Source organism: Marmota flaviventris, chromosome 9, assembly GCF_047511675.1.
Source record: "Marmota flaviventris isolate mMarFla1 chromosome 9, mMarFla1.hap1, whole genome shotgun sequence".
NCBI lineage: Eukaryota > Metazoa > Chordata > Mammalia > Rodentia > Sciuridae > Marmota > Marmota flaviventris.
The window spans coordinates 106,066,783-106,593,746 of NC_092506.1; the positions used below are offsets into that span (position 1 = coordinate 106,066,783).

General features: G+C 39.2%; 1 long non-coding RNA gene across 2 annotated transcripts; it reads right to left on the reverse strand.

Moving 5' to 3' along the window:
* Positions 1-224,675: 224,675 nt before the first annotated feature.
* Positions 224,676-482,445, reverse strand: LOC139706907 (uncharacterized). 2 transcript variants are annotated; one of them, XR_011708613.1, is made up of 6 exons: positions 482,253-482,445; positions 407,721-407,840; positions 341,015-341,091; positions 306,462-306,524; positions 281,888-281,972; positions 224,676-224,765 (listed from the first exon to the last, which is right to left on the reverse strand). It is a non-coding gene; the product is annotated as an uncharacterized lncRNA (long non-coding RNA). The 2 variants fall into 2 exon arrangements; XR_011708614.1 differs by having other exon boundaries at positions 224,676-224,786.
* Positions 482,446-526,964: the final 44,519 nt, after the last annotated feature.

Sequence of the window (526,964 nt, forward strand, 5' to 3'; positions counted from 1 at the left end):
TTGAGGCATTCCTTGCTCCATGAATGAATATGTAAAACTCTTGAAGCAGAAGAAATTAAAGAGAGATATATACCTTTGTGGGTAGTTTAAACAATGTTGAAGAAAAATAAAAGAAATAGAGTGAGATTTAATGCACAGTACATTATATGTATACACACATACAAACAATAATTAATATTTTTCAAAGAGATGTTGCCCATTTAGTGTAGGTGTCTATGAAGGGACAGTGAGAAAGAAATGAGAATTGGGTTTAAAGAGAAAATAAGTGAAGTTTTTGAAAGGAGAAAAGCTATAGGGAGGCAAGCAAATAAGTGTGCGATTTTATATTCCCTCCAATAGAACAATAGCCTAATTTGTCTTCTCCTTAAAAAAATTATAAGCAATTTTAAAGATTAAAAAAATATATTGAACAAAGTGGGAAGTCATCATGTAGCTGTTTTCCAACCCCTAAATTATTAATCTATAGTTAATATAGCCCCATTTAAAACATAAATACTTTCCCCCTTGTTCTTATTTATTTATTGGGCATTTTAAACCATTTTTGGGATATAATCTGCACATCTAATAAAATGCACATGCTACGATTTGGATGTGTTTGTCTTCACCAAAACCCATGTTGAAACTGATTCCCAGTGTGGTGTTGGAGTGCGGGATCTTGCAGAGGTGATTAGGTCCTACAGACTCCATGTTCATGATGGAATAAGAAGCCTTTCTCAAGAGACTGGGTTAGGTTCTCTCAAGACTGGACTAGGTTTCTTGTGAGTGAGCTGGATCTTGTGGGACCCGACTGTGACATTGAATATGTCCATCTCTTCAAAAGGTGCTGCAGTCTGGCTGGGCACAAATCAGGAGCCACTGAAGCAGGAACAAACTTTATTTCTGAACTCCACCAGCACACTCCACACATGCTCCCGGGAACTCTCCCGAATGCCAGGCAGCTCCTCCAGGAACCACCAACCAGAAAATCCCTCCTCCGGCACTTCTCCAACCAATGCGAACTCTTTAGGAATCCCTGCGAGAGCTCAACCGGAACTCAACGGGAACTCCGCGAGAACTCAAAAGTCATCATCTTAAAGGCTCGCTGGCGTCACCTCTCAACCACTACTTCTGGCAAAAATGCCAGGCGTCATCCTGACTCGGCTGTGGCTCTCAACAAAAAGGTTCCCTCATATCCTTAAAATTCAATGGTCTGCCCCTTGTCACAGGAAGCCATTGCTCTGCTTTATGTTACTGCAGATTGGTTTAGTGTGTTCTAGAAATTCGTGTACATGTTACTATGAGAGCAGGTTGTTAAAAATCAAGGCTGACAGTTCTAAGAGGAAAATTCATTGCTTGGAGTTCATTCCTTAAAAAAAGAAAAAACCAACAAATAAATGATCTCATACTTCATCTCAAAATCCTAGAAAAAGAAGAGCAAAACAACAGCAAAAGAAGTAGAAGGCAAGAAATAATTAAAATCAGAGCTGAAATTAATGAAATGGAAACAAAAGAAACAATTGAAAAAATTGACAAAACTAAAAGTTGGTTCTTTGAAAAAATAAACAAAATCGACAGACCCTTAGCCATGCTAGCGAAGAGAAGAAGAGAGAGAACTCAAATTACTAGCATACGGGATGAAAAAGGCAATATCACAACAGACACTTCAGATATACAGAAGATAATCAAAAATTATTTTGAATCCTTATACTCCAATAAATTAGAAGATAGTGAAGGCATCGATAAATTTCTTAAGTCATATGATCTGCCCAGATTGAGTCAGGAGGATATAGACAACCTAAACAGACCAATATCAATTGAGGAAATAGAAGAAACCATCAAAAGACTACCAACTAAGAAAAGCCCAGGACCGGATGGGTATACAGCAGAGTTTTACAAAACCTTTAAAGAGGAACTAATACCAATACTTTTCAAGCTACTTCAGGAAATAGAAAAAGAGGGAGAACTTCCAAATTCATTCTACGAGGCCAACATCACCCTGATACCTAAACCAGAAAAAGACACTTCAAAGAAAGAAAACTACAGACCAATATCTCTAATGAACCTAGATGCAAAAATCCTCAATAAAATTCTGGCGAATCGGATACAAAAACATATCAAAAAAATTGTGCACCATGATCAAGTAGGATTCATCCCTGGGATGCAAGGCTGGTTCAATATACGGAAATCAATAAATGTTATTCACCACATCAATAGACTTAAAAATAAGAACCATATGATCATCTCGATAGATGCGGAAAAAGCATTCGACAAAGTACAGCATCCCTTTATGTTCAAAACTCTAGAAAAACTAGGGATAACAGGAACATACCTCAATATTGTAAAAGCAATCTATGCTAAGCCTCAGGCTAGCATCATTCTGAATGGAGAAAAATTGAAGGCATTCCCTCTAAAATCTGGAACAAGACAGGGATGCCCTCTCTCACCACTTCTGTTCAACATAGTTCTCGAAACACTGGCCAGAGCAATTAGACAGACGAAAGAAATTAAAGGCATCAAAATAGGAAAAAAGAACTTAAATTATCACTATTTGCAGATGACATGATTCTATACCTAGCAGACCCAAAAGGGTCTACAAAGAAACTATTAGAGCTAATAAATGAATTCAGCAAAGTGGCAGGATATAAAATCAACATGCATAAATCAAAGGCATTCCTGTATATCAGCGACAAATCCTCTGAAATGGAAATGAGGACAACCACTCCATTCACAATATCTTCAAAAAAAAAATAAAATACTTGGGAATCAACCTAACAAAAGAGGTGAAAGACTTATACAATGAAAACTACAGAACCCTAAAGAGAGAAATAGAAGAAGATCTTAGAAGATGGAAAAATATACCCTCTTCATGGATAGGCAGAACTAACATCATCAAAATGGCGATATTACCAAAAGTTCTCTATAGGTTTAATGCAATGCCAATCAAAATCCCAACGGCATTTCTTGTAGAAATAGAGAAAGCAATCATGAAATTCATATGGAAAAATAAAAGACCCAGAATAGCAAAAACAATGCTAAGCAGGAAGTGTGAATCAGGCGGTATAGTGATACCAGACTTCAAACTATACTACAGAGCAATAGTAACAAAAACAGCATGGTACTGGTACCAAAACAGGCGGGTGGACCAATGGTACAGAATAGAGGACACAGAAACCAATCCACAAAACTACAACTTTCTTATATTTGATAAAGGGGCTAAAAGCATGCAATGGAGGAAGGATAGCATCTTCAACAAATGGTGCTGGGAAAACTGGAAATCCATATGCAACAAAATGAAACTGAATCCCTTTCTCTCGCCATGCACAAAAGTTAATTCAAAATGGATCAAATCAGAGACACGCCGTCTGATAGAAGAAAAAGTTGGCTACGATCTACATACTGTGGGGTCGGGCTCCAAATTCCTCAATAGGACACCCATAGCACAAAAGTTAATAACTAGAATCAACAAATGGGACTTACTCAAACTAAAAAGTTTTTTCTCAGCAAAAGAAACAATAAGAGAGGTAAATAGAGAGCCTACATCCTGGGAACAAATCTTTACTCCTCACACTTCAGATAGAGCCCTAATATCCAGAGTATACAAAGAACTCAAAAAATTAGACAATAAGAGAACAAACAACCCAATCAACAAATGGGCCAAGGACCTGAACAGACACTTCTCAGAGGAGGACATACAATCAATCAACAAGTACATGAAAAAATGCTCACCATCTCTAGCAGTCAGAGAAATGCAAATCAAAACCACTCTAAGATACCATCTCACTCCAGTTAGATTGGCAGCCATTATGAAGTCAAACAACAACAAGTGCTGGCGAGGATGTGGGGAAAAGGGTACACTTGTACATTGCTGGTGGGACTGCAAATTGGTGCAGCCAATTTGGAAAGCAGTATGGAGATTTCTTGGAAAGCTGGGAATGGAGCCACCATTTGACCCAGCTATTCCCCTTCTTGGTCTATTCCCTAAAGACCTAAAAAGAGCATGCTACAGGGACACTGCTACATCGATGTTCATAGCAGCACAATTCACAATAGCAAGACTGTGGAACCAACCTAGATGCCCTTCAATAGATGAATGGATAAAAAAAATGTGGCATTTATACACAATGGAGTATTACTCTGCATTAAAAAATGACAAAATCATAGAATTTACAGGGAAATGGATGGCATTAGAGTAGATTATGCTAAGTGAAGCTAGCCAATCCCTAAAAAACAAATGCCAAATGTCTTCTTTTATATAAGGAGAGTAACTAAGAACAGAGTAGGGTTGAAGAGTATGAGAAGAAGATTAACATTAAACAGGGATGAGAGGTGGGAGGGAAAGGGAGAGAGAAGGGAAATTGCATGGATATGGAAGGAGACCCTCAGAGTTATACAAAAGTACATACAAGAGGAAGTGAGGGGAAAGGGAAAAATAAAACAAGGGGGACAAATGAATGTCAGTAGAGGGGGCAGAGAGAGAAGAGGGGAGGGGAGGGGAGGGGGGATAGTAGAGGATAGGAAAGGCAGCAGAACACAACAGTCACTAATATGGCAATATGTAAATCAATGGATGTGTAACTGATGTGATTCTGCAATCTGTATATGGGGTAAAAATGGGAGCTCATAACCCAATTGAATCAAAGTGTGAAATATGATATATCAAGAACTATGTAATGTTTTGAACAACCAACAATAAAAAATTAAAAAAAAAAAATCAAGGCTGACCCTCCTCTCAGACCTTCTTGCACAAATGCTCTTCCACATACAACACTCTCCTCTGTCTTTTCTGCTGTGAGTTGGTGTAGCAGGAGGCCCTCTTTGGAAGTGAAGCAGATGTCATTGCCATGTTCTTGTTCCTCCAGAAACATGAACCAAAATAAACCTCCTTTCTTTACAAATTACCCAGTGTGTGTTAGTCTGTTATAGCAGTAGAAAATGTACTAATGTGCCATTTGATGTGTACATTTTGATGAATTTTGAGTATAATCACCAATCCATTCACATTATAGAACATTTACATCACTTCAAAATGATCTCTAGAGCTCTGTTCTGGTCAATCTCTTGTCACCTACCCTACACAACCAGTGATTTGCCTTATGTCATTGTAGATTAGATTTGTCTTTTTCAGACTTGTTATCAAAAGCAACATGAAGTTTCCATTATGTTCATGTTTTCCTTTAAATTTTTGAACATATTTATTCTACATATTTTAAAGTGTTTTCTGCTAATTTAAACTATAGGTCATTTATGAATCTGTTTCTAATGCCTAATTTTTGTATTGGATGGACATGGGTTCCATTTTCCTGCTTTTTCCACATCTAGTAATTCTTGATTGGATGTGAGACATTTAGAAAGCTTTTTGTTGAGTGTTTAGATTTTGCTATCTTTATGTAAAAAATTTGGGGCTTTATTCTGGCAGGTAGCTTATTTACTTCCCAAACAGCTTGATCTTCTGGGACTAGTTTATAAGTTTTGTTAGGGTGGTTCAAGAGACTTTTCAATAGGGAGATAATAGCTGCACTACTAAGATCTTTTTGTGGTCTCTGTATAATTGTCCAAGGGTTTAATGAAATTTACTATTTGTCTGGATGGAATTTGAATGTCTCTCAGTTATGTGTAAAACCTGATGGCTGTTCAGTTTACAGTTTTCTGTTAATTGATCTAATTATCTTTATACAAACTTCTGTGGTCTCCCCCTATGCATTTATAGCTTAGTATTTATACAAAACTCAAGGTGATTCCTTTTCCAGATTTATGGAGCTTCTTTTCAGCATCATGCTCTCCTTCCCTCCCTTCAGACTCCAGGACATGCTAAGTACCCCAGCCTGCATATCCAACCATCCAGGCTCCCGAAACTTGGACATCTGTCTTTTCAGCTCAGTAAGAATCTTTTTTCTTCTAAGAAACCCACTGCTCAGTTTTATGTCCTTCAATGTGCCTTCAGTTGGAAAGCAAAGCCAATTGTTTGGCTTATCTTATTCTACCTATTATCTGGAGATCACAGACACCACAATAGTTTCCTATATTTTTTGATGACTTTTCTGGTAATTTAAAGTGAGAAAGTTAATCTCCTGCCATGTACTCCATCATGGACTAAAGTAGAAATCTCTAATAGCAAGCTTTTTAGGAGAAAATTGATTGTGTAGTAAGACCACTGGCATATATTATTCATTGTCCTCAATTATTTTTACTTTAGGATGGTGCCAGACTTTAAACTTGTTTTATAGTATTTTGAAGCAAATCTCAAATATTTTTTATCTATATATATTTTACTGTGTACCTTTAAAGGATAAGGACTCTTTTTTAAAAAAATAACTACAGTTTCTATTATGATAGGTGAAAAATTAAATAATTTCTTGATATCATCAAATATAAATATTCAATATTCAATGATGCCTTAATATTTTTACAGTTTTCTAAATGTTGGGATTCAGGACTGGGGATGCAGCTCAGTGGTAGAGCACTTGTGTAGTAAGCATGCACAAGACTCGAGTTGGATCCCCAGTACCACAGGAAAAGAAAAATCCAGGATTTGACCAAGACTCTCAAATTGTGATTGTTGATCTGTCTTTGAGTGTCTCTTAATTTCCATGCTAACTTTCCATTTCTTTTGTTTTCTCTTAAAATGTATTGTTTTTGGAGACTCTTGTGTGCTCATTCTATTTGTCCTGGATGTTCTCATAGTTTGACTTCTGCTGATTGCAGCCCTATGTGGTAGTTTAACCTGTTCCCTGCTATAATTTGGTTGTTGGAGTAGTGACGATTTACATTCATGAATGTCCCCATTCATGAACATATTGTCCTTCAGTTTTTAAGTTCTACTTTTATCATCTGCAAAGTTTTATGGGCTTTTTTTCATTGATGAATTGAACATTTGTTTGTTTTATTATTTGTTTATTTATAGTTTTTGTTTTCTTGCTATGATGAGCCCATATTTTTACTTTCTTGGGTTAGAAATTTACTGTTGGTCTTGAAATCATTGGGCAAATCTACTTGAATTGTGCAATAAATCTCATTCTATTTCTTTTTTAGTTTGTTTTTTCAGCACTGTTTATCCACACAGCTAAATGTGTCTCTTATTAATTGCTTCTGTTTCAGATTTTTTTTCTATTTATTCCTGTAGCAAGAATGCTTCAATTACTACCTAATGCTCACATTCACACACACATACACACACACACACACACACACATGCACACAATGCTGAGGGAAACATTCTAGTGTGTGTCTTATTGTGCATCTATGAACTGGTTTTCCTGGGAAACTTACCCATAGTAGCTTAATCTCCAAATAGGAAAGACAAATAAATGTGATGTGCTTTTGAGGGTGATTGAGCACATGGTCATGTGACATTTCCCTATGTGATAGTGCTCCTGTAGACTTTACCTGCTTATGTAAGGAGCTAAAAGTTCAGGTTGAGAGTTCAAGAGGATTTCCAAAGTTTCATCTACAGTTTTAAACAACTCAGTGCACAGGTGGGTCCCTTGATTTCAATCAGAAGCCATGGGGGTCAGCTCCGGCTCTCATTCCAGGGTTTCATGAGCCACAGTTGCCTCAGTCTGTGTTTCCCTTGCTTTAAAACAGGGATAATGGGCTGGGGTGTAGCTCAGTGTAGAACAGCTGCCTAGCATGTGTGAGGACCTGGGTTCCATCTCTAGCACTACAACAGCACACAACACTACAACAGCACACAACACAACAACAACAAAAACAGAGATAATAATGCCAGTTTTGACCATCTCACAGGGTTGTTGTAAAGAACAAATGGATTGATACATTCAATTTGCTTTAACAACGTTCAATAGAAATACATAAAATGTGAAATTTGAATTCTTCTAAATCACATTAAATAAAAGGAAAAAAATCAATGTACTTAATTTTAATGACGTATTTTATTTACCCCAACATAACCAAAATATTGTCATTTTGAATATAAAGGAGATGTTGTACATTTTTATACTGCTTATGAAATCCGATGTGTTTTATATTTATAGTACATCTCAACTTGGTTGCTAAATTCTAATCGGAAATATTTGATATGCATTTAAATTACATACCAGTTATAGTTGATTAAGTAGCTTTACATCTCAAAAATTTTTCCAAATAAAAGTTTTTCCAGGAATTTAGGCAGGGGAATAACCTGGTGATAGAGCACTTACCTAATATATGCAAAGCCCTGGGTTCAATCCCCAGCACTACAAAAATATAAAGTAAAATAACTTATATTTAAATTTCTTTGTTTTTTTAATTCTTTTTTTTTTCCAGTGCTAGCTATTGAACTCCTGGGCTCACACATTCTATGCAAGTTTTCTACTACTGAGCTGCACTCCCTACCTCAAAGTAATTAAAATTCAATAAAATTAGAAATTCAGTTCCTCTATCACACCAGCCACATTTCAAGTGCTTAATAGCCATCTGTGGCTCGTGGCTACCATACTGAATGGTGCTTCTGTGTGCACTGCGAGCTCTGTGCACATGGTTGCTTGTACTGAAGTTCTCAAATCTCAGTTGGATGATAACACTGTTTCACTTTGGACCTAATGCAGGAGAGAAGCAGATTTCCTTGGCTTTGACCTATTAAAGAATTTCCTAAGGAAAACTTCCCAGCTTTCCTGACAACTGGACAACAGATTGCTTCCATTTCAGTAATCAGAATTTATTTTGTCTAAGAGTTGCTATACATTCTGGGAAATAAATACATCTCTAAGAGTGGGGGAAAGATGTCCAAAATAGACTGTTTTTAAAGAGCTAAAAAATCGATTCCTGGTAGTAATGCAATCTGGGATACATGAAACCATTAGCACACGGGAGCCCGCAGCGAGGTCAGAGTCTATTCTGAGCAGAGGAGAATCGAGCTCCTTGTGACTTCAGTGCATTATCAGGGGCAGGCCACAGTTCCGGTAGGGCCAAACCCATCATCTCAGGGTGAGGAGTATTCCGGGGTCACATCAAGGTGCTGGGATTTTCTAGCAGAGGTGATTCAGAGCACTTGTGCAATCTAACCAAGCATCTTTTCCAGGAATCATCACAGAATTGCATACCAAGTTATTTCTGAGTAACAGAATGGGAATCTTTCAGAAATATTCCTTGCCTCTCCAGAGGATATTTGATTTGAAAGAACTACTGCCCTCAGTCAGGTTGGATTGCTTTAGCACTTACCTAGCATTCATAGTTTTAAGTGTTTTACCTATATTAACTAATTTAATTCTCTTAATAATATTATGAGTTAGATATTGTTATAAACTTTGCAGGTGAGGAAACTGAGGCAGAGGAGTTCAATAGCTTGTGCAAAATCATATGCTCATCAATGATGGGGATGAGCTATGAACCCAAACTATCTAGACTTCCAAGTCAGGTTCAGAGTGCTGAACTGTCCACCCAGTCACTAGAGATGCAGAAGTGTCTCCTCAAGTTAACTATTAAAATCAGTGGCAAGCTCAGAAACCGCCTGCCTTTGCATCTGTGCCCTGGGCTTCTAGAATATTCTTTATTATAACAATCTCCTATCAAAATTCTACTCATCCTTCAAAGCTTAGCTCAAAACAAACCTTTCTTACTGAGTTTCCTAAATCTCAAGTTAGAGTTATTCTCTTTTTGATCTCTCCCAACCATTTGGAGTTAACCTGGAAAATGGCAGTGTTTCTAAAGCCACCTGGAATTATAGCACTATGTGTCTTTCTTCTATTATGTGAGTCCCTGGAGGGTGTGCAGTGTATCCTACTCATTTCTGTATTCTTCACCACACCTAGCATGCTGCCTTTGCCTTCTAGGCAGTCAGTAAATATTCATTGACCTAATTTGAATAGAAATATAATATATTGGAAAATGCATTCTAATGGGTTTCTAGAAACTTCAAGTCTAAACTTGGTTTGGACACCAATTAGTTATATACATTTGGGCAATTTACTTAACCTCTCTGAGCTTTAGTTATCTCATCCATAATTGGATGAGATAATCTCTAAGGCCTCATGACTTTTATGGAGTAGGCTATTATTTGCTCTGAATTTATGTACACAAAAGGTTTTTAAACAAGTCCCTAAAGGATATTTCATATGTTCTGAGATCACTCATGGTAAAGACCCCCGGCTGAAGTGGAAGGGACATCTCACCATCTGGGGCGGTAGAAGCCCCTGAGTTGTGTTATCTTGGGGAAGGTTATTGATTTTAAAGTAAGAGAACACTGATCAATTACAAAACATCAGCCTAGTCTAAATAGATGCATAAATTTGAGCCTTGATGTAAGAGAATACATTAAGAATTAATGGGAAAACTCCAGATTATTGCCCAGATTAAAAAATATAAATAATTATATTTGAGTAGGAAATACATACACAAAGTATAAGATTTTAAAGATGTTTGAAAACTTTTGTTGGAAATGCCTACTTTGTATTTTTCAAGGCTGTTAGTGATTTGGATAAAAAGTTTATTTTATTTTAAAACAAAGCTCTGAGTGGAAATCCACATGAGCTTGTCTGATATTATAAAATCTCAAATAAAGGCCAGACCCCCTCACTACACTGGTGTAGCTTGATGACAGATGAAATGTCACTGTCTTGGTGTTGAATCAGCAAACGCTATCCCCATTGTAGAAGAAGGGGATCCAGGGTCTAGAAAGAGAGAATTATGTGGACAAGGTCACGGAGAGGGACAGTGGAGGAACCCAATTTGGAAAGCCAGCTAAACCAACTCTACCCATGCCTCCAAGTCTTTATCTTTGTGTCTTCTAGCCCAACTCGATTCTTTTGCAAGAGAAGCAAATTGCATCCTGGGGTCAGGACAGCCTCACCTGGTGGCCCAGCTCCTGTCTGTAAAGGAAAGAAGTCTTCTGTAGCCAAGCCTTCTGCCTGTGTCAGGGGAGAGTCAGTTTCCCTTTGGAGAGGAGCACATTGGGTCCCAAAGGGTCCCATTTCCCCATGTTCTTTGAATCTCAATCGCAGACTTGATCTTTGGGTCCCAGGAAGGGGGGCTGGCTAAACAGAGAACGTGCAAAGTTGAACTTTATTTACTATTGATAAGAAAATCAAAAGGAAGTTAACTTTTTACCCATTCTCCTCTCAAAGCTATCAAAAGAATCATGAAATCTTTTCAAGATCAAACGCAGAGGTTCCTCACAAAGGTTGTCATGATGAATTAATTCGAGGCTTTTTAGTTCCTCTTTCCCACTGTGCAGAAATGAGCAGGATAGTTTTTCTCCTCTCTGCGTGGTTCTGAAGGCGGGCGTCGGACGCTCTGCTCCTTTCTTCCCGTGCTCCCATCTCTGCCACTCTCTGCTCCTCTGTACCTGTTCCACCTGCAGATTCTGAAGACCCAAAACTAAAGTGTGTGTGTGGGAACCTTCCATTCTGTCCAAACAAGAGGCTGTAAAAACAGTATGACAAGCAAGTTTGGAGGCTGCAGTTCTGGAGGAAGGCGTGCATCTCCTCGTGGGCCCATCCCCACCTTCCCTCTCTGCTGCTGCAGAACTGCCTCCCCTCTTTTGTGACACATTGTCTTTATCGTCCATGCTCCTGACTTGCTCCAATCAACACATTGCTTTAACTCCTTTAAAACAAGCTTGTTAGAGCTGTCTACAACGCCATGAGGGTCCAACTTCCTCTGATTAATTAGGAGTCTTAGAAAACTGCAAGTGTGTTTTAGAAACTGTGCTGGGGGTGAATGTAGCACTGAGCAAATTCGCTTTTTAAATATTTCATGCTGCTCTACTTTCTATCCAAAGGTAGGTAGGGGAGGGGTCATTTGTCTATGGTAAAATGGATTTTTGTCTCCTGTTTATTTAAAAAAAATTATTTGTTCTAATTAGTTATATACAACAGCAAAATGCATTTTTCTGATAAGTGGATGCTGATCCATAATAGGGGTGTGTGTGGGGAGAATGGAGGAACTTTGGGCCAAAGAAGGAGGGAAGGGGAGGGAACATGGGGGATAGGAAAGATGGTAGAATGAGTCTCTATTCCTTTTTGGCAGGTGCTGCTAACCTACTTGCTCCCACCTCCCGCCCTGCCCCTCCCCTTCAGCCCAATAAGTGAAAAAAGCAGCAACAGGGGAAAACTGTTGTCCTTCAGGTCTGTGCCAAAGGAGTCGTTACTGGATCCTAGGCAACTGGATCCTTGACTCCCTTTGGAGAGGAAAGCTTTCAGGATGTGTTCCATGATGACTTATTACATGTGGCAAAAATACTTGTTATTGAACACACTGCTGAGCTTTTTGTATCCCTGTTTTGCAAAGCTTATACGAAAGGCTACTCCACTCCACTGAGCCTGGTCTAGGTGTGTCCCCATCTCCTTGACTACCCATTTGCTGTTTGGTCTCCAGGTGGCTGACCTAATCTACTTTATCTTGCACCTTACAAGATTCAGGTCTAGAATATTCACATGTGCAAAAGTTCTGAGACAGAAAAGAGTGGGTGTGTTTCATGTACCAGATAATCAGCTGGAACATGATAATCAGCAATATTAACTTGGCGTTTTATGTACCTGGTAATGTTCAAAGCACTTTATTGATTTAACTTTCACCATGAGTCTATGATGAGAATGCAGGCAAGTTAAGGAACTAACCCAGGTCTCACAGCCAGGAAATTCACATGTGTTTCAAGAGTCAAGGCAGTCCAGCTCCAGACCCATCCTCTGAATACAGCGTGAACATGCAGATATGGCAAATGGGGAATGGATGAGGACCACATCACCCAGATCAGGAAAAGAAGAAGGAAGTTCATTTAATTAAGTCCTTTCAGTTTCAGGCCTTCACTGAAAGCTAAATTCAGCATGCAGGTCATCTAAAGACCAATTTCCATCTCTTTCTTCCTGTAGAACATTGGGGACACCCATTGAGGGACTAGGGTAGGCACTCTGAGAAAAGCAAGAAGCAGTCCAATTTATCCTCTGAGGACCAACAAGGTCCTTACTACTTTAAGGGACAGGAGCGGTGTTAGGGAGGAGGGGTAAAGGATTCAAGGAGGAAATGGCACTTGAAGTGGCCTTCCGGAACAATTAGGATAGAGACCAGTGGGAGCTGTGGAATAGTTTGAAGCACTGCCCACTCCTGCTTCATTGTTACTTCAGCATGCATTTACTATGTGTCTTCCACATGCCCGATTCTCTGCTAGGATTGAGGAAAGCAGTGATTTGGACAAATCAACTGGAACGAAACCAGCAGGATCACAGCCACAACAGCAGGAAAGTCTGTGATCTCGGAAGTTTAGCTTAGTAGAGGGACAGCAAGGGTGGGCACAGAAGGCAACCGATGATGGCTCTTAACCAGCAGAATCAAGAATGAGGGTTTTTTTTTTTTTTTTTCCTGATACATGATGGGAAACCATTGCTGTTCTTGAGCAGGGGAGAGAAATAATTAAGGGAGGTTCTAGAATGATTTGTGTGGTGGCTGTGTACAGGCTACCTTGGGCATAAGTATGAGTCATGATATTAAACCTCTGTTAAGTGAGGTAGAAGAAGGCTCGAGGAACAGAAAAGTAGGCCCAAGTGTCATTAACCTTTACTTATGAGGTGCCTGAATGTGCTTTGAAATGAAAAGTGCTATGGAATAGTAGGTGCTTTCATTTTTCGAGATCAAGTTTAAACTAGTTTTTCTTGGTTTCTCAAAGTAGACAGGATTTCTGGCTGAGGGCACAGGGACATTTTATCAACCCCAAACTGCCTTCAACTTGGCATCTCTTCAGCCAGAAAGAAACACATTATTCACCCTGGACTAGCCTGAAAAGGGTAAGAGAAATGAATGTAATTTAAGGAGACTGTCCTTAATTAAAGAAGCCACTTGGTAAATTTCAAAGGCTGCCTTGTTTTGACCACGTCTGTCTCCTTTTTCTCTTTCTTCTTCTTTTTTTTTTCTTTTCATCTTAATATACTTTCCCAAATCCTCTCGTTGGAAATTTTATCGCATTTGGGTTTTACCTGGTAAATTTGTATTTAATCTTCAGGGGATGCTGTTTCAGGTTGTCAGGAGCTCAGGGATTGGCATGCACACTGTGTCTTCATGCCAAAGCAAGGAGGACAATGGATGGCTCTGAAGCAATGAATGCAACACGTCGTGTGCTCTGGGTTCTCTGGATGACCGTGCTGGGCCCTGGCATTTCAGGGCAGCCAGAAGGGCAAGTGAGGTGGATTTCTTTCCTCCTTTCTTTTCTGGCATATGCAGTATAGGGCCTGCCTCTTGCAGGTAGCCTCCCTGAGTGGGCTTTTCTCCATTCCACATGTGTATTTTCACTGTTAAAGGAGCATCACACATTTTGCTGGTTGTATTGTTTAGTGTATGGTAGGGGCACCGTAGCAATGTGTGCTGTCTACAGTCAAAAAAATCAAAGCAAGAATGATTGTGCCTTATTAGTGAACATCCTGCACTGCCCATTTATTTCTTGCAGAGTTAACAGGATACACACACACACACACACACACACACATTCTGTTTTTTGCCCTCAAGGATGTTTTTTTAAAGTAGCATACTCAAATTCTGAAATTGACAGGAACTTTTTAGATGATAAAAGTTATTCCCATTATTTATAGACAAGGAAACTGAGTCCTAGATAGGAAAAAGGCCTGGATGCCAAAGGCTGCAGTTCTAGCCAGGGAGCACAGAGAGTAAAATACAAATTCCAACTCGGGTCTGATGTTCTTTGGACATTTCACCACCTAAAATCCTCACTCTTTCTGAAGAAGAAAAACCGACTTGCAAGACTGATTAACTTAGAGTGTTGTAGTTAGAAAGGGATCAACTTAGAAGTCATTTGCAAAGATCGGTCTTGAACTCAGGTTTCTGGAATCCCACACCAGGATCATTCTATGGGCAAAGTACTTGAGTGATGTGTAGATGTATTTGGGAAAATCAAGGATGGAATGGCAATAGCTCAAAATTCACCAAGCCCCCACATTCTGTGAGTCCTCGTCCCCTTTAAGTCCTAATCCTACCATCTTCAGAATGATCACTTGCTTTATTTTTCTCTACAGAGAGCAAGGCTGGCAGAGTGCTGAGACAGCATGCTGCAAAGACGCTCTGACACAGCACTTCCGGTCACAGTAGTTAATTACTTCAAATATGCAGCTTAAGTGCAGCCCATGAATCAGATCAGGACCAGTTCCTGGAAACTTTGATAATGAGAGCTTCGGGAGACAAGAGCATGGGGAGGGGGAGGCAGGCCAGTGGGTTCCATTCCCCTGGTACTACATTGCCATGGCCAAGGTAAGCTGCAAGCTCAGTGGGTGTTGGAGCCTGCTGCCTCTGATCCCCTCACTCCAAACTCCAAATGAGTGGCTCAGGGCTACCCACCAAGCACCTGTGCCCTGCTTTCCTTCACAACACTCGATGCTGAAATGTTCTCTAATCTACTGTCCCTTCTTCCTGCTCAACTGTCCTGATAGGAGTTTCAGTGCTGTCCCTGGAGATTCCCCATTGTGGCTGCAGGTATCTCACTTATTGGTCTATTTGAGGACATTTTTGTTAATATAGAGAAGAAGTCATTTTGTAAGGTTTTAGACTGAGTGGCTTCAACAACAGGAATCAATCTTCTCACAGTGTTAGACACTGGAAGTCGATGATCAAGATACTGGCAGGGTCAAGATGTTCCTCCTGGGGCCTCTCTCCTTGCCTGTGAACAGCTGCCTTCTTGCTGGGTGCTTGCATGTGAGCCTTAGTAGTTAGAGATCCACTTTGTGACTTTTAACCTTAAGTATCTCCTTAAAGGCTATGTCTCCCAACTATAGTCACATTGGAGGTTAAGGTTTAAATGTATGAGGTTTGGAAGGACACAGCTTAGCCCACAGCACACCCGTGGATGACTCTTCTCTACTGAAGGGATGTGCAGGCTAGCAACAAGAAAAGGCATCTGCACAAGCAGCAAGGAGTATTTGGGACAAAGGGGTCTACTCCTTCTTTCATGTTTCAGGCTGCCTATGAGCATAGCTAGATCTGAACAGCTAAAGAATTTGCTCCTGAGTCTCATAGGGTGGGTTAGTAGAGTAGTAGAATTTCCAATAGTGTAACTCTAGAAGATGCCCAAATGGCATTTGCTGGAGGTATGGGGGATTACCAAAGGGACATGCCCATGTGTCTCAGGAGCCAGTTTCTTCTTGTTGGATAACTTGATGTATATAATAGACACACCAGATTGTGTGTGTGTGTGTGTGTGTGTTATGTGTATGTGGAAAGGCTTTATTCTACCATGAGTTTTGAGAACTTTACAGAAAATTCACAAACTATATCAGATTTGCTGGAGAAATGGCCATCAGAGTTAGTGGCTTAGTCATGCACGGTGAGGCCATTGTGCTGTGACATTGGGCTAGCCTTCCATATTTTAGGCACAGTTTAAGAATAATTTCTACCCCTAATGAGCAATGACTTTAATCAAACCTCACTATAACTGTATAAGGTGGTATGTTACGCTCATTTTATAGAGAGGAAACTGAGGCATACAGAAGCAACTTTTTTCAAAGTCCCAAAGCCATTTTGAGGGAAAGATGTGTCTGTCTGACATTAAGATCCAGGTCCATCTGCAATCTATCTGAGGAGACAAAACACAAACACCTAAAAATGAAAACCAGATGGTCCACCTGTGCAGTTGATTTGAAGCTGTGGTGTTTAAAAGAGTGTGGTGTGATCAATTTGAGGATAAGTTGTTGGAGAATGCCCTGTAAAAAAGGTATTACCAGAGTCAGGCTTTGAAGTATAGGTAGATTTTAAAGGGGGCAGAGGTGGGAAACAGAATGTCACAGAATTTGAAATAGAAGCTGCAAATTGGGTGCAGAAAAGAGCAAGAAAACTGGCACCCTTTTTCTTAGGGTTTAAAACTACAAAAATGGACAGTGCATTCATATTTGTCAAGGTTGGCATTGGACTCAATCTTGACAGGGGAGGAAAACTTAAGTTGAATCTCAGGATGAATAGGATTTAGATGTACGTTTTCATGGGTGGCAGGCAGTTCATCAGGGTCAGAGTGAGCTCTTATGTCAACTGGTGAGAATTTGTATAATGAAACTGTACTAATTGTGAATAGCCAACAGCATTTCTGTCTCTGCGCTCTCGTGGGTGCAGATCGACAGGCATGGAATTACTCTTATTTACAGTGGAGCCGCAGTCTGAGTGGAAGTGTGAGTGAGACAGAAAAACACTTTCTACACAATCAATCATCTGATGTTCTCAGTGAAAAACATGTTTAACACTGTCATCTCAGACTTTGAGGCTGCTGTGCTATGTGCTGGATTCCCTTGAAGTCATTCAACCCCCATCTGTGAAAGGAAGATGTTTGTGGATGTCACCTCAGAACTACTAACTTTTCAATACAAGATGTCTACTTCTTTCCTGAGATATATTATGCAAATTGGTTCACATAATTGAGGAAACTGAGGACACCCACAACATGCTGGCTATACGCAGGAGAACCAGGAAAGCTTATGGTATAAGTCATGGAGTCCTCCAAAAGCTAAAGAAATAGAAACTCTGATATCCGAGGGCAGGAGAAGACTGACATCCTAGATCATGAACTGTGAGAAGGTTTTGCCCTTTGTCTTTGTTTCACTTGGGATCTCAATGGATTAGATGATGTCTGCCCACATTAGTGAGGGTGACCTTTACTCTGCCTATTGACTCCAATGCTATTCTTTTCTGGAAACACCCTCACAGCTATACCCACACGTAATGCTTTATCAACTATCTGGGCATCCCTTAGCCCAGTCAAGTCAGCATACAATTAATCATTCCAAGTACCAGTCAATGTCAACTTTTTATTTGCCTCTGGAACTTTAATATGGATCCAAGGATCATATTGTCTTCTTTTGCTCTAGATTTCTCTTCTCTTAGGAGATGAAGTAACAGGAGAGATTGGAGGACTTTGGCTTTTGTGATGTGATAATTTTGAACTCAAGAAGTTGTTTCACTGAAGTAGTAGAAGTATAGGAGTAAGTTGATCTTGGGAGTGAGATAGCACTAACTTTACTTTATTAGATGTGGGAAGTTTGGAAAAGTTGGAGGGAAAGCTGGATGAAAAGTTCTCAAAGAAGTTTTCTAAGATTTGCCTAATCCTTAGGGAAAATCTTCAAGGCCTAAATTGATAGGCTTTGTAACTTCAGAAAGATGGAATCCTGTAAAACAAGTACATCCTCATCTTGCCATTCTCTAAAGCTAACACAACCCAAATTATAGCCTCATCTACAGCACCTCTCACTGTGCCATGGATGGGAAATATTGAGAAGACTATATTGTGGTCTTAATCTAGAAGAAGATCATGGCTTAATTTTGAAGACTAGCTTCAACTTGTGAAAAATTAGCATTCGAAGCATGTCTATTTATAGTTCTGAACAAATCATTCAGAGTCAGTTAGTTCCCAAATTATGTTGTGCATCAGAATGAGCCAGGAACTTGTAGAAGTACAGATCCTCAGAGCCTACTCCTGGAAATTCTGAGTTTCATTCAGCCTTTGTATCTGGGTCTTTTAAGAAGCTCCAAGTCAACTACAGAACTGTGGTAAAGAAAAGAATGAGAACCAAAGGACTGGGACAGTAAGGGAAGCTTCCGGCACCGAGTGCAGAGGTGGAAGAGGCAAGTTCATGGAGCTGAGAGTTTATCACTGAGTATCAACAGGGTAAGATGAGTGATTTTAACAGGTGGTGGTGTCCACTGGGGAAATATCTGCAGGGCCTGTGGATTAGTTCCACCCTGTGAGAGCAGGAAGACCAAGAATGGCTTGTTTCCTTCAAATAGCAGCCCTGACGGAGAGGTGATGAGTTAGAGGCACATGGAGTGCAGAGAAAAGTGGGCGTTGGCCTTGGGTTGGGCAGTCAGCTAATGAGAGCCCCTCAGGAAAAAGGAAACGAGGTGTGGGCACTTGTGTTCTCCCCCCTCCCATCTGCTCAGTCAAGCTATCTGATTTCTAGCACAATACAGGGTGCACTTTAAACAAAACACTGAGATTAGTTTCCACTTACCTCCCCCAAAGGAGATCATTCACCCAGAGGAAGGCTGACAAATGATCATGTAAAATATTATGCTTTTAAGAAGGTCCCTTATATCTCTCAGAGAGTCAATAGAGTCCATTATGTCAGTTCCCATCCACTGGCTTCTTTCTCAGCTATTTATATTTCCATTTAGTTGAAGCTTAGGCAAAGCTCACCAAAGCCCAGAAAATTAAAGTTACCGAAGATGCATTTGTTATCCTTTTTAAGACCATCTATCTTTTTCATTGTTCTTGCACTGGTCCTAGTGGCTTCTCTTTTGCTTCTCACTTCCTTTTGACCCTTTCCAGTGTGAGATCCTGCTTTGATCGAAGATTTCCACTCTTATTCTTTTGACAATGTCTATCCTTCATGGGTCTTCCTTCCTGTATTTGTTCCTCTTTATACAGGTTAAGGGGCTGGAGGTGGGAAAGCCTGTTGTGGTTCTCCTGTGCTCTCCTGTTCCCTTTTCTCCCTTGCACCTTCCTGTTTACACTCTATATCCTGCACACCCCACGTCTCGTCTTCCTTAAACACCACTTACAGCATCAAAGGAGAGACGAGACAGATGTGTTTTGACACAGAGATAAGCTGGGAGCACCTTGAAAGTCAGAGTGAGAAAGTGAGCAGAGATACTTGGGGAGAAAGAAGAGAAAGGGAATGGCTACTGGGAAGGATGGGAGAGACTAATAATAATAATAATAATAATAATGTTCTATGTATTCAGTACTTAATATGTGCTAGGCAGGATGATAGCCTAGTAAGTCCTTTGATCTTTAAAATGCTCCTTTGACTGTGTGTTGTTTCTTTATTTTGGACACAAGGATACTAAGACTCAGTGGGTTTAACCTTATTCCCAAGGTCATACTGTGATTATGACCTTGGGAATTCAAACCCAGTCTGTCTTTCTCCTTTACATCTTGTAGAAATAAGTAGGCAATTCTTTTTTCAATTTAAGCTCAAGATATATTTGTAAGCTCAAGATATATTTCCAAGATATAAATATTTTTAGATATAGATAATTTTATACACCCATAAACTCATATATATATGCATGGGCACAAACCCACAAATCAAGAACTAATCTTATTTATTTTGTTTGATGATGTTCCCTTCACTTTATCTCAACATCTTTAGAATTGGAAGGGACCACAGGACTCTCCACATTTGGTGGCCGGGATCCCTCTCTGATATGCCTTATGCTACCTGTGCTTAAATTTTCAGAGAACAGGGAACTCCTTACCATAAAGGCAATCTGTTCCATTGTTGGACAGCTTAGATGTTTATATAATTACTGCTCCTCGGGTGACATGAGGATTATCTCAAAATTGTGCATCTGTTTTCGCCCTCTGAGGTTACACAGTACACATCAAATCCTTTCACAGGATAGCTCTTTGTGTGTATGTATGCTAAGAATTCCTGCACACACAAATACACTCTCAGAGTCTCAAAGTCTCCCCTTTCCCAGCTAAGCACCTCTAGTTCTTACAATTATGTCTCACATGGCATAGTTTCCATCTTGCTTATTATCCTCTTGACCCACGCTGGTCATAAAATTGAGCATACAGCTCAGGATAAGCCAGGTCAGCACAGCCTAAAAGACTTTCCCCTTCCTAGTGTTACACATCATGCTTCTGTTGATACAGTCTAGATTCCTCTTGCATTTAGAAAGTCAAATGATTTCTCTGTTTAAACTTGTTTGTGTTACTTTGGCTTTTGTACTGTCTTGCCAAGATCTTTCTAGATTGTTCCAGATTGTGACTCTCATCACTGGCTTTCCTCCCTAGCGTTGTGTCACTTACAATTTTGTGAGCATATTTTCAGTTTTGTTTGAAATATGTTGTTGAGTATAAGTAATAAATTAAAAACAGTATTATAGTATAATTTTATTTTATTTAAGATCTCTATTTTTGTATAAGAGTTATTCTGATGGAACACGTACCAAAATGATCATAGTCCTTATTTATGAGTAATTGAATAATTTATAATGTTTATGTCTAATTTTTGATTATATATTTCCCCTAATTTAATAAATATATTTGTTTTATTACACATGTTAATGTAACCAAATAAAAATCTCTCATTTTAAGTCACATTCTTCTACCTTAAAAGGTTGGCTTTTTCCATATCTTTCTGTTTTGAATCTACAGCATCTTCGTTATTTCCTAATTGCCAGGAATGTCTGCTGTCCTCAATCTGATTCAAAGCTCCTAGAGGACGGGGCAGTTCTACATTCATTGTCCCTTGGGCAGTTGGCGCCATGTTGGATGGATTATGTGCCTATAAATTAATGTGCTCTTCACTGGCGTTGAATTCATGGCCTTTGCTTGACTTTATTGGTTTTTTAAAATATTTCTGTTTTTATCTATGTATGACAGTGGAATGCATGATAATTTTTACTTTTACACAGATAGAGCACAATTTTTCATATCTCTGGTTGTATACAAAGTATATTCATACCAATTTGTGTCTTCATACCTGTACTTTGGATAATAATGATCATCACATTCCACCATCATTAATAACCCCATGCCCCATCCCTTTCCCTCCAACTCCTCTGCCCTATCTAGAGTTCATCTATTCCTCCTATGCTCCCTCTCCCTATCCCACTATGAATCAGCCTCCTTATATCAGATAAAACATTCAGCATTTGGTATTTTGGGATTGGCTAACTTCACTTAGCATTATCTTCTCTAACTCCATCCATTTACCTGCAAATGCCATGATTTTATTCTCTTTTATTGCTGAGTAATATTCCATTGTGTATATATGCTACATTTTTTTTGTCCATTCACCTATTGAAGGGCATCTAGGTTGATTCCACAGTTTAGCTATTGTGAATTGTGCTTCTGTAAACATTGATGTGGCTGTGTCCCTGTAACCACTCCAAGATTTCATCTCACTCCAGTCAGAACAGCAGCTATTATGAAGACAAACAACAATAAGTGTTGGTGAGGATGTGGGAGAAAAGGTACACTCATACACTGCTGGTGGGACTGAAAATTGGTGCAGCCAATATGGAAAGCAGTATGGAGGTTTCTTGGAAAATTGGGAATGGGCCCACCATTTGACCCAGGTATCCCTCTCCTTGGTCTATACCCAAAGGACTTAATTGTTTATGTCAATATTTTAAAATAATGGTTATAAGATGTTGCATCTATGACCTTCACTTAAGTGAAATAGGCTGACTCATTTACTAGTGAATAATTATTCACTATATTAACAATTCTATTTAGCCAATTGAAAGCCAATGATTCTTTTTTTATCCTGATTGGTGGATAATTGTACAATGTTAACAAATAGTGGAATGATTTTGGTGACAGAGGAATATTGGTGAGCACTGTTAGTAATTATTTATCATGAGCAGCACTGTCCTACAAACTCCTACAAGTGGAAGCAAAGACACAATCACCGATTTCAAGGTGCTTGCAGAATGGTGGGGGGATAAGACTGTGAAGAGCAGAAGGATGTCAGGTTGCACATTAGGATGTTGGTTGGGGCTTCCCCTGTCCCAAGGTCATCACATTTTTCTCTTCTGTAGAGCATTTGATAAAAGAGTGTTGGAAAGGTATGACTACTCCAATTGTAACCCTTAGGACATAGTAAACTGAAAGATAGAGAAAAGCTATTCATATAGTTTTTCTAGTAGTCTACCTTTTTGTTTAAAAGGTGATTCCATTGCTTTGTCTGTGATGGGCAGATGGGTAGATAATCATTCTTCAGCAAGTTCCCTGCAGATTTACAGATTCAAATCATTTAGAGGTCTCAAAGAAATGGTTACTTGTTGATGTCCTGCTTATAGATTTGGCAGCAGGAGTCAGTCATTTCTTAAGGTTGCTTTACTTAAATCTAAACTATGATATACATCCACAATGGATCATCTACCACTACTTCTTGGTAATTTAGGAAGCTTAATGGAAACGTCGAGCTGTAGTTATGACTCAGATAGAGCTCTGAAACCCAAGTAGGAATGTCAAGAGAGGAGAATGGCAACTGTCAAACTAGCCTTCTCCTTCCATACTCAGCCCAAGCCACATGGAGGGAGCAGGTCATATAGCTGTAAAATGGGATTTTGTTGTATTTTTCTCCAGTTATTACTTTCCATTGTATCCCGAGGACCTAGCAGAGTGAAATGCATACAGTTGGCTCTCACTATGCCTCAAATAAAAAACAATGGGTTGAGACTTCTGCAGTCATTCATTTTCTAAATGGCTATGAATGGATTTTTCAAAGCTGGGTGAATAGTTGCATTTCTTTTCTGCCTCCCTATTTCCTTCCCTAGAACTTGATTTTGTAAATATCTCAGATTGGACCAAAGTTGGTGCTGTACTCCCCGTTATAGTTTGCTGTGAGGTAGGAGTTCAGTGTGGTTGGCTTGGGCACTGGCCATTCAGGGAGTTAAACAAAGACTGTTTACATCATTCCTATTCTAGGGCTTGGGGTAAGGATCATGGTAGAAAAGAAAGAAGATTCAGAAGTTAGAGTTAGAAGTCTGGGGAGGACCACTAGTCTCCTCTGAGATCTATATGCCTAGATCAAGCTCAGATCTGGGCTTTCTTTTGAGGGCCTGTCTCAGGAGACCCAGACATAGTATGAACATTGAATAAGAAAAAGGAGAGAATAGATGGAAGGATCTAAGTAGTTCTTGTCATGGATATTGTTTTATGCAGATGCTGAAGTTTTAACACAGAAAACTCTCAGGACTTTCTTGTGATTGTACACTGAGGAGATTTGAAGAAAATGTTTCTGGTTGACATGTTCCTTGTCCTTAAAATCTCAAAGCCTACTGTGTATACATATTGTGTACTGGGGTTATTGTCACCCTGTTGGGAGAGGTCCATCATGAAGTTGGGTGGAGATCAGAATGAGCCTTTCACAATGCAGTTCTTTTACTCTGAACAGATGTTTGATATCCCAGTCAACTCCTCCATCAACCTGGTTTGATCCTTGTCAGCAAGTGCCACCAGGCTATGGAGCAGCAGGGCCTATGGGTACCAGCATCATGGACAGCCACCCTATTGCTGGCCTTATGCCCTCTGAGAACCTATGTCTTTTGCCAAAATCAAAAATGAATGGAAAAAAATGGGTGAATAAAGAAATTAACTAATCTTGCCCTTGCTCAGAAAATATGACAACTTCACTTACAAATTCTAAGACTTTCTGCCACCAGAACATTCTTTTCCACACCTTCCTACTTCCTATGATCACATTGGGGAGGAGAAACCATGGAATCACAAAATTCTACAGGAATTGAGAGAATAGCAAAAGCACGATGAAATTACTTTCAAAATACATGGGATTTGCAAGCAATGTTGATTTTATTTTATTTTGAGAGAGAGAGAGAGAATTTTAATATTTATTTTTCAGTTTTTGGTGGACACAACATCTTTGTTTGTATGTGGTGCTGAGGATCAAACCTGGGCCGCACGCATGCCAGGCAAGCGCGCTACCGCTTGAGCCACATCCCCAGCCCGCAATGTTGATTTTAGATGACAGAAAGATTGATGGAAGTTATTCCAGCAGGAAGAGCAAGAACAAAGACCTGGAGATAAGAAAGAATGTGTTAGGGTAAGGGATAGGAGACCAGTTTGGCTAAAGCACTTAAAGGTGTTGGAAATCATGAGAGAAAAGGTTACATATGGGATTATATTGATGGGTGGAGGATCTTCAATATTAGATTCAGGATATGTTATTTGCTTTTGTATCCTCAATGCCTCCCCTAGAACTTGACTCAGAATAGGCACTTGGTAAATGTTTATTGAATAAGTTAATGAATAAGTGAGTGAATAAATGGATAAAGGAATGACTTTTAGGAGAGACAGATTTTCAAACTGTCATCAATGAGCTTGGAAGAATGAAAAGGACAGTAATTGGAAGTTAAGGCATGGTATGATAAGATAGTGGTAGAATCTTTGCCTGAAAATTTCCCACTGGATGCTATTTGGAATTAAGAGGAAAGCAGAGAGTGTGCTTCGGTGTGGAGACTTGTGAATCATTACTGAAATGGGAATTAAAACCACAAGCCTGGAGCACAGTTAATGTAAAGTCTGAAAAATAGAAGGCAAGGCTGAGCAATGGGATTGACGCCTTGAGCAGTGGTAGAAAAACAGAAGAAACCGTGGAGTTTGGAAAACAAGGAAATTAGCATCAAAGAATCCTGGGTAGAGAAGCGTAGCTGTGAAATGGTGTGGCAGAGAAGCAGCTGTGTGTGTTGTAAAGGAGGCTCCTTAGATCATACAGCTTGGTGCTGGTGAAGGTAGGCGCAGTGCTGGGCCTGGCTGGTCCACATTCTCCTGGCACATCCGCAGGACACAGGGAGAGGCACAGTTGGGTTTAGGAGATCACTGTGAGCATGGAGAAGCATCTGCAAAGGTCCGGTTTAAAGCTGTGTGGAAACATTTTCAATCAGAGAAGCTGCCCAGGAATGAAGGGATGCAGACATGCAAAAGTAACTTAGACTTGGGGTGAAGATTGTGAAACACATGTGGGTCAGGCCTTGCAATCTCACTTGGCAACTCTTTCAAGCTGAATCTTCCAACAACAGTGGAAGCAGTCAGGTTAATTAAGAGAGAGCTTGAGACACCACGTAGAAAGGAAATCACTAAAAACAATAATGAAAAAATATTAAAATAGGAGGTCAGGATCTCTACTTGCTAGATCAATGAATTTTCTATCCCACAGGGTCTCTGAAAACTTTTGACTGTCTACTGTCTTTTTCCTGTGCTGATGCTCATTTGGAACAAAGGTAGGAGAGAGGGAAGCCAAGGAGATAGACACATGCTTCAAAAATAAGAGGGAAGAGATGGCTGAAGTTCTCTGAGGTCTACAAGAAGTAAGGAAGGCTGTATAAGGAGCTAATTCAGCACCCAGAAAACATTCAAAAGGATTAACCATCTGCCTTTGCCTATGAGACAAGTGACAATGTCAACTGAGATGAGTGGCAATGTAGGGCCACCCCAGTGACCTACCACAGGGCTCCGTAGCCCAACAGATCCAGAGATGATTCTGCCTTCTCCACTTACCAACTGCACCCTCTTGCACAGATGAATGAATCCTCAGTTCCTCATCTACGAAATAACAATAATAGGTGCAACAACGATCATGAAAACTACCTCTTAGAGCTTTTATGCAGAATGAATAAAATAATGTGCCTACAGAACTTGACCTTCAACAAATCGTTGTATTTAGAAAAGCAGGTTCTTAACAGGGAAGTGTTAACTCTTTTGACTCCAAGGATCCTCCTGGATAAATAGTAGACCCAGCACCATTTTACCTATGTTCTGGTTCTTCAGGCTGTTAAATAGATCCCCAGCACGAGAATAATCTCTGCGCCAGATCATGAGAAGGCTTTGTCAGTAGTTTTCCAGGAGAGTAGGCAATCTATGGGGTGCCATTTAAAACCAAGAAACTCAAATGAGACCCAAAGGAGAGAAATCTGCTAATGAGCCCATCAAGATAAAGAGGTAAGAGAGTCAGCTTCTGACCATCTGTCTTGTTCTGGCAGCATGTGCTGTCCAGACCCCACCCCCTGTGCCTCATCCAAAACTTGCCAATGCCATTGATTTGTATTAATCTGATGGAGCATTCATTACCCCAAGTACCAACCTGTCACTGTTTGCTTAGCTTGCATGAAATCAGAGCTACACAAAAATCAATGTGTGAAATCTTTGTATCAACATATAAGAAACAAAAAGGTTTATGCTGGCAGATGCAAGTTTTTAGACAGATTAAAACTGACAAATTGGCATGATCCATGATGAAGGCAATGATGAGGTATGGTGAAATGTCAAAGGTTTTGAAAATGGCATGCTGAGGAAAGAAATGCATTACTATTGAGGGGAAAAGGGCTGTTCATTAAAAGGGCCTTTGGATTTGCACAAGAACTGATGACTTTTTCTAAAGTAATGACTTACAATCAGTAAGGCTGGCACAGTTTTGTTGTCCCCTAGGAACCAGTGAGTAAAGACTAGGGGTTAATAACTAGAGCAAGGTCTCAGTGTACAGAGGCTGTGCCAGGACAAAATGGAGGAGCCCGGATGCCCTTGTCCCCCTGTCACTGAACTCTGTGACAATCAGAGGGGGAGACTGGCACCTCCTGCCCTCCACATGACTTTTCAAGCTAAGAAATCAGAGAAGGAACTCTTCCCATTCAAACAATCACAAGCCCCTGACAGAATTCTGAAGGGACTTATCAGGGTAGACATCCATATGTTTTGCACAATTAACTCTTGGTTCTGCACTTCAACTTATAAGACATTCATACACCGGAGTAAAATGTCTTAGCTTTCATTGCAAGAACCCTTTCAGTAAGGGCGATAGCCAACTTATTAAGAAGAAAAAGCCACTTTTGCTAATGACACATTATGCATTCTATGTACTTATGTGTAGCACCATAGCCCTCCATAACTGTGACAAAATTTTCTCTTAATTTTGATTTCCATGTCTCACAGCATACTGTAGACCATCTGCTTCCAACATCATTGGGTTGTGTGTGCTTCAGGAAAGCAAACTTTCTTTTTTTTTTTAAATAGCAGCCAAGAAAGGTAAATATATTGCTGCCGAAGTGGAGAAAATCCACTCCAAACAAAACACACAAAAATATTAATAGTAGGTCTGGGATGTAACTCAGTGGTAGCTTTTTTTCTAGCATGTGTGAGGCCCTGGGATCAATCCTCAGCACTGAAAAAAAAAATTAATAGTGCATATGTGTCAAAATCAAAGAGAAACCAGTTTGGCAAACATGGAGGTGGATGTAGTAGGAAGAGACTAGCACTGGAATTAGACTTGAGTTTGAATCTTGTCCCTAACACTCATCGACTTGATTTTTTAAATTACTTTTCTAGGTGTTTTTCTGATCCTGCAAAATGGGAGTAGAACTCTGCATAGAGTTTTCTGATAATGTGGAGAGAAAAGAATTGTGAAATGCCTAACATCTTGCCTAAAACATGGTACATGCTCAATGTGGGTTTTCCAGTGTTGGATCCTGGGTCCTTAGGGAGGAGCTCCTGCCTCCCCACCCTTCCCCATTACAGTGGACACTAGAGAAATGCAACAACTTGATGATTTGTTTATAAGTGGATGCCCAGTTGTTTCCCATGTCTAAAATTTTAATGGAGACACAATCAAGTAAATAAAATCCACTTTTGTAACTATTGGCAGGATTCGTCAGCATGTGAGTTGGTTGATGCACGTGTGAATTTTCTCCCCATCGGGCCCTTTTTGTTCTTGTTATAGACACTGTTTAAAAACGTCCCCCCCAAACTTAGTAACATAAGTAACACATTTTTCTCACAAATTTTTAATTTGGGCATGGCTTGGCCTGCTAGGCTGGACTCTGTTGCAGTGACATTGCCTGGGGCAGCTGGAGGGAAGGTCTCAAGGATCTGAGGTTGACTCCTTGTGCAGACAGTGAGTGAGCAGTGCTCTGTGTCATCAGGGAGCTCGGCCAGGGTTGATGGCCGGGAGCCTGTTTTTTTTTTTTTTTTTTTTCCCCACGGAGGCTTCTCTGTGGCCTCCTGGTCTTTCTCATGGAGCAATGGCTGGCTTCCAAGGGTAGCATCTTGAGATAGAGTGAACGGGGTAGAATCTGTATCATTTTTTAATGACCTTGCCTTGAGAGCCTCAGAGCATCCCTCTGTCATACCTTGTTAGTTGAAGTAGTCACAAAGGCCTGCCCTGTGCAGGGAGGGGAGCATAGACTATACTGTGATGGGGAATGACAGGTTTCCAGAAAAGTAGGTGGGATGGGAGATGTTGTTATGGCCATTTGGATAAAGATGCCATCGGCCACACCTTTTATTCCACTAAAACCTTTTAATTACCATCTGGTTCAGACCTTTATTATTAACTTGCCAGTGGCTAGGAATATTTTTTTCCTCTTTTTTACTTGTTTTCTCATTTGGTCTCTCTTTACTCCCTTCCACACTGGATTCTATTATAAATGTAGGAAGGAAAATTCTGACTATTCCTGTTTTAGTCAGCTTTTTCGCTGCTGTAACTAAAGGATCTGACCAGCACAACTGTAGGGGAGGAAAAGTTTATGTGAGGGCTCACTGTTTCAGAGGTCTTAGTCCAGAGAAGGCTGGCTCCATTCCTGGGGCTCCACGGGAGGCAGAACATCATGGCAGAGTGTGTGGCAGAGGGAAGCAGCTCACATGGTGGTCAAGAAGGAGAGAGAGAGAGAGACAGACAGACAGACAGACAGACACTCAACTCTCCAGATACAAATATATACACCAAGGCTATGCCCCAGTTCCCACCTCCTCCAGCCACACCCTACCCCTTTAGTTAATCCCATCCCAGATTAACTCACTGATTAGGTTTAGGCTGTAATCCAATGATATCTCCTCCAAACCTTCTTGCATTGTCTCACAGGTGAGTTTTGGGGGGACACCACATCTAAACCATAACAATTTCTCACACCAGCCCTTTCCTAAAACTTTCTTTGACATCTGATTGCCTTGAAAACAAGCTTTAAATCTCTTAACCTGATACTCAGGTTTCCATAATCTGATTCCTGCTTTGTAGCCTATGCTCAGCTCACACAGTCTCATTCTAGGTGAAATCCGTCTGCATCCTATTCCCCAAAGTAAACTTGCTCATGGAAAGACCATAGATTTATAGACTTTGAAGTCTGCAAGACCTGCATTCGAATCCCAGCTCTGCCACCAGACCTTTGTAAAATGAGTTTGGTAAATTTTATCTTATAAATTGCCATGAGGATTAAATAAAATGGTGTGTATAAAGTGCCTAGCATAGAGTGCATTTTAAATAAATGTGATTCTCTCTCTCCCTCTCTATTTGGCCCTTCACTCGCTAATGTAAGCATCTGTTTTTGAGGAGCATTCTTCTGAAGCAAGTTATGGATTGGGTTTCCCAGACCAAGGCTTCTCTTCGGTGTTGCCAGCTGTCCAAACAGCATCAACTTTCAGGCTAGGACAGCCTGTGCAGCTTGTTGGCTTCCCTTCTCCAGCCACAGAAACCCACATTGTGAATGGGCAGCACCAGAGCTCAGGATGGCCTTTCCTCAATCCTTTAGGCTGGGCGCATTAACCAGCTTGTCCTATACCAACAAGTAGTGCATCCTGATTTACATGCCTTTGGAAATAGTTGTGGCATTGTGGTTTGTGCTTCACAGATCCATACTGGATTGGACAAATGTCAAAGACAGTGTTTCCACAATCCCTAAGAGCATCCAGCAATTTTCCTCTTGGGCTCCTTTCTCTTTCTGGCCTGTTTATGTCTCTAATCAATTAGAGTCTTTTTTGGTTACTTTTAACATTTTGCCTTATCAGTTCGCTTATTAATTCCATTAAATGTATACCTTTCAAATTATATTTCCATTTGGCAGATGTTTTACTTAATCAATCAATAAGATTCTTCCAAGAATTGCAATATCTTTATTTCCAATAATTTGCGGAGTGTAGGGAGAGGTCATCTCTCACATCTATATCAGAAGCAGCAGATCTATGGCAAGCAAGCCAAGTCATTAGATTTAACCTTTCAAGAAGTTATCCACACTAAGAATAGCTCAACATTACGGCACACTCAATTTTTAATGGAGTTATGCAGAAGTGATTCTTCATTCTAGGATAGAATTTGCTTTAACACATCTCCCTGTGTATCCTGGAAGCCATCTATCCACAGCCTCTCCTAAGACATACTGCTATTTTACTATTCCATAATGGGTTTAAAAATCTGAAATCCTTGGGGACAGTGTGAATACTTACATACAAAGACCATCAGGGCCTTAATTAATATGGAAGGAAGAGGGCAAAGAAACAGCACCCCGTTTTGACTTTTTTTCCTATACCCCCATTTTGCTTTCATATTCATGTTGCAATTTTGCTTCATCCTTAAAACCTTTCCCGATCTAACTCCATTCAGTTTCATTGCTCTATTCATTTCGTAATATGAATAATTACTATTTAAACGTTTATTTAACTCTTCCTATCTATCAGGCCCTGTTCTAAGCACTTAATATTAATGATCTCATTTACTTTTCAAAATAACCTGTGAAAAAAGTATTATTCTTCTCATTTCATACATAAAGAAACCGAAGCTCACAGGTACATGAACTTGTCCAGTGTCACACAGCATGTGTAAGAGCCAGGGCTGGGAGTCAGGTCTTTCTGCCTCTGATACCTGTCTTGGCCATCCTGCAGTGCCACCTGTACTGTCCTCCCATTCAACTGCTCCAACCTATTCCACAGTTCTTGTGATTGAAGACTTTACATTTGCTGGGAGCTTCCAATCAGCCTTTATGCTTATTTCCTCGGTATCCGCCTCTTGTTTCTTACACAAAGAATCGCAAAGATAGGAAATGCATGGTTACTGGTCTAGGATTTGATTTGCTCCTCAGCCAGCAACTCTGTTGTCATGAAAAGAGAACAGAACCTGAGTATTGTAATTTGAGGGTTATCTCATGGCTTCCCTCCTTTTATCTATGCAATTTTTGGTTGAATCGATCTTGCAGGATCCCTTTCCTTATCTTTAAAATGGTGGCTTTAATACCTGTAGTGGAACTTGTGTACACACACAGGTTAGGTAAAGCACTATAAAGGTGTAGACCATTCTCTTACACCATCTTTCAAAGCCTCTCACAGATAATTCTGTTTTCAGAGGGTGATAAGTCACTCATGATGATTTTAGAGTCCTGGGAGAATAGCACCCCACATAAGTACCTGATGTCACAGCAAAGCAACCCCTAGAGGAGGGTGGGGCTCCTGCTGGGTGGTGGGAAGCCAGTCCACAAGAGCCCAGAGCTCTTTCCCTAGCTGAACAATGGGAACGTGGAATGGTGTGATTGGCCGGGTGCCAGGCAGCTGTTCTGCTAGTCCTTGGAGGATAGCAATGGTCTCAAATTGCAGGGAGAAGGATTTAGTTAAACCTGAGGAAGTATTTCCTGAGTGTAGGCACTGTGAGAGTCTGGAATGCAAGGTTAAGAAAGGCTAGAATACCCTTCTATGGAAATACTGCAAAAAGAAGTAGAAGAAAAAAAAAAGAAAGAATGTATGTTAATGTTGTGTTGCATGGAGGCAGAAAAATGAATTAGTTCCTTTAGGACCAAGGAGCTGATATTGAGATGCCAGATCTGTTTCTTGTCACATCTCACCTTGCAAAACAGAAAACTCTTCAATGCTTGTAAGAAGTCACACATGTATGCCCTTTGCTTCTCATCTTGCCCACACTTCTCATCTTCCCCAAACATCTGGTTCAGTTCTCTATCAACATAGTTTCATTTGAGCAGACTGACTTCTTGTCTGTGGAGTTCTTTGGGAAGCATCAGTTCCCAGGAGCAAGAACCCAATGCCTTAGAAACCTTCAAGACTCCAAACAGACCATGGAATATACCACCTCTATGCCGAGGAGCCCTCTTTCCAAGCTTGTGTTCATTAGCATCAGTTAACTGTGGGTTTTACTTTGCAACTACAACTTCAGCACTATACCTATCAATCAACAACAAATACATAGGATTGGCTTTGTGAACAAGAATGTCCAAGCCCTTTCCCTTTATTGTCTCATTGCTGCCAACAGAGAATACACTTAATTAAAAGTTATTGGGAAATCCTCCTAACAAAAGAGAAATAAAATTTTTTAAAGGTGCAACCTGTGTGAGGTCTGGACACATAAAATCATTAACTTTCAGAATCCTGCGCTTTGCCAACATGCTGGCAAAGAGCGTGGTGTTTCTACACATGACGTTTCGAGGAAATATTCAGCCCGACAAAAATTGCTTGCAAGCTGCCCCACTTCTTTTCAGTGTTTTCAACCTCCTCAGTATCCCTGAGACACATTTGGTCCTGGTGGGTGTTAAGAACAATGTGTGATGCTGCAATTTTAAGATAAAACTCTGCTTTTAGGTTTGAGTTTTTTTCCTCCAAGGTTAAAATAATTTATGTTTTAATCCATAGATCTGTAAAGTTTGCTTGCTCCTTAAAAATGATATACAAGTATGGATTCTTAGCATGGGATCCATGATGAGATTCAGGAATCTTTGAACTTATTAAAGTTATGTTTAAAATATAGGCTGAGTATCCATTATCCAAAATGCTTGGGACTAGTAGTGTTTTAGATGTCAGAATTTTTTGGATTTTGGATTATTTTCATGTACATAATGAAATATCTTGGAGATAGAAACCATGTCTAAACATGAAATTTATTTGTTTTATATACATCTTATGCAGGTAGCCTGAAGATAATTATGTATAATATTTTAAATACTTTTGTGCATGAAACAAAGTTTCATAGTGTGGAACTTTCTGCTTGTAATGTCATGCCAGTGCCAACAAGTTTTAGATTTTGGAGCATTTGGGATTTCGTTTTGGATTAGGGATGCTCATCCTGCCTCTTGTTGACATGAAGGAGATAGTCTAAAGCCTTCTTCATGTTCTTTTGGTGGAGAGGAGGGAGGTTTGTGATTGTAAAACATAACCAGCCATTGAATTCAAGGACAGCTGTCTTCAATGGTCCCTCTGTTGACTGAGAATCCCTGGCACAATGCCATGTAATTTCTCCATCATTGATTTATTGAGAGAAGTTTTTTTCTCTCCATGGTAGTATCCCAGCAGAAGTGGTAGCATTGCACATTGGGCAAACCAGGGGGATTTGTCATCAGAAGCAGCCGAGGAAGAGAGACACTAGCCTAGATGATCTCTAGGTCTCTTCCAACTCCAAAGTTCCTGGACTCAGTAAACTGCGACCCAGAAATGAGAGCTTCAGGCCAGCAAAAGGTACTTTAGTCTTGCTCTTCTGTGAAGGGAAGATGTCATTTTTATTGCCTTCCTTGTTTTTAGGGGTCCGAATCTGACAGGCAGAGTTGGTGATGGAGGATGGGGGTCTCTGGATCAAGGTGTTTAGATGGGGTGCCCAACAAACTAAGCAAATGGTCTTTAAAAACTTAGGTGATGGGCTGGGGATGTGGCTCAAGCGGTAGAGCGCTCACCTGGCATGCGTGTGCCCCGGGTTCGAGCCTCAGCACCACATACAAACAAAGATGTGTGTCCGCCGAAAACTAAACAATAAATATTAAAAAATTCTCTCTCTCTCTCTCAAAAAAAAAAAAGAAAGAAAAAAGAAAAAAAACCCCTTGGGTGATTTCTTTATGACATCTCCAGAACTACTTTTTTAAAAAAAATTTTTTGAGGGTGGGTAAACTCCAAAACCACTTCTAAACATTTGCTTGTCCTATTGCCTTTCTTCTTCTTTCCATTAAGTGGAGTTAAGAATTGATTTGATTGTAGACCCCGTCTGCCATTGCTAATCCCGCCATGACTGTGGTAGGAATAAATCTTCCAAAATAAAATTGACACCAGTAAGCCATTGTACTATGGCTACTCCATCTGCATCCAACTCTTCCTCATCTTCTGAGATCCTAGCTCTGAGTACAGATGGGGGCAGGGTCGTCATAGCCTGGAACCACAGGCAGAGGAGATCAATGGAAAGTTACAACAAACCCCTGTTGCTCAGTGGAAGAAACAACAAAAGCCTGGCATGAGAGAGACATGAGGTGGAGTAACTTAATTATTAATTAGCTAATTTGTTCAAAAAATGTTAATGTTCCCACCATGTCGATAGCTCTGCGGCACTGCAGGAACCACTGTGGGAGAATCTGTCCTCAAGGAACTTGTAAGCTCCGTTCAGAAACCATAATACTTTGAAAGCCGAAGTGCAAAGAGCCCAATTAGCTAACTGGGTACAGATAGTAATTGCTGTGGGAATTTAGAAAAAGGAAAGATCTGTGTATGGGGGATGGACAGGAAAGGCTTTATATAAGTGGTAAGGATAAAAATGACTTAGGAGATGAATAAACTTGGAGAAGAGAGGTGAGAGAGGGAATTCCAAGTTTGGAGAGGAGAGAGGAGCACAGCTGTGGAGTGGGAAAGTGACCCACATCACTGATCAATAGTGAATTAACATAAGGCTCTTGTGAAAGACTGAAATGTCATGCAGAACAGGATTCAGATCTCATCCTGTGGGCAGGAACTCCCAAAACTTTTATGGAAGCAACACTTTAAAATGTTTTCCTTGTTCTTCTTGACATGCTCTTTCCCCCTCTCCCTCCCTTTCTTCTTTTCACTTTTCTAAGTTCTAAATTTCATATAGCTAGGATTATTTACATTTCATTTATACTTGAGCTCCATAGCTCAACTATAAATATACAGCGAGATTCCATTTTCTTTTCCCTGGAATTATTAATTGCATTATTATGAATTCATTTGTGATGTACCTACTACCAATTTGCCCCTGGACTTCACTTGAGGGTTGAATATTCTCTCAGGGCTTTTGTACAAACACATTAGGGTTCTGTCCCATGTTTTGCTGGAGGACTTCTGCGCTCCTCTGGGTCCCTGCTCTAAGCTGAACTGCATATTTTCTAGATCTGCCACACAATGGGTTTCTGGCCTTCCTCTAAATCCTTCTGGAAATTCCTTTCTATAAGGGGACTCATGTCTTTTCTGTTTGGGAAATTTCTCTTGAATTATTTATTTGATAACTTTCTCTCCTTTGTCTTCTCCTTCCTCTTTCTGGAACTTCTATGTTCAGATACTAGATGGTCACGAAGCCTCTGGTTTTGTTAGGTTTTATATTTTCCATCTCTATCTTTTGGTCACATTTCCTGCTATATATCCTCAGCTTTATTTTCCAATTCTTTTTTTTATTATTAGTTGTTCAAGACTTTACATAGCTCTTGACATATCATATTTCATACATTTGATTCAAGTGGGTTATGAACTCCCATTTTTTCCCCCGTATACAGATTGCAGAATCACATCGGTTACACATCCACGTTTTTACATACTGCCTATTTTCCAATTCTCATATTAACATATTTTCTCTGCCATCTTTTAAAATCCTTCTCAGGGTCTTAATTATAGTTTTCTTTCTCCTTCTGCCTTTCCTAGAATTTACTACTCCTAGGATTACTTCTACTTCCTCTGAGTACATTTTTCTAACACATTTGTTTTGGTTTGTAAATTTTTAGGTAGGTTATTTCTTTTTCAAGTATAAGGTGATCTTTGACTATCTCTTTCTAGTCAAAAGAAAAAAAATTTCTATGGGCTGCTCTTTGTTCACTAGTGTGATTCATGGTAGGTTAACATGTGGGAAACTCCAATAGTCAAAATCGCTAAGTCTTTTTTCCAAGGACTGCTAAGTTGGGTCTCTCTACTGCCTAAAGAGGAATGTACCAATTTCTTGTCTGATGTGGGGAAGGGAGGCACGAAGAAAAGCTTATCTAACATTCATAAGCCTAACAGAAAAAGGAGCACTAAGATCTATACTGTGGCATGTGCAGAATTTTATTTAATTCCCTCTGTTTTGGTAACACACCTTACCATCAGCTGGCCTACTGATCCATCTCTAGTGTTCTTCTCTTTCTTCTCTCCAGAATACATCTCCATCCTTTCCATGGTCAGGGAGAGTAACTGCTCTTCCTCATGTATCCTTTTAAGGTGTTCTCAGTTTTCAACTCCATCTTCTCCCCAGATTTCTGAGGTATTTGGTGTTTCCAATTCCTAAATTTGAATGAAGCTCTATGACATGAAGCAGCTTCAGTTTAGCAAATCACCTCACTCCATCATTGCTCTCCACTGGCTTGTGAGATTATGTCTCTTTCTAGTCTCTTGGGGATTTGTGTCCTTTCCCTCTCTCTGCTATTGATGGGGCAGCAGTCAACATAATGATTTTAATCCATCACTCAAGTACTGCTTTTGACAAAGGAAGCTTTCCATATGAAATGCAAGTGCACATGCATGTGCCAGTTGAGTCTTCTCTTGGTCTGTAGGTGAGTTGAGACACATCTGTGGACAGGTACACTTGTGGAACATTCACAGGAAATGCACAGCCCCAAGAACTGGTATAACACCTTCGTTCTGCTGTAAGCAGTTAGGACTGTTGAAAGTTTTTGAAAATGAATCATCAGAAAAAGCAGAGGTTTTAGAAAATGGATCTTCAGAAAATGGGGTAAGTGATAAATTGGATATAAGAAAAGCTAAAGGGAAAAAAGCAAGAATAGAAGCCTTTGTAATAGTTGGACATAAGAGAATAAGGCTTATGCAGAGAGATAAGGGTCATTCATTCATTGCACCATTTATGTTCATAGAGAGACCATTAAGTGCCAGGCATCTTGCCAAACACTGGCTTTGTAACTGCAGCAGGTTGTATTTTCTAAAGATGGCTTCATGAATATATCCCATGCTGCATGCTTTTATTACAGTGTGATGTTGACCCTCTTCCATGGGGTTGAGAGAGGATTGTATTCCCACTCTGTTGATTCTGGGTGCACCTGGGTCTGTGGCAAATATGGTGCTGTGTGATTGGACTAAGTGAAAAAAAAATGCAATAGTTTCTGCCTACTTCAGTAAGTCTTGGGACACTTGCCTTTGGAGCCTTGAGTCACCATGTAAGACACACAGCTCCCCTGAAGCTTCCATGAAGGGGAGACCCTGAGGAGAGACCACATGGATCAGGAGAAATGCCCTCTGGGCCAGGTGCTTGAGCTTTCCTAACTTGGGCATGTGAGTGAGGTTATCTTGGTGATGATCTCAGCCCCAGCCCCAGCCTGACAGCAGCTGTGGGGAAGCCCTGGAGATAAAACAGTATTAATAAAGATTATGGCTTTCAGACACTAAGTTTTAGTTATGCAGCCATAGAGACAGGTAAGTAAATAATTTCAGTTCAATGTGACAAGTCTCAGTAGATGTGCTGACACTGTGCAATTGAAGCACAGGAAAGGGACACGCCTGATTTTTGCCAGCACAGCATGGGAGGGAAGGTGGTAAGGTCAGTGAGTGTTTAGAGGAGAGGTGAAGTATGAGCTGCGACTTTAAGCATGAATAAGTGCATGCCATCTATGTACTGGAAACAGATTGAAAGAAAAAGGCAGGAGGAAAAAGAATCCACAGCATTTCCTATTTCACTGTGAGGCAGGGAACAAAGGAAGAGAGAGGCTGTAAATGGCTCCGAGGACTTCACTCTCTCCCTCTTATTCATGTAAAGATATTTCAGGACCAGTAGCCACTGCCTGCATAGCCTCTGCTGCCTTAGTTAAATTAACTGCACATGAATTGGATCAAAATGTATAGTGTTCAAGGGAAGAGTTTTTACTGGTGGAAATAAGGCAGAAGCTAGAATCCAGAGGCATGACAGTGCTGTCCTCTAATACCAAGCGCGTGACCTCCTCTCTCTATGTGAGATTAAAGGACCGGCTGCTGTGATCATACAGCGTGGCAAGGCTACATCTGTGATTCAAGCTCTGAGCACACTTTTCACACCTGCCAGTGTGCTCAGGCCTGTGCTCCTCCTCTGGAGCACACACTTGAATGCATGCTGATATATAGGGGACATTCCACAGTCACCTGTCTGCACTAGTCCATCACTAAGTGGAGAGGCAGGGGCAGGGATAGAGCAGATGAGAGGAGAAATAAGCTTTTTCCTGGAAAAGGACTTCTTAGTATTCTTTTTTGATGGGGAGTAAGGAGACAATTAAGAGATGGTGCTTAATGACATGGAAGGAAAATGTTCCTTATCTTGTGGATTAATCGGATCTTCCAGCCCACCCTGGCTAAAGAGGATGACTATTCCAGAAGAATTCACTGGCAAGAATGCTCCCACAGTAAATGAGAGGTCCCATGATGCAGGTATAGACTGTGACCATCTTACTATTTTAGATGCTCCTCTTCTACAGAATTATTTATGCAAGTGTGCTTCCAGGACTGTCCCAAGAAATGCAGGCATTTATTCCTGAAGCACAGCAAGCATACATCTTCCTGTCTTTCATGCATGTCCTGTTCTTTCTATCTGGATTTCTCTCCTCTTCCTTCCTCACCTAGAGAACTCATCCTCCACAGAAGCAGGCTGCAGTGGCAACTTTCCTGTAAAATCTCTGAAGGTAGAATCTATGGCTTCTATAATGCTGTTTTAGCCCATTGGCTATGATTATGGATTTTACCGTCAGATAGGTGTGGATTCAAATCTTGATTTGTGAGATTACTAATCCTGTGATTTGGGGCAAGGCAGTTATATTAGTCTCCAGGGTTGCTCTAATAAAGCACCATAAACTGGAATAGCTTAAAACAGTGAAAATTCATTATCTCAAAGATCTGAAGGTTGGAAGTCTGATAAGAAGGTGTTTTCAGGTTCCTGCTCTCTCTGGGGGATCTGGTGGAGGGTCTTTCCTTGTATCTCCTACCTGCTGGTATGTGCCTGAAGTCTCTGGCACTCCTTGATGTGTAGAAGCACCACTCCACTCTGTCTCCATTGTCAGATGGTTGTCTTCTTCCTGAGTGTCTCCACATTATCTTCCCTCTGTTCATTTCAAATGCCCCTTTATGTTATGAGGGTTGCCCCTTACGAGAATAAGAGTCATGTTGGATTATACTCACCTAAATGACCTCATCTGAACTCAATTATATCTGCAGCAACCCTATTTCTAAATAAAGTCACATTCATAGGCACTAGGGCTTGAGTCCTACACATATCCTTCAGGGGAACATAATTTGACCCATAATAGTAGTTATCCTTCTATGCTGTAGTTTCTTTATCTGAAAAGTAGAGGAATAAAATAGTAGCAACATCAAAGAGATTGTGAAGATTCCGTTAAGTAACAAATTTGAAATGTTAGGCATGATACTTGATAAAAATCTCTAAAACATCCATAAACATCACTAGGAGCAGCTCATCTTTGCATTATCAACTTCTATTCTCCAAAATACACCTTCACCTTGAGATTTCTCACTAAACTCACTGCAACCACCATATACATATACAGAAACTCTTAGACTCAGGTGGTAAGGACAGCAATAATTAGTGACACATCACCAAAGGGAATATGACTTTCAAAGGAGAAAAATTAAAGCAATGATCTGACCCTATTACATGCCAAACCACGATTGAGATTGATCTCAGTGCAATTTTATGAATCTGTCCCAGAAGGTCTCTATACTAAAAACAGGTACCATTTGAAGGAGAAGCTTCCAGTTTCACTTTATTTCCTTCTTGTGTGATTAATAGGACTCATTAGTTTGGAGATTTCCCAGAAAACACCTTGATACCATCCTGAAGATCTTCCAGATTTTAGGATCTGAGGTTCAATGGAACAATGGTCAGATGGTTCCAAGACTTCACTTGTGTGCCTTGTCCTTGAGTTCAAACCTAGGGACACTGCCCCATCCTTGGGAAGAAGCGCTATGGGAACAAAGAAACCACATGACCAGCATCCTTTTTCTGGGCTTCCAAGGCCAACAGAAACATCTCAGAGCTCTGACAATCCCTTCTTGTCAGTGCTCAAATGAAAGCCATCAGCAAAAATTTATTTCATCTAAAAAACCCTTCCAGGCCAGGCTCTGCTGCCTTTGCTACATGATCATTCCTTGGCCTTTGAAATCATAATAGTCAAAGCAATAAAGACTAATTTTATGCTCTGGAACTTGACAGTGAAAAATATTTCAGGTGATGGTCTGTGACTGGTTGATTTAGGAAACCAACAAAACTGACAGCTGACCATAACGGGATGCTCTGGAGTGGTGGGGTGGTCATATGTTCTTTGTGTGCCACATACGGCAACTGAAATGCAGTCCAGCAGATCAAACACCAATTCTTGTTGGCTTTTGCTCTACTTCTTTCATAAGATAAATATTTCAAACTATTTCCAGTCTACCCCCTCATATAGGTCAAATTTTCAAAATACTTGCATAGGAGTCTCTGGAGAATAGGATGTATATGTAGAAAGAGATTTATTTTAAGGAATTGGCTCAGGCAATTAAACTAGTTGATGAGTCCCAAACTGTCGGTAGACTGGAGACCCAGGAGGACTAAGGTGTGGTTCCAGTTTGAGTCTGAAAGCCTGAGACCCCCCAAATTTGATGGGGTAAGTGCCATTCCAAAATCTGACAGGCTTGAGATCCAAGAATCTGCCATTCCGATTAGAATCTGAAGGCCAGAAGAGACTGATGTCCCAGCACAGAGCAGCCAGGTAGGAGGAGTTCCATGTCATATGTCATTCACGGGAGAGTTAGCATTTTGTTTTAGTCAGGCCTCCAACTGGTTGGATGAGACCTACCCACATTAGGGAGGCCATGACCCTGACTCATTCTACCAATTAAAGTGTTATTCTCATGCAGAAACATTCTCACAGACACACCTAGAATGCTTGATCAAATGTCTGGGTATCCTGTGGCCCAGGCAAGTTGACACATAAAATTAATTATCATAGCACTATAGTTGACTTTTTTAAGAACATGATCTTTTGATTCTGAATGCCTGAGTTCAGATGCTGTCATCTGTTTGCTGACTCTATGGCCTTAAGCAGATTACTTCTTATAACAGAGTCTCAGTTGCTTCATCTGTAAAATGGAGATAATAATAATACCTACCTCACAGCATTGATGTAATGACTAATTCATGAAAAAGCAAGTGGTGCAGAAATTAACTATGTTATTCCTCCTTTATTTTTTTTCTCTGTATATTTATACAGTGTACATGGCAAAGAATTTAAAGAAGAATTAGATATGATTCCTGTGCCTGAGTGGCTCATGGTATAATATGGGAGGACAGACTGTGAACAAGATCAATGTATATAGAGTTTAAGATGGAAACATTTAACAGTCCTCTGTGGGGACATAAAGAAGAACTGTGTGGCAAAGTAGCTAGAGGTTCTCATAAATTGTCATTCTGATACATAGTAGGGGCAGAGCAATGTCTTACTCTAGCTATGAGAGCCAGACTGGGATACCAGCCCACACATCCCCTCCAACCACCTCCTAGCTCCTTCCTCTCCTTAAGCCAAGCTTCTAGAAATGGTCTGCAGTCTGTCTTCCCAGAATCATAATTCCCCTCCTTCTCAAACCTACTGTAGTCAGTTTCTATTTCTTTTTCTCCACTAAACTTATCTTTTGAAGGCCAATTTCAATGGTCTTTTAGATTCTCTTACTCTGCTTTTTTTTTTTTTTAAGTTAATTGTGTCCTGGCCTTTTGAGGCTGTCTTACTTAACTGACACTGTTCTGCTTGTCCTCCTCTCTCTCTCTGACTTTTCTTCTCTTTCACTGGTCTCTTAACACTTTTCTCCATGGTTACTCCAGGGGGATGTGGGCTTTCCTTGGCCTAACACACTTCCAGGCCTGTCTCAATTTTGACCTCAGCTATCATGTGTGTGTTTCATTTTCAACTTTTCTCTCTCCTGCATTGTGGGTCCATGTCTCCTGAATGTCCCCACCTAAATATTCTATGATACCTCATACTTGTCATGTACTCTTGATTTTAGTTCATGACAACATCTGTCTTGGCCAGAAACCTGCAGTCTCTAGATTTCTCGTCTATGCCTTCTCCAATTTATTCACAAAATGTTTCTCAAACTTACGACCTCTTTCCACTTTCCATTGACAATATTGTCACTCTAAACTTGATCATCTTCCCCTTACCTCTCTACAACAGACTCTTAACTAACCAAATGCCTTCAGTCTCTCCTTGGTCTGGGCTACCAGCCTCTTATGGTTAGTTATCTTCGATATTCATTTGATCAAAGGAATGTCCTTACTTAAAACCCTTTTGTGTTGCCCATTAGTTCAGGAAAAAGTCTTAACTCCTCAGTGCAACCTTCAAGTTCTTTACAACTTTCTATACTACTTTATCCAGGACCCTGATGCATAAAGGCCTGTTATAGGCTGAATTTTGTCCCCAGCCCTCAAATTAATTTCTTGAAATTTTGAAATCCTAAGTCCTGGTACTTAAGAATGTGACTGTATTGGAGATAGGGTTTTTAAACAGGTAATTAGGTTAAAATGAGGTCATTGGTATAACTCAATGTATTATATAACAGGTGTCTTTATAAAAAGGAGATTAAGACACGGATGTATATGGAGGAAGGAAAGACCATGTGAAGACAAAGGAAAAAGGTGGCCATCTATAAGCCAAGGAGGGAAACCTCAGGAGAAATCACCCCAGGGGTTCTCAGACTAAATTTCTATGGTTTAAGCCACCCAACTTGTGAAATTTGTTTCATCTAAAAAACTCTTCTAGGCCTTGCAAACAAATACCCAGCCTATACAGTATATTGCTCAGTCTAGACAATTATTCTGGAAGATACTGCACTTTAGCTCATATAGTTCCTTCTTCTTATTGCCCACTTCTAGCTGATATATTTCTGAAAATATTTACTCTTCCTCAAGGTATTTCCCCAAAGCTATGTTCAAAATTAGAGTTTTTCCCTCTTCTGTGCTACACTATTTTTTTCCTTTGATATTATTTCCAATAAAACAGATATCACATTCTATTTCTATTTTTTCCTTATAAAATTGTGTCTAGAAAAGACTTGAGCAGCAACAATAGTCAAGTTAGACATGAAGGTTGTTTGGAGTGCTTAATGACAGTTTCGTTGGAAATAGGCGAGAGGAGGAAGAATCAATGTAATTTGGTAGTTTACTAAAGGTAAGTCCATAAGGATGAAGTCTGCTGACTTGGACAACCTAATGGATGGCAGTCATTGTCATAGGTGCAGACAAGGAGCTGTAGAGGAGAGGCTGAATCAGTGAAGGATGAGAAGTTCCTTCAGAGGTGCACATGAGTGTCAAGGGAAATGGGGAGGCTGTGTTCTCCAGGCAAGCTGATGTACCAGTATGTGGTCCTCGAAAGAGATATACCTTAAAAACCTGGACTTACCCTATTTGTTAAGTTTAATTTTGCTTAGCTATGGATTCTTGGTCACAGTTTGCATCAGAAAATTAGCTTTGATTATACATATAAAAGGACTCTCTCTTAGACTTCTGCAATTCTCAAAACTAATTAATGTTCTCAATAAATACTTGCTGACTGATGTAGGTAAATATATGTGGGTTTTATGTATCTTTGATTTCTTTTTCTTTTTGTATTGCTCTAGCTGGAACTTCCAGTATGATGTTGGATACGAGTGATAAGGGAGGACATATGTGTGCTTTTTTTTTTAATGTTTGTAATGTAGGATGTCATGGCATAATTTGCAAGTGAGGTGAAAAATCAGAATAATATTGTAGTAAACATTGATGTTTGTCCTCCAATGTTCTTCATCCTCTTTTTTTTTTATTGTAATAGGACTTTAGCTGAGTATATGGCCTCCCAGAATAATCACACTTTTCCTAGCTTCCTTATAGATGTGGCCATGTGACTGCCACATGTGGCAGTCCACATGTGGGAATCCACAACCAGAAACTTCTTGGAAATGTGGCTAGTCTATATCCCTCCCACCATATTAGCTCTGGGCTGTCTGTCTGGGCTGACTTATATATGAGAGAGAAATAGAATACCTTGTAGACGCCACTACCATGTTTTTTTTTTTCACTGTTCTTAACTGACAGATCAGACAACATGGTTAAGTGTGAGCCCACCCATTTCTTGCCACTTCCCAAGACCTTCCCTGTTTTGATGAAACAGTATTTTCATAGTCAATGTCATAGTGACAAAGAGATAGTCTTGCCCAAAGAGAACTCTTAAAATGTTGCACAGCTAGTTGATTGTCTTTCTTGTGCTCTTCAAGGCCAGTGCTATGAGAAATGTGTTCTCAGAGTGCTCTGAATTGAGGACACCTAAATGAGAAAGAGACTAGACAAGGCCCCACAGGGTGACAGAAGTAACAAGCAGAAGGCCATCAAGGCATGGCAGAGACTGGCATCCAGTGAATTGCACAGTTTGGCGCAGCTGAGGTGTGACATGGGTAGAGAGGCTGAAGCTAAACAGGAGTCTGCTAGCAGGAGTTCTCTTCTGCTGAGCTCAGTATCTCAACTCTCTTTCGTTCCCTTAGAATATTCTTTCCGAAGAAAAACAAGAAGAGGGGAATATGTCGGCCAGCTATTCACCTGTATAAACACAGATGTTGAAGCAAGCATTGCACCCATTAATACATCTTTCAGGCGGAAAGTGAGGATCAAGGCAATTCTAAGGAGGTGGTACTGGAAGAAGATACAAAAATATCACAGTCATCCCTATAAATAATCAAGTAGCTTCAAGGGGATCCTCTTTAACAGTTGTTCTTCTATCCAGTTATCAACAGACCTAAAATTCTACCATTGATATATGTATTAATTCTCATTGAGAGTGTTATTCTTTTAACATGAGAAGCAGGGACGTTAAAAAGAAGGTAAATTTGGCTGTTACCTGACCCTGGAGAAGAGTCACGTGACAATGGCGCCCAGCCAGAATTTAAGGCAAGGGAATGATAGAAGGGAAACATAGTCAGGGAGGAAATGCCCTCCCTGGAATAACAGCTGCCTGCCACAGCAGCAGGTGTGGTGCAGATAAGGAGAAATCAGGGGGCTACTGCTGCTGGTAACATCTCCCTAACAACTATTTATGCAGACAATCTGGCTAGGTAGGGAGGGTCTATCCCAAGAGGCTGCTAAAGAGAGTTGACAGATTAAAAGGCGAACAGCATGCAACTGATACTGGAGCACGGACAGGGAAATGTGCTGGCTGCCTAATGTGAGCCTTCCTGGGCACCACTGCCCTTACAGTTATGCTCCCCGGAGCAGGTTGAGCCTCACTTGCCAAAGGAGGCAGGGGTGGGAACATTGTTGGCCTCATGCCCACCTGAGTATCTGCTGGGAGAATTTTGCACATGCTGCTAAGTGCCCAGTGGCACCCAGGGCTCCCTTTTACATTCTTAATTACCCTGAAATTCAGCCACATGGTCTCTCTGCCTGCCTGGACCAGGGCTCGATGGCAGCTGGTATTAGAAACCAACTGTGCTTCAAGAGCCCTCAAGTTCCTTCCCCACTCTCTCAGGGAAGGTCCTTCCAAGCCAGTGATAGGAATGTGTGCATGTGGTGGGGCGGGGGTGGGGGGTGCGTGTATACCTGTGCGTGGCGTCATGTTCACAATGATCTGTGTGTATTGGATGTGTGTGTGTGTGTGTGTGTGTGTGTGTGTGTGTATGAGAGAGAGAGAGAGAGAGAGAGAGAGAGAATGAGGACATGCTCACCTCTTGATGAAGATTTTGGAATAAATCAGGTAGAAAGGGGTTTTAAACTTTCATGGGGAATCAGAAACGTTCCAAATTTAATGTAAGGAAGCACAGAAAGAGTCCAGAATAACTGTTTGTGCTTCTCTTTTCTAAAAGAGCAAAGTCAAAGTTTTCAGAATATTGTTTTTGTATATTAGGGCAGAATGGAAGAAAGTGAGGTTGAAGGTGTTTTGGAAAGTTTTTGAGTTGGGATTACCTCACTCTCCCTACACAAATTCTCCACATCTGTCTTCTGATTTTGTTTTAGGAGGAAAGGTATGAAGTGAGTATTTGTGTATTGTGTAATTTTATACACATGCCAATACAAAATCATAAATGTCCATATATGTTCATGCATGCATTAGCTGGGTGGTAACTTTAGGCAGGTAAGGTGTGGCTGGAGAAGGTGTATTGTTGGGGGATTGTGTCTTTAAATTTTATATTTTATTCTTGGTGAGTGGTGCACACTTTGCTTCCTGATTGCCATGTCCCAAGCCACTTTCCTCTGCCACACCCTTCAACCATGATATCCTGCTTCACCTCAGGCCCTGAGGAATGACTCTGGACATCTGTGGATGGAGACCTCTGAAACTGGGAGCACTAAATTAACGTTTTCTCTTCTAAAATTGTTCTTGTCAGGTATTTTGTTCACAGTGATGGAAAAGCTGACTAAAACAAGTGGAAATCAGTTAGTGTTAGAGCCATGTGACTATGTAGGGAAGAAATTCAGACATGTGGGGATCACTTGCCTACATTGGTCAGGGAAGACTAAAGTGTCAAGAGGTTGTTTTATGTTTCTGAAAATTGCCACTGGGAGAAATAGTTTTAAAAAGAGATGAGGGGGGGTTAAATCAATGCAACAGACAGGAACAAGTTGAAAAGCTCCCAGAAATCTCCCAATTTTCTTATGGCCATTGTCCCTCTAGTGAAGAGTGACTCACCTGCTAGTAGAGGGGATGGCCATTCCCTTGCATCCAGCTTCCCTCCCTAACATCATAGGGAGGTGTACTTCTGGCTTCATGAGAACATCACTTTCTCAAAGGGAGCTGTCTGTCCTACTTGATAGGAGGTTTCATTTCTACTCTTCCTCAAAACTAAAGAGGCAATCAGAGCAGAAGGATGGATTGGTAAACATTCAAAATGATTGATTGGGTCAACCTTGTGTCATCTGTACTAATTTAAACCTGCTTGATGTATAAGCTAAACTTATAATGACTTATCACCTAAAATGATATATAAACTCACCATCTACAAACTAACATGCTTAATACTGTTCTCAAACTGTTTGGTAAAAGAGTGATCATATAAAATCAACACTGGGATAGTTAGATGCACATAGAGGATGCTTTTGGAAATCCTGAGGGGGAGTTATTTAAATAAAACTGGAAATTAAGAATGGCTTTATGGACAAGGGGGACTTCAACTGAGTTTATTTATGGATTTGTATATTTATTTATTTATTGCTGAGTTTCAATGCAAAAGTGGCGTTGAGTTGATAAAAGGGAGACTATATCAAAGGTGATCAATTTGTATTTGTAAATGTGATGCCAATGGCATAGTCACTGTCACAGAGACGATCTCTGTAGGATATCACTTTAAATTTGTTTTCTGGACAGATTAATTTAACTCTATCAAATCTGACGGTTTAGCTCACTAGCAAATGGCCTAAGAGTTTTGTATGAATTATCAATTTGTAAAATTTGATGGGTAGAATAATGTTTTTTTAAAGTAAACTCACTATTGTTCATGTTAAACATTTAGCTGGTAGAACACAGGGTTTAATAACATTTGCAGTAAATTTTGGTATAAAAGTGAAGGTAGACATCAAAATTATTTTTGAAATATTCTTAAAAATATTTTTAAAATTCAGATCATATTAACAAAGACCAAGAAGCAGTGCATACGTGAACAATGAATGTGTGTAGGGGAAGGTGAACCACGAAAGCATGCTAGACTGTCCCTGGATGAGTAGGTAAGAGCAAAAACATCACAGTTATAATCACAGTCTATTTATAAAATGATGACAATGAAAATCCTTTACTAAAATTTATAGAAAATTTTAATTATAAATAGATTTATCACCTAAAATGATTTAGTTATGAAAAAAATAGATAATCACTCATGTCAAATAGCTAGAAAAAGGATATCAACCTATGGAATGCAGGAGGAATAAAATAATAAAGACATCAAAAGTTAACAAAATTTTTGTAGAAAAAATGAAAGCAAAAATAATCAGTAAATCCTCTGAGACAGACAAAATTATGGGAAATTTAATTAAAAAGAAAAAGCAAAACATATCTATTTAAAATAAATGATTAGAAAAGAATATAATTATGTATGTTGTTAAAATAATTTTAATAAGAGTTCTATGTGAAAATCCCTGCTACTTAAAAGAAAAAAACACAATAAATTGGAAAATCTCTAGAGAATTTACAATTGCCAAGGCTGATTCAGGAAGAAATAGAAATTTTAAACTGATGAGACTATATGACAAAAAAAAAAAAAAAAAATCCCAACAATGTTTGTGGGAGTGTTCTATCAGATAAAAATTTCATCTGGGCACAGTGGCACATGCCTGTAATCCCAGTGTCTCGGGAGGCTGAGACAGGAGGATAGTAAGTTCAAAGCCAGTCTCAGCAAAAGTCAGGCACTTAGCAATTCAGTGAGACCCTGTCTCTAAATAAAATGCAAAATAGGGTTGGGGATGTGGCTCAGTGGTCGAGTGCCCCTGAGTTCAATCTGTGGTACAATTAAAAAAAAAGAAAAGAAAAGAAAAATTCAGGAACTGATAATATCACTGACAAGTTCTTTAAAAGTAATGTAGTAGGTAAAATGTTGAAAGAGAAAAATATAAACATGGCCTAATTTATTTACTAAACTAATGTAACACTGACATGAAAATCTTACATATGGTACACATAATCCCTGTTCAGCAAACTCATTTGTGAATGTGGATAAAATTTTAAATAAAGCACCAATAAGTAAAGTCAAATATCAATAAATAAAAGACCCACCATTTTGACATAGAACACTATATTCCAGAAAAAGAGAATGCAGTTTTATTAAAATACTGTGTTTCTCAGTTTGACAAAATAAGAAATGCCCCATGAGCATGTCAATAGCAGGTGATGAAATTCAATATCTAGTATTGAAAAGGAATATTATGTGAAGTAGGACAAATAATATTCTTTCTTAATATGAAAAAGTCTATGTCTTAAACCAATTATAAATATCAGGCTCAAGAAAATATGAAGCACAATTTGGAAGAGAAGATGTTGACATATGAAACAGAATTAAGCAGCTGAATTATTTAAAAGGGGGAAACTAAATAGTTATAATAGTTACAATTTTCAGAATACTTTTTTGTCTACTAGACAATGAACTAAAAAATATTAGAATTAGAATGAATTAGCATTAAGCATTTCTAAGCACACATATGATATTCAATTACTCTTCTACTGTATTTAAAAAATATAATGAATAAATAAAATGCATAAAAATATAATGGATTAAAACATAGAAAGAACATAATATAAATAATTACAATAAAATTGGTGAAAGCCAATATTAAAAAATGGGAAAGCTTGTCAATATAAAAGCCTCAAAAAATAATCACAAATTGGCAAGGCCTATAAATAGACTATCCTCCAAAGAAAAAATCAAATGTTTATTCCATTTCATTAGAAATCAAAGGAAGAAAGTCAAAATAATCAAACACTATTTTTACTTATCAACTTATGAAAGTTTTCAAAATAATCATATTTAATTTTGAAAAGGATATTCAAAATTACTCTTACAAATCATCTGTTAGAATGGAAAAGGGTGAAAGAGGACATTTTTGTTTTGTTCCAGTTTTTAGAGGGAATGCTTTCAATATTTCTCCATTTAGAATGATGCTGACCTTGGGTTTAGCATATATAGCTTTTACAATGTTGAGGTATATTCCTCCTATCCCTAGTTTTTCTAGTGTTTTGAATGTGAAGGTGTGCTGTATTTTGTCAAATGCTTTTTCTGATCTATTGAGATGATTATATGACATCATCCTTGAAACTCTAGCTAGAGCAATTAGACCAAAAAAAAAAAAAAAAGAAAGAAAAGAAAAGAAAAAGAAAAAGAAATTAAAAGGATACAAATAGGTAAAGAAGAACTCAAACTATCACTATTTGCTGATGACAAGATTCCATATCTAGAAGATCCAAAACATTTCAACAGAAAACTTCTAGAACTCATAAATGAATTCAGCAAAGTAGCAGGATATAAAATCAAAATCCATAAATCAAATGCCCTCCTATTCATCAGCGATGAATTCACTGAAAGAGAAATCAGGAAAACTACTCCATTCACAGTAGCCTCAAAACAACAACAACAACAACAACAAAACCTGGGAATCAATCTGAAAAAGCGGTGAAAGACCTCTACAATGAAAACTACAGAACATACAGAACACTAAAGAAAGAAATTGAAGAAAACTTCAGAAGATGGAAAGATCTCCCATGCTCCTGGACAGGCAGAATTAATATTATGGAAATGGCATTATTGCCAGAAACATTATACAGACTTAATGCAATTCCTATTAAAATCCCAATGACATTCTTAATAGAAATAGAAAAGACAATCATAACATTTATTTAGAAAAATAAGAGACCCAATCCTTAACAAGAAAAGTGAATCTGGAGGCATCACAATATCAGACCTTAAACTATACTACAGAGCTACACTAACAAAATTGGCATGGTACTGACACCAAAATAGACTTGTAGAACAATGCTACAAAATAGAAGACAGAGACAAACCTATATAAATATGGCTATGTCATACTAGACAAAGATGCCGAAAACATTCATTGAAAAAAAGATAAACTATTCAACAAATGGTGCTGGCAAAACTAGAAACCCATATGTATCAAAATGAAATTAAACGTCTGTCTCTCACCCTGCACAAAAATCAACTCAAAGTGGATCAAAGACTTAAGCACTAGAACAGAGACCCTGTGCCTAATAGAAGAAAAAAATAGACCCAAATCTTCATCATGTCAGCCTAGGATCTGACTTCCTTAACAAGACTCCTAAAGTGCAAGAAGTAAAATCAAGAATCAATAAATGGGATGGATTCAAATTAAAAAAGCTTCTTCTCAGCAAAGGAAACAATCAATAGTGTGAGGAGAGAGCCTACAGACGGAGAAAGTCTTGACCACATGTACCTCTGACAAAGCATTAATTTATAAGACATATAAAGAACTCAAAAAACTTAACACCAAAAACAAACAAACAAACAAAACCCCATAAATAACCCAATCAATAAATGGTCTAAGGAACTGAGCAGACATTTTACAGAAGAAGAAATACAATTGACCAACAAATATATGAAAAAGTGTTCAACATCTCTAGAAATTAGAGAAATGCAAAATAAAACTACTCTAAGATTTCATCTCATTCCAATCAGAATGGCAATCATCAAGAATACAGGCAACAATAAATGTTGGTGAAGTTGTGAGGAAAAAGGTACACTCATACATTGCTGGTTTGACTGCAAATTGGTACAACCACTATGGAAAGCAGTATGGAAATTCCTCAGAAAACTTGGAATGAAACTACCATTTGACCCAGTTATCCCACTTCTTGGTTTATACCCAAAGGACTTAAAATCAGCATATTACATGGATACAGCCACTTCAATGTTTATAGCAGCTCAATTCACAATAGCTAAACTATGGAACCAACCTAGGTATCCTTGAATAGATGAATGGATAAAGAAAGTGTGGTATACAAACACAATGGAATCTTACTCAGCTTTAAAGAAGAATGAAATTATGGCATTTGCCAGTAAATGGATGGAGTTGGAGAATATCATGCTAAGTGAAATAAGCCAATTCCAAAAAACCAAAGGCCAAATGTTTTCTCTAATACGTAAATTCTAATTCACAATAAGGTGGGGGCCACTAGAAAAAAAATAGTGTTACATTAGATTAGGTAGAGGGAAGTGAAGAGAGGGGAGGGGACAAAGGGATAGGAAAGATAATAGAATGAAACAGACATTATTACTATATATATATATATATATATATATATATATATATATATATATATATATGACTGCATGACCAATATGATTCTGCAATGTACACTTAGAAAAATGAGAAATTATATCCCATCTGTGTATGCTATATCAAAGTGCATAAATGCATTCTACTGTCATGTATACTAATTAAAAAATTAATAAAAAAAAGAATGGAAAAGGGTACTGACCTTCTAGAAAATGATTTTATAATAGTTGTTAAAACCATAAAGAAATTTCTAGCATTGGGCCTGGTAATTTGACTTATAAGAATATATCTTGGGAAAATTATGAGAAATGAGTAAAAAAATATAATGTTATTCATCATCAGTTTATCATAATAGCAAAATATTATAGGCAATAAAAAATGTCCAATAATAATGAGAAGTTTAGAAAAATTATGATATATCCATGTAAGACCAGAACAAATTATGTTTGCACGAAGTCGTTAATGACGTGGGAGAAAGAACACAATAGAACCTATTTACAGTGAGACAGGGAGGGGAAGACTGAGGAAGACAGGGAAGCACATCTAAAGTTTAACAGTTATGATTTTTTTTTACAGTTATAATTTTTTTACAGTTATGAATGCTTTTGTCATGGGATTACAAATTATTTTAAAATTGTATTTACACCTTTCTTTATTCACTAAAAATTCAAGAACCTCAGACAAAAAAACATGAGTAAAGAAAATGATATTTCTGATTATGTCCTGGTTTGCCAGGACCAAACATGACTCTGTTATGGCATCAATGCTCTGGCCAATATATTTGCAAGGCTTTTTTCTTTTTTTTTATCCTGCCTTTTTAAATTCTTATTTTATAATTTGAAGTTTATTAATAAGTCCTCACTGTCCGCCCCCATCCCCACTGGGATATATTTTAATGTTTGTGGAATGGTACAGGGACAACAGGCAAATGGAACGAAATGTGAATCTTCTGTTGTGGGGTTTTCCGCACTCACTTCTCTTTGGTGTAGGCCCCGGTTGTGTCACCTTCCCCCTCTCAGGTAGAACTTGTTCCCATGTATAGATACAATAGCTTGTTATGGTTTGAATCTTCTCTCTCTCTCTCTCTCTCTGGTGCTGGGGTTGAACCCAGGGCCATGTCATGTGAGACAAACGCTTTATCAACTGAGCTCTATCCCCAGCCCATTAAGGGTCCTCCAAAGGTCCATGTGATAAAGGATTGGTTGCAGGCCTGTGGCACTATTGGGAGATGGCAGAAAGCTTAGGAGGTAGAGGCTAGTGGACGTCAGTTGGTCATGTAGGCACCTGCCCTCTGAAGGGATATTGGGACCTTGGCTCCTCCCTTTCTCTCTCTTCCTGGCCACCATGGGGTGAGCATCTTGGCTTCATCACTCACTCCCTGCTGCGAATGTGTTGTCCTGCCACAGGCAAGTCACAGAAAGCTGACACATAGCCCAACAGAGAATGTCCAGGGGCCAGTAATGGGTCAAACTGTTGGCAGCTGCAGCCGTCTCATCCAGGTGTCAGTGCAGGTAAGAAGCAGTGACATCTGAGGGTCAGAAAATGCATGGACAAATCCTGTTAAATCTCTTCATTCCCCACTGCTCAGCCCTGGAACATGGCTTAGAACCTAGAACGTGCTTAATGCTTAGTACGCTAAAGAAGAATGTCTTTTCTATTTCCTGGATTTTTAAAAAACCCTTTTTAATGTTTAAGACATTGAAATTAAATTGTAGTAACAAGAATTTCAAGACAGGGTCCACAAAGCAACCTTAAATTTGCTCTTTCCTCAGGAGAATAATAAAAAAGATAGGTATATAAAATGCCAGGCAAAAATGTTACTCTGATGAATCTGAAGAAGTGCGAGTCATTACAGAACCATTCTCTTAAATTAGAGAAAAAAAAAAAAACTTCATAGAATTACTGTGCTTTTCATCCCAAGAGTTGGGTATTTGGAATTCCACAGCGCTTTTATGATGTCATGCCAACCACAGGAGCTGCTCCTGTAAACAATGAAGTGTTGAGTTGTGGGTTTCAGCTCTATTGAATTGATAAATGGCAGCTGATTTGTATAAGACTCTTCAATCAGAAAAAGGATTAAGGTGTGCCCGGAAATGTTTTAAACATTTCATGTAAAGTCATATTTCATACTGGGTATTAATTAAAAGCAGTGTGTTATAAAATATTTTCCCTTTAGTAGGAAAAGCTATGAGGTTAAATCATACACACATGAAGGTTAAGTTTGTTTGGAAGATGGGCTTGAACAGTATAGCAGCTCTTGGAATTAATGCTGAAGGAGAATTAGGAGCTGTTGCCCGAGTGTGCTGAGTGTGAGGGTCTATGGGCCTGTGTACACAGGAGACTCATTTGTTGGAGGAGTAACATTGGAGCATGCATGAACCAAGGAGTAGTTCTTCTTATTAACAGATGGGTCACATTCTATCAGAGCTGACTAGTTGGAGAATCCTGGAATGAAGGCTAAAATTTGCTTTGTTTCCTAATCCAATTACAGTTTATAACAGCCTTCCTCCATCCCTTCTTCCCACCCTTCATAATATACGTATTTGTTATATAGTATATATGTGTGTGTATTCTTGGATTTATTTATAATATATATGTCTGATATGTTTTACAAATCAGAATATATATTACAAATGATATATATGTTCTGAGCTACAAATCCAAAGCTAACTTCAAAGCCATGTGTGTAAAGTAGCATATTGATTTGATACTAATAGATTTTGTATTGATTTCACTTTCTCCATTGACTTGGTCTCATGATTTTTTTTCATTCTACTTAGATTTTTAATTCTATAGCCCTACTACTTCTATTTTCATTCTTAAAAAATTGAATTATATCAGCTAAAAAATGGTAGCACTGTATAGGTTCATGAAATTAAGTCCATAATTCTTGCTTTTTTAAAGGTAAGGAACCTGAATCTCATAGAAAATAAAAATGAGGTATATATATATATATTTTTAACCCTAATTTTTGCAGAAAAATATTCTAAAACTGTTAGGAATCTTGAGATCTAGACTTTTGTTATCTTTATGTTCATTGAACACATTATTTCCATTAATGTTTGCTGCCATAACAAATGAACTCAGAGTTACATTCACGATTCAAACGTCAAAGGAGTTTTCTTTTATCTTGGGTAAAGTGTAACATTGATGTCCCTGATTTACAGGAATTTCTCTTCTAAATGGCGATTCAAGGGCCCAGATTTTTTCCATCTTCAACACTTGGCTTTCAAAATAGTCATCATTCATCTGCATCAAGCTTATAGAAGAGGACGGAACATGAAGAATGCTAGGTGAGATATGTTCTTGGTCCAGACTTTACAGAGAAACCCATCTTTTATGAGCAAACACCATGGTCAAAGCTCTGTCACCTGCTCACCTCCAACCAAAAGGGAAGGTGGGAGTATCATCTAATTATGTGACTAGGAAAAAGAGTATTCAGTCTTGGTGAACAGTTAACCATTCTATGGCACACACACATTCAAGAGTAGGAATGTGATAGAAAGTGTGATCTGCCACCTGCTTCTGCATTTTCTCAACTGCAAAATTTCACTTGTTTAAAGTATTTCAGTGGTGTTTTGTTTTATGTTCAAATACATTGGAACATTAGAATAAGATTCATCTAATTATAAAAATCTTTATACAACAAAAGTGTCTCAATAACTAGAAATTTTTCTTTCACTCATAAAAGTTAAGGATATAATTTAATGACAGATTCTCTAAGGATAGGCATCTAGATGCACCCGTTTGAGTGTTACAGTTTAGATGTGAGGTGTCTCCCAAAAGCTCACTAGTGAGACAATGCAAGAAGTTTCAGAGGAGAAATGATTGGGCTGTGAGAGTCTTAACCCAATCAGTGAATTAATCCCCTGACAGAGATTAACTGAGTGGTAGCTGAAGTGGTAGGGTGAGGCTGGAGAAGGTGGGAATTGGGGGCCTGGCTTTGTGGTATATATTTGTACCTGGCAAGTGGAGACCTCTCTCTGCTTCCTGATCATCATGGGAACTGGTTCCCTTGCCATACTCTGACGCCATGATGTTCTGCCTCACGTGGAGCTCCAGGAATGGAGCTGGCCCTTCTGTGGATTGAGACCTCTGAAATCATGAGGCCCAAATAAATCTTTCTCCTCTACAATTGTTCTGAAGCTGACTAAAACACTGGGGACAAAAACCACCCATGTGAAGAGAACAGGAGGCTGTAGAGAGTAATTAAAGGAGCATTATTCTGTTGGGAAGACTTGCTAGAGCACTTGAAGTGTTGTTCCTGCTAAGAGCTAAGATCCAGCCATGCTGACAACCACCATCACTACAGTATAGTAATGACAGCAGCCCTAGGGTTAATAATCGAAAGCCTGAGCAAAGTTACCTTTTTCTGTTCCAAAACCTATATTATTTGCTTCTATCATTTTGTTCCAGTTGGGCAAAGTGATTTATAAGGTATAGTCTCTGAGCTTCAATTAATTTCACTTAGGGCATTTTCACAGTTGTACAATAAATGTTTAAATTAAGACATTTCTTTTCTTTGGAAATTGAATTGCATGTTAACTGGTTATGGGCTGTCACTGGTGGTCCACACAACCACAGATAAGAGCATTGATCTGGCAAGAAAACAAATGGGCTCTTAAAGGAGGGCAGTTTGGATTTGACAGCTGCAGATGATTAGGTGTCTCTCTAATGGATACTGTGCATTACCATGAGAGGTGTGAAAGATCTGCAAACCCTTCCTTTCAGCTGCCCACTTCTACTGAGAAGTGCTGTGTAGATCTGCCTGCTCCCTTTCGTGTACAATGAATGAATTCAAAGATAGGACATAGTATTTGGAGGGCTGGTGAAATACTGAGATCATACTTTGAAACAGCCAGTAGTCACTGGAAGAAGCTTTTTTCAGTTAGCTACCATTAGAAGCCATGTTTCAAGTCCAATTTTCTGACAGGCAACAACATATCTACAGCTAAGAATAACAAGTACTTCTCCAAGATGCTAGGCCATTGAGGGTATTATCCCAAAATGTCATTCTATAGGGGAGAACTCCACCCAATTCTGCTCACCTTGACTAGAGGATATCTAATCTGATATGTGGTTAGGTGGTTTTCCCAACAGTTGCTTTGCCAGCTTTTAGATACTTGATTGGAGTTCAGATACTTTAGGGGAGAATGACTCATGTCTGGTCCTATCCAGTGACCTCAATATAGAAACGGGATCACCTGTTCCTTGTCTACATTGCTTCTCTATCCTAGGCCTTGGGTGAATAGCTTGGTAATGTCAATCAGCTATCCCAACTTCCCCCAGCAGAAGCCACATTGAGGTAGGGTTCTTTTGATTTTAAGAGTGATCTACATGATTCCTCTAGTGTAAGAGGATATCATTGTAAAAATGTCTCTGTCCCCAGGGGAGTAATAAGCAGCATTTTCTTTAAGAGCTTCAGGTCAAAGTACAGATTCCAAGCTTTATTCTAGCTCTTGGGTACATCTAAAGGAGGCTCTTATGTTCCAGGGGTCAACCTTTCAGATCTTGTTCCAGCGAGAAGATAATAAAAAAGCACTTGCAGTTGGATTTTATTCATCATTTATATAATCACTGAAATTACAGATGAAATAGGCCATTATGTCATCGGGCTCTCTTGCTAGCTAGTGTGTGTGTATTTTCTCTTTCATAACATCCCATAAAAGCTCCCTATTCAGGTTTAGATCATAATAATCTCTTGGCCATTTGTGGCAAGAGAAAAATATTCCAAATGAACTGGGTTTCTGCCTGATTCCCATCTAGAAGACTCTAGTCATCACTCAGTCTGACTGACCATGACTTTTCCATCACTGTTCTCATTTCTACGATATCAGCATATCCCACTCTTCTGGGAAGTTGGTACAGGATCCTTGTTATTTGGGGCTCTGATAGCAACTAAGATCATTTTGGAGCCATTTTGTTAAGCAGGAGTATGCACACCTTTTTGGGGTAGAGGGAAGGGCCATTGGGCACCATATTGTCTCACGAATAAAAACAGGGCTGATGCAGAATTTATCTGCACCCCAGTGAAGACCAAAGAATATCAAAGGGTGGAGAAATGATGATTTCTCAGAATTTTCACAAAAAGAGGTACTGAGGGAATGGAGTCACTACAACACAAATTATAGTGGAGGCAGACTAAATTCAGAAAACAAGTGCACATAATAGTCCTGAGATCTATACTCACATTTTTATCAATTGTCAACTTTTATCAAATTTTCCTGAGCTATATTAAATTAATGGTGACAATTTCAATATTAATTTTTCAGTTTTAATTTGCAAATTAATTTTTACTATTGCATGAGGGCTATGTATACATAAGGAGTTTATGTTTAGCTTTATGGTTACATATCTTTAAGAAATGCTACATTTAAAAAATTGAAGTCAATATGGTGCTCCAGAAGAGTTGGTTTTCTCTAAAACAGACATCTATGCATTATTCAAGTTGAAGAAATGCCATGGCTTTGTAAGAGTACATTGTATATTTCTGGGACAACTGTTCCAATCCATTTATCTCTCCAAGGGCTGTCTGAAAAAAGTTCCATTTCCTAATTCCAGGGGCTTGTGAGTCCAAAGGGTTGGAGTGGATTTGACCATATATAAGGAAAAGGACATATGGATTTCTTTCACTTGCTTTTTTTCCTTGGAGAATGTTCTATCTATACTCCTAAAGTAATACCTCCTATGGACATTTCTGAACAACTTTCCATAAATATTGTGGGCTAACAAAACTATGACAGTTACACAGACTCATCCCAGGTATTCATTCCCTGCTGCCTTCTAATAAGGAGAAGGAGTTCTGTATCTGTTCCAGGGCTTTTGGTAACTATCTGTCTCATAGAAGGTGTCTAAGAAATTGAGTGAAAGAATGGACTCAGGTCAACAACAAGAAGCCATTAGACATGGAATAGATCTTATCAATTGGTTGATTGATTAAAGGATGGTCCAGAAGTATAGAAGACATTCTCCAGGGCAGTCTTTGGAAAGTTCCCTGATACATAGCCTGTGAGTGAAGTTCCCAGGGGTCTGGTGTATATTAAGCTTCTTCCTTCATCTTATTAGAGTAGAACAAATTCAGTTCACTAGTTTCCTGGGCGAATGCTCAATTGTTCTGTGGTAGGAATCTCCTGATATGTCAGAGTAGAAGGGTTTGGACAACATGAACCATCTGGATATTTATCTAGGCATGTGGAATAAAGTAATAAATGAGAAAGTGTTCAAGGGCACTCTTGGGAAAGAATCATAGCTAAACACAAAATGTGGAAAAGAAAGAGGAAGATAAGGTAGGTGAGGCTGTGGCAGGTTACACTGTCACCCCTATTGTGTGTTGTCATTGTTCTCAGCAATAAGGTATAAAGAATTGAGACTGAGATGCCAGAGGCAGGCATACTCACTCTGGTTTCTACTTGCTAGTCAAATGGACATGGTATGAAGAATGACTGCCTTCTATTAAACAAGGGCCTTCTCTTTCCCTAAGTGCTCAGCTCAGAGTGGGAGAGGATGTCTACCATGAGCAGGTATGGTGGCCACTGGGTGATGGAGTTGCTTTCATATCTGTCAGGGAGAGGATGGAGCTTTGTCTCTGATCAGGAAAATATCTCTAGATACTCTCTTTCTTGTGCTTTAATTTCCTTACCTGTAAAATAGAGGAACTGATATTCCTTATTTTTGAAACTATTACTGAGATAGGTCTGTTCTACAATTACTGGGAGCTTTATAAAAGAGACTTTTGCAGTTTTTTCTTCATTATTTAGTTTAAGGACTATCTACATCCTGTATCTTTCATATCTCCCTTCTGATTATCTGTTTTTAGAAATATTACTAGACAGATTTTTCTTCCAATATTTCTCTGATACCTTCCTCAGATTTTTTTTTCATTTCAAAGAACAATAAAAGTGTTTGAAGAAGGGAGGCGTTACCTTCCCTTTTCTTCCACATAACCATAGGACTTCAGATGTGTGACTTGGTCTTGTTGAGCTGCTATTTCCTCATCTATAAACCATAAAAATCTTAAGAACCTTATAAGGTTTTTAAGAATAATAGTTGTGATTGCAATTTGCAAACTATACAGGGCTGTTCAGATGTCAGGTATCAACAACTGGCAGTTAATTGAACAAAACACAGTCAGAGCCATCTGATTAAGAAGTATTGGTTTTGCAAGGGACTTTATGCCACCCACCTTTGCTGATCCTTTGGTTCTGTCTGATTGTCCCTGACATAGTGTTTTTCAGGTGAAAATACTGAGTGCTCAGGGGATGCTATCCAGTGTGCATTACTCTGTTATGATACTCCTTGGTACACTAATCCTGGGAGTACACTGAGTCCTCTAGATGGCAGATATTTTTGAGGAAGATACCCTTTCCTACAAGTCTCTGCAAGCAATCTTGTCAAGAACATAGAAGATAGTCAACAAATGCTTGTGAATAAAGTGTAGATTTATTCCCTGGGTTATCAGAGGAAGGTAAGGCCAATGAGTGGGGTGACTAGTGGGAAACTAACAGATCAGCTCAGCAGTGGAATGGGTGGCTTGACAAGGTAGGAAGCATCTGTGTTAGCTTTCTGTCACTATACCTAATATCAGAGACTGTCAACTTAGAGATTATCTTTAGCTCATGGTTTTGGAGGCTTCAGTCCATGGTCAGTTGGCCCCCTCTGTTTTGGGTCTGTGATGAGGCAGCACAGCTCGATGATAGCATCTGATAAAACCACTCACATCATGTCCAGAAAGCAAAAGAAAGGAAGGGAAAGGGGTTGGTATCCCATCATCTCTTCCAAGGGTACATCTCCCAATGACTTGAAGATTTCCCACTGGGCTCCACCTTGCAAAGATTCTACAACCTTTCAGCACCACTCCGGGAACACATGGGCTCTTGGGAAACATTCCAGACCCAAACTTTAGAAACTTCCCATTCATTGGAAATCTTTAATCAGAGACTGACTATTTGTCAGGGTTGATGCAGATTAGATTTCTGAATTTTGTAGAGGGGTACTCGAAGACCTTGAAGTTCTTTTCCATGACTCTCTGATGCTCTGGAAGTGGGAAGGGACTTTTCTAAATACCTTTAATAATTATCCAGGCATGATTCCCTCCTAATGGTATCCATAGATGAACAAAACCCTACAATGCTCATCTTTCACAAATTGTGGGTATCCTGGGGTTAGAAGAACTTCTGAACCACTTACTAAGGTTACATAGCTTTTGATGCACCCTTGTACATAGTAAGTGAGCAAATCCATACTCATTGTTTCAAAACAATGGCAAAATGATGGACAGGTATGAGTTCAAGATGGCAAGACCTTGATGTTGCAATAGTAAAATATATGTGAAATAAAATTTTCTAACCCTTGAACTTGGGATGGTGTGCTGAAAATTGCCAGAGGGCATCCAGAAGGCTCTGGGAAATTGAATGTATGTTTAGCAGTATTGTAAGTGGTTGGGTGCTCCTGTCCCACACTTTTCTGTGGATCTGGCCACTAATGTAGATAAAATAGATGATAGACTAAAAATGAGATTTTTAAAAGAAATGGAAATTGTTCCTCTTGCTTCTAAAGATCTCCTTTGCCAATCATCTAGGAGCATACATTGAAGATGATATTTCACAAAAGATGTTATCTCTATTAAAATGTATACCTTTGCATTCACACAGTTCTTTTCTGTTTACTAAGTTCTCTCATATGCAGTGACTGTGTTCCCTAATGCCATACTTATGGTGGTACAGAACTTTCACATGCTCTTTTCCCTTTTGGCTAATGCTCTCTTCCAAGCATTGATATTTCTCTTTAATAGTAACCATTATACTTGTTGAGTATTTGTTCTCTCTGTCAGCTTAAGTTCCTTGAGAGTGTCAAGTGAGCCTGCTCTGTTGTATGCTATATCTTGGATCCTGGTATAGTTTCTGACACAAACTGGGCATTGCCTAAAGGTATATTGAATAAATTAGAGTAATTTCAATTAAATTCAAGTAATTTCAATTAAATTAAATTTAAAGTAAATTCAATCCTACTACTGATTTATAGGTAAGTTCAGAAAAAATAGGTGGTTTACCTAAAAGTTTACAGATTGGACACTCAAAAGGAAGTCTCCTGGCTCTAAATCATCAGCTCATTTTCCTCTATGGCACAGTTGTGTCCACTGTTAGCCTGAGTCAGTGTTGTTTGCAACACTACAAATCCTGATGTTGATGCTCTGGGTCTGATTATTTCCTTTGCAATTTGGGATGAAAATAAATTTGAAATATCAGGAGTCTACAGTTTACATAATTTACAGATGATAAAAAGAAAGAAATTGTTATCATTTGCACACAAGTAAATTCATTTTCTGGAAGATGTTATGTTGCATGTGGGAAAGCTTCCTGAGAGTTTGGGATACCAAACTAATGAAGTGGAGGCCCTTGCAAAACTGGTTCCATGAGACCCAGGTACGAATGAGATTAGACATTGCCATCTCAGTGGATTGCATTTGAGTTTTGCATAGATGTTGTCTTCTATATAATTAAGGCAATTAGAAATCAAACCCTTGGAATATAGGAAATATACTTCACATAGGTGTGGGGATTCAGGGACAAGGAGGAGAGTGGGGGAGGAAAACAGAGAAGGTGGCACCACTTACGGGCAAAGGAGTATGACAATCTGCCTAGGCCATGTGGTTGACAACCCGCCTGACGCTTGTTTTGACTTTTCTCTAACTGCACAACCGGTGCATGCAGATGACTTTACATCTCATAGCAAAATGTGCGACAGCAATGTGCTAAGCAAATGCAAACAAAAATATGCTTCCCCCACTCCAAACAAATCTCTCACACATCATGATGATGCTGTGGCATGGCGAGAGACTGAAGACAGAGACCACCAGGAACCAGACTTGCTTATTGTTTAAACCAGTATCCAGGATCAATACATATATGTGAGTGTGGCGTGTGCATGTGTGTTTCGGGAGCTCACCTTAGGTGATATTGGATTTCTTGCTATTATTTAGACATAGCATGCATTTGGATTTCAGTCAATCATGCACACATATTGCATATTATTTATGCAATTCATTCAACATTTTTAGGCAGGCACTAAAGATGTTAACATGAAGGATGCAGAAATAAGATACATGAATGTACAATGAACTACCTTTTGGGAGGTTCATTGCTTCTCTGCTTGTGCTCATGCATCTCCCTCAGCCTGGGTTGTAGATCACCTGCTTTCTGCCTATGGGAATTCTTCCCACACCTTAAGGGCCAGTCAGGAGTATTTCTTTCTCATTCCCCACTCTTCCCTACAGTGAGAATGAATCATTATTTCTCCAGTGTTCCAACAGCATGATGCTTCCATTCCCAAGTTGCACAGTTGGTAACTGATAGAAGTGCCCACTACCATATTATTTCTCCTGCCTTTATTTTTTCCATTTCCTCAAAGTGTGCAGGATAAGATCTTCCCTGGTTTGGGGGGAATTATAATAGAAGTAGGAAGTACATTAATTACTTAAACTTCACAAAAGGAGGGCTTGTGATTAAGCTTATAACTTTGCATTCAGAGTCTTTGGTTCACTCATAGCTGCAGAACTTTAATTTCCCTTCCTCAGAACTCCTTACTAAACTATAATAAGAATGAAGAACCATGCTGCATTCTTCTCCAAGATAACAAAACATGTTGGCAAAGAATGTGGAATTTGAAGTCCAGATTTGGTTGAGTTCAAATCCTGGCTCTGCCATTTACTGAATGTTTTACTTTAGAAAAGTTACTTCACATGTTTGTGCCTAGGTTTCCCCATATTTAAAATGAGGATAATAATAGAATATATCTAACAGGGTGGCAGGAGAATAAAATGTATTAATATATGTACATATTTGAAATACTTTGTAGTACTTGATATATGTTCAAGAGATGCTAGTAATTAGTTTATTATTCTCCAAATGAATTAATTCATACTCAATTTACTGTGGTGTTGTGTTATTGATGGGTCTTTCTGATCAGATTTATATTCATTATGCTTTGAATCTCAATTTTACAAAAGGCCACTTCTGGGAATAGATACTTCACATCCTCATAGTATTTTTGAAGAATGAATTATTTGGCATCAGACTTTAGAAACATGAGTTTCAATACTTTTACCATTATTGGGTACCTTACCCTGGAAGAAGTTACTTAGCCTTCTTATTTCCTCAACTTAGAAAGAAGAGGTAACCATAGATACTTTACTTATAGGGTTACTATATAACAATCAAATGAGTATTGTGGGATTGAGTCAAGTAAATAAAACATAGATGTGTCAAACATCACTTGTGAGTGTCAATATATGTTTGTTTTCTTCTTTTTATAAAAAGTGTTCAACATCTCTGGTAATTAGAGAAATACAAATCAAAACTACACAAAGATTTCATCTCACTCCAGTCAGAATGGCAATCATCAAGAATACAGGTAAGAATAAATGTTGGTGAGGATGTGAGGAAAAAGGTACACTCATACATTGCTGGTGGGACTGCAAATTGGTGCATTTTGGAAAGCAGTATGAAGATTCCTCAGAAAACTTTGAATGAAACCACCATTTGACCTAGCTATTCCACTTCTCGATTTATACCCAAAGGACTTAAAATCAGCATACTACAGTAATGCAGCCATGTCAATATTTACAGCAGCTCAATTCATAATAGCTAAACTATGGAACCAACCTAGGTGTCCTTCAATAGATGAATGGATAAAGAAATGTGGTATGTATATTCAATGGAATATTACTCAGCTTTAAAAAGAATGAAATTATGGCATTTGCCAGTAAATGGATGGAGTTGGAGAATATCATGCTAAGTGAAATAAGCCAATCCCCAAAAAACAAAGGCCAAATGTTTTCTCTAATATGTGGATGTTAATTCACAATAAAGGGGTTGGGGCACTAGAGAAGAATAGAGTTACCTTAGATTAGGTAGAGGAAAGTGAAGAGAGGGGATATAAAGGATAGGAGAATGAAACAGACTTTTATTACTTTCTCTGTATATGTGACTGCATGACCAATGTGATTCTGCAACATGTACACTCAAAAAGATGAGAAATTATATCCCATCTATGTATGATATATCAAAGTGCACAAATGCATTCTACTGTCATGTATAACTAATTAAAACAAATAAAAAATTTTTAAAAAATGAGAGAAGACTACTATGGCCAGAATCTGAAATTTGATACATCTGGGATGAACCTCAAGCATTTGATAGTGCCTAACTGTAGAAACATAGATCCTTATGTGTGCATAAATGCACTGCACACATGCACACACACATAAACACACCCATACACAGATCTAAATATTGTTTTAAATTTATATTGAGATCTAAATATAGATAGTACAAGCCACTCAATCTTTGCAATGGTCCTATGGAGTAGTACTATTACAATCCTCTTCTAAGATGAGGACTACTTCTAAGGCTGGCTTGTTGCTTTCTTTCTACTCCTCTCAGTGTTTCCATGCATCCATTCTGGTAGTGATTCCATTGTCCTTGAGAACTGGATCTTGTCCCCAAAGTCAAGGTAGTAATGGCTCTGCTGCTTGTCTCACTCATAAGAGTATTTCTTTGTGTGTGTTTGTGTGTGTGTGTGTTGTGTGTTAAACCATGTGGATTGAGCTTTTGTGTTGAAGTGGACTGATCTCATGACCCCATCCTTTCGTCTGTCGTCCTTCTGATTATCCACTGACCTGTCTTTGGATGCTAAAAATTCCTTCAACTATGCCCTTGGACCATGGTGCCTGGCTGTACTGTGTAAAGTCTGCTTCTTCTTCCAGATTTGTTCCCCCTCCTTTTTTTTCCCCATCCCAAAGAACCTGCTGTGTCCCAAAGAATGGTCCCTCTGGCCTTTGAGGCTGGTTGCTTGCTGAGTTCTCAGCATGATGCAGGCCCTGTGGGTTGTTTGATTAAATGTGTGCCTCATTTCTCCCAGGTGTTAAGGTTTAATTTTATGCATCAAAAGTGACCAAAACCATACAAAAGTCCTTAGTTCCACAGATAAAAATATATTCAGAAAGAGATTATGACGTAAAAGAGAGGTGCATTATGTTTGGGGAACCATTGTGCGTGGAAATGGTGAGTGCAGGAAATTCTTGAGCTTTGTGTCTGGGTCTTTTGGTAGGGATTGCCCTGCAGATTGGAAATGTGGGAGTGACATGCTGTGACGCCACCTCTTGGCTAATGAATGGATTGTCAGGGGACAGAGGAAACTCAATCAATAGACACTGACTGTTGGTTGGTATAGACTCACTGTGGAAATCACCTAGGAGGGAAGCAGAGGACTAGTGTGTTATGCAGGGAGGCGTGTTTTGTATTTAGTGACCAGAGTCTCCTTGCCTTTGGGAGAATGAAATCCACACCTCTTGTTTAGAGTGGTTGATTTGAACAAAAATCAACATAGGGGAGAGATGATGTTACTTTATAAATGGAGTAAAAGATAAGCAAGGGTAAGCAATTTTGACAAAATGGCAGCAGGTACGAAGTGACAAGTGGCACATGCTCCAGCATCCAACAAAACAGTCTCTTTCCCAGAACCTCCCCTTTGGCCTGTAGAGAGGCCCTGTCACTGAATCAGAGCAGAGGTCAGCACCCTGACCCAATCACTCCATGGCCTTCTGGCTGACTAGGGGGTGCCAATTAGGTCCAATTGTGATGGAGGTGAGAGGGAAGTTTCCCCCCAGTTCACTGACCCTTGAGGGGACTTCAGTGTTTTTAGAGGGGGTAGGGTGGACAAAACTCCCCTGTCTCTGTCCATAAGCAGCCCCTATGCAGCGGTCGGTTGGACCTGTTCTTAGCCTCACCTCCTCCTGTTTTCCAGTTCTAAGGGATTGACAAGGCCCTCTTATCTCCCTCAAATTTTGAAAATTTCCCAATTTGTAATTTCACTATTGACACAATGCCTATTTTGTTTGGGGAATCACATTTTTATATTGGTAGCATGGCAAATGTCAGCCCCACTGCCCACCACCCACTTTCCAATCCCTGCCTTCTCACTGTGGAATACAATGATTTAATTCATGAGAAGCATTTCAGATAAATACTGAAGTCTAATTTATCAGGGCTCATCCAGGACCCCCAGCTAGCTTTAGATCCAACAAGTTTCCCACACGATAGTGCTCTTCAAAGCATCCTAAAACATTCTCATCAATTTCCAGAGATTAAAATCAATGTGCTTGAATAAATAAATAAATAAATAAATAAAACCGATTATGCCTGCTGCCTTGTGCAAGCAAGGGTATATAGAGAAACAAATATAATTGTGTCCTTTCCTTCTATGTCCAGGAACTTTCACTGCTACTGTGCTACATCAGGTATGTAATGAAAGACAAATGACAAGGAATCTAAATAGAAAAAGGGCGCTTGAGTAACTGTAGTTTTTATGTTCCGGAGAGCCTGAGAAAGAAAAGAAGCATTGTATCTGGGATTAACAGAACGGCAGGATTTCGTTAATGACAGCCCAGCTTTTAACCAAAAGGAAGATAGTTAGGGCAGTAAAAGAGAACATGGCTAGAATGTGCTCTGCTAATTGGAAATGTATATTATCTTCAGGCGATGTGTGCGCCGAGGGGAGGGGGCTGGGGAAGATGAGAGGAGACGCATTGGGAGGCTGGCAGGAGAGACTGGACCCAGGACGCCCCAGATTGGGCCCTACCAGCAGGGCAGTTAAAGGGTCCTTTTTTGCTGATACGAACGGCCAGTGCCCAGACCCCACCCTCCCCCCACTCCCTTTTAATTCAATGGCTACGTAGGGGCTTCTTTGATGGAGGCTTTGAAGTCGGTGGCTTTGAGATTACTCTTCCTCTGTGACCTTGACCACCAGCCATGAGGTTAGGGGGGAAGGGGAGGGGAGGAGGAAGGCGCAGGAGCTGGAAAAAGGAAAGGAAGGAGAGGGGAGGGGAAGAGAAGGCCGCCCTAAGACATCTCTGCAGCATTCCACGACTTTTCTGATCACTCTGCAAAGTTGAAATATGATTGCAGCCTTTGCACCGGGAAGGAAAGAAACCATTTAAATGAAAAATTAGCTGCCTTAGCAGGTCAAGCACATAGTTACATTAATGTCGTGTAGAACAATAAATCAACTTCGATCTCCAATTGAAAAAATGCTAATTTAGCTCAGCGATTCACTGATTGTACTTTCCTCTGATAGAAATCTTTTCTTTTATTTAATGCGAAGCCGTGATTTGACAGCCTCCTCTAATGGTGCTTGCAGACTCTCAGCGTTTCAGCGGAATTCTGATCATGGTTTTAATATTCCGTGCAGCTCTGCCCCCTCTGATTTCACGCTCACACATTAACGAGAGCTGACACTGGAGATTAGACGCAGACAGCTGGAATGCCAGGTCTTTGTTGCAGCATGGACAGGAGCCAACGTCGTTCAACCACAGCCAAGAGGGACCTGGGAAAGTCTTAAGAAGGAGGGGAAGGCGGGGTGGGGGACTGGAGGGAGGGTGGGAGCGGGGGATGGGAGCAGAAAGAAAGGCAAGGTAGTTCTGAAGGGCATATGAAAATGGATATTTTCAGAAAGCCCTTTCAGTCTCTGAAATTCACATTTGAATCAATTCTGGCTTGTTTAGAGGAAGTGGATCATTACAGGGAAATCCCAAATTGGTTGCAGTGTTTTTCTGTAAACTCTGAAAACACAAGTGGAATGCAGGAGAAATGAGATGGCTCCCTGCTTCAGCTGCTCGCTGTTTTGTCGGAGAAACAATGGTGATTAGGAGCTGGAGGGAGAGTGCTTACATAAGGAAATGCGTTCTCCCCTTTGCCTTTGGAAAAAAAAAAAAATCACTTAGTTCCAGGTGAATAGATGGGGAAATAAAACTAGATTTATGAGCCAGGGCTGCCCGTGCGACTGGTGACTACCTCGGCAAGAAAGGAAGTCGAGTAGCCTAACTGCCTGGATCCTAATAAATTGTTTCCTGATACCAGAAATCAAATAAAGATCCATAGTTTTATCTACACCGTGAAGCAACCAGAGCTCAGCTAGGGCCCGTATTGCAGAGGAGAGGGAAGGGTGCTACCCGAGTTGTGGCCCAACTTTCTCCAAAAGAAAATGACAGATGATCAAAGTTGCAACGATGGCACATTAATACTATGTCAAAAAAAAAATTGTTTCTGCTCCCGGGGGGAAACCAATTGAGTAGAAATAACAAATGTCCTTCTTGCTAACTGTATCATTAATAATCATTGTACTTTGCATTTTTATGGGGTACTAGGATTCTAGAGGCCTTTCATAAATATTCATAGGGGAAGGCTGAAGAAGGGAGATGGATGTACCCATTCCTGATGCCAAGGTGGAGCGACTGAGGCTCAGGATCCTGCTGTGGCTCACCTGGAATGAAGTAGCAAGCAAGTCTCAATGAACCATGCTGTCGCTGGCAGGAAGCCACCTAGGGACTTTCTCTCTGTCTCTGCTGCTCGGTCCAATGAGCATGGCTTTTGTTGGGGGACTATGTGAGCTGAACCATCTCTTGTCACTTTGGCCTGTTGTTCTTATTTGTCCTCCTTCCTTGTCTTGATGGGACCACTGCCACTGATAATGTGATTGAGCACTGAATTAGACAATGTTTTAATTGAAAAGAAGCATAAATTAGAATCCATGTGTATCTATAATATTTTAGGAAAAATCTAGAAGCTGTATTGCAGTGGTTAAGAGCGAAGCTCATGAGGTAGCATTTAAATCATAGTAATTACAAATAAGCCAGATAAATTTGGCCATGAATCTTGATTCTTGTGGATTTGTAACCTTAGCAAAATATGTAGTTTTTTTTTTTCATCCTCAGTTTTCTTGTCTGTAAAAAAATGGAGAATAAAATAAAATAACTCTTAGCACCATGGCTGACAGATAGTGAGCACTCGATAAATACTAACTCTTGTGGGTGTGGTTATTTTCAGGTACCTGTGGCTAACAGAATCTTTGGTTCATAGTAAGCAGTTCATAGTAAGTTGGTTATTTTTCTGTAGCCCATCAGAATGTGTAATTCTAAAGCTGCACCACTGTCCTCAAAGCCGTCTTCTTAATAGATTTATGCTTATTTCCAAGACACTGAAAAGTTGCCCCAAAGCATTGGGAATGGTTTTGGGAACCATTCTTTATAATTATGTATGGACATTGTTCTTTAAATATCTTCAAACATGGGCACATCTTCATCCTTGGAGGGTGAATTTGTTTGGGGGAGATATTAAAAGTTGCCCTGAAGCCATGTCTGATAAATGTGGTGGGCATTCAAGTTGGAGGAACATTATTTTAGAAACAAGTGCACCTGTAAAGAAATTATATCTGTTTTCTTTTATGGCCCATAAATGGAATTTAACTACTATTCTAAATGAGAGCTTAGACAGGATCACAGATCTTGATGTATCTGTAGGAGAAAACTGAAGCTCGATGTTTTGTATTCACAGTTTATAACAGCCTTCCCTGATGTACTTACACTCCTTCTAGAAGAAAAGGATATGCCCACGAATTCTTCCGATTATGCACAATCTGAGGTTCTCTTCTCAAATTTGCCCTGCAGCTTTCCTGCAGTGACTTTGCTCATTTTTCAGAATTGATGATACACCCTCTGGGCTTCTGATGGTCACTAAGGATTAAAGTTTGCTAAGTCATGATGTCTGCCCTTGAAGCCCTCATAACCCAAAGGGAAATGCATTTGAATCATTGCAATGCACAAAGGTAAGTGTCATCCTGGAAGGACACATTCCTTTAGGGCAGGACAGATCCTGGGGACACTATACATCACACTTGGGTGTGTGAACTTGATCTTAGAGAGGGAGCCATTGACATCTACAGTTTTGCCTTGTCCTTCTATTCTATCTATCTCTATTCCTTGCCTCCATAATATAAGAACAGACCAAATCTAATACTCCCTGCATTAGCCGGAGGCACAGCTAAAGTTCAAATTGTCCTTCTTGATCTGGCTCCCTTATTAGGAAGTTCTTTGGCAGTTAGACCAAGAGGAGACCTTTCTTGAGTCTGCTCCAGGAAGATTTAGGAGGTGTGATTTATTGTAATTTCAATTATAAAAGGTTTGGGTTTGGCTTAAAGAGGTTTAACTTACAATTCCTGAGTCTGTTCCAAGGCTGTAAACCATGGCAGGTTTCCAATGGCCCCAGGTAGCATCCCCCATAGTCACATTACTTATGACTGATAATAAATGGCTTTGACCAGAGGGGAGAGTCCATCTGTTGAATAGAATGCTTAAGTGCATAAAGGTGTGGGAGGAAGCTTCTGGTGGTTAGATAGAATTGACCATATCGATGGCAAGATTGTATAGATAGAATATTTTGGAAGATGGGGAGCCTGGAGTGGCTTTGTTCATATGTCAGTGCTTTGCCTCAGTGACACTGAGGCCAGATAACCATTAGTGCCAACACACTGTCGTGGAAATAGACTTTTTTGTTCAGTGTAAGTATGCAGAGAAAATGCATCCTGACTTTGTGCCTCCGCTCTGGGTCAGAGCACCTAGAAGCATCTAGCTCAGATGTTGGAGACTGCGAAAGTCTACTTGGATCTCAAGGACTGGTGGACTCAAGAGTGTTGTAACCATTCTGAATTGTCATGACAACAGCATCCCCTGGGAGAGAAACTTTTAAACTGAGTATTTTACCACACAAGTTTCGGATATGTTATGAGAACATTGGTGGATGATTTGCTAAAATTTGTAGATAATTTATTTGGAAAAGAATTAGAGAAGTTATCTGTATAATGTCACCTTCACCATCTCCTTTCCAATAGGATTTCTAGAGTGGTAGAGAAAGAAGTGCCTATCAGGAATTAGGGAAGTTGCTGAATAGCCCCCCAGAGAGAATGTCAGATATGCTAATTTATGTTAATGTCACGTGTATTCCCAATGGAAAAAAGGTTGAGAACTACTATGCTGGAAAATGACATTTGATGTAAACACAGGCATATCATTTATGCAATGCAAATGCAGCTTAGTTATTGTGAGATGAGAAAAGACTACATAAGGATGTAGTCTCCTGGCATCTGAGTTCCAGGGTATGTTTTTTGAGATGGTGTCTTTCTCTCAGACCCAAAAGAATAGGTTGCATGCAACCTATTTATTTGTGCCATTATTGTTTAATTCTAGTTATCTTCATTAAGCTCATAGATTTTTTCATCACCTCAGTTAATCTCTGAGCAGTTACTGAAACTATTAGGGAAAAATAGAGGACATGGAGTTCAAGAATGTAGGGAAATATCCTTCTTTCAACATCTACTATATGCCAGAAGCATACCATATATGGTATATGGTTAAAAATATATATATATATATAATGGTAAAATATACATATATATATGCCAGCATATTTGCCTTGTCCTTCTATTCTATCTATCTCTATTCCTTCTAGGTGCTCTGACCCAGAGATACACACACACACACACACACACACACACACACATTTGGTGTGTATATATGTATATATATATATATATATATATATATATATATATATATATATGGTAAAATATATGAATGTATATATGTAAAATATGTAATATATATTAAATCATATATAGTATATAATTTAATCTTTACAATAATTCTATGGGGTTTATAAATGAGGACTGTTGTACAATTTAATCCATAACAGTGGATAACTGGCCTTCCCTGGGACTTAGAGGGGTAGAGGATTGAGAGTCAGGATGTAGTTCCCAAAGGTCAAGCACCTAGTAAATAATAGAGGGATAATTTGAACCCAGACCCTTCAGAATCTCCCAACTCTCACTTCTTTCATGAGAATTCATGTAATGGCAGAGTGCTAAAGTTCTTGGTGGTGCCCCCAAGGATATAAGGGGAAGGATTACACATAGTCTAAAATTTGAAGTCCTAGGTCTAATTTGAAGGATTGAAGCCAAATAGAGATCATCAGGACAGCATCTAATGGAATATAGAGGTCAAACTGTATGAAATTGCCAGTATTTGACCATTTTCTATCTATAAAAATGGAAATTTTATGTTTCAACTTGATGAAAGCAGGATAATCAGCGGTAAGAAATAAATGTTTTTCTCACACATGGGATGAAAATAGAAATTTAAAGCTGAGCTCAGTGGCACATGCTTGTTATTCCAGCAACTCAGAAGACTGAGGCAAGAGGATAGTAAGTTTGAAACCAACCAGGGCAACTTAGTGAGATCCTGTTTGAAAATAAAATAAAAAGGGATGGGGATGAGGCTGATGATGGAGTGCCCCTGGATTCAATCCTCAGAACCACAAGAAATAGACTCTTGCTATTAAAATGGAAGCATAGTAGGGTGAAACTCTTTGGCTTCAGAATTTACACATTCCATAACTCTAAGCCACCTGAATGGGGCAGCCCCCTTGGACACTTGTGGTATTTGTAAAAACACGCCATCCATGGTGAGGAAGGGAAGGGTGACCTCTAGGCCTCTGGTGTCCCCACAGGCTCTGGGACATGAGGCACAGGCCCTCTACAACTGAAACCATGCCCTGACTCTCAAACCTCTATTCCTGAGCCCCAGGGAAGGCCAGTTGCCCACTGCTAGGGGCTGAACCAAAGATTCATGGACTGCCTCAATCCCCAGTATCTCAGAACGTGAATTTAATTAGAAATAGGACTATTGCAGATGTAATTAGGGAAGACAATGTTGTACTGGAGTAGGCTGAACTATGGCCTATATGATTGTGTCCTTAAAAAGGACAGCGGGGAGGAGAGAGCCACACGAGGACACAGACAGAGATGAGAGTGAGGCATCTGCTTGTAAGGAATGCCAAAGATCATCCCTCCCACTGAAGCCAGGGAGATGCAGGGCAGGGTCGTACCCACAGGTGTCAAAGGGAGCATGGTCCTGTTGATGCCTCCTCCACCTAGGACTTCTTGCTCCCAGAACTGGCCGATTAGAAATCTGTTGTTTGAAGCCACTTAGTTTGTGGCACTTTGTCCTGGCAGCCCCCAGGGACGGCCTACCTTTCCCATTCTCTTGCCCTCAGTCAAGATGATCAAGAAAACAAAACAGTCACATAAAAAGATACATTCTATATTTCAGGAAGCAGGGCTCACTAGACTGACTCATTTCCAGAGTGTTCTGAAGAACTTCACTTCTTTCCCCTGCACTTTAACTTTGGGGCTCTATATGTTGACGGCTGCCTTTGAGTAGCAGTTTCTATTCATTGGTGAGAGTCAGCCCCCATGTTAGATGTACTCAGAGCCTATGTCATGGCCAAATGGAATTTGAATGAATGGACTGCCTTCCCAGCGAACAGCAAGGCCAGGGATGGGGATGGATCCTCCTGGGAAGCCCTTCCACCACTAGCCATTAATGTCAGTTATGTTAAATTGTAGATATTATTGGGGAGACACCATATTTTGTGCTATTATCATCATTGATAATTAATCCAGGATTCATTTATCAAATTAGCTGATCATCAATAGGACCCAGACACAAGTTGGCCACATGTAGATTCACCTGTTTGTTGAGTACCTGCCACATGTATCAGAGGCTCGTCCGGAGACATTGCCTGCATAATTTCATTGACGGTGCACCACAGCTCCAACACATAGTTACCTCTGTTTTAAAATATCAAAGGTGAGACACAATAAGACTAAATAACCTGCCAAATCACACCACCAGTAAGGGGTGAATGTGAGTTTTGGATTCAGCTCTTTTGACACTAAGATCAGAGAAGAAAAGGCAAAGGGAATAGCTCCCAGTGAGTTGTCACCCTGGGAAGGTCTGGGAAACTCCTTGAGAGTACTGGGCACAGAAAAGTGCTACTCAGAAGCTGTTGGCCACAAGGGAAGAGTCTGAGAGTCTTGGTGCTCATCAGAACCTAGAAACTAGAAACTAAAGCTCAGTTGTTCAGCTCTGTTATCTGCTGGTTTTGTGTTGGTGGGACAGACATTGAATTTTCTCTCAATTTCATCATCCTAAACTAACCTATGGGCACAACAACATCTTCCTCCTTGAGCTGTTCTGGGGGTTGCCCAGGATGATGCAGGCACAAGACCATAGCAGATGTTAGCCAGTCAATAAACCCTTGCTTCTCTCTTGCTACTCAATTATATTTTGGGCAGCCCCTGAGCTAAAGTCAGATCCCTTCAGAGAAATCCCACTGTTTTGAAGAGTATTCAATGTGCTATTACAAACTTAATTTTTGGAAGTAGCAATTTCATTTTTTAAAATGATGAATAAAACATTTTCAGAAGAATTTCAATGACTCATCCACTTAGTCATCAGATATTAGGTAGATAGTACAGATACTAGGCAGGACTGGATCAGACAAGGAATTAGAAGACACTGTCTGCTCTTGAGAATGACCTGTCTTCATTCCTAATTGAAGAACTATAAGGATGGTAATTTTTCAAGGTTTTTTTTTTTTCCTCCCTGATATGTAGCCCTATGCATGTACATAGGGAATAGACAGTTTTGTGTTTTAACTATTTTCTGAACACTTTCCCTTAATCTGCTTGTGTGTGGGAAATGCTATTTCAGCCCCAGGGTTTTTGTACAATCACTTCCCTCATATAGCTTCATGGTTTGGTTTTTAACTTCACCTATTAGGTGGTATCTGATAAATGAAGTTAAAGGATTTTAGAAAGGATTTCCTGACCCTCTATCTAGAATAGTCCCTGTCTTCACCTAGTTCCTTGTCTTTTTCTTCCCTTACCATAAAAATGGACTCAGATCCATCATTTCCTAGCATTATATCATATTACTTGTCATGAATCATCTATCTCCTTACCATTCCCTCCCTTCCCTGAAGAATGTGAGCAGATGAACATTAAGACTTCATTTTGGGGCTGGAGGAATGGCTCAGTGGTGGAGCACTTGGCTGGCATGTGTGAGGCTCTGAGTTCATTCCTCAGCACCACATATAAATAAAATAAAAGATCCATTGACAACTAAAAATAATGAAAAAAAGGACTTCATTTTGTTTTTTGATCCGTCCCCAAGACCCAGAACAGTGCCAGGCCCATTGTAGATACTCAAAGAAACACTCAGACTGAATGGTTGCATGAAGAACATTTCTATTAATTGTATAATAAATCACCTAGTTTTCCTTTATTTCCAGAGCCATGATACATTTGCTAATGAACATCACCCAGTTTTACTGACTTCATATTCCTCTCAATCTGCGGTCAGCATATGGGCAAATTCTTTTTTGTGTGTATGTTGGTAAGGAGTGTTGCTCTGTTCGCCCCCCACCCAAGCCCTGGAGCATGTCCTCTAGGTTGCTGAGAGCAGAGACATTTATCTCATAGGATTTCCTTGTGGATAGACATTATTTCTCTTCAGCTAGACTTCCGCTTCCCAGGTACATCCAGAGAGGATCTATAGTCAGTTGTGCGGACTGGCTTGGGTTTGCAGTGCTCCTAGATTCCTCACTAATGGCTATAAATGTGCCAAGGAAGGGAAAGTGAAAAGTTCAATGTGCAATGAATCAAAATTGACCTGGCCTACACTGGTACCCTTTCTAGACACACCTGAGACCTCGCCACTTGCTATCATTATCTCTCATTAGAAATGACTCAAAGGCACAAGGTAAGCAATTCGAGGATGCTGATTGGATTTGTGGTGGGGGGAACGGGTGTTGATAACAAGCCACATTTCTCTCTCTCTCTCTAACTAAATGTATAGCAGAACCTTCAATGAGAAATATTTAGAGGCTAGCAAGAAAGTAATTAAAGGCAGAGTTGCACATCAGCAATTCCTCTATTTTCAGATGGCTAATACTATGGATTTTAAAATTTGTACCTAGGTGCTGAATTAGATCAGTTTTCTTAGCTTCTTAGTTTAGAGCTGGTTTTTATTAATTTTTTTGTTTGTTTTTCATAATTCATGGCTCTCCCATGCCCACATGACACTCCTGGAGGAAAGCACTCTTACTCATTTTATTTATCTCCTTTCAGGGATTTCTATATATAAACAAGCCCCTGTGTATACTATTCTTTTTTTCCGGCACGAATGGCAGCATACACACTATTGCTCACAACATTTTTTGTTCTACAATTTATCTTCGAGATCATTCCTCAGTATACACAAAGAGGTGACTTCATTATAAAACCGCTGCCTAGTATTCAATTCAATAGATGTATCATATTTTATTTTACTAAGCCCCTATCAAGGGATATTTAATTTGTTTTGAACTTTTGCAATTATAAACAATGTAATAAATCATTTCATACATGTGCAAGTGTACCACCAGGGAAGACTACTAGAGAGAGAATTTCTAGGTCAAAGGATATGCACTCTTCACATTTCCATAGATCATTACAGATTCCCCTGTGGACAATCCAACAACACACACTCCTGGGTGACACTGCCACATAAGCGTGGTTTCTTCCTTGTACCCTCCCCAACCTTCATATTTTTGAGAATCTAATTGGTAAACATATAATTTCATGGTTTCCCCTTTCATTTCTCTAATGTATTAATATTATTTATATTTCTGTGGGTTGTGAGTTCATGATTTGAGTGTGCTATTATTCTGGATACTTGATCGTATGACTTATAACAAAGAACACTATATGTGTTAAAGACACAGCCCTTTGGAAAATTAAAATATTTCTCCCAGTTTTCATTAATCTTTTAAGTTTTATTCATATTTAATTTACCGTGCCAAAAATGTAGTGAAATTCATCACTTCTCCATTGTGGGATTATTTTAAATTCTTAGGTATCTTTTAGCTTCTTCCTTTGTTGCAATTATATCTTTTCTCATTATATTGCTTTTAAAAATTGTATTATGAAATACATTATGAAGTGACTTTTAAAAGGCATACCGAATAATAAAACAGACACATATGTGTCCATCATTTACCTTAAATAAAATTTCACTGATAAAGTTGAAACCCCCATCTGTCAACTCATCACATTCTTCTCATTCTCTCCCAGAAATAACCAGCATCGGCACTTGGTGTGCATCATTCCTGAGCATTTCTCAAAGTACTTTTATGACACAGATGTGTGTTCTTAACACCTGGAACTGTTTTGCGTGTTTTTAATCTTTACATGAATGTATTCAGTCTTCTGTAGCTTGTTTTTGTGTGTGTGCAAATCCATCCATACCGATATATTTAGTTCTAGTTTACTCATAATACAGAATGAGTATTTCACAATTAATTTATATATCTTCTGGAAATGGACATTTAGGGAGTCCCCTCTTTTCTTTTTTTCTGTTAGAAACAATGGTGCTAGGGAAACTCCTGTTCAGATCTCCTTGAATAGGAGAGTTTCTCTGGGAATTGAATTGCAGGGTTGTGAGGTAACTCACCATGCAATTTAGCAGCCAGAGTCAAATTGTTTTGAAGATGACATGCTCCCATCCACCATGTTTAAGAGTTTCCTATGCTTCTCATCCTTTCACTTGGTACTGTGAAACTTTAACATTTTGTCAATCTGAGAGGGTGTAAAAGAATATCCCATTTAGTTTGAATTTCCCTGTTTATTAGAGAATTTGAGAATCTTAGTCCCCCCTCACCCCCCAGTTCTAGAAATGGAACACAGACCCAGGCAAAGAGCTCTGCCACTGAGTCATACCCCGAGCCCAAGCATCTTCATGTGCTCATTAACCTTCTAGGTTTCCTTTTAATTAAAAAAAATGAATTGTTTGTTTATAATAATTTTTACATTTTTAAATTTTTTTAAAAAAAATCCCATTATATTTTAAAAGCACCTTGAATGGGAATACGATTGTATTAATTTTTTAAAATATGTGTTTTTAGTTGTCAATGGACCTTTATTTTATTTATTTATATGTGGTGCTGAGAATTGAACCCAGTGCCTCACTGATGCTAGGCAAGCACCCTACCACTGAGCCACAACCCCAGCCCCCTATTGTATTGATTCTGTATATGAATTATGTATCATATACCACGGTGGCACAGGAAGTGGTACTAGGATGGTATTACATTCTTCAGTGTCTTTCCTTTCAAGAGGTGGAGGTGACTTCTCCTTCCCTTTGGTGTAGGACAGACTTTGTGCCTCACTTCTGATGTGAAAGTGATGGTTCACCTCTTCATAATGTAGGTCATAAAAGGCACGTGGCTTCCTGCTTGCTTGTCCTTCGTTTTCAGTCACTTGTTCTGGCCAGCTGCTATCCTGCAAGGACACTCAGACAACACTGTGGAGAGACCTATGTGTCCAGAAACTGAGGCCCATGGCCTGGGAGAAACTGAGGCTTCCTGCCAACAGCCATGTGAGTGTGCCATCTTAGACGACAATCTTCGTGCCCCTGTCAACCTTCAGATGGCTGTGGCCCTGGCCAACATCTGGGCTGCAAATGCACAAGAGACCCTGAGCCAGAACCACCCAGCCCAGCTGCTCCTGTGTTAGATAATAAATGTTTGTTGTTCTGAGCTCCTTGGTTCATTCAGTTTTCTATGACATAATACCACAAACTGAGTGGTTTATTTCTCACAGACTAGAGGCTGCGAGTTGCAAGATCAAGGCACCAGCAGGTACAACATCTGGGGAGGGCCTGCTTCCTTGTGCACAGATGGTGCCTTCCCACCGTTTCCTCACATGGTAGAAGGTGCAAGGCAACTCTTGAAGGGCTCTTTGACAAGGGCACGAATCCAATTCACAAAGCCTCTGCCATCATGACCCAATCGCCTCCCAGAGGCCTCACTTCCAAACACATTGGGCATTTGGTTTCAACATATGAATTTTGGGTGAACACAAACATTCAATCTATAGCAACTGCTAAATTTGCAGACAGTAGATGCTATTGAGTAAAATCTATAGCAGCTGCTGATATCAAATTTTGGGATATTTTGTTAAGCAGCAATAGGTAACTGATACATACCTTAATGAATGATTTTGTTTGTCATCTTTTTTTTGTAATTGATTTTCTTTTATTTCTTAGGATTGCAATATTATCTACATATAATCATAGACCTGATTTTTACAGAAATAATTTCATTATTTCACTATCAAGCCCAATGCCAGACTTGAGTTAAAATTTTTGATTTTTTTTTCTTTTCCTTTTTCCTCTTATTTTGGGAGTGGGGTACCAGGCAATGAACCCAGAAGTTTTCTACCCTTGAACTACATTCCCAGGCCTTTAATTTTTTTTTTAATTTTGAGACAGTCTTTCTAAGTTGTTTAGGGCCTCACTAAGTGTCTGAGACTAGCCTTGCTTGAACATGTGATCCTCCTGCCTCAGTCTCTTGAGTCAATGGAATAAATAGGCATATGTCACCATGTCTGGCAAAATTCTTGATTTTTTAAAAATGTTCATGCAGTATGTTCATTTAATCCTACTTTATTAGCAGCCTTTAAACATAATGATGTTGAACTTTGTTAAATTCCTTTTCAGTATTTAAGAATATTATCTTGCAAATTTTTTGAATTATATTGAGTTCTGTTTCTTCATTGATATTCATAAGTGAGAGTATTTTAATTTGCTATTGCTTGTGAAATCTTTGCTAAGTCTCAAGTTTTTATGAAGATTTTGGTCATTTTTATAATCAATGCTAAGCATGTGCCATAAAAACAAATGTAAGCTTTTATCACTTTTTCTGTTCCTGGAACAGTATAAATTAAGGTAAGTAAACTTTTTCTTTGACCAGATAGTATATATTTTAGATTATGTGAGCTATTTGGTCACTATCTAATGACCTAACCCTGCTTGCATAGAGAGAAAGCAGCTATAAATAATATGCAAAGAATATGGCTGGGATTTAATAAAATTTTATTTATATAATGAGTAGGTGAAACTACACCTCAGATAGAGCATTAATCTTCAGGATATATAAAGAACGAAAAAAAACTCAACATCAAGAAAACAAATAACCCAATCAATAAATGGGCTAAGGAACTGAACAGACACTTCACAGGAGAAGAAATACAATCGATCAACAAATATATGAAAAAATGTTCAACATCTCTGGCAATTAGAGAAATACAAACCAAAACTGCTCTAAGATTTCACCCCAGTCAGAATGGCAATTATCAAGAATATAAGCAACAATAAATGTTGGCGAGGATGTGAGGAAAAAAGGAACACTCAAACATTGCTGGTGGGACTGCAAATTGGTGCAACCATTCTGGAAAACAGTATGGAGATTCCTTAAAAAAGCTGGAATGGAACTATTATTGGATTCAGTTATGCCACTCCTTGGCATATACCCAAAGGACTTAAAATCAGTATACTATAGTGATATGGCCACATTATGTTTATAGCAGCTCAATTTACAATAGCTAAGCTAGAGATGCAATCTAGTTACCCGTCAATAGATGAATAGATAAAGAAAATGTGGTACATGTACATAATGGAATATTACTCAGCTATGAAGAAGAATGAAATTATGGCATTTGCTGGTAAATGGATGGAACTGGAGACTATCATGTTAAGTGAAATAAGTCAATCCCCAAACACTAAAGGCCAAAAGTCCTGTCTGATATGGGGATGTTGATTCACAATAGTGGGGTGTGAGAAAGGAGTAGAAGTTCACTGGATTGGACAGGGGGCAGGCAGAGGAAAGGCAGGGAAGATGGGAATGGGAAAGACAGTAGAATTAATCAGACATAACTCATAACTTTCCTATGTTTATATATGAGTATACGACCAGTGTAACTCCACATCAATGTACAACAACAAAAATGGGAAGTGTAGTCCATGTGTATATGACATATACATACATTCTACTGTCATGTATAACTAAAAAGAACAAATAAGAAAATAACTAAAAGCTATGTGTTAAGGAAAAAAAAACACACCAACAACAAAAACAAATAAGTGGGCTGAATTTGGCCCACGGATCATAGTTTGTTAAGCCCTGGTGTTAATCAGCTTTCACTTTAATGTGCATACAATCTCCTAGGAATCTTGCTAAAACCAGCTTTCCCTTAGACTCTGTATTTCTTTATTTCTGAAGCCTTAGACTCTGTATTTCTAACTAGATTTCAGGTGATAACCATTGGCTGGACCTCAATCACTGTGAATAAAAAGGCTTTAATAATATTGAAATTGTCTTTAAAGTTTGGTTGAATTTATTTATGCAAATATCTAGGCCAATTTCTTTTAAATTTTTCTGAATTCCTTTTCGGATATTGGTTGCTTGAAACTTTTGATCTTTTCTGCGGTTAGTTTTAGCAATTTATATTCCTTAGAAAACCACACATTTCAATTAGGTGCTTATGTTTATGTGCAAAAAGTTGAGCAAAATGGTTATTAAAGATTCTTCTCTGTGGTTATTTTATATTATTATTTAGTTTTAAAATGTATTTATGTTATAATTTGCTAATGTATCTCTTGTACCTTTTTTTGAAATAAAGATTTTTGAGTCTATCCATTTATTTTACTGTTTTGGATTTTCTTTATTTTTAAAAGTTTTTGTTTGTTCTTTTTAGTTATACATAATAGTAGAATCTGTTTTGCTATATTTATGTATCTTATTCTAATTAGGATCTCAGTCTTATGGATATATATGATGTTGAAATTCACTGTGGTATATTCATATGATTTTCTTCATTTTTTCTGCTTTATTCTTTCAGGTTACTTTTTTATTGACTCTTGAGCTTTATACTTAACCAATTACTTTTAATCTGTTAATTAATGTAAACAGTATTCAAAACCATGGATTTCCCTCTGAGCTTTGCTTTTATTTGTTTATTAGAGACCTAGTAAATTCCTTTCTACAGATGATTTTCTTGTAATTTCTGGGGGTTTTGAGTTTTGAAGCTATGGTGTCTGGTTCACAGAGAGTCATGAGCATTGTTCATTGTGAAATGCAGGTTTTATCATTTTGACATGCTCACTGGGATGTGTTTAGAACTTTTTGGATACTTCTTCTGTGACCATTTACCCTACCCTACCTTTCTCATAGATAAAGATAGCTCTATCTATGATTGACAAGTCCTTTCTATAAATTCTGGGAAATTTCATCGTCTGAAAGAAGTGAATGAGGTCCTCAGCTGTGACCAATGTTTGCCAAATTGACCTGCCTCCTGGCATGGTAGAGCATTGCTTGATATTCACTTCCTGCTTCCCCACTCCAACCATCTCCATTGGCTCAGACAGTACAATGACATTTCTGCTTCACTCTTCTTTCTAACCTTAGTTTAAAATCTGACTCTGCCTCCAACCACACTAGTTAGGGTCCCTAGGTCTTAATAGCCAACTCTTTGACCTGGCCTCTCAAAAAGTAAAGCTCTGAGAATCACTTTGATTTCTTACTGTGTCATTGCTCCCTGTTAGGACTGTATCTGCCTAACCCAGGGCTGAGCTCTCTACTCCCTCTGAATATTCGCCAGGTTCCAGCTATTGCCCTCAACCTTTCCTGTACACATTAGTGACCTTCAGACTTCAGGATGGCTGTCTCCTGAGGACTATTCAAATGGCTGGAGATTCTGAGTGATTATCCTTTCTGAAAAAAGATTCTCTCATCTGGCAAAATATGTTTTGGATTGTTATTTCTTAGAATTTCCCCCCAAATTTGCCTATCATGGTAAGATCTTTCCTAAAGACCTGTGGATGATTGTTGCCATGAACCTTCATTCAAGGTCATTTTTACTTTTCCATTCATTACAATCTTTAGCTGTATCTAATCTACAACCTTATTTTTCTCTTCTAAAAAAACAATCAATTGAAAACTAGCAAAACATGAATCCCCCCCCAAAAAAATATATTGCAAAAATGATAGTAGTAATGGCTAATATTTTTTAAACACTATGTGTAGTTTCTGTGTATTTTTATGTATATTAATTATCTCATTATAGTATCAGGTTAATGATATAATTGCTAATATCATAATAATAGATTTATAGTTTTGAAAACTGATACTCAAAGAATTGAGTAGGAAACAGGTTATAAAAGTTACAAGTGTTAGAAGAGATAGGATCCCATGTCAAACTAACTCCTATCCATTATGCTATATAGCTTATAGCTTACTGGCCAATTTTCTCCAAAGCCAAGCCAATTATATATGTTTTATTGGCTAATAATTTTATGTTTTATAATGGATTCCATATCATAATTAGTATGAAAAAAATTGCTGGTCTACTTACCAGAGTATTTTCAAGACTCAGTGTAACACTAGCAACTCTTCAGTCACAGAGCACAGTTATTAACAATCTCATAAGGTTATTCTTGAATTTCTTTAAAAGTCTTTAGAAGAATATAATCTTATTAATTCACATTTAGAACATTCTATAGACTTAACACTATTTAGTCGATTATCTTTTGTTATAATTTGGGTCTTGAAAGTTCTACCAAAGGCCCATGTGTTAAAGGTTTGGTCCTCAGAATGGCACCAATGGGAGGTGTTGGAATCTGTAGGAGAAGGGGCCTCATGCAAATTATAGAGATCATAAGAATGGGCCCTAGAAGGAATTGTGGAATCCCAGCCCCATTCTCTTCCTGTCTTTGCTTCCTGACCACGAGGTGAAGGCTTACCACTGCCACATGCTCCTACTGTGATTTGCTGCCCTATTATAGGCTCAAAGCAATGGAGACAATCAATCATGGACTGTAACCTAAATAAACCTTTTTTTTCTTTACAAGCTCATTATCTCAAGTGTATCATTATAGTAATGGAAATATGATTAGCACATATTTTAGCCATCTTCCTTTAACAGTGAAGTAGTTAAACTAAGTTACAGTAGCTGCTATAACAACAGTCCCTTAAGCTCCCTCCAATGATTTAAACAATAAGAGACTATTTTTGCTTTGTTGATTTGAATCAGATGTAGTTGCTCAATCAAACTTTCAGTTGCTTGGATGTATACCTGGCCTCCTTTCTTTTATGGCTCCATTCTTTTGTAGATTCTCAAGTCTTCTCCAATTAGTATCTTCATTCAGTAGAGAAAAAAGAAGGTGTGGAACACGTTTTTATGATGCCTTTCTAGTGAGGTTTGGTATCTCTTCTGCCTATGTTCAATTGGCTAAGAACTCAGTCACATGGTACCAGATTTCTATAAGGGGTTTGGAAAATAGTCTCTGTCCACAACAGAAACTAAATGAATTCTATGAACCCAGTTTGATATCTCACTAACTTCTTATTTAGAAGAGATAAGACAGAGTCCACTCAGATTTTATTGTCTCCTTTTCATAGCATGATTACCAACAGGCCCACTGTTCCTTTAACTGATTCTCCTTTTCAGTGCATGCAGTGGTTTTAAAGATATATCTGTACCTTCTTTGGTCTTTCCTCAGAAGGTGTGGAGTTTAATTCCTCTCTTCTTAACTGTAGACCACACTGAGTGACTCACTTCTCGTGGGTAAAATAGAGTAGAAATGATGGGATGTCTCTTTCAATATTAGATTATAAAAAGACTGTGGTCACTTTTCCTGACTCTTGTGAATCACCTGCTCTGACAGAAAACAGCTGTCAAGTCCTGAGCCGCCAGTGGCTGTGGTGTGAGCACCCTCAGGCAGCCAACACAGAACAATGTGAAGGCTTCACCATATGACTGAGCAGGCAGTAGACCCTTCCCCAGGAGAGTTTGGAAATAATCACAACCTCAGCCAAGAGCTTGATTTCAACCTCATGAGAGACCCTGAGCCAGACTCTGAGTCAGCTGAACTGTTCCTTGATTTCTGATCTACAAAAACTGTGAGACACTAAATATATACTGCTGTAAATCTCTGGGTTTGGAATCATTTGATAAAGAGAAAATAGATTGTAAACACAATGAAATTTTAAAACAGTGTGTTTTTACTCCTGTGCTGTTATGTGGGTCTCTGGGCATTCTTCTAGCTACAACATTCTTCTGAACTTTCCTGTAATATTTGTCAGCAGATCTCTCAGAGCTGATGTTCACTATTGGCTGTAGGCTCTTGGGTTGCATAATCTGTCCCTGGAATCATGTGTTAGTGCAGCTGCCAGGTATACACATGGAGAATGTTCCTTTGCCTTCTATGTATACAGCTGGCTACCCTCTTAGGAAAAGTGGTGTTGATTTTCACCTTTGAGCATATATGTCCTTAGGGATTTCATTGCACACTTACAAAACAGCATTCTTTTCTACTTTGTTATACTTTTCCTTCTATTACCCAAAAGCCCATTTTATTCATCCTTCTAAATTAAGAATAATTATACAGAGCCAACAAAATCCATCCTGACTCTGGTCTTTGTAATGGAGTATTCTAGCACATCTTTTTCTTTTCTTTTTTTTTTTTTGGTATCAGGGATTGAAGCCAGCGGTGCTTATCCATGAGCCATATCCCCAGGACTTTTTATATTTTTAATATTTTATTTAAAGACAGGGTCTCACTAAGTTGTCTGGGGCTTCGCTAGGTTGTTGAGGCTGGTTTTGAACTCATGATCCTCAGCCTCAGCCTCCCGAGCTGCTGGAATTACAGCATGCACCACCACGCCTGGTTTTCCATCATATCTTATTTGCAAGCAACTCATATCATTTAGCACATTTAGGTCATATACTGTTCATGCAAAGTCCATATTCATTGTGCCTTTTTTATGGATGTGTAAAGATAGAGAGCTTTGAAGTGGGACAGGCAGAATTTGATCCCAGGTTGATGATTCCAAATCTCAAGTTCTATCATGAAGTCTCCTAGGCTCTGGTGGGCGTAAGTTCCCTTTCTCCTAGGGCACAGAGCTATCATATACTTGTTGTGGCTAGGATGTGAGGTGTCCCCAAAATCTCACATGTAAGACAATGCAAGAAGGTTCAGAGGAGAAATGATTGGGTTTCAAGAGCTTAACCCAATCAGTGAATTAATCACCTTATGTGATTAATTGAGTGGTATCTGATGGCAGGTCGAGTGTGGATGCAAGAGGTGAGGCCTTGGGGACATGGCTTTGGTTATATATTTGTATTTGGCAAGTGGAGATCTCTCTATCTCAGTTTCCTGATAACCATGTGAGCTGCTTCCCTCTACCATACTCTTCTGTCATGTTGTTCCTGCCTCACCTCGTGCCCTGAGGAATGAAGCCAGCTGTCCATGGACTGAAATCTCTGAAACTATGAGCCCCCAAATAAACATTACCTTCCCTAAAATTGTTCTGATTAGGTCTTGTAGTCATAGCATAAAAATATTACTAAAAAAATACTCTAGAAGAGAAAGAAAATTTCCAGTCAAAACTCAAAAGGTCACATCTGTAAGGCAGCACAGACTACTGTATACACACTAGTGGGACTCAACAACTAGAAGTTGGTAGTTTTTTAAAAATTCCTGAACAATCATCTTCTGAACATTTTTATTAAAGAGTGTCTTGGAATTTTTGCCTTAGAAGAGATTTCAAATATGATGAGCTACATTGCTCATAGTTTATCGACACATTGGTCACTTGACCTATAAAATTAGAAAGTCATCTCTTCCTTAATCCACATCAAGCTGGGCTGCTCTTTTCTCCTGAAATGCAAATTGAGGGGCAAACATGGTCTACAAGTAGACCCAAACAAGGTTGCCTATGGAAGTACATGGTGGGCTTCAGTTTGTACAACCCTCAAAATGGCAGGGTCCAAAGACTACTTTTACCTAAACCTAATACAGGTCTTGTTCAATGCACATTCTCAGTTTCCACTGGTATTACCCAGTTAGCAGGACAGTATCAAGAGGTATGTCAAGGCTCATGCTAAGTCAGCTCAATGCAGAGCTCAGTGCATCTTCATTCTGTGAATGAAGTCTGAACTTGGGCAAACATTTTATACTTGGGGACAAGATATTAATGCAATCTGACTCTAAACTTGCTCATCAGCTCTAAATACTCATTTGCATACAGAATACACTCAGAATGATTTTAAGCTGAGAATAAAAAGAACCAATACATATTTAATGACTTCCAATAGCACTAAATATATTAGTATTGATTTTTGAAGGAAATACTTATTGACTTTTCATTTCCATTCCCTTAAACTGTACTGTAGTCTGCCAACTCTAGTAAATGTCTTTGTTCTAGATGAAGATCAGTTCCAAAGCCCTCAGCTTGGAATAAATTCCCAAAGTATTTCTTAAAATAAGTACTCTGTTGAAACCAGAAATGGCAGGAGAGCCCAAAAGGAGGGATTGGGATAGAGAAGGTCTTCAGCTTTGAGTGGAGCTACCAGACCTGGGAAGCAATTTCCAGACAGAGTAGTGAGCAATAATTTCAACACAGAGAAGTGAACACAGTGTCTCTTTGTGTTCCGGTAACAACTTCCAGCCCTAGCGCTAGGCCATGGCCTGTGTCTGCAGGAAATCTACAGGGGCAGGGGAGCATTGTGTTGACCTCCAAGAACAGCACTCTGGAAAAGGATTGAAAAGAGTCACTATGGTGTGGTTGAGGGTCTTAGATGACCACAGGGATTGAATGGGTGCCCCACTCTTTTTTTTTTTTTTTGTCTTTTTTGGGGGTGAGCTGACCTGGAAGCCAATTCCTAATGTATCAAGAAAACTTCCCTGATACTGAAGCTAGCTGGCCCACACACAAAGTCATTCTCCAGAGAGGTAAGTTGTAAAATTATCATATTATGCACTTTAATTAGATTTTCATTTACCCTCATTCTAAAGCATTTCTGCCAGACTCAGAATACCTCCTCTGACAAAATTTAACTTGTGGCAGATTTAGAGATATGTGGTCAGACCTTCCTTCAAGAGAACCACTAAGAAGCGTGTGGTTGACTGACAACCTTTAGGGGCTGCCCTCTGGATCTGGAGCTGAGGTCACAGTCTCTACATGGTGCTTGCAGCCAGTGAATGACCTGGGAAGGTACTAGATCAGGGTCCTTCCTGTCTGGTGCAGAAATCTCCTAATAAGTACTAGGTTCTGCATCAGCCTGGCTTTGACTTTCTCAGAGCTGCACTAACACCTGACCTTCTGTCTGACCAGCCCTCTTCTCCCCCCTACCTTTTATAGGTATCAGACTAGCATTGCTGTCGTTCCAAGAGTTTAGATACTAAATATTTATTAGAGAAGAGTTTGCCTACGTCGGCAAAGTCCCTTCTTTAGCCCCTGTTCTCAGTGCATTTCCCTATTGTGTTAGTTGGTTTTCTCTCACTGTAACAAATATCTGAGAGAATCAGCTTATAATAAGGTTTGTTTTTGCTTTTGGGTCTGTGGCAAAGCAGCACATCATGGCAGGATGCATGGGGAAGCCAAATTTCTCACCTCCTGGCCAGGAAAAAAGAAGAGAGTGGGGAGCAGGCTGGGGGTTCCACAGCACCCTTTGAGGATGTGTCCCCAGAGACCTAAAGACTTGGCCTTACTGCTTACAGGTTCCACCCTCCCCTCAGTAATGCTACCCTGGGAACCAAGCCTTTAACACATGGGCCTTTAGGGAACATTTATCCAAACCAGAACACCTGCTTTCTCAAATGTGTGAGCCTTCCCCCTACCAACTCTCCCCCCGCCCACCCCCAGCTTAACCATCCTACAGCTCACCCTGTGTCAGGCTGTCTTCATCTTCCAGCTCCAGGCCTCCAGAACTCCGCATTGACTGACAAGGCAGTCTAGCTTCAGCAGCTAAAAGAAACAAATATCCAAGGAACCTGGCTCCTAGTGATACGGGGGCTCTTTCCTAATGCTAGTACCATCTGTGTGTAAGTGAAAATCCACCATCATTAACCCATACTTTTATAGAAAGTTGTGTTTCAGAATGTTTTGAATTTTGGAAAAGTAATATATTATGCATATTGAATATTATGTAACACACCTAGTGGGGGATATGACACCAAAAGCAGTAATAGTTCTCCATCAGAATGCATGAATTTTCATTCTAAGTTGCACACATAGAATTCAATATCACTCTTAAAATATAAGAAATATAAGGTTTTCTTTGGGCTCATTTTGATTGGGTTTTGCAGTAACATATGTTCTTTTAAAGGTTTTGATCTCTAGAACTTTTTGTATGTCTGAATTGAAAAAGTAAGTTCACTTCTATCTTGTCATTGAACTCTCACTTATTTTTTTACAGACAATTTTTTTTTTAATTTTTTATTGTTGGCTGTTCAAAACATTACATAGTTCTTGATATATCATATTTCACAATTTGATTCAAGTGGGTTATGAGCTCCCATTTTTACCCCATATACAGATTGCAGAATCACATCAGTTACACATCCATTGATTTACATATTGCCATACTAGTGTCTGTTGTATTCTGCTGTCTTTCCTATCCTCTACTATCCCCCCTCCCCTCCCCTCCCCTCCCCTCCCCTCTTCTCTCTCTGCCCCCTTTACTGACATTCATTTGTCCCCCTTGTATTATTTTTCCCCTTCCCCTCACTTCCTCTTGTATGTACTTTTGTATACCTCTGAGGGTCTCCTTCCATTTCCATGCATTTTCCCTTCTCTCTCCCTTTCCCTCCCACCTCTCATCCCTGTTTAATGTTAATCTTCTTCTCATGCTCTTCGACCCTACTCTGTTCTTAGCTACTCTCCTTATATCAAAGAAGACATTTGACATTTGTTTTTTAGGGATTGGCTAGCTTCACTTAGCATAATCTGCTCTAATGCCATCCATTTCCCTGTAAATTCTATGATTTTGTCATTTTTTAATGCAGAGTAATACTCCATTGTGTATAAATGCCACATTTTTTTTATCCATTCATCCATTGAAGGGCATCTAGGTTGGTTCCACAGTCTAGCTATTGTGAATTGTGCTGCTATGAACATCGATGTAGCAGTGTCCCTGTAGCATGCTCTTTTTAGGTCTTTAGGGAATAGACCGAGAAGGGGAATAGCTGGGTCAAATGGTGGCTCCATTCCCAGCTTTCCAAGAAATCTCCATACTGCTTTCCAAATTGGCTGCACCAATTTGCAGTCCCACCAGCAATGTACAAGTGTACCCTTTTCCCCACATCCTCGCCAGCACTTGTTGTTGTTTGACTTCATAATGGCTGCCAATCTAACTGGAGTGAGATGGTATCTTAGGGTGGTTTTGATTTGCATTTCTCTGACTGCTAGAGATGGTGAGCATTTTTTCATGTACTTGTTGATTGACTGTATGTCCTCCTCTGAGAAGTGTCTGTTCAGGTCCTTGGCCCATTTGTTGATTGGGTTGTTTGTTCTCTTATTGTCTAATTTTTTGAGCTCTTTGTATACTCTGGATATTAGGGCTCTATCTGAGGTGTGAGGAGTAAAGATTTGTTCCCAGGATGTAGGCTCTCTATTTACCTCTCTTATTGTATCTTTTGCTGAGAAAAAACTTTTTAGTTTGAGTAAGTCCCATTTGTTGATTCTAGTTATTAACTTTTGTGCTATGGGTGTCCTATTGAGGAATTTGGAGCCCGACCCCACCGACTGTAGATCGTAGCCAACTTTTTCTTCTATCAGACGGCGCGTCTCTGATTTGATATCAAGCTCCTTGATCCATTTTGAATTAACTTTTGTGCATGGCGAGAGAAAGGGATTCAGTTTCATTTTGTTGCATATGGATTTCCAGTTTTCCCAGCACCATTTGTCGAAGATGCTATCCTTCCTCCATTGCATGCTTTTAGACCCTTTATCAAATATAAGATAGTTGTAGTTTTGTGGATTGGTTTCTGTGTCCTCTATTCTGTACCATTGGTCCACCCGCCTGTTTTGGTACCAGTACCATGCTGTTTTTGTTACTATTGCTCTGTAATATAGTTTGAAGTCTGGTATCGCTATACCGCCTGATTCACACTTCCTGCTTAGCATTGTTTTTGCTATTCTGGGTCTTTTATTTTTCCATATGAATTTCATGATTGCTTTCTCTATTTCTACAAGAAATGCCTTTGGGATTTTGATTGGCATTGCATTAAACCTATAGAGAACTTTTGGTAATATCGCCATTTTGATGATGTTAGTTCTGCCTATCCATGAACAGGGTATATTTTTCCATCTTCTAAGATCTTCTTCTATTTCTCTCTTTAGGGTTCTGTAGTTTTCATTGTATAAGTCTTTCACCTCTTTTGTTAGGTTGATTCCCAAGTACTTTATTTTTTTTGAAGATATTGTGAATGGAGTGGTTGTCCTCATTTCCATTTCAGAGGATTTGTCGCTGATATACAGGAATGCCTTTGATTTATGCGTGTTGATTTTATATCCTGCCACTTTGCTGAATTCATTTATTAGCTCTAATAGTTTCTTTGTAGACCCTTTTGGGTCTGCTAGGTATAGAATCATGTCATCTGCAAATAGTGATAATTTAAGTTCTTCTTTTCCTATTTTGATGCCTTTAATTTCTTTCGTCTGTCTAATTGCTCTGGCCAGTGTTTCGAGAACTATGTTGAACAGAAGTGGTGAGAGAGGGCATCCCTGTCTTGTTCCAGATTTTAGAGGGAATGCCTTCAGTTTTTCTCCATTCAGAATGATGCTAGCCTGAGGCTTAACATAGATTGCTTTTACAATATTGAGGTATGTTCCTGTTATCCCTAGTTTTTCTAGAGTTTTGAACATAAAGGGATGCTGTACTTTGTCGAATGCTTTTTCCGCATCTATCGAGATGATCATATGGTTCTTATTTTTAAGTCTATTGATGTGGTGAATAACATTTATTGATTTCCTTATATTGAACCAGCCTTGCATCCCAGGGATGAATCCTACTTGATCATGGTGCACAATTTTTTTGATGTGCCTTTGTATCCGAGTGGCCAGAATTTTATTGAGGATTTTTGCATCTAGGTTCATTAGAGATATTGGTCTGTAGTTTTCTTTCTTTGAAGTGTCTTTGTCTGGTTTAGGTATCAGGGTGATGTTGGCCTCGTAGAATGAATTTGGAAGTTCTCCCTCTTTTTCTATTTCCCGAAGTAGCTTGAAAAGTATTGGTATTAGTTCCTCTTTAAAGGTTTTGTAAAACTCTGCTGTATACCCATCCGGTCCTGGGCTTTTCTTAGTTGGTAGTCTTTTGATGGTTTCTTCTATTTCCTCAATTGATATTGGTCTGTTTAGGTTGTCTATATCCTCCTGACTCAATCTGGGCAGATCATATGACTTAAGAAATTTATCTATGCCTTCACTATCTTCTAATTTATTGGAGTATAAGGATTCAAAATAATTTTTGATTATCTTCTGTATTTCTGAAGTGTCTGTTGTGATATTGCCTCTTTCATCCCGTATGTTAGTGATTTGAGTTCTCTCTCTTCTTCTCTTCGCTAGCATGGCTAAGGGTCTGTCGATTTTGTTTATTTTTTCAAAGAACCAACTTTTAGTTTTGTCAATTTTTTCAATTGTTTCTTTTGTTTCGATTTCATTGATTTCAGCTCTGATTTTAATTATTTCTTGCCTTCTACTTCTTTTGCTGTTGTTTTGCTCTTCTTTTTCTAGGATTTTGAGATGAAGTATGAGATCATTTATTTGTTGGTTTTTTCTTTTTTTAAGGAATGAACTCCAAGCAATGAATTTTCCTCTTAGAACTGCTTTCAATGTGTCCCATAGATTCCGATATGTTGTGTCTGTGTTTTCATTAATCTCTAAGAATTTTTTAATTTCCTCCTTGATGTCTTCTATAACCCATTGATCATTCAGTAACCTATTGTTCATTCTCCAAGTGATATATTCTTTTTCCTTCCTTCTTTTATCGTTGATTTTCAGTTCCATTCCATTATGATCAGATAGGATGCATGGTATTATCTCTACTCCTTTGTATTGTCTAAGAGTTTCCCTGTGACATAATATATGATCTATTTTTGAGAAGGATCCATGTGCTGCTGAGAAAAAAGTGTAACTGTTTGATGTTGGGTGGTATATTCTATATATGTCAATTAAATCTAGGTTATTAATTGTGTTATTGAGTTCTATAGTTTCCTTATTCAACTTTTGTTTGGAAGATCTGTCCAGTGGTGAGAGAGGTGTGTTGAAGTCTCCCATGATTATTGTATGGTGGTCTATTAGACTCTTGAACTTGAGAAGAGTTTGTTTGATGAACATAGCTGCACCATTGTTTGGGGCATATATATTTATGATTGTTATGTCTTGTTGGTGTATGGTTCCCTTGAGCAGTATGTAGTGTCCCTCTTTATCCCTTTTGATTAACTTTGGCTTAAAATCTATTTTATTTGATATGAGTATGGATACTCCTGCTTGTTTCCGAAGTCCATATGAGTGATATGATTTTTCCCAACCTTTCACCTTCAGCCTATGTATGTCTTTTCCTATCAAATGCGTCTCCTGTAGGCAGCATATTGTTGGGTCTTGTTTTGTGATCCATTCTACTAGCCTGTGTCTCTTAATTGGTGAGTTTAAGCCATTAACATTTAGGGTTATTATTGAGATATGGGTTGTTCTTCCAGCCATATTTGTTTATTTATGTTACTAAACATGGTTTGTTTTCCACTTTGATTATTTTCCCCCCTTTAGTGTCCTACCTCCCACTGTTGGTTTTCATTGTTATTTTCCATTTCCTCTTCCTGTAATGTTTTGCCAAGGATGTTTTGAAGAGATGGTTTTCTAGCTGCAAATTCTTTTAACTTTTGTTTATCGTGGAAGGTTTTAATTTCATCTTCCATCCTGAAGCTTAATTTCGCTGGAAACACAATTCTTGGTTGGAACCCATTTTCTTTCAGTGTTTGAAATATGTTATTCCAGGATCTTCTAGCTTTCAGAGTCTGTGTTGAAAGATCAGCTGTTATCCTGATTGGCTTACCCCTAAATGTGATCTGCTTCCTTTCTCTTGTAGCTTTTAAAATTCTCTCCTTGTTCTGTATGTTGGGCATCTTCATTATAATGTGTCTAGGTGTGGGTCTCTTATGATTTTGCACATTCGGCGTCCTGTAGGCTTCTAGGATTTGGGGTTCTGTCTCATTCTTCAAGTCTGGGAAGTTTTCTCGAATTATTTCATTGAATAGATTGCTCATTCCTTTGGTTTGAAACTCTGTTCCTTCCTGTATCCCAATGACTCTTAAATTTGGTCTCTTGATGTTATCCCATATTTCTTGGATGTTCTGCTCATGGTTTCTTAACAGTCTTGCTGAGCTGTCTATGTTCTTTTCAAGTTGATATACTTTATCTTCATTGTCTGATGTTCTGTCTTCTAAGTGTTCTACTCTGCTGGTAGTATTCTCAATTGAGTTTTTAAGTTGGCTTATTGCTTCCTGCATTTCTAGAATTTCTGTTTGTTTGTTTTTTATAACCTCTATTTCCCTGTATAGTTGATCTTTTGCTTCTTGGATTTGTTTATGTAATTCATTGTTGAAGTGATCTTTCATTGTCTGATTTTGCTGTCTGATGTCTTCCTTGAGACTCCAGATCATCTGAAGCATGTATATCCTGAATTCTTTATCTGACATTCCATCAGCTGCAGCTATTACCTCTTCTAAAGTTGAGTTGACCTGCAATGCTTGTGGTCCTTTCTTTCCTTGTCTCTTCATACTGTTCGCGTTCCTTTCTTCTTGGTGAAACTGTTGTGCTATTGAATTCTCCCCCTATATATTTATATTGGTCTTGTATAGTTGCAAAGTCTCCCTCGCAGGCACGGGCGGCGGCTCTGCCCCTCCGCCAATTGGGGCAATGTGCCTACCACGCCGGCAGGCCGCTGGGCCTGCTCTGCCAGTCGGTAGCAGGTCCGCCGTCCTTGCAGGCGCGGGCGGCGGCTCTGTCCCTCTGCGGGCCGCTAGGCTTGTTCTGTCGGTGGTCGCAGTTCTGCCTACTTTGCAGGCGCAGGCAGCGGCACTGCCCCTCTGCAGGCCTCTGGGGCTGTACTGCCAGTGGGTCGCAGGTCCGCCTACTTTGCAGGCGTGGGGGGGGGGGGGCGGCTCTACCCTTCCTCAGGCCACTGGGCCTGTTCTGTCTCTCGGTTGCAGGTCTGACCTGTTCTGATGGTGGTCTCAGTTCCGACTACCTTGCAGGCGCGGGGGGGAGGGGGCGGCTCTGCCTCCCAGCAGGCCGCTGCTCCTCTTCTGCCGGTGGGTCGCAGGCCCGCCTACCTTGCAGGAGTGATTGGAAGCTCTGTCCCGCCGCGGGCCACTGGGCCTTTTCTGTCGGTGGTCACCCTTCCCCTACCTGGCAGGCGAGGGGGGTGGGGGGCGGCTCTGCCCCTCAGCAGGCCGCTGGGCCTGCTCTGTGTTTGGTCCCAGTTCCCTCTACTATGCCGGCGCAGGGGGAGGGGGCGGCTCAGCCTCTCAGCAGGCGGCTGCTCCTCTTCTGCCGGTGGGTCGCAGGCCCGCCTACCTTGCAGGAGTGATTGGAAGCTCTGTCCCGCCCTGGGCCACTGGGCCTTTTCTGTCGGTGGTCACCCTTCCCCTACCTGGCAGGCGAGGGGGGTGGGGGGCGGCTCTGCCCCTCAGCAGGCCGCTGGGCCTGCTCTGTGTTTGGTCCCAGTTCCCTCTACTATGCCGGCGCAGGGGGAGGGGGCGGCTCAACCTCTCAGCAGGCGACTGCTCCTCTTCTGCCGGTGGGTCGCAGGCCCGCCTACCTTGCAGGAGTGATTGGAAGCTCTGTCCCGCCCTGGGCCACTGGGCCTTTTCTGTCGGTGGTCACCCTTCCCCTACCTGGCAGGCGAGGGGGGTGGGGGGCGGCTCTGCCCCTCAGCAGGCCGCTGGGCCTGCTCTGTGTTTGGTCCCAGTTCCCTCTACTATGCCGGCGCAGGGGGAGGGGGCGGCTCAGCCTCTCAGCAGGCGACTGCTCCTCTTCTGCCGGTGGGTCGCAGGCCCGCCTACCTTGCAGGAGTGATTGGAAGCTCTGTCCCGCCCTGGGCCACTGGGCCTTTTCTGTCGGTGGTCACCCTTCCCCTACCTGGCAGGCGAGGGGGGTGGGGGGCGGCTCTGCCCCTCAGCAGGCCGCTGGGCCTGCTCTGTCTTTGGTCCCAGTTCCCTCTACTATGCTGGCGCAGGGGGAGGGGGCGGCTCAGCCTCTCAGCAGGCGACTGCTCCTCTTCTGCCGGTGGGTCGCAGGCCCGCCTACCTTGCAGGAGTGATTGGAAGCTCTGTCCCGCCGCGGGCCACTGGGCCTTTTCTGTCGGTGGTCACCCTTCCCCTACCTGGCAGGCGAGGGGGGTGGGGGGCGGCTCTGCCCCTCAGCAGGCCGCTGGGCCTGCTCTGTGATTGGTCCCAGTTCCGTCTACTATGCCGGCGCAGGGGGAGGGGGCGGCTCAGCCTCTCAGCAGGCGGCTGCTCCTCTTCTGCCAGTGGGTCGCAGGCCCGCCTACCTTGCAGGAGTGATTGGAAGCTCTGTCCCGCCCTGGGCCACTGGGCCTTTTCTGTCGGTGGTCACCCTTCCCCTACCTGGCAGGCGAGGGGGGTGGGGGGCGGCTCTGCCCCTCAGCAGGCCGCTGGGCCTGCTCTGTGTTTGGTCCCAGTTCCAGACAATTTTTTTAATATTTATTTTTTAGTTTTAGGTGGACACAATATCTTTATTTTATTTTTATGTGGTGCTGAGAATCGAACCCAGTGCCTCACGCAAGCTAGGAGAGCGTGCTACCACTTGAGTCACATCCCCAGCCCAACAGACTATTTTTGGGAGAAGTTTCTTTTATTTTTTATCATTTTAAACACATTTATTTAATATGTGATGATGAGGATTGAACCCAGAACTTTGTGCATGTGAGGCCAGCACTCTGCCAACCTAGCTCCCTCCCCAGCCCAAAACTCCCACTTATTGATTCCCCACCATGTCAAACATTGTTCTGACCCTGGAGACTCTACAGGTATTATACAGGTATCATCATTTTATTTAATTTTCTCTTCAATTTCATAAGTAGACCTTTGAACTCCATTTATGGTGAGGAAAGAGTCTTCATTAAAAAGTTGTTTCATTAATTGCACACAATTAACATGCACTGAAGAAAAGATTTGGACCTCAAGATATTTGAATCATTTTCCAAAATCATTTTTCCTAACCTATAAACCACATCACTGGCCTGTGTAAGGCATTATCCAGTTCTGACCACATACAGTAGAATGAAATGGAACAAGCCTGGCTTAGGAGTCAGGAGGCCTGGGGGTTAGCACAGACACCATGCTTTCATAGTTTGATCTCTTTGAGTTTCCAGATTTTCACATATAAACTCACAGGATGGATTAAAGAAGAATCAAAGTGTAAATTTGATATGGGAACATTTTGTGTTCATACTGTAAAGTGCAAAGTAAAATGATACAATGATGGTGATGATAATGAGACATTATTATGCCTGAGCTTCAGGAAACTCTTAGAGTTATAAGTAATTGTGCCCTTGGCAAAGAGATGGGAAGATCCTTTGTCTTCCTTGGGAAACTTTGCACTTGAGCACCCATGAAGGTATGGGACATTGGAATAATGGAGGAAAATGGGCCAATTTGCAGGGGCTACACTACATTGGACTTGACGAGAACTGTCAGTTCTGCACACAATTGTTTCTCTAAAGATTTCATTTCCATGTTCAAAAAAATAATTGCACACCCACCAGGCTAGCATGCACATGCACATGCATGCACACACAGAGCAGGAAAGACTGACTCTGAAGCCTTCGGACTTGAGTGGCTGTGATCCTTGGAAGTGAAGTCACTGCTTCTGGGACAAAGTTGCTGACAACTCTTGATCACTGTGGCTTTTCTTCACACTGACTGCTTTCTGATTCTCAATAACATTGCCACATAGCCCCCCACATTAGCCCCTTTGTCTGAGACAGAAAGGGGCATCTGATAAATGAGGCAGGAGGATGAGAAATGATTCCATGGTGGGTCCAGTGGATGGAACAGGACACAAGAGGCTTTCCTGGAGCATGAGGCTTCATGTAGAGAGAGGCTGTGTGATTCCCTGAATGCAGGGCATGAGGCTGGAGTCAACATTTTTGACTCCAGGTTAAACCAGAGAGATGGGGAAAAAAATCAAAGCCTCATTGAGGCAGTGCTGTTAATAAGCTGAATTCTGTGTTTAGAGATTCTCGATCACATTGAAGGAACAAACAGAGTCTAAATCCATAAGCACTGGATGGTGTCCAGAGTGGGAACTCAGCACAGAGGGAAAAGGAAGACGATATAGATTTATTGATGGGACACAGCATCCATGGGTCTTAAATAGAAAGGAAGGCCACATAGCCCCCATATACCAACTTGCAGAGCTAAGGAAGACCTGGGAATTAGTTCAGGCTAGTTTTGAAATTCAAGTCTGCCACTTAACTCATTGTGTGACATGGATAAGTTGCCCAACTACAAAAACTTCAATGTATTCATCTGAAAAATGGAGATAATAATTTCTGTATTATAGGGTGCTGTGTGTGTATGTATATGTGTATGTGTTACATTAGAAAATGTGTCCATGTTCTAACATATCATGCTTCATAAATGGTGGTTTATAATGAGCTCTCATTCCAGTATTTATCATCTGAGGACAGGGACTGTCTTCTGCCCTAGCTAATTTCCCTAATGGGTGGCAGAACAGGGTTGGTGGGCATGAATAGTTCCAGAGATAGGTCAAGTTAATAAGCATATGACTACTGAGGATCTCTTACATTGGCAATGTTATCTGAAATTGATTGATTATTTTTATATCTGAAGTTGATTTGATTGGTTCAGTTATTGAAAATGATCACAATAAAAACCTCCATAATGCATGGAGAATTTCAAAACAATTTGAGAAAAGGATAAAGTTGTCTTTTACTCCTTCCCTTGTCCCACAAAGCTCTTAATCTAAGAGACTGTCAAGGAGTAAAATACATTTGAAACTCATCTACTAATTTTTTCTTTGGATCATATTCCAAGGGCCACGTGTTATGTCAACACTTCTTCCATCCCACCCCTCCCACAGGAAGTTCTGTTCAAGAGAACTGCAAGAGTCGTGGTCCTGGGGAAGCACCTTCAGATAGGAGAGGCCATGCCCCCATTCTAATAGCTGGACAAAGGAGCTAAAAATTATAGATGTAGAGAAGATGCCCAGGAGCAGAAAAGATAAGAGCCTGTCTAACAAGGAGTTAGTGTGAGTCAGACCAGGAAGCCTCTTTGTATGTAGGACCCTGGTTGCTGAGCATGGCAGCTGTTGATAAATACCTCATCAATTTTATTTATTTATTTTGCTGAAATTTAAATGAAACATGACAAGTAAAGCAATTACTGTAGTGACTGGCACAAGATACTTAATATTGTCAGCTATTAGTGATATCTCTGCTGTTGATAGCAGCAGTAATAATCATGGTGGTGGCAGACGTAATAGTACTGGTGTTAACAGTGGTTTAAATAGTAGGGGAATTCAGAAACCAGAAAATAAGTAAAGCTCTTTGCTCTTTCATATAGGATGGTAGACAAATGATATCTACACATAGGAAACAGTACTATTGTTATACAGATGACATTCCCTTAATTATTTCCCTTTCTTCCCCCTTTAGTGTTTAATAAGTGAAAATGGCAACTATTCCAGATGCTCCAAGAGTAGATGAGAAGGGGAATCTGTGCTTTGCCCCAGCCAGAGCTAAAGTCAGAACAGAAAATGCTAACGTGGAGGCAGCAGAGGCCCAAAGAGAAGATTAAATCACATCTCCCTGTTATGGGTTGAATTGTGTCCCCCAGAAAGTGATGTTAAAGTCCTGATCCCTGATACCTGTGAATGTGACCTTCTTTCTCAATAATGCCTTTGCCAACATAATCAAGTTAAGATAAGGCATTAGCATTGGCCCTAATCCATTATGATTAGTGAGAGTAAAGAGACCCAGAGACAGTGAGAGAGAAAAGAAGAAGAGAATTTAGAGCGAGGAAGAAAATCCCATGGAATGAGGGGGACGGAGATGGAGTTGTAGGCTGTCACAAGCCAAGGAACACCGGCACTACCAGAGACTGGAAGAGTCAGGAAGGGTCCTTGCCTAGTGCTGTAGGATGTGTTTGACCCTGATTTGGATTCCTAACCTCCAAAACTGTGAGACAAGTTTCTATGTTTTTGCTTTTTGGGTTTTGTTTTGTTTTTTAGCCATCTGGTTTGTGATAGTTGGTTATAGCAGTCCTAGGAAATTAATGTATTTTCCAGTGGGGAACCTCTTATCCCCAGCTCTCAGGAACAACTCAGGGATGACAGGATAAAACTCCCAATCCTAAGAGCTGTGAAAATGAGCTTCATCTTCTTCCCTAGTTTTAACTCAGTCTCCTCCACCCTCTGCTTAGTGGGGATACAGGCTATTTCAGACCTGAGTGCCTTTGCTCACGGCCACATTGTGAGCTAGGACACGTGGTGAATACCAATAGATGTGTGGTGTGCCACGTATTCTGAAGATTTCTTGAACTTGTATGTCCCTCAAAGGATTGACCATCTCCTACCTGGGTAGTTTGTTCCTTGAATTCAAGGATGCTGTCTTCCTCATGTTTGTATTTCTGACACAGAAAATTCATGTAACAATGCTTTTTGAATCAATGAGGAATAGAAGAGAAAAATGAATAGATGGATGATGACTGAATGAGTAAATGGGTAGTGAATGAATGAAAGGTGAGTGAGGACACAAATGAAAAGACAGTCCTGAGCAGTCCTGAAGAGGGACCAACTGGCACTGTCCATCCCGTCACATTCCCCAACACCTATTCCAGCTCTTCCACTCAGAACTTGGAAGTTTCTTCATTTTATTTCCACATGTCTTTTTCTTTCCCTATTGGGAAGTCAGAATAGCTGCTGGTGTGGGGGGACAGGCTATGATTTGAGTTTCAGTCATACTGACTCCGGGATGGTAGGAGGACATCCATGTGGAAATGTCATGAAGGCCAATAGGAATATGGAACTAGTGCTCAGACAAGAGGCCAAAGTCAAGGGTCCAGTTCTGCAATGCACCTGACGCTGTGATGGCTAAAGCACAAGAAAGCATGAGACTTCTGAGGGGGAAAAGGAGCAGGTAAGAAAGTAGCTGGATGTTTTGCTCTAGTCTTCCAAGAAGGGCCATTTTATTTTTTAGAGTAGTCACTTATAACAGCATGTGGTCATTGACTCTGGGGGCCGTTTGCATTGCATGCTGATACAAATTAAAACCCCAGTTAACCTCATCACATGTCACCCCATGAATGTTGAAGATGGAAGGAATACCTTGCCTGTAGTATACTGTCACTTCTGGACTGAAAAGCTGGGGGAGGAAATTTACTTTGCATATATCAAAAAAACTTAAAGCCAGGGTGTCAAGTTCAATTGTTGACCTCAGCAGATGAAGTGAGCTGATAGTGTTAATTCAGATTTAAGAAATTATCTGAATCTTGGTTTGTGTAGATTTATAATCTACATACTATATTAATTAAATCAGATAGCTTTCACAGTACCACATGTGTACATAGGCACCCTCCCATCCCCTTCTGCATCCATTAGTTACTGAACTTTCTGAACTGGCATTGTAACATAACAACAATGTTTTGTTGCACCAATTTTATGAACTTTTACAGTGCAATACGTGTTATTTTTCTGAGGCAAACCAAAGGTATATTTCTCAAGGTTCTTGCTGCTTTCTTTAGCAGCATTTGATGGTGGATCTTTTATATACATTTGTAATAGATAAAAATAAGCCAGATTGCAAATTCTTTTTAAAATCTTAAACCATGTACCAAGTTTTTGGTTGAAATTGTGTAGGATAAGTTAAAACTTAAATTGCATTCTATTAACCAATGTGAGTGTATTTCTGTAAGCATAGTTATGTTGAAATAAAGTTTTAAAAAGCATGAAAAAAAAAAAAAGAAAGTAAGATCAGGACCAAGGATGGAGCCTCAGGGAACCCAGGAGAAAGCCCAGCAAATAGGAAAAGTGGTCAACGGAGAAGTAGGAGCCTTTGTCCCAGAAGCTAGAGATGGGAGAAGAAGCAAATGATTGACAACCTCTGATGCTAGGAGGAAGCAGATAGGAGATGAGAGCTGGAAAGAGATCACTGGACTAGGCAATCTAGTTAAGTGATTGTCTAGGAAGTGAAGTTACTTGGTGTCAATACACGAGTGCATGGGTGACAGACAAGTGAAGGAAGCCAAAAAGAGGAGCATGGGCACTTACATGGACCAGAAAGAGAGACCTAACCTGAGGAAGAGTGGAGGGAAGGGGTCCAGGATGAGAAAGAGCTGAAGGTGGGAATGCAGCAGAGTCCTACAGACTTGGAAGGGGATCACAGCACAAGAGGCAGGAGAGGGCACTACCACTTTGAAGGAGCAAGAGGGAGGAGCAAAGGGATTAAGACATGGAGACCACTCCCTCAAACCCATGGATAATTAGCCCCATAATTCCCAGAAGCAATGCACAATACACGCTAGTGGTAGAGCTCAGTCTCTAAGAAAAGGAGAGCTTTGCCAAACACAGGAACTGGGGAAGCTGAGGCAGGAGGATGGCAAGTTCAAGGCCAGACTCAACAACTTAGTGAGGCCCTGAGCAACTTAGTGAGACCCTACCTCAAAATAAAAAAAATAAATAAATAAAAAGGACTGGGAATATAGCTCAGTGATAGAGCACCCCTGGGTTCAATCCCCAATACCAAAAAGAAAAAGAAACGAAAGAAAAAGAAAAAATCTGAATAGAAAAGGAGAGCTTCCTTGCACAGTCCCAAATTCAGATCAATTCTCAGGGAAGAGAAAGAGTTATCAAATTATTAAAATCATTGTTAAAAAATATCAAACCAGCATTTTTGTTCATCAATTCAGATTTAAAATTTAATTTCATGGTACAATGAGCCCATACACAGTTGTATCTATTAAGGTCACCTACTCCCAGTTCATCAGCTTACTCTGGGCATTGAGGACTGTGAAACTCTTTAGGAGATAAGAATCACGGCTTCATCCTGCTCAGTGCTCACAGTTTCCAGGTGAGTCAAAATTTTCTGACTCTGAAATACCCAAAAGTTTATTGTTCCCCACCCAAGTGGTCCACTCATTGTGCTTCAAACCGTAGTTTTAACAAAACAAAATCCTGCAAGAGGCTTTCAAAGCTTTGAGGCAAGGAGCGGTTAGGGAGGGAATTCTTAATTGAGTCTTTGTTTCAGGAGGAGTCACATGAATTTTCTTAGTTTCTCATTCCTTTTTTTTAATATCATCAGTTTCCTCTTTCTCTTACTCAAAACTCAAAGGCCAGAATCCACTCAGCTTTTATGGTGCTTCTTATCAGGGTAAAAATGGATGTTTAACCTGTGAAATTCTTTTTTCACTTCCATACAATGTGAATCTAGAATTTTCCTTTAAGGCAATTATATTCACATCCAAGGTTAAATGAACATGGACAGTCACGCATATATACAAAACACACATATAATATTACATACATGTATCCCCACATATATGATATCGTATATGATATATATCATGTAAAAAATTATTCAAAAACTGCTCTTTTCCCGCCTTGACTATCTCTAGAAACTATACCTTCAGTTCAACTCTCTAAAATTCAGCACTTTCAGAGACTTAAACTGGGTTAGCAACAAGGCCTAGAGAAGTAAGGGGGGATGTTCAACCATGAAAAAGTTATAAAAGCATAGTTAATGGGGAACACGGAAGACCTAGGGAGCAGCTGAGGACTGACTGTCCCCCTGTCCACCCTGTCTCTGCAGTGTCTGAATTCTTTGGATAATTGGCTGTCTCTCCACCCTGCTTTCACTTTTGTAGCAGCATCTGTTGTTTTCTTTTGAAACTAATTTCAAAAAAGTGTCAATTCTGACATTTTTATTATTCATGAAATTTTGACCCTACTTCCTTTACCCAGATTATGTGTGTGTGCATTAAAGACAAATATATAGAAACATATATGTATATATATTTGTAATATTCTATTTATATTACATATAAAAGGCATGATAATGATTACTAAATGTCACTTAGCCATACCCGAATTTAATCAACCAGTCAACAATGATTGGAGACCTCTTATCCCGTGACAAGACAGAAATAAGGACAAATAAGGCCGGTTCCTTAAAGGCCGAATGTTTTCTCTGGTACGTAGATGCTGATGCATAATGGGGGTGGTGGGGAGCACCGGAGGAATGGAGGAACTCTGGACAGGGCAAAGGGGAAGGAGGGGAAGGAGGGGAAGGGAGGGGGCAGGGGGTTAGGAAAGACGATTGAATGAGATGGATATCATTACCCTAGGTACATGTATGAAGACACGAATGTTGTGACTCTACTTTGTGTACAACCAGAGAAACGAAAAATTGTGCTCCATGTGTGTACCATGAATTTAAATGCATTCTACTGTCATATATAACAAATTAGAATAAATAAATAAATTTTTTTTTTTAAAAAAAGAAGGCCGGTTCCTCACCTGCAAAAGGACCATATCTCCTAGAGTAGATTGCTCCGCATATAAATAAAAATAATGCCATGAGATAAATGTTAACAGATGTATGCGTAGGGCCATAAGGGACACTGGAGATGAAGCACGTAACTATACAGGGATCAGAGGAGAGAAACCTCAGCAGAAAGACCCTCGTGGACTAGGGGCATAAAGATGTGCAGCCAGTAAGAACAGCGTTTGCAAAGGAGCAGAAACAGGTTGTGCTTGGGGAAGTACCAGCAGTTTGGTATTGAAGGAGAGAGATTTAAATAATAAGAGAGGGTGAGCCAGAAAAGGCTGGTTATGACAGGCTAAAAAATTTTTAATGTGTTTCTAATATTTAAAATGTTCCTTTTCTTATTGGCTAGAAATAAGATATGAAACATTAAAGTTGATCTGGTGGCAAAGAAAGACCCAGAGGCAATGTGATTCTGCAATCTGTATTTGGGGTAAAAATGGGAGTTCATAACCCACTTGAATCAAATGTATGAAATATGATATGTCAAGAGCTTTGTAATATTTTAAACAACCAATAAAAAAATAAAAGAAAAGAGTAGATGCTCGAGGAAATCTCAGACGCTTTGGCTTTGAATCTCTTGTTTTCTTGAAAGAAGCATCTTGCTCAGATGCTGGACATTGCCATTAATTTGGCAGATTGTGATGTAGTGATGAAAACGAAGGCCGAATTTGGAGGACTTTTAAGTAAGGCCAAGAGAGAAGTCTGAGCTGAGGACCTCACCATGTCCCAAAAGGGTAAAAACATTTTCTTTCTCTCGAGGTGCAGACCGTAGGAAAGGCGGCTTCCCTATTTGGGAATGAAAATGTGATTTCAAGAGCTTGAGCCACCAAGTGATTTGTTCAAACTATGTTTTGATGAGGTAAGTGTAAATAAATGAAACCATGTGGATTCCATTTTCTCCAAGATCTATACAGATTTAAAATTAAGAAACAGAAACCTTGGGGCAAATCATGCATTGGACTTAATTCAAACGTAAATGTTTGAGGAAACTGTTTGGAATTTTCATGAATCTGCATGGAAATCCAGTTTGCATCTTTTCATTATGTGCTCTGGGAGGTTCCCTAAAATCTAGTTCTTTCGTGAGCAGAGTCAACTGTGGGGAAATGGCCCAAATAGGTTTGGGGAAAATTATGTTGGGTACACAATGACTTCATGTGGGTCAGTAAAAATGTCAGTTTCTGAGACAAGCTCCCAAAGATTATCCAAAAGGTCCCTACCTGAGGTCTCTTACCTCATCACATAAACATGCCATTATACTAATCAGATCTCTCTAAGTTATGCTGCAATAACAAACAGTCCCCAAGTCTTAGGGGCTTATAGCAACAAATGGTTTATTTCTCATTCTTGTCTCACTTACACAAACTGTAGGGAGGCTGAGGGCTCCTACATGCAGGTAGGGTGCAGATAGATAAAGCAGCCCCTATCTGGGACTCTCCATATTTGAGGCAGAGAGAAAAAAAGCAATTACAAAACCACACAGTAGTTCTCCAAACTTTTGCCTAGATATGACATAGATAACTTCCATTTGGTAAAAGAAAGCCACAGATGTAAGTTTGGTCTTAGTGAGGTAAACACTCAGTTCCCACAGGAAGAGCCTCAGGGGTGTCCTATAGGACATGAGTATATGAGCAAAGACCATGTACCATATATTAGTTGTTATAGGTATTTTAGTCTTAATAGATGTTTGTTAAATAAATAAATGAAGTTTCACTTTTCATTTTGAAAGGTGGACATGTTGAAATCTATTCTTTATAGAGCAAATATGAATCAGTCTGAAATAATCATTCCATCAATTTGCACCCCATAAATATATATAAATATAATTCATCAATAAAAAAGGAAAAAAAATCAAATGAGATAATCTTCTTTCCTTATTCTTAGTGCAGAGGATTACAGAAACTGTTCTAGGGCCAGTAATGTGAAAGCTATCCAGCCTGGTGGAAAAAAATCTTGTACTCCAGAGAGGCTACTCTCACTACAGTTCCCAGCTTCCTTCCAACTTTCCAACCTTTTTCACACTATCTGCAGCACCAGTGGGCCCAATTGTCAGCAGGGACTGCTCTGTTGCTCTCTTTTCTCTGTAGGTAAATCATTCTAGGACATCTAATCATATAGATACTTGTGACTTACCAAGGCTCTGGGCTTCTCCATTAACAGGACAAGGTTGGCCTTTGCCTGAAGTCTTTACATACCTGGATGCCATTACTCGTTTGTGTTACTTAAAAGTACCTCTCTGGGAGCCTTCTACAGTTCAAGTGGCTCAAGGGTTCTATTAGAATATCCGACACATTGCTGGAGACTCAAGGGTTTTCCAGTAAATATTTGTGGATACGAGGGCAGCCCATGTTGTTTGCTCTAGTTTCCCAGGGAAAGCCATATAGTGTAGATTAGCCTTGAAATCAGTGAACTGACAAAGATACACAGTGCAAAGTACTTACTTCTTCCATGTCTTGGAGCTTTAAAACAATGTTCACCATTAACCAACATCTTAATCATCACTCAGTTAATTCAAAACAATGAATAATTTGGAAGCATCAATGAACTTTTTATATTTCTGGGCACTATCATTTCAATTACATGTTTTTGTCTTGAGTTTTTTTCTTGTTGGATATGGATCACATATACTTGTTTTAAGTACAGAGTCTTAGGCCACCACACTTGGCTTTCTTACTCTTTTTCTAGCAATAGCAAAGAGCAACATCTAGCTGCTGTCTTCCTGGAAGATGAAACTACAGGAAGATGTGGAAAGAGAGGACACGATATCTTCTCCTTCCCTATACTTTCCAAGCTCCATGTTGGAGGGATACTTGATGATATTACTCAATGTTGTCCACCACATGCCTTCAGATCTCTTGTTTTCTCCCCGTGGTCTCTGGGTGGTCTTAAATTCAATTTGCCTCTGTATTTGCATAAGGCCAAAATTTCAGCTCATACTTCTCTCCCATCTGCAGGCTTTTATATTCAGTAAATTATGGACAAATTCCTCTGGATGCTGTATAATCACTTCAAATATAGCATGTCCAAAATGACATTGCCCATTGTTCCCAAACCTGCTATTCTTCCTCTCTGCTCTTTTCTTGAGAATTGAATACCATCTCATCACTTGTCCCAGTCTCCCATTCTCAAAATGACTATTCTGCTGTCCAGCAGTCCTCACTTCTTTTCTAGTCTATCAAGTTTCCTTATTCATTGCCATGGGCCTCAAAAGTGCAGCCTAGAAAGTAGCTAGAAGTAAATGTTTATATAAAAGTGACTGAATGACATACCTCAACATTGCAAAAGCTATCTATGCTAAGCCCAAAGCCAACATAATTCTAAATGGAGAAAAATTGAAAGCATTCCCTCTAAAAACTAGAACAAGACAAGAATGCCCTCTTTCACCACTTCTATTCAATGGTGTCCTTGAAACTCTAGCCAGAGCAATTAGACAGGAGAAGGAAATTAAATAGATACAAATAGGAAAAGAAGAACTCAAACTATCGTCATTTGTTAATGATATGATTCTATACTTAGAAGAGCCAAAAAATTCCACAGAAAACTTCTAGAACTCAAAAATGAAATCAGCAATGTAGTAGGTGATAAAATGAAAACATGTAAATCAAATGCATTCCTATACATCAGTGATGAATCTATTGAAAGAGAAATTAGGAAGACTACCCCATTCACAATAGGTTCAAAATAAATAAATAAATAAAATACTTGGGAATCAATTTAACAAAAGAGGTAAAACCTCTACAATGAAAACTACAGAACACTAAAGAAATAAATTAAAGAAGACTTTAGAAGATGGAAAGACCTCTCATGCTCCTGGATATCCAGAATTTATATTGTCAAAATGACCATACTACCAAAAGCGTTATATATATTTAATGCAATTCCAATTAAAATGCCAGCAACATTCTTCATAGAACTATAAAAAGCAATCATGAAATTCATTTGGAAAAATAAGAGACTCATAATAGCCAAAGCAATGCTTAGTTGGAAATATCAAAGTACCAGACCTTAAACTATGCTACAGAGTTATAGTACCCAAAATAGCATGGTATTGGCACCAAAACAGACATGTAGACCAATGGTACAGCATAGAAGACACAGAGACAAACCCATATAAATAAAGTTATCTTATACTAGACAAAGGTACCAAAAACATTCACTGGAGAAAAGATAAACTATTCAATAAGTGATGCTGGGAAAATTGGAAATCCACATGTAACAAAGTAAAATTAAACTCCTATCTCATACACACACACAAACACACACACATACACATACACACAACTGAATATTACTCAGCCTTAAAGAAGAATAAAATGATTTGCCAGTAAGTGGATGTAGCTGGAGAACATCATGCTAAGTGAAATAAGCCATTCCCCCCAAATTAAAAGCTGAATGTTTTCTCTGATATGTGAATGCTAATTCACAATAAGGTGGGGGTGGGGCTAGGGAAGAATAGAGTTACTTTAGATTAAGTATAAGGGAGTGAAAGAGAGGAGGGGTTAGGGGGATAGAAAGATAATAGAATGAATCAGACATTATTACCTTATATACATATATAACTACACAACTAGTGGGATTCTATATCATGTATAACCAGAAGAATGACATTATATATGTTGTATCAAAGTGCATTCTACTGTCATGTATAGCTCATTAAAACAAATTTTAAAAGTTTTAAAAAGTGACTGACTGAAGTTGAGTGTTATCATAATGCCTAATATAATCAAGCATAGCTTGGTCAGTGTGAGCAGATCGGAGAAGTGGGGGAAGGGCCGGGATGTGGGCTTAGATTAGTTAATTTGGGAGAAAAGGGATCAAGAGAAGGTTTAGACTGGTAGCTAAGACACTAAATCTGGAGAATGTGATGCCAACAGGCCTCATTTCAAGTAGGCTGTGTGTACTGTGTGAGGTCTGATGTGATACTGCCAGAGATGGAGGCTAGGAAGAAATGCTGAGCATCTGGATCCACAGACAACATGTGAGATGCATCCTGGGAAGCAACAGGAGCAGAGCAGAGCCCCCTGGGAACCCACAGAAAGGACCAACCACAGTCAAGATTAAAGGTCTGGGTGGTACCCTCACCCAGAAGGTAAGCTCATGGTTCTTGGGTCAGGTGTCCTTGTGGAGGCTTAAGGGGGGCAACCTCTCCCAATATAAATGCTCAGTGTTCAGTGGCTCAAATCTTGAACCCCAAGAGCTGCCTGGGCTATGCATGAGGGAAACTTATTGCTAAAGGCGGAATATGGCACTGGATCTACCAGTCAGGCTTACCCAGAGCCCAAAAAAGAACTGAGACACTGCTTTGGAGTTAAGAACTCTGGTGACGAGGACAAGAAACGGTGCTGCAAATTAGACAGGTCAAATAAATCTGCAAGTCTGATTTCCTCCTATTAGTCTAAAATCAGCCAAGTATTACAACTCATCGCCTAGAAACTGGGAACTGGTTATACAAGAACTCTCTGTACTATCTTTGCCACTTTTCTGTAAATCTAATATTATTCCCCCAAAAAATGTTTATTTAAAATACATTACAAATAATTGATCTCTAATATAGGACCTAACTCTTCATTGGATTTAGAATATTGAATTTCAAATAAACACTTGGGAGTCTTGCATTGAAAAGAAATCAAATAGGCGACACTTTATTCCTTACTGATATCAGATGATGCCAGGCTGGCTAGGTCTGCAGAGCAAAGAAAGACATTCACTGAGCAGGTAGATTACAGAGACACAGCGACTGTTTGGGGCCCTGTCTATGAAGCATATTCAGGAAATGGAAAGCTTCTTGTTATAACTTTTTATAATCTGACTCTAGTATCGGGCTGGGATGAGAAATGGGGATGAGCTCTGGAAAGCAGGCAAGTATAGAGGGAAAGGGGCCCGGGGGCGTTGTAGTGCTGCAGAATTGAAGTCAACCCTTTCTTTTCTTCTACTTTCAAATTTGTCAGCCCCTGCCTGTCCTCAGATGACCCAGGGAGCCTTGTTTCTTGGAGCTGCCAGTTGACAAGTAAGGTTGCCAACGGAAGCCAGTTGCTCTCTTCTGAGGCTGGAACTTACAACCTGTCATCTTTTGTTGTCTGCAGAGCGGAGAACACAGCCAAGCCGGCAGGGAGAGTCTGCTGTATGTGTCCGGGTCTCATTAGAATGATGCAGTGTGTTCACACATATTGAGGAAGAGCAATGAATCCTTACCACTGCTATCCTCCCTCTGTCTCCCTGTGGCCGGGGAAAATTACGGCAAGGGTGGGGAGGGGAGGGAAGGGACCGGAGATGGTGATCATTTTAACCCAGGTGTAAAACTAGAACAGAGAAATGACACATAGTCACGAAGTAGGCCTATTTACCCACCTGCATATCTCACCACGTCCTTCACATGGCACCCTGACCCGTGTGAGCGCCAAAGCCCCCAAATATATCTGAAGGAGGAGAAAGGGGATTAATTGATTGAGGAGATTTCAAACAACCTGAGAAAGAGAGCAAGTGCGGAGTTCAATAATTAGAGTGGGAAAGCATGGAAGAGAAGACCCAGCAAAACCGAGTACAAATTAAAAATCCCTCTTGAGAGTTATTTTATCAGCACTAGAGTGAATGGCGGACAAACAATCAGTGAAGCTCAGCAAGAAAATCTGAATTATTTCTAACCAGGACTGGCCACATTCAGAAACACAGCTGCCAGGAATTTTAGTGTACAATTGTTTCGGCAGATTCCAAATTACTTCCTTCTTATCACCCTCCTACCGTAGGCTACTCTTTGATTGAGCAATGACAAGAATTCCAGGCTGGGAGCTGCTCAGGTAGAATCAGTTGAAGAGAGGGTTTGGAGACATGCCAGGGCCAGGCCATACATCATCATTCAGGGCAGCCCTGGGGAGTTGGCTGACTCCAGAGGAAGGTCTTATTTACAGAGAACAGATATTCAGTGGGCCTACACTAGCTACCAAGTCGTTGAAGAAGGATCAAAAGAAAGAGGATTTTCTGAAGAGAGAGGGCAGGTTATGAGGACACCATGGATGTCTCAAAGAAAACGATTCCTGGAGATAACAGGAAGAGTAAGAAGTGACCTAGCTCAAGAGGAATGGCATGGGACACATCTGAACTTTTCCTGTATGCACGTCGTATGATCTTGGAGACACCTCTCATATAAAAAGGAAACCCGCCCTAGCAATCATACAGGGACATTATGAGGATCAACTGCAATGAGTCATATATAAAAAGTGTGATTGTGATTATAGAACAGGTAAGAGATCTCTGACCTTGACCACAACTGATTTTATCTGTCTTCCTTTCCCATATTCACTGTGTCAATTGAGAAACCAAGTGCATTTTTATTTAATTTTTATTATTTGTATTAAGATCTTATTTCCCCTTTTAATTTGCCCACATAAACACACAGTATTTTTGATGACTCGTTAGACCATTAGCATATTGTATTTATAGTGAAATCCCTATTGATATTTCGCCATTGATTTCTCTTCCACATCTATCACAATTGCTTCAAAGTACCTACAAATTGACCCAAACTCCCTGCTCGACATTTTTCCTTACCCATAATTTATCTCTTTCAGTGTTGTGAAGCAGTCAGTGAGGGCTTATCTGTATATCTACATACCTTTGTGGGTGCACATATATACGCACATAGCTCCTGCTCTTCTTCACTGAATAGCAAGGCTTCTGGAAATACTGCACAATTAATTCTCTTGGCTGTACTTCCAAAAAAACCAAAAAACAAAATGGATATTTCCCTCACTTTGTGAATGAAAAACAGAGGTCTGTTTGCTCAACTATTATAACTAGTTAACACCTATTTCTCTGGACACCCAGGTATCATATCCTATATCATAGTCTTCTGTACTCACCCCAACATGAAGACAGTAACCATGGCTCCTTTACTCTCTTCATTTGACTCTGTTGGAAAGCTGCAATCTCTGTTCAGATTAAAGATCACTTTACTTGGGAGCTCTGGGGGCTGAGGGAGACGAGAGAAGGGCCTTAATGCTACCTCCCTCCCAAGTTGGCATGTTTGGGGAAGTCAGTGCTGTGCTGGCTGGTCTCAAATCACCTTTATTTGAGCCTGCAGTGGCTGTGACTCCACCAGTTGCAGTAGAAGGCTTTGAGCACTTGGCAATTTTGTCACATCCCTTGAAGGCATACAGAGCACATGAATCTTAAGGTGCTAGGCCAGAAGAATAGATTTTAAGAACTCAGGGGATGAAATTCATGTCTGTAACCTGTTTTCTGCCCAAGAGTCAGAGGTAGATGATAGGATGTCATTAGAAGATAATTTCTAAGCCTGGGGACATAATTAACAGAACTGTGGCCACCTGCTGTCAGGTGCCAGCGTTGGGGGTAATTAGTAAACTGGGTACCTAAGGATCACAAGGACTATGATGGGAAAGAAGCAGAAAAAGAGCATTTAAAGAAGCAGACTGAAATCCCAGAAAAGACCTTGGGAGTTTAGAAGAGCAGTCTGAGGAAAAACAAAACAAAACAAAACAAAATCAGTTGGTTCCTTTATGAGCAGCCGATCCAACACCAACCCTGGTCTGGTGAAGTGTCGCTGGACATGTGTGCCCAGGGTCAGAGGTGACCTAACCATCATCCAAAGCCAGCATCATTGTGCTGCAGGGTCCAGCCTTAGCATCCCACGAATAAAGAAAAGGGGCAGCAATCGATATAGGACATGACGAAAGCTCAGGAGAGCCAAAAGGAGTTGGCAGGTCGCGGGCAGAGGGAGGCGAGGGAGACAAAAAGGCTCCGGAGATGTCGGCCTCAGATTTCTCAAGCAACACAAAGGACATTGGATTTCAATGCACACTGCTTGGCTCTGTTCATGGTATAAAAGGGAACAAGGTGGTCAGTGTTAAAGGAAAGAGAAAAAAATGGCTGACGACAGTCTTGGAGCTGAATTCAAAAACATCAAATTAAAGGCGTATGTATTGAATTGGGGAGCAGAGTGGGGGTGTTTTTCCCCAAACTCTGCAATTACCAGGGCTGATACCTGGGCTCCTAAGCAGAGCACTGACCTCTGAAGGGGGTCAGGGAGCCCAGGAAGTCCCCAATAACTCTTTCTGAAAAATATCTCCCATTTGAAGCTTAAGTCCTTCCACTTACTGCTTGGATTCCCACAAATGTATATATGTCCAGGGAAGACAGTTTGAGTTTTAGCACTTCAACCCAGAGGATGATTGATACTAGAAGTCACTAAGAGAGGCAAGCCATCTTTCACCTTTAGCCTGTTAAAGATACTGGCCAGCTTCCTAATGTTCCTGACCCGTTCTTCACAGTAAGCAGTAAAAGTGGTGTTCCATGAAGTTGGGTAAATGGTGGCCATGCACCCACTGGCACCATGCAGGGTTTTCCCTGATACTCGGTACTATCTCCATTTCCTGTATTCTCTAACGTAAGGTGTTGAGTTTGGTTTTGTGACTGCCTGCCTGATCTTTTTCCTAGCCTAGAACTATATTTGGACTCTAAAGAGATCTTGTTTCTGGATCTCTATATTTTTTTCAACTCCCAGCTCCTGGGTCCCCCTGGCCTTCTCTGTTACTGCCCTGCCCTTATTTAATTTCTCTTCCCTTGTTTATCTCCTTTGGTTTTGGCTCACAACTACCTTTTGTGAGCATCCATTTGTTAAAGTCGTGGTGTGATCTGAATGCCCAAGGTGGGAAGGAGATCAGGGAAGAAAAAAAGAAAGAAGAAGAAACACTAAAGCATAAGTTGCTCCATAAACAGGACCTTCCCCAATACAAAGCATTCTTTCTGAAGTGATTGATGAGATATTTTTTGGGGGTAATGTTTAATGCACTATATATCCAAGAATTTCAAAACCAAAGCAATCGCAGCTATTCTGAAAAATGCCCCCAAAGAAAGTGATAAATGTTCAGGGAGAAGACAGGGATTCCCATAAATTATCCTAATATTTGGATCTTTCAATAATTTAAACTATTTACCTTGTATTTACAAGAACCTGGGTTCTAGTCCTGGTTTTATTATAAACAAAAGTGCACAGCCTTATCCAGCTCAAATTGATTTTCTCACATATAAATCAAAATGCCTTTGATAATTCATCAGAGATGTAGTAAAGGAGCTCATGTATACCAGTGAGAGAATGAAGAGCTGGAAGTTGGCTATCTAATGCTATGGTTCTGCTGCTCAGCAGTTGTATTTACATGAGAACGCTTAACTCCAATTTCCTACCATACTGAATTGAATTAATATTTCTTCTAGCTCCCAAATTCTAAAGTAGTATAAGTCTTAAGAGAACAGAGATGATAGACCACTAGAAAAATTAAAACATTGAAGGAATTTTTCTCTAGCTTATTTTTCAGATTAACTTAATTTTAATTCATCATAGATACAGGCTTTTCTACTCAAAGATTACATATTTTGGAAATGAACATTTCTTGCATGGGACTCCAGAACACCCACATTCTGCTTTGCAAATATTGTAAGATAATTTTTCATTGTGTTATATAGAGATTCTACTTTATAAGTTTGTCCAGAAAGTTCAATATATTATTTTAAATGTGATTTTTTAAAAAAATTAAATTATTTTCTTTTATATGAACATGGTTATACAACTCAGCATTCTTTTCCTTTTCTTCCCAAGAGTCATACAAAGTCAGAAAGAAAATAACTGAAATCTCCATTTTTGAATGAAACTAAAATAAAAATATGAAAATTGAAAAAAAAAAGGAGTAGGGTTTTCCCACTGCTGCTGAGAGTATAACAAAGCCATAAAGAGCCATCAAAGAGTAGCAGATCTCAGAAAATGACAGCAAAAATACATTTCTTGAAGGGGAGGGACTAACTCAATTCTCTGCCAAAATGGTGCCTGAACTTGCGAGGGTAGTAAGTTAATTACAAACCTGATTACAACTTAATTACAAACAAAAATTAACAAAAGCTAAAAATATTGGCTATATAAAGAATAAAACAAGCAAACATACATATAGAAAGCAGTCTGACTCTGTACCCGTTTGCCGACCCTACCTCTGTTCCTCTATAGGAAGTTCCTGCCAAGAGCAGGTCCAGGGGCTCTGGCTCATTCAATAATGAATAATAATAGAATCACTGGAAGAGCATTGATAGAATAAGGCTCCAGTAAAAATCTAGGGGAAAACATTAAAACTTACCAACCAAAAACATAAACTTATGTAAATGAAGGGATGTGCCATTGGAGGATTCATAGTTGTTGATCTCCCCAGATAAATCTGTAGATTGAACATAGCCCTAGTAAAAACCCAAGCAGCACTTTTTTTTTTTTTGTGGAAATCAGCAAGATGATCCTAAAATTAATGCAGAAATGCAAAGAACCAGGAACAGCCACATAAATATAGTAGGAGGTCTACTATTTAAGACTTACTGAAGATCTAGAGTTCCCACAACAGTGTGGTAATAGATAAGAAGCCAATGGAAAAGTATAGAACCCAGAAAGAGACTCACATATATACAATCAACTATTTTTGACAATGGTGCTAAATCAGTTCAATGGGGGAAAGAAAATCTTTTCAACAAATTGTTCTATTACAGTGATATTAACATTTGCAAGAGAAGAAAGAGAGAGAGAGAGAGAGAGAGAGAGAGAGAGAGAGAGAGAGAGAAGAAGGAAGAGAGAAAATGGTAGAAAGAAACTGGATCCCTACTTTCACTATAAAAAATAAATACATTTGAGACAGGTCATATGTATAAACAGCAATAGGAAAAACAAAACAACTTGTCAAGAGACAAAGAATACCAGAAAGCACTGTCACAAAGCAGGTGAAGAGTATGATCATGAATTAAAAGAAATAAAACAATGTAAATGAACTGCTGTCTTTAAAAGGGTGAACCAAAGCCAGTAATACAAGAAGCCAGAGAAGAGACGCTAAGACAAAAGGAAGAGATAAAAACAAGAGCTAGAAAAACTTAAGAATATAGTAAAAGGAAAAATTTCTTCACAGAAATGAAATCAAAGTTGTAAGAAGCAAATGAAAAAACAGACATTAAAGAATCAGAAAACATGGGATAGATTATAAAACACAAAAATAAACATAAATTAAAACAAAACTAAATATCAAAAAATAAACTTAAGGTAAGCCAAAGAATGGAATTGTAAGAGATGAAAGCAGATTTTAATGTATTATAAAACAGGATAACAGAAAACAAGTTAACACATACAAAAGTTAGCACTTTGAAAAAAGCCAATAACAGATTAACAACAACTGAATCTCATCGGTGAGAAAGGGAGAGCGTAAAAATATAAAAAATGAGAAATGAGAGGTAATTACACAAGCAGAACATACTCTTAAGAAAAGGCTTCATTTTCCATATTGGCTGCACCAATTAGCAGTCCCACCAGCAATGTATGAGTGTGCCTTTTCCCCCACATCCTCACCAAAACTTATTGTTGTTTGTATTCTTAATAGCTGCCATTCTGACTGGAGTGAGAAGGTATCTTAGAGTAGTTTTGATTTGCATTTCTCTGATTGCTAGAGATGTTGAACAATTTTTCATATATTAGTGATTGTATATCATCTGCTGAGAAGTGTCTGTTCAGTTCCTTGGCCCATTTGTTGATTGGGCTATTTCTTCTTTTGGTGTTTAGCTTTTTGAGTTCTTTATATATCCTAGAGATTAGTGCTCTATCTGATGTGTATGTGGTAGAAATTTTCTCCCAAGCTGTGGGCTCTTTATTCACTCATTGATTGTTTCTTTTGCTGAGAAGAAACTTTTTAGTTTGAATCCATTGCATTTATTGATTCTTGATTTTAATTCTTGCACTATAGGAGTCTTTTAGGGAAGTTGGGGCCCAATCTGACATGGAGATTTGGGCCTACTTTTTCTTCTAATGTCCTTGGAAATCTGGGAATGGAACCTCCATTTGACCTAGCTATCCCACTCCTCGGTCTATACCCAAGGGACTTAAAAAACAACATACTACAGGGACACAGTCACATCAATGTTTATAGCAGCACAATTCACAATAGTTAAATTGTAGAACCAACCTAGAAGCCCTTCAGTAGATGAATGGATAAATAAAATGTGGTATATATATACAATAGGCTATTATTCAGCAGTGAAGGAGAATAAAATCATAGCATTTGCAGGTAAATGAATGGAGTTGGAGAATATAATGCTAAGTGAAGTTAGCCAATCCCCAAAAAACAAATGCCAAATGTTTCCTCTGATATAAGGAGGCTGATTCATAATGGGGTTGGGAGGGGAAACATGGGAGGATTAGATAAACTCTAGATAGGGCAAAGGGTTGAAAGGAGAAGGGAGGGGGCATGGGAGTAAAAACAATGGTGAAATGAGATGAATGTCATTACCCTAAGTACATGAAGACATGAATTGTGTGAATATACTTTGTATACAACCATAGATATGAAAAATTGTGCTCTATATGTGTAATATGAATTGTACTGCATTCTACTGTCATATATAACAAATTAGCATTAAGGAAAAAAGAAATGAAAAGGTTTTATTAAATTTTATGCAAGTTTGATGTCTTGGGTGTAAAGGAAATTATTTCAGAAAATGATTATTTACCAATACTGACTCTAGAGGAAATAAAAAATTTAAATGATCACTTTTTGCTTTGAAAATGCAATCCAATAGAAGAGGTATTAAAGGAGAATATTAGTAAAATGTTAAATATCATGCAGTCACCATGCTGTGTAACTATTCCAAAAAATAGTAAAAGAAAGAAATCTTGCAAATTAGCTTAAGAAGCTTAATATTAAATTCCAAATTACTTTTAAACAAAATCTGGACAAACACTGCATTAAAAAATTATGAATCAATCTCACTTACGAATATTGTTTTATAATTCCTATGCAATGCACCTATATTTGTAAACATAAGCTGACAAAAAAATTTAAAATAATGCATAATGACCAGGTGGGATTTTTAAATGAATGTGAACTTTGAACAATAATAAGAAATTCTCTGATGTAGTGTATAATATTGATAGATATAAGGAGAGTAAAATCATATGTTCATATTCATAGGTGTTTAAAAAAAAGAGTTTGACAAAATACAACAGCCATAATCAGAACTGTGGACTATTTCCCTACCCCACCATGAGCTAGCACTAAGCATTACAGAACAATAGTTTACTAGTAAAAATGAAGCAAGAACATGAAAAGATTTTTTTTTTTCCTACAGAATAGGCAAAAGGATTTCTGAAATCTTAGAGTGGAACTGGATAGAGGAAGACTCTACTCACAGGTCTTATTAGGTAATAGAAGCCTATAACTGGAGGAATGTGAAGCCTATCACACAGTGGGGATTATATTAGCAAAAATGAAATCAAAACCCAATTCAATTATTGATAAGATCAAAATAAAACCCTTCCAGACACATAAAAATGACATACAAAGAAGGACCACTTTTGGACATAAGTAACATTTACACCTATCTTTATTATCCTAAATATTTATGGCCAGTTGATTTTCAGAAAGATGCAAAAGTGATTCTGAGAAGAAATTATAGACTTTTGAACAAATTCTTCTGAAAAAAATCAGACATATTTTATGGAAGCAGTAAAGAAAAAAAATGAGCATCTAATTTATACCTTACTAATAAAAAATTAAACCATATGGATGTAGGCCTAGATGGAAATGTAAATATATAATACCAACTCTAGAAGAAAAAAATTAGAACACTGAGTTAAGCAAAGATTTCTTATGTATGACATCAAAAGCATCATATGTATAGTAAAAAAGTGTATAAGTGGACTTTATCAAAATTAGAAACTTCTGCTCTTAAAAGAACATGTTAAGAGAATCAAAAGAAAAATCACCAATTATGAAATATTATTTGAAAATCATATTTTACTTATTTTCAGAATATATAAAAGAAGAATCTGCAATAATTAATATTAAAAGAAACAAACAAGAAATAGCAAAAATTATCATATCTAACTTATCAGAACTTCAGAAATCACCTAAAAGTCTGAAGCCACCTAGAGAGGATTCATTCAAGAAAAATGACTAAATCTTGTTAATAATAGTAAGTTTTATGCTATTCAAATTATTCTACTTCCATCTCCTTTTCTCCAAATCTGCTGTACCCTTGAAAAATATTATCCTGCATTTCAAGAAGAGCCTGGAAGAACTAGAGGAAGAACTAGAATGAGACCCCCAAACTCTTTCAAAACATCATACACAAAGAATCGTTATTTGATCTGTGTGGTGGTTTTATAGAAGACCCTGCTTACAAAGCTGTCAGTATTTGAACTAAATTGGAGACTATCCAATATTAAAAGGCTTTTCCCCCCTGGAAATTGCTTGTCAAAAACAGTTACTGGCAAGTGTTTTAATATTGTGGCTGCTCATATGAGGAATAATCATTGGGATGAGCAATAGAGTAATTAAAAGGCTTTGAAAGAAAAGCTGGAGTATGAGGATTTATTCAAGCAAGAAAATCAAGGCTAAAGAACAGCGTGAATTGTTGGCTGAGTGTTGAATGTGTGTCCCAGCATACACACACACACTCAAATACAGACCCTCCCAGAAAAGACTGGATTTATTGGTCCTAAGCTATAGCAAGCTGAATGATAGACAACAAAGATGTCCAAGTCCTAATCATCTTTGGAACCTATAAACATATACATATATAGAGAGAGCTTGGGGAGAGATGCCCTTAAACATACCAAGATTGACGTGGAAAAAAACAACATGAGGAATGAAGCAACATGCTACATTGCTGGCTTTGAAGGAGAAAGAAGGGCCCATGATCCAGACAATGCAAAGTCTGAAACTCTAAAAGCTAAAAATGACAAAAGATTCTTCCCTTGATCCTCTGGAGAGAGTGCAACTCTGCCAACATCATGATAAACCCAGTGAAACAGATCTGATCTGAGCTTTCTGAACATCCAGAACCATAAGAAAATAAAAGCATACTATTTTAGGCCATCAGGTTTGTGGTGTATTTTTAAAGAACCATAAGAAACAAGTGACATTCAATTAAGAAATATCTCTTCAGATATTAGCTAACCACTAAGTAACCACCTAAAGACATGAATGGTCACATATAACAAATCACACTGTACAGAATTAATTTATAGAATGAGTAATATGCATACAAACACATACACACACAAAGAAACAGCAACAAACTCTGGGGTGGACAGAATCTGATTTCTTGCATTGTTACACTCTGTTATTTAAAATGTTTATTTTTAAATAAAATACTAAAATATGTAGAAAGATACAAGTAAGTATGGCCTATAGCCAGGGAAAAATGCAGTCAATAGAAACTATCCCCGAGGAAGCACAGACCTTGGACTTAGAAGACACAGATTTTAAATCAATCTTAAAAAAATGTTTTAAAACTGAAATAAAATGTCTATAGCATTAAAGAGAAGTATGAGAACCATGTCTCATGAAATAAAGAATATCAACAAAGATTTTTTTTGTTTTTAAATAAGAAACAAAAAGAAGTTCTGGAGCTGAAAAATACAATAGATGGAATTAAAGATTCACTAGACGGCTCATAAAAGATTTACACAGCAGAAAAATTAGTGAATTTGAATACAAACCAATTGAATCAAGGTTGAAAAAAATTAAAGAAAAAAAAGAACAAATTTAAATACACAGAGCCTTAGATACCTGTAAGATATCATCAAGTACACTGACATACACATAATGAGTGTCTCAGAAAGAGAGAAGAAAAAGGAAGAAAGGATATTTTGAAAAATAATAATCAGAAAAAGGAAATAATTGCCCCCAATCACCAAATTTGATGAAAAACCTTAATCTACACATCCAAAAAATTCCATAAACTCCAAATAAGAAACTCAAGAAGCAGCACAACTAGACACATACATCATTATCATACATTGGGGAGCCCAAAACAAGGGGGGGGGGGAATCTTGAAAGCAGCAAGAGAAATGCTTCACAAGAGTTTAATAAGGTAAGTGTCTGACTTCTTATCAGAAAATATGAAGAACAGAAAGCTCTGAATGGCATCATCACAGGGATGAAGTGTTAAAAACAAGAAAAAAGGAAAAACAAACTCCAAACCTTTTAAATCTTGAATTCTACATCCAGAAAAAGTATTCTTCAGGAAACAAAGAAGAAGTTCAGAGTGTCCTAGAATTTGTTGCTAGGAGAGCTTCCATGTTAAAAAAAAATTAATTGGAACCTTTCAGGCTGAAAATAAAGAATAGACAGTAACTCAAAACCACATGAAGAAATAAAGTGTGCCACTAGAGCTAATTACTTAGGCAAATATAAAGGACAGTTCAAATGCATTCTACCTCCTTTTTCATCTTTTGTAATTTTAAAAGGCAATTACATCTATCAAATATTATAAATCTGTGTTTATGGGCATATAGTATATTAACAAGTAAATTGTGGCAGTAATACCATAAAAGGGGCTGAGAAAGGAGCCAGATAGGTGCAGGGTTTTTGTTTGTTTGTTTGTTTGTTTTTGTGCTCTGTTGTCTGCTCAGGCTGTCTTAACAGTACCCCAGACTGGATGGCTTAAACACCAGAAATGAATGTTCTCAGGCTAAGATGTTCAAGATCAACATGCCATCAGTTTCATTTCTGATTGCCTCTCTCTGGTTTGACTGCCTTCTCACTGAATCCTCACTCAGCCTTTCCTCTGTGCAAACATGACAAGAAATCTCTGTCTGAAATCTCCTCCTCTTCTTACGAGAAAGTCGGTCCTATCAGATGAGACCCCATCCTTCTCATAACCTTAATTACTTCCTTAACAGCCCTGTCTCCAAACACAGTTATATAGGGGCTAGAAATTCAAAATATAAATTTGGGGGAATACAATTGAGTCTATAATATACATTATTAAAATTAAGTTACTATAACTCTGAACTACATTGTTATGAATTAAGATATTAATGATAGTCCACATGACAACCACTATGAAAATAACTCAAGATATATCAGAAAAGAAAAGATAAGTTGGGTTTGCTGGCACATATGTGTAATCTCAGTGACTTGGGAGTCTGAGGCAGAACAGTCACAAATTTGAGGCCAGCCTCAGCAACTTAGCAAGACTCCATCTTAAAATAAAAAATAAGAACAGTCTGGGCATGTTGCTCAATGATACAGTGCCCCTGGGCTAAGTACACACACACACACACACACACACACACACACACAGAAAAGAAGACTAAAAAGTTAAAATGGCATAATGAATACTGAAAAATATACTTTTAACAAAAAAGAAGGCAGTATGAATGAATAGAGGAAAAAATGTCATCAGACATTCAGAAAACAAAAAGCAAAATGGCAGATATGGCAAGTATAAATACCTCATCAGTAATTTCATGGAGTAAAGCATTAAATATACTAGATGAAAGTCTTGAATTGAAAGGCATAGATTGACAGAATAAATTTTAAAACATTATCAAGCTGTATGCTACCCATAAAAGACACATTTTAGCTGTAGATACACAAATAGGTTGAAGGTAAAAGAATGGAAAATATATATCATGAATACAGTTAACAAAAAGAGAGCTCAAAGGGCTTGCTTATTATTAAGAAAAAAAAGTTTAAGATTGAAAATCTTATAACAGAGAAAGAAGAAGATTTTATGATAAAAGTGTCAGTCCATCATGAAGATATAACAATTATAAATACAGTATAGATGCCTAACAACAGAAACCTAGAATACAGGAAGTAAATATTAACATAATTAAGAAATAAATAGATAATTCAATGATGACAGTTGTCCACTTCAATAATCCACTTTCAATAATGAATAGAACAACCAGAGAGAAGATAGGTAAGGACATAGAAAACTTTAACACCATTGTAAATCAACTTGACCCAATAGATATCTGTGGAGCACTCCATGCATACAGCAGAACACATTCTTCTCAACACACTAGGAACATTCCCTAGGATAGCCATATGTTAGACCATAAAATTGCCTAAAATTCCTTAGAAGGTGTAGCTCTGTGTAGTATGTACTCTCACCACAATTAAAAAGAAATTAGAAGCCAGGTGTGGTGACATGTGCCTTTAATCCCAGCAGCTCAGGAGGCTGAGGCAGGAGGATTACTAGTTCAAAGCCACCCTCAGCAAAAGCAAGGCCCTAAGCAACTCAGTGAGACCCTGTCTCCAAATAAAATACAAAAAAGGTTTGTGAATGTTAGCTCAGTGGTTGGGTGCTGCTGAGTTCAATCCCTAGTACCTTCCACTCCCCAAAAAGAAATTAGAAACTATGACAGAAGGTAATTTGAGAAATTCATAAACGTGGAAATTAAACTAAAGGAAATTTGCAAAGTACTTGGAGATGAATGAAAGTGCAGATACAACATCACAACTTATGGAGTAAAGCTAAAGTAGTTCTTACATGGGAATTAGTAGCCATAAAACCTCCATTATAAAAGAAGAAAATTTCAAACCAATGACTTAATCTTTCAGCTTAAAAAAAAAGTACAAGAATAAACCAGAAGGAAAGTAAAATAAAGGAAATCATAAAAGAAGAACAGAAATTAATAAAGTGGAAAATAGAAATTCAATAAAAAATATAGATAAAACCAAACTTTTAAAACAACTTTTGAAAAGATCAATAAGATCTAAATAATGAATGCATCAAAGATAAAATCCCACAGGATACCAGAAAATACTTTGAGATAAAGAAAAATGAAAAGATTTAAGTTACTAAATTTGGAATGACTTAATAACCAATGTTACTAAAGCACTCTACCACTGAGTGATACCCCCATCCCTTTGTTATTATATTTTGAGACCAGTTCTTACTTGAGACTAGACTGGCCTCAAGTTTGTGATCCTCCTGCCTCAGCCTCTCAACTAGCTGAGATTGTAGGCATACACCAATGTGCCCTGTAAAACCAATGTTATTTTGATACCAAAATCAGAAAAAAAAACTCTTAACAAGGGAGATAAAACTACTATTGACAGATATCTTATAAATAGACACAGAAATTCCTCAACATACTAGCAAAATAAAATCCAGTATTTTATAAAAGCATTCTATGCATAACCAGGTAGAATTTATCTTAGGTATTCAAGGTTGGTTCAGTTTATGAAAGCAAATCAGTGTGATATACCATACCCATGGAATAAAAGGGGAGGCACACATGATCATATCAACAGATGCAGCAAAAGTATTTGAAATAATAATCAAATAACCTCTCACAAACACAAAAAAGCATTAAACAAACTAGGAACAGGCGGCAAGGTACTCAAAATGATGAAGGGCATCAATGAAAAAACCTTCAAATAGAATGATACATATGGTGAAAGACTTTAAGCTTTTACCTTATAATCAGAGATAAAATAAGAATTTCTGCTCTTACCATTCCTTTTCAAAATTTCTAACTTTCTACTCAAGGCAGGTAGACAAGAAAATAAAATAAAAGGCATTCAGATTCTTTAAAAAAACATAGTAAAAATATTTTAATTGCAGATGGCATGATATTTAACATAAAAATTCCTAAAGAGCCGGGCGCGATGGTGCAGGCCTATAATCCCAGTGGCATAGGAGGTTGAGGCAGGAGAATCACAAGTCCAAATCCAGCCTCAGCAATGATGAGGTGCTAAGCAACTCAGTGAGACCCTGTCTCTAAATAAAATACAAAAAGTCCTGGGGATGTGGCTAAGTGATTGAGTGCCCCTGAGTTCACTCCCCCGTACCCTCCCCTACAAAAAATCCTAAGGAATCCACAAAAGATTTGTTTGACCTAACAAATTCAGTGAGGTTATAGGTTATAGGATCAGTAAACAGAAATTAGTTATATTTATAAGTATTTGTTATAAAGAATTAGAAAATGTGATTAATGAAACAATTCCATTTACAACACATAAAAATAACAAAGTACTTATGCATACATTTAACATAATAAGTTCAAGCATTCTCCGCTGAAATCTATCAAACATTGTTGAAAGAAATTAAAAAGCAGCTAACGGAATGGAAAGCCATTCTGAGCTTATGGATGGGAAGACTTCATATCATTAACATGGTAATGCTCCTTAAATTGATCTCCAGATTTCATGCAGTCTCTACTGAATGTTTAAGTGCCTTTTCTTCTTTGTGAAACTTGGCAAGCTGATCTAAAAATTGCCATTGAAATGTAAGTGAACCAGAATACCCAAAACAATTTGAAAAGCAAAAACCACATGGGAAGACTCACTCTCCCTTATTCATTCATTTGTTCATTCCTTCATTTAATGGTGCTAGAGATCAAACCCAGGTGGTGGGGATGGAAATCAAAACCTCAAATTCCCAGCACTGTATCACTACCTTCCCAGACTGACACTTCCTGATTTTAAAACAAGTGTCAACTACGCTAATTAATAGTACTGGGATAAAAATAAACATGAAAATCAGTGAAATACAGCTGAGAAATAAACGCACACATCTATGGTCATTTAATTTCTGACCAAGTTGCCAAATAATAGTACAGAGAAAAGAATGAACTTTTCAACAAATGATGCTGGGACAGCTGAATGTCCATATGCAAAAGGTTGAAATTGGACCCCGGCTCAGCACCTTCTACAGAATTATTTCAAATGCATTAGGCCTACTCTTGAGGGTTAAAACTACATAACTCTTAGAAAAAATATTCATAAATATTCATAACTAAGCATTTTTTGAGATACTTCCTAAAGTAAAAACAACCAAAGAAAAATAGACCAATTAGACTTCACAAGAATTAAGAACATTTATGTGTCACACAGGATGTTGACAAATCATAAATGTAGCAAGGGTTTTATGTCCAGAACACATTAAAAATTCTTATAGCTAAGTAATAAAAAGATGAATACCCTGATGGAAAAGTAATGACCTTGTAGATAAATATACTTACAAAGAAGAGACAAGTGGTTGGGGAAAATGTGAAAAGATGCTCAATATTATCATTATTAGGCAAATGCAACTCAAAATTACAATTAGATAAATATTATTATATGCCCACTTGGATTGCTATAATTTTTTTAAAGGAAAATAACAAGCATTGGTGAAGATATGGAAAAACTGGAAATCTCACTGCTATGGTTTGGATGTTAAATGTTCCCACAGGCCCATGTATTAAAGGGTTGGTACCCAAGATGGTGATCATAGGAGGTGATATGGACCTTTAAGAGGTGGGGCCTGGTGGAAGGCCTTTAGGTCATTGGGAGTGTGCACTTAAAGAAGATTGTGTGGTCGCAGTCTCTTCCCCCACTTCCTAGCTCCCTCTGACATATTCCCCCACCAAGATGTATGCTGTGGTTCCTTCACCAGAGGCCCAAACAAGTAGGACCTCCCAGTTTTCCAGAACTTTGAGATAAAAGAAACCTCCCTTTACCTCATAAGTAGCTGTGTCTTTTTGGAGTGATAAAAATATTCTCACAGTGAATAGTGATGATAGTTATGTAACTTTGTGAATATACTAAAAATCATTAAATTGTATGGTTTAAAGTGGAGAATTTTATGGCGTTTGAATTATATCACAATTATAAAAACAATTTGGATGTTTCTTAAGGTATTCAATATACACCTATCCCATGACATTTATTCCCAGATATTCTTCCAAGAGACATGAAAGCACATGTCCAAATAAAGATTTTTATACAAATGCTCATAGCAGCTTTATTAATATACAGAAAACTGGAAATAAGTCAACTATCAATCAATAGATGAATGTATAAGCAAACTAATAAGTATCCTTTCATGGAATACTACTCAGCAATTAAATGGAAGGAAATTTGGATATATGGAATGACTTTATCCATGGCCATACCATCCCGAACACTTCCAGCCTCATTTGATAAATGAAAAAACATAGGTTTATTTCAAAATAAGTATGTCAATGAAAGAAGCTACACTAAAAACTTCAATTTTATAAAAGTTTAGAAAATTTTATAAAAGTTTAGAAAATGTAACCTAGTCTCTATTGGCATATCATGTCACTGGTTGCTTGGGGGTGAGGATTAAAGTTGGGAGATGTGAAAGTGAGGCATTATAATGGATGAAAAGTTTATTTTGGAGGGTGATGGATATATTCATTTTCTAGATTTTAGTGGTTCCATGGATTTGTATATCTATCAAAACTAATCAATTGGGTGGAATGTGATGGATATTATTATCCAAAGTACATGTATAAAGTCATGAATTGGTGTGAATATACTTTGTATACAACCAGAGATATGAAAAATTGTGCTCTATTTATGTAATAAGAATTATAATGCATTCTGCTGTCATATATATATAAAATTCATCAATTGAATACTTCTAATATGCAGTTTACTATTTTTTAGTTACATTTCATTATTGTTAAAAATATTTAGAAGATAAAGTCCTAATTTAAAAATGAGAAAATTATTTGAACAAATATGGGATAAAATAGGAAAAGTTTTGTGGGGCATGATGGCCCATACTTGTAATCCCAGCTGCTTGGGAAGCTGAGTCAGAAGGATTTGTAAGTTCAAAGCCAGCCTTAGCAACTTAGCGAGGCCCTAAGCAACTTAGTGTGATCCTGTCTCAAAAGAAAAATATAAAAATAAAAAGGGATGAGGATGTAGCTCAGTAGTTAAGCACCCTTTGGTTAAATCCCCAGTACCAAAAAAAAAAAAAAAAAAAAAAAAGAAAAAGAATTAAGAAATTTCAGGAATAGAATCCTATATATACCAAAAGTGATATCTGAAATCAGAGGGGAAAAACATAGGACATTCTATAAGAGTGGTTGAAACTATTGGATCTACATACCATAACTCATACCAGGACAAATTCCAAATGGATAAAAATTTAAATATAAAACATGAAATCATAAAAATACTGAAAAAAATATGGAAGGATTTCATTATAGGCTTGGATAGGAAAAGTCTTCCTAAATATAACCCCAAATTCAAAAAACTTTTAAAAATTGACTACATAAAATTAAAAGAAGCATACACAAGACAAAAATTGGAGAACATACCACTAGACAAAGAAAAATATAAATGTTAAATTAATTTTAAGTACTTGCAACAAAAACTAAGAAAAAGAATTTACCTCCCTAACATATAAAAAGCTCTTAAATTTTTATAAAACTCAAGTGAAAATAAGTAAAGAATATAAACAGAAAATTTAATGTATTTTTAAGTACATAAAACTACTCAGAAGAGAAAAACAATTGAAAAACTACACTAAGATGCTATTTTTTTCACCTGTCAGATTGTCCAAAATCTCAGAGCATGGTATAATCTGTTGGTTGGAATGTAAATTGCTAAACCCTTAAGGAGGGCAGTTTGGTAATATGTATTAAAATTGCAAGTACATATACCCTTTGACCCAGCTCTTCCACTTCTGGAAATGTATCCTGAAGTTATACCAGGACACATGCAAAACAACACACACAAGTAGCTATCGCAGCATTGTTAGCAATAGAGAAGGATTGGAAGCAGCCCAAATCCTCCATGAATAGAGGCTGATTTTTCATTTAGCTTGCTTTTATAGCTTCATGGTGGAAAATTAAAATGAACCCCTGTTGTTAAGCCCAGAGCAGAGCTGCTCTATGACACCTACTTCATCTCCTTTTCTCCTGGGCCACCTTATAGGCCTCTCTATCTACTGGATCCCTTCCAAGTAGGAGATGACCTCAGGGCAGCTTTAGGACATCAGCGTCATCATTGGGATGGACAGAAGAGGGAGCAATGCAAAAGAACTCTCTCCCTTACTGATTACTTAACTGGAAGTCTCCTGGGGTAGCACTAAGAGGAGGGAAGAGGATTGTGTGTGAACCTTGGCAGATACAGGATCCATCAATAAAGGTTGTTTCAGCTCACTCACCTTTGAACTGGGACAGTATGTGAATAACACTGATTAAGATTTACCTTTGCCTATTTTGGTAAAGTTGTCCCTTTTTCTAAAACTATCATCAGGATGATATTTTTATACAGATTCCAATATTTATGGACATTCTGTGAGATCATAAGCAGAATAATAGCAGTCACACACTGACAGCTATCTAACCTCAGATGAAATATCCAGAAGATATAAATAGTGTCCTGAGTAAGGATAAATAAATTGAGGCCATAAAATGATAAAGTTACATGGTCTCATTTCTGCATTGACCACCACTTCTTTTTAAGAGCCACATAGTTTTGGTAAGATTTGTTGTGGTGAGCTTGTTGAAGGTGGTCTGTGTGTGATTTCATTTATTTATTTATTGGCAAACTCAAATTCTTCAAAAGCCGCTTGGAACCAGTTATGGAGATAGCATCTGTAATCCCAGATACTTGGGAATCTGAGGCAGGAAGATTATAAGTTTGAAGCCAGCCTTGGCAATAAAAAGAAATAAAAAGGGCTGAAGACGTAGCTCAGTGGTAGAGACCTCTTGGGTTCAATCCCCAGTGATGGAGTGGAAAGTGGAGAAGAAAGACATTTAGAGAAAAGGGGTGGATTCTTGCTGGAGATAGTGAGGGTTTTGTGGAATGGTCCTGATTTCAGTAGAACCCTCTTTGAGTAAAGAGGCTCATTCTAAGTGGGTCAATCTGTATAGTTGCACCAGTTGAAACACTGAAGATACACTTCAGTGTACCCAGTGTTTGGGGACCTTTGGGGAGCACACTATATTTATATTCGATTAAACTAGGTCAGCTCCTTTGTTGGGACAATCCCAGTGGGAGCTGTACATCTCACCTAAATATAGCAAGGAGAGTTTTGGTATTTGCTGGTTTGTCTATCCCGTTTCATTCTGATGAAATCAAATCTAGTAATACCCTATGTCCCAGTGAACAGACAGTGACTTAGTCATTTAAAAATATTTATTTAGTGTCTAGCGTGGATTCTTCATTGTGCTAGTGTTGTGGGAAATATGAATTCCTGCTGTCGGAGAGACTGCACTCCAAAAGGGTAGTAAGATGCAGGCAGGAAGAGCAGAAAGACAGCCAAGTTCAAGGCCACTGAGTTGCAGGTGTGTTATGTCTGACAGTCAGGCAGAATCTGAGACTTACACTGAAGTGAGCTCAGGGTACTAGGTCTCTTTTTAGGTTTCAATGATAACAGATAAAGTTTTCTTTTTAGAAAAGATGAGTGAGTCCTGAATCACACGTAGTTTTTTCTGATTAAAACAAATATGTGATGCTGGGAGGGGTGATACATGCCTGTGGTCCCAGCTTCTTAGGAGGCTGAGACAGGAGGGTCCTTTGAGCCCATGAGTTCCACGTCAGCCTGGGTAACATAGTGAGACCCTATCTGTTAAAAAGTTTTCAAAATAAATAGATAAAGCAAATATGTGAACAAACAAGGTGTGATATCATGTGTTTTTAAATCACATTTTAGATTGAAAACCAATTGTGTGTGTATGTATATACCCATTATATATTATATATATATATATATATATATATATATATATATATATACCAAAGATATATAGATATAGATATTGGTTGCACTGGGGATTGAACCCAGGTATGATGTACCACTGATCTACATCCCCAGCACCTGTTCTAATTACTATTTATTTTGAGACAGAGTCTTGCTAAATTGCTCAGAGTAACCTCAAACTTGGGACCCTCCTGCCTCAGCCTCCCATCACTGTGATTATAAATATGTGCCACCAAGCCTGGCTTGATTTTATAATATTTATATGAGTAAAAAGATGTGTAAGGCTGAGGCAGGAGAATTCAAATCCAGCCTCAGCAACTTAGTGAGGTGCTAAACAACTCAGTGGGTCTCTGTCTTTAAATAAAATACAAAATAGGGCTGGGGATGTGGCTCAGTGGTCAAGTGCCCCTGAGTTCAGTCCCTGATACAAAAAAAAAAAAAAAGTGTTAATGCTAAAAACAATATCAAGTGATTCATGGATATTTGCATTTTGATAGGTTACAGGTGAAGGAAGTTGCCGCCCACTGTCTTTTGTGGCATCTAGTTCCATCCACTCCACAAACCTAATATTATATTCTGATTTTGTATTCTTATCAGGGCACTAACAACCTAGTATGCATTAAAAGAAGATGCGTTGTCTAGAAATCAGGTTACTTGAAGAATGCTAATTTAAGTGGTTCCTTCACTTTTGAAAAGTCTCAGAACCAATGATAGCTACTACCTTCAAGTAACTTTCATGGACCAGGATTATTTATTGTTTTTCCAGAAACTAGAAATAGGGAAGTCTCTGGTGAAAGTTCCAATGAAGCAATTTTCAGCTTATTATATGGGGTGGCTTGCTAATTACAGCTTTTGTGAGCAGCCTACACAGTGGTTGACTGGCTTTTGATTGGAGATGTTACAGATGCAATGTCTCTCTAACTTCAAAATGCATCAAATCACCTGGGTGGGTCTTGGTAAAAGCTGTTGGTTACCACTCTTGAGTGACAGGAATATAAAGATTTTTCCTTTACTGTGTAGAAAGTTTTGGATTAGAGAAATTTTAAAGATTTCCTTTCATCTTCAAACACTCTGTTATTCTATTATTTATTTGAGTCCTAATGCAAGGTATTTCCTAGAGGTTGTGGAAATGATTGAAAGTCAGGGTACCTGAGATAATATGGCAAATATTAGAAGAAGGAGAATGTGTAGAACATTTAGAGAATATTAACTTTATTAAAGAGATGTTTCTGTTGGGAGAAGTGTTCTAGAAACAGCCTTAGAAGCAGGCAGAGTTTTCATTGTAAATATCAAGTTAAGAAATTCAGACAACATCCTAGGAGTAATGGTATATCAGAAGAGATTTACATTTCTCTGAAGTAATACACTCTTTGAATAATGGCTTACACATACAAATATTTATTGTTTTCTATGTAAATAGAAAAGGCACAGAACTAGTCAGTTCAGGGTTAGTGTGAGAGCTCAACAAAGTCATCTGGATTTAGTCTCCTTTGATCTTGCTCTTCAGTCCTCTTTGGAGCTGACTTCTACTCTCAAGATTATTAGGGTTCAAGACAGTTGCTGAAGCTCCAGCAATCTAATCACATTCCAGAATTGGGAAGAAGGAAAAGAATGAAGCAACTGTTTCTTTCTTTGGAAGCAAGCAACTCCAAAGACAATTACTTCTTACATCTCATTGGCCAGAACTCAATCGTGTGACCAAATAGAACTGCCAGAGAACCTGGGAAAGGTGGTTTTCTCCATTGAGGGCACCCTTCTGTGTTCATTTTCTACAGAATTAATGGACACAAGGGTCATTTAACAGTCTCTACCACTAGTGATGAGTCTCATATTTCTGAGTTGCAATTTATCACCTGCAGGAGACTTACTGAAAGATAAACATGGAAATAATACAAAGAACAAAATTGAATGTTGGGAGACGTTGTAGTCAAGATAAGTAGTTCATTGATGAAAAAGGATTTTGGAGGTTAAGGGTCTTAAGTTTTCTCTTTTATGTGGAAGCTGGAGAGAAAAGGTAAAACGAAGGTGAGGGTGGATCTCCTAAACATCAAAGGGAGATCAGTAGAGGAAAGGGACCAAAGGTTGAAGGCAGGAAATACTGGGGAGCGATAGAGGTCAAATTATATTGTGATACTGTGTGCATGTATGAATATGTAACAACAAATCCCATCATTATGTACAACTGTAATGCACCCATAAAGAATATGGAAAAAAAGAAGGAAAGGGGATTCCGGTATGTTGGACTAGACAAGATTAAGTGGAATGAAGGGATACTATAGGATGACCATTGCAGAGTATTATACTTGATAGGACCTGGGTAGAAAGGGAGAAGGAGGAACATAGACTGTATGGATGTCCACGAGGTTTGCCAGCTCTGTGAAGAAGATGTGTTTTGTTTCACATACTCTGGGTTTGCTGTGATAAGGAAGCATCCAAGGAAATACGTGAACAGTTCATGGTTAAGACTGTGGGACTGTCACTCAGGAGACGATTAAGTGTTGAAGGGATCACTTCTGAGGTCTGTCGTTCATCTCACATCTTAAGTTTCCAAACCAGAACTCTCAACTGCTTGCCCCTCTCACCGAGGATCCAGAGAATGCTGGTTTGTTGTTATACTCACCTGACAAAACACCAATGCATAGGCAGATTCTCTGAGGAAAATGGGTTAGGCTAATATTATAAATTTAAATACACATTATTGGATATTTTGTACCCTTTGAGAATATTTCCCCTCTGAACTCTGAATTATTTCCTAGAACCCAGGCTTTGGGTGCCTTTGAATTCAATTTAGCCACGTGCTTAAAGGGAATGATAAAACCAATGTGCCCTAAATTAGCCAGCTTCTATGGCACTTTTCTCAAGATGGACTCAATAATTTTCCAAATACCCATTCTATAAGCATCTACATCTATTAATTGAATTGTAGACCACATTTCTTTTCTTTCCTGTGGGCAGAGAATCTGATTTTCCCCTGACAATATATTCCTAATGTCAGGGGTCAAGCCTTTTATTAACCCATTCTGAACCTGCCTTCAAGTGGTTAATGAAGGATCCCTAGAGCATAGCTTTGACCTTAGCCAGAGCTGCATTTTCTTTAATTGGATTGGATTTTCCCTTCTCTTCTTTTGTTCCTTTAGGCTCCAACCAGAGAAGGGAGCCAATTAAGCTCCTGGGATATATTAATTACAGCATGTTTGGACGACCATATCTTGGTTTTCCATTATGCTCATGTCATCTTTTATTGTTCTATACTATAAAATATCTCATGGACTGACTTCTCTGGGAGTTTCCTATTTGCATTCCATAAGGAAAGGACAACCATGTGGGGGAATTTATACGATGTCAAGTTATGAGTTTAAGGGTTCCCTTTCTACATTTATCCTGCTGCCAGAAATATAGGACATCCCCTGGGGCCATTGGGCAAATGCCAGACCATTCTCTATGGGAGTCCTGGCCTTTTGGGGAGGCACTGAAGTCTTCCAAACAAGGTATCTGGAAAATTTTTTAAAATAAAAACTAGCATGAAAATGTGATACAAACACAGGAGAACTTTCTTCATATCGTTGTAGTGATACATGGCTCTTTGTGGTTAACAAACTGCTCACACTCCGTACCTTTTGTCACTTTTTGATTGCAGGCACAGTGAGTGCTATGTTCACTCCACAGAGGAGAGCATGGTTCAGAGAGATCTTGGTGACCTGCTTGAGGCCACAAGTCTGGCTTTGCAGCAGATCGGAAACAAGTCTTATGCTCTTCCCATTGCTGTCTTTTCTTTTCTCTGTGGTAAAATCATCAACTACTGTTTGCTTACCCAGAAAACAGTTCAGTACAGCTTGCCCTAAACCACGGTGGTCAAACTCCATGGTTAGATTTTTGGAGTTAAATTGCATATCTAAGTCCATCCTTCTTTCTCTCCCCCATCCAAAGTATTCCTTTCTTCACCTCCCAAATACCTCTAGTTATGCTAAGACTCTGGCAAACTGCTCTACCTACTCAAATGTCCCATGTTGTTTAAAAAATGGCTGCAACTGCTGGGCACTGAGGTGCATGCTTGTAATCTCAGTGGCTCAGGAGGCTGAGGCAGGAGGATTGTAAACTGAAAGCCAGCTTCAGCAACTTTGTGAGGCGTTAAGCAACTCAGTGAGACCCTGTCTCTAAATAAAATACAAAAAAGGGCTGGGGATGTGGCTCAGTGGTTGAGTGCTCCTGAGTTCAATCCCCAGTGCCCCCCACCCTGACCAATGGCCATGACTTTGTTCCTATACTTCTTACACTGGATTGTTCCTCCTCCACCTGTCTATCTGGTCTGAGCCTCTTTTGCTTCAGTGTGCTTTAAAAATATTTTTGCTTTTACCTTAAAACGCTCATGGAATAATGTTTAATCATGTACTTATCTTAATGAGGTAATGAATCTGAGGGGCTTGCAGAGTCCAGGACATTGTGTGTTCCCTAAGAATTAGCTGGTGTGATGAGATGACACTGATGACAAGGTGATGGTGATGGTGACACAATACTGATTCTCCTGTGAGTCTCTTAAAGGAAATGTTTCATGCTTAATATATATATATATATATATATATATATATATATATATATATATGTCATGTGATAAGAAAGCAGTAGATCTTTAATGAGTTATCCATGCAGGTATCATACAGATAGTAATGAAGGCAACACTTATATTAGTCTGTAACAGTGAACAGTGAGGTAGTTAAAAATAACTATAGCAATGGTTACTTCAAAGAAGTGTGGCTGAATCACAGACATACAGTATGTATAAATTTGTAGCAAACTTAGCATCTAGTCCAGTGATTCTCAAAGTGTGTGCCCCTGACCAACAGCATCACCTGAAACTTGTTAGATATGAAAATCCTAGTCCCAATCAAGATTTACTAAAAAAAAGCTCTGGGAATGGGGTCCAGAAATCTGTGTCTTTACATGCCCTCTGGGCAATTGTGATAAGGTTTCAGAATAACTGAGCTCATCTAATCATCATCTAATTTTACAGATGAGAGAACTAAGGCACAGAGGTTAAATGACTCTTCCAGGGTCACATAGCTTGTTAAGGGCAGAAGTGAGTTTAAAACTGATCTCATAAATGCATGACCTTTATATTTCTCCCCAATTGCTTTTCAAAAATCCTCTCATACGGTGTTTCTTACCCAATTTATAATGATATAATAATATAAAATTTTGCTATAGCCAGCCACTCATGCTGGAGTAGCAGAAAAACTTAGCATAAGACCACCAGAATATGTACAGGTGCTCCTGACTTCAAATGGGGTTATGTCCCAACAAACCCATCATAAGTTGAAAATGTCATAAGCCAAAAATGCATTTAATTCACTTAACTTACCAAGGATCACAACTTAGGACCACATTACACTGTAGAATAGTGGTGTTTATCTTCTTGACCATGTGGCTGAGTGGGAGCTGCTTCCTGCCAGCATGGCAAGAGAGAATGATACCTCATATCACCAGCCAGGGAAAAAGATCCAAAATTCAAAATCTGAAGTATGGTTTCTACTGAATGTGTATCACTTTCACATTAGTGCAAAGTTGAAAAATCGGTGAGTCAAACTGTCATAAGTCAGGTGCCATTTGTATTCTGGATCATCCAGTTACCATCTGCCCAAAGCTACCTGTGGCCACACTTCAACACAAAACCTGCTGAGACTGTGTGGTCAGCTGAGAGACTGGACTGCAGCATCTTTGGGATCTGCCTCAAGGTCAGAGCAAGAACACAGGCCTCTGGCCTGTGACTGAGCATGGCAGAGGGACTAGGGCTTGGCCATGTCTACCTAATATGAGACACCCCCCTCCAACCTGTGCTCATCCACAACTCAGAGACACCCTTCACAGTCTGAGGCTGGCTCTTTCTTTCCACTGTCCCTTTATAGTGTCAGACCTACACCCTGACCTGAAGGCTTTCTGTGCCCACTGTTGCTTTCTCTCTCTGCTATGTTTTTCAGGGGTCTTTCCCCCAATAAATCTCTTCTGCTTCCAACTGCAACATGGCATCTGGTATCTGCTTCTGGAATCACATGAAGTGACATACTACCCTTCAGGAAGGAGCCTCCGTTTTTAGATGAGTAACATTAGGTCTCAAAAATCCATTCCTAATCCAGATCTGAGAAATGATAAATGATTGCTATAATATTACTAGTAGTAAGATTTTTCAGTATCTCAAAGTTATTATGCTTACAGAAGACATTGATGTAAGGTTGTGTGGTGGAGATATCTATTGCTTTTGGAATATTCAAGTAATCATTCACACTTCCAGCCCAGGTAGGGCTGTGTGACATACTTGGGCCAGCCTGTGAGGTGAAGTAATACATTTTCAGTTTATTCCCAAACACAGAAGGAGAAATGTCTATTAAAGGGGACACAGCAGACCACTAAGGCATGTGTTTGGGATGATGGAATTTCCATTGGCTTGTGATTTATGATCTAATGTGGCACACAGGCCCAGCTAAGCTTGATTGTGTTAAGCACTGAGATTTCAGGATTAATTTGTTACCACAGCTTAAACTATCTTATCTGTACTAAAACAATATATTTTATAAAATATGTAGCACCATCAAAGCCTAAGACATTTTCATTTTAACTATTCACTTTGCAACCGTCTTCTTGATGATACTTGGGAGAAAACATATCACCATAAAGATGAAGCTATAATTCAAAGACAGAAGAAAAGTAGAGCTTGATTCATAAATAAAACCCTCAAACTTAACCAAGGAAAAGTTGGTCATTTGAGAGGAATCTTATTTGAAAATTTTCACTTGTGAAAAATTTTAGAATTTGCTTGAAGAAAATCAAAAGTTGAGCACAAGTTAGACATAGTCCCAGCCCTCTATGAACTATATAATTGAATTATATGGTGGAAGGTCATTTTTCCCACATTAGTTTGCTTAAGGGTGAAATAGTAAAAATCATTATTTTTCTTTATCCCAGGAAAATGAGAAAGGGCTGTTTTCTATAGTGGTGCTACTTGCTAAGTCTCATGTATTTACAGGAGATTGCCCAGTGTACAGCTAAGGAGACCGGGTTGGGTTAACCTTTTTCATAGCTGACCTACTGGTTAGCTGGTGATTCCATTCTTCTGATCCTTAGAACACAACCAACCTTCAAGAGATATGGACAAATGACCAGGCAACCAGAACAGGGTATATTGAGAGGTCAAAACAGAAGTGTATGAGATCCAGATTTCACAGCCTTGGTGACATTTGAAAATCCATTGCTGTCAATCAAATGTCAAGGAGTGGTATTGATCCAGATGCTGCTTTTCCAGGAATGAAATTTCAACCCAAAGTACCTTAGAATTTCAACCCAAAGCATCTTAGATCTGGATGTAGAGAAGGGAATGTTTGTCTCTTTGGAAGGAGACAGAATCCAAACTTGGAGAACTTGGAGCTTCCAAATTGCATAACCCAGTAAAGCATTTTGTACAGATGGAACCTTCTGACTACTCTAGAGTATTCACAACTTAACACTAGGTCCTTCACATTGTGTTTTTCCATAATTTAAGGAATGAACTGCAGTAATTCTTATAGGAAAAGTAGTCAGGCCAAGTTCAAGAGTTTGGAAAACAGACAGCACTAAATAAAGAAATCCAGTTGAAATGGAGATGTAGGGACAAATTTTACAGTGAAATGTTAGTAGGATGGGGTAACTCTCTTCATTTTTACGTTACATGTCTCTTCTCAGTCTAGTTTCCTTTTAAAGCAGTTCCCTGTAAAATGTGAAACATTTTGTTTGGTTACAGTGTCCACATAACCATGTCTTAGGAAGCAATTGCTCTCAATATCCTTCTCCTTCATCCCTTCTCCCTCTCTAATCTCCCTTTGTCACTTCCTTCCTTCCTGCAGGATTTATTAGTCTGCACAGTGGTCTATTAATATGTTTCTATCTTAGTCACTAGATAATTTGGTCAACATATAAAACAGAAAACAAATGACGATAGGTTTTGCTATGTTAGGGACAAAAGAAAACACAAAATTAAAAAGAACAAAAATAAAACCTGATGATAAATTGTCATTTTGTGTTTTCATTTGGTACTACTGATTCTTAACCTTAGACTTTAGAAATCTAGACCCAGCTCCCAACACTCACACTAACTTTCTGGGTGACTTTAACTTTCAGATTCAGAGATTGAACAAAATTTATTGTGCACTTTCTGGGTACCTGGTGCCAGGCATTAATCCATTATGTCCAATTGTGTTATACATAGGATTCCTATAGGAACTTGAATTGAATAATTTTTCAAGTGTCCTATAATATTTTATAAGTTTCTATAGGTGTTCTATACATAGGACTATGGAATATAAGAGGTCAATCCATTATGATGTTTCATTTTATTGTTATAGAAGTCCAAGGAAGTTAGAATAAGTGCATGTCCTGGTTCAGTACCAATGCCATTCCCCACCACCCCATCCTATTGGCACCTCCTTTCAAATTCGTAAGTGTCACACTTTGGAAAGATAAATGGCACAGTCATCCTCCATAAGACCATATTATTGTAACATTCTGTTTATAGGCTTTCCTGAGTCTTAGTTTCCTCACCGATAAAAATGAGATGCTTGAGTAAATGACATTAAAACGCCCTTTAGCTCTAAAATCTACAATTTCTTGCATGATTACTTTGTATCAAAGCTTCTTATCTGCTTTAAAAATCTTTTAGGACAAGGATTCTACTTCAGCATCTGTCAACACTAGAAATGGGAAAGGGAACCCACCACTTCGGTACAAGACATAATCATTCTAGGGCCAAAAAGTATAGTGAAACAATGCCTAGTGAAGTTACGTGCGTTCATGATATAAATGTGCTTGTTCAATCACCAACAGTTTTATGAAAGACACACAGAACAGGGACAGTATACCAAGGAACATGGATGATAGGTACCTAAACTAATTTGTTGATATCTGTTTAGCAATAATACGGTAAGTTCTGAAAATGTCAGTTTTGCAATTGTAATGAAAACTTATAAATGGTCTCGGTGTATATTGTTCCCTTATATTTGCACACTATATGTAGAATAGTCTTTATGTTATTCACAGCCTACCTCCTGGAAAGCATGTTGTGGTAGACAAACCACAGGCTTTGGAGTAAAATATATCAGTTTTAATACTGGCTTTGCCATTTATTAAAATGTGTGCTACTTAATCTTTCTTTGAGACTCGGGAATAACAATCTGAATTTTGAGAAGAGTTCTGAAAATTTAATGAGCTAGTACTGGTACATTGCAGGCCCTGAGCAAGTATTAATTCTTTCCTTATTTCCAGTCTGCTCCCAAAGAAGTGCCTGTAAGAAATGCATCAACTATATGTGGCAGCAGAAATCTTGTCAGTATAAACCTAAATCTCTTGTGTTTTGATGACTGCACCAGTACCCATAGAAGGGATTTTACTAGATGATGAAGTTATGATTAGCAGCCAGTGGCGGCTGGATTTTCAGTTCTGCCATATATTGAAGTTCTCAGGGGACGGACGATGCTGCATCTCCTGTAAGGCTGTCTGTAAGTCTGTTGATCCTTTAAGGCTGAATGTAATGCTCTCTTTCTAAAGGATGTTTAATAAAGACAATCTGTCACCAGTTTTTCAAGCCCAAAATGTGCCCCAGTAATGGAATTTACATGCCTTTCAAGCTAAGGGAAACCTTGGATCACATCTCACCTGTGGTATTGGGTTCTGTTCTGGATTCCATACTTTAAAAGTGTCATATGTGTAGTCTAGGATTAATAGGTCTGAAATGATTAGGGAGTAAAATGTTGAGCAGCTGTAGCCAGGAAGAATGCTTTAAAGTATTTGGGATAAATGTCTCTCTGATGGAAGCATGCACATTTTTTTTTTATTTTAGCTTGGAAATGGCCAGTTATGGCCCAAAATGAGAAAAAAATATTCTTCTCTGGAAACACAATGCAGATAAAACAGAGAGGCATCTGATAGAGAGACAGACACAGGGACCATAAAATGCAGAAGTACCTAGAGAGAATAAACTATTGGCAGAATAAAAGGTAATTGATAGCATACACTTTCTAGGACGTATAAGAAGTATTGTTCTACAACTACTGCAACAACACCTTGCTATTTTTTGAGTGTGGAATAGTTTCATCAGAGACTGAGACCATTTTTGCATGTATTTTTACAGTCTGTGAACATTGCACACTAATGCAGAATTACTTAACAAAAGCAATTGCATCTTAGAAATCCAAGTAATGATGGCTCCAACATGTGTCTTGGTCTGAGAATGGCCTTAGCTTTCTCAGGATCTTCCTCACCTCCAAAACCTATCCTGAATAAAAATATTAACCTCTGATATACACAACAGATAATATCTTCTTCTTAGGTGATATGTGAGTAAAATTACCTTTGGATAACTTATATTAACCAATTTTTATGTGCAATGTAGGCAAAAGTTTCATTATTTATGCAAATGTTGTTTCAAGAAAAATCTTCCAGTTCCTCTAACATTACTGTTTTCCCACTCAACCTCCACTGTAGACATTAAAACCATCATTGCTTCTCCTAGACCATTCTCTTAGCCTCTCATAGCTTTAAATCAATACTTAGTTGGGAAAATGTGAGATATATCAAAATGTCTATTATTTATTACAAATATTTACTGACTAGTGAATAGGTGCCAGACACTGAGCTTGGTACTGATTATCACTTTTCTATGGCTTAAAATGGTAATTATCAAATTTATAGAAAATTATATGAGGTTTTACTCTAATGCAAAAAATTTAGTTTATTTAATCTCTATTTTATTTTATTTATTTTCTAAAGCCCCATTTAAATTGAAAAGGTATTGGAGATAACCATATACCCCTAGTCATTTCAGTACACATTTTTATGCCCAAGTGGGGATATTTCATAAATAATAGCTCTTCTAAAATATTGTTCTTTATGCAACTCAAACACAGAGTCAACAACCAGGTGGTGAAGGTATTCAAAACAGTATTCTGTGACGAATGATACAAAGAACCAGGGATATTTAGTCCAGAGAAGCAAATGCTTCTTGATGCCTCTGGGAGGTAGTGAGTGAGTCTGAGGAGAGAGTAGGAATACAACAACAGGGATGTGCAGGACAGTGCCAGACATCAGATTTAGCCAGGAGTTATAAATTCATCAGTTTGGAGGGGCCATGATTCTGTGGGGGTAAGAGGAAGATAAGGAACAAAGAAAATAGCAAGATGTAAAAGTATAAAGTTTAAAGAAGAAAATCCATGGAGCTGTAGAAGGACCTTCTAGAGAAGACCCAAACCCCAGAGTTGAAAAGGCTAATGTTCTGACTGTACAATATCAACAGCATTGGGATTATAAAGCCCGGGCCCTGGTGTCATGAGTAAAGCAAAGGTAATCAAATACTGAGAGATATATACAGTGGTCCAAATAACATAAAGTCTGAGCACATTAATATTTCTGTCAATTTAACCAAGAATGTTATGGCATATGTGTCGCTAGGAATGACAGAAGCTATTACTGAAATGAGATTAGAATCTTTTTGAAATATCAACAGAAGCATTAGAGTTGATAACATTTCCATCTAAAATAGATGACATAGATGCCATACAATCAACATAGTAGGGAAAATGGCATACAGAATTGCAACGAGATTATTTTACTCTATATCAATTTTTCCCCCGTGGAGTTTTTTCTTGTTCCTTGCAATGCTAGGGGTTGAACCCAAGGTCTCGCACAGGCTAAGAACACAGGCTACCCCTAAGCTACACTCCAGACCTATCCTTGGAGATTTTCTTTAGCTATCAAATAAATTAGCTTTCCTCAACCCCAAGTACAATATCAAATTCGCCAGTCTTTTGAAGAGAAGTGGGGATATATCTGGGTTTCCTTATGTCCATTATGACCACCACAGTGTGAACCTATGGTTGAACATACAGGTAATGAACTTATGCCTGGGGCAGGAATTTGATTTCTTCTATTGTTTAATCAACAGTGTTGAATATTTTTCCATATTTCTAATTGATTTATTATAATTATGCACACTAATGGAATTCATTGTTATATATTTGTACATGCACATGATATAATAATGTAATCCAATCAATGTCATTCCCAAATATTTCCTCTTTCCCTCTTCTCGCTCCCTCCCCCAGATGCCCTTCTTCTACTCTACTGGACTTCCTTCAACTTTCATGAAACCCCCTCTCCTCACCTATCTTCTTCCTTTGTCCTCTCTAGCTTGCACATATGAAAGAAAACATAGGACCCTCGACTCCCTGAGTTTGGCCTATTTCATTTAACAAGTTCCATCCATTTTCCTGCAAAAAAAAAGAGAACATAATTCCATTCTTCTTTATGGCTGAATAAACACTTCTTGGTGACTGTATGCCACATTTTCTTTATTCAGTCATCCATTGACAGATACAAGGCTGGTTCCATAGTTTGACTTTGTGAATTGTGCTGCTCTAAACATGGGTATGCATGTATTGCATGACTTTCATTCTTTAGGATAAATACCAAGGACTATATAAATGGGTCATATGGTGGCTCCACTCCTAGTCTTTTGAAAAAACTCTGTACTAATTTCCATAGTGTTGTACTAATTTATAGTCCTACCAACAGGAAAATGTGCCTTTTCCCATACATCTTATCCACCATTGATTATTTGTGTTCTTGATTGCTGCCATTCCAACTAGAATGGGATGAAATCTCCGTGTAATTTTTATTTGTGTTTCTCTAGTTGCTAATGATGTTGAACCTTTGTTCACATATTTGTTGGACATTGGTATTTCTTCTTTTGAGAAGCGTCTGTTTAGTTTATTTCCCCATTTATTAATTAGATTTTTTGGTATTAAATTTTTGGAGTTCTTTATATATTCTGAATTAATCCTCTCTCAGAAGAATAGCTAACAAAGATTCTATGAAACCTATAGAAGACAGAAGAAAGTGTGGCATATATACACCAAAGATTCCACTCTGTATGTTATCTCTTCACATTTTTCATTGTTTCCTTTGCTGTGCAAAACTTGTTAGTTTGATGTCATTTTGGCATTATTTCCTGAGCTTTTGTGGTTCCACTGAGAAAGTTGTTGCCTGTGCCTATATGTTAGAGTGTTGGCCCTACTTCTAGGAGTTGCATAGTTTCTGATCTAGTTCTTACTCTTGGATCCATTTGAGTTGACTTTTGTGTAGGATCTAGTCTTTTTCTTCTATATAAGGATAGCCAGTTTACCCAGCACCATTGTTTGAAAAAGCTATCTTTTTAACCACCATATGTTTGTGGCACCTTTGTCAAGGATCAGATGGCTGTATCCATGTAGGCTGGCCTCTCTGCCTTCAATTCTGTTCCATTGGTCTATGTCTCTGTATTTATGTCAGTACCATGTGTTTTTGTTACTATAGCTCTGTAGTGTAATTTGAAGTCAGATATTGTGATGCCTTCATCATTGGTTTTTTTGCTTATATGTTTGTTTTTGTTTTTGTTTGTTTGTTTGTTTTTTGCTCAGATTTGCTTTGGCTTTTCTGGGTCTTTTGTTCTTCCAAATGACTTTTAGGACATTTTTTTTCTAGTTCTGTGAAGAATGTCATTGGCATTTTGATGGGAATTGAATTGAATCTGTATATTGCATTTGGTAATATGGCCATTTAAACAATATTAATTCTGCATATCCATGAACATGAGAGGTCTTTCCACCTTCCCATGTCTTCTTCAATTTCTTTCTTCTGTCTTCAATAGGTTTCATTGTACAGATCATTCATCTCCTTGGTTAAACTTTCTATTTATTTTTTTATTGAGGCTATTTTGAATAGGATTATTTTCCTCAATAGGTTCATTTTTGATATTTAGGAAAGCTGTTGATTTTTATATGTTGGTTTTGTAACCTGCTATTTAACTGAATTTATTCATTAGCTCTGTTAATCTTTTGGTGGAGAATTTTGGACTTTCTAAATGTAGGATCTAATCATCTACAAAGATTTTTATTATTTTAATTCCTTCTGTTGCTTAATTTCTCTGGATAGAATTTCTAGTGCTATATTGGATAAGAGTAGTGAGAGCAGACATCCTTGTCTTGTTCCAGATTTTAAAGAAAATACTTTCAGCTCTTATGTTCAGTATGATATTGACTTTGGATTTGTCATGTATAATCTTAAGGTTGTTGAAATAAGTTCCTTTGATCCCTAATTTCTTCAATTTTTTTTCATTGTAAAATGGCTGCTAAATTTTGTTGAAGGATTTCTCTGCATCTCTTGAGATTAGTACATTTTTTGTCTTTAATTTCTATTCATTTGGTGAATTATATTTATTGATTTGCATACGTTAAAACATTCTTGCATCCCTGGATTAAAACAACTTGGTCATATATATGATCTTCTTAATGTGTTGTCAAATATGAGTTTGTTCTTACCTGATTTTGGTATCAGAGTGATACTGGCTTCATAGAATGAATTTGGAAATATTCCACCCTTTTTATTTTGTGGTATAATTTGAGGAGTAAATTGACATTAGTTTTTCTTCAAAGGTCTGGTATGATTCTGCTGAGAATTCATCTGATTTGTGACTTTTCTTTATTGGGAGGTTTTATTATTGCTTCTATTTCATTAATTGTTATTGGTCTGTTTAAGTTTTCTGTATCTTCTTGATTCAATTTTGGCAGGTTATATATGACTACAAATGTATCCATTCTTCTAAGTTTTCCAATTTTCAAGAGTATAAGTTTTCAAAATAGTACTTAGTGATCCTCTGGATTTCCAGGACATTTGTGGTAATTCATTTCAAATTTTATTTATTTTTACCTCACTTATTTTTAATTTTCATCTTTTTAGCCTCTCACTTTATTAATTAGGGTCTTCTCTTTCTTTAGTTTGGCTAAGGGCTTATATATCAGGTTTATCAATTCAAAGAATAAACTCTGTTTCATTAATACATTGGGTATTTTATTGAGTTTGACTCTGATTTTGGATATTTCCTTCCTTCTATTAGATTTGTTCTTGTTTCTCTTGGGATTTGAGATGCATCATTAGGTTGTTTTTTTTTGGGGGGGCATGGTGGTGGAGGGGTTCTTTCTGGTTTTCTTATGTAAGCACCACAACTATAAACTTTCCTCTTAGAACAGCTTCCATAGTATTACAGTGTTGTGGTATGTTCTATAATTATTCTCATTTGATTCCAAAAATTTTAAATTACTCTCTGACTTTTCTATCACGCATTCATCATTCAAAACTATACTGTTTAATTTTCATGTATTTCTGTAGTTCTTTTGTGTGTGTGTGTGTGTGTGTGTGTTAATTTCAAATTTTATTCAATGATGGTCAAATAAGATGCAAGCTTTATCATCATTTTATTTTTTAAAAGAATTGCTCTGTGTCCTAAAATATGGTCTATTTTGGAAAAGGTCCCTTGAGAAGCTGAGAAAAAAGTGAATTCAGCTGACGTTGGATGACATATTCTACAGGTGTCAATTAAGTTCATATTGCATAATATTTTTTAGATCTGAAAAGTCTTTGCTAAGTTTATGATTGGATGAAACTCCTATTGTTGACAGAGATATGTTGAAATTACTCAGTATTATTGTACTGCAGTCTATTTGAATCTTTAAGACAATCTTTAATGTCTGTTTTAAATTACATACATTGACATTTGGGACATAATTATTTATTATCATTATATTTTCTTTTTGGATTGTTTTCTTTACCAGTATAAAGTGACCTTCTTTATCTCTTGGGATTAATTTTGACATGAAATCTACTTAGTTAGATATGAGAGTAGGTATTCCTGCTTGATCCTGAGGCTCCATTTTCAAGTTCTACTCTTTGGTTTTAGTCTGTGTGTCTTTGCCTATAAGGTGAGTCTCTTGCAAACAATATACAATTGGGTCTTGTTTTTTAATCCAGTCTCCCAGCCGATGTCTTTTAATTGAACAGTTAAGAATATTTACAATCAGTTTTATTATAGAGAGATGTTTATTAATTTATGCCATTTTGTTTTATTTCTAATGTATAAATTGATTCAATTTTTTATTGCTTAGCTACCCTTCAAATGAGATTTGTCCATTTGTAAGCTCTGCAGTTAATTTTTTAGTTCTTTTATATATAGTATTTTTTTCATATGTTCTGTAGTGCCAAATTATTAGTCATGGATTCTTTCAGTTTCTGCTTAATGTGGAAGGTTTTTATTTCTTCCATTTTGAAGGATAATTTTTCTGGACATCAATCTTGGTTAACAGTTATTTTCCTTCAGGGCTTAGAACACATCATTCTAAGCCCTCATGGAATTTGGAATTTGTGCTGAGAAATCAAAAATAATTCTGATTGGCTTCTTGTGTGACCTGATGTTTTTCTCTTGAGGCTTTAAAAATTCTATCCTTCCTTCATATGTTAGGCTTTTTAATTATAATGTGTCAAAGAAACTTTTTTAAAAAAATCTTGTTCATTTGGGATTCTAAAAGGCCTCCTGTATCTGGATGACCCTCTCCTTCCCAAGGTTTGGAAATATTTCTGTTATTATTTTCTTGAAGATGTTATCCATGTCAATAGCCTGCATCTCAAAACCCTTTTCAATTTCAATGATTCTTAAATTTGATCTCCTTATAGTGTCCCAGAGTTCTTGTATATTCTGGTCATGATTACTTATTTTCTTTTTTTTTTAAATACTGTCTAAATGTACAAGACCATCCACATTGTCTTCCAGCTTTGAGAGTCTATTTTATGCATGCTCTACTCTACCAGAGGGACTTTCAATAAAATGTTTTATTTGATTTATTATACCATTTATTTCCAAGTTTTCTATTTGGCTCTCTTTGAATATCTCTATCTTTTTATTGAATTTCTCATTCATATCCTGTACTGGCTTCCTTAATTTATTCAGTTCTTTTTGGTCTTCTCTTGGAATTCATTGATGATTTTTAAAAAATCATTCTTTTGAATTCTTTATCTGGCATTTTATCCAATTCAGTATCTTTGGAGTCAGTTGCTGGTGAATGATGAAGGTGTCATATTACCTTGTTTTTTCATATTTCTTGTATTCCTGTATTGGACTTTGTGTATCTGCTTAGATGGATTTCTCTTCCACCCTTATGTGTGTCCTATTTGGGGTACCACTTTCTCTTGGCAAAGTGTTCTGGAACCAGATTGTAAATTTTTCAATATATTTCCAAGTAGGTTTTGTAGTATAGTTTCCCTAATAGTTCTCTGATGATGAATGATTAGTGTATTTTGATACAATATATATTGTATTGTGTTTGAAGCTAGGTATCCCACTTTCTCTACAGGTCTCATAGAATGTTGTTGTAGATTGGACAATTGTGTTGTATATTGTAAAGTGCACTCTCTCTCAGAGGGTATTCAGATATAGCTCAGCAGTGGAGTCTCTGCCCTATGAATTCATGGGGTCCTAGTAGATTCTCAGCACATTGCAGAAATTGAGGATATTAACAACAGCAACAACAGCAGTAAACAATATAGAGCACATTAAATAAATGTCTGCCTACTATGACTTTTGCAATACTAATTACCACAAAAACAGGAATGGTAGGATTAACAATTGACAACAACAAATATATATAGCCATGCAGATCTGGCAATAAAGTAAACATCAGTTGTCAACTACCCTATCCACAGTACTAATAACTGCAACAATATGAATGAAGGAGGCAGGGATTATATAAACCAAATGGTTCTAAAAGATAGTAAATATATAGTTCACTAAGATAAAAGAAAATGTGATAGAAAGGCAAAAGAAAGTTTAGAATGTTCAAAATGTGGACAGAGCAGAAGGGATGTGATAGTCATAAGGAAAAGGAGAAAAATAAATGGAAACCAAATAAATAATGAGAGAGGACACAAGCAATTGATTATAAGAGGGCTAAACAAATGAAAGAAAGAAAAGGAAAAAATTATTAATGGAAAATGAAAGAATTGTCTCCCCTGAGGTGGTCAAAACCATTCATGAGGATGGAATGGATGTTCAGCGCTTATGCCATACAGTCCTTCTTTCTATTTCTTCTTGGCTATGTGCCCTTAGGGAGAGCATGGACCGGGGGTTGTTGAACTGTCATCTTTCTGTGTTGCTCATCTAGTAGCCAGCTGGAGTGGCCTGGAAGCTCTCAGCTTCCCTTCTCAGCAGTATAAGGTAGAACAGAATGGAAAGGATGAAAGGATGGTCAATTGGGGTTTTGTCTGGACAGATTGATTTGCTCCCAGGGTGGGGCTGTTGCAGAGTGTTAAAAGGGAAGCTCTCGTGGCTGAGACTTAGCTCTAATTAGGTCTTTGGAAATTTATTGGGTAGTATCTGCTCTAGAGAGATTACATTGACACACTCCTAGGGCCAGATAGAGGCCAATCTCTGCTGGGAGTCTGGATCACAGGAGCTTCCTGAGAATTCTAGTGTGGAAGGGTCAACCCTCTGGTCTTGCACATTCTGTCACCCATGAATACAGCCTTCTAGTGCATTCTCTGAGTGTGATTGTATCCTCCTGTTCAGTTCCCCAATCCTCTTCAGCTGATCACATGAGCTGCCAGACTCAAAGGAAAAGTGAGTTGCACTTGCCACCATATCTCTGACTTAAATGCCTAGGTATAATCTTTTCTGTTTCTATCACAGAGAGCAAAGAGTTAAACTACTCACTTTGTAACTCTTATATTGATTAAAGTAGATCAAAAGATAGGAAAGATTTTAAAAACCATGCTTTTTGTTGCAAGAACAAACTACTTGAAATAGAAAAATAACTTTTTTTACTTCCTGACTTTAAATGCAGAAGAGTCATGGCCTAAAAGATTCTGTCCTAGTACAACAAGAACAAGTGGGGAATGTAGGCACAGGTGGATACTCTAAGAAAAGAAGCAAAATGAACTGCTAGAATTCAAAGACATTATAACAGGAAGGAAGAATGTCTTTGATAACATCACTGGTAAACTGGATATGGACAAGGAAAAAATCAGTGAGCTTGAAGATATGCCATAGAAACTTCTGATAGTAAAATGGGAAGAGAAAAAGGAATGAAGAAGACAGAAAAGAATACCCAGGAACTGTGGGACAATTACAAAAGATATAAAAATGTGAAATCAGAATATAAAGGAGAAGAAAGATGTGAATAGAAGAAGTATTTGAAGTAATTCTACTGAGAATTTTCCAAAGTTAATGGCAACACCAAATCACAGATCTAGGAAGATAGAGAAAAACAATCATGATAAACACAAACAACACTACACTTGGCCATATCATAGTTAAACTGTGGGAATAGAATACAAAAAAAGAAAATCTGGGGTGGGGTGGGGTGAAACTCATCCTACCTATAGAGAAACAAGGATAAGATTTGCATTGAGTTTCTCTTTACAAACCCTGCAAGCAGAAGAGAGTGAATTAAATATTTATACAGTTAAAGTAAAACTAACAAACTACAGTTCCATATCCAGGAAAATAACCCTATGTAAGGAGAAAAAAGGATTTTCTCAGACAGACAAAAAAGGGGGGGATTTGTTCCCAATAGATCTGCCTTATATGAAATATTAATAGAAATACTTTAAGGAAAATGATAGTGGTCAGAAACTCAGAGCTACATAAAGAAGAAAGAAAGAGTAGGAATAAATGAAGAGAAATAAAATCTCTTCTATTCTTATTTAATCTAATGGATAATAATTTTTTCAAAATAATCATAGTGACATTGTGTTTAGAGATCATAGGTTAAAGATAATTCAAAAATAGACAACAATGTTATTAGATATAGGAGGGGGTATTGGGTATACTCTGTTACAAGGTTTTTGCACTACCAATAATGTGATATAATGTCATTTAAAAGTGGACTTGAATAAGTCAACATGCATATTTCAAACTCTGAGACAGCTACTAAAAAACAAATAAAATTTGGTGTGTGTATATATAGACTATAAGCTGGAGAGTAAGGAGGACTGGAAAGACTATATGACTCTAGAATTCAATAAATGAGAAAAGAATTTGATCAGAGAAAGGGAAAGGATAAATTAATAAAGATTCTTTCAAGTCTCTGAAAAGTACCCCAGGTCCCATCTGTGGTTGGAGATAACAGGGATAATCCCCCAGACCCTACAAATACCAAACAAGTAGGAGGAAGAAAAAATAGAATGTCTGATTTCTATTTTGTTCTGTGCAGTCTGAGAGGCTGCAAGCTTCATGGAGAGACTCCTGGTCCAATGTGGCTTTCAAGTGGTGTTATAGCAACAGCTGAAGGAAATCAACAGATGGATCTGAGGGCAGCTATGAATCCTTCAGACCTCAACATGAGGTGAGGAAGGCAGCTGGGTATTCAAAGCCCCCTGAATGCAGACTCAGAGTGGGGATGAGGGGAACACAAGTGTGTGGAATTTTTAACTGGAGGCCACCAAGAGATCACAGTCACAAGTGGCCTCATGGCTCCTGCTGACACTTTTTCCTGCTGAATAATTTCCTCATTTCTCATAACTTCAACATAGGCCCTCATTCTATCTCACATTGTCTTTCTGTGCCTCCTTTCAGAAATCAGCTCTCACTGTTAGTACTAGGATTTGGACTTTAAATGTCTCCCAAAGGTCATGTGTTGCAGGCTTGGTCACCAGCCTGTGAAGCTGTTGGGAGAGGGTGGAACCTTTAGAAGGCAGGTCCTAGTAGGAAGAAATAGGTCATCTGGGGAGTTCCCTTGAAATCTAACCTCTTTCTCTTTCTCTTTTTGCTTCATGGCCACCATGAGGTGAACAGCTTTGCTCTGCCACATGCTTACCACCATGATGTTCTCTCTCAACCCAGGCCCCCAAACAATGGAGCCAGCTGACTGTGGATGCAAACCTCTGAAACCCTGACCCAAGTAACATTTTCTTCTTCTAAGTTGATCATCTCAGGTGTTTTGTCATAGTGATGGAAACCTGGCTAACACACCTAGTCTTCCCCACAATTTCCAAGGCTAGTTGCAGGGTTGAGAGGATCTTATCAACCTAGCTTATTCCTAAGTAGAAAATTTAGTGACTTCACAGGCTACTGGCTAGGCTCCAGATAGGCTACCCTCAAGTCAATTATTGACACATGGCCTGATTTGGAGAGACTGGAAGCAGGGCCACCTGTTTGAGAATATAAATGTCTGGGTACGTTTCCTTAGTTGTTTGGCAAGGGCTATGGGCAAAGTGGTTTTCCTGAGAAAAGGTTGTGGGTCTGACAGGAAAAATAGTTAACATTGATTTGTCTCATTATAGTTATAGATTTATCAATAGGTTGATATCAAAGCAAAAGTACCCTGCAATCAGTAATGTATGGTAAGACAGGATTATAATGATAAAAATATTATAGTAAAGGGCAGAGGTTATAGTGCTAACACTTTTTTCTTTTCCTTGTCATTCCTTAGACATGCTATGTCAATGTGAACAATAGTAAGAGCTAACATTTACTAAATACCTACTATGTGTCAGACATTTTGCTAGACACAATTAATTAATTTAAGGTATGGCATTTCAGGTGATTACTGCTATCTAATACCAGTAATGAGGAAATGGGGAGTCTGCAAAGTTTAGTAACTCATGCACATCGTTTTCGTGTTCATTGGAAGCAACATTTACATGCAATATTTTCCTTACAAAATATCCTTGGCTGTACTTGAGAACAAATTCATTTGCACAGAGCAAAGATAAAAGTGTAATTTAGTGATAAGAAGAGAGGAAGGAGCTAAAATAAGAAGAGAAAAAGCCTCTCAGATGCTTATTCTAGATGCAGCACTTTTATTAAAACAATTAAAGCTCAATTGGTTTTGCAAAACACTTAAGGAGTCCTGGGAAGTTTTAGCCAAAACTTAGACCTCTGTGAGAATTTTATATTCTTGGTCTGTAAGTAGAAAACACAAGGATTGCAAATGGTATTCATCTTGTGTGCCAAATCCCATAGATTGTTAGCAACCTAGAGTCCTGTGTGGAGACATCTGGGACTTTGTCTGGCCCAAGCAGGAAAGGGTGTTACAAGGACATAACCTGGGCATAGGGAAGAAAGGGAGGGGTGTGTGTGCAGAAGAGCCCTTCAAGCTGGATGTGGTGGTGCAAGCCTGTAATTCCATCAACTCAGGAGGCTGAGGCAGGAGGATCACAACTTAGCAAGTTAGCAACTTAGCAAGGCCCTAAAGCAACTTAGCGAGACCTTGTCTCAAAAAATAAAAAGAGCTGGATGTGGCTTAGTGTTTGAGCATCACTGGGTGGAAAAAAAACAAAAAACAACAACACAAAAAAATCTTCAAACTAAAAATTTCCCTGAAGGTTATCAAGAACTGAGTTGTGTACATATGCCACATTTTTTTATCCATTAATTTATTGAAGGGCATCTAGGTTGGTTCCACAGTTTAGCTATTGTGAATTGTGCTGCTATAAACATTGATGTAGCTGTGTCCCTGTAGTGTGCTGATTTTAAGTCCTTTGGGTAAAGATCAAGGAGTGGGATAGCTAGGTCAAATGGTGGTTCCATTCCCAATTGTCCAAGAAATCTCCATACTGCTTTCCATATTGGCTGCACCAATTTGCAGTCCTACCAGCAGTGTATGAATGTACCTTTTTCCCCACATCCTTGCTAACACTTATTATTGTTTGTCTTCATAATAGCTGCCATTCTGACTGGAATGAGATGAAATCTTAGAGTGGTTTTGATTTGCATTTCTCTAGTTGCTAGTGATGATGAACATTTTTTCATGTATTTGTTGATTGATTGCAATATATACACAATGGAATATCACTCAGCAATAAAAGAGAATAAAATCATGGCATTTGCAGGCAAATGGATGGAGTTAGAGAAGATAATTCTAAGTGAAGTTAGCCAATCCCAAAAAGCTAAATGCCGAATGTTATCTTTGTTATAAGGAGGCTGATTCATAGTGGGATAGGGAGAGGGAGCATGGGAAGAATAGACAAACCCAGATAGGGCAGAGGGGTGGGAGGGAAGGGGAGGGGGCAAGGGATTATTAATGATGGTGGAATGTGATGATCATTATTATCCAAAGTACATGTATAAAGATACCAATTGGTGTGAATATACTGTGTATACACCCAGAGATATGAAAATTGTGCTCTATATGTGTAATAAGAATTGTAATGTATTCCACTGTCATATATAAATTTAAAAAATAAAATTAAATTAAAAAAAAGAACTAAGCTGCAGGTCTTGTTTAACATTATAGCGTTGGACAACCTAAGTCTCAGCTTTCTTATGTATATAACAAAGTATCTAAGCACATATTTCATCTGCTGTTACAGGTTTGCCTTTATATAAAGCACATAGTAGAGTGTCTAAAGAATGGTAGTTATTCAATACAGTAATTTTCATTGAATACAGAACAACATTTCATTCAACAATGATCACATACATAATAGTGGTCCTGTGTCTAGTGATGTCATAGATATCTTAGTTTAGGTAAGAATTTTCTATGATTGTACAATATTGTACATTTCTCAGAACATGTCCCATTGTTAAGTTAGCAATGCATGACTATGTCAGCTTCCTTAACCAGTGATCCAGTTTCATCAATGGGGTACATGGTACACAGGAGGTGATAATTTGAAATGAGAAATCATATTCTGGTGAGGACTCTAGACTGCTTTCATCCCTGAAGACATATCTCTATGCTTACATTAAATTTTTATCATTTCATTTGTGTTTTCACACCCTGGGTTTATACATTTTATCATCATCTTCTACTTCTTTCCACAATTTTCCTCTGCTTTTTGGATTCCCTGCAGTAATGGCAACAACATTTATCCAGGGACTCAACACACAAAACCCGAGGCTCTAGCATGCCTCCCAAGCTGCCATTTTGATTAAAAAGTATTCTGGTTATGAAGGAAAAGCTGTTATGATGTTGCACAACTGAAAATGTGTTCTGTTCTCTAAAGAGTCTGTATCCAGTGCCCCTGTGGTTGAGTTAGCTGTGAACTCCCAAATCTCCATGGAAGTTTCGGAGAAACTTTGAACACCCACTTTATAGTTGAACTCCATTGTATGCCAAAGTAAATGGAAGCAGTCAAATGTTTCTTTCCCTTTCCTTTATATGTGGGTTCCCCTTGACCTCTTGGCCTCTCCATGCCCTTTGCTGCATGTATGAAAAAACTCCCAAAAGCAGATCTGCTAGGATTTTTTCTGGCTGAGGCAACCTGAGGTCAAGGAACCATACAGCTGTCAGCTCTCAGCTCCAATCTGAAGGAAAGAGAGGCCCGAGGCATGGGTATCAGGCTCCTACTCTGTCAACCTCCACTCCAACATTTCAGCTGAACAATAACCACGACTGACATAAGAAAGAACAAAGGACTTCCCAAATCTCTCTCTCTCTCTCTCTCTCTCCCCCTCTCTCTCAATTTCTCTCTCTCTTGCCTAGTATGCAATGCTTCCTGTTTCCCTAGTAATGAAAATGTGTTCATCTGTCAAACGGAAAGCTGCCCCACTGTCTTAGGTGCAGAGAACTTCAATCACAGCAGCTGCTGCAACCAGACCGAGAGCCAAGCTCCTCATTTGTTTTGGCTAACACTGAAGAATCAGTTTAGGCATCCCCTAGAACAAAATGGTGCACGGGAACAGAGCCAAGCCATGGAAGAGAAGCAGCAAAGTTGCAACAGATTATTTGTCTGCTAAAACAGAAGGAGAAAGATATCAAAACCTGGATCCATTTGAGTCCAGCCTCCCTAACATATTCTCTATTTGCAACACAGATGATTTCCTCTAATATCATTCAACAGGTGCTAAACTGTAGCTTTTCTGAAGATTAATCATTTCAACCTTGTCAACAGAGAATTAGGAAATAACAAGGCAGATCCCATTATTTTTAGGCTATTTCTGTTGAGTACAAAGCACAGAGTACCATATATGTAGAAGGTGCTTGTCAATGGTCATCTTAAGGAAAATAATGCACTCTGATCATAATGCATCTATGGGCATCTGTATCTCGGCACATACTATACCAATAGAAAATTATGTTTGGTATTAGGTTCTGAGCTCTTTAATTCTTTTACTTCTCATCTTCTGAAACTAGCACATGGTAGGCACTGAAGAAATATAAGTTGGATGGTGTGTTTGCTGAAACCAATTGCATAAATGCATGAAGTGTCGATCTTCAATTTCATTAGGGTAATATGGTCATTTTTGGCAATTTACCAGCACTGTTTATCTTAAAAGCTTCGTTTAGATTTCTCTTTTCACATGTTTGAAACAAAGACCAAGATTACAGAAATGTAAATTATTTACATGGGCCATTAAGCCGGATCCATGCTGTGGTTCATTTGGCCCAGATAGCTGAGAAAAACTTGAAAAATGCTTGGGAATATGATATGGCTTGCCCTTTTTTTCCCCCAAATTTATCATAAAATGACTAACCTCAATCTTCCATTTGAATATTGTAGGTCTGATGAGAGAAGGGGAACAGTAAAGCCAAACCCTAAGCAGGACCAAAATCAGAATTAAATAGAAATCTTAGAATTTTTATCTCAAGACTGACCAGATTTTATAGGATAGTCCTCATATTGGCCAGCCTGTTCTGTCTATATCTCAAGAAATATAAAAATTAGATGGTTTTCTAGAACAAAATAAAACAACATCCAGTAATTGTGAAGTGTAGGTGTTCTAGTGGTCTACTGCCTGAATTTCTAAATCTTAGGTTAAGGTAGTGATTTGGAGTGAAAGAATGGATTATCCTCAATGTTTTAGGGTGTCCTGGGTCATGGTCCTGGGAAAAGGGGGAAAGGAACATGTACCTGAAGTGATCACTAGTCAGATCTTCCACCTTGGACACCCCCTTCCAAAACCACACTTGTTGGTTGGGTGAAGGCGTCATAGGAGCAGCTTCCTCTGCTGAGTGAAAGGGTCAGTATCCCTGCTCCTGAGCAGCTGGCTGGCCCTTTCCTAACCCTCCGTGGAGGAGGAGAGTCTCCTTTAATCTTTACCTTACCCCATATGTCTTGGGCTCGTTTCCTGGGACACTGCCTATCACATTAGTTCAACTGTAAAATGGTCAATTTGCTTTGTTTGGCACGTTGCGTTCTACACACAAATTGATCTGCTCACATTTGGTTGAAATTATTAAATATAATCAAACATTATAGTAAGGTTGTTTAATTCTGTGATGATATATGGTTTTATCAAAATGACTTTCTTTTGATGTGTGTTTCTGTTTTTTCTAGTGTCCTGGCATCTTAGTATAAATGAATGTAGTCATGTGTCCGGCTGATTTCACTCCATATTTTCTGTATCAGATTTTATAATATCAGGATACTAAAACAAAGTTTTGTTATTTCAAGATGGATATTTGGCACTCTGTAGTCATTACCCTATCTGGGGTAACATTCTAAGGATTAACATTATTGGAGCAAAAATAGAAGACTGATAGAGTTATTCAGCATAAATGTGACACTTATGTCAAACAAGCATGGATTGAAATACACTAATTTAATTTACAAAGGCCCATTGCATTTAGCAGACAATTCTGCATAATGCATGCAAACCTGTGCCATTGCCCCATAAGCCAGACTCTGAATTACTACTGAAGATTTCAATCCAACCCAACCAAATGCATTATATATGCGTGTGTATATATGTATAAAAATTGAAGCCTGTGGGACAAAAGGTCTTAAATAACTGAGCAGGTGTCAGTGTTGCTCCAAGATAATGGTGGGAACCTCAAATTAGAATGTTACACACTTAAAACCAATTTGTTCCAGTGATACACTCAAGTATCAAATGCTTATTCAGAGAGACCACATACATCTTGTTTGTGCAAGACTGTGCCTGTTTATTTTTCTTCCCTAAAGTATGTCTTGTATCACGAGATATTAGGGCTAAATTTTAGCCTGTGCAGTGAGGGGATAAGACTAGGAAGAATTGACCTGATTCCTTCAAGGATTAGTTTTTGAACTCCTGAAAGGCATATTTAAAGTGGCTATTAAATGGGTGAATATGAGTGGTATTTGAGATTGAAAACCTAAGATGGGAATCAGTTTTGACTTTGAAACCAAACTTAAAGAGTATGAACACTAGGTCCCTTTTCTGATCACCAGGCAAAACTGCATGTGAATTTTGCCCTGAAATGATTGGCCACTTGGAATAAAACTTAAGTTGTTGAAACACATCCATTAACCTAGAAGACCATGTTAAGAGTGAACCTTGCTAAGTAGATCTTTGGAGGCATATCCCTGTAAAAGGACTAAATTATTAAACATCTCTGATGACCTGGCTTCTCTCCCACTTGAGGACCTCATGACCCTTGGGGTATGGTGTATTATAGTGACTACTAGGTTTTTCATTATTGGAAAATTTTGGATGAAACTTGTCACTGTCTTCATCTGAATCTCAAGCAAGTTCTCTTGAGGATGTCAACAACATGGAGGCTTAATGTACTAACATAATGGCTCTCATTTTTTTTTTCTGTCTCAGGACCCATTTACATTCTTAAATTTATTGAGGACCCCAAAGAACTTTTGTTTTTGTGGATTGGGTCTATTGATATATTCCACATTAGAAATTAAAATGAATATTTTAAAAATCATTGATTTAAAAATAATAGCCATAAACCCATCATAGGCTAGCATAAAACATATTTTTATGAAAAATATAGTTTGCAAAAAATTAGAGAAAAGAGCATGTTTTGCATTTTTACACATCTGTTTTACTGGTTGATAGAAGACAGTAAGACCACACTTAATCTGTAGAGTGATCATAGCTCATGTAGCCTCTGGTAAGAGCCGTGGTACACCTGAGACAATGGGAGAAAAACCCACAGGGCATTTTAGTACCATTATGAAAATAGTTTTCACCTCATTGACTGCCTGAAGAAGGGACCACCAGGGGTCCCCACACCACACTTTGAGAACTGCTGTCCTTCAAAGTAAAACTGAGGACAAGAACAGTAATTATACCACAAAGTAATGATAACTGTTGGAAATGGTGGATGAGCAAAATATTCTGATTTTAGCATTATGCAAGTATCAAAGCATCACACTATATCACAGAAACATGTATAATTACATGTGTTAATTTAAAATAAAAATAATCACAACTAATATGCCTTGAGTGTTCATTCTATTCATGTATTTATTGTAAGCGTTTTTTTTTATTATTATCTCATTTAATTCCTGTTGTAACCCCAAAAGATAGACCTTATGTAATACTGAAGCAGAAAGAAGGCAAGTGATTTTCCCCAAGTCATTTAAATCACAAATGGCAGGATAGGAGGCAGGATAGAGGCAGGATCGGAGCACAGGGGCATCATGGCTATAGGATTAATGACAGTGGACACTAGCAGAGGGAGCAGTGCGGATGGTGGAGATGATCATGGGAGTAGCATTTACCACGATGAACCATGGACTTTGTAAAATGCTGGGGAATTTATATGCATGATCTCACATTGTCCTCCCAGCAGGTCTATGATACACTTTGTTCTCTTCTTTTTACAGGCAAGGAGACTGACTTGCCTAAGATCATACTAGACATTTGGGAAAATTATATATACTCTGGTAGGACTGTAATTAAATATGAATACATTCCCAGATTAGGAGATATGGTCTGATACATCATTTACTAGTACAATGGCAGACAACATAGTTATTTCTGCAGCAAGGATTTTCCAGAATTACTTGGTTTAACTATTTTGGATTTAAACGTTAGAAGTATAAGTGACTTGAAGTGGGGGATCATTATAAACATCAAAATTTTATTCTGTGCCATCCTTGGGGGATGCCCTGGAGGCTCTGTTAGTGAGGAGGCCTATATCCTTTGAAATAATCCAAGACCGCTCTGTATGTTGTGTGCATTTTTCTTTTAGAGTTTGTGGATCTTTCCTTTCATTGTTTTCTACCTCCTCCTTATAAAACCAACAGTATTTTTTACACAGAAAAAAAAACAAAAAACCTTTTTCCTACTTTCAGTCAATTCTCACTTTGTGTTCTTAAAACTTATTGCTCCTATTCTGTTCTCTTGGGGAACCAGGACAACCTGGATCATGTGTAAAATAAGGGAAAAATCCATCTGAATCCATGAACTCTATATGGACTCGGAACATCTGTGTAGTTTGTTCCAGATCTTTCCCTCGCTTACTTCCACTGGATTGGCCTTGCCCACATAAGTGAGGTTGCCAAATAAGCTCTGCTTCTATAAGGGAGATGTTACCAAGGGAATCACAGTTTGAATAGTTTGGAAGTTGAATGTCATTTACTAGGAGAGGACTTGCTTATGGGCTGTCTTTCCCTGTATTTTCACATTTCAGAGCTCTGCTCTTAACTACACTTTTTAAAATCCTTCAGAGGAAACCAAATATCCCTTGTTGCAATTCCAATAAGGTTGCTTTGAATGTTTTGAACTTGTAGTCAAGGCTGAGATGACCTAATTTAAAACACATTTGGAAGCAAGACTGAACCTAACCTATATAAGGTGGCTTTAATAACTTTCTTGAATGAACTCACTTTTTTTGTGGTACTTTTTGTCTAAATTCGTATTTCATGTTGTTTATGTTTTTCTGTATTGGATAGATCTTCAGGAAGAAAAATAGGAATGCTACTAGGGATCAAAACAAAAAGAAAGGAGGAAGCAAATTATATTAGGAAGAAGGGGGAACGCAAAGGAAACAGGAAGAGGCAAAATCTGAAAGGAAAATAGACATACATTGTTTTACCCAATTAAGATCCATCCTTAGAAACAACTATAGGTGCAAAGAGCCCGTGGAAGGAGTTGACAAGAAAATCCCAAACACATTTGTAATAACTCAGATTCTAGGATCTGGGGCCCATCTGCTATCTTTGCTCCTATTCCTTCTGGTCTTGTAATATATGCTTCATGTAAATGTATATACACACACACATACACATACACACATGCACACACACACATGCTTCATGTAAAATGGCATAGACTCTATAGAAAATTCAATTATCATGTGACTCAACAATTTCACATTTGGATATATACCCAAAGGAATTGAAAGCAGGGATTTGAACAGACATTTATATACCAATGTTTCTAGCAGCATCATCAAGATGAAGTGTCCACCAACAGATGAATGGATAAACAAAATGTGACCCATACACTGGAGTATTATTCAGCCTTAAAAAGAAGGGAATTTTGATGCATGCTACAATATGGATGAACATTGAAGACATTTTGATAAGCAAAATAAGGCAGTCACAAAAGAACAAGTGCTATGTGATTCCACTTACATGAAGTACACAGAAGAGTCAATTCATAGAGACAGAAAGTAGAGGGTGGTTACCAGGGACTGGAAGGAGTGGGAAAAGTGGGAGCTAACCTTTATTAGAGTCTCAATTTTTCAAGGTGATGCAGTTCTGGAGGCAGATGGTGGTGGCAGCTGCCTAGAAATATGGATGTGCCTAATGCTATCGAATGATACACTTATTGATGGTTGAAATGTTGTGCATATTTTACCATAATTAAAAAAATTAAAAAGGAGAGTCATACCTTCTGTTATCACTGCAGTGTTTATTTGTTGTCTTTTAGGCTGAGTGATGGACACAATGAAGAACATGGCATATTGTCTTGCTTCAGTTTAATTATTTTAGTTGAGGCAGAAAAGCAGGTATTGACTTGCCACTGACACCCTAGAGGTTTGCTGACAAAACTCAGTACAGAACCCAAGTTAACAGGCTCCCATCCCTGTGCAAAAACCCCAGAGGATCTCCCATTTCCCAGGGAAATTTCTCAGGTAAGCCTATTAGAGCATGTAGAGTAGACACCTGGAAGAAGTTTGAGCAGCCTGCTTTATTGCTGCTGGACTAGCACAAAGAGAACACTCCTGTGATGTGACTTGTCACAGTGTCTCTCCTAGAAGCTAGTAAGCTTCCACACTGTCCTTGCTTATTAGAAGTTATAATTTTGCTGGATGTGGTGGTGTACGCCTGTTGTGCCAGCTACTTGGGAGGCTGAGGCAGAAGGATCACAAGTTAGAGGCCAGCCTGGGCAAATTAGTGAGACCTTTTTTTCAAAAGACAAACTGGATTAAGGATATAGCTTAGTGGTGGAGTTCCCCTGGGTTCAATCTCCATTATGAAAAATGATTATAATTTTGTAGATAAGAAAAGGGATGAAGTCATCGGGCTGTAATTCAGGACTGAGAAAGAAGCCTCTCCTCCCCTCACCTGGCAAGCCTCCTTCCACCTTCTTTCTCCACCCAAGAAATAAAACTGTCAGAGATTTCTTTCCTCCCCATACCTACCATCCTCTCACGAAGGGCAGGTGTGAGAGCCACCCAGAGAAAATCTGAACAGAAGGGGTGTAGGGAGGAGAAGAGTTTCCTGAGAAATAAAAGCCCTAATCTCTTCCATTTGCAAAATAAGAATGTTGGTTATGTCATGGGCTAGATTTCAAGTGCTGCTGTTCCTCTCGGCCTCATTCGGTTTTGCTCTTGTAAGGGAGAAATGGCATAGACAATGCGTGAAGAAAATGGAGATGTTTGTGTTCCTGTAAAACTATCTGTGGGCACTGAAACTTGAAGTTCATATAATTTTCATGTGTCTCAAAATACCATTTAAAATTTTTCTCAAACATTTGCAAATTTAAATATCATTCTTGACTTGCAGGCCATATGAAAACAGGTGATGGGCGAGATTGGGCCTTTGAACTGTTTGCTAATCCTTGGTTTAAGAACTTATAATCTACCTGGTTAAACAACAACAACAATGCAAGTCACTTGTTCTTGAGACAAAAAAAAAATATTTGTAGATAATTTATTCAACAAAATTTAGCATAACATAGTGGGTTTAAACACTCAGCTTTGCCACGCGCAAGGTGTGTGACCTTGAGCAAGGTACTTGAACTCTCTGAACCGGAGTCTCCTCATCTGCTAACAAGTTGACTAAACCAGGACCTGCCTAACAGGGTTGTTATGTGGATTAAGTGAGTTAATACATGTTGAGTAATTAAACTATTGCCTGGTACCTTATAATGTTAGCTGTCGTGTGCTCCATGCCAGGTCCTTCATTTCATTATCACTCCATTATCACATTTAATCCTGCCAAATGGATATTATCACTGTTTGATAAATAAAGAAAATAAATTTCTGGTAGTTTAGGCAACTTGTGTGTCAAGGCTCAGAAAATATGACTGCAAAGTACTTTGAGCTGAAGACAATTAGGAGGGGCTCAGAAGCAAGAGGTTCATTCTGGCCCCTTCCTTGTTTCTGTATGGACATTGGAATTCTCAGACCTACCCTTCCTGCAAGGAAGTCATAAAATCCTCGTGTGACAGATGCCCTGTTCTCCTTTCCAAGATGTTTCTGGACCTTCGATGTTGCTGATCACATATTCACTGACAAATCTTGGGTCTCCCTTGTTCCATGATTCTCCCTCTGTTGGGTCTCCTTGTCTCTTGGCAAGCGTTCCACTTCCTCTTCCTGCCTCTAAAATGTGGGTATTTTCCATGGCTGGGGTCAAGGGTGTCAACTTTTTTGTCTGCTACAACATCCCTCTCAGATCCCGCTCACACCTGTGGCTGCATTTCTGACCTCTACCCTTTCCTGGTAGAGTCCCACTGCCGTTCCTCTAGTTACAACCCGTCTTCCCAGCTCCCCTTCTGTATGTGCGGAACTACTGAACGTTTCCACAGGGTAGCATGACAGATGGATTGCGACATCAAGCTGATCTGTCTGCACATTCTGGCACTGTCAGTCATCCCTGTGGGACACTGGGAGAATGACAAAATCCCCCTGACAGTTGGATTAGACATCACTAGGGTGGAGAGCCTAAGAGCCACCAACGAGGGCTGCTGGAGAGAAAACGAAGGATGGGCATAAAGCAAAGAAGAGGCTCAGGCACTCATTCTCTCACTCAGCCAGTCAACCAACACCTACGGAGCACCTCCTATGTCCATGGAGGACAGGTTAAGTGGGAGATACTCTTACACCCTACATCTCTTCACCTCATATCTCTTGTCAAATGTGCTCTTCTCCAGTTTTGCCTTCTGCTCCAATTTTCCAGTCATCCAAGTTCAAGCCTATAGTTCTCAGCAATGCTGCCTTCTCTTATCCCTTATTCTAAATATCCACTCTAGCTTGAACTTTCATTTTCCCACTGATGCTATAGTAGGACCATGCCAAGAGCACCTCAAACCGGAATTCTTCTTCCATGCCAATCCTCAAGTTTTGACTTCATTTCAGTTGTACATTAGCACCTAGGAAGTTACCTGAACTGGGAAGGAAAAGAACCAAAGAGGTGCTTTCAGGAATGTTAATTTGCTCTCCATGAGTTGGAAGGGGAGGAGGCCCTTGGCAAGGAACAAATGAAGAATTTTAAACCTTTATGTATACATGGATAAAGACCTGGGGTGAGGTGATGATGTTAGGCATGGAAAGCAGAAAGACGAGGCTACAAGAGGCATTTGCAGGAGTCTGTGTGGGAGTGAAGCGGGTATGGGAGTTGACGACTCCACAACCCCGTGACCCCGTGAGACAGATAAGTTTGTTTTTTTTTTTTTTTTTTTTTTTTTTTACAACTTCTGCACCCATTACTGGTGGTGTAGGAAATTTCCTTTTCATCTATTGCCATCTTGCTCTCCAGTTGGTTTATGTGCTCCAGAAAGCATAGTCTGTCCCACTATCCTTTCTTTTTATTTCCAATTTTGCTTATGCTCCGTCTCGGCAGTGCTGGGAAGTGTTGCTGATTGGTCCATCTTGTGAGTGTGGGGATGGTGCTGCAGTAGTGGGAGGTGGCAAGCTCTCCGTCCCGATGGAAAAGGCTGCTCCTTTTCTGTCTTCCCATCTTCATGTCTGTTAATGTAGGTGGAGTGAGCCAAAGGGGGAGAAACCTAGAAGGTTAGAAAATGTGTATGCGTGCAGAGGATTCAAATTTGAGGCTATGTGTTATTAGGATGAGTCCAAGGATGGTTATGGCAAGAGCTGAGTGTTCTGGGAAGAATGGCATAGTCATTTGGGTACTAGTCATGGGAGTGATACTGTTAGACATAAAACAATCCAGTGCAAAGTCTACTGATTGTTAGATGCTTAATTAAATTAATTAGGAAGGGATTGTTTTTGTTGATATAAATTAAAGTTGAAAAGCAAGGTTGTCCTAGGAGATCAAAGGAAATAATTTGAGTACTACAGACCCTGTTAATTGGAAAACAAACAGGCAGCACGTGAAAAAGAGGCCATTCCTTGCCGCACTCACTACAAAACAAGGTCAACTTGTGCTGCATATAGATTGTGCAGTAAGGTCAGGTAAAGAATTTTTGTTTTGTTTTTCACTTCTTCAAGTACAGCTTTAAACTCTGAAGTATAAGTATAAAGTCCTGGACAATGGCAGCTGCAGGCAGGGTGGGCTGGTCTGCAGCAGAAAAGGGTTTCTGAGAAATCTTGGAGCAGATGGCAAATCTAAGTAGATACAAATCATTCTGGTGACATCTGAAAGCCAAACAAGATTCTTTAGAACTATAGTCTAGAGAGTGTTATTGGTTCTATGGTGGGATCTGGAAAAGGGGTTCACCTTGTACCTTCTAAATAGAAAAGGAGGAGGACAAGGAGGAGGACGACAAGGAGGAGGAGGAGGGGGGGAGGAGGGGGAGGAGGAAGGGGGGAGGAGAGGGAGGAGGGGGAGGAGGGGGAGGAAGAAGAGGAGGAGGAGGAGGAGGGGGAGGAATAAAGAACTGGGCCAAAGCCATGAAGACCAAATTTAAGCAATGGGAGAGACAGTGTCTAGAGAGTGATGTTTTAGAAAAGGGAAGGTGATAGAGTAGATTGGATTTTAAGGAACTAAAAAGTACCCATTAAGCTGGGAATATAGCACCACATCCAGGAGTAAAGCTAGAGAAAATCCTGAAGCAGATAAGTGAGAGGAATTATTTCAAACTCGCAAGCATCTCTCCTGCTCTCTTGGATTGGTCACCCAATCAATACCAAGAGAAGATTGACTTTCTAGAATGATGTACACATAGAGATCTTCCAGCAGACAGGCTTAAATGTAAATTCCACACCTTGTGTGTGAACTTGGAAAGTCATTTCAACTCACTAGGCCTGGGATTTAGGTAAACAATGTAGGATAATGTGTCCTTCTAGAGTTATCATGAAGGACAATAATCATGAGGGAAATAATGTATGGAAGGCTCAACTTGGCCCAGCAAGCTTGGAAAACAGAGAACATTCAAAAAATATATACTTCTTTATTCTCTTTTTCTTCTTACTCTTCCTTGATAGATAATGGAGCTTCCATAAATCCATAAAGGTTGATTTTTTTTTTCACAAGCTGCCTGTGAAAGAGTCTGAAACTTCATGTCAAGAAGATAACCCTGACAGTTTCATGGATGCTGATGGAAGACAAAAGACTCCTGGGTCAGAGACCTAAATTTAATTACTCATATCATGGAAAGCAGTATGAGCATCAGCATATTTGCATGGGTTCCCTGGGGCCCAATTTTCACAAGAGGAAGTGAAGAGAGCCAGGTGATACCTGCACATGATATGGAGTGCATTATGGAGAGAAGCTCTGAGGTTAGGGAACTCAAATCTTACATAATAGGCAGTAAGCATGCCTGTTCTATGGTTCAAACTAGCTCTATTTTCTAAGGCTATTTTTTTTTTGAGTGGGAAATGAACTCAGGGGTGCTTAACCTCTGAGCCACATCCCCAGCCCTTTTTATTTCTTATTTTGAGACAGGGTCTCACTAAGGTGCTTAGGGCCTCACTGGATTGCTGAGACTGGCTTTGAACTCACGATCCTCCTGCCGCAGTCTCCTGAGCCACCGTACCCAGCTTCTAAGGCTATTCTTTATAGAAACATCCTTGAAAAGATAGTCCAGAGCAAGTTCAGTCAGACACACATGGAGAATTGTATTCCGAAAGGCATAACAGAAATAGTCCATTTCCTTCCTGTCCTCTTACCAGGCTCATTAGCAGTAGGGGCTTTCTGCACAAACTCACTTTCCCCTGTGAATATGGAGTTGCAAGTATGTCACATCCTCTGTAGCCTCCTCCTTTTTTTTTTTTTTTCCTTTGCTTGTAATGTTGGTGCTCAAGCACCTCATCAGAAACTTTCTACCGGCACTTTGATCTGTTTGGAGAAGTGTGAAAGCCATGGTGTGGAGGCAGCTAGTCTGACCAGAGGACAAGTATTTTTTTTCTGGGAATCTAGTTTTAAATTTCCATGAAAAAAAAAGTTGTTAGAAGGTATTTAAGGTGGGAGAGGTCAAGGGAGAAGATGGGGCATTTTTCTTCTTCTCTCCACACATGGGAAACATTCGATCCCAGCTTGCAAGTAGAAACAGAGCCAAACTGATGTCACTCTAATGAGGCAGGAAGTCTTGAGTCTCAGATATCCCCCTTCAGGTGCAGAGGCCTAGGGCCAGCTGATGTTTGGAGAGAGCCAGAGGCCACCTACATGGAGCTATTTGAAGGACACCCAAACATCTTCCTGCACCTGACATTTCCATTATGGTCTTCCTTCCATGAAAGATGTAGTCTAAAAAGGACACCAGTCCAAAATAAATTTGCTAACTGGAAGAAAAGATCTCTGCTATTTATAAATGCTCTCAGAGGTGGCCCATTCATTCAATATGTATACTTTGAGTTCCAACTACATGTTAGACATTCGTTTGCCACTGGACTTCAAAGGTGACCAGCCATAGTCTGTGCCATCAGTAATCTCTTGAGAGAATGAGAAAGTAAACAGACTATTAGAATACAAAGTGATAAGCTTTATGATAAGGGGATGAAAGATTATCTTATAAAGGAAGGGCAATTAATCTTATTTTGGAAGATCAAGAGTTTTTTTGTGATAGAGGTTAAATTTAAGCTGAGGTCTTTTAAATTAAACATTATTTTTTAAAATAACTGAATTTTAGAGATGAAGAAAGTGAAACTTCAAGAGTCTATATGCTTTGACTAGTGTTACAAGGTCTACAGTGACAAATCTGGGACACACATATTTTGATGGGTTTTCCCATCACTATATGTGTTTAAATGTATTGACTTGTCTAAGCAGGTAGGGCCTTGGGAGATGGGATCTATGAGAAATAAATCTTAGTGGAGGTAGGAGGTGGGGTTGCAGGGGTTAGGATGAAGATGGTTGGGATGAAGATGCACAGAGCACAAAGTGCTGCCTGGGAAAGATCAGCCCAGACTTGGGGTAGAGGGGATGTGGGTGGGGTGCTGGGGTAGAGGGGATGTCTGAGGATCTATTGCGAGGGGATGTGGGTGGGGTGCTGGGGTAGAGGGGATGTCTGAGGATCTATTGCATGGAGCCTTAAGGCAGGGAAGATTATGTTAGAGGTTCTTATGGTAAAAAAGAAGAAAGGGGAGAAAGAGAAGGAGTAAGAAAAGAGGTAGGATAATTATTTAAGAAGAGTTGTGATAGAAAATTTGATGTGAACAGCAAAATCTAAACTATTTTGCAGTTGTGTCTAAACCAGTGCTGCCTGTGTTAGCCATAGTTAGTGTTCCAGGGAGCAAGACATCAACAATTTTCTTTGTATCCAGAGAAAAGAGGGTGTATTCACCCAAGGCAGCAACACACAATGCACACAGGTGATTGGAATCTCACAGGAGCCATAATCAGTGGTTCCTCCAGGGCTTTACAAACAGCACCACTCCTTTCTCTGAGAGCCAATGGGTACTCTATCTAGGGTTAATTAAAGAAAGTAACAGGCACTGAGAACTGGCTGACCGGCTCTCCTTTGACCCTATGGCAGCCTAGGACTCCTGCAAATCACCTTGGCATCCGGAATAAGCATGGCACCCTTTTACATGAGCAGGGCAGACACAGGCCTAAAACAATCACCCCCAAAATAGACACCCCTTTGAATTGGACTAGGGTTTATATCGTACGCTATGGTTCAAAAACTTTCCTCCTGGTCCTAAAACAAAGCCAAACTAGTTTGAGTTTCAAATATCACCATTCAGCAGTCGGTTGGCCTGGGCCTCCTTCTCTTCTGACTGAACTCTCAGCCAACCTAGGCTACATTTGGATCCAATTTGATGGAAAAAATTGGGTGATGTCCTTGCCAAATTCCTAGGAATCTGTGTCAAACTCAGTGATTTAGGCGAACACTCAGGGTGTGGCCTACTCCCCAGAAGAATTCTGTGGTTTCATAATCCATAGAAAATGAACTAAAGAGTGTTTTCAAAACTCTCTATAAAAAAGAGGACTGTACAGAATCTGTCTATGGGGCTCTAGATTTCAGAATTTTCACCACAGAATTTAGGTGTTCCCCAAGCATTCCAATCTCCCGAGGATGCTCAGTTTCTTTTCATTTTTTCCTTCCCCTTCACTCCATGATATAGACTTGTATCTATTTGAATCAGGGGAGTCCAGTACATAGGAATAATAAATTGCTTACTCAAGGTCAAGAAGTAAGGAATTTGGGCTGGGCGAGTTTGCCTAACTTCATGGATTCTGTTCATATAGAGGGTACCAAAACCTTGACCTCTGATCCCTTCAAAGTTTGCAATTTTTTTCTTTTGTTATAGGACGGTTACTAAAGCAACAACAGAGAAGTCACAATAAATGTAGGGTTGTAAAAATGTTCCCTGGGAAATTGACTCTGAGGTAGCAATTTGCATGCAAGAAGTTCATTAGGTGTGCTCTCAGGAACAATACTACTAGGAGAGTAAGGGGAGTAGGACTGGGCAGAAGAGAAGCTAAACAATAGTACATTCACAAAAAAGACGAAGCTGATCCCTCAGGGACCTCTACAACCCTGATGGCTCTTCACAGTTGTCTGTTGTGGCAAAGGGCCTGAACTGTCATTAGACAGAAGCTACTTCTGGAAATTATACATGACCTTGGACATGGACATTTCCTTTGGTAGAGAGCAGTTTCCAGGGAAAGTTCACAGACAAGTTAGCAGCCTGTACTCCTGGAAGGTGGGGTTCCTTGGTTCTGAAGGAGGGGGTGGACCATAGATCCAATTCAGGAAGAGGAGTAGAATTATACACTGAGAATCCAGAACACTCTGGCCAGTTTCACCCATGTCATGCCCTTAGTGACATGAAATTGTTCAAGGAATGGGGGCCTGAGATATCTAAGGCCTCACATAAAAAAATGGGTTGGGGAAGATAAATGAAAGAGATAAGACATAGATGAGAAGGGTATGTTTTAGCAGATGGGTCCTTTTATATAGGGAGTAAAATCTGATTTGACAATAAAAGATGGTGGTGATGGTGGAGGAGGAAGAGGGGGAGGCATCAAAAAAGGGACAAGGTAAGATGAAAGGTTCTGCATGGGAAAAGGAACATGATAGCATTAGGATGATCGTGGGAATTTTCAGAACTAATTGAAGATGTATAAGCCTTTAGTTATATTTTGTAAACAACCTATTATCCCAAGTTCCTTCCCCAACCAAAATCAGCTTTGGAGTTAACATCAAGTCCTAACGCCAGCCTGGCTCAGGTCAGTCACTGAGATAGGAGTGAAGAGATGTGATTTGGGGAGCTTGGCTAGTTGGGTGACTTTGGTCTAATCATTTCCTTATCTTTTCCCATTTTTCTCATCTCCTCTTAGCTCTAAAATTGTTGAAAGATGCACTTATTGTCAACAAGGTGAGCATTTACAAGAAAACATGAGGGGTTTTTGAGACCTTCCCTTCTGTCTTATGTCTTTCATTCATCTTCCCTAACCCATTTTTTTATGTCAATATTATTATGCTCTTTAGAAACTTCTTTTATTGCTATTATTATTATTATTATTATCATCATGCATTTTTTTCTTTTGAACAGATTCTTTTTTTTTTCCAGATCAGTCTACAGTTCTAGGAACTCATCTTGTATCTTCTTACCTGCACCTACCTAAGGTATCACTAGCACTCAAAATCCCATCCCATCCACATCTGAGCTCTTGATAAAATGGTATTCAGTTGTTATGGCCCATCTCAATAGCACCATGTACTTGGTAACTGTAGGAACATTAAATTCATTGTATTGTAATTGCCCACTAATTTGAACTTGTTTAATTTTCACCCCCTTTTTTGAAATCCTTTCTGCTTCCTCCAACATCCTAGTGTGACTTACCCCTCTCTGTCATTTCTTATATCTACCTGTCACTTTCTGCCTTACTTTATACTTACCTACTTTTTCATTCTGTTCTATTCATCTGGTTTCTATTCTCAACTGAAAACTTCATAAAGGCAGAAAGTGTACAATATTATTGGTTTTATTGAAACACAATATCAGAAATATCTAATCAATCAATCTATGTACCCATCTGTCTGAGCAACCTAGTATTCAGAGCTCATAAAACTTCATTTAATTGCATTTACTTCCTAATATCATAGAGAAGAAAACCATGTAAATATCAACACAATTAAATTTCTGATTAAAGTTTGATTCTGATCAAAATAATGAAACATTTTAACATTTTGGGGCAGGGGGTAACCGGGGATTAAACTCAAGGGCACTCTACCACTGAGCCACATCCCCAGCCCTATTTTGTATTTTAATTAGAGACAGGGTCTCACTGAGTTGCTTAGTGCCTCACTGTTGCTGAGGCTGTCTTTAAACTCCGGATCCTCCTGGCCTCAGCTTCCCTGAGTGTCTGGGATTACAGGCATGTGCCACCATGCCCAGCTGAAATTTCTTAACTTTTGATTTCTTAATTAAACTGAGTAGAGCAGCCATAAGATAAAAGTTAGTCTCTCCTGAATTTAAACTAGTGATAATCCTGTCTGAGCCTTGGTTTTCTCATCTATAAGATAGGAACTACTGGTAGTAAATGAGACATAGCCTATCAGTTTAAATCTATATATGTTCAATCGTAGAGGGTTGTAGGATGGAGCTGGGGTACACTGGCTGAGGACTGACACCCCCTGGCCCCAGTGATAGGTCCTGACTTCTTCACACTGAGCCAGCCACACTGTCCAGTTCCAATGAACAGGAACAGTAAAGAACATTGAGGTCATTTTTTTTTTTAAACCACCAGTCTAACTTTTCTAAAGAAGATAACCCGAGTTTTAACTAATGTGGGCTAGAAACTTGTCTTCACTAATTTACAAAGCTGAATTATATTTCAGTCAGCACTTAATTACTCATGTGGGCATTTTCTACTTCTAGATTATCAGTGGAATTCTTTGCCCTCAGATACCAAGCTGCCTTCTCCCTGCCACCCAGCATGTGGCTGGGCCACATCCCCCCTTAGCCATTTAGTGTGGGCTCAGGGAATGCAAACTCATTTTAGCTTTTTCCTGAATTCAACATAGCTGGGAAGAAAAATCCAAGTCCCCCGAAGCCATACAAAACATTCCAAAATAAAATATAAGAAACATTTTGATTGTTTTTCTGTTTTGGATTATCTGTGCCACTATTCATTTCCTTTTTTGTAGATAATCAAGAACTGGCTGTCTTCTGGTTCACAGGACTTTAAAATCACTGAGAAAACTCAATAGGGCATTCAAGCATTTTAAGGGGAAAAGTCATAATCTCCAATATTTGTATTAGATAGCATGTACTACCTTGGAGAAGGGGGCATGGAATAGGTAGGTAGTTCTAATAGTTCCAACTTTAAGATCTATTTTTTTTCCAAGAGAATTTTAGCCTCAGCTGTTTTGAATCATGTCAGGCCAATGCTGATTAAAATCAGATAAAGCATCCAAGACCAGAGGAAAAAGAAACTCTATCTTCCACTGCAAAAAAAAATATTTTTCAGATCAATTTATATAAACTTGAGAAGGAAGAAAGGAAGGAAGGAAGGAAGGAAGGAAGGAAGGAAGGAAGGAAGGAAGGAAGGAAGGAAAAAATTTTTTGCTTTTTTAGCCTAGGAATTTTTTTAACTACGTTTAGCCAAATGTAGATCCCACACCCTTTTCTCATTTTAACTCCAGCCATCTGAAGGTCCTGTTAAGCACACTGCAGAAGTAAGCTGAAGTGAATACTCTCATTGCCTCATGATCTCCAGAGTGTATGTCATCAAGGCACTAATCCAAATATTGCACATGGGTTATCTTTAGTTCCAGAGTTTAAGGCACCAAGGGCCATCTAGTTAGTAGGGAGGGTTTCTGAGATCCAGAGGCTGCTTGTGGCAGAGGGATTTGATCTGAAGCCAGAGCCCTGGGACTCTCCCTAGTTGTGCAACCTAGGTCAGCTTAGCTAGGCCCTAACAGAACTCAGAAATGCTGGTCTATTTTGCATTTCCCTTCACAAGATTGAACTCCAGTCAATGCAAACAATCCAATTTCACTTGTCTAATTCTATGATGTACTAGGTACAGTAGGATAAAGTGTGCAAAGATGAAGATAATTCCTGCCTTCAAGTAGTTTGCAGTATACTATATCAGTTTATTATTACTATTACTATTATTATTATTGCACAGAGAGATTCACTTACACTCTGTAATACAATCACATTTTCTTGCTTGCTAAGAGTACAGTGGGCAACCCAATCAATAAATGGGCCAAGGAGCTGAACAGACACTTCACAGAAGAAGAAATACAATCGATCAACAAATATATGAAAAAGTGTTCCTCATCTCTAGCAATTAGAGAAATGCAAATCAAAACTACTCTAAGATTTCATCTCACTCCTGTCAGAATGGCAATCATCAAGAACACAGACAATAATAAATGTTGACGAGGATGTGGTGAAAAGGCACACTTATACATTGCTGGTGGGACTGCAAACTGGTGCAACCTCTACGGAAAGCAGTATGGAGATTCCTCAGAAAACTGGGAATGGAACCACCATTTGACCCAGCTATCCCACTCCTTGGTTTATATCCAAAAGACTTAAAATTAGCATACCATAGTGACACAGCCACAACAATGTTTATAGCAGCTTAATTCACAATAGCTAGACTATGGAACCAACCTAGGTGTCCCTCAATAGATGAATGGATAAAGAAAATGTGGTATATATACTCAGTGGAATATTACTCAGCTTTAAAGAAGAGTGAAATTATGACATTACTTAGTATTTATTATCTGCTAGGCATTTGTGCTTAGCATTTTACATATATTATCTCACTTAATCTTTATATTAAACTATTTGAGTTAGCACTTTAATTAAACAGTATTTAATATATAAGGAAACTTAGACTTGGAAGTTTTAATCAATGTACCCATAATCATTCAACTAGTAGAATTGAATTCTAATTCCAAAGCCCAAGTTTTTAACATCAGCATTATCTGATCTTTCCAGGAATGTCATTCTCACAGGACAATAATATCATAGCTTGATATAATGTTCTATAAATGCATACAAAATTTATTCCTATTTGTTCAGTCCTTTACATGGCCATGTGTTGTTGTTTTAATGTTTCATTTTTAAAAAATTGTTTTCATTGACAAATAAAATGTATCTATTTTGTATGTTCTTTCCTTGAGAATAGAGATGTTCTATAAATATGAATCAAAGGGAGGAAAGAAGGAAGAAAATGTAGAGAAGAAAAATTAATATCTTTCCTTACCCACTACAAGGTTTATGGCTGACACACCTGTAACAAAGACATGCTAGTAAGAGGAATGCACAACAAATATATTTAACAAAGTTTTATGTGATAGAAGAGCATTCAGAAATTAAGACCTAAAGATCCAAGGAAAGGGGCATATTTGAAAATTTAAGTGAAAAATCTTAATTGATACCTAAAAACATAAAAGTCAGACACACCATGGGATACCATGTGATGTTTCCATACACACAGACATTGCATAATATTTAAATCAGGTTAACATGTCCACCCTTCCCATTGTCCCTACCCCCACTCCCCCAGCTTCTGGTAACCACCGTTCCAGTCTCACTCTGCAATAGCAGTTTTTATATTCCACCAGAGTAAGATCATGTGGTGCTTTCCTTTCGGTGCCTGGCTTCTCTCAACAGTGTGCAAGCATTCTCTTTCTCCACGTTCTTGCCAGAGCTTGTTATCTTTTTGCTTTTTTGATAATAGTCATTCTTACTGGATCAAGATGGTATGTCATTGTGGTTTTGATTTACAGTTCCCCACTGATTAGTAACATTGAGACATTTTTTCATGTGTCTGCTGACCATTTGTAAGTCTTCTTTTCAGAAATATCTACTTATGTTTATTTCACAGTATTAAATGTTTATTTGGTTATTTTGCTATTGACTTTTCAAATTTATTTATGTTCCATGTATTAATCCCTTGTCAGATATATAGTTTGCAAAGATTTTTCCCATTTTGTAGGATGCCTCTTCATTTGGGTAATTGTTTCCTTTGCTCTACAGAAGATTTTCAGTTTAAGGTATTCTTATTTGTCTGGTTTGCTTTTGTTTCCAGTGTTTTGGGGGTCTTGTCAAAAAAAAAAAAATCCTTGCCTATTCCAAAAGCCTGAAGTGTTTCCCCTATGTTTTCTCCTGGTAGTTTCATAGTTTTGGGTCTCACATTCAAGTCTTTAATCCATTTTGAGTGGATTTTTGTAACTGGTAAGAGATAGCAGTCTGTTTTCATTCTTCTGCATGTGGATATCCAATATCCACAGCACCAATTATTGAAAAGATAGTCCTTTCTCCAGTGTATATTCTTAGCATTTTTGTTGATAATCAGTTGGCTCTACATGCACAGATTTAATTATAGGATCTTTATTGTGTGGGTCACAATAATGCATTAAAAAGATCCTATTTCAAAATAAAATAAAAAATAGAAAGAAATTTTGGTCTGTGTGTCTGTTTTTATGCCAATATCACGCTGTTTTGATGGCTACAGTTTTGTAATATATTTTTAGTTAGGTAATGTAATGCCTTCCACACTGTTATTTTTGCTTAAGATGCATTTGCCTATTAACACTTTTCTGTGGTTCTATATAAATTTCAGCTTTGTTTTTTCTAGTTCTGTGAAGAATGCCATTGGTATTTTGATAGGAATTGCGTTGAATCTTTAAATTACTTTGGGTAGTATGGATATTTTAACAATATTGGTTCTCTCATACATACATGAACATGGATGATGTATTTCCATTTTGTGTGTGTGTGTGTGTGTGTGTGTACACTTCAATTTCTCTCATCAGTATTTTTGTTTTTCATTTAGTTTTTGCAGTACTGGGGATTGAACCCAAGGGCACTCTACCACAAAGCTAAATCCTCATTTCTTTCTATTTTTTTATTTTGAAACAGGATCTTGTTAATTTGCCCAGGCTGGCTTCAAATGTGCAATCCTCTTGCCTCAGCTTTCCAAATACCTGGGATTAGAGGCATGTACTACTGTGCCCAACTCATCAATGTTTTGTTGTTTTCAATGTAGATATAAGTCACCTCTTTGGTTAAATTTATTTCTAGGCATTTTATTTTATTTTACTTTTTGTAGTTATTATAAATCAAATTGTCAAATCTAAGCAAAAAAAAAAAAAAACCTGTGCTGCTCTCTGCTTACTGATTATCATATGCGCTGTCTCCCTCTGCCACGTTCTTCTGCCATGATGTCCTGCCTCACCTTGAGCCCTGAGGAATGGAGCTGGTTGTCTATGGACTGAGCCTCTGAAACCGTATTAATTTCTGACCACTAAAGGAAAGGGCAGGAAGAAGCTTCAGAGTAGCTCTGGGAGTCCCAGAGCTGCAGAGGTGCCAGGTTTGGAAAGTGCACGAAGCCTCCTGTGCTAACCTGAGTAGTTCTTATTTTTTGTTTATACTTCACCATGCAAAATTCAGTGTCAATAGAACCCAAAGATAAGAACAATTCCACACTGGTGCACTATGCTTTTATGAAAGTAGCATCCCTGAGATTTCACATCTCCACTCCCCAACACCTGTATGTTCTTTCTCCATGACCTTCTACCAGTAGAAGCTGTTCACGGGGAGGCTGCATGGCATTCGGTGAAGTACCCAGCCACTACCGCAGGCAGGACTTCCCCTGCCCACTAGCCCAGTTCTTGCTTCCCAGGACGGTACATAGCCATAGTGGACTTGCCATGGATACCCAGGTATCACAGGGTTGTAACCCATGTTGACTGTCTGAAATCCCTCACAAAGTCTCCTTGTGAGGTAAGAGCAAGAAATGACCCAGTCACACCTGGGCATAACTCCCAGTTGGTCATCTTACTTTTGGGCCTCCAGGACCTTCTTCCCTTTCGTAATAAGAATAAGAAAGGACTCCAGAAGGACTTTTACTTTAGTGTGTTAAGGAGACTGATATCTACTTGTTTAGAAATTAGAATTTATAGAATATTTTTAAAAAAGAGAGAGAGAGAGAGAATTCCTCTGCTTAGGTTTGATGCCGAGTGAACACTCATGAGGAGGCATGATTGGACCAGAGGAGTTATGAACTAATGGTAATAAACTGGACGGAACTTAACAAGGTCTCTGTTCAGATTCCTCTTCGCCTCTCTGTGTAGTATCCCTTCCTTCTGCCACAGGGCAGGACACCTCTCACATGCAGGTTTTCAAGAGGAAAGGTTTGAATGACCTTTCTCCCTCTATTCGTTTTTCTCTTTCTATTGGTTCCATTTAAAAAAATTATTATGCTCAGGTGCCATATTTGGGGATAGAGTTTTCTTCATCACATCAGAAGGAAGAATAGAAGGAAGAAAATGGAAGGGAGGGCAAGGAGTGAAGGGAAGGAAAGAAAGGTGAGGTGAGAAGAGGGGAAGAAGGGAGGAAGGACAATTTATAATGGAGAAAGTGAGGATCAGAGAGAACAGGCAACTGGTCTTGATGTAAATTACAGCACCTGGATTAGAATCTAGCTCATAGATTCCTGACCTGACCATCTTTTCACTTAGTCAATTCTTTTGGTGCTAAGATGTTCATTATCCTTTTTTAGATGTAAATAAATGATGAATAAAATTTTGTTTTATTCTCTTATTATCAGAAACCATGTAATATTACTTTAGAGCAACAGCTATTCTCTCCAGAAAAAAAAAAAATGACATCTCACTTGACAGATTAAAGTCATGTGACTTGGTCAGAACTTATTGTTTTTGATGGCAACAGTCACATTCCAAGCATCACACATATAGATGGGGCAGGCAGAGATGAGGCTCCATGAAATATGCAAGAGAGTAGTGTGAGAAGCTCATGAAGGAACATTAAACAGCTAGGATAACAGCTAGGGCAAAGCTACTGTGAGTTATAAGAAAACAGAATAAGCTAATAAAGGAGTCAAGGATGAAGAATTCATTTTGCATGCCACGGGGAAGAAATGTCATATTCGCCACTATTAGCCTGGGACTTTCTTAAAGAATATTCTTTGTTCTGTCCAAATATCTACCCCTAGAATTCTTTGACTCTGAAATCATTTTAGAAACAGAATTACAATGAGCTAAAGGGTATTGTGACATCAATTCAAAGGAAAAAAATATTCACACATGCCTGATGGGAAGAAAAAGAAGTTGTATTGGTAGTAGATCAGGAAAAAGAGCAGATAGGCTGAGAAGGATACAACTACATGGGGAATAAACCATTCATCTACTCAGAATATGATTGTGTCTGAGAAATCCATCCCTCATCAAGCCTCAATCAAATAGCAATCCTAAACCTGTCTCCCCCTCCCACCCACCCACCCACAGTGTCCACTGCCTGAAGATAGTTTTCTTGGATGTGAACCTTCTATAACTATCCTTTGCCAAACCCTTCACCCTGAAAATGCACTTACTCTAAAAATCTTAGTAAGATAAACATTACCCGTGGAAAAATTCCCTAAGCTCATTCTATTTTCCAAACATTCTTCTCATTTAGGTCCATTTCACTATTTGTCTGTTTCAGATTAAAAAATCGTCGAGTGGAACAACTATGTAATATGTTCTCTGAGCAATTCCCAGCTCAGAAACCTAAGACTTTAGAGGGTTCATAATGAGGATGAAGTGGAAGATGACAATGACAGCCACCAGGCTGATAGACAATGGGATTACATGAACCTTGGGGAGGAGGGCTAGCTACCTCATATAGTTTAAGGCAGCATGGTGCAGTGGGAAAAAAGGCTGGGCTTTGGAGGAGGAGACTCAAATGAATTCTATCTTGCTCTTATCCCAGCATAGGGTTTATTCCATGGAGTGATAACAGCATTAAGATTCAATCCTAGCAGACAGGAGTTATCTATCTATCAAGCTGTGGATGGATTTATAAACTTCACCTTGGAAACCTTCAGAAATATGCTAACTTTTAAAAAAGCAAATGGTAGGTGACTTCAGAGAAAAACAAAACAGTAACAAAAACAATTAACCTAGAAATACTATCTAGGAGAGAAAATTCCAAGAAAGCACTTATCTTTTTCCCCACCTGACATCAAAAGGGGATAGCAAGGGCTCACTGGGAGGCAACACTCTAAGCAAGGTACAAAAACCAGGCTCCGACTATAAAACGTGCATTTTCCTAACAAAAGTGTTCCAGGCAACCTCCCTATCCATGGCACATTTTCTGAAAATCAATCAAGTTCTCTCATTCAGCTGAAGTCCAAACGCATTGTCTGCGCCTTCCTCCAGAAGCTGATTTCTGCCAGGTAGAAAATTAAGTTTCCTTAAACTCCTCTTTGGGACACAATGCTGCACAGCACCGCAGAACTGTTGTTCTGTGTGGGAAACCGACTTCCTGTCTCAATAAACAAGCACACACAGGCTTTTCTGGACACATAATGGAGCCTTTTTTATTTTATACAAAAATCATTCCACACTTAACACATCAATGAAGCCACTTAAGCTCTACTGCATCTGAATTAAAGAGGAATTGTGTGATCAAAGGGTGTGAAAAGAACCACACAGGGCGTTCTTCAGATCCTCCACTTTTGTTACATTTGATACATAACAAACCCAATAAATATGCTTATCCCAGGAGTTAGTTTCATTATCTCATACCCTTAAGCCCGGTGAAAGTATCCCTTCATTCCACAGTGTCCATTTGCTACTGACGATTTTGGTGCGGAATTGAAAAATATTGGCATGTTTTGACAGGCTCTGGGTGAGGTTGGGAGATGAAGTCATTTTCTCTTCAGGTTTTGTTCCTGTTTTACTAAGTATAAATGCATATTTGTATGCATATATGTGTTCATAAATGTATATCTATGTCCCCATAGATGAAATACGCATATATAATATACACTACAGCTATGTAAACACACATTTTTAAAGCTACTAGTGCACACACACAAAAAAAATAACATGGGAAATTTCTTTTTCTTACCAAGTAATTGAAAGTAAAGCAAAAAAGACATGAAAATTCTTGAATGCTTAGATTTGAATAGGTGAATAGGACATTCTATAATCCTTTTATAGCTTTTCATGCTGTGAACACAGCTTCTTGAAGGTTACTAAGTATTTAACATTTGCTGTTATTTTTTAGTATCATGCATTCTCAACAGATTTGGAAAATTCCTGAAGAGTTCAGGCCTCCGCATAAGCCACATAGTATAGCTACACACATGCTGAAATGTATTTTGTGAATAATAATCCAAGTACTACAAAAAAGTGTCTTCTATGCAGTTTCATAAAAATATGAAATGTAAAATATATAGTCAATGAATTAAAGTTGATTGAATGCATTATTGTTTAAATTTATGTCATCCAACCAATATTGGATTTAGATATATTCCTTTAGCTATTATCTATATAGCTGCAGTGAGTTGTTAAACAAGAACCCCAAATTGTTTGGATAAAAGTTCCCTCATTGAAGAAGGTTAAACTAGAATTAATTTATTCAAATTTAATAGAACACCAATTATGAGTCAGTCACTATTCGGGTGCACAAGGAATTTAAAGATTTAAAAGGCACACCTCCTACTGTACTCATAGTGCAATAAAAGAGGCACAGACAAATAATGGCAATGCGAGTATTATAGCGCCTCTCATGGGGCACCCTGTTGGAGTCCAGTGGAGGAAACAGCTAATTGAGTACAGAGAAGTTAGCGAAGATTTCTCTAAGGGAGCTGATATTTAAAGCATGGTCTTTAAAAGATGGATGGGAGGATTGCAAATTTATCAGACAGAGAAACTGGAAGAAAAACGAATCAGGCAGAATGCAAGTGAGCAAAGACTTGCTCGAAAACATGACAAAGCATCGAGCGCTCTTAAATCAGTGTGCAGTGTATATCATCATATTGTGGAGTTCACTGAGTACAGAGAAGCTGTGTATGAAGCTAGGGTGATAGGTTGTGCTGTCAGGACATTTGAACTGTTCCCTGGTAAACAAAGAGGAACCTAGGAAGGTCTTCACAGAGCAGAGAGACTCACACTGGATTTCTCTTTTGTCCTAGTGAGATGTCTGTACTCACCAACCCTTTGGATAATCACTCAGATCTGGCAACTGATTTAACTCCAAATAATTCAGCCAGTTGCATTTTTCTTTCCTGCTATTCTGCTGTTTAGTCTTGCATGTAGCTGCCATGCAGAGGATGGACTGAAAGATTGGATTTATATCCAGATGTTTTCAGTGTTGTGTAGATAGCCACAAACAGTGAAAGAAAAAAAAAATTCCATGGGGGGAAAAGACCCTTTACCATGCTTCCCAAAGAAGTCATTGTTGATGGTATCACTAATATCAGTTCAGCTCTGTTTAAGCACAGTTATTAAGATCAGATGACCATCTGTTTTCTGCTACAGTTTATGTCATGCAAACTTTTCCCATTGAGCCTATGGACTACTCTCCATTGCATAGATGAATAAAGCTCAATAAATAACCATAAAAATAACAACATATTGATGCAGTTGTACATTCTCTTCTTGATTAATTCTGTGTGTTTATGTACCCAAGGTCCAGACATACCCTATTTCTACCCACACTGGCTTTCTCTGTGGAAAAAAAAAATCAACGAATAAGACTGTTTTTTCTCCTTCACTAATCCTACCCTGAATTTCCTGTCAACTTCCACTTATACTCACATGAAACAATGATGTTTCGTTTTGCTTTTGAATGATGTACAGAGTCCCTTTCTTCCTTATTTTCATTTGGAGTTTATTTGCCCTTGAATTGTATGGCTACAGTTGATGTTATGATTTAAATGTGGTCTAAGGCAGGATCTTTCACTCAACAGTCCATAAGAATCTGAAAATAACAAGAAGGGAATTTTCCAGTAAACACATGCCTACAACAAACAGCCATTTAGATGTGATAAGCACAGAAGGAGGGGGCCTGTATTGACTTCAGGAGAGAGAACTCAGGAAATAAAACTTGTCAACTAGTCCACTTTAAGGCTAATGCGACTTCTCCATGAATTCTTCACGTTTGAGCATGAAGAGGTCCATGCATTCCTTCTAATGAACACATTCAAAGGATGGAATGACAAAAGGCAGGCTTTTTAGAGGAAGACAACTAAGAAGATAGAAGGATTGGAAGCTGCATCACAGGAGGAAAGGTAGAAGGATCTAAGATGTTTTCACCTAGAAAATGTCATGAAAGTCTCAACAGATGGGTCCTAAAACTCATAGAGCTACACGGGATAAAATAATTCAGCTTACTGTGGATACTTCAAAGAGGAAGCGTGGTTGAAAGCAACTTGGAGGAAAAAAAAAGAGAAATCTAACAGTCGAAGTCATCTATACAGTGGACCAGCTGAAGAAGCAAGAGTTTTGCATATCTAGAAGAATTCAAGCAAACACTCCAGCACTATATTGAGGCAGAACCAGGATGATTTGAGAATTCAAAGGATTCTTAGATTTCTGGAGATTTCATGGTATGATTTTTTTTTTTTTGTACCAAGGACTGAACCCAGGTACGCTTAACCACTGAGCCACATCCCCAGCCCTTCCTTCCTTCCTTCCTTCCTTCCTTCCTTCCTTCCTTCCTTCCTTCCAGACAGGGTCTCACTAGGGTGCTTATAGCCTCACTAAATTGCTAGGCCTAGCTTTGAACCTGCAATCCTCCTGCCTCAGCCTCTCGAGCCACTGGGGTCACACCATGCCCAGCCTTCAGGCAATGATTTCAGCTCATCTCAATCTACTGATTTTCCTTTGATTCCACACAAGATAAGGAACCTCAGCACTTTCTCTCCTGTTATAGTTTGAATGTTTGTGTTTATTCCAAAATTTCTATGTTGGAAGTAGACCCCAAGTTGATAATATTAAAATGAGAGCCCAGCATGATGGCACACACTTGTAATCCCAGCAGCTCAGGAGGCTGAGGCAGGAAGATCATACGTTCAAAGCCAGGCCTCAGTAAGATCATACGTTCAAAGCCAGGCCTCAGGGAGACCCTGCCTCAAAATAAAAAAAAAAAAAGTGAAATAAATAAAAGGGCTGGGAATGTGGCTCAATAGCTAAGCCCCACCCTGGGTCCAATCCTTGGTGCAAAAGTAAATAAATAAATAAATACATAAATAAATGAGAGAGAGAGGGGAGGTAATTAGATTATGAGGACTCCACCCTCATAAATGGGATTAGCAACCTTATAAACAGGCTGCAGGGAATTATCTGAATCCTTTTTGCCTTTTCATTCTGTCTGCCATGTATGAACACAGTGTTTGTCCCATCCAGATGGACAAAGGTACCTAGCTTTCTGGGAGCCATCTTAGAAGCTCTCACAAGACAGCACATCTATGGTGTTTTGTCTTGGACTTCTCAGGCTCCAGAATGGTAACAAATAAATTTCTTAGTCTCAAGCATTTTGTTATAGCAGCTCAAGTAGACTAAGACAGCTCTGCATTAATCTGACCTCCGCTGCTCCTGACATCATCGACTGTATGAGTCGGACCTCAATTCTGAAAGTCGTTCATTTTGCAGTATTAGTCTTACCCTAGATTCTTTTTTTTTTTAAATTGGTTGTTCAAAACATTACAAAGCTCTTGACATATCATATTTCATACATTAGATCCAAGTGGGTTATGAACTCCCAATTTTACCCCAAATACAGATTGCAGAATCACATCGGTTACACATCCACATTTTTACATAATGCCCTATTAGTAACTGTTGTATTCTGTTACCTTTCCAATCCTCTACTATTACCCTAGATTCTTAAAACTGGTTGTTTTTTTGTTTCAATTTTGTTTTCTCAGTCATGACTAGTAATCAGACAAACTTCTTATTGATGCCCTCATTTGAAGATTTGATTTGGGGCTCTTGGTCTGGGACTGTATCACACATAGAAGCAAAAAGAACTTTAGTCCTTCCATCAAGGTCACTTCAGAGCACTAAAAATTCAGCACTGAAGAGTTATGGTGGCTGTATAGCATTACAAGCATAATTGATATTACTGAACTGCAGGCTTAAAAATCAGTAAAATGGTAAAATTTATGATGTGTGTGTTTACTAGAATAAAAACAGGAAAAATACTGTGGTGTTTTATACAGGTAATAAATACAATTCATAATTTGAATCAATCATTTCTTAGGACTTTTCAAAATGACCATAATTTTGTTTTTCTTTCCTAAGGCCTTTGGCCACTTTTATACATTCTAGCCTCATGCTGTACATCAAAGTGGGAAAAGTTTCAAAGTTCTGGTGTTGATTGTGGACTTCTTGAGCAATTGTCTGTGAGCCAGTGACCCATGTTATCTATAGCATGATTACCCATCCCCAGCCCCAAACCATTAAGATGGTTAACCTGAACTGGGAAAAAGTTTGGGGTCAGCTTACCAGCCTCTTTGACTTGATAGATTTGGAATTTCCCTGTTAAGTCCCCAAATTTGAGGACATGAGTTATCTACAAAAATAAATAAATAAATAAATAGATAAATAAATAAATAAATAAACTTCCTTATCAAGAAAAGGAAGTTTAAAGTGGCATCAAGCATATTGATGGAATTAAGCAATTTGAAAAATGAAGAGCAGATGAATCATAGACATATGAACTACATCACTTTCCATGCACTCACATGTCCCAACATGAAGGGGAAATAGTAGCAAGCTTTGCTCTTACCTGAGCATGCCCTGTGAGCCCATTTAAAGTTAACTCAGCTTTATTTCTAGTGCTGACTATCATACATGTGGCTTTTCGTTACTGATTTTCCAGAAAATTCACATTACTGCTGAAAGAGGTGGATAAAATGACCTCTGAACTGTCTTTTATGATCATCAATCTGTCATTCTTTATTAATATGTCATACTGATTCCAAATAACAAGTCTGCTAGATCACGTCCTAACTCTACATAAGGGGAAAAATGGTTGCCTATTTGGGAAAGATAAAGAAACCAAGTAGAATTCTTTTCTTTATAGAGCTTGAAGAATATTGATGCTCTTAACAGGCCTTTACAAAGAGCAGCTAAGCACCAGGCACTCACGCTCCAGTCCTCTAGGCACTCAGAGTCTGGTGGGGAAGACAGGTAGGGGGGCATTGGTGCAGTGTGAGATGCTGTGATTGGGTGAGCACAAGGTACTCTGGGGATCCAGAGGAGGAGCATCTAACCCCAATAAGAGCGGAAGGGGGCTGAGAGGTATTCCCAGAGACATGGGTGGTGCTCAGACCAAAGACTGAAGGATAAGAAGTAAGACAGGAAGTGAAGAGTGGAAGTCAGTGGTAGAAATACTGGGAGTTTGGAAGGAGTTTAGTAAGGATGTTCCTTAGGCTGAGGCTGACAGGGTAGGCTGGGGCAGGACCATGAAGGCCTTGATGCAGATGAAGAGGTACAGAGTAGGCCCTGGCTTCAGCTCACATTTTGGTTTCTGTTGTCATTGCTGTAGCTCAGCTTGCGCACCCTTAGCATCTCGGTTGCCCACACATCTCCATATGGTGGTGCATTTTCCTTTCACCTGTACATTCTTTAAAAACAAAGCCATTTATCCTACAAGAAATAGGAACAGGAAAGGGACTGGGTGGGCTTTAGTACTCAGTCTCTGAGTCCTTTTGGAAACAATTCATTTGACTTTGCATTTCTTGCTTCACATTGGTTCAGTCCTAGTGTGTTCCTAGGCCTTGGTTTCCCATCTGGCAAGTGAGATCACGGTGATCTATTTCAGATGTCCTGTGCGTCACTTGGAGGAAAGTTATTTATTTGACTACAAATGCTCTCGTTCCTCATCAGATTGTATGAATAATTCACAACCAACATCATCTGGGGTTGGATTATATTTGGAATTTTTACATTGACCTATTCTCAAACCTGAATGCTATGATTCATCATGACCTTTGATAACAGTTTTCAAGAGGTAAAGAAAATGAATGAAATACAAGGAGTTCTTTTATAGGTGCCAAAAGAAGGAATAAAATAGTATTAGGGAACTGGAAAGTCACACCAAAAACACAGTGGGTGATTCCATATGTGATTAAGGATCATAGAGTGAGAGAGAGAGAGAGAGAGAGAGAGAGAGAGAGAGAGAGAGAGAGAACAAGAGAGAGAATGCACAATATATACACAAAGAAAGATTTTATTTCACACCCTCTCCAGCTCTTGGTAACTACCTTGCTACTCTCTGCTGCTACGAGTTCAACTTTTTTAGATTCTACATATAAGAGAGATCATATGCTATTGTGTGTGTGTGTGTGTGTGTGTGTGTGTGTGTGTGTGCCTGGCTGCACACAAAGTTCTCTCAGTTTATCTACATTGTGGCAGATGACAGGGTTTCCTTTTTTTTTTGAGAGAGAGAGAGAGAATCTTTTTTTTTTTTTGTAGATGGACACAACACAATGCCTTTATTTTTATGTGGTGCTGAGAATCAAACCCGGGTCCTGCCCATGCTAGGCCAGCGCTCTACTGCTGAGCCACAATCCTAGCCCGATTTCCTTCTTTTATAAAGGCTGAATAGTGTTCCACTGTGTATGTACACCGCATGTTCTTGATCCAGTTATCCATTGATGGACACTTAACTTGATTCTATATTTTGGTTTCTTGAATAACGCTGCCCAAACAGAGCAGCGTTTCTCATTGACATATGATTTTATTTCCTTTAAATATATACCCAGTTGTCGAAGTTCTGGATTATATGGTAGATCTGTTGTATAATATGGTAGAAGCATACCCATACTATTTTTCCATAATGACTACACTTATTTATATTCCCATGACAAAAGGAAGTTTTTTTTTTTAAATGTGGAATTGGCTACTATTGTTAAAAATCTTCCTGTCTACTTTTTCCTGTTCTGGAGTTAATCTTAATTAATAAATATTAACAGGTACTGAACATTTTCTACAAACTAAATTTACTAGGCACTTATGACACCATCGTCACAACTTCTCATGAAGGTAGATTATTATTATTTCCAATGTACAGATGAGAATGTTAAGGCTTAAGAGATTTCATATTGTGCCCAAGGACCCACAGCTAGTGAATGTCAGAGCAGGGATTCAAATATTCTGACTTCATGATCAAAATTTTCTTCTTTAGTTTTTTATATTGGGGCAGAAGATAAAGAAAACATGAGTTTCATTCATTTGACTTTTAGGAGAAAGGCCAATTATACTTCAAAGTAAGCACTTACCAGATAAAGAGGATTTTTCTCCTTTTACAGGTGAGACACCCAAAGAATAGTCAGGATGTGGACTTGTTTAACTGTCTAGTAAGCTGTTATCAGAACAAAGATAAAAATGTTGAGACTTTTCAGACTATACATTGAAAGGCCTGCAGGCTCCTTTCTTCTTTTACTTGTGGTGAAATACAAATAATATAAAATTTAACATCTTGACCATTTTTAAGTGTGCAGTTTTCTGGCATTAAGTACATCCCCACTGTTGTGAAACCATCACCACCATCCATCTCCAAAACTCTTTTCATCTTGTGTTGCTAAAACTCAGTGCCAGTAAACATTTCCTCCTTCACCAGTCCCCACTATTCTCCTTACTGTCTCTATGAATTTGCCCACTCTAAGTATCTCATATAAGTGGAATCATACACTATGTGTCTTTTTGTGATTGCTTTATTTCACTTAGCATATTGTCTCCCAGGTTTATCCACACTATAGAATCCCCTTCCTTTTTAAGGCTGAATAATATTCCATTGTATGGATATACCACATTTTGTTTGTCTGTTCATCACTGACTTCTTTTTTGTAGTTCATCCATAATATGTTGTTAACCTGAATTTGTGTATTTGATCTTCTAGTCAGTTTGAAGGAGACAAATCATCTATCCCTTTGTTTTTGCAGATCCATTTCTTTGTGGTTTTATTTATCTGACAGCCATGGTAGAGAGCAGAACCCCATCTTCATGGGTTTGGGTCAGGCTCCCTGTCGGGCCAAGGGTAAGAAACCCTATCCCCTGCAAGAGGTTTCAGAACTGTCCTTTTCAACCCAGCTGCGGATCTGTAGACATTGAGTTGGAGCATCAGGTTCTTGCTAGGGTCTTAGGGGAAGATGGGACAGAGGAGGAAGCCGCCCACAGCACTCAGACGTTCACAGCATTAGCCTGAGAACAGTGGAGAACATCTGCCCCTCCTGCATCCTCCCTCTAGCCCATGCATATTTTGGGTCTTCAGCTGCCATTCTCCTCTCTGGACGTTCACTCCTCACACAGCTTCCAAAATCAGCATTTTTTGGTGCTTCAATGTTAAAATAAGAATTGCATCTTATAAGTGATATATTAATCTATTTAGCATCTTCAATTCACTTAGAACCTATGAACAAGGAAAAGTGGGTATTTTAGGGGGTCCTTTCATATCTTCTGAGAGCCTGTATGAAGCCCGGTAGGTCTTTGAGATACACTCCTTCTGAACACTAAACAAAAATTATTCTGCCTCTAGTTGTCCTTTTAAGACTCGAGGTCTGTGTTGGTATCATTCTGCCTTAACTGATTTCAATAAAGTTCTTATGTTGGAAAAGGACAGATAACTTACCAAATTATCTTTTAAGAATCCAGGATGTTTAAAAATATAAGATTAACATGTATCATATAAAGTTATCATTTAATAATTATAAGCAAACATTTTTTTTCAAAATGTCTACATAATTTCAAAACACTCATCAGTTTTATTTTAAAAATCAGTCAAATGAAATTGATTATTAAAACTTATACTTTTTGATTTCTTTCATGTTGCTATGACATATCCTGGTTATTCAGAGCTTCAAGGGAAAATAAATATTTAACAGAATTTCAAAATGTATGCACTTATATTTATGTGTATGTACACATCCATCGTCAATACACATATCCTCAGATAGCAATGACCTATTTCAGAAAAAAGGAAAGAATATATAATACATATCACATCTACAGTTGTTAAACTTAATATACCCGTGGTTATATTTAAAGGTACCCTATTTAAAGGGTACAATTTCCCTTAAATAAAGTGTTAAATTCCAAAGACACACCTGTAGTTTTTCTGTAATATGTCATCTGTTGAAAGTGTCATTCAGGATAGATATAAAAGCAGCCTGACCAGGTCTAAATTCTTGCTAATCTCAGGTAAAGGAGGACATTTTCTTTGATAATGCCAGTTAATCCCAGAGTACAACTTGAGTTTTCTGTATTTTGGGATGAGGATCACAGAAATTGATTGGCATTTGCTTCTCATACAAGTTTTAAGTACAAGCTGTAGTGAGATCTATGGTCTTGATTCAGCATATTACTCTTCCTCTCTCCATAAAAATGATGAATTCAGTGCTAATGAAAATAAATACACTTCTTTCTTTAATTTTGAAGATGCCTTAAAAACATTAACTACTTACTGGGTGAGAAACCACTCAGAAGGATTTTTAATTGTATCTAATGTGAAACATACCACCAAGTATACAAGGAAAATTCTTAATAACAATTCTTGGAAGCTATACGGAATTGAGATTGACTTCATGCAGCAGTAAGAAAAAATATTTCTAAGTAGCAAATGCTATCATCCATGAGTTAGGCCAAGGACATTGTAACCTGAATTTTGTGAAAACAAACAAAAAATTCAAAAATTAAATAAAAGAAAGCAAAACCTACCCACAGTGTTCACTAACAGCTAACATTGATTATTGCAGTAATATTACTACCAATAAAGCTTAACTTTTTAGGAAAAAAATCTCATTTGTAAAGTGATTTTTTTTCTTCAGATGAGTGACAACTTTCCTATTCCTGGAATGAGAGGTTGGGAGGATGGTTTCTCAAATTCTTGGCTCGTGTAACATATAGATAGTGAAAATTATTATTTATAGTCACATGTTAATAAGACAGGTTTTCTCTAAAAGACATCCTAGCATGTATCTAGAAGAGTTCACCATGTTTTTTTAGCACCTAAAATAGTAACTAGTACTAAAAATGCATTTGTTGAATAACTAGACAAATTAATGTCACCCAATATATATTTTCATATTTATATTATCAACCTTGATTCTGAATATATCTACTAAGGTATTACTGATCTCCAACTTTTACAAGGCCTAAGTAAAATCTATTCTGAAAGAACCCTTAAGACAGACTTCTAAGCAGATCTATATCATAGAAATCAGGTTCAAAATAGTACAAGATAATTTATGATTCAAAATAATGGACCCATTTTTTATTCCAGTTACTTACAAGTTAATGAATATGGATTTTCACTATCTGAACAATAGTAATAGACATGAATCAAACAGGTCCACTTTTGTCAAATTGCCCTGGATCCTTTATCTGGTGTGTCATAAATACTGTTAACTATGTTATTTCTAAATTAACCATATGAATAATGTAAGAGAAAACCCCCTTTACATTGCAGTTCATGCAGTCTATCAGCCCTAGTAAGGTGTACTTGACTTTAAAATTAGTCCTGGCATCAGCAGAAGCATTCTCCACCTTAGGAGAATAACACTCCAAATATAAATAAAGTTTTATTATTAAAGAAAATAGAAAAAATGCTTTCATTCTGATTCTCATAGCTATAATTTTTATAGGGCTAGGTAAGATCTAAGCTACCAAAATTGATGACAGGTAGCATGTATAAAACTAAATGATGGTTAACACTTATGATTACTGAAATCTCATTGTGTTCTACACACACACACACACACACACACACACATTCAACTTACATTTAAACTAACCTTCCTGTCATAAATAACTAAATCTAAACAAAATATATAAAACCAACATTTTAAGATGTTGAGCAATAGGCAACACAGAATAGTGATTACTGAGGGAAACAAACAAAATGAGATTAGTTCCATAATTTCCTGGCTTTCTGTTTGGGGGCATTTTCTGAACTGTAATGCAGGAAGAAGGAACCCAGAGAATAATGGTCTTTCTGGCTCTAGAGGAAGAAAACAGAGTTTGGAGCTCCAGTATTGGCTAGAATTTATGGGTCATGATGCCAGATAAAAAGGAACTGTTAGAGAAGTAGACTTATTTCTACATTGCGGGCCCTGTGTTTGGCTGAACACAAAACTTCACATGTGCATAGCAAGAACTAATGAGATCCAATTCAGAAAAAACAAATGAACAAAGACAACTATTGACAAAAGAAAGAAACCAAGGAGCCGCAAGTAGAAGTGCTAGACTAGAACTTGTGTAAGTCTGAGGCATTCAAGCTCCAACCAAGCAAAGTGTAGAGACCTCTTAAAGCAACAGTGGTGCTTGGTAGAGAACCCAGAAAGACCATGCCTCTTTAGGAAAAGAGCAAATTTATCCCTAGAGTAAAGGTTCTCCTAGACATGCTGCATTGAAGTTTAAAAATAAGACGAAAGAATCAAGATGCCTTGCCTTCCAGAACACAACTTGATATTCTGTTAAGGAAGACAACAGAAGCCAGACACTCAACAGCACAGGATCTATGTAGTTCAGCATCAAATCCCACCAACAGTGTAAAAGTGTTCTTTTTTTTTTCTCTGTCTCCTTTCCAGCATTTATTATTGTTTATATTCTTGATGACTGTCATTCTAATTGGAGTGAGATGAGAGCTCAGTGAAGTTTTAATTTGTGTTTCTCTGATGGCTAATGATGTTGAACCTTATTTCACATATTTGTTGGCCATTTGTATTTTTTCTTTGATAAGTGTCTGTTTAGTTCATTTACCCATTTATTAATTGGTTTATTTAGGGAGATTTTTGGTGTTAAATGTTTTGAATTCTTTGAGTATTCTTGATATTAATCCTCTGTCTGAAGTGTAGCTAGCAAAGATTCTCTCCCATTCTGTATGTTTTCTCTTCACATTCTTAATTGTTTCCTTTGCTGTGAAGAAACCTTTAAATGCCATCCGTTTTATTAATTCTTGGCATTATTTTTTGAGTTTTGGGGATTCCATTAAGAAACTCATTGCCTACACCTATATATTGGAGTGTTTACCCTTTATTTTCTTCTAGCGGTTGCTTGGATTCTAGGTCTTTGATCCATTTTGAGTGACTTTTGTACAGAATGAGAGTTAAGGATCTAGTCTCATTCTTGAATGCATGGGTAATCAGTTCCTGGCACAGATAAGAACTTTAAAAAACTGTTATAAATATGTTCAAGATTTAAAGTAAAATATAGATCAAGCGAGGTAGTAAGGAGAAAAACACAAAAAAGAATATAAATTCTAATAAAAAAAGAAACAAAAAACTTCTTCTCAGAACACACAGATGTGTATAGAAGACATATAATCATCCTAAAAATATATTCTTTTAACACGTAACATTAAAATTGATGAAGCAAAAATAGAACAGAAAGAAATAAACAAATATTCAATTATAGTTGTGGATTTCAGTTGCTAGATGTGTGTATATGTTTACACATGAAATGAAAATTTTACTCAATGTTATTAATAGCAAAATAAAAAATATATAAATTTGAATACAAGAAAATAGAAATTATCCAAATTGAAACACAGAAAAAAAATTATTGAAAAAAGTAATCATGCTTCAGTCGGCAATGATAATATTCTGGTACATGCATAGAATTGGAGTACCAGAAAATGAGGAGAAAGAAAAAGAAAAGAGAAATTTTTTGAAAGAAAAATTATTGAAGACTTTAAAAATTTAACAAAAACTATAAGCTCAGAGATCCAAGCAGCTTAATAAATCCAAACTAGATAAATCCATAGATAACCACTTTAAGGCACAACATCACTTAATAGCTGAAAAATCAGTAATACTAAAAAAAAATTCTTAAAAGAAATTGGATAAATACATATAAATAAATACATTACATAACAAGAAGTAATTGGGAGAAAAACTACTGACTTCACATCAAAAACAATGCAAGACAGAATATAATAGAAGGGTAATTTTTAAAATCTAGAGGCAATGAGAGTCAACATAAAGTTCTATACCCAGTAGAAAATATTCCTCAGAAATGAAGATAAACTAATACTACACTGCTTTGACAAAATAAAGTGAAAGCTGAGAATTCGTCACCAGAGGATCTGCTCTATGGCACAAGAAATGATAAAGGAAGCTTTTGAAACTGGAAAAATTCCAGATAAACATTTAGAGCTACACAAAGGAATAAACAAACATTGGGATAGCAACTACATGGGAAAGTAAAAGTTATATTTTTGTTTTCAATTTTTATTAAAAGATAATTCTTTTAAGGAAAAAAATAATAACAGTGATTTATAGCTTCTGTAACATGTAAAAGTAAAATGAATAACAATATTGTGGGGGGACAGGAGGGGAAATTTGTTTCTTTATATAAGATGGACTGATACTAGTTCAAGGTAGATTATGATAAATTAAAAATCCATTTAAGTCCTATAACAACCATTAAAAAATAAAGTGAGGAATATTTATTCCAACGGGAGATCTGAAATGGAATAAAAAAATCAATTGAAAATTATCTGAAAAGAGGAGGGGGAGAAAAAAATACAGATGGGAAAATAGAAAACAAATAGCAAAATGGATGTCTTTAATTATTTAAATAAATACATCTTAATCATTTAAATAAATACTACTTGTAAAAGGACCAAATAGTTCATTAAAAAGTGAAGATCTTAGAAATTATTAAAAGCAAAGATCCAATATTTTCTGTTTGTATAGACTCACATATACTGCAAAGACACATTAAGATTAAAAAATTAAAATGGGGGTTATGTACCATGAAAGCACCAGTCATAGAATGATGGAGTGGCTATATTGATATTAGACAAAGCAGACCTCAGGAAAAATAGATTTACCAGAGATAAAGATATTTTATAATAATGAAAATATCAAATTATAAAGAAGACATATAATCATCATAAAAAGGTATGCTTTTAACACATAACATTAAAATTGATAAAGCAAAAATAGAACATAGAGAAATAAACAATTATTCAATATAGTTGGGGATTTCAGTTGGTAGAACAACTAGACATAAAATCAATAAATAGAACAAATCAATAGACATATGGAAAATTTGAAACATCCTATCAATCAACACAACCTAATCCCATATTTATAAAATCCTTCTTCCAATAGGAGAAACGACTTTCTTTTCAAATTATCATAAAATATTCATCAAGATAAATTCTGTGCTGGGCCATAAATGTAAAGTAGTTAAAATAATTGGAATATATTTTTTGACCACAATAGAATTAGAAACAAATAAAAAAAATTTGGAAATTCTCATAATATTTGGAAATTAGTTAAAATACTTATTAAACCATATGTCAAAGATAAGTTTGAGAAAGGAAATTAGAAAATATTTTCACATAGATGAAAATAAAAACATATCAATATTTGTATAATTAAATTAAAGCAGTGTTTTAAAAGAAAGTTAAAATTTAAATGTTTATGGTAGAAAATAAGAATAGTTTCAAAGCAATAATCTAAGATTCTGCCTTGAGGAGTTAAAAAAATCAAAGTGAGTCGCCCCCAAAAGAAAAATAGGGAAATAAATAATAAGGATGAAAGCAGAAATCCATTAAACAGAAATTTAACAAATAAAGAAAAAAATTGTGAAACTACAAAATAGTTTTTTAAAATATTAATAAAATTGTACATCTCCTAGGTAAATATTGATATAAAAATGAAAGGAAGGATACTTCTATAGATTATTCAAACTGGAGAGTCTCATAAGTAAATATTAACAATGACTATATTTATAAGGAAAATTTGACAATTTATGTGAAAATTTACATACAAATTGAAAAAAAGCAAAACCATCTTGGATTATAAACAGTATATGTAGAAAATTCTAAGAACCTACCAAAAAACAAAGCAAAACTTCTGAACGTAATAAGTGAATTTACTGTTGTCACAGAATACAATGTCTGAGCTCAAAATTTGATTGAATTTATACACAGCAGCAATTAAATATTGAAAAATGAAACTATAAACATACCATTTACAAAGACATTAAAAACATGAAATATTACATAAAGTAAAAAAGTTAGAATATTGGTATAAAAATTAACAAAGAGATTGATGCAGCAGAATTGAAAGTATGAAACAGACCCATGCTTATGTGATTCAGGTTTGAACAAGGCATCAAAATAACTGAATGAGAAAGAAAATTATTCCCAACAAATAATACTAGAGTAATTCACTATCTATGATGGAGAAAAAAATCCCTACCTCACACCATTCGTAACAATTAATTTGGAATTGATTATAAACCAAAACCTAAACCCTATATCTCTGTAATACTTAATCTTTTAGAAGAATACATTCATGACTTGGGAGAGAAAAGTATCTTTTAGTTACAACCCAGAAATTACTAAGTATAATGAAAACATTGTTAAATTAACAACCAGAAAATGAGTACAAAGCACTTCACAAAGTGAACTGTATGAATGGCCAGTTGGCACATGGAAAAGTACTCAATGGTCCTAGCCATCTGGAAATGCAAAATAAAGTCACAGTGAGATAATACTATATACCCAGTAGGATGACTGAAAGACCAACCACATTAAATGTCTCTGGGTGGTGGAACAACCGAAGCTCTCATGCATTATTGGTGGAAATATAAAATGATACAACTTCTTTTGAAATAGGTCAGGACATTTTCCACACAGTTAAACATATACCTTGTCTGTGAGTCATCAGTTTTACTTCTAGGTATTTACCCAAGGGAAATGCAAACATGTGTACACACAGATTTGTATAACAATATTCATAGCAGCTTTTGACACGATAGCCCCAATTGGAAACAACCATGATGAGCACTGACCAGAAAAATGGAAACATTATACTATTTTTGTATATCCATATAATAAAGTCTGAAAAGGGCCTCAGTGGGTAAAATCAAGGTTTCAATATGGCTGTACTCAGTCTAGATGTCTAGTGGAAAATCCGGGCCCTAACATCAGCACATAGAGGCTACAGGAGTTCTTGGGTTCATGTCCCCTTTCCATCTTCAAAGGCAGCAATCACATCATTGTGACCTCTCCCTTCACCATGCTTCTCTGATTCTCTGACCTCCCTCTCACATATAAGGACACTTGTGATTACTTTAGACCTACCTGAATGATCTAGATAATTTCCCTATCTCAAGATCCTTAACTTTCCGTATCTCAAGATCCTTGAAACACATGTGCTAAACTCCCCCTTGCCATGTAAGTCAACATATTAACAGGTTCCAGGAATTAGTACATGGTCCTGGGAGAGTATTTTACTGCCCACCACCAGCAGCAAAGTGCCCACTCTCCTTCTTTCCTTGCAGTGGCTGTTCCAGCTCGCTGGAATGCACTTTCTCTGTATACTTACATCTAACTCCCTCCTGGACCTAAAGTCTTTGTTCAAAAATTGTGTCAATGAGATTCCCTTTACATATTCTGTTTGAAGTTGCAACCTGTACCCCTCTTGCTGCTAAAACTCCTGATTACCATTCCTCTGCTCTTTTTCCTTTCCCCCATACCTTATCTATTACATCTGTTGGGTTTTCATTGTCGCTATCAACTTTATCTAATAGACTGTATGAGGGCAAGTTAACTTTGCCTGCTTTGTGCACTAATATATCCCTAGTACCTAGTACCTAGAACATAATCTGGAACACAATAGGGACTCAGGGAACACTTGTTAAAGGAATTGGACAAATGGATATGTAACACTCCCTTCTCTTTCAGAGCATTTCAGAGTCGCATAAGCATATAAAGTGCTGCACATGTAAACAGATTCTTTGGCAAAAATAAAATGGTATACATTTCACAGAGGCCATGGCAAGAGAAAAAAATTTCTTAAAAATAAAAAGATTATTGTATTTACAAAATCTGAGTATTGAGAAATTGCAGATCTGAGGACTGAAACTTATCTGAAATGCTCTGATAAGGGCACTACTGCAGCCCAGACTGCTATGGGACAAGAATAGCAAGGAACGCTGAAGAAGATTACCCACCAAAGCAAAAATGAGTTTCAGACTGCACCAAGTAGTGATGGAAATTCTGGCCCAATGTTTGCTTTGACAACACTTGGGAGTTGGAATTTAAAGATCTGTCCCTAGATGGACTTATTCTTACCCTGTTAGATAGACAGTGACACCTAAACTGACTGGATTAGCCAAAGTGCACATCCCACCACTTTCAAGCAATACCTGTGCTGCCTTCAAAAATTCCCATATTAAAGAACTCTATGAACTACTGTTAGAGATAGTGACTGTATCTTAAACAGTGAACACAGGTAGCATTCTTGTGCTCAGAAATGTCTTTTAAAGCAGTATTTCTAACAGATCGGGACTTTTAAAAAACACACTTTTTTGTAAATGCCATATATTCCGAGTGGTGTGGTGCTAATATACACTTGAACACACATATCCAACAGTCTGCGTAGGTTTCATTGATTCTGAAGAAACTGGGTCTTTCTGTTCTAGAGCAAACTGAAAGCACAGTTGATCTTATTAAAACATAAGCATCCAGTATCAAGATTTTTAACTTTTTATAAGGTTAAAAAATAAGCTGAAATGTAGTCACTAGACATAGCGATAGTTGTTCCTATTTGTCTCAATCCCCAAAAGCAAAATCTTTCTCTTGATTTCATTACAACACTAAGGCAGTAGTCTCTTTCAAAATGTTGTCATTAAATAATAAGAGATGGCAAAAGAAAAAAACACAGGGTAGGTAGATATAAACAATATACCTTGAAAAATAGAGGGTTCATTCAAATCCTACCTTCTTTGTCTTTTTTCTGTTGGTTGTATTAAAATAATTACATTCTATAGGATTATGGCCAGGCAAATTGTACAGGCACTCGGCTGGGTCCCTTATATCTTAGCTTCCCACCAACTTCTTTGGACTTTCTTTTTTGACATCGCTATCACTGTCTAATGCCTAATTTCAATGTCTGTTCTAAGGGAAGTACTTTTTCCTTAGTTGAATGACACCTTTCATATGAGACCTTATTTTATATCCACAGGAATGGGGACAGATCCTATAAAATAACAAAGAAGCACTAATCTGGTAGTTAAGTAACCTAAATTCTTGCCCTGGTTTTTCTCACCAACTTAAATTCTGAAATCTTATCTGTGAAAAATAAATGATTAACCTTGTCTGTCTGTAAGGTCCATTTAAGTTCTATGCTTCTATGATCATCATTAACAAACATTACTGAGATTCTTCTGGATGTAGGGTACTTATCAAACAATGAATCTATCTTCATTTTTCAAAAGATGATAGATAAGGAAGCTCAGAAAGGTCAAGTGACTTGCTAATGTCACACCTCTCATAAATGGCAAAGCTCAGACTCACTGGCAGATCTTGTCCACAGAACAAATGTCTTTGCAAATGCCACATTGCTGTTCTTCAGAAAAATAACTACAGCCCTACAGACAGAAAGATCCTGGGTGATGGACACCTGGGTGCCTAGCACTTCCACTGGCTCCCAGTTCCCTAGGAGCTGCCATATTTTGTAAGATCTTGGCCACTTAGTCAAGTTGATTAATTCTTGGTTAGGCATGACCCAAGTTAGAAACATAGAATCCTTCCACATGATTTAGAAATATAAAACCGAACTATCATTCTGAGATAATTGAAGCCATGAAATGGAAAATTCAGGAGATATCAGCAGCAACGTTATTTGCCAGGTGAAAAAAAAAAAGACAGCTTCAATGAGACACAAGGAGGAAAGAAGGAATGTTCTGAAAGAAATTTGTCCCTGAGTTTTGGTTGGTCATGAGGTCCAGTTGCATGCACGACCTTCTAACAGATCAGTCGTTCTATCCTCCCTTGTATTCTGTCTGCTAATATTCTCATTTTTTGTCTTAGTTGTTGAATGATCCTTTACCTAGTTTCCTAGGGCTACTGTAACAACTTGATGACTTAAAAAAGCAGAAAGGTATTCTTACACTGTTCTAGGGGTCTGAAGTCCAAAAATCAAGGTGGTGGCAGGGTTGGACAGAATATCCATGTGTCTCTTCCAGCTTCTGGGAGCGCCTGGCAATCCTTGGTTTGAAGGCTTGTCCCTCCAGTCTCTGTCTCTATGTTTATCTGGCCTTCTCCACTGTGATTCTTCTCTCCGTCTTGCCTCATGGAAGGAGTCATTATTAGACTTAGGACACAGCCTTATCAAGGGAGATCTTCTTTAGATCCATCATTTAATTATTTCTGTCAAGACCTTCTTTCCAAAAGAGATCACATTCATAGGTTCTGGGTGGATCTTTGGGGGAATCATTATGGACCTGTGGCAAAAGAGAATCTCATATTGTCCTGGTGACAGTTTCTGAGGGTTAGTGATAATCATATCAATAGATTTTCTCATACATTTAATTACACCTTCCCTATGACCACCATTGTCCATTTTTTTCTTCTTTCTGTAGCATCATTTTGACATTGAACAAATATAGTACTGTGATCAGAAAATGAATTTTGTGCTGGAACATACATCCAAAGCTATTTTAGATTTATCTTTTTTGTGTGTTGGGAAGATAAGCAAGATGATCAAGTGATGCCAATCTGCATAGTGGAATGTCTTGTTTCCCTAAGTCTCCCATGGATGGCTAAGAATTCATTTTTAAACTGCTTATAGACTAGTTTTATAACACCTGGAACAATGGTTTACTGAACAGCGCTCAAGTCTAGACACCAAATAGATTTTTTTTTTTTTGCTTGTTTTCATTTGTTTTTCAAAAAATAACAAAGAAGAGGAAGTGTGTCAGTATTTGGTCTTTTAACTAATATAAATTGCCTTCTTTCCAGGGAAATGTTCCCCATTATGTGAAGTCAATTTCCATGGAGCCAGTCATTTGGTAGGGTAACAAATTTACCCCATCCTGGAATCTCAAATAAAAAATCCGTTGTAATGCCATTATATAGCTGGTTTTATGTTTACTAACAGCTGTCTTCAAATCTTCCCTATTGCAGAGTAAAACTATTATACTGGTATTTAAAAATTTATTCCCATAACAACAACAACAAAAATACAAAGACCCTGGTTTACGAGAGGTGCTTTACTGGGAAAATACGGAGGGATGGATTCAATAAAAAATAAAACCATCCCTTCCACTCAGTATAAGCTTATGGATGCCTTCCATCTTTATAAATATGAAGGACATACACAAGGTTTAAATATAGTGTTTTGTGTACCCTCAGTGTATCACAACTTCCCATTGCCCATGGCAGTCTTTAGAAATAAAGTTTGAATTCAGAAAGAACCAATCTTAAATGTGTCACAGCCATCTTATGTTAGATAATAATACAGAGTCTCCCCAAATCAATTCAATGGTACCTCACTCTTAGCACCTTTGCTTTGGTAAGTTGTAACCAGTCTCTTGTGTGTGATAGCATAGTATTTTGACAAAATAAGTCCCCAAAATAGGAAAACCAAGCTCCTGCCATGTAAAATCTCTCAGTGTAGTACTAAAAAGGAAGATACAGCTTTCACAAAGTGACAAAAATGCTATAAACATGTGTTGGCAGATTTGTTTGGGGTAGAGTTAATTACTTCCTTGTTAATTTCTGATAGAACTTCGAAGGCTCTTTAACAGCTTGCTTTGGGGCTGTTGAAGTAGTCTTTTATATAAAGAGCCATAGATTATTAAGATTTTTTAAAAAAAAAAAAAAACCTGTACTTTTCCTTGTAGGTTACATTTCCATTCTGATTTTATAACTTTCCATCCTTAAACTGACCTGATCCTTTTTAATGATGTTCATGCCCTTAATCAGGACTATGTAAACAATCCATATTACAAATTTCATAAGGACATATGTGAACATTTAACAGGCTTTGGGAGACATTTGCTGGTTGAAAATATCTAGGTGGATTTTCTTTCTGGGAGATTATCCTGCACTAGCAACAGCAGAGAAAATATTTCCCAGGCCTGTGAGCATTTAGAAGTTTCTTTGTGTGCTCAAATTCTTTTCCTCCATGAAGGGGAAGTGGTGTGTATTAAGGGTGGGCAAGAGAAAAATGACAAGAAGCAAAAGCCCTTCTGCTGTAGGATCAGATTCCAAGCAGAATTCCTTCATACACTTCCAGTTTCTGTGAAAGTGCAGGGTGGTGTTCATTTTCACTGTATCTGCTCGCTTAATTGTTTCTGCCTGTTCATTTCATTCTTCAGTGAAAACATTAGCCTAAGGGACATTTGAAAATCAAAAGGGAGGTTTGAAGTTTAACAGGAAATGAACAGTGGTGTTGCTGTAATATTAAAGTAAAAGTTTAGAACCAGGAAGAAATAGCCACATTTCTAAACTCAACATGTCTTCTCCTCTTCTTGTTGTTTCTTTTTAGCTCTCCCAAGTGTCAAAATTAAAGAAAAACATTCCAGAGTTTCTGCATTTTTAAATAGCCAGGGCCTCTAACGGATGCTGATAGGTATGCATTAATGGACTTACCTTAGATGCAGTGGAGATCAAGAGATTTTGAGTTATTACGCAGGAATTTATAAAATCCAGGACAGATTTCCTGACAGCTATAATTATTTAATTCTCTTAGAATTATCCCTCTCCACCCCCAAACCTCCTCTTGCCAAAATTATCCAGATAATTCAGGAAGTAGTAGGAAGGTTAGAATCTGAACCATCTCAAAACCAAAACTGACCAGAAGACTTATGCAATTCTCCATTTCCCTTGCAATGTGGGAACTGGATTTTGTGTTTCTCTGTGTGTGCTGGTTAAGTTTAATTCTAGCAGGAAAATTGTCTTTAGAAAAACAGAACTTGAACTTCAGAAGTTCATTGCTCCTCATCCTTGGTGCCCACGGAAACACAAATTTGGCCCAGCTTAGTTGCAACGAGCTCCGGTTATGTTAAATGCTGATATTTTAGCAACTCAAGATGGAGTGTTGGCATTGTCCATCTTCTCTCTGATCACAGAGACAAAAGATCAAACAGATATTCAAAGGCCACTTTCGGAGGTTCTCAACTTAAAATAGAGCCTATTTTACAACTACATTCTCGACCTTAACAAGGAAATCAAACAATTCCAGGAGAGCAAGGCAAAAGCCATCAGCAAACTTGTTTAAAATGGCCTGCCGGATACAGTCATTTTAAGAGTTGAATAATGAGGTGGAAAATATCAGACTTAAAAAAAAATAAACAAAAGCCTAGGTGTTTAAACATACAAAAGTTATTAAACCATTTATTTTTGGAAATAATTTGAGTTAATCAAATGGCTGTAATGAGAAATAGTCGAGTAACAAGTAATTACCTTTTCCTGCCTTTGAAGAACAATGGATTTGGGATGGATCCAAATTTGTAAAAAAGCAGCCATGATTTTATATTCAATTATCTAATGGAAAGATCACTGTAGTTTTGTATTAGTTTGCTGACACTATATTTCATAGACATAGCACACTTGGAGAAATAATTTAATCAAAAGTTAGATTCAATTATTTATTGATTAAGTATGGCATTCATTAATTTTAGGAATAGCAAGACAACAGAACTGTTGATTATGAAACACCATTTTAGGAAGAAAACCTGGCTTGTTTAGCTATCTTTGCACTGATCACTCTCTGTGGAGAACGTAATCCTTTGACTGTTTCTATTACTACAGCGAAAGCAGTGTTTGTGGTGGCAGAGGGTGGGGGCACGACACTAGGTATAGGTCTGAAATGGAAGAGCAAAGCAAATGGATAAATTGCAAGTTAAATACTTTGGGGGGAGGGGATGTATTTTTTACAGGTATCAATTATTGTCGTTACAAGTAATAAATAATGCTAAATAAAACATGTAGCTAAACGGGCATTAAAGCCCCTTTACATACATAGAAGACAAGAAAAGCTTTTTTTCCTCCTATGCCGCAGACTGCAGGCATTTTCCTCTGCCTCTGTCAAGTGTAATTCTTTCTTGATGAATGACAAGGCAGGATAATAGGCTGTGGTCACCATGGCAACCAGACAGCAGCACTGTGTGCCTAGCATTTTTTCATCTGAAAATGAAACCAGAAGCAAAGAAAAGCTGAAAATGTAACCAACAGATTAACTGATACAAAAAAAGAAAAGAAAGAAAGGAAGAAAAAAGGAACAAAAAGGCAAGTTAGATTACAAGCAATTAAAATTACAGTACCTAGTCTCTCTCTCTCACTCCCTCTCTCTCTCTCCCTGCCTCTCTCTTTCTCTCTCTCTCTCTCTCACACACCAACTAGATGTTTTCAATATTATTTGATAAACATGAAATAATTGGGTTTTACCTTTGTGTTCCAAAATGCCTGTTTTCTCTTTAAAATCTAAAGAACTGAATTTTTGAAAAGAGTTATTTAATTCCATTAAACACTACAGTTTAGGAAACTTCATGTATTGTGTTTGTGCTGGGATTTCTAAATTCCTTTCCTCTCTAGTGCCCATCCCTGAACTATCCAGAGACCAAAGGCTTAATGTGCAACAGTTTTATCTGGAGGCAGAGCAGGTTGGGGTAGGGAGGGAAAAGAGACTTGGAGCTGAGAAATAAGAGGACAATTTTATATTAACCTTCTCAATTCTATAGACTCCATTCACTGTACTTACTCAGTAGACATGCTTTTCTACTGCACTAAAGAGACCTGCAGCTCTGTTTTGCTATATCCCCATTCCTAAGCATAAGAAGTTTCCTGAATTCCCATTCAGAATGTTGTATATTCTGCCCATATAATTTCCTTTCAATAACTTGATCTCAAAACCTCTATTGCAGTTTTCCTTGAAGATGTTCTCTGTCTCTACTGAAAATAAATAAAAAAGGAAAAAAAAAACAGACATTAAAGGTGTTTCTGAGAGCAATGGTCCCTTTGCATTGGATGTTTGGTTGAGGCCAAGAACATTGAGCTAGAAGTTAGAAGACAAATGTCCTGCCGGGGGCTCAGCTTTGCAGCTTCAGGCCAAGAGCACAGGAGAAAGCAGACCAAACAGATCTTGAAATCAACACACTTAGAATCTTAGGTGTATCCCTTTTATAATATGATAAAAAATAACATTACCAATTGTACCTGAACCAGAGAGTTTTTAACCTCTCTGAATATTTTAGTATTTGTCGTCTCTAAAATGTGGAGATCTTACCTACTTAATGGGAGTGAGATCATCTGTTGAAAGTATCTAGTATACAGTAGGAGTCAGTTAAATATTATTCCTTCTTGTAATCAAAATTCTCAATTTTCTCATCTGTGCTGCAGAAACGTCTGTATAGCATATGTATGTGTATGTGTATGGGGGTGTATATGAGAGAGAGAAAGAAGAACCTGTGTGTATATATAACCACCTGTTTCAGAGGAAGTGGCTCAAGTAAGTTACTCTGTGCAAAGTGCTTTGAAAGTCTGATTGCTCATGGAAAGAGAAAATGGTGTCACCCAGAGATGTTGAACGACTTCTTTCTAGGAGATTCTTAAGGAAAGGTATCTGACTCCCACCTGCCCTAAAGCAGAGAAAATAACTACATGTCTCATGACTACATGGACCAGAAAATCGAAAATGTAGAAAGAGGCCCTCAGAGCAAGTCCACAAAGTCAGCAAGTGCATAGGGTGTCTGAATGCTGACAAGTGTCCAGTATATGTCGGCACAGAGCGCTCCCAGTTTCCCCCTAGCATGCCCAGTGGTTGACTGGCCACCCACAGCAAGGCCTAATAAATCCTTCTTTTGTCCCCATTTCCCCCAACACACACAAATGCAAAGTAAACAGTTGGATCAAAGCTTTTAATGTGCTTTGTACTGTTTTATTTGAAAAGATCAGGTCTGATATTTGAGAGGAAGAGTCCATCTGGCTAGGCTGAGCTCAAGAAGCCTCAGACAAATTGTAAACAAGACCAGGGCACAAAGTCCTCTCCCGCCCACAGCCTGCCACTGCCATCACCAAAGCATCATCCCATGCTAGCCAGGCTTCCCTGACCGCTCATGAAAAGGAAGTACTGAAACTGACCCTCCCTCTAGCTTTTCTAGAATTTTCTAACCTATATGTTGCAAATTACTACTGCTAGTTCTGTGTAAGCTTCTACTTGCCTATGACCATATCTATTCATATTTTCAAAGTTTCTTATATATCATGGTACTTTATATAACATTAAAACCCTCAGTTGTTCAAATAAACTCCTAAGTAACTTAGAGTAAAAAGATCAAAAGGAAGGACATGATTGCTTCTTTAAATGGGACATACACATTTCTTTAAAAAAAAATAATGAAGTTTGCAATTTTACCACCTTTGGAATACAAAGAAGGAACACAAGTTGATTGTATTTCCTTTATCTCATTCTTTGTCATATTTGATGTTATCATTTATGCAGCTATGTGTTCTTGCTGCATTGTGCACTCTTTACAGACAGGGCTGTGGCCATCCTCAGAACCTAACTGCATGCTTCACTCATAGTAGGTACTGCATAAATCCTTGTTAACCAAATGGATGAGCTTGGAAGGCAGACACATGTATATTTGTCCTCTAATTCTATCACTCACTGGTTGTGAACATGGGCAACTTCACTTTTCTGAGTCTAATTTATCTTCTGTAAAATGGAAGGACAATTGTTCACCTTAATTGTTGGGGCTCCTAAAGAACACAAATGTATGTAATGCTTAGTGTCTGGCATAGCACAGAAGATACACAATACTTAACTAGTTTTCCTTTTTAAGTTCAATTTCTTTTGATTATTTTTTCAGTGAATTGCACGCCATTCCAAAAGATTTTTCCTGATAATCTTTGGAAGCCCATGCAATGCTGATAGAAGAGTTACAAATTTATAATCGGCTCATTCCCTAGACAATCACTATGTGGATCTATTCCAAATCCCATACCTGCTGTAAGTACAGAAAAGAAATGCCATCTGTGATAAACTAAAATAAGAAGGCTAGATGTGGTTGGAAAGACCAGCTAGGAAGTGAATAGAGAACCCTAGGCACCAGACATAAATGCCCAGTAGTAGAGCCATTAGACTAGGGATGACCACCTGTGTTGGAGCATCTCATGAACAAATCACAGACAACAAAAACTGGTGCACACTGTATTAGCTGAGATCAAAAATGGAACTAACATTTGGACAACATTTATTTTATATTTTTATTTATTTTTTTTAATTTTTTATTTGTTAGACAACATTTATTGAGCACTTACTCTGTATGGGACAGTGAATAGGTAGATTTGCATATGGATAGCCCTTAACTTAGGAGGCAGGAGGCTATGGTAAATCTCAGGCTCCAGAGAGTATAGTCTCCATCCTCTGGGCTCTTCTGTTTAATAGTTGCATGACTAGGTGCGTTACTTCAATTCTCTTATCATAGTTTCCCCACCTGTGAAAGGGTGGCAACAATAGTAACCACCTTGCAAAATGTTTGTAGTCACCAAATGATTCAGTGCATATAAAAACATTTAGATGTTGAACATTTTTTCATATATTTGTTGATTGTATATCGTCTTCTGAGAAGTGTCTGTTCAGTTCGTTGGCCCATTTATTGATGGGTTACTTGTTTTTTGATGTTAAGATTTTTGAGTTTTTTATATATTCTAGAGATTAGTGCTTTATCTGACGTGTGTGTAGTAAAAATTTGTTCCCAATTAGTAGGCTCTCTATTCACCTCACTGATTGTTTCTTTTGCTGAGAAGAAGCTTTTTAGTTTGAATCCATTCCATTTATTGATTCTTGATATTAATTCTTGTGCTATAGGAGTCTTATTTACGAAGTTGGGGCCTAATCTGACGTGATGGAGATTTGGGCCTACTTTTTCTTCTAATAGATGCAGTGTCTCTGGTTTAATTCCTAGGTTCTTGATCCACTTTGAGTTGAGTTTTGTGCTTGGTGAGAGATAGGGGTTTAATTTCATTTTGTTGCATATGGATTTTCAATTTTCCCAGCACCATTTTTTGAAAAGGCTATCTTTTCTCCAATGTACATTTTTGGCGCTTTTGTCAAATAGCAATTAGAAAAATACAAATCAAAATTTCTCTAAGATTTCATCTCACTCCAGTCAAAATGGCAGCTATTAATCATACAAACAATAGTAAGTGTTGGCAAGGGTGTGGGGGAAAAGGCACACTCATACATTGCTGGTGGGACTGCAAATTGGTGCAGCCAAAATGGAAAGCAGTATGGAGACTCCTTGGAAAACTGGGAATGGAACCACCATTTGACCCAGCTATCCCATTCCTCAGTCTATACCCAAACCACTTAAAAGCAGCATACCACAGGGACACACCACCTCAACGTTTATAGCAGCACAATTCCCAATAGCTAAACTATGGAACCAACGTAGATGCCCTTCAGTAGATGAATGGATAAAGAAAATGTGGCATATGTACACAATGGAATATTATTCAGCATTAAAAGAGAAAAAAATTATGGCATTTGCAGGTAAATGGATGGAGTTGGAGAATATAATGCCAAGTGAAATTAGCGAATCCCAAAAAAACCAAATGGTGAATGAGTTCTTTGATTTAAGGATGCTGATTCGTAATATGCTGTGGAGGGGCAGGAATGAGAGGATTAAATGAAATCTAGATAGGGCAAAGGGGAAAAGGGGAGGGAGGGAAAGGGAGGAGGAATAGGGGTAGGAAGGATGGTGGAATGTGATGGTCATCATTACCCTAAGTACATGTATGAAGACATGAAGGATGTGACTCAGTTTTTTATAACCAGAGATACGAAAGATTATGCTCTATATGTGTAATATAAATTGTAATGCATTCTGTTGTCATTATATAACAAATTAAAATTAAAAATAAAAGCACTTAGAACTCAGTGCACACATAGAGGACTCAGTAAGTTTTAACTGCTGTAGTTTGACTTGTACTTATTCATTATTTCTAAAGTTGAAAGAAATGGTGAACTTATGACAGAAAACATCTGGGTTTTGAAAATCAGTTTGCCATTTACACACCTCATTCTCCTTATCTGAAAATAGAGGTCAGAAGATCTGGCTTAAAAGATGTGTTAGAAGCTGCCCATTGTTTTAAAGAGAACAAGAGCGAGTGTTAACAAAGACCAGGCAAATGTTAAACCAAGGTTCAAACTGCAGGGAATGAGTACCAGGGAAAGTGGGCAGCTTACCCCAGACCATGGCAGCAGGGGTCAGAGACCCTGTCCTCTGGGACACTAAGAAGTAAGGACCCAAATGTCTGTGATGGACGTTCCAAGATTGACACTAAAGACAACACAGGGAGGCCAAGTGAATCTTCCAAATACGTAATTCAAGTGAGCTCACATTCTCTCAGGCCTCCGATGACTGTACCACCTGAGAATAAAAATCTAAACTTCTGCAACCTGCATGCTAGTTCTTCCTGGACCTACTTTCAGTCCACTTCCAGTATCATCTCCCTTTGAGGTTGCTAAGATACTGGCTCTTTCCTCTCCATGCACATAGCACTCTGGGGTCTCACTCTTTCCTCTCTCTAGAATAATATTCCTTTCCAACGGTATTCTACCTGTTCAAGTTCTCCATAACCTTCAAGTATTGGCCACAGTCTTCTTTCTCTGTGAAGCTTTCTCCTGTCTTCCAGGCAATAAGTGACCTCTAGTTTTCTTGGAGACATAACTGTTTCTTCTTTGAATTTGAATCATGTACCTATTGCCTTCTCTCCCCTAAAGAAGAGTTCCTTCAATGGGCAGGGCTTTTAACTGTTTGCTTACAAGGGGTTTAAGCACAATAGTCATGCAATATATACTTGCTGTTTGACAACTGTCTGGAATCTATGAATGAAAGAAGGAAGGAAAGGGTGAATCTATGCATGCTTTATCTAAAGCCAGGTTGGGTTTTATAATGAAGACAAGTCTGATCATGAAAGTTAGTATTAGTAAAGGTGAGTGTGAATGAGCCCTTACCACTGCCTCTTATGAACCAGGAATGAAGCAAGAGGCAAGTGAAACCTATGCCTCTGTCCTCCTCAGGCTCACAGTGCTATGGAAGGGGCAAGCATTTATCAAACCACTGTCCAAATATATAATTACCAACCATGAATGGTATAAAGGGAGACACTACAACAAGTTACGAAAACACAAACAAAGGGACAAGATCTAATTGGAGGGAGGTCAGGGAAGGCTTTCTTGAAGAATCAATGTTTCTATTCAGATTTGAAATGATGATAGCAGCTGCTCATGGACAGAGCAGTCGCTTGATGGCAGGGGATAGAGAAGAATGGCCATTAAAAGCATTTTACCCTGCAATCAGGTTCTAGTGCTGTGAGACAGTGAAAAGTAGTCGAACATCTGTGCTAATAATTTTAAGTATATGTTGAAAACAAAGTAGTCGGACAGTCAGAAGGATGGTCCATAGAAGAACATGATAAAGGAGAATAGAGATAAGGCTGAGAAAGAACAACAGCTCAGTTAATAAATAACAAACTGGAAATAAGCATAGAAATAAATGTAAGGCAAAAAAAAAAGATGAGGGAAGGATGAGTACACCATCCATCTTCATCCTGGATATGGCAAATAAATCCTATAACCCATGTGTGTGTACCTTTTCTTTGCAGTATTTAAAAGTTAAACTTTCAGTCTTTAGAAGTTACCAAAAGGGGACTGGATTTGTGGCTCAGTAGTAGAGCACTTGCCTAGAGTATATGAGGCATGGGGTTTGATCCTCAGCACCCTATAAGAACAAATAAATAAAATAAAGGTATATTTTTAAAAGTCACTAAAAGGATATTCAAACCTGGCCTTACATGACAAAATGCACGTCTGTATCAGATCCCGGGCCAATGTGACGTTATTGCCTGTTGTAAGCATTGGGGCACAGAAATAAAGAAGAATAGGAGTTAGAGTTAAAGGCCTGGGGTAGGGGTCAGTGTTATTGTGTCTTCATCTCTGGCTAGAAATCTACTAGAAAATGTAGTTGAACTTATAGAAATAATTGGGATAACTGAAGGTGACACTTGGAGAAGGCAGGTGGAGTTGTACAGATGACCTCTAGCATTCATCCAGCGGACCCAGAAGAACTCAGTGAGATGCTGAGTGAATGATTCCGTATCACATTGTGAACTATTCCCAGAGTGGTACACTTACCTAGGGTCTAAGAGACTTCAGGTACGTTTCAAATAAGTAGCCTATTTTCTGGACCTCCCCATGTGGACTGAATGAATCTAGCTTTGTTGTCACAACCATCATGGAGACACCTTCGGAACAGAGAACTCCTGTTTCTGGGCACATGTACATTTAAATTTCAGTGGATTTGGACTTGAAGGCAAGTGGAAGAAACAATGGGGTACTAAGAGTCCAGATGATTGAGAACAAAGAGTGGAAAAAGTAGAAGCTGTGAGTACAAAGATAAGCCTCTTGTGCTGAACAATTTTTCAGAGATAAAGGGTGTTGAATAACATGAATAAAAGTGATTTAGCCTGAGTTTCTCCCTTCACCCCTCCGTGTCTGCCGTGGTGTCAAAAATCTATCATGGGAGAATCCTTCTCTGAACTGTTAAGTCTTTTTAGACTATATTAAAGCTCTAATGCCCATGGGAGGAACCCACCTTATTAAATAATACCTTGAAGAAGGATTAACCTATCAGTTATTCTCTAATAGGTAGACAGGGTAAGCCTGGGGCCCTAAAGGGAGGAGACACGTGAGAGTGGAGTGTTGGGCATAGACACTCCTGAGTGGGATAATGCTGGAGAAAATCCCACCAGCTTCAGAAAGCAGGACTCCATCCGGGCTTCAATTGTGCAAGAGCCTCTGTTGGCTTCCCATAAATAGCTCCCGGCCTAACACAAAGTCTCTATATGTGGAAATATTGTATTCACAGAGGAGTCACTCACATCAATTATACACTAAATTATGCACATATTTGGGAAATTTGTTCTTGTGTTCATGGAACTTCACATGGTCAGATATTTGTCCAGTTGCAAGAAAAAGTGATTAAAACCTACACACAAAATGAAGAACATATAGAGACCTCCTCTCTCCAGCACGACTGCCTCGTCCTGTGCACGGGCGTTGCAAATTGTCACATCAGAACTCAGAGATACCTTGTTTCCAAACTGGTCACATGCCCAAATGCCATTATTAGGAACTGGATAAAACTTTTAATTAAAGTTCTTCATAATCCAACTTGATAAACAACCACAATGACAAAAAAAAATCAGTTGACAGGGTGAATTTTACTTACTCAAAGTCATCAGCCAAGAGTCAGACTCATCGTTGCAAAACATTCTAGAAAATGCAAGATGAGGAGTAGGGCTGAAAATGCAAATAAGAGACACTAGAAAAGGTAAATGTGACTGACTCAGGAAGAATATGATTTGAATTTTGTATGACATTTTTTTTAAAGTGCTCAAAACAACTTCTCAAATTTTCCTTGGCACTGTTTCGAAGATTATCATTTGACATCTGGGCTTAACTTGACACTACATGTGACAGATTGGCTCCTACCAGACCTCTTCTCTCAAATATATGACGAAGGTCCCAAGATCAGCACTAAACTCAATTAACATATTGAGCTAGGGTTGTGTTTTTGAAAGGAATTTAAAAACTCAAACCAAGAAGATAATTCTCTCAGTGACTGTACTATCAGCTGATGTGGACTTGATGTTCTTATGATCAAAAATTCAATCCCTATATAAACCAATTTGTTTCTACTCCACATATACTTCCCTGTCCTCTTTATGTGCTGTGATCTCAGATAGTCCCCACTAAGCCCAGATAGCCACAGATCAGTGCCATTGTTTAAGAAAATTGCAGGTAGAACCAAGTGCATCTTTGACATATGTGCTCAGCTAAATGGATGTGGGGCAAACCATCTTGCTATGTAAAGGAATGAACATCTTACCTAAGCCGATGGGCTGCCTCAGGGACAGAAACATAACTCAAAGGATGTTATAATCTTGCCAGTGCTTCCTCTTCAAATATGCTTTTAATATACTTCACATAATTCCACAAAAACAGAGAAATGGGGCCACAAGTAACTCACCTTTCTACATAATTGGAGAATCATTTCTATTTGCCTTTGGAACAGTGTTTACCATTTCTACACAATCCCACCACATTCATTATTAATGTTTTGCTTAATCTAAAACTTGCATTTACTAAAGGAGGTCGTTGGAAGGCATTGGACAGGATTCTTTATGACGTCTCTTTCAAACTTCATCTTTTGCCATCCTCTAGATATTTGCCCCATCTCTTTATCATTGTCCTGCCAGGGTCTCAATCAGGCAGCAACCCACACCATTAATTTTCCTGAGATCGAATGGTCTTTAGGAACAGCATGTCTACATGTCTTTTCCCCTTACGAGGTGAGAGCTTTGAGGGCCAGATCATGTATTATTTATCTTTGTATTCCCAGAATGCAGTAGGTCCTCAATTAATGTTTATTGAATGGATTAAGTACAAAATATGTAACAACCTATTAAAATATTTTGCCTGTTGATTCTATAATTTTTGAAACTGTTGGTTTAGCATAAAGCATTGTACTGCTTTGGGCAAGCAGGTAAGTGGTTATTTACAAGGCAGATTTATATATCATTGAATATAATGTATTCTAATGATTTGAATTGATTTGGTTAGTCTAATTTGGATGAAAGACAGTCCATCAGGATTATTTATTTCCTTGGTGGTAATAAATGAGATTCATTCTAATACTTTGCTGATGGCAATTTGAGTTTCAGTCAAATAGTTGGAATCTTTTGCTTTTGCAACAATAGTTTAGGGGCAAATAATAGAACCCTTAAAACACGATATAATCCAGCTTTATGGTTTTGTAAGCTACCAGGGTCTTCATTTTCTTTGTCATCAAACAAGGACAAGATGGGTTATAAGAAAAGCAAGGAGAGGACCAAGGGACCTAATGAGCTGCAGAACTTTGAGATCATGTAAACAATAAAATTGGTATCTGAGAAATTGCTTTCCCTCTAATCTCTTTTTGTTCATTTCATTATTGTGAACATCTACATAAAGTCCTGATTCCTGATGTACAAATCCTAATTATCTTATAAATGGAAAAAATAAAACAATATCATAATCCATTTGTAGAAGGAGGTAGAAAGCTATTTTCTTAAAGAAGGTAAAGTCTTGGGACTAACTGCAAAACTTAATGTGTTCAGTGAACTGAAAGCCAAAGGTGGAATCATAACTAAAATGCATTCCTTGCAAGTAGAGAAATAAAATCCAGGACAGAGACTTTTAAACTTTCATATTGTTTTGAGTAGAATTCTCTAAATTAGGCTGAGGTTGTATCTGTATAACCAATAACAACTCAAAATTAAGAAATTTTATTTTTTGACAATATATTAATAGATCAAAGCAATTTACCTTGCTTCAATAACCTGTACTGGACTTGGGATTTTAAAAAAAAATAAACAAATGCTCCAAGAATTTCTATGGAGCTAAAGCTGGAGTAAGGAAGGCTGAGTGCATCCCATCCTGTACATTTCTGTAGATGTTGCTCCATTTCTCTTCCTTCAAATATTTTCTTTACCAGGATGAGATAATACCTCATGAGTTTTAGGCAAACAAATGAGATAGGAGATAAGAAAGTGCTGCTCTAACCTTCAGGAGAAATACATCATACAAATGTAAGGGGTGGTAATTTTACTCTATCAGAATGAGCCACAGCCCCATATCCAGCCCTAGCCATCAGCTAAGGATGGATTTGGAAAATCTTCAGAGAAGAGCCACTGTGATGTTGAAGAATTCTGGATATAGATGTTATTAAAGATGGTTAAAGAAATAGGAATTCTTCATCCCATTGGCGGATCTTGAGAAAGGGTGAAATAATGAATGGTTTAGAATTAGAACCCTGGTTCTCAAAAGTGGAGCCCCAGGACCTGCAGCAGCAGCACCCCCTGACAACTTGCTAGAATGCAAATTCAGGGTTTCTATCCCAGACCTACTGAACCAGAAACCCTGGGCCAGAACCCGGAAACCTGTGGCTTAATAGCTCACCAAGGGCATTCTGATGCACTGGCCAGTTTAAGAACCTCTTGGTGAATCAAAGAGGAAAGGAATGGAAGTGTGGCTTCAACCATTGGAATGGGAACCAAGGGTTGGGTTTAATCTCACCAGCCAGAGAGCAGACAGCAAAAGAGGAAAAAGTGCCAGGGATTCAGAGAAAAAGAATAGGAACCATCTGGGGAAGAGCCCTCCCTCCCTCCCTCCCTCCCTTCCTCTTTTTTCCTCCTTTCCTTCCTTCCACCCTCCCGTTCTCTTTCCTTTTACCTCTCTCCCTCCTTTCCTTCCTTACTTCTTTTTCCCCTTCCTTGCTTCCTTCGTTTCCTCTCTTTCTACCTCTCTCTCCTTTCCTTCCTCCTTATTTTTTGTTTCCTTCTCTCCTTTCCTCCCTCCCTTTCTCCCTCTTCCTCCATTTCTTCCTTCTTCCTTCTCCCTAAATTCCCTCCCTCCTTCTTTTCTTCTGTCTTCTTTATTTCCCTCCCACTCTTTCTCTTCCATCCTCCTTTCTTTCCCTTCCTTCTCTTTCTTCTCCCTCCCTTCCTCTCTCCCTTCCTCTGTCTTCCTTCTTTACTTTCTTCCTCTCTTCCCCCTCCCTTCCTTTCTCTCCTTCCTCCCTATTTTACTCACCCCCCTTCTCTTCCTTCCTTCTCTCTTCCTCTTCCCTCCTCCTTTCTTCTCTCCTTCCTGCTTCTTTCCTTTCTTCCCTTTCTTCCTCCCTTCTCCCCCTTCCTCTGTCTTCCTGCCCTCCTCCTTCCTTCCTCCTATATTTACTTCCCTCTCGTCCTCCCTTTCTCTTCCTTTCTTCTCTCCTTCCCTTGTCTCCTTTCTTCTCTCCTTCCCCCTTCTTCTCCCTCCCTTCCTTCCTTCCTTCCTTACTCTCTCCCTCCCTCCCTCCCTTCCTTCCTTCCTTCCTTCCTTCTTTTTCAAACAGAACACAGGCAAACTCAGGCCACTTTCTACACGTTGTTGTCTTCTCAGACGGAACCTCAACGTAGGTGCATTGGGTGATGGAGTCTTCCAGGAATGGTACCAGCATGGAAAGAGAGACAAAAAGACAGTAAAAATAGATAGGAAGGAGGGAGGAATGGAGAGGAGGATGGAAGGGAGAGGAGGAAGGGAAGAGAAAGAGGAAGGAAGGGAGGACAGGGAGAAGAGAAAGAAGGAAGGAGCAACAGCGAATGGAGGGCAGAGAGAGCCGCCCCGTCCCAGCACAGGAGCGAGAGAAGGACTTCCAGTGTTTCAGACACCACCGCCATCAGACACCGGAGCCCTGCTAAGAATCCTGTCCTCTGGGCCAGATTGTACAACTGCTTTCTCATGAATTTCAATTCATTTTAAGAATTTGAATTGAGCTGAAATGCCTTATTCTGATTTTCTTTAGGCATTTTGGTAATTAAACCCCTGGATAGGTGCCAGACCTTACCCACCTTACCTAACTCCCTCTCCTCTCACAGAGAATTGTTACTACAGCAAGGAACCAAAGAGATGTATTTTTACACCACACTTACTTCTACTTTATTTTGTGGAATAGATATGGATAAAAAGATTTCCAACTCTACTTATCCTAAATCTGCTCTTTCAAAGAGAGTTATTTATCTCCCCCAAAAGAGCATGAAAGAGGAAAGCCCAGTTACTTAACACATCCGTGTATGCAGCAGTGATTTCAGTTATTCACTTAGGACATATTCCCTCTTGATTACCTGGAGCAAACTGTTGGTCCCAGACCAACTTCCTCTTGCCACTCATCGTTTATCAAGATGACTTCTTCCAGGTGTCAGTAGTTATATTTTAAAGTGTAAATATAAGGCCAAGCAAACAAACAAACAAAACCAACCCTGATAGCTTAAATCCACTTCTTTCTTTGACAATGAATGGACTGTTCATTTGGGGGAATGGAATTCTAAATTAACAAGTCACCTGACTAGGTTTCTTCTGAGCTCCTTCAGGAAAGTTTGTGTCAAATGTGTGACTTACAGGACTCAGAGAATTTTCTAATGCATCAGATACCTTAATTGGGATTTTAAAAAGATATTGGGGTAAAAATAATGGGCTGAATCCAAGGATGAGGGAAAAGGTGTTTGTTAGTGGTGTGACATGTGTTTCAGTAGATAGTAGTTAAGGGTTACCACTGCTTGGTGATAGTCAAGAAGATTAACAGGAGGATTTATTCATAGAGATCCAGTACTCAGGAAGAAAAATATTTTAAGTGATCATCGTACTTACTCCCCATTTGTCAGTCCATATTTAGAAAACTGTGTTCGATTCTGAGAAGCACATTTCACAAGGCAGTTAGACCAACTGGCTTGCAAAACCACAGGGACGATGAAAGTGTCTGAGCTCATGCTTTGGGAGGAATGGCTGGGGATGCTGAGTGTGTGTGTCCTAAGGAAAGAAGACCCTGGAAAGAACGTTTCTTCCTTTAAATATTTGTAAGACTAACAAACAGAAAAGAAATCAGACTTATACTGTATGTCTTAAGGGCCCTTATGAATCAACATTAGGAAAAATTCAAACCGTCTGAGTTGTCTAAATATAGAATCGGGGAGATGGTCTCTTGTACAGAAAAATTCAAGCAAAAATGACAGTTGTACTATATAGACTTTGGAGCTCCCTCATCACTGAAATCTATCAACCTAGAAATTTGTTTGAAGCAAATATCTAAACCACATTCTGAAAAATTGTATTCACTTCTATAACATCTGCATTCCTGTTCATCTCTCTAATTTGGGTATTTAATAGCCAGTGTTATGAAATCTACAGCCTTTCTCAAAACACTACTGCATTTACTTTTAAAATCTTTGTAAAGTCAACTAATGTTTCTCATTTTACAGTAGCTTTAACTCAATTCCAGAAATTTTAAAGGAAATAATTGTAGGTGGATATATTAATCTGTTTTTTTTCATTATAACAAAACAACAGAGGCAGGTTGACTTTATAAAGAAAAGAGGTTTATTTAGCTCATGGTTTTGGAGTGTGAAAGTCCAAACAACATGGTATAGGCTCTTGTGAGGGCCTCTCCTTGGCTACATCACCTTGTGGCAGATGGCAATGGCAGGAGCCCTATAGAAGAGAGGATCACATCTGAAAACAGGAAGCCTGTGAATTGGGCTTAGACTTTTATAATAACCCTCCGAATAACTAACCAGGCTTTCATGAAAAATGAGAACAGGGCATGTCCCTAATTGACCTGAGGAAATCCCAACAAGTCCCATCTCTTGAAGATTCCATCTCACCACGCAATAGAAAAATGAAACTTCAACATGTGTCTCGTGACCTTCACTGTCTGATATACCTGTCAAAATCCTCCCTAATATTGTTTGAGATACCTGATGAGTACAAATTGATTGAGTGTCGCCCAAGTCATAACCTTGCATCCTATAATCATGGGAGTACTTCATGAGTACAAGGATCGACGATTCTCTAGGTAGAGGGGGAAGTTGTGGTCGTCCTTCTCCAGGGGTCTTCAAGACATTGTAGTCATTCTATTACTGGCTAGATCATACTTTTGCACTGAATCTACCAGTTGTCACACTGGCAGAGTAAGAGAAAGCTCTAAGAGTCAGGAAATGCTGATGACCTCACTGGGTACCCACAAGGTCCCTGGAGTTTTCATTTCCTCCACCTCAAACACTGGTAAACACAACACCTGACTTCACGGAGCCAAGTGGTGGGCTGCTCACTGTCCCTGTGGCTAGCACATAAATTGCTTTGAGTATCAAGGTCTCTTTTAATCCTTGAGTTTATCAAAAGTTTAATGTTAATCAGATTTACCTGATGTAAGCCTGATCTTTGGCAGTTATTATCCCAAAACAGTAATAATCAAAATGTTGAAAAGCCAACAGTGAGAGTTTTCTGATGGGCTAACTTAAATAACCATCTGAGAATTCTCTGATAAGTACGTAAGTGGCACATACCTGCCACTTAGGGATCTCCAATATGCTGGGGCTCACTCTGCCATACAGTGAAAACTCAGTGCGGGCTCCTAAGCCAGAATATCAAGTCTCTCAAAGTCTTGAAACAGGAGGTGGCCAACATGTGCATAGACCATGTTATGCACGTAAGCTAATAATAGTAAGTACATGCATAAACATGTATATATATATATATATATATATATATATATATATATATATACACATATATATACACACACACACACACACACACACATGCATAATCTGTTACCTCTGATTTACCTGAAATTTTGGCATCATGGAATGTCAACTGACTTTAAACTGTGACTACTGGAAACTCCTTAATGGAGAGACAATAAACTGGCAAAGAAGTAGGCATACGTGCCACATTCTTACTGGCTATCTGACATACTGTCTTCAGGGTTAAGAGATGCCAGCATTCTTAGATCACGTTAACAGAGCACCCCTTCCCCAAAGCTTCCCTAACAAAAGCTGAATATACTGACAGAATGTGGATTATAGCAAAGATTTTGCAAAGTATTCATTTTTAATTTTGAAGAGTATCCTTATTTAACATGTATGAACCTAAAAATATACCCAAACCAAATGTTGATGCATTGTAAGAGTTGCATGTTATGATTCTCTCATTGCATCTGGTAACTGCATGCGGTTAGCTACACTTGGTACAACTAGATACAGCTTGACATATTCTGGGATTTATTAAAATGTAAATGACAAAGCAGAAAAGAATGTTAGACAATTGGATTACTCCATTGACTGAATGTTCCAATACTGTATCTATTTTTGTCAAAGCAATGGTGGCTCCTGCTGTGGGATGCTGAATGGACTATTCCATTGCAGGGCACAGGGAGAGCTTGCATAAAAGAAATTGAAATCTAATCATTTAATTTTTAATTCAGCTCTCCAAAAGCAATAGAATGTCAATACTTTCTAGAAGAAATTATGGCAATTTTGGTATATATTTATTGGAAGAATAGGATTCCAATCTATTTTTTTCAGTGTCTATTATTGAATCTGTAACTTCATTCATGAAAACACTGATGTATTTGCTTGTTTTTGAGCTTGGCCTTGGCTTGTTTTCGTTATGAACATTATGTGAAGAGTATGGATATATGTGATATGGCAGTGAACGTACACAATCCAAGAGAGACATTTTCCTGATGAAAACTGCTATTATTCATTCCAGAGAAGAGAAGGCTGAGAGGTAGGTGTCTTTAAGGACATGAAGGGATTGAGTTTAGAAAGAATGGAAGCCAGCTGTTCTTTCTCTCCACAGGGAACAAGAGAAAATGGGATTAAACTACAGCGTGAGGGATTTGGAATAGAAATGAGAATTTCCCAACTGTGTAGACTCTCAGTGAAATGCTTTTTGAAGGAAGTATGTGGACATTCGTTTTTATTTTGATGCCTTCGAAAAATGGAAAGGCACATTTTCTCTCTGGGGTCTTAGGTGGATGGAGAACAGTGGACTAGATGATTTACAGTTCCTGGATTCTCTTGATCCATGAGTAGAACCTAAAAACAGCATGGTGATAATTAAAAGAGATAGCTATTTTTATACTAGTTATTTTGAATGTCAACTTTTCTCATGGGGATAGACTGGCAATTTTTACCTGCAACTGTGAAATGTTAAACTAAATGGGATGTCATGGAATCAGGTAGGTGGGGACAGAGAATGTGGGAGCATGATGCACTATTTTATTTTTTCTTTTCCCTACCATTTCAGGTATTGAGGAATTCAAGTTTAAAGACAAAATGTCCTTCCTAGTTATGTGTGGAATTTACCATGTGTACGTTGATTTTTGAATTCATAAGAATGTTGCAACATCTTGAGCTACCTCTTTAGAGTTTATACCTACACACACACACACACACACACACACACACACACACATTTTAAAAAAGAAGTTGCATTTTAACAAAATCAATCAATAGTGCTCACTAATTCACAGAGATATTTGAGTACATAGGATTCAAAATGGCACCAATTCAATTCTTGCTTTTAAAAATTATGAGCACAGTAAATGCTTATTGTCTCTTGATTGAAGATAATTATATTTTCCATTTCTCTGAGACAGTTTAGGGTAGCAGGAGTGCTGTGTTAAAATCAGAAACCTTAGGTTAACTCTTATCTCAGTCATGAACTGGCTATGTGACCTGGACAACTAACTTGGGGCAATGTATTGGTTTATATTCTGAGAAATAAAAAGCAAAAGGAAGGCATATTCAATGAGTAATTTTCAAGTTTTTCCTTTTGGATAATATGCTTTCAGCCGCCAATACCAGGAACTCTTAGTTTTTTTTTTGAGCTCATTTTATTGTTGTATCCTGATAGGATGAGAGTTATCAATTTTGGCTGAACATTTCAATCATCAGGGGGAATTTTTTTTAAAAAAATCCAAAGTCGCAGATATATTCACATCGATTAAGTCAGAATCTTTTGAGAAGAGACCCAGGTATCATTGTTTTTTAAACTCCTTAAATAGAGTTAGAATGTACAGCCAAGGAAGGGAACTCTTGCTTTGGGTGTAATGCAAGGAGGAACTAAAATTATTATATTACTGTCATTCACCGTGAATAAAAATATCATGTCTATCCTGTTCCCTCCTACATCTCTAAGAGCCAACAAAGTGCCTGGCATATACTAGGGGCTCAGTAAACAATATTTTTTTTAGTAAACTTTGACTAATCCCCTAAATGAAATTTGGTTTATCAAACTTGATATCCCCTGGATAATTTCCATTTTGACTTCATTCACTGAATAAGACTGCAATACTCTTTGCTTGCCTGTACAAACATCAAAGGAAATTAAAATAATAGGTAATCCTATGCAGTGATATCATTCACCTATCCTTAGGATGAAAGTAAGTAAATCATCTATCATCAAATCCTCTAGAGAAGGTGCTCTTTCTAATCTGAAGGGACATTTCTTATAAGACTCCCCATGCCCAAGTGAAAATAAATAAAACTATATATCTTTAAGTATTCAGATATATCATTCATTCAACAGATATAAATGTAGCATTTATATTGTGTCAAATATTGTGATTGGCTACTGTGCACTGTCTCAACCAGACCTTTATGCTACAAGTGAACCCTAATGCCCTGGGAGATGATATAGTGTTTGTTATATATCATCCTTGGGATAATTGAGAGATTAGTCATTCAAATCATGTTCTTGTGCTCTATGGAAGTCCTAGTTTAAAAGGCTGCAAATATAGAGGATGAAACAACCAACAAAACATAGTAGTTATCTTCCAGAACAGCACTGTCCCACAGAACTTGGTCATTGATAGAAGTGTTTTATAACTATGGTGTTTGTTAGGGCAGCCACCAGTTGTACGTGGCTATTGAGCCCTTGAGATGTGGTCATGGCAACTGAGGAACTGAATCTCTAATTTTACTTAATACTAATTGATTTAAATGAAAATAGCTACACGGGAGGGGTGGCTTCCATGTTCAACAGTGCAGCTTTAGATTCTCATACTCTAATAGAGGAGACTGGAACAAGGTCATCACAATCCTTTCTGGGGAGTGCTAAGCGTGGAATGCTATGAAGGCATCTGGGAGCCGTCAGTCCTAGTGCAATGGTTCAAGTGAAGCCTTTCAAGAGAAGATGGCTGCTGGAATGAGATCAGAAATCACATGATGGAAGTTTGACAGAAGTAGCAGAGAGAGTACAAGAAAGTGATGTCGGTGAGAAAGCTGAGAAGATAAAAGGAATGTTAAGGAAAGGCAAAGATGGATGGCTCATGCCTACAAAAGGAGGGGGAGAGAGGAACTGGAGTCCAGAGAGGACTGTTTGAGCCAGGATCCAGGACATAAAGGGCGTTTGGTATCATGATATGTCAAGGGCAAAGGGCAGCAGTAAAGAGTTTGAAACTATGTGATGATATGATCATGTTTGTGATTTAGAGATTGCCCTGGTGCCACTTGGCAATATAGAAGGAAACACTGGAGTCACTATGCAATGATCCAGGAAAGAAATGAGGGTTGTCTTTACTAAAGCAGATGATGAAGAAAAGTAGACATATTTGAATAGCAGAAAGAAGGAATGGTCAAATGGATTACCTGAATGATCAGCCAGGGCAGTTGGAAGGGGAAAAGACAAGGACCACATACCTTGGTGTCTGACTTGGGTGGATGATAGCACTATTTATTTAAAAGTAACATAGGATCATTTGCAGATTGCCTTCTAAATTTAAATTTTCTTATCACATTAAATTATTTGCTCCTCGTGGATCCTGAAACCAGCTTTGATCCATACTAGTGAAAACAATTTATGAGAACATACTTTTCCAAGAAATCAACACAAGTTCAGAGTTGATGCAATATTTATTTTATTGGGAATTAGGGACATAGGACAGAATCTCATAAAATGTCAACAAACTCATGCCTTGTGCTTGGCTCCCCTTTTATTAAAAACCCTGTTTATTTATGACCTCTCAGTGTAAGATATGGCCAACAGTCATCATTTTGAAAACAGAATGACCAGAGCCATGAGAAGAATGCAATGTGACAGGACAGATACCTAAGTGAAAATTTACCACAGGCAAATATTGAGGCACTTCCAAACATTCAGACTTCTGCTCCTCAGTAGATCCAGCTTAACTGACTCCTTCAAGGCACATTTGCAGTTCAAACCTCTATGTTATCCAGAGGATCACTTCAGTAAGCATTCCTAGATGCCAACTGAATGCAAAGGAGCTGGTAAAGAAGAGATACTCCTCAGTTATAGCTTTTTTTGGTCAAGGTATTCTTGAGGTAGTTTCATGAATGAGTGAGAATTATAATAACAAGTGACTAGATATTTTAAAAAACGTTAAGTACTATTGAAATAGTCATGTATAAACATTCATGCAAAAGTACTTACTAATGTATACTGTGCCTAAAATTGGTAAAGAAGATGGTTATCAGAAGATTTGATCTTTGCAGGTGAACTGAGCATTCCAAATAACTTGAGGATATCATTGAAGATATTGTACAAATTTTGGCCACTGTGTGTTCTTTGGGAATGGATGTTGGCCATTTACGGGTCTAATGTTATATGCAGAGCTAGCTACATTTCACACTGAGGGATGCCAAAGAGGTGCAGAATTGAAGCAGCCTACTAAGTTCAATGCTCCCTGATTACCTAGATATAGTTTCCTTTAATCAAATTCAAGGTTGTGCTTCATTTAGGTAGGATGGAGTAGTAGTTCAAGAGCATTGAGAGTGGACTGGAGGGCCTGGTTTCTGTTCCTTGCTCTGCCACACTCACTATGTGACCTTCTGTAAGTCACTCTAAACTTTAGATTTATCTTGCCTATAAAAAAAAGATACTGTGATAAGTGATTAAGCCCCTCCTCTTTTTAAAAAATATTTGTGATTTCTTACAGAACAAAGTAGAAAATCTCATCAAAATTTGCCCCCCCCAAAAAAAGAAAGAAAAGAGGAAAAAAAGAGAAATGTCTAAAATTCTTCAAGGTCTACTCTCCCAATTTTGTACAACATTCTATTACTCTAATGTAACTCTACTGTAACTCTAGTGTAACTAGAGTGATAGAATGTGTTTTATGATTACTAAAAATCCTAAAGCTGAAAAAGTTGAAGTGCTAACTTAAAAAACCCACAACTATTTGTTGATAGACAACTATCAAGTAATATTAAAAAATGGTGATCCTGTTGACATTGATTACAATATTGTGACTTCGTGCTTGAGATCATGAGCTTTGCAATCAGAATTCTGATTGTGAGCCTCCTTACCTAACACCTTGGCAAGTTCTATCACCTCATTTAACCTGTTTTGTTGCCTGTAAAATGGGGATAAAAGTATCTAATTTGCATAGTTGTTTGAGTTTATATGGAAAATGCTTAACATACAGTGAGAACTTAGTAAATACCAATTGTTATTAACAGAAAAATCATGAATTCTCCATATTATCACCAATTACCCTCACTTGCTTTAACAGAAAAGAAATTCAATTATAATTCTAGGTGATGCCTGAGGTTGGAGAGGGGAGGTGTGTGTACACACTTTATCAAATACACTGGGACAAGTGCTGAATGTCTGGGGTGAAGTCATCATCTCCTAACTACACCATATATCCGAATTTCCTCCTTCTCGGCTTTGCTCATAGTGTCATGTCAAACTACAGGTCTCTGTTTTCTCCTAACTTTCAATTTTTCTAAATTTTTGAGTCCTTCAAAATTCATCTCACATTTTCCTCTTTGGGGAGTTTTCTTCCCCAAAAGGTCGGTCCACTCATCTCGTGGTAATCTTCTTTGAGCTCATTATCTACATCTTTTGTTCTACTTTGGCTCTTATCATCCTCTGACCCAACCTGTTTCTCCTCTCTTCAAAAGTTTATGTAACTTTGCCTAACTAGATTGAAGCTTCTTACAAGCAGGGACCGGATCTCATAGAACAGAGCTTTTTTTCCTAAAAATAATGGTTGGTGGGTTGGTGTCAGGTGAAACAGTGTGGTATTTCTATGCTGCCCTATGAATCTCTTCTGTTACTTGATCCTTCAACTTGCTCATGCCTGCCTTGCTATTTCTAAGGTACTTTTCAATTTTCTGGTTACTCTGAAGAAGAAACTACTTGTGGCTAAACATCATTCTCCTTATTGTATTGATTTTGTTCTTTAGGACATTAGCACATTTGTGCCCATTCAGATTCTAGTACTAGTGCATTAACAATCATGTCCATAGTAGGAAAAAAAAATGAATGTCACATGAATTAAAATACAAACAGAGGAATACACACAAGGAAGGGAAAGTTCTTGGCTCATCAGAGATCTAGATGTCAGTACTGGGTTTTTCTGTTTCTTGGAAAGATTGCTCTTATTCTGAGGGTTCTATTGGCCGAAACTGCACATTTGGGTGTACTGCTGGACAGGAGAGATGTCTTCAGGTGGACATTTTCTTTGTCTCAACTTCACAGTTGACGTGAGGTTCCATCAATATAGCAGTCTCTGCAGTCTTTGTCCTTTCACTGGGGAGACATTCCTGAGGAGGGGGGCTATAGGATCAGCTGAAAGGAACATCGACAAAACTAAAAAAATAATAGAACATGTCACACAAAGTTATCACATTGACTCTTTAATAAAAATGAATAAATGATACTTTGGGGAGCATGCTATTTCTAACTACAGCTGAGATGTTTGCTTGCATCACCAGAAAAAACAGAACTCCCATTCATTGTTCAGCTTGCTCAAGAATCAGTCAAGCAGTGGCATCACCTGTGTGTGTGCAAGAGTAGCACTCCAATCATTCTGGGGGATACGCTGTAAGAAAAGCTTCAGGTTTAATTCAATAGGAAGTTGTTGAAGTAGGACACACAGGAAAAGAACAAAAGGCCACAGGACACTGAGGACACATTGAAATAAATCCAAGAACTAAAGGCAAGATAAACTAGTTGTGGGTAGATAACTGCACAGTAATGTAGGAGTGAATGAAGTCACTAGACTGTCAGGTGTTAACTGTGAGTCCCTTGTATTTGTCTTGGTATTTCCAGTGCCTGGCACAGAATGTGGCACACAGCACTGAAAGAGCAGAAAAGAGAGAAAGAAGGGAAGGAAGAAAGAAAGGTTCCTCAAATCTTGAGGCAGAGGGACAGCATGTGCAGAAAAGAGAAGCAGGGTGTAAATTTATTGAAGCCGTGAAAGCTGGGAGAAGCAGATTCATAGTATTCAAGAAGACACTCCACAATCTGAGTGTTTTTAGAAAACAGGGTGGAGTAATTTCCGGGTGGTTTTGAACATGTCAAGGTTTAATTTGGGAAGTGTGGTGTGTTGATGCAACTGCTGCAGGCTTTGATTCCAATGAATCGAGGGAAAGGGGGAATGTGAAACTTAAAGGCATCAATCCAACAAACCACACTACAAGTAATTACATGAAAACAGAAGCACTAAAGAATAGGGCTTTACTACAGAAAGGCAGGTGCTTGTCTGAGTTTCTTCTGCATTCATGTTGAAGGAAATGAGCTTAGAACTCAGATCAAGAATTGCTTCTCCCACTGTGCAGCTTGTTTCATTCCTCAGCTGTTGCTCTTTTCTGTCACTGCCCCTTCCTGAAAATGAACTCCAGTCTTTACTGCTTTAGCATGAAGGCAAAATATGTTAGTAGATTCAGACCCCGGAGACGGAATCAAATATAACTTTAGAAGGGCAACCGTTGGTACAATAGACTCTGGATTTACAGGTCCTGAGCTTGTTCCTATGCCACGTACTAGAGAATAGCCTCAAAAACTCTTAGAGCTGTCAAAGAATGTAGAGCCTGACTAATCCACCTCACTCATTTTACAGATGAGGATATTTGAGAAGAGTTGCGTTAATGCTTCTTTTATTCTGCAAAACTTATTGTGAATGAAATATATTTTGCCAATGGATTTTGATTTAACCAAAGTCTTTACTGCCAGCCTCTTCTTTATGCTCCCACAAATAGAGATGCACCAAAATGGATATATCATGACCCATCACTGCTCTCTCCCCTAAATCCTTTGAGCATACTGAGGTTCTCCAGATGGCAGGAACAATATTGTTTTATTCCAAAAAATATAGATAACTTAGGGGTAAATATTGTGAATAGGTATTCTACTGTTCTAACCAACCATAAGTAACTGATCCTGGGTAAGTAAGTCGCTACACATCTTAGAAGATTTTAAAATTTATTATTTTGTGAACATTGTCAGAAAGGATGGGGTGCTAAGCTTTTGATACACATTTGTGAACAAATTAAAATGCTATTTATTAAGGAAGGACTTGCATACAATATTTTTGTGACTCACTTGAATGGTCAATAATGGAAAGACCTTGAATATATGAGCAGGTAGAAAGTAAAACAAGGTATTGCTTTGGTGTTATATAGAGATAGCACAGGCAAAATGTCTCATATAATATAGACTCCATTATCAAAATTAATTTTGAGGAATAAACAGTATAAATATGTGAAAGACCATATTTAGCAGTCTATTATGATTTAGATATCTTATAAATCAGCTTTCTTCAGGCTCTGTGCCTACTTAATTGGAGTAATAACCTGTATCACCTCAACAAGAGGCTCCTTTGAAATCCTTTTGTCTCCTGAATGCATGACATGAAATGGGACTCTTATATCATCTTGCTCAGGGTCCTTCTGCAATCCAATGGTAATGATTCGTTGAATTTGCATTAAGAAACTCTTCACCTACCGAGCATATGGTAAATGTCAAGTGCCAGGCTGACCAACCAACTCAATGTGGCTTTGCCTGGGCTTTTTTCCTTAATAGGTAAATCTTCAGGGGTCAGATTCTTGGAGGGGGCCTCTCCAGTTGAGCCATAAGTAGCTCTCTGGTGTCATGCTGAGACCCCAAAAGGGAAGTTGATGTTAGTGCATAAGTGACCTAAAGCAGAGTTTCAGTTACTCATCTTGTGGCATGGAAAATGGAAGAAAAAGAAAATAAAAAGAATTGTTTATTATCGTTATTATTTTGATTACTTTGATTAAATTAAAATTATTGTCTCTGCCCGAGGCCATTTTCTTGGCATTTTATCTCATTATTCCAACAAAGGAAATGGATTTCTTACGAATAAGATTTACTATTCTAATATCCTCCATTACTTCAAGTTGTCCAAACTCAGGATGAAGACCAAATCAATAAAGAATAGCAAATATTTCACAAATAATGCAGGTGTCCACAGTGATAACCCTTTTAGAGATCATTAATTTCCAGCATTGAGGTTGCACACATTCATTCTCTCACAAGAACACAGACTGTAGAGTCCTTTTATTCTTATGTCAATTAATGAGGAATTTAAAAAGAATAAGCTGACTTGAAAAACATTCTCCTCAGGAACTGTTTCAGATGATGAGAAATGCCCAAGGGTGGGAGGTGGGGGGGTAGAAACTCAAGTAGGCAACATGTAAAGCAACACACAACTATATGCACATTAGTATAATTACACATTGCAAATTATATCGGATGTATCTAATATCTAATTTTTTGAAAGCTGATTCCACTTGAGACTTCAATAACAGCATCAACATTTTGCAGGTGGCTCCTTCTGTATAGTATCCAAAGGGAATTATTCCTCTAATGTGCTTACAGTCCTCAAGTAAAAACTGCAGCTCTCTCTTAAAATGAACAATGAACACGGGGAATATCACCTTGATAAAGGAGAGGGGGAGGGCTCCACCCTATGTAATATTTATTCTGTTCCTTCTGTGCACATGATACTTGCCCCAAGTAATAAGGAACTTAAACATGAACCTCACTGGAAAATGCAGAAGAGGCTACATATAGATTCTGAGGCCTGATATGATAAGATAAAGGATCGATTATTTTTTTAGATTGAGGGATAAAAGACAAAAGTGAAATAAAATGGCATGTTGTACCTTTGATTGAAAACAGAAAACTCCACGTTCAGTTGAGCTCTTTTAAAACATACAATTAATTTGTCCTAAAGAGGACACCAGATCAAAGCTCCACTTTGAGGATCAGGCTTTTGTCCTCATCTTTCTGTGTGAATCAATCATCAAATAACCAAAATATATTTATGATCTTGGAGAAGGAAGCATATTATTCAACTTGATTGGATCCATTTTCTTGATTCCTCCTTAAAGATCTTTCTGCTAATTAGTCAGGGTTACTATTGAATTATTTAATTATCTGCACTTTTGTGCAATGAAATATGTTGTCATATCACATACTTTATCATACTGTTGCTGTTCACACTTAATGATGCCTCTATAGTTAGCAGTTTCCTTTGTTCTGCTCTGTAAGTGGTTTTAGAAAGGGGGTGGGCGGGGAAGGAGGAGCCTTGGGGTTTGTAAAATAAAATCATACATTCCTGGTGCTCATGCAAAACTTTATGCATTTACATGAATTTCGCTTCAGAAATTAAGTTGCAATTCCATTTGGAATAAGTTAAGAGGCACATGTCGGTGACTTTGAATGCAGTCACAAGGATATAACTATACCTTGACATCTCTCTAGTGCATATCCACTGCAGTGCAATGTAAAAGGAGGATTTAATTTTTTTTTAAATCAGCAAGGAATGTCTTTAACAAGGAAGAAGTAAATTATGATAATTACTCTGAATGGTCGGATCCTTGAGCATTACTAATTAGCATTTATTGCCTGGATTATAGAACAATACATGTGAAACCGAACTGCGATTGCTCTTTTACGTTGAAGACTTGAAAAGGCAATGGAGCAAAAAGGCAGCAACATCGCTAGTTTACTTGGTAGCTTACATCTCCTGGGTAGTATGCAGAAATCCTTATTTTGGAAACACATAAATGTGGTCCTCAATATCTACCTGGTCCAGCCATTTTTTTGTTTTAGGCACATATTTGCATATAATATCATAATTACGGTACAGTAATGAGAGGAGAAGCATTTTGGTTAAGATATCATTTGGGGGTAATTTTATCAGTTGTGAGAGCTTGAGAATATAGAGACTACAACTCGCTGCTGCATAAAAATATGAAATTTTCCTGGAGAAGTTTTCACTTAAAAATGAAACAAAGAACTCAGTTCTTAGTGAATACAATTTTACATTCACTTCTCCGCTTTCTCTTAGAAGAACTACAGTTGAAAAATAACTGAGGCAATTTGTTTCTGGCTTAAGAGCCCCCCACCCCCCCTTTTTTTTTCATTAAGAATTTGCAATAAAATAGATTGTGAAATTACAAAAAAATTAGATTTAATCAACAGACCAACACCAGTCACGTACATAAATGCCACTCGCATAATCTAGCCACTGAAATTCTTAAATAACCGGCAGGTAGTAGGAGAGAAAGAGGAAAAATGAACCATTCATCATCCTCAAGGCGGTCTCACGGTTTTCCTCCACACCCCATTATAGTGAAGGAAGAGAAAAGAACATCCTAAAGCATAAAGCCAGTTCTAAATACAGTCACTAGTCTTCCCAATACCTTCCATGCCTTCCCCACCCTGATCCTTTTTAGTTTGAAAGAATAAGTTTGACTAAATCTGTGAAGAGATTAAACAGGCTGGTGATAAAAATTAATTCTGCTGAATGAGCAAATGCATTTGGATTGCAGAGATGCAAATAAGATAATACTTTTCTTTTTCTTTGACATACCAAGCGGATTAGTTTAGAATGTTAAATTTGATTTTATTAGAATATATTAGCAGTGTTTTAATTAATACCAATCAAACATTTTCTTTCCCTGGGGCTTGATGTGTTCCTAACACTTTCTAAATCATCTGTCTTTTTTTTTTCCAAGTGGGGGGGGGAAAAACTATCAAACCACCAAAGCCTTTTGTTATATTCTTCATAAATTTATTGCATTCAGTGGAAAACCATAAGCTTTTTCCATAAAGGTGTCTTGCCTATAAACTTCATTCCCAGGTGCTAGATTTAAAATGAGTACTGTTCACTAGTACACTTTAGTTTTTAAAAAGGTAAGAAGGATTAAAAACTTGAAAATAAACATACTCTGTGTTTTTCTTTTGGGGAAAAATGTTGCAAAAGGGGTTTGGGCTAGTTCATATTTCTTGGCTTTATTCTCACTGAGCTTCCCAAAGCTGTTAAATTTCCAACTGCATTGGTTTCAAGCTGGCATTTCTTTGGAAACAGAGGCAAAAAGAGAAATTTTTTAAAAAAGAGGTGGTGGTGGTGGTGGTGTGTGTGCTGGGGGTGGGGGGGAGGTGCGTCTAGTTAAAAATATGGCGAGCCAGTACGCCCTGTGAACTGAACTGTAACTGTGTTCCAGGAGGTGCTGCAATGCATTCCACTCATTATCCCTCCTTTTCTCTCAAGCTTCCTGTCGTTCTGTGTCCGAAGGCTCCAGTTCACTCCGTTCTCTTTTCTTCCCCCAAAGCACCCCCACCCCAATTCCCCGCCTTATTTTTTTTTTTTTTTATCTGCCAAGCTGGATTTGCACTTTTAAAGATCAGTATCAATAATGCCCTGCTTGTTTCGGTTGCACTCTCCCTTTAAAAGACAGCCCCCTCTAATTGATGCGTCTGGGCTAGTCTAGACTGGTAGTGATTGAACCAACCACCAATTATGTTATTCATTTCACTGAACTTCACTGATGGGCTCGGTGAGGAAGAAGGGGTGTTGAGAAACCTGCCCTTGCAGTTGCCTGCTGAAATATAAAATCTTGTGTGTTGTATGCACTCCTAAATGCCTGGGTGATCAGTTGTACGATAGCAACCTTGGAACATGAGCAATCCACTTGAAAACATGTAAAAGACCAAAGGAGTGCCTTGGAATACCAGCTGAAACACTTGTATTAAATTACTACCCTGTTATCATTTGAAATCAGTATTACATCTAGCATATTTTTATTGATCTGTGCCCATATTTTCATAGAATAAAAAACTACAGATGTAATTTGACTTCAAAAAGCACCAAATGTTTTGTAAACATTACATATGAATCATGTGGTAATATATATCTATAAGTAAAATAGATGCCTTGTCATATTTCCAAATACCTATGCATGCACATTATCTAAGATGGGGGGAAATCACTGACCCATTTCATAAAAACGGAAGATGACTCAAAAATCAAGTAACTCTTTTCTTTGAAGCATATTCTGAACTACCAAAGGCTGGAAAGTAATATTTAAATATTACAGCTGCACAAGAGGTTTCAACAAAAGGCATGTTGCAATTGTTGCACAGTTCTTCTGAATTCAGTTTTCTGATACAAAATGGTTTCTTGACTGTGATTTGGACTCAATGACTAAAACTGCAACAATCGCTTTTAAAAAAAATCTTTTAAGAACATTTTCCTTAACCTTCAACTTCATGTATAAAATGAGGTTACAACCTATATAAAGTCTTTAGAAGAAGAAAGTATTTAAAGTCAGGATTGATTTAGGTATTTTCCAAAAACGGAAGAGAAAGGTTGGCTTGAGAATACTAAAATTGCTTAAAGGAAATTGTATACCGGAATTTTTCACAACAAAGGAAAGGTAAGTTAATGTTCCCTTTCCCAACCATGAGACAGAACTAAATCACTGAAATTATTCTGATATAAAAAGTTACAGCTCCAGAAAACCATAGAAAAGGTAAGGCTAACGATTGCCTTATGAGAGAGTAATTTTAAATGTACAGTTTTATGTCATAAATAACTGTTGGATTGAATTTAAATCCAGATAAAATATTTTTCAGTTCTTAAATGAAGAATAATAGTCATTGATTACTTCTAAAGAATACAATAATTATTATGTGTGCTGCTGTTGTCTCTTCCTTCAGTTCATGTATTTAGAAAATATATTTCCAATCTCTATCACTATTAAATTAATCAAGTATAACGTTTTTTTTTTAAGGTACCACGCGAGGAGGCAATATCCTTTTTATTTTTTTTTAAAAAATATTGCAAAGTAATACAAATTTCATCTTTAGTAATACCATAAATTCCACTCTTTGTGTAGAACAGCAAGAGTATAATTTTTAACCTATTAATATTGTAGCCCAAACTACTGCTTCATCCCTATCTGTGTCAGTGTGGCCACTCTCTACCATATATGAAACACATGTGTGGACATCGCATATATAATATATTCACATGCCCTTTGTAAATGGGCACAATTTTGAGATTAACTGTTGAGTTTAAAAGTTGGAGGCACGGGGCATGCTGGGACTTCAGCTGAGATGTTCTGAGGTCAAGCACCAGGTACTGAGCTGATCTTGTTACGCTCGGATAGTACTGCGTGTTGCTCTCAAGGAATACACCGTGCAGATGAGTTCCACAAGCCTCAGGCATCAATAATATACAGACATAGCAACCAACACGCGATTGTAACAGAGTATATACCTACTTTATAACAGAAATCCAAGAGCTGCCACTCTCTGGTCACCTGATGCCAGCTAACAATGAAAACCTCAGAGGTGTACTCAGTCACTTCAGACAAACTTTCTTTTCTTTTGTTTTTGCTTTAAAGAAAAAAAGTTCCACCAAATTTCCAGGATGCGCAGGCACGACTCGCAGCTCCCAAGAGCCTAACCCGTGGATTTAAACGGTAAACATCACAAGTTAGGGTCTCAGGGACTGAGAGGAGCGCAGCAAATTTTCCCTTCTTGAGACAAAACAAAGCAAAACAAGAATAGCAGGCAATTTTGTTCGAGGGTCATGACTAAAATGCAACAAACAGGTGGCACGGTATGTCATCAACTCTCTAAGCTTCCTTCCTTACAAAATTAAGATTCCATTTAGTTACAATCTATACGTATCCACGCTTACGCAGTATTGGGGGCGCATATACATACCTGAGCATAAAATTGTGAGTGTATCAGAGAAAACTCTTTCAAGCTTTGGGCAAAACAGTTTACTAAAATGGAAAATAATATAAACAGACCCAGAAATGCCCGTGTTTTTAAAACCGTGATCTACAATCAGCAGTAACTGTATATTCAAAGATTTAAGTTACAGCTAGCACAAATGACTGAGAAGAAAATATGAAGCCTCTCCTTCCCCCAAGGCAAGCATGCCGCATGCAAAATCATAGAAATGGGGTTTTCAGAAGGGGAAGGCAGAGGAGGAGGACCCGGGGCTATGAAAGTATTCATACGCAGAGCGTTTTGAACTCACCCGTTTGAAGCGGAGCCGTGCTGCACAGCCTCCAGCAGCACCATCCCGGGCAAGGGGGAGAATGTGAGCTCGCAGTGCGCTAGGCTGGGCGAGGTGTTTCAATAGAGGACAGAGAGCGGGGCGGGGAGGGGGAGGCGGGGGCAGGAAGCGATACACCAAATCTAGAGACTGTAACTCTGTAGTTTATGTTTTCACGAGAGAAAAAAAAAAAGGCAGTTGGCTGGGAATGGAGGGAGGGGCTGGGGCTGATCGAATTTGGAAAATATTCAGTTAAAAAAAATTTTTTTTTAAAGAAAAAGAAAAGAGAGAGAAACCTCCCTAGAGCTGGACTCCCCCCCCCCCATTCTTTCTTTCTTTCTTTTTTATTTCTTCTTTCTTTAGTGTGCACTTTGCCAGCCCTGCAAACCGGGCCCTCCTCTGCATCAGCTGCTCGGCTGAAACCAAGGCCAAATCACCAAGAGCGAGCACCAGGCTGTCATTTGGTAGCCGGGAAGTGGGAAGGGGTGGGTGCAAGCTAGGAGACACAGCCCCCCACCTCCCGCTGCGGATCCTTTGAAGCTTTTGGCCAAAATTTCAGAGGAATTCGAAGCATAATTCCCCTCCATCTTCGCAGACAGGGACTGGTTCTGTACCTGACGGTCGTTTCCCCCCATCTCATGGGCGGAAGCTGTGCCCTTGTGCCAGGGCCTCCAAAAATGAAACCGGAGGGAGGGAAAGAGGTTGGGAAGATGACTCTTTTTTTAAAAAAATTTTTTTCCTCTCTCTTTTTTTTAATCTTCTTTTATTCCAGGCCTGAACAAAGTAGATGGCTGGCTAGTCAAAGAGAATGACAAAGCAACCATAGCAAGGAAGACACTGGAGGGGGGATTCCGGCACTTTGTAAAAATGTTAAATATTTTTTAATATATTTCCGTATGGAACTAGGAACAGTTAGAGCTCCAGGCTCTCCCCTCCCCCACTTTTGAAAAATAGAATCATGCCAGCAAGACAGCTAAATTATGTCTCTTTTCCCTCTGTACAGGGTCTGTTTAGCACCCACTCCCCCGCCCCCCCCCACCAGCCAACTTTTTTTTTTTTTTCTCACCTCTGTAGGTTCTTCTCATGCACAATCCTCCGTTCAGCTCAGGGTCTCTCCTTTTTCTCTCCCTTCCCTTTTCCTTTTCCTCTCAGAAAAGCTAGTCCGTCATCATCATACCTAGCTTCTCTCTCTCTCTCTCTCTCTCTCTCTCTCTCTCTCTCTCTCTCTCTCCTTTCTCTCTCTCAACCTCTCTCCCTTTTTCTTTTAGTATTAAAAAAAATAATAATAATGGCCCTTTCGACATAGCAGCATGAAGTGGCTGCCTTTGAGAAAGCACATTTAATCTTTACTGGCTCCCCTAGGCTTCAGTGGAGAAGGAGAAGGCAAGAGAAAAAAAAAAAAAAAAAAAAAGAAGAGAGAGAAAAAAAGATTGTAAGGGAGGCTGCTGACGGACAGCAAGCATCAGGCACAAATCAGCGACAAGTTGAATTTTCCTAGACCACACTGCCCCCTTTCTTCTCGGCTCTCTCCCTAGGCTCCTGGAAAGCCTGAGTATCTGGTTACAGAAGGCAACCGGTCTCCTTTTGCCAACCATGCTGCAGATTCCTTGCATGCTTAAATCTCTGGCAGAATAAGGAATCAATATCCCCCTCTAATCACCTTTAGCTCTTCTATGGCTTCCCCCCTTTTCTGAGAATCCACTTGGCTCTCCTCGCACTCCCCCGCCCTACCAGGCTCCTACATACAAAGCTTGCAGCCCTGTCATTTCTCACTTCCTTCCATATCTTGGAGACAAGCCTCTCTTCTAATATTCTCTCGCGCTTGCTCTCTCTGTTGTAATGTCTCTCATCCCTGACTCGCAGCACCGGATGCACTAAGGCATCTCCCTGACTACTAATGAGACCAAAAATACACCAGCAGGTCAGGGGAAAGGCCAGACACTGTATTATACAAATTAAAAAAAAAAAAAAAAATCTTCTGCCTGCTAGACTCAGAGATCAGGTATCACAACGTCTAAAAGGAAAAATATAAATAAATAATGGATCAATAAAACCAAAATAAAGTGTAGCAGAGGGGAGTGAAGAAGGGAGACCTCGGTGCAGTTCTCTGCCTAATTGTTTTGCATCCTGTGGGAATTGAAAACACACATGCACGTATGAGTACAGGTGATGCATTTGGTGAATCTTGGCGGGTTTTTTTTTTTTTGGACAGAAAGTCAACAATGCTCAAATATTTCATTGAAATCAGCATTGAGAGGAATAAAAGAGCAATGACTCAAATCTATATTTAAGATACATAGACACTCTTCAGGCATGTAATGACTACAATGCTAAAAATCTCTTCCTTTTCAATGGCTGGGTGTTGCTCCTTGACTATGGTTGCAATATGTACTAATTTACCACTTATGTTCCCTTGGATTTTGAAATGAACTCATCACTCACTGCAGCTCAGCCTAACCCTCTGCTTCCACTGCAGGCATTTTCTTGATTCCTGAAGCATTTTTTCTTCCCAAGTGTCCATCAGATACACTTCATTGATCAGTCTAAAGTTCCTCAATAATGATAAATAATATTTCAGATGGCAAAAAAAGAAAAGAAGCAAAAAAAAAAAAAAAAAAAAAAGAAGAAGAAGAAAGAAAGCCATCCTGAGTCAACCAAGGGAGCATTGCATATCATTTCTGTTAGCACCCATTTCAAAAGCTGTGCTATACAATGATCTTTTACAGAAGGCACTTCCTGAAATTAGGGTCTCTACCTATCTACACACAGAGTGGATATACATTACCATCTTAACACAGTTTTCTGAACTAGAATCATGTAGACAACAGGCAGTGCTGTGCTAAATAGAATGCTGGGTTCTGTAAATAGCAAGAAAGGGGTGGGAGGGGAGGTATCTGAGGATGCAGGTTTCCTCCAAGTCCGTGTTTTAAAAAGGTAGCTTCTTTGTGCCCAACTCAGACATACACTGTGCTTTGTCTCTGACAGTGAGACCTGCAGAAGCACGGCTGGAAGCCAAGGAAAAGGAAAAGGAAAAAGCACAAATGAGAAGGAAAAACAGAGAGGGGAAGAAGAGAGAGGAGAAGGGAGGAAAGCAGAATGAATACAGGCAAAAAAGAGAACACTTACAGAGTGTTGGATTTTCTTTAATACTCTTTTTTTTTCTTTTTGTCATTATTGGTAAGGAGAAAGAGATGGTCATCAGGTTGGTGACTGGGTCAGAATCTTTTTCAGATTTGGCTAACAGGGTGTTTGCACTAGACGGATGGAGAAAATCGAAACATGCTAGAATAATCATAAAGGGTGGAGCTGTCAAAAAAAAATCTTTGACTCACTGGGTGCCTCCCTGTAACGCCAAAATGAATCATTTCTAACTAAGGTCATCAATTGTCTTAGTATACTTATATATGAAGGCCAGCTTATATGCCACTGCACCCATTTTCAAAAGGAAAGGTAAATGGAGAATGAGATTTTTCTGAGATTCTCCTAACCCTCTCTCTATTTCCAACAATAGTTCAGCATGATTTTTACATCCTAAGCTAATTTGCCCTTTTCTATAGTCACTCTGCTTATAAAGACATACAGATATATGACTTAGGAAAGTTTTGCTATGAACACATCATTTTCTCTATACAACTTAGCGATGTCTTTGGAGGATACTTATTTCAAGCAGTTAACACCTGACCCCAATTTCTGTGGGTAATTAGTGAGCTAGATAACCACACAAAGTGGGTAATTATTTAGTACCCAAGGGTACGCTAGAAGTGGGTAGTGGCTTTGTTAACAAAAGCATATCTCTAATTATTGTATCTATGATGGGTGTTTTAAAAATACCAGTTACATTATCAAGTGAACCATGATAAATAAGTGAACTGTTTTGCTGTCCTTAGCATATACATATGTATGTATGTCTTCTCTCATGTTTAAGAATATTTACCTCCCGTATGGAGTGTTGGGAAGATTAATTAGTTAGCATCTGTAAGACTCTCAGAAGATGGGATGTACTAGACAGCTTCTAAGTGCAGTATTATTATTGTTATTATTACTTTGGCTAATAATCCCTGGATGGGAGAAGCTGAGAGAGTAGATGCTATTGTCTGATCCACGTCTTGGTCTGAAAATATGCTGAGATCACAGATGCAATGAATGCGGTTTTGGGGAGTGGTCTCCTACCTGACCAAGGCTAACATGGCTGTAGCAGAAAGGTAGATGACATTGCATTGACAGCTAGCTCAGGTTGGAGCTGAGGAGCTGGGGTAGGAGGTGGGGAAAGGGAGGAGCAGGAGGAAGGAGTCAGCATGGGCCTGGAAGGAAGCTGAATCAGCTGGACCACACCCTCCTTCCAAAGTCTGTCTATCCCTCCCTTTGAGGAGCAGCAAATATGCACAAAAATCCCCAAGAAGACGTCTGTGCAAGTCCTGGGACAAATTCAGCATAATGACCATCCATCAGCCAGTTATACAGTATTTATTCTGGAGGAGAACCATCAGCACAAATTATTTTAGCAAATGCAGATACAGTTTCCAATATTACAGTGTTGAGAATACACAGATCAACCTCAGATATCTTTAACCTGGGATATGAGCGACGATGAAGAAGCACTTTCTAATTTAATTGCTTTTATGAATCACTCCCAGGAGAATAAAGGAGTATGATTTATTTTTGCTGAAAACGAAAGGGGGAAAAAAAAGAATAAAAGAAAGGAGAGGGGAAAAAACAGAAAAGAAGACCCCATGCTTTCAGGGACCCTAATTATGGACAGCAACCAAGCTCTGCAAGTAACAAACAACAATAACAACAACAAAAACTTACTGCTTTCTCTGTGAATGTCCATCTCCTTTAGCTGGTTGTGTGGGGCCCCGGCAGAGGCAGGACAGACAGAGGCCTCTGGGATCCAATCTTCAAGTAGGCTCCCCACATTTTTTCTTTTAAAGCAAGGTTGTCCTGGGGATTAACCCTAGGGGTCTGGGAGATGCAAGCACGTGGGGAGGGTGCAGGGAAATACGCAAAGATACTGTAGTCAGCCCAGTTGTCAGCTTCTAGGGAACAGGAAAGGGAGAGGACCCCACCAGGCAGCCAACAGGTACCAGCCGAAATCTGCTGGCGGACAGCCTCCAGGACACGTGTTTGTGCTGTGATTGGAGGCCAGCCGTGTGATGAGCACATTTTAAGAGTTTGGGAGCTGAGAGGAAATTTCTCCAAAAGCCACCCAAGCCAGGCTTCTGACCTAGTATTTGTCACCCCCACTCTGAGCTGAGACTACAAAGGCTAACTGGCATTCTCCAACCCGCCCAGCTCCTTTCAAACCCACAGACTGTGCCAGACTGGCCCCACCTCCTACTGCAGCAAATTCTGTAGCCCCGCTCCATGCTGTGCTGTAAGGAGCCAGATTTCCGTTTTAATTGTCCTACCTGGCCATCCCCTCTGCCACTACCCCTGGATCTTGGTTCCTGGCATGGTTTCAAAGGCCCAATCAATTGCTTTCCCTCCCCCATCGTAATCTTTAACGCCTCTAGTTCACCCTTCCCCAAATTCTATCCCTTTCAAAGTAAAATTGTTTTTAATGTCTTGCCGTTTCTTTCAAGTCTGGTCCCCACCACCTCCTTTCTCTGGCCTCTCTTACTCTCTTGTTTGATGATTTTTGCCACCTTCTGACTCATGTTATGGACAAACCCAAAAGTCAGCTGCTAGAATTCCCCCCCCCCACTGCTCCCAATTATATTAGCATATCTGGCAATCCAACTTAGGCATTTCCTAAAAGCTCACCTAAAACAACAACAACAAAAACAAAACAAAACAAAAACTAAATTCAGCAGAGAACAGATGTGTTTCTGTGAGCGTGTGTGTGTGTGTGTGTGTGTGTGTGTGTGAACTGACTTAACTATATGAAGGCCCTCATATACCCAAGTGCAACGAAGGAATATGACTTATATGGGGATATTTGGGGTAGAAGAAATGAGAGTGAATTCTGGCAAGAACTTACAGAGAAAATATTGTCCACACGCGCGTGCACACACACACACACACACACACACAATCTTTATCAAGCACCCACACTAAGCAGTGAAATCACAATGCCCGAAGGTTATTGGAAAAAAGTATTTACCATGCTATGAATGGGTTGTTCAGGGGCCACATCATTCTGCAGCAGAAAACTGAATACAAAAGCCTCTGGGATGGATTGGAAGAGGAAGACAAACTCAGGTAAGTCTTTGGCCTCCCTCCACTCTTGTGTGCACCCAAGGTTTCAGAACTCCTGTTGCAGCTGTCCTGCATTCCAATATGACTTGAAGCTTATGATTGCTACTATCCCTTGAATAATTTGTGCCCTTAATGTAACGACTTGAGTATTTATTGCTTTAAAGTTGGAATTCTGTTCTCTGTGATTCCTGTAATAAGGATCATTGAGGGTCTTCTATGCTTCAGATGCAGATAACTAATATTTCAGTTAGTCCTTTAAAAGCATCATCGATGTTTTATGGATGCAGAGAATAAAATACAGATTAGATAGAACTGCCCACCTCACAGGTGCCACTGTCAGGATTTGAACCCAAGTCTCACTTTGCATTGCTATATTCTTTGCCCTGCTACTGGTTTTCTCAAAACAGCTTAGTTTTTCCTATGTATTTTCCATAGCACCCTATCTTGACTCAAAGCATTTATTCATTCTTTTCATTTTACTGATTTTATCATATTCAGAGTTATTGAGTACTTAATTATATGTCAGGCACTGTGCTGGGAAGTGCAATTTCCTTAGCTACAGAATAGAAAATGATGTATCATCTACCTACTATGCTATCTCTCTCTCTGAACTTTAAGGTCATGAAGAAAGAGATAGTGGCAGGGTCCCTTCTATCCTTAGGACAGGGCAGAGCACCTAGCACACAGCAGAAGCTCACCAAATGTTTTCTGAATATATTTTAATGCTAATATGGTTTTGATTGTGACTTGATGAGAGGGCAGGGTTCATGTCTAAATAACCCTGAGGAAAATGCTTAGTAAAATACCACACGAACTAGAATTTAATAAATGGTGAATTGCCGCCTTATTTTCTAAGACTATACTCTGGCTCTGGTCCCACTTAGAGCCACATTTATCTGTGTTTCTGAAAAATAGAAAATTGGTCTGTTTAGTTTCTTCTCTAAGTTCTGCAGTCATGCTATTTCTGTGTGAAGGTAGTCAAACTCTGAAATCTCACTGATCTGTGGACTCCGAGGTCATATCAAGTGATAAAGTGTCCAGGGTGACGCAGCCATGGAGGGCTATTCTGGGCTCAGTGCAGGGAGAGAGAACGCTGACACTTAGAGTGTGTGGCTGAGTCCAGATCTGTGATCAGCAACCCAGCTCTGATGCCCTCTTTTCATAAAAAGAGGTCGAGAAGCTAGAAATGGTTCCTGACCATCTGACCTAAATGACTACAGGGTTTCGTAATGTGTATTCTGAAGAAAGATTAGATAATTCCTTATTTTGCCTAAGGAAAGAATATTTTAAGTGTGTATAATTGCTGTCCTTGGCAAGTTCAATTCTATCCTACTCTTTTTTTTTTTTTAACAAACAAAAGGTTTCACATATTTCTTACTGAACCAATCTACTAGCTTAGACCATGGAAACAAAAAGTTAGATTTCTAATAAAATATGGCCAACCGTCCAGACAGTGGTGGTATTTTCAGCTTGATGTGGTAAGATGATCATGACCTTGTGACGCATAAATTGTGTTGTCTCGGATGTGATTCCTATGTACCCAGCTTGGTTCTTCTTCAATGTCACCTCTTAGAGTTGTACCTGATTTTATTACCAGTTTTCATCCAATTCATTGGGAAAGGGGATGGTTTGGCTTTTGTTTCTTGGCTAGGAACCACTTGATCCTAAAAGTCTTGTGAGAAGACACGATGAAGAATGGAGTCAGGCACACACACACACCATGATGTCAAAGAAGAGGAGAAAAGGGGAAGCAGGTGGGAGAAATTGTTTCAAGGCACAGTTGGGGTGGGGGGGCATGGATCTATTCTTTTCTTCATCTGAGCAGCCTGTGTCTCAGAATAGAGGTGGGCAAGGGGAATCTAAATATGATGACATTCTTTCTGTCCCTCTCTATCACATTTGGTATTTTGACACCACTGGATTCTGTTACAAACATGTCACTAACTTCACTAGGCTGGGATAATTTTTTCTTATATCAATCCAGAAGATAGTTTGTAAAGATGTATCCTTTAGGGTTAGTGACAGTTCTCAAAGCACAGTTGGAAGAGATACCACAGTCATTCTAGTCTAAATGTACTCAAGATGTACACTATACAAATTTCCCAAGGTGGAGTCCCTCGATAGTTGACTACTCTTCACAGAAAGATAAGGAGGAATAAGCCTATTTTTATACTATTTGGTCAGCAAAGTCCTTCCTAAAGCACTGAGACTTTGAACCAGTAGGGAGCAATGTGTGGTATAGGCAATCTGTTGCTCAAGTGGTCTCAAAAGAAATCATCTGGCATTTTATATCTGAAATCCACACCAGCTCCAAGTATCAGGCTACATAGTGTCAGGCTGATCACTCAGATTTTTGCCTAGTAAGAAAATTTTTGCTTTTTTTAGCTTTCTGGGTATTAGAGGAAATCAATAATTCTTTGTATAAGAATACTTATTGACATGAATATATAAAATAATAAGAATACTTAATAATAAGAATACTTAATAATAAGAATATTTATTGACATGAATATATAAAATAATTCTGTGGCCTCATTCTACCTCATTGGGTGAGTTGGGAAACTTTTCCCGGCTTCCAGTTAACTCCATAGAAGGACTGGCACTTGCCCAATGTGGTCTTTGAAGGTTGACTCTGATTGTTTTGGGGTCCCACTCAACCAGTTTGTAGAAAGTAATTTTCAACAGACATAGGGGGGCTAGAAAGGTGAGAAAGAAAAGCTTCCATATCTCTACAGGAATGAAAAGAGAAAGACAGAGGACACTCCTCTAAAAGGTGAGATGCCCATTACCTGTATACTACGAGGATTTGAGTCTGACATTATGAAAATCAGTATTCTTGGCTGAAGGGTGTCATCCAAGAGCCAAGTTCTATTTCTATCGAGGTTCCCTACCATTCAGTCATTCGGTTCAGCCTGGCAAGCGAAAAGGCATATTTATGCCCCTGGGACTTTTGAGGATTGATATTGCTAGGCCAAGAGTCTAGAGATGATATTCAACCAAGGATGCAGGCCAGCGGTTTGGTCTGGAGTGGTTCCTATATTTTTTAAAATTCCTGCACATAGCCTGGAGGGTGTGGGGAAAGGAGAGAGTGAGGTGAGGGAGGGCAAAGCTTTGGAAGCCCAAAGAGCTCTCATCTCAAAGACAATCCTTTGGCTGCCATGGTTCCTAGAGACACCTTTGCTGACCAGAGCCACGCTCTTTAGAAGATCACTCCCTTTTTAAATAGCAATCATTTTTCCTGGATCTCTAAGCACTTTTCAACATATAGGCAGAGAGGCAGACAGGCAGTGACCATCAAGGAGGGATGGAAATATGACTCAGATTTCAGGGTTTACAATTGTACTCCTAAAATTGTCTTTCATTCTTTGATTCATATTAAGTAGTTAAGATACCTTCCCCACTTTCAGACCTTTCATCATGCTATATCATATATGAACACACACACACACCACATACATGTGCATATATATGTGTGTGTGTGTGTGTGTGTGTGTGTGTGTGTATATATATATATATATATATATATATATATGGCTTTTTAGATAAAAGTTTTTGAATAAGGAGAAGGAGAAGCAAATATCATTATATATTTTATATATTTATTTTTTGCTACTGGGGATTAAACCCAGGGGCACTTTACCACTGAGCCATACCCCAGTGGGTCCCAGTCCTTTTTGATTTTTAATTTTGAGGCAGGGTCTTGTTAAGTTGCCAAGGCTGGCCTTGAACTTGCCATCCTCCTGCCTCAGCCTCCTAAGTTTCTGGGATCATAGGCACACATGATCTGTGTAGGGCATCAAATGTCCTTATATCATTATTTCTGTTTCATGGGTGGGAACTGAGGCAATTAATGATAAGGTGCTTTTCCCAGAGAGGTTGTGATAGCACCAAGCATGGAGTTGAGGTCTCAACCCAGCACTTTTGGGGGAAGAAATGAGCTGATTTGTACTAACTGCCTTGAATTCATTCAAACAGTGGGTTCAAGTAAATCGGAGGCATCATTAATAATAATCATACCTTGTGCATCTTGGTTCCCCCATTATTAACAAATGACAGCACAGTAAGAAAGAGGTTCAACAAGATGCAATTAAATTTACTTGAGCATTTGTAAAATAGATGAGCTTAAAAAGTGCTGAGTATGCCATACTGATAAAATTAAAAGAATATAGAAGCATAGTTGAGACATATTTTTGGGTTCAAGGTGCCACAGCAGTATCAGAATTCCTGCTGAGATTAAACTGGAGAGAGGTGAATAGGGAACACTCCGTGGAGAGGGTGAGGAATATTTTAAAGGTGGAAACTGCTACCTTGGAGATTTTAAATCTGGCACATTCGACACTTCTCAAGGAGTCTCTCCCTGCTACAAATAGCAAGGAATGAATACAAAAGAGAACTGTGTCAAAGGGAGCCAGGCTCACTGTTTGGTATCTGCTGCCTTGGCCTTCATGGATGTTGGGCTGCAGCCCCAATCCATCCCAGTACAGGGCAATCCAACTATGATCTACAACCTAACTACCCTCCAAATTGTGGGGGAGTTAAATACTTTTGTCTTTTTGATATTCTTAAGTCTTAAAGATTTGCTGTGATATTTTGACTGCCCACCCCAATTCTGAACTATTGGGTTTATGGGACTGTGGGTGTATATGCCCAGCTCTGCATACTTACATGTTCTGAATGAGGACATCCTGTATTGATTTTGCTCCTATTGGTACTTAGCACTGTGCTTGCCACATAATAGGAGCTTTACACATGCTTATTTATTCTGTACTCTTCTGGGATTTGCACAGGGTCACAGTGTTATGGAGCATGGACCAATGAGTTGATTAAATGCAAGAAATCAATCTTTAATGCATGATTTTCCTTTCGTGTCATGAGCTCAATTACCCAAAATCTGCATCTTAAAATTTAGGGAAAAGTAAGAAAAGCTCTAAGGTAAGGAAGAAAGAAAGGCACTCTGAAGATAAAACAAGTAAAAATCTGGCTCTTGTTCTGATTCTGTTTAAATGTGAACAGTATTTTGGTGCTTCTGATAAACATGTAGAGTTCTACTTGTTAATGACTTTTTAAAAACAAAATAAACAGGAAAAAAATTTGATTTGAAAGCCAAACTAGGGGAGGAAGTAATTGGTGAGCAATACCTTCACCCTGACTAATCTACGTATGTATATATCTCTGAACTCTGATGACTTGTTTTCTACAGTGCAGAAAGAATTAATTGGAGTGTCAGGAAACCAACTTTATTCAGAGAATTCATGGAGAACTGGTGAGTTGCATACAGACCAGGGCAGGGAGTGTGGAGATGAGGGAAGAATCTTATTTTCTTTTCTGTTGAAAACAGAGAGAGATTACTCTGCAAAACACCAATGCATACAATTAACTTCTCTGTCCCTTTAGGGAATAAAAGCAGAAGAATTATTGCCTGACCTGCTCTGTCTTCTTTGAGTCCTTTGTGTGGTCTGGTGTCTTCTTCCTCAGTACCCCCCTGGCATAGTAAGCCTATCCTACACAGGACTTGTGGCTGTGTGATTGTAATTACTACATTGTGAGATACATCACACAGTAAACTCCCAGTAAATGTTGAATATAAAATGAGTTAAGTCAACTTAAAGACAAATTAAGAGCTATTAGTTAAAGTACAACCATGTCCAAAATAAACAAGAAAAAGTGGGGGTTCAATTAGATCCAGATTTTGGACTGGGTCTGGTTAAACTGGAAAGGGCAAAGAAGAGGCTTAAGAAACCATGAATCTTCCATCTTCCATGGGACACTGAAGTCTTGCCTGCTGAGTTATGCACACAGATTTGGAATCTGGCCCTAGGGAAAACCAAGGGCTGACATATCCTTGTCTGGTCTGCTTACTTGAACTTCAGGTTCTATTTCTGTTTAGTGGTCCCAAGACACATGACCCAATGGAAGAAATATAGAACAGAATTTTAAGAGATGTGGGTTCTCCACTTAGCTTTGTCATGATGACTTTGGTTGGACAAGACATTTCACCTCTCAGATCATTTGTTCCCTCAACTATAAAGTAAAAGGATTAGACTAGATGAACTTTTAAGTTCCCTCCAGGGAAATTTTAGGATTGCATAGTTCCTCATTTTGCCTGGATTCCATTTTCTTGAAAGAATATTTTATTAACACACAATAAATGGAATTTAGGTTTAGAAAATAAATATAACCTCTTTTTTAAACTTTATTTTATTTATTTATTTTTATTTATATGATGCTGAGGATCGAATCCAGGGCCTTGCACATGCAGGGCGAACGCTCTAGTACTGAGCCATAACCACAACCCCAATTCAGCCTCTTAATTGATGTTAAAAACAACAAAGATTCTGAATATACAAGACAAAAAATAAAAACATTAAGAGTTTTAGCATGGTGGAATTATTCATAGCAGATTTGGTCATGAAAAGGGCATCAACATTTAACTGTCTACAAAATCTCCTAATATTTGGGTGGGCCAAAAAAAATTTTTTTGACAAGATATTTGGGCAATAAGAAGGCATATGGTTGAGCAGAGACAAAAATTCATTGTGTTTCATTCAAGGGGAAACTGAAGTCCAAAGAGAATAGCTTACTCACTCAGTAACATTACAAAGATAAAGTTAGGCTCAACACACAGGTGTCCTGACCTCTCCCCAAGCGTTGTCTAAATTGGCCAATAAAGGAATCACCAGGACTTCTAATGAACATGGTGCCCTAGCCCAATGCAATTGGGCAGTCCTCAACCAATGTCACTCTACTGAGCTCTGTTGAAATCAGACCTGCTATAATGTCAGTTGGAGAAAGTAACTATAAGAATGACCCAGAGTTCCTTAGAAATATATTCTATTCTAATGGTCAGACATTTGTAGTGGCCTTGGGTCAGGAAACAGATTCCATTCCAAGTTTCCATTCCATTCTGTTTGTCACCTCAGTCATTTGCACATAAATTTCCTTGTTGAAGACTCAAAAATTTATGAGAAAAACTTATAAAATGTAAAATAATCCCAAATTTATATATATATATGAAATTTTATTGGAACTATATTTGTTTAGTATTACCAATTATCTAAAGAAATTACACTTACCTAATTTTTATACACACACACATATACTCACATTTATGTATATACTTAAAATATATTTATATATTAAAAGGCATATGTAGGTACACACATATACTAGTCTTGCAAAAATTATATAAATATGTATATATATGTATGTATGTGGTAAAGGGAAGATGATTGTATTCATATGTATATGAATACTTGTATATATAGAAGTATATATGTATAACATATATCTGCTAGTCTAGCTGGGAATCTGTTTTGAAATCAACTGCTGCTTTCTCTTCAGAATTGATATAGAGCCAAGCTAGCCAACCTGGATTAACACAGCTCCCTCCTGGGAAAAGTCACAGAATAACTTTATTGATTTCCCTTTACCTTTCTCCACATTTCTCTGCTGAAGTGTTGTCTTAACTCTTAAATACAAGAGCAAAAGGAAATGAAAATAAAAATGAAAACCTTTGTTTTTTAGGATCATGTTGATTTTCTTCTTTTTTTCTTAAAAAAAAATAAAATAAAAACAGGGTACCCATGTGAGGTATGTATGTGGTAAAGGGAGGATGACATGTTTTCCAGGATTTTTACACTGAAACCTGTGCTTTATGCTTCATATACAATGCTTTACTATGGTAACCTCTTCTTATTCTCTTATGACTAGGTCTGCCATCTTTGAAAACCACCAAGACTTTTTGACTGACCAACATTCTCTTCCAGAAGCATACCCAAAACACAGGAATACAGGGAAGGTTTGTTTCTCATCCTTTTCCCCCTACCTTAAGATTTCAGGCAAGACTAAGGTGATGGTTGTTTTATTTATTTATTTATTTTTAATTCAGGAAATTCTTTACTTATAAAGACTTCGGGGATCATGGGTATAATTTAGAAGTTTCCTTGATGCGATTTTAGAAATGTAGAACGGAGGCTGCCGGACTATTTCATTCTGCTTAAGGTTACAGGAGCAGAATAACCAAGAGCTTCATCCTACTCTTCTTCAGGTTTCTGAGCTGCCCTGTGGGCTCAGTCGTGACTGTGGCCAGGTAGGGTCAGAGCAATGGAAAGAAGCAGAGAGGAAAAGGGGACACTGGAGTGGCATAAAGTAAAAGTTCTAAAAAATGCCTTTTCCATCTGTTTGGCTTTTTTTTTTCTCTACAGATTTAGTTCTACTTATTCTAATATCTGAGTTCATAAAAGACCAGTGGATTTTCTATTTCTAGAAGTACCCTTTTTAGCATCTATAGGTTTATTTATTTATTTTGTTTTGCTTTTTTGTGAAGAGAAGGAAAGGATTGATTTATTTATAACACAATCACAGTCCGATTCTTCAAATAAAGATGCCTCATGAAATAAAGGGATTATGTTATTCAAAATTGAAACCTTATGTGAACTACCTACCACTCAGAAACAAGCTCACCAGAAGTACAAAAAGAAAACGACCTTATCACTAGACCAGGTTCCTCTGATGCCCATGCTGAGTGTACAATTGAGTTGAGTAATTTTAACAATACGACAAATATTTACTTCCAACCAATGAAGGAGGTACATCCACTGCAAACGGTTGGCAATGAGCTACGCTGTTCTGAGTTTTAATCACAGTTTTTCTAACCATCCTATGGATTTTCAAACCTTTTTACTTTGAACTAGCCAGTTTACCTTTATTTCATTATATTTTTTCTTTGCACAACTTACGCCAAAAGACAGTGGTCTGGAAGAATTATGGGTTGAAGTGTGTAGAAAAGCATGCTAAGAATTGAGTTGTCCTGTTGAGGTCAAGTTCCTTTCTGTGCTGTGCAGTGGGGCAAACAGTGGGTGGGGGCTGGTTTAATATCTTGCTATGTCTGTCCCAACTGTTCCTTCCTTAGGGCCTCAGAAGGGAATCATGTAACCATGCAGTTGTATCCTGGTTAAACAGGATGGTCTCTGGTGCACGTTTCCAGGATACATCCCCTTCATGTACAATCTTGATTGTACCTTGTCAGATTGTACCCTGTGTCCTTAGGCAATGTAAGTCTTTTGTTGGAACCTACAAGAACTATAGCTTTGTGCATCCATTTGCCTCTGGATAAAATGAAACTGCAAAATGCTCATCCTATGCAGGCAGTGAAGAGCACATGCCCGGCTTCTAGAAATACTGGAAAGGTCTTTCCTGGCCCTCTACCATACACTGGTGGAACACAACAAATTCACCATAATTTGAAACTATCGTGTAAGAAAATCCACAATTTAACATCCATCCATCCATTCTATTCATCCATGAAGGTTTTATATGGCAACTCTCATATGGAGTGTGCTTTACCTAAGCACAGTGTTAGGTGGAGAGAAAAAAATCTGTTACATCCTGCCCTTCTTTTCTTCCCAGTTCCTACTATTCCTGGAATTTCCCTTGATTTCAAGTGGCTACTTGGAAAAATCCTCAACTGGAAATCACTTCCAAGTGGTCCTGAATTATTCCATCCTTTTCTCTTGTCTCCAGGAAGTGTATTACCTGATCCACATTCACCTGGAAATGTGTTTCTAATTGTGATAAGTCTCCACAAAGTCTTTCTCTTAACAGGTTTAATGTGTAGATCACAATGAAGTCATATCTCCTACCTACAGGCAGAAAGATCTCCATAATTTCTGAAACCTAAAAGACAGGGATGCTTTTCACCTTTTTTCTCCCCAGAGGTGATGAAACTAAGAGTACTTGCTTCACTTCTCAGAAAGAACCTAGAGCTGCAGATGCCTAAGGGAGTTATTGCAACTGAGACTAGAATATCAAAAGAAAGATTTGATTCAGTTCTCGTATCCAGTGCTTATAATACATAAAGAATCACACTTGCCATGACACACCTCAGGGAAAGATGACCAGCATGAATTCTTAAGTCGTTTCCTCAATGATGTGTTGCCAACAGTTCCCTGGAGAAGCATCAAGTTTCTGACCATAGCATTATATAAAAATAAATAAACACGATGCTGTTTCTTTTTGTTTTTCACATTGGGGGGACTTCAGAAAGCATGTTGTCTCAATAGGTAGTCTGGAATCAGAAAAATTTTATTCCTTCCTTTCCTTCCCCTAGTTCTTGGACTGAGTATACATTGGAAAGATGGCACACTATTTACATTGTTAATGAGGAAGGGCCTGGTGATCATAAAGCAACCTAGATCTAGAGGACTTACAGAGGACTGTTGTGCTGAGAGAAAAGAGGCTGAAGGTATGAGCTTCCTAGCAGAGCAGAACGGTGGGATGAGATCTGGTGTTTCACAGAGCCTGTGCCCAGGCATGATTAGAAAGAACGTGGTTTGCATGAACTAGCCCACAGACCTACCTCAACAGGACCTATAACACACACAAGGTAAGATAAGCTATAAGAAAAGATCCTGTCCTTTCACGTCAAGCTGTGGAGACTGCTTGAGTTATCCTGGCCTTGGCCTCCCGGTTTCTCTTATGCCATTTGGGTAGGAACTCAGGAAACAATGATGCCCCCAACTAACCACAACCATAATGGTGGCATTTGACATCAGCCAAAGAACACCAGGGTTGTAGGTAAAGGCTGATGTACAATAGAGGGAGAGTTATGCAGCACACTTTGAGGTCAAGTCTATTTGGGATCTTTTGTGCTACTTCTGTATTTTCATATTAGAGGCAGAACACTTATCCAGGGAACACTTTGGAACTTTTCTAAACTTACAGATTCCAACACTCAGTCAGAGGGAACCATAGAATGTTCTTGTCTAACACAGGTTAAAGGAAACATTGGAATATCTGTTAAGCATCTTACAGGAAACCAAGAATGTAGATAACAGGATCATTTATATAGAGATTTAAAATCCAGACCCACCACTTAATGACTCTGTAAAATGGCAATATTAATCTTCTATGTCTAATTATTTGGGCGGGATTAAATGAGATAAATAATATAAATTATCACAGTGCATGAAATATAAAAAAAACTCTTATTATGGTTTGAATATGAGTTGTCCCTCCAAAAGCTCCTGTGTCAATGCAGGAATATTGGAAGGAGGTGAATTGATTGGATTGTGAGAGCTGTAACCTAGTCCAGTCCATCCTGGTTTGAATGGACTGACTGGGTGGTAGCTGTGGACAGATGGCTAGTGGCTGGAGGAGGTGGGTTACTGGGGGGTGTGTCCTGGAAGGGTTGTTCTTCCCTGCCTTTTAGGCTTCAGAAATCAACGTGGGGATCTTTCTGCTCCTAGGTAGTAGATATGACTTCATTGTGGTCTACACATTAAACTTGTTAAGAGAAAGACAGCATTGAGACAACAAGAGGGTGTTCCACTCTTCCTTTCTCTGTTTCCTGGCTATATGAAGTGAGCATTTTTCCTCTGCCCTGCTCTCTACCACGAAAGTCCTGCCTCACCTTGGGCCCAAGCAATGGAGTCAGCCCACCATGGACTTAACCTCTGATACCGTGAGCCCAAATACATTTTTTTCTCTTCTAAGTTATTCTTGTCTGGTATTTTGGTCACAGTGATGACAAGATGATTAAAACAGCACCTAAAAATCTTTGGTTCCTATTTCTCTCCCGTTATTGATACATGCTTTTTAGATTTCCATTTAACTTCCCTTCTGTGAATTAATAAAATACTGGTTTTCTGTACTGTCTGGCAAGTCTTATTAAATAGTTTAAAATCATTCAAAATATAAGACACAGAAGGAATGAATAGCAAATGACACATTCCATTTTTTGCAAAAGAAGCTTATAGTCCACTGAAGAAGTTGGAAACACATCAGGGTGATCGTAAATTAGACAATATTTAGTGAAATAATTTAGTTGAACTTTTTTTTGTAGGCTGTATTATATTATGTGCCAGGCACCATACAAAGTGATAAAGACTCAAAGATATATAGGATGCAATCATTGAACTTCCAGGTCTTTAATCTAATACAGGAAGAGACAGCAGGTGGAGATATAAATGATACTGGATAAAGGAGAGACCCAAAGTTGAAAAATCATTTCTGCTGGAAATGTCAGGAAAGGTCTCACAGAGGAGATGTTATTCATGCTCAATATATAAAAAAGAAGTAAGGTAGTATCGATAAAAGGGACAAATTAAATGAAAAAGACAACTCCCTAAAACTGACACAACTGAAACAGAAAATATAAATAGCTCTATATTTATTAGAGTAATTCATTATCCAACCTTTCCCACAGAGAAAACTTCTGGTTCACATGATATCACTGGTAATTTGTATCAAATATTCAAATAAGAAATGACACATTGATGTTATCAAATGCTTTCAGAAAAGAAAGGCAGAAGGAACACTCCCCAACTCATTTTTTGACCCAAATCAGACAAATAAATTACATGGCAATTGTAAACAAATATCCTGCATGAGTATAGATGCAAAAAACTTTAATATAATTTTAATAAAACTTAATAATGTATAAAAATACATCATGACTCATTAGGGTTAATTTTAGGCATGTAAGATTGGTTTCATATTTAAAAACCAATTAATGTAATTCACAATATCAATAGACTAAGTGGGAAATGCATATCACCATTTTAATATACGCATAAAAGTATTTGATACTCTTCACTTTTTTTTTTTTTAGTACTGGGTCCTGAAACCAGGGGACCCTAACCCTGAGCTACATCTCTAGTCCATTTTCAAAATTATTTTGCATTTTGAGACAAGGTCTCCTTAAGTTGCTCAGTTGGCCTCAAACTTGCAATCCTCCTGCCTCAGACTCCCAAGTAGCTAGGATTACATCTATTCACTTTTTTCTTTAAAATGTACCTCTCAATGAGAGGAATAGAAGGAAAGTTTTTGAATCTGATAAAGGGCAGCTTTCAAAAAATTTATTGTTAACGTCATACTTGATGATGATCTATTAAATGATTTTCCCCTAAGATTGGAAACAAAGTAAGGATGCCTACTCTAGATCTATTTATCATTGCACTGGGGATCTTAGTCACTATTAAAAAAGCAAGAAAACAAAAGGCATAAGTACCAAATATGTATAAATTTGCAGAAGCATGAATGTTTTTGTAAGCAGAAAATCTTTAAGGAATCTACATAACAATGACTAGAATTAATAACCTCATTTAGTAAAATCACAAGATGCAAAGTGAATACACACAAGTCAATTTCAGAGTTCACTCTAAAATTTATATGGAAAATACAAATTCTAGAATTTTCAAAGTAATTTTAAAAGAATGGAGGTTTTACCCTGCTTTATTTCAAGATTAATTCTATGTTTAGATCAGTAAAAATAGAGGAATATTAGAGGAAAGAACAGACAGATCAATGGAACAGAATATAGTCCAGAAAAAGACCGGTACTTGTATACTGTCAATTGATTTTTGACAAAAAAAAGGCCAACAAAACTCTGTGGGGAGGGGAGTCATTCCAGCAAATGATGCTAGAACAGCAAGGTGGCTGGATAGAAAAGAAAGAACCTTGGCCCTTATCTTACATTGATACAAAAATTAACTCAAAATAAATAGTGTATATTAATGTAAAAGCCAAAATTCTAAACCTTTTAGAAGAAATCAACGGAAAAAATATCTTCAGAGTTTTGAGGGAAGGCAAAGATAGTGAAAATGAGACACACCAAAAAAGAACCATTAAAGGAAAAAAATCGATGCATTGGGTTTGCTTGAAATTTAAAATTTTTGCTTTGGGGAAGTTATGGTGAGAAAATTAAAATATGTGAGGGGGATAAGGAGGTAGAGATGGGAAAGGGAAGAAACTGTGGAATAAAATTGACTGAATTATGCTGTGTGTGTGTGTGTGTGAAAACTTCATGGTGTATTCCACTTTCATGGACCTCTATAATGCATCAATTAAAAAACAAGAAATATATAGAAGGAAGAGTAGAGGAAAGGGACAATGGGAAGGAGGAGGGGAAGGAAAGGGGAAGGACCTAGGATTGAAATGGAGCAAATTATTTTATATGCATCTATGAATATGTCCAAATGAACCCCACTATTATGTATAATTATAATGCACTAATAAAAACATTTTTTAAAAAAGAAAATGAAAATCTGCACCACAAATAGAGAAAAAATGTTTGCAGTACATGTGATAGAACAAACTAATACTTGGCATATGTAAAAATCTCTCATAATTCAGTAATAATAAGACAAATAATCTAATAATAAAGAAAATCATCCTAAAAATACTTCATAAAAGAAGATATTGCACAAATGGCCATAAGCACATGAAAAGATGCTTAAAGTTATTAATTTCAGAAAAACCAAAATCACAATGAGATACAATGATATACCCATCAGAATGGCTAAAATAAAAAAAAAAAATCAGAAAATAACAAGTTCTGTCAAGATAACGGAGAAACTGAAACTCATATATATCCTCTGAGTGGGAATGTAAAATAGTAAGCAACTATGGACAACAGGCAATGTCTTAAAAAGTTAAATATATAATCTAATGTGTGAATATTAACCCAGAAATTCTATTCCTAGAACTTTCCAAAGAGCAAAGAAAACATATGTTAAGAGAAAGACTTTATGCAAATGTTGATAGCAGCTATATTCATTGCACCAAAAGACTGGAAACAACCCAATGTCCACCAAATGGTGAATGGATGAACAAATTACTATATGTCCATACAATAATGGAACAATACTCAGCAAGAAAAAGGAACAAATTATTTACACATGCCACAGCACGTGTAAATTTTGAGTCTCAAAATTGTCATAATGAAATAAACCAGACACAATATAAGTCCATTTTTATAACACCGTAGAAAATGTACACTGATTTCTAGTGAGATAGAACAGATCAGTGCTCACATACACCAGGGCCAGAAGGAGAGCTGGACTGGGCACTCAAGGCAAGTTTGGAAACTGATGTCTTGAATTTTGATGGTGGTGGTTTTATGGATGTAAACCCTGTCAAAACTCAACAGTTGTGTGCTTTAGATGGATGTGGCTTTTTACATGTAAATGACTTCTCAGACCTCAGGGGACTTTTGCCTCTCTCCATGGTCCATCAAGCCCTGGCAAAGGACTCTTACAGGGAGATGTGGGTTGGCCTTTAATTTCTGTGAGTATACAAACTTCCGTCTCTTAGATTGGACATCAACAATGTATGACCTTGACCTGAATCTAGCCTGCCTTCTGTTTTATTGGAACACAGTTGTACCAATTTCGTTCTTCTGTTGAGCTGTTCTTTTACACAATAGCCACCTTGAGTAAATGTAATAGAGATCAACATGGCCTGCAAAGCCAAAAATATTTACCCTCTGGAGCAAATAGATGAAGTTTGGGGGCCCCTATGGTAGATCATACAGAGATAGATATGGATGTGTCCTATCTGCATGGACGTCATGTCAGGAAAAGAGGAAGTCTGCTCACAGGAATGACTAAGAACTGCACATTGGACTCAAAAGAAAAATATCTGTGTCAAACAATATGAATCAACAAGAATAACAAAAATGAATAGGCCATGACTCAAACATAGTTAACTTTTAAGTCCTCAAACCACCTTGTATTAATCAAACCCATTAGAACCAAAAACTTTAGGAAGACTAATTTAAGTGAAACTTATTAAAAAGAACAAGGGAATACCTTTTCAGTTATGCCAAAAACATCTTGCCAAATTCCCCCTTCTTGGATCTAAAATAAATGGAATCAACATCCTTTCCACTCACAAGGCACAGTCTATATCTAAGTTTGGTGTCTTGTTCATTATCAAACTATGCTCAATGCCAGACTTTCCTCGAACATAATGAGAGCCTCCCAGGTACAGGTGGGGAGCAGGTGATGGGTAGAGCTAAGAGCCCCCCCACCTCCCCACGAGCACTTTGGAAGAAAAGGACGGTTCAACGCTTTATCATTACTCCACCTGTATGAGAGAATATGCCATGATTCAGGGCAGCTGCTTAACCTCTCAAACCCATGGCTTCCTCATTTGTAAAATGACAATAATGTTTCCTCTATCATGAGGTAGTTGGAGGCTAAATGTGGCATGTGAACAAGCCCAGAGTACAATGCAGCCACGAAAAATATTTCGACTCTCCTTCCCCATCACCACAAAAGTCACAATCATCTTAGTTAAGGTGGATTTCATTTCAATCATCCCCAGGTAATAACGACTGCCACTACTTTCTAGAAAACCTTTCTCAGGTATGTATTTGGGGGAAGAGATTGATTAAGTTCTAGACTGACTTTAATTTGATTTTACCTAGGTACACGATCTTTGTCTCTTCCAGGAGAAGCATGCTGCTCTTCTATGTCTCGTAAAATGTCTGAGGCATTTCACTAATAACTCACTCTATTACTGATATAGATTGTGCAGTCATTGGCAATGTTAGTTTTAAAAATGTTTCTTTGAGGAGGAAAGTTTTCTAGAAAGTTCTCTCTTCTCATGATGTCATCAGGAATCTTTGTAGAACTGAATTCTCCCATCTTGAAATCATTTTATAAGGGAAAGACTTCTCAAATGCCAAAACCCAGAGGGCTGGGGATGTAGCTCATTGGAAGTATGCTTGCCTAGCATGCCCAAGGGCCATGGGCTCAATCTCTAGTACTGCACAAAACAAAAAACCAAAAACCATTCCATAATTTTCTGGAAGAAATTGAACAATTAACTTAGAAATACTGGTTCAGTTCCAGCATTCTACTTCAATAGGACCAGCAATGAGAAATCCTTGGGTTTCTGTTCCTGCCTCATTGAGGGGCAAAAGTCATCTCTGACAACCCCGAGATCACTCTAAGCAGAAAGGAAACCTTCCTTTTTTAAAACTGATTCTCAACTTGTCTGTTAATATATCCCCATTTATCAGCCACTTTTAATTTTAGAATACTGTTTGTTTAGACTTGTCCCTATCTTGTCAATTACTGCCGTGTACCTGAACCTTACTCAGCTGTCACCAAACCCTTCTTCCTTAATTGAACTTCCAGTCTTATTTCTTCTAAGACAGCCCTATCCTGCTGCTATCCAGATCCCAGGATGACACTGAGCTCATGGTCTTCCCCAGGTTGTAGTTTAACGGTGTTTAAAGTAGGAATGCTGTGCTCTCAGGTGCTCTACACTCACATAGTACAGACGAATGAAATACAAACACTATTTCAATCTGTAGGCAGATTCTCCTATTACTGACATTACTGTAAAACAATCTAAATGGTGGTTTTAACTGAACCATTTCTATATCATTTTAAAATGGCCAAGCTAGAGCTTATCATAAATTTCAAGTCTTAAAACCATGTTTCCATTAAAATAGTGTATGGCAAGGAGAAGGAAGAGGATTACCCATCTCCTGTACCTAGTAGAACCTAAATATAGTAAATAAAGAAAGAAAAGCTAATATCACCTGACACATGAAAAGCTTATCTAGACACTGACAGGAATTCAACATTATTCATCAAGAAATGATAACATAGTCTGGGCATGGTAGAACATGATTGTAATCCTAGCAACTTGAGAGGCTGAGGCAGGAAGACCACAGGTTCAAAGCCAGCCTCAGCAACTTAGTGAGGTCCAAGCAACTTAGCCTACCTATGTCTCAAAATAAGAAAATAAAAAGGGCTGGGTGATGTGACTCAGTAGGTAAGTGCCCCTGGGTTCCATTCCCTATACAGAAAAAAAAAAAAAAAAAAAAACCTAACAGAAGACCTGAAACTTGAAGCCAATCTTGGCACTTCTTAACATTTCAGGAATAAAAGAAGGTTGTAGTCTTACCCAGATACATGAGGGCAGAGTGGTCCTTTCCCTTTTCTTTACCAAAGTTTGTATTTTCAGCTGACTCTTCAGTGCTTGGCTCTCTTGAGCACTGTTTTGTGACTCATTGGGGAAAGAGCTTTTCAGAAGCTCTGAAAATGTCCGTCCTCAGTTAGTAGAATGAAAACCCCTTTACTCGAGTATAAGAAAGTGGCCTCCAGTGATTAACAAAATGGCATCTCTAGCTATATATATATTGGAGAGGACATTCAGAACCAGAGTAGGATAACCTTCTTTTTATAAGGTCATATTAAGCTAAATTTTTATTTTCTCAGGCTGGTTACAGTGATGTCTGTCATTTCTTCACTTTCCAGACATGAGACTTTGCATTTTATCCCCACATTAGGTGTTAACTTGGGACCTCATCATCAGTGGTATGATGTAGCAGCAGGCCCTCTCAGACCCACCCAGAGGTCAGTATTTCTTCAACCTCAACTTTTTGGATCCCAGCCTAGAATGCAAACACGAGAAAATCAAACACTTTAAGTGGCAATCTCACCATCTCCACAATATAGCGATGCCTTTCCACTCAGAATTATCTATCGACCCATTTCATTTACGATTGTGGCAATCTGGTTAGCTTTTCCCCCCAGGTCTGAAGATGCTTTGGAGCAACAAACTACAAGTGAAGAGGGAGATCTACAGAGAGGCAGGCACAAGAAAACCTGGAAATACAACTGCCATAGCAGAGCACGAAAGACAAAGAACAAAAGAACAAAAATCAGAGAAAGACACCCAAGAACACAAAAATCACTAACAGCTACTCATGAGGATGAATCCTAGCCATCAAGTAGTGAAATACTGATTGTTTAAAGAAGTCAGCCATGATGGTGTTGGCCAGTAACCCATCAACTCAAGAGGTTGAAACGGGAGGATTACAAGTTCAAGGCCAGCCTTAGCAACTAAGCAAGGCCAGAAGCAACTTATTGAGACCCTGTCTCTAAATAAAAAAATAAAAATGGCTGGGGATATGGCTCAGTGGTTCAATTTCCAGTAACCCCTCCAAAATTATTTGAAGAGACTGAAAAGGCAGGGGTTGTGATACCTGGATAGGCAAACTTTTGTTTCTGTAAAAGTTTACTTATATGGAAAATTGTGTTCCTTGATAAAAGAGGAGAGCTGAGACCTTGCTAACATAATTGAATAGAGCCATTTAAGCACTTTATTTAGGCACTTCTATGTGGCCATTTTATCATATTTTCTCTCTTGCTTGTAGGGTCTATATACTCAGAGAGGGCAGGCCCATGTGACTTTTGTCCTGTGGTGTATTCTTTGCATAAATGCAATCAGATGTTTAATAAATGTCTGGTAATGTTGATGATCAAGTACTTAATAATAGGGTCTTCTCTAAAGGCTGATTAATGGGACTTCAAGTTAACATCTTTCTATTCTCTCTTTGTATTCATTTGTATGGGGTGGGGTGGGTTTAAAAGGACCATAAATTGAGTATCCACTGGAAGGAAAACATAGAAAGCTTGTTTTATTTAGAAATAGGTGGATGACTTTGTCAGACAATTTGCTGATGGTTAAATAAGATATCCAAGATTTTATTTCTATGACTCATTCTATGATTTAGACATATTTTTTCTTAGCCAATTTCCTCTTCCAAGACTTTTTCTAGCCACATTTGCCATTTACAACATCTGAAATGGATCTGCAAAGTTAAACGATCCTTGGTTCAACTGGAAGGATATATCACTTCTGCAATAATCCACCTAGGTGCTAGAAAACCAAGGGGTACTGATGGCTGCTGCTGTCCTACAGTTCTGCCATGCAAAAGGGGGGTATTTAAGCTTCTATGTGAAAATCTCATTCCACAGAAGACCCTTCTCTGTGTTAATAATGGTGACTCTTCCGTCTTAGGTTCTCATCTATGAATTCCTCTTGTCTTTTTATCACCATTAAGCCAAGCACAGGTTGATGAAACTAACCTCACCCTCCACAAGATCCGCTTACCACTTTCTCTTTTTCCACACTCTGCACCATCAATCTTCCAGGTATAAAGTGTGGGAGTTATCTTTGATTTGAGTCTCCTCCTCCCTTACCAAATCCATTTTTAGTTGCTGAGTCCTATTACTCCTCTGTGCAGCAAATGTCTTTCATCTGTCCCTTCCTGTCTACTTTTCACTACCATCGTCATCTGAGTTCTTTGCTTCCTCACCTCTTAGAGAACTCCAGTAGCTTCTTTCCCTCTCTCTAGTCACGTCATCCCACAATCCATGTAGAATTCCATCAACAGAATAATCTGCTTTAAATTCTGCTTTTAATTTATCATCCCTTAAACTAAAATCTTCTTAGACAACTTATCGCATTCCATTTCATATTTATGAGACCATGAATGTGAGGAAACTTCACAAGCAATAAAACATTATAGAATTGTCATTCTCAGTAATGTCTATCCCTGTACGGCATAATGTGACCTATCTTCCTTGAAGTGTAACTGGATTCAGAGCTGCTGGCCAACATGCCTCCTTGGGCTCTAGTTAGGTCAGGCTCATCATTGTCAATTACCATGCCATGTTCTTCCTGCCCACCTCCACCCTCCCACCATATTCCCTCAGGACAAGACATGGAGGCCGCATGAAAGTATAGATGGGAACTATTTTATACTGTGAGTTGGCTAGACCTACATGGTTTGCCCAGGAGCTCTGTACTTGACCCCCTGTCTTGTTTATTTTATTAAAGCCTTGAATGAAAATAGATTATATTCTTATTGAATCTGCAGATATTGAAAGTGGGGAGAAAATAAAAGCTATGCCAGATGACAAGATCAAAGTTTACAGAGAACTCCAATAAGAGGTCAAAATGAAGAGCACAAAATGTGACAGAAATAAATAAGTTTTGAATGCTAGGTTCAAAATTCCAACTCAATTGGATGGAGGAGGTCCTGTACAATTATTATTCTAGAAAATCTCCAGGGTAGGAGGTCAGGATAAGGGTTAGGGGGAATGAATTATTTATAAGGAAGATACAAAGTCAACTATTTTTCCCCCCAAACAGCCAAAATATACTCAGTCTGTATCAATAGAATATCTAGGACAAGGGAGGGACTTAGTTACATGGCATCCATTGGTTTGACAGCCCAAGAATATTTCCAATTCTTGTTACCATATCAATTGATATGCAAATACATGAAGTACTATGAAGGATCTACAGCTACTATTCACTGAAACAAACAAGTTGTACTCTGTTCTTATTATTTGCAGTAGTCATGCTCTTCATAGTTGCTGTGAATGGCGAATTAGTAAATACGGAAGAATTGCTCCTGGAGGAAGTACAGGGTTACTGAAAGAAGCCTGTGGTCACAGGTTTTTCAACTGATCACGACTTAACTTCGTTTTACATGTGTTTCTATTTAAAGACTTTTTTATTTAATATATAATGTTGATTCATTAACAATGAGCCCACTGTCACAGTCATGTGACTCATGTCTGAATTCAGCTTATCTAACATACATATTTTGTCCAGCAGGCACAATGCAGTCTTTTTATACAAAGGGACACCAGACAGCATGTTAGCATTACACTTGGAAGCCATTGTAAAGAGCCAAACTATCCACGAAAAGTGCAAGACTGTAAAAGATGTGGCATCAGGTGTCACACATTTTTCGTTTTTCTGCATATGTTCACAAGGCACATATCACAAATGTGGAGTCTGTGGGTAATGAAGATTTTTGACTATTCTTTTAAATACGTCCAGAGATTATGGATTTATCGGCCCTTTGTCTTTGGTGAATAAGAAAATTAAGTACAATAGCTGCATTAAATGATGAGCCAAAAAATCAGTAAGTAACCAAGAATTCTTCAATTATCAGAACCCAGCAGAAAGATTGAGGCTTCTTCACTAAGATTAAGACACATCAAGGAAATTTGGCTCTGAACTTTGTTTCAGTTTTGGAAGTATTTCAATTCTGCAACTTAGTTTCCACTCAGTTTATGGACTTTGCCGTCATCCTGGCCACACTAAGGGATTTTTTCGTGTCCTGGCTTCATTGATTCTAATGATATTTATTTTCTTTCCCTTTAAGTCATCAATATGTGTGACTACAACCTGAGTTCCCTCAGTATTTGGAACAGTTTCATTCAGGAAATCCCATTTAGTGACCACACATCCACTCTCCACTTCTGTTGAATCTATTCATTTTGAACTTATGAGATAGAAACTCCAAAATTCCTACCCATCTCCCTAGCCAATCACTCTCTTTGGCTGTCCTCAATTGCATCTCTGTTGAGCCAGTGGCAGCTGTGAGGTCATATTGATGATGCTGCCCCTAGCGTCATCTCTTATCTTTGGACCTTCTACATCTTTTTATTTTTCAAACTATGATCTCCAGTAATCACCATTTGTTTCTTATTCTTCTATTGCCAGTCAATCAACTATTTCTGCAGAAATTCACAAAACCATACTGTTTAAGTCCAAGAAGAATTAATTTACCTCATCCGCCTCAACAAGTCATCACTGCTCTTGTTCTTATGTATCCACTGTTGCCAGCCGACAGAAGATCTGTGGAATATTCCCTCCTCGCTACACTCACGGCCAACACATTCATTCAGCCTGGCACATAGATCACCTGAGTCCATGATAATAAGTTCTTAACTGGTCTCTCCACACTCTGTCCTGTCTACTTTATAAACTAATTAATCATCAAAAGTAGACAGTTAATCAACCTCTCGGCTCCCCATAGTGACCTGGCAAAATTCCAAACACCTTTACCCAGTATTGGAGTCCACAAATTGACTTCAGATTATTTTAAACACTTTTTTTTTTCTACTAAACATCAGCAAACTGTGTCTTGGCCCAATGGACTATTTGCATTCTCCGATTCATCCTAATGCTCGCCAACCAAGTCCTTTGTTTACACTTTTCCTTCATCAAGAATATTTTACTCTCTAATTTCTGGCCCTCAAAATCTTAGCCATTCTAACAAGCCCCACATCAAAACACATCTCTTCCAGGAAGACTTCTATGATTCTACAACTGGAAAGATCTTTTTTCTCAGATTCACCATAGCGCTTTGGACCTGTAGCCAATACATTTGTATTGATGAAGTAATTATTTTGTAGTTTTTTAATTTAGCACCTATTATAAATTTTATACAGTACCTATTGTAAATTCGCAGTAAATTGCTATTTAATTATTAAATAATGTGTTCTAATGTGCCTAATATGTGTATGTACATATGTAGCATGTAATGTATATATGTACAGATACATGTAATCTATGAAAAACAGGACTGAGCGTGGTATGAACACATTGTTAATGAACCATATTATTAGTAGAATAAAATTGGAAATAGGGAAAAAAGAGTAGTAAATTAATGACTATTATTAATTATTTAAAACAGCAAAATAATACTTATTTGATAAGGAAAAATAAAATCTGTTGAGAATACCTGAGGATGAGTGGTTAATTATTACATATTAACTCTTTGGGCAGGGTTGACTGAAATTCTCTTAGATGTGAAGATTTATGGACTTCATTCCTGAGATTTCAAAATAGAAGCCAATGTCAGGATAAATATATTTAATACAGTAATACACTGAACAGACATTGCTGGACACGGCTGATACTATAATGGTGCATCCCCTAATTTGAAGGACTTTTCAATTTTGATTAAGTAAAACAAATGTGACTCAATATTTATTCTCCATTCCATTTGCATGGTGAATTCTAATGAAATAAATCACCGTCATTTCCATCCCTATTACCATTATCATAAAATGTATTCCTTAGTTGAAAAAAGAACATCAAAAACTATCCTGAGAAATGTAACTCAGTAGGAAGATACAGCAACTGTGAAAGCTTGGTAACATCAAAGCCAAGCCATTCATCATCTTCACGACCATGATGGCTTCATTTACACTCGATGAACAATGCAGAAAAGGAGACACCAAGCCCTGGCCATTTAACAAGGAATACCTCTTCCCAAGTAAATTTTGTCTTGTTGCAAGGAAATTGCATGTGATTACTCTAAAACAAAACAAAAGTAATGAAAATAAGTTAGTTCTGTACAGATTAGCCTTTATATATTTCTCTTTGGGGCTTCTTCTACATGTTCATACTTTAATGAATGCTGTAACCTTAGGGGACTCCAAGCATCCTAAGGAAACTTCTCAAGAACTCATACTCAATTGCACCCACTTTTCACTTGCATTTTGAACCTATTTCAGATGTGATTTTATACACTGAAACAGAAGCAGAACAAAAGGCAAGTGTTCTGTAGGTGCTACCAAAAAACTCTATAGAATTTACAGGAGGGGTTCAAATGTTATCTGAGTTCAATATTTCCTAAACCACAGTTCTGTCAAAAATTGTTCACTGAACAACAAGAAAAAAAGGTTCATGTCAACAAAAACTTATTGAGCAACTACTATGTGTTAGCTTGGGACTAAAACGATAATTAGGATGGAGTTTATCCCATCAAAGAATTCACATTAAACTGCATTAAAATAGACATGGATAACACTTAACATCATGAAATATGACATGCTAGTGTTTGAGTGAATAATTAGGTGAGACAAAAGAAAGAGCGGCCTAATTTTTAATGGAGGCAGAGAAAGAGAGAGGCCTTTAACTCAGGCTTTGGAGAACACAGTCAAAACAAACATACCCTTGACCATGAACACAAACCTTGCAACAGTATAAATTTTAGGATAATTTCAAAGCATGAGCTCTGGAAGTGACTTGAGATTAAAATATAAATTGTAGATACAATATGTGCTAAGACAGTGAACTTAGAGATTAGTACAATTAGCTATGTCCATGAGGGCCAAATTCTCAATAAATGATACAACTATAAAATGAGAATATATACTACATTCTGTGTTGAATTTATTATTAGAAGTGAATCTGGGAGACGTTTCCACCTAATACAGAGAGGTTGGCAGTGACTTATATAGAACCTGTAGAAAAGCTGTTATCCTTTTTAAAAAAAATGCTTTGGTTTACATACAAGCAACATAATTAATTGTACAATAGGCCATAGGAGGTCAGTAAGCTGTGCATTATTTTTATATGGCCTTTTCCCTCAGTTTTGAAAAGAAATGTTTTCCAAATGACAATTAGGACTCTGAAAGCAGAGAACATAATGGTAAGGACCAACCATGAAGCCCCCAGACAGAATCTCTTACTACTATGATTTCCAACAGAGGGGATCAGCAATAAAGACACCTCCTCTAAAAATAGATATTCTGAAGTGTGTCCACTTGTCTCAGAAACTCAATCCACGGGTAATACTAGTTTTTCATCACTTTCTTAACAGGTGTATCTTGACCACATTCTTCTAACCACATGCCATAGTAAATTAGGTAAATAATCATCTGAGATGTCCAAAGCACTCAGAAGCAAAATCTCTTGACAGTCCATATATATATATTTTTTTTTTTAAAGAGAGAGAGAGAGGGGAGAGAGAGAGAATTTTTTAATATTTATTTTTCAGTTTTTCGGTAGACACAACATCTTTATTTTATTTTTATGTGGTGCTGAGGATCGAACCCAGCGCCCTACGCATGCCAGGCGAGCATGTTACCCCTTGAGCCACATCCCCAGCCCTATATTTATTTGTAAGGTGCCCAATGCTGGTTATGGAGAAGGGTCAATTAAAAAACAAAACATCAGAATGGCAATAAAAACAGCCCTGATTTTGAGTTCCAGAGCACTCAAGTACTACCCAATGGAGAAACCATAAAATGTTTGTACAACATAGAAGAAAAAAGAAAGATTCTTTTTAAAATGCTGTCTTTGCCAACATAGTCCTGGAAAAACAAGTTTTTATTAAAAAATTGAGATTCCTTCCAATGCTTCATTTGTCAGATAAATGTAGCCTGCAGCACAAAAACAAATTCTTAATAAAGTTGAAATGCACAGTGATTATGTTTTATTTATCATGCTTGTATTTTTCTAGCAATTTTTATTTTTCTATTATTCCCAACATTTTTAATTTCCCATGTGCCTGGGATAGAATTTGAAATTAAAACAACAATTAAACCAAATCTCCATCAAAGAGCTTTCCTGCTAAGTACAGCCAGAGTTTTCTGATTTAACAGGGCAACACATTTATTATTTGCTGGTGGCAGAAATCTAATTCACTACTGGGGAATTCTGACATCTAAATTCTACATACTGAGATGCTGGAGGAGAACTAGAGAGAAGGTCCCTGATTTTAATTTGCTTATTCTTATTTAGGAAAAAAGTGAACTCTTGAGTCATACTGGCTCACTTTCCTTAGCATCAGTCATTCTGCATTTCCTTAAGCCTGGAGTGTGTTTCTATGTAAATAAACGATGTAGTTCACTCGGGGATAAAAGTCACAGTATTGAGAGATTATAAAGACCTATTAGATCATCCGGTCTGGCCCATAAGAGATAGTCCCTAGATAGGGAACGTAACTGTTAGTCTTTGCCAAGAAGCCAAGAAGAAACAGTTGGCAAAAATATTTTCCATGCTTTTTTGGTTTAAACTTATCTAAGAGTGCTTCGATCACTTCCCAAGTAGGGGACTAGTGAGATTATCTTTAAACAGTTCACTTATCAGGGAGACACACTTATCTGAGTTGACAATGTTCCACTTGCCTCCATTTGTCAAAGAAATGATCTTGTTTGCAAAATATGAATAGTGAAGAATCTGTTCTTTGAACTTCCCAAGAAGTTTCCCTTCAGTAAAGAAAATCCAAAGGCCAGTTCTTCCCAAACTGTTTTTTCCCTATTTTCACTAGTTTCTGAGAAATTAGATATTATAACATGGATTTGTACAAAGTAGAAAGTGAATTCAAAGACAATATCATTACAACTTAGTGCTTTCCAATTCAAACTATTTTCCATATTACATAGAATATGAAATATTTTTGAAGCTTCAAGCTTAGAGCAGTTTGGCATTATGATAAAGATCAAAGTAAAGCAGCAATGGGAACCCTAAAGAAATAGTAAAGATACCTACTCTAGTAACTATTCCCTTTGTTCTGTTGTTCTTACATCCTACTTTAATTACATTCTACATTTTCCCCCTACTGAGGTTATATTCAGAAAATTGCCAATACTATTGCAAAAGAAGTCCCCAGTGCACCCATATGCGCGCCCGCACACACACACACACACACGCACGCACACACATGCACAAACACACAGATAGAAAAAGCAAGTTGCAGGGGATGAGTTGATAATATAAAGAAATATTAATCTAAACTTTTAAAATAAAATTACTTCTCATCCGTTAAACACAAATCAACCTGACCCATGAAGAAAATCTTCTAATTTTATTGAGTTAGAATTTCTAGCATCAGTATGATATATTTGCATCAAGTGAGATTATATTACATTAGAAATGCTATTGAAAAAAATAATAACATGGCCCTTGACTTCTGTCTATATCCTGAGTCAAGAGGTTACATTCCATTTAAGCTTGTAACAAATTTGAGGATTTTGGAGTAACTTCTCAAGACCTTCCATGTGCACTGAGCATGCACTGTGAGTTAAGCCTTTTGCCAGATTTTTGTGAAGAATTATAAAGGAGGTATTAGATACGGTCCCTGTCCATCCAGAGCTTATGGTATATCATGGGAAAGATAAATATCAATTCCTTTATTGCTCATTTCTCACACAAGATGTAAAGTGAGTGACTCTAACTTGTGCTATCTGGCCTAATGCTGACTTTAGATGTTGAATCAGAATCAGGACAAAACTGCACATTAGATGGGGAAACTGAGGGAAGTTTAATGCAAGGATTACTTACAAAGATTGGGCAAAGTTGGGGAGACCAACAAGGATGGTGAGGTGTCCCAGGAGCAGCCCAGGACTAAAAGAACAAGGAAAGGGAGTGGCTCTCAGAAGCTGGAGTTAAGAGTTGGAATGGTCTGAGGTGGACTCCTTCAGTAAGAAATGAAGCCAGGCCCACCCATGGCCAGCAGGGAGACAGTCAGGGGACTTAGTACCCTAAACTCTCTCTACTTTCCTTGCAACTTCTTCTTGGTGACTTTCTTTCACCAAACCCATTCAGAAGCAGATGGGGTGAGGGTAGCAGGAGGGAAAGGTCGAGGCCATGCCTGAAGTTAGCTTCTGAGAGCAAAGAGCACAAGCAGGATAGAACAAGGTGGAGACTAGCTGGCAAGGCAGGGGGAGCCAACCCAGGCGGCTCCACTTAGAAGCACTTGAGGTCATGGGGTAATGGGTATGCTGTGTTCAGAACTAAACATTTTGGTAGATTAGTTAAGAGTAATGTTTAATTTGCAGCAGAACATTTTGGCATTTTCCCATCAGAAGAAATCAGAGAGTCAATGCTAACATGAGCTTCCAACTCAACTCATAGAACATAAATGGTAAAAATCTAGTTTAGCCAATATTCTGCCAAGCCGAGGTCTATAATTGGCGCTTTTACATGTCAAACAACTATATGAGATAAATTTAGCTTTGTAATGCTGACCTTGAAGCATACAGGATTCTGAATCACTTAAAAACCTTAAGAAATGTTAAACTGTGCTTAGTAGAGCCTTAGGTTTAAACAGAAGGTATTTTAATAACTGGTCATTCATGCATCTCATATATGGCAATTCTATTAAAAAGATTAACCAGAAAACTGCTCCTTGGTCATAGCAGGTAATAAAAAGTTTACTTCCCATAAATGTGTTTTGTACCTTTCTGTTCAGTCTTTGGGGAGATTTTCTCCTTTAATTATGCTTGATTTAATACACGTTTTGCATATTGGTTCCAGTATTTTGGCAGCAGTTCATTACTCAATAATACAAAGCTACAAATAGATTAAGACTCCCAATTCCTTAGAGGGCTTAGAGCATACATCTTGAGTGTGCCATTTATGTGCTGAAGTTGCTGGTTAGCAGTTGACCCGAAGCAGCAGATCACTATAACACTGCAGTTTTACCACTGAGCATGATCTGTCCCAATATGGAATTCAAGTTATGATTTGAATTCTATACATTTTATTCAAATTTTAAAATGGCAACCACAGAACACTCAGGGCCTTATTCATCAAACAATGAGTCATTCTGGAATTCCTGTCCCTCCATCCTGGGCTTGTTGAACTTTTATACATAAAATCTGGCTGCCTTAGAGGCAGCGGAATCAATACTGAACACTGCATCAGCCTGTCTGGGAAGCATATCTGGAAGTTTCCAGGTCCATGAGCAAAGCTGCATCCTCACTCGTCTCCCCTGTCCCAGTCCTCAAAGCCAGAGTAGTTGTCTGACAGCAGGACTGGGCAGTAATCAACAATGTATGTCCACCAAATGTTTCAAAGACTATAAATAACAAGGAAAATTTGATGGTTATTTGGTAGAGCTAAACTGGGAAGATAAACCCCTAAATGTTTTCTTGATCCAGATTTTTTTTTTCTTGTTTGGAACAAAGAGGGAATAATTCTTCAGGTTTTGAGGAAATGGAAAATCTTGATTTTAGTTTGGGATCACAATTCGTAAACAATAAAAGATATAAAAAAGGAAAGACTTTTTTAACATCCTATGGAAATAAGAATTGATCCCAACTAAGATTTCCCTGGCGGGTTCTCACAAATGAGTGAACAATAAGATCACAAATATAAACTTTTTGTATGGCCACACAGAGCACATAGTCTACTTTCAAGAAATTTCCCAGTGAAAAAATTTCAGTGTAATCATAACATATTGATTTTTATGGGAGCCTTGGTTCCTTTCTAAAATAGATTGACTCACCTTCCTTACACCTGAATAGCACAGAGGAGAGTCAAGATGCACAGAAGTAGGATAAGGAAGAAAGTCACAGCTAGGTCATCATCCACCGCTTTGGGTCTCACTGTAGAAAACACCCCATCATGCTTTCTGCAATGGTTATTCAGAGAGTCTTCTTTCCCTGTTTGTGCCTTGAAAGGTTGTACCTCATTTCCCTCTGCTAGAACTGGAAGGACTTATTAAAGCCATGGAAAGAAAACGCAGAAGGCAGAATCCTCCCCTAGATAAGGCTCAAGCCTTATCACCTGTGAGGTTCCATGAACTTCTCCCCTCCTCCACCCTCCCTAATGCACCATATAGAGAGGGCTCTCATGCTGTAAAGATGTCATATATATTTTCTCTTCACTCAAAGCTTCCTGAATAAAGGGAGATCTATTTGTCTCCATGGTGTTTTCGCCATTAACAGTATCAGAGCTGCAGGAACACAATGGGAGATGTGTTTTCCCTTAACCTCTTGACTCAGAGATGTCCTGATGCTAAACGTTATTGCATTTTGCATTAGCACAGAACAGTGGGAGTTCTGTGACTGATGTAAAAGGGTTGAGAAGGGCCACAGAAGCTCTCATGTGCTCCATACTGCAGTTGGCGGTAGAGCATGAAGCACATAATTTTTGCTCAGAAAGAGCACAAATGGGACCAGGGAAAGGAGATGGTGTGTTTGACATATTCCCCCTCCTGTTCACCACTGAGATAATCTACACTGTAAAGTGATATTCAGTGCCTGATCATAGACATTAACTTGGCAGAAACTAATTTACTTTTCTTTATTACCCTAGTGATCTGAAAGCCCTGGAAGGAACAAGGGACTCATATTTACTATTTCTTAGGCTACCCTTTCCATTGTCTTAACATTGCCTCCAGTGTTAGTAGCTTCACGTAGACATCACTGCAAACGCTTCCTTATCATCTGCCCATGTCTCTTTGACAGTATGGGACAAAATTGGGAAAATACTTTCCCATGTTATAAGACAGGAGAATATGGAGGCTAAGTGGTTAAGATTACTCACTGCACTCTAAGATTCCTGAGTGATGGCCCCCAAAGTTGCAAAATATTCAATATTATAGGTATCTCAGAAATTAACCAGTTCCATTCCATGAGTTTGCATCTGTGCATAAAGAAGTTCAGGTAGTTTAAATGGCCGAATCAGGATGGGTACCAGCACTCATACTCCTAGGTGGATTCTCTTTACATGTGCTATTGAAAGATGCTTCTGTTGAATGAGTGCTTATTTTAATTTGAAGATGTTTAGAATCATGCTCAATGTCATAATGTCTCTATTTTTTAAAATACAACATTCATAGTGCTGTGTCTTAGGGTTTTGTATTGTAGGGAGGGGGGAAAACAAGATCTACTTAAAAGGTAGGTTCTTTGACTACAATTAAAGGGAGAAATTGATGTACATTCCTAAAGATTTCTTTTCCCCAGAGTAACTACCTAGATACCTGAAATTAAGTATTTGATTATAGCTACCCAAGACTATACCCCATGCATTGATCATGTCATTTTTATTTTAAGAGTCGCTGAGAAAGAACAGTCAAAAAATGGGGTGTTTTTCCACTCACAGTTTACACTAGACATTTAGAAAATATATAGTGGTTGAAATAAGAAAAACTTAGTTTCCTTGTTTCTCCCCGAATCTCCAGAGAGCTTAGAGAAGGCAGTAAGCCAAGGCCCACTCTGAGAGATCTAATGTTTGTCCTTACAAGAATGTCTTTGGAAGTAAACACATACCCAGTGCAAAAATGGCATTATCCTGTGCTGGTTTTAAAATCTCTTCTAATAAACTAAGTAAAATAGAAGCTGATGCCTGAAAATTAAAAAGCACAGATGACCTGTCTTCAAGAAAGTTCATACACTCACTCTTCGAACTGGCCAATATCCTTACATTGCATTAGCAAAACATTCCTTATTTGAAGAAGGTCAAGTTGCCAGCAATACTTTTCTGTTTTGAAGTTTGTCAGTGCCTTAGAAAATAGCTGGATTAAAAGAACAGATTCTGAAAAATCAAAATAATATTTCTTCCACCAGTAGGCATATTAGAATTTCTTGATGGTATTTGAAAATAAAGCCTGCTTCAACTTTCTTTTTCCTTTTTAAATCCTAAAAATTAATTTCCAGAAGATATTGTGGCCATTGTATTAATGGTGTATTTGGGATTTCTGAGGCTACAAATGACTGTCAATTACATAAAATTCAGAAAAGAGTTTCCTTGAAGAAAACAGAATACATTTTCACAAAATGAAGACAAGGAATGAATCATTTTGGAAAATACTTTACCCATCCATTACTGCTGAAATTGATACTCAGATGTGACTAAAGTGGCCTCTGACACAATTTATTTTCTTTGCAGTTCCCAAACTCTTTGTCCTACCATAAGTTATTGGCTAAAAAACACATCAGTATGAGCTCCAAGACACTATGCCATTCTGAAGGCAATTAAGGTGTTATTTAAATTCTGGCAGATATAGCCTTATTACCAAAGTCAGTAGAAATACAGTCAGATTACTTTGTCTTTAGAAGCAGGGCATCCCAAACACTAATTTGCTCTTAGAGTACATGAATCCACTTCACTTTATGCCACTGAAAATGAGAGGACTTTATTGTATTGTACAAGAAGATAACTTGATATTATAAAAGACTTACGAATATATAAACAGCCCTAAGTAGGTCCTTATATGTCAAGTGGCTACAGATGTTTAATACGTAAACCCTTATTCAACACAGATACAGGTAAAAAATATGTTTCATGTCAAACTCATAATAAATATGACAAAATAATGATAGTTGTCTTCTAAAGCCAGGCCAAAGGCTCTTCTAAAGGATAAAAGAAGGAGCTAAGAAGTTAAAATGGTACAGGAGACTTTGGGTCTTGCTCTTAGTTCGGCTGAGAAGTTTCAGGGTGGCCTAAAGATACCAGCAAACCTTTTGCTGTACTTTATCATCAGACTAAGACTCATTATCTTTGACCTTTTAGTGATGCAAAAATCACAAATTACTCCCCATGGAAATATCTGGGCATGGAATCAAAATGTAACACAGGGATCTCATCTTTTCTTGAAGGTAGCTTAGAGAGAGGGTGGGGGAGAAAACCATACTTATGGACTGCAAAACCATTCTCTTTTTTACATATACTGTGATTATATTAAACTACCAGAAAATAATAAAATGGATTACATTAAATCATTACACACCTTCTCACTACCTGTCTTTATTTTCTGATGAAAAGCACCTGAACTTGAATCAATTCTATCCTGACAGAGTTGGATTCTAGTGCTGGTTTTGCTGCTCATAAGTTCATTGTAGATTGAGAGTTCAGTCTAAGACAGGAGACATGTCTATCATTCACGACATTGGTTATCACCAAGAAATGATCATGCATATATTCTGATATAATCAAAAGCCATATCATTACCATTCTAGTCTTTGGGCATTTTTTTTTTACATAGGATTGGAGTATATCTCATCAACAAGGATATAAAATACAATTCAAAGATCAGCTAAGCCTAAGTTCCAAAGTGTGAATTAAAAAACATGGCTCTTGAACTTGGAAGCTTCCTCCAATGGAAGGATCAGAACTATTTTCAATTTGGTGATATCCAAGAAAATGAAAAGTGATTGCAAAAGTGGCCCAAATTTGTTATGTCCTTTGTCATGAAACTTTGCAGTACCTCCCACTCTGGCTCCAGTATTGGTCACGTGACTTCCAATAATCAATGGGATATTAGCAAACCCAAAGCAAGCAGATGCTTGTAAGATCCTCAAGCCATTTGGCTTTTTTTTGTTCTTGGTCCTAATCCTTCGCCATGATGTTCTAGGACTAATTTGTTGGAGAAAGTGATAGGAGGAACAAAACTGAGTTGCCCTGGTCATCCTAGCATCCCATCCTACAACACACAGCCAGAATGAATGAGCCCAGCCAAGACCAGAAAAATGGTACAGTCTAAATCACTAATCCATGGATTCATGAGTTAAATATATGTTGATTGTTATATGCCACTGAGGTTTTGTGTTGTTTATTATGCAGCATTATTGTGACAACAGATAAGTGGTATAACATATCCCTCAAAGGCTCACATGTTTGGCAAAACAAACTCCAACTAAAGAAACTGAACATGAAAACACACATGAGTATAAGAATTAAACAAAACCTGAATTCTAAATTACCAGTAAATAACTGTTCCCAATCTTACCTTTTATAGGCTTTCCTAGGAAAATAATGCCCGGAGGAATCATGATCATTCTTGCCATGTTGCTTTGTGCAAGACCCAAGGAAAGCTAGGAGGCTGTACAGTTATCTCCCTTGATGTAATTCTAAACTATACAACCTACTACCTCAACCTGGGAACATGCAGTCACAATGGCTGGAAAGCTACTACTTTTTAAGTGATGAAATTTCAAGTTAGTCTTATAATGATTCTTCATGCTATCACCTATTGGGGCCATTCATAAGAGACAACACATCTAAGGGTCTGATAATGGAAAAAATAACACAAGAACCTTGGCCTGAGGCTATTATGTAAACAGGAAGGGAGAAAACATTTGGAACTGGTCTTCTTGAATATCTTTTTTATGCATTAAAATTATAGTAATGTTGCAGTTCTGACCAGTCTAATGCCCTCTGGTATCCATTGAAGGAATAGAAAAGTAGATCCATATTTAAACTTAGACAATTGAAAAAGAATATGAGGAAAACAAATGTTTCTCTTATAAAACTGAAAAACTGGAACCTACAGGATCAATAAACAGGGGGAAATGGCTTGAACTAAAGCATGGTAAAAAGATAAAACAGGATTTTGAGCAAAGTAGAGATAAACAAATCATATAGAAGCCAGGTTGAACATTCTCCCAACAGTATTCATCATATCTATTACATATTATATCACATCATTACATAATTCTCACCTCTCTTCATTGGTTAGCTAGACTCTGACATTGCCTGGTGAAGTCTGTGACATGATAGGCAAATGGAGATAGAGGAATACTGAACACGTGGGACTCTTATCACACTGATTATGTTCAAAGGACCAATCCAAATGCTGTAGAGTTGGTGTTTATTTATGAAATTTCACCAGCATGTAAAAGAACGACTTTTCCCCCAAAACTTTTCTAAACCTATTCTCTCATGCAGATTCCTGGTTGGGCTATTTTTTGGGGGGTGGGGGTGTGGGGGTGTTGCCTCTGTTGGATTAAAGTTATCTTATTTTTGTTGGAGTTCAAAGACTGGGAAGTTAATTTTATCAAGCAAATTCCATTCATTTTTCATTCCTTAGCTCAAAGAATTCTTCCTGTGATATTCTCATAATTTCATGTACATATTTCTAATTTAACCCTCAATCTATTGTGTTACCATTTATCAGTGTGTCTCATTCACTAGATCTTGAGCCATGTGAAGATGGGGCCATGTTATTCACCTTTGCAAATCCAGTACTGTGTGTGGCTAGTACCTGGCACATGGTACAAGATTAAAAAACAAATAAACAACAACAACAACAACAAAAACCAAACCAAAACAAAAAAACTTTGTCAAATAAAAAGAATGCATGCGTGAATGGATAAACTTTGGTATAAAGCTAATGTTAAGGGCCAGGTAATTTTTATGTCCAGTCCCTTGTCCTTCCATTTACATTGGAACATCATTCCTGGTGAGGTGGATTTGCTACCAAGATTCCAGAGGGGGGAATATATCAGAATGCATGAATTTGTCTCGGTCAGTTTACTTTAAATCCTGTATTGCACATCGAAATTCATGAAATATTTTTAGTTTTCTGCCTCTAGATGCTGACTTATATAGAAGATTTAATTCACTAGGACACTAAAATAAAATACAATTTATTTTCTTTCCTTTTTATTTGAACTTCTTTCATTTACTCTGCATTGATAATTTGCCTGATTCTATAAACATTCAGGACATAAATATGAATGGAAAACAAGGCAGGAGAAAGTCAGGCAACAGTTAGTAAGATACCACAAAGAGAGGACCAGTTTTGATGTGCTAGGATGGAGGCATATCAGTCTAAGCATACAGCTTAGACAGCTTTTAAATACCTGGAAACGGAAAAATTGATTTTTCTCCATGTACCTTCTTATTCTGGGGTCAACAATACAAAGACATTGCTCCTAGAAGAGTAATAGTTTTCAATACCTTGCTCTTTTGATTGTGTGAATTTCCTTGTTTATTTACACTGAGTTTAGCCCATTATCATGTATTAGTGCAATTATGGCTCATTACATAATTAGTGTAAATATTTGTAGGCATGTAATAACAACATGCAATTATGATATGAAATGATGTCATAAAATTCTTATTGAAAAGTGAAAGTTAAAAATAAAATAAGAAGTGGTATTTATAGGATAATAGCAGTTAAATATCGTTAGGTTTAGAGAATCTTTTGTATTCTTTAACTTTAAAAAAAATGTCTTCCATAGATACTCTGAACATGTGTAAAAAGACTCTCAGTCTATGAAATATTGAGGTTTTAAGGACTACCAGCAATGCTTCCCCAAAGGGAGTCGAATACATCTCAAACAAAGCTGAGGTGTGTGGGTTTAAGAAAACAAGAGGACTCTCCACTAGGGAACATACTTAATATTTGATTAGGTATTTGGAATTTGGACATGTGACATGTGACTCATTAAAACACATGTCTGTATGGCTGACATACAAATTGGTAAAGGAGTCTCTGACCAAATAATCTGTATTTTTGAATCCAGAGTTATATCTCTGTCCATTAGCAAAGTGATTAACATCAAGTAAACAATCACAAAGGTTGGTTAAATGAATATGTGAGTGAATGCATCATAACTTTCCTAGCATTATGGAAAGGTAGTCGAAAAGGAAAGATAGTCTTTTTCCAACTCATACTTTATTAAGCACCATGTTAGATGCCAATAAATATTTGAAAATCTTCAAAGAGTCATTCATGTTGACCTCTCTGTAAAATTTCAATGCTACTGCAAGCATAAGGAGCTTTTAAAATCTTAAATGGAGAGGCTAAGTAATATCTGATTAAATTAAAAACCATAGTCAGAAGACAAGGATCCCTAGGACCTAACAAATACTGAGGAATGATTGGTAAGAATATTGCAAAAATAAGAAAACAGAGTAATTTAAAATTTAAAGTGACTTCTACCATATCCATGTCATTTTCTTCCTATGTAAAGAAACTCATTTGTTAATTTTGAAATATAAGAAACCTTTTCTAAGCTGAATATCCATTTTTCCCTCCCCAGTCTCTGGTAATGACTTGTTTTATCAATTACAATTCTTAAAACAAGAATTTTTTTTTAATAAATCTAAAGTTAATAAATATATTTTAATAGTGATGATTTGAGAATTTTTATAAAATGAGTTCACTTTATATCCCTTCTCTCCAAACCTCCATACTAAACTGGCTAATGAAATATATTTTCAGAGTCTTTTGGGGGGGAAGTCCTGAAATTATTTTACTTTGTGCATGCTTCCTGAAGTAGGATATTCAGTGCACTCTGAGGGAGCCCCAAGGGAATAATTAAAATCTAGAGAACCATTCATTCATGAACATGGAAGAAGGGAAAAACACTGAATTTCATCATCATGTAAAATATTTAATATCCTGTTTCTTATGGCCAGGGTCCAGGGGCTTTGGGCTTTCCACTAGAATATTTTTTAACCAGATGAATCAAATAATGTTTGAGGCCTTTCAGAAACTTTGAAAAGGTAGGTGTCCTACATGATCTTTGTTCTTGGGAAAATGGATCTACAAAAACTCCTTAAAGGAAACAATCCTGCAGGTACCTAAGTCCATCCTGCAGTCCTTGTATTGCTCCTGTGCAGATAATGCTGGGAGCTCGGGGTCCCTGGATCCATAAACTTCACCATTAATCCCACTGGCAGCACACTTAACTATAGCAGGTTAGAGGGATGATGAGCAGAGATGAAACATTGCCCATATCAAACACATGTTTACCCAGTGGAGGTGCCGGGTTCATTTGCTGGAGTTTACTCATTCCAAGCCAACCACTTCAAAGAGGCACGTAAACCCAACCAAGTAGATTGTTTGCTTACTGGGTGGATGAAGACCTTGGGCAAACAATTACACATGACATACACCAATGAGGACAGTCTTTCTCTTCTAGATGTAATCTGCCATCATTCCATATTAAAGCAATGACTTCTTGGCAAGTTCAGGGCTGAGACCTACAGACAGCCCCCTTTATGCCACGCAAAAGAAAGGCATAAAAACCTACCCTCTTGGTCTAGTATTTATAGAGCTTTGCATTCTGTCCTTCCTAATACATGACAGAAGAAAGTTCTAGGTCTCTCTGAACAATGCAACTCTTAAGAGGAGATACAATGTATCCACTTGAATTTCAAACTCTTTTCTGATGTTAATGAACCAGTTATTACAGGTTGACTCTGCTTTGTTAGAAGAGGCTACACCACACTCATAAACAAACAAACAAATAAACAAATAACTTAAGGGAATTCCTGGTACTATGCTTCTGTGCTTAAACAAAAGGGAGTATAAGTTTAAGAGGCATCCAAAATCTGATCAACTTTTCACCCTGGGTTCTGTTTACAGAATCCTCAGCTCACATTGCTGGAATGATACAAATATAGCCAGTTTTGCTTTGATCTGTGGTCAGCTTGGCTTTCCAATCCTGGCACAATGGTGACATTTAAGAGGCAAAGGGATAAAATTATTTTCATTCCAGCCTTTCAAACATGATAAAGACTTATAAAACAGCTCTGACCAGGGAATGTTGGGACCAAAGATGAGTTTGGATCTAAACAGGCCATATCTTTTTTTTTTTTTAACTAAAAAGTTCTTCTTATCCTGCTGGGTATATACAGAAGTATAAATAGTTAAGCAGATTATCCATTCTCCTGGGTCAACTCTTTTATTAAAATAAGGACTGATTGGACTAAACTTGGCAAAAAAATTGGAGGGGGGAATTGCAACAAAGTAACAATACAAACCAGAGTAAGATTGGTCCTGTAAACCAGTCTCTGTCACTTTCCAAAAAGAGCATAATAGCTTTGCAAACAATTAGTCAGGCTTCCAGGAATCAAAATGAACCCTTGTTCGCTTATCTATTTACTCATCACTCGACAGTCAGTTGTCTGAATCACTCAAATTCTTGCAGCCTCACCTGCAACCCAGCCTCCTAATTTGACAGCTGAGACCAGGTGAGAGCAGTCAGCAGGGCTGAGGGCAAGCCTATTAATTAACCTTGTCCATTTCAGAACAAAAGGTCTCCTTCCTCCTCTTGAGGCCCACCTTCCATCTGTACCTCTCTTGAAGGAGACTAAGGGGAGGGGGGAGGATAAGACTGAAGGGATAGTGGTGGCACACAGGCAAAGCCCATGGCTTGTGCAATTGCCTACCAGACACAGACCTATAGACACAAGCTTGTGTGGACTATCACCACAAGTTCGGATCTACGGGTTTGTGGCAACAGGCCTCGGCATCTTCTCTCGTTTGGGGGTTTGACATGTCTGAAAATAAAATGTTAAAACCATTAGTCCAACACGGTTCAGCCATTCAATTATTTTATGCCAGAAAGGAAAAGGATTTAGTCCCGCCCTCAAAAGGGCAAAAGTTAGGCAAAATCTCCTATTCTCTCCCAAGTACCTGCCTAGGTTTGCACTCTCTCCACAATATGGTGGGTTTTAGGCAAACCTTATCATTTTACTTTATAAAAAATGGAATCCTCATTTATTCAGTCCTTAATGCACTATGTGGGCAAAGTAATGTCAATATGGCAAATCAACATAATAAAGAAAAATTCTTTAAATTGTAAATAGAAAACACCTGAAGGCCCAAGTACACGATCTTTTTTTTTAAATACTTGTAATTACATGGAATAGAATAGTGAAACTTCCCTTTTCTATTTACATTATGGAAAACAGCCGGAATAAACTAGTAAAAACTACCATCAGACTTGAAAGAGCATTTTCTGAATACCATTCTAGAGGGGATGCAATTATATTAAATAATTATATTAAATTGGAAGACTCATCTTCAGGGTAAGTTTGTTGTTTTATTCCTACCCCCACCCATCCTTGCCCCTATTATTGGTCCAAATATCAACAATGGACATGTTTAGGTATATTTTGTAAAATTCAAACCATAAAAGAAATTACATAATTGCTACCCCCAACACTGTTCAAGGGTATGAGAAATGAATCTGTTTCCTTCTCATAAAAGGATTTCATTTGTCAACCGTATCATCCTTTTTTGGAGGCCTGTGTTCTACATCTCAGAATGGGACATCCAAGGCAATGAACTTGTAGGAATGACTCCTCCTATGAGTTTTATGGAAGAACTAGTCTTAATCATCAGTACGAAGACTCACAGTTTGGAAAGCTAAATAATTATCCTCACTGTGTGCTGGGAAAAGCTCATACTTCCATCCTTTGAAATGACCTAAAAAGAGACCTTTACAAATTTTGTTAGCTATGATTATGGATCCTGGCTCTCAAAATAATCCCCTTGACTTTAACAAATTGACTTTACTCCTTTTTCAAGAATGTACGAGATAAACTAAAGCTCTCCTGACAACAACAAAAAATGATAAAAAGTGAATTGGGGTATTATTCAGAGAAAAGATCAGGTTCTATATACACATCTAGAAGGTGAAATCAAGAGAATAGAAGAACAATAGTAGGAAGACCTGGACTGAGATGCACCCATCTGGGGATACCTTGCTGTCTGCCTACGTCATCTCTAGTGAGCTCTGGGTGCAACTGCCTGGAGCCTGCTGTTGCTGCAGAAGTTGCCCAAACTGTAATCTGTAGTTCTGTGAGGCTTGTCTTTTAGATCCACAGAAGTGACAACAGCCAAGTGAAAATGAGTATCCACATGAGAAACCCCAAAATGTCTTTACTTAGTTTATTTTAAAATGCTCATTTCCTTTATAAAATAAAATATTAAAAAAAAATAAGCCTGGAGACTCTTATTTTCCTTTGATCTCTCTGACAGAGGAATAGGGCCAGAGCTGGGCACAGTGGTACTTGATTGTAATCTGTAATACCAGCTGCTCGGGAGGCTGAGGAAGGAGGACTGAGAGTTCAAAGCCAGACTCAGCAATTTACCAAGGCCCTGAGAAACTTAGCAAAACATTGTCTCAAAATAAAAAAAAAAAGAAGAAGAAGAAAAGAAAGAAAGGGGAGCTGCTCTTGATGTGGCTCAGTAGTTAAACATTCCTGGTTCAATCTCAGGTACCAAAAAAGGGCCATGGGCACTTAAAGATGAACACTTTGAATAACATTAAGGATTGTTAAAATATATGGGACACAGGAGCTCTTCTTAAAACTGAAGGGAATATGAACAGATTCCCAAAATAAAAAGAACTAATTGTTATTACAGGCTGAATAACCCTAATCCAAAAATCCAACATCTTAGATGTATCAAAACCTGAAACTTTTTGAGCAGACATAATGTCATAAGAATAAAAACTCCACATCTGAACTCAGTGACAGGTCTCAGTCCAAAAGCAGGTGCACCAAACATGTTGTATAAAATTAGCTTCAGGTACATGCAATAAGGTCTATAAGAAACATAAATGAATTTTGTGTTTAAGTTTGGATCCCCTGACCAAGTTATTTCAAAGTATCTGCAAATATTCCCAATCCATAAAATAATTTAAAAAATCTGAAATACTTCTGGTCCCAACCATTTCAGATAAAGGATACTCAATCTATATCATGTTTATTAAAACAATATACAGCATTATTTGTTAGCAGTGGACTAAGATCTGTCAAAATGGAACCACCTTCATGAATTTGTATGGTTTTCTCTTAAGCCCAGAGAAAGGATGCCAATGCTGTATTTCAATTGGGGGCATCTTATATCATTCTCTTTAGCAAATATAAGATGAAAAGAAGTTATTTACTCTGTTTTGCTAGGGTAATTGCTAATGTTAGCTTCTGAACAATCCAAAGTTTTAAATTAAAAAAAAATAAAAATGAAAGAGCAATCAAAAATCACCCAGGCTACTAGAAAAAAGAAGGAAGAGGAGGAGGAGGAGGAGGAGGAGGAGGAGGAGGAGGAGGAGGAGGAGGAGGAGGAGGAGGAGGGATCAAATTGAATCATATACTGACCTAGTAGGGTAGAGTAAGGGTATGTTTAGATAGATATTTTTCCTGAAATAGTAATAGAATACCTTCTTCAAAGACCTTCTTTGTGTTAAGATGGAAAATAAGGATGCTTTTCAGAGGAAATTTTGGCTTACCTCATTAAGCAAGATTCTGTGGGGGCTCTCTTAGTAATACTAATACGTAAGTTAAAAAATATAAGCTAATGCCTTTAGACAATGGCAAATGCAAGGCAAGATAATTTACCAAACAAATATCTATTTATATTATCAAACGTTTTTAAATAGTTCACATCTTTCCGTTGACACTACAAGGAAACTTTCTGTATCATAATAGCTAAGCCTAAACCCTGTTCATTGGGAACGTACTGGCATAGTTCCATAAAGTGCCATATAGTATTACCAATTTAGGACTAACTTAGATTACAGTTACAATATCAACATTGTCATCCTGCAACTTATATAAGCCCTCTCTTCCAGAACCCAGAACACCTGGTAGGCTTTTTAGAGCCAATCCTCTAATCGTTAGACTTTTGAATTCAAATACCCAAGATAGCCACAGAGTATAAGGACAGTGCCTGCTGATTTCAAATGAGTTCTTCCTAAATCATTGTCAAAAGAAGAAAGTACTATTATGTAATAAATTTTAAAAACTGTTCTGAACTCCATTGGATAATATGCCGTGACTGCGCCACTCATTGGCTATGAAAATTATAAAATTGGTTGCTATTTTTTTAAATTATGTTTAAAATATAGTTGTTCTTTCTAATTAAACCCATTCATGTATGTCCCAAAAATCTGTAATAATTTAGGGAATGAAAGATTTGGGGGAAATTCCAGGAAAACACCCTTACCTGGAAAAGATAACTTCTTATGAATTTTATTTTTAAACCTGCTTCCATCTTGCTAAGTCAATGTCTTCCAATCATTCACCCGCATCTGAAAAATAAGACATTTAAAATACTGGGGGGGGGGGCATCAAGATTCTTGTTTTCTGGTTGCTTTTTGTCTTCTTCTTTCTTCCCTCCTTTCTTTCTTGTTACCCAATTCTTTTTGCAAACTTAAATTGGAAGTAATGCCAGAACAAGAGTAAAAAGTAACATCAAAAACTGAAACAAAGGATTTCTAGACAAACCTTGGGAAGCATTTTGTTTACTTGCTTTCCAAAACTATGCATAATAAAAAGGTTCTGCAAATAAGTTACTTTCACATTTTTCCTGGAATTTCCCTGGCTACCGCAGACCCCGAGAACAATTTTACCAGAAATATAATCAAATAGGAATGTGAAATCTCAGAATACTCCCGAATTCCAGTATTTCAAGCCAAATTGCTCACTTGCTAAACCTGATTAAGAAACAGGGTGTCAATAGTGAAGAAGAATAGTTAAGGTATAATCAATGAACAAGGTTGTGATTACCTGGTGGGATATAGGATCTTTGCGACACCAATCTTAACTTTTTGACTCAAAAATGATTCCGGAGTCATTATCTCTCTCTGTTGATAGGGATGTTAAAAAGGAGCAGATATCTGAATGTGGTGGATTCAGAGTCTATCCCTTTCCCACCGCAGCAGGATTCTTGGCTTCTATTCCAACGTCTTTCATTGGCCATGTTTTAGACGTGGAGTTCGCCTTTCCCTCATTGTTCCTTTACTAATGGGAGGCGAACTGAACTCACTGTGCAGCTGCTTGCAAAGGGGAAAATCTATTTGAGTTTTGCCCGGCAGTGGACTTGAACACCAAATCCATGGTGATGTCAGCAGAACTACACCAACAGGAAGATTTTTCTGCCCCTCACCCCTCCTTCTCTTTTTAAAGATGTATGTCTTGTGGAAAATCTCAGTGGACTTCTTTTGTCTTGGAGAGATGGGGCAATTTGACTGAACAATTTTCAATGAAGGAAGGAAAGGAAGGAGGGTAAGATAAAAGGAATATGAAAGAGAAAGAAAGAAGGAAGGAAGGAAGGAAGGAAGGAAGGAAGGAAGGAAAGAAGGAAGGGAGGGAGGGAGGGAGGGAAGGAAAGGGTCAATGTGCTCCATCTACTCTTGGGCATTCATCCTGACACCCAACATCATGAAGCAGAGAGACACCTAGTTTTTGGTCCCCCGTGGCTTTGCAGTTTTTCAGATGCAGCCCCTGTCTTTTGCCGAAAGATCCTATCATCTCAACAAGAGAGGCTCATCTAGCAATTGCTACTCCAAGGTAATCCACTAGGGCCATGCATCTTGACACACCATACTTTTCTGAGTGACCTTGCCACAGGGGTACCAGATCACTGTGTGGGGGCATCTCTCATGGAGGCAAGGCAGTACCAAAGCCAGCTAGTTTAGGCTGAATTGATTCTCTTTTACTCAGAGAGAGGGAAAAAAAACTGACCAGAAGGGAGGAGGGGCAGGAAGGCGAAGCCAAGCCATGGTTTCATGTTCCTTTCAAGTAAAGGGAATTTTAGAAATTGGTATTTATAATCTTCCCACCACTCACTCCCATATTAAAAAAAATAAATATTTTATGGAAAATTACAAGTGAAAACATATGTAGGTCCACTCAAGAAAAGAGACATGGACGACGAACAGCATGATAGAGTAAGAGATTGGTCTCAAACAAAAGATGCCCTCGGATTATTGGAATAGTGGATTTTTTGTTTTTTTGTAATTGAAAGATCTAAACCCAGTTAATGTTCACTTACAACAGATGTGTAATAGAGATCAACCATTAAAGAGTGAGAAATAGGAGGTAAATCTGCTTTGGACACACTTGATGAAACAAAAGAAAAAGAGACTTTGCCAGTAACAAGTTGCTCCGTGTATAGCTGGCTCAGGGAGAATACTTTCGCTTTGGAAAGGAATAAGTCTGCTCATGAAGACAATTTTTCTTCCTTTTTAAAATGCAATGGTGCCAATCTACAACTTCCTTTCTGATTATATTGTTAATAAAGCGGAGAATGGGGATTAAAATGAAAAAAAAAAAATTGCTTAGACCCCGATTCGGACGTAGAAACAGGAGACATATCATTTTTAAAATCAGATGTCTGCCATTTCTTTAATATAAGTGAACTCCACGCTGCAGGAATGCCTCCTAACACCAGCCCACTTTAACACTCTTCATCCAAAGCTGTTTTGCCCTTGAGAAAGCATACCAAAATTAGATTGGAAAGTGGGGGTACAGAAATAAAGCATTAGATTACTTAGATCCCCCAAGGAAAGAGATTCGCAATGTATAAATTGAGTATTTCCTCAGACCTGTAACTGTAGAACAATGGGATTCTTGTTCTGAGAAAGGTAAAGAAGAGCCTGGAAGCTCCACAATGAGACTTACGAAAAGGAAGCCATCGTCAAACCCAAGAACTAGGTTCAGCTGAAGCAGAAAGCCCCTTGCCTTCTGCCCAGGCACAGATTCCCCGAGAGGACAGCCGCCAACCCCTCTCTCTGCATTTCACCCTAGGTGTCCAGCTTTGCTCCCCTAGGGCTCCCAGGCCTTCTCATTTCCACACTCGATGAAAACAAGTGTTGAACAGCAAGAAACAATCAAATAGAATATGATTTTAAACAATCTCTGCCAAATCAAAGTTTGGAAAGAAAATGTACTAACCCACATCACCTACTCTTGCTCTCAACTTTCCCCAAAGTCCAAGTTTTTGTTTTGGGTCTTTTTTTTTTTTCCTGCTAGCCCCCTTCATCCATCCCTAACACACACACACACACACACACACACACACAGAGACTTTCTCTCTCTCTCTCTCTCTCTCACACACACACACACACAAATACAAACACACAGAGAGAGACTTTCTCTCTCTCTCTCTCTCTCTCACACACACACACACACACACACACACACACACACCACTGCTGTTTGGTCCAATCTGGTGCCTGCTTAACAACAGCAGAATGACAAGCAACATCTGTTTGTGAAAGAGCCAAAATCAAACCTTAACATTTTTTGGCTAGGTTTCTTCTTTTCTTTTTTCCCCTGACTCTAAAATGGGAGGGGGCAAAAGAGAGAAATATTAAGATTTATATTCTGTGTTGGCTCCAATGAGGCAGCATCGTCGCTCCCCTAGGGCTGTTTGAAGGTAAAGCAATTTTAGAGAAAAGCACTGCAGTACTTAGGGTGGTTCCCCCTGAAGCAAGTCCAGTGACATAAATCGTTAAAAGTCTGTTTTTGTCTAATAGCTTTATATTCACCTTCTAATTAGAATTACAGGGCCTTTTGTGTCGGGAGGAGGGAAGGATGAGGAGAGAAAGGAACTAAAGCAAGACAGAAAAAGGAGGGAGCTCCGTTGTTCCTGCCCTCTTTCATAACACACAGGCGTACACACAGGCACACTCACACATATGCCACACACGGGAGCGGGCACTAGGAGCAGCGAGGCTGCGGCAGAAATCTGCACAGCTGTGGCCATCAAAAACAGGCTCTAGCATTCCCCCATGGAGATGTGGGTTTCTGGAAAGCTACCAAGAGTCCACAAAGTCACAATGCACAGGATCTGAGCCACCTCAGTGGTGGGGGGCGGCTGGTAAGGAAGTGAAAGCCTCCCTCACCAAACGCGACAATTGCACCCCAGTCGAGGGGAGATGGGCTGTTAGAGACTCGACTCCCATTTCACTCAGGATTTGGAAGAAACCCACACACATTAAGGGAGAAATAAATTCAGACAAGTTGCTAAGGAGACTTGTGTAAACTCCAAGCACAGACATATTTCCTGGCCTTTCCCCCTGCGCTCCATCTTGTATTCTGAGCACGCAGCTCTGCGGCAACGCTGCTCCAACCTTCTGCATTAATCTTGGCCTTAACCGTGCAGACTGGCAAAGCTCGCTGGTTGTAGATATCATCATCTTTCAAACTTAACAAGTTAAAAGTGTGTGTGTGTGTGTGTGTGTGTGTGTGTGTGTGTGACACTAGTTGTGGGGAGAGAGTAAGAAAATCTTAATTGGGAATTTTTAAAATATAGGTGTTGAACAAAGAAGAATATTGACACTGTATTTTGGGACTAGTGGGCAAAGGGATAGGTAAAGCATCTAGCTCTGGAAATTTCCCCTTGATCCCTTGTCCTTTCTTCGTGCCCCTAGACACCCTGGCCCCACATGTCCTGCTAAAATTGTGTCCCCTGGCAGACGTAAGCAGAACCCAAATAGCTACAGATGACGGTGGAGGCGCCCAGGTTTCTGTAGAAAGCAGTGCATATCACAAAGTGGAAGTCTGCCCCCTTTTCCCCTGCTCAGGAGGGTGTCCCTGAGATCAGCTCTTTGAAAACAAACTGGGGCAACACCTAAAACCTCGAACTCAAACCTGTTTGAATTCTAAGCCAGAGAGGATTTCAGAGGAGAGAGTCCCGACTGCTCTCCATTCTGGGGAGCAGAGAACTTCTCCCACAGTGATACATCTTCAGTAGCAGCTGATGCATGTCAACATTTGACTTAGGGGGAAATTAACATTTTCTTTCCACACAGAGATGTTTGTACTGTAGAAGCCAATATTTTCTTTTCTCAGCCTCCTGTATTAGAATTTCTACAATTTTCCCCAGAACAGCGAGAAAGTAGACAACAAAAAGCCCAAATCATTGTTCAGGGTGCTAGGATAAACCACGTGTGCCAAAGTTTTATCTGTGTATGTATTTGTATGTGTTTGTGGGAATTTCTGTGTGTTTATGTGTGTTCATGTGTGCCTATGTGTTTGAATGTGGTTCTGTGCATGTCTGTGTACAGGTGTGTCCTTTTATGTGTATTCACAATATGTATGTATGTTTGTGCATTTACACTCATGCACATTTGTGTGTGCTGGGTGTGTTTTCCTGTGTGCATGTGTGTTTGCATGTACGTGAATTTGCATGTACATGTACAAGTGCATGAGAGTGGCCCTGCCTCACCATGATGGTGAGATTAGTCAAACAGAAACCAAAGTAGTTGAAGGGTAGGCATCTGCGCCATCCCTTCCAAAATTAGGGAAGTTCAGAACATTTGTCCACCAGACATAACAGAAAAGCTCCACTGAGGGGCAACCCCACTAAACCCACTAATGAGGCTGCCATTCTTGGAGGGGTGGCCACGGCACAGCCTACTGATAAAGGAATAGGAGAAGTTTCTGCGGTGTGTTTCTTCATGCTCCAAGAAGGCTTGCCGCTTCCATCTCTTCGCTCTGCCAACCTTTATTTGGTTTTCACACTTCAAGGCTAAAGCAAGCTGTGCTGCCTCAGTTGAAATAAGGCCGCCAGGCAGCTCTTAAACTAGCAAAATGGAGGCTTTGCTCCTGCCATTCACAGAGTCCTGCAACTACCTCTTCTCACACACCCTTTGCACATGGGGCTCCATGAAACTGAGACCTTGATTTTAGGGAAGGAGGGATCCTTGGAGTTCTTTATGACCTTTTCCCTCAGAGCATATCCTTAGCGCCATCAGGACTCCACCAAAATGAAAAAGGAACCTGACCAGAGATGAGCAGGGTGGACCTACCCAACAGGTGACAGGGCCTGACAGCGTGGGGAATGGGGAGGGACACTTGCATTTTTTTATTTGTCCCAAAAACTGCAATAGCCTGAACTCTGCCTAGTTTCCAGTTGGCCAATATGTCCTGTCTGGTGGGGTTGAAGGACTGTCTCACCCTAATATGAAGACATATTTGTTAGGACACTGCATGATCCTATAACATCTTGAGAGGAAGAATTAATTTACAGGATCAGTGTAACCACTAGTGCTAAAACGGAGTTCCCCTTTCCATCTAGATTGCCCCCCAAATGCTTTTCCTTACAGGTTGATTTCCTCAAGTTCTCCAAAGCACAGAAATCATATGAAATACCTTTTATTATACCAACACCTGCCCTCCCTCCAATCCTAAAAATCCTTTGTGGAAAAAAAGGAATGATATTAGTAATCAAGCAATCGACACAGCAAGGCTAGCTAGCTATAAGGAAGATGCATCAGAGGCATGAAGGGTGAATTCATTCAGATGCATTCCAGATTTTAAAATATAGTTTTCACATTATATTGAAAAATCTTTAAGGAAGCCTGTTCTTTAAGATGTGGAAAGAAAATTAGCCATATTAACAGTGACTGGCAAACTAAAATGCCGCCCAGATATGTCTCAAAGAATAAAATACCATCCCTTTTATTTTCAACATGGTAGAAGTAAATATTTGTATGTATGTGCAGACTTATAAACAGGCCTGTATGCTTGTCATCTAAATTTCTCACCTCTAGCTTTGAGGTCAAAGACCACACCTTTTATACATCCTATAAACTGACTTTGCTTTATTCCACCCTGAGATTCAGTCTTACGCTCTGTATGCATAGTACGATCCAGAATGTTCTACCTCTCCATCCTTTATGAGCTAAAACTTCAGATTATAAAATGCCTTACATATCATTCACCAATTGTATCCTAAATCCAGTGGGTATTTTCACTCCGTGTTGTGCAGAGTTGGTATAGAGCAATGATCAGTGTCTTTCCAAATCTCAGCTATTATTGTAATGGCAGCATCGAAGTTCAGATTCCTCTCACCTCCCTAAGCTAGTGAAAGGGTCCTAGGTCTGGCCAAAGGAATTTGGAGGTGCCCCTACTCCCACTCTGCCTCACTTGTCATTCAACCATGTTGTATCACTTGTAACCCTAGGTTATACCAGCCACCAGTACTACAGCAGCTGCCATTGTAGGTCATTCCACCAACTAAACGACCATATAGGTACCCTGAGGAGTTGTGTCAGAGATCAATTAAAGTTGAGATCAGTCTCCAGCAGTATATTCTTGTCAAGTCAATCCAATTGTTCATTTGTATAATTCTGATAATGAGTGAAAGATAACAAATCAGAGTGTCACAACTCTGCAAAGTGGGTTAGCCTATCTAGACTCAGACTGGAATCCATATATCAATTCTTAGTGCTGTCTGAACTTCTACAGGACTGAGGAGAGAGCAAATTCAAGATCTGAAGAAAGGGTATCAAGTTCAAAGTGTCCTATGTAATATTTTTACTTGTTTGCTATATGTCCATAAGTCAAGTGGTTATCAACAGATAATTTTAAAATTACTAGAGTTCTTTGGGGGCATTCAAGTGGTTAAGATGGTATTTTGGGTAGAATTAATCCCTAATATCACCTCTGTCTATTCATTTCATATAAATTATTTATTTCTGACATTTAGTATAAACCAGACATCACCTCATGGATGGCTCATATTTCCCATTTATTATGGTGTGGTCTTTTTAGTGTAGGAGACAAGAATGGGTGGGGTATATGGAAAGTCAAGTCTTGAATCCCATCTACATGATTTGTAAACAAAAATGGCTGGGAAAAACACACAGAGAGTAAAAAACTTCTTCACGAAACATTTTAATTATGCCATGAAGAACTCTGATGCTACCTTCTTTAAATTTTTTTTTTTCAAATTAAGTCACTTATGCCAGCTCTGACATATTAATACAGAGTGCCTGGAATATCAAGCCAGAAGGATTCCGAAATTGTGTCTGATCTCAATAGAAGGAGTTTTATGAACACTTAGTAAGTTATTCCTGCCGTAGGGAAAGAAGATTGACAAGGGCATGTATTACCAAGTATTTGCCATTCCTCACAGATCCTAAATAGATTTTTTTCTTTTCCCATTTTTATTGGTACATTCTAGTTGTACATAATGATGGGATTTGTTGTTACAAATTCATACATGTACATAACACATCAATATAATTTGGCCTGCACTTCCCCTTTCCTCCTCTCCGCCCGTCTCCTGGTCCTTTTCCTCTGCTGGTCTCCCTTTGATGTCACAAGATCCCTGACACCCTCTTTCTTTTTCCTCTCTCTCTTCTTGTTTCCACATGTGAGAGAAAAAAATACAACCCTTGACCTTCTGAGTTTGACTTATTTTGCTTAAAATAATGGTCTCAATTTTCATTCATTTTCCTGCAAATGACATAATTTCATTTTTCTTTAGCTAAATAAAACCCCATAGTATATATGTACCACATTTTCTTTATTCATTTGTCTATTTATGGACACCTAATCTGGTTTCATAGTTTGGCTATTGTGAATTGTGCTGCTATAAACATGGGTAGGCGTGTATCACTGTAGTATGATGACTTTAATTCTAGATCCTAAATTTTTCTTTTATCACCGACTTTGTCTTTCTAATGACAATGGGGATAAGCTATTAAGCAGCCTCTAATGTGATACATTTCTGGATGTCTCAAAATTATTTTTATTATCATATCATCTCTAGAAATCCTACCTCATAAAGAAGTTCAGGTTGATTTTTATCTTCCATGAAGAAAGTCTTACAAATGTTATTCACATGAACTTTTGAGTATACTGTATGTTGTCGGAGCAAAGAATAGAAAACTAGCAAAACAATTTATAACCCCTGTTCCCCATCTCTGGGAGATGTGTGCCTACTGACAGCTAAGTTTCTTTTGAAAGCAAAAATATCAAGAAAACAAGAAATTTCTGTATAGCTGGAACCTCCAAATCCATTAATCCTAGCTCTCTCTGGTTCTCTTTAAAATCTATGTAAGACAATATATTCTACAACAAATACCTCTCCCAGAGCAATGCAGCTGGACCAGATCCACGCATCCATGTCTCCTGAGAAGCTTAGAAGGCTCCTGGTAATGGGTGGGAGGAGGCAGGAGCAAGGAGAGGACACTGTAATCAGCTATGGATGCTTCCCACTTTACATCATTGATACTGCCAGGCTTCCTCTTGCTAGGACACTAGACCACTATGGCTGGGCAGCACATAAAATCAGCAAACTTGCTTTTATTTAGGATACTCTATCGCAGACAGAGGGACAAGAGGACCTTAGTCCCTGAGAAAACCCCAATAAATGAGGTCTCACTGTACATTCATGGGTTCACTATGGATTGCGGTCCTAGCAGGAGGCCAAACTTCTGGCTGTGGTGAAAGTAATCCAAGGAAAAGTTCCTCTTCAGGCACAGAGAGGTATAAAACTCTGTGCTAAAGCACACACGTGCTAAGAGGACCACGACAGTCTTTCACTCATATGAAGGACGCTTCCAAATGAGACATGGTGGGCTCTCCAATGGACAATTAGGTACTGATTCCAACCTGTGTGGAGTATCCAACCTTATTTCCATGTTTCCAGGATGAGTCAGGGGACACTTTGCTAGGCTGGGCCCTAAGAAAGTGAGCACTGTGGTGTTGTAAAGGTGGACACCATGCCGTCAGGGAATAGAGGTCACCAGTCCTGTTATAACTGAGCAAAACAGATAAGAGTCACAAGTTTTGCTCAAGTTAGACTATCACCTAGTCCACCCCTCTGTCACCAGGGAGGACAACAAATGCATTCTCCAGCTCCGCCCCACTTTCAATGCATTTGGTAAATGGACATGGAGGGTCAGGGCTGCCAGATGTTTTTCAGTGACCTGTGTGCATGCAGCCAGGGATTAAGATCAAGCCGCTGATGAGTTTTCCTTGTGAACCTGCAGCCCTTAGCAGAAGTGGTGACCACAGGAGACAGGAGCCTCTCTACCTCCACAGGAGGAATTTGCAAGGAGACTTAGAGGCTAGACCTCCAAGGGGAAGCCTAGTTAGAGATTAGAAATGAAGTACAATAAAAACTCTGTCTGGAACAGGTTTATGTAAGATCCCCTGAGTAACAGAAAATTATGAGAAATTCCATCCGGGAGTTCAGTTGAGCATCATAACCTTAGTTTCTGCACATCTGTAAGTCCTATTAGTGATTATGAGATCGGACCGCCTGTGGGTGAATTTGGGAGCTGCTGTTATACTGAGAACCATGAAGATACGAGAGCTAATGTATAGCTTCCTCCACCCCTGGCTCAGAGTTTCTTTGTAGGGGATAAAAGCAAGTGGATCACAAGATTTAGGGCACCCCCAGGCTAAATTACCACCGCCATCCATGAGCAAGAGTACAATTGTGTGTCTTTCTCTCCAGCAATTGCTCATCATGACAGAGTTTGCAGGTAGAGATGTTGCTATGCTGCTGCTGCAACCCAGAGCTGAATTTTCCTCTCAGTAGTTCACAGCCCCTCTAGATCCATGGCAGACAAAGGCATCACCAGATCCTCACTAACATGAAAGCCCCGAGAAAGAGAAACACTAACTGCCTTTCTTACAGCATATGGCCAACTGGCCTCACTAATGCTAATACGACAACATTCCTATTTAAACATCTTAGCAGAGGGCTCCAAAATGGCACCACCGTCTCCGTTGTGCATTTTCTTTTTCTTCCTAATAGATCTCTGCCTTTACTAGGTTCCCACTTCCCTGCACACGCAGACTCACAAATGGGCTGTGCCAGATGGGCTCTTAATCATAGTAATCAGCTGGGAAATTAAATGTTAGAAAATCCAGCTAGTCTCCTGAATTTTCCCACTCGAGATTAGGGACTGAGCTGTCACCATGTCCTGTATGAGACCCAGGCTGCCTTTTATAGAAGGGCCAATGTGATGGCTCCGGTTTGGGCTTCGTGCTTTATGGATGTTTGTATTTCTTTCCCAGAAAATGACTGCAGCTCAATTCAGTTTTGTTTCTGTTCTGTCAGCTGCTATTAATACCTCCTATTTACAGAACACACACCTCGGAGGAGCTCAAAACATTTACAGAAATTAACCAAGCCTTGCAACATCCTGTCAAGTGGGCAGGGACTAGATATTACTTTCTTCGTTTAAGAGGAAGAGACTGAGCTATTAAGAGGGCAAAATTCTTTGCTTGCCACATAGACAGGACCCCATCGCCCACTCATTTCCAGGCTCTCTTAGGCTGCCAAATAAGGTAGGTATTTATTTATACTGTGCTCACTAGCTTAATACTCTAGTATTTTTGAGATAGACATATGAACACACACATGTACATGTTGTGAAGTCCTCATGTGCAAATACCATGTCTTCTTTCCAGGAATCTTCCAAGAACGTACTGTACGATTCTTCTAGTAGGTGCCCAGTAAGTGTGATTGACTGGCTTGCAATAAGCCAACACCTTCTTTCTACAGCACTACCCTCCCTCTCAAAAGACTCCTAGATTCTGTTCAACTGTCACTTCCTCAGGTGACCCCAAGGTCCTATCCAGAGCCAGGTTTGGGGGTAAACCAGTCATCCCCACCTCATCCAGCACTTCCCCTGTTGCAATTATTAGAATAGCATAGTGAGAAGAAAGGAACTTTTTTTGTCTTTGAGACAGATGGGACTCCACTGGAGTCCTACTTCTGCCATTGGAAGACCTTGGACAAGGCAATTAATTTTTCTCTATCTCCTCATCTGCAAAATGAGTCTGATAATATCTGCTTTGGAACTCATGAGGGCACTATTTTTTGTAAGAGGAGGAAATAGAAACAATTTACTCTTCACTAATACAACAATGGTCAAATAAACGAGAGTGAGAGTACATCAATACTGGGGGATACTCTGTACTCATTACAAAGACTAGCCATCCAGAAAGAAAAACTGGCAACAAAATACTTCTAAGACATATTAAGTGTGAAGAATGAGTTGCAGAGAATATGGATATTTCTCTGTATATGAGAAAACTCCCAAACTATGTTCTCATTATGTGCAGAATTACTGAAAGTCAGGGAATAAGATATTGAATGAGATAAAATGTGTAAAGCATGTAAATAAAATGCCCACAAACAGTGGTTACCACTGTCACTGTTGTAGAGTTCCTTGGGGGTGAGGCTATGTTTCAATCTTTGTAGCTCTAGCTGCTGGCACACCATAGTGAAAGAAAATTACTCAATGAAATGACCTAATCAGTAATCAACTGTTGAGTTAGGAAATAAGAGCACTAAAGTGAATCACAAAGAGTCTAATGTATTGTTTGGAATGTGTTGAATGTAGGGAGGCAGCATTGTCCTTTGGGAAGAAACAGGATGGAGAGTCATGAGGCCCAGATTCCAGATGAGTGTTTCTTAAAGTAGTCCCAGGACCACCAGCAGCCACATCTCCCAGGTGGCTTATAAATCACTAAGATTCCTGAGTCACACCCCTGATCTGAATCAGATTCTTTGGAATTGTAACACAAGAAGCTGCTTTGTGCATGATTTCTTTTTTTCCCCCAGTTTTATTGAGATATACTGAAGGAATAGGAATTGTACATATTTAAGGTGCATAACTCAATGTCTTTATACAAGTGTACACTGTGAAATGATCACCACAGTCAAGCTAATTAACATATCCCTCACCTATGGAAGTTACCATTGTCTTCTTTCCCTTTTTCCTTTCTGCTTTTCTCCCTCCCCTTCTTCCATTCTTTTTTCCCTTCTCCCTCCCTCCCTCCCTCTCTCTCTCTCTCTCTCCCTCTCTTCCTTCCTTCCTTTCTTCCTTCTTTCTTTTTTGTGATGAGAATACTTGAGATCTATCATCTTAGCAAATGAAGGATAACTGGATTGGAAGACTTCACCTTGCTAAAATGTCCATACCATGTAAAGTGACCTCCAGATTCAATGTAATCACTATCAAAATCCCAATGGCATTATTTACAGAAATAGAATTTTTTTTTTCAAAATTCATAAAGAACTGAAGCCAGATTTAAAGTTAGGTAGTCAGTGTAGTTAGATAAATCGGGTCTAATATCGAGTGAAATCTAAAATGGAGACCATGCGGAGAATGACTCAGGGAAAACACAGGACAACTCATGGAAGTCCCCAGCAAAAAGGTGCTGACTCAGAAGTCCTTCCTGACCAGATTACTTCTTTGGCCCACCTGTGTCCCACCCCTCGGTCCTTCCCACCTACATTCCATCACTGAAAGAACTATAAAAAGGGGAGACAACATCCCTTCCACGGATTCCACCTCTTGGGTCCCCTTCTTCCTCCGGGAGAAGTCTTTTCTGCTGTCCTTTAATAAACTTCTAATTTCTACTCTGACCTTGCCTCGGCGTGCTTCTTTGGTGTTATTCTTCAACATTGGGGAAGCAAGAACTCGTCACCAGTCAACAGCGGTAACAGAACCACAAAATACTGTCCCTTATGGACAAAGCAATATTGAGCAAGTAGAATCCAGCTGCAGATATTGTATTTCCTGATTCCAAAACACATGAAAAAGCTATCATGACCCAAACTGTATAGTGCTGTTGCTTAAATGTATAGCCATAGAGACCAATGGGACAGTATAGAAAGCCCAGGAATCCGTGCATTCTTGTTAACTTATCTTCAACAAGAGTGACATGAAAAAAAGAGTCAGAAAAATGGTTTCCTCAGTAAATGGTGCTGGAAAAATTTCATATCCTTCATGCAGACGAATAAAATTGAACCTTAAACTGTACACAAAGAGCAACTCAAACATAGTAGAGACTTAAATGTAAGACTCAAAACTGTAAAATTACTGTAAGAAAATAGGACAAAAGCTTCCTGATGTTGGCCTTGGCAATTATTTTTTGGATGATTACACCAAAAGTATAACAACAAAAGCAAATAGATGGGATTGCATCAAACTGCACATCTCCACAGCAAGGGAGCAACCAGCAGGGTGAAGGCAGCCCTGCGCTGGCATATCCTTGCAAGCCATTTGTCTCCCAAGGGGTTAATCTAATTTTTATCCACAGATATAAGCTTGAGAATGGCTGGTTTTGCTCTTGTCCTGACTCCCTGTTTGACTTTGGGCAGATCATGACCTTTCTAGAATATACTCCTTCTCTACAATGTAGGGTCTGGATTTCAAATGTTCCCTTAAGTTTTCAAATTCTATACCCATGACTAATCCAATCCCTTGACTTTGGGTATCCTATACATAAGCCATAGAAGATGGACTATGCTAACCTGGTTTGAGCTCCTTGGATTCCTGGGCTATCATTTGGACACCTTTCAAATTCAGAAGCTGCTTGTGATTGGCCCTTGGTTCTTTATTCTTTAATTACTAAAACCAACTAGCAAGGACACTGAGCATTGGTTCTAAATAATTAAAATATAATTCTAATATTTAATACATGTGTGTTATAATAAATGCAGTATGATAACATAATAACATAACAAATAATAAAAGAAATACATTCTCTTCCCCTCCCCCCAACACACACACACACATATACAAAAAGGAAAAATAGCTTAAAGACTTTGGAACAGATACAGAAAACACTGTTTAGGAAAAGATTACTGAAGAATGTCAATAAAATGTTCCTCTATGGCCTTGGGTATGGCCAGAATAAGAAGCATGTAGTCTGTCATCTTTGTGGGAATTGGAAGCCAGGAAAGCAGGTGGCCAAGAGGAAAAGGGGGACCCTAGCATATTTTCAGTATAGCGGGACGAAAAATGGTAACCCTTCAATAAACCCCAGAGGTTGTTAGAAGGCAAAATCCAAGACAAATTCACCCCTCCTTTGGTCTCCAGACAGAGGATAGTTTCTCAGAGTCAAGAAGAAACAGTTCTAAGTCTTAATAAGAATGTTTTGTAAAGAGATTTCTACCACAGGAAAGATACAGAGGGGCCACACCAAAAGCAAAAACCAGAGTCAAAATATTCTTTCAAAAACACCTTGAAATAGACTCATAAAAGCAAGATTATTGATGCTATGCAGAGTCAACGGTTTGGGACTGAAAAATTCCTTGGGTCTAGGACACTGCCTGGCACATAGTTAAGTATCAAATAAATATTCATGAAATGAACACAAAGCCTGGATTTGTCTTCTCCACTCCACTTACTAAGTGCACAGTTTTGCAAGACTTCCTTGGTTCCTCAGAGCCCCAATTTCCTTATCTATAAAATTGGAATACTAATGAGATCTATTTCACAAGGTTATTGGAACCATTGAATGAAATAATGCATGTGAAAGTGACTAGTCTTGTCACTAGCCTCATTAAGCATTCAGTCAACATTTAAAAGAAGACATTTCTTTTTGCGATGGTATGATGGTATAGGGTGATAGTCCTTTGAGCCTTTTTTGTCTTCCTTGTAAAGCCTGATAAAGTCGAGTATGATTTAGGACTGTCCCGGAGGCAATGCTTTTGGAATTCTCCAATTGTCTTAATTCTAGTGTTTTTATGATATTCATCTGAGCTCTATATTCCCTTTAGTAATTAAAACCAAATCACAAAACAGGCAATATGAGTCTTTAAAAAAAAAAAGAAAAAAAACAGCCTCCGAAGATTCTTTCAGAAATACCTTGAAATAGACTCATGAAGTTAGGCTAAGATCATTGATGCTTACACAGGGAAAATAGTTTGGGACTGATGAATTACTCAGATCCAGGACACTGCTCAGCATGTAGTAAGTATCAAATTTGCACAAAATGAACACAAGATCTGATGCTTCCAACCGTAGTAAAAGTGGAAACAAATTTTTAAGAGTTATAGGACATGATGGTAGAAATGGAGGCGTTAAACCCCAATATTAAATGGAAATCAGAATTAAGCAAGTTACCTAGAAGTAAGCTTCCTCTTCCCAGTCTCCTAGATTGCTGGAGTTAGACATTCACCAACCTTCTACCAGAAACATGCTGTGGTTTGAAAGTGTCCCCTCCAGAATCTAGGCATTGCCAGAGTAGTAGTATTATGAGGAGTACCCTTATAAGATGATTAGGCCATGGGGCTCCTCCCTCCTGGATGGAATTAGGGCCCTTTTAGAAGAGGTTTTATACCTCATGTGCTCTTTTGCTCTGCTATATTCTGCCTTGTGAGGATGCTTGGTTCTCCCACTCTGGAGAAGACTGCTCTTGCCAGACAACCAAACCCGCTGGTGCCTTGATCTTGGGCTTCCCAATCTCCAAAACCGGGAGGAGTACATTTCTACTTGTTTATAAGCTATGTAGTCTGTGGTATCGTAACAGCAGTGCAAAACAGACCGAGACCCTCACATTCAGTCACCTCAAAAATATAGAGCTTTCCTTGTAAAAATTTCTAAGGGAGAAAGTTAAAATTCCTTAAGTTACAGCTGCCACATTTGGAATCCGTGGAGCCAGGAGCAGGGGACTGACCAGAAGCTCTTAGATTTGGTCTCTCTCTCTCTTTCCTACTGGCCCTGACTCTACTTCCTGTCAGTCTCACTTCTGCTCATTCCATGCACTTTCACTCTCACCCATGAGGCAGACACTTGTGCCTTATCTTGTGCCTTCTGTGTAAGCAGGTCTCACGCATTTCTTGTTTATTGGCATGTGCCCAGCCTTTGCACAGCGCTGAACATACAGAAGTACAGAAAAAAATATTTGTTAAATAAATTGTATATTAGCTGAGAAAACACAGGGGATTCCATATAAAAGAACAACTATTGTTTTACCTCTACAAAAATCCCCAGCCATTCCTACTGTTTCTCACTGTTTTCTTTTGCGAGGCATACATTTATTATTATGTATTTCATGCATTTATTTGTTCGCTTCCTTCTGAGCTGTGACAGCCTCAAGAATGAGGAAAATGTCTTCCTCCTCTGCATCCTCCCACTAAGGGCCACTTCAAGGCTCCACTCACAGCGGTGGTGATTCATCAAGCATGGTAGACTGTCTCAGAACCAACTTGATAGGTACAGCTCACTCTGGATGTCCCAGGGGAGAAGGGACCAAGTCTCACACCTTCTGGCACCTAGAGCAATGCCTGAGGCATTAAAGGACAGTCACTCAATATTGACTGGGGAAGAGAGAGAAGCACTATGAATAAATGAAATTCAAGATAAAAATCCAAATGTTTCAATGAAGTCAAACATGCAGCAAAATAAATGAATGTGCTTTTCTATTCATCTTACCCTGAATTCATTCAACAAGTACTTATTGAATGTCTCATTTGTACCAGTCATTATACTCGGGAACAGTGACTTGAAGATAGATTACACATGTGTGAGAAAAGAGGTCTGCATGGAATTCTCACTCCAGTGGGGAAGGTGGATGATGCCGAAGTGGTTGCCAGCGTGGACAGTACCAATGGGCAAGGAGAGAATACCACCTCTCACAGAGATGCTGAGGAAGCACGGAGTAGACAGTGGGTGGACAGGGAAAGAGAAGGAAAGAGGAGACTAAAGAATGTTCAACAAAACTCATCTGATCCTGCAGCAAGAAACTTCTTACAAAGACCAATGGATCTAGGATATTAGTCACTCTTCAAACTAATGGTTTAATGTGTTGGAAAATTTTGGTGTAGCAAACAGACATCTTCTGTGCATAGTGATATTGACAACCATCAGTCCAAATCCCTCAACATACTCATTTGACTGACTCATTTGACAGACTCAAATGCCCGTGTTCAGATTTAGTCTGACCTCTCTGACCTTGGCATCACACATAAGTTATTTTCATATGTCTTAACATGTATAAGAAAGTGGGGAGCTTTGGTTTTTGAAATGGGAGAGGCTGTGAGCTCACATATGAGGATGTGCATATGAGTGTCTATTTGTGTCAGCTTGTAAACAAAAGGGGTGTGTGGAAACAAGAAAGCAAATCTTCAAACGGAATGATTCTTCTCAGTAAGCAGCCCTTTTCATCCCGTACGTCAGAATTTTCTCTCTGATGAGGGTCACCATGAAGAAACACAGTGGAAGACAATCAAGGGTTATGAACCCAGTCCTACCAGGTGGTAGTTCAGGAAAAGTTGCTTAATTTTCTCATACTCTTTCCCATACTCTTTCCCATCTGAAATCCATTAAGTTGGAAAGCAAGTAAAGTTACCTGTCACTCATAAGTGCCCAATATATGTGGATTATGTTTTCTCATTTCCTAATAGCAAGACAAGATAAGAAATACCAGTGCTATGTTTGTATTTGCCATGAGACACACATCAGAACTACAGTATGGAGAAAACACTTGGGAGTAGCGGTAGAGGAAAGAAGAATGACACAGCCCCTTTAGGGGACCATGTCTTTGCTTCATTCTTGTTTGTCTGTGTGACCTCCCTGTGCTTCTTGCACATGAACACTTACTCCTGGATGTCAATGCCCAGTTCAGTGATGGCTCAAGAGGAAGGTGGCAGCTCTAGGCAACTCTCCTAGTTCATGGCCATTCTTCTCCACCCTAACTTTTCAGGTGAGTCCTGCTACTGGTACAAGAGGAACACACACTGCTGCCCTGACTTGATCTGATATCCCTGAGCCAGGTAAGCTGATGCCATTCTGATTTTGCTTGTGATTTCAATTACAAAAGGCAAGATTGGAAGAAAGAGAAAAGGTATACATCCAAAAGGCTGCTGTGGGCTTCTAGAGAATTGTTCTATTTGAATGGAGGTAATTGCAAACTCAACTGCTAACAAACTAAACAGCAATTTACACACACTCACAAAGGCTCATTTGAAAGCTTCACAACTCATATTCTCTAAAATTTCTACTTGTTATAGAAAACAGATATAGAAGGCACTTTCTTTTAGTGGTTTGTCAGTCAACTGAGCCTCAGAAATATGTTCATAAACACATTACATGGGGAACTACTGCATTTTCTTTATTGGCATATTATAAATAAAATATAAATAATGTTACTTTTACTATAACATAAATATATCATGACTCCATCTATCCAATAAATATTTATTTGGTAAATTCAGCAGATTAGACAATGAACTAGATCAACAGAAATGCACACATGGAAAGAATTATTATATTCCCTTGAATATTATTTTCTGATATAGCTGAGATACAGATTTTACAGTAAAACCTGCTGTAATGTTTTTTCAGCACATCACATTTAGCTTTCATAATATTTCACAAACTTAAATTTTTCATTCTTAATGCATTCTCTCTTCAAAAAAAAATTGTTTTTAGCCAATCTCACTGAAGTATCCTCTGTAAAGAAAATGGAATTCCCTATTTAAGATGATTTTACACTTGCTATGGAAATTTTGATTCAAAAAGAGTCTCAGATTGGATATTCTTTGCCTGAAACCCAAGTAGAAAGGAAGCACATTAATAGCAAGATGATGAATGTCCTCAAATAAAGCCATCCTTTCTCATAGTTTCTAAGACAAGTCATGTTTGAAGAGCTGTTTGAAGAAATGAATGGTGTTTGGGGACTGGGAATGTATCTCAGTGGTGCAGCACTTGCCTAGCATGCACGAGACCCTGGGTTCAATCCCTAGCACTGGAGAGAGAGGGAGGGAGGGAAAGAGAGAGAAGGATGAATGGACAATAAGAGTAAGATAGCGATGTTCTCATGCATACATCCCTGATTAAGTTAGAGTTTCTTTTTAATTCATCCTATGCAAGTATCTATGAGTACTTACTACCTGCTAGGAAAAGAAGAAGGTTATTAAAAATAAAGTTAAAAAATGTCCCTAGCTAAATATGTATGCATAAAATATGTTTTTTAAAAACTAAATAATTATAGAATAGTATAAAATATAGTATAAAAAACTAATTCTTATAGAATGGGACACCAGGAGTCTGGTGCCAGTTATTATCACTTTTTTTGCCCAAAAGAGATAGATGGAAGGATGGGATTATGACATTTCTTAAGAGTGGTTGTTAAAATACCTTGATGCTTATGAGGAATATGCAATAGTAGCTAATAACTCAGCATATATACCAAGGCAGGAGAAAATGCAAAGATGCAGAAAGGAAGAACACAGCACTGAGCTTCAGCCTACATGCTTCAGGGATGTGAGTTCGAGGTGACTCCTACCACTATTAACTACTGTTTATAGAATGCTTCCCAAATGCCAGGAACAGCAGAAGATATCTATTTTATATACATATAATATTCTCATTTAATTTCCATAGTAGCATAATGAAACAGGTAATCTTTCTTCCTATTTTATCAATTTTCTAAAGAAGGATGTCTGACAAAGAAGAATGACACATCCAAGCTCACACAGTGAGGAAACCAGAGCCAGGATCCAAGCCAGGATCAACAGGCTGACTCCAATGCTCAGCCTATGTTGCTAACCTCGGATCGAGTTCAGCCTAACATTCAAAGCAGGAAATGGCTGAAAGAAAACAAAGTGATCACCAAAATAGGGATTCTTACTTTTTGTTGAATCTTAGACTCCTATCACAACGTTATGAAAGCTATAATTCCTCTCCTTGGAAAAAAGCCTATATGTTCACAATTTTGTGTGTGAATGTTTTGGAGATTTTCAAACTTCTTAAAACTAAAGCTATGAATCTGTAGCCTGAAGGTTGTTACTCAAGGTCTCCAGATCACAGAGAGGACTTGACTGGGGCGTTGGGCATAGAAATGTCTCCTTAGCCAAAACAACCCAGCTGACACAAAGTCTCTAATGTAAGCAAGTATTTAAAATCATAGATTTGATTCTTAACAGGATTAGTCATAATGGAGATCCCAAATTGTAAAGATATTGTTAAAGAATACAAATTCCAACCTGATTCTTGCAGCATCCTTTAGAGGATGTATCTAAGTTAGGAAGAAGAAAGGTTGCTAGAATCATAGCACCCTACAGTAAGGCTATGCACCTTGGTCATGACCTTGAGGCCAAAGGAATTGGCTCAGACAGTCCCAAACTGAGTAGCCATTTCACAGACAGCCCACAGCCCAGCAGGTCACTGCTCTCTAACTCTGTCATCATGACACTGCCATCTGCAGCAACTGAGCTGAGATTGCTCAAGACCAAATTTATCACACCCAACATTCCATTCTTACATAAGAATCACCTGCCGCTGGTGCATAAATTTCAGCACCTAGCAGAGCCAAGGGTAATCAAGATTTAAAAGGAAGGGGCCTGAATAAATATCAAGCAGATTTCCTCTCTGTGGGGCTGAGTTCTGAAAAATCTTTGTGCCCTCACATGCACCTCGAAGGAGACTGTCATTTTTCTACTTTCTGTCTGCATTTTTATTGTGGGGAGTGGGGGCAGGGCAGATGATGCTCTGAGCCACAGGCAATCTGTCTTCTTGGAGGTTCTGTTCAAGCTATGATCTCGGTTCTCTCCAGTTTATGTCTCTCCTCACAAATTTCAGTTTGCTCTCATCACCAACTAAATTAACCATAAAGCAAAGCCTTCACTCACATTACTGAAGCCCAAGAGGAATCAGTCCAAGCCTGGAGTTGGGCCTCTCTGTACTAAAGGCAGCGGCTAGCCTAAGGGGAAATGCAGGAATGGCCCTCACATCCCTGTTTATAAAGCACTTTGGGTCACCTAGAAGATTCTCATTGCTTGAGACTTCAGAGTGGAGGTAGAGTGTTTGCTGAAAGCTACAGAAGGAGATAGCATTGTTTAAGGAGTGGTAGGATTGAGATAACCATTGGTGGTAGAGAGAGCACAGGGAAGAAGGTTTCACCTCAACCAGAAAAAGGGCCAAGAAAATACCTACAGCTCTGTTTGGTGCAGTTTGGGAAAATGATATTAGGCTTAACAAATATCTGAAAAGGCTTGACTCTATGACCTTGGCTAGTTTCCTCCTCCGAGTTTCCATTTGTATGATGTAGGAATAGAAGGAAGCTTCTTCCTGCACCAGCATGCCAAGATGGAAGGTGGAAGAAAAGGCCTTTGAAGCCAACATAATTACTCCTCTGTCCAGGGAAATATAAACAACAATAACTGCAACAGCCTTCAGCTCTGCTTTTTGAATGAGTTCTTTGCTTCTGTCTGAGAGGTAAAGTAGTTCATTCCTTGGGGAAAAGTTGAATGTGGAATGGCGGGCCATGCCCTGCTCACTTTAGTTTCGTGATGTCACACTGAATCGTTAGTAATACAAAGAACATTCAATAAAATTTCACTAAGTCTCCAGCATGTGCCTAGGGCTGCAGTAGGTCCTGTAGGATAGATAAAGAAAAGTGTGTGACATGTACAGAGGGTCTTTAAGCCCCTTAACATTTTCTCAGAGGTTTACATGTTCTGTTTTTAAAAGCCAAGCACAAAATGAACTATTATGTTTTAAAGGTCTGTTTTTTAAAAATAAATATTATTTCTGTCTACTAATAGAAGTCAGCGAGTTTGATCAAAAATTGGCTTGTTTTTAAGCTCTTACTAATACATTCTGCACATGTTTTATTTATCTTTGCTATGCGTGTCTATGAGACGCTCTGCTTTGGCATTTATAGGGCGTACATTGGCTTGGATTCTGGTTAGATGCCTCTAGGTAAAGCACAAATAAGTCAATCAAGAAACTTTTGAATTTTCAAACAAATGCATGCTTATACATTTTGAAGTTCCACTCCAGTGCAATCACTGTATGACATGAAAGCAAACTAAAGGAATTGTTTTTTTGGAAGCTGTCCTAATTCCCAAGTGTGCTCATTGGTTAATAGTTCTGCACATCCTTGGAATACCAAATGCTACCTCAAGCTAATTCCCAGTGACCTGCTGTTATTCTTTGTTGTACACTTATTTTTATGCCAAGTAGATAGATGGTCAGTAATATCATCTTCCCAGACTACTTTGTTTCACTTTGAAGTTTTCTAAGACAAAGCACTTATCAGTGTGTTGTAAGTGACAGTCACTTTCAAAATACACCTTGAGTACAAAACAGAACTTTTCTGGATGTAAAAATGATCCAAATGAGATCTTTCTTTCCAATGCCATCTGTCTTCATTATTACCTGAATGCACTTGTCCTAAAGGTTCTGTATGAATATATTGGGTGATTATATTGAATATATTGGGTGATTTCCATTACATTATGACACATAGAATAGCTATTAGGATTTTCTAGTCACATTCCATATTTCTAAGAAGTTTTCTTCCAATGATTTAAAGAACTATTTTTGAACCTTAGGTATTCAGAATTGACTATACTCTTCAATTCATGAAATATCAAGGCATGTTAGGTCTACGGTGAACAATAAGAGTAGCATGTATTTAGGGTGACTGCCCCCCCTTGGACTTTCCCAGGATATAACACTTGCCATGTGAATTCGCCAGGCAAATACGGAATAACCCCATCATCCCAAATATATTATAATTCCCCATTTATAAGGACCACACATTTCAGTACCTAGCAGAGCCTAGAATCACTTTGTTGGGTAAACGGAGAGCAGCATTTTGCTCTTCTCTACTGTAGTTTCCCCAAATACAAATTAGAGATATGGGACTGAGTCCTCTGGGGTCCAACAAGACCCTGTTTACAACTAGACAGATCCCTGCAACTTCTTCTACACCTTAATTTCACCTTGAACTTGAAGAAAACCCATGTCATCATTTGCCTGTTGGTGCACTACCATTCCAAAGTGCTAGCTTGAAAACCACAGGCGTGAATGGGGTCTTTGTCTTCATCACATGTTATTCAGGAAGAGCAACATTGCCACTTTGTGTTTTGAGGGAGTAGAGTGACTGAGATGTTATAATTGTCATAGTTTTCAAAGCAGAGGAAACAGGTATAACGTCTGTTTATCCTTCTAATTTCTTTAAGGAGAAAGAAAAATCACAATTCTTCTTGGTTTTTTCTATCTTTAGCTATGCTTCTAGCTCTATGCTGAAACTTTCCTAAACCTCTCTAGTTCTAAACTGGCCTTTGAGGACGTGGATGAACAACTTTTTTCACTACTGAGAAGGGTTCAGGGTGGGGAAGTAAACCCTTCACATATTTGCACACAGATATTTTCATAATAAATTCGTAATGGAAATCCAGAAGATCACTAACTATCCCTCATCCTGACTGCTTCTATTTTATGAAACAAGTCAACTTAAATAAACCTCAGGAAAAATGACCAGGTGACCACCTTTTAAACCACAATATGGTAAAAGCTAACATTTACCAGGGTATTACTGCATGCCTTAGTACTGGATTTGGGCCATTAAACTTCACAATAATAATTCCTTGAAGAAACAACTATTGCTCCCATTTCAAAGGAAAGAAAAATGAGGCTGAGGGCGGTTAATTAATTCACCAGTACACACTTGGTAAGGTTGGAGTTTGGATTTAAGCCCAAGCAATTTGATTCTAAAAGCAGTGCTTATAGCCACCTGCCACATTAAATAATAAAAGCAGCTAGCTGGTGTCCCTGTACAAACAGGACCCCAATGTCTAAGTGCTGAGAAAGCTCTTTGTTAGAGCAGACCTAAGGCTGACCAGAACACACGTGCCTGTGAAGCACAGCACGTGTGTCTGTCTACCTATTTAGGTCAAAAGGTACAGGCTTTCTGGCCGTAGGTATTAAAGGATCTGAAGAAAGAGATTGTAATCTGTTGATTAATTCAAAAGTAAGATATATTGTCTTGCCAATCTGCTATGTTATTTCTTCAGTACTTCTATTGCCCTTCCTGAAAAATGCAGATGATATTTCCTAGGTGTCTATGAGAAATGTCTGGCTAAAATAATGGAAAAGAACAATGCAAACTGTAAAGTGCTTTAAAACAATTATCCCATATGTTAAGCCATTTCCAAAATAGCAATTTCTTCAAATGCCCTTGCAAAGCAAATGAGACACAGCTGCTAGAATGCTCTGCAAGGAGACGGAAATCCAGCTCTTTCAAACGTTCAAGGGGAAAATACACACCGTAAAATTGCCCCAAAGATGAATTTTACAAGAAGCATGGAAGTGTCATCAAAATTTTCAGTGCTTAATTCTAAAAGAGTGCCTGCATTGCAAAGATCAAATGAGGTAGTTCTTCAATAGAAACTTGGGGAAATACTCTTCAGTGACCCTTGCATAAAAGTTAGAAATATAAATGACACTCACCTAAGGAGCAGGAGTGTGGAAACCAAGTTTACCGGCTCTTCTCAATTTTTTCCAAAGACAAGTCTGTTGGGGAAAAAAATAAGGAGGCTGTTTAAAAAGAAAAGAAGAAGAAGAAGGAGGAGGAGGAGGAGGAGGAGGAGGAGGAGGAGGAGGAGGAGAAGAAGAAGAAAGAAAGAAAGAAAAAGAAAAGGAAGAAGGAAGAAAAAAGAAAAGCAAAGAAAGGATGAGGTGTCCATGGAATGCTGCGAGGCTTTGGGAGTGACTCAGCACTTACCAAGGGGCAGTGACAATTAAGAGTTTGTTGAAAGAACTCTAATAAAACTCCCTGTAATCTCAGAACAAGATTGCACCACTAAAGAAAATGTACAGCCCTGCGTTTGGGGGGCTGTGGTGTGACAGAAGTTGCTTGGGGGTGATGGAACTTGAGGATGAGTCACGAACTCCTCAGATGGAGTTGCAGGAAGCCGCAGGAAGCTGGTTGGGTCTCTGCCCTCTTCCTGGTGTCTCTCCCTCTCTCGAGGGATTTCTGCCCTTTTACAATAAGCCAAAGGGAACGGGTGAGCTGGCCAATGGGCAATGAGAAATTGTGGAACAAGCAAAACTTCACAGTCACTTGTAGCATAAAGTATAACACGCATACATTGTATAAACAAATCCCAAGATGGAGCGGAGGAAAGATTTTGGCTGAATCTCTGGGCCCTGGAGAATCATTAGTGCAGATGCCTGTCTCTGGATGGAGGAGCAGTTAGGTTATCCAAGATGGATGCTAAGCAGATTTTTTAAATTCTTTGGGGAGGAAGAAAATCACAGTTCTTCTTAGTAGCTAATTTCTATCTTTAGCTACTCTTGTAGACCTTAAGTTCTGTTCTGAAATGTCCCTAAACCTCTCCTGTTCTAAACTGGTCTTTGAGGACATGGATGAACAACTTTTTCACTGTGTGTGTGGCCAGGGGTAGAGGCATGGTGGTTTGGGTGAGTTAATCTTTCATATATTTGTACATAGATATTTTCATAATAAACTCATAACGGAAACTTAGGTGTTCATTTTCTCCCTTTCCTTCCTGAAAACTCCCCATTCCACCCTACCCCTGTCCCAGGTTATAGAAAGGAAAGGAAAATAAAAATTGTATACCCTGGTGTCATTTTTTCTATTTCAGGAGGCCAAGTACAGGCTGAGTGAAGAGTTTATCTTTTCACAGCTTAAGGCAAAAACAAAACAAAATAAAACAACATCAATAAAAGGATTAAGAATTAGAGATTTGCCATTTCTCTGTTAGGTTTTCAAAATGCTTGTGTTGATTTTCTTGTTCTAGAATAAATTCAGGTGTAAAACAAAATTTTTTAAATTGTACTGCCCTCCAATCTGTTCTTCATTCATAAATGAAGTTGCTCAGTGCTTAGAACTGATTGCCATAAACAAAAGGGGTATAAAAATTTCCAAAGAGTGATCAAAACCACGCTTCTATAATGTGGCTCTCCCCTTTCAAAAAAAAAAAAAGAAAGTTATTCTTGTAATTGATATTCTTTTCTTTTAAGTAGAAAAGAATTAGATTGTGTTGAACTCTCTCTCTTTCTCTGTGTCTATGTGTCTGTCTCTCTCTGTCTCTGTTTCTCTCTTTCTGAATCTCTCTGCCCTTCCATTTTGGAGTTTCTGTCGGAAGAAGGCAGGAATGTTCTGTTTTTAATCAACCAGAACAGTACTAATTTGAATTTGAAACATTCAGGTTCCAAGGAAACTAAACTTCAGTCTTATGGAATGGGAAGAGCCTTCCCTTTTATCAGACAAAAAGTGTGCTTTTCCTTTGTCCTTGACCTATGTCAGTACCAAAAAAATGAGCCATCCATCTGCCCATGCATGTTCAGAAGCAGGAGCTGAGTCCCATGACCAACAGCAAAGTAAGCCAACTCCTCCTTGATTCTGACCAAGCCAGTAACTTGCATTTGAGTTAGGGTTGGATTTAGATGAGCAATTCAATAACTGTATAGTGAAAGGAAGACTAGGGGCTTAGGAATCAAATCCCACAGTGACCTTGGTAAGGATTTTGCTCTTTTATGGGCAGCTTAGTAGATAGGGTCAGTCTTTTAATTTACTTAACAATTTGCAGAGAGCTTTCCCTTTGTAACACTTAATCGTTTCTCCTCAACTCAATTTCTTCATCCATACAATTGGGTTAATACAACTTCTTGTACAGGGCTATCATAAGACCTAAATAAAATGTGTATATAATAAGATGCTTACTCTAGTGCCTGGCACATAAGAGCTTAATGACTGTTTCTCGTCCACCTTGCCCTTATGTGGTTCTGCTGTTAAACCTTGGTTCTCAGTGAAGTCATATTGGCTATAGTCCCCTTCTCTCCTGCCCACCCCCCAAAACAAACACAGCTAGCTGAAAACAGCCCACTGATTTTTGACAACCTTATTGGTCTTTCCAAAGGAACCTTCTCACTTTATACCTGTTGTAACAATTTATTGGACATTTAGCATGAGCCATGAATTGTGATAAGTATTTTACATGGACAATCTCATTTCATTTCCCCTACCACCTTATGAGTTCAATATTATGATGATTCCCTTTTTGCTTTAAACTAACTTGACCACCACTGTGAAGGAATTCCAAACGTATTTTTTAATATCTATCTTTTATGTTTTATTATTGCAATGGACTGAAGGTTGTGCCTATCTGAACTCCATTTATTGAAATATTAAACCTCAAAGTGATGCCATTAGGAGGTGGAAGCTTTGAGGGAAAGCTAGGTCAAGAGGGTGGAGCCCTCCTGAATGGGAATAGTGTGGTTATGAACAGAACCTGAGAGAGTTCTCTTGCCCCCTTTCCACCACGTAGGATACAGTAACAAGTGGAGAGTATGTGACCCAGAAGAGGGCTCTAGCCAAATGTGACCCAGGTGAAACCCTGATTTGGGGTTTCCAGACTCCAGAACCATAAGAAATAAATTACGATTGCTTATCAACCACCCAGTTCACAGCATTTTGTTCTAGCAGCTCAAACTAAGGCAAGTATCGTCATTGCAAAGCATTCATGCAGTGGCTTCCTGAGTTGTGTTTTATAAATTTTGTTCCAACAAAGCACTAAGATAGTTTCAATCCTCCAAAATGTGATTTTGCTGTTGTTGTTTGTTTTGTTTTGCCCCAGAGAAGAAGGAATTTAGATTAAGGGGTCCTCTCTCTCTCTCTTAAATCACATGGGTCCTTCCTATCTCTGATTTAAGTTTAGAAACTTGTCATGAATAGACAAAACTCCTATTTATGACTCTTGAAGAACTGCAGCCAATTACTACACAGTGCCAAACTGGCAACCCCGAGAAGATGGTAATGATCACCGAACTCCTTGAGAGGAAGAGCAAGGACAGCTGAAGGAACATTCTCATGGAAAGTACACACGTTGAACAACTACAGAACGGTACAGACGGTGGTTCACATAGAATTGGAAAGTAAAAACTTTCCCTATAAATACTCCTTATTGTGAATAAACTTGAAGGTTAGGGGAGCAATGAAGCACATCTACCCGAGATAGAGAAACATTCACCAGGAAGGGTCTTAAGTTGAAAAGACATGAGATTCCCATTTCAGAACCTCAGTCAAGCGATTCCTTTAAAAAATTCCTGAAATGGAACATTATGGCATACTTTCTATATTATGCTTGGCTTTGCTTTATTTTTTTAATAAATATTTGTTCAGGCATATGCTTGGCCCTTATTTTCTTTTGATCATTTTTTGAGATTTTAGGAGATGATGTTTCCTACTTCTAGGGAAACTGAAGGAATCAAAAGGGATTTTATACATGGTCTCACCATTACATCTAAATTCCCCACCAGCAGTATGGGTACCTTAGACATGTCAGTTACTATCAATGAAAATATCCTATCTCCTCTCCAAAGCCAAATTTTCCCCTTGGACACTAGACACTTTCATTATTTGCCAACCCAACAAAATTGCTTAAGGAACTCTTTCTATCTTTCCTAAAACATTAATCTGTTCCTCTCTTTTAGAACATTCCCATCAGCATGCAATCATATAGTAATTGTCCTAGCCAAAACAACAACAACAACAACAAAGCAGATCCCCTAGCTTGGCCCTCCCTTTCCCACTTGTTTCCATCCCATTTCTTGGCTTCTTTTTGCAGGAAACTCAAGAGTTGGCCTTTTTTCAGTTTTCATTCTCTTGCTAACATTCTCTCTTAAGCTACTTAAACCTGTTACAGTCACTGTTACAGTCACTTTTGTTCTTGCTCAGGTCACCCGTGATGCCCAGTTGTGAAATTTAATGAACCATTTTCAGTCTTGCTCTTACCAGATTTATTGGCAGCATTCGGCACTGTTTTTCAAGTCCCTCTACTTGATACACTTCTTTATCTTGGGTTTTAGGGTTCTGAGTCCTCCTAGTTTTCCTTCTACCTCAATGATATCTCTTTGGTGTCCCTGATGATGGTTTCTTTCTTTTTTATTGCCTTTTTAATGCCAGGGAAGCCCAGGGCTGAGAGTCCCTGTCTTCTTCTCTTAATTATCTACAGCCACACACTTGAAAATCCTATCTAGCCTCACAGTTTGTAAAACCAACATACTGATGACTCCTAAATCTCCACTTATTTTAGTTCCCCCCAACACACAGTTCTCCTTACAAGCCTCACCTACACATGATTCACAACCAACTTGATCTCTACAATCAGGTGTCTAATAGTCATTTCAAATTCAGTGTGTTCAAAACCAAAAATCCCAGAATTCCTACAAACCTGCTCTCCCTATAGCCATCTCAATCAACACAAATGTCATCTTTCCAGTTGTCAAATCCAAAACTGATTTTTTCACTCATACTCTACATGCAATCTATCATGACATTCTGTTGAGTCATAATTCCAAAACAAAACTGAAATCAAATGACTTTCTACCACAACCACCATTGACCACCCATAGGCTGAGCTACATCATCTACTGCTTTGGCTATTGGCATAGAATCCTAAGTAGTCTCTTAGTTTCTGACTCTTTCAGTCTAGTGTCAACATAATTTCCCAAGAGATCCTTCTTAAAAAGTCAGCTCTTCCTCAATACCTCGCAGTGAATTCCATTCTACTCATATTAAACCCAAGTCTTTTATTCAGTGTACTATAAAGTCTTATATGGTATTCCCCTTGCCTCTCTGTTTTCTCTATGGCCTCATACTATCCCTTGCATTCTTTCCTTCAGCCACACTGACCCCTGCTCTTCCTTAATGGGCTAGCATATTCTTGTCATTGGACCTTTATACAGGCTGGATTCTCTGTCTGTGACATTCTCCCCCAGGTGTACACTTGTGGTCTCACCTCCTTCAGATCTTTGTTCAAATGATACCCCTATTTAAAATGGCAACTTTAAATGGCACACAACCCTCCCCTGCCAGCTAGCCCCTGCCATTTTGAACCTCACTATTCTGCTTTAATTTCCTTTTTCCCATAGCATTCTCTACCAGGAATATAATATATTGATTTATGTATTATGTTTATTGTGTGTCTTCCTTTGCTAGAATGTAGGTTCTGCAAGGGCAGGGACTGGTGTCTGTCTGGGTCACATCTTTTCCTAAACCCCTACAATAGTGCTTTCATGTGAAGTTACGAGTGCTGAGCTGAATTGAATGAAATGAAATGGGCTTCCAAAGAAAGAATGTGAATTGATAGCATTGTGGCTGTGTAAAATAAGAACTTAACTTAAAACAGCTTCACAGAGGATTATTTTCTAGTATCTAATTAGATTATAAAGCAAGAAGGCAGGACACCTGAATATATGCCCATTCATTGGCAAAGAGATGACAGCCTAAAATGACAACCTGGAAGAAAATGGAGATATAGCTTCCCTCATTTTTTTTTATTTTAAAATTCAGTCAACATATTTTCAGATGGCTCAAGAATATGTTTGGAATAGATTATACTAATGTATCCCACAAAGTCACAAAGACATTGAAGGATTAATTTAAAGATGAAAACAAAAATAATTCTGACTTTTTCTAATGTTCATTGTAGTTCAACACAAACTCTGTGACCCATAGATGTTTGCCTGTGGTTTGTGCCACTGATATCTAAGTCTTATTTCATTAAAGTAGTTTCAGAAAGAGTAGCAGTCCACAGAAAGTTTATTTTTGCCAGTCTTGGAAATCTTAAGGAAAATTGAGTAGCAAGCACAATGTTCTCAACGTGTGACCACTGTATCTATAGCATTAGCGCCACCTGGGAATGTGGTATAATTGAAAATCGTTGGGCTCCATCCCACTCCAGACTTATATAAGAAACTTTGAGGATAGTACTCAGCCATCTGTGATTCTTCAAGTCCTCCAGGTGATTCTGATGCCTACTTAGGTTTGTGAATTGTTGATGAAGCAAAATTGTTCATATGCAAGTTCATAACAACTTCTGTAACAAGGTAACACTAAAGTACAGACTTCTTTCATTGACAAATGCAACTTATTTGCTAGGTCATCCAGCACCCAATAATGACTCAATGGACTTTTCTCTTTAACTAACCTTTGTGAAATACTCTTTCTGGGCATTCTGCCTCAGATTAATGAGAAAGTGGAAGACTTACTCCCATATTCCAGAAGACTAATTTAACAATTTCACAATGCTCTTAGATGCTTGGCTCTAGGCTCTTCCTGCCGAGATTTATGAATCCAGATTTTAACAAACCATTTCTCAACATGTCTTCAAGCTGCAATTCCATTTCAAAGTGAAGATGACCACAGTGGAATGTGTACTCAGGGAAAAACATATGCTGGGACTTGTAGGAATTTGTCAAAAATTACTTACTAATTAAAAATTTTAATCCAGAAGTAGGTCACCAAGAGCCCTTTGCTTTGATTATTCACACAAAACCTGTCAGTTTGTAAATTATTTACTTAATGGCTAAAGCATCCTCTTGTCTAAAACAGATTTTCCTTAAGGTGTAATCTCCTACGACTCTCACATTCCTCCTACTCCTTTTAAAGTACGCAGGGATCTCATTTTACAGATGACATAGCCCAAGCACAGTGACCTAAGGCCATATTACTATGGACAAAGTCACGACCAAGTCTCAAATTCTTTAGAGTTTCTTATAGATGTCAATTCAATGTGATAAGCATGTATTAAACACCCATTCAGTGCCAACCCTTAGGGATAAGAATTTACAAATTTCTGACACTGCTCCTGCCTTTAAAGAGCTCAATGTGAGAGACACTGTTACCCTGATAAATTATGCCTGCCTTCATCTAACTTTGAACTCCAGTGATGCAATGAAAGAAATAGTAATGATTATTAATTTATTTTTTTCTTTACAAATTTTTATTGGTGCATTATAATTATACATAATGATAGGATTTGTTGTTATTCATTCATACACACACACACAATATAACAATATAATTTGGCTAATATCACTCCCTAGCACTCCTCCTCCACCCCGTCTCTTTCTTCTACTGGTCTCCCTATGATTTTCATGAGATCCCTGCTCCCTCACAACACCTTTCTTTTCTTTTTTCCTCTTTAGCTTTCACATATGACAGAAAACATAAGACCCTTGACTTTCTGAGTTTGACTTATTTCACATAACATAATGGTCTCAAGTTCTACCCATGTTCCTGCAAATGACATAATTCCATTTTTATGGCATAAAACTTCATTGTGTACATATGCTACATTTTCTTTATCCATTCATTCGTTGATGGAGACCAAGGCTGGTTCCATAATTTGGCTATTGTGAATTGTGCTTCTAAAAACATGGATATGCATGTATCACTGTAGTATGATGATTTTAGTTCTTTAGGATAAATACCAAGGAGTGGTGTACCTGGGTCATGTGGTGGCTCTATGCCTGGTCTTTTGAGGAACCTACATAAAGAACCTACATAAAGATTGGGGTTGTTCTAATTTACAATCCCACCAACAGTGTAAAAGCATTCCTTATTCTCCACATACTCCTAAGAGTATTGATTTCTACATTGAAGAGATCTTAGAGCAGCATGAATTGCATCATTAGGCCCTCACATTGAATACCCATCATTTAATCCAGGCACCAAGATGTAGGATATCATATGCTATTAATATTTAATAACAGAACAAAATGTAGGGCTATAATGTGAAAAATGATAAATTTGTAGAAAGATGATGGGAATTAGAGTCCAATGTAAAAAAGGAATAAAAGCTAATTGTGACCAAATTACATTTTACAATTAAACAATAACATGAGGTTTAGATGGCACAAAGACTTGTTGGAGCTGGCCTGCACCCTCTCCCTTGTCCTCATCACTGAGTGTGAGATTGAGTTTGGAGGTCTACACTGTCAGAATACTAGCAGGTCTGCTTAGAAAATGTTCAGGTTAAGTCAGTAACTTTATGTGACTGAGAACTGGAGACCAAGTTCAGGGTTCCTCTCTAACATATACTGTCTTTCTAACCAAAGGTAAAATTTTGGTTATGGAGACAGGTAGAAGAAAACAAAACAAAAACAAAAACCTCAGACAGGATGTTTTGAGGAAGTTAAAAGTTTTCCATAAAGCAAGAAAAGTTATACAAATATGGCCATATTTATCCATTTAGTCAACACTTTAAGCACCTGTAATGTACTGTTAGTGACACTAAGTACTGGGGATATCCAAATGTATATCACAAAGTGCTGTGGTTTTGTTTCTATTATTAGAATACCTGGGGAACATCCTCAGAACAGTTGCCCCAGTGACCTAAAGTCTAGACAAAGTGACATAAGAGAGCTTTGTCAGTAAGTTGGGATTTCCTTGTTAGAAAAATTAAAAGTAAGCTTTAATAACTTAACATTTTTACAGTGTCATTTTAAGACAAGCTTGAGTCAGACTATACGAGAGTGACAAAAGAGAAGAGAGCCTCCTCTTGCAGCAACAGACAAAAAAAAAAAAAAAAAAAAAAAAAACTGAAGGGAAGAGATTAGGAAGACAAGACTTGTTATTTTTCCTGGAGCACTAAAGCTGGTTATTGAAAAACGCTGTTGAATTCCTCTGCTGAAGATCTTTTGAAAGTGATTAGCTAATTCTCTTTCTTAATGGGTTTAAAGCTATGACTAAAAGTGGGGTGCTAGGAAAGTCACTTTCTTGAAGTTCCACTTCCAGAACTCTGTGAATGGTAACTAGATGGTGATGAAGCTGTTTTCTTCTCTCTCCCTTATTTGGCAGGCATGTCTAATTCCAGATTTGGAAACTCATCGACATTGCTATGAAATGTATCATAGACCATGACTCATTATGAAAAGGACAAGTGTGTAGATTGCCTTACCAGTGAACACTCCTCTGCCAGTCCTTCCCGTTCTTCCTGGGACAAGACTTCGCTTCTTTCTCTCTGATTCATATCCTGAGGAAATCAACATGACACAAAATGGCTGTTTTCAATAAAAACCCTCTCCAGCCCACACTTTGAGAACATAAGCTTTTTAAAATCCAGATGACTTGTTATCTTCTCTTTCCTTCCAAAAAATCTGGTGCCATGAGGGATAGGTAAAACAGTCCGAATGCCATTCATGCAGTGAGCGTTCTACATTAAATTTCTTTAGCCAACAGATCTACAAAAAGCATCTGCTGTGGTAGCAGTTTTAAAGGTGGGAATTAGCAGAAGAAAGAACAAAAAGTTACTTGAGCCCATGGGCATTAGACATGCTAGATTCCCTTCTATAGTAATAGTTAATATTGAGTGCTTGCCAGGTGTCTAAGTTTTCCTGGCATCATTTCATTTAATCCAAGCTACCACATGAGATAAATTCTACTGTGGACCCCAACTCACACACCAGGAAAATGTGTGAGCTCAGACAGGTTAACCCATTTGCTCAAGATGATGTCACAAGTAAGAAGCAGAGATGACCCAGCTATCCCACTCCTTTGTCTATACCCAAAGGACTTAAAAACAGCATACTACAGTGACACAGCCACTTCAGTGTTTATAGCAGCACACAATGCAATCAACCTAAATGCCCTTCAATAGATGAATGGATAAAGAAACTGTGATACATATACACAATGGGATATTATTCAGCATTAAAAGAAAATGAAATTCGGGCCTTTACAGGTAAATGGGTGGCATTAGAGAATATCACGCTAAGTGAAAGAAGCTAATCCCCCCAAATCAGGGGCTGAATGTTATCTCTGATAAATGGATGCTAATCCATAATGGGTGGGGGGAGGCATGGGATGAGTGGAGGAAATTTGGATGGGGCAAAGGGGAGGTGCTAAGGAGGCAGGGGGGTAAGAAACATGATGAAATGAGATGGACATCATTACTCTAAGTACATGTATAATTGCGTGAATGATGTGACACGACTTCTTGCACAACCAGAGAAGTGAAAAATTCTGCTCCATTTGTATACAATGAATCGAAGAGCTTTCTACTGTCATGTATAACTGATTAGAACTAATAAAAAAAAGCAGAGATGAGATTCAAACACATAACTATTTGAAAACAGAACCTAAGTATCTATTGCTCATCTAGAACTTAAGAAAAGGTAGATACATATTCCTCAAAAGACTAGGAATGGACTCAGCTACCCCATTCCTTGGTGTTTACCCAAAAGAAATAAAATCAGCACACTCTAATGATGCAGGCACATCAATATTTATAGCAGGGCAATTAGCAGTAATGAGGCTATGGAACCAGCCTAGATGTCCCTCAACACACAAATGAAGAAAGAAAATGTAGCATATATACACAATGAAGTCCTACTTAGCCATAAAGAGGAGCAAAATTATGTCATTTGCTGGTAAATGAATGGGATTGGAGAATTCATGCTAAATAAAATAAGACAGACTCAGAAAATCAAGGGTCTAGTGTTTTTTCTCATATGTGGAAGCTAGAGAGAAATAAGGAATTTAACAAAGTGGGGGTCCATGAAAGTAGAAAGAACAGTGGAAGAGTGAAAGAAACTTGAGTGGGATAGAGAAGGGGAGGAACTGTGGAAAGAAATTGACCAACTTATGTTATCACAGTGAACTCCACTTTTGTGTATATCTATAAAGCACCAATTTAAAAATTAAAAATGGAATATCAGTAGAGTAGTGAAAGGGGAACATGAGGGGAGAGAAAGGGGAAGTGCTAGGGATTAAAATGGAGCAAATTGTATCACATGCATGTATGATATGTCAAAGAGTTCCACTATTATGTATAGCTATAAAGTTCAAATAAAAATATTTAAAAAACAAGGAAACATTGAGAAAACATCACCATTATGTACATGAGAAAACGGAAGAGAAGATAAGTAACCTGATCAAGAGCATGAAGATTACTGGTATTTTTGGTCTGGGATCTGAACTCAGGTCAGCAGGCTCTAATATTCATGTTCTGATCAGATAGATAAAAAACCCAGGAAATTCACATTCACTCCATGTAAATTATTCTTAAACCAATTCAAATAAACCCATGCCTACTCTACACAGCACTGCATGTGAGACTCCAAAGACAGTATGAGAGAATTGAATACACTGTACTTGCCTCCAATGAACTTAATTTCCAGTTGGCAGAGAAAACACACAGATGAATGAACTGAGATTGGTGGTGCTGAATTGTGTCGCTATGTTTTAAATAACACCCTATGAGCTGAATGAATGCTGAAGAGATGCTGGGAGAAGCAGTGATTAAGGAAGAAGAAAGCTGATCTAGAAAGTCTTCTTAGAGGAAATATAAAATGTTATGTGTGATGAGTGGAGTGGATCCCATTGTTTGATGTCTTCCTGACTATTTTGTAGGCAGGGAGAAAAATACTTTGGAGAGCCCATGGAAAGAAAATACAATCTTGGCACTTATTGGGGAGGTTCTATTTAAGATATGGCTCACGATCACAGAGCAATGAAAGGTCGAAAGAAAGGAAAGAATTTTTCTGTGATTACAGTTAAAACTACTAGTAATCACTTTTTCCCTTGGCTGGTAGGTTTCCAGAGGGTCCCATAAAATACAAACTATGAAAGTTGTAAATTAAATTCATACTCATTCTTTATAAGAAAAGGCAAAAGGGCAAAGGGAAGGGAGGGGAAGACTCAGTTTCAACATTTTCAAGGGATTTTCCATGAGATCTATTAAATCTAATGGAGAAGAAGAATTAAAAAAATAATAATAATTTTTTAAAAATTTAATTTTGGAACTTTTTTGGGTGAATGGACTCAAGTGTTGACTGCCTATTTCAGCACTCCTCCCCCCAGACCTTCAAGTTAATAAAGAAGGGGCTTGGGATAGTAAGCATGTATTCCCTATTTACAAAGTTTATCTAAGCCATCTCCTACTTTTCTTTCACCTCAGGCATGGACTTCAACCTTCTTTTTATTTACTGAGACTTTTCTAAGAATAGCATTTTCCTACTATCTGCAAGCAAGAGGTGTTCAAGACGCTAATGAGTATTACTAACTAAAACAGTTGTAAAGTCAACTCGGGAAAGCCAAATTCAAATGCACCTCAGATCTGCTCAAGTGCATTTTGTTTCTGTAACGGAGATACACTCAGAATTTCTTAAACTTGTCTGAATGCCTCCTTATTTTATGAAACTTGTATTCCTATCTCATGGACCTGCTGTTCCATGAAAGGAGCCAGGTTCTCCTTCCTTACACATGTTTGGCAGAGGTAGATCCAGGTGGATGGAATAATGGTTGCAGACAGAGGAGTACCAACTGGCCATGACGATGACTGATACCTAGGAGTTCTGGGTCTCCATGTCTAGGTTCTCTGCATTGATTCATCAGTGAGTGAGAGTGAGTGACAAAGCTCTAATGTCTCATCGTACGCTCTTCACTGCCAGCCTCATGGAAGGGCGCTGCCGCCATTCACCCCTATAATGTTCAGCTCAGGGCGGGCGTCAGTGGGGAATGAAGGAGACAAGCAGGAAGTTCTGTTCACAAGAGAACTGAAGGAACATGTGGAGCAAAAGCTTATCTGCACCATGAACCTGAAAACATCACGTCAATTGCATTTTAATGCTTCATACACTACCTTTGATATGCACTCAAAAGAGTTCAGATTCCTTTTGCAGATCATTCTTTTGGATGTACTTCCCTGTCCTCTCCCACACCTGACCAGAGTATAAGACCAACTCACACAGAATATAAAGGAACCACTCTTCTCTACAACCACTTATCTGAGTGTGAATTTAAAATGCCACCGTTGTTTATCACCATGTACAGAGGAGGAAACACAGACACTGCAGGGCATATTGTACCTGTTTAGAATTTTATCACAAGAGGAAATCCACAGGTAAAATCTCTGTCTATAAGAACACATTCTGCTTAGTGGGGGGAACATTTTATACTCTGAACACCCAAGATGCTTAATTCCTAGCATGTCACATGTTCAGCTGAGTCCCAGTGCCTACCCTAAAGTGGGATTTTTCTACCATCCTCAGAGTCAGATATATATAAAACCTGTAGTCATCTTTTTAGCATGTTACACATTTTGCAATAGCATTAACCAAGTTTTTAGCCAGTATGTAAAATTAACATTTTTAATATAAATATTGCACCTTTTCCATGTATCTATTTGTACATCTTTTCCTATTTTCCTGTGAAGAATTATCTGCTTTACAGATAAGTAACTATAAAGAATAACTTACTTGTACAGTGCTTTAGAGTTTCCTTAGTCCTTTCATTTACATGCCTTATTTTATCTTCTGTATAACTCTGAGAGATGGATGTTGATATCTTATTTTTATAATGTAGAAATTAGACATTGAGAAAGTATCACCAAGCTCATACCTGACAGAATGAGACTGAAACCCAGACTGTCTGATTTCAGACTTAGCACTGTCAACTCATGAAGTGAATCAAAACCTAGATTTTCTGAGAGATTTCCAGAATAAGCTCATGGTGATCCTAATCTTTTTCAGTATACCAAGTACATCATGCTATCAGATTAGTACTTTATTGGAAACTCTCTTGTCCCCCCCCCCCCATCATTTCATGCGCCTCTTTCCTATCCCACTCAAGCACAAGCCTTCGATTATGTTGCTATTTCAAGCATTCCCTGTCCTCCCTATATGCTGTTCTCACCTAAAGAATGCCCATCTTTCCAGTCCCCATGCAACCAGGCTCAATCACATTCAGCAGAACTCAGCACAGGCCAGGGGCAGTCCCTTTCCTCCTTTGGAATCCCCCAGCTTCAGCATCCTTACTTCAGGGAGGAGCTCTTCTGGGTCTTCCCATAGCACCCAGCATTCATCACACTATTGCACTGCAAATATCTGCTTATCATGTTTCCCATTAGCCCTTGATCACCTTGAGAACAGGAATCTTCTCTTCTCTTGCAATCCCCAACATCCAGCTCACTGTAGACGGTCAGCAATTAATAAATACATAATTATATAAATAAAATAACACCAAATCAACTAAGGTAGTTAGCACCCTTGAAGAAATCTCAGTCTCATGAGGTGGGGAGAAAAAAGCCTGTAGGGAAACCATGGTAAGCACCATGACAAATTGTGTTCTGCTGGCACAGGTGGGTTTGGGTGCAAAGCAAAGACAGGAAGGGATTGTGCTGCCTGGGCAGTCAGACCTCACAGGAAGCAAAGTTGGACAGGGTCTTAAAAGGAAAGCAGAAATATACCAAATGATGCGCACAGAGCAGAAAGGAATAGGGTGGGAGTGGACGGCAAAGGTGAAGGCAGGTTCTAGCAGGGCTCTATTCGAGTCTGACTGTACAGTACAGCAACCTTTCTTTGGGGGAGCTGACCCTCTCTCCGCCCAGCCTTGTGGCTCTAATAGAAGCTGCCTGTCGCATTATCTTATTTTGCTGGCTCAGAGGACTTCCTAGAGGTGCTGCAAACTTCTCCCGCCTCCTGGAGGAAGCAGATCTAAGAGAATAAAGCTGACCCAGAGAGAGAGAAGCCAAGAACAAAGTGGAAAGAAGAGTCAGAGTCCAAATTCTGGAAATTTCAGGAGACTGATATACCCCAGTCCTTCCTAGGGTTTGTTTTTTTTTTTTTTTTTTTTTAGCTCAAGCTAAATCAAGTTTCCCATCCCTTAAAAACACATGTGTCCTGACGAACATTAAGACCTTAGAAACATCTCTGACCACATGACGTTCACATAGGCACAAAGCAGCTGCTCCAGGTTGTATTCCTCAAGTGAACCTCTTCCCATCATCTAGTTCAAGCCTTGTATTTAAGGATGGAGATGCAGGCTTCAGTCCCTATTCTGAATCTTCCCATCCTGCTCATGATGGATTATTAGAACCAAAACTTTCCAGAACAGCTGTTCCATCCTCCAAAGACTGCTTCCCTTGCTATTTGCCATCTAATTAGCCTCAAGGTTTAGAGGTGATCATGAGATTCACAATTGGTGAAAAAAAAAATCAAAATGGACAAAGAATTCATGACATGACTATAAAATAATGACCTTATTATTCTTTCATTTACTCAACAAATACACCCAGACACACACCTGCTTCTGTAGTAGGTCAGTACTTGGAGACAAACCAGGCATGCTCCTTGACCTGAAGTAGCCCACCAAGTACAGTGAGAAATAGCTTCCTAGTACCCATATACCACAAATTGCCTTCTGGGAGAATACATACTTATTACTTTTGCAATTTCTGGTAAGTCCCTTTTGAACTGGTTATGAAGCAAACAAAAACATCAGCTCACAATTTTACTGCTGTATTTAAATTCAGTTTTAATAAAAAAAAATGGTCTCATCCAGCTAGACCAATTGGATATGGCACTTGGTGATTTTTGAAAACACAAAACATCTTCCAAAGACAATCATTTTCCTCCCACTAAGTATATTAAAAGAATATGCTATAGGTTCTGAGGTCTACTGTAAAATAGGAGGTTCAAAGATGTTTTGCCCAAGGCTAGGCAGCATTACTGCCCTGAAGGAAACTATACTCTTCAGAATAGAGGTGTTTTTAAGCATGTGTTAAAATAATGAGTTCTAGAATTTATATTAACTTTCTAGGCAGGCATATATCTGCCCAGAGGCAGGTACCAGCATCACCTTAAGTCAGCTCGAGCCTCTTCCAGCTCTGTGATTCTGCAATTGCTTATTCTGAATTTCTCCAAGACGGCGATGGGCTGAAGAGCTATTTCTGTCCTAGTTCTTTTGCTTTATATAGGTCAAATCCCATTCCAATGAGTACCATAACAATAACCACCTCATGACCTGGTTATTTTAGACAACCCGATAAAATGACAATCAAGTATGAGTCCAAGCCAGAGCTGGCTGTTACAGAATTTGACCTGAATTCTATTTAAGCAAGGAGGTGGCCAGTGGTGTAAGATTTTTATCTTCATGGCCCTGAGCCATGGCAGTGCAGTCAGATTCAAGGTACAGAAAAATTATCAATGAGTCCAAACCACTGTACTTAAAACCCTGAATCACCAACTTCATTTGTCTGACAGAGGCTGCAGTTACAATGTCTGGGGACTCAGTGCTATGACTCTCCATGTAAGAATGGTATCCACTTATGTCTATCCACGCCAGCCAAAGAGTGCAGAGCAATGTGTCCACCCTCATCCAGGTCTGTTAATAACCCCCCTTGTCATATTGGGTGCTCTCAAACCTGAGGTTTCTTTCTCCATTCTTTCCCAAGGAGCTAGATTAATGCTTCATCTACTTTTTTTTGCATACATTATTCTTCCTTGAAATAAGATGCTAGTTGCTGTTCTCTGAAAATTTCCTTTATAAGAATGTAAACCCTCCAAGGGAAGATATTTGTTTGGTTACTTCCCATCTATGTTCAATATCTAGGTCCTCTCAATAGAATATAAGTTCCAGAAATCTCACATCCAGGATAGTGCCTGGCACACAGTAGGTGTTCAGTAATTATTTGTTGAATTAAAAAATAAAGAGTGATAAGTAGCTATTCTCTTTTTACTGTACCCATAAAGGTTTTTATTGGGGCATTATAGTTATACATAATAGATGGATTCATTATGTCATATTTGTATGTGAACATAATATAATTTAATCCATCTTCTTCCTCAGTACCTTCCCTTTTCCTCCCTCCTCCCTACCCCTGATCTTCTTGCTGTATTTGACTGATCTCCCTTCCGGGCTATTATTTGCGACCCAATTCCAATGTCATCCCACCTCTCCAAAAGCAGTGATAGGTTCTCCTCTGACCCTTCAGTACTTTGCATTTCTCTATTATAATACTTATGGGATACTCTTCCTATCGTTCATGTTATATCTGTTTTACCAACTATACTGGGGGATATTTTAGAGAAGAAACTGTGTTTTATATAGCCCCATATTCTTTTTGCCTACAAGAGTAGGAATTCAATAAATGCTTATTGTTTGAACAATTGAAAAAATGAATAGAAATGTTTCTCTTGTAACTGTGAATGCTAAAGATTTATGATTTAACATCACACTTCAAATTCTGCCGGGACTCCAGAGCCTTCCATGGATCAAACTGAAAAAGCCATGAGTCACTGGGCTTGGAGGGGAGGGCTGTGTGTTTATGGAGGATTTGTTTCCCGACCTCGATGAATCATGTGTATAATCACCCAAACTGCATCCTGTCTGGGGAAGTAACCAAAACCCCTATTTCTGGCCCCAATGGCTTTTTGGTTTTATGAGTAAATGCCACTGGCATGCCATTAAATTAATGCCCACAGAAGGCCCTCAGCCAGGGCTCTAACCTGCAATACCAGGGGTCGGGATAGGCCAGTGGTTTTTGCCATGAGAGCAGAATGAGAAGATATTACTTTCTCACCTGGCCCCGAACTGGTAACCTTTTCCAAATTCTTATCAAACATCTGTGACACTTTTTTTTCCAAATCAAAGGTTCCATCATGGAATTCTCCTGCACACAAATATTTAATTGGTTTCACCACCAGCAGAATAAAGACCAGACTTCTTATCCTCTAATCCAAGGCTCTCCAGAATCTGATTCTGACCTGCTTTACCTACCTGATCTTCCCTTATCCCCTTATAACCATGTGTTCCATGTGCAATGGATGATTTTCTAAATGCATACAAACCTTAGCCTTTGTTCTATGACTTGGCTCCACTTCCAATGCCACTTCCTATATATCATCAGTGATTGTCCAGCAAGGAAGTTAACTTCTCTTCTGAGCATGCAGATTTTATCTGACTCCCATCCCATTGCTCATTTCTAATGTGTCTTATAAGCACATATGCACATGTTTGGTTCTCTAATAAGTCATTCCCCAGAGAAATCTGGATCTTCATCAATGTGATACTCCTTATGCACAAGCAGTGCATGTAAGAGTGGAGACTCAAAAGTTGTTTGAATGGAAAGTCAAATTCATTCAATTGTTGGAACCCAGGAAATGCTCAATGTAGAAGATTATTATTTTTATTTCTCTCATTTTATCTGTTACCCCTCTCTATGAAAATATAAGATTAAGAAGATCTTTAGTCTCTGCAAACAGCTATTGTTGTATACCTATGGATCTCAAAGGGAAGGTTATATTTCAAGTTTTCTTCTTCTGGATACCCAGGTTCCTTGTGGTCTATTTAGCTAATAGATATTACAAGTTTAGGGAGAGAGGTAAAACTTTAATATTCACTTGAATAAAAAAGAAAACTAAAAGGGAATCTGCTGTGTCAAAAAGAAAACTTTTAAAAATATAGTGTTTTTCCAAAAGCAAAGACTGTTCTGTCATTCTCTGGTTTGGAATATCCATGCCACAGAGCTGATTTCAAGGCAGATGGATAAACGAGAGTTGATGCAATAAACTTAGCTTTGTGTGACTGAAAAGCACTTTGCTTTTCTTTCTGTTTTTTACTATAATGCTGCTTGTGAGAATGGGGACAAAGAAGACAAGGTTAAGATCACCCAGGCCAAGGTCAGGTAAAGAGGAAACAGAGTATCAAGAGTTTTGATTCCTCTACTGCCTTTTGGCAATGTCTACATCTGGTCCGAAGAGACAGCTGGGTGGCAGTGCAACCATTTGAGAGCCCTCTCCCACTGTTCCTCTAAAGGCTGCCACTGAGGAGTCTCCAGAGGCCAAGTTCCAATGACTGAATGACCATTAATTGCAATTTCTCCCTCAGTTAAGTAAGCAGAATACCTGCTATTACATACATGGTCAGATCTTATAAATTCCAACATGGTACTCAGATATTAATTGCTATTACAAATTCAAAGATGACTGTTTTTTTTCATTACCCCACACTACAAACAATTAACTATTTTTATCAGGTCCTGATAATATCTCAGGCTCTATAGGTCAGTTTGGGCTGTGTTGTGACTACTGGACTCTGCCTTTATAATAGAAATGCAGTCATCTACATAAAAATACATGGGGCTTTATTCCAATAAAACTTTATTTATAAAACAGGTGGTAAACAGATTGGTCCTTGGGCTGTATTTCAAATCCCTGCCCTACATGTTTATTAACTATGAAACATGAGAGGCAGAGGAAAATATCTAAACACTTCTTCTGGCATAAACAATGACACTGTTGGGTTTTGTGAGACTTCCAGATATCTCCTTTAAGACAGTTTTAGTTCTGTACATTATCATCATGTCTTCATCATCATCGACATCAGCAATGTTGTCTGTACCTATCTGGGAAACATTAGGGAGAGAGCCATAAAAGAGCCCCGGTTTTCTATACCTACCTCTTGACCACACTCTTCTGGGAAAGACAGCTCTGATTATTGTTAAAGAAAATATCAGTCATCCTCATGGTGAAAGGTCGCTATATTTTTTTTAACAAATTGGTCCTTTGAGCAAGATGAATTTTAATGGATTGGTTTATTAACCTAAAGGTTGAACTAGACGAAGAGTAACTGAATGATTTGTTCATAATTAGTATTATTTATAATTATTTTACTTAGGAAAAAATATCACCTTAAATGTCAGGATGTTTTTTAATTGCCTCAGATGAGATTCAAAATAATTGACTTTGCAAATGTATTTTTAAAAACTCATTTAAAAATATCTGAAGCTGCTGACAGTCTGTCTAGAAGAAGCAAGATATTGCTATTCATTACTAGGAACAGGGAAGAAATTGATCCATGATTTTTTTTAACCACTTGAATTGCGTATTGTGGTCACTTCTGGACTCTGAAAAGCTGAGATGCCAATAGAGCAATGTATGTGTTTCTTTACCCCATTAAATCTATTCTCTGAGTATGCAATATTCCCACAAATACTAGAATAAGATATAATATATGCATTTATATGTATATGAATATATATGTGGGTGTGTATATATATATATTTCTCCAAAGCTCAGTAGGCAAATCCCCTGCTGAGAGTAGTAAGGGTATATTAACTGATTAATTATTATTAATGCCAATTTTTATTTAGCTAGCAATTATAATCTATTAAGAGCATTTATTCACATTATCTTCCTTATTCAATTCTCAGAAAAATCCTGTAAGGCTCATCAGTAATATATTATTATCTCCCTTTTATAGACAAAGGAAACGGAAACTCTAATGTTTCCCTGCTTAAGCTAATCTCACCAATAAGTGGCAAATCCTGGACTAGAATACAGAATTTCTGACTCCTAGTCCATTACCTCGAGCAACTGTGGAAGGTCTGAAGGCAGTAATAAGGGAAAGTGTGAAACAGTTTGGGCTGGAGAGAACCTGGAAAGGCCAGCAGACCAGAATTCCTTCTAGTTTAGGTCAAAGTCCGGAGTAGGTGTGGCTACGTGACACACCACCAGAATGATCCACTTTGAGGTAGACCTACTCACTTTGAATTTTCTTGTGCAACTAAACATTCACTGTCAATCTCCCATCCTCTTATTTCTCGTGAAGTTTCTGGGGCACCAGAGTTGGAACCAACTTCAAACCAACTTAAGTCTCTGATTCAGTTTCCAAACCCTCCCTCTCCTGCTCTGGGGTCAGCCCTTTTCATCAACCCTGCAACCATTTTTTTTTTTTTTCTTTTGCCCTCCTTTGGGCAAAACCATTTTTTTTTTCCTTTGCCCTCCTCTCTCCCTCAATCTCCCAATGCCTCTCTGCACAGCTTTTCCCTTTTAATCTTTGCTGACCACCCTCTGTGTCTGCTCCATGTTCTTCCACTGTCAGAGACTCTGTGCCTCTCTTCCCCAAGAGCCTCCCTGGTCATCTGCACCCAGGTTCCTACCTGTGCTCCGCAGCCACAAGCGTTGCCCCTCCGACGTCTTGGTTCTGTCGGTCTGACGCTGCCAGCCTCTATCCAGGGCCTGAGAACTGTGCTTGTCTTCAAGCTCTTTGTTACTTTGCCTCTTTAGTTTAAAATGCTAGTAAATAACAACACACAATAAAAGATGGTGTTGGCTATGGTTCTTGCCCGCAGTCTCCAGGAGTGTTATCTCAGACCCCAACATTGCAACAAAGAAATCTCACAGTGGGGTGAGTGAAAACCAGTTACAGGACAGGAGGAGAAAACTTCAGCGCTTCCAAAATTCCACAGTCCCAGCTGCCCTCCAGGGGCTCCCCCTTGTGGGAGATACTGGGCATGGCAAGGCAGTACCCAGTTGGGACAGTGCCTGGGTGGGAGGGCAGGAGAAAGACTCTGCTCTCCTAAGTATGTGCACATACTCAGGGAGGTGTGCCCCAAAGGGCACAGGGTTCTACTCCAGTCTCAAAGAACAGCCTCTGTGTGAACTGCAGTGCTGAGGTTCTCCATAATCAATCATGGAAATACTTTGGGGGAGCCAGAGTTCTTGGTGCCTAGAGGTCTCTGAGTGCAGGTGAGCACCCTCATGAGTCAGGAGCTTGCACCGCTTATGCTTCGTGTGGGAAGTACGGTTGGCAACCCTTTGCTTCTGCTGTATGCCCAATTTCCTGACTGGAAAATGTATCATCCAGTGGACACCTACGCAGGGCTGCTCTGGGGAGACAGGTGTGGTCCTCATCATCTGAGTAAACCATGGTGGTCCAGTCTCCTGGGCTCTCTGGGCCTTTTGGTACCAAGGGAGCCTGGCAACTTTCTGTTGCTCACCTTGATGAAACCAGACTGGATGTCCAAATAACATCTTTCCCCAGAGAGATACAATCTCATTCATTCTCACCTACCCTGGTCAGCAGGTAGGAAATCTAATATATTATTTTCTGCAAACAGAATCAGAGGCTCATGTAGCTGAATGATATTTCCAATGCACTAGAAAAACCATCAGTGTAGCGAAGATCAGAACTGGGTTTTCTGACCTCTGTCCAGCCCATCCGTCCAGACTATACTCTGTCTCTAGAGAAAAGGGGAAGTGTTGCTCAGACGGCCCTCAGTGCAGGGCAATGAGCCATACCATTAAGGAGTATCGATCGGCTTCCCCTGCTGTGAGGACAGCCTGCTGGATGTGACACAGACAGAGACCCAGTCTGAGCCAGCAGGAAAGAATTCGTCATTATGCCAGATATGGAAGAGAACCAGTAGGACCAGTGGGAAGCTATTTATTTGCCAGTACACAGTTAGTGGAAGAGGAACAGGGAAACTGCAGAATGACAACAGTGATCTGGCACTGACTCCTGGTCACCACAAGCCTTGTGACATATTGTCTCATTTCAACATTGTACTAATTCTGAGACCCCAACTGCGGGATTAGGTTAGCTCCATTTTAGGGATGAAGAAATTGAGGTCAGAGTGGTTAATGGGCAATAATATGTGGCAGAGATGATGATTAAATCAAAAGCTATTTAAGCCTTGAGTTTATCTCACCATGTCACCTTGCCACATGGGTTCTTCTAGCAGTGCTGGCAAGGAAGCTCTGTCAGGGGTCAACATAAAGTATTTCATATTAAGTTCAGCAAACCAAATCTCACCTGTGCCCTCCCACCACCTCCCTGATGTAATGAATCCTATAGAAAGACTAAACTTGGCATAAAATCATAGAAGAATGGGCTCTTTCTCCAAAGGCAGCATAGACAGCCCAGGAATAAAGACAAAAGAACAATAATGACCTAAGCAAAACAGCTGGTGTCTCTAAAATGATGAAGAAGAATAAGGAGGAGGAGGAGGAGGAGGAGGAGGAGGAGGAGGAGGAGGAGGAGGAGAAAGGGGAGGCGGAGGAGGATGAAGAAAAGTCAATTAATGATACAGTCACTGATCATGAATTCAATAAATATTTCTCAGACCTATGCTGGGCCTTGGGCTGAATACAAAAGAGATACCCTGCCCTGATGCTTCAACTCTGCTATAAACTCAAGTAAAACAAACAAAATGGGATTTAAAGAATCTAAACAAAGCTGTAAGAGCAAAAGTATGCCCTTTCCCACAAATGGATCTAAAACTGAGGACCTTTAGTGATTGAGGTCCACTTGTGAAGAATGGCATTTAAATCCAGAAATACTTCTTAAGAAGAAGGCATCAGGTGTCTGGAGCATTCGAAGGATCCTGGGTCAGGACTTGGGATTAGGAAAATGGATAGGGAGGGAAGGAGAGTCTTGTCCTCCTTTGGGTTGGTAAGAGCATCCAGTCCTCCTCTGGACCCCACCAAGGCAAAATGGAATAAATTGAGACCAGAGCAACCAACGAATATAAGAGATTGGCATGAGAAATTTGGAAAACAGGGAATAGTTAGGCAGATGAAGATAAAACTCTATAATTGCTGTCTTCCAATACACTAAGGGCATTCAGGTAGAAAAGGGATGAGATTTGCTCTGCCCAGCTTTAGGGAACAGATGGAACCCAGGGGGAGAATCTCCAAAGAGAAAAATCTTTGATTAATTATAAGAAAAAATATTCTGCTAACGCAGTCCAAAATTAGAAAGGTCACTTCCTGTCTGGAAAAGGCTAGGAGGGAGTATTACCAGAAGTCCTTTGGTCAAAGAGGCCCAAATACAGACTGGAATGAAATGGGGTCCTGGGGCCAACAAGGAGAAATTAGATGGTAGAAACAGTAAACCCCCATCCAGGGCATTTTCTCTTTTTGAGGGATTTGTGGTCTAATTCAACAATAAGCTAAATATAAAGTGTGCTTACTTTCTTCTCCTGTCTTTCCCCAGAATGGAATTATTTATTTTACTGTTTCAGGTAATTCCAGGTATGTTGGGTGAAGCCACTGCCCTTTAGTATCATGGAAAACACAAAAGAAAAAGCCAAAATCTGACACTCTGGATGATCGAAAGAGACATTAAGGAACCATTTCATCAACACCATCTATGTCTGAATTCTTTCCAACTGAGTGGTTACCTGTTTGTACTCAGTCTCCAAAATCCATTAGATTGTAAGCCATTCTAAAGCGGCTCAAATGAAGCAAACGCACATATAATGCATCAGCAAGACATGGAAACAACAGAAGAGAAAAATGATACCTTCAGAATAGTTACTGAGAATAAAGACAGAGCCTAAAATTAATCAGGAGCATTTTTTTTTTTTTTTGGTACCAGGAATTAAACCCAGGGGCGCTTAACCACTGAGCCACACCCCCAGCCCTTTTTTATATTTTATTAGAGACAGGGTCTCACTGAGTTGCTTAGGGCCTTGCTAAACTGCTGATATCATAGAGGATTGATTAGAAGCAGTCAGTCCACAGGAAGTTTCTTTTTGGCCCGAGAATCTTAGAGAGGATCTCTAGTGTCCAGTGTCCAGAGAAAGCTAAGGAAAGGACCACTGGGCAGCTGGTGAGGAGCCAGATGGCACAGAACTGAAGGCATATAATGGGAGGAGGAAGCCTCCTGTACACCCTGCTCACCATGCCTGGTGAGGCCAGTCCTGTGATGTGGCCTCCATCTCTGGACAAGTGAGAAAATGGCCCAGTTGGAGCCTGTCTGATGGCCCAGCCTTCCCCTACACCTTGATTTTTTACTCGGGTTTGCACATGAGCCCAGTTCCTCTCATGTACCCAGATGCCTGTTTCAGGGAAGCGTTTGCATTTTCCTTGGCGAATGCTTCCCAGGTACAGCTTGCTACATGCTTTTAGGCTCGGCCAATTACAACAATCACTAAAACTGCTGAGCCAAGTAGTTTCTTCAGAGCTCTGCTTACATTTCCTCCCTGAAAAGAGCAGAGGGCCCACTTCATGCAGAATCTGCACACAGAAAAATACAGGGTTTTCTCTTAAGACAGAGGTGGCACGGGATAACTTTCCCAAAGAGGAGATGAGATGCAACCAGTTTTCACTTTGATTTTACACTTCTCAATAGGACTTCACCCTGTGTCAGAGGGTGGACAAGATGGCTCAGAAGTGGCTCCCATGAGTTGAGAAAGGGCTAGAGAGGCTTTTTTCCTCCCTTGAGAAAGGGTTAGAGAGGCTTTTAGTTCAAGCCCCACAGGACCTCAAGTTGGTTGAAGAATTTATATGTGTCAATAGCCTTTCTCATTCTTGAACTTCCACTAGGTCCAGGGTTCAATATTGCAATTCTATTCTTGTAAATGCTGGATTTGGAGGGAAGATGGAGTCAGTTTCTAAATGACTTTGGATTTTTTTTTAAAACAATCATCTACAATACCACTGATGTTTGGGAAGAAATAAAACAATTCCAGAAGGGAGTACTCCAAAGTTGTTGGGATATTTTTTTCTGATTTATGAATTGTTACAGTACAAAAGTACAATAAATTTACCTCTTCATTTATTTTCTATGATGCTAACATTAGATTGTGTAATGTTTCTGAGTTATCCCTAGCTTAGGAGAAGACATTGAGGAATATCTTAATGAGAGCATGCCAGGAAGTGGGACAGCCAGTTTAGAATTAAAAATTATCCATGGATAATTCACAAAGCATGTAATACATATGCAGATCATTGAGAAGTAACCATTCTGAGAGGTACCTGAAAGAGCCTTCCAAAACCAGAAATCATCATAGAAGTGTGTCTTTAATTCCTGGCTTTCATTCATGGTTAACTAAGCAGTGGTATTGCAGGTCCATGCTCCAAGTCTGAAGGCGCTCTTCAAACCGGGAAGACTGTGTCTCTTAGAAAAATCTGAACTCAGTCACATAGGCAAGATGACCTTAATGTATCCAGAGATACTGAAAGCATTCAGTCAGAACTGAACTGAACTTACTCAGAGAGTAAGAACCTAAAATGTCACCAGGTCAAAACTGCCACCTTAAGCTTAGAAGACAAAAAGATCAGGACAAGCTTCATCTGCAGATGGTAAATCAATCTTGCATTAGGGGCAAGAGGTATATGATGGTAACTCTCCTCGTAGTGGGCTCTACCATGAATGTCCAGTGCCATTCCACCTTTCTAGGTCCCACTGAGGACCTAACAGTCAGATCATGCCACTCTTCCATGTGAAAACAATCAGAAGAAACCACATATCCTTGCTTTAGAGGAAAATTTACACACTGGTGTATCTACAATGATGCTTAGTTCCTCGATTCCTCCATGGAATAGTAAATATATGTGTTTTCATACCAAGAAGGGTAGGAGCATCTTAAACTAAAGACAGTCTTCAGTGTGAAAAACTAAATGGTGTTATGAGAAGAGTCAAATTTTATTTTAATTAAAGATATAGTTGGACCTTCAAGAGATGTTCATCTTTAGGGGATTTCATAGGCCCCTGGCCAAGGACCAACCTCCGTCATAAAAAGAAGAAACCTCTTGAGTCCAAGTAGATCTCTAAAGAAAGAGCTTTGGTTGGCTGGGCTTCATTTATCAAAATAATACTTTTTCTTGTTCTGGAGTCAGAATAAAAGAATGTGCTATCAAGTCATCTGAGGGGGCAACCGGAAGATGCTACGGATACAGACCCAGGGGTCTCATACTGAAATCTTTTATCTTGGAGGACAATAAGATGCCATCTTTTCTAAACTTCCAAATGCTTGCTGTCTTTGGGTGGCATGATAGTGACAAAACACAGAACTCATTTGGAAGCCATGTCCCCTTTCCTTGTTAAAGCTGAGGAATTCTGGTACCAGAGCCTAGGATTTATAGGTAGAAAAATGGTGACAAGAAAATGGAGCGTAAGAACTAACTTAAAGCCCTGAATTTCACCCAGTACTGCTGGGGGACCAGGACATTGCTGTGGGTACTTTTCTGTTAGATTTTTCCCTCCTAATTATTTGCAGAATTATCCTCCCTTCTGTGTGCAGATTGCCTCCCTAACTAAAAGCAATCCAATTATTGTTAGCACCACCATTAAGAGTGAGGACAGAGCAGTGTCAATGGGACTTGGAAAGTGGCAGCGTCCCTCAGAGACAGGCAGACTGCACCCACCACCCTATTTCTGATCTTTCCCTGTGTCGGCTACAGTCTACTTGTATTGGTAGGTTTTGGAGGTCGGTGTGAACAGCTAACAGACCACTGTTACTCCCTGCTCACTGCTAAGCTAGAGAATTGCAGAAAGTTCACATTTGGCCATTGGACAAATGCCCAGTTGCTGGGAAATCTGATAGTCACTGTGTCACAGTTATTTTCTCCCTCACCCATGTCCCTCTTTCGTAGTCACTTAGTTTCCAGACTCTGTCTAGTCCTTCCCCAACTAAAGAGATGTTCATCAACTAATTCTTGAGTTGGTTCCTTTCTTTTATTTCCACAGTTGTCACTGGTAAAATTCTCATTTTTTCCTCCACTGGATGATTGCTGATTTTCTAGCTTGATTCCCCAAGACTGGTATCTACCCACTGTGATCCACTCCATATGTGACTTCCATTGGGTCCTCCTAATACATGACTCTGATCATGCCACTCTTCCATGTGAAAACTCTGGATGATACTCTGCTGCCTGTAGGTCACAGTCTGAACAAGCGATTCTGCACCGCCTGCTGACCAAAGTCCAAAAAATAAATGGACGGTTCTATTCACAAAGGTTAAATTGTTCAATGACTCACATGTTGCCTTATGAAGAAAGGACTTAGATCCAGAAAATTAGTCAAGTTTCCCGTAGCCTGCGCACCAGAGGTAAACGTCACTTGTTCTGTCCACATGGGTCTCTCTCCTGTATATTCTTCCTATTACAGCTAAAAGGTCCTTCCCAGTGTCTCCCTGAATTATCCCTTAAGCCCTTGAATTCTGGGCTGTGGATGGAGCTCAGTGGTAAAGCTCTGGCCTAGCATACATGAGGCCTGGGGTTCAATCCCTAGTGCTACAAAAAAAGTCTAGAATTCTGCCATCATTAACTATTACCTGTTTTAACAGCAAGCTCCACTCTCAGAAATGCAACTGGTGAAGTAAAAAAGAAACGAGTAACAACCAAAAAAAAAAAAAAAAAAACCACCAGAGAATGACGGCATATCAAGTTAAAAAGGGCTGAAATTAAAAGGTAATCTAAATGGATGTTTATGACCTTGTTTGCTCAACATCCTACATCTTTAGGGCCTTAATCATCTTCAGACTATTATCCTGATTGTGATGGATATTTGTCGGCTGCACTTATGCTTCAGTTACTCAAAACATATGTATTTATTACACACCACAATTAGATTGCAATAATAATCCATGATGACAGCAATAGTTTAATGGAGAAATAGACTCCTCCAAAGATCCTTGGATATCAGAGAGATGCATGCCGACTGGAGGAAGCAGCTTGGAGAACAATGCAGAGAACAAGTGCTCGATTTCTTTATCTGTGATCATAACATGGCCATTTCAGGAGTTGATGGCAAGAGGAGCTAGGAATGGACAGAAACTCATCATATCGAAGGGCAGGACTCACTAAACCACACAATCGGGGACTCCGATTCTAGACACTGCCATTTGTTCTGTGTGAAAGATGAATGTTAAAGGAACTCCCAGGGATGGGGTGTAGCTCAGTGGTAGAGCATGGGCAAGGCCCTGGGTTTCATCCCTAGCATCAGTTAAAAATAAATAAAATGGAGGACCTCCCTCTACATAAGGCCCATGACAGTCAACAGCCATTCCTCTATTTCCAGAGGAGTGGGGACTATAAGGTAATGGCTTGGAGAGGTGAGGAGCTATTTCCTTTCTTGAAAAGGAAACAGAGGAAGAGATGAGATTCTGGAGGACAGTTTATAACTCCACACCCCACCATGAGGAGAGTCCCCTTCAGGTCTAACCTACGTTTCTTCTGCTGTCTTTGTTTCTCATAGATTGTTTGTAACCTCTGCAAATAGAGAAATACGGTCACTCACAGCTGGCCATCTGGCTCAGCTGACAACTGTTCTAATATCCACAATTAACAGTTTTGTCCCCCAAAAGGGCCACTGAGCTTTGCTTTGTAAGAGAGCTGTCCATCACACCTCTGAAGTGACAGTCTGGTCACACCTAAGAGAAGACAGGTAGGGGACTATCAATGACATCATCACCACCCATTCTAGCTACTAAGAAAAGTCAAAGCAAGATCCCTGCCTGTTTTTCAGCCTCGACTCAGAGCTCAGCACCTGAAATTAACCCAGCCTGCTCCTTGACAGGACACCAGGCCACACAGTGCCGTCAGTAGCAGAGCAGGGACCGCCAGCTCCCAGAATCCCCTGTGCTCCTGCTTCCACATGGTGCTTGTCTCAACAGAATATTATGTTTCCACAGATGGAGAGGAGGCTATTAAACCTAAATTTTCCACATGTAGTTGCACTCCAACTCGTCTACAGCTCTGGTTTTTTCTATCATATAAAATAAAATGGTACCCTTGCCTAGATTAAAAAAAAAAAAAAAAAAAAAGCCCAAAAGGTGGCCCTCAGAAGGCCACCCTGCTTGCTTTGGGCATTTTCCTACCACCAAGCTCTGCCTCAAGCACAGGGTGCTTCTCAGGTAACAGAGTGTGCAGTTGACTTTAGGACCTCAGCATCTGTCAAGAGACACCTTGAAAACTGGAAGGAGGAGGTTAGGGTAAAGATCCATCTGATCCCCATTGGCTTTCCTGTTCAGAATCCCCTGGCGGGTTGCTCACCATCTCTAGACCTTGGCTTCCTCCTGGGTAGCGTAGAGACTGTGAAATGACATCTTCCATTTAATTAAATAAGACTGAACCCTGAACTCAATGCCTGGCACCTGGGGAGTGAGCATGTGACAGCGCCTCTGGGTATGAATATTACCACAGTCATCTCTGGGGACAAAGTGGCTGAGACGGAGTGGGAAAGAGAGCTGAGGGGAAGTGGCTGGGGAGCCGCCATCTCTGTGGCCCTGCCCATGACCCCACTGTGCAGGGGCGCAGAACATTTCTCCCATTCATCCAGGTCCCACTCCCTCCCAGATCGGGAGCATTGAAGCGGCACAATAAAGGCCTTCCTCCCACAAGATGGGCACCATGCCGGGCTGTGCCTGGATCCCGAGGAGACATCTCTGTCCAGCATTTCCATCAGGGCTCTTCCGAGCCAGCTCCTGGGGTGCACACAAAGACCCATTCAGGAAGGCTGGGGTTCTGAAAGCCAGCAGATGAGCTGAGGGGCCCTGGAAGGGGGTGGAGAAGCCACACAGCGCCTGGCACCAACCCTGCTGGGCCCCACCCCGGGCAAGTGGGCGTGGAGGGCTCAGGTCTGCAGCCACGGCTGCACTCTTTGTTTTCCCCAGATTCCTCTCTGATGGAGGTCCAGAGCATCAAGGACACCAGCTGCCATGGCTGGGATTGAATGACCTCCCCAGAGGAGCCTGGGAACATCCCCCCTCCATAATGCCAGCCCAATAGGCAGGGTATCCAGTGGAAACGGGCCATTACTAACTGGCCTGCCAATCCCAGAGTGCTTCTTTCTGGGAAAAATGCCTCTCAGAGGTTCTCACCCTGCGAAGGTACTAGCTGTAGCACTGAAGTAAGGAACAAGAAGCTAAATTAATATATAAAAGGCATTGGCTATTCCCCAGGACCTAGAAAGTCGCTCCATGCCCATCATCCTCCGCTTTCCCATCTGTACAATGGGACTAATAATCTGTTGGAATTCAAACAGTAGCTGCTGTGAGAGAATCTCCGGGTAGCAGCTGGCATATTTTCTGAGCTCCCTTAGCTTTTCTCTCTGTGGTACTCTGGGTCACACAAGAAACCCTGGGCCAGGACTCCAGGCAGCATGGCTCTGTGGGCAATCCCCAGCTACATGGGATTTGAAGCATCAGGGATGTAGGGTGCCCTGAATATTAGGGCAGAAAGGCTGATTCAGAGACCATGACCCTCCATTGCAGAGAAAAACAGGATTCCTGAGACCTTCCCAAGAGTGAAGATTATGGGACACTCGTGTAAAATACAAAGGGAAGTTTACTCCAACAACTACGTTAGAGAGATGACGTAGCCAGTCAGTTCCATAAGCAATTCTTAAGCTTCTGCCTTGTGCCAGCACTGAATAAGATGCTGGAGTTGAAAAGATTATTGCCCATTGCCTCCAAATCTAGAAGTCATTGCAACAAGGAGACAAACCCACCATGAAACAGAAAACGGAGCCACTTTTGGCACCCAGGTGGTAAGACATTTTCTATGGCCCAGTAGCATTTTCTAGATGACTCAGCTGAGAAGGACTGGAAGGATTTCCTGTGATCTGAAGATGTTTGTACCTCTGATCTAACTGTTCACTTTTCCTGGAATCCACCTACTGCATGCATGCATCTGGACATCTTCCACCCGGTTATAAGACTCATACCAGCATCACCTCCTCCAGGAAGCCTTCCCTGACCACACAACTTGAATCAGGGCTTCCCTTCATCTAAGGATTCCCACAGCACCCTGGGCATGCCTCTTTCTTTGCCATTAGAAAAGTCTATGGAAATTGTCCATTCATTTTCTCCTATCTTCTCAGGGGATAAGCACTGTACATAATTAACCTTTTTAACTTCATCATCTCTTGCAGCCCTGGCACAATGCAGAAGTTTAAGTGCTTATTGCATGAAATGGATGCGTTATCTCACTCTCGAGTAGTTGTTGGCATAAACTCCACTTTATATTTCACAAGAGTATCCTGTAACCTTGGCTCTCCGGAAGTTCTATCTTATATCAAACCAATTCTCTCCTGCAAGCATGTATTTCTATTTTTTTTCTAACTTCAGGAGACATTAGTTAGTCATCACCCTCATTCTTATCAGTGATAATAGAAATTGTTATTACTATTCCCCTTAATTTTTTTCTACCAAGTCAACTTTATTCAGGGTGGGGGCTTATATTAGATATGAACTCTCAGAATCTGAAATCTGACAGTTTTCCCTTCTCATAGCCAAATAGAAAAGAACTTTAAGAAGGATTTTGATCAGCTAGAGACTACTCATTTCACCATGTTTTATGAAGCACCTACTATGTGCCAGGCTGCCTGTGATGGAGGAGGAACAAATGAGTAAGTACCTGCCATTAAGAGAACTTCAATCTGGAACAGGGAGAAATGGGGTAACTCTCCTAATAAAAATCTAGTAAAAATCAGCACTTCACTTTCTTTGTGGTCCTTGGTTAGAATTGCTAATTTATGTGAGAATGTAGAAAAGTCCAGAGCGAAGGAAAATAAATTTCAATTCCTGAGCAACTTGGGAAATACTTGAGGGCTCAATCAGGGGACACATTGGGGACACAATGGAAAGTCCATTAGAGAATAAGTTCCTTGTGCCTATTGACACTTTGAAAGAAATCCATGTGCATTTTCACTGCTAAGGAGAGGTGGCCTCCACTGACCACACTGTCACTGGCAAGAGCCACTGGTCAGCAACCCCCAAACTGGCAGGCTCCCTCTCTCTGGCCCAGGAGCTCAGGGTCTGCGTGACTTGAGACAAGTCATCTGGGGACACTTGGGATTCTGAGCGAGGGAGCCAGTGGAGGCAGCACAGATAAGGTCTAGACAGAAATTTGGCAGCCTGTACAACATCTGCTTGGGCTGAGGTTCTGGCTCTGGCTCCTGCTGGGAGCCTGGGGCTGGAGACCGGGAAGCCTGTGAGTGCAGCTGGTTACAGCAGGTGGCGCCAGAGAGCAGAAACCAACCCTCAATGGACCCAGGGTGGTGTTAACCTCGTCCCAAACAGGGGCACTGTGGACTAGGGAAGCAAACGAAACCACACTCTTGTCAAAGTCTGGAAAAAGACAAATTTTCCAGATGGCTGAGAGAATCAGAGATGGCTCTTTCTCAGGGAAAAAAAAAAAAAACAAGGTTGAACCACTTCGAACCCTTAGATAGCTGTTGAGCAAAGTATAACTCCCCAAAACACCTCCCTCAGCTCCAGCAACCAAACCAAAACAAAACCATAGCAAGGAAACCCCCAACCTATCATAAATGATAGAGCTCTGGCAACCAACATTTTAAAGCAAACAAACAAATTTAAAAAGGGCCAGATATCTAAATCTTAAATCTATTAGAAGACATAGTCTGCATAGGCTTGTCTCTAAATCATACCATTAATGGAAAAGGACAGCAAGAAAATTGCCCTCCCACGATGCCCTCCTTTTGTGTGCCTCCAAGAAGAAGAAAGCATGTTCTTACTTATTTATTCACATAATATCATAAAGTTTATAAGAGAACTTCAAGGACTAGGGAAGAGACAACCTCTCTCCTCTAAAAGATAACATTCAAAAGCAGTCGACTGCTGAGATGTACAACAAAGAGCTTTTCCTCATATACTTTAGCAGTATGGGGTGGCCCCAGGATAAACCTTAGGGAATGCAAGGAATTTTCCTTGTTTTTCCATTTGGTCTGCTTTCTTATTGTTCCTTCTCTCATGGGAAATAGATACCTCAGGTCTGATGTTATATGAATCAATCTTCATAGTTGACTTAGGTGAATATATATAAAACAAAATGTTGCCTTGCTTGAAAAAATGGTTGAAACTTTTGATGTGTGTGCCTTGTCAATCTTCTATTAAAAGCATCTGTGTTCTTGGCTCACTTGGTAGATGTGTCCAGGGTTTGTCCCATATCCTACCTATCAACTACTACTATGATGGGTTTCAATCACAGATGTCCCTATAGCAGAAAGTATAAGGTCTTCAGAAAAGGACAATGATAGTATGGGGAAAGGAAGGAGGGATGGCCTCTGGGAAGATCAGATTGGTGTCACGGAGAGGATACTGAGGTTATTCTACCCCTCTGTACATGCTGTCTTCTCTGAATGTGATGCCCTTCCTCAACTCCTATCTTCTTCTTTTTGTGTGTAATTTCTGGTCTTCTTCAAGAATCAGTGCTGACTTGAACCCTAGTTGATAAGCACCTGGCCCCTAGGAATCCTGTGAAATCTCCCCCCAAATAAATGACACAAGAATGATGCTATGTCTCCACCCCTCCCGCCAATTACACTACCCACTTACTACCTGGCAGATTCCCACCATCACCACTTTTTTTTCATTCTTAACAGTTTCTCAGATCCCTTTTCCTCCAATTTTCCCCTAAGTGGAGTCACTAGATAAAAACAGAATATTCTGTTAAATTTTGAGAAGCAACAAATAAAGTTTTAGTGTGTGATCTAAATATTGCATGTATTGTATTTTCATTCACTAACCATGACAATCATACTCCTGAGACCACTGAGTTGGTGCCTTGTGCCCTCCCTGCCCCGGGACAGCCATTCAACTGCAGGTTAACCTTCTCCCAGCCCTGCCGAGAAAGGGGACACCCCCTTCCACACACTTCCGCCACCCTGGGAAAGTAATCTAAGGTCAGTTTCAGATCCATTTATGGGTTTTTTTTCCCTCCTATACTGGGTGTATTTAATCAGTAGAAATGAAATCTAAGTGTTTCAATTCAATATAATAGCAGTTGTTCAATTAATTTTTAAATAGAAGAGTTACCACTTACTTTTCATTTAAATGTAGTTTAATAAATTGTATGACTAGTATGACTCTGACATTTTGCAGTCTGTAAAATCCATGTTTAATTTCAAAGATTGGTGTGCTGGATGTAGAGCTATTTACCTTTTCAGTTCCTGTGGGCTCTTTCCACCCCTTTTTTCTTGAAGGAAGCAAGGTGATCCAGCTGGGAAGGGAGGCATCTGCAGAGACACATTCAATCCCATCAGGAAACGTCCATCATTAAGAAATACTGTTCACAAAAAATAAAGTGTCCCTCTTTATCTTACCATCTTAGCCAATGGCACTTTAAAAATGAACATAGAAACATCTTGGATTCCTCTAACAAATCCCTTCTGCCAAGATTACCATTGTTTCTACTTACATCTAATCTCCCAAGGTAAAAAACTGTAACACGGATAATTTAGAGCAGTATTACCCTAACGTTTTCACCTTATGACACACAGAAAATCATGATTTCATGAGTAAGTTGGAAAGAATTTGGGAAATTCTACAAGAAGCTTAGTAATGAAATTAATTAATAAAAATATTTTTTAAAAAATAAAATATGTTGAAAGAGTAAATATGGAATTTGATTAAAATCTCCCAGTTAATAATTTTCTATTGAGGAACACCCAATGCCTGGCTTTTAAGACGGAGGGATAAAAATTACATGTGTTGTCAGAAAAATACAAAAAGAAGAGAAAATTAAAAAAAAAAAATCTAACATTTTGCACTATAAGCAAAGCAAAGAACTTCAATGTTGATAAACACATCATGACAGAAAGAATAAGCAAACTAATACTAAGATGTTTTAACAGGAAGATCCAGGAAATGAAATGTTGTTTAGCTGTCCTGGAACACTTCCTGTGGCAGGAGTATTCAAAGAATTGCCTACAGTCAGTCATTACAGAAGTTAGGAAATTTATACTCAAAGTTGTACATGGAAAGTTCAAATGAAATCGAAAATTTCTAAATAGCTATCAAATTGATTTTTACATTTTTTACCACTATAAGACACTTTTGATTATCAATATCTCAATTATTAATACCCGTAAGACATTACAGTCACCTCTGGACCATCCAGCATGTCTGGGGATGTCAGCCTCATAGAAAGAGGCCACAGCAAGCTTGCACCCTGGCCCATAGCTAGCCCATGTGATAGGGCAAATGAATGGGTACCAAAGAAGAGAAATGTTTTGACCAATTGAAAAATCATCCCCAAATATTGAGGATTGTAGTACATTGAGGAGAGCTACCCATGGTAAACTCAGGGATAGCCTTTCTTTCCTAACCAGCCTGATTGCATGGACAGAGATAGTGCCACCATTCCACTGAGTCACATGTGCTGAGTGACTGCAGAATGCCAGGCACAAGGGGTGAGCCCTGGAGTGAGAAGAAAAAATGCAAAAACCTCGGTCCCATTCATAGCAGCTTGCAGCTCCCAGAGTGAGATGAACCCACAAGCAGAGATGCAAAGGTTCACATGCCTCATGCCCCACTATCAGGTTGAACGATTCTTAATTCAGTGATTCTTCTCTGCCACACCCAATTAGTGCTGTAACCAGGCACACTTAATTTTACAGAGCATCTTGCTGTCATTCTCCTGAGTAATTCTCTTTTTCCCAAGAATATGTCTTAAATTTCACTCCTAAAAGTGTTTTTCTGCATGGAAGAGTATGCCACTTTCTTCTTCTCACTCGCAGCTAGCCCAGATGGTTTCAGAGCTTGGAAAGAAGGGCATGGCACCACCAGGCACCATTTTGTGAATGCAGTACCTTCCTATATGCCTGGCATGGAAAACCCAGACGGCTGAAGTGCTGGGTGGAAAACGCCCCCAAGGGTGTTAAAGGAAGGAGAGTTTTCTTTACTCATCCGGCTTTCTGGGCCTCAGCAGGGTTTCCATGAGCAGATGACTTTGAAATTGTCAGCCAAACCCATGCTTCTCAAGAGCCCTTCTCCTTTAGTTCCAACCCTGAAAGGATCACAGTATTGAGCCATGTGCTTTTCTTGACTCTGTCATGGATGGCACATCCATCAGGGAGTCCCATCTGAACCCCCAGCAAAACAAAATTAACTAATGTGCATAAATTAGCACCAAACATCTACCCAGTGGAGAAATGCCAAAACTATTCTTTTTACAACAAATAACTGACCAACCCCCAGTTTCCATCAGCCTCTTTCTTCAACAGTAACCCCTCACCACACTTCAGGTTAACATGTATAGTTGACCAAGTGATTTCAAATGCATTTCCTCATTTGCCCTGTGATGTTTGGGAGGCAGACAATGTAGAGGTTTCATTGTTATTATATAAGTGAGGAAAATAAAGCTCAGAGGAGATAAATAGCAAGTCATACAGTTCAGTCTTGAAGAGGTAGTTGTTGAATTAAGATCTCCTAACTGAATTCTGTGTTCTTTCCATTATACCATTTACATCCAGCAAGGAACCAAAGGAAAGTTTGAGAGGAATTACATTAAAGAAGATACCAGGATCCTGTTCTCTCAAACTCAGACACACAATTCACCAGAAGTACCTAACAAAAGCATATGAGTCACCTTTGATGTATAGTTGATTCTGAGAAAACCACACACACACACACACACACACACACACGTGCATTTATATGTATATAAAATTGATCATCTTAATATTTAAAACCACTCTCTGCATTGTTTTTTTCAATGCAATAAGTGCATACAGAACATAGTAGATAGCTGGATTAGTTTATTCATTCTGTAATAACTACTTGTTGAGAGAATAAACTAATGCTTCTCTCTCTTATAGCTACATCTTTTTTCATATCCCACAATTGTTCTTCAACCTCAGCCAGCCCTGTCTCCTCACTGCCCACCAACCTGATGCAGTACTGGAATGAGCTCAGTGGAAGGGGATGCAAGATGCTGAATGGATCACAAGTAGACAGAAATAAAATACAGCCTCTGTTCTGCTTTTTCTGCTGAAATATAACCTACAAACTCCAGCTTCAGAGGTCACGGGGTAAGAGAATGCTTCAATCTTTTGGGACAGGTAATCTTTTTGGAAATAGATATTCAAATCTCATTTTGTAGACGAAGGGCTATATGCTCAGAGATATTAAATAACAAGCCAAAGATGACATGACAGGCAGGGGATGGAGGCAGAGTTTGAACGAGGTTCTTACTCTTCAGCTTACCCTTGTATCTCCAGCGTGATTACCCTCCCTACCCATGCCCAGTGCTCTGTAAAGGTTTCTAGCACATTGCACTTGAGCATCATTGTACTAGATGTTTATTCAACTCTTCCCCAGACATCTCTGGATGATGGCTACCTCCCTTAACTCCTTTGAGGCTTTCCTCACATTTTACCTACTCAATGAGCCCTTCCCTGACCACCTGAAATTGTAACTCATCATTTATATACCCTACCTCCATGACTCCAGATCCTTCTTACTCATTTTTCTCTTTTTCCACAGGACATATTATTATATCTAACACAAAAACATTTAGTTATTGATAGTGTTTATAGTTATTATCCACATAGATTTTGTTTTTTTAAACTCATGGATGCATCTATAACACTAAAAATGGCATGAATATAGCAGATGTCCACACAATGTTTGCTGAATTTGAGGAATAAGTGGATAGTAGATGTGAGAAACATGCTCACCTCTCCAAACCCAAAGAATGAACTGAGAGACAAAAGGTACAGAGAAGTGAGGCTTTTAATGATGGTCTTGCAAGATTGGTATCTGGGGAAGCAGACACACCTAGAGCAATTACAATCAGCATTTATTCCCTAGTGCACAAAGTCCCCCAATCCCCACCCTGATTCCTCAGTGTCTGAGTACCATGGTATGTGCAGCCTTCCCAAATGTCAAATAGGTTTTACTATCTCCTATTGGGTTATTTAAAGAAATGTACCTTTAGTTGTGCCCACCTCCCTTTGCTCTCTTGTGGCAGGAAGGCCTTCTTGGGTTGAGTGTATCTCTGCTGGTTTGGTCAATCCTTCCCCCTCACCTCCTGTTTATCAAGGGGCCATGAATTTGTCACACTCTGGTGTTACCTGCTTTTAGCTTTCCATTCTGCTCTCCCCTCCAGCTGCTTTTCTTACATCCCAATTTTACCTTTAAGGCTAAATACTATATTCTGCAAATGGATCACTGGACCTTCAATTTCTCACAGTAGACCACTCAGTCAGTGTGTGTTGAGTGAATAAAGTGATAAGACTCCTTGCCTTACTAAGCCTTTGAGTGGATTCCATTTATTAATGTAAGACCCAATGACACATAAAAGATCTCATTTAATCAGCCTCTAAGTTCTTTGAGATAAAGAATCAGATTCCATATTACAGATATGTGGGCTAGAAGAAATAAAACTAAATTAAGCAACAATCATGTCTGGTAAGTGACAGAGCAGAATTTGAACTCTTTTCTGTGCAGCCCTAAAGCTCGGGGTCATCCTACCCTGTCACAGCACTTCTCAATGAACTCACCTAGAAAAGAGCTAACTCTACTAGGGAAATTTTGACCCTTGTAAATAGGTAAGTTTTAGCCATTCATAGTTATTATTATTTTCTTACTCAGGGCAAACTCAAGATGAGCCTGATCATTTCCCTGACTTATTATTCTAGAGCCAGGAAGCAATGCCTGTTGCTGTACAAGGCCTGACAATTTGCATTTCTAATCATTCAAGAATTTAATTAGTATCATGGCCTTAATCAGGTGTGCTGCGAATACAGCTGATGTCATCAGAGCTTACTTAATTAGTTTGAAGGGGAAGGAAGTTTTTTACATTCTGAATATGTCTCCACCCGTATAAAGGTGAAGGGCCTCAGGGGTTTGAGGAGAAGAAAAGAAACCAACTTAAAATCTGGATTCTGTGATTAAAGACTTTTTTTTTTTTTTTTTACATTTCCTGGGAAAGGTTTCTGAAACTATAATATCACTGAAATAAAAATATGATGGTAACCAAGTGCCAACTTCAACCAATTTCATTGAGGCATAATTTACATACCATAGTGTTTATCACTTATGATGGATAAACACTACGGTCCGTCAATTCAAGGATGATTTGTAAATCTGTAGAACCTGGCAAATATCATCATGACCCAGTTTCAGAATCTCTCTAGCATCACTCAGAGTTTCTTCAGGCCTGTTTGCAGTCAATCCCTTCTGCCCCACCCCACAACCCCTTTCCAGCCCAGACCAACCACTGATTTGCTTTCTGTGTCTATAAATTTGTTTGCTTTCTATGTCTATGAGTTTGTCTTTTCTGGATATCCCATATAAATTGAACACAACAGTATGTACTGGTTTTGAAAAGAAGCCATTCTTTCTAAGTGACTTTTTTCTTTAACATGATTTTGAGGTTCATCTGTGTTGCAGTATGTATCAGTATTTTACTTTCTTTTATTGTTGAATAGTATTTTATTGCATGGATATGCTTCATTGTGCTTGTTCATTCATCAGTTGATGGGCATTTAGGTTGTTTTTCCCCTTTGGCTATTATGAATAATGCTCCTATGAACATTCATGTACAAGTCTTTTAGTGGATATTGGGGGTTTTTTTCAATTCTCTTGAGTAGATTCCTAGGAGTGGCATTAACAACTCTTACTTTATTTTTCCATTTAACTTTTTAAGAAGCAGCCAAACTGTTTTTCCAAAGTAGCTGTTCCATTTTACATTCCCACTAGGAACATGTAAGGGCAAGCACTGATTCTTAAAATTGCTTTGGATGGTAGAATTGAAAGTCTTTGGCTTCTTATGTTTAGCCTCTGAACTGTAACCTTATAAGAAAACTGTGAAATATCCAAATCACACTGTATACTGTTAAAAAGAAGAAATGATGGGAAATTAATTGAAATAAATGAAATTTAGACAAGAGAAAGGATTTGTAGCAAATAAGTAGCACTCAGTTTTCATTTGCTAGGAAATTGAATCAACCAATTAAGTAAAAGAACAGTTAGATTTGCCATATAGATTGCTCATTTACCCTAATTCACTCTGAGGTTATATAACAAAGACACTAGTTTCATAAATAAATGAAATAATATTTTCCCTCTGTTATCTCCATATCATGAAAGAACATTTTATGGTTGTATCAGTTCTAGCATGTATCAGTAAAGCTGGGTTGAGCCTGCTTGCATATGAAAAGCTCCAAGCTATTTCATTTTGTCTGTGACCTTCAGACAAAATTCTGATGAGATCTACAACACCAAAAGAAGGGCGATGCACCCAACTCCTGAGCTGCAAATTTACTTGGATCTCTGTTACGCAGTTCATGAGTTCATCTGTTTATTTGGGAAAACATGAATATGTTGTTTGAGATGCCAAGAGGAGTAAGACATGAGCTGGGACTTCAAGGGAGAAACAGACCTGTCAACCAACGCTGTGGCAAAGTATTGTAAGTACAGCATTGAAGAAAATACAGATTGGAGAAGGAGTGAGAACAAAAAAGAAGGAACTAGGCTAGTAAAGTCAGCACAGAAGAGGTAATTCTTGAGTTGCTATGCTAAAGAGGAGTGGGTGTTTGTCAGACAGCCAGGAACAGGATGAGAGATGGCCATTCTAGCTAGAGGCTCCCACAGGAGCAAAGGCCTAGAGTCTTGAGAGAACAGCAAAAACCTTCAGCATGGCTCCAGCGGCTGAGGAGCAGGTGAGTGGGTGGAGCAGGAGAGGAAGGCTGGAGAGGGCCTTGTTTGTCTTAGTAAAGAGACTAAATTATCGCAGGGCTAGATCTGACATGTAAGATTTAAATTTGCTCCATTTGATTTTGAATACAGTAAAGAGGATAACAATTAGGAGGCAATGTGAGTAGCCAGGCTAGAGACTGAAATAAATACATAAGTAAGTAAACAAATAAATAAAGGAGGCAGAGGATAGTAGCCTTGCTCAGTGGGTGGGATCAACAGAGTAACTGGGACAGAGAACCATGTTCTAAGGCCCATGATAAAATGCAGACTTCTAGGTCCCTTCAGCATGATGTAAAGGCTGGCCTTGGCCTCAGAATCGGCATTTTAACAAGTATTCCAGGTGATTGTAATGCAGCTTGATTAGAGATGCTCACCTGGAGAGTATTGAAGATTCACAATTCAGAGGAGCCGAGCAAAGAATATTGGATTTCAGAGCTCACTAGAAGCACTGAAACCAGGAGAGCCCTGGAGATACATGAACTGCTAAATGTTGGGTGAACTTTGCCTCTGGCCCCTCATGCTGGTCCAGTAACTCTGGAAAAGAAAAACTACACTTAAAAAAAATTAAAATTAGTCAGCACAGGCAACTGAATTTAATTGGAGTCTCTTTGCCCATGTATGAGATTCCAAAGAGGCTAACTGTGCTCATCTCAGTGAATTTATATCTTATCACACAGGTAAGAGACTTAATATTTCTATGAATTAACTTTTGATACAAAAATGTTATTCTACCTTTAAAATATCCTCTCTTGCCCTCTCCTTCTCTTTCGTCTATTTGCCTACTTAGGAGAGAGCTCTCGGTATTATCTCTTTCATACCATAAATTCCAAAAGCGAAGAAACTAAAGTTGTCAAAAATCATTTTGTTTTGGTGGGCCAGTAGAAAATAAGCACTGAATAAATACTTTCTGATGAGGAATCTGCAGATATGTTGATGCCTTGTTTGCATATTTCTATAGATGCTGAATGTATAATTTGTATGTAATGTCAATTTAAGAGAGTGTGTTACTGTGTTCTGTTTTGTTTTGCACATTTTTAAATGAAAAAAAAAGAAAAAAAACCACCAGAGTAATAAATTAAGCATTTTAATTAAGTGCCGTGGCACACTATTAATGCATTTCACTGCTTATGCTATCTCATGGCTCAGATAACTGTGTGTCCAATAATGTCCTTATTAAACATCTACACTCACTACAAGCCTGATGGAACACATTCAGTGGGCACCCAATTTGCATTATGTCCTCCAACCAGAATTCCAAACACCGACTAAAAGTCCCCCATGTTTACTGCCTAATTGTTTCCATGGTGGGTATGAAGTGCTAGGTGCTTTACATGAAAGATATCATTGAATATCCACAGTGACCTGAAGTAGTCCATGCCATTATTTTTCCCATTTTACAAATGAGAAAAATGGAGGTTTAGAACAATTAGGTGAACATGGTCAAAGCCATGGACAAGTAATTTTTTTAAGAAGGAAGGATTTTACCTTAATCTGAACAGGCTTTAAAAATGATCCCATGTTGCTTCTCAAGTTTCCATTCTAACCAAGCAATAAAATGAGTGACTTTAATTTAATGGAAATGAAACAAAATCTGGAGTATGAAAAATCCTGTCTCCCAATGGTTTTCTGCAGAAATTACCAAGTGGGAATTTATCCTGCCTTTCCTTCAGGAATGTGATGGTTAATATGAAATATGCTGATGTGCAGGGAAATAAAGCCCTGATCTGGAGCATTTGTACATTTCCATGGTGTCTCATTTCCCACCAATCTCCACTATTGAAGGCAGAGGTGGCAAGAGATAATGTAGAGGGTTAGCTCATGAGCTACTCAGAGCCGGTTCCAGGATACCACTGTGCCTGTTCCCCACAAACGATCAAGTTTCTCGTGGTTTCTGGACCAGACCCAGAGATCTTGAACTAGGGAGATGATACCCTCTTCTTGGGTAGGAAACAGCTCACAGGAAAGGGTGGTGCCCCACTATCTACAACAGAGTGCTGGGATGTACATGCCACCAAGCTATTTTTAATTAAAAAGTGATGACAGCTGAATATATTCCCTGACTCTGCAGCTAATAACTTCCTGACCTAGACCTCACTTGTTAGACCCACTCCTGAAACCAGACCAGAAGTCCCTGTGGGGCTTCTATTATTGGCTAGCTGTTTCAACAGATGCAGGTCTAACCAAATCCAAGACTTAATAGAAGCATGCAAATGGGGAAATAAGAGGGAAAATTTTATGTGCTAAATCACATCCACAAAGGGAGAAGTAAGGATAAGCAGCTGTCTGGGAGGGAGAAGACCAAAGATCCATTGTTGGAGAAGTCCTACAAGGCAAGAATTCATTCCATCGGCTATAGTTCATAGCTGTGACTTGTTATCTATTTATTTCTCGCGGTAAAAAAAAATGTGCCTGGCAGCCCTGTTATGAACACAGTTGTGTGTGTGTTCATTAAAACATGGATTTTGTAGTCACACATACTTGAAGCACTTTATCTTCTTCAGTATCATTTCATCCTCACTATTTTGCCCATTGTATAGCTATGGAAACTGAGTTGCAAGAATTTAAATGATGGTTTCTGAACTGAAACCAGGATTTGCCTAATAATAGGGCCCGAGCTTTTTATAATGTACTTGAAGAAGCTTCTCCCTTCCTTCAACAGCTTGTCTCCCCTCCCCTCTGCTCTCTTTCTCCCTTCTTCACCCTCCCCTCCCCTCCTCTCCATAGTCACTTTCATATTTTCTCCCAACAGCATGCCATTCCTGCTACTATCACCTGGAAGGAGACACCCTCTTCCTGACTTTATCCTTTACACCTGTGCAAATCCTAGCCCTTCCTTCAGGCCCTATTCAAGTTCTAACCTTCCTGCAAGTTTCCTCCAATGGTTCTAACCCACTTGACATTAATTTTGCCTTGCCTCAGTTACTCCCTGTTTTAGAACTAATTTGTCTTCTTTTCTGCCCTAAAATACAAATTATCATGGGCAGAAGCCACATTTAGATTTTCTAATGCCAAGCTTTAGTTCATTTTTTTTATTTTTTTGGTACTTGGGAGTGACCCCAGGGGTGTTCAACCACTGAGCCATACCCCCAACCCATATATTTTGAGACAGGGTCTTGCTAATTTGCTAAGGGCCCCACTGAGTTGCTGAGGTTGACTTTGAACTTGTGGTCCTCCTGCCTCAGCACCTGAGCCATTGGGATTACAGACGTTCACCACAGCACTGGGCTTTCGGTAGATATTTAAAACAGTTTAAATTAACTAATAGTACTGTGTCCATGGGTCTATGGATGGAATGAAGGTCTGAGAATTCTATAATTGGAGGAAGAGCCAACATTGCTGAGTACAGACTACATGCTAAGGCCTAAGTTATGCATTTTGTACATAGGACTTGATTTAAACCTAATGGTTAATAGCATGACTCCTATTTTAAAGATTTTTAAAAAGGCCCAGGGAAGTTAAGAAATCGGCTAACACCATATTATTAGCTGAGCTATGACTTAAATCCAGACCAGTCTGACTCCAAAGCCGTACCATAATGCCATGTAGGCCATTATGTTCACTCTTGGTTTTTTGCTTGTTTGTTTTATTTGGGGTTTTTGCTTTGTTTTTGTTTGGTTGTACTGAGGATCAGACCCAGAACCTCTCCCATGCTAGACAAATGCTTTACCACTGAGCTACACCCCATCAAACACGTTCTATTGCATCTATGAGAAAGCACCTGATCAAAACCCCAGGAGAAGGGCATTGGAGCCACTCCAATGAAAGAAATGCTAAATGACCACTTGGTAATATGTCCTACCCTCTATTAAACCTAATATGCAGAAAGTCATTCTTCATGTCTATCCTAATTCTCTCTTGCTTCCATTTCATGCCATTTCCCTTTGTTTTGAAGGCAAGAATAAGGAAAACAACTGGCTACCATTTCCTAGCCAATAACGTTTCTTGGACTGGACAATTCCTATGACATCATCTCAACTTCCTTTTCTCTAGTACAAAATACAGCCACTGGCCTCTTAGAGTGAACGCTGTCCTCACCGGTTTTACTACCCAGAGTGAATTACAACTGTCATCAGGGGACATTCGTAAGAACCACCAGCAGGACTGGCTAATCCGTGGGCAGATGTTCTCAGATCAAAGATTCATGCTGAAACCAGCCATCAGAGCAAAGAAACAAAGTTCATGGAGGAAAAAATGATGCTGGAAGCCAACATGTCCCCCATCACCATGTTACCAGCCATCCCCACTGCCCTCACAATAAACTCAGAGCCAGGGTGTTGGAGTGGGTGTAGAAATGAAGCAAGAAGGCCATGGCAGCTACTAATCTGGGGAAACCAGGGATTGGCAGGCAGCCCCCATTCCTGGCATCTGGGGAACAAGGGCAGCTCAGGAAACATAAAAACTCAGGGGAGACCAGAGGAGGGGAGCCTTTCAAATGAGAGTGTTAAATGTCTGGAGCCCAGTGACTAGGGCAGTCCTTGCCAAATGCGACACTGCAAACAGGAGAGCTTTCCTGGGCTCTGGATTTGGAGGCCACAGAACAATGACAAGGGAAGCCTGTAGGGAAAATAACCACAACACTGAAGCCTCCTTTAGCATGGCAAAATCCTTCCACAGTTCTTACAGGAAGCATAAGAATCAGCTGCAGCCAGGGAGAGGCTGGCTCCTTGGGTCAAGAAGGGCAGTGGTGTGGCTGGCTCCCTGAAATAGACCAGTCCAGTCCGTTTCAAGAACAGAGCCTGTGCCGTTTACCTGCAGATCAAAGTTCACTCTTAATAAGGCATGTGCTGGAGAGGGCAGAGGGCAGGATTGCCCCTGCATTCCATTAAAAAGGGATTATGGGCTGTCTGACCAGGTAAGCAGTGTGATCTGAGAACAGAAACTTGCCCTTTGGGGGGGGGGGGGCTGTGGCAAAACAAAAGCCTTAAGAGACACAATCAGCAACTGTTCACTGCAGCAGGGTGGTAGCGTGGTGTCTGTGTTTATGCGTGTGTACAAGGGCGTGTGCAATATTTTCTGCTGTTGCTAAGATGGTTTCCCCCTTCACTGGCCTCTCGCCCAATCAAAAGGTAGCTGCTCCTCATTGGCTGCCTGGCTTTATCGAATGACCATGACGAGCTGGAGTTGAGCCCACCTCATTGGTTTATTCCTATGGCCCATTGTCAGGGGAGAGCAAATCAGACACCTAATCAATATTTTGTGAAGTGGCACTAGACTCCTGGCAAAATTTGCATTAAATTTCTCCCTGTCTGTGCCTTTGCACTCAGATAAGCATCATATTAACTTCGGGGATACAGAGAGAGGCAAGCAATCAAACACTGTCATCCTTCAGCCATTTTGGATATATTCCTGAGCCCAGGCAAAAATCTTGAAATGCTAAACATGAGACGGTGGGGTTAGCTGTAAATAAGACACAAATCTCCTGAGCATAAACATATTTAACTAAGCTAAATTAACAGTGGCCCTTCTCCATGAAACCTTGACTTTTCTTTCTTCCTTCCTTCCTTCCTTCCTTCCTTCCTTCCTTCCTTCCTTCCCTTCCTCTCTCCCTCCCTCCCTCCCTTCTTTCTTCCACAAATGAGTCAGATTATATGGTAGCCCTGGGTACAGGGCTAAGGTAAGAACTATTTCCTTACTCCCTCATTCTATAGCAAAGCAGAAATAGGGCTTGACACATTTGAAATTACCTGGCTCTGAAGGAAATCGGGCTCAGATCATCCATGGGATGAGATGGAATCAAGGTTCCACAGATAGGAGGGAACCATGGTGAAGGAGGGGTCTCCTGATAGGAGATAGGTTTCTGAGTCAAAATTTGGTCTAGTAACCAAGGTTTCCCAGAATTCTACATAAACCTTGGTTTAAATGTGAATGAGTAGGAATCTTGAGGAAGAAAAAAAAATTGAGGATGAATAAATGTCCTTTCTTTCACAGAGAAGACAAAAGTACCTAGAAAAGAAATTCCACATGTCTTCTGTCTACCACCCACAGCAGCCACGACGTCTGCACCTCTGTGCTCCTCCCTGATACAATGAACAAAGAGGCTGTTTCCATCCGAACCAGCCCTGTGTACTAGCCTCATCCCGATTTGCCTTCTCCAGGCTCTCCTACAGTTTTCACCTTATTTTCTTATATCATCAAATTTTCAAAACTTCCCCTGTCTTCAGGTGCCATTTTCAGCACCATTAAAATATGTCGCAATATTCCTTGTCTTTAAAACTAAAGATAAAAAGAAGAAAACACCACTCCCCGTAGCTTTGAAAGGCTTTCTGTTCAGCTGGCACACGTGGCCCGACCCTGCTGATTGTTAAAACAGTGAAACACTAGCAGACGTGTTAGGAAGCACTTCTACTGTGAGTCCTCTAACTACCTGCTCCCACCTTTCCCAACCTAGCCTCTCCCCTGGGACCTCCTGGACATCCCAAATCCCAGCAACCAAAGAGTCAATGTTGGGATCAGCAGGACCCTCCAGGACCCTGTTCCGGAGGATAGTCAACCTCACTTCCACATCCCATAGTTATTCCCATATCATCCCTGCTCAGACCCAACGTTTTCTTTGAGTCATTCTCCTCTATTTTCTTCCCTTTGGGGGTAAAATACTTGAAAGCATTGTCTATTCTTGCCATCTCCATTTCTCTTCTGCTTTTCTTTTAAACCCATCCCCAAACAGGTCATCTTTCCCATCTCCCCAGCAGCCCAGTGTCTGTCAATGAACCTCTACTTTGCTGAATTCCAAGTTCATTCCCAGTTCTCATCTTATGTGGCTTGTTGGCAGCAGTGGACACAGTACGTCACTCCCTTCAAACATCTTTCCTCCTTTGCTTTCTTCTTTGTCTCTCTGACACCATTCTCTGTTCTCCTTCCAGCTGTCAGCATTTGGTTCTTTGTGGATTCCTTCTCCTCTCCCTGATTCTAGCCATTGAAGTGTCAGGGCTCAGGGTTGGGACTTCATCCTCTTTTCCCCTCTGCATTCGCTCTCTGGGGGATCTCTCTCAGCCCCTGACATTGAATTCCACCTAAAATCTAGGCTCATCTGTCCAACTGTCACTCACGTCTGCACTTGGGTATCTAATATTCTTCTCAGATTTAAGTCTTATGAAACTGTGCCCTGGCTCTTCTGCTTTAAACTTTTCTTCCTTGTTCCAGCCTTCCTTATCCCAAGAAGCAGCAGCGGCATCCCTCCCATTACCTAGGCCCAAATCCTTGGTGTCAGCCTGGGTGCCACTTTCTCTCACACCACACTATAATCTGCTAGCCAACCTGAAGCTCTGCCATCACATTAGATCCAGGATCTGGCCATTTATCACCATCTCCAAACATAGCCATTCAAATCCAAATCACTATTAAGTTTCCCCGTTATTATTTCAAGTCTCCCTGCTTTCCCTCCAGCCCCCTCAACCATCCCTTCTCCATGTAGAAGCTGCAGAAGTCTTTTTCATAGATAGTCAGTTCATAATACTCCTCTGCTCAAAGTTTTCAAATAGCTTCCATTTCATCCAGAATCAAACCCAGAGTTTATGTATAACTTGGGCATTGAAAGATACCCATAGTTAACTCGTTAGGTTCTAGCTTTACTCTATGATGTGGCCATCTTGCACATACATTTGGCCCTCCAGATGCAGAAACTGAGAATTCAACCAACCATGGATCAAAAATATTCACAAAAAAATGTCTGTATTGAACACGTACAGATGTTTTTTCTTGTTTTGATTCACTAAGTAATGTAACTATTTATAAAACATTTACATTGCATTAAGTATTATAAATCACTTAACAATGATTTAAAGTATACAGGAGGCTATGAAGAGGTTATATGCAAATAATAAGTCATTGACAGTGTCTGGTATCTTGCAGATGTTTGGAACCAATCCTCAGTGGACGCTGAGAGACAACTATAACTTATTAATCACAAGGAAGATTGGGTGGAAACGTGTATGCTTTAATATGCAAATCTAAACATAAAACAAAAACAAAATGAGTGATCAATTTAAATATTAATATTCATTTATGAACTTTAGTATTTAAGCTACTATATTCCCTTACTATGCATTAAATGATTCCATTTTGGTCTCCATTGACATCATGAGCTTTCATTAAATTATATCTAATTTTCAATGTATGTAGTTAACATTCACAATAACTGTTGAATGAGTGAATGCTTAGGAAATGAATTTCTTATTTCTAATAGATGATGATGAGGTAACCATAAATTGAATATCTACCATGTAAAGTATTTGGGTTTCTCATACTTAAATTATATATTTTCTTTAACAATTTTATTATCACCATTTTATTTATTTTTAAGTAGCATACTAATTATGTTTACTAAATGGATTCAGTATACATTTATATAGCATGCACTGATCAAATCCAATCTCCTTTTTCCTACCCTCACCCACACACAACCTTTCCAATCACTATTCTACTTTCAGGTTGACTTTTATTTTCTTTTCTTTTTTTTAAAGCTTCCACATATGAAAGAGAACATTCTGCACTTGTCTTTCTGTGTTTGGCTCATTTCACTTAACATAATGTCTTCCAGTTCCTACCATTTTGCTCCAAATGACAGGATTTCATTGTTCTTTATGGCTAAATAATACTCCACTGTGTATAAATATCACATTTTCTTTATCCATTCAACTGTTGATTGCACCTAGGCTAACTCCATATCTTGAACATTGTGAATAGTGCTACAATAAACATGGGTGTGCAGGTATCTCTTTGGTATGCTGAATACTTCCTTTGGGTATATTATCTCCATTTTAAAGTTGAAACCACATTTTTGTGACTCAAAAAAGATACATGCCTTTATCATAGGAAGTAACAGAGTTTGAAATTTAAACAGCAGCCTGCATGGCCTCAATGCTTGTGCTTTTACCATAGTTGTATCCTGGTGAGCCACTGCATAGCTGCAAAATTTTTCAATTCATAATGCTTTCATCATTCCTGCAACAAACCCTAAAGACCACTGGAAAGTAAGAGGCTGATCCGCCTGCCTTTAGTCTCTGAGTGGGCAGACTCCAAAGAGGCTCATGGTCAAGCAAGAAGAAGAAAACCAAGTCTTCTGCTCCCCTCCCAGTATTTATTCACCAGTGTCTTATGCTGCCTTATATTTTCTAAGCTAAGTGAGTGAATTGGACCTATTTAATTATATCTAATTGTCAAGATATGTAGTGAACAGATTGCTAGAATCTCTAATCCCCAAATTTTTACAGTTTACTAATCACCTTTCCTAGTACACTATGCTTTAAAATGCCATTTCCCCACCTCTTAGAAGGCAGGAACACATTGCCACTATCTGGAGATGCTCATAAGCCCTTGGAAGGCTAAGTCTAACTTACTGGTTTTTTTAGTGTCAAGTTTTGTCAGGCATTTGCTTATAATGTGAAAAAAATCTAAACAAATTCAAAATGTGTGCACATTCACTCATTTGTTCTGATATGATCCAATAAAGAACATGTTCAGTGTAATGGGAAAATCCCCTAGATTTCATGGTATTTTTGAGAATCAAATTTCTATTATCCAATCATGACTTGCCCCTATTTGTATAAAAAAATGTCCCTTTTTGTTGTGAGCCTTTGTTAATTATTCTTCTGTGATCAAAAGAAGAACCAAAAAGGAAGATTCTTTTGAGGAAACAAAACAATAGAGTGACAGAGGAAGACACATCACCTATGCCAGGTAAAGATGAAGCCATAATTGCCTAAGTGAATCAAGATGAAAATACAGGGGGATAATAGAGGATAGGAAAGGCAGCAGAATACAACATACACTAGTATGGCAGTATGTAAAAAATTGGATGTGTAACCGATGTGAATCTGCAATATGTATACGGGGTAAAAATGGGAGTTCATAATCCGTGTGAATCAAATGTATGAAATATGATATGTCAAGAGCTTTGTAACGTTTTGAACAACTAATAATAAAAAAAAATTTTTTAAAGATGAAAATACAGCTATTAGGAGATGCATAGCTTCATTTCAGTTCTCCAAAGGTGAGTGGGGAACGGTAATTCATAGAGCTCTGCAATGGGGCCAATTTCATGGGCTGAGTAAGTGAATGAATGGCCATTCAATCATTCAACAAGTAAACCTGCTGCTTTTAAGTCACAATTGTCAGTATTACAAAGGGAACTTCTCTGTGAAGCTCTCCTAGCAAGTGCAAGTTGTATATAAATAGCCACTCAGGTTGAACTTTGCTCTTAGGTACTTCAACACTTGTATGCCTGCACATCCTGCTGAAGGAATTCACTGTAGGACAATCAGAGTTAGAGAAACAGTATGACGACTATCCTGTCAGTATGGACTATTGAAGGAATTTTAAGACATATAAACACACAATGATGACTAATGAAAACTGGTAAACTTCTTGTAAATGAATTGCTAAGATCACAGGCTACTTAGAGGAAATAATTTGAGACATAGGCCAGCCCAATGGTTTCACAAGCTAAGTGATTCTAACTCAATGGTCCAAGAACCCAAATAAGTGCATTTTTCAAAAAAAAAAAAGAAGAAGAAGAAGAAGAAGAAGAAGAAGAAGAAGAAGAAGAAGAAGAAGAAGAAGAAGAAGAAGAATCAGAAGTCTGCTTTGGATTACTAAAATTAGTCTTGCAGCTGATTTTTCAGAAATTGGTTTTCTTAAGATGAAACAATAGATGCTATCACTCTTATTCAGTTAATAAACTTTCTTCCAAGTATTTTCCATGTGTATGATCTGTGATCCCAAGGGCAGCAGTGGAGTTACATTTCTAGTGAGGAGGTCTCTTGTCCCAGAGCATTTTATTAGCAATGAATGAAAAAAGGAGTCTTAGTGAAATTCTAAAACCTAAATCAATTATTTTACAAATGGGAACACTCCTGAAGACTGGAAAAGTGTTACCATGACACAAATCACCTGTGCATTTGAGACATACCAACTACATGATCAGGGTTTGAAAGAAACTGGGTAAGTCCTTCCTGTTCCTCTTGGTTTCTCGATAAAACTGTAGTGCTCTGCAGAGAATAATTTGAAGACTACTGACAGAGCTTATCTCCTCATTTCTCAAAGAGAGAAACTGAGACCAAGAAAAACAAAATGGCTTGTCCAAAATCATATAACCAGGTATTGCCAAGCTGGAACTATCTTTCTGATTTCCAAGATAGCACTTTTACTCATACTAGACTCCTCTCAATTTCAGAGCCTACTATAGTCTCCTTACATAAAACTTTTCTATTTCAGGCAACCAGAGAAGGCCAGGCTGGGTCTGCGCCACACAAGGGCATTTGTCAATGCCAGTCTCCTTCAATGCAGTGCCAAATCCAGCATCTATTCCTGGTCCTTAGCACTTATGTTCTTGTAACTAAAGAGCTGATATATCTAAACAAACCATAACTTCAGTGCCACATGGTCAAGCAGTAGAGAGGCCAAACGTGGATGGGTGCTGACTCATAAGGTAAGAAAGAGCCAGTTTATAAATTTCCAGTCTTGTTTGTCTCTGGTGATAGGTACATAAATATTGCAATTGCTACAGATGGCTTTTTATAAAACTTAGCTCCAAATAGTTCTCATCCCTAAGCAATTTGAACAAAACCTGCTCTGTACCATTTTGGCTAGGTGCAAATGCTTGCAGGCCAGTGGGAAGGAGTTGTTTTCAAATTTGAGAAAGGGCTTGATTACTCAGTGGGACATGCCAGGGCAGTGTGGTGAGGAAACCCTTTGTGGCTTTTTCATGGGATATCTTCTCAACCTTATTGGCTGAGAGCATGTATGACTTCACCAGCTCTCTTCTTGGGACAGCCACCAATCCCAAGAAGTCACACCCAAACACAATCTGAAAGCAAGATTTGAAAGATTTACAATAGTATCAGCCTAATCTGAGACTTGTGTTGGTTTCTTCCATTGCTCCAATCTGGTTGTGGTCATTTTACTGGACTAACAAGTTTTATTTTCCTCTTTGTAAAAAAAGTTATAGCCTTGATATTCATATTGTGATTAAGTGTATGTCACCTGGAAGTTGGTTTGCTAGGCAGAATCCCACACTTCATAGACTCTATCTCATCAGAATCTGCATTTTAACAACATCTCCAGATGATTTTCAATGCACATTAAACTTGAGAAGCACTGATCTGGATATTTAGACCATGATCCTCTGGCTTCACCGCCTATTAGTTCCCATGTATAATTTTTTAGTTACTGGACAACTTTAGTTTGGGACATTTAAATAGAAAAGGAAAGGATCCCCCCAAAATAATGCTACCTTAAAGTAAATTGTCTTTTTTCCCTAGCAGCTTTATCACCCCATTTTCCCCTCTAGCATCTGTTAGAACAAAATTTGCTCTTGATCATCAGTGGGGACTTGGAGGGAATGGTTACATTGGGAACTGTGATAACTGCTAGTAAATATATTTGGCATTAAAGAATGTCTCCTTCACTTCTAGACATGCAGTTGATCACCAAGTCCTTTTGGTTTTACTTCTGAAATGATTTCCTAATCCAAGTGCTCCCTTCTACCACTACTGTTTGGGTCTTTGTCATCTGTGGCATGGGCATTAAAATAGTCTTTGAGTTGCACACTTCACCTCCCTATGTTGTTTTGCTCGCATACAATGAATCCTCCAAACTGTCATAAGAAAGAAACTTCTCAGAGGCAAATGCGATCATGTTGCCCTTTTGCTTCACCTCCCCAGGATATCTAGGAATATTGTCAAGAAGTTCAGGCAAGCTGTTGGGTGATGTTGCATTTTTCTGCCTGCCCAATTGCATTTCTTTTCCTGTTTTTACTCAAACCTCCCAACACACATGTACCATGTCTCCTCCTTTGCCCTGGTGGCCTCTCTGATGGGAATATTTTTTTTCTTTCTCTCTCAGATAAATTTATTCTTTTAAGACCAATAACTCTTTTTATCACCTCTGTGAACCTCTTCCTGGCCCTGATTCTCTACCACTGAGGTAGAGTTGAGCATCCTTGGAATCTAACGGCACTTCATCCCTGCTCTATGAGCAATGCTTCCATGAATTATAGTATTTGTAAACACATATCTATCCTTGCTCTACTCTATGAGACCTTGAGGCCAGGAACCCTGCCATAACCTTCTTCTGTATCTTGAGTGTCAAGTACTATTGCCAACATACAATAGGCATTCAATAAATATTGATTGAATTAAATAAGTAAAAGAATATAGTCACTATGCAAAATAGTTATCATAATTCCCCTGGAAACTTCGGAAATTATACAGCAACAACATACCTAGTGACATGGTCAAGGAATTAATCTTTGAGTTTCTTCAATGATGAATATTGAAGAGCTTAAAGGATATCAGCCACAAAAATTCCCTATGTGAGCTCTGCTAGTATCCTAAAGGGAAATGATCTACCTCTGATCATTTATTAAACGTCGGTGACATTTTAAAAACAGCAGAATTACAGCCTATGGCACAGCCAAGTCATGAGACTAAAAGTCTAAGACAGTAAACATGAACCCCAACCCCTCTCCCAGGTGGCCTAGAACTCTTGCCTTGTGGGTCTGATGGTGGAGTCAGAGGGAATAAAGACAGCAGGACATATCAGTTGGAGAAAAACCATTATAGACATTAGATCTCAGCTTCTATTCCCTCAGATCCCTAAATTGAGGTCCACTGAATGCTCTTCCTCAAGCTCCACTCACAAAATCTCCTAAATCTACTTGGACCTTGAGCAGCAAGAAGTTCAGAAGCTCCAGTCCAGCATTCCTTCTCTGAGGTCAGACTGCACTATCTCCTACCTCACGTCCCCAGCCCCTGTTCCAGAGGCCCAGAACACCCCAAATAACCTAGTGTATGATGATGGAAACAACAATAAGAATGTTATTTCACATGAATGCACCCTCCGAATATGCCAGGTATGATTCTGTGTGCTTTACATGTTTGTATTAGTTTAACTTTTATAATGGACTGCTTTACTAGGTACTCAACTGTGCACATATTACAGAGTAGGAAAATCAAGACACGTAAAATTTCCCTATTTCATTTGCCTCTGGTTTCTCATCTTTATGTTGCATCTTATTATTGCAGAATCCATAATGATGACTGCATGGGGGTTGCCTGATCCCTCAGATATTGTGCCCTAAACTTCTGAAGCTGGACTTGCACACCACTAGCCCCATGACCCATGCTCCCTGTCACCTCTCAGTCTAGCCCCCCTATTGCAGAATCACCTGCTCACAGCAGCCCTGAATTGGAGAGAAAAGGATAGATTTAAGCTTATTTGTTCTTCACTTATTTAACATGAACACTTAATGCTGATAGAAAGAATTAAACTCAGGGTATATAATATGAGTAAAATGACTAGTGGTAACAGGTATTTATACTATATAGTATCTGAATTAGTCAAAGAAAAGTCAAGGTGCTGTGTTAAAAGTAGGTCATCTTGTAGAATTTTTCCAGGATCTGGGCTCCATAAAACACTCTTTTTAATAAAACACAATATGCTCATTAACAAACTGAAGTATCTATATAGAACAAGAACCAAGCCATCACTGCTCCATTATACAGAGAGAATTTAAGGAAACACCAGATTCGGCGTTTCATTTATCCCCCTAAAGAGCCTGGATCATGAATGGCACACTCCCTCCTCACGTTTGCATACTTCAGATAATAACAGCTCTCCATTTCATTCTCAGCATTGAGGCCAATGTCGGAAGAAGCTGTTCCAGCAATTATTTCCCTTTTCATTCAGGTAGGATAGGCAACTTGGGGAATGGGGAACTGGAGCCTTCTACTGTGTGGGGCTTGGAGTTCTATTGCAGACAGTATCTGCATTTCTCACAGTGAGAAACACACACTAGATTCCATTGCCCTAGTTCATACTTCTAAGTCAGAATCCCCCAAGTGTGACCAAGTTTTATCCACGTGTGTGAAACTATGAATTTACAAAGGTGATTGTGATACTTAATACTGACTCAAAAATGTTGCTAGAATCATCTCAGAAGAGAAAGAATGCTACCAGCATATACGTTCTGTTCCAATAAGATTAAGAAATACAAAAAAAGCTACTGATAAACCAAAGGATTAGGAAACTTCCTCCTTCAGTACAGAAGAGTCCCGATCATGTGAAAATGGATTCTGCAAAGTCTCCTGAATGATGATTGCTCCTCAAAGAGATCCAACTTGAGAAAAGAAGAGAAAAAATAAATGTGCAGCTGGCCCTCACCTGAAAGAAGCACATATTAAAAATTCTTAAAGAATAAGAGATAAAATAGCAGTAAGAATATGAGTTTCAGAAAAGATTCCAGAAGGATTTTTTTAATTGTAGTTCACTGATTATCTGGTACATTTAATGGAATTTGCAAATATTTGATTAACACAACTTGAAGAGGGACATATTCAACTATCTACTCCATAAAAATAGGTTGAGCTCTGGATCTGTAAGTGTCCAAGCCAACAAAGGTAAGTTTTCAGTTTTTTCTTGCCATTGTCTTCCAGCTTGTGCTTCTCTTTTGGTGACAGTGCTTGCCTGGATCAGGGATGTCATTCGAAGACAAAGCTCTGGTTTCACACAAGCAGGACCCATACTGAACTGCAGGAGCTTAGGGTCTTTTTTAACCAAGACAGGTCATTAAAAGAAATGAAAAGTTGTCTTCTGCAGGCTTAATTAAGGAAGTTAATTCCAGGCCCCATCATAGGCCCATTAACCTTTCTCTGTTCCTAAAATATCTTATGTAATGTCAGAAAGAAGCAAAGATGGGAAAAGGAGCAGTGTAATTAAACCTACTTAACCTTAAAATGGAAATGTGTCAGGGGATAGAAGCAATTGGTATGATGCTCCTAACCTGTATTTATGACCTCAAAATACAGAACCCATATGCCTCGTTTTGCTATGCTCTCCTCGCCTTTTCTTTGCTATGGTGTTGGACGATTTGGCTGACTGGTTTACTTAGCATGTCTGACCTGAACCATGAGAAATCATTCTGAAAAATCTGGAAGGGCAGCACTCTCCTAGTACAGGAAATGAACAAACAAATATTGCTGGTTTCTATAAAGATTTCTTGTTGCCCAGAACATATCTAGTTTTTCAAGGAGATGGTTTTTCTTGACCCAGGAACACCTGGTCACTGGCTTCTCTCTCCCTGTCCTATAAGAACATTGCCCAGCTAGGGTTAAGTTTAGTTCAAGATCTGGGAGAACCTGATGGATATAGTTTTGAAATATATCATTATGGTTGTAAATCCTTCTGGAATGATAATTTCTGTGGTCTGGATAGGTTCAGAGGTGAAATCATTGGTTTAGGAGATCTTTAACTTCATCAGTGGATTAATCCATTTCATGGATTAATAATTTGAATGGACTATTGGGTAGTAACTGTAGGCAGGTGAGCATGGCTGCAGGAAGTAGATCACTGGGGGTGGGGCCTTGGGGATTTTATTTTATCCTTGGCTCCTCAAGTTCTTTTTCCTTCTCTCTCCTTCTCTCTTTCTCTCTCGCTCTCGCTCTCGCTCTTGCTCTTGCTCTCTCCTTCCTGGCTTCCACGCTCCTCTGCCACGCCTTTCCACCATGATGTCCTGTCTCACTTGGGGCTCACAACAGGAGTTGGCCAAACATGGACCAACCCTCTGAAACCGTGAGCCCAAGAAAAACTTTCCCTACTCTAAGTGGTTCTCATCAGGTATTTTGGTCACAGTGATGACTAAAACAATAGGTAAGGCTGAGTAAAAAAAGGGAACTGTCATAGCAAAAATTGAGCTGCCTTGTCAATCCCAGCAGAGCCTCATGGGGAGATTGTCACCAGCAGGCTCAGGCCCTGGTGGGAACCATCACCGGGTGGGGAAGAGAGCTGCAGCAGCTGTTTCTCTTCTGCTCAGTCACCTCACTTCCTCTAAGTTCTGTGTCCTGGGCTAGACCACATAGTAGGTGAACATTTCCCACCAATCAGAAACAGGCAAATTCTGAAAATCAACATATGCATTCAGGTCTCTATTAAATACAAGCAGATTATGCCCACTACCGATTATTTTTGATGACTCTATATTCCCCAGGAGCCGCTCAGTTCAATATTCCAGGCCCAATAAGGGTTGACATAAAATATAGGACACCAGAATTTTTACTTGCTAAATTATACCTAATATCCAACTGGTAATCATCCCTCATCATCATAAAATGGAGAGCTTGGAACCAGCCTTACTGGCTTATTTTATATATGAGCAACCTGAGACCCAAAGCTTTATTTTTCAATTGGGAGGGCTGCTTATTTTTAAGTCTCAGAGGTAGTCAGACACAGCATTTGGATCAGAATTCAGTCGGGTTTCTTCCCTTTTCCCCACCACTGCTCATGTTGCTTCACTAATAAATATAAAATGTAATTTTTTATTGTTGTTGTGTTGCTTAACTAGATTTTCCAAAAATCTCTCCAGAAATATGCCATTTCTTCAGCATTGCTCTGCTTGAGCCTCTATGCTAAATGCTGTGCATAGACAAGAAATATGTGCCCTGACTTTATTATAACTTCTATTATTTTTTATTTAAGTGCTAAGAAAAATCAAACTTAAAATTTTTCAAGTACTGACAAAGGGCAAAAAAGTAATTTTTTAAACTCAAATATATACCATTGGAAATTATTTGGGCCATTGTACCCTTCCATCAATAATCCATGCTTCTATTTCCAAAGAGTCATAAATACAGTGCAGCCTTAGTCAACCATTAGATCCATCTTGTCTGTTTCAGTTGTAAAAGCATTATTCATTTTCCATCAGAATTCAGCTGGATCATGTGTCATACCTGCAATCACTATCAGCTCATTAATCACTGCTGAGCATTGCACTTAAAATAGTTGGGATTTCAATAGTTGTGTGAGAAATTAAGAAGCTTGGGTTCTTCCTGTAGGCCTAGACATTTTTTCATATGGAATGAAGCTTGCTTGTGTGTTTAATTTTAAGTCATTTTCTAACTGAATCAGCACCTCTACCCTCACTCTGAAAAGAAAAACCCAGAGCAGGGGCATCTTCCAAGAGCTACAAGAATGGCGGAATAGACAATGGCCAATATTTGGACTCTTGTGTTTATGCAGAGCTCAGATGTTTGGCTCTCCCTTATTCCTTCTGGTACTTCTGTCCCTCTCAGGCATCAGGGCTCTCATCTAGGGCTCTTGTGGCTACCATTGGCTGGCTTTAATTAGCATGTGGTACTGAGCATCATTACCATGTTGGTGGTGTTCAATTTCAGTGTACTCAAATACCATGAGCTAAAGTCACAGCTCATGACAGCCACAGGGAGGCTATCCTTGAACGAAGCAGGGAGATAATTAGAACAGGCAGGAGTGGAGATTGTTCATGCCAGCCTTTCCTGCACTCCGACCCAGCCAGCCTCTTTGGGTATCACGTCTTTCTTTCTTTGTCTTATTCATTTTCTCTCCAGTAAAGTTTCCTCTGAAGTAGGCGCCTAACAAGGATGACAGTGTTATGAACAAGAAAAAATAGAAGTAGAAATGCAAAATGTTTGTCCTAAGAAGCTGCTTCTGGTGGGTTTAACATCACTGCGGAATAGAAACAGAAAGAATTTCTCAGGGTGGAGGCAAATGTGCCTTTAGGTCTCACTCTACATGAAACAGAATTTTCTTTCCATTGCACGAAAGAAAGAGAAGAGAGATGCAAATAGTAGTTAACCCAATATCACTAGTGGATATCTTTTGAATTCACTTTTGCAAAATGTATTCATCATACGTTGGTGACTGAAATCCACCCGGCCATGCACACTAATCACTGTGTCACTGAGGCAGAAGTGCAAGGAGATTTGACTGGTAAACAAAAAAAATTACCTTTTTTGTACTAATGGCTCCTACAGTAACATTTTCCAGAATCCAGTCTTGCCCGGATTTTGAATAAGGCTAATTGATTTTTCCAAACCATATAGAAGCAACCAACCTGCTTCCATGCTTAAGTAGTTTTAGGTAGAAGTAAGTCCTAAGGGGAAAAAATAAATCAACCAGATAAAGTGATAGAGAAGAAATAGGGGAGAGAATGGCCAGGAAAGGCCTCTGTGAAAAGGTTAAATTTAAAATGAAGCATGAAAAATGAGGAGCATCCAGGCTGAGCGCCAGAGAAGGAAAGAAAACAGCAGGTGCAAAGCTCCTGGGGTGGAAAAGATCAAGGAGTGTTCTAGAAACTGTCAGAAGGCCAAGGAGGGCTGAGCCATAATGACAAGGGGAACAGGAACATGGAATGAGGATGGAAAGTTAGCAGATGGGCAGAAGCCAGATCCCACGTGGTATTTAAAGCTGGGTAAGAAGTGTGTTTTCTAAGCAGAGTTGGAAGTCATTCAAAGATTTTAGCAGGGGAAAGACATGAATCAGTTTTGTCTTATTTTGCTTCATAAAGATCACTCTGGGTACTATCCAGTCAATGGCTTGTCGGAGTGGCATGGGAGGACAGAGTGGCAGCAGGGACAGTGGTTAGATGGCCACTGCAGGAACCTGGCAGCAGAAAATGATAACTTGGGTTAGGAAGTTTGCAAGAAGAGATGATAAGAACACAGTGGGAGGTTCACCGTGGGTGTAGAATCAATAAGACTTTGCTCATAGACTGGAGCTCGGGAATGATAGGAAGATCAGAAATGAAGACTAACTGAGAAACTAAGTTTCTGCCCTGACCCAAGAATGGGTGGTGATGATAATTTTAACTATGAGGTGAAGATAGGAGGAATGAGATTGCATGGGGAAGAGCGAGCTTAGGAGCAGGAGAAAAATCAAGAGTCTCATACACATCTGAGCACAGATTCCAAGGAGGCATCTTGTTAAAGGAATCATGTATAGTCTATTACACAGTTAAATATGTGAATCTGCAGCAGAGATGAGAGGTCAGTGGGTGAAGATATAAATGCGGGAGCTTCCTTATAGCAATGGTATGTAAAGTCACTGAGCCTAGGGAGGCAGTGGGATAGATGCAAAAGGTGGGATGGAAGAGGAGACTCACCTTCATGACAGGAAGGAAAGGTGATTCAAGGAAGGCACCAATCCAGTGTGAATGGAACTGAAAAGGAGATGGCCAAGGAAAATGTGCCTTTGACTCTAGTGCATAGTGCCTACCTGGTAAACCACCAGGTCCTTGAGAGGACTGAATGAAATAACACATAGTAAAGCATTTTGGGAAATACCATATCATTTAATATGTGATAGAATTATTGCCTTATTATCTGATCTTTTACTGATTTGTGTATTTCCTTCTTTTCCTCTTACTTACTACAAGGCACATTCCTAAGCTCCGAGGTAACATTTGGTTCGTTGATACTTCTCTGGGACCTAGACAAGTAAATGTTTTGAAAGGCTGACAGATCAGCTATCATTTGTGCCTCATTCAAGAGGATAACTCCCAATGCCTTCTTCAGGTTGACTTCTGATAGACCATTGTTTGGTCCTTGCTGCCCCTGGAAGTTTCACATTTGCAGGGCAGGTATCTGAACTGTTATCCTGATGAAAGCATCCAGCACAATATCCTTTTCTCAGATCAATATGAACAGAAGAGATGCTCTTCTATTCATGATGAGTTTTTCCACCTTAGCTGTGGCAAAAAGTTCAAAATCACACATAAGAATAAGAATACTCAGTTGAACTAAAAGAAAAGAAGGATTTTACTGAAACTCTTCAAGAGATTTGTACTTCCCAATATTTCTGTGTGGGGAATATCAAGGCATACCATCAATCAGAACAAAGTAATGTTACTTGAAATTTTCATAGGAAGAAAAAATGAATTTTACTTTTCCCTCTATCAGGATGTCCTTACCTATTTTTCAAAAGAGATTTTTCTTTGCTCTGTCTTGTTAAAACCAAATATAACACCAAGAAAAAAATCATAAAAAAATGCTCTTACTGATATTAGAAGTCCACCTTTTCTTCTCATAAACTAGACTTCTTTCTCTACATAACCAATTTTCAGGAAAGCTAAAACAAGGAAATATCAATCTTTATTGTAAAAGATTAAAAGACGACATTTTTTAGTAGATCATACCCACAAGACCTACTTTGGGAGGATGTACACCACACTACCCACTCTCCATCAAAAATAAAACCCCAGAAGAGTAGCCACTATAGGAAAGGGCTTGAGTTAGAACTGTAAGTGATGAGAATAGGGAGTATATGAAAGCTCTTCAGATTTCATAGTCAAAGAGAATTGGGATCTAATTCTGACTGACTTACTATAAACAGGACTTTGGACAAATTGTTTCTCTGTGTCCATTTTTTTTTTTTTTTTTTTTGGTCTTAGAGATGGAGTGATACCTTGCATGGTGGTTGTGAGATTTGTATATAAAGTACAAAAAGCTGGTACTTGGCATGGCAAAAAGATAAAACACCATTGCCTAATTCTACTCTACTGAGCCTATAAGGACTCATGGAAAACAGAACTACAGGAATAACCTCATGTAATTTTAAGCTCATGCCATGTGTTTGGCATGGAAAGAATTACTATTGTTAAAATCAGAACGTCTTTCTAAAGTTTCTCACTCAGGAGATAGTGGTGGGGCTGGAATTCAGACCCAGACATTTGGACCCTAGAGTTCTGGCTCTTCCTTGCTACAATGTACTGCCTCATAGGTATAGAGAAAAAGCATAAGAAAAAGTATTAAAGAATAACAGGATACTTGAGTTTCAGTTTTCATTTCCCACAAATTCAGTTATTTGGCCATGAGAAAATCACATCATTTCCCTGACTCTCAGTCTTCTTAATTTCAAATGCAGACACTGGACATTATTGGATGGCTAAGATCGTGTTTCTTCTACACTTCTCTGGCCTTGTGATTTTATGCTTGTTTGACTCCACTGTGGGCATCCAGCTTTTCAAAACTGGTGAATCATTTATTTGTTTGATTGGACAGAAATTGTGAAAGTCTGTAAGATAAACCAAGGTTTCAAACATCATAAGTGGGCTAAAAAGAAACCACTATTTCTACCTTGAACTCTTAAGAAATGAAATAAAATGGTATTTTGCAAAAGTAATAGTAAAAATTTCTATAAGTTTTCCCCATCTCACTGTCTTAATAAAGTCATCTCTACCCAGACATGAAATATTCTATATAATAAATGCTAAGAAAAAAAATGGGCCTGAGGCAGTGAGGGCAAGCCCAGAAACCGGTGGAAGCCACAGTCACAGCCCACTGTGATGACAGTCATCACAAGGTCACAACACCTGTGGGCACATGGGGCCCTCACTACCTTGAAAACAGCGTCCAATGGCAAAACCAGAGATAGGAGCCAAATGTCTAAGGCTGGAAAGCGGATCTTTGCATCTGACTTTCTGTTTCACGGCATCAAGTGGGAATCAAAGAATGGATTTTCTTGATCTAACATGATGAGACATCAGATTTTCAGGTGTAGAATGACGGCGTCTCCCCTTCAACAGCAATGATTAAGTTCCATCCGGAATGGCTGACAGAAAAGCCCTGTCGTGGCTTCAGTCTAAATTGTTGAAGCATCAGAATTATATGGTGCTTTTATTATCTTGTGGAATGCATGCCCCTGGGGTACTCCTTTGAGTTCAACTAAAATGACAGTTTAATTCTCAGTAAATGAGTGCTAATTAAAATGCTGGGGGAAAGACTGTCATAATTGAATAATGAGAATAATGCAGCATACATTTGTTTAAAAGTTCCTGTAAGCTGAATTTAGGGATCAAAAAATGGTCTCTAGGAGCTCACAGGCAAAACCAACTCTCTGCAAAGCCTTTAATACTCAGTGTGTGTGTTCACTGAGCTAAATCAGCCTCTGGAGTAGAAATTTGGTTTTAAAGCCACTGCAAGAGTGTGATTCTTACCTTCCCATTTATCTCTTGCAAAATGCTTTCAAACGTATTCCTCACTCCTCGATTTTGTGACTTGTAGGCTGGAGTAGAACCCATTGTATCGAAATCCATTTCTGATTTACTCTGGGACAGGTTAGCTGTGATCCAGTTGGTCAGTGGGTTCAAGGGTCTAGAATGCAGCAGTTTTTGACATAGTATTGCTTTCATAAAACCACAAAACTCAACAATGCCAAGATTAGAAGGCTTTGGAAGGAAGCAAATGTGGGTGAGTGGAAAGAGCACTAGATTCCAATCCTAGCCTTGCCGGTAATTCTAATTTAATATGTAAATAATTTATCTCTGATTCTCATCACTTAGTTAAACTTGTTTGGAAGACAAAATGAGATAATACATTTAAAAGCAACTTGAAAAGGAAAAAAGAAATGATATAAATAAAATAAAACTCGGACAATCGGTTGACTCTTGTATAAACAAATAGGCCTCAGATTTATTTTCCTAATTCAGATCACGGTGGAATCAATACATTTTAACAAGGCAGGACTGGAATAGGCAGGCTCATTACAGGGGTATATTATTAGGAAAATCTGTATTATCCTAAAGTACAAAATGTAACCTGAATCCCACGATGCTCAATTTATATATTAGCCTCCACCCTCAGCTGCCAGGATAATTGGATTGACTTTCATGCTTCTCAGTTTCTAAGTTTCCTTTATCTTTTCCATCCCAGTAATAGTTCATTTCAAAGGCTTCAGGATTGTATTGAATCCAACCTATTCACTGAGTTTCTGTCCTGTCCTTAAAGATCTATGGGAAAAATAAATTCTATAACCTCCTTCTATGCCTAACAACTTTTTACAGTGAGTAAATTCTGTACAATCTGAATTCCTTGATTGTGAAAAAATGTCCCCAGGGCCACCCATTGGGAGGCCTCCCATACACTTCCTAATCCAACACAGTTTAGAGCCTTGACAGCTCCAGCGGAGCTGCTTAGACACCCCCTTATGAATATGCAAAGACAATCTTACACTTACAAAAGAAACTGATATAGCCATTATGGTCTGTGGTTAATCAAACCTCCATTCACTTCCCTCTGCTTTGAGAACCGTCATCAAGAAAACGTGTTGCTAAGCAAACTTAGCAATAAGGACTTGGTTCCCTTAAAAAATGATTGCCTAGAGGCCAGCTTGCTTAGAAGGAAAGATCCAGGCTGGGTTTTTTTCTTTAGCTTCTAATTTGATTTCCTGTAAAAATCCAAGCTCATCATTCAGTTAAAGGAAGATTGGAAAGTTGCTCACACATTCCTCATTTAAACAAGTTAGAGTTTACACACACTCACAAATGCACATGCACACACACACACACACACTCACACCAGGTCCTTCCACTTGCTTTTGCAACTGCTTCTTGGAAAACATCCAAGCTTAGGCCAAGGAAATGCATAAAAGAGAAGCTGCTGACTTTCCAAGCATCTGGTGAATTCACAACTTTCATTGAGCCTTACATAATGTATCATCAATATTCATTCTTTCATAGACATCTATCTTAGTCATTCCCACCTCCCCCAGGAAACACGATCAAGAGAAAACATAAAGGATATTATATTGCAAATTCTTGATGCAGAATGCACAGGGATAGAAATTCACCTCCTGGCTTAGCAACTGATTTTCAGTGTGACCTTAAAAGATCACTTAAAACAACATGTGTCATGGATCCCATGGTCCCCAAATGGAGAGAAATACTTTATGACACAAGAAGCCAATCCCCACAAATAGCTTAGTGCATTTTGTAAGCTACCTAGATTGTCAGATCTCATCTAGATGAGTCAAAAACCTCTGTTTGTAGGATTTAGGCTCTAATTTCCTTCAGCAGGTGGTAGGCTAGTGGTCTCCAATTCTCATTTCTGGCAAAAATTTGACTTTTCCACTGAGGAAAGAATTTAGGTAAATGTAATAGAAGCCAGGAATTTGAAAATTGGATTCTGGTATAAGCAATCAAATACATTAACCTCTGAGCTGCAATATTTATGTTGCAAAAATACTATACTACATGATGGATATAGATTACAGGTTATATCATATAATGTTCACATTTAATTGTTTTAAGCCAAATAACATTACGTTTGCTCCTTTCTCAGGCTTTTTTCATGCAATAAATTGATCAGAGAATGATATGCTTGCATTTTCTTAGACTCTGTATTTTGTCTATTTGACATCTAGCTATCACAGGGCCAATTGTGTTCATTATATTTTCTTATTTTCTGTAATTTTCGTGTTTTGGTATTTGAGGGCCTTCAACACCAGAATGATACTGTCCCTCCTGGGGCTAGTTCTAAAAGGTAGTAAACAACTTACTTGGGAACACACCCATCAGATGCAAGCCAACCATCCCCTTATCTAACACTTACATACTAAGTCAGTATTTTCCCCTGCCTGAAATCATCCCAAGGCCAGGTGCCAGCATCTAAAGCCACCCCTGTAGTCCAAAGGCCCCAGAATTATTCAAACTACCCAATGCTAAACCTCTGCCCTGCCTTGCCTTTTCCCTGAAAACCCCATAGAGAAAGGCTTTGGTCCATGCCTTCTCTCACCCACTTCCACCTTCTGACCAACACTGGTGTCCTCTTGTGGCATGGTACACCCCCTGGGGAGTGGAAGTGAAATAAATTGTCTTTCCGTGGCATTAGTCTCCATATTACCACCCAGTCACCTCCATCAATAAACACCCACAGGTTCAGATGAGACCTGTGTCTGTCCTCTGTCTAGTTTGTGAAGGTGTTGGTATCTTCTAATAGAGGACAAGAAGTAGCAACAACTAAATTGCCCTCTGAGATTTTTAAGCTCCACTCAACTCTGAACTTCTTGAGGTACGACTGGGCAATACTTAACTCTTTATCCCTGGCACAACTTAGAGCACATGTAAGGTTCTGGTTGATCTGGTTATATGAATTCAAAAATAAGAAAACTGCTCAAGTAATGTTTTCTGTTAGTTTGACACTGGTAGTAGGACAGTCAGGGTTCCTCAGAATACCGTCCAGAATCATTAAGGACTTGTTGTAAGACAACATTCTCCAGGGACTTGAGGCTCACTGAATCCCAGTTTCTTGGGGGGAGGCCTAGGAACTTGCCATTTAAACAAATAGGGAAAAAAATGGAGGTAAAAGTTCTTGGGCACCTTTAGATAAGAGAACCTCTGTTTTGCTTCGTTGTTGTTGTTGTTTTGGTTTGGTTGGGTCTCATTCTTGACTTCAGTTGTGCTCTTCAGTCAACAAGAAGCAAATGATGATTCTACAAAGTGAAGAACTTATGCCAAAGGTTTAACATTCATGATTGCTCTGAGCACCTGCATTTCTGACATTCCAAAATCTTACCACCAACACCAGCACCTGGGGTGACCATTTGGTCCATCCATCTCTATGTCAGATACATGAAGTCAGTTCTTCCTACATCTGCTTTGCCATCTGATTGACATGGATTGATTAATTAAGATTTTCCAGTGAAGAGACTAAGTAACCTTTGAATCAAGTGGAGTGTGTGCATGAGCACATGTGTGTGCACATGAGTGTGTGTTCTTATGCGCATGTGTGTTTAAATGCTTTGGTTTTCTTTTGTTTTTCATTATTCAATTCACTCATTAGTTTGTGACTAGTCAAGTGTGACTTCTTAGTGGTGTGGGTCATGCATGCTCCTTCAGTCAACCCGTCATCTTCTGCCCTTATCTTCTTCTGAGAACATTTACAGGAGACCCCTACCTACTTCAGCTACACGTTATAGAAAGGTTCTTAGGAAACACTTGTGGATCTTTATATTCTTCCATTAATAACTCCCACAAAAGTACTTGCTAATGAATATTCAGGGATGTGTTCCCAGGGAGGCCAGATCTTGCTTTGTGGAGGAACGCTTCTCTAATAATAGGTGATGTGAGTCAAGTTCTCATCTGAGCCTTCAGTGAAGTTTTCCATCCAACTTTCTTTCTTAGAACTGACGTTTCTGTCAATATTGTCCCCACAGCTCCTGTGACAGGACGAAAACTCCTCAAGGGCAGTGAGTGATGGCATATTTTCTTTCCTTGTCATCTTACCCATTGTTTTTCCTAAGCACATCAGGAGAAATCCAAGACAGATACTTCTATGAAGGTGACAATGTAGCCTGTGATTGAGTAATTAGCTAAAGCTCAGTTTCTCGGTGCTCAAAGATCCAGAAAGTTAACTGAGGGTCCCTGGCAATGGTGGAAACTGAGCCTATCCAGAACCACCTCTGGGCCTCAGAGAAATTCACATGATCTTTTTGAAGGGCAGAGGTTCCCTTTTTATGGTGTTGATTGTGTCTCTCCTTGGCCTCATGGCCTGCATTTGGGCTGCCCTGGGATTCATTAATTTCCTTTGTTGGCCACCATTATTATTATTATCCTCTTCTCTCCTAGGAGACCCCTAAAGCTTCAGTTACAGTGGTCATCAGAGGATCTGGCCTACTTCAAAGTTTCCAAAGTACAAGTTTTGAATGGAAATAAAAGACAATAGATAGAAGAAGGGTTCTTCTCTTTGGCAGTAGAATGGCTTCATAGTGCAAATAAATCAACTATTCTTTCCGGGTCTTTTATTGTACCCTTGATGTGAACATTATTTCATTTTTCAATTATTATCATGAAGCCATGTCCCTCTCAAAGAACAATCAAAAAGAAAAAAAAAAAAAAAAAACTTGCCACAGGCTCTCTTTAACTTTGGGTCAGACAACAATGTGAATGTGATCACATCCAAACCCTGAGTTCTCTGCTCTGCTTGCCCCAGGGACTTTGGGCAGGAAGCGTCCTAGTAGTCTCAGCTCTAGGGCCAGCCATCAGCACTACTGCTCTAGCCTGTACATCCATTGGTCCATTGCTCCTCCTCCTAGGAAACCCCAAGGAAACAAGCATCCCACAGCCTTCCCCACTCAGCCTGGGTGCTACAGAGCAGTTCCCATTCAGATCCTTTGTTAAGTGGGACTTAGCCAGATTCTGCCACATAAATGAGGGTGAGTCCTCTACAGCTATCCAGTAAAATTTCCAATTAAACCAGAGAAACTAAATTGGATATAGTAGATGTCTCTCCCAGCTAGCCCTGGGGAAATAGTGACTGCCAGCAGGTGGTTCAGAGCAACTCTTTGTAATATTCATGTCATGTTACTTAAAGCTGTGCAAAAGACCAAGTGTACTGGCTTCTGGTGTTTGACAAACCAGACTGCTGTTGGATCATATTTGAACAGACAGCTGTATCTGAATGTGCTAGGGAAATCCTTCTCAGGCAATCAAGGAAGGTCAGAAAAAATTTGCCAGACTAGCTAAGAACTGGTGAGCACCTAATCCTATGAAATCTAGTGGCAAGCTATGCACACTGTCGGTTCTTTCAGAGACATGTTTGTTCATTCACCCATCCCTCATTCACTAGATATCCAACAATTATTTAATCAAGCTCCATTATTGTTTGGATATGCGGTGTCCTCCAAAAGCTCTTGGGTTAATGCAGAAATGTCTGGAGGTGAAATGATTGCACCGTGAGAGCCACAACCTAATTAGTCTCTCCTAGTTTGAAATAACTGAGTGATAACTATAGGTATGTGGGGTGTGGCTGGACAAGGTAGGTCATATGGAGGTGTGCCCTGGAAGGGAGTCTCTTCCCTGAAGCCCCTTTCCCTCTCTCTCTGGTTGCCATGAGGGGAGCAGCTTTCCTCCTCCATGCCCTTCTTCCATGATGTTGTATTTCACCTTGGGCCCAGAGCAATGGAGTCAGCCATCTATGGACTAAGAACTCTGAAGCTATGAGCTCAAAAATAAATTTTGGTCATAGTAATATGAAGCTGATTAACACAAGCTCTAATCTGTGCTAGGTGCTAGGCACACGCCATCCCAGCCAACACAAAACCTATAGTGCCCCTGCCTGGATATTCTCATGCATCAGTTAGAACTTTTCCTGGAAAACCTACAGAATGTAATTCTTGCTAATAAAACAAGATTGTCAGCAATATTTATTTAACTTTTTAACTGAAAAATAAAATGTAGATCAAATGAAGAATGTATACCCTGAATTCAAAGGCAAATAGAAGTTTCTGTCTACGCCAAGAATACAGCCAACATTACCTAATCTCTCTCCAGTTTTTCTCACCAATCATCACTTCATGCCTTTGCAAGAGGGAGCCTATAAAACACATGATTCCCATGACTAGAAAGAATGTAAATCAGATTGGGCCCAGAAGGAAAACTAACAAACCAAACAATAAAACACAGTCATATAAAAAGCAATACTTTGCCTTCTGGATAATGGCTTAAGCCTGGCAATAAAAAAAAAAAATGCATCTGAATTCTGAACTAGCTGTCATGAGAGTATCTTCCTTATCTCCTGCCACACCTATTCCCACTGCACACAAGGCTGACCTCTTCTGCCCTGGGTGGCCAGCACTGGCATGGAATATTTAAGAGCTTGCTTACTTGGTTGTTTAGAGTTTATCACATCGCAATCAACCAACTAGAAGAAAAAGGAGGGCAAGAAGCTTTATAACTTAAGCAAATTAATTATGTGGCAAGAAGAAGAACTGGGCCAGGCACAGTGGCACACACCTATAATGCCAGCAGCTCAGGAGACTAAGGCAGGAGGATCACAAGTTCCAGGCCAGCCTCAGTAACTTTAGGCCTCACTAAGTAACTTACTGTGACCTTGTCTCAAGGGCTGAGGATGTGCCTCAGTAGATAAGCATCCCTGAGTTCAACCCCTGTTGCCAAAAAAAAAAAAAAAAGAGGAACTGACACTAGGCTCACAGTTTTCCTCAGTAGTTAGTGTTCTTAATGATGCTCAAGCTTTTTCCTGCTTCTGTTCCCTTACCGGACTAATGAAATACCTAAAATCCAAGAGAAGTTAACTTACAATAAAAGAAGGTAAGTCTAGGCTACATTTTGGATAGGCTTTTATCCACAAAGAATTTAAATAAAATTTTCTTATGAGTGAATTTTCAAATAGTGTCTCATTTCAAAATAGCCACGTCACTCTAGGGTGCTGGCTTGTATAGTTAGTTAAAGTTTTTAGACAGATGTTAAACCCCTTGATCTTCACAGTAACAGTGATTTCTCCCTCCCTCCCTCCCTTCCTTCCTTCCTTCCTTCCTTCCACAGTACCAGGGATGGAACTCATTGGCCCTCTACCACAGAGTTACATTTTCAGCCCTTTTTAAATTTTGTTTTAGAGACAGGGTCTCATTAAGTTTCCCAGGCTACCCTCGAACTAGTGATCCTCCTGCCTCCTTTTCCAGGTAGCTGGGATCACAGGCATGTGCCACTGTGCCTGGCTGTTTTTATTATTGTTCGTTTGTCATATCTTTCATACCATCATTCTATGAGCATTTATTGATTACCTCCTTATTTGGGGCACTGTGCTACACCAATATCCTGCACGGTCCAATATGGGAGCCTTTACTCCATATGTGGCTACTGAAATCAATTAAAACTAAATGTTGTTTGGTTACATTTACCACATTGTGAGTACTCACTTGTTGCTAAAGGCTAGCTTACTGGCGAAGATATAGAACATTTCCATCTTTGCAGAAAATTCTACCTGACAGTAGAATTATTTCCACTGTTTGATAATAAAATCATTGCCAAAGAATGCAGAGCTGAATTCTCATCTCCTTATCGCTCACCACCTCTCAGCTCAAAAAAGTCACTACCCTTTTTCCTCATCCTTATTTATACTGCTTTAAGTATGTATGCGTACACACACACACACACACACACACACATACATATGCTGGATATGGGGTGATAAAGATGAGGGAGGATGAGTGCATCTGCTTGTTCTCCAATAGCATAGCCACTCTCCACACCTACCTGTGGAAGGATACCCTACGATTTCCCTTCTCCTGTTGGTGGTGTTTTTTTGTTCTGTCTTTAGTGAATCCCATTCATCTTCATCTACACTCCTGGAACCAGTTAGGCAGGTGACTCTCTTTCCTTTTTCTCTATCATTTCTAAGAATTCCACTTCTACAGTTGATAATCTACTTGGATATTCCACTACTGATTTAAAATTTCTGTGTTTACCATTGAAAACAGAAAAGGTTCCCATGAAGACATTCTGATTTTTTCCCCTTCTTGCCTCTACTTCTATTTTTACTCTATTTTTCAGACAAGAGAGCAAAGCTTAGAGAATTATTCCAAAGACCCCCCAAGGCAGTAAAACTTTCATTTCTCAACAATAAGCTGTCTTGTCCTCACCTCCTATTATGCTCACCTCTGAGGCCAGCTTCCATAACAAAAGCTGTCTCTTGAAAGACATCCAATGTGCTTCCCAAGGGATGCTCATGTCTTTCTGTCCACTAGGAAATTAAGGGTTGAGAAAGAAACATCTTTGGTCCTTCAGAGGTTTTGAAGGACCAAAACCTCTGGGGACTATACCCCCAGCCCTTTTAATTTCTTTTGAGACAGGATCTTGCTAAGCTGACAAGGCTGGCCTCAAATTTGGACCAAAACTTTGCCTACAAGTCATTGGGATCATAGGAGTGTGCCACCATATCTGGACAGGTCAGAGCTTTTGAAAGCAGAAAATAGGGAATCAAAATATAGCTCAAGCATTTCTGTACCCCAGCAAGAAAAAAAAATTGATAGAGCAACTAGAGTGATATGATCTAATGAGGGTTCTGGGGAAAACCATAAAAACAACTGGAAGCTGTTAAAAGGAACAATGTTACTCATGAAAGAAATGAAAAAGAAGAAGTAGAAATATGAAGAGGTGATTCTGCAGGCCAGCCAGAAGAAGTTTAAAGAAGCCAGGGAAAGACCTTGTTAAGCTCACAGGAAAATACACTCTGTTGTCACCATCAATGGCCTATCAAACCCTTCAGCAGACCCTGAACAATGGGGAAACACTATAGCCTTAGCCAAAAAATTAAATTAAATAAAACAGAACAAAAATAAAATTAATAAAGCTCCCTTTGTAAAGGCTGACCCAGTGAGTGGATGAAGTGATAGTTGTAATTCAATACAGCATTTCATTTTAAAAAATCTTTCCAGGTGAGGACCTTTTGCCCTGAGCTAGTCAGTATTGATTGAACACCACGGCAGCACAGTCTGCAATGAAAGAGGTATGAGAGACGAATGGTACCCGCTTAGAGGGAAAGATGATGGATGACCTGAGCCTCAAAACAAGCTCTGGGTCCTGAAGGCCCCCAGCTTCCCAGCCCCACCCAACTGCAGATGCTGAAAACTATCAAACATGGGGTTTTCTCTACCAATTCCTCAGGGAATGGGAGCCTAAGGAATCCCAATGCCCTGCAACCTCCAGCAGATAGGCCCCCACAGGGTCATTCTGCCCTGGGTATGCTCTCATTTTTTAAGCTGGAGCAGTCCTACCTCCTCCAGTTCCCCAACCACTAGTTTGCACAACATAAGCCATTTCTTGCCTGGACTGGGTTCCTATTCTTCACTCTGGTGATTTCATTGAAGAGTGGTGCTAGGCTACCAGGCAGAAATCTGACTGTAACACATGGAATCACCAGCCTGGGGAGTATTCTCACTGCCTTAACGATTTAGTACAGTTGGACTCCCTAAGGGTATTGTCTCCATTGGACCCAATCTGCCAGGCCCCCACAATATTATGATTTGGCTGAATTCCCACCGTGTGTCCATTCTCTTAGGCCGTGTCTAACCTCTGCTGGCCAGCTGATCCCTGGGATTCTACAGATTCCCAGTTTTTAAGCTGGTCATCAGAAATCCAAGATGATAGGCTATCATCAAACAATGAGAGCCTGTAAAACCTTCCTTATGGACCTTAAAATAAAAGTTTTATTTTAAGTACAAATAGAGAGTTTTGAGCAGAGGAGTGATATGATTTACTGTGCCTTTAAAAAAATATAACTCTGGCCACAGTGTGAAGAATGGTTCTTGAAGTGATGAGGAGGTGCAGAGTAGCAAGTTAGGGGGCCAAATGGTAAACAGTGCTCGCCAAGGGCTCAAGTAGTAGAACGTCAGAAATGTTGATGATTTAAACTAGAGAGGCCGCAGTGGAGAGCGAGAAATAGAAGGATTAGGGTATATTTTGAAGGTAGAGTCCATTAACATTCTTAAATAGGTCAGTGATACCTCTTCTATCAGGAGTACAACAATTGCAACTATAATACATAAAGTGGAGTTCAATAAGTCATAAGTGAGAATTTCGTGTTAAATTAGGACTAATTAGCAGGACATGGTTATTCATATGTAGATGTTGGAATTTTTCAAGGGGGCTTCTTTTCAATATAAATATCCAATTGCCTAGCATAATTTCAATGAAGTGAATTTCAACAATAATTTCTTGCTGCGGGGCTGGTGTTGTGACTCAGTGGTAGAGCACTTGCCTAGCATGTGCAAGGGCCTGAGTTCGATCCTCAGCACCACAAAAGAATAAATGAATAAAATAAAAGCATTGTGTCCAACTACAACTAAAAAGTAAATATTAAAAAATAATTTCTTGCTGGGACACAGTAGTACTTTACTCTAAAAGCCATTTCACCTCTAAATATAAGTTTCCCAATTTGAATGATAATTGCAACAACAGAAAGCCAATATATCAGCTTAGTGCTGTGATTTTTCAGCAGTATTTTGTGAAAGAATCAAAAACATCTTATAGTGTTTTGCATCTACCAGGGTTGGTTCCAAAAGAATATCTTGAGTGTCTACTACACAAGTATTTTTAAAAATTCTACAAATTAGTAATTTCTCCACCCATTTCCATGGAAAAAAAAATCTTTAGTAAAATAAGTTAAATAGACTGGAATACATTTTGTTCAAGGATATTATTTTCAATATCAAAATCATATGTTGGCAGGCATAGCGTCTATTAGTGCTCTTACTTGAATTCATTCAACTGTGTGTATGGCTCAGCCAACATAGGCATTGCCTTCTGATGAAACAATGCAAGTTTTTCTCCATCCTTTACATACAGAAAAAGCATTCTTACCATCTGTGAGTAACTTCAGTTCTGCATAGAATTGTTCTCTGGCCTATCCTTTGCCCCAAGCCCTACTTTTCATTTAAAATTTAAACCAACTTTAAATCCTTTACAATGCATTATATGATTTTATCAACTTGCAAAGACAAGTCCAGAAAGTCTAATTGCAGTGGGTATTACATGTATTAGACACAGATGCCCCCAACAAAACCTGGGAGTGGCTTAATAAGTTCTCCTAGACATGTTACAAGTCAAGTGGGTTGACATGTCCACTCATCAGAGACTTCAAGTGTGAAGCCTATCACATAGGTATAATGAAGACTTATCATCAAATCAGATCCCCACTGTAATTAGTACAAATTGTATAGACATTGCAGTCACTGTATATGTGGAATTTCTTAAATCCTATAACTATAGCAGGAAGATCAGTAGCATAGAGGGAAAGGAACATAGAGGAAGGAGGGAAGGGAAAGGGGAAGTACCAGGACTGAATCAGGACAAATTATATTCCATGCTTTTATAATTATTTCAAAATGAATCCTAATGTTAGGTATAACTAAAAAGAACCAATGAAAAATAAAATAAATTTTAAAAATGACAGTGATCTTGAATGTATGCATTCTTTAATAGGTAGCCATCCCAGTCTCAGTGCTATTAACTATGGTCCTTTCTATTTCTAACATTCTTGTACCACGTCACAACAAAATGGAATGGAATTCCTGGATTTATAGTTTGTGACAGATGGCACACATCAATGGCAGTGTCCTCACTAGACTATAGATTTCATTTGTGAAATTTGTCTCTGAACAATGACTGATGGTCCTTGGAATTATTTTTTTAAGTGCCTCCCAGTACACCAAATTAGCAAATATCTTGGTCCCAGATAAAACAAGAACAATGACAGGTAGACTTGTTACATATATTTATATCCCAAAGACCATAAGAAGCCAAGCATGCTTGAGTTTTCTGTTTTCTATTGTGTTTGTTTCAAGACAAGATGAGAGTGGTCTATCATCCTAAGAATTCCAGAAAGGAGGCTCAAAACTCCCCAGTGGACTCCAAAGTAACTTCAAAGGGAAAACTCAGTTTCTAGGTTGGAAGCTGCACTGCATGTATAGTACCTGAGAATGGGTTTATATCACCAGCAGCTTCCCAACTTGTCATAAAAAAGTCACTTTCTGGTTGCTGGAAGATGCTCTGCTAAAGTAGGAAAGGTGACAAGGCCTTCTGCCAGCATCACCCACTGGAGTCAACTACTCCAAACCAGAAATCCATTATGTTATGACATCAGCCCTTTGAACTCAAAAAATTCCCAAATCTCTGCAAGGAACCATAACATACCTGGACATGATGATGTCCATGGTGTGTCTAGAGGCAGCAAGCACATAACGCTCCAGCTCTACACCCAGGACAACAGATTTTTCATTCTTTTCAGGCATATATCTAGTAAATTGATTTCTTTCTTTATATTCTTCTTCCAATTGTCCTTTAGAGATAATGAATGCAAAATCATTGCCCTTGAAATGCCTTTTTACATTCTTACTTTACTGAGTTTTAGAATTACAATATGATACAAATTCTAAAAGGATTTGGCATAGATCAGGGAAGAGGACTTTGGTGTCATCAGAAAAAAGCACACCTGTTTGTTAATAAGGCAGGGGAAAGGGATTACAGTGGGGTCACAAGTCCCGAGCACATTCATCCTTCCCCTTTCACTAACTGCATAACCCTGGGAAAATTCTCTAACCTTTCCATGCCTCAGTTGCCTTAGCTCCAATAAGGGGATAACCATACCCTGCTGGTGGTATTAACTCCAGCCTACCCCACCAGATTGTTGAATTGCTGAAATGCAGTAATCCTTTTGTCAATTTCAACTGCAATTCACGTAGCTAAAAGTATGATCAATCTATTATAAAATTGGGATATTTTAAACAAAGGGGAATAGGTAAAACTCTCCCATAGTGGGCCTGAAATGAAATGTATCTGACTAACCTTCAGAGTCAGGAAAATCAAAAGCCTAAGTTTGGTAGAAGGGAGAGGAAGGGGGTGGAGAGGGAGGGAGGCAGGAGAGCATGGGGAAGTACTGGGGAACAAAGTCTCCCAACGGTGCTATGTCCATGTGCAAGTGAACCACAATGAATCCTGCATTTATATATAATTAGGATGCAGTAATTAAAAATAATAATAATACAAGGGAGACCAGTAGAGTAGAGCAAGGTGATAAGGAGGAGGGAGGAGGAGGGAAAGGGGAGGTACTGGGGAATGAGACTGATCAAATTATGTTATATGCATGTATGAATATAGCATAATGAATCCCACTATTGTGTATAATTATAATGCACCAATAAAAAATAAAAATCAAAGAAGCATGTTTAGTAATAAAGCAAATAACAGTGGCGCACTCATTCGATGCCAGTGTTGATTAAGCTCAGGCATCATCTCATTTAGTCATCACAGAAATCTTATGAGGAAGAAACTCTCACTTCATTTTACAGAGAAGATGACTGAAGCTTAGCACATCAAGTATTTTCACCTATGGCACTGACCTTGTGTGTAGCCGAGTCCAAGTTCAAACCTGGGCTGTTCTGATTATAAAATCCCGTGTCCTTAACCACTGTGCTAATTTCCTCTTCCAGTGCAGTCAATTCATGCACTAGCACCTCTGTCTGGTCTCCACACTCTGGTCCCCACTGAGGTCTTAGCTCAGTGGTTTTCCTTTTTACTCACCAGAAGCATAGGGCTCACTAGCAGCCTTGCCTATGGCACCTGTCCTAACAAAATACATTTCATACCATTCACTCTCCATTGTAGGGTTTATTGGTTAATTATGACTCAGATGTGTCTTCTTTCTTGGATCTCCCATGAAGTCATAGATTACATAATGTACTTTCTCTCTCTCTCTCTCTCTCTCTCTCTCTCTCTCTCTCTCTCTCCCTACCCTTCCACTCTCTCCATCTCTCCATAAGTGTCTAAGACTGTACCAGATTAAAAGAAAACTTCTTAAAGAATTATTTGGACACATTAGCAAAACTTTCATCATTTGCCCTACTCAAGTCCAGGCCAGCTTTCCCATTGTCCCAAGGCAAATATTATGCAAAACCCCATGCTGGATGCTGGTGAGCAAGAATGGGTCTCTGCCTCCAGTAACATGTTCAGTTCATCAGGAAGATAGACAAACAAGCCATTGTGTTAGGCCAAGGGAAGCAGAGACACAGAACAGGGGCAGCAACCCCAGTCTATGAGGCTAAAAGAAGATTATCTGACAAATTTGGTAATATGGGCTGAAATTTTAATTGTGCAGTAATAATAACAATAAACCATCAAATGTTTCATCTCTCTGGGCATTTAAGATGTATCATCCCACTTAATTATCTCAATGACTCTGGAGCACATGTGATCATTTCACCTATTCTACTGATAAGAAAACTGGGGTTGAAAATAGAATTATTTAACCAAGTTTACTAATAAATAGCAGATGTAAGATTTGGTCTCAGAGATCACATCTGTAACCATCTTTAACTAGCATGTTATTTTTTTTCTCACTGGAGAGAGAGAGACAATATGAATATAGTCCACAGAGAAGGCCCATGAGATGAAGGTCATGAGATGAATCCAAGCAGGAAATATTTGGGAAACTAAAGGAATTTGATAAAGGGCTCTAAAAGGTCCAGATGAGTCTCTGGTTACCCTGAGATGAACATCTAGCCATTTCCCAATTAAAACATAGGGTATCGACTAACCCCAGTGGTTCGTTGCTATGGGGAGAAATAGTCCTGCTGCACAGAGTCATGTTATAGACCAGGTCCCTAAAGACTGTGGATTCACTGCCCCAGCAACCAGTAGAGTTCTGTCCACTGTGCATCAACCCAACCCATGGAATCAGAATCCTGAAAGACCCTCTGTCATAGAAGAGAAAGGAACTAGAATAACCCATCTCCTTGCTTCCAGGGATTCCCCCCACATTATCAGATTCCAGAAAAAATTTCACAATTGTCTGAGACTCTCATTTCAATGTCAAATGATCCTTCCTATGAATACAGTCTTATTTCATGCTTAAAACTTCACCTGCAGTTTCAGTTCTGTTTTCATGAATGATGGAACAGAAAGTCATCTCCTCTGAGGAGACCATCTCAAGTGCCTCTGACAGCCATGCCCAGAACCAGGAGTTTGGCTGTGCCCCCTGGCTCCACCCCCGTGAGCTCTGCAGTGTGAGGCAGATTACTTAATTTTTCAAATTCCAGTTCTCGTCTGTAAAATGGCACAATAATAGGGCTTACACATGGATTCATTTTGAGGATTAAATCTAGACAAAAGGCTTAGAGTAGTGGCTGACTTATTATAAATGCTTATTAAATTTTCACTTAAAAGAAAAGACCTAATTTCATCTGTATCTTGAGCAAATTTGTATATGATTTCAGAACTAACAAATAAACTTGGTCAATTTTTTGAGAATAGGGATAGGGATCAAATGCCTACAACTAGTAGTTACATTTTTACTGTTCTTATTTTCTACTAGTAAGCAGAAGAGTAGAACATCCCCTTTTAAATGAAAGTTACATATCAGTTATAAAAGTGTTAAATAAATCTGTGAAGGCCAAGTACAAAGAAGAAAGAAAGAGACAGGAACCATCCTGCTGTTGCCATGACAACAAGACATGTTACCTGGACAAAGATTTTGGTAATCTCTTAAAAGAATAGCCAGAGATGTTTCCATCTATGTCGGGAAGGACAAAGTCTTTCTTTATCCTCCACTAAAGACACACAACCACTTGTCTATCACACGTCTCCCAATTAACACAGGGCAAGATCTGAGAGGAGTGAGGATGTCAGGTGCAGGCAGGTGGTGGGATGGCAGGGGGCTTCAAGGTAAAGACAAATATCAGTGGAAAATGCAAGATCAAACTGCCCAGGATCTCTATTGTTTCATTTAAAATGCCAAAAGAACATTCATTAAAAAAGCATCATGTTCACACAGGAAGATGCCCAACTGCTGCGCATTAAGTTCACAAGAAATTAAATCCTAAACCAATAACACTTTCATTTTTATTAACAGTACTTGATACTAAGAAATGATTTTTAAAAATCTGGCAAACAAGACGTTCTCTAAAACTCATTTTCGTAAGTAAAGAAAACGAGAGCTTATGATTCAAAATGTATGTTCTTCCTTTCGCCAGCTCCTTGGGTGTTACACACAGGTCCTGTGGGACTGTGTGTATGTGTGTGTGTCCCTCTTTCAATCTGTAGTTTACACTTAACAGTAATCTTACACATCTCTCTCATTTCTCAGCTAACAGATAGTATTTTTACAACAACAAAAAGAGGCTATTGGTAATAGTATTTCCTTTAATTGCATATTTTTTCAAACATGAGACTATTAAAATAGCTGTCCATGAAAGCAGTCATTCAATTTTCCTCTGAGTTGCCCCTTCATTCTGAAAGGGCCTCCCTCATCAAGCTCAATAGCATCTTTTGGTTGCCTGAGAACAAGCACTGGAGGACAAAAAAATTTAAAAAATAAAGAAAAGGAAGAAGAAGAAACCTATTTTCCTATTTGCCAGATCAAAGTAATCCCTACTCCATTGCCATGGCTCCAGACGTCTCTTTTTTCTTTTCATTGACCAAACAAGGTTCTTCTCAGCTCTCTGTCTTTTTTTGCCTGAATTTGTTTTCCCTTTGGGAAAAGTGGTCATTAAAGTATTAGTTTAGGTTGATTGGTTCTTCAGCAACAGAAGAGGCTTCTGATGCTTTGTTATCTTTGACATGATCTCCAAACAGTGGCCTGATTATTAGATTATTATACAATATGGAAATAATAATTCAAGATAACAGACTTGCTCTCTGGGACCCATGCAGGTGCCAGGTAGATCTTTATACACTCAACTTTCTGGTGTTCTAGTGGGTGCTTTCAAGGCCTGAACGTCTGCTCATGTCCCTGGACATGGCATGGGCTTCACCTCCCTGCCCTGGCCATCCAGCCCCCCTCCCATGGACTTGAATTCTTCCCAAGTGGCTGAGGCTGCTCAGCATTTCCTCCATTTATATCAACCAGTGGCGCATTCAGTGGGAAGAAAGGGGAGGGGAAAGGGAAAGCTTTGATGTTTCCAAGGGCCAGAAATCACTTGGATGTTCTTCCAGGGCCACTTGGCAGCAGGTAGAGGGTGTGACAGCTGGTGGGGAGGTCGTTGGCAAGGCCGTGGCCACTCAACCATGGCAGGGAACTGCTCTGCCCTTGCTAACTGAGAAGAGTATTCCTATCGTCCAGTGGGGGATAAAGATGAGGCGGAAAGATCATATGTCACCTGGGAAAAAGAGAATTCAAAAATTATCAAATATCATGCTGAAATGTTTCACTAATTTTTAAGACCCAAGTGACCCAAGTCTTCGCATCCAATCTAATATGAATATATGGTGTCAGTACTCATAGAGGGCCACAAATGGCGGTTAACCACATGGACCTTGAGTCCAGACTCTCAGCCTCTCTTTTCTCATTGGTTAATATACAGTTTGTGACAAGTTTGCTTTGAGGTTATTAATAATAATGTTTTCTGAATGCTCACTATGTACCAGGCACCTGATTGGCACTTGGCATGCATTATCTTATTTCCTCCTCACAAGAACACTCTGGAAGAAGGACTATTACAAATAGGGACTGCTGCTCTTGTTTAAAGAAGATATCCAGAGTCATGCAGCTAGTAAGTAAAGCCAGGAATGAAATCAAGTCAGCTCAAACTCTAGAGCTTGCACTATCAGCCACTACTTTGGAATGAAATGAAATAATGTATAACAGATTGATTCTGGTACCAGACCCTCAGCAATATTACCAATCATTAATTTTACATCACTACATTCTTATTAGACTCCCTCTATTGCTTTGGCCAAATGAATTAAAATATATGACAGTGCTTAATAGGGAAAGGGCTTCATAAAAGCAAACACATTAAATATATTGGGAATGGCTGGAGCTAGTCCATAGAAAGAGTAACATTTCTTGATCCAAAATTTCTGTGGACAAAAATCACACAGGATTTGCTAGAAGAACTGATAGGAGGAAAAGCAGTGAGGAAACAGAGACCTGGAAGTGCCTTCTCATTTGTAGAGTTCACCTATTCAAGAAGTATGGCCAAAAGGGCTGGAGACACTGGTATCGTCACTGCCTCAGCTGTCTGGAGGAGGAGATGTGGATGGATGTCTCTGGTTAGAAAAAGGGATGGAAGTAGAACTGACAGGTACAAGCTAGTCAGCCAACTAAAGAGCACCTGACCACACGCTCACTGCCATTCATTCAGAAAATACACAAAGGGACTAAATCTTACCTGAAGGTCCCAAGGAATTAAGAGCTAATTGCAAATTCTTAAGGAGATCCAAAAATTTCATTATAAATCCTCGTTTTTCTATTTATTAGATTAGTAGTTATTGAGAATCTTCTGTTTGGGGCATTTTAAGGCATAAAGAAAGACATAAAGACATAAAGAGAGACATAAGACATAAAGAGAGCTGACTAGGTCTCTGACCTATATAAGAGTAAGAAGTCCAACCTGAGGACCAGTGTGCTACCCTTTTAGGGAGTTGGGCACAGGGGCCTCTGGGAGGGATAGAGAGGCCAGTGGAGGACTAGATCTGACTTGACCATGGAAGTGGAAATAGATAGTGGTTAAATCAAAGGAATTTCCCCCTCCTGTATAAGGGGTACCCTGTTTTTTGGTCAGAATGGAACTTAACAATAGAAAAATAAAAAGCAAATACTTAAGAGAAAATTGAGGGTAAATTTCTGAAATTGGAGTCTCAGTAAGAAGAATGTCACTATCTTCTCTGATTTAAGAAGAAAGAGAAGAGAGATGCAAACAGAGGGAGATTTTCATATGGAGGAAGTTGAGGCAACGTGCCTCAGATGGTCCTGACTTTCTCAACCAGGAATGCACATCTGCTTTTATCTTCTTGCGTTTTAAGAAAGGAATGGGATGGTGCTGGAGACCACATGGGTATGTCACTATGCAAAACGCCACTTTCCCTGATTGTCTGCTGACAAGCCCCTGCCAATCCTTCAGAACTCATATCTAGCTGCCCAAGCCCCCAGGCAGAGTTGGATCTCCACCTCCTGCACTTGTTTATGTTTCGATTACCTTAATAATTACATCATACAGTAATTAATTGGTCTCTCTCTCTCTCTCTCCTCCCATATTAAAATTCTTGATTTTACTCATCTTAGCTATTAGCTAACCTGGCACAAAACGATATTCAGTAAATGGATGGTGAATGAATAAATAAATTGCTCCCTAAGCCACACCTACACAAAATGCAATTCAGATCCAGAAAGATGGATTTCAGATCAACACTCGAGCAATTACTCTAACCTCTCTGCATCAAATACCCCAGGCTCTGAGAAACGAGGACCATGATCATGGATCCGTGAGCTTCATTAGTCAACGGCAGGAAAGGGCTTTTTAAGTGGTGAAGGAGATCCTTATGGAAAATGTCTCTGAGAAAGTAGGATGACAAAGACATGTCTCAGGGACAATGAAGGACCTTCCTTCCAGGATTTCTGCCACATCTCACTCTGACACAAGCAGCTACAGAGCATCCAGTGTCTCTCAAAGATACTGGCACCAATAGGTTCCAAGATCATCTGTCCCCCAAGTTCATGAACTGCTGGGAAAGAGCACTGGTTAGAATGCACAGGAGTCCTGTGCTCCCCAGCTCAGAGCTGCTCTGCTTTCCATGGAAGTTTCAGCTTTTTCTACTGTTTTTCCTGGCCTTGGTTCCTGATTTCCACTTTTATAGATCATCAAAAGATCACTCAAATGTGCTTGACCTTTTGAAATACTCTTGTGCTCTCAGGAAATATATGATCATTTATCCCTGCCATTTACCAAGTGTTAGCTACATGAATAGATACTGGATAAGCATGAAAGCAGCTGCCAGTCCATTTGCACAAGAAGTGATACAATTTAGTCCCAATGAGATACAAAACATTAAGACACTGAGCAATAAGACCTGTTCATATATTACTCTGTTTGGGGGCTTTAAGAAACAAATGCGAGATTGACATATATTCTACTCACTTCTAAGGCCATGGAAATATAGTCTACATCAGGACAAGTAATCTAGAATATCATTGCTATGAATACACTAAGAGAGATGATAACTGTAGCACATACACATTCATATTATGATTCATAGCATAAATCATATTATTATTCATAATATAATTCCCCACTATATACACAAATGCATACACACACATGTAAACACATATCTGCCTCTAAAACTGGATTTGACTAAGGATAAACTCACTATTGGTTTGCTTCCCAATGTATATACTCTAAAGTTTTACAATATGCAAAAGAAACAACCTGTGAGGTGAACAGAGAGCCTACATCTTGGGAGCAAACCTTTACCCCTCACACATCAGATAGAGCACTAATCACTAGGGTATATAAAGAACCCAAAAAACTAGACACCAAAAAAAACCAAATAACCCAATCAATAAATGGGCCGAGGAACTGAAGAGACACTTCTCAGAAGATGATGTACAATCAATCAACAAATACATGAAAAAATGTTCATCATCACTAATAAATAGAGAAATGCAAATCAAAACCACTCTAAGATTCATCTTACTCCAGTCAGAATGGCAGTTATTATGCATACAAACAACAAGTGTTGGTGAGAATGTGGGGAAAAAGGCACACTCATACATTGCTGGTGGGACTGCAAATTGGTACAGCCAATATGGAAAGCAGTATGAAGATTTCTTAGAAAATTGGGAAAGGAACCACCATTTGACCCAGCAATCCCTCTCCTCAGTCTATACCCAAAGGACTTAAAAACAGCATACTACAGGGACACAGCCACATCAGTGTTTACAGCAGCACAATTCACAATAGCTAAATTGTGGAACCAACCTAGATGCCCTTCAATAGATGAATGGATAAAAAAAATGTGGCATATATACACAATGGAATATTACTCAGAAATAAAAGAGAATAAAATCATGGCATTTGCAGGTAAATGGATGGAGTTAGAGAAGGTAATGCTAAGTGAAGTTAGCCAATCCCCCAAAACCAAATGTTGAATGTTTTCTTTGATATAAGGAAGTTGATTCATAGTGGGATAGGGAGTGGGATCATGGGAGGAATAGGAGAACTATAGATAGGGCAGAGGGGTGGGAGGGGAAGGGAGGGGGCTTGGGGTAATTAATGATGGTTCAATATGATGATCATTATTATCTAAAGTACATGTATGAGGACACGAATTGATGTGAGTATACTATGCATACAACCAGAGATATGAAAATAAGATATATGTAATAAGAGTTGTAATGCATCCTGCTGTTATATATAAATAATAAAAAGATTTAACTTAAAAAATTTTACAATGTGTGTGATAATAATGGATAAAGATAGGCTGAGATTTTTAATTGTTATTAAAAGGCCAGTGTTGGAAAAAGTAGGGGGAGGGAAGAAAAGAATTGGGGATCGAGGGGGGAAAGAATATAAAGTAAAAGACGAAAAGAAATATAATCATCATTTTTGCTATGTGTGTACTTCATCCAGATTCACAATTCTTTCTCATACTGATTATCAATTCATATTCAAACATATTTAGAGTAGGGGCACTACCAGTTTGGGGAGGTACCTACAAGGCTACATATATGATAGTGAAGAAGCTTTTCTTTTCTGAAACTGCAGGCTGCTTTCTTATCACCAGAGCAGTTAACAGTCTGCCATTACTCATCAACATTAAATGTGGGAAATTTGCTACCGTGATAATTAAAACTCTGGTTAGTATCTACATTAGCTAGTTGATCTTAATGTTAGTTGCTCAAAGCTTTTTTGAAACATATAATTAGTTGGGAGAGAGATAAAATGACGACATTTTCTTATCTTTAATATAAGAGCCTGAATGCCAATTGTTGGAAAGGTAGACTGAATGACTCCTAAAATCACTTACAACTGTAAAGCATGATTCAGTGACCGTGCAGGAAAATGGCAAGGTTATTCCATGATGTGGACTTCATTCAAAAGTTTCCTCCAAGTTGGAAAGGCTGCTTGTCCATTATGTGGGAGAAATTGCTTCAACAATGGTCAATTCTACTCCACTGACCAAAACACTTCCGGTGTCCTCAGTGCTGTCCAGGCCTGGGGAGCTTGGCTCTGTACCTTGTGGACCACACTCTCTTCAGTCACAATTCATCATTTAGGAATATCTGTCTCTAGTGGAATCTTTGGGGCAAAGTTAAGGCAAGTAATTCTGGAGACCTACATACTTTAGAAATATCGAGTCATCTATTTCATCAATAATCAAAATACAGAAGAAAAATCTTCATTAAAAAGAATAAATTATTCAACCAACCTATCATCAAGGTAACACGAATAAATTGGAAGAGTTGGGGAAGTATTATTCTATTTTGAGGTTGAGAACCTTGAATCTCTCTACTCAGTGAGTCAATTTCTTTCAAAAATATCCAGCACTAAACCTATAAAGACTAAAGTCTGGGAAGAAAAGAGTAAGGTAGAGAAAGACTAGAACCTTAGGTAGAAGAGAGAAAAGCTTCATTAAGCAATCAATCAAATGTGGGATGGAAAGACCATCATAACAGGAAGTACAAACTTATTGCATATGTAGAATCCAAGACATATTGCATATGTAGAATCCTGTAGAAAAGCATAGGCTATCAGGTGCCATTTCATTTACCCATTTATAGATGTATGGGAACTCAGGCTCAAGTCTGTCAAGTGACAAACTGTCTGTTTGAGACTGAAGGAGGGGCAAAGAAACCAGGACTCCAGAGCCAAGATCTGGAAACCAAATCAAACCATGAAATTATATTTTTTCTCAAAAAGCATTGAAAGAGAAAATTTACTGTTATGTGGCATAAATGTGTTAGTATGAAAAATAATTCATAGATTATTAGAGTTTGGGGTCCGATTATTAGAATAACTGCCTCAATTATAGATTAGAGTTTTGGGTCTAATTATTAGAATAACTGCCTCAATTTCTTCTGGTTGTTTACTCTGTATTTACATTCATGTTTCTGTCAATTATTTTGTTGGTTGGTTCAGCCTCCCCCCAAACTAAATTTCAGACGCTTGAGAACAAAGTTTTTTTTTTTTTTTCAATCAGCTCAATCTCTGCTAGCATCCCACAGAATCACTGAAAACATTCAACACCAATCTAACTTCTGTTTTTCCTTAAATAAGAGTAGTTAGTTGAAATGCTTCATATAGATGTCGCTAGGGAAATTCCCCATTTATTTTCCCTATTTTATTAATATAGATAGACAGATAATTACTATCCACATAAATAGGATGGAAGGATTTATATCAATATAAATAGGACGGAGGATAGTATTAAAATTTATTAAAAATAATAATAACTTCAAATTAACATACATGTTGGTAATAGTTAATCTGCATCCTTTTTCATTTGTATTGAAGTAATTATGACTCTTAAAGCATTTTTATGGTTTCTATCTCATTGGATATTTGTTTACACTACTGCAGATGCATCCATTGCCCTCCTACCAATGAAAGTTACATCCTGGGTCTTGGTACCTTTTGGTAAACGGGTAATCGGTTATTCCAGAAAGGAAAATCTCCACTTGCGATATTGCAGCAATCAGCACCACACCAGACAGTGCTCAAGTGACAAGTTATGTCAACTCGGAGTGTAGACAGATCCAGAAGGTCAGAGTACAGACCTTCTTAGTCCCTGTAACGTTGAGGAAAATATCTTATTGTCCTTGCATGACCTCCTCAAGTAATGTGTCCATAATGTTTGTAGCTTCCTCTCATCCTGGCATTTCCTCATAATTCAGCATTCCTGGTAAGACTGAAATGAAAGTTGAATTTTTCACTGGAGGTAGGTCAAGCTGACAGTGATAGCAACTGACAGGAGATTAAAAGGAACCAAAGATACTGTGTTGAAAAAGTCTCATCCAGGTCACCAACTCGTGATGAAGCAAGTGGTGAGTGAGGGAGAAACACAGGCGGATTGCTTAGGAACCAACAGGGACAACTGTATTATCTAATTATTCCTCTTCATTTCCATCTCCTGAGGACTCCCACTCCCACACACACGCTTTTAAGCAAGTTCATTATATCAAAATTACTGTATAATATTTCTTCTTCTTATCAGTTCAAGGTACAGCTGTTTTTAAATGTGGTACCTGCAGCACTGTCAACCCTAATAAGCAGAAGAAGTTGCTCCCCACGGCCCTGGGCTTCCCCCTTTACTGGAGCATGCACCTGTTTACACGACTTTCCCTGCCCCGTGTGCCCCACGTCTTACTCATCTTTCTGTCTGCCTGCGTGGTGACAGAGCCAGTTAGTAAACTATCAATGGTTCTCTTTCCCTAATACAGAGTTGCTGTTGGGAAGCTGCCACCAAGCTGGGGACTGAATTTTCCAGCTCCATATCCATCCAGCTATAGCCACAGTGTTAACCAATGGAAAAATGAAAGGAACTGATATATTTCCCTTTGAGGCTTATATAACATGTCATATCTCTATATTCTTTGCTGTTGTTTAAACCTTGAGTGTCCCCAAAGGCCCATGTGCTAAAGGATTGGTCCCTAGAGAGGGGCTATTGGGAGGTGGTGGACCTTAGAGAATGGGCCTCAGTGGTTGAGGGTGTGCACCTCAACGGGGTTGTGGAACCCCAGCCTCTTCCCATTCTCTTTTTTGCTTCCTGGCCATGAGGTGAGCAGTTTTGCTCTGTCACATGCTTTTCACCTTTGTCATCCAGCACCCCTACTAGAGAGCTAAGAGCAATGGTTCTGTCTCTTCGTGTATTAGAATTTCTAAATTATGAGCCAAAAGGAAACTTTTTTCTCATAAATCAATCATCTTGAATATTTGTTATAGTAATAGAAAGCTAACTAACACACTCCCTTTTGCCAGCTGCCAACTAGATGAATGCAGAAGTTGATGAATAGTAAAAAAGCTCTCCATCCTATGTGATGGATCCCTGTGATTTCTTAATCATTGTATTGAAGAAAGTCACCAGAAACAAAGGATTAGACTCTTACAAGAGAGAGAAATAAACTTCAAGTCAAAAATTATTTTTATATTTCTGGGTCTATTTGTTACTGCATGATAATACATGAATTTAATATAGTGGCATATATTAGCATTCAAGGGATAGCAAATGACTGACTAGTGCATGTTTTGGTCAGCTTTGCATCACTTTGACTGAAAGATTGCCCAAGAGAAACTTATAAAAGTTTAATTTGGCTCACAGTTTCAGAGGTTCAATCCATGGTTGGCCAATTCCATAGCTCTGGGCCCAAAGTGAGACAGAACAGCATGGCAGAAGGGCATGGCGGGAAAAAATTGCTCAGTTCATGACAGTCAGGAAGCAGAGAGAGAGAGAGAGCTTGATTTCAAGGAACTAGCAACAAAATATAAACCCCAAAGGTCTAAATGCACACTTCCAGTGGCTTACTTCATCTGGCAACACCCTACCTGCCTACAGTTATCACCCATTAATCCATTTAAATTATTAATCCATCAAACAAATCAATCTACTGATCAGATTACAGTGTTCATGATCTAATCATTTCATCTCTGAAGAGGGCTGCATCATCTCAAACCTGAGCTTTTGGGAGACCATCCGTATCCAAACTATAACAGGGCATTTGCCCATTTACCTACAGAAGAGCTTGAATATTTTGTACTTTACCAGAAAGGATTAAATATGAATTGCAGCTCATGAGATTATATGCAATAATTGTTATTATGGAACTCTTCCCAGAATGTTAGATGAAACAGACTGATGTGGCTAGGGTTTTATCTAGTTGTATAGTTGTTTCTTCAAATTCATAGATACATATTTAAATTCTGTTACTGTGGGAGAATATTGAGGTTGTCATGGCAACAAGTTAAAGCACCAGACTACATGTGATGTACTGGGATGCTTGGTGCTAGCCATGCTAGCAAAAAAAACAAATGATTACATCACACAGAGAACTGTACTAAGGGTTACAGAGTGATAGTCAAGAGGATAGTCTTACACCTTCGAGGAGCCATAATATACTGATTAGTTAGCAATTTTGATAACATTGATAGTTCTGAAATAAAATGGATTTTATAATTCAGATGAGATTATTGATACAGGATCATCACCTTAATAACCCTAGTCCTACTTGGAGTAAAACCCAAACATAGGTACACACACAGACACACACACACACATACATGCATGCATACATATGTACATGTATATACACAGAAAGACAGAGACAGAGAAAGCATATTGAGCTTATAGAAGTAAAATTTGATAGAGTTGATGAATTTAGAGGACTACAATTTTAACATAAGCAATCAAATAAAACCTCTCTTGAGCAGAGATTTTAGAGCAAATCTCTCAACCCAACTCTGATTTACTTTATGATGCAGACAGAGCCTTTACTGATCCCTTCTCTGAGAACCAGAAGCCTGCTTTTCTGCAATGTATTTACTACTAATTCAAGTTACTCTCATTCTTTGGGGGAAAATTAAGTATTTCTAGCAGGGCTGGCCTACCATCCCCAGGGATTTTATTTTTCTCCCCACATGGCCTTCTAGAAGCACAGACATTTGTCTGAGACAACACAAACTGCAGGTAACTTGGATTGTCATGCAGCATCCAGAATAAGAGATGTGGCCAGCTGGAGTAGTGTAATTTGGTGAGTAACAGCAATAGGAAGGCTGATATTTCTAGCTGTTCTTTGAATGGTTAAAAATTAAAGGATAAAGGAATATTTATATTCCCCATTAAAGTTCTAGGAGGTAATTCAGGAAGAGTTTTAACTCTAGAAAGAAATGATAAAAGAAAAAAGAGAGTATCCCAACTTTTAGCTTAGAGTCCTTTTTCTCCCCTCATCTCGTCATTTCTGTTTAGATGAACCAACTAAATAATTTCTTCTCCAGCCCCTTTTTGCTTCATTCATAAACTACATTGGCCAGTTTCCTGGATATTAAGCTTTGAAATATCTTTCTATCACTGAGATGGCAGGAATCATGTAAGAAAGAAAGTCTGATCCCAAGAGACGCTGTTACTGTATTAAGAAGCATGACACAAAGGATGTAGATGCTGGACCCCACCTGCAATGGTACCGACCATTTCAAGGCAGAACAAAAAGATATATGCAGATGTTAAGAGGGATCGAATGCAGTCGCAATGCCAGATGGTCTCTGGCGGCCCCTTGGCTGCTCTTGGTACAAACCAGGTCAAAGGCATCTGACGTGGCTCCTTAGACAGAGGAGATCAATAATGCTAAAGAGTGGCGTCTGTAGTAAGAAACAAATCACTGTAAATGGCTAACATGGTCTCTGTGCTCAGGGGTCCTGATTGAAGCTGCCATCTTGACATCAGCACTATGCCATCCTCCATGCGAGGGGAGAAGGAGCAAGAGGGGTAGGGAGACAAATGGTGGCAGCCAAGGTGACATCACAGGATTTTGTTGTCTCCAACGGAGAAGCTCTAAGCAGTTCAAGCAGCTCAGTGCCCATCTGGCCAATTCAAGAAGAAAACACCGTGGGTGTGAAGTATTTTAAGTCTGTGGAGGATAAATTATACCTCAGTCTCAAAAGAGATCAGAAAGTAGCTAAATGAGATTAACAGTAAGATAAACAGAAAGCTAATTTTATTTAATAACATATTTATTAAATACTTCCTGCATGAGCCAGGTATTTTATTAATAAATAAATTGAGGCTCAGGAAAAGTTAAGTCACTTTCCCAATGTCATAATATAATAAGTGACAGATAAAGCTCTAACCAAGATCTGCACACCAATCTAAAGCCAGGCAGAGCTACCTCTTACAAGGCTCATTGGCAAATACAACTAAACATGCTTCCCATGGCCTTTGTCTTTCTCATGATCTTGATCATATGGGGATCACCAGTGTGCACTTGACCTGTCTGGATTCATGGGAATAAGTTACAAAATGTCTTGAAAGGTGATTAAGCTTTGTAGGTATGGAGTAGAAGCAGCAACAGTGGATTATAGAGAAATGCAAAAGATGTAGAGATTCAAATCTTGTACTATACCATTTGAATCCTTTTGCTAAGTTTGCTCAGAGAAAATTGGGTTTTGGATTAAAGCAATTAACTGGTGAATTCTACTGGAAATTGCTTCAACCTCTATGAGTTTTGTTGTTGTTGTTCAATATATAATATGTCAAGGTGAGACACATTACTGAGAGGAGCAATAAAAATAGAGGAGGTAGGGAGCCACTTTCCATGAAAAAAAAATTGCATCATTAGAATACTTCTGCTTTCTCTGTGCAAAATGACCCGAGTCTCCACAACCAACCTCACCCATTTCCCAGATGTTTGCCCAGAGATACAAATAGAAAAAGTCTAAATGACCAACATCCATTTTGTTTTACTCATGGTTGAAAAAATTTTTTTCTGCCTTGTGAAGAAAAAAAAAAAACCACCTAAGATTCATTAAACAATACACCACCTTCTATGTTTGGTGATTGATAAATGCATTATCTATTGACTTCTTCCAAGTGCCTTTTGAGGTGCTACTTGCCTACCATCAAGATGATGAAACTGGAATTAGAAGGAATCCCTAGCCTAGACTCTCAGCTGTGTGGCTGTGCAGGATCAAGCCCACTGCTCCTGTGACTTTCAAAGTCAGTGTTCTTTCTTCTATACTCTCCTTTGGTCCTCTTCAATAATTTATGTCCTTGTCCCACCTCTCATTATCATTCTAAACTTTAGCAGTCACAGTTCAATAGAGTTGAAGGTACAGATGATTAAGCTGATAAATGGTATGGAAATAAATGTATATTCTACAAGTCAGTGCTTTGTCTAAATTCTTGAACTAATTGATTTGTCTCTCCTTTGTTTCTTTCAACTAATGTTGGAATATAGAAAAACCATTCCAGGTACTTAAAAGTTTTCATTAGTTAATTCTAGATTTCCAGAGACTTAAAGAGAAGCATTTGGGGTCAAAAGAATCTTTACTGGAAGCCAGGCACTGTGTGGCATACCTCAAATCCCAGCAGCTCTGGAGGCTGAGGCAGGAGGATCCCAAGTTCAAGGCCAGCCTCATCCATTTAGCAAGCCCTAAGCAACTTAGCAAGACCTGTCTCAGAATAAAAAATAAAAAAAGGGCTGAGGATGTGGCTCAGTGGTTAAGCTTCCCTGGGTTCAATCCCTGGAAATAACAACAAAAGGGCTTTAGAAGGATTCCCAGGTAATGAATATTTGGAAAGCAGGTCTGAGATCAAATGCAATGCATTTATTGTTTCTTCCACCTCTGGGAAAATGAGATGGAGAAGAAAGAGCACAGACCTAGAAGTTTTCTAGACCCAAATGAGAATACTGGCTCTCTCACTGGGGAATGTTGAACGAGTCATTTTACTTCTCTGACCCTTCTCTTGATCTTTAAAAAAAAAGATACTGACCTTAAAGCGTTATGAGGACCAAGTGACTCACATCACGCCTGGCACACATACACATTCAGCGAAGCTTTGCTTCTTTCTCTGCTCCTTCGGACACAGCTGTTTATTGATATGGCTGCTGATTATACCGGAATGAGAGGGCGTGAGTGTGGGGCCTGGTGCTAGTCTTGGGGAGAGTTCATCAAGTGAGGAAAAGAAGCACCATTTATTTGTATTCTCACTTTTTGAACTTTGAATTAGTTGGAGGAAGAGGTAATTCATAGCTTTGCCATTTACAGCCATAGCTGCACTGGTCGTCATGCCTGGGAAGGTGGCATTTCAAACAAAGCATGTCTGACCATGGTTGAGGCCAAATGATTACTTTACTACTATCTGTTGTGTTGTAGAACAGATCTCCGTATTGTGTTGTTTGGAGTCACTCTCTACTGCCCAGATCCCACAGATGGTGTCTCTGCCCTACTTTCCCAGAATTTCTGCATCTCCAGGGCCATTACCACTCCTGACTCTCACGCTTGTGCTATTATCCTGTGCTCAGCACTGGCTCTTTTATTTTCTACTTTCTACCACAATATTATGGGCCCCGAGTCACAGTCTCTTAGATAGCGTCTGTCTACTGCTGTTTGTGTACTCTGACGGGGAAGGGAGGTGTGAGGGATCCACTTGTATCCATATTAACAGGAAAGAAACAATGCAAAGCATTGCAGTGCCCTGGAAGCACCCTGAGGGGGCTGCAGGCGGAGGAAGAGCCAGAACATGTCTGCTGAGGTCACTGAACCCACAGCATCACGTTACCATATATCCCAGTACACACACCGTCCAAACTGAAAGGGAAAATTTGCAATCAACTGGTAAGTTATCTCTACATTCATTCTCCATTTTAGAAAATCCCTTGGAGCCAGACGGTTGGCCCACGCCTGTAATCCCAGCAGTTCAGGAGGCTGAGGCAGGAGGATGGCAAGTTCAAAGCCAGCTGCAGCAACTTAGCAAGGCCTAAGCATTTTAGCGCAACCCTGTCTCAAAATAAAACACAAAAAGGGCTGGGGATGTGGCTCAGAGGTTAAGCGCCCCTCGGTTCAATCCTTGGTACAAAAAAAAAAAAAATCACTTAGAGTATTAAATATCAAAAGCAACCAGCTCTGCATACTTCTTTGCCTCCTTTCCATCCATGTTTATGCATCAGTTGACCAGGATGGAAGTCCAGGGTTGCTGGGATCCTGTTCTAGGTTCAAGTGACAGCTTGATTCACAAGTACCAGTGATGTCACCTGGTTTAAGGTCAGTGCTACAGTTAACCTACCAGACATTATTCAGTGCCTTTGAGCCTCCATTTTCTGATCCATAAACTGGAGTGAGCCTGCCTATCTTGCATGGTTTTAGGGAAGATAAATGAAATGTGCTTGTGATATTACAACCTGAACCATGACCCAACCAGCTAATGCTTTATTTTATTCTCCTTTTTACCCCCTAACACTCAAATTGACATCAATCCATGAAATCCGTTGATTTAATTATCCTACAGCTCCCATGTCTGTCTTCCCAGACAAATGAAAGTTTCCATGGGGCTGGAGTTTCTTAGTCTTTGCTCAGGAACTTGGGCTCAGTAAATACTTGTAGATTTAGGGGAAAAGTCAAACTACAAACTTAGAGGGTTTAGAGGAGGAGAGGATCACAGCTGTTTAACTTTGATTTTTTTAAGCCACACTCATGTCCCAATTACCATTTATTGTACCCTCTTCAGAAATGATCTATGTCTACATTTTTTTTTTTTTTTTTTTTTTTTGGTGCTGGGGATTGAACCCAGGGCCTTGCGTGCGCATGGAAGGCAAGCACCTTACCAACTGAGCTATCTCCCCAGCCCCACGTCTACATTTTGTGTACAGAAAATCAGAGAGGAAGGGAAGGGGACAAGTCAAAAGAAGAGGTTGGGGGAAGAAAATGAGAAAGAAAGGACATAATCCTTGGCATCTCTCCATGCTAAACACCAGGGTCTGGTCACTCATCTTGACCAGAGTGCTCGTGGAAAACAAGTCAATTTAGCCACTAACTGACCCTAGAGAAAATGAAGAAGGAAGATTCCATTTGGGGAAAGAGGGAAGGGAGAAGCTCCACCTCCCACAGCTCCACAGGGACGACTGGGAATTCTCTGACGTTTCCACATTGTGTTAGTGTCACGTTGCAATGATGAATCCCATTGAAATTTGACAGGTGTATCTCTCCTGGATTCAGACAAGGAGATGGAAATCAGACAGCATCTTTATTTACTGAGCACCTACTGTGTGTTCACAGCTGAGCAGCCCAGAAATGAATATAGATCAGCTGAGCCCCAGAGGGATGAAGTCTGAGCTATGCATGATAAAGTTTGAATCAAATGTTTACTTAGAAGGAAGGAACAGGAGGGAGGAGGGAGGAGGGGTGGGAAGGGAAAATACTGGGGAATGAGGTGGATCAAAATCTGTTATGTGCACGTACAAATACGGCCTAACGAACCCCACTATTATGTATCATTATAATGCACCAATTTATAAAAAAGAAAAGAAAAGAAAGCAGGAATAAGTAAGCCACCTCAAAAGGAAGGAAAAGATCCCCAGCCCCATTCTGGAGGGACAACATCTTGACCTCTTCTCAAAGGGAGTCTTATGTGCAGACCCAGGTGCTGCTGGGGGGGCTGGTGGCGTGGAGGGAGATAAAAGGCTTTCTGGAGGCCTCTGACCCCGGCGTCCCATGGGAAAGGAGCCAGGAAGATGCTGGCTGGCAGACAAGCAGGTGTGTCCCTGAGAAGCTGTGGAGATTAGCTGGGGCTCAGCCAAACCTCTGCAGGAGGCAACCCTCTCCTGACTCTCTCCGGAGACCTTGGCCTTGGCTCCTCTGGCATCAAATAAGTCAGATGCAGAAGGGACATCAACCAGGCCTTTTGTGAATCTGGGGCCCCTGAGCCGGCATCTGGACACCATCAACACACACTCAGAGCAAGGCTGCAGGGTGTGTGTCAGGAAAAGAGAGGGAAGGGCTGAAAGCCAGTGATCGGGGAGGAAGCCTCACACGTGTTGGGATCCGTATCTTGGAAGGAAGTGTCGGCCACACTCAGAAGACTAGGCATCACTTCTTTTTCTGTAAAACAGAAGTTCTAGGGGAAATTGTAGTGTCTGCTCTTCAGCAAAGGTAAAATTCAGAAGACTCAAGGGCTGAGAGCTCAGAGTTTTGGAAACACTAAAGAAAGGAAGCTTATCAGCAACTTCAGCAGTGGGAGGAGGGGAAACAGGTCCCCATCAGTGCAGATGTGTCAGGTTGGCACAATGTCCAAGTCCACTGATAGCAGGAGAGAGCACTGACTTTAGATCTAACAGATATATGTTGGAATCCTGACCCTGCTATGCATTAGCTGTGTGACCTTAAACAGGTCACTTTACCTCTCTGAACATCCATATTTCAACCTAAGATGAGCCTAACAAGGACTTCCTCATAGAATCATTTGAGCATTAATAGGATACCTTACATAAACACTTGTCACAGTATCTACCACATAGAAGGTGCTCAATAAAAGTTAAACCTCTTTTCCCCTCTCTTTCAAAAAGATGGAAAATACAATGTAATAAATAATGTACTTACTGTATAAATAAAATTTACATTGTACATTTATGTGAAATAGTAGGTAAAATCCTTACTTTTTTAGACATATAGAAACTCTTTCCCAGCAAGGGTAAGTCACTTGTCCACCCTCATTCAGAAGGAAAGAATTAAGTCAAAACACAGATCTCCTGGATGATGTTGTTGCTGTTTGATTGGTTCCATGAAAATAGCTTCGTACTATGTCTCAGAAAGGTCTGATTCTGGCCATGGCACAAGCTAGAACACAACACAAGCCACCCCTTACAGAGGTATCTATCAAGAAAATGGTAGGTGTAACTGTCTTTCAAACACAATTAAAACTCACCAGGAAAAATGTGGAATGTGTGGGGTTTGGGTGGGGATAGTATTCATGACTTTAAGTAATAGCTTAACTGTTGACTCTATTTTTCATTGCTGTGACAAAACACCTGAGGTAATCAACTCACAAGAAGTAAAGATTTATTTGGGATTATAGTTGCTTGGATATGTTGCTTCAGGCCAGTTGCAAGGTAGGGAGTGCATGGTGACAAAAGTCTGTTCATTTTGTTGTAGCCAGGAAGCAAAGAGAGAGAAGGAGAGAGGGGCCAATGTCCCAATATCTCCTCAAAGGCCGTGCCCAATGACCTAACTTCCTCCCACTAGACCCTACCTCTTTTCATTTTTTTTTTTTTATATTTTATTTTGAGACAGGGTCTTGCTAAGGTGCTTACAGCCTCACTAAATTGCTGAGGCTGGCTTTGAACTCAGGATCCTCCTGCTTCAGCCTCCCAAGCTGCTGGGATTAAAGGTGTGTGCCATCACACCTGTCTAGATCCCACCTCTTAGAGATTCCACCACCTCCTGATAGCACCACAGGCGAGTGACCAAGCCTTCAACACATGGGCCTTTGGGAGACATTCTAGATCCAAACTATAGCAGTAACCAAGAGTGGTCTTATTTTAAATTGTGTCACACTCATGTCCACATATAAAACAGTTCACCAAAATAGCTGGAAATGTAATGTCCCGCTCACGGATAATAAGAACATAAGTAACTGATGTGATTCTGCAATCTGTATATGGGGTAAAAATGGGAGCTCATAACCCACTTGAATCAAATTGTGAAATATGATATATCAAGAACTATGTAATGTTTTGAACAGCCAACAATAAAAAATTAAAAAAAAAAAAAAAAGAAAGTGCTGAGATGCATCAGGAAAGTAAAAAAAAAAAAAAAAAAAGAACATAAGTAATTTCATTTTATTTTCAAAGTTCTTCTTTCCTCTCCACCTGCATTTATGACAAAAGCAAGACTATAACTCCAAAGATGACCCCCAGTCTCCCCTCTGCCCACCTCTCCCTATCATTTCTGCGGCAGGAAGTTTTTCTTTGAGAGGCCAGATTGTGGCTAATTGCCTTTGTCTGGTGTGGTTGAGTCTCAGCTCCTATCTGCATGGCCCTGTCTCCAACACTTAAACCTTCATAAGCTTAGAACCTGGAGGAATCCTGTGCACTCTCGAATCTTCCTCTCTATTTTATAAATAAAATGGGAAGAGGCTCAGAGATGTGGGGCCACCTGCCTGAGGCCATGAAGCTAAGGTGGCAGTTCACCATTCAGTACTTGCTTCCCACACTGGTTCCCCAGAGTTTAGGGACTTGTTATGGTTTAGATATGAGGTGTCCCCAAAAGCTCATGTGTGAGACCAAGCAAGAGGGTTTAGAGGTGACATGATCGTGAGAGCTGTAGCTGAATCAATGGATTAATCCACCAACATTTATGAACCAGGCAGCGACTGCAGACAAGTAGGGTGTGACTGGTGGAGATGGGTCTCTGGGGCTTATATTTTGTCCCTGGGCAGAGGCGCCCTCTCTCTGCTTCCTGGTGGCCCTGTCCTGAGCTGCTTTCCTTCGCTACACCTTTCAGCCATGATGTTCTGCCTCAGTTTGGGCCCAGAGCTATGGAGTGGGCCAAGCGTGGACTGAGACCTCTGAAACTGTGAGTCAGAATAAACCTTTCCCTGCTCTAAATTGCTCTGGTCAGGTCATTTGGTTACAGTGACAGAACGTTGACTAACACAGGACTCGTGTGGATGAAAGACACCATCTCCTTACACATCACTGCCATCACCACCCAGCCAGCTGTGCGCTGGAGCCCACCATGCAGGCACTCGGGCCAGGTGTGGTAAGCGCCCAGTTATCATCACAGGTGCCCAAATGTTCCATTAAATAACCTCAGAGAAAAGGAAATAAATGGAAGGTTTAAAAAGTGCTTGAAAATAGCATTATTCTTTAACTCAAAAATATCTGTACAGGTCTTCACAATAGTTGAAATTTGGGGAACTTCTATAATTATTATGGTGACGGGAAATCACTATAAATGTGTTACTTGTCTTGTTCCCGTTAGAGCTGATAAAGTTGTGTCATTCAACAAGGGTTGACTGAGCGCACTCGCCATGTGCCAGATACACGCTCAGTGCTCACCCGACAGGGAGCAGCTGCTGTCCGCGTGCTCCTCCAGGGGAGCCCTGCATGAGGGGGGTGTTAGACGTGGAAACAGGCACTACACAAAACAGATCGCAGACCTAAAAGTAAGACCTGAAACTAGGAAACGCTTAGAAGAAAACTTAAGGGAACCTGTCATGACACTGGATTTGGCCATCAAAAGCTCAGGCCACGAAAGGAAAACTAGATAGAACTGGATGATATAAAACCTTGTTCTACTAAACTGACAAGACCATTTGCAAATCATCTATCTGATAAGGGATCCAAAATATATAAAGAACTGCAACAGCTAAGCCACAACAGCCACAAAAAGACCCGATTCAAACATGGATAACCGACTTGAAGAGACGCTTCTCCAAAGAGCAACAAAGGACTGAGAAAATATGGATGACCTGAAACTACGCTCCACATCACTAATCATTCAAGTAATGCTCATAAAAAAACGTAATGAAAGACCACCAGGCTATGGATCACAGAAAAGTCAAAAACAAAACAAAAAGGGCTGATGAGAGAAGAAGATACAGAGGCAGAATGGAGGTACGGTCCCGGGGGGAATGCAGAGTGAATTCTCTAAAAATCATGAGACGTGCATATATAAATATACCACAGGGAATTTCACCTGTATGCATAAGTAACAAGAGCCAATCAAATATAAATAAATAGACAAGCTACAGGAAGCCTAGTAAAGTAGAGGAAGGAGAAGAGGGCAGGGGAGAGGCTGGACGGGAAAGTAGGGGGGATCATGAACTGAAGTCAATCTCCACGCACGTATGATTTTGTGAAGATGAACCCAACGATTGCGTGTATCTACAAAGCTCTTATAAAAATAAATAAATAATTTAAAAGGACTGGGAATGTAGCTCAGTGGTAAAGCAGCCCTGGGTTCAATCCCTGTACCCCCACCCCCACAAAAAAAAGTCTTGATGAGGACATGGGAGAATTAGGATTCTTTGTCAAATGTAAAATAAAGTAATCTCTATGAAAAATAGTGGTGGAGGCTCAACAAATTAGAAATGTAATTATTTGCTGATCCCTCAATTTCACTTCCAAAAAAAAAAATTGAAATCAGGAACTCAAAGAAATATTTATACCCATGTTCTCCGCAGTATTATGGTTAATAACCAAAAGATGGAAGCAAACTGAGTGTCTGTGAATGGAGAAACATAATGAAACACTCTTCAGCCCTAAAAAAGTGAAGGAAATTTCCACATGTGCTATGACATGGGTGGGCCTGGAGGGCACTATGCTAAGTGATGTAAATCTGTCACAGAACAACAAATATTGCAGGATTCCACTTAAATGAGGTAAGGAAGGTAGTTCAAATTCATGAGACAGAGAGTAGAAAGATGGTTGCCCGGAGCTGGGGAGAGGTAGGAAGGAGGAATTGTTGCTTAACAGGTCCAGAGTTTCAGCTTTGCAAGATGATCAAGTTTCTGTGGATGGTGGTGACAGCAGCACACAGATGTGATTGCATTTAACAGGGCTGCATTTTTCACTTCAAAATGGATTCACTGGTGACTTTTGTGTTAAAAAAAAATCAAATAAAAAAAAAAAAACGGATCTATTCATCACCATCTAACAGAAGCCAGCCTAGGTCTCTCGTGTCCTGACTGATATGGCAAGGGACCCAGAGAAGCCCACTACCCAACAAATCTTAGCATTCAATGTGAAAGTAGGATCTCCAGAGCGAAGAAGAGAAAAATCCTGTTGAAGAAAACCAGTTGACTGCAGAGCCGAGTCACGTCTCTCCCTGGAGACCAGCAGCCTCAATGGAGCTCAAAAAAACCAGAAATGTCACATTTCTCCACTAAGAGAAGCCATGGAACATGCCATTTCATCTCCGTCAAGTAGGTACATAGGACAGATGAAAATGTCATAAATCAGTAACTTTCGCTTTTAACTCGAGAGGGGTGTGCTTCATCTTCCTGGCAGGGCCAGGAGGACCGAGGCACCCTGCAGGTGTTTGGTTTGGGAGACAAATATCGAACTTGCTGCTGAGAACTTACCAATTGTGATTTATCCAGGAGATCCTCGGAGTCTGGGCTCCTCTTCCGTGGTGAAGATTTCCTGAGGGGCCACTGCCTTGGAAAGATGAGACCATCGGATGTGGAACGCAGGCATCTCCACTGAGAGAGAACGTAAGAGGGACAAATGACCCAGGTGAAGGTGCTCTGATTGACCCGTGACCCCAACATTCATATGGGTCCTCCCGATGTCCTGAGGCCCTGATGCCTTCTAGGACATACTGAAACCCTTAAAAAGCCACGCCTTTATTAACAGCATTTAACAAGCTCCTTTTTAATACTTAATAATGTTCCAGGCTGGGGGCTCACATAAATAAGATACAGTCCCTGCCTGTGGTAACCTTAGATCCCAAGTGTGATGAAGCACTAATGAATGAGGTCCAGAGTCTTACTGTGGGATCTAATTTGGTTCTGTCTGCGCATGCTTAAGAAAGCGCATCCCCCTCCCCCACACCACCTCCAGATGAGAGAGCCCATCAAAACAAAAAGTGAGGCAAGCAAGTGGCACCACTGCATACGTTTGGCTGTCTCCAACCCATGTTCCCTGATGCCCAGTGGCCCCTTTCTCTGCTCTGTCTGGACTTGGTCACCGCCCAGAGCAGAGGCTGAGATCACAGGCTCCCATCCCTTCTCCAGCTGTGGGCCTTCCAGAGAGGGAACACACCCTGTCCCTCGTCCACAGAATCTGCAGCTGTACCTTTGCTCAGAAAGGCAAGCGGCCAGCAAGTGTAAATAGCAAACCCATCAGCACCATTATCCAAACTGCAAGGCTGGCAGTATTGTCTTCACAAATTAAAAATGACACATCTCGGCGATTACAAGGCTCCCATAGACCTCACTGTCTGACATGCTGGTTCAGCCTAATTCCCAGACTGTTTCAGACACCCAAACAAATTAACACATGTTTTCAGATGATACAAAATTGTGTGTGTGTGTGTGTGTGTTTCGAAACCACCGTTCGACCGCATTATCATCAATTAGATACTTGTCAGATGTCCACTGACCTATGAGAGGCAGCCTCTGCCAGCCCTGAGAGCATCAGCCCTGGCTATTTTTTAAGAGCCAGCTTCTAGCCTTGGTCAGTGGAACGTACTAACCCTCCATGAAGAGCCCTCACTATCTTTTGAACTGGATCCACACCCCAGGCTGAATGAAGCTTTAGAACCAGCAAGAACCAGATGGCCCTCCAAGATCATTTCTGAATGTTTGGATCTGAGTCATTTGTATGCGGAAGGCTTTACAAAATAGCAATCTGGGTAACAGGCTCCAGGCTGAGTCCAGCTTTCCAGACAGCCCATCTTTGCCTACAATTGAGAAGACAAGTACAATATTGTAGAGCTCCACAAAAATATTACAGCGTTTCTCTATATGTGTAGCATCAAATACACGAAGGGCCCTTGTCAGGCTGTCACCACAATGGGAGTCCGCCACGACTCCTTCCTCCCCTTCCCCCAATTCTTTCCCTTTCTCTCCGTTGCACCTACAGTTTCCCTCAGAGCACAGGCAGGAAGCCAGCTTTGTGGATCAGCCAGCAGAGGGTACTACAATACTGGTGCAATAATCCAAATCACAGCAAATTCAGAGCCGAAAAAGGCCCAGACTAATTAAAATGGGCTTCAGTTTTATTATGCGCTAGGAGTTCCTCGCCAGAAAGAGGAAGGCTGTGGGATGGAAGAGATGGAAATAAAACTGGTAGACAGGACCAGCTCATTCAAGGAAGAGGAAAGGCAGGAGTGTGATCCAGGATCACAAGTCCCAGGGGTGGGGCAGACTAGGCTCCAAAGTGGGGAGGGACCTAAAATAAGGGTTTGGCCTTGCAATCCTGCTCCTTAGTATTCACCCTAGAGAAAAGAAAACTTACAATCATACAAATACATGCGCATGGATATTCATAGCATTCTATTTATGATCATGTAAAACTGGGAAAAATCAAAACGTCCTTTAATCTGTGAATGGATAAACCAGGGGCAGTGCTGCCACACGAGGAGTACTACTTAGCAATGAAAAAGAACAAATTGTGGACACATACAACAACATGGATGAATCTCAGAGGTATTAGGTGGAATAAAGAAGTCATTATTTTAAAAAAGTTACACTCACAGAATTCCATATACATGACATTCTCAACAGGTCAGTGGTTGCAGGGATGGGGAAGAAGAGGAAAGCACACCATAAAGCAATGAGAGGGAAAAATTGCCCTGAGTGATAAATGTTCTGTATCCTGCTTTTGGTGGTGAGTGTATGAATCTACACATGACTTAAATCCATAGAGCTGTATACCAAAAATACAAATTTCAGGGCATGTTAATTTTTAAATATAAAAAATTCAAAACATATTTTTTAACATAGCAAAAACAGGGTCAGGCACAGTGGTGCACATCTGTAATCCCAGTGGCTCAGGAAGCTGAGGCAGGAGGATTGTGAGTTCAAAGCCAGCCTCAGCAACTCTGCCAGAACCTGTCTCTAAAAAAATATTTAAAAAGGGGCCAGGGATGTGATTTAGCACCGCTAAATAAATAAATAAGAGAGGCACATTCATGGTCGTTCTCAGAACATGCAGACAGGTAGAACATGGCAGTCCAGATCAGAGTTGAGCCCAGGAGGACGGGCTAACAGGAACTAGGTGAGAGCAGCCCCCACAGCCAACAGTTCCTATGCACAGAGGTGTCTCACTGAGTCCAGCAGCTCAGCTGAAGGCACCAGAGGAGCCAACAAGCCCAACACAGTGGTGTTACTCTAATACCAGAGTCTGCCCACCTTTAGGGACCATCTCCAGATGGCTCCAGCCATAGTGCTCCTCACAGCTTGGGTAGGTCATCTTGCCAGACTTCTTCAGAAGGAAGTGGGCTTGGGATCCTAGATAATTCTCTATCTCTATCTTGGTACAGTTTATGCCCTGGGCTCCTCTGTGTGTGGTATGTTTTGTAACCACACACAGAGGAACCCAGGGCATGAACTATACCAGGGAGATAAAGAATTATTTTGCTAATTCTTAAGTTAGACCATGGGCCCCTCAAAGACAGACTTTGCCTCATCCTCTGAATCCCCAGCACAAAGCAAAGGGACACAATTTCAGTGGATACTAAATAAATAATTCTCCAGTCTGGATTCAGATTAGCCATCATCTTCTCAGTAAACCTTTCCCAGCCCTGGGAAGGGTGGGTGAGGCGCCTCCATCACCACAACACATGGCGTGTGCCACCCGTCACTGGATGACCTGCTTAGGCGTCCGCCTCTCCAGTGCAACTGTAAGCTCCTTGAGGGCAGGAGCTGTGTGTGAATGCCTCTTGCCTGCGCCATGATGCACAGTGCCTGACACATGGTTCTACTCACAGATGTCCTGGAACAACTAAACTGATCCTGCTGTCTCTCCTGTTGGTGTCACACCCGTGTCTGCCCCCCTGAAGGAGTCAACACCCATGACAGTGTCGAACAGCCTCAGCTGACTTCTCCACCTCACTTGCCCATTAGCTTTGGGCAGGGGTTTAGTTGAGAGGGCAAGTGACGAACACAAGACAGAGAAATCTCCTCTAACCCTCTCGTTGACAGATGAGGACCCTGGGGGAGCACCAAGCTTGGGAGCCCCGGGGAGGTCTGGAACCCCAGCGTGGACTCCTGCCCCAGGCCTGCATTATATCCTCATCAGCTCTCCTGCTGGGAGGTCTTCCCACCTGTCCTAGGGAGAGGACACCGTTTTACACTTAGGAGAAAGCAAGACAAAGGGGATCCCACAGCACCCTGTCCTCATTCACTGGAAAATCTACTGCCTCCCTCAACCTTTCATTTCTTCTTCTTGCTATTGTTATTTTCTCAGAAGAATTGTGCACTAGTTCTTGTATCTAATTCCTGTGTCAGCCTTCTTTTACTCAATGTGGAAACTGCCAATTGAAAAAATAGAGCTCACATCTCTCAAATCACCTCTGAGACCTCGCCATGTTCTCCATCTTTGCCTAACGTGGGAGAGCTCAGAAGAGGGAGGACTAGCTCACATTTCTCATATGTGGGTCTCTTGGATTGAGTGGGATGGGAGAACAATCCTGGTTGAGAAACTGAGATGGGTGTATTGGTTTAGCTCTGCTGATAACTGGATGGGAGATTTGGGGTAAGTCTCTTCCTTTCTCTGAGTTTTGATTGCCCCTATAAAGTGCGTCAGTTGGATCAGAAGATCTCAAGAAACTTTGAGGTCTGACAGCATTACATTTCTATATTTAATCTTAAATGTGGATGGGAAATAATTATGCACAGAAGACCTGGTAATTTGTAGTTTGATTCAACAAATATGTACCAAGCATCTAGTCTGTTTTCAGGCTTCATGCTAACCAGGAGGGATAGGAAAATAATTAAGAAAGAACACTGCCTTAAGGGCACACAACCAACGGATCAGAACAGGAGCTGGGAGCTAAGGGACAAGGCACGCTGTTCTACGTGGAACAACTTGAGCCATCTATTTAACCTCTCTGAACCTATTTCTTCTTCTATAAATTATGAATAACAATGGATCCTGCTAGAAGTAAAGAATAAATGGGAGTACACTAGTTTTAGGATTAAGTCATTTATTTTATCATCTTGTCCTATTGAAACAGCATTTTTTCTTTCTCATCCATTCCTTTTTGCAAATGTTCTCTATTTTTAACCTCCACATCTCTCAGACTGAATATCCCACTAATGCTTTGAGATACCACTCAGATTCTACTTTTCCAAGACTTGTCTGTCTACTCCAACCAACACAGATAGGTCTCCCTTGTCTCCTGCTTTTTGCTGCTTTTAATGACTTTGATGGCTATTTCCTAATGCTTCATTGACCTGTTTTATATGCTTTTTTTTTGGGGGGGGGGGACGGGGAGGGGTACCAGGGACACTGAACTCAGGGGCACTCAACCACTGAGCCACATTCCCAGCCCTATTTTGTATTTTATTTAAAAACAGGGTCTCACTGAGTTGCTTAGTGCCTTGCTTTTGCTGAGGCTGGCTTTGAACCCATGATTCTCCTGCCTCAGCCTCCCAAGCTGCTGGCATGTACCACCATGCCTGGCAGTTTATATGCTTTTATGTCCTTCTCAATTCCAGCCTCTTATGTTACCAATTGCCTACCTCAAGTTCTATGTGTATCAAATAGACTACATAATTTTATTCACAGACCTTGTTCCTCCTCTGGGGCTCCTCTGAGTCCTGTAAATTAAATACCTGGATGTTTCTCCTGTTTCCTCTCCAACATTCCCGCCTCTAATCTGTCCGACTTATTTCAAACCCTCATGCCTCTCTCAGATCCATAGGTCCATCCTTTCTCATCTCTGCCGTCCCAGCCTTATTTGAGCATCTCTTGTTGAGACCAATGCAAGAGCAGAGGGAGGGATGAAGCCCATCACCTAGCCAGCCTTTTCAAAATATCCTTGCTTACATTCCCATTAACCCACAGGACATCGGAAGCTTGGTAGAAGGCGAAGCCTTCTGTATTTTGCAAAAGCTTCCCAGGTTGTTCTGATACATTGCTCATCCCAGTTGAAAACCATTGCCAAAATCTTTCTTCTCCTCAATCTCTTTCCTCCTCTGCTGCCCAAGTTATTATTTTGAGGCCTCCTGTCCAATAGCAATGACCTTTTATTGCCTTTCAGATACAAACACATGGACAAACAACAGATTCCTCCGCCTGGCTCTCACATTCTGGCCCCCCGCCATTTTCCTGACCTTGTTTCCTCCATTTCCTTCCATACCCCATAGATTTCAGCCAAACCAAACTAGACCTTGTTCAGCTAACCCACCACATCCTCTCACAAACCCAGGCCTCCTTCTATGCCAGCTCCTCTTGGAATTCTCTCCTGTCCTCATCTCACTCAGCCTGAGAAAATTCTACTTAATTTTCAGTGCAGACTGGATGCCACCTCCTCAATGAAGACTTCACCAATTCCTACACTTTTCCAGGAAAAAAAAATGTGTCTCTCCTTCCTCTGGGACTTCAAAGCAAAGGTCCATAATTTTGGTGGGCGCTAAATAAATAATTCTTTAGGCCTCTCACCGATCAGGGACGTGTTAGCGAGGTTCCTGTCACCACAGCACAGAACACATTCCACGTGTCACTGGAATGACCTGCTTATGAGTCCACATCCTCCAGGAGCCCACAAGCTCCCGGAGGCAGGAGCCACGCGTACATCCCCCCCCCCCCCTCCCCTGTGGCACATTGTCCTGAAAGACAGTCCTCCTCGCGGATGTTCTGGAACAACTAAACGGCGTGCAGTCATTTCTTTCAGGATGGTAAATTCTTCAAACATCTGCTGCATGTTCTACTCTCACACTTTCCACAGCATGTGCCACAGCCTTGGGTCCAGAGCAAGCCTTCAACAAATACTAGTCAATGGACGAATTTTTATTGAATATTCCTGAATCAGCTCAATCCTGCTGTTTCCCAGGAAAGGAAGGGTTTAGTTTTTCTGTGGCTCCGCCCCCATGTACTACTCTGCTGCATATGTCCTGTTACTTCAGCATGATGAGTCAAGTCACAAGAAAGTCTGGATCTATCACTATTCCATTTCTCACCTCATTGGCCAAGACATGTCACTTTGTTCCTTTCCAATCACCCCAATACATTCACCAAATCACCATGTGTCATATTAACCTTGTCCATTTAAAAAAAAGGATATTTGTGTTATTGTGTATAAACAATGGAGAAAAATAGCTTGTGTTAATATTTGTGCTTTTAAGAAACATGAGGCCTATTATTATTGCTTAAATAAAAAATAGCACACAGAGTCTTCATAACTCTTATTCATAGGTCTGTTAGATAATCTCACGCCATCATTATTAGAATAAGAGTTATGAAGACCACTCTTGAATGCCTGAGTACAACTTAGTTGACATCACCATCCAAAATGTGAACTACTGAGCAACCAATGAGGAGAGAGAGAGTTTTTCTGGAAGTTAAGAAATTACGTCAATTTGAGTTAATAAAAAGCATAAGCTCAATGTTGATCATAGCACATTGACCAGGAGGAGGGGTGGAAGCCATAGCTGCCATTAGAGCACATCACAGTAGCAGAGGTGTCAAAAAAATTTAGAGATTTTTTTCAGATAGGTCTAGAATGAAACTACTTGGAAGCAGAAACTAATGATGTCGTACTTCTTATTTAAACTATAGGATATGAGTGAACTTTAACCCACATTTTATGGTTTTGTTTAAAAGACCCCAGAGTCCTGAGCATTATGAAATTCTATGACCTAGGAAAGATGGTTTCCCTCTGCAGTGAGGTCATTTGTGCTCTTATCTGCAATGCAGTATACAAGGCTCCTCTGGAAAGAATCAAATGAAGTCAAGGATCCAGGAAATACTACAGGTTAGTTTTGTAAAACCTGACACTAGGCGAAAGGAAAAAAAAAAAAAAAAGATCGATAAGGGGCTTGAATGATCACAACTGATTGTTTACACATACAAAATCTACTGGCATAAAAAGGGACGATGTGGCACACCCAGAATAACTAATCCTAACCAGGGAAGGACAGGTCTCGGTAAAGGTCACCGTAGGTTGATCTGAGTTGCCATTTCAAATCATTTCTCATGTTAACAGTAGTGAAAAACAAAACATTTTGAAAGTTCAATCATTTTCATGTTATCCTAATGTCCCTATGTCCTATTTTTCTCAAAGATTTACATGAAAAGAAAGTTTGAAATTACCTGAATGTCTCAAATGTATAAAAAAATGTTGATTCTCTGTCATGAAATGGGTCCCTGAAACCAGCAAAGAATGTCATATTGAAACAACTTTCCCAGTTGACTGTTTCTTTTGAAAAGTTTTAAAAATTTAATTTGTTTAGTTTTTAATTGTACTAAAATTATATGTATTTAAGGGGTACCATGTGATATTCTAATACGTTTTATAATGTTCAAACCAGGAATATGTATATCTAGATCTTCAAACATTGATCTTTTCTTTATATGAAAACATTGATCTTTTATTTATATGTACTTCTTTGAAATACACAGGACATTATTGCTATCAATAGTCACCCTACTCGGTCCAACAGAACACCAGAACTATTTCTCCCATCTAAATTAACTTAGTTAAGTGTGAGATTGTTACGGGCCCATTTGGGTCTTTGGTCCCACTCAGCAGCCCAGAGCAGCAACTGAACTCCTGTGCATCTAAAGGGTAACACTGCAAAGTAACACTCTTGAAAAACAAGGACCCATGCAGCTGGCGGGGGAGCATAGTTTTTCTTGGTCTCAGCCCATGATCCAGCACCATGCTTCCTAATCTTGGGTAAGCAAAAATCCTCGCGACTCTTCACTGTCCCTTGATGTATGTCAGAAGGAGAAATCATTCTCTCTAGAGTATAAAGATAAAGTTGATTTTGATAGCCAAATGACTTGAACTTCTTGGGAAAAGATTTTGGGCAATAACCTGTTTCTTTCAATAAATTGAGCAATATGAATAAAATGCATTTATTCTATGAGTTTTGGACCTAGGTTTAGTTAACCTCTTCTCACTGGGTAATAGCACTGGTGTTCCTAGCAGGTTTTATTTTAGCTCTCTCCTGCCAGGAGTTGGGGTAAGGATGGGGCAAGAGGACACAAAGGAATAGGGGTTAGTGAAAGGGATTTATGGATGCAAGATATTATAATATTACAAAATTTTTAAAGGATTGCTATACTGAGATATCCCTTTTAATACCCTCCTACAAACTTTCTTTTTAGCAGTTCTGGGGAGAAGACATCTTACGAATCTTCTCATCCTTCCAAATCTACACCCAGAGAAGTAGAGGGATCATTTTCTCCAAATCCTCATTGTCTCGTTTCCATATGATTTCATGTTAAATGAGAATGGAGATTTTATACACACACACACACACACACACACACATATATATATATACATATATATACACACATACATATACATACACACATATACATACACACATACATATATTTGCATGCATATGTGTATGTTGTGTATGTATATGTGTGTTTACATGCATGAGTGTATGTATGGTATGTATATATACATCCATATCAACTATAGAAATAATATAATTATTGTTAAGGAAGTCCCCCAAATCTATAGTTCTCCTTGCCAGTCTACCTAAATAGAATAGTACCTATCCCATGCCTCCCCCTCCTCCAAGAAAATGGGGGGGATAAAGCACCTCTATAGAGCCAGGTGTGGTGGCACATGACTGTAATCCCAGCAGCTCAGAAGGTTGAGGTATGAGGATCACAAGTTCAAGGCCAGCCTCAGCAACTTAATAAGGCCCTAAGCAACTTAGCTGAGACTCTGTCTCAAAATAAAAAATAAAAAAAGGGCTGGGGATGTAGCTCGGACATCCCTAGTACCAAAGCAACAACAACAACAAAACCTATAGATATTTTCCATATTTGCTTGTTTTTAAACCCAACACCTAGAGCAAAAAAATGTCACCTCTAAAAGCCCTTTGGCTATTGTAACAAACCATTAGGAGCCTTCCTTTGGCTACCCAGATATCACAAAAACTGTTTGGTTGTGCTGATTGATTGGCACTGCAGAAATTCTCCCCTTGGCAAATGAGTGTCGCATACCTCATGAGTGGGAGGAGCCCTACATCACATATGAAGTTCGGGGAGCCCTGTATCTATGGAGGCATCATGCAGTTAGGTAGCAGAAGGCATGCCAGCCATTCCAAAGTGGGAAGTCCCCTGTTGTCTTCCCAAATGGGAGAGGAAAAAAAAAAAAAAAACAAGGGCTTTAAAAGGTGGTAACTCTGAAAGGTGTGCCTGCTACTTAACTGTGGAGTCTCAGTGACAAATATTCTTCTGAAAAACAATTTTTTTCAACTAGTGAGGGGACTGGACGCGAGTTCATTATTTGGGGCTGTGCGCTGCTATTGCAGCGCCCAGGGCATTGTGGGTAAGAAGGGGTAAGCCTATCTTGCTTTGTCTTCTGTGTTCACGTACGTGTGATTTTTGCTGATTCTTGGTAAGATGGTCTCCTTTATTAAAAGCCAGAGGTTATTATTTTTCTCCCTCTTTTGTTTTAAATGTTTGCAATCTTAAGGCCTGGATGATTAAAATTCACAGATTACATTGTGACTAATCTGTGTTCAGTATGTAAAAATATTGGAGGTGGAGCAAATCCAGTTTTAAGAAATACCTAGGTTTGGTCTACTGTCTGATTTGAAAGTTTTCTGTACACTGAAACCACTACAGAGACTTGTGTGAAATAGTTGGATTAATGTTTGAACTTGAACCTGTACTTTAAAAATGTCTGGATATGAATCTCGGCCAGAAGCTTAGCTGTTCCTTTCAAGTTGTTCCAGAAGAGGTCAAATATCAGCAGAGGGCACACGCTATGAGATGGGGTTCCCTCCAAGTCTGTTCCTGTGGGTGTGAGCATTCCTCCCAGCTCCGTGGAGAACTACACCATTTGGAAGTGCAAAAAGAACTACTTTAGACTGCTTTAATCACAGAGACCCTGAGCCTTTCATTTGCCTCTTTGTCTCTTCTGGTACTTTAAATGGAAAGACTACCCAGCCTTGTAATATTTCAGCCACATTTCCCCCCCATTACCAAAGTAGAGATGATCAGAAGATGGGGCTCTGCCATCCTCTCAAAGTGCTCTGAAGAAGATAGTAATACCAACTTCCCCTTTCAAAAGAGTTTTAGGATCATTTGTTTTAATTTGATTTTTGAGTAAGCCCCAAGTGACTGTTCAAAGAAAAAAAAATTTAAACATGTAACTTTATCACAAATAAATTTCCTTTGCTCAAAAATCCTGGCCTGGGATTGCTGTAGGGATCATGCAGATGCTTGCTGGAAGTTAAACAGTGAAACTACCAGGGTGGCCGCAATTAAATTCAGACTTGTATTCAAACCATGGCCTGCTCTGCATTTCTTCAAGAAGTTTGCTTTCTATAGACATTTCAAACTGTCCCTTCACAAAAGAGAAGCAGGGTGGCTCAGTCTGAGTCCCCTAAAATAAGGCAGTGAGAACATAAAGGGAGAGAATATATTTGTAGTGTTCCAAACCAGATGTTCATGTATGTGAGATCTCAGACTTCCAATTTAGAGTATTTTCTTATGGAATCCAAAAGTTTGTCCACCCTCACATTCACAGACAGACTATAATCATTATTTGGACATGAAAGAAATCGTAAGTTCATATTGAAGACCAACCCACTGGCGTGTGTTATAAAATGGAATGGCTGCTCAAAAGAAAAATTTTCTTTTTCAGTCTGTACATATATCCATACCCTTTAGACTTGAAATTCATTTTAGAAATAAAATGATGAATATTTAGCAAATTCTGAAAATAGCCAAAAGGTCTTGGACTCAAGTCAGAAGTTGAGAGGGGAAAAATTGTCAATTTGGAATGATTTTCCTTAAATAATTGTAGGTACTATAATATTTAGAAGGGGGAAAAAAAAGGACAGAGAACCATTTATAGGTATGTGGTTTCTCTAAACTAAAATCAAGTTTGTAAAATGTGTAAATGTGTAGGTTTTTTAGCTAAATTGTTTGAATCTGCTCCTCTGATTCTTTCTGTGTAAAACCACTTTGAAATAAAAGTGATTAAAAATTGCATAAAGTTAAATGGCTGAGAAAATTCCCAGCATTTTCATGTTATGTCAAATGCTCATTTGAAATACTTTCCTATAAATCTATTTTGGTATTGCAACTCTGCAACCTTTGAAAACTTTGGGGATTATCAGGAGTTGGCCTGTTCAAAGAAGATAATCACTCGTGCATAAATGTCACCCAAAAGAGCAGCTATGTTTAATGTACAAAATAACATAATACCAAGACTTACAGCTACATAAACAATGGTCACTTTTTTTTTTTTTTTTGTAATGTACATCAGAAAGTAATCACACAAATTTCACATGCAAACTTAAAGGATCTGAAAAAGACAGTCTTGGATTCAGGCTGAACTGGTTTCAACATTTGAGCAAATCTCAAACAGCAGATCTGGCCTTCCTTAAAATTTCCATCCAGTTGCTACACTGAACCAAATATAAACAAATGGGACGCTTGACAGATGATTAAGATCTTTCTCATGATTTTTTCTAAAACTGAAAATACAACAGAAAACAAATATCACCACAGAAGTCCTTCAGAAGAAACTGCCTTTGGCATCTAGGCAGGAGCAAGCAGGTCTCCAAAGCCTCTCCCTCCATCTCCCACCAGAATCCTCCACTCTTACTGTTTCCTAATTTTGTGGACTGCATTGCTGAGCTGTTTATCAAAACAGTGTGCAGAAAAAAAACGGCTCCACTCTACTACTCCACTAACTCTTGCAATTTTCTCCCTCCTCCTGGACAGAGGCCACTAGGAAAGGAAAGCCTCAGGAAAAAAAAAAAAAAAAAAAAAAAAAAAGCAGAGCAGTGAAAGCAAAGAAACAATAGACAACCGTGGCTTTGACAATGCCTTCCCTCAGCCCTCTTTCTGCTCCTGCTGTGACACTTGCATTCAAGAGCAAGGGCGGCTGCCATCGGATGCATGGACAATGGATTGAGGAATACAAGGCAGGGGGGAAAAAAGGAAATCAGATGAATTCTGAGCTAAGATGGCAGGGCTCTCACCTTTTCCGTTTTTTTTGCGAATAGTCTGGATGGAGGCGTCCCGCAGAGAAGAAATAAAAAGGGTGTCTGAATTGTTGGATGGTTCTGAAGCCTTCTGCATTTGCAAACGCTTTTTAGAACTATTTGCAGGGGTATACTTGCTGCCAGCCATCTCTCTCTCTCTCCCTCTCTCTCTCTCTCTCTCTCTCTCTCTCTCTCTCTCTCTCTCTCTCTCTCCCCACTCTCTCCCTCTTTCTATCTCTTTCTGTCTCTCTTCTGTTTTATGTCCTGCTATCTCCATCACACCTCTATTAGTACCAAGACTTTCTGCCTGTGTGAGAGTGTGCATTCCTTAACGTTCGAATCAAGACACACACGTCTGCATGCATTTCTAATCTAAGGAGCCTATGGCGGTTACTACAACTATCAATTAGTCAGCAATAGCTGAGACCCTCACCGCCTCTGAAGGAACAAAGGTGGAAAGGCATGCAAATACTCCAGCACCTGGATCGCACAACTTGCTGGCTACAAATAATGGCACCTTTCTCCGTTTTCTTTTCTTTTCCTTTAACCCTCAAATCTATGCAATATCACAGGTTATTAATAGATCCAGCTGCATCATTAGGCGTGGAGTGTCTATAAGCATACATGTTTCATTGGTATCCTTGGGAATAAAATGTATTAAGCTGAACTGAAAAGCCTGGGGACAAATAAGAGTTTCTGGTACATGTGACCCTTGCTTCATTTTCAACTACTGCCACTAAAACTGAAAATAACTATGTGGTAGAGTTCTTTGTCCATTTCAGTGGCTGTTATAAAAGAAGCTAAGAAAATAGTGTAAAGAAAAGGCAAAGGCGGGATTCATATGTAAAAAAGCCTAGAGTTTGGTTCACATCGGGTGGGTTGGTTTTATTTTCGGGGGCTGGTTATCCATGTGTGCATGTGTGTATTATTTCAGTTGCACACTGAACAACTTACGTTGGACATGTGTCTGTTAGCTTGCATAGGATATATTCTATGTTAACCCACTGAAACAAAATAAAGCATTCTTTTATCTCATTTTACAGAAACCTCAAAAATTAAAAAAAAATACTCTTTTGAAAAACAATGCACTCATTGCTTTTCAGTGTTCAAGGACATCAAAATATTGCTAACTTGAATATATAAGGAGAAAGAGGGAGGTATAAGGAACAGCTGATCCTCCTCACTTAAATATGGATAATTTCAAATGGAATGGTGTACTTTGCATCTGATGTGATCTGTGATTTTGTTCCTCTTTTCTGGTGCATGGAAACAGGAATTTCTTTCCTTAGGACTCCTTGTTAGAACTAAAATTATTTCAAACAGCATGCAGAAAGTATCTTGAAGGCTAATATTGTTCTCCAACTCTACAAACAAGATAGATGCACAGCCTCACCTGAAGACATGTATTTACAGCCTGACTGCAGAAGGGCTGCCGGGCAGCAGCACTTTATTTCCCTTTGCTATTTATTCCTATTCTTGGGACTATCGCTCCAAAGAACAATTTTTATTTTCTTTCTTCCTACACAAAATAGCCCCACCATAAAAAAATTTCACCCCTTTTAACATGTGAGGGAAGCACAGAAGCTGAGAAATTTGGAGCTAACGCTCCAAGAGAAAAACCCAACAATAGAGCAGGAAAAACTGAGTTGCAGGGACAGGGCATGAGAGTCTAGCAAGCTTTCCTAATGAGCGGAGGTGTTACAAATCGGGAGAAAGGATCCTTATCAAGACCAAGTGGGGTAAAGAGGGGGGCCCAGGAACCCCTCCAAACCCTGTCAGTTAAGAGAGAAAAAAAAATCCTAACAAGGCTGAAGGGGAGAAAAGAAATGGTGCTAAATAGCCGGCGAGGTGACCCACCGTCCTGTTCGCTCCTTGGCTCTTGCCGAGGGGAATAACAGCCACAGCAGTGACAACGGAGGTCTAACGTGTCAGGTGCAACCTGTGCCCAGTGCTGTCTACCTCCCAGACAGGAGAGAAAATCATGCCTGAGACAGGACACAACGGGAACGAGCAGGCGCCATCATCAAGTCACAGAGCCATCAGCACCGGCTGGTCTATGAAAGCCTTGGATCAAGGGTCCCATTCAAAGGCAACGAAGACGCAGAGACAATGGCAAATCAAAACCTGGCAGGGCTTCTGGAATAATTTAATTCCTCTCTCCAGAATTTAGATGCTATAGCAAGAAACACAGGCGAGAGCTCCTTCACACCAAGGCGTGAGCATATGCCTGCCTCTCAGTGCATGTATTTTTAGACACAATATCATGGGTAAGGCAGCCTGTGCACTCAGCAACAGCATTTGCTTCCCTACGTTGGTGCAGCCTTCTTTCCACGCTGAGAGCAGCTGATGAGCAGAGGAAGCAGTCCACATTGCTCACCAAGCCAAAGGTCAGGGAGGAGGACCCCAAACCAGAATCCATTGTCTCTGTGCTCAGAGAGCATTAAATACATTTTCAAGATGTGTTCCAAAATGAGGTCATGCTGTGTGGCAATGTATTCACTTCCTATCTTTCCACATCTAAAAGCAAGACCAGGAATAGAAATCACACCTTGAGAAAGGCAATTGCAAATACCAGAGACCGAAGGACAAAAATATTGGAATGGGACATTTATTATTAATAACATGCACTAAACTTTTAAACTTCCTTAAACAATAATGTTCATGAAGACCAAGAGCAGGATGGAATTTTATGGCAGATTTAGACATGCTTTAAATTTGGATATTCTTCCCATTCACTTCAAGCCTCAAATACTTACAATAACAAACACAACAGAAAACTAGCCCAGCTCATTAAAATGTGATAAACTAGAAAGCAAAGAGATAAGCTTTGCCTTTGTGAACAAATTAAACAATCTGGTATATTCTTGTCTGATCTGGAGAATATTCCCCTTCACATGGAGATTAAAATATTTTAAAAGACTCCCTTAAATTTTTCATATTAAACTGCTTATGAAATATGTATGTGGACATATTTGTACTTATACAAAATTCTCATGTTAATTTAAATTTATGGGAAAAATCCAAAGAATAGTGGGTCAAACAATATATATAAAACAAAAACATCCCTAACCACATAACAATCTCTCTAAAGTTTCATATATTTGCAGAGTAGAGATGGACTGAATGGTGATGAATAAAAATAATGTTTCAAAACAATACTGCAAATGAAATTACTTAAAAAAGAACAAAATAAAAAAGAACAAAATGCCTACCTCCCATATTTTTAAGTCAGAATTTGTTTTTGTCTGAATTTTTTTTTAATGTTGTATATGGGTAATCTATAAAAGGGAGTTACAGGATGGATTTTTTCCAACTCTGCAGATAAGCATCCCGAGTTTTTATTTTCCTTTAAGGGTAGAAACAGTTTACAATTTCACATTGTAAATCTCACTAGCACTGAATGGCGCTCTCACAAGGATTGACAAAGGGAGAATAATTCATGTCAGACCAAAAGACTTCTTTCAGTCAGTTTCACGCAGTTTTCTCCCAACAGATCTGGGCCAAAATGAATGTAGAATCTCGAGCTGAACTATCCATCACATTTGCCTAGTCTTTCAATTAATGACACTGCAATCAGATCGATAGAATGTAATAAGAAAAGAGCTTTGCATTTCTATACCTATTAATTCGCTGAGTAACTCCAGCAGTAAAACGTGACTTGAAAGGAAAAGCACTCAAAGAAAATGAATTCTCCTAGCATCCTGCGCAGTGACTCCCTGACCTGAAAATGAACACCAGAGCTTCCATTTTCCAACCTGGGTTATTAGGATGTAAAGATCACGTTGCATTTTCAAGATCAAAATTACTCTTTTCCTACGAGATCCTCTGCAATACACTAATGCCACCCCAGGTCTAATCAAACAGGTCATTTTTCAGAATTTTGCCACAAACGTCCTAGAGATGCCTGGGAGGGAAGCCGTTGTTCTCCACTTCCTGGGCCACCCTGAACTACCAGATTTCTGATCTTGGTTTTCTGTGATATTCTGCACAGAGGAATTGGGTTTAGAAAGAACCAAACAGAGAAAGAATGGTGAGAATGCTCATTGAGCTCAGCTACACTCCAAATTATTGCATTGGTTTGGAGACTGTGCAAACAGTGACACACGTAACAACGCAACATGGGTCTGTGTACGCCATATTTCCCACCAGCAAGGGAGGCCTGGGAAAGCAAAAGATGAAGTCCCTGTGAAGAAGATGGGGCACAGAAGGGCTGGCTTGAGGTGGTTTCTATAGTCCTGTGCACATCTGGATTTTAATGTCACTGGAACTTCAAAACAGCAACTTCACTCATAAAAAAAATAGACTTTTTCTACTAAATCAAAGCTGTGCCATAATTCAATCCTCCACTGAGGTAGTAGAAACAACATTGGTTGTATTGCCAGACAAACCAGGGTTTGAATCTCAGTTTCATCAAACACTAGTTAGTACCCCTGAACCTCAGATTTTTATCAGTAAAACAGATATATTACTGCTCAGCTTCAAGAGCTTCTGTGAGGATTCAAAGAGATAAAATGTGTAAAGCACATGGCACAAAACTCCCTACCCTTTCTCTTCCCAATCATTACTGTACAGATTAAATGAGGTAATTTACATAAAGAGCTCTATGAACTGTTCAGCCCTATACAACTGAAGGGTAATATTATTATTGACATAAAATAGCAATAATGCATTTAAAAACAGAACATGTTATGCAGCATAAGACATGAAGGATGAACAACATGGTCCAGGGCCAGTTATGTGTGTGAAACCCAAAGGGAGATGGTAGTCATATCTACTAGAAAAGATGTCACATGAGTCAGCCACCCTCAACCAATCGTCCAGTGGATCTTAATCTCAGTTGTAGATGGTAGTTCCATCCTTTAAAAGTTAAAAAAAAAAAGTAAGGATTTAAAGTTGCAAAATGAAACTTTAGGAAGAAATCTAGCAATATGTCAGAAAGAAGTAGTAAGAAGATCACCACAAAGTTTACTCCATGTTTGCAATAAGGGAAAAACAACTAATTATTTAAAGGTATTTTTCTATGACCAAAATATTCACAAAGAACAGTAATGATCGGGGTGTTCAGAAAGATAATTTTGCCCTCAAAGAGCTTAGAGTCTAAAGAAGACAAATTTTAATGGTAAAATGAAAATAATTACTAGTGTTAAGTGAGAAAGATCCTACTAGTCTTGGAACAGTGTTTTGTAGTAATTGGTATTTGACGTCCGCAAAATCAGAAATATTTTTTAAGGGACCCTTTTCATTACTTTGTCAAGATGATCATTAACTAATGAAACAAGACAATGGATAAGAGAGCTTAAAATAATTGCTACAAAATATCGAGCTTTATTAAGACATCAAGTTCATTATCCACGCATGGTTGATAGAAAACATTGGGAGGCTTATAGAAACTAGGAAACTAATTCAATAGGTCTGGTTAACTGAAGAGGACATCAGCTGCTTTTAAGGGAAGAAAACAATAATAGCCACCACTTAAAGAGCACTTACACTATGCCAAACAATTTAGACTGTGCTAAGAGTTTTATGTTTGACGACCCACTTACTCTTCTCGATATCCCTATGAGGTCCTTGCTATTGTTATTATCAGTTTTACAAAGGAAGAAACCAGAGCACAGAGAAGTCAAGTGACTTTCCTAAGATCACAAAGCAAATAATAAAGCCAATATCGCATCCACGTAGACAGATGAAACTGTCAAAGCATTTAAAGCCCACTTCTCAACCACTCTCATCTTTCTTTTCTCCTTAGAACCTCATCAAAGTGAATTTCAGTACCAAGTAAGACCCAATGGCCAACAATCTAAGTCTATCATGGGTAAAATCTGAGAGTCAAATGAAACTTATGCTCAGAAGCAAAGTGTCTAAGTGTGAACTGAATCATTTGTTGAGTGCATCCCTTCAACACACACCACTGAGCACAGCCCTATCATATGGTAGATCCCTTCCCTACCAAAGCTTACAGTGTAATTAAAGCAATCTCATTGTATAGAGAAAGGGTTCCATTAGAAAAACTAGAGTAGAAAACCAAAGTCGTTTTTTCAGGCTGGGACAGCTTTTAGGAGAGCAAGTTCCTGAGTTCAGAAATGGCTGGGTCAGATGTCCTGGAGAGGACTATCTAAAGCTCAGGAGTATTTCTATGGGTGTGTGCTAACCACAGTCATGCTTTCTAATATTTATCTATGAAAAGTACCTGTTTTTGTTTTGTCTTCTGATTCTGTGTGATGTGTGCAGCTGACCAGGACTAGGACTCCCTAGTACCTGGACATGCATATTCTCTGCTTTGCAAACAACCTGCTCTGGCCCACGTGCTACAAAAAGAAGGCACTGCCCTTTCTCCTCTCTGCCCTGACATTTAATAGAAATTAAAGGAGGAAATTCTGTAGCAATTGGAGTAATGCAGGTGCACACATCTTAATGTCTATTCATTTCCTGATTATAACAATAACATATTTACTAACAAAACTTATGGGAAAAAATACAAAGATAACAGTGAAAAGTAACCATAATAATAATGATCAGAGATAGGCACTTGGCATTTTAATAAATTTCCTTCTTAGCCTTTCCATACATGGGTCCTTTCCTATAAATCTACATATTTTTAACAATGTTTGGATCATAATATAAATAGTTCCTCTTACTTCTTCTTCAGGTGAACACGTAGTAGGAGCATTTTGATATCTAAATATATTTCAAACACATTTTTAAAGGATTATATAATTTTTTATTTATGGATAAAAGTTATTTGATCATTTCTCCAAAATTGAACAGTTAGGTATAATTTAAAACTTGAAGGCAACCTAAGATTGTAAGATATCCTTTGACCAGTTTCCTTCATAGACAGTAGGACTAGGTTTATTGAATTAAAGTACTTATATTTTTTTCATGTATTACTAAAGAGCTTTCTAGAAAGTTTTTGCCAATTTGCCTAGCTATTGGATGGAGTTTTCATTTCTCAGCAGTCTCACTGGCTTAGGGTTTTGCTTTATTTATTGTAATATCTACTACTCACTAGCAGTGCTATTTAACTTACATTGCTTTGAACTGTAGTGAACTGGACGATACTTCAAGAGTTGATTGACCATTTGTTCTTTTCATTTTACAACCTATTCATGGCATTTGCCATTTTCTCTGTTGTGTTGCTATTTTTTTTCTTACTGATTTGTGAGACACACATGAATGTACGTGTATAGACATATGTGTGTGTGTGAACCCTATAGGTATACTCATATTTGGGCTCTCATAAATCATCACAACTACTTTTTTTTCTTTTTTCTCCCAAGTACTAGGGATTGAACCCAGGGGTACTCTCCCACTGAGTTCCATACCCAGCCCATTTTAGTTTTTGAGACATGGTCTTACTACCTCAGAGCTTGAGGCTGGCCTCAAATTTGCAATCCTCCTGCCAAAGCCTCTGATATTACAGGTGTTCACCACCATGCCTGGCACAAATACATTTTCTACTTTGGCTTCTATTTTTAATTTATAGAACTTTCATATTCTATATATGCAAATTTTTAAATATTTTCCTTTGTGATATCATCAAATGCTTTTATACTCTGAGGTATAAAACAATTCTTTTAGTTTGTTTTGTGAGATGAAGATATAACTTGAGGGTCTTATTTTCCTTTTAACTGGCAATTTTTTATGCATACCTCCTCATCTATATTGATATTTCAAATATGCTAAAGTATATATATATTTCAAATGTGTTTGAGGGTCATGAATTCTATTCATGCTTGTGTTTAAATCCTCTGTAGTAAGTGAAACTGTCAAAGCATTTAAAGCATTTTTCTATTTCACCAGCACTAGGACCAAAAGATTTGCTCTTAGAGTGAGAGGCAAAAGCTTCCCATTGTTTAAAGACCATGCAGGTGTTGTTGCTGATTTGAGGTGATAAAACATCAGCAGAAACTTGCTGGGCCTTGGGATTGGCCATGCTGGCAAAGGGTCTGAAATTGAATTCAGAGAGGTTGAGATTGGAGCAGACGATTCCACCTCAAGGCAACCAGGGAAACCAGGAGTTAGAGGGGTTAATCAAATAAAACTCTATAGGACAGAGTCAAGGCTCAGGGACTGAGAGAGCATTTATAAATTAAAGTTTGAAGGGATCAGACCAAGCTTGAGCTCTTCTTCACAGAACTAGGTATAAACAGGAACCAAAGCAGATCAAAGAGAAGAAGGTAGAATATGCAGGGGGCAGGGGGCGGGGGCGGGGGCGTCAGGCCCATCTCTGGGTCCAGCATGTGGGCAGTGCATGGATGGAAAGCATGGGTCAGGGCCAAAGAGCACAAATCCATTTGAGCATTTCTTCTGCAGAAGCTAAACTACAATTTCTATTTCCCCCATACATGGTGAATTTACTGCAGACAGCTGACTTGGGGAGTTTCAATTCCCGTCTCTTTCATTGGTTCCAAGACAGAGTCTTGACTGACAAAAGCAGAGGAGGATACCTACCTCAGTTCACCTTCTTCTTTTGCAGGGTCAGGAACCAATTCAAGGGGAAAGAATAAGAACCGAAACAGCTCATTTACCCGAAGTGTGCTACTATGGAAAATGTATGGTTTACAATTCTGGAAAGCAGGTCAGTTTGACCAACCAGCATGGTCAAAAAGAAGAACACCTGTCCTATCCAAGATGCAGGGGCGGAGAGGCTATGACACAATGATAGAAAAACTTGTCAGCATCTTCAGTTTTCTACTGTAGTTTTAACAGGACATCAACGTGGTACACAATTGACATGTCCCACAAGGCCACCAAACTGCACTGTCCATATGAGATATTTCTGGGGATGCATAGGGAGTACTGTGTGGTGGTTAGAAATATGGCTTTTGCGGTAAGATGAGCAAAGCTTGACCTTAGCAAAGCCAATAACTGGCTCTGTGATCTTGGTAAGACTTCTAAGCTCTCTGAGCCTCAGTGTCATCACCTGCAACACAGGCACAGTTGTTGTATTCACGTCATAGGGTTATTATAATAACTCAATCAGGATGCATATGAACTATATATGGACCTGATACATGAGTAGGATGCCCTACTAAATACTGGCCTGTGATAAGAGGTAGTAGAGAGTACAGGCTGCAGAACTAAACCCAGTTCAAATACCAGCTTATTACCACTTATTTGCTTGTTACTGCCTCTCTCTGGGCCCCCTCTACAAAGTGCTTTTACCAATACAGTGATACCGATTGCATAAGACTATCATAAAGATGAAGTGAAAGAATCTGCACAGGCACTGGGAACAGTGCCCGTGTGCCTGTGTCTGTAAAGATAAGTTATGTTGTTGACGTCATTTGAATATCCAGAATGTGAAGCTGAAATCCTTAGGTCAAAAGTCAGTAAGAAACTGAAAACATGAAATAAGGGAAAATTTCTCTACCTTTGGAAACCTACTATAACTAGAGCTGATCTTCCTCATGGATTCCCTCTCCGCAATGGGAATCCACATTGCAATAAAGTGGGTTCCTGTGGCAATGCTAGAGGCATCCCACACAAAATCACAGGCAAGGCAGCACCTCTAAAACAGCTGGGTGACAGTTCCAAGGCTCTCTGAGTTCATTGAGAGGACACAGGTTGTCTTTGCTCCAGACTGACAGCTGGCTTCTCTCTCTGCTGCTTTCTTGGGGATCCTGTGGGTAATTTCAGAGTCAGTAGCCAGGAAACCTCTTGGTCTATGACAAGAATTCTAAGGAGACCCCATACACCCTGTCCCCAGGACCACACATTTCTATCCACTCGAGATTTTATTTTGAAATTCTTTCATCCGTCCATCATTTATTTTTGAATACCTCGGCTAGGGTTAAGCATATTGTGGTGAGCCAAACAAATTAGGTCCCTGGCTAATTTACATTCTAGAGGGAGAGGCACACATTAATCAAGGAATCACAGAGGTAAATAAATAATTACAAATTGTGATGTAAGTATCACAACTGAAAAGAGGAGGATTGATGACTTGGATCTGCAGTGGAGTTCTCCCTGAGGAAGGGGTGTGGAAACCCATATGAAACATGATGTATATATAAGAAGCAACACCAGCTTTGAGTGTAAAATCTTCATGAACATCAGCTTGGAAAGAAGCAACCCACCAGCTTGAAGAAATTACTGAGATGGTCCACTAGCAATTATACACGATGGGTAAGCACCATGCTAGCCAACACAAGAACACTGACTACCAAGGCTTGCTAGGAGACAAAGAAAAGCAAACTCAGGTCTCACTCATCCCACCACAAGGAAGGAAGGCAACATGAGCAGTTAGGATCCTTTTTCATGAGCCAATTTCTACTGCAGCTCCTGGTATGTGTCACATAGAAGGGGTGCTATTTTTGGAGAAGGACCAACACAAAGCTCTATCATTATGAATCATAGAAACCTGGGTGGTTGGGGGAGGATGGAGGTTATGGGTGACAAGTCAGATGTAAATGGTCCCTCCAACTTGGATAGGAGAGAAGCCTGGGGAAGAAAGGAATGATATCTCAAATTCCTATGTAATCTACACACAAGATATTTCTCCTGAATTCTCTTTATTCTACCAATTTAAATGCAGCACTGAACTCTGCACTCAATCTTCCTAGCTTTGTTTTTAAACAAATAGTTTAATGCTACTATTTCTTCCTCAAAAGCCATTTCAAGACTGGCCTGATTCCATGACCCCCCCCCCCCCAGTCCTGGCGTAAGCTATCTCCCCCAAGACCCAGACTTCCATTGCACTGTGCTGCATTGTACTCAGAGTCACTTAGGGAATCATTTTCTTGCCCACTCAATAAGATGATATACTTCTCAAGGACCTGGACTATTCCTCTACTTCTTTTGTATTCCCCAGTGCTCAGCTTAGTATTGTTTCCACTCTAGACACTTAACATATCAATGCCTGTTGGATAAATGAAAGGTTTAATTAATCCATGTATCTGTAAGATATCAGTACTGGGGAGGTGGGGAGGAAGTACTGTGAATGTAACAAAATTGAGCCATCCCTGGCTCAGACTGGAGGGTCACCTTTAGAGAGCATTCAATACTGTGTGTTGGTTCTTATTTAAACAGAGGGCATTAGGTGCTATATCTGGGGATTTTCATCTGTCTAGGGCAATTGAAGGGCACCTCCACCTAGTGACATGTTATGAGCTAGAGAGATCTTTCAAAGCCCTTTCCATTCCAAATCCGGATTCTGTAGATTCTAATTTGTTGCCTTCTCAATCCAGAAGGCTCCTGGCATGAATGTTAGCCAGTCCTCAGGAACCAGTCCCTAGATAGAGACTGGAATGAGACCCTACACCCCCACCAAATCAAAGCATAATCTCGGAGACCACCAAGGTACATACAGCCACTGGTTTAGCCTCACTAATACCAGGACTGTGGTAGGCAGGAGTAGGGAGGAGAAATAGTAGCATTAAACTATTTGTTTAAAAACAAAACAAGGAAGGTTGAGTGCAGAGTTCAGAGCTGTGTTACCATCTTCCAATCTTACTGGCTGTGCAGCCCAAAGGCATCTTTCCGTGAAGTCTTGAAGGGTCCAAGTGATTTCATGTAGGTTTATTATTTTATTCTCATTTAGAAGTCTCAGCTCTTATATTCCTGCTTAGGATTAAAGGGCTCCTTTTCTATTTACTTCTAACCAGTTTTAATAAAAAAAAAAAATTGGAGTATAAAACTTGCTTCTTGGAAGGCACCAGTAGTCCATCAAATCAGATGCCTCCGCCTCAGGAGAGGGAAGATACAGAAACAAAAGGCCAGACGCCGCCTGGCCAGTCACCTCAGAGGCCCAGCAGCAGCCAGGCCACAGGACAGGGAAGTCTGGGCTTCGACATATAAAGCATCTATCACTCCCTGGACTCACCCAGTACAAAAGGCTTGGTTTTCTCCCATTAGGCAGAACAGTGTGCCCCCTTGTAGACCCCTTGTCACACTCTGTGACCTCCTCGGTTGGTGTGGCCTTTGTTTCCTTTTCTCATTTCAAAATGACTCAGCTGGCACTGATTGAAGCCTGGCCAAGTTTGCCTTTAAAAAATTGCCCCCTCTTGAAAGTCTTGGCAGAGTATTTTATTAGGCAGGTGCCCTGCTCCAGAGTTTATAAGAAAGCATTGTTTTTCACATACATTGTCTACCTGGGAACCAGGGGAATAAAACAAGCATGCATAGCCTTCGCACAAAGCAATGGAACTGCATTTCCCCAAACAGTTCCTCCTAGCAAAGGAGACATTCTGCTCCCTTGTACCTTTCTAGTCTCACTTGGTACCTTCTCCAGCCTGCCCAGCCCCCTCAAACCTAGGAGCCCAGCTGGAGTGCAAGGAAATCAATTCACTGATGAAGGAAGAAAGGATGTAGAGGCAGATTTTCTCCACACAGCAGCAACTGGCGGCATCAATCACAAGACGCGGTCGGAAGGGGCCGTGAAAACCACAGTGAGCTTCTGAGTCCATTATACATTCAGCCTGGAATAATGGCCCCTAATTTATTTTAGCTCTATTGCTCTTCTGTAGAGATGCCTTCAATCCCACTCGGAAGATCTCAGAATACTTTTCTGTTATCCTTCTTGCCTTTAAACCAGGAATCTGGCTCATTCTCTATCTGTTGAGTCGTTAATCTACTCTAACATTTCCCCCACCATAACCATCTGCTCTACCTTGAGTTTTTTTTTTTTTTTTTTTTTTTTTTTTTTTTTTTTTTTTTTTTTTAACCTCATTCCTCTCTTTCAGCCTTAGTTTGCTCTCTTGGCTCATTTTGTAATCTTTAATTTCTCTTCTTTATGTCTGGTTGCTTATGTTTGGGGGCAGACAATAGAGGTGATATACGCCATTATTCATGAGTAGCTTCAAGGGTAACGTGAGAAATGCCTCATCTCCTGACCCCTCTTAGCATAAGAATTGCTGATAAAATTCTGAATTGAAAAGGGAAGTTCTTCTGATACAGAGCTACTCACTCTGGAGCCCGCTTTCTGGAGAAAGGACCTGGTTGAGTGGGGGTTGGGTTGTTCCTTAAAAAAAAAAAAAAGATTTTAAATAAAATAGAATAAAATAAAAATATTTCACACAGAGAAGAATCTTGACAACAATTATGACCATCAATTCACTACTATCCCTCATAGCCTCTGAGAATGGCAACCCAGACTCAAAAGAACAGTAAAACATCATGGTAGCCAAGAGGTTAGTAGCTCCACCTCCAAGCTTAGTAAATTAGGGTTCTCTCACCTGTAGCCAAGCAGACCCCCCTGATTTTCCTCCCTCACCTTCAGATTCAGCCTCAGATGAGCTGTGACAGCAGAAGGTGCACAGTAGGGAGAAGGAAACTCAATTGTCTACAGGCTGCCTAATCACGCTCTAATTACCCCAGAGTTGCCAGTAAGAGAAGACTACAGCCCCAGTAAGTGCAAGGAGTGCAAGGAAATCAATTCACTGATGAAGGAGTGAATTTACAGTAGCTGTATCCAACAGTCACCACGCATGTGGTAAGATGCTCTAGTCCCTGCAGACAGAGGGAAACCAAGCAACTTCTCACTCCTGATGAGGCTCCAGCTCCTACCTTCTCCACTGATACCATTCATTCCTATTCCCTTTGCCATCCAGATGCCTCCTGGGAACATTAGACAAATGCTTCCAAAGTCCTGCTGGGCACCCAGTGGCCCCCCAGAAAACTAACACTCAACATGGCTGAAGAAAGAACTCAATGTCAGCACCCTTCCTCCCCACGATGCCCTACCTGGTTCAGGCTACCAACTGCCAACTATCCACCTAATCACTAGTTCCAGAAACCTGGGACTCACCCAGCCTCCTTCCTCTAAATGACTCTTCATTCCCAATAACCAGTCTTTCCAAACATATCCAAAATGCATCACCAATCTAGGTCATTTCTTCCAATGTCTTTGCTATAATCTTAATGTAGGTCCCCAGTTTATCTTGCTTAGATAGAAGTAGGATCTAAAACCCGCTTTTAATAATCTTATTCTCTACTCTTTCTCTACATAGACAAAAGAGTTCACTTTTTTAAAAAAAAATGTCATTTTACTATTGTCATTTGTTTAAAATTATGATTATTCTGTGGCCTCCCTGGCACAGCATACAAATCCCTTCACAGTCTACTCCTGTCCCCTTCCTCAGACTCAATGTCTGCCAAAGACCCAGGCTCACTCAGCTCCAGTTATATGGAGATGCCTCCCCTGAGTATGCCAAGCTCTCCTGCCATTCTTTCGTCTGTACACACCTTTCCCTCTATTTGTAATGACCTTCCCTCCTCTGGCCTTTTATCTAGGTAACACCAACCCATCATCAGAAATCAGGCCAAGTGTAATTTTGCCAAGCTCCCCTGGCACTTAGGTGCTTCCTTGCTTAGGCATACTGGAGGTGCTTGTTCTCATTGCTCACCAAAAAAAATTGTGAAATACCTGGAAGATTGTTTATCCTTGTACACATCTGTCTTACCTACTGCATGTGAATGTTCAAATACAAAGGCTGCACCATTCTTACATTTTAGTACCCCATACCTAACTGCCTCACCCAGAGCAAGTACCTGCAAGAACATATGGAGTGGATATATGGGCATAACTCAGGAGTAAAGTCTATTGACTGTTTTTTTCCTCAGAAGAAATTCTCCTTCTGGTCTCCCTCCCAGACCTTGAAGAACAGCACAGTGTACTCTTATGAGTGCTTCTTTTTCAGGTAGAGCATCTCAGTTCTAGGCCAGATTTGTGATCAGGAATGTGTGAGATTTAGAACGAGGCACCAAAAAACAGCCAACATCATCAGTTCAGCATTGATTATGCAGCTGCCTCTCTAGTAAGGATGCTATATGCATGATCTTATTTTCCTCATAGCCACCTGATATCACACACAATTTTCAGATGAAGAATTTAAGTAACTCTGTTATAGTCAGCTTTTTGGCTCCTCTGACTAAAGATGACCAGCACAACTGTAGGGGAGGAAAAGTTTATTTGAGGGCTCATGGTTTCAGAGGTCTCAGTCCTGAGAAGCTGGCTCCATTCCTCCGGCTTTGAGGTGAGGCAGAACATCATGGCAGAAGAGTATAGCAAAGGGAAGCAGCTCACGTCACGGTGATCATAAAGCAGAGGGAGAGAGAAAGACTCCAGCACCAGATACAAAATATATACCCCATAGCCACACCTCCAATTAACCCCTTCCTCGAGTCACACTCCTCCTGCCTCTAGTTACCACCAAGTTAATCCAATCTGGGATTAATTCGCTGATTAGGTTAAGACTCTCACGATCCAATCATTTGTCCTCTGAACCTTCTTGCATTGTCTCACACATGAACTTTCAGGGGGACACCTCATATCCACACCATAACAAACTCAGACCATGCTGCCTCTCTTCATCTGGGTTACAGAAAGCTAAACTGAGGCACTGTAGTATATAACAGAGACTTGAAGCTACAGAGACCTATACAAACATAAGTTACCATAATTAAAGAAAGCTGTGAAAATTGTCATTGATGCTTTGTGATTAAAGTGAAAAAATCAGATAAAAATTTGTCAAGATGAAGGTGCATCTTATTATGCACCTGAATTAAGAGGATTCCTCTGAATTATGTCCCCAAACCAGTGGTATATTATAGTCATAGACCTAGGAACTCAGTGAGTCCAATCCCTTCTCAACTTGCAAAGATGTAAAAGCAACATTCAAAAGCTGCACAGTTAATTTGCAGAAAACTCACAACAACCAAGTCAATATCACCCTATTTGTCAGTCCCACATTGTCAAAATTGAATATGAAATTCAGAGAGAGAGAGAAAGAGAAAGAGTGGGACTGATAAATCTGAGGGCTTTATTCAGACAGCACCTGAACATTTCAGAGCCAACCTTACACTCCAAACATTTCCCTGACATCTCTGCTCAGACATTTTTAATTACCACATCTGTCTTTACTAGGCATCCAACTAGTACCACATTCCACAAGGCCAACATGGGAGAAGCAGAAATAATATTTATTCAGGAAACTGAATTTCATAAGAAGCATTATGCTGTAATAGAAAAAGAATAAATAGAAGCTTTTGAACCAAACAGATGTGGGTGGAAACCCTAGATCTACCATTTACTGGATATTTGGTAGTTGAGTTTTGGTTTTCTCACCTCTAAAGTGAGCAAAATTAATAAACAAAATAAACAAAGTGATGCCTCATTTATTGAGGAAATAAAAATCTTTGCCATGGCATTCAATAAATGTTGGCTTCTCTTCTATTCATTAAGGGGTGTTGATACAATATATTGTCTTTGGCCAACTGCCAAACCACAGAATAATTCTTTGTTTCTACTTTTAAGAAGTGACAACTTTCGTCTACTGTAACTCCACATAAATGTAGACACATGAAAGACACCAGATATATTTCTCCTTTCTCTTATCATAAGTATCAGGTCTACATTTGGGTGACTTGAGGAACTTAGAACAGCCACACTGAAGGATGGAGTTGAGTTGGTGTGCAATTTCTGTTTGGGGGCTGTACTGAGGATTGAATCCAGGGCCTCACACATACTAGGCTAGCACTCTACCACTGAGCTGAATCACCAACCCAGATTTAGTGTGTGTTTAATGATGCTTAGTTTTCTTGCATGACTCTTTCCAAAGTCCAAAAATAATGATAAAATGTTATGAAGAAAATTTAACATAAGTTTGTTACCCTTTTGGGGGGGGGAGGCGGGTACTAGGGATTGTATCAGGGACACTTGAACACTGAGCCACACTCTCAGCTCTATTTTTTTGCATTTTATTTAGAGACAGGGTCTCACTGAATTGCTTAGCACCTCACCGTTGCCGAGGTGGAAAAGCCTGTCTCAGCCTCTAAAACCATGTCTTACTGATGACTAGGAGTCTGGGTCCTGACATCAGAAGTGGATTCAAATTTCACTTCAGCACATACTAGATGTCTGACCATGGGCAAGTTACTTCTCTTCAGATGTGAAATTTCCTTATCTGTGGAATGGGCAGAATAGAACCTGTTCACATGCACTTGGTGAGAATTAAATCATACAAAGCAGTTAGTACCAGGCTAGACACATGCTCAGTTCTCAACAAAGGAAAGCTGTTGTCAAAATGTACCCTGGATACATTGTTAAAAGGGAAAGGAAACATCAAAGTAAGGGAAATATAAACTGACTCTATTGAAAGAGTTCTGATTTCATCATACCTTAGTTCTGCTAATTTAAAAGCTGGTATAAACGATTATATGGTATATTGTATGGAGACTGTCCCATTGAGTTAAATTTGTTCACATTTCTCAAATTCCATCATCTGCATGGAAAACTCCAAACCCCCAATCTATCTTTCGTCCATTAAGAGGCCTGTCAAATGTCTGCTAATGCCACTGACCCCTCACTCTTTGAAACATTCTTGGAATAAGTAAAGGGAAAATGGCAATTTGTTTCTATCCTGCCTCATCAATTTTTTTTTTTTTCAGTGCTGGGAGTCAAATCCAGAGCCTCACATATGCTAGGCAAATGTTCCATCACTGAGCTACATTAGCAGCCCCAATCCTGTCTCATCAGAAGAAGAAAGAGAAGGAGGAACAGGAGGAGACGGAACAGGAGGAGGAGATCTAAAGACTACTCACTCTGTCCATTTGAGGTCCCTCGATGTACTTCCCTTTTATACCCACATGTACTTGGATAATGTCCATTGCTTTCTATCTGAAGCAGTGTAGATTTGTGGAAATAATACTCAAATTTGCCTCAGGAGATTGGGAGCTCATTCCCCAGCTCTCTGCTCATCTTGACTATGGGACAGATGCTTTATCATTTTCCTGATGTGCAAGTGGGTATAACATCCAGACAATGGAATATTATTCAAAATTAAAAAGAAATGAGCCATCAAGCCATGAAAAGACATGGAAACTTAAAAGGCTACATACGGGATGATTCCAACTATACATTCTGGAGAAGGCACAACTATAGACACATTGAAAAGATTAGTTGTTGCCAGAAGTTAGGTTAGAGGGAGGGATGAACAGGCAGAGCACACAGGATTTTAGGGCAGTGAAATTACACTGTATGATACTGTGATGGCAGATACCTGTCATTACACAGTTGTCAAACCCCATAGAATGTACAATAGCAAGAGTGGATCCTAATGTAAATTATGGACTTTGGGTGATAATGGCATGTCAGTGCAAGTTCAATGATTGTAACAAATGCACTATTTTGGTGGGAAATGTTGGTTGTAAGAGAGGCTGTGTAAGTGTGTGAGTTTGCCATTTTTCCTTTTCCTTAGGGGAATTCTACTCAATTTTGCTGTGAATCTAAATTTGCCATGAAAATAAAGTCCATTTGTTAAAATGAATATAACATCACAGAGGGTGGCTGTAAGACAGAAGCTGATAAAGCACATAAGCCTGCTCATCAGAGCATCTACAATGTCATGTGTGCTCACAAAGTATAAACTGACAGGACCAGTAACATTAATTTTGATTTTCAATTTAGGTTTCAATATGGTTTGGCACAGCACTGAAGTGACACCCAGATGCCTGACTCAGGTCTCCACAAAGGTAGTGCTTAGCAAGCTCCTATATAGGGTTCTCACCTGCATCAGGAGTACCAACCTATCATGATCCTTCATTTTGGAGCCCAGTTCCCTTTCATAATAATGTTTGGAACTAGCCCTTCACCTTGGAACTAGGCTCCAGAGGACATGTTTTAGATACTGATTTTAATAAAACTCTAAAAACCATGATCCATAAAGATATCTGTCTTCAATTTCTCTGTGCAGCTCTTCCCCTCTTCCCATGATCTTGTGGAACAGCTTACTGGCCTTTGCCATTTCATCCTACCAAGACAGCTATACGTGGTTCCGTGATGCATCCTAGATCTTTCCTTGGGCAAGAGTGAAAGGCTCTCACTTAAGCACAGGCATTGAGATGAAAGGAATGGCAGAAGTTCATGGCTCTATTATTTACTTTGTAAAGCACAGGGAAAACAGAGAAGAACAGGGAATAATAGCTATAATTTTAGGTATGTTTGAGGAGGTTGGGAAAGAAAAAGTTTGAAGGGAAAGAGGCACTCTTTGTTTTTAGAGTAAACTGAGGCTCATTTGTCAAAAAACAGAACCCTACAAGGGCAGTTTCCTGGCCCACTCCCACCCTGTGGAAATGATTCAGCATCCATCCAACAGACTTCCCAAGCACCTGCAATGTGCAAGACAGCATGCTTTAAACTCTTCAGGATACAAGGGAAAGTACTAGTGTATAATGCAGGTCTGGCTTTCATAAGACTTGCAAACTAATACAAAAGACAAAACAAAACAAGAGCTTCTTACAGTTTCCATCACTTTCACACAAAGGCCATTTTCACACTTGATCCTTACCCTACTCTAACAAGGTGAGATAGGTATCATCATTCCTGTGTTATAGATAAAGAAGTCACCTTTGCTTATAAATGATGGAGCTAGAGTTAGAACCCTAATCTTCTGTCTTCTTCAATATAAGGTGGTCTGTGACAAGGTCAAAGTATGTAGGATAAATCACTTGAGTCCTGTAGGAGAAGATTAGAAATGGTAGGACTCCTTCTGAATGATGTGGCATGAGATGGAATCAAGAAACAGATGTGAAAAAGAAGGGCTATGAATCCCCCCAAAAAACAAAGTCTGAATGTTCTGATAATTGAATGCTGATCCATAATGGGGGTACATGGGAAAAATGGAGCAACTTTGACAGGGCAAAGGGGAAGGAAAAATGGGAAGGGCAGGGAGGAAAGATGGTAGAATGAGATGGACATCATTACCCTAGGTATATGTATGACTGCACATATGGTGGGATGCTACATCATGTACAGCCATAGAAATGTAAAGTTGTGCTGCAATTGTGTACAATGAATCGAAATATATTCTGCTGTCATATGTACCTAATTAAAATAAATTTTTTTTAAAAAAAAGGGCTAGGCAAGGCAAAGGGTATTGTTGAGGAGAAAAATGAAGAAGGCAGACATTCCAAACAAAAAAGTCCGGCACAGGAAAAGACTACAGGTGGGCAATCACAGGTGCATTTAACTAAAGTAAGCAGGACAGAAAGTAGTGTTAAATAAAGCAATAAGATGGGGTCAAGGACAGATAATGCAGCCCTACAAATCAGGCTAAGGGGTTTGACTTCATTGGGTAAAAAAGAGAGATTAAAGTTTTATATAGGAACGTGGTATAAACATTAATTTTAGGAAAATTAATCTGTTTATGGATTGAAGATGATGTACTTTGGTGGAAAGAAATCCTGGATCAAGGAAGTCTGCTAAGAGTCCATTTCAGGTATCTAAGTAAAAAGATCCTGGCCTAATAACAGAAATGGAGAAAAAACAAAGGAAGTTGGTATCAGAAAAATTTGGTTTCAATTCCTTTTCTTGTTATTCATTCCCAGATGGACAATGAATCATTGATACCCACCAGTCATTGGAGGTACATTTCTATTAATCGAGTATTAGAACTTACTACTTGTCCAACACCATGTTAAGTATCCAGGTATTGAGGTGAAGAAATGTCCTTGCCTTTGAAGGGACCATGACACTGATACGGGCAAAGCTATCCTGGGAGAGTCAAGGAAGTCTTTCTGGAAAGATTGATGACTAAGCTGACTCTTGAAGCATGAGGAGTGCTACAAGTGAATTGTGTCCTCCCAAAATTCACATTACAACTCTAACCCCCATATGATTCTAATTGGAGATAAGATTTGTTGGAAACAATTTAGATTAAATAGGCCATAAGGATGGAGTCCTACTCCAATAAGGCAGGAAGTGAGACCTCACCAGAAAACAACCCTGTGGGACCTTGATCTGGGACTTGCTTGTATCCAGGACTTTGAGAAATAAATTTATCTTATTTAAATTTTTCAGTCCGTGTATGGTATTTGTTATAGGGGCACACACTGACAGATACAAGTACAAAGTTGGTTAGGCAGAAAAGAGTGAGTACATTTCGTAAAGAGGAAAGGTATATGTGTTTGTATGGAGGGGGAGAATGTAGAGAGAGATTAAAAAACAGTGAGTTTTCAGAATTCTATGTAATTTGGTAGGGATAAAATAATGGTGAATTTGGTCAAATAAGGATAAGCAAGAGCACAACAAGAAGGGGCCCCTGAAGGGTTAAGATTTCACCTTGAAAAATAAGTGAAGCTATTTCAGGATTTTAAGTAGGACAATGTCAGGATTGGAGAGATGAAACCCAACAAGAGTGTGGAGAATGGTTGAGGGAGATCAAGGCTGGAACAGGTCTCATTAGAAGAAATGTGTCAATCGTCCAGACAAAAGAAAATGAGAAGGCAGTGTTGTGGCACCCCCTTTGTCCACAGAAAAGTCTCGACTGGGCTTCTCCAGAAATCTTCACCATGGCTGATTTTAGGACTGTCATCAAAAGAGTCTCTGCAAAAGAGTTCAGTGTAGATAAACTTTCTATTTTCATGTTGCCTTGTTTTACTTGGCCACTGGCCTGGAAGAAATCAGCACTCCAGGTGCTGGACACCCCCTCACTAGGTTTTCAGAAACATATCCAATACAATAGTTTGTAGAAATGTATAAACAAGGCCTCTGGCCTTGAGCTGGGCTTCACAGAGATGTCTACATTTTTAAGATAAGTTACCAATTGGGCTCCTTGGTAACAGCTGGCAGGAGAGGAAAGGGAGGGGAGAAGAAGCTCTCCCCTTCTCAGGTGTTGTCCTTGAAGGGTTAACTTGCCCAAAACAGTGAAAGAAAAAGCTTATTTATGTTAACTTCTGCAGACTGTGAACTTCTGAGCCCCTCCCCTTACATGCTGGATATAAAATTCTGAAACTACCTGAACTCGGGGTTCAAGGGATTGATTGATTACAGCAAAAGCTGTGCCCTCTGAACCTGGCTGCAGCCAAATAAAACTGTTTCCTGCTATTTTCGGTGCACGGCCTCGTCTGTCCCTACAACAGTAGGTCAGTAGAAGGAACTGTGAACAGGGGTAATACTTAGGAGGAAGAGTTATCTAGTCCTTAAGGAAATTTCAAAACTCTGCTCAACACACACACACATAAGCACACACAATAAAATGAAATATACACTTTTTAACTTGTACATCATTTTCAATCAGTTGCAGTTACCTGGATGTTTTAGTGAGCTCTTTTGCTGCATGACTAAAGGACCTGACCAGAACAACTGTAGAGGAGGAAAAGTTTATTGGAGGGCTCACATTTTCAAAGGTCTCAATCCATTGACAGCAGACTCCATTCCTCAGGGCCTGAGGTGAGGCTCAACATCAGACTAGAAGAGTGTGGTGGAGGGAAGCAGCTCACATGATGATCAGAAAGCAGAAAGATTCCACTCACCAGATACAAATATATACCTCAAAGCCATGCCCTCAATGCCCTACCTCCTCCAGCCACACCCCACCTGCCTTCAATTACCACTCAATTAATCCCACCAGGTGACTAATTCCCTGATTGGGTTAAGGCTCTCACAACCTAATAATTTCCCCTCTGAACCCTCTAGCATTGTCTCACCTGTGAGATTTTGGGGGACACTTCACCTCCAAACTATAACACTGGAATTTCCTAAATGATTGTCTTAAGTATCTTTGGCCAGACCTGGGTTCAGGGCCATGGTGAATGACAAATACATGGGCCACCAGTGTGGTCTGGAGGACTGGTGATGGACTGGTAAAGCACACAGGTGTCATCCCTGATTGCCAACCCACCCTTCTTTGGAGCTAGGTCAACCTAAACCAAGACAGATCAGCACAATCTGAGCTCCTTTCAAGGACTTCCAAATAAGAAAAGCATGGTTTCTCATACAAAGTCATTCCAGGGCCTCACAATCTTGATTATACATACATATATATATATTAGATATTAGATTATATATATATATATATTAGATATTAATTGGTTAGGAACAGAGGGAATCATTGAGGGAAGATAAGACATTAAAGGAAAAACTAAGTAGATAGATAAGAATTATTCATCTTGGGAAGAAAATAGTTTTCAGATATATATATATATATATATATATCTTCCCTCAATGATTCCCTCTGTTCCTAACCAATTAATATCTAATATCTCCCACCCATTCACCCTATATCCTTTCCTTCTTCCTAAATCTGTCAGTAACACTGTCATCAGGATCAACACTGTCTCCATCTCTCCTACATATTGACAATGACCTGACTATGGGAGACCTTCACCATCTTACTTTCTGATCACATAGCCAGAAGCCTCTGCATATCTTGTGCTTAACCAAAATAGGAGGTCCTGCTGTCATCCTAAAGCCTGAAAGGACTTTTCTTCCTGCTTCTTCTCTGTGAATCCACATCCCACCCTCCTCTATTTCCAAGCTACATTCAAGACTTATTTTCCTGGGGAAGATTTTCCCTTTATAGTATCACCACTTAACACGCACATGCACACCAACAGAAGCGTAACGTAATGCCATACATGATTAGATATATATTGTTATCAAGGAAAGGATAGCTTAATGGTTAAGAGTGTGACAAGCGGATATAGACCACCTGGGTTATAAACCCAGGTCTTCCCTTTACTGTCAATTATTTATGATTGCCAGGACTCAGTTTCCTCATCTGTGTAATAGAGAGCATAATAGTATATATTAATATCTACTCATTGGTTTGTTGTGAAGATTGAATGAGTTAATATATTCAAAATGCTTGGAATATTGCCACACATAGGACTAGCTATAAATGTTAGTTAGTAATATTACTGTTGTAGCACAGTGGCTAAGAGCAGGCTGTTGGACATCTCTGAATTTCAGTTTCTTTATTTTAGAAGTTGAGTGGAAAATATCTATATATAAGGCTGCATGAGGTTGAAATGAGATGATGTATAAACAGTTTAGCACATAGTAATCAATAAATTGCATTAGCTATTACAACAACAACAACAATTATTATTATTATTATTATTATTATTATTATTATTATTATTATAATTCAATACTCTACAGACTAAACAAACTTGCATTTATTTTATAAAATGTCAGGATACTCAAAGGTTGTTTTCTTTTCATTTTACACAAGGACTTATGCAAAGAAAGCTGGCATGACTTGGTAAGATGAGCCAGGACTGGAACTCAGTCCTGTTGACTCCTACTGTATCCTGTGGAATGGTATCACGTGATATGGCAGTGTTTGCCTTTTCCCTCCCCTGTGTGCTGTGTAAACCCTCCAGGACAGCTCACTGTACCAAGATGGAGAACTTTCTCCATGCCTTGGAAGTCTCTCTTTTCTCTGTCCTTGTGCATGTACCGGACCTCCAAGCACACACACTCCTGAAGGTCTCCTACAGCTCTCCACACAGCATGCGCCAAAGCTTTGCAATGATGTTCTTTAACACTTTTGCTGTGCTACTTTGCAGTTCGTTGTGGCAATCTTTACCCACGTGTGAATGTTTGTGATGGGATATTTGTATCTGGGATGAAAACAACCAACTTTGCCCTTAGTATCACATTTGGTATTCATCCTCCATGTGGTGGTTAACAGGGTTCCCCCAAACTATATTTTATTGTGTCTAAAGCCATAAAGGAGGCATAGATAGTGATCTTAAAAGCAAGAGAGGGTGGTTTCATATGTATTCGGCAAAAACACTTCTCTCAGCTGCTGCAAATTGAGTGCAACCATCCTGGTCAGCCCTTGTCATTGAACAGTTATTCTGGCTAAACCCAGCAGGTCACAACCTTTGAGGCAAATTTGACCCCCCTGGATCAGAGGCCTGTTACTCCCAGCACCTCCTGCACACATGCAGCTTGGAGGCTGGTGTCTCCATTGCATAAGGTTTCATTGATTCTTCCTTTCACTTTCCTTTTCCCCTCGGTTCTCTTCCTCTTTCTATCCTTTGCTTCTTCCTCTTTTCCTTCTTTCTTTTTCCTCTTTCCTGTCTACTTACTTTCACTATCATGTTTTGCCTGAAAAGACAATGATCAATAGCATTTCCTTACATTTCTATAGATTCTCCAAGTACTTTGTATCTTTTAAATATTTTCTCACTTGATTTCTTATAGCATGAAATAAAACAGGACAGCTATTTTTACAACGATTGAAAAGGAAACCCAAGGAGGTCACACAATGAATTAGTAACTAAGCCAGGAAAAGGACCCATGTCACTCATCATTTATTCCCACTGAGTTCTGCAATGTAAAATTAACTAAGGATAATTAGGGCAAGCCAGAATCTACCCAGCCAGAGTGCTAAACGCGGTACCACCCATTCTGCCCTTTATGGCAAGTGCTCTTAGTGGGAATATTCACACCCCCTACTAGGAAGCAGTAATGGAATTCCTGAAAAAAGGGAGATTTTCCATTTCTATCCTAATCTCTTAGTGGGATCAGCCATAGGAAATGGCTCAACTATCCTTCCCCAGGTCAGAGGTCACTTATTTCTCCCCTATTGACTCTACTTACACCCTGTTGCAATATATACCCCAGTTCAATCCACTTATTTGTATACATGTTTTTCCTGAACAGCTGAACCATTCACTTTGGGACATGAAGCAGCTCAGGTGCCCAGCACACTGTGGGTCCTTGACAGTTTGTGTGAATGAATAAATGAAATCACAACTGTGCTACGTGATATTTTCCCTGGGATATAGCAGGAACCTGGAAACAGAAAATTGAATGCACTGCCTACCCCCACCTCTTTCTTTCACCTATGAAGTCTAGACTGAATGACATGGGGACTGATTTTCACCATCAGACTTAGGAAGGGGCTTGTTAGAGGCAACAGCAGAGAGAGGCTTGATGTCTGGCTCTTTGGTGATTTGGAGACAAAGAGGCGAGGAAGAACAGTTCTTATTAAAACATCTATTATCCAGATTCTTCCAAGACATAAATTATTCCCTTAGATATCTCTGAATGCTTCAAAAGTCTTCAGAGCATCAGGCTTCCCCTTAAAATGGAGGAAGTTTGTGAATATTTAAGTACTTTCTTTAGTCTAAAATAATTAAAATTGTCTCTAAAGGAAACCAACTTTCTCTAGAACAACAATTTTAACAGAGGTGGAACCCATCTCACTCTAAGACACTCAGCCAATGTTTATGAAAGGTCATCAGGCTCAGCAAAGCTCCTGGAGCAGAGAGGAGGTGCTTGGTACAGTAAGCCCCCTCATCTGCTGTTCCAATTCCACAGTTTTGGTTGCCCACAGCCAACCACAGTCAAAATATTAATATTTATTTTGACTCTTTCAAGATGGAGAGACCACATTCACATAACTTTTATTACAGTGTGTTACAACTATTCTGTTATTGGTTACTGTTGTTAATCTCTTACTGTCCCAATTTATGAATTAAAATTTGTTGCAGGTGTGTATTTATGTACATGAAAAAGCATTTAGGGTTGGATACTATCTATGGCTTCAGGCATTCACTGAGGGGGGTGGTGGTCTTGGAACATGTTTCCCATGGATAAGGGGGACTGATGTACCAAGGCTTAACCAATTAATGCTTCAGCCTTCTGCCATTTCTTCCCTCTCCCAATTCAAGGATTAGAATACAAGGGCAAGGCTAGTGAGTGCTCAGATAGACCCTTTCTTCCTGATGCAGGCAGCTTCCTCCCTCTCTGAGCATGATCAAATATCTAACTTGCAGCAGGCTGCAGGGCTGGAGAGAAGGGGTGTTATGATTCCCCAAGACAGTCTTAAATAGGCAGGAAGCAGGGAGATGAATGCTGGAAAATGCAAATAAGATCGCCTGTGTGTTGAAGCCCCAGGAGATCACGAAGGGATATGAATTATAAAAATTTTTTGGCTTAGTGCACAAATCTCTCCAGATGAGGCATCCCTGAGTCACTTCCACAAGCTAGTGAAGGGGAAAATGGTGTGTGTGTGTGTTGGGGGGGGGGGGGGGCAACTTTTGCAGAAACTCCAAATGAGTAGTTAATCTTTCTCAATTTCAATCTGTTTCTTTAGTAACTTTTTTTCCACAAACACAGGCCTGGGAACAGAGTAATATGTGCACAAAGGCGATCTTTTGAGGGCTCAGAGACCTCCCTGGTCCATACCCAAGCCAAGGAAAACATAGACAAAGAAAATGACCACCTCTGAGGGGCTGCTTTCCATCATCTGTGCTTCATATCAGGTGAAACGCACTTTCACAAAATCCCAGAGACACAGACTATATATTGACATCTTCCCTAGAAGGGCTCAGGGAGCATGAATCAGTTTTTTGAAGCCACAATTTGGCTTCTAACTCAGGTAGGGATACATGAAAGTTTTAGGCACTCCCTACTTTGAAAATGATTGTGGTTTTATATGTTTTTATTGGCACAAGTGTTCCCATCAATCAAAGCCCCCCAAATGAAATCGCTACAATAGATCATTCAGAGTATAAACAATGTTGCCAGCAGAAATACTGCAATGCTTAAAACCAAGGAGCAAAAGATCACAGACAGAATTCTAGAGCTAGAAAGATCTCTAAGAAATGATCCAAAGCAGCACATGGTATTTTGAGAAAATAGTGCCCACGAAATGGGTATTGGTGTAATTGCAATGGCACTTTACATAATGAAGTTAAGATAAAAATCTTTCTCTGCTCTGATCTTAGTGTGGTTCTTTCTTTAGATAAACATAGCTTCAAAAAATTCACACAATCCAGATTTTCAACCCTGCTTGACTGTCCTTGTTACAAAGTTGCATTTATAGCAAGTAATTCTCTTTTCTTGATTTCATACTGAACAGTGCAGTTACCCAAACAGAGGAGCCCTTTTTAAAAATCAAAATAAGCTGGGCATGGTGGCACATGCCTAAAATTCCAGCAACTCAGGAGGCTTAGGCAGGAGGATCATAAGTTCAAAACCAGCCTCAGCAACTTTGTGAGGCCTGACTCAAAATAAAAAATTTTTAAAAGGGCTGGGAATGTGGCTCAGTGGTTAAGCATCCCTATGCTCAATCCCCAGTACCTAAATAAATAAAAATAAAAAGATGTTTGCTATACATGGATTCCCAACTCCATAGAGAAATGAACAGAGAATGTTCTTTAGATAGACATAATAAAGGAGAAAAGGAGAATTCTATTAGGGACATGGCAAAATGACCGTCAAAGCATTATGTGAAACATTGCTTAAATTTCCAATAATATCAAACAGAAGATCTTCATGAAAATATAACCCTAACCCTTTTTAAAAGAATCAAAGTGAAATCTCATTAATTTGGGTCACACTAATTCAGAATCCTGGATAATTCAAAGGAGGCAGTTAAGCTCACTACTTTTCTTCAACAAGAAAAGAAAAAAATTGGTTTTAGCACTTTAGCAGCACTGACTTACATGCAAATAGATGTCATACTATAATGTTTTGTCCATTGATGAAATTTCTAAATGGAAGTAACTAGTTAATTCTGAATACAGCACAAAAGGGAAAGAGAACACTGGACATTGGCCAGCTGTGAAAGCCTGAGGGACACTGCTTGCACCCTGGGTGCTTCTCTGTAAAAGGACACCTTAGTCATGGGCTGTTCCAGGACCAACGCCCTTCTGAAGCTCTCTTGCTTTTAAGTCTCTGGTGCAAGTTTGTAAATAACAAACATGTATTTCTTTCAGACCTCATCGTTAGTTCAAACGTTTCATTAGTTTAGACTTCCCTTCCTACCAATCAATTACAAGGAAAAGATGTTGTTGTACCACACATACCATTCAGGCTGCAGGCTGAAACATACCTTGACCAAAGGAGTATCTTCAATGCTGCTCTGAGCACAGACTAGCAAACCTACCAAGGTTAGTGATCATCTCGTGTTGTTTATTGCTTTCTGTGTCAACCTCTGCCATTCAAAACCCAGCAGGTCCCTACAGTCATGGAGTGATGTAACCACTGCTTGCTGGTTACTACTTGTCTGACCCTTTGCCATTTGATAACCAACTTGTAGTCTATACTTGAGAAACTTATCAGTAATTCAATTCTTACATAAATAATTCAACAGAAACCTCATGATCAAAACTCTCACATACCAGTAAGATTTACTGCAGGTTTGACCAGGTTTCCTTGTGTATATAATATTTTATGGTAATATTCTCACTCAAAAATGAGTGCCATGATATGGCTCTTATTTCTCAGTGAGGAGAGCCTCTACATCTAATGAATTGTGGTGAAATTAGGAAAAGAAGGAATAAAAAATAAACAGGGGATTTAAGTCACAAAAATGCTGTTGGAATTTACTTGCCATTTACAGCCTGAATTTGTTAACTATATGGCTCTGGGCAAAGCTTAAACTTTATGTGTTTCATCTTTTTTATCTATAAAGTGGGCATATCGTCCTGGACTCAGATTGAAATTATAGGTACCAAATGAAATAATGGATAGGATAGTGCCTTGCACTTTACCTGCCACAGAGGAACTATTTATTTATTTAATTAATTTTGGTACCAGGGATTTTTAACCTAGAGGCACTTAACCACTGAGCCATATCCCCAGCCCCTATTATTTTTTATTTTGAGACAGGGTTTTGCTAAGTTACCTAGAGCCTCACTAAATTGCTAAGGCTAGTTCTGAACTTGCAATCCTCATGCCTCAGCCTCCCGAGCCTCTGAAATTACAAGCATATGCCACCAAACCTGGCTGTTTTTAAATAGTACATACAGAAATCCAATAGTGGAAGAGCATAAATGTGTGTGTGTGTGTGTAATCTTTTTCTTGTGGATAGATTCTCAAGAGTTTTCATGAAGAGAAAGGTATTTTCTAAAACTCCTCATTCATGTGAAACAATCCATAAAGCAACTTTCGTGAGTTTGTCTCTGAGTGTTGGTTTCATCCTCCCACAGGACCACTGTTCCTAAAGGACAGGCTCATGGTTTTGACTCAGGAAGTCAGTAAAGTGGCTGGTTGCTCATAATTCTGTAATAAACTAGCACCTATCTTTTTGTCACCAGTAAAGGGAGTGTCCACTGAGTGCGAGGGAGCTCATAGAATATGTACTATGTGAATATTTGTTGAGTCAAACTTATTGAGAATACATCTGCATATCAAGACAAATTGTTTGTACCTAATGTAGCATTTAGATATCATGATCCAAGATGGGTCCAAAGATCAAAGACTATACAAGAAAAATGATTGACATCTGTATAGGTTCACTAAAATATTCATGTTTCTTGTTCCTATCAAAATACCCTTGTATCTAAACAGATAAAAGGATAGTATTCTGAAGGCACACTGGAGGTTTCGTATTTGGTCTCTCCCTTGCGCTCAGTGGGTACTCTACTTCCCGGTGTCAGAAAGACCCATGCTAATGTATTACAGAATTCTGAGCAACCAACCACTTTACAGAGTCCTGCAAGCCACATCTTTTGGCCTTTCAAGCACCCACTTCCACAGAAAGAGCTTCTGCCCTCAGCCAAACAAGTACACTTTCTTTTTCAAGTATCATCAAAACCCATATTAATGAAATTTTTGATGCTGTTTGAAGACTGTTCATTGACTCAGTACAGATTTGTGTGACTACCACATGCTAGGCAATGATCTAAATGCTGTGGATTATTGTAGTGTGGATACAGTGTGTGCGCACGCATGTGCATGCATACACACACACACACACACACACACACACACCTGCCCTCTTGTACTACATATTTTAGCAGGGGAGAAACAAACAATGGCAAAAATGTTAAATATATAGTAATTTGTAGTGAGAAGGGTTCAGAGCAAACAAAGTGGGGAAGAGGAATCAAGAGAGGAGGGGAAGTGAGGTCTTATAAGTGGTTAAGATTATAGAAAAAAAATGGTGATACAACTGGACCTCTAGATGTATGGTCCTTCCATGGTGGTTAATAATGATTACTATTATTTCTATTAGTAACCTTCCCAGAAGATATGCCAAGAAAGCTAACATACCAAGGATAAGCAGAAGGTAGGCTGAGGGTAATAACTAACATGTATTGGTTATCAGGCATTGTACCAAGCAACTCCATATGGCAGCCTATCTATCCTCTCACGTCTAAGGAGGGGCTCCTGTTTTCTTTTAGCCAATAAAGATAAAGAAATCCTTGGCCTGAAGTCATGGAGTTAGTGGCAGAGTTATGGGTGACTCCAGTCCCCAGGCTGTGAATATTAAAACTTCCGTTTGACACAAGCTCCCTACCATTATTTGACAGATTTAAAAAAGCATCTCCAAGAACTGTGAGAGATTTCTTATTTTCTACAAGATCGTGCCTATTTCTGATGTTTGACTTGTGGAAGATTTACTAAATTTAATCCTTTCACTTCACTCCAAATTACCGTGAGTTGCATATGTGTCTTTCTGGGGGGGCAAACACACAGAATTCCACAGCTTTGAGCTCTTCTTTGAGTTTCTATGTTTAAGGGGGGAAAAAAACTGTTATAGTTTATGAAGATGAGGCAAGGCAAACCTGCAGAGTGACAGAAGAGTGAGCTCAAGAGGAAAGAAACACAGGCTGTTAGACCAACATTGTTGGCAAAGATGTGGGAGGATTGTAAGCCAAGCCTGTCCTAGGCTCCAGAGCCTCCCCAAGCCTGGACCGACCGCCAACTCAGAGCAAGCGCCAGAGACCTGGGGAAGACTGAGTGGCTGGAAGTACTTGGGCTGACATGACAGTGCATCCCTGTCTGCGGAGAACGACAAAGCAAAGCTCTCCGTGCTCTGCCCAGGCAATTTAATTACATTTTAATTATTTATACCTTGCTTTATTCCAGAAATGGTAAAACAAACGAGATTGCAGGATAGAAAAAGAAAGAAGAAAACTATGGATAACACCATACAATAAAGACAGGAACGGAGCTAATACAGAAATACATACTGCATACTATAAAGACTATATTATATCATAGGAAACACGGGGAGGTGGGTATACAGGTGTAGTTTGAAACTGGCTGGCAGCCAATGAGGAAAACCCGATCAGTGATCCAATTCATAGCATCCAGAAGGTAAAATATATCAGTGGTGCTCATATAAAAGGAACTTTATTATGTCACGCCCCTGCTCCCTACAAAGCGATCTTTTCCGACTGTGACAGAAGGCAGACAAGGGTCGAGCTCCGCTCTGCAGGAAAAGCGAGATAGGATGGTGTGGAAAGAACATGGATCCTTTTCTCTACCAATAGTCCTGATCATTCTAAGGGCACCATATTTGCATAGTTCCTGGTAGAATCTGGCCCATGGTGGAAAGGAGGAAGAGGTGGAGAAGAAGAAAGGCAACTCCTCCAAGACACCTCTAGCAGCTGCTCATGAAGTCACTGTGGGGAATCAGCACGTCTCTGGGCCTCATTCCTAAAACAGAAAATACCATCTCACAGGTTTAATGTGAGAATCAAGGGAAATGACAGTTGGGCAAGTGTTTTTAAAATGAAAGTACCTTTTACCTTCAGATTGCTCAACTGTCACTCTGGGACGGGCAAGCAGAGTCCCACATGACTGGCCCTTGAGGGCTTTCTCCCTGTGATAATGAGGAGCAGCTGAGGTAACATTTTCCATCCTTTACTGCTCTAGACACATTTGTTCTCTGTCATTTAAAGATCTTTCCCCATTCTGCTCCCACTGCCTTAAGCCAGCTTCTTCCACTGCCACCCTTCACCTGGGACCACCTACCCAGAGTTCGGGCTCAGCCCTTCCCCCAGGACATCTTCCCCAACAACGGGGATCCACTTGCATATGGTCTCTGACTTACTGTGGTTCAACTTAACAATTTTATGATGATACAAAAACAATATGCATACTCGAAAAACCCGTACTTTGAATTTTGATCTTCTTCCAGGCTAGTGATATGATGTTCTCTTATGGTGCTGTGGCTCACTGTGGCTCCTAGTCAGCCATGCTAGCATAGGGGTGAGCCACCAGTGTGCCCACCATCTGCTAAGCTGGGATGCTGGGTCAATTAGGTATATACAATGAATTTTGGATTTACAATATTTTTAACTTGCGATGAGCTTGTCAGAACATAACCACACTCAAAGTCAAGGAGCATTTGTATTCCCAAACTCCCCTCTTTTCTCTGGTAATAACACTGCCTGTTAAGATTTGGTTTTCTTGTCCAGACCCTGACCCTGAACTTAGAGGCAGACTGTGTTGTGTGTCTCTTCTTCACCATTGTAGCTACAACACATGGCCCAGTGCCAGCACATAGAAGGAATTCAGGAAATAGTCACTGAATCATGAAGGAATAAAAGTGGATTCCGAACACAGGAGACGGTCCTCATGGGTATTTCTTTGTTGTCCCCAGGGTGCTGTGATGCTTCACCAATCACCATTCTTTCTTGAACTGCAGATGTAGCATCTATACCCTCAACTGGAATTAACAAGTGCTAGAAGTTACTCTTAAACGTATGCTTATTCAAGTTTCAAAACCAAGTTCTAGAAAGCTCAGTGACATAAAAAACAGTTTAGATCTGAATTTTTTTTATGCAAGAGCATTTAGAAGGGCTCAATAAATCAGCTCAACAAACGTTTATTTTGAACCAAGTTCTTTTCCTACACTTTTTACAACTCTGTACAGTTCAAAAGAAATGCAATCCTTATATTATTCCTTCATTTGTTCATAAATCATTAATATCTGGTTTGAATGAGCTTTGTAAGATGAAAAAAATTCATCCTCTCATTGAAGTTATCAAAGGCAGCTTTTCCTTGCAATGTGGAGGTCATTTTTTTTACAGAAGACAAGCCTAAATATACCAAGACACTGCGGTTTCCTAATCTATAATGTTTGAAGTGTTTGACTAAATACAATTTCCTATTATTTATCTATCTTTTCAGGGTGTACCTAAGATTTCAGTGGACCATTCAAAGCCATTCAGCAAGTCAGATATCAAAACCCAAAGACATTTTTCAGCAAACAGTGAAAGGGCATTGAATGTTTTGGTCATCTACATCAACAAAGAGCAATAGAATGGAAAATAAAATTACTTGGTCTACTCAATGCAGCTAACACCCAACATATGACCTTTCTTCCCAGCTTTATAAATATCTTTCACATCACAAGTGGTGCCAGAATTGAAAAGAGAATCTTTAAAACAAGGCCGTTCATAGACAATAGCTATTATCCTCTAGGACTCAGCAAATTGGCTGTCAGCCAACCTTATATTTGGATACTCCTGGAAAGATAAAATATGACAGTTAATTAGTTTATGTGAGAAGAGTAAAATATCTTAAACAAAATGTAGCCCTGCCAGTCAAATGCTACAGGAAGAGTATTTTCTTAGGAAGGTATGGACAATATCAGACAGAGGGAAACAGAATATCTGAAATAATGGTTAATGAAGTATTTCCTCTGGAGATTCTCTCTCTTTCTCTCTCTCTCTTCTTTTACTCACTAGCTATGAACATGATACAATCCCTTCAGATTGAACCAATCTGTGCAGGTATACCCGAATCACTGCTGTTGATAGAAATGTTTTATAATATAATTCTACAATAAATCCCAACATGTTACCCCAAATGCTTACTAAATTGATTCATCTCTCATAATATAATCTGTAAAAGGTTTCAGTGGTCAAACTCAGCAGTTTTGCAGCTGTGAGGCTGTGACTTGTCCTCCATCGCATAACAAAGTCTAATAGCAGAGCCAGGTCTGGATATAAGTCTCCTGACCCTTGTTCAGGGGTCTGTTCATTACTCTGCTGAGTCTTCTATGCCTACTTCCCACAGTCAGGAACCCAGGAGTTAAATCACTGTTTTGAAGCCATATTGAAGCACATGTGTACACACACTAGCATGTATACACACACACACACACGCACACACACCCTTCTAAAAATTGTCTACAAATTTAAATCAAGCAAATAATTTATACACATTCCTGAATCCACCAAAAGGACTGTAGTGAGGTGTCACCTAAATGGGAGGCGTAGTGGAAGAAGTTTCCAGAAGCATAATAATAGAACTAAACAGAAGGAACTAACTTTCAAGCCAGAAGAGAAACCCAGGTCATAGAAAGTCAGTGGTGGAAATGTGCACTGCAGGAGTGGGCAACAGAGCCAGTGGACAAGAGGGTCCAGAAAATGCCTAGGGAACGCTGAGTGGTCAAGGACCCTAAAATTGCAAATTCTGGACACGGGATAGGAGGTTCCCCGGATGAAATTCCCACAGGTATTTGTGGAGGACAGGACTCTGTAGAGGAAGCCATCTATTTGAAACATCTTCATTGGTCCCTTTGTGGTCACATCTCCTCACTGTGCTTCTGGGATGAAGGGCAGAATCCCTGCAGTGACAAGTCCCAACCAGAAGAGCTCCTGCCTCCACTTGCAGTTTTGGCTGGCCATTGTTCTCCTTGAGCCCTTATTTCCTCTATACTGAACAGATCAATATCCAAACACCATGGAAACCAAGGCCAAACACCAAATCCAAGAACTACAAGCAGAATGGAGATGAAGGCTGCCAAGCCAAGCATTTGGACACAGGCTAAGATCAAACCAGGAAAAAAAAACAACCCATGAGTATATGATCGCCAAGGAGTCTTTAGACTGAATCAAGGGGACAGAAGCAGGGAAGGTATGCAGCGGGTGGTTGGGAGGGCTGAGCACGGTAGGTATGTTAAAAACGCAAAAAAGAAAAAAAAAATGGAAATCTTTATTTATAATCATTCTACTTCATTTTCAAAACAAATTTGAACATCTAGTAAAGCTGCCTGTTATGGATAGATGTCTTCTGATTTGGAATCCACAATGGGATAATGTTTTCCAAATTCAATGAATATTCTTATTAGTTCAGAAAAACAAGATCATATGTTGAATTCTGTGCACTTCCAATGGTCCCAGTTATGTTCAGTCAGAATTCTAAATTAACCCCAGAAGGCATTCTAGAGTTTCTTTCCTTCCAGTCTTTTCCAAAAGCATGTGGCCCCTGGTGAATCAGCAGCTCTGTAATACCCGGTAACTGCATTTCTTCAGGTCCCTGTTGCATTAAAATTAAGGCATTGACTCCAAAGACCTTTCAGTTCTCTCCTGTTCTAGCAAGCAGTAAATCTGGGAATATATTCTGGGTTTGGCCCGAGTACATCTTGACGTAGGTATTTTATCTATCTTGTTACAACAACAACCACATGCCCCAGATGGGAAAACTATGGTGGAAAAAAAAAAATAAAGGAAAGCAAGGCTCTGTCAGCACAATGCATGGGTGTGGTGAAAACAGGCAGCCAGCTTGTGCGCAAGTCAAAAGCATTAGATTAGAGAAAAGACAGATGCTGATCAACAGCTCACACTCATGGAACTCAGCAAAGACAGTGCCTACGAGAATCCGTAGATTCATATCTGGTATACCTCAATCAGACAAGGTAGGAAAGAGAAAAATAAAGCAAGAGAAAGGGAAAGATGTGACTTAGAGTGAGTACACACTGAAACACTAATTATTCTTCAGGTGTTGGTACTGAACTTGTATTTTTGTTGAGGTGACTTGTAACCTAACCCCATAATCTATGATCCAATCATATCTCTGCCCACTCTGAAATGAAATTCTTCATGATCCTGGAATGTGTGACGAGATCTAAGGGAATTCTGAGTCATCAAATGTTTAGGTGAGGTCTGAGGAAAACAAGAAAGGAAAAGAAACATTTGCCTCTTTATTTCCACAGTAGATATCTAAAAAAGATAGTTGCAAAGAACAATGAAACTTTCCTCATCTAAAAATGTTCTCATAACTTCTTTCAGAATTTGGAATGGAACAGAAATAATTTTTCACTCCCACTATAGGTCCAAAGAAGCACAGGTCCAAAAAAATCAAGTGACTTGACCACAGCCACATAGCCGAGAGAAACTTAGACTTCCGGCTCTGGATTTCTCTATGTCTAAGACTACACTGCCTGGCTTGACTCTTGTTTGGAGCAAAATGCTTGGCAACAAATCTTTAAGCAGCCTTTTGGCAGACATCTACTTCTGTTGGGGGTGAATGTGTTGAGCCCCAATTGCTAAGAATAGTGCAAGGCACCTTGGAAAGAGTGTTGGTTTCTAAAGAAATCCCCACTTGGGGCATGTGCCTCTTTCTCCTCAGCCCATCTGTCATTGTGAGTCTCCAGCAACGCGTCAAAGATCATTCAATATATGGAAACATATTGAAGATATTATATGTGTCAGAGACGTCTCCTCTCATATTTCCATTAAAAGCTCCCAGCCATGCCAAAAATTTCTCATTCCCAAATGAGGTACACTTCAGTAAGTGGATGATGGATAGAACTTAAAGAATCCTCTGAGGAAGGGAAGGAGAGTTGCAAAAGAGAGGCAGAACTTGCCAGGAAAAAAAAAAAATCTACAGGCATTCCCAGAAGAAAGGATTTACTTCTTTGATGATAAATGGACTTTAAAGTTCTAACACTTGCTAAATGCAACTTTCGATTCATATCACTTTTCCCAAGATCATTTTCAAAACTGGATAACAAGATCAGAGGACCCAAAAGGGTACAGAAATGAGTCCATGTCGGTAGGTATGTGTATAGATTCGTATGCATGGGTGTTCCTCCAGTCATCTATTGGAAGGAAAGTAATGATTCCAAAATAGTTGCTTTCCAAATCTTCTTCAGATTTACATTAATGGGCTCAGAGTTTTATGATATACATATAGCTTCAAAGTAATTTTGAATTTCAGGGAAAACCTTTCTCCCACTAATATAAAGTTTTTTTAATTTACTGAATTCCCACTTTGTTCCAGGAACAATGGGAAGGACTAGAGATGCAGTATTGACCGAGATAGAGTTAGTCTTGCTCTCATGGCGTTTATTATTCTATCGAGAATGTCTTAAGGTCATGTCTTAATGCAGCTTGTTACATATCAGTCTACGAGGTCTAAAGATAGCATTCAAATCCTAGAGATGGGGATAGAGGAGCTAATCCATTCAGAGCCCTAATTCTCTACATCACTTCAATGTTTATGACTTGGAATTACTCTCAAGATCTGAGTGTACCCATGATAACCACACTACCAAAAAAGAGACACACCGAAAATTAGTTGGGTCATTCTTCTTCCCATTAATTTAAAGCTATTCTGGTACCTGACAACTGGGTAAGTATCAGTTCCAGGGTTACCAGTCAGTTTTTATCTTGTTTGGTCTCACTGTGACATTTTATTATAAAGAGTTTTCCTTTACATATACACAGCACTCTATGACATAGATTTTTCAATAAACATGAGGTACAAAAAAATAGATAATACTAAAAACAGTAAGAATGGTAATTTTTATGATGAACATGTGATGTAGTCATAATGCATGTAAGATTTTAAATCGTCTTTTAGTTTTCATAGTAAGTAAACTTACTATTGCAATCAATGAATGTCGTATGTGACTTCATAAGCAAGCCTTTTGTCTCTGAATTTCACCCCTCCACTTATTCGATACTTCTTTGCCCTCCACATTCATCCCCTAATTAAATGGTTTTCTGTTGGAGATTCCAGAAGAGCTCCATTGAGCACCCCAGCCTAGGCCTGGCTCACAATGACCATCCAGGAAGGCCCAGAACCTAAAAGGGACCTGGCATCACCATATAAGTTGTATATTGCCTTGTGTTGTAATGTGTCATGGATGAAGCATACAAAATGCTCATGAAAACAAAATGGGTTCCCTAGCTCAAATTTTATGGCATCACTGAACTCCTCAAGACTGTGACTGTTCTTTCAAACCTGCCCCTCGTTCTAGAATCTATCTTCCTGTAACACCCTCCTGCAGTTTCCTGACTCCCAGTTGCGTTATGATCAAAGAGTCTATCCTCCCCCTTCCTTGATCTTGCTAGTACTGGAGACACAATTTCTGTGCAGATAATCAGTATACTATATGACCGCACGTTAGAAGCCCTCTTAAAACACCATAATAATAGTCATGCAGTCACATCAATGTTTATGGTATTCACAATAGCTCAACTGTGGAAGCAATCTAGATGCCCTTCAATAGGTGAATGGATAAATAAGATATATACATAATGGAATATTACTGAGCATTAAAAGAGAATAAAATTATGGCATTTGCAGGTAAATGGATGAATTTGGAGAATATCATGCTAAGCGAAATAAGCCAATCCCATAAAGCCAAAGGCCGAATGTTCTCTCTGATTAAGTGGATGCTGATCCATAATGGGGGTGGGGAGGGGCCATGGAAAAAAATGAAGAAAGTATGATGGAGAAAAGGGGTGAGGCAGGAAAGATAGTGGAATGAGATGGACATTACCCTAGGGACCTGTGTGACTGCACATATGATGGGATGCTACATCATGTTCAACCAGAGAAATGAAAAGTCGTGCTGCAATTGTGTACAATGAATCAAAATGCATTCTGCTGTCATATATACCTAATTCGAATAAATAAATTAATTATTTTTTTAAAATAATGTATCTTCTCGTACCTATATTCATAAACCAATTTTTCATTATTAAAACCTATTTTCCAGGAAGGAAGGGGATTGCCTCATTAATACTGCCACTGAAGGTAGCCTAAATCAATGTATGTAAGGTTAATTTATTCTTTCTACCACACTAATAGAAATTGATGATGTTAACATTTTTTAAAGATTCTTCACCATTCCCATCATTCTTAATTCTAAAAATAAACAGATAGTCTTGAACCATTGTTCCTTCTGGATTCCAAAGAACTTGGCTGACCATCTTCCAATCCACACAGCACTCTCAGAACTATCTGTTCTTTCAAAAAATTCAGGCAATTTCCCTCTTCTTCTGGCAGCTATAGTAATACTCTTTCCAATTTGTAATAGAGGCTACAAAATCTAGGAAGTTTCAAAACTAGCATCTGTTATTCCATCTTCCTTATAGATTTAAAGCAAAATACTACCAAAAAAGTATTGTTATAACCATTTCATAGATCAGGAAACTGAGTTCAGTTGTGTTATGGTCAAAGAACCTATCCTCCCTCTTCCTTGATCTTGCTAGTACTGGAGACACAATTTATGTGCAGATAATCTGTATACTATATGACCACACAGCAAATGCAATGACTAACATGAGCTTTGCAAGTGAAGAGCAGGGAATTAAACGCTGGTTTTTCTGTGCCACGGTGGAGAATGTTCCCACGGTACATTCAGCTCACCACACCCTCTTGGTTCACCTCTGGTGTTGGAAACACACTCTTTCCAAAATACGCACATTCCTGAGCAGAAAACATTCTATTTTCTTCCCTGCAAAAATATTGCATTCAGGGATTCCTTCCAAATCAGGAGGGAAAAGAGATGTCAAAGGAAGATCTAAGGGAGAAATTGTTGGGATGATTTTGCATGTGTGCTTCTTTAGAATATTACTTTGTGGGAGATAGCAACCATTCCTCAAATGCTATCCAGGCATATTTGTGGAGGCCCAACACAACATGTACTCTCTGAAGAATGAAACATCGAAAGACCATCATGGAGGGAGAGAGCGTTCAAGATAGAAGGCAGAGCCCAGGATCTATCCTGAATCATTGGCACCTTTCCAACTGAGCTATAAAAGTAACAGCATTCTAGTTATCTGATGTATTCCAATACAGCAAGAAAAACCCACAAGCATGAATCTGCAGTCCTGTTCTCTGTCCCCAAAGGCAGCCACTCTCCTCTGTCTCAACCTCAAGGTCTCATGCTCTGGTCAGCATGAAATTTTCAAGACTATCACTGTCAGACTTTAGGGTTTTCAATAACTTGTTCATGGGAATCTCAAGTCATTTTACATCTTCTAAGCCCCTCTCTGCACAACCTGCCCAATCCCATGATGCAGCCATGTGTGTCCTCAGCAACACCGACATCACAATCGAAATGTCTCAGATTCCACCTGTATCTGTGTTGACAAGCTCTGTTACAATAGGACTTAAGCATCTCAGGTTAGAGGTATGCTCCAGACCAGCTTCTTCTCTAGGAATCATTAATTATTGTCTCTCTCTGTTCCCAGAACACTATTTTTACACCGTTATTAAAGTTCAATGTTATTTTTGTCTCTGATTTCTGAGGCCAGGGATCATGTCTCTTGTGTTCCTGTGCCTAGGTGCCTTGCTTACTACCTTCCTCAGTGCCTAGATTGCATATAGTTGACATTCTTAAAACATGTTGGAACAGAAAAAATGCTTTACCTTCATTGACAAGAGTGTATTCACCTATGGTAAATCAGAAAACCACCTAACACCTGCGCTGTACAGAGTTTCACTAGATCTCCAACCTTGAGCCGTTATAACACAACAAAACCCTCTCAAATTCACATGGGGACACAGGCCATCCCCGAGTAAAGGATGCAGCAGAGTCTTGATTACTCAATGCAATGTGCGGGTACTGTTTATACCCAGAGTCTAGCAGACTGAAAAAAAGCCACTAAGGGGAAATTGGGAAAATTTGATTGTGAACTGGATAAATCAAAGAACAAGTCCTATTAGGTGGAATAATATCATGATTACATACAAAAAAAATTGTTTTTTTTTTTTAATTTTTCATCAAATTTTGGGGCCAAAACGCCATGATCACAGGTATTTGTTTTAAAATGCTTCAATGAAAAACCAAATTAATATACCAAAATGTTAATTATAATAAAATCTAATTAATGGATTTGGGGGGAGTTACTATTCTCTTTATTTTTATACCTATTTGACATTTTTGAACAATTTTTACATGAATCAAAATCAATCATTGTGATATAAGAGCACCCCGACTTTACTTAGAGAAGTGCTATTTTCACCTGTGATCTGATATTAGAGTACACACATTCTCAGATATTATTTTTTTATATATAATTTATTTTTTAGTTGTAGTAGGACACAATACCTTTATTTTGTTTATTTGTTTTTATGTGGTGCTGAGGATCAAACCCAGGACCTCGTGAGCGCTCTACCATGAGCCACGACCCCAGCCCTCAGGTATTCTTTTAGTACAGAATTGTTTTCCTGGATATGTTGTATACAAGTGGATAATTTGGATATTTAGAACCACGTAAAGTATTTTCATATGTACTAATATAAAATAAACAATCCTTTTACCAGGATGTCCCTTGTGATCTGCACTCATGTGGATTGTATAAATGACTAATTTCAGACCAATCAGACAATAAGCAAATTCACTCCCTTAAAACAAGGGAGGGAAAGAAGGAAGGAAGGAAGAAAAGGGAAAGAAGACAAAAATACCAGTAACACGTTAGGCTCTTTGCCATTGCCAACCCTTAAAATTTTATGCATTGTATTCATTTGATTTAACAAACATTTAGGATATTAACCACAAACCAAACATTATTCAATACCCTTTCCAAATCTTTTTTTAAAATATTTTTTTCGTTGTAGATGGATAAAATTCCTTTATTTTGTTTACTTTTATGTGGTGCCCAGATCGAACCCAGTGCCTCATGCATGCTTGGCAAGAGTTCTACCACTAAGCTACAACCCAGGCCCCCCTTTCCAAATCTTTCTTAACTCTACCAATTACAAACTTTAGGTAGGTCTATTTTTGTTCATTCATTTACAATGAGGAAACTGAGATAGCAGCTCAATCTCACAGAGCTTTAAGTAGTAGAGAGGGGATTTAAACCTTGGCAGCCTGACTCCCACAGTCTGAGCTCTTCTACACCATGACATGGTGCCTCCCTGTTAGTAACTAAATTAAAAGGGTCATTGATGTGAAGAGTTTTAAATAACAATGAAACATTAAATTATCCATACTTTCTAACTTATCTTAACTTTTGAAACAACCTCAAACTGTAAAGAGCACAGCATGGGCAGCCCGTATGAGTCAAGTGTTCTAAGACAGATCAGATAAGTCTAGAAGAAAGCAATTTGCTCAAGTGCAACTTCTCTCCATGTCCACAAGCTCTAGAGCCATCTTTGTCTTCACTCCTGCTCTTTCTCTCTAAGTTACTTTCCTCTGCCTTCTCTGCCACTGAACTCCTGTCTGGAAAACCCAGCATCATCATCATCACCTCTGATGATCAAACCCAGACTGGGCTTGGGATGGAGCCTCTCCTTTCTCCATACTTCTGCACCTTTGTTTATTTCTCCATTTTATCATATCTTGCATGGCTTGTAGTTGATTGCTTTGGGGTTTTGCTTGTTTATCCTACGTCTCATGGCTCCTAATGAGGAAAACTGTATTTTCACCGCAATTATTTCTAGTACCTATGTAGGCTCCTGGTACGTCATAGTCCTGTGTAAATATTTATTTGTTCACTCCATCTTATAGTACCTAAGTGTCATCTGCTGATATCTCAGTCTCTCCCTCCCTCCTTCCTTCAGTTCTTCCTTCCTTTAAACCTTGACTAAGACTCTGCATGTTGTCTTTGTCTCTCTACCACCACACTAAGACCCTTGGGGACAAGGTGGATGATACAACTTTCTATCATTCTCGAAGCACCACCCACAGTCTTCTGCTCATGGTCAATGTTCAAACATGAGTAATTATCAGCACTAATTATCATTCTCTTATAGAGATATAGAAGTACCAGTAACTGAAGTCCCAATGATGGAATGAATGACAGACCAAATATTTGCGATTTTGTTCCTAAACACAATGAAGTCTTGCCAAAGATTGGGATGTTTAGCCTTTGGGAGCTGATTGCACCACCTTGGTGCCTCTGTCCACTTTGGTCTTGGCTAGTCCATCAGATCTTCCTTAGTTGACCTGAGGTGAGCAAGTACAAAATGGAGCTTTTTCTTCACAAGTACACAATCACACAAATACAAGCACAAAAGATTATTATGGAGGCACCAAAAATTGAAAATGTGTGGAAACCACTTGACAAACAACTATATAGAATTGGATCAAATCAAACACGGTTCAATTCTATCTCTTATCTGTCATCTCTTGGCTCTGAGGTAAAGAACTGAAGTTCTCTGAAGAAGCCACATCTATATGCAAGAGCCTGCACACTGTTTGATCTTTTTAATGGTCATGTACTATCAACTTCTGTATCTGACCTAGCATCCTTGTGACTACTAGGTAAAACTCTTAGAATGTATCACTAAGCCTGACAGACCTCTAGCCTCCACCAACTCTGAGGCTAAGAAAACAACAGAGGTAAATTTCCATCCTGTAGAAGAGATCTCCCCTCCTGCTGTAGCCTGCCTATCGGACGACCACACGTACTATTTTGTAAACCCATTTATTCACGATTTTTTTTCTACTGAGACTTTAAAAGCCCATGTAACCTCTTTTGCTGCAGAACATTATTATACAGGGTGACTTGAATGTTTCCCTGGTCCATGTTCATTCATGTTTGACTCAGAATATAAACTATTTTCTTATTTCCTTTAAAGCGCAGTTGTTATTTTACATTGTCAATAGATATGAGCTCAAAGTATGGCAAAAACTGAAGCAAATTGCAGTTTATAACTCACTCATTCTAAGGATGACCACCAGAGTGAATAGTAGTTTTAAGAATTCATACATTCATCCTTCTAGCTAGTAAATGCTAGAGCCCACCAATATTCCCCGATTCCTGAAAATAAGAGATAATTTATAGTGGTACCTCCTTATCCATGAGAATTTGTTCCAAGTTCCCCAGTAGATGTCTGAAACTACAGATAGCAGCAAAATTTATACAAGCACTGTGTACCACAAGTCAATCTGTTGACTTTCATGGCTACTACATGACTAACAGGTGGGCAGCATACACAGCATGGACACACCAGACAGAGATGATTCACAACCCAGGCAGGACATACGAGGATAGCAAGATAGTTTGTCACACTGCTCGGAATGGTGCATGACTTAAAACTTTTGAATTGTTTCTGCAATTTTTCATTTAATATTTTCAGACCAAGATGGACTACAAGTAACTGAAACTGAAACTTGTGAAAACACATATAAGTGTGTTTGATAAAGAAAAGGGCCTGAAGGGAAATCTGACAACAATTTACATCCCAGTTTGACTTTGTGATAAATAATTCAAAAATGCTTTTGAATTTAAACTATTTGCTAAAACATTGTTGTCTATCTATTGTTGTCCATGGCAATAGACCTGTACTGTCCAAAAAAACATGGTCAGTAACCATCTACAATTTGGCTATTAAATACCTGAAATGTGGTCTAAATCAAGATGTGTTTTAACAACAAAAATACCTATTAAAATTCACAGACTTTTCATTGTAGAGGTTTTTCACCTCTTTTGTTAAGATTGATTCCCAGGTGTTTTTTTTTAAGGCTATTGTGAATGGAGTAGTTTTCCCAATTTCTCTTTCAGTGGATTCATCACTGATGTATAGGAATGTGTTTAATTTATGGGTGTTGATTTTATATCCTGCTACTTTGCTGAGTTCATTTATGAGTTCTAGAAGTTTGCTGGTGGAATTTTTGGATCATCTAGATATAGAATCGTGTCATCAGCAAATAGTGATAGTTTGAGTTCTTCTTTACCTATTTGTATCCCTTTAATTTCTTTCTTTTGTCTAATTGCTCTGGCTAGAGGTTCAAGGATGATGTTGAATAGAAGTGGTGTGAAAGAAGACATCCGTGTCTTGTTCCAGTTTTTAGCAGGAATGCTTTCAATTTTTCTCCATTTAGAATGATGCTGGCCTTGGGTTTAGCATATATAGCTTTTAAAATGTTGAGGTATGTTACTACTATCCCTAGTTTTTCTAGTGTTTTGAACATGAAGATGTGCTAGATTTTGTCAAATGCTTTTTCTGCATCTATTGAGATGATCATATGATTCTTGTTTTTAAGTCTTATTAATATGATGAATTACTTTTATTGATTTCTGTTATGTTGAACCAACCCTGCATCCCTGGGATGAATCCCACTTGATCATAGTGCACTATCTTTTTAATATGTTTTTTGTATGTAATTTTCCAGAATTTTATTGAGAATTTTTGCATCTATGTTCATCAGAGATATTGGTCTGAAGTTTTCTTTCCTTGATGTGTTTTTGTCTGGTTTTGGTATCAGGGTGATAGTAGCCTCATAGAATGAGTCTGGAAGGGTTTCCTCCTTTTCTATTTCATGGAATACTTTGAGGAGTATTGGTGTTAATTCTTCTTTGAAAGTCTCTTATAATTTGGCTGAGAATCCATCTGGCCCTTGGCTTTTCTTGGTTAGTAGACTTTTGATGGCGTTTTCTATTTCATTACTTGAAATTGATCTCTTTAAATCGAATTGTGTACGACCTCCTCATTCAGTTTGGGTAGGTCATATGTCTCTAGAAATTTGTCATTGTCTTTCATATTTTCTATTTTATTAGAGTATAAATTTTCAAAATAGTATCTAATTATCTTCTGTATTTCAGACATGTCCATTGTGATATTTCCTTCTTTATCTTGTATTTTAGTAATTTGAGTTTTCTCTTTTTTTCTCTTCGTTAGCATGGACAGGGGCTTATCTATTTTATTTATTTATTTTTTCAAAGAACCAACTTTTTATTTTTTTCAATTGTATCTTTTATTTCAATTTCATTAATTTCATCTCTGATATTATTTATTTCCTATCTTCTACTGCTTTTGGAGGTGATTTGTTTTTCTTTTTCTAGGGCTTTAAGATACAGTGTTAGGTCATTTATTTGTTGACTTTTTATTCTTTTAATGAATGCACTCGATGCAAAAAATTTTCCTCTTAGAACTGCCTTCATAGTATCCCAGAGATTTTGATATATCAGTGTTCTCATTTACGTCTATGATTTTTTTAATTTCATCCTGATTTCGTCTAATATCAATTAATCATTCAATTGTGTATTATTTATTCTCCATTTGTTAGAGTAGCTTCTATTTTTTTAAAAATTTTATCATTGATTTCTAATTTCATTCTACTGTGGTCTGATAGAATGCAGGGTATTATCTGGGTTTTTTTGTATTTACTAAGAATTGCTTTGTGGCATAGGATATGGCCTATTTTAGAGAAGGAGCCATGTGCTGCTGAGAAGAAAGTATATTTGTTTGTTGATGGTTGAAATATTCTATACACTAAAGAAAGAAATTGAAGAAAACCTCAGAAGATGGAAAAACCTCTCATGCTCCTGGATAGGCAGAATTATTATTGTCAAAATGGTCATACTACCAAAAGTGTTATACAGATTTAATGAAATTCCTATTAAAATCCCAATGACATTCTTCATAGATATACAAAAGGCAATCATGAAATTTATTTGTAAAAATAAGAGACCCAGAATAGCTAGAGCAATACTTAGCAAGAAAAGTGAAGCAGAAGGCATCACAATACCAGACCTTAAACTATACTACAGAGCTATAGTGACAAGTACAGCAGGGTATTGGCACCAAAATTGACTCATCGACCAATGGTACAAAATAGAGGACACAGAGACAAAGCCACATAAATATGGTTATCTCATTCTAGACAAGGGGGCCAAAAACATTCACTGGAGAAAAGATAGCCTATTCAACCAACGGTTCTGGTAAAACTGGAAATCCATATGTATCAAAATGAAATTAAACGTTTATCTCTCAATCTACACAAAAATCAACTCAAAGTGAATGAAAGACTTAGGCACTAGAATAGAGCACTTCACCTAATAGAAGAAAAAATAGGCCCAAATCTTCACTACTTCAGCCTAAGATCTGACTTCCTTAATAAGACTCCTAAAGTACAAGAAGTAAAATCAAGAATCAATAAATGGGATAGATTCAAATTAAAAAGCTTCTTCTCAGCAAAGAAAACAATTAATAACATGAGGAGAGAGCCTGCAGATTTGGAGAAAATCTTTACCACATGCATTTCTGATAAAGCATTAATTTCTAGGATATATAAAGAACTCAGAAAACTTAAACACGAAAAAAACAAATAACCCAATCAATAAATGGTCTAAGGAACTGAGCAAACACTTCACAGAAGAAGAAATACAACTGATCAACAAATATATGAAAAAGTTTTCAACATCTCTAGTAAGAGAAATGCAAATCAAAACTACTCTAAGATTTCATCTCACTCTTATCAAAATGGCAATCATCAAAAATATAGGCAACAATAAATGTTGGTGAGGATGGGGAAAAAGGTACACTCATACATTGCTGGTGGGACTGAAAATTGGTGCAACCACTATGGAAAGCAGTATGGAGATTCCTCAGAAAACTGGGAATGGAACCACACATTTGACCCAGCTATCCCACTCCCTGTTTTAAAATCAAAGGACTTAAAATCAGCATACTATAGTGACGCAGCCACATCAATGTTTATAGCAGCTTAATTCACAATAGCTAGACTAGGTGTCCCTCAATAGATGAATGGATAAAGAAAATGTGGTATATATACTTAATGTAGTATTATTCAGCTTTAAAGAGGAGTGAAAATGGCATTTGCCAGTAAATAATTGGAGTTGGAAAATATCATGCTAAGCGAAACAAGCCAATCCCACAAAACCATAGGCCAAATGACTCTTCTAATATGTGGATGCTAATTCACAATAAGGCAGGGGACACTAGGGAAGAATAGCATTACCTTAGATTAGGTAGAGGGAAGTGATGGGAGGGGAGGGGAGGGGAGTATATATGGGGATAGGAAAGACAGTAGAATAAAACAGACATTATTACTGTATGTATATATGTGACTACATGACCAATATGATTCTGCAACATGTACACTCAGAAAAATGAGAAATTATATCCCATCTATATATGATATATCAAAGTACATAAATGCATTCTACTGTCATGTATAACTAATTAAAACAAATAAAAAGATTTAAAAAAATAAAAAATAAAAAAATTCACAGACTTACCAAAAAAATGTACACTATCTCATGAATAGCTTTTACAGAGATTATGCGACGATATTTTTGATATATTGATTTAAATAAAATACAGTATTTAAATTAATTTCACCTGTTTATACTTTTTTAATATGGTCACCATAAAATTTGTTATCTATATGGTTCACATTGTGGTGTGCATTTTATTTCTATTGGATAACACTATCACAGACAACAAGGCAGCAGAAACCCTGTAATGCTTGCCCTTATGCTATAAACTAAATTGCCTTTCCTCAAAACCCAAGTGCAGGCAAAAGAATCTAGGGTCAGCTGTAGTTCAATACCACGTAAACTATGGGGAAAAAAATCTAAACGGAATGAAGAAGATGCAGGGGAGAAGCAGCATGAAAATATAAAAGGAGAGAGAATTCCCAAGTCCTAACTTTCAGATCCTAGAAAATGGAGTGTGAGCTCCTCTGCTGGACACCCAGGCTCAGACACCAGCACCCCCAGTTCAACTGCACCATACATAGCTTCCTGAGGAAGAGGGCCCAGGGCGTCCACCCAGTGAACTGTCCTCAGGAGGCACAGAACAGAGCAAGGCTTAGTAATGGGAGACTACTAAGAAGGCCTCCCTTCTATGGCTGGGTAGTTACTGAAGGTCATTAACATCTGATGCAAATTTCCAGGTGTTCTATATGGAAAGAATGGTAGGTAGTCTCGGTCCTTTCAAACAGGCAAGTCTGATTATTTTTGTTTCCATTAGAAGCACCAGAGGGGGAGCCCAGAAGGGGATAATACTTACGAAACAGACAGCGATTGCCTCCTTCCTTTTTTCCCCCTCCCCCTCCAACTTCCAAGACAGGGAGGAAAATTCATTGATGGGTATTTATTAGCTAATGATGAAAGAGCACTTCAGAAATGAAAATGGCCCTGAAATGCACCACATTATCCTGATTGCAGAAAATGGAGGCCGCACAGAAAGGGCGCACTCTAAAATGTCCTCTGCAATTGGCTCTGCCTCTGGTGAGCAGCTCAGATTCCTTTGTCCCTCCCACAATAATAACTTGTCTTCGTGGTCATCGCCAAGAACACATTCTTTGTTTGGTTACATAAGCTTCTAAAAATAGCAATTTATCATGGAAATGCTAAACAACCCTTGAATCTCGTGTTTTGATGGGCTATTAAGTTATCATGGTGTCTATATTCTCTCACGTATTAAAATTAAAGCAAAAAAAAATCATGTTGATGCTCTTAAAACTTCAGAAGTATATCAATACTTTCTTGTTTTGGACATTTATTTCATCTTGAGAAACATGAAGAAAGGTTTCCGTGGTCAAAGAAGTTCCACAACTGGCATGGAGATAAATTTTCTCCTCATTATTGAAGTCTAATGAAAAAAAAAAGGAGAGGGTAATTCAGAGTGTAATTTATTTTTTCTGTCTGTCTAGGTTGGTTTGATAAATGAATTTCAAGTAAAAGAACCTGAGACATTAGCTGGCAGAATAGTTAAAGGAACTCTCATGATTCATTTCACATTTCTTAAGTTGAGAACTTTAAAATTGAAAAGAGTCCCAAGAAATAATCTAGTTGATGTCTCCGTAACCAGAAAGGTTCAGGTGCCTGCCAAAACTGCACCACAGGGCCATCTCCTGTCCTGTCCTGGGCCACATATTAATTACCGTTCACCTTGGCACCCACTGAATGAACACGTGTATGAATAAAGAAAAGAATAAAAGCAAAAAAATCAAGTCTCAAACAGCACTTGAATACTCTTGAAGGCATGTCATACCAAGGGGCTCAGAGGGGGCTACAAAAGTCAGAAAAAATGGAAAGAAGTAGGGGAGACTTTCTTTACACGATATAAGGCTTATTGTACAGTCTTCAGAGATTTTAGGGGGAGGTTAATAGTATTTTTGAAGTGATGTGAATGAAATGAACATAACATAAAATTCAGTGGTATGATAAAGAAATATGAGGTCAGTATTTTCTGGTAAATAGATGGAATTGGAGAACATCATGCTGAAGGAGGTCAGCCAGCCACAGATAATCAAGAGTCAAATGTTTTCTCTCATTTGTGGAAGCTAGAGAAAAATAAGGGAAAGAAGGATGGGCGGGGCAGGGGTGGGGGTCAGATATCAGAAAGATGCACGGGAGATCTGTGGAGTAGAAGAGGACTGAGGGAAGGAGGACGGATGAAAAAAGGGAGAAAATATGGAGTGGATTTAACAAAACCACTTTATATCATATATAAATGCACCACAGGCGATTCCACCTTTATGTATATGTAGAATGTACCAATCAAAAACAAATAAACAGGGCTGGGGTTGTGGCTCAGTGGTAGAGAACTTGCCTCCAACGTATGATGCCCTGGGTTCCATCCTCAGCACCACGTGTAAATAAAATAAACAAAATAAAGTTACAAAAAAAACAAAAGGAAGATCAGGAGAGGAGAGGAAGGAGAATGGGGGAGGGAGGCAGGGAGGGAAATAGAGGGAATGGGAATTGAAATCAAATTCCACACGTGTAAGATTTTGTCAAAATGAATCCAAGTACTATGTATAATTATAATGTTCTAATAACAAAATATTCAGTGGCATTTAATGCATTCACAATGTGGTACAGCCACCACCTCTAACTAGTTCCAAAATTTCTGTCTCCAAAAGAAAATTCCAAACCCAATAACTGGTCCTCCCCTTTCCTCTCTCTCCCCCAGGTCCTGGCAACCACCAATCTGCTTTCCATTTCCATGGATTTACCTATCCGGAGTGTTTCATATAAACAGAGTCATACAACAGGTGGTCTTCTGTGTCTGGCTCCTTTCATCAAGGTTCATCCAGGCTGTGGCATCTATCAGTACCTCATTCCTTTTTGTGACTAAATAATAGTCTATTGTATGTAGAGACCACAATTTAATCAACTTCTTCTTATCCAGATGTAATTTATTATAAAATGGATCTTCAGTACTCCCTGAGTTTCCTACCATCAATTAACACACCCTTAAGAGTCTTCAATCAGAGACCAGCCTGTTCAAAAAACTGGAACTCTGCTGTAATACTGCACTAAATTGACTATTGAACAACTTTCTTTGTATAACCTGTTATATTCTACACAGAATTCCCAATGACCACCCAGTAAAGCAGGTAATAGGATCATCATACTTATTTTGAAGACCAGGAAACAAACCTAAAGAGCTTGCAAAGCCGTCCAGTGTCATAGGAAGTACACTGGAAAACCCTGCCCTTTGTGTCCACCGCCCAGCACCCAGGCTAATTCAGTGCCCCACACTGACCCACAGTCACAATTCACTGCACTGATTATAAAACATTTCTACAAATTAAATTTGGAAGAAAACTTTCCATATTCATGACAAGAAATGCCTCAACATATAAACGGGTTTAGCATTAAATATTTGTAAGTCAGTCCTTGTAATATGTGAAATACTTTCCCAAATAAACAATTTCATAAATGATCTCCTCATTAACCTACTAGAAAAACCTAACTGATCATGGCAGAGAAATACATCATAGTTTCATTATCAGAATTAAACTTCATTATGTTATTATTATTTCAGAAAACATGTTCTATGTGCAGACTGTAGATGTCTGAAACTCAGCTCCCTGCCCAGCTGGAGTACTCTGCCCACTGCTCCACTCCAACACCTCCATTTTGCTCCAAAATTGAAAAGAAAAATTTCAAGAACAGTGAGGTAAAGTCCTACAGAGAGGAAGGGGTGAATTATAGAGGTGTGCAGACAAACCTGCAATGAGGAACAAGAGCAGACATGAGGTTGAACCAACTCTTTGAGCACAGCTGCAGGGTATGTAGGAAAGAGACAGGGTATGTATATTAAAGAGACAGCCAGGGACATCCACCATTATAACAACACAGGTACTAGGGACAGTGATTTTAGACACATTTGAAGAACTCAGATAATACTGCATAAGCTCTCTTCATACGCACAGGGCTTTGAGTTAACACAACACTTTAACATCCAACCCCTCCTGAGGTTCTCACAGCAACCCTGTGAGTTAGGATACACATTACTGTACCTATTTTCTTGATGCAGATATTGATAATGAATCTTAAAGGCTACGCTACACAGATAATGAATCTAGGATGTAGATTCAGGTTTTTAAAAAAATGGGCAAGTCCTGAGTTCTCCATGCATCACCATGCCACTTCACGACACCATTAACTTCAAGGAAATATCCTTCAAGTATCAAAATCAGTTTGCCAAAAGCAAAGGAGCTGAGAAGTAAAAATGGCTCCAGGTAAGAGAAACCGCAAAACAGGGCATCATGCTGTTGATACGAAGGTAAATATGACTTTCTCTTAATCATTTATTATTTTATAGCTCACATTCATTCCCTCTCAAAATTGTTCCTGAGATAAAGGTTCCCTCCAAGATGGTGGGAAGAAGTCTTTCTGTGATACTGTCATGGAAAAGGAAATGACTCAGGTCTGTCTGGGACCTCTTCATTTGAACTACTGAGCTCTGAGGTGGGTGCCTGGCCATTAGTTAAGACAAAATGGGCTCTTCCCCAGAGTCTGGTATGGGGACATACGGCCCCAGTTGTAGGAGGCCCACTGGCCCACCATTGTGTTTTTGCACTAACAAGACAGAAGCCCATTGTACATCATGTGAAGGAAACTGAAAAGGTCCTTCAAGTACCTGGAATTTACAGACGTGAACTCCTGAGCCAGCCTCACAACTAACTGCTATTCCAACACCCAACCCCAGAGTAAATGATCACTGATGGTAACAGATAAGGATTGGTGATTTATTTTTTTAGCCCTTATAAAGATTGACAGGGCTGGTCTCGGCGGCACATGCCCATAATCCCAGCGGCTTGGGAGGCTGAGGCAGGAGGATCTTAAGTTCAAAATCAGCCTTTGCAACTGAGTAAGGCCTAAGAAACTTATCAAGACCCTGTCCCAAAATAAAAAATGAAAAAAGGGCTGGGGATGTGGCTCCGTAGTTGAGTGTCCCTGGGTTCAATTCCAGGTACCAAAAATAAAAAAGAGCATAAGAATATCTGAATGTTGGGGTGAGGCTTAGGATGTATATGGGAAGGAGGGAGAGCAAGCCACTAGTAAATGTCTCACCCCTCTCTCTGAGGCTTCATCTCACCTGGATGGAGTGACCTTGGCATAAATCACGTAAGTGGAAGTTTAGTCATCTGGGTCAATTCTGATTCATTCCCTCAGTGCCTTTCTAAGTGGTTGGGCAAGTTTTGACTACCATGCCTTTTACTCTCGAGATTTCTGCTACACAGTGGTGGGTCATCTTGGTAAAGACAATGTCCTCTGCACCACTGGATGCCTTGAAATGCAACCTGCCTCTGGAATCAGAAGCCCCAGCCTGTTTTTCCATTTATGAGTCATGTGACCTTAACAAGGCAGCAGACTGGTTAATGAGCCAGCATTTCTTCAACCATTTCTGAAAACAGCATTATTAAGAAGATGAAATAAAGTTATGTACATTTAAGAAAACTATGAAATGCCATTCAAATATGATCTATTTACCCACTAAAAAAAAAAAAAAAAAAAAGTGTGAGTACTACCCAGACAAAAGTAGTAATCTTCATCCTTCCTGCATAAGTTTATGGCCAGATTTTCTAAGTTGTTTTCAAAGGTAAAAATGAAGTGGAAAATCAAATAACTATCTAATAAAATCAGACCCTGAAAAGGCTAACTTGGTATGTTCTAGGCATAGAGGATAGGGAGGTTGATGTCAAAGTTGTTTGATTTAATATCTCACATGTCACTCATGGTAAATGCAGTTTCAGGGACTGACACACGAATGCCCTGTTGTTAAAAATCCCATAATGAAGAAGAGAATGTGACTTCACTAGTCGCCTCCCTGCCCCTAGAAGTTTCTATCATTTCATTAAAAAAGAAAGAAAGAAAAAAAAAACGACCACATACTGCTCAATATGGAGATTGGCCCTGAACAGTCAAGACATTATTTTCAAACACATTCTTTCCTTGCTTTTCCATCCCCATGGGGCCCTGCTCTAATTCCTGGCCTTCTGAAACCCCACGGCTGTGGCTTCCATCTTACTGAGCAGATTTTCAAATAAAGTCCCCTTGCCGTGTGCACAGAACTGCCCCCAAGAGCTGCAGGCATGCTGGTCGGGGGCTCCAATGCTGAATTTATTTCTCACATCTTGGACACGTCGCTCCCTCCCCAGCTACCCTCCCTCCGGTCCCGCTGCTCCCCACCCCCTCGCTTCATTCCTAAATCCTGCAGCTGTGACAGAAATAAATTAGCTCGAGGTACAGGTCACACCTTGGAGAGCAGTAAACGTTGTGTGGGAAATCAATAGAGAAGATGGGATTCGCCGGCAGCCGAAGCAGAAGGAGCGCTGCATTGATGGCTGTACACAAACTAAACAAAGGAGCCTGGGAACCGCCTTCCAGGGAGGGGCCCCGCTCGGGTGCCCAGTTATCCCAACACCTGAACCCCAGACGGGCCTGCAGTTAAAGACGTCCCCAACACCTGTCCATTTTCCTCACAAAGGCTGAATGTGGCTGTCCGAGTATTAGTGAGAAAGAAAAATGATGCTAGAATTGTGTATGCAAATGCGGGGGTCCCCAGGAAGCCCTGGGAGGCCCTGAGCTGAGTGTGGCGGGGGCATATGTCTGCCCCAGGAAAACCTCCCTTTTGTGGCCGCTGATGGCAAAGCCAGGGAGGAGTCACCTGGAGGGGTGACTGAAGAGATGGGATTCCTCAGCCATTGTTTAGCCTGGTTAGTTATTCATTTCTTCTTCTGTAGGAACATCTTATGATCAACCAAAGTCTGCTCTGGCTGTGATTTCTGTCTAATGTCTCTGTCTTTTCCATCTTTCATTAATTCAGGAAATGTAGTTAATTTGGGCAATGAAGGGGTTTTCACTACTCTAATACAAAGCTGTTAGAGTAGCTTAATTGATCATTCATTTCCTAAGCCATGATGTGTTGGAAACCCCAGGCTTTAGACCTGGGTTCTAGTCCCACTTCATATGGGAAAGATGTGTTTACAGAATGGTGATATGAAATCTGCCTTAGAGGCGATTGTGAAGATGAAGTGAATGATAGACATGAGTACCCAGTTTAAAAAATAGGTGCTCAATAAACTCTGGTTGCTTTCCTTCCCTCCCTCTGCCTGATTATGGGGGGCTTTCTAGTTTCTCTTGAGTTCCACAAAGTACCCACCACTGATATTTCACAAAGGGGGTTCTGATGAAAATTTAATCTGACTGAAAAGACATGATGTCTAGCAAAAAGAGATGCTCAGGATGGCTTCCAGTGCTCTCAGTCTCTAGCAGCTGCCAAGTGCACCCTCATAAACAGCCTAAGTTAAAAATCAGGGGCTCTCTATGCAAAACACAGGTTGAATGTGCCCCCAATCTCCTTGTAAACAGAAATTCTCAAATCTCTGTTGCTACATATCAAGAGCCTATTAAACTACATGTAACATAAAATTTACCAGTTTAAACATTTTAAATCTACAGGCCAGGGGCATTAAATACATTACATTCACATTGTTGTGGAACCAACACTACCATCCATCCATAGAACTTTTTCATCTTCCCCAGCTGAAACCACCTATTAACCATAACTGTTCAGTTGCCCTTCCCATGGCCCCTGGCAACCACTATTCTACTTTGTTTCCATGAGTTTGACTACTCAAGACTGTTCATATAAATAGAATCATGTAGTATTTGTCCTTTTGTGACTGGCTTATTTCACTGAGCATAATGTCCTCAAGTGACATCCATATTGCAGCATGTATCAGGAATTCCTTCCTTTTTAAGACTGAAGAATATTCCATTGTAGGGACAGACCATGTTTTGTTTATCCATTTATCCCTTGATAAGTACTTGGACTGCTTCTACCTTTCAGCTACTGTGACTAATGCTGCTAAGAACATGGGTGCATGAATATCTTTTTAAGACCTGCTTTCAGCTCTGTGGGGATATGGCTAGATGTAAAATTGCTAGATCATGTGGCCATTTTATTTTTTATTTTTGAGGAACCACCATATTGTTTTGCAGAGTAGTTGCTCCATTTGACATAGTGTTCAAAGGTTCCAACTTCTCCACATTCTTGCCAACCTGTTATCTTCTTCTTCTTCTCCTCCTCCTCCTCCTCCTCCTCCTCCTCCTCCTCCTCCTCCTCCTCCTCCTCCTCCTCCTTCTTCTTCTCCTCCTCCTCCTCCTCCTCCTCCTCCTTCTTTCTTTTTTTTCCCCCAAACTTAGCCACCCTAATGAAGGTGATAGTTCTCCCATCTTCTCAGGGACAATGAGGGAAATATATGTATGTCAACAATTTGTTTAACCTGGTTTGTTATTCATTTCTTCTTATATAGGAACATCTTATGATCAACCAAACTCTGCTCTGGCTGTGATTTCTATCTAATATCTCTGTCTTTCCTTAGCTTTCCATCTTTCAATAATTCAGGAAATGTAGTTAATTTGGGCAATGAAAGGGTTTTAACTACTCTGATACAAGAGTTGCTAAGTTGGTCATGCTTTCTTCCATCTAAGTAAATTAAGGAGAAAGCCTTTTTCAGAACAGGAAAGATGAATGCACTAGAACCTACCAGAAAACACCAAGATAATCAGAAGAATAAAAGTGAGAATTCACATTTATAGAACAGGATTAATTATCAAAAATAGCTATATTTGAGGGCTGTGGATATAGCTCAGTTCATAGATTGCTTGCCTTGCATGCACAAGGCCCTGGGTTCAATACCCAGCATCAAATATATATATTTGATTATTTCATTAACTTTATTTTCTTGTGGTAAGACACGGGATCTTCTCCTTTAATATTTTTATTTTTTAAATTTTTAACTGTACAAAATGGTACTGTTGACCACAGGTAAAATGTTGAATAGCACATCTGATCATCCCACCTGAGCAAATTGTGATTGACAACCTCAAATATGGAAACTGAGGCACAGTGAAGCAAAATAATGTATTCAAAATCATTATGTTAGTCCATTCTACCATTCCAGTGATTTTACCCTAAATCCAACTTTCACTACATGATACTACCTAACAGTTACCAAGGTTCTGTATTCTGAAAGTGCAAAACTTTTAAGGACCTTTATGCAAAATAAAAACAGAAAAGAATGAAAAGTAAAAAGCCATATTTACATAAGCTAGACTTGAAATATCTAGATTGTATTTTATTTTTTATTTTTGAGGAACCAGCGTATTGTTTTTCAGAGCAGCTGCTCCATTTGACATTCCTCGCCCCCATCCCCACCACAGTGCTCAAAGGTTCCAACTTGGGCTTGCTATTCAAGTGGAGTGGTTTTCCTAAAGTAAGCAATATCATAGAGCTAATACCTGGTATGTAGTAGATGTTCAGTAAACCAAGATGCATCTCCTCCTCCCTGTCCCTGGCATGGCCTTCCTTTCCCAGCATGGACAAGGGCATGAAGACCATGGAGAAGCATCTGAAAGAGGACTCTGAACTAAGAGGTAACTTAAGAATTTTTAAGTAGACACTTAAAATCTTTAATAACCAGCTGCTGTCCCTGAAATCTGCCTCCCGCTTCTGCGTGAGCAGACTTGTTCTGTCCGCCCTCATTTATGTGTTCCACACACTCATGAATACCATTTATTCATCTAGACGCACAATGTGGGTTTTTTGTTTGTTTGGTTGGTTGGTTGGTTGATTGGTTTGGTTTGGGGCCAGGGATTGAACCCAGGATTGCCTAACCACTGAGCCATATCCCTAGCCCTTTTTATATTTATTTATTTCAAGACAGGGTCTCACTGTTACTTAGGGCCTAAGTTGCTGAGGCTGGCTTTTAACGCGCAATCCTCCTGCCTCAGCCTCCCACGCCCCTGGAATTACGGTCGTGTGCACCACCGCACCTGGCTAAAAGTACATATTCCCAGCTAAGTGTCCCTTTCCTTCATTTGTTTTTGCAGCCTCATGACTATGTTCTTATAGTTCTCAGTACGCTGTAAGTACACAACTACAAATCACTGATTTGCTCTGAAGCAGGCCCTTGACCTTTCTCTCTCTAAGGGATCTTTCTAATGTTACTCCACAGGTAAACCCAGGAGCTTCAGAGCTGACACACCTGTGACCTCGGCAGCCTAGTCAACACTGGTCATAAGGGTCTAAGAAAGACACAATCTTGAAGTTCTACAGGCCATCTGCACATGCGCCTTCTCTTGATTTTCAGTCCCTACCAGATCTGTGAGCCCAATATAACCTCCAACTGCTCACCCTTCCCTGCATAGAGATTCCTGACATCCAATAAGCAATCTCAGTAGCATTTGAAGGTCATCAAAGATAATGAAATTGACCTCAACAGTACTGTTTATCTCAGACGCATCTGCCCAGATAACCTTCCTCTCGCTTCTCCCTGAACTGGAGCAAGGGGGCTATGACGCTTATCTTAGTCAACTTCCTGCATTATTTAGAACAGTGTTTCTGTTTTCAATAAACATCCCCTAAGTGCTACTCACCTGGTACTATGAACTCATCAACACAAACACCCTGAGGATCTAAGGGTTGAGCCCCCAAGCTGATGGGGATTCACAGTAAAAATAACATGCTTACTTTGTGTGATGTCACACAACCAACAATAAGAACCTTCACCAATCAAACTGCAAGCACACACTTCATCTTGGATGATCCTCAGGGCAGCCCTGTGGCATCCTCAGAGGTAGAGATGTAGACAGTCACAGCGAAGCCCATGTGCCTAGTCACAGCATCAGTGCACACACTTTGGATCTGCAGAGACAGGATTCAAGGCCAGCTCCCAAGGCCCCAAGTGCAACTGTGAGTGGAGTACCCAGTTTCTCCAGTCTGCTTTTTCTTCTTTATAAAGGGACTGACACAATCTGAAGCCCTGTTCAGCCATACCTTTCACCTCCATGAACTGTGGGACTCTTTTGATGTTCAACTTTAGTGGCCCAGAGTCTCAGGTTGGTGTAGAATTTCATATCTTGAGTTGAGCAACCTGAATTCCTATCTAGCCTCTGCCTGACCTGATCCAACAAGTCATTCAATCTTTCAGTTTCGTCATTTGTCAGAGGAAGATGTCAACACTGGCCCAACCTGCTTTAATGGATGGTGTTGAAGATAAGAAAAATGGAAAGAGGAGAGAGTCCCCTGAACAGTTTCAAGTACCTCTCAAATGTAAGATATAAGACCGCAGCAGGCTCAGTCTGAGGAAGTGTTTTGTACAAATCCACTGCCTTTGCTCAAAACCTCAAAGTGAATGAGGAAACTGAGTCCAGGACTCAGAAACTGACCCCAGCTTATCCCCATTCCTGGGTAGGTGGAGACCTGGACTAGAGCTTGAAGAATCTGAGGGTTTGTTTGAACTTGGCCACCACTTGGAGCAAACCACTGGCCTTTGCTATAATAATTAAAGACATAAAACCTATCTTCCCACAAGTCCAGTGGGCACAGGATATGGAAACAGGGAGAAAGCCCTCTAGGAGGGCAAGTACATTCATTTTTAAAAAATGTGACATCACAACTTTTTCTGTCCCATCATTTTCCCTTGTCACAATCTAAACTTTATCCAGATGTGAACATGAATAGGCCTGTCTTTGTTCATACTCTGCCCCCTTGCATAGCCTTTGTACCTCAAAAGGTTTCATTGCTGTTCTTTGAGAGACAAGTCATGAAGGGGAAACAGAGCCGGGAGGAGCAGAGTACAGGAACAGGCAGAGAAAACTAGCTCTGGAATTCTCCAGAATGTGAACCTCCTATCAGTGCAGAGCCAAGGTGATTAAAAAGATCCCTGAGCCCAGACAAATGCCCTCAGACACCAATGCCTTCCCTCAGAGCCCACACTATGAGTGGCACACACACTCATGGACATACACACACAGAAACACGCAAACTCGCACACACCTTCTTGGACAACTGTGCTCTCCCCTCCCACAAAGGGCTCATTGTTTCAGTTAAACTCATCAAGATCTGTGTCCCATGTTAGGGAAGAAAAGACCCAAATGAAACAAGACTGAATTACCTGGGCCCTCCCTTCAGGGACTGATCTACATCAAATAACCCAGCGTCCACTTGTGGGGAGACACTTTCATTTACGAAAAGCAGAGGCAGGTGCAGCAGAATAGCATTTGGGACTCCATCAAAGCCCTGGGAGCAGGAGGAAGTGGATTGAGATGCATCCCCTTGGCCCCTCTCCTTCTAGCTAAATCACAGGATGGGGAGCAGGTCACAGCCTGGCCGGGTCTGGCCTCTTCTCCCGTGGCTCCCCTGAGGTCCCTTCCCGCTTTGCTCCCCGATTCAGCTGCCCAGTAAGAACAGATGGACACAAGTTAAAAGAGCAAGGTCAGCTCCTTTGCTAAGTCTTATTTCACACCTTGCCCCACCTCTTTCACCCCTTTCTGGGCCACAGAGAAGGCGAGTGCGGGGCAGGGGTGCTGCTGCATTTGATTTTATGTAAAACTGGGGGGTTTTCATTTACATCCCCTGAATAGCCAGCCAGTCTGATTTACACATTGATAAAATGTGATGCTTTGTATTCCAGCAAATATTTAATCCCTGACCGATCAATAATCCTCGCCTGGCTGTGCTTTTTTTTTTTTTTTTTTTTTTTTTGAAAAGAAATAAATCCCCTTTTACTCTTAAAATTCTTGAATAAAATTAAACTGCTTCAGCCCAGGATGCACTGTTCCTACGGGAAGCTATGTGGTTTCATAACCTCTGTCCTCAGATGTTTTTAAAGGGGCCGCCTTTGCAAACTTGCTTGTCCTGGGAGCCTAACATCTCTTTAATAAATGTTGTGTGTTATCAGCTGATGGAGTAAATCTGCTCTACTTTAAAAGAAAATTAAATATTAAAGTTATTAACCTCAACTACATCCGTGCATGTACAGCCAGCAGAGTATGTTTTGCATTCTTTGCTTGTATTCACCATGAGAATCCTGATTTAAACTCTTCATCACAAACCTTGTTTCTATCTTTCTCTATACCATTTCCCTCCAAAACTACAGTTAAAAAAAAAAAAACCTCCATTCCTACACAGGTTCTGAAAAAGCTGAATCCTACACATGCAAAATACACATTAAACAGGGAAAGAGGCGACTCTCTGCTCACAAGGGGCTCCTGAAGCAGCCTCGAAGCCCACTAAAAGTTCCAAAAACAACAGCCACAAAAAAACAAAGTCCCTTTTATCTTTGGCAGCAACAAAAGCAATAACTTTCACCGAACCAATGCAAGCCAAGAATTAATATAACACAGAGCACATCTACATTCAGACTATTATAGCTACAAGAGCTCACCACAATATTTGTTTAAAAAACACATAATTTGTGGTAAAGAGAGAGAAAAGCTCTCATATAAAAAGAGGTTCTTTCAAATGCAAATTAGCCAAAAAGACATATTTTCCCTGTGTTTTAAAAATCACTCCAACATATGAAAAACATAGTTTTTGTGTGAAAAAAAAATTGGTGCACACCCACGAGTTGAAAAGGCAATTAAATTTGCTGTAGATTACCTTAACCATTAAGAAAAGTTAAATCCTGGCTCCATAAGTTTTTCAGGACTTTATTAGCATTTACTGACCTAAGTAGTCTTCGGTTCCCAGGTAGCAAAGTTTCTTTTCTTCTCCACTGAAATGCCCATCTGAACACTGAAGGGCACTGTATTACTGAATTGATCAGAAAAGAATATTGTTTCCAATCTTCTGGTGGAAAGAAGTCAGGAAGAAAGAGAGAGAGAGAGGAAAAGCAAGGCAAAATGCTGTCTAATCGAGCATTCTTCCCGGTGGGGAAAAAAAAAAAAGTAAATCCAGCATCCTGGAACGAGTTCAAACATAGCTTGACAGACTCCAGGAGAATTTACACTGAGCATGCTTAGCCTGCACGGCTTGCATGAGACACTCTTAATGAATATTACTTCCTTCCCACTGGCTATTCCTGCTGGAAGTCCACACCCACCCCTCTTTCAGAAGTCAGGAATTTAGCTTCAGCCAAAGTCCAGAAAACATGCTTATGCAGAGACAAGGCCTCCCCGATCTATAAACTTTCAGGTTGTGACCTGCAGGTCAGTCTGACAAATAGAACATAGGGGTGAATTTTTTCTGCCCTTGGTTATGTTCCCAGCTTTGTGCCTGCCCTAAACTGCAGCTCCCCTGGAGAAAAGAAAAATAGACAGCTTTCTTTTTAAAGAACACGCTGTCCCAAACGCCAGCCTAGAGGCCTTTCCCAACGAAGCTTCCAAACCCAGGTCAGATCTGCATCTTAACCCCACCATGATGATTTTACTCTTTTGGCTAAAATAAAACAAAATTCTTACCCCCAATGCACCCTTTTTGATAACTTATGCATCATCTCTCTCCCTGTCTCTTTTTTTCTCTGTCTCTCTAAAAAATACTAAATGCCACTGCACTCTGAAAATATGTTCAAATCCAGTTTCAACCTTCTGGGTCTAAACATTGCACTAGTGTACATTTAGGTCACACTACAAACAATGCTTTCCTTTTCCCTAAATCCATCTGTCATGTTTAATGACAGAAGACTTGAAATTCTGAGATTTTTAAAATAGATTACTGTTCTGACATCTGAGAGACAAGACTCTTGCTCTGTTAAAAAAAGGGGGGGATTAGAGGGGAGAGGAAGATAAGAAACAGGGGAGGATCTGATACAGACAACATAGTAATGGAAGGGCATTTTTATATTTTAAAAAAAATAGTAAAATAATAAATAAAAAAATAATAATTAAAAAAATTGTTGTTCATCTGACATTTCCAGGGCACCATTTATAGGTATCAAATTTCAAATTATAATGTGGGAGGTGGGTACTGGGGTTTGAACTCAGGGGCATTCGACCACTGAGCCACCTCCCCAGCCCTATTTTGTATTTTGTTTAGAGATGGGGTCTCACTGAGTTGCTGAGCACCTCACCATTGCTGAGCCTGGCTTTGAATTTGTGATCCTCCTGCCTCAGCCTCCTAAGCTGCTAGGATTACAGGCCTATGCCACCACAACCAGCACAAATTATAAATATTATTAAATACCCATTTGAATTAAACAGTTTACCCACCGAACATGCACCCATGTGTGCACACACACTCTCGATTTTTGTTTGAAAAGCACTGAGGCCAGAGTATCCAAAGGCAATAGAAGTGTTCCAGAAGCATGGTGTGCCCGGCCTCTAATACAAAGCCCATCTAGTTAGCATTGACTCATTGGATTAATAAATAATGCTTCCACGGATCTGATAAGAAAACCCATTGCCTCTCCATGCCAGCTACACTTGACCCAGTCGTGCTGAGCTGCTATGATAGGCTCCCCTTATCTAAGGCCCTTGTTGCACAAAATGTTTCTTTGCCCACTATTGAACAAATACAATTTCCAGAGACATATTTTCCTTCCTGTAATTATAAGGTTTGAGGAGCACTTAGGCATGGGGATTGTTTTGTTTTTAGGTTTTGCTTAAGGGTTGAATAAAACTGAGTCCCCCGTTCCCAGTGTGTTTATTTATACTATTATGAGAGCAAACTAAGTTTTCAGCAGTTAGATGAAGCCCAAGACAAATGGAGTTCTAAGAAGCTAACCAAACCTCATGGCCTCTTGTCAGGAGAGTATAAAATTCTTATTTTATGTGTATTCATCCAGTTGACCCATAGAGATCAGACAGCTCACCCCACCATACACACACACACACACAGGGCAGGGACCCTCTGCCCACCCCAGTGCCCTGACCACAGTCACCTTACTTCCCGGCCATCAAGGTACAGGTGCAGGTGCAGGTGTCTTCTTCCATGTGGCTGACACTTACCCCTGGACTTAATTTGATGTTCTGGGAAATGGAGGAGACTGCATACAGGTAGGCTTTTTCTAGCTTGAATTTTGACACCACTCTGCAAAGCTAAAATAGTCTTAACAGTGACATCATATTCACTCCATTAACAAATCTTTCCTGAAACCCTGCTCCCAACATCTGACACTCACTTGGGCACCAGAAATTGAGGAGTGAAGAAGACATGTTCCTGCCCTCAGGGAGCTTACATTCTGGTGAAAACATTTTTTGAAAATAATAAATAAGTAGCTAATGAAATAATGCATGCTGTGAAAATGCTAGGAAACAAATAAAAGGGAAATGATGAGAAAGAATGTCATGGAAACCAGACCATAGGTGTTGGGAGCTGGGAGCCACAGAGTTAGGAAAATGGGAGGTACGTTTGGGAAATAAGTTGTAACCACTCCAGTATGTGTTAAAGAGAAAGGGTGTGTTATGACTAGGCGAAGGCCTGGAATAAAAGATTAAGGCATTTGCATTTAACATCTCGTGCTGAATGAGAAGCCACTGAGGACTTTTGAGAAGAATTAATATGACTAGAACTATTCTTTAAAAATATTAAAATGTTAACCAAATACCAGGGTCCCACCTTATCCTCAGAGGATACATGTCAAGAGCCCCCGAGATGCCTAAAACCACAGATAGTACAAACCACACATATAATGCACTTTTCTTTGCACATACACATCTATGATAAAAGTTAAATTTGTAAATTAGGCACAGTAAGAGATTAACAGCAATAACTAATAACAAAGTACAATAATTATTTATAGAACAATAAAATAGGCTTTATTAATTAAAACAAAGATTACCTGAACACCAGCACCACAGGGCCATGACAGTGGATTTGAAAATCTAGATGGCCACCAAGTGAGTAAAGGGCACACATGACATGGAAACCCTGCACATTCCAGGTGGGACGGAGCAGGGCAGCATGAGGTCTCATCACCTTACTCAGAATGGCATGCAGTGCAAAACTGAACAGCAGCTTATTTCTGGAATTTTCTATGTAACAGGGTTGACTATGGTTTCTATGGTTAACTTCTTTCTGAAAAGAAAGCACAGGTAAGAGGGGACTCATGTATAGCAGTTTGAAGAATAAATTGGGGATGGTCACACACACAAAAACAAAACTTTTGTAATAGGAGGACATTTTCAGAAAATGGTGAAAACATTTTTTAAAAAAATAAATAAGTCGCTAATGAACAAATTAGGAAAGGAAAGAGACAGGAAAGCACCTCATCTAGGACAGTGCCATAGTGATGGGGAGGAGAAAGCTGTATTATTGACCAGAATGACGGGCTTTGACAACTAATTGGCTATCTATGAAAATGAGTTTGAGGAGAACTCCAGGATCGTTGCTCTCAGAGTGATCGTGCCTTCAACAGAAACTGGGCAATCTGGGGAAAGAAAGTTGTGTTGGGCACAAGGAACAACTCAAGTATTTCCCAGATGTGTGGTATGTTGAGTTCGAAAGTTGGAAGAATATCCAGGCTTTACTACTATTTTAGTCAGAAATTACATTTAGTCTTTAGTAGAAACCTACTAACAGTCAAACACCTATGTGTTTATTTTTTTCTCATTTAAAAGAAATTTAATGGTTGAGAGTTCCAGACACAGCCAGCAGGGGCCTGAGGCCTTCTGTCCTTTTGGCCTACATTCTTCAGGCATGGTGTCTGCCCTTAGATTTGCTTTACAGCCCATTGTAGATGCTGGAGCTCTAACCGTCACATGTCATTTCAGCAGTCAGAAGGGAATAAGGAGCAAGTTAAAGGGTGCCTGCTGAATTGCTTTTCTATTGCTGCTATAACAGAGTACCTCAAATTTACTGAAATAAAGCAACACTAATACATGACACTTCCATAGGTTCGAAATTTGGCATGGGCCTCTGCAAGGTGCCAGCACGGCTGCCTTTCCTTGCAGAGAGTCTAAGGGATCTTCTATCTGCTTGCTTTTATCAGATTCTAATGCCCACCTGTATTTCTTGGCTTAAGGCCCCTTCTTTCATTGTCAAAGCCAGCAAAATGTGGGTTCAGTATTTCTCATGCTGCGTCTCTCTCTTCCTCCTCTCTTCGCTTTTAGGGACTCTCATAATATATAATGCCCCCCACCTGGATCATCCAGACAAATTTTAAAGTTACCTGATTTGTGACCTTAATTCAATCTACAACTTGAATTCCCCTTCCATATGGAAGGTGACATTATTCATGGGATCCCAGGATTGGGACGTGGATATCTTCAGGTAGCATTACTTTGCCCACAGTTGCCGTCAACTGGTTTAACTATCCTAATACAGACTTCTCAGAAGCCCTATCCAGTGTCTTTAGCTTACATTTCAGTGACTATCCCTATCTGTAAGGAAAGCTAAGCATACTACTACCTCAAAAATACAGGGGTCTCTTCCTAAGGAACCTGAGATAATACATATTGGATGGATAGTCTCTGACATCAATGTCTAGCCTGTGTGGACTACTAGCCTGCTTGGTGGCCTTATTCTATGTTGTATCTGTTGTCCATGCTGCTGATTTTCTAAATCACATCTGATTAAGAAAAAATTATTGTTTGAACATTTCTATTAACTACCCACTTTCTAAGGGACAGTCTGATATGGAGGGCCTTTCAAATGCTCACTACCTTTCAGCCTGACTTCTACCACTTGACCCCACATGTACGACTGTGGTAAAAAGTAACTCCAGTCCATAGACTTCTATTCCCTGAGAATTTGCATCCCCTTCAAAGATAAGCATTGTAACACTTTTATTCTACCTTTGTCACTCTGGCCTCTCAAATCCTAGACCCACGCTCCTCCAACAATCTTGTCATCCACCCTTTCTCAGCCACTCAGCCCTATTACCAATGTCCACACAGTCCCCAATATCTTTTCTTTTAACCCAAGGGCAGTCTACCACTGAACTACATCCCCAGCCATTTTTATATTTATTTATCTAGGGTCTCACTAAGTTGCCAAGGCTGGCCTCAGATTTGCAATCCTTTCTCAGCCTTCCAAGTAACTGGGATTACAGATGTGTCCCACAAAACCCAGACATTCCCTATAATCCTAAGCATCCTACTCATCAGCCCATCACAGAACTCCTTATCCTTTCTTCCTACTGCCTCCTATACTCTAATCTCAACTATCCTTCAAACTCATGGGAACCTATAGTTTATTGATTCTACTTCCATTTCACTATCTTCACCCTAGCATTTCTCATCATCCAACTTAAAGGCGTGGACAATCAACAGAATTACCCTCTGTGCACATGCTCAATTCCTCTGAACCTCTCTCACTGCATCATAGGTACAGTGGGTGCTATGGGGCAATGTGAGGGTCCTCCTTTGGTGTCAAGGCCCCCAGTACAATGCCAAAGTATTGACTCTGATAGCTCATGGCTGAGCCTCTGTGGAAGCTGTCATCAGCCAATGGGATCCAACTTTCAAAGGATCCTCTAGAGACATTCCCCATCAAGTGGAGGGTACACAAGCCAGATCTCTTTGCCTTAATCTGAGACAATTCTGAAGATCTCTGCCAGTTCTACTGCACAACTTCATAGTTCCATCACTCCTCTATCCAATCCTGCTTCTCTCACTTCTTCCCAGGTATTTTCCCAAAAAAATAGTCCCCCTAAATCTTCCTGCATGCAAATCTGCACCTCACAGCCTGTTTCCAGGGAATTTCATCCAGTTGGTACCATAATTTCTTGGAGGCACACTCTAAAATTAATTTGAGGGCTCAGGATCACCTACCCTGAGTCACAATTAGGACTCAGTTCCTGTGGCAGTTGTTAGTGGGTAGCTCCTGGCATGCTGCCATGCACAACTTTCCAAACATCCACCCGTGGTGAACTGGATAAGATGCTACCGGGATGAATGCACTAGCAAGAATGACCTCTTAGAACCTTGAAAGATGAAGCCTGAAATTGGGTAACTACTGTCTGGGGCTATTGATGCAATGAAGAATGAAAATAAATGGCTGAAGGTGAATAATCATCAATTAAAAGTTAAATGTGAAAGCCAGTTGGCCTCCTTAGCAGCATTGAAAGAGAACTTCTTTTCTGCAAGTAAAAGGATCAGAAAGCTGAGGACCAGCACCAGAATTTAGGTATAAGTATTGCACTCCAATGGAGAATGAACATCTGATCCCCAGAAGGCCACTATACCAAGGTTGGGACCCAGGTTAGGAAAGAATGGCACACTAAGAACTGGGAAGGGGACATATACATTGATGTCCTTAAAGATCTAGAATTCTGAGATTCTCTGAAACTTCTAGACCAAGTTCTACAATTCTGAGATTCTCTGAAACTTCTAGACCTGTAGCAATGGCCTACTTGTCCCAGTTCAAAACTTGCATTCTTATCATTTTTTAAGACAATTCAGAGAACTTGGCTTTGCAAGATAATATTATCTTGTGCCTTCTTTAGGATCCACAGATAACTGTGGAAATGATTTATAAAACATGGTTTTTATTAATCTTAGAGAAAAAAAAAAAGACAGCCAGCAAAGGGTTGCTTAATTTATATAACCAAAAGAACTCAAAAGTGGATGATCAGGATGTTGAAGGTATCCACCCCAACAAAAAGTCAAACTTCTTTGACTAGAACAGATACAGAGCCCATGGAATAAAGGAGAGGCTGAATTCAAAAATAATTTATCTGATTTTTTTCAAGAAAGGGAAAAGTGATAGAAACTTAGTTACTGATAAAAAAAAAAAGAGTGAATCGATATTTCCAGAACTATGACATAAGTTGAAAACATTGTGGCTACATCATTAGAGTAGGGACTTGGGAATATGTTAATACATGAATTCTTGTCCCAGATCCAAAGTACAGTGACTTCATTTGTCCACAAACATATCCTCTGATCATTTCTGATACTTAAATTGCAATTGGAATAGACACATTTGATAACTGGCAAGATCTACATTCTAGCTCTTTGGGCTATGAAATAAGCTATCTAGTGAGGAATTCAAGAAGAATTCTTTAAATCATATCCTTTTGGCCAAGATAGTAAATCAAAAATGACTTATCCCATGGGGAAATGACAGAGATAATTCACCCTAAAGACCAAAAGAATGCAAGGGTGATGGTTCCCATCAGATCCCATTTAATTCACCCGTCTGACCCCTACAAAAACCAGATGGATTGTGATGGATGACAGTGATAGAAAGAAAAATTTAACCATGTAGTAACTTCAATTGCAGTTACTTTTCCAGATATGGGATCTTTGCTAGATACACAGCCTTAAGCACATGGTGTACAGACAGCCACTGATCTGGAAAATGTGTTATTTTCCATCCCTTTGAAAAAGTAGGATCAGAAACCATTTGCATCCATGTGAGATGGGTGAAAGTATACATATATACGCTTGCCACAGGGCTATACTTCCTCTTAATAATGTGTCTAAAGGAAAATGAACAGTTGGGACATTACATGGCACATCACATCATCCCACTATATTCATGACAACTCATTAACTTGCCTGGATGAACAAATGGAAAGCATATTGGAAACCAAATGAATGAGCAATAGAATGGCCTTTTGAAAGTATAGCTACAGAATCAGCTTAGAGATGATATCCCCCAAAACCTGGGGTGCTCTTCTCCAAGGCATAGTATACACTTTAATTCAGTGATCATGTTATGATCCCCAGCCCCCGCAGTAGGCAAGACACAGGGTCTGGGAACTAAGTGGCCCTGCTTCCCTATAGTCCCAGTGACCAGCTTGTGAATTTGTGCTTCCTAATCCTAAAACTCTGTCCCGCATGTCCTTATTCCCAGAATTGAAATCGAGCAGCGGACATCATAAGGTTACATTAAAATTTACACTGTGGCTATCGCCAGTCACATTGAAATTCTTATATTAAATAATACCAGCCATCAAGAAAAGAAGTATCCATGCTGTTAGAAGAAATCTATCCTAACCATCAGGAGAAAAATAAGAGGCTCTTCCATAAAAATGAAGTGAAGACTATGTTCGCCAACCAAGTGATCCAATGGAGGTACCTGCCTGTCTGTTATGTGCAGATGGATAAAGTCGACAAAGTTTGAGAACGGCTGGGCAGCCAGCCATTCACAGGGAATTGGGGGCTCAGACATCCTGTATATGGGAATCTGGGTCATACCACTAGGTAAGTCACCTGGACAAGAAAGAGGAGACTCTAGAAAGGACAGCGGAATGAGATCAGAGGCTCTGTAGGCCAGTTCCAGAGGTGAAAAGAGCCCCACTAACCTTTTATAAGTTTCTCCAGGAAGCGACCAACCAGAGCCCTGAGGAGGTCTGAAAAGGAGTCCACTTAGTACACAAGCAAGCTGTGCAAAGGGCAAACTAGCAGACTCTGGGGCACCAAATATCACCTCCACGCTTTCAAGGCTGAGGCTCTCAAGTCCTCACCTACAGGAATTTTGATTATTGTCATCTCACAGCTAAGTTCTTCTTGAGGAATTCCCCTCACCCAAAGGAGCCTCCTGGTGTACAGCTATGCTTCCTCCACAGGGCAATCCCCACACCTAATTGTCCACAAAGGGGCATCGATGCTCAGTCTCCCTGCCTCGACGAGGGGCAGCCCCGCGGGTCATCCCAACTATAGCTCTGTGTCCTCTGTTAGAACTGCACTACCATCCAGCTTCTCTCCTCTGTCCGTTTCTCCTTCCCTTACAGAGATTGCTTCTAGAAATATTTCTCAATCAACTTCTGCACATGAATCTCCTTCTCGTAGTCTGTTTTCTGTAAATAAGATGGCAAAATTTGAAAGAAAAAAAAAAAACCTGGATAAATCCAACTATTCCCTTACTCTATGCCTGCATCCATACAGCCAAAGACAACTGGCAGGGCACACAGACATTCAACCAGCCTCACGCCACACTCTGCTCACTGATGCTCGCACGGCCCAGCACTCCCCAGAAACCACGGTCTTCTTCCCTGGCCTGTCCTTCTTCCACTCTCCACAACTAGCTCTGATTTTCTCCTTTAATGCCCGGCACTCCTTCCTAGCCCTCTGACCATCAGTCTTGCTTTCTACCAGTTAGTGAGAAAAATGAAACAATTGAAAGAGAAAATCTTCAAAAGCTCCCACCCCAAATCTACCCACCTTCCATAATCAAAGTGAATAGACTCTACCTTCTTATCATAATGGATGAACTGTCCATCATCGCAGCAGGGCCAGTTCCTCCACGTACACATTAAATCTCTATCCTCTCTTGTCCACTTGAAAGTATTACTCCACAAAGTCTCTCTCTGTCTCTGTCTGTCTCTGTCTCTGTCTCTGTCTGTATCTCTCTGTCTCTCTATCTCTGTCTATTTCTCTCTCCATCTGTCTCTCTTCATCTCTGTCTCTGTCTCTCTCTGTCTCTCTCTCCATCTCTGTCTCTGTCTCTCTGTCTCTGTCTCTGTCTCTGCCTCTGTGTGTCTGTACCTCTGTCTCTGTCTCTGTTTCTCTGTCTCTCTCTCACACACACACATGCAAGTACAGTGTCTCTGTCTCTCTGTTTCTATGTCTCTATCTCTGTCTCTCTGTCTCTCTGTCTCTCTCTCTCTCTCTCTCTCTCTCTCTCTCTCTCACACACACACACACACACACACACACATATACACTGTCTCTCCTCCCTGTGTCACCAAATTTTCCTTTTCCATTAGATCAACTGCAAAATCAAAAAAATACACTGGTATTTCTCTGATTTAAAAATTCCTTTTTAAGTCAGCTTCCCTCTCCATAGCATGACCTTTGGAAAGAATTCCCTAGTAGATCTTTGGATATCTGTTTTCCCATGTTGTCTTCTTTTTTAAAATCTTTGAGATATAATTTACATACTATAAACTCATTCATTTAAAGTTCCTAACTCAAGGTTTTAGCATTCACGGAGTTGTGCAACCATTAGCACAATCTAAGTTTAGAATATTTTTATCACCCCAAAAAGAAACCTCCTGCCAATTAGCAGTAATTAATATTAATTCTCTATTCATCTCCATCTCTCATCCTCTAGGCTCAGGAAAACACTAATCTATTTTCCATCTCTATAGATTTGCCTATTCTAGGTTTTTCATGTAAAAGGAATCATCTGACCAGTTTTTTTCACTTAGTGTAATTGCTATAGTTTGGAAGGTCCCCCCAAAACCTACATGTTGAAGACTTGGTCACCAGCAAGTGGCACTGAGGGGAGGTAATGGGGCCTCTAGGAGGTGGGGCCTGGTGGAAGGGAATTAGTTCATTGGGGGCATGTCCTTGAAGAGGATATTGGGATATTGGGATCCCTATCCTTCCTGGTTCTCTTTGTTTCTAAGCCACCATGAGGCAAGCAGTAACCACCATGTGCTCTTTCCATGGTGTTCTATGCTGTCACATTGTCCAAAGGCAATGAGGTCAAACCACCATGGACTTAAACCTCTGAACCTGTGAGCCAAAATAAACCTTTGCTCTTTGTAAGTTGTTTATCAGAAGTCTTTGTTGCAGTAATGGAAAACTAACACAATAATGCTTTCAAAGTTTTTCTATGTTGTACATGTATCTGTGCCTCATTTCTTTTTTCTGGTTGCATGATATTCCATTAGAAGTATATACCACATTCTATTTACCTATTCATCTGTTTATAGACATTTAGGTTGTTTCCACTTTCTGACTATAATGCATAATGCTGCTATGAACCTTCAGGTACAAGTTTTAGTGTAGAAGTATGTTTTTATTTTGCTTGAGCCTATATACTAGGAAAGGAATTGTTGGGTCATATGGCACAATGAACACATCAACTTTTTGAAGAACTGTCTGATCATTTTCTAAGTTGCTACACCATTTTACAGTGCATAAGGGTTCCAATGTCTCCACATCCTGTCAACACATGTGATTGTGTCTTGTTGTGTTTTTTTTTTTTTTTTTTGCCATAGTCATGAAGGTTTTGGTGTGATTTCCTAGTAGCCTATGATAACTAAGCATCTATTTTTCATGAGCTCCCATTCTGTCTTAAACGTGCCTCTCACATGGCTTAAAATGCCTCTCACATGGCTACCAATGATCACATTGCTGCATCCAGTTTCTCCATTCCTTTCCTTCTTTACCTATTTGTAGCTTTAGACATAGATGAAAACTCTGCAAAGCACTTTACACTCTTAATTTCTAAGATGGTATTTCGTCTGTGTTTCCTCCTTCATCTATGGCTACTCCTATGCATTTTCTTTTTCTGGTTTGTTCTCATCTCTCTGACCTCTAAACGTTAGCTATCCCTAAGGACTGGTTCTAGAATTTTCTTTTCTTTTCTTTTCTTTTGACCATCTACACTCATTCCCTACATTATCTCACCTAGGATGGATGTCACTTCTTCTAGAATCATGACATCAAATGCCATTTATGTGGTCCTGGTAACTCTTAATATTATATCTTCCAACCGGACCTCTCCCCCTATGTCATCACTTCTAAGATATCAAAAAAGCAATGTTAAACATGCCCCAAATTGAGTCCCTATTGTGTTTCCTCAGTCCACTTCCTTTCCTTTATCCATCCCTGGCTATTTACTCAAGCTTAAAGCAGTGAGGTTATCCTTGACTCTCCCTTCTTTCACATCTCACGTCTCAGATATCACAGATTTCTGTGGCTCACCCTCATAATGCAGTGCCCCTCCTGATTGGCTGGTTCTCCAGCTGAATTCAACCAACTGTAGATTTTAAACATATTTTTAAATCTGTGTCTATACTGAATATGTACAGATTTTTCTTGTCATTATTCCCTAAATAATATAACAATTATTTTTGTAGCATTTACATTTTGTTAGGTATGAGTAATTAGAGATGATTCAAGTATATGGGAAGATGTGCACAGGCTATGTGCAAATACTATACCATTTTATATAATGATCCTATTAAAACCTACATCAGAACATGTCTCTTCCACTGGGAACCCTGTAACAGTTGTCCATTTATTCATAGTTTTTTTAAAAAAAGGCTTTTCTGTGAATTACAAGATCCAAAATTATCTGCCCCCTCCTTACCTTTCATTTTCTACCACTTCTGACTTCTTTGTCCATCTTGCTGCTCCTCAGAGGCTCTACATGTGCCCCTTACTCCAGCCTTTACACTCGCCAGTTCCTCCACTCAAAGCATTCTTGCCCCTGATATCCACATGATCAATTCCTTTGCTTCCTTCCTATCTTTATTCAAAAGTCTCCTTTTCAGGGAGTCTTTCCTGGTCACCCCACCTACAATACAGTTCCCCTCCTAACATTTTGTATTTCTCATGCCTCTTTCATTTATTCTTTATTCTTTTTCAGTTCCACTTGCATGTTACATAATTCATGCTTTAATCATTCATCTTATTTCTTCTCTGTCTCCCTAACTAGAATGTGAACTCCTTGACATGGAGTCACCCATGTCAAGTCTGTTTGCTCACCCGCATATTCCAGGCAACTGGAAGTACTTCACACATAGCAGATGCCCAATAAATATTTGTTGAATGAATCCCTTTGAACACTAGAATGTTCTTCCTCCTGTTCTCCATCTGTAAAATATATCCACCTACTCCGACACAAATAAACACTACCTTCCCTCTAGAGCTCCCCTAGTTCTGCTGACTTCTCTTCCCTGTCAGAGTCAGTTGCTCCCCCTTCTATGCTCCAAGAGCACATTATATTTAACCTTTTCCATTGTACTTAAAATATTGCTTTGTGGTTTCCAGTACCTAATTTTCCCAAAGATAATGAGTTCCTGTAATGCAGAATCATCACCTTATTATTTTTTAATAATCCCTGGGGCCAGGCTCATAATAAAATTAAATACTAGTGTTGAATGAATCACCCAATACGCCTTCTCTTTTTTTCAGCTTCTTCTCTCCCCTTTTCACCACCCCTTGTCACCACCCAAAATGCCAGCTCACTTTGCTCCCAAATTACCCATGACCACCATTCTGACCAGACTTTCTAGGTGTCCTCTGTCCCTTGGTCCCAGATTCTCTCTCTATACTCTCTTATTCTTGTTTAGACTGTAATTCTCTCAGTCATTTGCTAAGTTAGATAATATAACAAAATAATCACTGCCAAGATTCCAGTAAAAGTAATGGATTAACTATTGAGACATTAAGTTTCAATGTTACTACACGTTTTTCAATCCAGGCAACTAAGCAACATTATGTTATGGGAAGGAAATTTGGAGGTGGAAGACCCAACAAGGCCTTTTGAAGGCACTATTTGGTGACTTCCTGGTGCTGTGATTTGGAAGGTTTTGACCTCAGGGTAAATATTAATTTATTCCCTGAGGACAGAAAGCATTTTATCGAGAAGAGAACAGAGGAGAAAGGCATAATTGTACTAGTCACCTGAGGAAGGGAAGAATGGGGACTTGTGTGACATCATGACAGGGACAGTGCTAGGGAGGACCCTGGTCCCTTTCCAGTCGCCCCACTTTGCCCTATTTCCAAGGAAATGAGGATCCTGGATTCAAATAATCCAATTCACAAATGGCTCACTGAAAAGAAGAAGCCATACAACAAGAGTCACTTGAAAATGCTTTGGAGATCAGAACACACCATTAATTCATCAACAAATAGTCACCAAGCCTTGCTAACTAAAAGCATCTCCAAATATATTTTGCATTTTGAGTGTTAACTCTGTGAAGGGCACTAGGGCTACAAAAATGACCATAAGAAATCCTTGGTTGGAAAGGAACTTACAATGTAATAAGGGGAAAAAATCATTGCCAGCAACTAGGATTAGTTACAGACAATAGAAATATGAACACAGCATAGTGTAGAGCCAAAATTCAGCTCTGATTAGGTAGCTCTGGTTACATAGAAGCTATCACATGCAATTCTTAAGGTAGGTATTCAAGGATGCAAGAATGCAATGGGAAAGTAAGAAAAATGGTAGAAAGAACAGCACTTAAAATTCAGAGAATTGTGGAATCTCTCAAGTTGAGGGAAATTATTAGTGATCTGATATGGCTGGATCATAGGGTTTGAGAAAGTGCATGATGCTATATACCATTCAGACACAGTAAGAAATCAAATCATGAAGGAACTTGAATGCCATGCTAAAAAGTTTGGACTTTATCTTTTTAGACAATGATAAGCCATTTAAGTTCTAAGAGGTTATTTAATTCAGAATTTCATTCCTAATAGACAACTTTGGTGCTGGAAAAATTGGAAATCCATATGCAACAAAGGAAATTAAATCCCTTTCTCTCACCATGCACAAAACTCAACTCAAGGTAGATCAAACCTAGGAATTAAATCAGAGACACTGTACCTAATAGAAGAAAAAGTAGGCCCAAATCTCCATCACGTTGGATTAGATCCCAGCTTCCTTAATAAGATTCCCATAGAGCAAGAATTAAAATCAAGAATCAATAAATAGGATGGATTCAAACTCAAAAGCTTCTTCTCAGCAAAAGAAACAATCAATGAGGTGAATAGAGAGCCTATAGAACAGGAGCAAATTTTTACCACATGCACATCAGATAGAGCACTAATCTCCAGGATATATAAAGAACTCAAAATTCTTAACACCAAAAAATCAAATAACCCAATCAATAAGTGGGCCAAGGAACTGAGCAGACACTTCTCAGAAGAGGATATAAAATCAATCAACAAATATATAAAAAAAGTTCAATATCTCTAGCAATTAGAGAAATACAAATCAAAACTACTCTAAGATTTCATCTCACTCCAGTCAGAATGGCAGCTATTAAGAATACAAACAACAATAACTGTTGGCGAGGATGTGGGGAAGAAGGTACACTCTTACATTGCTGGTGGGACTGCAAATTGGTGCAGTCAATACGGAAAGCAGTATGGAGATTCCTTGGAAAATTTGGACTGGAACCACCATTTGACCCAGCTACCCCACTCTTTGGCCTATACCCAAAAAACTTAAAAACAGCATACTATGGGGTCGCAGCCACATTAATATTTATATCAGCACAATTCACAATAGCTAAATTGTGGAACCAAACTAGATGGCCTTCAATAGGTGAATGAATAAAGAAACTGTGGTGTATATACACAATGGAATATTATTCAGCATTAAAAGAGAATAAAATCATGGCATTTGCAGGTAAATAGATGGAGTTGGAGAATATTAGGTTAAGTGAAGTTAGCCAATCCAAAAAAAACAAGTACCAATATTTTCTCTGATATGAGGATGCTGATCCATAATGGGGATTGGAGGGGAGCATAGAAGGAATGGAGAAACTTTAGGGCAAAGGGGAGAGAGGGTAAGGGAGGGAAAGTGGAGGGTTGGAAAGGCAGTGGAATGAAATGGACATCATTACTTTAAGTACATGTACAAAGACATGAATGGTGTGACTCTGTGTACAACCGTAGACATGAAAAATTGTGCTCTATATATGTACTATAAATTGAAATGCATTCTACTGTCATATATAATTAATTAGATTTTTTTAAAAAAAGGCTCTTGACTTCCTAGGTCCTATAAGTGTGAGAAATAAAATTCTGTTCATTATAAAATAAATAAATAAAAGACAACTTTGGCTATAGTATAGAGAATGGACTGGAAGATGAGAAAGACCAAACTCAGAAAGACCAATTTGTTGATTTATTGACAACTGCATTATCCAAAGGAAGGTGAATGAGGGTCTATGTTAGGCAACAATAGTAAAGATGGATAAGAATGGATAGGTATAAGGTACTAAATGAGATAGTCTAAAAAAAAACACTTGACGGCCTGTTGACTATAAAGAGAAGGAGTAGTGGTCAGTTATTTTAACTGATCTAGAGAATCTGCTGATGTAAGTAGTACAGAAGGCAGGAAAAGATTTTGTGGGTCTGCTGTAAGTTTGTACCTAGACATACTGAGTTTGATGTCCCTGTGAGGTATCAGGGTGGAAAGTTTAGAAAGTAAATGGGATATGCACATTCAGTCGAGATACAGTAATCAGAAGGTGTAACTTCAGAATTGCATCAACATATGATGTGAGGAACAAATGAGAGAGGAAGAAGTAGAGTCAGCAAGTGTAATTAGTTCTCACTGTCTCAGCCTTTCGACTTCTTTCTCCTGTGAATCACATGGAAAAAGTAGGCTTTTGCTCTCGCAGTTTGTCTGACATGAATCCCAGCAGAATCCACAGTTGATGGCCTCAGCCTGAACATGTGATGCAGGCACAACTATTCCAAGATTTAAGCATGCTGAACCAGTCATATGTCCCCTCCTGAGACTCTAAGCAAGGAAATATCATGAGAATTTTTTAGCTGACAGGAGAATTAAAAAAAAAAAAAAAAACACTAAAGCTTATCTTTTAGAAGCTGGAGCGACTTAGGACCATATTAAGCCAAAGTCATGAAAAGTCTGAGTTCTAAGTAAGTTATGGAATCCTTTAACAGAAGAAAATGGAATCCAGTAGGAGAAAGAAGTGAGGTACCACAGGAAGCAAAAGGAATCCCCAGTCTCTGCAATCGCCTCAGCCCCAGAGAGCTTTCCATTTCCTGTGCAAACACTTTTCCATTCAGCTCTTTCCCTTCTCAAGTGAATGTCTGTCTTCTTTGCAACCAGAAGAGACTAACTAATGTTATTTTTTGTTTGTTTGTTTGTCTGTTTTTTGTTTGCTTGCTTGCTTTGTTTCTAGAGAAGTTGCTGAGGCCTGCCTCAAACACAGTCCTCCTCCTCAGCCTGCTGGGGTAGCAGGGGTTACAGAAGTGTGCCACCATGCCTGACCTAAAGTTAATTTTAAAGGAAGTCGGTGTGGACAATAGAAATGAAAACAGATCAATGAAATTGCATCAAACTAAAAAGCACACACACAGCAAAGGTAACAGTTACCAAAGTGAAAGGCAACCTACGGAAAGGGAGAAAATATTTGCTAACCTTACATCTGATGATATTATATATTAAAAATCTATGAGGAACTCAACAAATCTATAGCAAGGAAACAAATACTTTGATTTAAACATGAACAAAATACGTGGAAAGACATTTCTCAAAAAAAAAAACAGTCATATAATTGACTGAGGGTATGAAAAAAAAATGTTTAATATTACTAATCAGAGAAATACAGATTAAGACCACAATAAGATATCACTTCACACCTGTGAGGATGGCTATTATCAAAAAGACAAGAGATAATCATGGCAAGAATGTGAAGAAAAGGGAGCACTTGCTCACTGTTGGTGGGAATGTAAATTAATAGAGGCTTTATGGAAAATTATGAAAGTTCCTCAAAAACTGAAAAATAGAACTACTGTATAATCCAGCAATCCCACCAATGAATATATGACTAAAGGAAACAAAATCAGTATGACATGGAGATATTTGAACTCCTGAGTATATTTCAGCATTATTCACAATAGCCAAGACAGAGAATCAACGGAAGTGTTCATCAGTGGATGAATGGATAAAGGCAAATGTACACAATGCAGTAGTATGCTCTGTGCGTACATGTACACAATGGAACACTATTCAGCTCCCCCCAAAAAGAAATTATGTTCTTTGAAACAACACATGATGAACGTGGAAGACATTGTGCTAAATAAAACAAGCCAGGCACAGAAAGACAAACCCACACATGAGAGTGAGAATTTACAAATGGAATCTGAAAAACTAAACTCAAAGTGAAGAGTAGAATGGTACTTGCCAGTAGTCAGGGTGGAGAGAAGATTGGGGAGATGTTACCAGAGGATATAAAATTTCATTTATTTGGGAGGAATAAATTTACTTTAGGGGAGCTATTGTACACTATGGTGACTACAGTTAATAATGTATCGCATACCTAAAAATGGCTAAATGTAGATTTTAAATGTTCTTACCACACATACACAAAAAGTGTAACTTTGTGAGCTAATGGCTATGTTGATTAGCTCTATGTGGACATTCTACAAGGTCTATATAACTTAAACATCATGTTTTACACCATAAATCTATACAGTTTATATTTGTCAATTTTAAAAGAATCATAATTCTAAAATCATAAAATATTTTTTTAAAGGAAGTTTCTCTAGGAAAGGAAGGAAAATGCTCAGGTAATAGTAAATCCAGGGTTACTTAACACAAGGGCCATTTGAGCTGTACAAAATGCAATGGACAGAAGAGATGTTAATAAGCTACCTTGACTAACTCGAACAGCATGTTTGTCTTATTGATTTGTTCCTAAAGAGCTCTGGACTGAGAGACAAGGTTTCTAATGCTTACCCAACTCATTCAGTAATTCAATAGGTCTCTTCACCCTGGCATTTGTCTTCATAAAAGTGGGGATATGAGCAACTATCTACCTATCTGACAGGACTCATGGTATGTTGAAAGGTTGGGTATCACATTGAAAAGTGACAATGTGAGACCTTAATAATTGTGAGTCTTATCAACCATAGCAGCCAATGTGCTCATTTTCTTTTCAGTAAGATCAGCCTAGGATTGACTGCACAATGCCACAGCTGCCTCATCCCACCTTCCTGTCCATCCCACTTGTTTCTCTCTCTTTCATGTCTGGCTTGAAGTTCTGTGCTCACTTTGCCACTGCTATATTTTAATTCTGACTTCGTTTTTACCAGTGACCAATAATTGAGTATTCAACAATCTCACCTGGAAAAACTCTAACATGTTTGATCACCTGCAAAAAAGTGTCCCAGGTATAATAGATAAGAAGTCACTTTAAAAACGGTACATATTATACCATTAGCCATGGTTGTAATAATAGTAAGTGCTGTTAGCCTAGCAGTAGTTGTTATGTGTCTACTATAGGAAATTATATCTGAACTTGAGTTTAACACCTACACCTTCACACCTTACAGAGAGTCCTGGGTTGGCCCTTTGGCCTTGTTTTTTAAAACAAGAGTTTTTCATATCACTATGCCAATTCTTATTATAACTTATGAACACCAAACATCAAATTCATTAGAAGAATTAGAATAACTTGACTGTAACAGACTCATGGGCTGAACAACTTCCCACCCCTTACCCATGGAGACTGGGAACTGATTCTGAAGGAGGCTAAGAAAGCTGTGAAAACCTTTACAGCAATAGCAGCATTTATGGGGTGGGAGGGTGGGTTGGGTATCTTTTGTCACTTAAAATGAAAATGCACTGCATTATTCACTGATCGAGAACTTGTTCTGAGCCTTCCTCTTGGCCAATCATGGAAGAGAAGATGCTGGTTCAGAACACATTATTTGATGGTGCAATCACTGAGGCTGGTCCCATGCAGACCATGGAACAGTGACACAGTAACAGCAGAAAGGCTAAGAGGCCACCTGTGGCTTCTCAGTGGCTGGCATGAGGGAGCTCTGTGCATTCTGGTGTCCTCTGATGGGCTAGCTGTGAGGAGAGAAGAGCATGAAAGAGTGGCACCTCACCCAGTGCTCCAGACATGCCTCACCAGAGCCCTGCACTTTCTCTTTCTCACCACCTTTAAGGAAATCTTTATTTTTGCCTGAGGCTGAGGTAGAGGAGAGAGGGTCTGAGGGCTCTAAGGGTATTTAAGCCAATTAGGTGAAGGACTGCAAAGAGGACAGGTGGGGTGATGGACACCCAGGGCTTTTCCCCGATTGTGTGAATGTTGGACATTTTCCATAAGGTGGCATAACCCCAGTAATAAAAGGCAGCCCCTTTGTTACATGCCTGGAGAGTTTGGGGAAGAGGGTGCTTTCCCCTCCAAATATTTTCCACCATTTCCTGGCCAATGTTTTTTGTTTCACAGTTGGAAATAAGACCGGAAATACAAATAGAAGTGAACAGTGACTAAAAATCACATTCAGATGGAAACTTCTGAAGGCAGAATCCTATCCCAAGAGGGAACAGCAGGAGACCAGGTACCTGCAGGGAGGACAGTGAACCACCAGGAAGGAGCCTGGGAAGAGAAATGGGGAGCCAGAGACATATTGCATTAACTTTGTAGTTTGGCCTCTCTCTGCTTCACAGGTGTTCTTTGGAGGGGGGACACCTCTGTGTTTCTAAGATTCTCCTCTTCTCCCATGAGCTCACAATTCTGCCCCATCCCTAACACAATTATCCTGGGCTTCAGAGACAAAGTCCCTCACTGGCTTTTGACCCTTGCCCCCTTAATAATATTAGACCATAAAGTTGCTTAGCACAGAGGAGTTGCCATGACGACGACATCCATATCTCTGTACTAGAGCCAGCACTGAGACCCGGGGGCTCAGGCACATGGCAAAAGGACAGCTTGCGAGGAACAATGGAGGGAGCCGACTGCAGATTCTTTTCATGGCTAATTACCCATGAGCACATGGCACAATGGCTTATTTAACTCTGCCTTGGCTCGGAGTGGAGACAGGTTCTTGTTCCAGTTGGAAAGGATTCCAGCCCTGGCCCTTGCCTCCATTTCAAGGAGGGGCAGGAGGAGAAGGAAAGTGAGTTATTGAAATGCATCGACCTTGTCTTCTTAATTATTTTGCATTTGGCCATCTTTCCTCCTCTCACAAGTTAATTATTCCAAGTCAAGAGAATTGTTCCACCTCAGGTTTAGCTGCAAGCTAAATACTGACAACTGGTGTTGAGGGTAACTGTTTCCCATGCCTAGCTAGGCAGCACAAGATCATTCTTTCTCAGAACTGACTCAGCCAGAGGGTGAACTGGCTTATTAAATCCTTAGGACGTGGAAAATAACCTTCCTGGCATCCTTCTCACTTCTCTAGAATAGAATTCAGCCCTTAGCCCCTGGAAGTTTGTGGCCTGGAGAAACAGTTTTGCCAGGACCAGGCTGTCAGGTAAGCCCAGGTAGAAGCAAAATGCAGATGCAAGCAAGGAAGATTCTTCACTCTCTGCAGGTGCAAGTCTGTGACACCTCCTCTGCATGGTAGGCCCACAATTAATAAAATAAGGCTTTATAGACATCAAAGATCATGGGAGAGCAAAAGCAAAATTATAGCAATTATGAGTGAATTTTGGTAACTTTTGCCATTTGTTCCTTCCTGGGTGCTCTATCATGGCAACCAGGTATGGCACAAAATATATGAAGAACATTATGTCCTTCATTGGTTATATTGTGATTTGGATCTAGAGCATCATATATTGAAGATTTTATCATGAGTGCATTGAAGTTGAGAGGTGGAGATTAGGGGAGGTGGAGATTAGGGAAGGCACTGATCACATCAGTGGATCAATCCATTGGTAACTGAGTAGACTACTGGAAAGTGGTGGAAACTAGAGTCAGGTGGAGTATGGTTGAAGGAAATAGGTCACTGGGGACATATGGTGGATGAGTACTTCTTGTCCCCAGTTCTTCCATTCTCTCTGCTTTCTGGCTGCTATGAGTTGAGCATCTTTCCTCTGCCATGCTCTTCCACCATGATGTTCTGCCTCACCACAGGCTCAGAAAAATAAAGAGCTTCTGAAACTCTGAGCTAAAATACATCTTTCCTCCTTTAAGTTGTTGATGTCAGTTATTTTGGAAACAGTGATAAGATTGCATCCAAGTCAACCCAGATAACATTGTTTTAACTCCCTTTTGGATCCCTGCTCCAATCTAACCCTACAACTACTTTCCTCTCAAGATGATTTATGATTCATCACCTGATTCAAATAATCCCAGTCAGAAGGTCAAAGGCTTTCCACCTCTATTTCCTGGCTCAGGGAAGTCTCATGGACCCAGTTGTGCTTCCTTTGCATATTTCTGTCTTAGTATTAAATGCACTGGAATATATGATTTTGGAAGCCACCATTCTGGGGCTGCCCAGAGCACACTCTCTTCATTAAGGCCATAAGAAATGCCCAGGTGAAGGAGGCAATGGCATCTTTAGGAAGTTCAGTGGTGACTTTCCTCTGTAGGACAGGAGTGACAAGAGATATAACTATGAAATTGAACTTCCTGAGACTAAGTGGAATTTCAAGTGGGGCCAAGAGTAAGATAAGGCTCTACTGCAGTTCCAGGCTCCAGTTCATACTGGCTGCTCAGATCTGGTCCGGTAGTATCATTGGAGTCGGACAGAGATGTTGTAAAGAACTGTAAGACCCAATGTTATTTTGTGTATTCTGGAAGAAAATCCTGCCCTCTGAAGCAGCAAATTATTTTTGTTTGAATGAAAGCTCATGGGCAAATGAATGACAATAGGATACAGATTCTAGAGCTGCCCATAATATGCTGGATATTACTTGATCAACTGCTTTATAGATCAGGTGGACAAAGGAGCAATTTCTAAACGGTAGAAAATGTGCATTCATTCTTTGGGACTCCAGAAGATACAAGTAAATGACATGAGTTAGTGACCAAATTTCCATATCCCTTTTTTCCATTTCTCCCTCAACTCATACCTATGAAGAACAAAAAATAGTTCAAACCTGGTTAAAAAAAAGGCAATAGAATGATGATAGATAGATAGATAGATAGGTATCAACAATCTCCCTCTAGAAAAAGTGGCAAATACCTGTCTGAAAGGAACAAAACTAGAATATTTGCGATATGTCCTCCTCTGATTGCTGTTAACAAATTATCAAAATCTTTATTTTAAGAAAAGAAAAAATTCCTTTCTCACAGTCCTGAAGTCTAGGAATCTGAAGTTAGTTTACACTGAGCTGAAAGTAAGCTGTCAAAGACTAGGAGAGAGAACTTGTTCCATGCCTCTTTGAGCTTCTGTGTGTTTCAACCCCCCCAGTAACTTTCAGTGATTTTACTTACAGCTCACTCAGATAGTCCAGGATGATTACCCATTTCAAGATATTTAACTTAATTACATCTACAAAGGTCACTTTTCTAAATAACATTTACAAGTTTCAGTCAGGATCTGGAATCTTTAAGGGCCCTTATCAGCCTGCCACAATTTGGGATGGGTAGAATTTAATAAGAGGTTTGTGGGTGAATGTAAGGAAATGTATACAAAAAGTGAAAGGCTTTTCATGTGTCACGTTACTGTCTACCCATGTGCATGCTCGGAAAAGGTTCTCGATCTCTGGGGAGGTGACATGGATGAATATGAATATGAATATCAGCCACCCCTCTTCTTGGTATAGTGCTGGCTCAGGGCCCAGGAACTGAGTGGCTATGGTGGCAAAGATGGTACTATATGGTCACATCAGCACAGGCTCTCATCAAGGCTCTTGATGCTGCCCAAACTGCCAGCAGCAGAGACTGATTGTAATCATTTGCTATGGTTCCCTTCCTCCAGGACAATGCTGCCTCTCTATCTTTGCTGAATAACCAGGTCTCATTTTGTTTAAATTTATAAATCTTATGGGAAATGCTTTGATGTAATGCAATGAGGTAAATTATTAGAAAAATTATCAGATGCTTGGATGTTGCAGCAATTTCAACTTGCTAAAAATAAATTCTAAGCACAATTTCTATGATCTATCATAGAATGTTAGCAGTGTGCAGACCAGCCCAGGTCCATGGAGCAAGTTTTGAGCAGCACTTCTCTAGAAAATTCTCCAGCACTTGTTGGCATAACCAATACATCAGACACTTGTCAGCCTGAAAGGGGCAGTGATTCTCCTTTATCCAAAGTTTTATCTATTCAGAAAATGAGTTCTCCTTCCCTGCTCCTCCCACTTGGCTTTCACCAGCACCACAATCCAAGTGCATAAACTACCGACATGGCATGAAGTTCAGTGTGGTCTCGGACCAAAAAAAAATGTTTCACAGCCAATGCAGCACAACAGTGAACCATATGACTGTGGACTCCTCTGATGTTATCATGTACTCTATCCACGGAAGGCAGCAGCCAAGTTGAAAGATCAAATGGCTGGTGTCTCCAAAAGCTGAAATAAATGAATCTTGGAAGTAAAGGATAATAGGAGGATTGAACCCTCTCAGAATCGCTCCCTGTGACCTACTTGCAGAATTTGTACTTCCCCTTCCTGCACCATCAGGCTGTGCCAGGTTAGAAGTCCTGGCTCCTAGGAGGGGATGCTTCCACCAGGAATTGTACTGAATTGAAAGCAGGAACTGTCAGTTAAGCCACTTGTCACTTCTCCTCCCAGGGAACCAAAAGAACAGCATTACTGTACTCCTGTTGGTAATTTAACCTGATTACTGAAAAGTTAGGATTGCTGCTCCACAGTGAGGGCAGAGGGGTATGAAGAATTCTCTGGAAGCCAGGGATCCACAGAGACTTCTCTCTGTGCTTCTATGTCTACTGATAAGAGCAAACAAGCAAATGAGCCACCAGCACAGGGCACAGCTGTACACTCCTCGAAGCAGAAATCTAGGTTAACTCACCAGCATCTCAGTATCTGGCTTGTTGGTTGATGAGAAGGAAAATCTACAATGGGTGGGGTTGAGGAGAGATAAGGAGGACCGAGGATGCCTTGGGATCAGATGTGTCTTATTTTTATAATCTTCATGGTATCCTAATTTTCTGATCCCCTGAAGAGATCTCTTTGGTTATTTGGACTTGGACCTCTCCTATCAGAAAACAAGGCAAGGCATTTTGCATTCACACACACACACACACACACACACACACACACACACACAAATGGAGACATCATATCTTACTAGTAAGCCAGGCACAATGGAAGGGCCCATGCGGACTTGAACAGTGCAAGGATTACACTATTAGAAACTTATTTTGTGCTGTCTTAGATCTTCCAGGCCTCATCAGTTTTGGGGACCATGAACCACTTGTTCCACCCTAGTTGCTGCCACAACAAGAAGCTCTGGTTTTCAATTTACTTAATTCCAAGCAGCAGACACCCTGGTAAACTACCCTCATCTTGGCACACCTTCCTTGTCTGCCTCACCCTTCTTTTCCTTCACTCCTGCTTCACCTTAATGTCATGGTAGCTCATAACTTTTGCCTCGGCCTCCGTTTAAACAAAGGTGCTCTGTTGGTAACTTGAAGAGTTCTGTTATCACTGTCCTTCTGCCTAGATGGGTCAGCAATTATACCAGAAATAACAGTGCATAGTGTTCCTATTAAAGCTGAATATCTTTCTTTTTGCTTATCAAACTGTTTAAAGAATTTCAAAGCAGATTAAAATATGAAAATCAGGTAAAGAGTTCAAGGAGCCAGAGAACAAACACAAAGGCCAAGAGGTTGATGTAGGAGAAAGTGAAAGGAAAATCTTTCCCTGGAAGAACACAGTGAAAAAGAAGAGATCTGAAGAGAAGCAATGCTGCATCCAAAATGCAACCCCCCCCCACCCCGTCTTCCATAGAAATGTAAGGACTCAGGGAAGTTAGCAAGACTCAGGAAGTGTCACTGTCTTTAGCAAGAAGATTTGTTAGGGCGAATCTCAAGATGCATAAAGGAGCCTCCTGTATATCTCTTATGGCAAAGGATAAATGTACTAATTTTTTTAGAGTGCATGTTTAAGATGTAATAAGATCACTTGCCAAACTCTTTAGAATCACCAGACTTTCTTCACTCTTGTTGACACATTTGAAAATGTACCATTGGAAGAATCTGGAAATTCCTCTAGAGGAACACTTACAAAGTATGTTCCAGGGAATGTGGGTTCTGTTAAATGTTAATAGGTGTTATGTGAGTGATATACTTTATGACCCAATAAGCTTGGAAAATTTTAGACTATAAAGAGTTGGAGCTGTGTGCCCTAGGGCTCTTGTCTGGTCCTTTGTCATCTGTGTTTTGAGTATGCAAGAACGGGATACTGAACAGGTTGATTCCTTAACTTAGTTAACAGGGTTGATTCCTTAACTTAGTGAACAACAGAATCATTTCCCGTGCCCCCCGCCCCCCCCCAAATAGGACATCATGTAGAATTAGCTTTCAAGTAAATCTAACATTTTACAGAAGATAATTCTGTGTAGGAAATTGAAAGATTGAAGAATATGGATGACCTTTCTCAAATATTTTTATAACTATAAGAGAAAAAAGAAGCTCTGAAATCATTCTTTTAACAAATAACATTAGAAATCAAATTTGGATTTTGACATTAATCTTCAATAGGACCTGAATTTCATCTTATAGACTAGTAGTTTCCAAAGTACATGTGTATATAAAGGAGGACTCAAGGCAATTTAATAAAACGTTGAGCAAAAAACATTAGTAGCTCTCTTTATATATTTTTATATTGTCAGGTTTTAAATTTATATTTGTGTTTGTTTTTAGTGCATGTAAAATATTCATATAACTATACATGTACAGAATTTATAAAATACCTATTTAAATAAGATGTAAAATTTAGTTTAGTGTTAGCATGCATAGTCACAAAAGTTTGGAAACTGACAATCTGGACAGTGAGGAACTCTGAAGCTTCTTTTAAAACCAGGAAAGTGAAATATGATCAGAGGCAAACTATAGGAAAGTTCTTAAACCAAGGAAAAACATTTAAATATACTGTAATATATAGGAGTTAGGAGTACCTAATCTCCTTTTTCATTTCTATTTCTTATTTCAGTTTTCATGTCTTATTCCACTTGTTGGAGTTTCTTGGAAAATAAATGATTTTCAATAGCACTAGGCATCTTTGATTTATTCTTGATTTTAATGAGAATACTACTGAAATGTTACTGAGAAATAAAGAATTTGTAGAAAATTTAGAATAAGTACCTTTTATTGGATCATGAAATTATACCCTTTAACCATATCTCAGGAGAGCAAGTGAAAAACAAAATGGAAATAAACAAAACTTGAAAAAATAATTCAACAAAGCATTAGGAGGTTTTTAAAAGGTTTATAATAATTGAAAGAACTTACTGCATGACAGGCGAATAAGTTACTCAAAGAAATAAAACAAAACTTGACAGAGACGTTTCCTGGCAATTCTTCAAACCACAAAGAGAAAGAAAATAGTCCTATCATCTCCATGTTAGAAAAATAAAACAAAAAGGGTTAAAATATCAGTGAAGTCTTTGACATCTCAGCAACTCTTTAACACATTCCAATAATAACTATAAGAATTGAAGAGAAAAATATTTTGACATAAAAATGTTATTTCATCCAGAACACCTTTCACATTGTAAATGATGGCAGGCAGCAGCTAAAGTCTTAATCCAGTTGTCTCCCTGCCCAGAGTCAAGGCCAAGTCCCTAACTTTGGTAAAGTGAAACACAGCATCCCGTCCCACTGGCCCTGGTGACTGGATATGTGCACTAAACCCCATCAGTCAGAATATTCCCCTGGAACTTTATCCACCAAAGTTAGAAGAAAGAAACTCTTCTCTCTAGTCTTAAATTAGAACGATTTGAAGTTGCTGGTGTCAATGCTCCTCCAAATGCAAAAAGGAAAAGCTCTTCTGTAATAGAAAGAAAGAATCAGAGTCAGAGGGACAGAGGGAGACAGGGAAGGAGGGAGGCAACACCAAGTAGAGTGAACAGAAAGTAGAGAAAAAAGAAAAATGCAGTATCTTGGCCATGGCTAGGTCTCTGACTCCACTCCTGGGTGTAGTGAGATCTCTTCTTTGTATTCTGGAATTTTGTCAGTATTTTCCAACAAGACTTTTATTTTTAGTTTTTCTTCGGTTTGCTTTTTCCTAAATTAAATTGAATTGAGTTCTTTCAATGGCAAACTATCTCACAAAGTATTGCTACCAGGATTAGATATTACAAGTAACAGACCCTGAAATGTGAAATTACCTAAGTCAACATCCAAGTTGTGGGCAAATTTTTGTATAAGATGACTGGCACATTTTTTCCCCAATTCTCAAATCTATTTCCAAATAATATCAATATAATGTAGATTTAAAAATTCTATTGTGCTATGAGTTCTTCTTATTGTATATCCCACTTCTAGTTTTTCATATATGCCTTTGGTTTTATTAACAGCAATCCTTTTTATGCAGTAAAGTTGCTGATTTCATGTGCCCACTTTTGTGTCTTGAAAATTAAACAATGCTTCTGCAAAACATTGTAGTTGTACATAGATTTAGGAGTCTTGCCACTATTCACTACTCCAAAGTAGCTAGATTTGAAATCAGGAAAGAACAAGGAAGAGTTAACAGAGATATTAAGAGAATTTCTTATGGCCACTGATCTAAGATCATTGTAGGCCTGAGCATGGTGCACTCTGAAGAATTACAAACCTCCCTACTCCACACTCAAGTTTCTGCAGAAAAGGAAGAGAGAGTTAAGTTGAAACCAGAAAAGTGGAGGGAACTTGATTGCTCAGATATCCTTCAAAAATTTTTGCCTTAGGCCTTAGGCTCTGTAAATCAGATAATATTGCCACCCCACCCCCTTTGTAGAATGCAACTCTCTGAAAAATGGGTGGAAGAGGGGCTCAGATTTTCTGTATCCACTGCACCAGTTTATTATCTCATGCCACAGTGAGGCAGAGAGGCCAGGCAGGAAGACCTTGAACAATGAGCACAACCCTCAGGCCATTTGCCAAGGGATAGAAACCACAGAGGAAGGGTTCAAATTCAAAGATGGCTATCAAAACAAAAGTTTCAAGTATCTTTTATTAATTAATACAGAATTAAAACAATAAAATAACACCTTGTGAGTTTTTGCACTTTGACAGAGAAAATCCAATTCAGCTAACTAGAGTTTTCTTAACTTAAAATTTTTTCTTACCATATTTTCTGTAATTAAAATCTGCAGTTTATATCAAGGGGAAAGAGAATACATATTTTTTGCACTTTTTACATAAGATGACTGATATATTTTGCTTCCATTTTCCCACCTCTAACCCCACTTTCAAATAATGGCGTTATAATCTGTATTTTAAAAAACCATCTTCTTGCTATAAAATTGCTCTTAAAATGTATTCCTTTTCTAGTTATTCATATTAAATTTTAAATTTACATTGGTATTTATAGTAATTATTTAATTAATCTGTGTTCACTGGTTTGGGTGTTTGCTACATATTGCTTTTTCTTCTCATTCTTTAGTTTTTTTTTTTTAATTGAGCTATAATTTTTCCATATTTTTATTGATGCATTGTAGTTGTACATAGTGGTGGGATTTGTTCTTAGATATTTGTACATGCACACAATATGATAATATAATTTTATCAATATCAGTCCCCAATATGTCCCCTTTCCCTCCCTTCCTTTCTTCCCCTGGTCGCTTTCCTCAGCTCTACTGATCTCCCTTCAATTTTCATGAGGTCTCCCACATTTCTTTTCCTTTTTCTTCTCTAGGTTCCACATATATGACAAAACATACAACTCGACCTTCGGAGTTTGGTTTATTCTGCTTAACTTAATGGTCTCTAGTATCATCCATTTTCCTGCAAATGACATAATAAAAATTTCATTTTTCTTTATGACAGAATAAAACTCCCTTGTATATATATACCACATTTCTTTATCCATTCATTCATGCATGGGCACCAAGATAGTTCCATAGTTTGGCTATTGTTAACTTTGTTTCTATAATGGGTATTCAGGTATCACTGTAGTATGATGACTTTAATATTTTAGGATTAACACAGAGGAGTGGTCAGGGTCATATGATGGTTCCATGCCTAGTCCTTTAAGGAACCTCTATGCTGATTTCCATAGTGGTTATACTAATTTCCAGTCTCACCAACAGCATGAACACGTTCCTTTTTCTCCACATCCTCTCCAGCATTTATTACACAATTTAATTTTCCATTCAACAATTAATAGATATTTGGGTTGTTTCCATTTTGGGGTTATGTGAACATTCTTGAATGTCTGTTGACAGACATAAGCACTCAGTTCTTTTGGGTGTACACTAGTGAATCAGAGAATATGAGCACTTAGCTTTATCAGATACTACCATACTGCTTTTCCCAAGTGGTTGTACTGACTTACTCACCAGCAGTGTATTAGAATTCCATTTGCACCACATCCTCATCAACATTTAGTATCATCAGTCCTTTTAATTTTAGACTTTCTGTGAGAGGATAGTGATATTTCCTATGGTTCTAATTTTAATTTCTTGGTAAGTAGTGATGCTAGATATATTTTGACAAGCCTATCAGCATTTGGACACCTTATTCTATGACGTTCTTCTTGGAGGTTTTTGCCTTGAGGGGAAGAGATCATCTCAGCTAGAGAAAAAAATAGGCCGAATCACCGTGCTGCTTTGCTCCATGCCTATTCTGATGGTGGTCCTCACTTTCTTGGTGCTTTGGCCTCTTTTTTTTAAATCAAAATTGAACATTTGAAGGATATTATTTCTTCAAATTTTTTCTGCCCCCATCTCCCTTCACTTTCTCATATAATTACAGTTGTGTATTATAGGTATGCACGTGGGCAATATTAAAGAAATGGCAACAACCTGTCATGGCTACACAACAGGCTATGGAAGGGCTATGGTGAGACATAAGGTAGATATACAATTTGTGCTATATCACAAAAAACTCAATGCCTAGGCCTCTCACTCCCATTCCCTCATTGAACTCAATCGTATTTCAGTCAATACTATTTATGAAGTATTTTCTATGTATAAAGCCCTATGCTAGGATATTTGGGAAATACAAGGACTAAAATAAGGACTTAGTTCTCCAGAGACTAAAATACTAATAGGATGGTTTAGGATATGACACAGAGCAAAGAAATCATACTGTGTTTTAGCCACTTTTTCACTGCTGTGACCAAAAGACCTGACAAGAACAATTTTAAAGGAAAAGTTTATTTGGGGCTCAAGGTTTCAGCCATCTCAGTCCATAGATGGCCAACTCCCTTGCTGTGGGTCTGAGGTAAGGCAGAATGTCATGGTGGAAGAGTGTGGCAGAGGAAAGCCACTAAGGACATGGTTCCAGAAAGTAGAGGGAGATACTGCAGATCAGGGACAGACTATATACCCCAAAGACACACCCCCAGTAACCCATCTTCTCCAGCCACACCCTACCTGCCTACAGTTACCATCTTGCCAATCTCTAGAAGGGGATTAATAATTCTGATTTGATTCTGATTTGGTTAAAACTCTCATAACCCAATCATTTCATCACTAAAGTTTCTTGTATGGTCTCACACATGAGCTTTTGAGGGACACCTCAGGTCTAAAACATAACACTGTAAATAAAACTTTACCTGTAATAGAACTGAAGCTTGCAAAGAAATTCGCTTTCTCCTCAATCCCATGAGAACAGATAAAGAACAATGATGGATAAACACATGCAGATTGCCAAAATGAAGACTCAGATGTGATATTAGGATTTAAAAAAAAAAATCAGAGTCCTTGTATATCTCATACTTGGCTTATTCCTTCACTTTTTCTGAATAAAACACAATTGACAGTAGAAACTACACATGAATTTTAACCTGCCACAACCTTCTAAAATAGCAAAAGATAGGGAATACATCAGTCTCCAATCAGATGGAGAATGTTGTTTACTTAAACCACAGAAACACATCTTCTTCTGGAACACAGCAAAAATGAAGTACTAACACAAAAATTTAAACCCCAGGCTTCATTCTGTAAAAAGTTTACACAGATCTTTCCTTTGTGACGTTATTATGTTAAGATCTGCGTAATTAGAGAGTACCAACGCATAAGCAATCTGAATGTGACGTTTGTATTCTAGGGAGAAGTGACAGGAGAAGAACTTTCTGTGAAATTTACAATTACTACTTTGGAAAAGTAAACTTGGCAAATCTAGCACTTCTTGGCATTAAACAGATGTGGTTTCCAATGGTAAATACTCTCCATGATTCAGCATCCAGTTGTAAGGCAGATGAGAAGTCACTAAAGTTGCTAGAGAGCCCACAAAGCCATTTCAGTTGACTCCCTGCCCCATTAGTACTCTGCCTGTTCTTCAAAATAAATGGCAGGTCAGTTCTACCTTCACCACCTCTACAACCCCCCTGTAGATTTCTCTAATCCTACCAAGCAATCCTTTCTGTAACAGGGGACTATTCTCACTCGTTATGTTCTCTGCACATGGCAGATACTTTCTCAACACTTCTTCATAGCAACAAAAGCCACAGTATCTCAAAAAGTATATTTCTGAAAGTCTGGATCCTGCAGTAAAAGTATTTACATTTTCTCCAAATCTAAGCAAGTCTCAAGATTGTAGTAGACTCTTCATATCTATCTCCCTCACTTCCAATCAGGCAAGAATATTTGTTCCACATCCTCTATAGACCTCTTCTTTTTATTCTTCCTTTTCTCTTTCCATCCTAATATTCTAGTATGGGTTGATTTCTATCCCTGATATTTTGGGGGATGCCACAGCCTCCTGGCTGCCCTTCCTGTCTCCAGTCTCCACAGATCCATCCTGCATGTATATACTACCTTAATTTTCTTAAAATCCTGGGTCTTTTTTCTCAATATGCTTTTAGAAGACAAAATAAGAGACATTAAAAAAAAATCACAAGAAAACACATTCGTGATGTGGAATGAAGATTTTAAAACAGGAACCTAGAAGAAAAAAGTGATAAATTGGACTACATTAAAATCACAAAGTTCTGCTCATCAAAAGGAACATTAAAAAGAGTGACAAGGCAAGCCGTGGAATGGTTTATACATACCTCATGTATCTCTGCCAGAGGAATAACAATCGGAATATGTAAGGAATTCTTTTTGTCAACAGAAAGTAGACAAAAAAATTTAAATAAGAGTTCATAAAGGATAATGGACAGTACATCTGAAAGCATACTCAACTTCTTTAGCCATCAGGAAAATAAACATTAAAACCCTAAAATGAACATCACACAATGTACACATATATTGAAATATTATATGGTATACCATAAATATATACAAGTTTTTAATATCAATTTAAAATAATAAAACCTACAATGAATTGCTAGTGAGCTCCCCACCAGAAAGGCTAAATTAAAAAGAGACAAACTCAAAGTGTGGCACAGAAGTGGAGCAACTGGAACTCTGAAGTCTACTTGATGGGGGTGTCGACTAGTATTACCATTTGAAGAAAACTGGTCCATACACTCACTCTATACCCAGAAATCTAACCCTAAAAACAACACAAATGTATATTAAGAGAATAGCAGATAAATACATTGTGGTCTTTTTTCTTAGTCATACTAAGGAATTCCAGTTGTCGACAAGTATGAGGTAAGTAGTACTACAGACAACAACATGGATGAATCTCAGAAAAAGTGATATAGAACAAAAATAGCCAAACATACAAACACACACAAAAAAAAACCATTCTGAAGATTCAGTTTATATAAAGGATAAAAGCAGACAATGCATATCTATAATGCCTGAATTTAGGTTAGTGTTTTCTCTTAGGGGAGAAACTGACAGGTCAGGGTCAGGGGAATGGCACCTGGAATGCCAGGATGCATGGGTATGTTCACCTAGTGTTTTAGTCAGCTTTTTTGCTGCTGTGACTAAAGGGTCTGACCAGAACAACTATAAAGGAGGAAAAGTTTATTCAGGGGCTCACACTTTGGGGGGTCTTAGTCCATAGGAGGCCGGCTCCATATCTAAGGGTTCAAGGTGAAGCTGAACATCATGGCGGGAGAGTGTAGTGGAGGGAAGCAGCTCATAGCATGGTGACCAGGAAGCATGAGAGAGAAGCAGAGAGAGACTCCACCTCAAGATACAAAATATATACTCAATAGCCACACTCCCAATGAACCACTTCCTCCAACCACACTCACCCGCCTCCAGCCACCACTCAGATAATCTCATCAGAGATTGATTCAATGATTAGGTTAAGATTCTCACAACCCAATCATTTCTCCTCTGAATCTACTTGCATTGTCTCACACATGAGCTTTTGGGGGACACTACAGCTAAACCATAACACCTAGTGGAAGATCATCAGACTGCACACTTAGGGTCTGTGCCTTTTTCTGTACAGAGCTTTTACCTGAGTGGAAATTTTAAACAAAATATAATTTTTCCTCCTCTTAACAACTTACATAAATTTTCTATAATCTGCCAAATTGTTTCATCTTTACACACACACACACACACACACACACACACACTACACACATACACTTTTGTATCTTTTGTCATGCAGTTCCCCTTTATTAAAATAGTCTTCATTATCCATATGCCCGGTTTGATAAATCATATCTCTTTTACATATAGGGTGACAATATGCCCTAATTTGCTTAGGACCTAAACCATAAAGTAAACATCACACAATAATGTATACATGTATTAAAACACTGCATGGCACTCCATAAATCTATGCAATTGTTATATCAATTTAAAAACAAAACCCCTAATGAATTTCTATTGTGCATCCTTCCAAAAAGGCTGAATAAAAAAGAGAGACAATATCAAGTGGTTGTCCAAAAGCCCTGGTTTAAGGCTATTATCCTGAAGCAATTATTAAAACTACCTAGAAACATTCTAGGCATTTAGGACATCTCTCCTTCTTTAATAGTGGTTTTTACCATATTTAATTCAAGAATAAATTTTGTGAAGGGAGTACCAGGGATTGAACTCAGGGACACTCAACCACTGAGCCACATCCCCAGCTCTATTTTGTATTTTATTCAGAGATTTATTATTATTATTATATTTAATTTAATTAATTTATTTAGATATTCACTGAGTAGCTTAGCACCTCACTGTGGCTGAGGCTGGCTTTGAACTCAAGATCTTCCTGCTTCAGCCTCCTGAGCTGCTAGGATCACAGGCTGAGGAGCTGTCATTCATCTGCCCAATATGTCAGTTGGAGATTGCACAAGAAGGTTTCTACTATAAATCTAGTTGTTGAGAAAATAACAAAACACATGAGGTATAAAGGCAATGATATGAAACCAACAAAGGGAGCTAAGGAATTTTTGTTGGTTTGGCCTCTGGTAAGACTGTTGGCCTCCTTCAAACCGAGTGTGGATTTAGTCAAGAGATGGAAAAAGCTTCAGGATAAACTACATAGCTCTCATGGAATTTAAAAACCAGCATTTATTTTCAGAAGCATTTTTCATCCTTATACAGACCGATGCTTGGTCTAAAACCACACAGGAGAGTACATCACTAGGATACAGCTCATCCTGGTGGTGCTTAGAGTTTTCCTCTTGTTTGGCACCCTCAGTAAGTTCCATGTTGGCATGACCACAGAAATCTGTCTCTTGATGGTTAGCCAAGTCCCTTGATGGGGGCATAGAGAGGAGGGAGAAAACCTAAAGGGATTAGAAAAAAATGAAAAAGTAGGCTGGAGCCAAAGATGACATCAGACTTCTAGGGAGGCTAAGAGGTGATGGGAAAATATTGCAAGAAAGAACATTCTTAATTCATGTCATCTTGAGAAGATCCATCCATCTTGATGCTAAATTCCTTGCCATGGGCTAAATGTGAAATTTAGAAAAGTCCTTTCCATTAAATTGCCACTTAGCATTAAACACTTGGAAGGAAAAAAGTCCCAGAGATGAAATTTTTACCATCTAGCTAGCCAAGTACCCAGCAGAGCAGACAGAGTTGCCCCAGTTCTTTGACTCTGGCACTACCCATTGTGTCCTAGTCAAGCCACCAGGAACAACCTGACCCAGAATATCTGGCAAGAGAGGAATTAAATCAAAGTGCTCCTCCATCATGGACGCCTTTAAATAATGTTATGGGATTAAAAGTCTTAAAAAGAATATAATTCAATTAACTGGTTCCTCTTACTGTTTTCCTAAAGCCACAATGACTGAATGGATTCATAAGCCCTAGGACAGAGGCACATCATTTAATTCTGTTTGGTACTAGAATTCTTCTTATGAGATTATTTTACACTGGTAAAATCCTTCATAATCAATTTTTAGCAGTTCTAGAAAGTCGCAGAACCCGGTCAACACACTTACGCATCATGACTAGAGAGAAAGTAAAAGCAACAGAGGTCAACATACAGTCAGAAGAGCGTGGGACCCACAAAATGACATGAGAGGTAGCAGATCCCTTTCCCTTAGCCTGCTGCTATCAGAATCCAGAGCACTCTCCACCCACCCCCAACCACCAGCACGCAGAGCACCCACAGCACCCACAGGGAGCCCCAGCTCAGCTGTATTTGCTTCATAGCCATTATCAGCCTCTTTTGTTTAAAAAAAAAATAGCTAGACTCTTTTTTCCAAAATAAAGGTAAAAGTGTTCTTTTCTGGTTGAAGCAAGAAGGAGGCACACTTCCCACACTTCCCTGTATCCCCAGCCCTCCTCTGGCAGTCTCTGGGACACTGTATGGGAAACCTGGCTCCTTAGAACACAGTATGGAAACAACTGAAAACAAACTCCTGGCAGGAGGGCATCAAGGGCCTCCCGCCCAGCTGCCAGAGCATAGGCGTCCCTTAAGTGGCCCTCGGGACACAATGGAGGTCAACAACTTGGTCACTGTTTGAATGCTATTATTTCCTAGTGCTCCTCTCCCCCACCCTGCCTGCCATCCCGGAAACACCACCTGTGCTCAGAGGAACTGTTCCTGGTGTCAGAGGAGGAGGAAAACAAATCCTACAACCTTCTGAATGACAAATGGCTAGGACATTAGAAACAAAACCAATACAGCTATAATAATCTAGTCAGGAACTTTCTGTCAGATGTTCTGGGAATTTTGAAAAGCAGTGGTCATAGTTCCCAGAGAGGGCTACAGGCTCCTGCAAAGGTGGGTAAAAAGCAATAAGGCCTCTGTGGGCCAAGGCTGGGAGGCCCTTCGCTCACCTCCACGGTGAAGGGGCCATTGCTGGCTCTGGCCTTCCCAACCTGTCCTCCCTAAGGGGTTGGGACCCAAAGCATCAGCCTCATCAGGAAGTGCTGGGGGTTAAAAGCAGAATAGGAAGAGTGACTGTCATTTACACAGAGAAAGGAGGGAAGAATGCTAAACTGCCAAACTTAAAGGTGCTGGAAAAGGATCTGTGGGAAAATTGTGATTGATACCATATAAACCCAAAGTGTGATTATTTCCTGTCCTCCTGGCTCATCAGAACACATCTTGTTCATGAGTCAAGTCCTTGGTTCCAGCACCACAAACAAATATATATATTTGGATTATTTGCACCATATATAATATGTGTGTATATATACATATATTTAAGTATACATGTATACACATATATACACATATATAAATATATATGTATATATATATGAATATATATATATTTTTTTTTGAGAAAATGGGGGTGCAAATCATCAAAATGTGTTGTTTGTATAGTTTCGTTTTCATTTTCAGCCAGAACCATTATCGGGTTGGGTAGGATGCTTGTTGGCTACTTTTCCAAGAAGGAGTGCTGACAGATTATACACCTACATGTGAGAGTTGAGAAGGAAGGAGGAAGCAGAAGTCAGCTCACTTCATGGAGGAAAAAAAAGAAAACCTGCAGAACCTCTGACATTCAACCCAAGGCGGTGGTTCTGACTGGAAATTGTCCCTTTCCTTAAACCATGGCATTCACTGCTAAGTCAGAAGGCCAACTGCTAGAACTGCAGACTCCAGAGAAGTTTGCAATGCCCTGGAGATCTAAGTGTGTCCTAATTTTGTGGCTGGAGAGCAAATTAGGTTGGAGCTAAAGGAAAAAGTTAATTCTCTAGAGAGTTTGAAGTCTTACAATTTCTAAGCATTTTATAGATTTTTCCCAAAGGGAAAGGAAATTCATTTCCGGACACCAAAAATCATATGAACCAAGGTGAATCTTTTTTTGGATAGTAATTTTACTTGATACTTCTTCACTGTTTTCTTCCTGCTTCCACCCCATCTCCCCACCCTCTATCCTCAAAGAAACCACCTAAGGCGGAGATAAGTGAAGTTCTCAGACTATAGTATAACGTTTGCATAAATGCAGGGCCTGACCTGTGAGAAGTATGATGACAATCATCTCTTTATGGACTTGGGTTTGCAAGGTTGCCTGTTTTTTTCTTATGTATTTGGCCTGCATTTAGAGTAAGATCTCCAGAAATGTTTCGGTCTTGTGGTTCAAATTATGTGGTTTCCCATTATGATTAAAGGAGGAAGGTTTCTTTTCTCATTTATCCTTTGTAAAAAATAAAAAGTATTTTGTTGGAAAAAGGAACAAAAAGATCCAATATTAATTGCCACAAAAAATATATTAACAATGCTTGTAAGTAGATAGGAAGAAATACATTCACACACATACGCCTACTTAACCACACAACTCCTTTATTCATTTAGACATGGTATACACTAATTTTAACTATTGCAACCACTGATTAATCTATTCCAGACTTTCTTCAAGTTTATATAGTAATTACAAATAGGTCTCTTAATTTGAGACCTCCTCAGCAGTCCCTGTTTCTGAGGTTTTCAATAAGTTCACCAGATATAAAAACTCCAGCAATATTTTTTCCTTTATAGGTTTTATTCCCTTAAAAGAAAGTAATTTAATAGCTAGAGGCTAGCTCTTTCTTATTCTCTCTCCCTCTTTATCTCTTCCCCTGCAGTGCTCAGCATACTATCCAGACTTCTACCTTCCTTCTTTGAAAGAAGAAATTGCTTTTCTTCGCCATTCAATTGCAATAAGAAAGAGACCATAGATCTACAGTACGTACCCATATCAACAGTATGACACTAGTCCATCTTCTGCAATCAAAAAAGCTTAATTTTCTTTATTAACAAAGACTCCTAAGACTTCTCGTGGCTAAGTACCCATAAATGTGAAAACAGTGGTATCCTTAGCAACCCTCTGTAACACAAGTCAGTTTAAAATTTCCTTCTTTTAAAGGAAGATTACCCACTTTGAGTTCCCAATGCCATTTAACCTAATCATTTAAAATACCTTTAAACAGAGCATAACAGAATTCTAGACCACAATGTGAGATAATTTCACTCCAAGTATTTACATTTGAGGTCAAAGTCACTTGGGCCTATTTTCCTGGAATGGATGGTAATAGGCAAGCACAGTTACATTGGTGTCTTTTAATTTTCTACAACATTGCCTCATCTAAAAACAAGCAACACAGAGGTGCCTTGGCCTCAAAGATCTTTCCCAGCCCATCCTGGAAACTCTAAGTGGCCTAGAGTCGTGGGATTTGTTGAAATTGCTAGGCTTTGGTTATCTTGATTCTGCCAATAAAACAAAATAGGCATTTTCTCCCCTTTCTTTGAGACTCAGTTGATTTTTGTATGTTTTTCCTACTTGCAAATTAAAGGAATTAAAACAAAGACCCGGATGGTCTCTTCCAGCAAAACCAGATTCCTAGGTTTGAATCTTGACTGCCACTTGAGACCTGAGTGGCTTGACCTAACTTGAGCCACCATAGCTCACCTTTCTCATTTGTAACAGTGTCATCCCAGGGTGGTTGTGAACTCTAGGGAAAACATATATAAGGGGCTTAGTGCTCAGCCAATTCTTTGCTACTCTCATTGAGGCCTGGAAGCTAATATCTGCCCCCACTAAATGCCCTGGCCTTAGTGACTTGCCTGAACCATAGGCCCGAGGTTAGGTCATATGAAGTCTTACAACTGAAACTCAGGCTCCTGGAATAGTAGCTGTGGAAGCCCTGAGCTACCACATAAGAATTTCAACTACCTTGAGACCATCACACCCGGGAGGACCTGTAGAGAGATCCTGAGATCAAAGAGCTCAAGTGACTCTTACCTAAACTGGATTGTCTTGTGGAACAGAGACTGGACCTAGGTGATCCTACCAAGCCCACCTCATATTTCAGAGTTATAAACAAAATAAGTGATTATCATTGTTTTAAGACACCTAACTTGGGGGTTGTTCATTAAACAGCAAGAAATAAAAAGAGCACCTACTTAAGATCCTTAAGGAAGAGATAATTCCTGCCTCACCTTTCTTTCTCAGAAGTATAAAATACAGTTTCATGGGTGTCTGTTCACTCTTATTGCAAAAGAAGTGTGTGCCTGTCAGTACACAGTGGCTGGAAACTGAGCCCCACATTTACTCAAGGAGATGCAAATCAGAATGAAGCCTTTCTAATGCTCTATTGATTAGCCTCTCATTTGGAATAGTGCCCTCTTGGTCTGTAGCTAGAATTGCATGCCACCTGGAGAGCTGTGCAAACTCAAGCAAACCCACTAGAAGAAACCTCAAGGAGACTCCAGTGAGGTTAAGACATCAGGGTAACACCTGAGGAGAGTGCTCACCTGAGTGTAATTTCCCTATATAAGATGAAGCAATTGGGCAAAAAAAAATGAACCTCAACTTAATTTTCATGAAATACAATTAAAGACTTTTGAACCATACATAATATTTATCTCACTATAAGCCTGATGCACAATAAATTCACAAATATTCTAACAGCCCTGACAATCTTGGGGCTATGGGCAGAGAAGTACTACACTGGTGTCATTCAGGTTGCCTGGGAGAGGTACATCTCCCCAGAGCTCAGATGGGATAAAAGGGACATTGGTTGTTTGGTTTTCTTTCTCTTTCTTTTTTGTTTTCCTTTTGTTTGTTTGTGTGTATATGTGTGTGTCTACGTGTACTGGTTGGATGGTTGTTTTTTCCAAAGAGCCCAACATAAATTCCCTCAATGTATTCACAGTGAAGAGGAGATAACTTTCAGAGAAAATGATGGGTCTTTCTGTAAACAATATTTGTGAAAGGAGAATACAGGGCAAGTCTTCTGCCTTTTTGTGAACAAGGAATCCTCCACACATTCATATTTCCCAGTCTGAGCTCAGAATGCACAAATGTGAACTCACATGCAATTTCAGGCTTCCAAATAAGTTCAATAATATGTTGCAAATGGGCCTTAAAATGCTAAAAAAAAAAAAAACCAAAAAAAAAAAAAAACAACTAAGTTTTCTCCTCTTTCATTCAGAATCTTAAGATAATATTTTCATTCAGACTACAGTTGATTAAAAATATAATAGTTTAAATGGTTTCAAAAAAAAATCTAAAAACTTTCTTTAAATAAACTCTGGGAAAGAAGTTCCACAGGTAAAATAAATGAAATACAGAAATGTTCTTCTTAGATGGAAGGTGAGCTAGGCCATTGCAATTACTCTTGAAATACTTCAGCATAACATGAAGCAACAGATCTATGCCCACATTTTCATTTTACAAATTAGGAGACAAGGCCAAGAGAAGTTTCGTGTGATCTCACACACAGTCCACACAGCAAAGTCAGTGGTATTGTCAAAACTAGAACTCAGGACTCTTTAGTCCCAGGCTATGCTCTCCGGGCTCAGTCTGAAAAATTTTAAACTGGCCCAACCTGCTGACACTGGGAAGGTGGCCTAATGCAATGAGTACATCACTTAAAGAGCAAAGGCAGCCAGCTACCATGATCCTGAGGCAGGTACCCCATATACACAAACAGACCACTTCAACCTGCCAGACTGGACTCACCTAAGAGACAGGTAAAGACGTAGCCAACTAATCAGCATCTCTCAATGTGTTAGTCAGCTTTTCATTGCTGTGATCTTAATGTAAGAACAACTTAGAGCAGGAACGTTTATTTTAGGCTTATTGTCTCAGAGGTTTCGGTGCATGGTTGACTGGCTCCATTGCTCTGGTTCCAAGGTGAAGCAGAGCATTACGGCAGAAGAACATGGTTGAAGAAAGCTGCTCAGTTATGGCTGTCCAGAGGGGGAGAGAGAGAGAGAGAAAGAGAGAGACACCAGGGATAAGACATAGTCCCCAAGGCCATACCCAGTGACCCATCTCCTCCAGCCATGCCCACCTGCTTACAGTTATCAACCAGGGGTCCATTCAAATTATTAATTACGTGGTTACAACCTTCGCAGTCCAATCTTTTCACCTCTGAACGTTGCTGCATTGCTAACATATGAACTCTTTGAGGGACATTTTTAGATCTAAACTCTAACACTTAAAGACATCATTTCATTATATGAGACAGAGATAAATTGACACCTTCTAGCCTTAAAAGGCCCATTTCATTTCTCTCTCTTAAATCTTATCCACTTGGAGTCTAGATTCTGTACTACCTAAGGTAGCCTGATGGACAATGATGGTTTTCCTCTAAGCCCTCAATCTTAAGCCTTTTGGTGTTTTACTTTAACACTACCCGCATGGAACACTACCCACAGTCACACGGGTAGAAAATGTACAGGCTGGTGGGCTAAAACAAGCACTGGATTCAGTCACAGAATAGGTTACTATGCTCAAAATGCATGCCTCTTCATGCCCTTCTCAGCATCTCAATTTTCTTAAAAAAAAAAAAAAAAGAATTAAAGGATTTAGAAAATTGTCTCTAACTTCAGTTCAACTTTCCCATACAGATATAAAACTAGTATATTCTTAGTTATAATAAGCATTCAGAAATGAAGATTCAACATTCTTCAGTTAGAATCTAAGGAGATTAAAACAAAAATCAAAGCAAATATGGATCCACACCACCCAAATCTCATCTTCCCCATTCTTCATGGGTTTTGTTAATGTCTTTCGGCTGCCAGGTGGCCAGAACATTCAGCCTTACCAGTCCAAACATTTGAGTAATTCTGGAGTTTTCATAGATTTCTCTGAGCAAGCCAAACACCCACCCACCGTGCTCCAGACATGACTTCAGAATTTTTTTCTCCATCACCAGTCTTTGAAACAGCCTGATGCTGATTATAGTAACTTCCACCCACCAGTTAAAATACTGGGTAGTGTTATAGAAGACTTATCAAATCAGCAACTTATTTAGCGATTTAAGGCTTGCTTGAGACTGTAAAGTGGAAAGAAATATAAAAGATAGTAAACCTGGGTGGAAATAATTTTTATGAATAGGAAGTTTTAACAAGAAGCCAGTTAGCCACTAAAAAGAGTGAACTCAGGGGTAATGGAACAGAATGAGCCTCTCTGGTTTTTACCCTTATAACTATTGACTTTAACAACATGATAAACCTGGTAAGCTCTTGGACCATTAAAGTTCAAGTTCTGGATGTAGCCCCTTATTACTTAGGTGACCTGAAAGTCAAACCTCCTGTACCTCATAAGATGGAGATGATGATTAAAATGAGTTGATAACTCCGTCTGGTTCAGAATAAGATCAAAATAACTATTATCTAATAACTGCATGGGCTAGTTTTATCAAGGCGGATATGAGGATTAAATGATGTCACTATGTAAATCACAGTACATGGCACAAAAAAGTGCTTGACAGAAGGTGCTGCTACTGCCGTTTCTTTCTGTTTTCTTCTTCTTCTAATTACAGTTACAGTCATGCTTGACATAATGACATTTAAGTCAATGATAAATCACATATGTACGATAGAGGTCCCATAAGAAAATTTCACCTAATGACATCATAGCCAGATTAGTCCATGTCACTACAACTCCATGATGTTCACACAGTGATAAAATCACCACGTAGCAGGAGTCTCAATGTCTCCTCATCATTAAATCATAGAAACCTCTCATGAGGAAACTAAAGCCCAGAAAAGGGAAATAGACTTCCCATGGTCACTCAACCAGTATATCATAAAACTAGGATTTCACTCATTTGTTTTTTCATTCATTCCTTCACATACTGAACAAGTAGTACTGAACACCAACCAGTCAAGTTCATAAGTCCATGCCTTAGTTTGCTTTCTGTTGCCATAAAAAATACAGCAGACCAGGTAATTTATTAAAAATAGAGGCTTATTTAGCTCATGTTTCTGAAGGTTGAGAAGTATGGTATCAAGTTCTTAGCGTCTGGCAAGGGCCTTCCTTTTGCATTATAACATGGTAGAGGGCATCACACAGCAAGCAGGTAGCTGTGGTCTTTCTCTGACTTCTTGTAAAGTCACTAATGTCACCATGGAGGTCCTACACTCATGAACTCATCTAAAACTCCTTGTGTTTTTAAAGTAAGCACCATGACTTCCTGTGATCTGAAATACTTCACTAATTCTAAACCACTTGAAAAGCTGGAACAGGAAAGCTGTTCTGAGGGGATATCACAAAGCCATCAAATTAATTGGAGGGAGGTTGATGAAAACACCAATTTGTAGTGTTCAAGTGTTGTGCAGGGTTGTTAGGATGCCTTCTACAGATACTGAATATGAGAATGTTCAAATCTCCTATACAAAATGGCATAATACTTGCATATAACTTATACACAACTTCCCATATACTTTAATTTTTATGTAATACATTTTAATTGTACATAATAGTGGGCTTCATTGTGACATATTTGAATACGTATATAATCTAAATCTAATTCACTCCAATTAATTCCCTAATACTTCTCTTTCCTGTCCTCCTCCCTCCCCCTCTTCTCCTTCCTCTACTCTTTTTCTGGTCTTCCTTCTATTTATTTACTCATATATTTTTTCACTGATGCATTATAATTATACATAAAAGTGGAATTCATTGTGGTGTATTGGCCCATGCATACAGAATAATTTGGTCAATTTTATTACTCAGTTCTTCCCCTTTCTCTCCTTTTCTCCCTCTCCCTTAATCATCTATCTCTACTCAACTGATTCCCCACCTATTTTCATGAGATTCCCTTTTTTATTGCTTTTTTCTCTATAGCTTCCACATATGAGATAAAATATTTGACTCTCTCTGACTCTGGCTTATTTCAGTTAGCATAATGTTCTACAACTCCATTCATTTACCAGCAAATGACATAATTTTACACTTCTTTATGACTGAGTAGGACTCTACTGTGTGTGCGCACGCGCGTGCGCACATGCACATGTGTGTATCAGGTTTTCTTTCTTCATTCATCTGCTGATGAACACTTTCACTGGTTTCATAACTTGGCTATTGTGAATTGCACTGCCATTGACATTGGAATGCAAGCATCACTATAATAAGCTGATTTAAGTCCTTTGGGATAAGTATCAAGGAGTGGAATAGCTGTGGTATTTGGTGGTTCCATTTCTAGTCTTTTGATAAATCTACATACTGATTTCTTCAGTGGCTGTACTAATTTGCAATCCCACCAACAATATAAAGGTGTTCCTTTC